We start from the raw sequence: 532339 nt of genomic DNA on the forward strand, positions 1-532339 counted from the left end.
TTTGATGAGGTGATTGATGCTAAGAATCATGGGGTATCCCAGGAGATACCATGCCTTTAATCTAAATAATCAGTTTCAAGGACAGAACTTCAGAAACCAGGACAATTAGATTGTGGGGCACTTCTGGAGGGAGATCTTATATATTCCTCAATTATACTCTGTAAGTAGAAAGGCTGATTGGCTGCTTAATTTTCTTTATTACAGTTTCTTCTTGCTCCCACAGCTTACTGGTTTTTTCTGATCAGTGTTTTCATTATTTTATGTAAGGACACTTTTTTTTCCCCAAGTATTTTAAACCCCTCATGTAGCTCTGTTCCACAGAACTTCGATGATTTGTATGCTCTGCAATACTTTAGCCACTAGCTCATGTGGCTATTGAGCATTTGAAATGTGGCTAATTCAACTGTGGAACTGAATTCCCAATTTCTGTTAAAGAAAAAAATTATTCCTGACACTTATAGAAGATGATGAGGTAAGGAAGACTTTATTCAGGTGTGTGTGGGGCGACTACTGTGACAGGTATGGGGACAATGGCAATGGGTCTTGTAGTGGGGGAGAGATTGGGCTCAACTCCAAATTCAGAATGGGAAGTGGGAATTTATAGCCAAGCTGGGGGAAGGGGTGGGTGTCAGTGGATGGAAAATTACTAAGAGGTGTTAAAAAATGAAATTCAACTGAGTAAAATTTAAAGATCTTATTGCCTTTATTAAACGATTCATGTATTGGGCAGATGGACAGGAGCTCCAAGAAGCTACACAAAACTAAAGACTTACAGGCAGTAGGGAGTTGGAACAAGGGAGTTATCCCAGGCAGAGAAGTGAACTGGTTACTGCAGGGTCAAGGGCAGGGGTCTATCAGGCAGATCACCTAACCAGTGGTGATTAGTGATTCTTGATTTACTCCTTTAAGTTCCATTTCTGTGAGAGCTGAAACTACCATCAAGTTTAGGTTTGGTGACACGGGGCTTCCCAAGCGACTTCATTTTGGGCCTGTAGTCTTTTTTTTTTGTTTTTGTTTTATTTGCGGTACGCGGGCCTCTCACTGCTGTGGCCTCTCCCGCCGCGGAGCACAGGCTCCGGACGCGCAGGCCCAGCGGCCACGGCTCATGGGCCCAGGCGCTCTGCGGCACGTGGGATCCTCCCAGACCAGGGCACGAACCCGCGTCCCCTGCATCGGCAGGCGGACTCTCAACCACTGCGCCACCAGGGAAGACCTATAGTCTTGTTTTTAACAGAGGAAGCACGGGGGGTTCTGGGTAAGCCTAATAGGATTCTAGCTGAAGGCAGGCCACGGATATCAGATGTCACCCCGGGGGACGGCAGAAGATGCAGAACCTGGTTAAATATCAAGAGTGATCACAGACTTCCCTTTGGTCCTGGCGTCCAAAGACGCCATGCTTTCACTACAGGGCGTGCAGGTTCGATTCCTGGTCCAGGGAAGTTCTGCATGCCGTGAGGTGTGGCCAAAAAGAGAAAAAAAGAAAAGAAAAATTAAGAGTAACCAGATACTGGGAATGGGGGATTCTGGTTAACTGACTTACCAGGATTCTTGCTAAAATTCGACAATGCAGAGAGAAACAGGGCAGCCCAAAAGTTGAGACTTAGCTGAAAAAGAGCTCAGAGGATCCTGAGTAGAGTTTGGTCAAGGAGAGAATCTTTGTCATTTCATTTAATTTTAAGTAAAATTTAAATTTCAGTGTTGGACAGCACACTAACGTTTTTCTAACCCTTCACATTTCTTCCTGAAGATTATAAGGTGTCCTAAGCACATGAGTTTCCCTATGTGAAGCGAGATGATTTCCATAATCAGCACGTTTGTTTGGTAACAGACGATTTGCTCTTTTTACAGGTAACACTAACTTTTAAGTTGTGTAACGTTTACTTAACAAGCTGTAGACTCCAACCTCCAGGAGAGGTTGCTTCTCCTTTTGCTGCAGCGGTTTATTTGGCACAAAACCCGCGGGCGCCCAGGAGCGGGCATCAGTCCTGGTTTACATTTTCCGAGAGGAGAAAGTGGGGCACAGGCCGTTAAGCTGACCTAGAGAAGGTTCAAAATAAAAATCAAACCCCCAAGCACTCAACCTGCTGGTCTCCCCGGAGTCCTGCCTCTGGCGCCGCCAGGCCCCGCCCCCTCCACCTGGGCACCGCCTGGACCACGACTCCCCCGCCGCCCGCCCCGCACGGCGCAGCCGGCGCGCTGACGTCACGAACCAGGTACTTTCCCTGCGGCCGGGGCGGCGTGGGGGCGTGGCGGGCCTGGAGCACGCATGCGCAGCAGCGGCTGCGCGCTGCCCGGATCGTGCGGGGCCCGAGCCTCTCCGCCGGCGCAGGCTCCCTCGCGCCAGCTCGCGGCCGCCGCCATGTCGGCCGCCATCGAACGGGAGTTTGATGAGTTGGACGCTCAGAATCGCTGGCAGCAGCTGTACCTGGTGAGTGGCGGGCTCGCGCAGCCGCCGCCGCCCCCTCCGAGGACCTGGCTTGCGCACGCCGTTGCCCTCCGGCACTCGCCGCCTCCGCCGCCTCCCGCTGGGGCGGAAGTGGCGGCGCGCGGGCCGCCTCAGGGCGCGCGTGCGCCGCCCGGGCCTCGGCGCTCGGGCGCTCGGGGTTGGGGCGGCCGCGTGCGCGCAGGCGCAGTGGGCTCCGGGGGGCGGTGCCGGGGGGCGGGCGTGGGCGTGGACGCGACGGTACAGGGGGCGGCTGGCGGGTCGGGGGGTCGGGGGGTCGGGGGGTCGGGGGGCCGGGGAGGGTCGCCGAGCCGCGGTGGGGCGGCTGGACAGTCGCGGTCCGAGCGTCCCCGGTACGCCGTCGCCCCCTCAGAGCTTTCTGGAAGGAGCTCGGTGAGTCAGGGTAGGCGCCGAGGGGTCGTCCACGCCCCGGGGCCCGGCCTGAGGGGCTCGGGTCTCCGGGCGTCGTGAGGCAGCTCCCCGAACGCGGGCGCCCGGCGTGATTTCTGGTCGCCTCGTGGAGACGCGCCCTGGGACGGTCTCCTGGGTCAACCATGGAGCCTTTCGATCGAGCAGAACTTAATTTTATCTCTTTTAAAGTGACCTAGTTGTCTGCTTCCTACTGCTAATTATTGCATGTTATTTCCAGGATTGCAGTGAGTGGTTGTGAGCTAAATGCTGCTCCCGCTGTCAGGTCGCTCTGTGTACAGTAAAACGACAAAAAAAGGGCTTTCCTGTAAATCTAGATGCTCCCGGGCTTTTCCCCTTCCCGTTTAATTAGATGACAGTTCCTCTTGTCATTATGTTCGTAATGTAACGTTTTCTTCTTGAGCACATTAACAGGACGTGTAATAAATACCCTGATTCACGTGGGTCAGAGTGTGTTAGAATAGGGTACTAACTTCAGAGAATGCTGGTAAGGACTTTCCCAATTATAGAAAGTTTTAAATGCAAATTCTCGTAGGAAGCTCTGTGTGAGAGCCTGCCAGCTGTGTCTTCTCCAGTTGCATTTGTTTTAGGAGAGGCTGCTGTCCCCAGGTTGCGAGTGGTTTATCAAAATACAGGTTTGAGAGGAAACGATGCATGCTACAGCTTAATTCAGCTTGACATTTTGATTAAGTAGTTTGGCTTTTTTGGTTATCATTAATATCCATGAATATTCAGTGAAAAGTGTAATCCATCTCACCAGAAAAATGCATTTATATCCACTGAAAATTGCATTCAGTTTCATAGAGTTCAGGAAATCTTTCCATGGGCTTCTGCCTAGGAATCCTTTACTGGATTGGTCAAAGCTCTTATTATTTTTTTTCCTAGTGGAAGAACAAGAGCATTTGTTCGGTCAGTGCAAATCATGCAATATACACTGGTGTTTTGTTTAAAGTTGGTCACAAACCAGGAAAAATGGAAAGCAAGTCCAGAAAGAGTTTTGACTCTGAGTGTTTTCTTTTGACTCTAAACATCCACTCAGCCATTCTACAGATTGTGCTGTGCACCCTGCCCTGAGCCTTGGGGATTCATCAGAGAGCCGCTGACCAGGTTCCTGCTCCTGAGGCACTCACTTTCTGGGACTTGGTCTCTTGAAGGCCTCATCACAATTCCATATTTTCATTTACTCACTTGTAACACCTTAAAATGTGCCAATGTTAGACGGAGTCCCTGCTCTCCAGGATCCAGCCAAGTGGGGAGTGGTAACTAGGGAAGCAGATGAGAACATGAGAGTAAGAACGCAGAAGCTCGTGTTAAGCACAGTGTGCTGTGCATCCCCCACAGGATGCATCTGGGAGTCCTGGCACAGCTTCCTGGAGGAGGTAGGGCCTTGCCTGAGTCTTGAAGAACAAGTCGGCCAGGGGAGGAGAATGAGGGAGGGAGAGAATTAGTGTTCAGAGGAAGAAGAAATGTGTGCGGAGACACAGAGCATAGAAGACCAAGAGAATTGCCAACGGCTGAGCCTGGTGCAGAGTGCGGTGTGACGTTGAGGTGCCAGGGGGACAAGGCCAGACAGTAAGACGGAGCCCGTGGGCCCTTGTAGATCAGTCTGAGAACTGTGAGCTAGTAGATAGCACCCACTGTGGAATTTGATGCTTGGAAGTACCACAATCATATTCTCTTTACTCTTTAGCAAGACCATTCTAGCTGTGGGTTGGGTGTGGCTAACTGTGGGCAGCTGGTACAGGGAGGGGGGCTCTTTGGGAGTCAACCTAAGGAGAGATGTTGAGCTCTTGAACTCAGGCAGTGGCAGGAAGAATGAAGGGGAGATACAGATTTGAAATGCTAAGGGAATAGATTTGTTTGGTTTTGAAACTGTTCAATTTGCTTCCTGTAAGACATCGAAATGGGAATAGTTTAATATGTAAATTTGGAGTTCAGGAGAGGTCTGAGTTGTAAATGATTTTGGACATCATGAGCATGCAGATGGTATTTGAGGTCCTAGATGCAGGTGAGATCACTTAGGGAAAACAGAGAGGGTTTGGAAATGCCGAAAGCCAAGGACAAAGTCTTGACAGATAACAATGTTTAAGGGCATAGGTAGAGAAAGAGGAGCTTGCAAAAAGAAAGGCTAGAGAGGAATAGCCATAGAAGTGGGGGGAAAATTGGTGGTGGGTGTGGAGGGAGCTGATGCTCAGCAGGCACGTGCTGCAGGGGCACCAAGGTCAAAACCGAAAGTGCCCGTTAAATTAATGGCTAGAAGATCAACAGATTCCTTGCAAAGAGCAAGTTGAGAGGAATACGGAAGTCAGATGTGGGATGGAGTGGGGAATGGTGGCTGAAATGAAGCATGAGTATGTGACTTCCCTACTTTAAACCTTCAGTGGTTTCCCATTGCTCACCATGTAGACTTCAAACCCCTGCCACTGCTCACAAGACCACAGGTCCTGCCTCCCCATATGACTTTCTTCCCTCTTTGTCATTGGGTTCTTCTGTTCCTTGAAATGTGCTGTCTGTCCTTCCCTTAAGGCCTTTGTAGATATAGTTCTCTTTGCCTGAGCACAACTTTTCTTTCCCTTTTCCTTTCCCCCTTTGCTTAACTACCTCCTCATTCCTGGAGTCTCACTTCCTCAGGGTGAGGCGGTGGGAGGAGCTTCCCGGCCCTCCCTTGCAGGGTTGAATCCCCTGGTATGTACCCATAGTGTCCCATGGCCTCCCCTTTCAAGGCAGGGCATTGGATGTGATACAGCAGCACAGGACTTTGAGACCACAGTTTCTGTTAAGCAAACCACTATCCTTTGAGTAGGAAAAAGTGTTACAGTGGGCTTTCTTCTTTGTAGGTCACAGCAGTGGGTATATTGATGATAACATTTGAGAAGAGGTATGCTTTTTTGGCGATACAAATTTGACTAGGAAAAGAAAGGTTTTGCTCCTGAGCAAAAAAGCTAAATATAACTAAGAGCTAGACTTGCTTAGTGGTGTGAGGACTTTTGCTTTATACCTTATTATTCAAAGTCATGTAGGAAAAGGGAATGTATTATTTTGAGACTGATACTCTGGCCCCTTACCCTTTTTTTAAAAAAAATTTCTTATTTATTTGTTTTTATTTTTGGCCGCATTGGGTCTTTGTTGCTGTGCGCGGGCTTTCTGTAGTTGGCGGTGAGTGGGGGCTACTCTTCATTGCAGTGTGCAGGCTTCTCATTGTCGTGGTTTCTCTTGTTGCGGAGCATGGGCTCTAGGCACGTGGGCTTCAGTAGTTGTGGCACATGGGCTCAGTAGTTGTGGCTTGAGGGCTCTAGAGCACAGGCTCAGCAGTTGTGGCACATGGGCTTAGTTGCTCTGTGGCATGTGGGATCTTCCCAGACCAGGGCTCCAACCCCTGTCCCTTGCATTGCTAGGCAGATTCTTAACCACTGTGTCACCAGGGAAGCCCTGGCCCCTTACTCTTTTTACCCCCTTTGAACAGTTGCTCTTATAACATAACTTTTGAAATGGGAGGTTTCTGGGAATGAATGACTGGATTGGAGCTGACTCTTTATCTTTCCTTGGCCTCATTAGCCTTCCTGCAGGCTGTGCCAACGCCTTGTGCAGATTCAGGCACCTAGTGGGCACTTGATATGTGTTTGCTGAACATGACTTCCTGCCACAAATGGGTGACTTGATGTGTCCACATGATTGGGGAGGGGGGAAGCCTAAAGAGATTGGAGATTGAAGAAAGAGAAGGGAAGATTATTGGAGCCAGAAACCTCAGGAAGCAGGAGCTGATGGGATCAGGAGCACACGGCAGAAGACTTGCCTTGAACGGGCATGGTTGGCAGAAGTGAGATTGCTGGAAAAGTCTAATTTGTCTGAGCGACAGACTAATAACATTAATGTAGTCTGAGGTTAATTCTGGCTTTTTGAGAAATGTTCATGATTGCTTTTTGCTTTTCCTTTGTCGCTGATGATTGCTGTCTGAATCAGGCTGGGGCATTAGAAGGGCAGAGGAAAGGAATGGAGTACTGTGAGCCGTTCGGGGAAGAGAGTAAAACTGTAGGGAAATGGCAAAAGCTAAGTCATGGAATAATGTTTCTAGTAGTGGTAGCTCAGAAGGAATTTGGTTGATTAATCAGACTTTGTGGAACTCTTAACTGACTGGTCATTTTTCTTTATTAGAAATTCGTAGTTCAAATATTGTCAGAGTAAGAGCAGTTTTTACCATTTGTGATTCAACTAATTTTTAGAAGTTAAATATCAAATGAACTCTATTCTAGTACTTACAGTGAGCAGTCAGTGTGGAGGATAAATCAAAGCTATCTTATTGTAAAACACTTCCCTTGCAGTGTCTGTTGCACGTTCTCCTGCCAGCCTTTAATTTAAGTTCTCAGTGCTTGCCATATTAAACTCCTTGAATTTCCTTGAGAATCACTTGCTTTCTCACACCTTGGAGTCTTTGCACATGTTGGACATAATCTGTGTCTACGTTATTTTCTGGGAAGTGTCTCCAAGACTAGACTTTAGTTATATGCTCCTTCTCTGATTCCTGAACCCTCTATATTCTTTTATTAGAGTATAAGTCACATTGTTTTATTTTTAAAATAAATTTATTTATTTATTTATTTTTGGCTATGTTGGGTCTTTGTTGCTGCATGTGGGTTTTCTCTAGTTGTGGTGAGCAGGGGCTACTCTTCATTGAGGTGTGTGGGCTTCTCATTGCGGTGGCTTCTCTTGTTGTGGAGCACAGTCTCTAGGCACGGGCTTGAGTAACTGTGGCAGGCGGGCTTAGTTGCTCCGAGGCATGTGGGATCTTTCCGGACAGGGCTCAAACCCATGTTCCCTGTATTGGCAGGCAGATTCTTAACCACTGCGCCACCAGGGAAGTCCAGTCACATTGCTTCATAACTGTCTACTTGTCTGTCTGGCTCCTTGAGGGCTGCCTCATTTTCCTTTGTTTCCCCACCATCTGCCTGTAGGCCTGCAGTGTGTTAGATGCTCAGTTAGTATTCTCTAAACAAGAGTACTGCTCCCTCCCTTTGTAAGATGTCAGCACCTTGGTTTATTCCAACCCCTCACTCACAGCTGAGGAGACACCATCCAGCACGAGGTTGTGACTTCTGTAAGGTTACCATATCCATTAGTGATACAGCAGGGACCTAAATCCTGTCCTTGTGATTCTCACTGCAGCACTGTCCTGCTTGACCAGCATGACAGCCTATTTGCTTTCTTCTTATGATCTACTTGAGATTAATGGTACTGAGAGAATCATTTACACTTTTGACGGCAAGAAGAGAGTAGAATATGTTATAATAGGTTGGGTCATTTTGGGACTGGAGGCCTTTAAAACAGCATCTGGGATCCATGGATCAGACTGGAAAGGGATTTTCAAGTCCCCTGAAACTGTGCTAACTTGTATGAATGCCCTAGGGGATGTAGTTTCTGGGGGATTCCATAGCTTTGGTCAGATTCTTTCTTTTTTAAAAAAATTATTTTATTTATTTATTTTTGGCTGCATTGGGTCTTCATTGCTGCACACAGGCTTTCTCTAGTTGTGGCGAGCGGGGGCTGCTCTTCATTGCGGTGCGTGGGCTTCTCATTGCCGTGGCTTCTCTTGATGCAGAGCACGGGCTCTAGGTGTGTGGGCTTCAGTAGTTGTGGCATGCTGGCTTAGTAGTTGTGGCTCGCAGGCTCTAGAGTGGAGGTTCGGTAGTTGGGGCGCACGGGCTTAAGTTGCTCCGCAGCATGTGGGATCTTCCTGGACCAGGGCTCGAACCCGTGTCCCCTGCATTGGCAGGCGGATTCTTAACCACTGCGCCACCAGGGAAGTACAGCTTTGGTCAGATTCTTAAATGGAGCTCTGTGATTCCTCAGAAGGTAAGAACCACTGCTTTAAGGAAAAGCAGCTGGGGGAATGATTCTCCAGTGAAGAATATAGAACTCGAAATAATACTGTTTTGCCTTTGACAGGTTCTGTAGGTTACTGATACCTATAATCATGGAAATCCAGATAGCTGTGTTGTCCCCTACTCTTTCTAGCTTGCCTCTTGTTCAGTTTTTTTATTTTAACCAGAATCTCCAATAGCCCTTTTTGGCTTCTCCCAGATCATTAGTATCCACAAGAATTCCCTGTTCCCAGTTGGAGAACTATCACAGCTCTTGCAGTCTCCTGCGGTTCAGACACCCTGTCTGGTTGCTTTGTTTTCTTACTCTGTTCACTCTTCCAAAGAGTAAACCAGAGATATGGACAGATAAGATCTAGGAGAGCAGAATTAAAATTAACATAAGTGTGCTCTTCACTTTCTCAGATAAGCATTCATATGATTTGTTTCCTCTGAAAATTCTTATCTAGATTTTCCGTGCTCTGTTCCCTGTTGGTGGTGCCATTAAAATGATTTCTTATTGGTGAACTGTTAGGGGCAGAGAATATTTAAACCAACTAGTAATTTAGAACTTTGGATAATACCCTTTGTTACTTTGGATAATAGTGACTAACCGTATACTAAGTCAACTTAGCATATAAACTTAAAACATAGCAGCTGATAACTAAGGAACAGATACAGTTCAGCAGGCTAAGTGTTAAAGCATATAAGTTCTGACTCTGCTGTTCTGAGTGGAATAGTAAACTTTTCTGTTACATTCTTAGTTGGAATGCTGTTGTACCTTGCTGGGCTGTTGTCTGAAGTGAGTGTAGTGTTATTTTAAATATATTTAATGTAGTGCTAATTTAATGTTCTATTTATGGTACAGTAGTAGTAATGTTTCAGGAAGCTGTTTTGACTTAACAGTGAAATCCTTGCTTTTAAAGATTGTGGACACCTTTAAGATGAAACCTGTGAACAAGAGACATGCCCACATACATACAATTCCCCCACATTTGGCATGTGATTTCAAGGGTATCATAGATCCCTAAGGACTGTTGAGGTTGATGACCTCCAGGAAGCTTGTATCTGTGGATTTCTGGTATCTTTTTCAGTTTGGGAGGTTTGTTTGTTTTTATGTGCTCCTATTCCTTTCACAACCCAGGACTCTGATTTAATGTGCTCTTTGTTCTATCACCTAGTTCATTTGGGTCATGTCACTGATCACTGATAACTTTGTGTTAAACTGCCTTCCTTCCTCTAAAGAAAATCTCATACTAAATTATTTTGTTTCTTCTTTCACTGTATTCAAACAACCTTATACTCTGAAAGCTATCATTTCCTCTGACAGGTTACTTAGTAGTGCTTCCAGGAATTCTTGAGGCAGTCTGGGGTAAAGTTCCCAGGGGTGGCCCACTCCTCCTAGTCAAGGCTGGGACCTTAGACCATCCAGGTGGTACTCCACGACAGCGGGAACTGATTTATGCCTCAACCAGTGAAAACATAGTTTCACATTTCAAATCTTAAGTTTTTATTTTTTTAAATCTCTATTACTGTAACATTGTCAGGGTGAGATAGTTATAACACTTTAGTATGATATAATATTAAATAATACTTTAGTGTTTGGTACATAGCTTTGTTCTATATAGTACACAGAAAACGTTATATCCTTGTTGTACTTTAGAATATTCTACCTCAAGCTGTTGTGATGGAACAGCAAATAAGAATTTAGGAAATTGGAAAAGAGATATTAATTTTATAAGAAAAAAGTAGGACTTTAAGGTAATCCCAAATTGATAGTTTCTACTTATGGGAGAAATACTGAAATTTCTTTCTTTATACTTAAGGTCCCTAAGTGAATCCTCAATTATATGATGGTTAAGTGTTCACTTTGTTTTATTAGTCAAATCTTTGTGTATATACTCTGTATAAAGATCCTGTGGATGGACACAGTGAAGTAGGAAGCTAAATATGTTGCATGTGTCAGGGTGTTCAGTTGGTCATGGTCCTTCGTATTATACCCATCGCTGGTTGGGGAGATAAGATTCCTGGTGGAATAAGTTCTGCTATGTATCACACTTCTTTCTGAGAGGCCCTCCTCTGTGAGGAGAAGACTTTGATAAGAATAAAATAGGGACTTCCCTGGTGGTGCAGTGGTTGGGAATCCGCCTGCCAATGCAGGGGACATGGGTTCGAGCCCTGGTCCGGGAAGATCCCACGTGCCGCGGAGCGACTAAGCCTGTGTGCCACAACTACTGAGCCTGCACTCTAGAGCCTGTGAGCCACAACCACTGAGCCCGCGTGCCACAACTACTGAAGCCCGCGCATTCTAGGGCCCGTGCTCCGCAACAAAGAGAGGCCACCGCAATGCGAAGCCCACGCACCGCAACGAAGAGTAGCCCCGCTCGCTGCAACTAGAAAAAGCCTGCACACAGCAAGGAAGACCCAATGCAGAAATAAATAAATAAATAAATAAACAAACAAACAAACACAAGCTCTAAAATTCAGTCCTGGATTCCTATCTGGATCTACTGCTTAACTGCAGTATAAATTTGGAAAAGTTGAATCTCTGTTTTCTCATTTGTAGCCACCTACAAATGAGTTACATAGCATTTGCGTGATACAAAGTAAGAGTTTAGTCAAGATATGCTATTTTATTCTTTTTTTTTAAAAATAAATTTATTTATTTATTTTTGGCTGCGTTGGGTCTTGGTTGCTGCGTGCGGGCCCCCTCTAGTTGTGGCGAGCGAGGGCCACTCTTCGTTCCGGTGGCTCAGTAGTTGTGGCTCACGGGCTCTAGAGTGCAGGCTTAATAGTTGTGGTGCACGGGCTTAGTTGCTCCGCGGCATGTAGGATCTTCCCGGACCAGGGCTCGAACCCGTGTTCCCAGCATTGGCAGGCGGATTCTTAACCACTGCACCACCAGAGAACTCCCAGAGCTTGTGGTTTAATACACAAATAAGTAATTTGGTTAGGATTACATGAACATGGCAAAAATGAGAACAGTACAGAAGGGTGTGTAGTGGAAAAGTAAGTCACTGCCCCCATGCTCCCTCATTCCTTCCCTGTAGGTGATCACTCTCCTCTCTCCCTTCTCACTCCCTCTCTCTTTATCCAAACCCTGTGAAACAAACAGCATACTGTATTGCACCTTGCTTTTTTCACTTATATTTTGAAAATCCTTCCTTTTAGATCTCATGTGTTCATTTTAACAGTTGAATGGTATTCATTATTTAAGCACTCATCTATAATGGACATGTGGGTTGTTTCTAGTCTTTAGCTATGGTAAGCAATGCTGCAGTGAATAACCTTCCAAAGAAGTTGTACATGTCCATCAATAAATAGTATAAGAAAGTGCCTGTTTCCCTACACCTTTACCTAGTTTTTTAATCTTTGTCTGATAGGTGGAAAATGGTCTTACTCTTGTTATATTTTGCAGTTCTCTTATTGTGAATGAAGTTTAACAGTTTTTATTTTTAAAAGTCATTTGTATTTCCTTTCTCTTTCTGATATGTAAGAGCTCTTTACATATTAAGGAAGTTAAGTGTTTGTCATATATTTAAATACTTTTTCAATTTATGGATTATCTTTTGACCTCGTTTATGATGGTTTTTCATGTAGAAATTTTAAATATTTATGAAGTCAGATTTATCAGCTTTTTCTAACTTTTTGTGCCATGGCTCAGAGAGAGCTTCTCTATGATTACAAAAAATTTTCTCCGGTATTTTTCAACAGTTTTATGGTATTTTCTGATGATGTCCATTCTAACTGGTGTGAGGTGATACCTCATTGTAGTTTTCATTTGCATTTCTCTAATAATTAGAGATGTTGAGCAGCTTTTCATGTGCCTCTTGGCCATCTATATGTCTTTGGTGAGATGTCTGTTTAGGTCTTCTGTCCAGTTTTTGATTGGGTTGTTTGTTTTTTTCATATTGAACTGCATGAGCTGTTTATATATTTTGGAGATTAATCCTTTGTCCATTGATTCATTTGCACATATTTTCTCCCATTCTGAGGGTTGTCTTTTTGTCTTGTTGATAGTTTCCTTTGCTGTGCAAAAGCTTTTAAATTTTTTAAGGTTTCATTTGTTTATTTTTATTTTCATTACTCTAGGAGGTGGGTCAAAAAACATCTTGCTGTGATTTATGTCAAAGAGTGTTCTTCCTATGTTTTCCTCTGAGAGTTTTATAGTGTCCAGTCTTACACTTAGGTCTTTAATCCCTTTTGCGTTTGTTTTTCTGTATAGAGTTAGGTAGTGTTCTAATTTCATTCTTTTACATGTAGCTGTCCAGTTTTCCCAGCACCACTTATTGAAGACACTATCTTTTCTCCATTGTATATCCTTGCATCCTTTGTCATAGATTGGTTGACCATAGGTGCGTGGGTTTCTCTCTGGGCTTTCTATCCTGTTCCATTGTTCTATATTTCTGTTTTTGTCCCAGTACCATATTGTCTTGATTACTGTAGCTTTGTAGTATTGTCTGAAGTCAGGGAGTCTGATTCCTCCAGCTCCTTTTTTTCCCCTGAAGACTGCTTTGGCTATTCGGGATCTTTTGTGTCCCCATACAAATTTTAAGACTTTTTGTTCTCGTTCTGTAGAAGATGACATTGGTAATTTGATAGGGATTGTGTTGAATCTGTAGACTGCTCTGGATAGTATAGTCATTTTCAAGTCAATCCAAGAATATGGTATATCTCTCCCATCTGTTTGTGTCATCTTTGATTTCTTTCATCAGTGTCTTATAGCTTTCTGAGTACAGGTCTTTTACCTCCTTAGGTAGGTTTATTCCTAGGTATTTTATTCTTTTTGGTGCAATGGTGAATGGGATTGTTTCCTTAATTTCTCTTTCTGGTCTTTTGTTTTTAGTGTATAGGAATGCAAGAGATTTCTGTGAATTAATTTTGTATCTTGCAACTTTACCAAATTCATTGATTAGGTCTAGTAGTTTTCTATTGGCATCTTTAGGGTTATCTATGTATAGTATGTCATCTGCAAACAGTGACTGTTACTTTTTTTCCAATTTGTATCCCTTTTATTTCTTTTTCTGCTCTGATTGCAGTGGCTAGGACTTCCAAAACTATGTTGAATAATAATGGCGAGAGTGGACATCCTCGTCTTGTTCCTGATCTTAGAGGAAATGCTTTCAGTTTTTCACAATTGAGAATGATGTTTGCTTTGGGTTTGTCGTATATGGCCTTTATTATGTTGAGGTTGGTTCCCTCTATGCCCATTTTCTGGAGAGTTTTTATCACAAACGGGTGTTGAATTTTGTCAAAAGCTTTTTCTGCATCTTTTGAGATGATCATATGGTTCTTATTCTTCAATTTGTTAATATGGTGTATCACATTGATTGATTTGCATATTGAAGAATCCTTGCATCCCTGGGATGAATCCCACTTGATCATGGTATATGATCCTTTTAATGTGTTGTTGGATTTTGATGGCTAGTATTTTGTTGAGGAGTTTTGCATCTATGTTCATCAGTGATATTGGTCTGTAATTTTCTTTTTTTTGTAGTATCTTTGTCTGGTTTTGGTGTCAGGGTGATGGTGGCCTCATAGAATGAGTTTGGGAGTGTTCCTTCCTCTGCAATTTTTTGGAAGAATTGAGAAGAACAGGTGTTAGCTTTTCTCTAAATGTTTGATAGAATTCACCTGTGAAGCCACCTGGTACTGGACTTTTGTTTGTTGGAAGATTTTTAATCGCAGTTTCAATTTCATTATTTGTGATTGGTCAGTTCATATTTTCTATTTCTTCCTGGTTCAGTCTTTGAAGGTTATATCTTTCTAAGAATTTGTCCATTTCTTCCAGGTTGTCCATTTTGTTGGTGTAGAGTTGCTTGTAGCAGTCTCTTATGCTTTGTATTTCTGCAGTGTCCGTTGTAACTTCTTTTTCATTTCTAATTTTATTGATTTGAGTCTTCTCCCTCTTTTTCTTGATGAGTCTGGCTAAAGGTTTATCAATTTTGTTTATCTTCTAGAAGAACCAGCTTTTAGTTTTATTGATCTTTGCTATTGTTTTCTTTGCTTCTATTTCATTTATTTCTACTCTGATCTTTATGATTTCTTTCCTTTACTAACTTTGGGTTTTGCTTGTTCTTCTTTCTCTAGTTTCTTTAGGTGTAAGTTTACATTGTTTATTTGAGATTTTTCTTGTTTCTTGAGGTAGGCTTGTATTGCTATAAACTTCCTTCTTAGAACTGCTTTTGCTGCATCCCGTAGGGTTTGGATTGTTGTGTTTTCGTTGTCATTTGTCTCTAGGTATTCTTTGATTTCCTCTTTGACTTCAGTGATCTCTTGGTTACTTAGTAATGTATTGTTTAGCTTCCATGTGTTTGTGTTTCTTACATTTTTTTACCTGTAATTGATTTGTAATCTCATAGCGCTGTGTTCGGAAAAGATGCTCTATATGATTTCAATTTTCTTAAATTTATCGAGGCTTGATTTGTGACCCAAGTTGTGATCTATCCTGGAGAATAGATCCAGGAGAATAGCTTCCGTGTGCACTTGAGAAGAAAGTGTAATCTGCTGTTTTCGAATGGAACGTCCTATAAATATCAATTAAATCTCTCTGGTCTATGGTGTCATTTAAAGGTTTTGTTTCCCTATTAATTTTCATTTTGGATGATCTGTTCATTGGTGTAAGTGAGGTGTTGAAGTCCGCCTCTGTTATTATGTTACTGTCAATTTCTTCTTTTATAGCTGTTAGCATTTGCTTTATGTATTGGGGTGCTTCTGTGTTGGGTGCATATATATTTATAATTGTTATCTCTTCTTCTTGGATTGATCCCTTGATCATTACGTAGTGTCCTTTCTTGTTTCTTGTAACATTCTGTAAAGTCTGTTTTATCTGATATGAGTATTGGTACTCCAGCTTTCTTTTGATTTCCACTTGCGTGGAATATCTTTTTCTATCCCCTCACTTTCAGTCTGTATGTGTCCCTAGGTCTGAAGTGGGTCTCTTGTAGACAGCATATATATGGGTCTTGTTTTTGTTTCCATTCAGCGAGCCTGTGTCTTTTGGTTGGAGCATTTTAATCCATTCACATTGAAGGTAGTTATCAATATGTATGTTTCTATTACCATTTTCTTAATTGTTTTGGGTTTGTTTTTGTAGGTCCTTTTCTTATCTGTGTTTCCCACTTATAGAAGTTCCTTTAGCATTTGTTGTAGAGCTGGTTTGGTGGTGCTGAATTCTCTTAGCTTCTGCTTGTCTGTAAAGCTTTTGATTTCTCAATCGATTCTGAATGAGGTACTTGCCGGGTAGAGTAATCTTGGTTGTAGGTTCTTCCCTTTCATCACTTTCAGTATATCATGCAACTTCCTTCTGGCATGTAGAGTTTCTGCTGAGAAATCAGCTGTTAACCTTATGGGAGTTCCCTTGTATGTTATTTGTCATTTATCCCTTGTTGCTTTAAAATTTTTTTCTTTGTCTTTAATTGTTGTCAATTTGATTACTGTGTGTCTCAGTGTGTTTCTCACTAGGTTTATCCTGCCTGGGACTCTCTGTACTTCCTGGACTTGGGTGTCTATTTCCTTTCCCATGTTAAGGAAGTTTTTGACTATAATCTCTTCAACTATTTCCTTGGGTTCTTTCTGTCTCTCTTCTCCTTCTGGGACGCCCTATAATGCAAATGTTGGTGTGTTTAATGTTGTCCTAGTCTGTCTACATTTCTTTTCATTCTTTTTTCTTTGTTCCACAGCAGTGAATTCCACCATTCTGTCTTTCAGGTCACTTACCTGTTCTTCTGCCTCAATTATTCTGCTATTGATTCCTTCTGGTGTATTTTTCATTTCAGTTATTGTATTGTTCATCTCTTTTTGTTTGTTATTTAAGTCTTCTAGGTGTTTGTTCTTTAATTCTTCTAGGTCTTTGTTAAACATTTCTTGCATTTTCTTGATCTTTGCCTGTATTGTTTTTCTGAGGTCCTGTATCATCCTCACTATCATTATTCTGAATTCTTTTTCTGGAAGGTTGCCCATCTCCACTTCATTTAGTTGTTTTTCTGGGGTTTTATCTTGTTCCTTCATCTGGTACATAGTTTTCTACCTTTTCCTTTTGTCTTTCTTTCTGTGAATGTGGTTTTCATTCCACAGGCTGCAGAATTGTAGTTCTTTCTGCTTCTGCTGTCTGCCCTCTCTGCAGTGTCATTTATTCCATTTACAGTGTTGTGCAACCATCACCACCATTTCCCAAACCCCTTCAGCACCCCAAATAGAAACTCTGTACCCATTAAGCAATAACTCCCTATTCCCTCCTCCCCCAGCCCCTGATAACCTGTGCTTTACTTTCTAGCTCTATGAATTTGCCTCTTCTAGGTACCTCATACAAGTGGAAACATACAATATTTGTTCCTTTGTGTCTGGATAATTTCACCTAACATAATGTTTTTAACGTTGAGCCATGTTGTCGTCTGTAACAACCTTATTCCTTTTTTATGGCTGACTAATATTTTTTTTTTGTATGGGTATGCCATATTTTTTTCTCTGGTAATGAACGTTTGGATTGTTTCCACCTTTTGGCTATTGTGAATAATACTGCTATGAACATTGCTGTGCAAGTGTTCATTGGAGTCCCTGGTTTTAATTCTTTTGGTTTGGACCTAGAAGTGGAATTGCTGGATAATATGGTAGTTCTGTGTTTAGCATTGGAGGAACTGCTAAACTGTTTTCCACAGTGGCTGCAACATTTTACATTACCGCCAGCAGTGTTTGAGGTTTCTGCTTTTCTCGCATTCTAACACTTGTTATTTACCATTTTTAAAATTATGGTCGGGCTTCCCTGGTGGCGCAGTGGTTGAGAGTCCGGCTGCCGATGCAGGGAACACGGGTTCGTGCCCCGGTCCAGGAAGATCCCACATGCCGCGGAGCAGCTGGGCCCGTGAGCCACGGCTGCTGAGCTTGCGCATCTGGAGCCTGTGCTCCGCAACGGGAGAGGCCACAACAGTGAGAGGCCCACGTACTGAAAAAAAAAAAAAAAAAAAAAAAAATTATGGTCCTGCGTAGTAGGTATGTCACTGTGGTTTAGATTTGCATTTCCCTAATGACTAAGAATGTTGAGCATCTTTTTCATGTGCTATTGACCATTTCTGAATCTTTGGAGAAATAACTATTCAAGTCCTTTGCCTTTTTTTGGTTTGTGTTTAATTAAGACTTTACTTTTCTAGAGTGGTTTCACATTCACAGCACAATTGAGAGGCAGATTTCTTATATACCCCCTGACCCCACACCAGAGTGACACATTTGTTTCAACCCATGAACCTACACTGACAGATAATAATCACCAAAATCCGTAGTTTACATTAAGTTTCACTCTTGGTGTTGTATATTCAGTGGGTTTGGACTGATGTATTATATGATATGTATCCATCACTATGGCATAATACAGAGTATTTTTACAAATCCTCTATGCTCCACCTTGTCATCCCTCCAACCCCTGACAACCACTGATCTTTTACTGTTTCAGTAGTTTTTTTTTTCCAGAATGTTATATAGTTGGAGTCATACAGTATGTAGCCTTTTCAGACTGGCTTCTTTAACTTAGTAATATGCATTTAAAGTTCTTCCATGTCTTTTCATGGCTTGATAGCTCATTTCTTTTTCACACTGATTAATATTCCATTGTCTGGATGTGTCACAATTTATGTATCCATTCAACCCTTGAAGGACACATTTGTTGCTTCCAAGTTTTGGCAATTATGAATAAAGCTGATATAAACATCCATGTGTAGATTTTTATGTGGACATAAGTCTTCAGCTCCTTTGGGTAAACACCAAGGAGCATGATTGCTGGACTGTATGTGCAGTTTTGTAAGAAAGCACCAAACTGTCTTCCAGAATGGCTAGACCATTTTGTATTCCCACCAGCAGAGGATGAGAGTTACTGTTGCTCTACATCCTTGTTATCATTTGATGTTGTCAGTGTTTTAGATTTTGGCCATTCATAAAGTGTCTTTGCCTATCTTTTTTTAAAAAATATTTATTTCTTTGGCTGTACCGGGTCTTAGTTGCAGCATGCGGGGTTTTAGTTGTGGCATGCGGATTCTGACCAGGGATTGAATCCAGGCCCCCTGCACTGGGAGCATGGAATCTTAACCACTGGACCACCAGGGAAGTCCCAAGTGTCTTTGCCTATTTTTTAATTGTCCTTTTGTTGTTGAATTGTAGCAGTTCTTTAGATATCCTGGTTATTAATATCTTGTCAGATACACGGTATATAAATATTTTCTCCCAATCTGTGAGTTTTCTTTTCACTCTTTAGATAGTGTCATTTTATGCATGTAAGTCTTTAATTTGGATGAAGTCCAATTTATCTATTTTTCTTTTGTTGCCTGTGCTTTTGGTATCATAATTTAAGAAACCATTGCCAAATTCAAGATCATGAAGATTTTCAATCCCTATGTTTTCTTCTAAGAGTTTCTTATAGTTTTAGCTCTTACATTTAGGTCTTTGATCCATTTTTAGTTAATTTTTGTGTAAGGTGTATTGTAATAGTGCAACTTCATTATTTTGCATGTGGATGTCTCGTTTTCCCAACACCATTTGTTGAAAAGACTGTCCTTTCCACATTGGATGGTCTTGGCCCCCTTGTTGAAAATCAGTTGACCATAGATCTGAGGGTTTCTTTCTTTATTTTTTTAAAAAATATTTATTTATTTATTTGGTTGCACCTGGTCTTAGTTGTGGCAGGTGGGTTCCTTAGTTGTAGCTCGTAGGCTCTTTAATTGTGGCTCGCCGGTTCCTGTGTTGTGGCATGCGAACTCTTGGTTGCAGCACGCATGTGGGATCTGGTTTCCTGACCAGGGATCGAACCTGGGCCCCCTGTATTGGTAGCATGGAGTCTCAACCACTGCACCACCAGGGAAGTCCCTCTGAGGGTTTATTTCTGAACTCTGTTGTATTCCATCGATCTGTGTCTATCTTTATGCCATACCATATGCGTTTGATTACTCTAGCTCTGTAAGTTTTGTAATCAGGAAGTGTGATTCCTCCAACTTTGTTATTCTTTTTCAATATTGTTTGGCTTTTCAGGGTCCCTTGACTTTTCATATGAATTTTGGGATGAGTTTTTCCGTTACTGTAAAATTGTCATTGGAATTTTGATAGGGATTACATTGAATCAGTATAACACTTTGGGTAGCTCTGTCATCTTAATATTAAGTCTTCCAATCCACGAACATGAGATACCTTTCTATTTATTTAGGTTGTCTTTAATTTCTTTCAGCCACGTTTTATAGTTTTTAGAGTACAAGTCTTTCACCTTTTTGGTTAAGTTTATTTTTAAGTATTCTTGATTCTATTGTAAATGGGATTGCTTTCTTAATCTCATTTTTTTTTGAATTGCTCATTGCTAGTGTATAGAAACACAACTGATTTTTGTGTGTTGATTTTGTGTTTTGCAACTTTGCTGAATTTGTTTATTAGCTGTAACAGTCGTTTTGTGGATTCTTTAGGGTTTTCTACACATGAGATCACTTCATTTGTAAATAGAAATAGTTTAACAACTTTCTTTCCAACTTGGATGCCTACTGGGTTTTTTTGGCCTGATTGCTCAGGTAGAACTTCCAGTACTATGTTGAATAGAAGTGGTGAAAGTGGGAATCCCTGTCTTGTTCCTGATCAGTTAATTTTTTTTCCTAAATAACTGCTTGCTTTTATCATACTGTTTGTAGAATAATCCATCTTTCCTTCCCCCTGCCCCTCCATTTGCAACACCATCTTCATAATTTGCAGAATCCCTGTATGTGTGTTGGGTGAGTGAAGCATGAACAAATGCCTGCATAATCTGATTTCTTTCCACCTGTTCATCCTCATGTCTTGCATTTCCGTCTCTCATGTACCACAAGTCTTGTGTTGCTTATATACTTCTTGCAAGACATCAGTTAATCATTCTTTCATTCATTTGTTACATACATTCACATCTTTCTGGCTTTGCACAGCTCTTTTTCTGCTTGGACCCATCTTTCCCAGCTTGTTGACCTGACATCTGCTTGCTCATCCTTCAGGTCTGTTCATGCACTGTTATGCCCTCAGGCAAAAATAAATTCTCTTCCTGTGTTTACTTTAAATGTGAGCATGTTTTTCTTATGCCACTTATTAGACTGGCTCCTTGATAGTTCCAAGGAAAATTCTGAGGTCTGATTTTAAAGAGAAAATTGTCAGAGACAATTGTGCAAATAGTAGTAAAAATTGGCAGCAAGAAAAGTAATAGAAAATGAGAAAAAGATATAATTTTCTAGGTCTTTAATTCCATGCAGTAGAAGCTTTTTTGTTGTTCTTATTGATCACTGAAATGCCCAAAACACAGTAATAAGAAAAAATCCACATTATTATTTGACACTATAGAGAAGGGTCCCACCCACATATTTGAGACTCAGAGGATTTTGATAGTAAACAGTATGAGCATCCACAAAACCTTGGGTAAGGGCTGATCCTTTCTGTAAAGATGAACAAACAAATGCTAGACATACGAAAAACTCAGCACTTGAAGAAAATGAGACTGTATCATTTAGAGTATGCCAAATAGTATAAAAAAAGAGAGAAAAGTGGAATTCAGATTCCCAATATGACAAGTGCAGATTGTAAAAATAAAATAAGCTGAGAACAGGAAAGAGTTCTTGAAGTTATAGAATGTGACTGTTAAAAAATTCGGGACTCACTATCAGAATAGATAGTGCACAATACCAAGTTAGCTTGGGAAAAAACCTTGCAGAATTTAGGAAAAAGGTACTTTAAATGAATAGTAAGAGAGCATTTAAAACACAGGAAGGGGGCTTCCCTGGTGGCGCAGTGGTTGTGAGTCCGCCTGGCGATGCAGGGGACATGGGTTCGTGCCCCGGTCCGGGAAGGTCCCACATGCCGCAGAGCGGCTAGGCCCGTGAGCTGTGGCCGCTGAGCCTGCGCATCCGGAGCCTGTGCTCCACAACGGGAGAGGCCACAACAGTGAGAGGCCCGCGTACCGCAAAAAAAAAAACAAAAAACGCAGGAAGGTCTCAAATCTGTGATCGGAGTTCCTGGAAGAGAGAGCAGAGGCAGATGAAGCAATAACTGAAGTAATAGTGGAAGAACATCTCTGAGCTGAGGAACACCTTGAGTCTCAAGGTCAGAGTCTCCACCAGGAATATATTTGAAAAGCATAAAAACCAGGATGCGTTCTGATGAGTTTTCTAAGTATTCAGGGTAAAGAAAAAGCAAGAGAAGTTATCTTTAGGGAAGAACAAGTCAGATTTGCATGAGTTCCTTTCCAGATCCTTAGGAAAAGGAGGTGTTGGGCAATCATAATATAGTCACCTCACACATGTATGTAAATTTCAAATACAGCTGAGGAGCTGAATGAATTATTCTCCCAAATAGCAGCTCAGTTCCATTTATTGGTTTGTTAATGCCTTTGTTTATGTCATATATTACCATTCCAGGAGACTGTATGAGTTTATGCGACCACTGGCATGAGTGCCTTTCATTTAAATGACTGTACAGTATTCATTTGGATGCACCATGATTTGTACAACCAGTCTTTTCCCTGACATTGAACATTTAGGTTATTTCTAGCCTTTCAGTGTCATAAATAACTCCATGAAAGACACTTGTGCATGAGTTAGCTACGTTTTGGATCATTGCCACTAAGAAAGAAATAACTAGTGAGTCAATTATTCCTAGCTTTTTTGAGCAAAAATCATATAAAAATCAATAGGATTAAAATTTTTATTTTGGTTAAATTATTTTTTAAAACAAAGATCTTCCCCGTTTAAATTTAGCTTTAATTAAAGGTGGGAGTGGGCACTAGATTAGAACAGTGGTTCTCAGCTGGGTGTTGGTGGGGTGTATTGGTGGTAGATTTTGCTGTCCGGGGACATGTCAGAAGAGAATTTTGGTGGTCACATCTGGGAGAGGGGGTGCTACTGCCAATCTAACAAGTAGAGACCTGGCGCTGCTGTTAAACATCCTGCCAGGCACAAGAGGGCCCGCAACAATGTTAGTTATCTAGCCCAAATGTCAGCATTGCTGAGGTTGACAGGTTTTACTGCTAACAGAGACATCCTTTGTGTATTTAGGGCCAGTGTTTATGGGTTCTCTCTGCTATAGGAGGGGAACATTTCAGCATCAGAACATCAGTAGAGCCTTATTTTGCCGAATATGATAGACCTAGGGAATAGTTCAACGCTTGCCTTTCCCATCCCCATTTTGAGAAACACCTTGTATTTTATTGCTCACATAAAGTGCTTATAAAATTGTTTATTTTTGTGTCTTGGGTGGTCCTGAAAATGCCTCATCAGTGTCAGATCTAGTTATTGTTGAGATTTGCCTCTACTGTGTGTATTAGAGACCTGCATTTAGCTGCTTGGAAAGAAAATCAGGCAACAACAAACAGGGACTTCCATTTCTCATGTGATGAGAATTCTGGAGATAGGAGTCCAGAGCTGTTACTGTGGCTCCATCAAGTCATAGATGACCCAGTCTACTCTATTTCTGCTTGGCCTTCCTCAGGATGTGCTTTTACCTTGGGGTCACCAGACAGCTCCTGCCCTTTCCCACCCCTCGCCCCCCACATCAGAGCCTGTATTCAACTGAGCCAGCCCTTTTGATCAAAGCTCTCCTGCATCCCAACCTAGTGATTTCTGCTTATTCCCATTATTGGCCAGAACTGTGTCCCATGACTGTTCTTAGTTGTACAAGAGGCTGGGAAATACAGGCTCTTAGTTGGGCTCTTTGTAAGTCAGAAAATACATTCAGAAACCTTTAGTAAGAAAGAATCGATGTTGGAATAGGCAACTAGTACGTAGCTCTGGAGCCACTTTCTAAAGTACTGGGGTTCTTCCTAAATGCACTGAAATTAAAGAAAGGTAAAGGAGAACAAATAATAATGATAACATTAGAAATTTGAGAAAATGAACTCTGTAAGAATTCTCTCTTTTAAAAAAAAGTAACAGAAAATGTATCTGTTTTATGGTGTTGTAAATTAAGATCTTTTCCCTACCCCAATACTTGGGGCCCTGCCCTATTCTTTTTCTGCAATATCAGTAATGATTAGTTATATTGTACATTAAAAAAAATGTTTTTTAGGCTAAAAATTGGAAACAGCAACCAACAGTTGGACTTAACTGTGGAAAATGGGTGTATAAGCATAACAGGAGTACTGAAGAAGGGCTTGTTTAATGCCCTTTTAAAAATTGTTTTATATTTTAGTTGTAGGAGTTTTTTAAAAAAGTATATTCTGGATATTAATCCCTTATCAGATATATGATTTGCAACTGTTTTCTCACAATCTGTGTGTTGCAACAACTTTTTGATGTGATTTTAAAACTACTTATTAGCATTAAGACTGATATTACACTAGTATTTATTACTATTTTAGCTAGTTTATTTTTAAGTAGTATATAAACTAAAGAATATGTGAATGTATGGTTTAAAATTTAAATGGCACAAAAGGTTTCCAATAAAAAGCAGTTAGAATGACAGAAGGTTACTTTGGAAAGCAGAGAGGAGCAGGGTAGAGAAAAGCTGTGTCTGATGTACTTTATACCTTTTCTAAGAGAAGAAATTTGAAACAAATATGGCAAAAGTGGTAACATGTTTAATCTCACTGGTGGGAACATGGGGTGTCCTATTATCTATATTTTTTTGTTTGAAATATTTTATAATTAAAGCAAATTTTTAGTTATATAAATTTCTACCCTCCCCTAGATGTTCAGTCCCCCAGTCTTCTGCCCCACAAGTTACTAGTATTTTGACTCCTTCTAGAATTATTCATTGTGTTCTCAGGCATAGTTATGTTTGAGTGGATGGAGTTGGGAGCTACTCAACGTCTTTCATACCTTTTTCACAGTGTGTCCTTGAGACCAGCCCACACAAGTGTTTGCAGCACTTGTGTCCCTTTCCTGGTTCCCTCCTGTCCCCCTAGCTTCCCCTCACCTCTGCTTTACTCCTGCAGGGCACTGAGGTTGCTGCCAGTTTTCCACTGTTACGTACAGTGAACATCCTGGTACACACAGGTATATGGCTGTATGCGATATAAATTCCTGGAGGCAAAATTGGTGGCTCAAACTTATAACCTTATCAAATTGTTCTCACAGAAACATTACAGCAGTATGCGCTCTGCAGCAAAGTGTTGGAGCACTTCTTCACTCTCCTCACCTGCCTGATGTTCTTAGAATTTCTTATTCTTGTCAATTATTTTCTCTGCATTTGATGCAGATCTCTCAACATGCATGTTTTAGTATTGTTTTAAATTAATGTTTTTCTTTTATATCAATTATTAACTTGGAATATAAAATTACTTGAACTCTGTAGTGTTTCGACTCTGAAGTGTTTGAGATTATACAGATAAAAGCCAAGACCTGAATGTGTTTGACTTTACCTATAAAACTTATTATTTGACACTTAAAAACTTCTATAATTAATCAGTGGAAATGAAGCTTTATTTATTTTTTCATCCAGTCACAGTAATTTGTTATGATATGCTTTCATGGAAAAGTATTTGAAGCTAAAAGGTAATATTTCTGTCCAACTTATTGTATGAGGCTAGTAGAGCTTTGATACTAAAACTGAATAAATTGTATGGGACAAGAAAATTAGAGGTCAATTCAACTTAAAAATGTAGATACATACATCTTAAAATAATGGTGGTACACCCAAACAATAGAATATCATTCAGCACTAAAAAGAAATGAGCTATCAAGCCGTGAAAAGACATGGAGGAACCTTAAATGCATATCTAAATGAAAATCTATTATTGTAATTCAATACATTACCAGATTAAAGGAGAAAAGTTAAATATCCATGAATGCAGGGTAAACATTGAGTAAAATTCAACACCCATTCATGATGAAAGAAACATTTAGTAAACTAGAAGTTACTGAGGGGAACCTTCTTAACCTGAAAAGGGTATCCACCAGAAACCTAAAGCAAATATTACACTTAGTGGTTAAACCTTAGAAGCAGTTCTTTCAAAATCAGGGAAAAAATATTTCTATTTGACATTGAATAAGAGGTCCTAGCCAATGCAATTAGATAAGAAAAAGAAATAAGAGGTATGAATGAGAAATACGAAGTATAAGGGAGACAGAATTATCACTGTTTGCTGGTATCGAGAGATTCAGAACCAGCTACCAAATGTTAGAGAGCTTAGCAAGATTGCTGGGTGTGAGAGTAGCATTAAAAAGTCAGTAGCGGGCTTCCCTGGTGGCACAGTGGTTGAGAGTCCGCCTGCCAATGCAGGGGATGCGGGTTCGTGCCCCGGTCCGGGAAGATCCCACGTGCCGCGGAGCGGCTGAGACTGTGAGCCATGGCCGCTGAGCCTGCGCGTCAGGAGCCTGTGCTCCGCAACGGGAGAGGCCACAACAGTGAGAGGCCTGCGTAACGCAAAAAAATAAATAAATAAAAAAAAAGTCAGTAGCAACAATTGTAACATGTGTATGTGTGTGTTTCTGTTCCTGTGTGTGTGGCAGATTGCATTTTCCAAAAGGACTGCACCAACGTATGTTGAACCCCCATGCTCTTTGCACAAAGAGGCTGTGATTTCTTGCGCCGAGAGGTGGTCTCTGTTCCCTACTCTTGGGTATTGGAAGGCCCATTGGGTAAAAATATGAGCTAGAAAGTTACCTGTCCTAGGGCTGTTGGGTGGTGGCAGGCAGGACGGTAGGAAAATTACCTGAATAACTTATTTATGCTTAATTTATAAAATTACCTGGTGCCTAACTTTTTTTTTAATGGGTTTATTTATTTATTTAATTTTAGTTTTGGCTGAGTTGGCTCTTTGTTGCTGTGCACGGGCTTTCTCTAGTTGCAGCGAGCAGGGGCTACTCTTCATTGCAGTGCGCGGGCTTCTCATTGCGGTGGCTTCTCTTGTTGCGGAGCACGGGCTCTAGGCACGCAGGCTTCAGTAGTTGTAGCACGTGGGCTCAGTAGTTGTGGCTCACGGGCTCTAGAGCGCAGGCTCAGTAGTTGTGGCACACAGGTTTCATTGCTCTGCGGCATGTGGGATCTTCCTGGACCCAGGGCTTGAACCTGTGTCCCCTGCATTGGCAGATGGATTCTTAACCACTGCACCACCAGGGAAGTCTTGGTGCCTAACTTTTAAAATACTGTTTCTCCAGACATGGTAGTGTGAGCAAAAGCCCAAATTAATTTTTGCTGTTAATGCATACTCTTTGGGGTATGGGTATGCTGTTAATGCATATGGGGTATGCATATGGGGTATGCCTATGGGGTATGCTGTTAATGCATACTCTTTTTTTTGGTATGTTTATGTTTTTGTTTTTGTTTTTGTTTTTGCGTTATGCAGGCCTCTCACTGTTGTGGCCTCTCCCATTGCGGAGCACAGGCTCCGGACGCGCAGGCTCAGCGGCCCAGCCGCTCCACATGTGGGATCCTCCCGGACCGGGGCACGAACCCGTGTCCCCTGCATCGGCAGGCAGACTCTCAACCACTGCGCCACCAGGGAAGCCCCTGTTTCTGTTTTTATCTGAATTCTTAGAATAATGTTCCATTTGGGAGAAAAAGCTGGTCATGATGGATACAGCAAGTAGCTGAGTGCCTAGTGCAGGCATACTGGCACAGAAGTTCTTCTGTAGTGGAATACCAAGAACCATAAGGGTCCTAAAATGAGCATTTGTAGCTCTAGAAATAAAATTTGAGAATACCGGGGCTCAGAATAAAGTAACAGTTATATGGCATGAAGATAAAGAAATAGATTAAAATTTTAAGATAGAAGCTCTGAAATATAGGTAGATAATATTCAGAGAGTTTAGTTGGAAATTTGAGTATGATGTGGTAACCTTAGCTTCCTCCTTTGCATCAGTTGTCACATGAACTGTTAACGTTGCTGTAGGTGTTGAACATGGCAGGGCAGTGAACGTGTATGAGAGCAGAGCCTTCTGCTTGAAGGACCTTGGTTCAGTCCTGGGGTCTCACACTCACTAGCTGTGGGACCTTTGGTAGATCATTTAACTCCTGAAAGCCTGTCACCCCTGACATACAAAATGGGGAAGATAATCTTTCCCACTGGTGTTATGAGAACTGAATGAGGTCACGTCGATGATGTGCTTTGCATAGTACTTGACCTATACTAAGTGCTCAGTGAAAGTTATTCATTCATTCATTCATTCATTCATTCATTCATTTATTTATTTATTTTTGCGGTACTGGGCCTCTCACTGCTGTGGCCTCTCCGCTGCGGAGCACAGGCTCCGGATGCGCAGGCTCGGTGGCCATGGCTCACAGCCCCAGCAACTCCGCGGCATGCGGGATCCTCCCGGACCAGGGCACGAACCTGTGTCCCCTGCATCAGCAGGTGGACTCTCAACCACTGCGCCACCAGGGAAGCCCGAAAGTTATTTTATACTGGCTGGGAAAGTATCTGTTTTGCTATATAAAATTTAAGAGAAATATTAAAATATATTTTTGTTATTTTAAGGAAATTCGCAGTGAGTCCCATGACTATCCTCATAGAGTGGCCAAGTTTCCAGAAAACAGAAATCGAAACAGATACAGAGATGTAAGCCCATGTAAGTACTTGTGGGGGGTGTGGGTGTGTGTGTCGTCGGAGGCGGGACATGGTGGAAAAGGTTGGGGTCGGGGTTGGTAAGTATGGTGATTTTTTTTTCATACTAATGTAATATATGTTCTTTAAAGAAAATTTTCAAGGCATAAAATAGTAGAAGGAAGGAAAATTGCCCATAATTATTTCCTCCTCCAACACATTAATTGATGTATTTCTTACCAGCCTTTTTTCTTACACACGATTTTTCTCTTTTCAAAATAATTGTAATCATATATGTGTAGTCATATATATCTACTTCTTTTCATATTATTCCATAGCTTTTATAAGTATTACTTAAAATATTTATTGGTGTAATTCTTTTCCCCCGAATTACAAAAGTAGTGTGTATTCACTACTACTTGAAAAGTTTTAAAACATAGAAATGTGTAAAGAAAAAACTCTCATCATTTAAAAACAAGCAAATACTATTGGGTTTATATTCTTTTGGTATTTGTCTGTGTAAATGTGTATGTACATTCTTTTAAATTCAGCTGGAATCCTGCACGCACTGACCTGCAGCTTTTCTCCCGTGTGGTTGCATGTTGTAGACGTTTCCTGTCCTGAACAGTCTTTTAGTGGCTTCCACAGTGGCTTTGGGCAGGTCAATCTTTATGTAACAGTTCCCTGTGGTTGGACTTAGATTCTGCTGTGCGTGTGCATGTATGTGCACGCGCGTGCGCGCACACACACACACACACACACACACATAGGGTTTTGTGAACAGTTATAACACCAGAGCTTTAAAAATGTGTTCATCAAGTGATTTTATTTTTGTTCTGATCGATCCCACCTTCAGATATTGAATTAGGCTGCCTTACTGCTCAGAGGATTCGCATGTTTGGTTTCAGTGGGTGAGCGTAGGCATCCTCTTTAGGGCTGCTGGTGTGCTGCATTTGTGTTCGATGCCAGGTGCTTCCTCATGGGCCTCACGCTCCACTATCACCTCTCTTCTTCATAGCTTCAACCTCTTTCTAATAACTCTCTTCCCTTATTATTCAGATGTGCTCCAATCTCTTCCGACCTCAACCCCCATATCGCACTCCAGCTATCGCTTTGTCACCTACACAGACACAGGCATGTGCACGCGCGCACACACACATACACACACACACACACACACACACACACACACACACACACACACAGAGAGAATCTTAGAAGCGTGCACCACCCTGTCTCTCTCCACTCTCATCACCCACGCGTTCTTCAGCCGTGGTTCTACCCCAGCCTCCCCACTGAAACTTTTATTCTAAAGTACTGTGCGCTTTCTAGTTTTCTAATGCAATGAGGGACTTTCCATCGGTGTTTTTTCTTAGCCCTCTGTGACTTCCGACATTGTCAACCGTGCCTTCCTTCCCTAAGTCCATATTTTTCTTGATTTTGCTGTTACTTCTCTGGCTGATCACGCCTTTTCAGAACTTCTCTTCCTCAGTTGCCTTTGTCTTCAGGGCTCTGTCTCTGCCTGTGTCTCCCCCTCTTCTACTTGTGTGAATGGCCTCATTTTCTGTGAGTTCAGTTGCCATCTCTCTGCTTCTGACCCCAGATCTCATCTGCAGCCTACGTCTCTATTCTCAGCTACAGACCCACTTATGCACTTCTCTGTCTTGATGTGCTGTAGCCACCTCAGGCTCAGAATTCCTTCCCCACAGTCCCTCAGTCCCAGCCCTAATCTGTTCTTTCTGCTTTATCCCCATGTTCATAAGGGCTACCACTAGCCGCACACTTGCTGCAGCTAGAAACTCAGACCTCTCTTCCCTCATTCAGCTCCCACATCTGGTTGGTGACTAAGTAATTATAATTCCATTTCCACAGTATATTTCAAATCTGTTCTCTGTTCATACTGGCTTGGTTCAGGCCTGGGTTATTACAGCAGCCTCTTAACTGGTCTCTATTCTGTTCCCACCTCAGTCCGAACCCCACACGGTATCCAGAGCAATCTTTGTGTGATGCAAGTCTGTCCTCCACTCCTGTCTTCAGTCATGCTCCTCAGTTTTATGAAAAGTTAAAGTGCTTTAGCGTTACCACACAAGGCCTTTTGTAGCCATTTTCCTACAAATTGTTTGTTTTGGTGACTCACTTGGCACCAACATGCCCTGTTTTTAACAGTTTTCGAATGTCATTCCCGTTTGGAATAGGTTTCCTCTCTCTTTGACCGACTTCACTCAAAGTCCTCTTCCCCCAAATACCATCTAAACAACCACTTCCCGGGGTGTTATCCTCATACAGGAGAGGAGGTCATGGAGCTGGTGACTTCCACTAAATCCAGGTGAACCTGGGAATAGGTATTTTTTCAAAGTTCCTGAGGTGATGCTGGTATACCTTTCTTGATTGAGAGTCGTTAGATCATTTCCATACAGAGTCCTGTACAGTTGTTGGCTTGGTTCAGAAAACGTGTATTGAAAACTAGCTGCATGTCCGCCATTGTGCTGTGCCTGAGAGGACTGTGAGTCCACACGCCCTGCCTGCCAACAACATACGTGCAGTGTGGGGCGGGGTGTGTGTGTGTGTACGTGCCTGCTGTGCTTTGTGTGTCAGGAGATGGCACAGTGCTGGTGGAGCCGAGAAGAGGCACTCAGCTCTGCTTAAGGAGTTAGGGGCGGCTTTTAAGATAATTTTTTTTTTTTTACTTTATTAAAATAGTCTTTTAAACCAGCAGTTATTTTTCATATAAAGAATTTCTAAACATCCATACAGGAAATAAACATAGATAATACTGAGTGCAAAGCAGACAATGACATGTTTGCAAGCAATCAAAAGGAATTGTTTTTCGTTTGTTTGTTTTTAATTCAGAATCACAGATCTTTCTAGATTTTGATTCATCAAGTCTGGAAATATATTTTTAAACAAACTCCTTACGTGATTCTTATATGCCCAGCTTGAAACTACATTTGAAGGTATGAATATGAGGTACATATTCAAAGAGGGGTATTTTGTGGGGTGTTACTTTCCTCTAATATTTATTTATTTATTTATTTATTTTGGCTGTGCCGGGTCTTAGTTGCTGCTCACAGGATCTTCATTGTGGTGTGTGGGCTTCTTAGCTGTGGCATGCATGCAGGATCTAGTTCCCTGACCAGGGATTGAACCCAGGCCCCCTGCATTGGGAGCTCAAGAGTCTTAACTCTCTGGATAGCCAGGCAGGTCCCAAAGAGGGGTATTTTGAAATAGAAAGAATTTTAACAAGTCTACAGCCTTTGTATAATTGCCAGGCAGGTCCCAAAGAGGGGTATTTTGAAATAGAAAGAATTTTAAGAAGTCTACGGTCTTTGTATAATTGCCGTGACTGAAAAGATGCCTTATTTGTCTCACTTAACCATGAGGTAATTGTAGAAGAGATTGGCCAGAAGGTGGTTGGTTGAGAAAAGGAAGGTTGTAGTCATCACTTTGAGAATTGTATTTGTACTGTTAGAGACAGCTGCCAGAGTTTGAAATATTCCTTACTATATTTGCTTTGCACGTAGAAATCCCAGTTTACTATTTGATCTAAAAGGAGGTGAAAGAGTAGTTTTTTGTTTTGTTTTTGTGGTAAAAACACATACCATAAATTTACCCTTTTAACAGTTTTTAGGTGTCCATCACGGTGTTGTTGGCTGTATGCACAATTGTTGTATGACAGCTCTTGTCATCTTGTGTGACTGAAACCCTACCCCCTCCCCTAGCCCCTGGCAGTCACCATTCTACTTCCTCTTTCTCAGAGTCTGATCACTTCGGGTGCCTCATAGAAATGGAATCATATAGTGTTTCTTTTGTGATTGGCTTCTTTCACATAGCATAATGCCCTCAAGGTTCATCCATCAGTGTTTAAAGTAACACATGGACTTCTGATTCCAGTAATGTGGCAGGTTAGATAGTCCATAGTTTCTTACTGCCACAAAACAAGAAGATTCTCAATAAACACACTTTTTAAATAAATTGCTAGGTGGGGAGGAAGTAAGGAAGACATCCAGGCTTTCTGTGCTCCCCACCTCCTAAAAAAAGATTTCAGCAAATGGCAGAGCTACTCTGAATACACATGGCAGTATCAGCTGTGACATTTGTATTCACCTAATAAAATAGTCTCAAGGTATATAAGGCAAAAATGAATAGAATTACAGAAATAAATTGACACTTCTATATTCACAGACTTTTTTTCATTTATTTGGTTAATTTATTTTTATTTTTGGCTGTGTTGTGTCTTCGTTGCTGCGCGTGGGCTTTCTCTAGATGCGGCGAGCGGGGGCTGCTCTTCGTTGCAGTGTGCAGGCTTCTTAATGCGGTGGCTTCTCTTGTTGCGGAGCACAGGCTCTAGGCGCGCAGGCTTCAGTAGTTGTGGTGCGTGGGCTCAGTAGTTGTGACTCGCGGACTCTAGAGCGCAGGTTCAGTAGTTGGGGCGCACGGGCTTAGTTTCTCCGCGGCATGTGGGATCTTCCTGGACCAGGGCTTGAACCTGAGTCCCCTACATTGGCAGGCGGTTTCTTAACCACTGGGCCACCAGGGAAGCCCGTTCACAGACTTCTTAAGGCAAAATATTAGTAAAGAAGTAGAAGATTTGGACCACACAGTTAAGCTTTATTTAATAAGAAAAATATATAAGACGTTATATATAGAACCTATTCTCCAACAATTAGAGAATTCACATTCTTCTAGGACTTACATGAAATATTTGTAATTGACTAGGCTGTGGAAGTAACTCTTAAAACAGTTTAAGAATTACTGTCTTACAGGCCATGTTCTTTGACCGTAATGCAATTAAATTATAGATTATTAATAAAAAGATAAAAATTCCTATAAATTTGGAGATGTAAAGATTTCTAAATGATTCATGGGTTAAGAAGAAATCATAATGGAAACTTAAAAGTGAACAATAGGTAAAATTCTACTTATCAGAACTTGCATAAAGCAGCAAAAAGGGTACTGCAAAAAAATATGCTGTCTTAAATGTTTGTATTAAAACAAAAGGCTGAAAATTAAAGTGCTAAGTGTCTAACCCAATTTAGAGTAAAAGTAACAGAATAAAACCGCCTCCCCCCAAAAAAAGCAGAAAGGAAATAATACAAAAATAAAAGAAGAATAGAAATCAAAGGACCAAACAAAACCAAATTATTAGTTCCTTGATAAGACTAATAAACTGGCATGATTGGGCAAGAAAAATAAAACAAACATAGAAACCAGAGAGACAGGGACTTCCCTGGTGGTCCAGTGGCTAAGACTCCATGCTCCCAATGCAGGTGGCCCAGGTTCAATCCCTGGTCAGAAAACTAGATCCCGCATGCCTCAACTAAAAAGATTCCACATGCCTCAACTAAAAAAATCCCACATTCCACAACAAAGATCCTGCATGCCACAACTAAGACCCAGCGCAGCTAAATAAATAAATAAACAAACACATACATACATACATACAGTAAATATTTAAAAACAAAACAGAAACCCCAGAAAGACAGAGACAGGTGCATATAAACAGCATTAGGAGAAAAAAGGGAAACATCAATACAGATGTAAAAGGAATTAAAAAGCTAGAGTACTGCAAACAATTATGGCAATAAATGTGATCAGTTAGAAGAACTGGAACAGACTCTTGGAAAAATAGAATTTACCAACACAGATTAAAGGAGAAGTAGAGTCTAAGTAGACCTGTGACAGCTAAATAAATTAAATTAATTAAAAAAATGTTTCCACTAAGAAAACACTGGGACTAGATGCTTTAACAGGTGTGTCTTTTTAAAATAAATTTATTTATTTATTTTATTTATTTTTGACTGCGTTGGGTCTTTGTTGCTGCGTGGCACTTTCTGTAAGTTGCGTTGCGGCAAGCGGGGGCTGCTCTCCATTGCGGTGAGCGGGCTTCTCATTGCAGTGGCTTCTCTTGTTGCAGAGCACAGGCTCTTAGGCGCGCAGGCTTCAGTAGTTGTGGTCCACGGGCTTAGTTGCTCCGCAGTGTGTGGGATCTTCCTGGACCAGGGCTCGAACCCGTGTCCCCTGCACTGGCAGGCGGATTCTTAACCACTGCACCATCAGGGAAGTCCCAACAGGCGTGTCTTAATAATAATAAAAACTCTTCCCGAGAACAGAAAAAGAGAATACGCCTCAATTCCTTTTGTGAGGCTATTAGATAATTTGGATGTCCAAACCAGAAAAGTTTAGTGAGAGGAATAAAAGTTACAGGCGTATCTACGTCATGAATGTAGATGTAAAAATCCTAAAGAAAGGTTAGAAAACTGAATACAGTAGTGTCTGTATTAAGTTTATTTTAGCAATGTAAAGGTGGCTTAGAATTAGACAGTCTTATAAATGTAATTAACCTTAGTAACAAGGCAAAGGAGAAAAAGCCATATGAATATCTCGATAGATGCAAAAAGATTATTTAAAGTCAGTTCTTGCTCCTGATTAAAAACAAATAACGTATTAAACTAGAAACAGAAGGAAACTTCTGTAACTAACATGAGAGGACACCTACAGTCACATCACTCTTAATGATAATGTGTTACAAACATTCTTAAAACTCGAGGAGAAGGCAAGGGTGCCCACAAGTACCACTTCCACTTGACATTGTACTTTGGGTCCCAGACACTACAGTAAGAGAAGAATAAGAAACGAAGGCATAAGGATTGGAAACTGCTGCTGTCTAACTAACCCCCTCAGACCCTAACAGTCACTCGCCACGTCTGGAATCGGGAGGCTGACTGGACGCAGGCAGGTCTTGCTCACCATCTCCCAGGCAGCATAGCTCAGGTGGTGGCCGGGCTGGGTCGCCTGGACCCTCACCCAGTGGTAAACCGTCAGCTGCAACACCTGCACATGGCATCTCCATGTGACCTGGACTTCCTCACCGGTAGCCCCTGAGTTGCAGGAGTGAGCATCCTTGGAGTCTAGCCGGGAGCTGCACTGCCTGTGTCACCTCTCCTTTGAAGTCACACATCACCTGCACCACATTCTGTTCATTAGGGCGAGGTACCACGTCATCCGGGTTCAAGAGGGGAGAGTTGTCACAAAGAACTGTGGGCATGTTTCAAAACCACTACAGTTATGAATTATATGGTTTTTTTCTTCATAGATAATCCAGAAAATTCACAGACAAGTAATTAATAAACATTTTGATAGTCTCAGAATTACAAGACAATAGACTTTCAATTTATGAAAACAGATTTTTATACATGACAAGAATGTGTTTGTCATCTTTCTTGCTAAGCACACTTAGATAAAAACTATTGTATAATAGTAATCAGAATAAGTATAGATATAACTTAAATGTTATGGTAACTGTTCTGTAAATATTTGCTAACATTCTTCCTCATCACATCTAAAGTTTAAAAATAAAGAGTGGGACTTCCCTGGTGCCTGCCAGTGCAGGGGACATGGGTTCGAGCCCTGGTTCAGGAAGATCCCACATGCCACAGAGCAGCTGAGTTCATGCGCCACAACTACTGAGCCCGTGTGCCACGACTACTGGAGCCTGAGTGCCACAACTCCTGGAGCCCGTGTGCCTAGAGCCCATGCTCCACAACAAGAGAAGCCACTGCAATGAGAAGCCCATGCATTGCAAGGAAGAATAGCCTCTGCTCACCACAACTAGAGAAGGTCCTCGCATAGCAATGAAGACCCAACGCAGCCGTAAATAAATAAACTGATTAATTAATTAATTAATTTTTAAAAAGTCATTAAAAAATAAAGACTAAATGCACTTATTCTCAAAATCCATTGTGTAGACAGCTCTTTTACTTAAAAGTTTTCTCATTAACTGTTAGGATTTTGACCTTTGGTTCTATCTCCGTTTTTAGTTTTTGGTGAAGAGTTCTTAACATGATATCAAAAGCACAATCCATAAAAGAAAAAATATCAACAAATCGGACTAAACCAAAATTTAAAACTTTTGCTTTGTGAAAGACCCCGTTAGTAGGATGGAGAGACGAGGACAGAGTGGGAGAAAATATTTATAAACCACAAAGAACTCATATCTAGAATATATACAGAACTTTGAAAATACAGCAGTAAAAATCCACAACAGTCCAGTTCAGAAATGGGCAGAAGATGATGAACGTAGATGGCACATAAGCACACGAAAAACATCACTAACCATTAGGGAAAAGCAAATTAAAACCATGGTGGTGAGTGATTGTGACACACATACTAGAGGAGTTGAAATGACAGGGCTGCAGACTCCAAGGATGTGGAGAAGCTGGATCTCCTACACAGCGGGGAGAACAGAGGACGGTGGATGGTGCGGCTGCTCTGGAACATGGTGTGGCAGCTTCTTGATTACCTTATATGACGCAGCCGCTGCACTACTGGACATTTATCTCCGAGAATTGCGATCTTATGTCCACACAGAAATGTGAACATGGGTGTTCAGAGCAGCTTTGTTTGTAAGAGCTCCAAATTGGAAACGACCCAAGTGTCCATCAGTGGGTAAGTGGTCAACACACCGTGATTCTTTTGTTCCTGCCGTGGGAAGCTCCCCGTGCCCTGCAGCAGCTTGGGTGGGCCCCAGAGGACTCCCACTGAGCAGAGTCCAGTCTCAAGGTTACCTCCTGCGTGATTCCATTTATACAGTGTTCTGGGAATGGTGCCGCCGTTACGGGAGAGGGCAGATCACTGGGTCAGGACGGGGCCGGGGAAGAGAGACTCTGAAGGGGGCACAGAGGAGCTTGTGGTGGTGGGTGCATGAGTTTGCACACGCGATAAAACCGCTCCACACGAGTGATGCCTGCAAAAGAAGAGACGGGGATCAGGTCTGAGGGTTATTCCAGTGTTTTTCCAGGTTTCTGGATTTCACAGCCTTCCTGAATCGGGTCCTGGGTAGGGCACTGTGCGAGGCGGGGGTGGGATGCAGTGAACTTGTCAGGGTCCCTGGCCATGCCGATGGCTGAGGCCTGGGCGCTGAGCGGGCTGGAGCCTCGTCACGGCAGGCCCCACCTGTAGCCACCGCGTCATGTGGACAGCTCTGGTGTTGGAGCTGCGCCGGGGCTGCAGGGAGAGCCCTTAAGTCAGTGAGGAAGCCGGGCACATCCTCCAGGACCATCCATTGTACTCAGAACGGGCATTGGGGGAAGGAGTGGTTGATATATTAAAATACAGATACATAGCAAAGTAGAATTTTTAAGTTTCTGTAAATTTTTAAGATAAAATAGGACTTTTTGAGGAGTTCTGTACTTGACACGTTTAGGGTATAAATGAGGGTCAGTCAGTAGAAATAGTGGTGAAGGACGAGTGTAGTCTGGCTGTTTCCTCTTAACGGATGAGAAAGAGGCCCAGGAGACCAGTGCTGGGTTTCGGGTCCTGGGCCCGCACCTCCGGGGGCCGCCCTGCTCCGTGCAGGTCACAGCGGCTTCTTCGGCCATGGGGACCAATGGAGCCAGAGCAGACCCCAGGGCCACGCCCACGCCCCTTCGCCTCCCTCACTGTTCTCTCTCATCTGGCCACATGATTCCAGTTGCCCCTACTAAAAAGTCCTGAAGCTTTCTGAGCTCTTGTTTTTTGCTGAATTACTTTACTCCTCAAGTCAGTTGTAGTTTCATCTCCTGTTGACATTTAGAGTGTTTTAATAGTGACATGTCATTCTAAAAAAATTCTACCACAGCTTAACAGTTTGAATATGAACATTTTCTGGAATTCATTGTATAAACAATTCTTGACCACTTGCTAGCCTAAATTGTTATGACACCGTGCTGGTAGGTGCTACGAGAAAACGGAAGTAGAAGCCTCTATTCTCTGATAGTTGGATTTAGGAGTTTAGACTAATGAATCAGTACAGGATCTCTCAACTCTGAACCTAAGTTTCAGGCGCTTCTCTTTCCTTCGTTCACGGGGCTTGTGCCGCAGTCGCCATCCCCAGACGTGAGGCACGTACCTATCACAAAGCCTTCACTCTTCTCTGTGCGTGGCACACTCTTGACCCAAATATACATGTGGCTGACCTCCTCTAAGTCTTTGCTTCAGTGTCACTGTCACAGTGAGGCCCAACCTGACCACCTGTTTAGAATTGCAACCTGCCCCCCTTCCCAGCACAGCTGCCCTTTACTCTGCTCTTTTTTCCCATAGGGTTTATTACTGTATAACGTGATAAAAATACTTAATTATTTTGCTTATTGCTGTCTCCCTTGCGAGAAGGTAAGCTCCCCAGGAGTGTGGATGGGTTCCAGGGGCCTGGGTTTGTGGATGAAAGGGAAATACCATTTGTCCCCCAACCCCCTCTCCCTTCCTTTCTCCTAGAAGGAGAGATCTGAGCTTCAAGGAAAGTGGTGAGCTGCTCACTGATTGTGTGAGGCCAAAGCGTGGTGTGTCTTGTTTTTTAATTTATTTATTTATTTATTTATTTTTGGCTGCATTGGGTCTTCATTGCTGCAAGTGGGCTTTCTCTAGTTGGCGGCGAGCAGGGGCTACTCTTTACTGTGGTGCATGGGCTTCTCATTGTGGTGGCTTCTCTTATTGCAGAGCACAGGCTCTAGGTGCACGGCCTTCAGTAGTTGTGGCTCGTGGGCTCTAGAGCACGGGCTCAGTAGTTGTGGCTCGCGGGCTCAGTAGTTGTGGCTCGCGGGCTCTAGTGCACAGCCTCAGTAGTTGTGGTGCACCGGCTTAGTTGCTCCACGGCATGTGGGATCTTTCCGGACCAGGGCTCGAACCTGTGTCCCCTGCATTGGCAGGCAGATTCTTAACCACTGCGCCACCAGGGAAGTCCCATGTCTTGTTTTATAGATGTTGTCGAAGAGGAAATGTGTCCGTGTTCAAGCGACAGTGGTGACTTTTACCCGTTTTGTAAGGACACCTCCCAGTCTTTCCATCTCAGAGACTCTGGGGTGGGTTCAAGGTGCCCTTTTCAGTTTGGGGATGTGTGGAGGCAGAATTTAACCAGTTAACACTGTCCTGTCAAGTTTAGGAACTTGGAATCATGATGGATTCAGAGAGGTGGACATGTGCAGGCAGCTGGCCCCTCGTTTGGAGGAGGCTGAGCCCACTTGTGCGCTCCACACAGCATTGTTGGTGGCCGGTCCATGCGGCTGTGCCACGGGCCCGGATGGATGGGACTGCCTGAGTGTCAGGCCGTCCTCCTCGTTCCAGCCCGTCCTCTGTCCGCTGCTCGTTCTTTCCTCGAAGCTCAGGTGCTCGTGCGGAGTTGCCAGGGCCTCTCCTCCTCCTGGTCCTTCTCAGCAGCCCCTGTGCTCCTCTTCCTGCTGCTCCTCCTGCTGGAAGCCCCCTCCCCTCCTCTTACCCTGGCCTGCTCCCACCATACTCAGCGCAGCACGGTACGGCACTAGGACTTATTTTTTTTCTTTTAAAAAGCTTGAAACAAATAATGTCTTATCTCTCTGTCCTGGTTGCCTGGCTCCTGGCATGTATGTGTTGACCAAGTGTGGAAGGTGGTCAGTTTAAAGAGCACATCGTCTGGTGGGCGGGATGTGCAGGAGGGGGGCTTCCATCAGAGAAGGGAAGTCCTGGGCCAGGCCTTCAAGAGGTGAGGTGTGTGTGAAGAGATGGAGGCGGAAGTCATCCCTGAGGCAAAGAGCAGGGTGGGCGGCGATGCCGGGGAGGATCTGGGGCGTCTCTGGGCCTCTGCTGCTGCTTCTCTAGGGTGTGATCGAGGCTGATGACTTGACTGGCCCGAGTGTCAGCAAAACGTGCACAACACGACTCAGGGTATGAGGGGTGAGGATGGAGATCAGCGAGCACCTGACACGTCCCAGGAGTGAAAAGTCCTGCACAGCCGTTGTGGTTGGTTATGTCGTCAGAAAAGGAACCGTTCAGCTCGTATGGTTTTACTTTGCTGAGGAGACAGCTGAGATGCTGACCCTCTGCACGATGGCTTGTTGCTTCTCCACTGACATGGCCACGCCAATGCTGAGACGGGGGTTTAGCCCTAGCTTTGCTTTTGGCTCATTGCTTGATTTATGAGAGAAAATTCGTGTTATTTGTGCCTCCAGTATCTACTTGTAGAATTAAAGAGAGTTGACACATCTGTCAGATGCTTACATTCTTGGCTGGGAAGCGCCACATGGTGTGGAAATCAGTGCCGAACGCTTACTGTCCCCCATTGAGAATGGAGCCTGAAGCAGGAAGTCTGTTAAAGCTGTGCTGATAGTCAGTCTTCTGCCCAGTTTCTGTTCATTGTTCTTGATCTCTGCCTTGGCATAAATGTGAGCCCTTCCTGTTTGACCTGGGAGACTTTCCATAAGGAGATGTCTTTACAATAATGAAAAAACGTGAAACTGGGGGGCTGGGGGGGTGGGATGGGGGAAAAAAGCTCATTGTGACAGTATTGAAAGAGGAAGCTAATCTGTGTTGTCAGCTCAGGCCACAGCTAGAGCCAGTCATTTCTTGACAGATGAAGCCATTTCTCAGAAAACAGGCTGTTTGCGGGTGGGAGGTGCGGGGACTCATGGTTGGAAGTTTGCCTAATCCAGCTCATTGCCACAGTCCATGGGGTGTGCATTTCTTCCCTCACCCCGATGATGCCACTGTGGAGAAAAGTATGCATTCTTGATCGTCCTGCTGGTGGTGTTATTAGATGTTGAGAAATCAGATTTCCTGTGAGTTGTGGTTTGGCTGCTTTTTTGGCCTCTCCTGCAATGCAGTTTGAATCATCTTCATTTTCTCCCTTTGCTGCATCCTTTAAAAGATAAGGAAGAGGGGGATAACCATACACTTAGAATGATGATAAAGTGCTGATGGCCCCGATGTTGTGGGACTCTGATCTGGTAGTCTCATTTTCAGAGATTCTTAGGCAGGATCAACTGCTTTGGGGAGAGGAGAAAGCTTGTAACTTCCTGGGTTTTTTTCTAACTCAGAAGTCGGAAGTTTGGTTTGGAGTGAACCGTTCACAGGTTTGGGGCTGACCAGTCGTGACGGGCAGGGAGAGGAGACACTTGACCTCAAGTGTTAAGGGGACCCATGTCACCCTCACAGATATTTCAGACCAGACAGTAAGTGGTTCTTCGTGGGAAAAGAGGCTTTGTCTCTCTTTGTTATCATTGCCAGAGAATATAAATCATTAAGTCACAATTACTCATAAAAAGGCTTTGATAGTTTCACTTCCTGAAATGTTTATACTTAACTTGGTAGATAGTGTTAAAGTGATATGTTTTATTTAACACAAGAAACTCTTACGTTTTTTACTCTACACAGATTCTCTTCTGAATCAAAAAGTTACATGCTTTGCATTTTTTATTAATCTTCTTAATGGAACAGAAGAATTAAAATGATGTTAGATGTAGCTGAAAGTTTAAAAATATCAGTCCTGAGGAGAAAACATAGGTTCAGCCAACACTTGTAGCCAGTTCTAAATAGATAGACTTTTCCCAAGGATTACCTTCCTTTTGGGGGGTGCCTTTCAGGTAACACCCTGCTCCCCTACTGGTCAGCACGCGGGCTCCAGGGAACGGGTCTGGGGGTGTGTGATTCATGTTTTTAATGAGCTGGAGTGACACCAGGTATAGATGTTAACACTGGAGAGAAAATAACAGTGAACCCAGTTCAAAGTCCTGAAGGCAGGGTGTCAGATACCCTTAAAACACCCCTGAGGTCTTTCTCCAGGCTTATGGAAGGGTCTGGATGACTTGCCGGATAACTGAATTCCCAGCGCCCTGTAGGGGAACCTTCCCAGTGCCTATGGATTCTTGCTTCTTTTGCCAAATTGCTTTTTTCACTTGTGAGATAGATATGATTAGTCTCCGGGGTTTCTGTTCTTTCTGTGATTACAGCATGAGGAAATACGTTCCTTTAGTATTATATTTTGGCGGAACTTGAATTTTAGGGATTGTGTAGCATTCTGAAAGCATGCATTATTCTTCTGATAAGTGTTATCTAGGAGGTGTATGGTCTTTATTTTGTTAATTATGTAGCTGACTTTTTTACTCTCTCACGTAACAGTTAAAGAGTGATCAAACTGTTAAAAAAAAATGACTGTTAAAAAAAAAAGTGACTGTTGACATCATCTTTCCGAGAACACTAGTATAAGTGATTTACTATAACAAGACCTTCGCTTTTCCTGTTTGCACATGACGTGTAATATTTACAGAGGTCTTGGGTTCAATCCAGCAGAAACATCTCACATAAATTGATGTGTGGAACTAAAGCCATTTAACATTTTCTTTCACATGGAGGTAATGTGAACAGTTTTTTTACTTTAAAAGTGGGGGAGAGAATGGTTGTTTGGTATTGCCTTGAGGGGAGCAGTTTACAATAGAACGTTTTCTCTAGTTAGACATCAAACATGCATGTAGGTTATAATTCAGTCATATGCCTCTGCCTGTCATATATTTAGAATTCTGAGTTAACGCTAGTTCTGTTATTATACGTGTGCTTCCTCTCGCAGTGTCTTCTCTTCCCTTCCCTCCAAAATGATATAGGTAAAGTTTTGTGCTCCACGTATTTAAATTAGCATCAATTCTAAATCTGTGAGATTTTCACTTTAAAAAACTAGTATATCTAAAATGTTATAACACAATCTAAGTAATGAAGTATCTTTAGTTGTCTTTTAAAGAATTGGAATATTCCAAGTGTGTTAAATATAGTTTAGCACTTGATCTAATTATATAATTAAGTGCTAAAAATTATTTATATATAGTTGAATGCACATCTGTTGAATGAAGAAAATGAAATGTAGTTACTGTGGGGATCTGGTCTTATTTATTTGAGGCCATTGTTGTTGTTGTTTTTTTGCGATACGCTGGCCTCTCACTGTTGTGGCCTCTCCCATTGCGGAGCACAGGCTCTGGACGCGCAGGCTCAGCGGCCATGGCTCATGGGCCTAGCCGCTCTGCGGCATGTGGGATCTTCCTGGACTGGGGCACGAACCCACGTCCTGTGCATCGTCAGGCGGACTCTCAACCACTGCACCGCCAGGGAAGCCCAAGGCCATTGTTTTTTGTAGGTAGACTTATTAGTTCTTAGGCATCAAGAAGCTTAACCATCCTTTTACTTTTAGGAAGATAGGTGCTTTATTTCTTTTACTATGTTTTACTCTTTGGTCAATTTTTCTAGTTAAACAACAGCTAAACTACCACTAACAGAAGCACTTCCTTCTAACACACAGTAACAAACAAAAGGATTTCATCTTTGTACTTTCTTTTAAAAAAGGGAGTAATTTGGGGGACTTCCCTGGGGGTCCAGTGGTAAAGAATCCGCTTTACAATGCAGGGCACGCAGGTTCGATCCCTGGTCAAGCAACTAAGATCCTACATGCTGCGGGGCAACTAAGCCCATGTACCACAACTACTGAGCTCACGTGCGTCAACTAGAGAGCCTGTGTGCCGCAAACTACAGAGCCCATGTACCCTGGAGCCTGCGTGCCACAACTAGAGAGAAGCCCGTGCACTGCAATGAAAGATTCTGCATGCCTCAACAAAGATCCCGTGTGCCGCAACTAAGACCTGAGGCAGCCAAAAATAATAAATAATCTTTTTAAAAAATAGTAAAAAGGGGAGTAATTTGGGATTTGACTCTACTGGGGTGCCAATTTATTTTTCTTTGTCTCTTCTATCATTTTATAAATATCCAGAAAATTAATATTAAAATAAAAAAGAAATGCAAGTTTGAAATGACGGTATGATTTGTCATGCTCTGTTTCAGATGATCACAGTCGTGTTAAACTGCAAAATGCTGAAAATGATTATATTAATGCCAGCTTAGTTGACATAGAAGAGGCGCAGAGGAGTTACATCTTAACACAGGCAAGTGGTGTGATGTGCAGCCGATGCCTGACCGCCATTCTTGTGATTGGCCTTCTTTAAAACACCAGCAAAAAGTGTGTCCTGACTTCTTTTGGAGATGAAACGCTATTTCAGTTTTTTCTGTTGTTATGTAATGAATGGTGTTATAATGTTTTGCAGCTGTGTATATTTCAGATAAAAGTAATCTTCAATGTTACACGTTCTCTGAAAGAAAGTTGTTCATGAAATTTGGCTAGGCCGGTTCTCTTCTGGCCAGTTGTCCTCCTTGCTTTATATTGAATATTTGGTACAAAGCCTTGGTTTGTTGATGCTTTGTTACTTTCTGCTTCTCTTTACATCACTTGAATCAGAAAGAGAGGCCCTTTGAAAGCTCTTCTCTGCCCCGCCCTGGCGTGTATTTTCAGAGTGTGGACAGCCCTTGGATGTCAGGGCAGGTGAGGGTGTGAGCCAGGTGCCCAGACAACCAACAGGGCGGCCCAAGAGCCTGCTGCCCCTTTGGCCTCCTGCCCGATTGCGTCTCAGCACACCGGCCACACCCATGTTCCAGGAGCACTTTTCTTCCACTCTGAGATAGCAGAAATGATTTTGGTTTATCCACACCAGCTACCTTTTGTTTATCTAATAATAGATTTAATTAACAGTGCTCTCATTTCCCTCAGTTAATGAATTTTAAATATTCAAAAGATAAGCTGTATTATTCAGTATCTTGCAGTCACCTATAATGGAGCATAATCTGAAAAAATATATGTATGTAACTGAATCACTTTGCTGTACACCTGTAACTAACACAGTATTGTAAATCAACTATACTTAAATTTTAAAAAAGATAAGCTGTATATTTATAATGTTTGAGATTTTTAAAGAACCCATTTCAGATCAGAATAACCTGTTACTGAAAGTGAAAACCATTGAAAATGGTAAGAAGATATTCAAATTAATGTAACTATGAACTGTTAGACTATTTCTAATTCACAGAAAACAAGAATTAATTACTCTTTTTTTTTTTTTTTTTTTTGCGGTACGTGGGCCTCTCACTGTTGTGGCCTCTCCCGTTGCGGAGCACAGGCTCCAGACACGCAGGCTCAGCGGCCATGGCTCACGGGCCCAGCCGCTCCGCGGCATGTGGGATCCTCCCGGACCAGTGCACAAACCCGTGTCCCCTGCATCGGCAGGCGGACTCTCAACCACTGCGCCACCAGGGAAGCCCTAATCACTCTTTTTTACTTGAAGTAAAGCAGCTCCTGTAAATCAAAAAGAAAAAGAGAAACAGTCCATGAAAAAAACTGGCAAAGAACATAAATTCACAGTTCAAAGAAAAGAAATAAAGATAGACAATATACATATGAAGAGATGCTCAACTTTTCTAGTAATTAGGGAATATAAATTTAAACCAGCAATCGGTTACCACTTTTCTCCTGTCAGATCAGCAGAGATTTAAAAGTTTATAATACTCAGGGGTCTAATACGTAAAGACAGAAAGATACATGTGAGGATGTTTGTTACAACTTCATTTTAATAGCATAGGGCCAGAAATAGTAGAATTGAAGCAGTCTGCAAGGGGCTGGCTAAATAAATTATACATGTGCTCTTCTTACTGATTATTTCTGGAAATTAGGAAAAAAGAGAGACTTTAATTTCCCATTTTCTGTAATATTTGAAGTATTATGTGCATTCATGTTTTTAATAAACTCATTTTTAGAGTTAAAAACATTTACTTTCTATTTGGAAAAGCCATAATGATAAAAAAACAGAAAAGAATAATTAACCTAGATTCCTTATCACACCCTTTCTTTCTCTCTTTTTTTCAAGTCTTTTTTTATCCATTCCTCTTTCTCATCTTTAGTCTCTAAAAATGCAGTTGTTTCTCAAGATTCTGACTTAGGTTTTTTCCTCCATCCAGTCTACACTCATCACTTCAACTCCCTGGGACCACATTTTGAACCTTTGTATCTTAAGAAAGAGGGTAAACTCTGGATTCATGGTATCTGTATTTGAATCCCAGTCTGGCTGCTTCGTTGGATGTTCATTCATCCAGCAAAGCTTTGAGTACCTACTTTGTGGCAGCATCGTTTGAATAAAACAGCCATTCATAAAACTGCCATTATGGGGGCTTCCCTGGTGGCGCAGTGGTTGAGAGTCCGCCTGCCGATGCAGGGGATGTGGGTTCGTGTCCCGGTCCAGGAAGATCCCACATGCTGTGGAGCAGCTGGGCCCGTGAGCCATGGCCACTGAGCCTGCACGTCCGGAGCCTGTGCTCCGCAATGGGAGAAGCCACAAGAGTGAGAGGCCTGCGTACTGCAAAAAAGAAAAAAAAAAAAAGTGCCATTATGAACTTCACATCCTAGTGGGAAGTAAAATTAACAGCTAGCAGCTAGCAATCTTTTTTTAATTAATTAATTTATATGTATATATTTATTTTTGGCTGTGTTGGGTCTTTGTTGCTGCACGTGGGCTTTCTCTAGTTGCAGAGAGCGGGGGCTACTCTTTGTTGCAGTGCGCAGCCTTCTCATTGTGGTGGCTTCTCTTGTTGTTGAGCATGGGCTCTAGGCATGCGGGCTTCAGTAGTTTTGGCACATGGGCTCAGTAGTTGTGGCTCACGGGCTCTAGAGCGCAGGCTCAGTAGTTGTGGCGCACGAGCTTAGTTGCTTCATGGCATGTGGGATCTTCCCAGACCAGGGCTCGAACCCGTGTTCCCTTCATTGGCAGGCGGATTCTTAATTACTGTGCCACCAGGGAAGTCCCCGACCTAGCAATCTTTTATTTATTATTTTATTGAACTATAGTTGATTTACCGTACTGTGTTAGTTTCAGGTGTACAAAAAGTGGTTCAGTTATATACACACACATACATCTATATCTCTTCTTTTTCAGACTCTTTGCTGTTGTAGGTTATTACAAGTTACTGAATATAGTTCCCTGAGCTACACAGTAAATCCTGTTATTTTATAGATGGTAGTGTGTATTTGTGAATCCCAAACTCCTAATTTATCCCTTCTCCCCTTTCCCCTTTGGTAACCGTAAGTATGTTTTCTGTCTGTGAGTCTGTTTCTGTTTTAATAATTTCTTTTGTATCATATTTTAGATTCCACATGTAAGTGATATCATATAGTATTTGTCTTTGTCTGAATTACTTAGAATGATAATCTCTAGGTCCATCCATGTTGCTGCAAATGGAATTATTTCATTATTTTTTATGGCTGAGCAGTATTCCATTGTATATATGTACCACATCTTTATCCGTTCATCTGTAGATGGTCACTTAGATGTCTTCCATGTCTTGGCTGTTGTAAATAGTAACAGCTAGCAGTTTTTAACACTGTTCTATATTTTATGTTTTGTATAATTTAAGCCTCAGGATAACCCTCTGTGGTAAATACTATTGTTATCCTTATGTTAACACGAGGAATCACCTAAAAAGACAAAGGAACTTCAAAAAACTTTACCAAGGCCATGCAACAAGTGGGATGAGGCCAGGATGTGAAGCTACACGGTCTCCATAGACTGCATGGTTCTGCTCTTAATTATTCAGATCTGCTGCCTTGAAACTACTGTGTGACCTTGGACACATTACTTATTCCCCAAGCCTGTGCTGTCGTCCCTTGGTATCTGTGGGGGATTTGCCTCCAGGATCCTCTGCAGATGCCACAACCCATGGGTGCTCAAGTGCATAGTTGTCCTTCTCTGTCCTTGGGATTCCACATATACAGATTCCACCAATCACGGATCATGTATTAAGTTTGCCATCTGAGGTTGGTTGATTCTGCAGATGCGGAACCCATGGATAAGAGGGCCAACTGTATATTTATTGAAAAAAATCTGCCTATATGTGGACCCCCGCAGTTCAAACCCGTCAAGAGTCAATTGTGTACCTATATTATTGATATATATCTCTATTATCTATAGAACAATGCTGATAAAAACTCATATAGTGCCTGGTACTATGGTGAGTAGTCCATGGAGTATTTATTGTGGCATTTGTTACTGCTTTTTATTGGTAGTAGTAATGATAGTAACAACCCTTTTATAAAACATAAATCTCATCACGTAAAAGAAAATGCCTGACTCATACCCTAGTGATCTCATTTAAACCTCCTGTCCATGTTGGAGAGCTTCTTTGTGTCCTGACAGAGTCCCACCCCTGCCTCCACCCCCTGCCTTATATTTTTCAACATCCATATGGGTGTTTTTACCCACGTGACCAATTGATGTCACAAATTCTGCATTTTCTATGTCAGACTCTTTCTTTTTTTTTAAACCATGCCAGCCGCCTTCCTATTTTTCTCATATGGGTTAAAGCTGTCCTCCTCATGTGTCCTTTGTTCTGCTTTCCTTTGTTCTGCTGTCCTGCCCTTCTTCAGAGCTCTCTTGAATTTTATCTGCACCAAAGTGGTAGCTTCTTAACTTATTTCCTTGTCACCAGTCCGTCCTCCCTAATCCATCTTTAACAATTCCACCAGAATTACTTTTTGTGACATACGGATCTGGTCGTATCCCTTTACTCCTTAAAGAAGAGTTCGGTGACTATTTCTTGGATTCGAGACCCTCCCGTTCTGCAGGTGCAGTTTCCTACCATGTACCTCCATGTTGCCCTCAGCAATCTAACTGTCTTTTCCCAGATGTCTCCTAAACTTGCACATGCCTTGCCTTATGCTGGGAATGGATCCTGATTCCCTACCCTTCCTTCCCCCATGTCAGTGCCCTCCTCATTTTTAAGGCTCTGCGCCAGTATCCTTCCTACTCCTGCAGACCTGATGGTTTACCCCTTACTGTTGTGGTGCTTGATGTGTTTCCGTTCCTTGCCTCTGTCGTAAGCTCTTTGACATCTGAGACTGCTTTTGCCTTTGTATCTAGTACGTTGGAACAGAGAACACGCACAGAAAATATTTCAAAAGATAGAGAAAACCAGAGATGCTAAGTGTTTATTAAAACTGCAGTTGTTCTCGTTTTCCTTTGTTGCTTATTATTTTTGTCATCTTTTCCCTCTGAGTTTTATGAAAACTAAAAACGTATATATCAGTCCCTTGGTATAGATCTCCATTTTGCACAAGAAAAATAGGTAGTATTGCTGGTAAGTGGAAGGGCTGAGAAACCCTCTCCCATTTCAGAACCACTAACAGAATGTGCGTGTGTGTGTCTGTGTGTGTCTGTGTGTATGTGTGTGTCTGTGCGCGCACGCGTGCATGTGCGTGAACACACTAAGGAGCAACTTCGTTGGTGAACTGATCTGTCCATTTTTTTAGACAAAAGAAACAGCATTCATTTTACTGGGGTTCTTCTCATTGCTGTTTTTACCTTCACACTGTTTGGTTTTGGAAGTAACTCAAGCATTGGATAACATGCACCAAAGGAGGGGAACAGTCCCTCAAACCTGAGGGTGCAGCTCCTCAGGATTCCCAATCCCTTTCTAGCATTTGTATAACTTAGAGCTTAGAGTTTATTAGTTCAAATAATATTTACCCAACACCCACTACACACCAGGGATACAACTGCCCTAAAGCTGCTTTCAGTGTAGCACCACTTGAATTGCCTTATTTTCCATGTGGAGCTGAAGCTCTAGTCAGATCTGGCCTCCCAGTGTCCTGCAAGGTGAATGCTTGTTGAGTTACTGGAGGTACAGTCAAACCTTGTTCATGTTAATCTTTACTCACTTAAAATAGTTAAAGTTTGGGCATGGCCTTCTCATCTCTTGTTTGCCCTTTATTCTGCCCTGTGCTACCCATTAATCAAAATGTGAAGGTAATTGGAAATTCATAATATGATTTGATTTTTTTTCCCCATGGCAGTATTGTGATATGCACCGTTACCCCTTTTAACTCTGCTCTTGAGGTTACACATTCTCTGGTTTTGTAGATTAACAGTTTCATAGTGGTTCAGGTGCTTTGAAATTTCCGCTTTTTCTGGAATTCTCTTTGTAACTAACTTGGGTTGGTTGCAGGCCAGTGCTGGCACAGACTTCCTCCTTTGCAGGGCTGCCCTCATCATGGAAGGCAGGGCCTCTCTTTCTGCGGCAGAGACTGGAGGGGACAGAAATCGCCTTTGCCTGCCTCCTTTACAGCTAGAATACAACCCGTAGAACTTGGTGCCTGCGATTTTGACCCTGGTTTGCTTACAGGTTGTGCATGAGTACTACAGCCACCTTAGGATGGCAGTACCAGCAAAGCAGGTGATGTTAGTGACAGGTTGGGAGTACTGTCCCAAGCCCACTCCTCTTTGGACAAAATCTTGTCTTGACGTTTGTTCCTACCCAAGCCTGGTTCTCCAGCCCTCAACTCTGAAAGTCACCTGAGAGCCTGAAAATTTTTCTTTTCTGCCTAAGTAAATAAAAGTCAGTTTTGATCGTTGATAATCAGTAATCCTAACTAGCACAGACCTGTTTTTAGTTCAAGTGGATTTAAAGTCTCGATTTACTCTTTATGATCCGATACACTGTTCTCAGACGAGAAGCTTCCCTGAAGGAGTTTCCTCGGAGCCTTACTCTGTCCCCTTTCTCTTACCCACTTTCCCTTCTCTGTTCTTACAGGGTCCACTTCCTAATACAGGTTGTCATTTCTGGCTCATGGTTTGGCAGCAAAAGACCAAAGCAGTTGTCATGCTAAACCGAATTGTGGAGAAAGAATCGGTGAGTAATACTTGATATTTACAACTTAGTGTACTGCCTGTAATTGTTAACTTATAAATATTTTCTTATTTCTTTTGGGATAGTCATTCATTAGTTTTGGCCTTTAATTGCTAAAGGCTAGTGGTCAGGGTGATTCTGACCAGAAGAGCTAATGTATCCTTTTCCTTTTTTACCTTAAATATTTAAATAACAATTGCGGACCACTACCCTCCAAAATATAAGTATAATGGAGCCAGTATTGGCTAGTAGTGGTATTTAGATCTTTGGAATCTGTAGGCTTTATCACAATCTTTACAATTTATTATTATCAAAATCCTGGAAATTTTATGAAAGATTAAAGTGACAGGTTTCTAAAACCTTTATAAATTACCATTGGCTCTTAGGTCACAAGGCAGTAAGTATGGAAATGTATAAATTCATTGACATTTGAAGTGCAGTCTAAACCCAGTGCTAATTAGTGGTGTGACGTTGGGTAAGTCTTTCAGCTTCTGTGGCTTTAGGGTCCTCTTCTGTCAAACATGCAAATTGGAAAGTATTGTCTGTCAGGTCTCTTTCAGCCCTGAGGTCTTAGACTACTCTGCTTTTCAGGTTCCTGATTCTTCCTTTTTTAAAAAAAAAAAAAAGATTTAATTTTATTTATTTTTGGCTGCATTGAGTCTTCGTTGCTGCGCACGAGCTTTCTCTAGTCGAGTGGGGGCTTCTCTTGTTGTGGAGCATGGGCTCTAGCCCTGCGAGCTCAGTAGTTGTGGCACATGGGCTCAGTAGTTGTGGCACATGGGCTCTAGAACACAGGCTCAGTAGTTGTGGCACATGGGCCTAGTTACTCCGCAGCATGCAGGATCTTCCCAGACCAGGGATCGAACCCGTGTCCCCTGCATTGGCAGGCGGATTCCTATCCACTGCACCACCAGGGAAATCCCTCTTCCTTTTTTCTAAATTAATAGTTGCCAGTTTTCAATGGTGGTGAAGGTTTTTCTAGTCTGTTTCAGATCTGAAGTGGCGTTAACATACCAGAGTATCCAGCAATGTCAGCGTAGTCGTTTACACTGGTTTTCGTGCTTCAAGTGATGGGGGCTCTATCAGTTGGGACATTTTGAGCAGCGTTGCCAACTAGAGGATTATAAATGTCATCCCTCATTCTGCAGTATAATTAGTATAATAAAAAGATAAGACAGGGCTTCCCTGGTGGCGCAGTGGTTGAGAGTCCGCCTGCCAATGCAGGGGACATGGGTTCGTGACCCGGTCCGGGAAGATCCCACATGCCGTGGAGCGGCTAGGCCCATGAGCCATGGCCGCTGAGCCTGCGCGTCCGGAGCCTGTGCTCCGCAGTGGGAGAGGCCGCAACAGTGAGAGGCCCACGTACTGCAAAAAAAAAAAAAAAAAAAAAAAAGACTTCCACCAGAAATCATATTTACGGTGGTTGGATCTAGAGTCAGATTTAATTGTCTGGGGGAAGGTCACCTTGTGGGTGGGGGCATGTTTGTCAGCGTAATGATGGTGGCAGCTGTTGCTGGTCGGTGTTTAGCTCCTTAATTAGGGGATATAAAATAGTGATATTCCAGGATCTCTTGTTGGAATACTTCTATTAAAAAAAAAACACAACCTCCCACTCTTGTTACTTGGCCACTTTTATTTATTATTTTTTTAATTAATTAATTAATTTGTTTATTTATTTATTTATGGATGCGTTGGGTCTTCATTGCTGTTCACAGGCTTTAGTTGCAGCGAGCGGGGGCTATGCTTCTTTGCGGTGTGCAGGATTCTCACTGCAGTGGCTTCTCCCGTTGCAGAGCACGGGCTCCAGGCACGCGGGCTTCAGCAGTTGTGGCACGCAGGCTCAGTAGTTGTAGCTCACAGGCTCCAGAGCGCAGGCTCAGCAGCTGTGGCACACAGGCCTAGTTGCTCCACGGCATGTGGGATCCTCCCGAACCAGGGCTCGAACCCGCATCCCCTGTGTTGGCAGGCAGACTCCCAGCCACTGTGCCACCGGGGAAGCCCCTTGGCCACTTTTAAATAGGAAAAGCAGTTTTCAAAAGAAGTTGATTCCCTAGTGTCCTCAACATGTGACCACTTAGGTTTTCTTGGTGTGGGGGCAGGGCGGGAGGGCATCAGGTACTGTGAAGTCACGGATTCAAACATCTTTGATTCATTTCACTCCATGGCAGTTATTATCCTTATTTGTAGTCAGATTGCTCCTTCACTGGCCAGCAGGAAGCTCTTCAAGTTGGGCCCTGAGTTCTTTTACACAGACCCAAGAATCTTCATAGCTACTTGCTGTCTGGAATGACTCCATTATTGCAGGCTCATCTTAAACTCTTGTGTAAGAATCAGCCATTTCTTTAAGGGGCCTTAATTTCTTTCAGTGGTCAGTGGTATTTCAGGGTCACAACAAAAATAGGGATGTTTGTTGCCACTGGGTTGGTCTTTTCAGTGAACAGAGCTAAGGAAAAATATGTTTCTGTGTTAAGATAACACAGCGCTAGTGTTCATACTGATATTTCTGATTCAAATTTAGGCCTATAGGGGTTGGCCCAAGCCTTTCTATCCTTTATATCTGTTACAGTGTTTTCCATACCATGAATTCTGGTTCTCAAAGACACTAGTGATATCAAATATCTTATAGTGACTCTTTTACTTTGTCTGATATTGCACACAGAAAATAGTCATAATAACAAAATCAACTCCATCACCAAAATAACTACTGAAAAAAAGTTTAAAATGTTTTGTTTTTCCCATTCTGTTTTTTTTAAAGTTGTACTTTATGTACATTGTCAGAGTTTATAGCACATTATACTTTGTCCGTTATGCCCCTTTTGTGTAAGTCTGTATATGTTGAGGTGTCTCTCCAGTCATTTTGTCTGTAGGTTATACTCCAGAGGATCCTGAGGAAGGACTCATGGGCACCATAGTCCCTGATGTCTTATGTGCCAATGACAGTTCATCTGCTGGCTCAGTGCTTAACAGTCAGTTTGGCAGAATATAAAATCTTTGGCTCATATTTGCTTTTCTTTGAACAACTTAAATGTATTACTCCATTTTCTTCTGGCATTACAAATTACTGTCAAAGTCAAATGGACATCTTTATTTCCTTTATTAATCACTTATTCTTTTTACCTATGTTACCCAAAGGATTTTTTTCCTTCAAATCCCAATAATTTTACCAAAATATTTCTGTGTTGGTCATTCTGGGTCAGTTTGTCCAGGGGCGTAGAGTGCTTTTTCAGTATGTGATTTCAGACATTTTTTCTTTCTTTAAAGAAAAATTTATTGAATTATACTCGTTGACATTTATTTTGTTCCCTTGCTTGCTTTGGTGTTCTTTTCTTGGGTCCTCCTATTATACATGTGTTAGATTTTCTTGCTTATTTTTTATGGTTGTCACATTTTCTCTAATCCTATTTGTCTCTCTCTTCATTTCTTTTTTTATTTTAAAAATGTCCTCCTTTTTCTCTTAAGGCATCATCTGTTGTGTTTAGTCACATCTCTTTTCCCTAGTTTAATTAATTAGTCTTTGTTGATGAAATGTGTTCTGTTATTTCTGAATCTTTTTTCTTTTCTGTCACCTCATTTCTGAGTTGTTCAAATTTATGCTCTTTCACTTCTTGTGCCATTTTTTAAATGTCTTCAAGCTGACCTTTTGAAGTGTCAGCTCATAGTATTCATTTGTTTTGGAAGCATTTTTATTGTTTGTTATTTGTAGCTATTTGTGATTTCGAAAAGGAGAAATGGCCATATTTTACAAGGATGTTTTTCTGGTGTTTTTTCCTAATGAAATGACTCTAGCTCACCTTACCTCAGCCTGCTGGCCTCATAATTTGGTTTTTGGGAAGATGTTTTTATTGTCACAAATACAAATTCCATGTCAATAGTTCTGCCAAAAGGTAACAACTCTAGGTAAAGGGAGCTTATCTTCTAATTCTTTCCCCGACTTAATTTTAGTAAATAGGTATGTAATGTTATTTCTAGATATGTAGTAGTATTTAGTAGCAGATTAACGGGTATTTATGGAAAATACTTGTAAAATAAAGCCTTTTCAATACTGTTTGAAGATAAGATTCTTGTAAGAGTTTGATATTTATAGAAAAATAGTGTGAATGCCAGTATGATGATAAAATATACGTTACCCTGCTTTAGAAATGACTAATTGATTTTCATTTTATGAACATGATATCTGTTTATGGGGTTTTTTTTAGTGTATAAGTTAGAGGAACATTTTACAAACCTGCTTTTGTAAGATGTCAATCTTATTAAAATACATTAAACATCAAACGTAGTGTGACTGTTCTTAGATTTGGGTACTTGAAAAATATATAGCATGTGTGTGGTTTGTTTTCCTTTCCAGCTTTTTATGGTTTCATTATGTCTATAAACTAAAAAAAGTCATATGCATTAACCTAAATTCTTAAATTTAGGTTAAATGTGCACAGTACTGGCCGACAAAGGATGACCGAGAGATGCTGTTTAAGGAAACAGGCTTCAGTGTGAAGTTCCTGTCGGAAGACGTGAAGTCCTATTATACAGTCCATCTGCTGCAGTTAGGAAACACCAATGTAAGACTTTTCATGCCCAAACTATGGGGCTTTATATGATGATTTTAAGGATTATTCCTTGTTCTTAGATATGAAGTTTGCGGCAGTCCATTCATTTCAATAATAACCTATAATAGTGTACAGCCATAACCTTTTCCTTATAGATTTTGTTCCTGTATGTGGTAGCTCTCTGAGGACTCTCAAGAAACCTTAGAAACTAAGAATTTTAAAGTTCAGGTAAATATTTGAGGATTCAGAATAACTTACTAAAATTAGTCGGGGATTAAGAGAGAGGGCTTTAGAATCAGGCCAACCTGGATTCACATCCAGCTCTGCTACTTAGTGTATCTGCTCCCAGACCTCCTGAAGTCTGTCCTCATCTGTGGGATGGAGATGGTGGTGCCTCCCTCTCAGGGCCGTTGTGGGGTCGGGTGAGGGTGTGTGTGCAGAGGCACTAACACAGACCAGGTACCCTGTAAACGCCAGCTCTGATACTTACTACTGTTGAGAGTGTTGTTAATTCAAGGGATTAGTCACACGGAAATTTGTCTTTATTGAACTGGTGAAAATGGTGAAGTAAATTTACCATATGGTCTCAAGAACATTTACTTGGATTTTTTTCCAGAAATATAAGACTCGTTCCTGGTACTTGGTTGAGATACAGGTACAGGGTGGGTTGTGAGCCTGCTGTTGTCAGGCTGAAGATTGAGATACTTCTTCCCTCTTCCCACTTACCTCTTTGCCTTCTTTGGTTCGTAATTAGAATAACTAGAAAATATGAAATAAGAGTGATTCTGAGATGCTCTCAGAAACTAGAAAAACTACAAAATAGGAAAATGTTTGCCCAAAAATGGCTTCGGGAATGTATCTAGTCTAAAGTGAGATACTGTTTTAGTTAACTATTAAGTGAATTGAGTGATTAACGTGTGATCATTAACCAAAAAAAAAAAAGCTTTGTAGCGAAGGGAGATATATACACTTTTTAGATATGCAGAAGTACCTTTTATGGTTGATCTCCTGAAACACCTCTCTGTTTTTTATTACGTACTATAAGTACAGATGTGTGCCGAGTGCTTCGGGCCAGGTCCAGCTTCCATGACTTTCATAGCTAAGCTTATTATGGGATCTCTTAGGTCATCCAGGGAGGAGGCTTCTTTATGAATCTCCTCACTGTATTTATTTGCACCAGTGATTCCAAACATACATACAAACATACATACATTTGCATGTATCTTAAGCTGCATTGAAATACATCAGCTACTACTTGGTCCTGGGTTGTCCAGTGCTAATTCCCAGGAACAGAGCTACGTTTCCATAAAGTTCTCATGGGTCTTGGAATCATCTTCTCATGGTGTTTACTGATCCCAGGTACCTCCTCTGCTTGTGGCATTAAAATTGATTTAGAAGGAGGTGGGCATAGGTGTTTTTCTCTGTCCTGAGCATTGATTACACCTCAAATAATAAGATAGAATAACTTTTGTATTTTCTTTATCACTTTGCAAAGTATTTTCACATATGTATCATTTGTCCTACAGTCTTCCTAAAATGTGGACAGAGTAAATATTCTTAATATCCCTGGTTTTCATACTTAAAAAAAAATAACCTGAAAATCCATGAGGTTAATGGATTTTTTTCCATAAATAGATTACTCAGTTAATAAGTGAAAAACCAGAACTCAAATCCAGATCTCCTAACTTCTAATGAGATGTGACCAAGTCTTTTGAAAAAGATGCTGATTGTTGTAAAGGAAGATCCTTGGTTCTAAAGTTTCTGAAGTTGAGGCCGCCCTGGGAGCAGGCCAACCCCTACGTTTTAATTGCTGGCAATTGTGTGATTTCTTACTGCCCTGGGTTCAGAGTACACCATAATTAAATAGCAACAGTTTATGTTCTATTTTACAATCTTTAGTAAAAGCTAGGAGTGTTAGAAGAATAAAGTAATGTTTCAGTAGGAAAGACAGAATTGCATTTGGTTGTGTTAGAAGAATAAAGTAGCGTTTCAGTAGGAGAGACAGAATTGCATTTGGTTAAGTATTTAGACTCAGGAACCATGTGGCCTGAGTTTAAATCCGAGCTCTACCACTCCTGGCTGTGTGACTGGTCCCATTATTTAACCTCTGTGCCTCCGTTTTCTCATCTGCAAAACGAGGATGATGACGCACCTGCCTTGTAGGGTTGTTACGATGATCGAGTGAATTAATGCTCTGACAGTGCCTCAGACTCAGTGTGGGGTCTCCTGTTGTCAGCGGCTCCCTTGGAGTTGGGAAGGGCTGCAGGAGCCAGGGCAGCGGAGGACGCGCTGCAGGAGAGAAGTTGATGATGAAGTAGGGGAGGGACAGCCGGCCTCACCTGCAGGTCTGGGTGGAGGTTCCTGAGTTTCAGAGGACCAGGTTGCTTCTAAAGGAGTCTGGCTGTGCCTTTTAACAGATCTGGGGCCAGAGCTGCCTCCTGTCAGGCCCTGCTCCATAGAGACTTCATGTCTGGTGGGCAGTAAAGCACCAGCTGCCCTTTCCAGCGTCGTGATGAGAGCTCAGAGTTTGAACTTCTGGCCCCACGTGAAGAGATTCCATGTCTGCTTTTAAAAGGGGCCTTGTGGCTTAAGCTATGAAGATAGTTTTGAGGGGCTTTTAAAATCCCAGGTCATCTGGAGAACTTGTCTTTTGGGCTTTTCTGTTTAGTTGGCCTTCACCATTTTCAGTAGTGTCCTCGACCAGCTTTATGTGTATCAAGTTCCAGGAAGGCTGTTTTCATGCTGAGTTCTGTTTCTCTGCCTCTAGATTTGCCCAGAGCAGGGTTAGATGCCACCCGGGTGTCCTCCTCTCCTGTCTGTTTATGTCCTGTGCACTCTTCTGTCCAGCTTGTGCCCATTTCTCACTTCAGTCACTTATTGTACCTGTGATGCATTCACTCCTAACAGCTAGGATCTTCTTACGCTTCTCTTCATAATTTAAATTTTACCATTTCCCAGCTTGTGCAGCACTTGCGCATGTGTACATTTTGACATCATAACAAGGTTTTCAGCTCCCCACGGGCAGGGTCCTTACCTGTTGCCCTTGTACCCCCTCTGCATTTGCACCAAGTACCCTGTTCACCACCCCACACCTGAGTGCTTGTCCTGAAACACGGCTTGGTCCTTCCACCGGGGTCTGGGAAGCCCTCTCGTGGCCAGTACAGGAGTCCCCGGCCGGCCCGCGGCTTGCCTCTCGCGACCATGCCTTGGGCGTTGCCCTGCCCCCTGCTTAGAACCCAAGCCCCTTGCCCCCTGCCCTGGTGCTCTCCTCCCCTCCCCACCTGGGAGTTCCGGTCATCTTCCAGAGTGAGTTATGGTGACCACGTATTTAACACGGCCAGTACGGGATCCTGCAGGAGCTGGTGAGGGACTGAACTAGGGCAGTGACCTCAAGGGAGTCGGGGTCGACAAGCTTGCTTCTCTCCAGGTGGAGCGGAAACACAGGTGAGGAGGTTGGAAATGTGGAGAGGTCACAGTTGATGGGAGCAGATCAGGGGCCGCGGTAAAGGCAGCAGCGAGTGTGTCATTGTGTCAGAGATCACCGCATCTCTTCACATGCCACCACGTGCAGGTGTTGCCTTGTTTACCCTTCACAGCAGCCTTGTGAGATCAGTACTTTCTTAAACCCCATTTACAGGTGATGGAACTGGGGCTTGTGAAATTCTTGGAAACAATCTTGGTACCTTCTTTCTGTGCCTAAAGTGTGAAAATTGGGCCTAGGGCTGTAGAGCTGTATAGATTTTTAAGTAATAATTAGAACATTTATAGTCTTACTCATATTGATAACAATTATAGTTAACTTGCATTTGAATGGCTCTAGACAGCGCACACTTAAATTACCCCCAGGCTCTCAGCTCTTGTACCTACTCAGCTCATAGTTTAGCTTCCTGGCCTCCATGGACCATGAGCTTGTCATCTGATTCAAAGACGTTACATTTAAAATTCTTCAAATAAATGTAAATGAGATTTTGCCCTAAGAAGAATGGTGAACTGCTGACATCTTTGTGCAGAGGGTGGTGTCCATGATGTAGTGCCTTATGGAGAAAACTGGGCAGGTGTGTGCAGACCGGCTGGAGTGGGGTGTGAGGGTTGGCAGTGAGAAGGGACGGAGCTGACTGGTTGTCACAGCAGGACTGAGGGGCTTGGTGACCGAGCAGGAGGGAAGGGTGAGTCTGCTGTTTGAAACTAGGAGTTTGTCAGAAACTGTAGAGTCTAAATGTAGAGACTGTTCGGAATAAAGATGAATTTTGTTTTAGCTCTGTATGCTTTGGAACCCTTTCCCCCCATTCTCGTTTTTTTTCAAGCATGAAAAAGAGGGAAAAGGTATCCAATCCTTCATATAAACTTTTTTTTTTCTTGCGGTACGCGGGCCTCTCCCGCTGTGGAGCACAGACTCCGGACGCGCAGGCTCAGCGGCCATGGCTCATGGGCCTAGCCGCTCCGCGGCACGTGGGATCTTCCCGGACCGGGGCATGAACCCGTGTCCCCTGCATCAGCAGATGAACTCTCAACCACTGCGCCACCAGGGAAGCCCCATATAAACTTTTTTTTATACCAGAGTAGTAAACATATGGATCTTATTACTTCTGTGGCCCTTTGGGAATTATGTGATTTTTGTGAACTAAGTTTTTTGAATCTTGTTTCAGTAGGAGTGAATTAATACAAAATTAACCTCTAAGAAGTTATTTAGTCTGGTCCTACACGGAAGAAAAAGATGGATTTTCAAAAATCTATTCATGAGAAAGACTGTATTATACAGTGGTGAGCATTTCTGGAAACTGGCTTTGAGCATCCCAGACAGTGTGACCTGAATTTGAAAGAAATAGAGGCCACTAGTCTTGAGCCAAAACCATATAAGCAAAGAAAAAGCAAGTAGTTGCCCAGGATTGTGGGGTAACTGTAGGTTTTGGGCCAGGAGGTGATGCATAGTTGAACCTACACTGTATAGGCCACACCCTAGGGAACACTTCCCTGGGAGCAGGGCCCTGGCACCACCCCTCCTAGGCCTGGGACCTCCAGCAGGTCCACCTGGACCTGGCTGAGGCCCATGTGGACCAGGGCTGGGCCTCTGTGCATGGTCAGCACAGCGTGGTGGCTGAGGACTGCAGCAGGGCTGCTGTCGGGGGAGAGGGTTAAAGACACCCACTGGAATCTGAGGCCCCATTTAAAGGAAGATGCGGTTGAGTTAACCGTGTGCCTGGGCTGTTGGAGGAAAGGACTTAGGACCCCAGTCCTGTGTGGGTATCAGATGGCTGCCATTTACGGTTTTCTAGAAGGAAGCTACAGTTTAGCCTCCTTAATTTGGAATGTTTTAAACGCTGTTTTTACATACAGTAAGATACAATCTTTTTGATATATAGGTCTGAGTTTTGACAGTGCATTCGTGTCACCACCTGCCCAGTCAAAATAAAGAACAGTTCTGTCACCATCCCCTAGATACACACACGCATGCATGCGCATGCGCACGTTCCTCATGCTGCCTGTGTACAGTCAGCCCGGCCCCACTCTCAGCTCCTGGCTACCACTGGGCTGGTTTCAATTCCTATAATTTTGTCTTTTCCATGCTGTCATGTAAATGGAATCGTACAGTATACAGCCTTTAGAGTCTGTTGCTTTCACTTAGCATAATTAATTTGGAATTTAAAAGGAAATGTTTTGAATTTTAATAATCGCAATGAGCATTTTAATTAGTAATAAGAAATCTTCTAGTGCCTTCAGTGTACTGAGAACCTATGGATCACAGTGTACTTGGAATTATGAAAGCTGGATGTCAAGAAAAATTAGTCACTAAATGCGTATAATTAAAAATTTTTTTTAACTTCTGCACTGTATTTTATCAGTGCTGTACCTCATATAACTGAGTCTGGGACTTAGGAGTCTTAATCTGTACTGAAAAAAGGGAAATACTGTTTTTTAAAAAAAGAAAGCTAAGTTTAATTTTGTAAATTTGTATTGAAAGGTAGATGCTGTAAAAGTAACCGTTAAAAAAATCAGGGTTTTTTATGCTGCTTCTGTGGCTCCTTCTTCCAAAATAGTCCTGTAATTAAAGCTGAAACATTGTGCAAAGATGTGTTAGCGGTTGCCGCTCCCTCTGTGAATGAAGAGCAGAAGGCAGAGAAGTGCTCCTGGGGGCAGAGGGCCTTTGGCAAAAGCCAAGGAACGTTTTCATAATGAGTTAGTCAGAAATAAAGGTCGTTGAGAATGTCCAGGAAGTGGTGGTGAGTGCCAGGCAGGCTTTACGAGACAGGAAACACTTAGCATGTTGGTAAATCATGTTCGCACATCAGCAAAGCCGTGTCAGCAGTTCTAGGATTGGAAATTGTTACCATGGGGAAAAGCAGCAATTAGGAGAGCAATTTCAGTTAAAAATGTAAAGATTGTTTCTTTAAATTAATTCTTGAGTTGTTCCTCTGTGCCTGGATAGCAGAATCTAAAAGATAACTCATATAATGGGGAACATTATATTTTTTAAAACTTTGAAATTCTTAAAAAAGAAACCATTAAAGAATGTAAAATTAAACTGGTAGAGATTTTAAAAAATAGAATAGAATCCACTCATCATGATGTATGAATTAAAGAAAATCCTGGCAGCATGTATGGTGCAGGTCAGTGGTTGGGAACCCAAGTGCTGCTCTAATCCTGCCTCTGCCATTTTCTGATGTGTGACCTTGGGTGCATTACTTAATCCTTCGCCTCAGTTTTCTCATCTGGAAAATAGGTTTTAATAGGATTGTTGTATGGGTTGAGTTAATACATAAAAAGCCTAAAACATGCTTATAAAATAATAAGTGTTACAGAAGTGTTAGTTATTATTAATATATTCCAAATTCTCCTAAAGAAAATCTTCCCATACTTGTGTATGTGATTATCAAAAACCAAATGAAAAATCATGGTACATTACACAAAACACATCTTTCTGCAGTAGACTGTTAAAAGAAAAAACTCAGAACTAACATTTCCCCCCTTGATTTTCACTTTTTAGAGTGGTGAAACCAGAACAATATCTCACTTTCATTATACTACCTGGCCAGATTTCGGAGTCCCTGAATCACCAGCTTCATTTCTCAATTTCTTATTTAAAGTGCGAGAGTCTGGCTCTTTGAATCCTGAACACGGGCCTGCGGTGATCCACTGTAGTGCCGGCATCGGGCGGTCAGGCACCTTTTCTCTGGTGGACACTTGTCTTGTTCTGGTAAGTGACCTCGTTTCAGTCTTCTGTACCTTTTTATTGTTTCCACTGGCAGAAGTAAGCTCGACTGTCAGGATCCCAGAACTGTGTTTTTCAAACTTGAACTTCTGCCTTCTTTTAGAAAAACCAAAAACTCTCATTCACATCTTTTCAGCTGCCTCTTGCTGTGACTGGTGGGGCTGCATCCAAGATAATTCTAGAGCTCTCGAAGGAGACTTTTCCTGGTAGCTTTTGTTACCTAAATGATGGGTTCTCTCCCCCGCCCTTCTTATTTTTCAAACATCAGTTGGTAGATAATATTGAATTCTTTCTTGCCTTAGTTTCCTTATTTACAAACTGCAGAGAGTGAGAGTGTTCTCCTCCCAGGACTGTCATAAGAATTAAGTGGATGAGTGCATTTAGAACACTTTCTAAGCCCTCGGTGAGTGTGGGTTTTAATATCATTCCCTGAGGTTCCTGTTGTGCCTGAGGGCTGTGTTCTTTCTCCACCAGCCTTCCCAGCCCCAGCCTGGGTACCGGCCTGTGCCTTTCCTCCCTTTAGGTTGATGGGAGGGTATCTTAGCACGTCTACTGTGTTACCACTCTGCCTAATATCCTATACTTCAGTCAAAAGCGGCTTGTTATGTTAACTTTGACGTGTTTAAGAACTCTAAGCATCTGTTCTGTTAATGGTAAATACTAAAACTGGATCGTGTGTTTCCCTGTTCCCTGCCAAATTTAACTTTAACAGCTGTTCTCTTTTCTGGTTGGGGTGGGGGTGTGTGGATCCAGCCCCAGCTGGTGCAGCGGCCCCACGGTGTCCTTGTGGGTCTGGCTGTTTCCGCCTTTCTGCTCCAGCACCCTCAAGTGGCTGCCACACACAGACGTGAAGGCGCCGAACGAAAAGATTTACTCCTGCCAAGACGTTCTTAAAAAAGAAAGGCACTAATCTCGATGTATTTATCCTTACATTAAGCCAGAATGGGCCATAAATCCTCCCTTCGACCAACCACTAGCCAGAGTGAATGAGATTCCTGTTGGTTGGAGCCAGCTGTGAGTTAGCTGAAGGGCCAGGAGTCCTCCCTCTGCTGCCTGGATGGGGCAGACGGGCAACCTGTCCTAACTTGCTCTTAGCGGTTTTCCTGTACTGCTTCTCTTTCCTGGACTCCTAACAACAAAAGGCTTGAACAATGTTTACCTTTCTTGCAGATGGAAAAAGGAGACAATATTAATATTAAACAACTGTTACTGAATATGAGAAAATACCGAATGGGGCTGATTCAGACACCAGATCAACTCAGATTTTCATACATGACTATAATAGAAGGAGCAAAGTTTATAAAGGGAGATTCAAGTATACAGGTAAACTGTGTATCAAATACGATTTGCATCACATAGCTGCACTCTGTTTATGCATGTGTCTTCTCCCTTCCTTCCAAAAAAGCATGTTTACATTAATGTGGTGAATCCAGCTGGCCCCTAAGATTGTAAAATGTATGCCCCCCTCCTCCTGTGTACCCCAGCCTCATGTTAAATCCTGCCTGTTACTCAGAAGCCCGAGTGGGGACACAATTTCATTAAAGAAAGTAAGGTTCCTTGTAAAGGAGGGTTTAAGCATTTCATCATTAAAATAACCAGAAAATTTAGCTACTTTTGCCCCATTAAAAACCTGATCTGGAGTTATACAAGAACACTTAGTTTATATCATAGGTATTTCATCTTTTATAACAATGAGCAAGCAACTTGAGTACTTGCAGCAAACGTAATGAAATTTCAGGAGAATGTTATTTTTCTCTGGTTGGTGGCTGTATTCTCATGAAGGTATTTTTATTCCACATTTGTAAAAGCTAAGTTAAAAGACTGATTATCAGAAATCTGTGTTTATGTACTAACGTAACATGTGAAATAGAAACAAGTAACAACAGACACCCGTTTCTTGTCTGAACTGATCATATGGAATTGGACATAAGCAGGTGGAATTCTTTATTTTTCTCTTACATGAACCATTTGCTTCCTCTTCAGCTTCTGTGATTACTAGCCAAAGCAGGAATATTCTGAATAAGCTCTCCTTTATAACTGAGATCACACCATCTGTCAAGATGGAATGAGATATAAGTAGTTAAGTGTTGTATGGATTACACAGACATTTAAATATTCTTAAGAAATTTTATTTATCAGCTGACTTTTTTGTTCTGATCATTGGTGTTATTTTAACTATTCAAGACAATCCATTGTATTTATCAATAAAAATTTTAAGTTTTATTTAAAAGGTTCCCCCCCAAATCTTTAGCATTATAGAATAATTTTTTTAAATTAATTAGATTATTTATTTATTTATTTTTGGCTGCGTTGGGTCTTCGTTGCTGCGCCTGGGCTTTCTCTAGTTGCGGCAAGCCGGGGCTACTCTTCTTTGGGCTTTTCATTGCGGTGGCTTCTCTGTTGCAGAGCATGGGCTCTAGGCGCACGGGCTTCAGTAGTTGTGGCACGTAGGTTCAGTAGTTGTGGCTCACGGGCTTAGTTGCTCCGTGGCATGTGGGATCTTCCCAGACCAGGGCTTGAACCCGTGTCCCCTGCATTGGCAGGTGGATTTTTAACCACTGCGCCACCAAGGAAGCCCTCTAAAGAATAATTTTTAATGAAGAGAAACGTCAGTCTGTGAAGTGCTTGGTATGTGAAGCACGAGACCCTCTTCCGACGTTACCTCAGATGTTCAGGATTAGGAACAGGTCTCTCTTTAATCTCGGCTTGTGTCTGCCAGTTTACATGCAGAGGTTTTCCCCACACACTTCTGTTGCTTCCTTGCTAATTTCCTGGCTGTTCTTACAGACTAACTCTATGGAATGTGTGCTGTCCTTTGGATACTATCCCTTGCTCCACCTTAATGTTTTTTCAAGTTTTGTTCCTTTAGTTTTAGAATATATATGTGCTTCCTGTGCAGATCGTTTTCCCCACAGAGGTGAGTTTTATGGACGGGCTTTTGTGTGGTCCCTATTGTTGTGACAGTGCAGTTTGTGGCTCGGAAGAACTTTTTCTCCCCCAGTTTATCTGGTGCGGTGTGGCCATCAGATCTCTGACTCAGCACCTTTATCCCTCATTCAGACAGACCCAGGCGTCCTCTGCCTCCGTCCAGATGGGATGTTGGAAATGTCTGTATTTTTCAAGTGCTCAGGATCAGAAAGCCTGTTACCCTTTCGGAGGGCTCAGTTTCCACAGAAATGATCTTAGCAAGGCTCTAATTATTTATATGGTGCTGTGAAATTTTTAAAATTTTAGATAATTGATTAGTACATATTGAGTATAAAAGAATTCAGAGAATGTGAAAGTATATCATTTACAAAGTAGAAGTCCTCGCTAACTCACCCCCCAAATATGTAACCATTGAGGCCTGTGTGTATTCTTCCAGGACTGCGTATTTATGCATATGGGCTTGTTTATTTTATGTAGATATTTTCTCCTTCTGGAACCCTGCTGTCTAATGCTGGAGCCACGTGTTCTGTTGAGTGTTGAGATGTAGCCAGTCTGAATCAAGTTCTGCTTAAAGTATAAGATGTACAAATATAGGGAGAAAAAGTATAAAATATCTCAATAATTTAAAAAATGTTGATTATATGTTCAAATAACAATATTTTTAAATGTTGAATTAAATAAAACATCTTGTCAAAATTCATCTTTTTTTAAAACGTGGCTGTTAGACATTTTTAAAGTTATATATGTGGCTCGCATTACATTTCATTGGACAGTGCTATACTAGAACCTTAGCTTAGACCAGAAGTCTCAGAGAAATAAATTTCCCTGAAATCTTAAATCATAAAACTTTATTGTTACAAAGATCTAGAGTTACTTTGTTAATGTGGATACCCCAAACTGCATGACTCTGTCCCATGTCCCAAAAAGTGTCTCATAGGACATACAAGGATGTGATAGGCAGTTTATGGACCTGTCTTTCTCTCCATACATCTGCCTCCTCCCCTTTGCCTCTGATTTTTGGGGAAAATTAATATTTGTAAGAAGAAAGAAGGAAGCTTTTCGAGTGTGAGTTGATGGCAGTGGGGTGAGGGATGCCATCTTTCCAGAAGCACCCATGCTGTGTAAGCTTCATCTCTGGTTCTTTTTCCTAAAGGGGGCCTCTGTCTTCACCTTCAGTCTTAATCTAGATTTACGGGATACAAGTGGTGTTTTCATTATTGGCTACAGTTTCATGTTAGTTTTCCTGTGAAGATTTCTGGCATATGTGGATTTAAAATGATTTAGAACCTGCCAGGACAAAGAAGAGCTGTTAATATTCACATCTAAAGTGACTGTTGGGCTTCCCTGGTGGCGCAGTGGTTGAGAGTCCGCCTGCCGATGATACAGGGGACACGGGTTCGTGCCCCGGTCCGGGAAGATCCCACATGCTGCGGAGTGGCTGGGCCCATGAGCCATGGCCGCTGAGCCTGCACGTCCGGAGCCTGTGCTCCGCAACAGGAGAGGCACAACAGTGAGAGGCCTGCGTACCACAAAAAAAAAATAAAAAATAAAGTGACTGTTATCTGAAACCAGTAACTGTGTTTGTGATGATAATCACATATAATACACAACTAATAAAGTTATAAGTAAATATATACTTTTAACAAATTACAGTGGGTTTCGAGTTTAAATACATCACTTTACAGCTCCTTCGAGGGGCTTTCTTCAGTGAGAAATGGGGGTGGGGTTGCGGATGGTGTGGGGGCATTGGTCTGTGAGTGCGGTTCAGCTGAGTGTGCAGTCGGGGGAGGTGAGCAGCCCCGTCTGCTCCAAATGGGAGCCGGGGGCAGTGCTGGGTCCCCGGCCTCGCAGTCGGCAGCACCGGCAGCACCGCCGAGGCAGGTGAGCCTGGAGCCTGCTTGTCACAGGGGAGGCAAAGTTGAGTGAGTTTGCTGCCCAGAGACCTGGCAAAATGACATTGCCCTTTGTTTTTTCTTTTTAAAATTCACTAGCATTAAATCTCTCTTTCTCCCCCACCCTCCTGCTGACTCTTCTTGTTGACAGATTCTGGATTTGTTTCATATTCTGGGAAGTGGTCCAGTAAGACTTGGTTTTTGGCATCATCTTGTTTATTGACATTGTTGAGTTTTGTCCAAGTATAAGGCCAAGTTGCTGTAACTAGATCTCAATGAAGAATTGACCAGCATGCATTCTGGAGACAGTTAACATTTTTGTTGGATACTTAAACTATCTGGTGTCTGACACTGATGATTATTTCCGAGATACAGAGCCTTGTGAGGGGTTCAAATTCCGACTCTGCTACTCGTTAGCTTGTCATCTCATTAGTCACAACAAGTCCCAAGGCAGGTGACAGTCCTGTTTCATTGGAGGAAGATAGGCTGTCTCTTCATCTTGGTCTGAATCCTGCCTGATCTGAAGTCCAGGCGTGCTGAGGAGTCTTCTCAACCCAGTGTCCAGCCAACTGCCTGGGCTGCTGGTGTACCTGGTGGGGACAGTCAACTTGAAGGCCTCTGGCACTGCAGGAACCTGCTGGGAGGTCTCACCATTGGTTCTCTGCTAAACTGGACAGTGGCAATGAGCAGGGCACACTGGGTCACGTTCAAGGGCCATCTTGGTCACTTTTCCAGAGGCACATGCCTCTGGATTAGGAGACGGCACAGTCTGACTTTGGCGAAGATCTTCTTACTAAGACCAATATTTTGGTGAGGTCAAAGTCACTACATTTTATTAAGATTATTGTATTCAACTACATACTGATGTGCATCAATATTAAATGCTTTATTATTGGGACTTCCCTGGTGGCGCAGTGGTTCAGAATCCTCCTGCTAATGCAGGGGACACGGGTTCAAGCCCTGGTCCGGGAGGATCCCACATGCCGCAGAGCAGCTAAGCCCGTGTGCCACAACTACTGAGCCTGTGCTCTAGAGCCCACGAGTCACAACTTCTGAGCCCACGTGCCACAACTACTGAAACCCGTGTGCCTAGAGCCTGTGCTCCACAACAAGAGAAACCACTGCGTTGAGAAGCCCATGCACCACAACGAAGAGTAGCCCCCACTCACCGCAACTAGAGAAAGCCCACGTGCAGCAATGAAGACCCAACGCAACTAAGATAGATAGATTTATTAAAAATACTTTATTATTATTAAATATTCAACTTAAAATAGATGTAGCTAGAAGTGGTATGACAAAACACGTTTTTCTTTTTCATTCATATGTTAGCATCACAGGGTTTTCTTAAGTTAAATATAGAATTTCAGTTTCATAAATTTTATTTAAGAAAAGTCAAAACTTTAGTGTTTGCATTTGTTTCTCATTTCCCTACTTAGAAACGGTGGAAAGAACTTTCTAAGGAAGATGTATGTCCTGTTTTTGATCATTCACCAGCCAAAATAATGACTGAAAAATACAACGGAAACAGGATAGGCCTAGAAGAAGAAAAACTGACAAGTGACAGGTATACAGGACTGTCCTCTAAAATGCAAGATACTCTGGAGGAAAACAGCGAGAGGTAAGGTTACTGCAATAACAATGCTTGAAAAGAGAGACTTTTATTTTAATAAGTTCTGTGGATGGGAACTAATATATAGACCCTTAGTGTATTGAATTAATGTAACTATTTATTTATTACTTAAGGGCATTTAAGTAGTATGTAATGACATCATTGATCTCAAAGAAGCTAATACTTAAAGACGGAAACCTGTTGGAAAATGGTTTAACACAACACTTATTGAGTGTAAGAGTTAGTATAATTAGATGCTAAAATGTGTAGTATGATGCAGAAAACAGAGTATGAATACCTGCCATTTGTACAGTTATATAGTGTTCACGCTACTGTTACAATGTAATTGATAATATGCCTTTAATACCATTATGAAATAATTAAGTGAATATTTCAACTTAATTCTGTTATTGGAAGAAAAAAATATTTTTCAAAAAAAATCACATAAAATGCCCTATACTTTTTGAGTTTTGAATCCATATGAATGTGTAAACTCTTCAAGTTTTTAAATTTGAAAAATTACGTTTCTCAGGCTCCAAATATCTCACACATTACGAAGCTGGTGTCCTGAGGTGTGAGTCTCTCAGAAAAGTGAATGAGCTCTTTTACTCCCTCTCTTCAATATCTCTGAAAGACTTTTTTTCTTTTCTTTTTGTCAGATATGCTTTTTCTTGTGGAAAATTTTATGCTGTAGTCATATTTGTTACAGTGGGATCTTGGGATGTGCTGTGAAAATCGTTAAGGTCTCCTATACATTATAGCTTCAGTTCTGTATTTCCCCAATATAAAAATTGCCTGAAATTTTATAAAAGGTAGCGTATTACAGTACATAGTAAGTTGCTATATATCATATTGAAGAGTTTATTATGACTTAGCAGTGCTACTCCTTGTGTGTGGCTTCAGTGGTTTAGACTACAAGTTAAAGCATAAAGTTGTTTCTTCTTCTACGTTAGATTTACTAGTTTTAAGTCAGGAAATAATACTGGGAGCTCTGTATCCTTTTATATATTTTATATATGTTTTGCCTGATCTTGACTACAGTGTAATTTGTTTTATTGGAAGGTACACACATACTTGTTATAGTGAATTTTCAGTCTAGAGAGTGAATTCTGAGTAATAATTTTTGCAAGTCATTGTAGGAAGTATTCAGGTAGAGTTCACACAGCCAGAGATACCTGGGTGTGTGATAAGTTAAAGTGAAAAAGACATTAGGAAGACTGCAAAGCATATGGATATGAGCAAAATATAGTCCCCAGGTTGCTAATACACTTAAGGGACAAAACGAGAACCCAGACGAGCAATATAAATTATTTACTATAAATGAAATGCCGTAGGATGAGAATAGAAGGGCTCTAGAGGGTGAGAGAACCAGAGAGAAGAGGTTTCTTAGTTTAGAAGGAAACAAACTTGGAGAACAGCAAAAAAGAAAAACATTTGGGCAAGAACGAGGTTGTACATGGCGGGAGAACACGTGCTCTTGTCTCTTGGGTGTGTAACTAGGAGTGGGATTGCTGGGCCACACGTGGCCACTCCGTGTTGAGCATTTTTTGGCCAGTTTTCCAAGCGGCTGCATCACTTCACCTTCCCACTAGCGATGTCTGAAGGTGCCAATATTCCCACGTAATTTAACGTTGATAAAATAATCTGATATGTAGTCCATATTCAGAGTTCTCTAATTATAAAAAAAAATCCACCTTGAAGCTTTACAGAAAATAACTGTACTGAGATATAATTTATATACCATAGAGTTCACAAAATTTAGAGCGTACAGTTTACTGGATTGAGTATATGTACAGAGGTTTGTGGCCATCGCCATAATGTAATTTTGGAACATTTTTATGATCCCAGTCTATAACTATTTAAAAAAATAATTCAAGATCTGATCTAGGATCATGCATTGTATTTGGTTGATGTGGTTCTTTAGTCTCCTTTAACCTGGGACTGTCCACCACCTTTAGTTTTCCCCCGTTGCTGGACATTGCAGCTTATAGATGAGTTGCCTTTTAGGATGCCTCACAATCTGGATTCCTCTGATTGTTTTTCACTATTAGATATAGGTTAAACATTTGGGCCAGGAAAAAAGCTGCCTCTTAATGTAGTAGATGCTGAAAAGGCATTCAAGATTTTTAATCAAGCCATACCATCAGAGCTGTGCTTCAGAATAATTACTGGGGTGTATTTACTCTGAAGGCATGGAAACTGGTTAGGCTTTTGCTGTAATAGAAGCAGTAAGTGAAAAGAGGAGATGGATTTTGTGAGATTTTTTTTTTTATTAACTGATTTTAATAACATGACATAAAACCCCTACACTTTATATAATTGTTATGCAAAATACATAGATGAATATGGTCTTCTTTTAAAAACATAAATAAGCAAGATGTGAAATAGGCAAGTTTCCATTAAATAAGTGAAAAAAATTTTTAAGTTTTGCTTTCCATATCATTTGGTGTTATAAAATGTTTAGCTTTCATCAGCTTCAGGGTTTGTGTTGCTCCCCAATTTTTCATACAACTGAACTCTCAAATCTGCTAGCACCCACTGAATTGATTCCACTCTGGATGGTAAGGCGTCAGTTTCTTCTTGCAAGTTTTTCTTTGCTTCTTCTAGCATTTCTCATGTTTCTTCTTGAGAATGGCTAATGAAAACATCACCAGTCTGATGAGGTGTCATTAAGCGGTCCTCGTCTGCAAGCATGATGTCCTAACAAGCATCTTCTAAGTTTGGGAGTTGTTTCTTTTTTACTTCTGTTTCTTCCTTCAGCTCTGTGATTCTGCTTGTATTCCATGCAAATCTGTATGTCTTTTGTTGATTTGCAAAAGTAACATTGACATCTTCTGCTGCTGTCTTCTTCATGGTGGCCGCCATCTTAGGTTTGTGAGATTTTTTTCAAGGGAAAAAAATAGTAGTTTTCATGTTGCCTTCAGCCATTCTTTGTGTTGTTCCGGGACCATGGTCCCAGAGTCAAAGAGCTTCCTTTGGAACAAAAATTCTGTATTGAATAGGAAAATGGGAGCTAGAAAAGGGATGGGCAGACAGCAGTAGGCACTCGCACAGCAGAATATTCAAGGAAATGTTGAGTATAGGGGCCTTTGTGAAAAATCAAATATGAGCTCCAAAGGGGATCAGATGCCTGGGGACCCTCTGTCTTCCCTCTCCTGCTGGCTGGCTAGCAAAGAAAGAAAAAAATACTGATACCATGCTTCTTTTCAGGTCCTACTAAAAATATTCATTTACATAAAACTGTACGAGCAATTGTCATTGAATTACCTGAGTGCATCTCTGGACCATTTAGAGTATTGAAGCTTTTCCCCTTTTTGTTCCAGAGTCTGAATGAGTTGAGAAGTGGGGTGGAGTGGGCGGGGGGCGGGGGGGCTGTGCTCTGCCTGCGTGGTTGAGCCCAGCCCTGCTGATGTGCTCTTGTTTGTTGACAGTGCTCTGCGGAAGCGCCTTCGGGAGGACAGGAAAGCCAGCACAGCTCAGAAGGTGCAGCAGATGAAGCAGAGGCTGAACGAGACCGAACGAAAAAGGAAAAGGTGGTTATATTGGCAACCTATTCTCACTAAGATGGGGTTTGTGTCCGTCATTTTGGTTGGCGCTTTTGTTGGCTGGACACTGTTTTTTCAACAAAATGCCCTATAAATAATTTTGCCCCGCAAGCTTCAGCACTGGTAGCTGACAGTGTTGCGTGAATCACAGGGGTTCATCTGTTAGCAAACTCCTCAGACACCAGACGGTGCAGTTGACTAGACACCCACAGAGAATTGGGGTGTGCAGTCACCTCAGCACCCCCAAGGCGCTGCCCACACTGTACCCGCTCCCTAAAATAAAGACTTGAATGCTTCTTAAGAACTGGTACATTTTCAACTGTATTCATACATGTTAAGTGTTTCACCTGACCAGACTGAGAAGTCCTTTATCATGAGGATTCGTTTTTGGAGGCTGTCTGGATTTTAACCTGCACTTGATATAAGCAATAAATATTGTGGTTTTATGGACATTATTACTGGAAAGAAAATGACCTTTAAGTAATGTGTGTAATGTATAAATGTACTTGTTCACATGGGCATCAACATTTTATATTCTTAACCATTGCAGGGTAAATATATTTTATAAGTACCTATTTAATCTTACTTTTGTAGTTAAATGTACTTTATAAAAGCTCAATTTGAAAAAAAATCTGTTACCACAAAAAAATAATAAAGTGTATGTTGATTCAATTGTACTGGATACATTTTCCTAAAGAAAAGTTTGATATGAGCAGGTAGAACTCTGAATAAGCAATTTTTACTATATATTTGCATTTCTTTTATGTTTTACAGTTTTCCCAATTTTAAAAAGAAAAAGAAACAAAAATTTTCTCTAAAAATATCTTTGAAGGAAAATTCTCCTTACTGGCGTAGTCAGGTAACAGTTGGTCAAGACTTTGTAAAGAAACTGGTTTCTGTAAAGCCCATTATTAATACTGTTTATTTTTCAGGAAAATTTCAATGTAATTACCCTAATTTATAATTGGGGTAAACCATAATTTAGGAAATAAAAATAACAAGCAGCATTTTATCATCCATGATTTCAGTTTATTAGACTGAAGTTTTGCAGTAAAAACTTATTTTAAGTTCTTCTACTTCAATAAATAGTATAATGATGTTCAAACCTACACTGTCCCTTTAACTTCTTAATGGGTATTTTTAGAGCATATTGTTTAATGGATCTAACTGCTCATTTGAGTGCTAGCTTTCTTCAGATTGTAACATTCCTTTCAGTGTTTAACTTGTTTTACTTAAACTTTAAATAGTTGTTATAAATTTATCTGCTGAAATAATGAAATCACATTATTTCAGTGGTTTTCAAACTTTGCTTGTTGGATTTCTAAGGGGTCACCAGGAGGTGGTAGGAAGGACCCCAAGCTGCCAACCTTTACTTCCAGCAGATAAAGTAGGCTGTCTCTGCTTTATCCACTTTACATACTAGGTACTATTGCTGCACGAGGTTTAATTATTTTCAGCGGGCAGTGATCATTTAAACAACAGTTTGAAAACCTTCGGTATAGATAGACTTTTTAATTGGTTCGAATAGCCTTCTCGAGTGGGTTGAGTTATGCTGAGAGTATGAGAGCAGGACACAGGTGGTGCTGTGTGTAGAGGACAGTTTGTGTCACATGTGCCCACGCCCTGCTCAGCACCACTGTGTCCTGTAACCTTTATATGGAAGGAGGTAAGAAGGATGTTGCTGTGTCTGCCTGCATCACCCCTGTGTTCAGGCACCATGACCCTTACATTTTAGGTCGTTATTGGTTTAAAATCTTTCTTTCCAATTTGCTGTGGTTTATCTTTGCTAAAATACAGTATATTACTCTGCAAGTCAAATACAGGTAGACCTATTCAGTTCCAACCGTGGGTCGCCTTGCTTTCAATAAAAGGCAAAGACTTTATGGGAAACACAAGCTGATAATGATACCCTTGTCCCCGGGCAGGGTGGACGTGCTTCGTGGGGCTCAGTGCTTCAGCTTTGCTCTTTGCTTCCCGTCCTTCTGGAGATGTTTGCCATAATGTATTTTATTATTTTTTTTTTTGCCATAATGTATTTTTAAAATCACATCCGGTGATTTTTAAGTGTCCGGTGTAGCAGACACTTGTTGATAAACTTCTGCTGCTGCAAACGTTAGTCATCTTTCCTCTTCCAAGCACATCCCTGAGGAGAGCGTGTTAATTTTTACCAGGGATTGTGTTTTTGGTGGGTGCCCTATACTAATTACTGAAAATGCGTGGCCACGTGCCTGACCTTTATTAAAGAAGGCATCTAGTCAGAGGGGCAGGCCAGGCGGGGTCCTGCCCTCAGGGAACAGCAGAGGAGTCGGCAACCACGGTGGGTGTGCATCTTCCCAGAACTTGTGTCTGTAGGTCTTCGTGATGTTTTCTAATTAGAACAGATGCTGAAAATCAGTTGTACGGTTTGACTTTGATGAGGTGCTGGTATTTTCTTAATAAAAAAGCCAGAAGCTTTATTATTTTTAAGAAAGACTATCTGGATTAATACCTAGTTCATTTGTGTTTGTATGTGCTCCTGCCGATAAACGGACAGCACCCCTGATTCAGCACCGTCTTTTCTGGCTGTACCAATGGGCTCCGTAGTCATTTCCACGTGCAGCCAAGCATTTTATGCCATCCTACTACTGATTTTTATCTATGCTTGCATGTGTAGAATATCTACAAATACAGTTCTCCATATTTAGTTTATCCATATGTAGCATAAAAATGTTGTAAAAGTGCATAGAGAACTTTGGTAATGTACAGACCACTTCCATGTTTAGATGTTTTATATATTTGCTCAGTCCTTATCCTCTTCTATATTTTTGGTCCATTTCATTATGTATTAGTATTTCTACCAAGGAATGAAAAAAAAAAAGAGAAAGGAAGTTAAAAAGTTGATTTTTTTTTAAATAACAGGTGCATCAGAGGAAGGAATTGTGACCTTAAGTTAATTTTATGTACACTTGTGTGTGTCCCCTTTGTTTCAAATAAACTAGAATTGATGGTTTGAATAAAAAAAATACATCCTGGTTTAAAAAGTAGTTTCTGGCATGGAGCAGTCCTCCAGCTTCGTATCAATTCCGTCTTTGCTTTCAGCGTCCTTGACACTGATGGTTGTTCCCACTTAGAGGTCATTTCCGTGGTGCCGGGCATTGTGCTGGGGCTTCCCACGTGTTCTCCTGGTAACCTCACAACAAGCCCATGCAGCAGGTGGTGGTGTTGCTGAGCCAGAGTCAGCCTGAGACTTGACCTTTCTACCTTCTCTCTTGTTGACTCTCATGTAGAGTGTATTTTAGAATTAAATTCTCAAAGAAAGATTTAACTTCTGAAAGTCGTTCCCCTCTTAGAAAAATATCTCTGACTAGATTCTGTGTGAACAGACACAGGCTAGAACCTGATTATGTTAGAAATATTTTATTGACCGTTGTATACTCTCTTTTAGTGAGTACATTTCCAGAGTGACTGCCTGGTTATTGTACAGATTTTAAAATCTAGTCTGCCTTGATTTTTACTTTCAGACACGAGTCTTACAGAGACTTTTAAAATGCAGTATATTGTAAGCCTAATGCCATTATGTCTATCATCCGTTTCTCCCAGGCAAGATTCTAAGAATCACACCTTCCGTCAGCACTGACTTATTTCTGGTTCCAGCAGGTCCCTGTGGGTTTGTTAGTGGGGTAGAAAGCGTGGACAAGGGCGGGGTGGCTGAGGTTAGGACTCCCATGTCCATCCCCTGCTGGAGCTGAGTGCCTGGCAGGGATGGCGTGTTCTGGGCTCCCATTTCTACATCACAGCTATTCAAGTCTCTCTTACTTCAGGAAACCCTTGTTTGGCGTTGACTTATCTAGATGGTAGTCATCTTATAAATAAAGTTTTGAAAAACAGAAATTCAGTATTTTTTCACATAATAAAATTAAGTTCTTTTGACTTAAAATACAGGTCTTGGTCGTCCCCTGGATGATTTATTCTGGAGTTGACCTGTGTCTTTCATCTTTTCCCTAGTTCATTGGTTTGGATTTGATTCCATCTTTCCTTGTATCTGTCTTCAAAGCACTGTTTCTGGGACAGCAGCACCCACAGCCCCTACAACAGCAGATAAGTTAGAAATGCCAGGTGTCCTCTTGTTCTGCTGAATGTGGATGAGTGATGTCATGTTGCAGAGTACTGCCCCGGCTAAGCAGTGACTCAGCCCGAGGGGCTTTTAGCTGGGTCGAGTGATTGTCTTTATCAGTAACAACCTGACAACGAGAATTCTCAAACGCCATGACCGTCTCTGTGCAGTCCAGTGGCAGAATGAAAAATCCAATCATTGGTACTCTTTCTGTTTGGGTTTTATAATTTAGAGTGGAATATGGGAATTTTAGGATTTAGGGAGGATATTACTTGCAGAGTCTACTTTAATACTATTGTCTGGTTTTCCATCACATGGTATATTGGGGGAGCTATAAGGAGAATGGAATGGGAATTTTTTTCTTTATGGAGACCATTTTTGAAAGAAAAGCATCAATTCTTTATTGTTGCTCTAATTTGGCATAGATTTTTTAGACATATGATGATGTTGATATTTCAAATTACTACTATAAAAAACCTGAAGTTATTCTGAGTTTGGTGAATTCGGGATTTTCCCACTGGGTAAATTGATGTTGTCTGTAAGGCAGTGAGTGCCTTGCTCACCGCAGAGAAGTGTGTGGGACTCTTTTCAGTAAAGCAAGGATGAGTGTCCGGTGGCAGGAACTACTTCGGTGTGGAGCCAGCCCCTGTCAAGACCTTTTAGTTGTTCTAAGGGGTAGTTCATCCTTGCTGAGTGTGTCTTTAACACACTGCTGGGGAGGCAACACCTGCCGGTTCTGCCAGTCAGTAGATACACCTCTCCAAGGTGCATCCTGTTACCCGATTTTCAGACGAGAAAACTGAGTCAAAGAATAAGTAACTTGCCCAAGGTTGTACATCTAGATCATGACAGAGCTGAGATTTGAACTCCAGTCTGTAGAATCCCAGTAACTCCAGGCCTCGCGCTTTCCCATTATGTCACACGCAACCTGTTTTTATGGAATATTTAAATGGAAAAGCATTAGACAGCTACTGTTACCCATTAAAATCCAAAATAACCCTCTTTTTATTTTTTAAGTGAAACAAATCAAAGTTTTCCCCTCCAAAAAATTTTGTGGAACAGTTTGAACTACCACTGAGCCAGAGTAATACTGGAACATCAGAGCACTCTCTAAACCAAACCATTATTTCATTCACTCTGACTGGATCAGTTCCTTGGTTTTAACAAGGGGACTTCTGAAGGTGTGGGAAACACATGCATATTTTGCAGCACTCAGGGTCAGTCAGAAGCTCCTTTCCTCACATCAGCCACTTTGGTTCAGGCTTCTCAGGTCCCTGCAAGAAGCACCTGTGGCAGTTTCTGTGACCACAGGCACCTAACAAGAATGCTTCCTTGGTGTCTGGACATTTCTCTGTCAGTGCTGGAAATGAGACACCAAGGAGCCAGCAGTCAGGAAGAAGCCAACTCGTAGTATTGGGGGTTTTGACTAAATGTTTTGGATAAATGTGTGGGTGTGGTTTATATCTCCTATTTATACACGTGGAGGCACAATAATGACAAGTATTTAGATCTGGGGTTTTTTTTTTTGTCAGAGCAAGGGAAGTTGAGGGGAAATACCAGTTACCACCTCAGAAGTTCAACTATTTGCAAATATTGTGAAATAACATTAAAAACTCACCTGCCCTTAAATTAGTTGTTATTTCATCTCTCTATCACTTGTTTAAACTCTCATTTATCTTTACTTTTTGGCATTAAAGTACAATAAATCTATCAATTATTTTATGTCTGTGTTTTCTTTTAATACTTAAATCATGTCACTTCAGTTCTGTATTTCTGTGATCATTAGTATTACCCTTCAGGACAAAAAGCATGCTGCTAACAGTCCGTGAGTTAAGGATATAAGCCAACTTTATGTTCATACATTACATTCATAATATTTTTAGCAGTATGATACAGTGGAGGTCCAAATTGGATTAGACTTTTGCATTGAATTCCAAAGTATTGGTAAGTCTAGCACATACCATAAAATCTTGCTAAACTGTTGTGGGTACTTTTTTTTTTTAACTGTCTGTCTGTCAGTATAGCTCACATGGAGGTCATTTCTTGAGTAATACAGGATGACCTAAAAAAATTCATAGTTGTTAATTCTTGTAAAAGAGTGAGAGTTACGGTGCTTTAACATGAGTCTACCTCACACCACCAATTCTGTTTGAAAATCAAGCACATAAGCAGTTTTACCAAGGTAACAGCAAAGCACTCAGTGTGATTGAGTGTGATGTGTTGGAATGTTTTTTGGTTGCCTTTTTAGTTCATTGTTAGTCCTTTTATGTTTGTGTGTATCTGTGTATGTCTGTGTGTTTGGTAAATATGAATTGAATAGATGACTTCTTATTTTATATTTTAGGCCAAGATTGACAGACACCTAAATATTCATGACTTGAGAATATTCTGCAGCTATAAATTTTGAACCATTGATGTGCAAAGCAAGACCTGGAGCCCACTCCGGAAACTAAGTGAGGCTTGATAAGCCTGTAGATTGCCTCACATTTGTCTGTTTACAAAGTAAACCTTACATCCAGGGAACGAAGAGCACCACCAGCAGAAGACTTTGCAGAGCCCTTTCATTTGATGCATTGTTAAGTTTTTTAATGCGTGTGTGAAATGTAGAGAGATGTAAAAGAAATAAATTAGGAAAGACTACTTTGTATTGTACTGCCATTCCTACTGTATTTTTATACTTTTTGGCAGCATTAAATATTTTTCTTAAATAGACTGTGTTGGTTTGTGTGCATTATCTTAGGACAGCTCTGCTTCAAATAATGAATGTTTTCCTAAGGGTTTGCTCTCAAGTTTTTATAACTAGCAACTGACATTTAAATTGAAATTGATTCAAAACATTGGCCCCTTGGTTTTTTAAGATGTTTATTTAGTTACCCTATCAATATAGGTTAGGCAAATGCAACAAAAGAAAAGTTATAATATCCCTTTTGTTACCTGGAAAAATATTAATATGGATAATGGTATTAAATCAATTTTAGATAAGGACAGCAATTCAGTGCGGTTTTTTTTTTTTTTTTAGTGGTACACGGGCCTCTCACTGTTGTGGCCTCTCCCGTTGCGGAGCACAGGCTCCGGACGCGCAGGCTCAGCGGCCAGCTCCGCGGCATGTGGGATCTTCCCAGACCAGGGCATGAACCCGTGTCCCCTGCATCGGCAGGCGGACTCTCAACCACTGCGCCACCAGGGAAGCCCCCTCAGTGCAGTTTTTAAATCACAGTGTTACTCTGTCCTTGGAGGTTGTGCTTTCCCCAAACACCGCCTGTTGTAAAGAGACCAAAGGTTCCTTCCTGCAGCGGCATTTGGCCTCTTGACTGTCTAATTTCCCGACCATGTGCTTGGTTTGGGCTCTGAATCCACTCAGTCCTCAGTCCTGGTGATACTCATCCAGAGACACTCACGTCTACGTCATGTAGCATCACGGTAATGTGTGACAACTCACTGTTGTTTTTGTTTTGACAACTGTGAAAGTTTTGTAACACCGTTCATTGAATAATCTATATCACCTTTAACAAATTTAATGACTCCCCTTTTCCTTTTTGCGTTGTTGTCCATGGGGTTTTAGTCTATTTTAGGAGTAAGCAAACGTTATTAATCCCTATTAAATCTTTCCTAAAGCATGCATGGAAAGTTTGTTGTACCACAAAGTACAGCAAGATAATCCTCCAGTGTGTCGACAAAGCTTCTTGAAAGCGTTCTCTGCACTCAGTTACCTCTATTTCCTGACTTCCCGATACTGTCCCCGAAGATTATGACTTTCTCTTGCATCACTCCAAAAATGGCCCGTAAAGGTTGTCTTAGCTCATGCTGTACCAAATGCAGTTGACACTCTTCAATTCTTCCCTCGAATGACTTCTCGACAGCAGAATGAACTCCTTTGAAGCTTCTCCGTAGACTCAAGTAAGACTTCTCTCTGGGTTTTCTCAGTCCTGCCTGACTCCTCCTCTTCCTCTTTTTTTTTAATTTTAATTTTATTTTTTATTGTGGCAAGAATACCACACGAGACCTACCCTCTTAACTTTTTAAGTATACGACACGTTTATGGTACTGTTGACTGTAGCTACAGTGCTGTCCAGCAGACATTAGACTGTTCTCATCTTGCTTAACCGAAACTTTATGCCTGTTGATTAGTATCTACCCACTCCCCCTCCCACCAGCCCCTGGCAACCACCATTCCAGTCTTTGACTCTACGAATTAGACTCTTTTAGATACTTTTATGTAGAGGAATATCCAGTGTTTGGCTTTCTGTGACTGACTAGCTTGTTTCACTTAGCGTAACGTTCTCAAGGCTCATGCGTGTTTTTTAAGGCTGAGCAGTATTCCATTGTCTGTATATACTACACTTTTTTTTTTTTTTTTTTTTATACTACACTTTTTAATCCATTCCTGTCAATGGACCTTTAGGTTGTTTCCACATATTGACTATTGTGAATAGTGCTGTAGTGAACCTGGGAGTGCTAATATGTCTTTAAGATCCTGACTTCAGTTCTTTTGGATAGATACCCAGAAGTTGGATTGCTGGATCATGTGGTGGTTGTATTTTTAATTTCTTGAGGAACTTCCATACTGTTTTCCACAGCAGCTGTACCATTTTGCACTGCCACCAACAGTACATGAGGGCTCCAATTTCACCTTATCCTCCCCATCACTTGTTGTCTTTTTTTGATAATAGCATCCTTACTGTTATAAGGTGATATCTCATTGTGGTATTCATTTGCATTTCCCTGATGATTAGTGATGTTGAACATTTTTTCATATACCTGTTGGCCATCTGTATGTACTCTTTGGAGAAGTATCTATTTAAGTAAGTCCTTTACTCTTTAACTGGGTTAGTTTTTTTGCTGTTGAGTTGTAGGAGTTCCTTATATATTTGGAGACTAATATCAGATACATGGCTTACACATATTTTCTCCCATTCAGTAGGTTGCCTTTTCACTCTGTTTCTCTCCTGCCTGACTCGTATATTGGAATTCCCAAGGTCTCGTCTTTGGGCCTTTGATTTCAGCATTGGAGGATCTCATCTTTGCCCAAGTCTTTATCTAAAACCTCTGTGCTGACTACATGCAACTTCTTCGACTCCAGGCCAGACATCACCGCTGAGTTGTACCCATACATCTAGATCCATGAATGGTCATTGCATTAATTCCTTCAGCTCCAAACCTGAGTGTGGTCTCTCTCATCCCCATCTCATCTTCCTCCCGTGTTTACCTGGTTATTCGGTAGCATGTGCCAGAAACCTGAAGTTCATTCTCAGTTCCTCCACTTAGGCTCCACATCCAGTCAGCTCACCAAATCTCTCCCACTGCCTCGCTTTAGGTTACACCTTCATTGCATGTGGGGGGGATGGCAGCAGGCTTTCCTGCCATTCCACTCTGCCTCACAAGTGATTTAAAGTAAAGATCTGGTTTTACCCTCCTTAAAATTCTCTGATGCCACCTTAGAAAAATTTGCCTCCATTTTAAACCCCAAAGCCCCCAGCATGCTGTTTGCACCATTTCATCTTTTTGGCTGCTGTGTGTCCATTTATATATTTCTTTTTCCCCAGTTTTATTGAGAAATAATTGACATATATCACTGTATAAGTTGTACAACACGATGGTTTGATTTTCTGATACGGTTGACCCTTGAACCGTGCAGGTGCACTTAGGCACAGAATTTTTTCAGTAGTAAATACTACAGTCCTACATGACACGGTTGGTTGAATCCATGGATGTGGAACCGTGGATACAGAGGGCCAACTAAGTTATACAAGGATTTTCTGCTACTTGGAGGGTGGGCACCAATAAGCCCTGTGTTGTTCAAGGGTCAACCATATTGTGAAATGATTAGCACAGTAAGTATGGTTAACATCCATCATCTTACACAGATGCAATAAAAAAAGGAAACTCGTCCTTGTGATGAGAACTCTTGGGATCTGCTGTCTTAACATTCCTGCGTATCATACGGCGGTGTTTGCTGCAGTCACTGTGCTGTACATCACATCACATCCCTAGGACTTACTGGAACTGGATGTCTGCACCTTTTGACAACCTTCCTCCAGTCCCTCCCCTGCCCCACTGCACCCACCCACCCACCCCGGTATCTACAAATCTAATCTCTCTTTCTCTGAGTTTGGAGTTTTGATATTTTAGATTCCACATATTTGCGAAATCACACAGTATATGTTCTTTTTCTTTGATTTATTTCACTCAGTATCATGCTCTCACTATCCATCCATATTGTTGCAAATGGCAAGATTTTGTTCATTTTTGGGGGTGAATAATATTCCATTGTATGCATAGCACATTTTCATTATCCATTTATCAATTGATAACACTTAGGTTATTTTTGTATCTTGGCTGTTGTAAACATGGGGATGCAGATATCTTTTTGAATTAAGAGTTTTCATTTTCTTCAAATAAATACCCAGAAGTGGAATTGCTGGGTCATATGGTAGTTCTACTTTTAATTTTTTGAGGAACCTCTGTGCTGTTTTCCATAGTAGCTACACCAACTTACATTCCCACCAACAGTGCACAAGTGTCCCCTTTTCTCCACCTCCTTGTCAACATGTTATTTCTTGTCCTTTGGATAATAGCCATTCTGACAGGTGTGAGGTGATATCTCGTGGTTTTGATTTGCATTTCCCTAATGACAAGCAATATTGAGCATCTTTTCATGTACCTCTTGGCCATCTGTATGTCTTCTTTGGAAAAATGTCTGTACAGGTTCTTTGCCCATCTTTTTAACTGGGTTATTTGGTATTTTGCTGTTGTATAAATTCTCTATATATTTTTGGATATTAACCCCTTATCAGACATATGGTTTGCAAATATTTCCTCCCATTCAGTAGATTGTCTTTTTACTTTGTTGATGGCTTTTTTTGCTGTGCAGAAGTTTTTTAGTTTGATGTCCCACTTGTTTATTTTTTATTTTGTTGCTTGTGCTTTAGGTGTGACGCCCTGTCTTCCTTAATGGGCACACAAGTTGCAACTGTGCCAAAACATTTGGAATTAGTGGAATATTCCTTGTTCATTCATTTGTTGGATGAATGTTTATTGAACACGTGCTAGGCGCTGTACTAGGCATTGCATATTCAGTGACGAGGGGAACGTGGTTGTGGTCTGCTGCAGTCTTGTGGGAAAGTCAAACAGCACACATGTAAATAAGCAAATACACATGCTGTTAAAACTAGTGGTAAGCACTATGGTGGAAGTGAAAAGGTACCGGGTTAGATGTGAAGAAACGGGCTTTGGGAAAGCAGAAGCAGAGACATCGTTCAGGAGCTCTGGGTCCTCACTCTGCTGCTCTACTTGGATAAGGATGTGGCCTTACAAGAAGTTTGGCTCAAGATACGAAGAGTCCAGTGTTTGAAGGTGTTGGGTTAAAGCGCAGTGCGTAGATTGCTAGCCTGTGTTCTTTCCGAATGCTGATGTGAGCCCGTTTGGAAAGGGCAGCATCAAAGCAAGGATCAAAGTTTCCAGATCTGGTGAGACCCTACCCGGTGGTCTCTGACAGTCAGGGGCACATCACTCCGAGGTTTCTGGAGGCCAAGGGAAGCTCCTCTGAAATAAGCTGTATCTGCCACTGTCCTTTGTGATCACCTACTTTTGATAAAAGTTTATCTTAGTTGAATCAGGAATTTAATGTAACCTGTGAGTCTTTGGATGGGTCTCTTCCTGACAATTCTTAGCCCACCTGAAATGCTGCAGCTACTCTAAAATAGGATGGATGTGAAAACCCCTCCACTGGGATCAGACTTGGGACAGAGAATTGGGAAACCAAGGAGTGAGCTGACTCCTCCCGGATGGAGCCAGGACAGTGTGTGGCCTGAGACACGGGGTAGTTGAGGGACCCCTCACTCCCACATCCCAGTGCTTCTGAGGGTCTGGTGCACAGGAAGGAAGCTGAGACAACAAAATTCGGTGCGTGTTTCTCTCCTTTGCAGCCTCTAAACCGGAACTACCCAGGGATGAAGGTCCTGGGAAATGTGTTCTCGGCTTCAGAGGGGAGCGGTGGTGGTGCCACATCACAGCAGGCAGCCGAGCACAGCATGCGTGGCTGACGTCCATGATGCCACCAAGTCCAGCATGCTCGCGTTTCAGAGCAAAAGAAGTAAAGATCTCAACATAGACATGCATCAGATAATCACGGCATACACTTTAAATATCTTACTTTTTTTTTTTTTTTTTTTTTTTGCGGTACGCGGGCCTCTCACTGTTGTGGCCTCTCCCGTTACGGAGCACAGGCTCTGGACGCGCAGGCTCAGCAGCCATGGCTCACGGGCCCAGCCGCTCCGTGGCATGTGGGATCTTCCTGGACCGGGGCATGAACCCATGTCCCCTGCATCAGCAGGCAGACTCTCAACCACTGCGCCACCAGGGAAGCCCTAAATATCTTACAATTTTATTTGTCAGTTATAGCTCAGTAAAGCTACAAAAAAAAGGTAAAGATGAAGTCAAGTTGGAAGCACCAACATGAGCTACTCTCCACCCACAGGAATGTTCAAGGTGGGCCTGATAAACTGGAGACCTTTGAACCTTTGAAAGACCAAAAGACTGGTGATGCTCAACAAGGGTAAGAAATGTATAATATTGGGAAGTTGGAAAGTTCTGGAGATGGTGGTGGTAGTGGCTGCATAACAATGTGAATGTGCTTAATGTCACAATTGTGCAGATGAAAATGGTAAATTTTATGTATTTTTAGCACAATTATGTGTGTGTGTGTGTTGTGGGAATGTTCTCCCTAATTATTCGTCTGTGAAGTGGGAATAATAGTATCTGTACTTCAGGGTTGTTGAGAGACGTAAAGGAATCTAAAATGCTTAGCGCAGTTGCCAGCTCTTAAATATTCACTAATATCAACGTTACTGTTACCTAAAGGATGTGTTGCTTATACCGCAATAAAAAATGCATTAGGCCTTCAGCCAGATGATCAAGGTCAAAGTCAGCAGAGATAAGTCGTGTTGATAGTATATACTCTTAGCACCATATGATGAGAAGGGCACTTTTCCTCTGTGGTCTTCCTCCCCAAAACACATAACCAGCCCTATCAGACCAGGGCCACCCTAGTGACCTCATTTAACCTAAGTGCCTCCCGAAAAGCCCTGTCTCCTCAAACAGTCATGTTGGAGGTTAGGGCTTCAACATATGAATCTGGGGACACAATTCGGTCCATAACACCTACCAACCCCATTCTTGGCCTCAGTGGGAAGCAGGATGTCTTCTGAGAAACAATTTTTTTTCTCCTAGGTAATAACATTTTATCTCTTTTTGAAGACATTTTAATGTATAAACTCTGTGCTTTAATTCCTTTGGGTTCTTAGCCTTTTGGAATTCAAAAATGCCATTTTTTTCTCAAAAGCCTGACTCCTTTCTGGATGTCTGGGGATGGGTTCCATGGGTTTTCACATATTTAAAAATCAAGCTGTAGGGGCTTCCCTGGTGGCACAGTGGTTGAGAATCTGCCTGCCAATGCAGGGGACACGGGTTCGAGCCCTAGTCTGGGGAGATCCCACATGCCGTGGAGCAGATAAGCCCGTGAGCCACAACTACTGAGCCTGAGTGCCACGACTGCTGAGGCCCGCGCACTTAGAGCCTGTGCTCCACAACAAGAGAAGCCACCGCAATGAGAAGCCCACGCACCGCAATGAAGAGTAGCCCCCACTCACCACAACTAGAGAAAAGCCCATGCACAGCACAGCAACAAAGACCCAACACAGCCAAAAATAAATATAATAAATAAATTTAAATAAATAAGTAAAAATCAAGCTGTAAATTTAAGATTTGTGCACTTTACTATCTGTATGTTATTACTCAATTTTTTTTTTTTTAATAAAAACAACCCAACCATTACTAGCAAAAAATGTTTGCTTTCGCGATGATGCTGTGGGTCTCGGAAACCTGGCTTTTAAGTCTCACAGTAAGCTTGGGTCTTCCTTGTTCCCTTCCTCTCAGAGCACTGGATGTGTCTGACCCAAGGGGTCGTCAGGGTCACTGTGTAACTTGCAGGAGGATCTGAGGGAACTTCAGTTAATATCTGATAGCGGATTGTGTCTTTGGTGGATTCACCAAAAAGGAAAACTCAAAAAGCATGGCCACTTCTGGGCAGGGGAACTGGGGGTGTGGGGTGAAGTTGGAAGCCTTCAATGGACTCAAGTTCCAGACTAGTTACATCAGGCAGGTTCTGCCAGTGCAGCGCTGTCTGGGTGGGGAGACAGATTCCTGGTTCTCCCTGTTCTACCATCTTCCCAGAGTCCTCTTCTTCACTTTTGAAGAATAGTTTAACAGGAAACAGAATTCTAAATTGGTGTTTTTTCTCTCAACACTTTAAATATTTTATTCAACGCTTTTCTTGCATGCTTTTTGAGAATTTGGATGTAATTTTTTTAATATAAATTTATTTATTTTTGGCTGTGTTGGGTCTTTGTTGCTGCGCACAGGCTTTTCTCTAGTTGCGGTGAGCAGGGGCTACTCTTCATTGCGGTGCGCGGGCTCCTCATTGTGGTGGCTTCTCTTGTTGCAGAGCACAGGGTGTAGGAGCATGGGCTTCAGTAGTTGTGGCACGTGGGCTCAGTAGTTGTGGCTTGCAGGCTCTAGAGTGCAGGCTCAGTAGTTGTGGCACAGGGGCTTAGTAGTTCCTCCATGGCATGTGGGATCTTCCCGGACCAGGGCTCGAACCTGTGTCTCCTGCATTGTCAGGCAGATTCTTAACCACTGCCATCAGGGAAGCCCTGGATGTAATTTTTATCTTTCCTCTTTTATAGATAAAATACTTTTCCTCCTGACTTCTTTTAAAACTTTTTATTTATCATTGATTTTTTGTAGTTTGAAAATGATATGCCCAGGTGTAGTTTTTTGGCATTTCCCATACTTTGTGTTCTCTGAGCTTCCTGGACCTGTGGTTTGGAACGCTCTGGTGAACTTCAGAATGGTTGTTTTCCCCTCCCCCTGTCAGATATCCCCCTGTCTGATATTAATTTGGGGGAAATTTGTAATCATTATTGCTTCAAATATTTCTTCTTTTCCTTTTTTCTCTTTCTTCACTTTCTGGTATTCCCACTATGCATATATTATACCTTTTGTAGTTGTCTCACATTTCTTGGATTTTCTTGAAAAAACTTTTTTTTCACTGAAGTGTAGTTGACATACAATATTATATTAGTTTCATAGTGATTTGACATTTATATACGTTACAAATTTATCGAAATGGTAAGTCTAAAAACCATCAGTCGCCATACAGCATTATTGTAATATTATTGACTGTATTCCCTGTGCTATACATTACATCCCTGTGACTTATTTATTTTATAACTGGAAGTTTGTACCTCTTTTCCCTCCATACGATTTTTTTTTTTGGCTGCACCGCATGGCTTGGGGGGACCTCAGTTCTCCGACCAGGGATTGAACCCAGGCCCTCAGCAGTGAGAGCCCAGAAACCTAACCACTAGACCACCAGGCAACTTCCTGGAAATTTGTACCTCTTAACCCCCTTCACTTATTTCTCCCAATCCTTGGACTTTCTATTCTTTTTTTTTTTTTTTTTTTCATTCTTTTTTCTCTTTACTTTTCAGTTTTGGAAGTTTCTATGGACATAGCCTCAATCTCAGAGATTCTTTCCTCAGCTGTTTCCGGTCTACTAACAAGCCCATCCAAGGCATCCTTTGTTTCTGTCAGTGTTTCTGAGCTCTAGCATTCCTTTTTGATTCTTTCTAAGGATTTCCATCTCCATTACATTGCCCCTCTGTTCTTGGATGCTGTATACTTTATCCCTTAGAGCCTTTATATTAATCATAGTTGTCTTAAGTTCTTGGTCTAAAAATTTCAACACTCCTGCCATGTCTGATTCTAAAGCTGGCCCCATCTCTTCAAATTGTGTGTTTTGCCTTCGGTATGCCTTCTAATTTTTTCTGTGTAGCAGGATATGATGTACTGGGTAAAAGGAACTGGTATAAATAGGCCTTTAGTGATGTGGCAGTAAGATGAGGGGATAGGGAAGCGTCCTGCAGTCCTGTGATTAAGTCTTGATCTTAGACGGGACTGTGTCCTTCACACGTGATTCTCATTCTTATTCCCTGCCCCCCTCATGCCCCACCTCCATGGCCTCAGGAAAGACAGGAGCCTAGAGTGTAGGCTCTGATAAAACCCCAGCACATTAGGCTCTGGGGAAATAGTTCCTCCTGAGGACAGACCTTGTTAAGAACAGAACACTCTGGTGAACTTCAGAATGCTTGTTTTCCCCTCCCCCTGTCAGAAACATGAGGATTTTTTTGCTCTGATATTTTTTTCTCTGATATTCACTGGTAGAGCTCCTGGAGATAAAACTCACAAATATATGGCCCCCCTACCCCGACTGGGGCCCCTGGGCTTTTTCACTTTCAGGCCTGTCCACACCGAGCCTCCAGCAATTTGTCGGTCACACTTCAGGTTTTCCTGCTCCGGGAACTTTTGCTCATGGGTTTTTGCCCCGATAAGTTGTGATTCTCTGTATCTGCCTGGCCGTCTCTCTAATTTGGGGGGGGCAGCCGTTTTCCCTATGACCCCACTGCATCTAAGAAGAGTTGTTAATTTTTCAGTTTGTTCAACTTTTACTTGTTAGAACAGTAACCACTTCCAAGGCACCTTCCATGCTGGGCTGGAAACCAGAAGTCCTCTTTGCTTTTCACTCTTTAATATTTGGTTAATGTTAGTGGCAACAATAAAACTGATGATGGAGAAACTGTCCTTTGTTGCTGAATCCCAACGTGTTTTATTTCCCCAGATTCCTTTAAAGAGCTGAACCAAAGCTATTGCTAACAAAAGGGTACTGTCAGCTGAAAACTCCCTGTAAAAATGAGGCTTTCCAAAATTGGAGACACTTAAATGTCCATCGAGAGGGGCGTGGACTAAATAAATGGTTATTGATGCAGAATGGAACACCATATACTGACACGGGATGTGTCAGTGTGTCCACGGTGGATAGCTTAGTTAAGAAAAATAACAAGTTGTCTCAAAATCCAAAATACATGTGATCTAATTCAACTTATGTATAAATAAACAACTACACACATTCACTTACAGAAACATATAAGTAGTTTCAATATTCATGTTAAAGGTCTGAAGGGAAAGACATCACAGGATTAGCCGTGGTTCCATGGAGAAGAGCCAGTTGGGAGAGTGAGTTGCAGGGAGGTGGGGACATCTGCTGACAGCTATATACCCTCCTGGTTGTGTGTGCATATTATCATTCCATTTTGGTTCACCTAAATAAAACCAGAGATAATCCTTTGCATTAAATAAAATTCCTGGACCTTATAAATCTGATATAAAATAAATAACCAAGAAACTCAGTGACAAACTCAAAATCCAGGGAAATAATATTTTAATAATTGTGGCCATGCAGTCATATTTCACAGAGGACATTTGTGTACTTGAGAGCAAACAGTTTCATATTCAGTTTCTCAAATGGACCATTTTTCCCAGTCCTAAAACCAAATATTTGTGCACTGTGTAATCTGCTCTGTCTTACCTAGTCCCGGGGATGACATGACATTAACTCCTTCCGAAGTAGCTAAGCAAATAAATTCTGAAACCAAAATACTTTGTATTTTAAAAACTATAAAACCTCTAAGCTTTCTTGTCTTAGAACACCGATATGAAGAGGGAAAGAAGTGTATTCAGAGATTACCTTCAGCTACACCTGATGCAAACTGGAACCTGCATCTCTGGTCCTACACTGAGCCATTGGTTTGCACCTTATTTCAGTACTTCTGGGGACAACTTTGCCCTTCAGGAACTCTAAACACAGCTAGGAATGACCCCCTGGCACAATCTGGCCAAACAGGTCCACAGGCAAATGTATAAACCTCTTGAGGTTGATTAGTGTCCCCCCAAATTCATGTCCCTCCCAGACCCCTAATTAGAACTAGAGTCACTGCAGGTGTAATGAGTTAAGCAAAAATGAAGTCACCCTGGAGTAAGTGGGCCCTAATCCAACAAGACTGGTGGTGTTATGAAAAGAGGAGAAGAGACACAGGGGAAGCCATGTGAAGATGGACACAGGCACTGAAGTGACCAGTCTACAAACCAAGGATCACTGAGGGTGGCCAGCCACCACCGCAGGCTGGAAGAGGCAGGGAAACATACTCCCCAGAGCCTTCAGAGAGCACGGCCTTGTGGACAACTGGGTTTCCAACTTCTGCCCCCAGAACTGTGAGAGACAAAATGTCTGTGATCTTAGGCCATCCAGTTTATGATAATTTGTTCTCACAGCTCTAAGAAATGAATGCATAATGTCTGGTTTTTAATTTTTAAAGTTTTGATAAAACTGTATAAGAGGGCTTCCCTGGTGGCGCAGTGGTTAAGAATCCACCTGCCAATGCAGGGAACACGGGTTTGATCCCTGGTCCAGGAAGATCCCACATGCCGCGGAGGAACTAAGCCCGTGCACCACAACTACTGAGCCTGCGCTCTAGAGCCCGTGAGCCCCAACTACTGAGCCCGTGCGCCACAACTACTGAAGTCCGCGCACCTAGAGCCCGTGCTCCGCAACAAGAGAAGCCACCGCAATGAGAAGCACAGGCGCCGCAACAAAGAGTAGCCCCCGCTCGCCACAACTGGAGAAAGCCTGCGTACAGCAACAAAGACCCAACACAGCCAAAAATAAATAAATAAATATATTAAAAAAAGGAAAAACTATGATACCTTATAGTTCTAGCAGAATTTCATGTAGAAATGTTATGATTTTATTTAAAAAATCATTTTTGAAAATACTTACTTGAAAATAATTGTGTGGGCATTTATTTTTTTAACTTATGCAATAGTTAAGGGAATTCCCTGGAGGTCCAGTTGTTAGGACTCAGTGCTTTTACTGCTGAGGGCCCAGGTTCAATCCCTGGTCAGGGAACTAAGATCCCACAAGCTTCACGGCACAGCACCCTCACAAAAAAAGAAAAGAAACGAAAAGAAATATTTACGTACTACAGAGAAAAGTAGAGATAATAGTATAAATATATACCCATCAACTAGCTAGATATAAGGATTATTTTTTCCATATTTGCTTTATCTGTTTTTAGTAAAACATTGTGAAATAAATTACATACATCATATATGTGCTGCTAAATACTTCATTATACAATTCTGAAAAAATATAGAAAATGTCCTACACAGCACAGCCCTCGCATATGTACTTGGCGGGGTTGATGGGGCCAAGTCCCATCTCTCAAGTGCGTTACCTGACCAACCCCACACACAGTCATTAGTTCAGGGTGTGGCTCCCGTTTCCGGGCTTTATTAGGCCCCGTGGAGAAGGGGAGCATTTCCACTGGACTTGAGGCCTGGCGGGTGTTGGCCTGGGCTTGCTGGGATGCCCCACCCCCACTGGAAAGGGTCGGGGGCGCCAAGAGTCCAACACAGCAGAAAGCAGTTAAGAAATGAAGGCGGTTTGGTTAAAAAGGAAAAAAAAATGGAGCGGGACAGAGTCCAGCTGACGTCATTAAATGTGTAGATTGCCTTCCTGTTACTGACTCAAAATTTTCTTTTATTCTCTTAAGCCATTTTGAGCTCTCTGTCATTACACTTACACTCCACTCTGCTATACTCACATGCCAAAGTTAAAATACAGTAAACCCTATCAGTGTCAATCATTCTCTAGAAATCCCTTGGTTGGTCGTACTCGCTGGCGAGTCAAAGACCCCTCCCCTGTGTTTGCCTGAGGGTTTCTATTTGACTGCTTTCCGGCGTCCTGGAGCTCGAGGTGGGTGGGCACAACCTGGCAGCCACCCGCTAGGGAACCTGTCGGCCTGGCTAGTTTCACACCAGGTGTCCCTTGTGTTGGGCCAAACACCAGAGCGAGGGTGGATTGGGGCTTCACTCTTAAGGTGAAGCTTCACAGGCTAAGAATTTTCAGTTGTTCCTCTTCATTGGTGATTGATGGCTCTTTGCGTCCAGGCGCACCCGCCCGGGGATGGGCTCTCCTACCCGCTCCCCCCGCAGACTCCCCACCTTGGCGGGGAGAAGAGGGCGCCCAGGGAGGAACTCAGGAAGAGAGACGGTGGCCTGCGGCCTGGGGAGGGGAAGAAAGACCCAAAGCGGAGAGGGAGGTGGGTCGGTGCAGCCTGGACGCACAGGGGGTCTGTCCTGGGCTCCAGGGGCTCAGACTCCAGGAGGTGTGAAGAGTGAGGCCGTTGGCGTGAGGCCTCCCCTGACTCGCCAGAGCCAGGCTTCATGTTTACCCCAAGCCCATCTCCAAATTCCCCTGGAATAAGTGACAGCAGGTCAGGGTCAGAAGGTGAAGAAGATGAGGAGTCCAGGGAAGAAGAAGGAGGACAGACCAGCGGTGGAGACAGAGCCTACGAGGCTACGGTGTGCGTAAGTCCTACTAACCAAGTCTCAAGGGTTTCACTTGCCCCATTTCGCCTGAGTTTACGGTGTTTGGGCTGAGGCTGGACCTCTCTGTGGACTTCGGCCTTTGACAACATTCTTTGTCCACTTGGCTCCTAGGAGCTTCCAAATGATCGGTTTTAACCTTTTTTTAAAACCTCATCAATTTGTGCTTTAATTATATTTGGCTTGTGTTCAAGTTCAGGGCAGTTTCCAGCAGGTGCTGTCAATAAAACCTTAGGGCTAGGGCTGCGTTTTCCTTGTGCCAGTCCAGGGGCCCCAGAGCAGATGTGGACCCTGCCAGACACCTGCGGCCTTTTGCAGAGTCTGTCCTCTGTGTCCTTCATGGACACAGTCACCGAAAAGCAATTCCTGGAAGAAATGTTCTCAAATGCCTGCTGACATTTCCCGCCTCTTGAAAAAGAGCTTCTTGGGATGTGAATTGTCGTGACCACGTTCAGAGTTATTGTATGGCATTGGCTATGGCTGGGCACAGTACACAGAATCTGCTGGACTTGACATCAACGGCAGAGAGTTGATTGAATGGGATTCTGACTGCTTACCAACCAGGCAGGCCATAATTTAGAGTTTTATAAGCAAGCAACCAAAAATCTTTCACAGAACAGTTCCGGAGAGTAATAGAAAATATAAGTGGCTTGAAAATATGATGTCTTACGTCAAATCAGTTTTATAAACAATTGCTCAAAGATTGAAAACCAGTGTTTGGCAGAGAGGTTGACAGAACCGCCTCCATCCTTCCTTTCACTCCTCTAAGAGCAGGGAGGAGGTCTGGTACCATCTAGAAGTTGTGTGCATGTCTCTCCTTAGTGGTTTGTACTTCACTTATTCAACAGCAGGGGTTTTTCTGGGGCCTATCATGTACCCATAAAGCAGCTGAGTTAAATCCTGAGGTGATGCTCACCCTCCAGGACTGATGTGGTTCAGCAGCAACTCAGGGAGGCCCGTGGTCCAGGGCCTCAATATGGGCAGTGGTTGGCAAACACCAGGGAGTTCAGAGGACCACAAGACGGTCCCCAAAGCCTTTGGGAAGCGGGCCACCCCTGAGAGGTGGGCACACCGTCCGCGAGTCAGACGGAGTTGGAGCCTGGCTTGGGGCCTGGGAGGCGGGGAAGCCAGTGAGGGTCCAGGCCTGCATGTGCACAGATGGCCTGGTTGAGGCCGGATGTGGGCCGGGAGAGGACAGAGGCTTGGGTGACACACTTAGGGAGGTACCAGAGATGTTTAGTGTGAGAGTAAGACAGGGACGTTAAAAACTGCGCTGGCCCTGACTGCACCCCGGGCCAATCTTCCTTTCCTGTCGTGCCCCTGCCTTTCCACATACAGTACGCGATACGTTTTTACAGTGCTTCCTGTTCATGGCCTGTTCATCCATGTTAACTCCCAAGAGGGCAGGGGTCTGCAGTGCTGGAACCGTGCCTGGCACATAGTAGGTGCTCACTAAATATTTACTGACTATTACTATTTTCAAACTTGTCTCAACACCAAAAATACCAATTACTGAGAAGTGAAATATTGAAACATAAGAATGAATTTCTCTCTATTGAAATTCATCTGACTTCTAAGAAGGCCGTGATAGAGGAGAAGATGGAGGAGAAGATGGTCTGGTTGGGATGTGCTGGCACAGTGATGCTGGGTGGCCTCATTTTACACTGAAGGGAGTGGGAATCCCCCCGGGTGGATGAACAGGGTGGGGAGACGCCTCAGCACTGGCTCCCGTCCGGGAGCCACCCATGCTTTTCAACCAAATAAGGCCAGTGCGGATGGGATGGCCACTCCACGTGCCGGACCTGCTTGTGAAAACGGGTCATTCAGCACAGAACCAGACATGCCTGAATGCTCAAAACTGAGTGTGTCACCTTACCTTTACACTCTACATAAGCGTATGTGGGCATGCTCACACAGAAGGACACGTGTTCACACACGTGGGATTTCTACATATAAGACCATGTCATCTGCTAACAGATAATTTTACTTCTTCTTCCCAGTTTGGATACCATTATTTTCTGTTGCCCAATTTCCCTGGTTAGAACTTTCAGGACTATGTTGAATAGAAGTGGCAATAGTGGGCATCCTTGCCTCGTTCCTAATTGTGGAGGAAAAGCTTTCTTTCCCCCTGTTGGGTATGATGTTAGCTGTGAGATTTTCATATATGACCTTCATTATGAAATTACCTTCATTTAGGTAGTTTCCTTATGTTCCTAGTTTCTTGAGTGTTTTTCATCATGAAAGGGTGTTGAATTTTGTCGAGACCTTTTCCTGCATCAATTGAGGTGATCATGTGATTTTTGTATTTTTTGTTAATGTGTTGTATTAACATGTATAGATTTTCTTAAGTTGAACTATCCTTGCATTCCAGGGATAAATCCCACTTTTTCATGGTGTATAATCTTTTTAAAGTGCTAGTATTTTGTTGAGGACTTTTGCATCTATATTCACCAGGGATATTGGTTTATAGTTGTTTTTGTTGTTGTTTTTTTCTTTGTATCTTTGGCTTGGTATCAGAGTAATGCTGGATTCATAAAATGTGTTAGGAAGTGTTTTCTCCTCTTCAAGTTTTGGGAAGAATTTGAGAAGGATTGGTATTAATTTTTCCTTAAATATTTGGTAGAATGCTCCAATGAAGCAGTCAGGTCCTAGGCTTTTCTTTTTTCTTTTTTTAATTTCTTTTTATTTTTGGCTGCATTGAGTCTTCGTTGCTGCACACAGGCTTTCTCTAGTTGCAGCAAGCGGGGGCTACTTTTCATTGCGGTTCACGAGCTTCTCATTGCAGTGGCTTCTCTTGTCGCAGAGCATGGGCTCTAGGCACATGGACTTCAGTAGTTGTAGCACACGGGCTCAGTAGCTGCGGTGCTCAGACTTAGTTGCTCTGCGACATGTGGGATCTTCCCAGACCAGGGTTTGAACCCATGTCCCCTGCACTGGCAGGGGGATTCTTTTTTTTTTTGCGGTACGTGGGCCTCTCACTGCTGTGGCCTCTCCCGTTGCAGAGCACAGGCTCCGGACGCGCAGGCTCAGCGGCCATGGCTCACGGGCCCAGCTGCAGATGCTCCCAGACCAGGGCACAAACCCGCGTCCCCTGCATTGGCAGGCGGACCCTCAACCACTGCGCCACCAGGGAAGTCCCTGAGCTTTTCTTTGTTGGGTGGTTTTTGATAACTGATTGATTCAACCTTCTTTTGAAATAGGCTTTTCAAATTTTCTATTTCTTCATGGTTCAGTCTTACTAGCTTGTATGTTTCTAGGAATTTATTCATTTCTTCTAGATTATCCAATTTGTTGGCATATAATTGTTCATCATAGTTTCTTATAATCTGTTTCATTCCTGTGGCATCAGCTGTAGTCTCTTTTTCATTTGTGATTTTAGTTATTTGAGTCTTCTTCTCTTTTCTTCTTAGTCTAGCTAAAGTTTTGTCAATTTTGTTTGTCTTTTCAAAAAACCAACTCTTTCATTGACTTTTTTCTATTCTTTATTTTATTTTATCTTTAAAGTTATTTATTTATTTATTTGACCACACCACACAGCTTGCAGGATCTTAGTTCCCCAAGCAGGGAGTGAACTGGGCCCTTGGCAGTGAAACTGTAGAGTCCTAACCACTGGACCACCAGGGAATTCCCTATTCTTTATTTTTTTTAAATATATTTTATTTATTTATTGGCTGCATTGGGTCTTCATTGCTGCATGCAGCTTTCTCTAGTTGCAGTGAGCAGGAGCTACTTCTTGTTGCACTGTGCAGGCTTCTCATTACGATGGCTTCTCTTGTTGAGAAGCACAGGCTCTAGGCATGCAAGCTTCAGTAGTTGTGGCATGCGGGCTTCAGTAGTTGTGGCTCACGGGCTCTAGAGCTCAGGCTCAGTAGTTGTGGTGCACGGGCTTAGTTTCTCCACGGCATGTGGGATCTTCCCGGACTAGGGCTTGAACCCATGTCCCCTGCATTGGCAGGCGGATTCTCAACCACTGCACCATCAGGGAAGCCCCTCCCTATTCTTTATTTTATTTCTTCTCTAATATTTGTTGTTTTCTTCTTTCTGCTAACTTTGGGTTAAAGTTGTTCTACTTCCCTGAGGTATAATGTGAGATTGTTGATTTGAGAAATTTCTTCTATTTTAATGTAGGTGTTTACTATTATAAACTTCTTTCTTAGTACTGCATCCCATAAGTTTGCATATGTTGTGCTTTCATTTTCATTTGTCTGAAGATACTTCCTAGTTTCACTTGTCAGTTGTTCTTTGACCCATTCATTGTTCAAAAATATGTTGTTTAATTTCCACTTATTTGTTATAGTTTCATCCTGTATTAGTCAGAAAAGATACTTGGTATGATTTCAATGTTCTTGAATTTGTTAAGACTTTTTTTTTTGGCCTAACGTGATATATCCTGGAGAATATTCCATGTGTACTTGAGAAGAGCATGTATTCTGCTGCTGTTGCGTGGAGTATTCTGCATGTGTCTGTTAGGTACAATCAATCTATAGTGTTTTTCAAGTCCTCTGTTTCCTTACTGGTCTTCTATCTGGTTGTTCTATCCATTATTGAAAATGGAGTATTGATAACTCCTACTATTATTGTGTTATTGTCTATTTCTCTCTTCAATTTTGTCAGTGTTTGCTTTGTATATTTGGGTGCTCTGATGTTGGGAGCATATATATTAATAATTGTTATATTATCCTTGTGTATTGACACTTTTATCTTGTAAAATGTCCTTCTTTTTCTCTAGTGAGAGTTTTTGACTTAAAGTCTGTTTTGTCTGATATTAGTATAGCCACCCCTGCTCTCTTCTGGTTATTATTTATGTGGAATCCTTTCCTATCCTTTCATTTTCAGCCTGTGTGTGTCTTTATATGTAAGGTGAGTCTCTTGTAGACTGTATATAATTGCATTTTTTTTAGTCCATTCAGCCACTCTATGTCTTTTGTTTGGGGAATTTAATACATTTACAATTAATTACTGATAGTGAAGGACTTACTGTTTTAGTCTGTTTGAACTACTATGCAATACCATAAACAAAGTGGCTTATAAACAACAATTTATTTCTCACAGTTCTATAAGCTGGGAAGTCCAAGATCATGGTGTTGGCAGATTTGATGTCTGATGAGCACCTGCTTCCTCATAGATGGTGCCTTCTTGCTGTGCCCTCATGTGGTGGGAAAGGGCAAGCTTGCTCTCTGTAGGCTCTTTTATGAGAGCAGTAATCCCATTCATGAGGGCTCCATCTTCATGACCTAACCACTTCCCACAGGCCCTACCTCCTGATACCATTACTTTGGGGATGAGGATTTCAACATATGACTTTTGGGGGATGGGAACATTCAGATGATAGCACTTACTATTGGCACTTTGTTATTTTGTTAGGCTTTTTTTTTTTGGTCCCTCTTTTCCTCTTGCTGCCTTTCTTTGTGTTTCATTGATTTTTTTGTGTGTGTTGACATGCTTTAATTTTTTCCTCATTTTCTTTTGTATATCTTCTATAGATATTTACTTTGTGGTTACTGTGAGGCTTACATAAGATCTTGTAACAATCTATTCTATTTTGATAACAACTTGAATCTACAAAAACTCCATTCTTTTATATCTCTCCACCTTCACTTTGTTTACATCTTTATATATTATTTATCCATTAACAGTTTTATAGTCATTTTTATGCTTTTATCTTTTAAATTCTATACCAGAATTAAAAGTGCTTTACACACCACCTTTACACCATTACTAGAGTCTGTATTTGTCTATTTAATTTTACCAGAGCGCTTTATATCTTTATATGCTTTCACGTTGCTGTCTAACATCTTTTTGTTTCAACTTGCAGGACTTGCTTTAGCACTTCCTGTAAGTCACATCTAGTGGTGATGAACTCCCTCAGGTTTTGTTCACCAGGGAAAGTCTTTATTTCTTAATTTGTGAAGGACAGTTTTGCTGGATAGCATCCTTTTTTTTTTTAAGTTTTTAAAATTTATTTATTTTATTTATTTTTGGTTGCGTTGGGTCTTCGTTGCTGTGCGTGGGCTTTCTCTAGTTGCAGTGAGCGGGAGCTCCTCTTTGTTGCAGTGCACAGGCTTCTCATTGCAGTGGCTTCTCTTGTTGCAGAGCACAGGCTCTAGGCACACGGGCTTTAGCAGTTGTGGCACGCAGGCTCAGTAGTTGTAGTACATGGGCTTAGTTGCTCCAAGGCATGTGGGATCTTCCTGAACCAGGGCTTGAACCCGTGTTCCCTGCATTGGCAGGTGGATTCTTAACCACTGCGCCACCAGGGAAGCCTCAGGATAATATCCTTGACTGGCACATTTTTTTTCCTTTCAGCATTTTCAATATATCATCCCACTCCCTTCCGGCCTCTAAGTTTTCTGCTGAGATATCTGCTTATTATCTTACGGGAACTCACTTGTGATGAGTTGCTTTTCTCTTGCTACTTTCAAGATTCTGTCTGTCTTTGATTTTTGACAGTTTTTTGATTAAAAGGTGTCTTAGGTGGGGGCTGTTTAGGTTCATCCTATTTGGAGTCTTTTGAGCTTCTCAAATCCATTTCCTTTCTCAGATTAGAAAAGCCTTTTTTTTTTTGCAGTGCCACCTGGCATGTGGGATCTTAGTTCCCTGACCAGGGATCACTGGACCAACAGGGAAGTCCCTATTATTATTTTTTTAAATATGCTTTGTCTCTCTTTGCTCCTTCTTGGACTCTCATAATACATATTGGTCCATTTTATGCTGTTTTATAGGTCCCTTAGGCTTTGTCCATTTTTCATCACTTTTTTTTTTATACCTCTGACCTGGTTAATTTCAATCATCAGAATTGCTGATTCTTTCTTCTGCCTGATCAAGTCTGCTGTTGAACCCCTCTAGTGAATATTTCAATTTAGTTATTATATTCTTCAGCTCCAGAATTTTTGTATGGTTCTTTTAAAAAATAGTTTCTCTTTGTTGATATTCTCATTTTGTTCGTGCATTGTTCTTAATCCACTTGGTTGTCTGTGCTCTTTTAGATCACTGTGCTTCTTTAAGACAATTAATTTGAATTCTTTGTCATATAATTCATAGATTTCTGTGTCCTTGGGATTGGTTTCTGGAGATTGGTTTCTTTTGTTCTTTTGATTGAGCTATGTTTCTGTTTATTCTTGTGCCTCATGATTTTGTGGTTGTTGTTGAGTTTTATGTATTTGATAAAACAGCCACCTCTCTCAGTCTTCTTACAGGGAAGACCTTCACCAGTTGGGCTAGCTGGAGAGTCTGGGGGCCTCAGAAATCCTTTTTGGAGGACGTAATTTCTCTGGGCTTGTGCATGTAATTTCCCAGTTCGAATTGCAGGTTTCTTTTTCAGGTGCTTGTCATCTCTTGCTCCCTGTGGTGTCCAAGGCTTGTTCTCTGGTGCTGCAGCAGCAAGGTGCCACTCTCCCCTTTGTCCTCAGCAGTCCCCAGGCATCCAAAGTATGCTGTCTCCCCATCAGCATCCTGAGTCAGGTGAGACAGATACTGGGCCCTCAACAGCCCTCTGAGAAGCTGGACTGTTGGACCCACACTTTATTCTTCTCTTTCGCTCCAATTGGGTGCCTTTGGACTGTGTAGAGATGTTACTGGCCTGTCTGTGGCACTGCAGGCTCTCTGGGGCTGCAGCACACCACTCCTGCCACCCCCCAACCCCACCTTTGCTTTCAGTGGCCCCCCTGCATCTAAACTCTGCCAGTTTCATCAGGACTCCAAGTCAGTCGAGGCAGAAACCAGCCACTCCAGCGGCCCTGCAAAAAGCCAACCCGTTGGATGCAGTCCCCTCTTCCCTACCCCTCCATTCGCCCAGAAGCCGCGAGCTGGTGACTTTCTCCCAACATGCTGAGCTGTTGGCTTGAGGGAGGGACAGTTGGGGGTAAAGTGAAACCGCTCTTCTGTTTTCAGTGCAGCTGTTCTCAACTCTGGACTTGCCTGGGGAACTGGAACTCTTTAACTGGTTTCTGCTTCCCATAAAGGTATTTTGATTTGTAAGTGGTGTCTCTGTTGGGTCAAGGGCTAGGACTTCCTATCCCATCATCTGGCTGACATCCCGACCCGACAATAGTTTCCCAAAGGGAAACACATCAGGCTATAGAACCCAGAATAATTTATCAGAAATAAATCATTTACTGAGTGCTATGGAGTAGGGTGTACCCCTTAATATTATAAGCCCTCGTTTTACAGATGAGAAAGCCAAGGCACAGACGTAACACAACAAAATAGCAGGTAAAAAGTGACTGGTATGTAGTAGGCACTCAAAAATGAAAACCTTTTCTCTTATACTCAAACTCTTTTGAGATTGGGAAATTATTCTGGATGGAGGAAGGAGCCGTGAACCAATGAATGCTGCAGCTTCTAGAAGCTGGAAAGGGGTAGGAAACGGATTCTTCCAAGACCCTCCAGAGAAAACGCAGCCCTGCCAGCACCTTGACTTAGCCCAGTGAGACCTATTCTGGAATTCTGACTTCCAGAATTCTAAGATAATAGATTTATTTTGTCTTAAGCCACTAAGTTTCTGGTAATTTGTTACAGCAGACATAGGAAACTAATATAGAAGTCTGAGTTAAAAAAAAAATACATTCAGATAAAATTACTTAGGAAACACTTTATTGCACAAAATTTACATCTGTTGTATATGATGAAAAGCATGGCAAAAACAACCTTTTGTTAATCCATTTTTCTTCGCGATTTTTCTGTGAAAAGTAAAGATTTCCTAATACATTCTTTTTATATAGTTGTTTAACAGTTGTGTTGGTAATAAGTGTCTTGGGACATAAGGTATAAAACTGAAAACGGATCAGAAAAGTGCAGGGGGAAGACCACTGCCAAAGAGTAACCTCCAGGAACTCGGCATTTTCCATGGCAAGGCAGACGCTGAGGGGTCATCACACTGCAATTGAAGAACAAAATATGTAATCCTTCAACTTTATCACTAAATCTCTTTTTAACACGTATTATAAAACTCTCCCTTTGTTGTTGTTCCTTTTGGTTTTGACACTTCTAGCTGTGATTTATTGTAAGGAAAAAACAAAGTAATACATTTCTGTGTCTTTATATCAGCTGAAGATAAATTTCCTCAATTTCCAAGCCATAAAGATACGAACCAGAAAGGCTATAAATAGAGTCCATGGAGCAAAATCAAATTCAAAAGAAACAGTGGTTAAAAAAAAAATCAATGCTGTGTGATTTGTATCAATTTGTTCTTCAAAAAAGCATGAATTAAAAAGACAGTCACCTACCTTGTAAGTAGGCTTAGGTTACTTTTGTTATGCCTAAAGGCTAACTGATTTCCCCAGGTGTCATGCTCTTATTTCATAATAGAGAAAAGTATTTTAATTATAATGCATATTGATAGCTAAAGTACTGCTCACAAAGCTATACCTTTTGCTTAAAAGTAAAAGAAAAACCTGAATTCCAAAGAGGACTTGTTTATCCTTATAAAAAGCTGCCTGGTATAATTAATGCAACACTAAGAATGAATACAACGAAGTATTTAAGATTTTCCTTTTTTTTTTGAAAATCAGCCTTAATGAAACAACTGCAGACAACAGGTTGCTTAGCTGTCTTCTTTTGAAAAGTTCAGCTAACTTAAATTTTATATAAAGACGTCTAAATTTAACATAAACTTTCACTTACTTGGTCTACTTATATAGTATGTAAAAATGCAAGTTGATGAATACATAACCAGAGAAATCAGAGACTTAAGCTTTAGTGAAACTTACACATGGTTTGATTATCTGAAGCCATTCATTAAGATATTCAACAAGACCTAAGGCATCTGGGATATTGTCTCCTTCCGAAACGAATTTCAGCAGAATCACCATTGGGATTTCTTTAGAACAGCTACAACAATTAAAAAGAATAATTAGATATTCTTCTACTGATACAAGATGATGGTTCCAGTGTGCCTGTTTTTATAGCTGAGATAATCTGCCAGGTTTTAGGCAAGGAGATGTCACATCACAAGATCACTTATGTACCTTCTATTTGTAGGGACAAAACTAGGAGCCATGTAACACCCACCCTGGGCACATGAATGTTCCTGCCCCACACCAAGATTTGTGCTGGAAAATTAAAAGAACATCAATTTTGTGAGAAATATCTGTAAATAGCATGAATTTTAAAGCTACAGATGGTAGAGTTGCAGTATCTTGCAGATACAAACATTTAATTCAAAATGTTTAATTCAAAACAGAATTTAATTCAAAACAGAAAACAGACCAAGAAATTAGTAGTGGTAGTTTCTTCTGGGTGACAGAAGTGAGTATTTAAAATATTGTTTCTTTTGACTATTCTACATTTTCAAAATGTTCTATGAGGAACATGTCTTTCATAGTATTTTGTCTAGTGTTGCTAACTTTGTGGGCAAAGTTAACAGCTGCCCAGAGGTTGTTCTCTGCCCTCACGGTTTCACCCTATACTTGTGAGCTCAGGGTTGAGGAGGGTTCAGGCAGGCCCCAGGGCTCTTCCCCCAGCAGCTGTGTCCCTCTGGTTCTCTGCCTCATACTCTCCAGCTGTGTCAGCCACCCCAACTCTGGTTTCCAGTCCCCTCGACTTAGCAAGACGGCTGCACTCTGCCTGGGTCCCCCCACCCCATGCTGCAGTCCTGCAGGAAGCTGGGGCAATAGCAGGACTCTACTGCTTTCTCCCAGGCTTCACAGCTGTGTGCTGCATGGTGTCCAATGTCTGATGAACAGCTGTTTCATTAATGTTGTCCAGTTTCCCATTGTTTATGGCAGGAGGGCAGGTCTGCTATCAGCTACTCTGACACGGTCAGAAGCAAAGCTAGGAGACTGACTTGCAAAGAAGCAAGAAGTCAGTTTGAAGGGGCAGAGTGCGGGGGGAGTGCGAAGACAGCAGAATCCCCCTCCCCCTGCGGAGAAGGGCGAGACCAGCAAGGACAAACAGGAAGCGACGTAGGACTCTGGCAAACTGGGCAGGTTGTTGCAAAGGAGACGAGGAGAAAAGGAGAGGGAAAAAAAGCAAGGAAGAATGCGACAGCTCTGGGGACACTGTGAGGGCCAGGAGGCCAGCATCTGTGCAGAGCGCACCCAGGGGGCCAGGCCAGAGGGGCCTGGAGGGCTCTGGATGGCACATTGCGGAGGATGAACCAGATTCCGCAAAACGCAAGTAAAACTGCTGATGGATTTTTACTCAGGGAGTCTTGTGATCAGTTTTGCATTTTAGAAAGTTAATTCCAGCATTGCTGCTGAGGTGGTCAGGGCAGGTCAGAATGAGACAGTAGGCGATCGATCAAGAGACCCTGACAGCAGCTGCTATTGCCTGGACTGTGTCCCTCCAGGGTCTACAAGTGGAAGCCTCACCCACAGGCGACTGTATCGGGAGGCAGGAGGTTTAGGAGGTAATTCAGTGAAAGGTCACAGGAGGGGGCCCTAATCCGATGGGACCATGGCCTTACAAGGAGAGAAGGAGCTCTCTCTCTGCTGCGTGAGGACACAGCCAGAGGTGGCCGTCTGCAGGCCAGGAAGAGGGCCCTCCCCAGAACCCGACCAGGCCAGCACCCTGACCTCCAGCCTCCAGAGCTGTGAGCAAATACATTTCTGTTGTTTAAGCCCCGCAGTCTATGGTCTGACAGAAGTGCAGGCCACGGGTGATGTGGCCTGAATGGAGCGAGAGAATGATTCAAAGCTGGTGGTTTGCAGGGCAGGTGTGGAGAATAACCAGGTGGCCAGGGCTTCTAGGCTGTGGTAAGAAAAGAGGTGAAATAATATACTAAAGGGCATAAGCTAGACAGGGAAAGAAGTGAAAACACGAATGGAAGATAGACTACGAAAAAAAGAAAAGTTGAAGGAAATGATGGTTTTAATAAGAGCATAGATTTTCAGGTATAAAACAGGAGTTATTTAATGAGTACAGATCTTCTGTTTAGAACGATGACAAAGTTCTGAAAGTGGATGGTGGTGATGGGTACACAACAATGAATGTACTGAATGTCACTTAACTGTACACTTAAAAATGGTTAATTTAATGTTATGTACACCTCACCACCACCACCACTGCAAAGAGGACTGACTGCAGAGGTTGCACAGAATATGTATCAGGACCCCTAACATGACACACATACTAAAGCATTAAATATGGCTTTTCAGGAACCAATTCTATAACCACATTTCAATCTTTCCCCTGAATGTAACACGGTACCTATTTAATGAAGACATTTTCAGAGTTCCAGTAAGTACTCCAAACACTATCCCAGTTATCTTACTTTCATTTTCAGATAAGATGCGCAGCAAATATACAGGTAAGCTCACCCTTCGTCATAGAGTGTTTTTGTGATACCTCCTCCAGGAATACGGACACAAAACTCAGAATCGTCTATTTCAGGAATGCATGGGCTTTTTTCCATTTCTTCCCAGTTAAGGCTCTGTATTTTATTCTGAACACTTTTTTTCGTGGAAGGTGTAAGTAGGTACCTGAAGGGAGTACTGGAAACAATCATATAATTAACTAAAAACTCACAAATACGTACATTAAGACAATTAACAGTTCTTTTAGCAAAAATTATCTTGTTCTCCATATATTCTGCTGCACAAAGCAAAACACGTGTTTCAGCAGTCTATGGAAGAGCAACATGTAAAAATATTGCTCTGACTTGCTATTTACAAATTTAGGGGAGAGCGGAGAGACAGGAAAACTTAACCCAAGGCCAGGCCAGCGTGAAGATGTCCACAGCCACGCTCCCACCAGGCCCACTGTGAGAATCCCAGAAACTAAGTCTAGTCTTGAAAGGTTACTCTTGGCTAATAATTTCGTCAGAATTTTACAGGTGAAGAAATGATAATGCAATAAACTAGTTTAGATTTCTAAGTCTTGGATACTTTGTCTTCTACCTAAGAATTCAATCTGACATGCCTGGGAGCTATACTTAAAGGCAACTGTATTTCTGCAAATACAAATGGTTGAATATATGGAAATAAATAGAAACATCAATCCAGTCTTTGAAAAACGATCAACCAATAAACATCAGGTACCCTTTCTTCTTTCCCTTCATCAGCTGAGGTTTGTGGCGCTGCCAGGCACGTGATACCACACAACAGAGCACAGCCCCAGAACCATTCCCACCTTTATCCTAGGATCCCAGTGCCGCAGCCCTGGGAATGTCAAGGGCCCCCCACCTCTACTCCTCCTAGCTCATGTTCTTTACCTCCTTCTTTCTAAATTGCAGGGAGGACAGGAAAGGATATGCATGGCTTTAAAATTTTATTTTAACCTTTTAATAGAGAAATCATCCTAATAACTGTATAAATCATAGCAAAATACTTTTCCAAAGACACAGACATACCTGCGGAGCTGGAAGTCATTACGGTGATACGAGTGGCTGCTTGAAAGAACAACAACTTTGGCACAGTTGCTGCTTTTCACCCAGAAAAGCAGTTTCTCACAGAATGACTTTGATTTATACTTTGTATACCATTCAAAGAATAAAACAAAAACAGAAAAGTTAGATCCTAGAGTTACAATAAGAGTAGTCTATATAGTATTTCACCCACGTTATGTGATGATATATAGTTTATATATACTAAAATTATAATTATTTTTACATCTACTTACCATCCTTAGACTGAAGGTGAAAGATGAGGAGCAATGACTATTTTTTTATTTTTATTTTTTAACATCTTTATTGGAGTAGAATTGCTTTACAATGGTGCGTTAGTTTCTGCTTTATAACAAAGTGAATCAGTTATACATATACATATATCCCCATATCTCCTACCTCTTGCGTCTCCCTCTCACCCTCCCTATCCCACCCCTCAGGGTGGTCACAAAGCACCGAGCTGATCTCCCCATGCTATGCGGCTGCTTCCCACTAGCTATCTACTTTCCATTTGGTAGAGTATATATGTCCACACAACTCTCTCACTTTGTCCCAGCTTACTCTTCACCCTCCCCGTATCCTCAAGTCCATTCTCAAGTAGGTCTTTGTCTTTATTCCCGTCTTGCCCCTAGGTTCTTTGTGACCACTTTTTTTTGTATTTTTAGATTCTATATATATGTGTTAGCATATGGTATTTGTTTTTCTCTTTCTGACTTACTCCACTCTGTATGACAGACTCTAGGTCCATCCACCTCACTACAAATGACTCAATTTTGTTTCTTTTTATGGCTGAGTAATATTCCATTGTATATATGTGCCACATCTTCTTCTTTATCCATTCATCTGTCGATGGACACTTACGTTGCTTCCAAGTCCTGGGTATTGAAAATAGAGCTGCATAGAACATTGTGGCACATGACTCTTTTGAATTATGGTTTTCTCAAGGTATATATATACACATATATATATATGTATATATATAGTGGGATTGCTGGGTCATATCCTAGTTCTATTTTTAGTTTTTTTTTTTTTTTTTGCGGTATGCAGGCCTCTCACTGTTATGGCCTCTCCCATTGCAGAGCACAGGCTCCGGAAGCGCAGGCTCAGCGGCCATGGCTCATGGGCCCAGTCGCTCTGCGGCATGTGGGATCTTCCTGGACCGGGGCACGAACCTGTGTCCCCTGCATCAGCAGACGAACTCTCAACCACTGCGCCACCAGGGAAGTCCTTTTTAGTTTTTTAAGGAACCTCCATACTGTTATCCATAGCAGCTGTATCAATTTACATTCCCACCAACAATGCAAGAGGGTTCCCTTTTCTTCACACCCTCTCCAGCACTTGTTGTTTGTAGATTTTTTGATGATGGCTATTCTGACTGGTGTGAGGTGATACCTCATTGTAGTTTGATTTGCATTTCTCTAATGATTAGTAATGTTGAGCATCCTTTCATGTGTTTGTTGGCAATCTGTATATCTTCTTTGGAGAAATGTCTATTTCGGTCTTCTGCCCATTTTTGGATTGGATTTTTTTTTTTTTTGCTATTGAGCTGCATGAGCTGCTTGTATATTTTGGAGATTAATGCTTTGTCAGTTGCTTCCTTTGCAAATATTTTCTCCCATTCTGAGGTTTGTCTTTTCATCTTATGGTTTCCTTTGCTGTGCAAAAGCTTTTAACTTTCATTAGTCCCATTTGTTTATTTTTGTTTTTATTTCCATTTCTCCAGGAGGTGGGTCAAAAAGATCTGTTGTGATTTATTATGTCATGGAGTGTTCTGCCTATGTTTTCCTCTGCCTATGTTTTCCTCTAAGAGTTTGATAGTTTCTGGCCTTACATTTAGGTCTTTAATCCATTTTGAGTTTACTTTTGTGTATGGTGTTAGGGACTGTGCTAATTTCATTCTTTTACATGTAGCTGTCCAGTTTTCCCAGCACCACTTACTGAAGAGGCTGTTCACTGTATATTCTTGCCTCCTTTATTAAAGATAAGGTGACCATAGGTGGATGGGTTTATCTCTGGGCTCTCTATCCTGTTCTGTTGATCTATATTTCTGTTTTTGTGCCAGTACCATACTGTCTTGATTACTGTAGCTTTGTAGTATAGTCTGAAGTCAGGGAGACTGATTCCTCCAGCTCCATTTTTCCTTCTCAAGACTGCTTTGGCTATTCAGGGTCTTTTGTGTTTCCATGCAAACTGAAATTTTTTGTTCTAGTTCTGTGAAAAATGCCATTGGTAGTTTGATAGGGATTGCACTGAATCTGTAGATTGCTTTGGGTAGTAGAGTCATTTTCACAATGTTGATTCTTCCAATCCAAGAACATGGTATATCTCTCCATATGTCTGTATCATCTTTAATTTCTTTCATCAGTGTCTTATAGTTTTCTGCATACAGGTGTTTTGTCTCCTTAGGTAGGTTTATTCCTAGGTATTTTATTCTTTTTGTTGCAATGGTAAATGGGAGTGTTTCCTTAATTTCTCTTTCAGATTATTCATCATTAGTGTATAGGAATGCAAGAGATTTCTGTGCATTAATTTTGTATCCTGCTACTTTACCAAATTCATTGATTGGCTCTAGTAGTTTTCTTGTAGCATCTTTAGGATTCTCTATGTATAGTATGTCATCTGCAAACAGTGACGGTTTTACTTCTTTTCCGATTTGGATTCCTTCTTTTTCTTTTTCTTCTCTGATTGCTGTGGCTAAAATTTCCAAAACTATGTTGAATAATAGTGGTGAGAGTGGGCAACCTTGCCTTGTTCCTGATCTTAGTGGAAATGGTTTTAGTTTTTCACCACTGAGAATGATGTTGGCTGTGGGTTTGTCATATATGGCCTTTATTATGTTGAGGTAAGTTCCCTCTATGCCTACTTTCTGGAGGGTTTTTATCATAAACGGGTGTTGAATTTTGTCGAAACCGTTTCTGCATCTAATGAGATGATTATATGGTTTTTCTCCTTCAAATTGTTAACATGGTTTATCACATTGATTGATTTGTGTATACTGAAGAATCCTTGCATTCCTGGGATGAACCCCACTTGATCATGGTGTATGATCCTTTTAATGTGCTGTTGGATTCTGTTAGCTAGTATTTTGTTCAGGACTTTTGCATCTATGTTCATCAGTGATATTGGCCTGTAGCTTTCTTTTTTTGTGGCATCTTTGTCTGGTTTTGGTATCAGGGTGATGGTGGCCTCGTAGAATGAGTTTGGGAGTGTTCCTCTTTCTGCTATATTTTCTAAGAGTTTGCGAAGGATAGGTGTTAGCTCTTCTCTAAATGTTTGATAGAATTCGCCTGTGAAGCCATCTGGTCCTGGGCTTTTGTTTGTTGGAAGATTTTTAATGACAGTTTCAATTTCAGTGCTTGTAATTGGTCTGTTTATATTTTCTATTTCTTCCTGGTTCAGTCTCGAAAGGTTGTGCTTTTCTAAGAAAAATTGTCCATTTCTTCCAGGTTGTCCCTTTTATTGGCATATAGGTGCTTTTAGTAATCTCTCATGAGCAACCAAACCAAAACACAAATCCACCAATGATAACAAGCGCTAAAAACTATACTAAAAAAAAAACCCCAAAACCAAAAAACGCTGTCAGAACCCTAGGACAAATGGCAAAAGCAAAGCTATACAGACAAAATCACACAAAGAAGCATACACATACACACTCACAAAAAGAGAAAAAGGAAAAAAAAAAATATATATATATATAAAAATAAAAAAAGAGAGCAACCAAATCAATAAATAAATCTACCAATGATAATAAGCTCTAAATACTAAACTAAGATAAACATAAAACCAGAAACAAATTAGATGCAGAAAGCAAACTGCAAGTCTACAGTTGCTACCAAAGTCCACTGCTTCAATTTTGGGATGATTCCTTGTCTATTCAGGTATTCCATAGATGCAGGTACATCAAGTTGATTGTGGAGATTTAATCCACTGCTCCTGAGGCTGCTGGGAGAGATCTCCCTTTCTCTTCTTTGTTCACACAGCTCCTGGGGTTCAGCTTTGGATTTGGCCCTGCTTCTGCGTGTAGGTTGTGTGAGGGCATCTCTTCCCCACCCAAATAGGACAGGGTTAAAGAAGTGGCTGCTTAGGGGGCTCTGGCTCACTCAAGCTGGGGGGAGGGAGGGGTACATAATGTGGGGCGAGCCTGTGGTGGCAGAGGCTGGCGTGACATTGTAACAGCCTGAGGCGTGCCATGTGTTCTCCCGGGGAAGCTGTCCCTGGATCAAAGGACTCTGGCAGTGGTGGGTCGCACAGGCTCCTGGGAGGGGAGGTGTGGATAGTGACCTGGGCTTACACACAGGCTTCTTGGTGGCTGCAGCAGCAGCCTTAGCATCTCATGCCTGTCTCTGGGGACCGCACTGATAGACGCAGCTCACGCCCGTCTCTGGAGGTTGTTTAGGTGGTGCTCTGAATCCCCTCTCCTTGTGCATCCCAAAACAATGGTCTCTTGCATTTTAGGCAGGTCCAGAGTTTTCCCTGGACTCCCTCCCTGTTAGCTGTGGCACATTAACCCCCTTCAGGCTGTCTTCACGCAGCCAACCCCAGTCCTCTCCCTGGGATCTGACCTCTGACGCCCGAGCCTCAGCTCCCAGCCCCCATGCGCCCCGTCGGGTGAGCAGACAAGCCTCTCGGGCTGGTGAGTGCTGGTCGGCACCGATGCTCAGTGCGGGAATCTCTCCACTTTGCCCTCTGCACCCCTCTTGCTGCGCTCTCCTCTGTGGCTCCAAAGCTTCCCCCCAGCCACCCCCCGTCTCCGCCAGTGAAGGGGCTTCCCAGTGTGTGGAAACTTTTCCTCCTTCACAGCTCCCTCCCGGAGGTGCAGGTCCCGTCCCTATTCTTTTCTCTCTGTTTTTCCTTTTTTCTTTTGCCCTACCCAGGTACATGGGGAGTTTCTTGCCTTTTGGGAAGTCTGAGGTCTTCTGCCAGCATTCAGTAGGTGTTCTGTAGGAGTTGTTCCACATGTAGATGTAGTGATGTAGTTTTGATGTATTTGTGGGGAGGAAGGTGATCACCACGTCTTACTCCTCCACCATCTTGAAGGCACCCCACAATGACTGTTTATTTTATCTTTACAACTAGAGATAAGCTAAGTGTGAGGAATCTAGATTTCAGTTTCCCAGTTCTGTACTTCAGTGATCTATTGTTACTCAAAAACCACCATGCGGTTATCTATGAGACGTCTTGCCAGAAATTTCTGCCCTAAATCTGATCAGAAAGAAACAGGTGAATCCAGAAGGCTGAACATCTGGCCTGGGTCCCTCAGAGGAGTCAATATTGTGAATCACAGAAGGAGGAGGGCAGCTCTACACTGAACCCCAACTGAAAAGATATAACAGCCTAAGGCAACACACAAACCTTGCCTGGATCCAGAATTGAAGGATATTTGGGGAACAACTGGGGAATTTGAATATGCCGAATGCTAGTACTTAATAATTCACTAAATGCTGACTTTCTAGGTGTGTGGCAGTGTTGTGGTTGTGAGGTTGTGTGTGAAGGAGAGTCTCCTTCTTGTATGGAGTGAGCAGCATGATGTCAGCAGCCTCCTTTTGGACTGTTTGGCAGGAGGAAACTGCGTGTACTTGTGCAAAGAGAATCAAGCAGGTGTGGCAAGATGTGAACAGATGACTGATCTGGGTCATAAAATTTGGGGGGAAAACCCATTTTATGGAAACTCTTTTCAGAGACTGTTAATAAAATAATTATTCAATAAAATATAAAATGCAGGTAAGAAATGGCTACCTTTTAAAAACAGAAGGGCAGTTTGTGTCGTGGTTAAGAGAGGCCAGCTCCAGAGACAGGCTGCCGGGTCTAGAATGCTGGCTCCACCCATGAACCACACGGCTTGAGCAAGCTGCCTGAGCTTCTGTGTTTCCGATTTCTCACTTGTAAAATTAAGATAATTAGCATCTGCCTCCTAGGATTGTTGTGAGGACTGAGTAGAGCAACATGCTTGAAGTATTTAGAGTATTACTGGTGCAAAGAATCTATGCTCAAAAAATGTTTGCTACTTTGAAATCACTCTTTATTTACATCTATCAACAATTTCAGGGACTTCCCTGGTGGCGCAGTGGTTAAGAATCTGCCTGCCAATGCAGGGGACATGGGTTCAAGCCCTGGTCCAGGAAGATCCCACATGCTGTGGAGCAACTAAGCCCGTGCGCCACAACTACTGAGCCTGTGTTCTAGAGCCCACAAGCCACAACTACTGAGCCTGTGTGCCGCAACTACCAAAGCCTGTGCGCCTAGAGCCCGCGCCCTGCAACAAGAGAAGCCACTGCAATGAGAAGCCGAGCAGCCCCCGCCCAAAGCCTGTGCACCGCAACCAAGAGTAGCCCCTGCCCGCCACAACTAGAGAAAGCCCACATGCAGCAACGAAGACCCAACACAGCCAATAAATAAATAAATTAATTAATTAATTTTTAAAAATTCGTTTAGAAGTGTCTGAATTGTCCATCTTACTTCTCGAACTTACAGATATTAGGAAGAGAACAAAAAAGCCACGTGGCACAATGTAAAACTGCTAGCAACTCTCACTGCCAAACTTTTTGTGTGATATTGTTAACTAAGGAAAGAGTAATAAATATTAAAATAACCATAGCTCCATTCATGATAGCCTCAAACTGGAAAAAAATCAAATGCTCCATCAACAGTATGGGTAAATCATGGTTTATTTACACAACAGATTCATGCACAGAGGTGAGAAGGAAGTAACTACCTCTACCTGCAACAATGTGGAAGCACCTAGCAGACAGAATGTGGAGTAAAGGAGGCCAGACGTGAAGTGCACCCGTGAGATCCCGCTCCTACAACATGGTGACTGTGGGTGTGTGTGGAGGGGCCCCCGGGAAGGGGAGACCTTTCTGCCCCCCTGAACAGGTGGTACCTCAATCCACTCTACACCAAGGCTCTGTCTAGAAGCCGAGGATACAGGAGTGAATGACACCTTGTCACTTTTCTCAAGGAACTTCCATTCTATCAGGTGGGAAGTGAGGAGTCGTGAAGAAAACTAGCTCAGGATAAGATAAGAGAAAGGATGCTGGGGGGAGGTCTTTCTGATGAGGGACAGCTAAGCAAAGACTAAAGGAAGTGAGCCATTCAGGTGTCCAGTGGAGAAGTGGTCCAGGCAGAGAAACTACTGTGAGGACTGAGACAGGATGAGCTTAATGTGTTTGAACAGCACAGGGTGGCCAGTGTGGCTGGAGCAGGGCAATCAAGAGCGGGAGCAGGGGACAGGCATGCAGGACAGCTGGACGTGGGGCCAGGGACAGAGCTGCCCCGCAGATGCTCCATGGTAACCAAATGCTCTTTATGGCAGCTGCTCGCCACGCATGGCTGTGGAGAACTTGCAATGTGGCTACTGGGACAGAGGAACTGAATTTTTAATTTTACTTACTTTTAATGAATGAGTCAAAATTTAAACAGCTACATGTGTCTAGTGGCTGCCACATCAGAGATGTAGGGCCTGTCGGGCCGTGGTGAGGGCTGTGAACTCGCTTTGAGATGGGAAGCTACTGGCGGGTTTGGAAGGCAGAAGTGACGTGCTTTGATTAAGATTTAAAGGATCACGGGTAGAGCTGTCTGCGGGGCGGGTGGTGCAGGAGCAGAATCAGGGCATGAGGGAGGGGGTGGCTGGACTGGAGTGGTGGCAGCAGAAGACGAAAGAAGTTGGATTCAGAAAATATTTTCATATATATATAATTTTTATGTAGATGCCACTGGTTTGAAATGTAACTCAAATAGAATAAACCTGTAATATTTATATGCTTAAAGTTTTTCACCAATGCTACCTGAATCAGGAATATATAAGACCCAAGCTATATGTCCCAATTCCTTTCAATATATTCATGAAACAATACTAACAACTCTGAAATTTTATGAGTATTTCTCTATAGAATCAGACCTTGCTTAACTGTATAAACATAAACAAAGAAATGATTTTTGAGTCTTAATGATAATGACTCAGTATTTTCTCATTATATTGCACTTTAATAAACTTAAGAAGGCAAAAATAACATACTAACCTTAATAAAAATGGATCTTAACTGAAGAGCCACTAGTTTCTTTGAAGGCGATGCATACACTGCAAGTCCAAGAAAATGAAACCAAATGATAGTTAAATTGAAGGAGTCATACAAGTGAAGTTATAATGATAAAAAGCTGAACTAGGAGAACTTCTGTATCTAAATGTTTTCGATAGTTAAAATATAGAACATATGCACTGTATCATTTAGTTAAAACAAAACACTTTAATACCTCAGAATTCACCTGTGGGCTTTATTCTACAGAATACATTCAGTGCTGAAAAGTTAACTGTAAGAAAATTATCAAAAATTATTTCTCTTCTTTGACTGTAAATCCAGAGAAGTATTCCCCTGGAAATTTCTAGCATTATGACAAATGACATCATTCTTAAGATCGTTTTTGGTTTCTGATATTCTTTCCTCTTTTCTCTAGAGAACAGCAACAGTCATTGGGATTAGAACAAGGAAGAATAAAATGCAGCGAATGTTAGCTGGGCAATAAAATACCTGCAATAGGTACATGTGTTCTTTAGGAGTTTTTGAAAGACCTGAAATAACATGCAAAAATTTTTGTGAGTCGACGTGTGTGAATTTTTTCTGCAAAAAGGATCCACAATTTTCATCAGATTCTACAAGGGGCCTACTTTACTGACGCTTAAGAAGTCCTGCCCAACTTCACCTCCAAGAATGAGATGCTCCAAAATGACCCAAGGACAAAATACAGAGTGCCTGAGGACACGTGATTAGGCCACTGTGCCAAGGGGTAAGCTTTCAGTTACTGTAAAAAGATTACAAATAACCCTAGACTTGGGCACAGCCTTTGGTGGATCACGTCTCTCCTGTTATACAGGTCTTTTCGGGGTTGTCTCATTGGACTGGTGCATGTGGGGTGGCCACGGCTGTACTCCATCAGCGAGTCTGCTAACCACCAGGTATGTGTGGGGCAAAGGAGGCTAGAGCAGGTCTAGGAATTAGGGAAAAGGGCAGGCTGAGCTTTAAAATATAAGATGTACCACTTTCTACAACAGCAACACTTGTGTTCTCCACCAGTGTATCACGAAGGTCTTTTTTTGTTGTTAAGACCCTGTTTTCCAGATCCTTTTTCTTGTCAGGTGATGTAACATCGCCTTTCACATATTCTGGCTAAAAATATTTACTTTTAAATAATCAAGCCTTTATTCCTAACTCCAGTTTCAGAAAATACAGAAACTAGAGGAACGTGGCAAATGACACCACAGGAAGCAATCAGACAAACGTAGAAGGTGGGACATTCTATAGGACAATGTGTCCAGTTTTTTCCTTCAATAAATCAGTTTTGCAAAGAAGGAAAAGAGATTATGCAGGGTAAGAGATTTCAAAGGCACGATAATCAGAAGTACTATGGCCTGGTCTGGACAAACTAACTTTAAAGGACAGTTTTGGGTAAACTGGGCCTCTCTGGATAGGGTATAGGAAGATATTGCTAATTTTGTTAAATGCAATGGTGTTTTAGCTATGTAAGAAAATGTACTATAAGAGGTGCATACTTACATATTTGGGGGTGGAATGTTGTGATGTCTATAATTTATTTCAAAAAGACACCTCATCTTAAAAAATAAAAAAGTGGATTAAAGAACTGTCTCCAATGGACCTGCTGCCAGTTTGTGTCAGAGGAAAAAGCCAGTGGGTCTTCTGCTGGAGCGAAGGTGCATTAGCAGGTGACGGGGAGGCAGGTCTCTGGGTCAGGCTGCCTCGATTAATCATGGGACCATGATTCCCTGTGCACTGGTTCCCTGATCTATAAAACCACCCATGGAGTAGTTGTGAGCATTAAGTGAATTAACACATGTAAATGCACAGTGTTCAGCTCAGAGGAGATACTCAACAAATGACAGTTGTTATCATTAGTCTAAATATAAAAATTCTAGTTCTACCATTTATAGTCCTTTGTCCTTCAAGGCAATACTTGAAATTATCTAGTGTTAATAAAACCATCTTTCTGAAGTGTATTTCATTATTGCAAGCTAATGACATGGTTAGTAAGACTGACAAAACCCAAAATGCTTCCTCACTTGTTTCTCGGTCCACCTACGGTCTTTCATGCTCCTGTCACCTTTGGCTTCTAAACCGAAGACTGAGAGGCCAAGGCAGCAGCTGCCCATCACGCGAAGTAACTGGAGGCCCCTTTGTTTTCCTCTCCTCCCGAGGGGCAGTCTCATCATGAACACAGTGGTTGGGGGCTGTAAACTGTGTGCCCCAACTAACCCAGCTTGACAGTCCAACAAGGAACTGTGGAGACGTACGGCGTGGGAAGAGCCCACACCTACTGCAGTGTTAGGAAACTCGGCCTCTCTGAGCCTCGTCAGTGTTACGACGGATTCTACAACGTGACAGGATGGCAGAGGACTGTGTGAGGTAGCGTATATTAAACATACGGGACTGAGCCCAGTGGAATTCTCTCTCCCTGATATTAGTGATGCTTACCCATGCCAGTAAGGAGAGAAAATAAAACTGAGGATAAAAGGGGAAAAACCCCACGTTAAACAAATAGGTATCTCAAATTCCATCCAAGGATACAAATACAACCACATCTCTCAAGGGAGCTGCCATTTAGGAAAGGCTAAGGACTAAACCAGGGTGTATGCAGGAGAGGAGAACACAGTGTCCTGAACTCTGCACAGAGCCGGTGCCAGGTGCTGCAGGACATACTGGGAGGGTCTGGTTCTGATTTAAAACAACTCTACCTTGTAGGAGAATATAACACACCTTCAGCATTTATACTGAGTTCTGTTGAATTTTCTTCTGCAGTTGCATATGGATTGTTTCCAACCATCGGCACAAGACAATCAGTATAGAAGTAACCAATCTTATACATATTCAGTGTAGAAATAATCAGATCTATTGCAAGCTGGCCAACATTTCCAACAGATACTGCTGGCTGAAACAGTAAAATAATATATTCATTAAGTCAACCAAATTAGCAGCACTTTAAAAAGTTTAGTCAGAAGACAACAATCACAGCACTGGTACTGCACGCTTACGCTCAGGTGAATCACAGCTGGATTCTGACCCCTTCATTAGCTCCACCTTTCAGACTACTGATTGAACACTTACTAAATACCCCAATGGAATGAATCTTCCATTTCTTCAACCTAACATGGCTTCCCTCTTCACCACTCCACTGTCAAGGGTACCCCTAGTATCTTTTGGACATTACTTTCTCTATGACATTTTTCTTTTTCTTTTTTTTTTTGCCAGGTATCTCCTGCAAAAACACTTCTTGTTTTTTGTGATTAATAAATATTTTTCAGGGAGATACTTTGAAATGAAGTCTAATTTCCTTTCTCAGTACACTATCACATGCTAATTTAAGCATTTATTGACATTTTATTTCTTTTTTGGCCACGCAGCATGCGAGATCTTAGGTCCTGGACCAGGGATCAAACCCGTGCCCCCTGCAGTGGAAGGGTGAAGTCCTAACCACTGGACCACCAGGGAAGTCCCCATTAATATTTCTTGTGTGCACTATTATGATGAAAATTATCAAAAAGTAACTTTTCTATTACCATCATCCTTTTTAAAAACTGAAATATAATTGACATATAACATTATATTAATTTCAGTTGTACAACATTGTGATTCGACATCTGTACATACTGCAATATGATCACCTCTACAGGTCTAGTTAGTAACCAATGCCACACAGTCAGAAAAACCTTTTTTTCTTGTGATGAGAACTTTTTAAGATCTACTCATGTTAACAACTTTCAAATGTACAATACAGTATTAACTATAGTCATCATGCTTTGAGTTACATCCCGGGACTTATTTTTGACTAGAGATTTGTACTTTTGACCCCCTTCTCCCATTTTATCCACCCCTGCTGGCAAGCACCAATCCATTCTCTGTATCTATAAGTTTTTGTTTGTTTTTTTAATTCCAAATATGAAGCTTTTCTTAAGAGGTCCTTGTGTCCCTCCCCCTCCCAATAAATCCTAGGGCCTTTCTGTACCTTTTTCAACGTTCTAACCTTATTTATATACATGTGTTTCCAACTAAACTGCAAAATCCTTGAGGAATCTAGTCTTTTTTGTCACATTTTGACACCACAGAACGCTCACTGAGTGAGCCAAAGTCTTTAGCAACCCGTCTGTAGTTTCCTGGCTAATGACAACGATTCGCTAGCTTGAACCTGACTCCCGAACTAACTGAGAAAAGGTTTTCCAGGATGAAATGTAAAGCGAGTGGCCCGCACGACACTAGCCAAGCACAGGTCACTCCCCAGCACGTTCCGCTCTCAGCCACCAGGACTCGGGGCCGTAGACCCGCGCGCGTTCGGGGACCGCCGCTCGGACCCCCACTCCGCCCCCTCCCTCGGGGCCGGACTCACCATCAGGAGCGTGCACCCCGCGAGGTCGGGGACAGAGTCCCCGCAGGGGACAAACATGGTCTAGACGGCTGCTACAGCGGGAAAAGCCTGCGGCCGGAAATGCGGACAGGCGGTGCGCGGGGTCCTACGAGACCTTCGGCGCGGGGTTCTTCGAGGCCTACGGCACGGGGTCCTGAGGTGCCCGTGCCACCGCCTGCCGAGGCGGCGTGCGACAGGGCCTGCGTGGAGGCGCGGTGGCAGGGGCGGCGCCGCAGGGAGCCGGCGGGCACCGCGCGGAGGCGGCGGGCGGGGCCGACCGGGGGGCGCTGGCCGAGATGACTGACAGGCGGCGCGGGGGCAGCCCGGCCGCCGTTTGGAAACTGCAGTTGGCGCCGCCAGGTTTCCCCGCCGGCCAGACGCGGCGGCCCGGGAGCGCGCGAGTCGAGCGGTCGCGGGCTCTCGCTCCGCCGCGGAGACGCTGCGGCGGCCGGGGAGCCCGAAGGGGAGCCCAGCATGTCGCTGCCTCCGGAGAAGGCGTCCGAGCTGAAGCAGCTCATCCACCAGCAGCTGAGCAAGGCGAGGCGGGGCGGGCGGCGGGGGCCGGGCTGGGGCGAGAGGCAAGCTCTGCGGAGTCGCGTCGAGCACAGCTGTGGGGCAGCAGGCCGTCGCTTCACCGGGGAGGTGGCGGCGGAGGGGCTGCCGGTGCTCTGGAGTGGAAGTGTTGCCGGTCCTTGGGGCTCAGCTGGGACCCCGCAGCAGCCGCCTCCCGCCCGCCGCGTGCCTGTGCCGAGTGTCGGCGTCTTTCAGCCCCGCCGTGGTCTTGACACGGCATTGTGTCCCCCAGATTCATAAAGGGTCAGTCAGTTAACTCACGGTCACATCTAAAAAGTTGAAAGCTGACACTTAGCCTTTGATCGTCTCCTGCAGGTCTCTGCTCTCAAAAAATTGGTTTCGGTTGAGTGTTATTTGTGGGGAAATGCTAGCAAAGGTAATAGATAAGGAGTAGAGCTTATTTTTAGAATTCGTACTAAAAAATTCATCTTTAAACGTGTTTTTCCTTTTAAAAACGTTATCTTTATTCTCAGTGAATTTCGGTGACAGTTTCACATTTATTGTTACTTTAGAGGTCTTTCTGAATTTAGTCTACACTCTCATTATGATTATTTTTTGGGGGGCGGGTCAGTATTTTAGAAAGAGGTTAGCTAGTTGGCAATCTTTGACTGATTTGTAACGTTGTAAGCCGTAATGCGAGTTTTCTGCATAGATGGATGTCCATGGCAGGATAAGAGAAATCCTTGCTGAGACCATACGGGAAGAACTGGCACCTGATCAACAACAGTTATCAACGGAAGATTTGATCAAAGCCCTTAGACGCCGGGGAATCATTGATGATGTGATGAAAGAACTTAATTTTGTTACTGTGAGTAATCTTTTAGAGGAAAAAATTTGAGAGTCTAAGTATATTCTCATGCTTACTGCTGCTCGTAGGGTCCATATTTGGGGCCTCTCCTTTTAGTAAAACTACTTTTTAAATAAGACCATTTTGTCTAGTAATATCCTTGTCTCAAGTATGAGCTACTCTACTCTTGAATGGAGCAGGTAGGATTATGCCTCAGTGAAATTGGAGTTATGGACCTGATTATTCCCTTTGCGGTGAGAGTTTTCTCTTGTTATTTTCTAGGTCTGTAACTTTAAGTATATATATTAGTCAAATTAGTTCACTCCAACCTAATTCTTTTTTACTAATATTCTATAATTTTTCTAGATTAAGCTTATTTTTAAAATAAACACATTCTTTTGGCACTGTGTTTTCTAAGATGAACAAATTATCAGTTTCTTTAAGAAAATAATTGTCTGCATAAGAACCTTCAAATCTTTTCATACAAATAGGTCAGTAGTGAGGTGATAGCCTCTCAGTACACAAATTAGTAAGTAGGTCTTCTTTTGAAACTGAGGCAATAATGAGAGACTGTGACCTCAATACCTAGGTAATATATTGTGAAAATTGGATGGACTTCATAATACACCAGGGAATAAGTGTTTTAGTACAGCATCCTTTTTTGGTTTTTGAGGTTTATAAACTCATTTGTTATAAAAATTGACCTAGTAACAGCTTCTGCTGTGTGAATGTGTCACTTCCTTATTAAAATCAGTTCTGGTCCTGGTGGAATCACAAGCCGGATGTTATATGAGGTTTGGAGAAAATTTAACCTTTTGTAAAGTGTTAAGAATTTGTTTTAGCATTCTGTGGACATGGCTTGAACATTAATTCCTTCGTGTTAGACTTTAGGAGTGACCAGTTGCATTACTGTTTTGGCAGGCTTTTCGTTATTTTAACTATGCTAGGAAAGTAAGGACATTTTGAGGGGATTTTATCCTATCTACTTTTGGTTCAGTTCTTAGTCCCATTATTGGCATTTCCTTGCTTAACTATAATTTTTGTTTTCTAATTTGTTTTGATTTTTTTCTGCCATTCTAGGATAATGTTGATCAAGAACTCCCTTCCTCTCCAAAACAACCTGTTGGCTTTACTGACAGACAATCAACGTTGTTAAAAAAAAGTATGTATATTTCTTTTTAACATTAATTTAGTTGTGGATAGTACTGCATATTGATGGGCTGTACTGTTTGGTATTTGATAGAAAACATTTCGATTTTTTTTTTCCAGAATGAGATACTTATATTTTTGTGATTAATCATCCAAAAAACTTAGATTCTATTTTGCATGAAGTATATCAGAAGATTTAATGTATAGCTGGGTGGAAGCAAAAACAGGACCACCTGTTTCTCATATTTTATTAATATATCTTATAAATTGTACAGCCTTGCTTTTTTAATGGCAATGTAATTATCTAACAAGTATACTAGCTGAGTTGGTAATTGACTGAATTGCTTTGTGGAGGTGAAGGAATGTTGGATAATCAACTAAAAAATAAAGGTATCCTAAACCTTGGCTCTGACTCCTTTCTAGCTGGGAGAAAGTAGCCAGAGTGTAAATTCAGAAAAAGATATCGTATTGGGTATCTTTTCTTCGCGGGGTACACAGGGGCCTGGTATCTAGTAAATATGTTACTCTTTATTTAGTCTTTGGTTTTATTTCTGTCAAGTTATTATTTCCTATTGTCTTGATCACATTGCTTAAGTTAATTGGCAGTTTCCTCATATATATTGCTACACTTTACAGCTAATATTGATCCAACACGGAGGTATCTTTACCTTCAGGTTTTGGGTGGAAAAGCTTTCTTGGAACATCTGCAAGAACCTGAGCCTTTACCAGGACAAGCTTGTTCAACCTTTACTTTATGTTTACATTTTCGAAACCAACGTTTTCGTTCTAAACCTGTTCCATGTGCCTGTGAACCAGATTTTCATGATGGCTTTTTACTTGAAGTACACAGAGAAAATTTAGGTAAGGAGCAATAATAAATTGCCATTTAATTTTGTAAATCTTTGTTAGGTTTTATTGCAGTACAACTTCTGCAATAAACAACTTCTGCTTAAGGAGAGATTTATAATGGATGAATCTCCCAGTCTTTTGTTTTATTTTTTTTCCCTCGCTGCTTTTTTCTACTTAAACTACTTACACCTACCTTCTTGCTTTATTTTTTGCAAATTAGTTTTCCCTGAATATTATTTTTTGACTGTTTTAATGGTTGGTTCTTTAGTAATAAAAATTTAAATGCTTGTTAGGTGGAGAATGAGACAGGATCCTTCTCATTTATGAAAGATGGCTAGATTTATGATGTCACATAACTTTTACAATCAAAGTTTAGATGTGAATCTATTACTCATTTTTATGACTTTAAAATTATGATGCTTGATTACTGTAATTATTTTACATTGTTTCTTTCTGTAAAGGTATCTTACATATTTTAGTTGTCAGTATCAAAATCCTTATAACATATTTGTAAACTTAACAGTTTTATAATTATACGTTCAGAATTTTAGATTACTGAGATGGCTAATGCACTACTAAAATTTTGTTACTTTTTACCCGGTGAAAAATGTTACCTTAATAAGGCAGTTAATGGCTTAAATTGCTAGCTCCAAGGTGCTGGATATTTCAGTTTTGTGTAGGTAATACAGTGGTTGTTTCTAGAGGCTTTGGGATAAAGGTATTTTATTCCTAAAATACCTTTATTAAAGGGGAATAATGGTATAATGGTACCTTTATTAAAGGGAAATATTAAAGGGGAATGTTGACATATTTGAAGGCCTTTTATTGTGGTAGCATATATTATTTATGTACTTTTGAAGAGCAGACTTACCTCTTAGAGGTCAGAAAACACCAATATGCATTAAGTAACTAAGTAACTTGTCACAGTTCCCCCAGTCCTCTCAAAAATTAGTGATACAAATAGGACTGTACTTTTATTCCCAGTCTGTGTAGCATGCTTCCTGAGGCATTGCCAACTTGCTCTGTTTGATTTTATTTGTTTATTATTAGTATCCTTTTCAATGAATGTATTCTTTTACATTGGTCTAACTGGATATGTAATGTGGTGTAATTTTTTTGTTTATGTTACTAGGTGATGGAACTAGAATGGCTGATTCAACAACAATGTTATCAATAAGTGACCCAGTTCATATGGTGCTAATCAAAACAGACATATTTGCCGAGACCACTTTAGTAGCATCCTATTTTCTTGAATGGCGATCGGTTTTGGGCTCAGAAAATGGAGTGACCAATCTTACTGTGGAACTTATGGGTGTAGGTATGATGATTAATATCACTGTTACCTTTTTATAGCCACAGTTGGTTTGTAAATACATTTTACATTTTAAAAATGCCTTTGTAAGCCAAGGGGGAAACATGTAAAAAGAGTTTCATTGGAATTACAGTGGTTCTGTAATTACAGTTCTATAATTACAGTTACAGAACTTCACAGTCACTCTGGCCTTGTCTAAAGGAAAAAAATTTTTTTTCTGTGAGATGCATAAAGAAATCTTGACGGTTTTTTTCCTCCAAATTTATTTGCTATAAAGAAAGTTAAGATTCTTCACACACACACGAACGCACTCACCCATACGTGACAACCTCCATCCTAGCACAGCCCAGAGTACTGCGCATCCCATCAGTGCCAGGGCCTTCCTGTACCAGCGGTTCTTGCAGAACATGGAGTAGGTATTCTTCTACCCTTTTACAGGTGGGAAAGGGGCTCAAAGAAGGGCTAATTTGCTCAATGTCAGTATCAATTGTAGTATTGTTTGAGAACGGAGATGGTACCTGTCTTGTCACCATTGTTTTCCTGGACTCTTGCATGCTACCTGATACGTAATACATATTTGCTAGTGGAATGAAAAACAAAATAAAACCTGCACTGTTTTAAACACTACATATTATGCAATTACTGGGTTGATCAAAAAGATCTTATGGAAAAACCTGGACGAACCTTTTGGCCGACCCAATACTTGTGGTATTGAAATTTGGTTACAGAGTTAAACTTGGCCAGTGGACAATAGAGCTTTAGTAATTTAGATTTTGATAAGTTAGAACCCAGAATACGTTTTTCCATAAGTAAATAGTAGGGAGAAAGCTCTATGTAGGAGATTTAAAAAAATATATATCTATTTATTTATTTGGCTGCGCTGGGTCTTAGTTGCAGCGTGCGGGATCTAGTTCCCTGAGCAGGGATTGAACCCGGGGCCCTTGCATTAGGAGTGCAGAGTCTTAACCACTGGACCACCAGGGAAGTCCCAGGATATTTATTCTCAAAAGAGATACCTATTATTTGTTTTCAAATATAGACCTAACACAATAGTAATAGAATGACCTGGAAATTTCTGATGCATCAAAGAAATATTAAATAGTTCTGGTATGAAGTATATTTGTTTTCTAATTCTTTAGATCCAGGCATGGATTAAAAATTTGTATGCACATGTAATGTGAAAAATGGGAAGGGATAAATGGAAATTTACTGTATGTGACAAAATGTATAAATATTTTCTGAGAATGAGGTGTTAACAATTGCTTTGTACTCAGCCATGAAAAGGAATGAAATTGGGTCATTTGTAGAGATGTGGATGGACCTAGGGAGTGTCATACAGAGTGAAGTAAGCCAGAAAGAGGAAAACAAATACTGTGTAATAATGCATATATGCAGAATCTAGAAAAATGGTACAGATGATCTTATTTGCAAAGCAGAAATAGAGACACAGATGTTGAGAACAAATGTATGGATACCAAGGGGGGGGGGTGGGAAGAATTGGGAGACTGGGATTGACACATATACATTATTGATACTAAAAAAAAGAAGAAGAAAAAAAACCCAGTTGCTTTGACTTTGTTTTTAATGAAGATAAAAATCAAGAATCATAAATTCTTTAGGTCTGGAAAGTCCTTTAAAATGTGATTTGGAAGCTAAGAAAATAGGTAATCTCCTTATAACTAGGTAAAGGCCTTTGAACAAAATAAAAACTAATTTGATTTGGTTCATTTTTAATATGAATATTAAAGATGACATTAAATATTATCTTTATTTCATGTAAATGGTAAAGTACAAAAATTCTTAAATTATTTTGGTTGAACTTTGATTGACTAAATATATATAGTATTAAAACTTCTGAAGTTACATTTATTTACATTTACAGGCACAGAATCAAAAGTTTCTGTGGGAATTTTAAATATAAAACTTGAGATGTACCCACCACTCAATCAAACATTATCTCAGGAAGTAGTGAACACACAGGTAAATAATCCTGAATTTCTCTTCTTTGTGTGTGTGTTTTCATAGTAGTATATTTACCTGTTAATTGTAGAAAGTGTTCTCTTTTTAGAAAATTATCATTTGTTAGTTTTAAGCAAGAGAAGGACAATATGAATCATTATTTAAAAATTTTTGTCTGGGGTCAAAAATGGTGGCTCTGGGGCTTCCCTCGTGGCGCAGTGGTTGAGAGTCCGCCTGCCGATGCAGGGGACATGGGTTCGTGCCCCGGTCGGGGAGGATCCCACATGCCGTGGAGAAGCTGGGCCTGTGAGCCATGGCCGCTGAGCCTGCACGTCCGGAGCCTGTGCTCCGCAGCGGGAGAGGCCACAACAGTGAGAGGCCCGCATACCTCAAAAAAAAAAAAAAAATGGTGGCTCTGACTACTGTATGGAGACTGGATTGTCCTGGGAAGTGTGAGAACAGGGAGACCAGTTAGGAGGCCCTTACAGACAAGCAATGGTGGTGTCTTCGATTAGGGTACTGGTAACGATGGAGGAAATGCAGAGATTTGTTACATATTTGAAGTAATTAATTAAGCAGAATGAATATAAATTGATATATATTTTTTAAATTTCAAGCTTGCTTTGGAACGTCAGAAAACTGCAGAGAAAGAGCGTTTATTTCTTGTGTATGCTAAGCAGTGGTGGAGAGAATATTTGCAAATTCGACCCTCACACAATTCACGGCTGGTTAAGATTTTTGCACAGGTTTGTAAGTTGTATGAGAAAAGCTTCACACCTGTATTTGAGATTTACTGTTGTAAATGTAAATTTCATTTAACTTGAATTTGTAAAATGTATTTATTTGAGATTTACTGTTGTAAATGTAAATTTCATTTAACTTGAATTTGTAAAATGTATTTATTCCAGACAAATGAAAGTTTATTTATAAAATAGAATGCTGAATTTGTAGTACTCTCTTACAGTAGTAAGTAGGTGAGTGACATAACACATCTTTGTTTTATTTTGGTTTTCTTTTTCAATTGTTTTTCTAAACCTTTTTTGAATATATTTGATTTAAATTAGATGAAAACTCATTTTGTTTAACTTGGAGTGTGTCCTTGATAGATACTTTGTACTAAATAATTAAGTACTGGGACACTTTGCAATTTATATATAAATTCAACTTTCATGTGCAGAATTGGGAGTGTAGGCATGTATTTTTTTGTTAGGGTACTTTTTTAAGGCAAACAATATTGCATGTAATAATTTTATTTAACCCATATCTCTAAGCTGGTGATCAGCAATATTTTACAGCAATTTTGTTATGTATCTCTGCCTCTGTTGTTTATTTTTATTATAATTTAAAAATATTTATTTATTTTTATTTGGCTGTGCCAGGTCTTAGTTGGGCACGCGGGATCTTTAGTTGCAGCATGTGGGATCTAGTTCCCTAACCAGGGATCGAACCTGGGCCCTCTGCATTGGGAGCGCAGAGTCTTAAATGCTGGACCACCAGGGAAGTCCCTCTGCCGCTACTTTTTCTGTATCCTAAGCCCATTTTCTCTTATTAATGAACCAACATAAGATAAATGATCACATCCATTTTTTTTTTTTTACAGCTTCTGAGGAACCATTCAAATATTTTATATGTATTCAGCCTCGAGTAGGTGCTTTCAGAGGAGTATAGTGTATTTTGGGTAGTATTTCTCAGATCCTATACATTTGTCTAGCTTTAACCTACATTCCCTAGATTTTAGAACAGACTAAAAATGGTTCAGTTTCTAGGTGAGGAGCTTGAGAATGGGAAACCTAGTTGACTGGTGGTGGAAATGCGGGAAGTGGCTTCTGACTTTCCAATAGCGTTGTCTATACGTTGAATGACTGGGCAGGTGACGTCAGGACAAGGGTGAAGAGAAACCAGTTGAGGTATAACTGGCTCCCTGCTGTCTATATAGTCTAGGGTGCGGTTATTCACTGCCCTGTGAATCCCGGACCAGAGGGGGCACCTGCACAGGGAGGGAGGGAGGAAGTGGATCAGAGAAATGGCACAGGGAAGAACTGAATAATGTCCTGTTGTGTATACATACACACCACACCTTCTTTATCCATTCACCCCTTGATGGACACTTAGGTGTTTCCATAACTTGGCCGTTATGAATAATGCTGCAGTGACCTGGGATGGGTGTGTAGGTATCTCTTTGAGATGCTGATTTCAGTAGCTTTGGATGTACATCCAGGAGTCGGATTGCTGGGTCGTACGATGGTTTAAGTTCTTACTGTCACAGGCTTTGGAGTCACATGGCTCAGTGTTTGAATCCTGGCTCTGTTGTGTAATAGCTGTAGCTTCAGTTTCTTTAACTTTATTTATTTATTATTGTATTTATTTATTTTTGGCTGCGTCAGGTCTTTGTTGCTGTGCGCCAGCTTTCTCTAGTTGCAGCGAGCGGAGGCTATTCTTCGTTGCAGTGTGTGGGCTTCTCATTGTGGTGGCTTCTCTAGTTGCAGAGCATGGGCTCTAGGTGTGTGGGCTTAAGTAGTTGTGGCATGAGGGCTCAGTAGTTGTGGCACGAGGGCTCAGTAGTTGTGGCACATGGGCTTAGTTGCTCTGCATGTAGCTTCAGTTTCTTTATTGATGAAATGAAAATAATAAGAGATGTTATGAGGATTAAAAGAAAAATTGCAGGTACAACACTCAGTAGCCTAGTGCTGCATGTCAGGTGAGCACTCAAGAAGTGGTGTCCAGAATTACTTCCTCTTATTAATGTATTCTAAGAAAAAGTGTTAAAATTGGGAATGATTAACCTGTCATTACAGATAATGTTTTCCCCTTCTCCTCCAGGATGAAAATGGGATAAATAGACCAGTCTGTTCTTACGTTAAACCACTTCGAGCTGGGAGGCTTCTGGATACTCCAAGGCAAGCAGCAAGATTTGTTAATGTCCTTGGTTATGAAAGAGCCCCTGTTATCGGAGGAGGAGGTAAACAGGAACAGTGGTGCACTCTGCTGGCCTTTCTCTGTAGAAACAAGGTATCCTACACACATAATAGAACTAAAAACCAGTACATCATAGTTATTGTGAGTTTATGGTATATTTGTAAAAGAATTAACTTCGGAAAAAAGTACGTATTGTCAATTTGAACAAGTCACGATCTTGTTTTCATCATTTTCCTTAACATTTAAATGTCAGTACATTAAAAAAAAAAAACTTCACGGGATTCCCTGGTGGTGCAGTGGTTGAGAGTCGGCCTGCCGATGCAGAGGACGTGGGTTTGTGCCCTGGTCCGGGAGGATCCCACATGCCGCGGAGCGGCTGGGCCCGTGAGCCATGGCCGCTGAGCCTGCACGTCCGGAGCCTGTGCTCCGCAGCGGGAGAGGCCACAGCGGTGAGAGGCCCGTGTACTGCAAAAAAACAAAAAAACAAAAAAAAACTTCACATCTTTATTTTCTCAAGTAATTTCTTATTTAACATAATGTGATTTTTGTGAGGTGTAGGGACCTACAAGCACTATAGTGTCAGAAACCAAGGTGGAGAGGTAAACAGTGAATTAGATATAGCACCAAGACCAGAACCATGGTCTTTTAGTACTATTTATGGGTTAAAATTTGCTTAGATGGTACTTTATTTTTTTTTTTTTTTGCGGTACGCGGGCCTCTCCCATTGCGGAGCACAGGCTCCAGACGCGCAGGCTCAGCGGCCATGGCTCACGGGCCCAGCCGCTCCGCGGCATGTGGGATCTTCCCGGACCGGGGCACGAACCCGTGTCCCCTGCATCGGCAGGCGGACTCTCAACCACTGCGCCACCAGGGAAGCCCGGTACTTTTTTTTTTTTTAAAGAGAAAATGGCAGTTACAAATTGAATATGGAAAAAAAAATGTTGGATTGCACGGTATTTAGTTCCAAATATAAGTATATATTTAAGAATTTGTGTATATATATTGATGTTGAACGTAAATGATTTCAGTAAACTAGTTTTATATATTATGGTATATTTTCTAATTTTCTGTGTTCTAAAATTTTGATGATATTATGAAAACAAGACTATCTTTAGCATTCCAACTCTGTTGAAACACAACAGAAAAAATAAATTTCTTTAATGTATTATTGTTTTGAAATAATTTTTAGTTTGAAGTTGTGTAAATAGTACATATGGGTATTCACAAGGCAAAGCTTATACATTGGAAGAAACCATTTAGATTAGAGATTGATTTGTCAATTGGAAAGCTTTTTAAAGACAATTGAAAACAGTTAAACATTACTTATCAAAAAAATTATTTTGATTTATTCCCAAGTTGTAGTTCCCAGAAGTTGTATGTATGGATTTAAACTTAAAATAAAAATTTCAAATATAGTAGGAATGGTACATATTTTAAATTATTATCTAAATAATTCTTTTGTAAAACAAATAATCACCCCCTTTGATCCTCTGTTTTATTTTCTTTACCTGAGTTTATTTGAAGAGATAGCACAGCTTGACTTAGAAGTTTGAAAATTATTTAAAATATTTTTCTTGCACAAACAATAGCTTTACAACAGTAAAGGTGAAATTTCACCCATAATTCTATTTTTCATCTATTTTATATTTTTATGTTTCTCTCCTGTGTATATATGATTTTTCCATAATTATAATTGATATAAATAAAATTTTGTGCCCTGCTTTTATAAATTAGCATTATGTTTTGAACATTTTCCTATGTGTTGCTACAGTCATTATGATCTCCATCTTTTAATGGCTGAATAAAGTTTTCATGAGTTGATATACAAAATCTACTTAACTGTTTTGTTGTCATAGGATCTGTTTTGCCATCATAGGAACTGTTTCTTTTGGCTAAGTTAGGCTTGCTTCCAATTTTTTTGATATCACTGCGAATGAATTTTTGCATTGAATGTCTTTGGTTATATTGTTATTTTTCTTCTGAAATTTTTTTCTAATACAAAATCTCATGTATAGAAATAACTGGGTCTAAAAGGTTGGATATTATATTTTTCAAAAGTCAATTTAACAATTATAAGGTGCTATTTGTTTTATTATTGTTAATTAAAAGACAGCAGTGTAGAGCCACTAATGCAAAATTTGGGGGGAAAGAAATCATCCCTCATTCTAACACTGACCTCAATAGTTATTTTTGCTTTTGTATATTACCTGTAGTCCTACACTTAAATATTTTCATATAATTATAGCCATACTGTTTAATTAATTTTAATACTTTTTTCACAGAAAATATCAGATATTTTCTATTATTTTTGTTGTTTCATAATTTTTTAAAATTGTGAAAGTAATATAACATTATCAAAGAGAGTTTAGACAAGAGAAGGGGAAACTATATATATATAATCTACGCTAATTGTAGCTATTGTTGGTGTTCTGTTGTTCTTTTATCCAATCATTTTTTTCTATGTATGTATTTCCTTAAAACGATCATGTATAGATACTTTAATTCATTGTTTTAATTTAAGTTTGAGTATTTTCCTGTTTATTTTCATTTCCTACTATATGATTTGTCAGCTTGTGTGTTCATGCCCTTTAGCTATTTATCTTTAAATTCTTACTGCTTTCCTTCTATGTTGTATGAGTTTTTTATAAACTTTGGAATCTTAGAGTGTACATATTATGACTATCAGATTTGTAGGCACTGACTTTGTAAAACAGGTGCTTTTAAAATTTGTATGTTCTTTTTTTCCCTCATTGTTTTAGCTTAACACTGGACTAATGATTAAAAGTGAAAATTTAATAATACTTTTTATTTGCAATTTTGTATTTAAAGAGGAAACAATATGAAGGAGTAAATAGTTAATTTTACTTCCTTTCATTTCCAGGGAGACTGTGAAGACCATGCCAACCTCCTGTGCAGCCTCCTTCTCGGATATGGGCTGGAAGCCTTTGTCTGTGTCGGGACAAAGGCCAAGGGAGTGTCCCACGCGTGGGTTATGACGTGTGGGACTGATGGAACCATCACTTTTTGGGAGAGTTTAACAGGACACAGGTTTGTCAACTAAGTTTATAAGGATATTAACATGAGGGTGTAAATGTTGTAAACTATAGGTTCTTTTTTTGTATTGATGATACTCAAAGACACGTATTGATAATTTTGGTTATGTAAAAAATTACTTCAAGTAAGATAGCTAGGAACTAAACTCTAAGAAAATTTGTACACCTAAAATGTTCTTTACCAACATGATATTAATAAAAAATGAATTATGTTTATTTTTAATTTTGTGTAATTGGCTTATGTTTCTTCTTTTCTTTTCTTTTTGGCCGTGCGTGCCACGTGGCATGCGGGATCTTAGTTCCCCGAGAAGGGATTAAACCGCGCCCCCTGCAGTGGAAGTGTGGAGTCTTAACCACTGGACCACCAGGGATGTCCTGGCATATGTTTTTCCTGATGATCGTCCCTAAGCCTAAAAATAAATACAAGTTGTAAATCATTTCTTTTGAAAATTTGATGTGGTTACCAACTCTGTGTTGGTAAATCCACTGTACTTTTTTTCAGTGTCATCAGATTTTGAAAGAGCGAAATGTTCCCTCCTTCCTGGAACATTCTCTTCCTTAGCTTCTCTCGTAGCACTGTGTTTCAGTTTTCATTATTCCTCTTTGGCTGTTCTCTGTTTTCCTTCATTTTATCTTCAAATGTGAGAATTCCTGAAGGCACAGCCCTGGGCCCTCTTCTCATTTTCCTGGGTTTTCTTTTTTCTTGGTTGATAATCATTTTAATTAGTTGTACCTAAAAATGTGTAACTAAATTATTTTGTTATATGATAAATGTTTTTGATCTTAATGCTATACACAGAATATGTTCTTGTGTTAAAGGAATAAAATTGGTTCTATATCATAAGATGTGCCATACAGTTAACATAGAGTAATCAAATTGTGGAAATAGAAGAAAGAAAAACAAGTATTAAACTGTACTCTTGGGAAATAGTTATGACCTTAAGTGTTAGAATAATTTTTTTCCTCAATAAGCTGCTGTTGTCTTATTTTTTAAGTTCTTATTATATAAAATTATGATTAACCTTTTTTAGGTACCTCCACAAACCTACGAGTCCTGATGAGCCTTCAGCTGCTGAACAGCCGAAACCGTTGTACCCGTATAGAACAATCGGTTGTGTTTTCAATCATCAGATGTTCCTGGGAAACTGTCAGCCCTCTGACTCAGTAGAAAGCTGTGTATTTGATTTGAATGATGAGTCCAAATGGAAACCCATGAGTGAGGAAGCAATTAAATCCGTTTGTGCTCCAGGGGCCACCACGTCCCTCCCTCCCTTCCCTCCGCTGTGTGCGTCCACGATCGATGCTTCAGTAACAAGCAATGAAATTGAAATGCAGCTCAGGCTACTGGTGTCGGAACACAGGAAGGTAATTAACACTGATGTTTGTGCTTTCCTGCAGTTTTTTCATTTGTTTATGTATTTAATAATTTGGGGGGCATGTAAAATAGTGCCAATCAATATTCTAGCCCTAAACAAAGCAAATTCAATCCCTTCCTTTATGAAGCTTGTAGTTTTGAAAATCATGAGAATAAAGTTCTGAGATTCAAAAATTTCTAAACTCACCAATACTTCGAGAATTTATTGCTTCCTTCTAGAAATGAAGAACGGTGGACTTGTTCAGACTTTTGTGAATTTGGATTTCCTCTTTTTAAAGTACTTACTCACATCATTCCCCATTGAAAATATTGGGTTAATTTTTTTCATATTCATTTTTTTCCAGGTTTGTTTAGTTTGTTTTGTTTTTCTATTACATTAAAGTAGGTAGATGTAAGATGGTATCCTCGTTGTGTCTTTAATTTGCATTTCCCTGATTGCTGATGAGATCAAGTTTCTTATTAGTCATTTAGATTTCTTTTGTAAAGGGCCTTAAAGGAAACATAAAAAGAACTAATCATAAAGGAAAAGATTAGTATATTTTAAGAACTTATTTTAAGAACTTATGTTCGTCAAAAGAAATCATTAAGAGAGTGAAAAAGCAGCCTTGGAGTGGGAAAAGTTATTTGCCACACATATAACCAACAAAAGACTAGAGTCCAAAACTTCTACAGAAGATTGATTTCTAATTCACCTTTTGGGATTCCCTAGTAGACTCCCCACCTTGGGTGAGCCCTGATACTCATGTTCCTTGAGACCATCAAAGGCAAGCTGATTATCAAGCATGTTCTCTGGGCTCCCAATTACTCTTAGCTTTGGCCTCTAAAATCTTACCTACTTGCCAACTCCTCAAAGCATTTAGGAATATGTTTTGGGAAGTATTTAATGTGGCATCTGTAGTGTGTTTGCAGCAATAGGTGGGTCAGGGCCCCAGCTCACTGCACTGCTGGAAGCCAAAGCCCCTGACTTGTGCCCTCCATTGCTTGTATTGCCTTTTAGTTTTCTTAGCTCCTGTTCACAAATGAAACCGATATTTTATTACATTGTAAGAGTTACTTTGTATAGAAAAAGAACACAAAACTGAGCTGGATGCCATTGATGATCACTAGCTAAGTTAATGGTGTCTGTAAACCGGCAAGTGGGATTCGGAGGAAAAGTATAGGTGATCATAGACCTTGGAATCACTTGAAACCAGTTGTAACTGAATGTGAAATTAGATCTGTTATGATAATCAAAATATTTAGAATTTTGAGTTTGTTTGTAACATTAAAAAAAAATCACGTGTCTAGATAGCAATAGTTCATTTGATATTATAAATGACATTAGAATTGCCTTCAACATGCTTTAAGTTCCCTGAGGGCCTAAAGCCTGTGCTCTTCGGTACCTTTTACAGAATAAATGCTTGGTAAATATTTGAGCTTAATTATATATGCAATTGTTTGTTGACTTTTTTCCCATACTACAGTTGAATTTATGGTGGGAGCAATCAAATTAAGCAGATTCAACCTTGCTAAACTCTTTAAAGTTAAATAAAATGTGACCTCAGGGGGCTTCCCTGGTGGCTCAGTGGTTGAGAGTCCGCCTGCCAATGCAGGAGACATGGGTTCGTGCCCCGGTCCGGGAAGATCCCACATGCCGTGGAGCGGCTGGGCCCGTGAGCCATGGCCACTGAGCCTGCGTGTCTGGAGCCTGTGCTCCGCAATGGGAGAGGCCACAGCAGTGAGAGGCCCGCGTACCGCAAAAAAAAAAAAAAAAAAAAAAAATGTGACCTCAGAATTCAGTGACACTCTGTCTTCCGCGGTAGGATGATTCCTTATGGTCTTGTGGATATTAAGGAAGTACAGGATTTGGAGCCTTCACTAACATTGCATTGGCCGATTTTTGTTGTTTCTCTAAGAAGTAAAACCTGATACCTGAAGTTCCTTTTATAATTTTTACTTCTGTGTATCCTTATAATAATAGGAAGCTAAGAAAATTATGACAGGTTTTAAAAATCTCTTGGCATACAGTAAAATAATCAATTATTAAAATCAATAAAATAATCAATTTCCCTTTCGATTGCTGTAGGATCTTGGCCTCACTACTGTTTGGGAAGACCAGCTTTCCTATCTCTTATCACCCGCTCTGGCATCTTATGAATTTGAGCGTACAACCAGTATATCTGCGGGCAATGAAGAATTTCAGGACGCCATCAGGAGGGCTGTACCTGATGGTCACACATTTAAAGGGTTCCCGATACACTTTGTGTATAGAAATGCGCGGCGCGCCTTTGCCACATGTCTTCGGTAGGTGGATTGTAACATAGATGTTTCTGACTTAATCTCAGCCATCAGTATGGTTCTCATTTAGGAATGAGTTCAGAGTCACACAGGCAGCTCTTATGATACATCCTTCTGCCACAGGTTGTGATTCATTAGGACCGGAATGTAGCTCTAGAGAGTTCGGGATAATTTTCCCAATGGTTTTGGTGCAATTTAGTTGAGGATCACTGATCTTATATAGCGTCACTTTAAAAATTTATAGACCATGAGGAAATAGTTTATAATTTGAATAGTTTTACCAAAATTATAGAGCCATTGGTAGCAGAGACAGGATTTTTTTTTTTTTTTTTTTTGTGGTACATGGGCCTCTCACTGTTGTGGCCTCTCCCGTTGCGGAGCACAGGCTCAGCGGCCATGGCTCACGGGCCCACCCGCTCCACGGCATGTGGGATCTTCCCGGACCAGGGCACGAACCCACGTCCCCTGCATCGGCAGGCGGACTCTCAGCCACTGCGCCACCAGGGAAGCCCCAGAGACAGGATTTTTAAAAATCTTTTTTTTTAACATCTTTATTGGAGTATAATTGCTTTACAATGGTGTGTTAGTTTCTGCTGTATAACAGGGTGAATCAGCTATACGTATACATATATCCCCGTATCTCCTCCCTCTTGCGTCTCCCTCCCACCCTCCCTATCCCTAAAAATCATTTTAAATACTGACTTTCTTGGGAATAAGAAAGTAAAACCTAAATTCATTTCTTAATTGAATACATTTTCTTTCTTCTGTAGGTCTCCTTTCTGTGAAGAAATAATCTGTTGCCGTGGAGACCAGGTGCGACTGGCAGTTCGTGTCCGAGTGTTTACTTACCCTGAATCTGCATGTGCTGTTTGGATCATGTTTGCTTGTAAATATCGCTCAGTACTATAGGACTAACTAACATTTCTATAAGAATATACCTGTATTTTATTGGAATTTTACACGTTGTATTGATACATTACTAGCTGTTTAGAGGTTCATTATTTTAAAAATCACAGTCTGGCTTGGATGTCATATTTCACTTTTGTATATACCTGACTAATAATGTTTGAAAAAAATCATGATGTGTGTATTTAAAAATTAAGGATGAAAAACTTATATAAATCTGAGTGGAAGTTAGTATAAATTAAGTGTGTATCCTATTTTAATAAATGCTACTTCGTTTATAGGTAGTCAGTAGTTTAAATATGAATATAAAATTTACTCAGTTTTCTTTACATTAGCAGGTAATCAGAACGTTATTTGTCTAAGGGTTTGAGCCATAGTAAAATTAATATGATTATTATTTTTCATAGATTAATGGGATTATTTTATATAAGTTAGGAGACTTTAACTTCACAACAGATTTATTTATTACATAGATGAAAATACATTTTGATGAGTTTACCACTTTTGTGGTTTACCCATAACCATAGGGATATTTGTGGCTTTCCAGAGAGTTATGGGAAGATATGGATGCAGGAGCAGGGAAAAAACTAGTACCAGAAAAGCATAAATATTAGTAACAAAACAAACTGCACTTGAAAGTACACAAATAATTTATAAATATTTGTTAGTTTGATTCATTATAAAAGTGAATTGGGTATTTTAGAAAAAATTTATCATACCCTTTTGTTATGATGTTGAGAAATTGTTTTCTGTAATTAATATTGGCAGTCTGTTGCTGGCTGATTTTCTGTGGTCAGAGGATTCATTACTAGCCTCTCATGGAGTCCGTCTTCTGAAACCACAGTTTTTCTTTCTTTCTTTTTCCCTTTGTGGTAAAAACATCGATGTATATGTGATAAATCTAAATCAGGATTGTGTGTGAGGCCACTGAAAAATAAGCCTCTGTGAGCGCCTCCATGCCGATGTTTGATTTTAAATTGAGCACAGTGAGCGTTGAAGAAAGAGGCTGTAGCAGTTTGACTGTAAGAAGCTGCCTGACGGATTACTTTGCAGGTCCGTCAGCCTCTCTGCACAGCTCTCGGTTCAGTTCCTTCTCCCGCCGGGCTTCTTAGGAAAGTGACTGTGTACTGTTGGCTGTGCAAGTTATTCTTTTCATCACTTTAATTCACCATAACAAATAAGATGATTTAATGTTTTAAAAATTAAAGATATCCTAAAATTTACTTTTTGTTTTATTTTTACATATGATAACTATTTATGATTTCACTTATTTAAAAAATCTGAAAGTATCTCTCCTGTATCAATTTTTATTGAAAACAATCAGGAGTTTCTTGAGAGATTGACATGACTTTAGAGGATTAGAGAGATATGAGTTAGACTTTTACTCTGTTGCTGGAATTACTCACAAAGCTATTGACAGAGAAATTGGCTTGTAGTTTGCAACTTCTGGAACAAACTCTTTATGAGGCACGTACTAAGAGGCAGACTGTATAATATATGAGATCAAGGCCGTGTTATCTTTGAGGCTGGGCTTTCTACCTTATTGTGCCAGAGTAACACAGGTACTTGTAATGCGCCTTTGGTGTAAATTCTAAAATAAATTTCCTTTTTATGCACTTTAATAGAGTCTGGCATGAATTAATATTTTCCTTTAAAGATGGTTTATTTCCAAATATTATTTCAGTCCTTTTATCACTAGAATTCTGCTATTCTTCTTACTAATTTTTCTTTTTAAAAATTAAATTTACCTTGTATATTTAGCTCTGTTATAAAAATTGTTTTTCTATTAAAATTGTAAACTTTTTAAAATATAATGCTTATATTGTGTTCTTTTTAAAAAAATATTTATATATTTATTTGGTTGTGCTGGGTTGTTTTTTTTTTAATATCTTTATTGGAGTATAATTGCTTTACAGTGGTGTGTTAGTTTCTGCTTTATAACAAAGTGAATCAGCTATACATATATCCCCATATCTCCTTCCTCTTGTGTCTTCCTCCCACCCTCCCTATCCTACCCCTCTAGTTGGTCACAAAGCACTGAGCTGATCTCCCTGTGCTATGCGGCTGCTTCCCACTAGCTATCTATTTTATATTTGGTAGTATATATAAGTCCATGCCACTCTCTCACTTTGTCCCGTGCTGGGTCTTAAGTTGCAGGAGGTGGGCTCCTTTAGTTGCAACTCGCTGGCACCTTAGTTGCAGCAGGCAGGCTCCTTAGTTGTGGCATGCGAACTCTTAGTTATGGTATGTATGCATGTGGGATCTAGTTCCCTGGCCAGGGATTGAACCCAGGCCCCGGCCCCCTGCATTGGGAGCGCAGAATCTTAACCACTGCACCACCAGGGGAGTCCCTAATGTGTTCTTTTTGACAATATGTACACTAACATAGTTCTCTCTACATATGTAATATATAATAGGTATATTTATTTCATAGAATATCAGAAACCTAGAAGCTTCATTAGTCAAGCATGAACTTGTTGAATAAAACTTAACTAAATTCAGTTTCAACTAACTGAACACTCCAGGTGCCTTTAAGATATTTTCTAGTATTGAGGTATACATGTTTAGCTATGATCTGCAAAAGCATCTATAACCTGGCAGTTCTGGAAGGTACACACATTTGAAACCCATTTTTCTACTTCTTAACAAAGATAAGAGTTGAGCCAAATGAACTGAAGGCTTATATCTGAAAATAATATATCTCATAAAGTAGTATCCTGTGCCAGATATCTCACCATTGGAAGACATTAGTTATGAACCATGAATTGCTTAAACTAATTCAAACTTCTGGTTTCATGCTCTACTAAACAAGAAAATAGCTTAGGTTAGACTACAGTTTGCAGTTTCATAATTTTTTTTTAACTCAGATAACAATTTTTTACTTTCTACTTAAGTAGATAAGTATAGGAGTTAGATCTGTTTTTTAACATGCACCTACCTGTTATATCAATGAAAGTAGCATTGCTTTCCAGCAGTTGGTAGTTAAGAAATCATTTGAGACTAGCCAAAGCGTATGTAAAATCTTAACAAAATAACCAAACACATGAACTAGAAGCCATCCAATTTCGAAGAACCTTAACATATAGTTTATAGCATATTCTGCATCTAGAGCACAACTTCAGTTATAATTACAAATGCATGTTCCTGTTGTCCTGGTCTCTTCTGTTGTGCTGGTACCATACATTTTGATTATCACTACTTTGTTGTAAGTTTTGAAATTGGGAAGTGTGAGAGTCTTCCAACTTTGTCCTTTTTCAAGATTGTTTTGGCTATTCTGGGTCCTTTGCAATTTCATATGAATTTTAGAATCAGCTTGTCAATTTCTACAAAAAGGCAGGCAGGATTCTAGGTTGCCTTGAATTTGTGTCTTGCTTTGGGTAGTATCACCATCTTAATGATGCTAAACCTTATGATTCATGAGCTTGGGTTGTTTTCACATTTATTTTAAATCTTTAATTTCCTTCAACAATGTAGTGTTCAGAGTGTAAGTTTTGTACTTTTTTTTGTTAAATTTATTCCTATTATTATTTTTGATGCTATTGTAAATGGATTTTTTCCCTTAATTTTATTTTTGCATTGTTCATTGAAGGTGTACAGAAATACAATTGATTTCTGTATATTAATGTATCCTGCAACCTTGCTGAACTCACTTATTAGTTCTAATAGTTTTTTTCTTTTGATGGATTCCTTAGGATTTTCTTTATACACAATCAAGTTATCTGCAAGGAGAGATAGTTTTACTTCTTTTCTGATCTGGATGTATTTACTTATTCATTCACTTATTTGCCTAATTACCCTGGCTGGTACCCCCAAGCACAATGTTGAATAGAAGTGATGAAAGCGGCCGTCCTTGTCTTATTCATGATCTCAGGGGAAATCATCTAGTCTTTCACCATTAACTGTGATGTTAACTGGTTTTTTCATTGATGCCCTTTATTAGGTTGAGGGAGTTCCATTTTACTCCTCCTTTAAAAAATTTTTAATCACAAAAGGGTACTGGGTTTTGTCAAATACTCTTTCTGTGTCTATTAAGACGATTATGTGATTTTTGTTTCTTATTCTATTGATATGGCATATTACATGAATTAATTACCAAATGTTAAACCAACCGTGAATTTCTGGGACAAATTGTACTTGGTCAAGGTGTATAATTCTTTTTATATGTTGCTATGTTCAGTTCGCTAGTACTATTTTGTTGAGGATTTTTGTGTCCATATTCATAAGCGATACTGGTTTGTAGTTTACTTTCCTTGTGATGTCTTTGATTTTGGTATCAGAGTAACTGGTCTCACAAAATGAGTTGGAAGTGTTCCCCGCCCCCCGCCCGCTGCTTCTATTTTTGGGGAAGAGTTTGTGAAAAATTTTTGTCATTTCTCACTTTAACTGGTAGAATTTGGAAGCCATCTGGGCCTGGGTGTTACGTTGTGTAGTTTTTTGATTACTAAGTCAATCTCTTCAGGTGTTATAGGTCTATCCAGATTGTCTATTTTTTTTCTTAAGGCAGTTTTGGTAGTTTGTGTCTCTATAGGAATTTGTCCATTTCATCTAAGTTATCTAATTTTGATGTATAATACAATTGTTCATAGTATTCCTTTATACCTTTTTATTCCTATAAGGTCAATGGTAATGTCCTCTCTTTCATTTCTTATTCTAGTAATTGGAGTCTGCTCTCTCTCCCTTTTTTTTTTCTTGGTCAGTCTAGCTAAGGGTTTGTCAATTTTGTTGATCTTTTCAAAGAATTGGGTTTTGGTTTTATTGATTTTTCTTTGTTTTTCTATTCCCTATTTCATTAATTTCCACCCTGATCTTTGTTATTTGTGTCCTTCTTGCTTTAGGTTTAGTTGCTCTTCTTTTTCTAGTGTAAGGTACACAGGTTATTGATTTGAGATTGTTCTTAATATAGTCATTTACAGCTATAAATTTTCCTCTAAGCACTGTTTTAGGTGCATCCCATAAGTTTTGGTATGTTGTTCTTCATTTTCCTCCATCTCAAAGTATTTTCTGATTTCCCATTTGATTTCTTCTTTAACCCATTGGCTATTTAGGAATGTGTTGATTTCCATGTTTTTGTGAGTTACCCAATTTTTTCCCCTGCTACATTAATTTCTAATTTCATTTTATTGTGGTTGGGGAACATACTCTGTATTATTTCTATCCTTTTACATTTATTGAGGTTTGTTTTATAATATACTGCTTATCCTGGAGAATGTTCACATGTGCACTTGAGAAAAATGTATATTCTGTTGTTGGGTGGAGTGTTCTCTAGATGCCTGCTGGGCATAGTGTTGTTCAAATATTTCCTTGCTGATCTGTCCATTAGTGGTTCTAACCTAGTTGTTCAATCACTAATGAAAGTGGAATATTGAAGTCAACAACTGTTATTGTTGAATTGCCTATTTCTCCCTTCATTCTTGTCAGGTTTTTTCTTTTTTGCCATTCCATGCCACTTACAGGATCTTAGTTTCCTGACCAGGAATTGAACCCAGGCTCACAGCAGTGAAAGTGCAGAGCCCTAACCACTGGACCACGAGGGAAGTCTCCATTCCTGTCAGTTTTTGCTTCATGTATTTTGGTGCTCTGTTATATATATTTATAATTGTTATACGCATATATCCCTTTATCTCTAATAATATTTTTATTTATGTATAATAATATTTTTGTTTTAAACTCTGTTTTGCTTTCTTATGGTTGCTGTCTGCATGATTGTATCTTCTTCCATCCTTTAACTTTCAAGTAATCTGTATCTTTCAACATAAAGTGTATCTCCCATGGATGGCATATAGTAGAATCTTGTTTTTTTTTTACACTCTGCCTTTTGACTGGATTGTTAAATATATGGAATTTTTAATTTTTTAAACTAAAGTTGTAAATAATGTTTCAAATCAAACTTGATTACTTTTTTCTGGCATTATATTACTAAAACTAGTGTCTTTGGATTAGGTAAAACATGTTAAATTGGAACCTTCAGTTTTTAATAAACCTGATTGTAAGAATTGGTTAAATAGCTTGTATATTACAAGTAGAGGTTGTTTTAAATATGGTAGATGAAATTAATTCAGTAGTTACTTCTTTTTGCTTCTTTTTTTTTTTTTGCGGTACGCGGGCCTCTCACTTCTGTGGCCTCTCCCATTGCGGAGCACAGGCTCCGGACGTGCAGGCTCAGCGGCCATGGCTCACGGGCCCAGCCACTCCGCAGCACGTGGGATCCTCCCGGACCGGGGCACGAACCCGTGTCCCCTGCATCGGCAGGCGGACTCTCAACCACTGCACCACCAGGGAAGCCCAGTTACTTATTTTTAATTTTCCCTGGCAATATTAGGTTCTTTTTCAAAGACTTATTCAGAATTAATTAAAGTCTTTTTGAGATATTGAATGTCTTCACATGTTATATTATTGTTCTAAAATATGTATAATAGAGATTCCAATCAGTTCGTACTTTACTTAATCACTGAAAAATGCTAGTTTTCGTGTTGTGGTCTGTACAGGTAAAAGTTGATGGCCAGCTGCGGTCTTATATCTGAGTTGATAACGACAGGACTGCAGCAGGCTGATCTTTCTGGGCCAGGCCTCATTTGCCTGTTTGTAAAATGAGATTATGAGAGGGGACCTGCCTGGAGTTGTGGGTAATCTCTTTTAATACACTTCTATTACTTTATAAGTTCTTCTTAGTTATTTTACACATTTTTAGGTGCTTTGAAAGAATTTCATTTAAATATTAATGTGTTAATTTACTGTAGAATAATTAAGGCAAACTTAAGGTGCTAAGCCTATGCTGTTAGGTGTTTAGTTTTGTCATGTTCATTGTCTTGCATAATGACATGCTTTCTTGAGTGGAGAGAAATCAGTGAAAGTATAAATAGGTAGGTGGCTGAGAATTTCAAATATCCCTAGATATGCTTGTAGGATTGTTATATAAATGAATGCCTTCTATCTTATGTGTTAAATCAGAATAAAAGTTGTGAATAGTTGGCCTACATTATCTGGGTGGTTACTTCGGTGCCCTGCTGTGGTTGAGGAAAGTTGGCCCAATATTTATAATCCTGTAACATAAGTAAAATTAAAATTTGCTTCTGCTAAAAAGAAAAAAATGTATATAATTTAGTTAAAACTGAAAATGTCAGTGGCATTATGAAAGTATTACAGTTGAAGAATGACCATTACTTACCAAATCTTGCAAGGGAATAATAATACCATTAAAAGAATAGTGAGGAAGTTTGTTTAAAATATTGTAGAGCTTCAGGTTGAAATCTGGGAGTCATGTCTTTATGAATTTCAATGTCAATGATTTTCTTCTCTTTAGAAGGATTATGATGACTAGGCAGAAAGTAGGAGCAAGGGTTACAACTTTCAATTCTTGAGAGGAATGAGCATGCATAACAAATAGGAGAAAGATGTGCTCCATGAATGACTCTTGAGAAAGGATCAAGAGGCCACAGGAATTCAGGTTCACAGAACAGTGAGTGAATAAATATGAGTACAGCCGTACCTATAACCTTCCACAAAAATTACCAAGGCAAGCCTTAGAGGTTAACTAGAAGGTGCTTAATTCATTGCTTATTTAATTAGAAGGTGAGCCACATGTGTGTTGGTTACATGTTGACTTTGGAAGAGAAATGAGCCTTTCACAGGGTCGGAGTAGAATTCTATATGTGAGAGCAGCTCTAGACTTCTACCTGTGTACGTTAGGGGAAAAAGACAAGGTTTTTTGAGCAAAAAGAAAGGGCCATTTTTCATTTTCTTTTTTTGGTATAAAGATAAAAAGAAATTAACAGAGGTTTGAAAAAAATAGTTTAGCTTTGTCTCATCAATAAGGTATGAGTTTGGCCTGAAAATGGATTGTCTCTTTACCTTAAACAACCCAAAACTCTGGTCTCTTAAAAGTTTTATTGAGAATCTATATTTTCAAGCAATTATTGTTAAACATCAACATTTTTCTATGATATATTTGTGCCTTATGTTATTTTCTATTTCCCATTGGAATTAAGAAGTAAACTACTGCTTATCCTAACTTTTGAAATCCAATGAGAACTAGGCAATATGGCTAAAAAAGAGCATCTGGAAAGCTTATGTTATAGGAAGTATATTTGAATTACTTTCGGTGACTAGCAGTAATTTAAAGTAAATCACATATCTCCTGCAGACTCAAATTTCTCTAAGAGTAAAATAGTGGCTTGGCTTAAAATTTAGATCTATGAGATTTTTCCAAATCAAATCTTCTTAACTAATTGAAGCTAATAATTTTACTTATATTCAGGATGAGAATACCATCTCTCCTTGTTGGTTTTAAAATAATTGTTTCAAAGGAGAATCACATTAAGAAGTTGAAACATGACTATTGTTTGGCCTATGATTTTCCAGAGTCCCCCATGGACATACCGATATGCTACTCTTCATATGTTTTACCTCATTCCTCTACTTTTCCTCAATTTTTATCAATAGGTATATAAATTTATCTAATCAAGGTAGGATAGGTAAACTTACATATTAGATGATGCAGAATGAAAATGTGGAAAAACACTGGTTTAGGTTATAACTTAGTAAAAGGGCATTAATGGATATTTACTAAATGTTTTCCAATAAACATGTATCCTTGCCATAAGAAAAAAGCTAATTCTTTACAAGTTTATAGACTTGAGGAAACCAATTCTGTTGTGTTCTTATCTGGCCTATGTACTTCTAGTTCTGCATATAAGGTTACATGCTAATTTTCATGACAGATTTTAAAGATTTTGGTTAATATTCAATCTGATAACTGATTACAAGAGATGAGTTTCAAATTGCATTTAGGATTGTTGATGGAATTCACCTCCTTAGAGGAGTGATCATTTACAGCCCTTTGATGGGGATGAAGTCATATAGATTGCTTTGAAGATGAGTACTACTGTGGGGAGATAACTGCTGGGGTGAAACTTAAGTGCTAATGAATTCACAAGGACCAATCAAGGGAGATGGGGCATCACATCATTTATTTAAAGTGTTTAAACTATCAGAAGTTTAATCGATCATATTGGTATGTACAAATTTTAAAGCATCTGCTTTTTACTGTACTCCTGCTTGGTACAGGATGAGATGAAGTGTGAGGACTTTTTAAATTGTTCTGGGCTAGTTGAGAGACGTTTTAGTGTAGCAGAAAGAGCTGGGCTGATCAGGAGGCCTGGATCCCAGTCTACATCTTTCATTACCAGCCCTGTATTTTGTCATCTGTACGATGTCATCTGTGAGATAAATAATATCTGATCTTCAAGTTGTATAACTGAAGAAAGCACTTTGAAAGTATAAAATATCACTGTAAAGTTATAAGGTATTATAATTGTAGGCAGTGAAAAATCTAGGTTATAACACTGAAAAAAATATGCTGTTCTATTTTTTCCTTTTTGGTGCACTTTTCTAGGTGAATGTGCCTCTTAGGAGCAATTGTCTGGGAGTGTCTGGGATAAGCTTGGGCTGCACAGGCAGTGTGCTCCCCGAAAGACTCGGAGCAGCTCAGCTGGCACATCAAGAGTGTGAAGCATGAAGTACATTTATTCTGCAAAAATGATAATTAAATATAAGACAACATTTCAAGGGTTCTGTTTTTAAAATAAATACAACAATAAAATCAACGAAAACTAAAGTCATATTCAGACTTTTCACAGACCTCACGGCACTTTGAAGACAGCATTCAAACGTTAATTTGAGTTGTTCAGATATTTTAACTACACAGAGCAATTTTTTAAGGGTGGTGAAGCCACAGGATACAAAAACAAAATCAATGACAGAAATTGGAACAAAGTATACTGTACATAAAGGTATTTGAATCTTCGATTTTGAGTTGAAAATGAGAAAATGGGGAGGTCCCGGGTTATCCCACAGTGTTGCTTGGACCTGCAGAGATCGTGTCAGCCTCTGAGAGCCTTTGAGCTGTCAGCAGTCACTTTCTAAGAGTCCTGGGGGTGGTGGTGGTGGTGGACAGTGAGGCTTATCAAAATTATAAAGGGTTCTGAAAATCATATAAATATTAGTACAATTATACTGTCTTTGTATAAAAAAGCATCAAGGGTTCAGGGTATACATTGACTAGATTTATCAATATAATAGAAGATAGCTAGGATTTTTTAAGGATTTACCTTTTATTTTTACTGTATACAGAGGGATCAAACATTTAACTTGTCATATTGCCTCAACTTAATTCCATATAAGCTCACAAAAGCAAGAAGTTTACTTTAAACACAGTATATTAGTCATGAATTTGTGTTTGGCAAAAACAAAACAAAAGCCGTTTTGTTGTATGTAATATTGTATATTCCTGTGAGTCAGTACCAAAGTATTTTTCTTACTAAAATGTATTCATATTTAAAAAAATTATCACTTACGAAGGGAAAAACATCCTTCTGTTGTGAATTGGTTTTAAAGATAACATTTGAGATAAAATTTGGGCTTCTTTTCCTCACTTCCACTCCCTTCCTTCTTCCTGTCATCGTTATCTTTACTTGAGATTTACTTGCTGCCCTGTGCCAGGGGTAGCAGGTGTCTGGCTCATGGATTGCTCAGCTGATTAAATCATTTGCTTGTCTTTTGAGGGGTGAGGAAAGGACAAAAATGTTAGTGATTTTTGGCTGTTGTTGTCCAAGCGCAACACTGCAGCAATATCCCATAAGGCCAGAAGATGGTGCTATTGTCTATAAAAGTAGACCCGCTGTTTTACTACATTGTTCAAACTAGTATTTTAGGGACTTCTCTGGCGGTCCTGTGGTTAAGACTCCGTTCTTCTACTGCAGGGGGCTCGGGTTCTATCCCTGGTCGGGGCACTAAGATGCCAAAAAAAGTCAGTATTTTAAAGCCGTTTGTATTTTCAAAATTCACACAGGGCCTAAGCAAACTAGAAAAATTTAGTAATTGTTTCTATGTTTTTAATCAAGAGGTTTTGTATATCTATATCTATCTATTCTATCTATATCATATAAGGCATTAGACCTTTTCTCGTCAGGTATGTGGCACACATATGCATTTTCACAAATTGGATTATGAACACATAATTAAGTGATGTTACTTTAAAGGGTTTTTTTGTATCTCTTGTAATGAAATTATAATAGGGTGCCTAGGGAGAAACTTTTTCCTCCCGTCTTTCAATTTCTTACTCTTATATCCTTCTGCTTTCCTCTCTTCTCCCCGCTCCTGCTGTATGTACTGTGGTGTCTTAGGCATTACAATGACCGTTGTAATTTCTATGGCAAGATGCAGTTGTTGAGAGTGCAATATTAATACTGCACATAAAACTGCCTTAGAAGGTTTATTGGTACTTAGTATAGATCCATTTCTTACTTGGTTGATGCTTTCAACTCTAAGGTTCTCATACTGGACTAGTCTCAGAGTGGAATGTTACCAGTTAAACTTATTTGCCAATGAGCGATTGTTTTATCTAAGAATTATGTGTTTTATTGTGCACTTAATGAGTTCAGCGAGGCCCAGGCCTAGGAGGACTTCTTTTATTCTATGGCTGAATGCCCCAGTTCAGTTTTGCCCCTGTCCTATCGGTTCTATGAGGTATGAATAGACTGGGTTAACTGGGCTACGAGGCGTGTGGTCACTGGGAACATCATCTTGGTGAAGAGTTGTACAAACGTCACAAGCGAATCCGAGGGAACGTCTGCAGATTGTTTGCAACAAGCTTGTACCCCAGGCCCTGATCTGTGCGCTTGGGAGAAGCCAGTGAGCAAAACCCGAAAAGACCCTGTCCTCATGGGGCTTAGGATGGAGTTGGGAGTGGAGAGGGAAGTTATCCAAGCGAACGGTCCGGTGCGTTGATGGCGACAGTATTCGACGGAGCAGGGCAGGGCACGGGGACGCGGGGGGCGAGGCCAGGGGACTACGAAGTCGGCCAGTGCGCGGAGACTGGACCTGGGCGCGGGTGTTCGCGCGGGTGTGGGTGCACGTGCGGGGCGGGGTGGGGCGGACCCCCCCGGGGGCGGGGCCAACCCGGGGGCGGGGCTCGGTGTGCCAGGAGAACCCGGGACAGAGGCGGGACTCAGAGGGCGGGGAGGACCCAGGCAGACCATGGAGGCGGGGTTCTAAGTGGGGGCGGGGTTCTGGGCGGGGCGCGCCCCTGGGGCGGGGCTCGGAGGGCGGGTCCGCGGACGCCATTGCGCTGCTACCGGCTAGCTGCGGTCTTGTAGGGTACGCAGCGTCGCGCCTCGTTCCTGACCCTCCCCTGTCCGGTTCTCCGGCCCGGCCTAAAGCCCGTACCCGGCCTGGTCTCCGCCCCGTCCACCCCCGTCCCCGCGGCGGCGCGCGCGGCCCGCTGGGCGGGGTTCCGGGGATGAGGCGGCGGCGGCGGTGCGCGGAGAATATGCTCGGCAGCTGAGGAGACGCGGCGCCCGGAGCGCGGCGCGACCCACGGGATGGCTCAGCCGGCCGGCCCGGAGGGCGGCGAGGGGCCTCCGGACCCCGGGGCGGCCGCGGGCCCGCAGCACGCGCTGAGCCTGGAGGAAATCCTGCGGCTCTACAATCAGCCCATCAACGAGGAGCAGGCGTGGGCTGTGTGCTACCAGTGCTGCGGCTCTCTGCGCGCCGCGGACGCCGGCCGCCGCCAGCCCCGCCGCCGGGTGCGCTCGGCCGCGCAGATCCGCGTGTGGAGGGACGGCGCCGTCACCCTGGCGCCCGCCGCCGGCGACGCGGGAGAGCCGGACGCCGCCGCGGGTGAGCCGCCCCCCGAGACCCCCTTCTCCCACAGAAGGACCCCGCCGCGGGCCCTTCCCCCAACCCCCGCGACCCCTAGCCCCGTGCCCTTCCGCCCCATGGCCCCCATCTCCCACGGCCCACGGAGGACCCCCACCCCGGCTCCAGGAGGACCTGGCCCCCCAGGCCCCGGCCCTTCCGCCCCAGCGCCGCTCCCTCTCCGCCCAGTCTCCTACTGGAGGACCCTCGCCAAGGCCCCGGGCCCTTCCGCCCTGCGGCCCCCCACCCCTCACGGGAGGCCAGGGAAGCGGGCAGGGCCTGCGGCCGAGCGCGGCCCGCTTAGGTCTGAGCATGGGCAGGAGCGTGGGCGGGCGGCTGCGCCGGGAGTGGGGCGGGGGTCCGAGTGTCAGTGCGCGGCCTGTCGGGGCACCGAGGCTCCGGAGAAGGGGAGTGGGGTCGGTCCCCGGACGCGGGAGGCCGGCTCTGCGCGCTCGTGCTGCTCGCGGCCGAGCCCGGGTGGGATGTGTTCGGCGCTGCAGGCGTTCGCCAAGACCTGGTCGGGGAGGGGGGGGTGTGATGCGCTGGTAGGAGGGCTGCGCTTTCGCAAGGAGCTGTCAGCCGATGGTACTTTTCAAAGACTGGCAACGATATTCCCTCGGTTGGGAATGTAAAAAAATCTGAGCCCTGAGGAGAATGCTGCTATTTTGGGAGAAATGAAGAGGCTGAATTAACATAAAGATAAACAGTACGATTTCCCTGTACATTAATATTTGTTGTGACGAAAAACAAGCTTGTAAAGTAAAAAGTTGACAGGATGTCAGATAAATGGATTTTACTTAGGTCATTATCTAATGTAAATTCTTCAAGATTATCACCTTCCCATCAACATATAGCTACGGCTTACCCAGATATCTATTGATGATGAAGAGAAGATTGATAATAGGTTTCTCCAATCAGTTTTTATCTAATTCAGCATTTTGAGAGACAGATCTATTAAAAGCATTAAAAAAAGAAAATCCACCCTTACTTAAAAAGTTGGTGAAAGTGTCAAAATGCTTAAGGTGAAAGATGTACTTCAGAATTAGTAAAGTGACTTATTAAATTGATTAAAATAGAGAACAGTCAAGAGTATGTTATCAATTCTTTCAGTTCCAACAGAACATTTATTATTTATTTTCGGTGTCAGGTAAACAGACTTTTAGAATTTTAATTTATTTAAAGCCAGTCTTTTTACGATTCTTTTGAAATTATTTCAAACAGGTCTTTTAGTTCATTTGATGTGTCTGTTGCTTTTAAACTTGGACAATATTAGTGGGAAATACTTGCAATTATAATTTATTTACAGTGTATTAATATGATATGAAAAGATACTTTCATAAAATACAGCAAAGTCATGCCTTGAGATCCAGTGTTTCAAGGGGAAAAATGGTTATATGCAACCTCCTTTTAGAAGTAGCATTGGTAGTGGTGATTTCCAGAAGGAACAAACTGGATTTACATTGTCCTTGAACTTAATCCCAGAGTTCAAGTTATGTTTGTGGACCTACTAGTAGTTTAGTTGTCAAAGACTAATGGATTCTGGTGGTATTTTTTAAAAAAATCATAACCTTATGTTGAAGTGAATTACTTTTTGCATCAGTCATATGAATGATAACGTGTTGACTTCAATGTAATACATTCTCTCTTTCTGGAGAGAATGGCAGAGTTGTTTCCTGCAGCAGCAGTAATGGACTTGTGATCCATGCTCTTCCTACTTAGTTCTGCTTGTGACCTTTGCTGCCACTTGTGGAGAGAGCCCAAAGTTGCCGATATGGTCTTGAGCATTTTGGGGCTGATTGATTAAAAATTTGGGAAGTTCATACTAAAATAGTGTTTATATTAGATAATTTATTTCTTCTTAGTATTAAGAGTTGTTGTGTGGCTATGGAAGGCACAACGTCTTCTGAACATTTACCCTGATTCTTAAAAACTCTGTATAACTTGGTACTTTGCACACTTGTATAAATTCTATTTTTAAGGAAAAATGGTAATCTTGAACCTCCATTCTAAGAAGCACTTTGTTTTTCATTGTAAGATGTTTAACATGATTGTATGGTGGCAGTTGACAGCATTTGTATTTTCACGTGTTATCCATTGACTTATTTTCTAAATGCAGGTTTAGGAAGTTAAGTGATGTGCTTGAATTCATACTGGTAACTCTGAATCAAATCCAGGTCTTTTAACCTCTAGCCTTTGTAGTATTGTGGAATGGAACAAACTTGGTTTGAATTGGAATCATGATTCCTCCCCTTTCTAGCTGAGTGACCTTGAATAAGTTCCTTAATCTCCCTGAGTGCAACCTTCTCATCTGTAAAGTGAGAATAGATCACTTTTTCCCTACGGGATAGAGGTTTAAGTGAGATGGTATGTGTAAAGTGCCTAACGCAAGGCTTGGTATGTAGCAGGTACTCAGTAAGTTTTAGGTCTCTCCGTCTCCTGATCTTGCGGTCCTTTCACAGCACCACGGTGTCTCTGTCCAGCTGTTCTGTAATTTTTACTCAGAATTGGGACACATGTCTAGGTCAGGGATTCTCAGCCTATGCACTGACATTTTTGACTGAATAACTCTTTGTGTGGGGGCTGTCCTGTGCCTGTGTAGGATGTTTAGCAGCATCCCTGGTCTCTACCCACCAGATGCCAGTAATCACCTGCCCCCCTTCCCTGAGTAAACGCTTCAGACATGGCCACCTGTCCCCTGTTGAGAACCATTGGTCTAGCCAATGATGGGTGGTGCCGTGGATTGTGTTTAGTGTGGGGAAATGGATCCCAGCTGTAATCTTCAAGCGTGTGAATCTTTCAGCTGGCCACTGTTCTCTGCTGTTGAGTTGAATAGTTGGTTCTTAACACTATCAGCAGTATCGCTCCATTTAGTCCCATAGGAAGAAATAGCACTTCACACTCATTATTGACTTGTTTTGGAATTGAATGTATCAGTAATTGATTTTATTCTTGTTTTAATAGTATCGACACGTGCAGAGTATTCACATTCAGGTTGAATTAAAAAAATTAGAAATACATATAAGAGAAATAGAAAAATGTGGGAGGCATGGAAATGAAACCAATATTGGAAGAAAACAATGAAGAATGAATAATTTTATTTAGCATTCAGATGTAACTCAAAGTCATTTTACTAACATGGCCATGAAAGCAGGGTGATATAGGACTGAAGGAGATTAAAAAAGAAGGAAAACTAGTTCTTTAGAGAATACCTTAGGAGGAAGAGGTTAAATTATGAATCAGGATCTTAAAATGGGTAGTACATTTTATGAAGTATTTCTGTGATGACGGGAGGGTGATTTGTTGATTAGAATCAAGAGGGTTTATGATTTATCTTAGGTGGCTTACTTAAAATTTTTATTTTCCCCAATGTTTATGAACTTGTAGTCATAAAAAGACCTTATTGTTTGGTAAAAGTTTATTACATACAGGTTGGTGAAGTTTTCATTCACACCATTAATTAATGAGTCAAAGGCACTCAGGCTCTTGATATACAATCTGCTATTTTTAACCAGGGCACTTAACTGGTCTTTAGACACATTTTAGTATACACTTTCTTTAGAAAGTAATCATTGATGGAATTTAGGTTATATTCCAGTCTCCACAAGATTATAACTCGTTTTTTTCTGGGATGCCACAAAGAATTATTAATGGTAGTACTAGAGCTTAGAACCATTGCATGGTCTTAGCAGCCTTGTAGACCTTAAATACCCGTCTGACAAAAATAACTTTGTTTCAGATTTGGTTTCAAAATTTTTGATGTACCTTTAGCTTTAGATGTATAAAGAGCACTTTCAAAATTATGAGTACATCTTGTTTTAAAATCATTGTAAGGGTAGTGATAGGTTTTCCTGGGAGGAACAATGAAGGACTGCGTGCATTGGTATAGGGAACATTGGGGCTTTGTTTGGGATTTGAAAAGAGGATGTGATCCCTGAGGCTTCTCAGCAGGGTTCATGCCAGTTTGGTGGGGAAGTGGTCTCGGAATAATATCCTTTTTGAATTTAAAGAGAGAGTATTTGCGGAGAAGGTTGAAATAGTGAAAACATATTTAAAACGATTAATTTTTGTTCACTCTTGATATTTTTCTTGAGTGTTTACATTCTGATCATTAAATGAAAGGAATACTTGAGGTGTGTGTGTCCAGGGTAGCGGTTGGGGGTGAATAACAGTATTAGGGGTTGGTGAAATACCTTGTCAGTTAACAGCAATAGGTAAGAATTATTCCATGTGAACAATATGTCCAGATATGTAGGCTTAATTCAATTTTAAAAACATGCACTGAGTCCCTACTACGTGCAAGCAGTGTCCAAGTTTAGTCATTATAGAGGAGAAAACAGAACATAAACAGTGATCAGTTTACCGTGAAGTTAATGCAGGTCAATTTGGAACCTGCTCCCTTACACAGTCTCCTTCTGGGCCCTGGGTTGGGGGGGAGGGGCTTTACCAGATGACCATTTGCAAGATTAAGATATTTTAGCTATAATCAGTTAAGATTGCTGTCAGTTTTAACTCCAGTTTACTCTCCAACATACTTCCATTTGGGTTGTGTGAGAATGGCCACAGACATTTTTGGGAGAAATTTTGGAATAATGCATTTGTGGTTTTGTACCTGTATTTCTGCCTTATGCAAAGGAAAACGGTGGAAAAATATCAGTCACATATACATATTGATACGTAAGTAAGTTGGGACTCTTTTGGGAAACGATTTGTCTTACTAAGAGTTTTGACTCAACTTTAGAAGGAAAAGAAATCATTGGTTTACCAAGGACTATATGTTGATAAGAGATGATGAGTTACACTCTGCCTGTTTTATTTGTAAGGTGGGAATCGCTTTCCTGCTTGGTAGGTTCTGTTAAATGGCAACAGTTCCCATCCCACTTTCAGAATATTGGAGTCGTATTATATTTCCCATTTGCTTCCTGTTGGCTAAGTAGGAAAAAAAGAAACTACCGTCTCCCAGATTCCTGTTTAAAACTATGAGGAAAATATTGCGTGTTGCTAAATTGCCAAATTTAATGTTTTTTAAATAAATTTTGAGATAATTTTAGATTGAAGAAAAGTTGCAAAAATAGTGCAGAGGGTTCCTGTGTGCCTCTCACCTGTTTCCCTTAATGTTAACATCTTATATTACTGGGTACGTTGGTCAAAACTAACTAATGGCATATCACTATTAACTAAATTTCAGACTTCACTTGGAGTTCCCTAGTTTTTCTATTAGTGTCCTTTTTCTGTTCCAGAATCCCACCCAGGACACCTGGTTGCATTTAGTCATCATGGCTCATTAGTCTCTTCTCTCTGTGGCAGTTTCTCAGACTTTCCTTGTTTCCCATGACCTTGAGAGTCTTGAGGAGTACTGGTTGGGGGTTTTGCAGAATGTCCTTGCATTTAGGTTTTCCTGCTGTTTTCTTGACTAGGCTGGGGTTATGCGTTTGAGCGAAGAGTACCAGAAAGGGGAAGGGCTCCCCTCGTCACACTGGATTGAGGCACATGATATCCATACAGCACCACTGGGGATGTGAGCCTTGTTTGCCAGGTTTCTCCAATAAAGAGTTTTACTGTTTTTCCCTTTTCTATACCTTATTCTCTGGAAGGGAGTTACTGAGTCCAGTCTGCATTCACGGGGCCTCCTCCTGGAGTGGTGAATATCTACTCAGTATTTTTTGGAATTCTTCTGTAAGGAAGATTTGATTCTTCTCCCCATTTACTTATTTATTCAATCATTTATTAAGTCTGGATCCACGTATGTTTTACGCGTTATCTGTTACCATGTTATTTCTTTTGTTGCTCAAATTGTTCAAGCTGTGGCCATTGGAAGCTCCTTCAGGTTGGCTCCCATGTCCCTTTTTTTTTTTTTTTTTTTTTTTTTTGGCAGTACGTGGGCCTCTCACTGTTGTGGCCTTTCCCGTTACGGAGCACAGGCTCTGGATGCACAGGCTTAGCGACCATGGCTCACGGGCCCAGCCGCTCTGCAGCATGTGGGATCTTCCCGGACCGGGGCACGAACTCATGTCCCCTGCATCGGCAGGCGGACTCTCAACCACTGCACCACCAGGGAAGCCCTCCCATGTCCCTTTGATGTGCCCCATCCTTTTGTGTTTCTGAGCACATCCTTACTTTCTGGCACTACAAGATGCTTCAAGGCTTATCATGTGTATTTTCTGCCCCAGCCCTAGAATCAGATATATCTCCAAGGAGCTCAGGGATGGGTGTGCTTGTTGTTACTAAGGTGTTTCTTTTTTTCTTTTTCTTTTTTTTTTGTCTGAGATATACATTATAAAGTAATAACTAGAGTCATGACTTACAACATTATACCAGAACATACAAGATTTTTAGAAATTTCATGTAATGAAATTTCATGTAAACATTTATATTAACATATTTCCCTACAAATAGCCCAAAGAAAGTTTAATATTAGTTGTTTTTTTTATATTGCAGTTTCTTATTAGTCATCAGTTTTATACACATCAGTGTATACATGTCAATCCCAATCACCCAATTCAGCACACCACCATCCCCACCCCACTGTGACTTTCCCCGCTTAGTGTCCATACGTTTGTTCTCTACATCTGTGTCTCAACTTCTGCCCTGCAAACTAGTTCATCTGTACCATTTTTCTAGGTTCCACATACATGCATTAATATACGATATTTGATTTTCCCTTTCTGACTTACTTCAGTCCTTATGACAGTCTCTAGATCCATCCACGTTTCAACAAATGACTCAGTTTCATTCCTTTTTATGGCCGAGTAATATTCCATTGTATACATATACCACAACTTCTTTATCCATTTGCTGGTTGATGGGCATTTAGGTTGCTTCCATGACCTGGCTATTGTAAATAGTGCTGAAATGAACATTGGGGTGCATGTGTCTTTTTGAATTATGGTTTTCTCTGGGTATATGCCCAGTAGTGGGATTGCTGGATCATATGGTAATTCTATTTTTAGTTTTTTAAGGAACCTCCATACTGTTCTCCATAGTGGCTGTATCAATTTACATTCCCACCAACAGTGCAAGAAGGTTCCCTTTTCTCCACACCCTCTCCAGCATTTGTGTTTGTAGATTTCCTGATGATGCCCATTCTAACTGGTGTAAGGTGATACCTCATTGTAGTTTTGATTTGCATTTCTCTAATAATTAGTGATGTTGAGCAGCTTTTCATGTGCTTCTTGGCCATCTGTATGTCTTCTTTGGAGAAATGTCTGTTTAGGTCTGCCCATTTTCTGATTGGGTTGTTTATTTCTTTAATATTGAGCTGCATGAGCTGTTTATATATTTTGGAGATGAATCCTTTGTCGATTCATTTGCAAATATTTTCTCCCATTCTCAGGGTTGTCTTTTCGTCTTGTTTATGGTTTCCTTTGCTGTGCAAAAGCTTTGAACTTTCATTAGGTCCCATTTGTTTATTTTTGTTTTTATTTCCGTTACTCTAGGAGGTGAATCAAAAAAATCTTGCTGTGATTTATGTCAAAGAGTGTTCTTCCTATGTTTTCCTCTAAAAGTTTTATAGTGTCTGGTCTTACATTTAGGTCTCGAATCCATTTTGAGTTTATTTTTGTATATGGTGTTAGGGAGTGTTCTAATTTCATTCTTTTACATGTAGCAGTCCAGTTTTCCCAGCACCACTTACTGAAGAGACTGTCTTTTCTCCATTGTATATCTTTGCCTCCTTTGTCATAGATTAGTTGACGATAGGTGTGTGGGTTTATCTCTGGGCTTTCTACCTTGTTCCATTGATCTATGTTTCTGTTTTTGTGCCAGTACTATATTGTCTTGAGATTGTAGCTTTGTAGTATAGTCTGAAGTCAGGGAGTCTGATTCCTCCAGCTCCGTTTTTTTTCCCTCAAGACTGCTTTGGCTATTCGGGGTCTTTTGTGTCTCCATACGGATTTTGAGATGATTTGTTGTAGTTCCGTAAAAAATGCCATTGGTAATTTGATAGGGATTGCACTGAATCTGTAGATTGCTTTGGATAGTATAGTCATTTTCACAATGTTGATTCTTCCAATCCAAGAACATGGTATATATCTCCATCTGTTTGTATCATCTTTATTTTTCTCATCAGTGTCTTATAGTTTTCTGCGTACAGGTCTTTTGTTTCCCTAGGTAGGTTTATTCCTAGGTATTTTATTCTTTTTGTTGCAGTGGTAAATGGGAGTGTTTCCATAATTTCTCTTTCAGATTTTTCATCATTAGTGTATAGGAATGCAAGAGATTTCTGTGCATTAATGTTGTATCCTGCAACTTTACCAAATTCATTGATTAGCTCTAGTAGTTTTCTGGTGGCATTTTTAGGATTCTCTATAGTATCATGTCATCTGCAAACAGTGACAGTTTTACTTCTTTTCCAATTTGTATTACTTTTCTTTTCTTTTCTTCTCTGATTGCCTTGGCTAGGACTTCCAAAACTATGTTGAATAATAGTGGTGAGAGTGGACATCCTTGTCTTGTTCCTGATCATAGAGGAAATGCTTTCAGTTTTTCACCATTGAGAATGATGTTTGCTGTGGGTTTGTCGTATATGGCCTTTATTATGTTGAGGTAGGTTCCCTCTATGCCCACTTTCTGGAGAGTTTTTATGATAAATGGGCGTTGAATTTTGTCAAAAGCTTTTTCTGCATCTCTTGAGATGATCATACGATTTTTCTTCTTCAGTTTGTTAATATGGTGTATTACATTGATTGATTTGCGTATATTGAAGAATCCTTGCATCCCTGGAATAAATCCCACTTGATCATGGTGTATGATCCTTTTAATTTGTTGTTGGATTCTGTTTGCTAGTATTGTGTTGAGGATTTTTGCATCTATGTTCATCAGTGATATTGGTCTGTAATTTTCTCTTTTTGTAGTATCTTTGTCTTGTTTTGGTATCAGGGTGATGGTGGCCTCATAGAATGAGTTTGGGAGTGTTCCTTCCTCTGCAATTTTTTGGAAGAGTTTGAGAAGGATGGGTGTTAGCTTTTCTCTAAATGTTTGATGGAATTCACCTGTGAAGCCATCTGGTCCTGGACTTTTGTTTGTTGGAAGATTTTTAATCACAGTTTCAATTTCATTACTTGTGATAGGTCTGTTCATATTTTCTATTTCTTCCTGGTTCAGTCTTGGAAGGTTATACCTTTCTAAGAATTTGTCCATTTCTTCTAGGTTGTCCATTTTATTGGCATAGAGTTGCTTGTAGTAGTCTCTTAGGATGCTTTGTATTTCTGCGGTGTCTGTTGTAACTTCTCCCTTTTCATATCTAATTTTATTGATTTGAGTCCTCTCCCTCTTTTTCTTGATGAGTCTGGCTAATGGTTTATCAATTTTGTTTATCTTCTCAAAGTACGAGCTTTTAGTTTTATTGATCTTTGCTATCGTTTTCTTTGTTTCTGTTTCATTTATTTCTGCTCTGATCTTTATGATTTCTTTCCTTCTGCTAACTTTGGGTTTTGTTCTTCTTTCTCTAGTTCCTGTAGGTGTAAGGTTAGATTGTTTACTTGAGATTTCTCTTGTTTCTTTTGTTTGTTTGTTTTGCGGTACACGGGCCTCTCACTGCTGTGGCCTCTCCTGTTGCGGAGCTCCGGACGCGCAGGCTCAGCGGCCATGGCTCACGGGCCCAGCCGCTCCGCGGCATGTGGGATCTTCCCGGACCTGGACACAAACCTGCGTCCCCTGCATCGGCATGTGGACTCTCAACCACTGTGCCACCAGGGAAGCCCTTCTCTTGTTTCTTGAGGTAGGCTTGTATAGCTATAAACTTCCCTCTTAGAACTGCTGTTGCTGCATCCCATAGGTTTTGGATCGTCGTGTTTTCATTGTCATCTGTCTCTAGGTATTTTTTGATTTCCTCTTTGATTTCTTCAGTGATCTCTAGGTTATTTAGTAACATACTGTTTAGCCTCCATGTGTTTGTGTTTTTTACGTTTTTTCCCCTGTAATTCATTTCTAATCTCAAAGTGTTGTGGTCAGAAAAGATGCTTGATATGATTTCAATTTTCTTAAATTTACTGAGACTTGATTTGTGACCCAAGATGTGATCTGTCCTGGAGAATGTTCCATGTGCACTTGAGAAGAAAGTGTAATCTGCTGTTTTTGGATGGAATGTCCTATAGATATCAATTAAATCTGTTTGGTCTATTGTGTCATTTAAAGCCTCTATTTCCTTATTTATTTTCATTTTGGATGATCTGTCCATTGGTGTAAGTGAGATGTTAAAGTCCCCCACTATTATTGTGTTACTGTCGATTTCCTCTTTTATAGCTGTTAGCAGTGGCCTTATGTATTGAGGTGCTCCTGTGTTGGGTGTGTGTGTGTGTGTGTATATATATATATATATATATATATATTTATTTATTTATTTGTGGTACGTGGGCCTCCCACTGCTGCGACCCCTCCCACTGCGGAGCACAGGCCCCAGATGCGCAGGCCCAGCAGCCATGGCTCAGGGCCCAGCCGCTCTGCGGCATGCGGGATACACCCGGTCCGGGGCACAAACCCGCGTCCCCCGCATCGGCAGGCAGACTCCCAACCACTGTGCCACCAGGGAAGCCCCCATATATATTTATAATTTTTATATCTTCTTCTTGGATTGTAGTGTCCTTCCTTGTCTCTTGTAACATTCCTTATTTTAAGGTCTATTTTATCTGATTCGAGTATAGCTACTCCAGCTTTCTTTTTATTTCCATTAGCATGGAATATCTTTTTCCATCCTATCACTTTCAGTCTGTATGTGTCCCTAGGTCTGAAGTGGGTCTCTTGTAGACAGCATATATATGGATCTTGTTTTTTTATCCATTCAGCAAGCCTGTCTTTTGGTTGGAGCATTTAATCCATTCACGTTTAAGGTAATTATCGATATGTATGTTCCTGTGACCATTTTCTTAATTGTTTTGGGTTTGTTTTTGTAGGTCCTTTTCTTCTCTTGTGTTTCCCGCTTAGAGAAGCTCCTTTAGCATTTGTTGAGAGCTGGTTTGGTGGTGCTGAATTCTCTTAGCTTTTGCTTGTCTGTAAAGCTTTTGATTTCTCCATCGAATCTGAATGAGATCCTTGCTGGGTAGAGTAATTTTGGTTGTAGGTTCTTGCCTTTCATCACTTTAAGTATATCATGCCACTCCCCTCTGGCTTGTAGAGTTTCTGTTGAGAAATCAGCTGTTAACCTTATGGGAGTTCCCTTGTATGTTATTTGTCATTTTTCCCTTGCTGCTTTCAATAATTTTTCTTTGTCTTTAATTTTTGCCAGTTTGATTACTGTGTGTCTTGGCATGTTTCTCCTTGAGTTTATCCTGTATGGGACTCGCTGTGCTTCCTGGACTTGAGTGGCTATTTCCTTTCCCATGTTAGGGAAGTTTTCAACTATAATCTCTTCAAATATTTTCTCTGGTCCTTTCTCTCTCTCTTCTTCTTCTGGGACCCCCTATAATGCGAATCGTGTTGCGTTTAATGTTGTCCCAGAGGTCTCTTAGGCTGTCTTCATTTCTTTTCATTCTTTTTTTCTTTATTCTGTTCCATGGCAGTGAATTCCACCATTCTGTCTTCCCGGTCACTTATCCGTTCTTCTGCCTCAGTTATTCTGCTATTGATTCGTTCTAGTGTAGTTTTCATTTCAGTTATTGTATTGTTCATCTCTGTTTGTTTGTTCTTTAATTCTTCTAGGTCTTTGTTAAGCATTTCTTACATCTTCTCCATCTTTGCCTCCATTCTTTTTCCGAGGTCCTGGATCATCTTCACTATCATTATTGTGAATTCTTTTTCTGGAAGGTTGCCTATCTGCACTTCATTTAGTTGTTTTTCTGGGGTTTTATCTTGTTCCTTCATCTGGTACATAGCCCTCTGCCTTTTCATCTTGTCTATCTTTCTGTGAATGTGGTTTTTGTTCCACAGGCTGCAGGACTGTAGTTCTTCTTGCTTCTGCCCTGCTTTTGTTTTCAATACAGAAGAAAAATTGAAATGGTAAAAGTTTTGGTTATTTTTGTTGTTCACACTTCGTTAGATTTGGGAAGTATCTCTGTCTGGTATCTTGCTTTTACTGGCTTGCCCACCACTGTCTGCTTGTATATTCTATTCATTCCTTTGTTTAGCAGTTGTTTATTAAATACCATAGAGCCAAGTTGAGTAGGGAGGCTTGGAGAGAGCAGTCTGCCCAACTGTTTATCAGAAAGGAGATATACCTGGGAACTGAAGCCAGAGGAGCCTGTATTGGGGATAAACTTGGATGGACTGGAGCTGAGGGGAGGTCAGTGAAATGTGACCTGGCGTCAAGTGTGGATTGACCGAGATGCATAGATGCTCAAGAACTGGTTTGGGCACTTCCCTGGGGTGCAGTGGTTGAGAATTCTCCTGCCAGTGCAGGAGACACGGGTTTGAGCCCTGGTCTAGGAAGATCCCCCATGCCACGGAGCAGCTAAGCCCGTGTGCCACAACTACTGAGCCTGCGCTCTAGAGCCCGCGAGCCACAACTACCGAAGCCTGCGTGCCTAGAGACTGTGGTCTGCAACAAGAGAAGCCACCACACTGAGAAGCATGCTCACTGCAATGCACGGTAGCTCCTGCTGTCTGCAACTAGAGAAAGCCCGCACGCAGCAATGAAAACCCAACGCAGCCAAAAAAAAAAAAAAAGAATTAAAAAAAAAAAAACTGGTTTGGGACAAATCTTGTGACCACTGGCCTCCCTCTTGAAAGTACTTCCGGCACCTCTGGGCTAGAGGTGTCCCTAAAATAGCAGCAGAACTGTGCAGAATGTTGACAATCAACCAGATTTGAAATCGTTCCCCATTTTGTAAATGTGCATTTTCTTTTTTAACTTTTTTTTAATGGGTATCACACTTTTTTTTTAAAATATTTATTTATTTGGCTGCGCTGGGTCTTAGTTGCAGCACGTGGGATCTTTAGTTACAGTGTGTGGGATATAGTTCCCTGCCCAGGTATCGAACCCAAGCCCCCTGCATTGGGAGTGCAGAGCCTTAACCTCTGGACCACCAGAGAAGTTCCTACGCATTTTCATTTTAGCTCTGAAGTGTAACATGTAGATAAAATGCTTGTAAAATGTTTTAAACCAAACAAACAAAAGAGATGAAAACTAAGTATCTATCATTGAGGAAATGGTTTTTGGTCTTGTCTAAGTATTTGACTGTTATATGGGATTGTGATTATTTTAGGGGACCAGAAAAATACTGATGTATATAAATAGTAATGCGTATTTATTAGGAAAGGTAGTGGTATTTTCCCTAATTCTAACTTCTGTGTAGTTACTTTCAAGCAGTAGTTTAACAAGTAGTTTTCGAGTAGTAGTTTAACAAGACAAGATTTTTTTTTTCCTGCACGGGCATTGAATTTGTTATTTGGTTTATCTGGTCCAGACTGCTGTTCTCAGGGCAGTATCTAACTGGCATTCTATTAATTTTAAATAGATACCTCGTTTTGCTGCTTGCATTATCCTCATCATACAAAGAAAATACATTAAGAAAATGTTATACCGGATTTTTATGCAATTTGAGCAGTTTTCATCTAGTTGCATGAGAGTTCAACAGCTCATTTTGGTTTTAGTGATGACAGGCTGGTAATCAGAATTTCTTAAAGACTCTGGTGTATGTTGTATCTATTTGAAGGTAATTAAATCACTGACCACTTCTGTCTAAAAATCTAATTTCTTTTGACATTTCCTCCTCAAAACTTATTTTCTTGGGCTTTTTAAAACTTTTTTGGAAGTTTAGTATACGTACAGAAAAGTGCACAAATCATTAATGACACAATCACGTAAATACCAACCTGATTAAGAACAAAGGAATGTTACAAGTAGCCTTCCACATGTAATCAGTGTCTTAGTTTATCACCATACGTTGGGCTTGCTTGCTTGCTTATGAACTTTATATGTGTGGAATCTTTATGTGTTTTTTGTGTCTGGCTGCTTTTGTTCAACATCATGTTTGTGAGATAAATTACTTGTTGTTGCATGTTGCTTTAGTTTGTTTTTATTGCTATACAGTATTCAACTGCATGAAAAAACCAAAGTTGATTTACCCATTCTGCTGTTGGTGGACGTATGAATTGTTTGAAGTTTTTAGTTATTTCAAATAACATTGCTATGGACACTTCTGAATATATATATGTACTTCTGTTAGGTATATATCTAGTAGACTTGCTGGATTGTTGCATGTGTGTCTCTTGAGTTATAGTAGATATTGCCAAGCAGTTTTACAAAGTGCTGGTTTCAGTTTACCTTTCTTACTAGCAGTGTATCTGCTGCTCCACATCCACTCTAATACTTGGAAATGTTATTAAAAAATAAGAAGTTTAGCTGTTTGAATAGTACATATCTCCTAATGGTTTTAAGTTGTGTTTATCTGATGGCTAATCAGGTTGAGTGCCTTTTCATATGTTTATTGGCCTTTTGTGAAGTTTCTGTTCAGGTCTTTTGACCATTTTTCTATTAGGTTTTTTTCTTATAAGATATATAACATAAAAATTACCATTTTAACCGTTTAATTTAATGGCATTAATTACATTCACAGTGTTGTACAACCATCACCACTATATATTTCCAAAATTTTTCACCACCACAAACTGAAACTGTAACCGTTAAGCAGTAACTGCTGGTTTTCCCCTTCCCCAGCCCCTGGTAACTGCAACTCTACTTCTGTTGTTTTTTCTCTCTCCTTATTTTTACATGTTCTGATTTTTGTGTACTCTGGATACGAACCATTGGCCAGCTGTGTGTATTGCAGTTATCTTCTCCAACTCTGTGGCTTTCCTTTTCACGTTGTTAATGGTGTGGGTTTTTTTTAATTAATTAATTAATTAATTTTTGGCTGCGTTGGGTCTTCGTTGCTGCGCACGGGCTTTCTCTAGTTGCTGCGAGTGGGGGCTACTCTTCGTTGCGGTGCACGGGCTCTAGGCGCGTGGGCTTCATTAGTTGTGGCTTGCAGGCTCTAGAGCGCAGGCTCAGTAGTTGTGGCGCACGGGCTTAACTGCTCTGTGGCATGTGGGATCTTCCCGGACGAGGGCTCGAACCCATGTCCCCTGCACTGGCAGGCGGATTCTCAACCACTGCGCCACCAGGGAAGCCCTAATGGTGTGTTTTGATGAATAGAAGTTTTTCACTCTGCTATATTTCTGATGTCACTCTCCTAGAAGTTTTGATATATCATCACATTTTTATTATCACTAAATTCAGGTATCTTTCTGATTTCCATTGTAGTTTCTTCTTTGATCCATGGGTTATTCTGTCAATTTTTGTTTATATTGAGACTATATTTTTAGATGCATACAAATTTAGAGTTGTGATAACGTCTTGGTGGATTGACCTTTTTGTCAATGTGGCTATAGTTACGTTTGTAAAGTTACATCAGCTTTCTTTGACTAATGTTTGCATGGTGTATTCCTTTTCATAATTTCACTATCAGTTTTTTTATATTTTTACATTTAAGGTGTGTCTTTTACGAGGAGGATATCGTTTGGATTTGTTTTTTATCTAATATAGCAATATGTACTTTTAAATTGGATTATTTATTTTATTTACACTTAATGTAATTACTGATTTTTAAAATCAGTAATTTAAAAGCACATTATCTTATTCTTTCCATTTGTCCCACCAGTTCTGTATTAACTTTCTATCCCTTATCTTCTTTTTGATTATTTTTTAATTGTTGAAATTTCTTCCTTCATTAGCTTGCTTATTGTATATTCCTTTACTGTTCTTTTTCATAGTTGCTTTACAACATGGATTATTGACTTTAAAAATATATATATTTAGTTATTTATTTTTGCCTGCGTCGGGTCTTAGTTGCGGCCTGCAGGCTCTTTAGTTGTGGCGTGCGGGCTTAGTTGCCCCGCGGCATGTGGGATCTTAGATCCCTGACCAGGGATCAAAGTGCACCCCCTGGGGCTTCCCTGGTGGCACAGTGGTTGAGAGTCCGCCTGCTGATGCAGGGGACGCAGGTTCGTGCCCCGGTCCGGGAAGATCCCACATGCCGCGGAGTGGCTGGGCCCGTGAGCCATGGCTGCTGAGCCTGCACGTCCGGAGACTGTGCTCCGCAACAGGAGAGGCCACAACAGTGAGAGGCTGTGTACCGCAAAAAAAAAAAAAAGAAAGAAATAAAAGTGCGCCCCCTGCATTGGAAGGTGGATTCTCAACCACTGGACCACCAGAGAAATCCCAGATTATTGACTTTTTATTAAAGTTTCATATAAATTACTAGTTATATTACTCTCTGGACAACGCAGAGATCGTAGAACATCGTCACTCCATTTATCTCCTTTTGCTTTTTTATTATTGTTGACATGTATTTTAGTTCATAGATTTTAAATATAATATTTTTGTACAGTTTAATATTCATGTGGATTTTTCCAAATATTTGCTCTTTCCGTGCTGTTTGTTTGTTCCTACATTACTATACTTTCTTCTGGGATTATTTTCTTCCTGCCTGAAGAGCTCCCTTTAGTATTTACTTTAGTGCAGGTCTGCCGCTGTTGAATTCACTGTTTTTGTTAGTCTGGGAATGTCTCTATTTTGTCTTCATTTTTAAAGCAAATTTTAATTAAAATGTAACTAACAGAAAAGTGCATAAATCATAAATGATGACTTTTCACAATGTGAGTACACTCACATTAGCAGGACACAGATCAAGGAACAGAACATTACTACCATCCCAGAAGGTCTGCCTGTGCACCTTTTTAGTCACCAACCACCCCGAGTCACCACCATCATGACTTCTAATGCCATATGTTAAGCCTGTATTTGAGCTTAAGTATATAGAATCAACCAGTATTAGGCTACCTTATTTCTGACTTCTTTCTCTGAACTTTGTGATATTGGTCCACATTGTTGTATATAGTTGTAGTTTGTTCATTCACATTTTAGTGTCATATTCCATTGTATGACTAGACCATAATTTATCCATTCTACTCTAGATGGACATTGGAGTTTTGGGATCTTGCATTTGGACATCCAGTTATTGGATATTATGAATAATGCTGCTGTGAACACTATTAAACATGTCTTTTGGTGAACAAATGTAGCATTTGTTCCAGGTATATACTCAACCTCAAACCCCCCTCCATCATACCAATGAGCTACTTAGATATTCACCACCCATATAGACATCCCCCTAGATTCGCCAGCCATTTTATCAAAAATTTAATACTAAATCTGACACAAACCACACAACATAACCATATAAACACCACCTATATATAACAAGTTAATGTAGCTTAAACACTTAAAGCAAGGCACTGAAAATGTCTAGATGGGCTCGCTAGCCCCATGAACATACAGGTTTGGTCCCAGCCTTTTTGTTAGTTTTTAATAGAATTACACATGCAAATATCCGCACTCCGGTGAGAATGCCTTCTAAATCACTAAGATTAAAAGGAGCAGGTATCAAGCATGCTGTACCAGCAGCTCACAACTCCTTGCTCAACCACACCCCCACGGGAGACAGCAGTGATAAGAATTAAGCCATAAACAAAAGTTCAACTAAGTCATATTAATAAGGGTTGGTAAATTTCATGCCAGCCACCGTGGTCATACGATTGACCTGAATTAATAGAATTATGGTGTAAAGCGTGTTAAAGAATTATACAAAATAAAATTAAACCTTGATTAAGCTGTAAAAAGCCATAATTAAAGTAAAAATAAACTACGAAAGTGACTTTAACATATCCTGATTACACGATAGCTAAGACCCAAACTGGGATTAGATACCCCACTGTGCTTAGCCCTAAACCCAGATAATCATAAGAACTAGAGTATTCGCCAGAGTACTACTAGCAGCAGCTTAAAACTCAAAGGACTTGGCGGTGCTTCACACCCCTCTAGAGGAGCCTTTTCTATGATTGATAAACCCTGATAAACCTCACCAACCCTTGCTAATCCAGTCTATATACCTCTATCTTCAGCAAACCCTAAAAAGGAGCAAAAGTAAGCCCAACTATAACACATAAAAACGTTAGGTCAAGGTGTAACCTATGGGGTGGGAAGAAATGGGCTACGTTTTATACACCAAGAATACCCTTTATCTATACGAAAGTTTTTATGAAACCTAAAAACTAAAGGAGGATTTAGTAGTAAATTAAGAATAGAGCACTTAATTAAATAAGGCCATGAAGCACACACACACCGCCCGTCACCCTCCTCAAGTGCTATGACAAAGCCACAGTTTATTAACATATGCTAATCAATTATATGAGAGGAGATAAGTCGTAACAAGGTAAGCATACTGGAAATTGTGCTTGGATAAACCAAGGCATAGCTTAAATAAAGCACCTAATTTACACCTAGAAGATTTCATAACCAATGTATGCCTTGAACTAAGCCTAGCCCACACTCTTCCCACCATACTAACACTAACTAGTCAAATAAAACATTCACCGGACATCTAAAGTGATAGAAATTTAGACGTTGATGGTGCTATAGAGAAAGCACCGTAAGGGAATGATGAAAGAAACATTAAAAGTAATAAAAAGCAAAGCTTATCCCTTGTACCTTTTGCATAATGACTTAATTAGCAACAACTTAACAAAGAGAACTTAAGCTAAACTACCCGAAACCAGATGAGCTACTTATGAACAGTTACTAGAACAAACTTATCTATGTGGCAAAATAGTGAGAGGATTTATAAGTAGAGGTGACGAGCCTAATGAGCCTGGTGATAGCTGGTTGTCCAGGAAAATAATTTCAGTTCAATGTTAAATAATACTAAAAACCATAATAAGCTTCAACGTATCTTTAAACGTTTGTCTAAAAAGGTACAGCTTTTTAGAAATGGGTACAACCTTAACTAGAGAGTAAAAACAAGCAACACCATAGTTGGCTTAACAGCAGCCACCAATTAAGAAAGCATTCAAGCTCAACAACTAACCCATCTCAATTCCAATATTAAGTAAATCAACTCCTAGTCTTACTACTGGACCAATCTATAAAATTATAGAAGCAACACTGTTAATATGAGTAACAAGAAGTATTTCTCCTTGCAACTAATAATATACTGATAATTAACAGTAAATAAATACAGTGCAACACTAAACTATTTATTAAATACACTGTTAATCCAGCACAGGTGTGCACCCAAGGAAAGGTTAAAAAAAGTAAAAGGAACTCATGGATTATAAACCCCGCCTGTTTACCAAAAACATCACCTCCAGCATCAACCAGTATTAGAGGCACCACCTGCCAGTAACAACTGTAAATGGCCGCGGTATCCTGACCATTCAAAGGTAGCATAATCATCTGATCTCTAAATAAGGACTTGTGTGAATGGCTACACGAGGGTTTTACTGTCTCTTACTTTTAATCAGTGAAATTGACCTCCCTGTGAAGAGGCGGGGATGACAAAATAAGACAAGACCCTAGGGAGCTTCAGTTAATCAGCCCAAAAAACCATAATCTTAAACTACCAAGGAATAACAAAATTTCACATGGGTTGACAATTTTGGTTGGGGTGACCTTGGAGCACAGAAAAACCTCCGAGTGGTTAAAGCCTAGACCCACTAGCCAAAGCATAATATCACTTATTGATTCAAAAAATAGATTAATGGAACAAGTTACCCTAGGGATAACAGCGCAATCCTATTCTAGAGTCCATATTGACAATAGGGTTTACGACCTTGGTGTTGGATCAGGACATCCCAATAGTGTCACCACTATTAAGAGTTCGTTTGTTCAACAATTATAGTCCTACATGATGAGTTCAGACCTGAGTAATCCAGGTCGGTTTCTGTCTATTATGCATTTCTCCCAGTATGAAAGGACAAGAGAAATAAGGCCCACTTTAAACAAGTGTCTTCAAAACAATTAATGATCTAATCTCAACTTAATAAGCAAACACAAAATAATCACCCAAGACCAGTGTTTAGTTAGGGTGGCAGAGCCCGGTAATTGCATAAAACTTAAATCTTTATGCCCAGTGGTTCAAATCCTCTCTCTAACAAGATGTTTACAATCAACATCCTAATGCTCATTATTCCTATTCTCCTAGCCGTAGCATTCTTAACATTAGTAGAACGAAAAATCCTAGGCTACATACAACTCCGAAAAGGACCAAACATTGTAGGACCACACGGCCTACTCCAACCTATTGCTGATGCAATCAAACTATTCACTAAAGAACCCCTACAACCAGTCACATCCTCCACCTCCATATTTATCATCACACCCATCTTAGCCTTAACTCTAGCCCTAACAATATGAATCACCCTACGCATGCCATACCCCCTCATCAACAAATCTAGGAGTGTTATTCATGCTAGCAATATCAAGTCTAGCCATATACTCTATCCTATGATCTGGATGGGCCTCCAACTCAAAGTATGCACTAATTGGGACCCTACGAGCAGTAGCACAGTCTCATACGAAGTGACACTGGCAATCATCCTCTTATCAGTGCTCTTAATAAACAGGTCCTTTACCCTATCAACCCTAGCCACAACACAGGAACAACTATGGCTAATCTTCCTATCATGATCACTAGCCATAATATGATTTATTTCCATCCTTGCAGAAACCAACCGAGCCCCTTTTGATTTAACAGAAGGAGAATCTGAACTTGTGTCCAGCTTCAATGTAGAATATGCAGCAGGCCCCTTTGCCATATTCTTCCTAGCAGAATACGCCAACATCAGTATAATAAACATGTTCACAACAATCCTATTTCTAGGAGCATTCCACAACCCATATACACCAGAACTATACACAATTAATTTCACCGTTAAAACATTATTGCTAACAGTATCTTTCCTATGAATTCGAGCATCCTATCCTCGATTCCGATATGACCAATTAATATACCTACTCTGAAAAAGCTTCCTGCCTCTAACACTAGCCCTATGCATATGACACGTATCACTACCATTCATAACGGCAAGCATCCCCCCACAAACATAAATATGTCTGACAAAAGAATTACTTTGATAGAGTAAATAATAGAAGTTCAAGCCCTCTTGTTTCTAGAATTATAGGAATTGAACCTACCCTTAAGAATTCAAAATTCTCCGTGCTACCATATTACACTACATTCTATAGTAAGGTCAGCTAAACAAGCTATCGGACCCATACCCTGAAAATGTTGGATTATATTCTTCCTGTACTAATAAACCCCATCATCTCTGTCATTATCCTAGTAACTGTCATTTTAGGAACTATAATCATAATAACCAGCTCCCACTGACTATTGGATTTGAAATAAACATAATAGCCATCATCCCTATTTTAATAAAATACTTTAACCCATGAGCCATAGAAGCCTCCACTAAATATTTTCTAAAACAAGCCACGACATCCACACTACTTATAATAGCAGTCATCATTAACTGTGATAGTCCGGCCAGTGGACTATCACAAAATTATTCAATCCAACAGCATCAACAGTAATAACAGTAGCCCTAGCCATAAAACTAGGATTGTCCCCTTTTCACGTTTGAGCGCCCGAAGTAACACAAGGCATCCCATTAACAGCAGGTCTAATTCTATTGACATGACAAAAACTTGCACCCCTATCAATCCTCTATCAAATCTCACCATCAATTAATCTAAACCTAATATTGTCTCTGTCTATACTTCCTATTCTAGTCAGAGGTTGAGGAGGATTAAAGCAAACACAACTCCGAAAAATCATAGCTTACTCATCAATTGCCCACATAGGATGAATGACAGCCATCTTACTATATAACCCAACTATAACCATCCTAAACCTAGTAATTTATATCATAATAACCCTCACTATGTTCATACTATTTATTCACAGCTCAGCCACCACCACAGTATCACTATTACACACATGAAACAAAACACCTGTCATCACAACCCTCACCATGACCACCCTTCTCTCAATAGGAGGACTCCCGCCACTATCAGGATTTATGCCTAAATGAATGAGTATTCAAGAAATAGCAAAAACCAATAATATTATCTTACCCACACTTATAGCCACCACAGCACTACTTAACCTGTACTCCTACATACGACTTACATACTCTACAGCATTAACCATCTTTCCTTCCACAAACAACTTAAAGATAAAATGACAATTTGACTCTACAAAACAAACAATCCTTTTACCAACCATAATCGTAATATCTACAATACTTCTACCTCTCACACCAATACTGTCAATCTTAGAATAGGAATTTAGGTTAAATCAGAACAAGGGCCTTCAGAGCCCTAAGCAAGTACAGTTTACTTAATTCCTGCCTAATAAGGATTGCAAGACTATATCTTACATCAATTGAATGCAAATCAAACACTTTAATTAAGCTAAATTCTCACTAGATTGGAGGGATACATCTCCCACGAATTTTTAGTTAACAGCTAAATACGCTAGTCAACTGGCTTCAATCTACTTCTCCCGCCGTAAGAAAAAAAAAAGGCCCGGAGAAGCCCTGGCAGGGTTGAAGCTGCTTCTTTGAATTTGCAATTCAAAATGATCAGTTCACCACGGGACATGGCAAAAAGAGGACTTAACCTCTGTCTTTAGATCTACAGTCTAATTCCTACTCGGCCATTTTACCTATGTTCATAAACCGCTGATTATTCTCAACCAACCACAAAGATATTGGTACTTTATACTTACTCTTTGGTGCTTGAGCCAGAATAGTAGGCACTGGCCTAAGTTTATTAATTCATACTGAACTAGGTCAGCCCGGAACTCTGCTCGGAGACGACCAAATTTACAACGTAGTAGTAACAGCTCACGCATTTGTAATAAGTTTCTTCATAGTCATACCCATTATGATTGGTGGATTTGGAAATTGGCTAGTGCCCCTAATAATTGGAACACCCGATATAGCTTTTCCCCATATAAATAATACGAGTTTCTGACTACTCCCTCCTTCTTTCTTATTGCTACTGGCATTATCAATAGTTGAAGCCAGTGTGGGTACAGGTTGAACTGTATACCCATCCTTAGCCAGAAACTTAGCACATGCAGGAGCTTCAGTTGACCTTACTATTTTTCCCCTATACTTTGCTGGTGTATCCTCAATTCTCGGATCTATCAATTTTATCACCATTATCATCAATATAAAACTGCCCGCTATAACCCAGTATCAAACACCATTATTCGTATGATCAGTACTAATCACAGCAGTATTGCTTCTATTCTCCTTACCTGTACTAGCAGCTGGAATCACTATATTGCTAACTGATCGAAACCTGAACACAACCTTTTTCAACCCTGCGGGAGGAGGAGACCAATCTTATATCAACACCTATTTTGATTCTTTGGACACTCTGAAGTATATATTTTAATCCTGCCTGGATTTGGGATGATTTCACACATTGTAACCTATTACTCGGAAAGAAAAGAACCTTTCGGATACATGGGTATAGTCTGAGCTATAATATCAATTGGATTCTTAGGGTTCATTGTATGAGCCTACCACATAGTCTCAGTGGGTATAGACGTTGACACACGAGCATATTTTACATCAGCCACTATAATTATCACCATTCCCACAAGGGTGAAAGTGTTTAGCTGACTGGCAACACTCCACGGATATAATATTAAGTGGTCCCCGGCCATGATGTGAGCCCTGGGTTTCGTTTTCCTTTTCACAGTCAGCAGACTAACAGGCATTGTCCTAGCTAATTGATCATTAGACATTGTCCTTCATGTTATCTACTATGTAGTCGCACACTTTCCTTATGTGCTCTCAGTGGGAGCTGTTTTCGCTATCATAGGAGGATTTGTGCACTGATTTCCACTATTCTCAGGATATACACTCAACATGAGCAAAAGTTCACTTTGTAATCATATTTGTGGGTGTCAACATAACTTTCTTCCCATAACATTTTTTAGGCCTATCTGGTACGCCTCGACAATACTCCGACTACCCAGATGCCTATACAACATGAAATACTATCTCATCAATAGGCTCATTGATCTCATTAACAGCAGTCATCCTGATAATTTTCATTATCTGAGACGCATTCGCATCCAAACGAGAAGTACTAACAGTAGAACTCACTACTACAAATTTAGAGTGACTAAATGGATGTCCTCCACCATATAATACATTTGAAGAGCCAACCTACTTCAATCTAAAGTAGTCAGGAAAGGAAGGAGTCGAACCCTCTTTTATCAGTTTCAAGCCAACACCATAACCGCTGTGTCTTTCTCCATGAACGAGATATTAGTAAAATTTTATGTAACTTTGTCAAAGTTAAGTCACAGGTGGAAATCTTGCATATCTCTATGGCATATCCCTTTCAACTAGGTTTTCAAGGTGCAACATCACCCATCATGGAAGAGCTACTACACTTTCATGACCACACACTAATAATTGTCTTCTTAATTAGCTCCCTGGTTCTTTATATTATTTCACTAATACTAACAACTAAGCTAGCACATACTAGCACGATAGATGCACAGGAAGTAGAAACTATCTGGATTATTTTACTGGCCATTATCTTGATCTTAATTGCCCTACCATCATTTTAAATCCTTTACATAATAGATGAAATTAATAATCTGTCTCTTACTGTAAAAACTATAGGTCACCAATGATACTGAAGCTATAAATATACTGACTACAAAGACCTAAATTTTGACTCCTATATAATCCCAACATCAGACCTAAAACCAGGGGAACTACGACTGCTAGAAGTAGATAACCGAGTAGTATTGCCCATAGAAATAACAATCCGAATACTAATCTCCTCCGAAGACGTATTACACTCATGAGCCGTACCTTCCTTGGGCCTAAAAACAGATGCAATCCCAGGACGCCTAAATCAAACAACCCTAATATCAACACAACGGGGCTTTTATTACAGACAGTGTTCAGAGATTTGTGGATCAAACCACAGCTTCATGCCAATTGTCCTTGAGTTAGTGCCTCTAAAATACTTTGAAAAATGATTGCATCTATGTTATATTCTCATTAAGAGGCTAGATTAGCGTTAACCTTTTAAGTTAAAGACCAAGAGCTAAGATTCTCCTTAATGGTATGCCATAATGAGATATATCAACATGATTTATTACCATTTCATCTATATTTCTAACACTATTTATTATATTTCAACTAAAAGTCTCAAAGCATATCTACTACCCCAACCCAGAGTCAACACTCACTAAAGTGCAAAAACAACCTACCCCTTGAGAAACAGAATGAACAAAAATTTGTTTGCCCCTTTCATAACCCTGATAGTAATGGGCCTCCCCATAGTCATTTTAATTATTATGTTCCCAGGTATTTTATTTCCAACATCAAAACGACTAGTTAACAATCGCATAATTTCCCTTCAACAATGACTAATCCAACTTACATCAAAACAAATAATAAGCATCCATAATCATAAAGGACAGACTTGATCACTAATACTAATGTCACTCATTCTATTTATTGGGTCAACCAACCTTCTTGGACTACTGCCCCACTCATTTACACCCACCATGCTGCTCTCAGTGAATGTGGGAATAGGCATTCATTCCCCTATGAGCCGGTACCGTGGTTATAGGTTTCCGCAACAAAACAAAAGCATCGTTAGCTCACTTCCTACCACAAGGCACACCCGCCCCTCTCATCCCCATGCTAGTAATTATCGAAACTATCAACCTGTTTATCCAACCGGTAGCACTAGCTGTGCGATTAACGGCCATTATTACAGCAGGTCAAATATTAATACATCTAATTGGAGAAGCAACCTTAGTGCTAATAAGCATCAGCACATTCACAGCTCTCATTACATTCATTATTCTCACCCTACTCACTATCCTCGAATTCGCCGTTGCTATGTATTTACCCTCTTAGTAAGCTTATATCTTCATGACAACACATAATGACCCATCAGATCCATGTGTACCACATAGTAAATCCTAGTCCTTGACCCCTTACAGGAGCCCTTTCAGCCCTTCTCATAACGTCAGGCCTAATCATATGATTCCACTTCAACTCAATAATTCTACTAATACTAGGCCTACTAACTAACACTAACAATACATCAGTGATGATGAGATGTTATTCGAGAAAGCACTTTTCCAAGACCACCACACACCAACTGTCCAAAAGGGACTTCGATATGGAATAATCTTATTTATTGTCTCAGAAGTCCTTTTTTTACCAGCTTCTTTGAGCCTTCTATCACTCAAGCCTCGCCCCTACCCCTGAGTTAGGCGGGTGCTGGCCACCAACAGGCATTTGCCCTCTAAACCCCTTAGAGGTACCACTCCTCAACACTTCCATGCTATTGGCCTCTGGCGTGTCTATTACTTGGGCCCACCATAGCCTTATGGAAGGAAATCGTAAGCATATTCTTCAAGCCCTCTTTATTACAATTACTCTTGGTATCTATTTTATACTCCTACAAGCCTCAGAGTATTACAAAGCCCCATTTACGACCTCAGATGGGGTCTACAGGTCAACTTTCTTCATAGCCACAGGATTCCACGGACTGCATGTAATCATTGGATCTACCTTCCTTATTGTTTGTTTCCTGTGCCAATTAAAATTTCACTTCACGTCCAACCATCACTTCGGCTTTGAAGCCACTGCTTGATACTGACATTTTGTAGATGTTGTATGACTATTCCTTTTCGTATCTATCTATTGATGAGGCTCATAATTCTTTTAGTATTAATTAGTGCAACTGACTTCCAATCAGTTAGTTTTGGTACACCCTGAAAAAGAATAATAAACTTAATACTGACCCTATTAACAAATACAACACTAGCCTCATTACTCATACTCATCGCCTTCTGACTCCCTCAACTAAACACGCAGAAAAAACAAGCCCTTACGAATCCGGACTTGACCCTATAGGATCCGCCTGCCTACGTTTTTCCATAAAATTTTTCCTAGTAGCGATCACATTCCTCCTTTTTGACCTAGAAATTGCTCTCCTACTGCCCCTCCCTTGAGCAACCCAAACAAACAACTTAAAAACAGTACTCACCATGGCTTTACTTTTAATTATTGGCAATTAGCCTGGCCTGCAAGTGAACTCAAAAGGGACTGGAGTGGGCTGAATATGGTATTTAGTTTAAAACAAAACAAGTGGTTTTGACTCATTAGATTATGATTAGACCCATAATTACCAAGTGTCTTTAGTACATATAAATATTATTATAGTGTTTACTATATGCCTCATAGGATTACTAATATATTAGTCTCACCTAATATCCTCACTGCTATGTCTAGAAGGCATAATATTATCACTATTCATCCTGGCGACCCTAGCAATCCTAAATTCACACTTTAGCCAGCATAATACCAGTCATCTTGCTGGTGTTCACAGCCTGCGAAGCAGCACTCGGGTTAGCCTTGCTAGTAGTAGTATCAAATACCTATGGCACTGATTATGTACAAAACCTCAACCTCCTCCAATGCTGAAATTTATTATTCCTACAGTCATACTAATACCCCTAACTTGATTATCAAAAAGCAACATCATCTGAATTAACTCCACAACCCGTAGCCTACTAATTTGTTTCACAAGCCCACTTCTTTTTTTAAAACTTTATTTATTTATTTATTTATTTATTTATGGCTGTGTTGGGTCTTCGTTGCTGCGCGTGGGCTTTCTCTAGTTGTGACGAGCAGGGGCTACTCTTTGTTGTGGTGCACGGGCTTCTCATTGTGGTGGCTTCTCTTGTTGCAGAGCATGGGCTATAGGTGCGTGGGCTTCAGTACTTGTGGCACATGGGTTCCAGTAGTTGTGGCTCACAGGCTCTAGAGCGCAGGCTCAGTAGTTGTGGTGCACGGGCTTAGTTGCTCTGTGGCATGTGGGATCTTCCCGGACCAGGGCTCGAACCTGTGTCCCCTGCATTGGCAGGCAGATTTTCAACCGCTGGCCCACCTGGGAAGCCCAAGCCTACTTCTTCTTAACCAATTCAGTGACAGTAGCTTTAACTTCTCGTTAGTATTCTTCTCTGACTCCCTATCCGCACCATTACTGGTCCTAACAATATGGCTCCTTCCCGTAATACTAATAGCCAGTCAATCTCACCTACTCAAAGAACCACTAATCCGAAAAAAATTATACTTGACAATACTAATCATATTACAAACATTTTTAATCATAACATTTACCACCACAGAACTAATGCTATTTTACATTATATTTGAAGCTACACTAGTTCCTACCCTTATTATCATCGCCTGCTGAGGTAACCAAACAGAACGCCTTACTGCAGGACTTTTTTATTCTACACACTAGTTGGATCACTCCCACTGCTAGTGGCATTAGTATACATACAAAACACCATGGGCTCTCTGAATTTCCTCGTATTTCAATACTGAGCCTTACCACTATGCAACTCTGATCCAACGTCTTTATATGACTGACCTGCATGATAACCTTTGTAGTAAAAATACTCCTCTATGGCCTCCACATTTGATTACCCAAAGTGAATGTAGAAGCTCCCATCGCAGGCTCTATAGTCCTTGCAGCCACATTACTAAAATTCGGGGGCTACGGCATATTACGAATCACATCAATACTGAACCCCCCTTTGAGAAGATAAACAAAATTGATAAACCATTAGCCAGACTCATCAAGAAAAAAAGGGAGAAGACTCAAATCAGTAGAATTAGAAAAGTAAAAGTAACAACTGACATTGCAGAAATACAAAGGATCATGAGAGATTACTACAAGCACCTATATGTCAATGAAATGGACAACCTGGAAGAAATGGACAAATTCTTAGAAAAGCACAACCTTCTGAGACTGAACCAGGAAGAAAAAAATATACACAGACCAATCAGAAGCACTGAAATTGAGACTGTGATTAAAATCTTCCAACAAACAAAAGCCCAGGACCAGATGGCTTCACAGGCGAATTCTATCAAACATTTAGAGAAGAGCTAACACCATCCTTCTCAAACTCTTCCAAAATATAGCAGAGGGAGGAACACTCCCAAACTCATTCTACGAGACTACCATCACCCTGATACCAAAACCAGACAAAGATACTACAAAAACAGAAAATTACAGGCCAATATCACTGATGAATATAGATGCAAAAATCCTCAACAAAATACTAGCAAACAGAATCCAACAGCACATTAAAAGGATCATACGCCATGATCGAGTGGGGTTTATCCCAGGAATGCAAGGATTCTTCAGTATACGCAAATCAACGTGATACACTATATTAACACACTGAAGGATAAAAACCATATCATCTCAATAGATGCAGAAAAAGCTTTTGACAAAATTCAACATGCATTTATGATAAAAACCCTCCAGAAAGTAGGCATAGGGGGAACTTACCTCAACATAATAAAGGCCATATATGACAGACCCACAGCCAACATTGTTCTCAATGGTGAAAAACTGAAACCATTTCCACTAAGATCAGGAAAAAGACAAGGTTGCCCACTCCCACCACTATTATTCAACATAGTTTTGGAAGTATTAACCACAGCAATCAGAGAAGAAAAAGAAATAAAAGGAATCCAAATTGGAAAAGAAGAAGTAAAGCTGTAACTGTTTGCAGATGACATGATACTATACATAGAGAATCCTAAAGATGCTACCAGAAAACTACTAGAGCTAATCAATGAATCCGGTAAAGTATCAGGATACAAAATTAATGCACAGAAATCTCTTACATTCCTATACACTAATGATGAAAAATCTGAAAGTGAAATTAAGAAAGCACTTCCATTTACCATTGCAACAAAAAGAATAAAATACCTAGGAATAAACCTACTTAAAGAGACGAAAGACCTGTATGCAGAAAACTATAAGACACTGATGAAAGAAATTAAAGATGATACAAACAGATGGAGAGATATATTATGTTCTTGGATTGGAAGAATCAACATTGTGAAAATGACTCTACTACCCAAAGCAATCTACAGATTCAGTGCAATCCCTATCAAACTACCAATGGGATTTTTCACAGAACTAGAACAAAAAATTTCATAATTTGTATGGAAACACAAAAGACCCTGAATAGCCAAAACAATCTTGAGAAAGAAAAACAGAGCTGGAGTAATCAGACTCCCTGACTTCAGACTATACTACAAAGCTACAGTAATCAAGACAGTATGGTACTGGCAGAAAAACAAATATAGATCAGTGGAACAGGATAGAAAGCCCAGAGATAAACCCATGCATATATGGTCACCTTATTTTTGATAAAGGAGGCAAGAATATACAATGGAGAAAAGACAGCCTCTTCAATAAGTGGTGCTGGGAAAACTGGACTGCTACATGTAAAAGAATGAAATTAGAACACTCCCTAACACCATACACAAAAATAAACTCAAAATGGATTAAAGACCTAAATGTAAGGCCAGACACTATCAAACTCTTAGAGGAAAACATAGGCATAACACTCTATGACATAAGTCACAGCAAGATCGTTTTTGACCCACCTCCTAGAGAAATGGAAATAAAAACAAAAATAAACAAATGGGACCTAATGAAACTTCAAAGCTTTTGCACAGCAAAGGAAACCATAAACAAGACGAAAAGACAACCCTCAGAATGGGAGAAAATATTTGCAAATGAAGCAACTGACAAAGGATTAATCTCCAGAATTTTCCAGCAGCTCATGCAGCTGAATATCAAAAAAACAAACAACTCAATCCAAAAATGGGCAGAAGACCTAAGTAGACATTTCTCCAAAGAAGATATACAGATTGCCAACAAACACATAAAAGGATGCTCTACATCACTAATCATTAGAGAAATGCAAATCAAACTACAATGAGGTATCACCTCACACCAGTCAGAATGGCCATCATCAAAAAATCTACAAACAATAAATGCTGGAGAGAGTGTGGAAAAAAGGGAACCTTCTTGCGCTGTTGGTGGGAATGTAAATTGATACAGCCACTATGGAGAAGAGTATAGAGGTTCCTTAAAAAACTGAAAATAGAACTACCATATGACCCAGCAATTCCATTACTGGGCATATGCCCTGAGAAAACCATAACTCAAAAAGAGTCATGTACCATAATGTTCATTGCAGCTCTGTTTACAATAGCCAGGACATGGAAGCAACCTAAGTGTCCACTGACAGATGAATGGATAAAGAAGATGTGGCACATATATACAATGGAATATTACTCAGCCATAAAAAGAAACGTAATTGAATTATTTGTAATGAGGTGGATGGACCTAGAGTCTCTCATACAGAGTGAAGAAAGGCAGAAAGAGAAAAACAAATACCGTATGCTAACACGTATATATGGAATCTTAAAAAAAATAAAAAAGGTTATGAAGAACCTAGGGGCAGGACAGGAATAAAGGCACAGACGTAGAGAATGGACTTGAGGACACAGAGAGGGGGAAGAGTAAGCTGGGACGAAGTGAGAGAGTGGCATGGACTTATATATACTACCAAACGTAAAATAGATAGCTAGTGGGAAGCAACCGCATAGCACAGGGAGATCAGCTCAGTGCTTTGTGACCACCTAGAGGGGTGGGATAGAGAGGGTGGGAGGAAGACACAAGAGGGAGGAGGTATGGGGATATATGTATAGCTGATTCACTTTGTTATAAAGCAGAAACTAACACACCATTGTAAAGCAATTATACTGCAATAAAGATGTTAAAAAAAATGTGAGGGAAAGTTAGTGTTTGACCACCACTTATACTAGTTTTAAATTTAAAAAATCATATAGTATTCTTGAATTTAGCTTTCTTTCACTTTATCACTTTCTAACTTGTTTGATATTCACTTACTCATAATTTAATTTAGCCTCTTTAAATCCTTGGGAGTTTTGGGGGGCTTACTTACATTAATAATAAAATGAATGTAAATATAACTTTTTCCCCAAAACTGTTGAAACCAATTTCATTTGAGAACTGTAAGATAAGACATAGCTTAGATGAAACATTTGGTTACTCTTTTTTCTGATGTGTGTAAAATTAAATTTTATTGGTGGGGAATGATTAAATGATTAAAATTTGTAAAAAAAATTTCTAATGATAGTTGATCCCTAACTCTGACCTCCTTTGGCAGTTAATAGTCATTTTGATTCCATTTGCATTTAAAGAACTTAGTATTGGGTTGGTTAAAAACCTGAACGAACTTTTTGGCCAACCCTGTATTTTACTCATAGGTATAATACATATATATATATATATATATATATACACACACACACACACACACACTATATATATATATATACTAAAGGTTAAATAGCTAAAAATGTGTGCCTAGGTAGTTTTTATAGTTTAAATCAGGTATACCCAATCTTGTTAGAGGATAAGTAACATATTCGGGCAAATGGATATAGATGGCAGTTATGGTGCTGTATCTAAAGGAGCTTCAGTCTGGGGATAGAAGAAGTACCTGAGATACCTCTCTGGCAGGGTTCCTCTTGGCTAGGATGGTCTCGTACATGATCAGAGGCCACAGTGGAGAGGAGATTCTTAGGAGAATACACAGGGTATGAAATGCATGACAGCCAGATTTTTTTCAATTGATAGGAAATATGAGAACATTTGGGATTGACACTCCCTAGTCATCTTCTTTTTATGATTTGGCTTGGGGAATTCCCCTCCAAGTTCTACTTGTTCTTGAAGAAAAGTGATAAAGTGCTGTGATCTCAGTGTATTTTTGAGGTCTCATGAAATTCAGGCAACTAATGTTTGGATTAATATCACTAGGGAAATTTTTTTAACCCAAATCCACACTGTACATGAAAAGGACCACAACTTCCATCACCGCATCCAACACAGGAGTGTTAGAAATGTGGCCTCTGCACTGCCCATCCCTCTGTGCCATGGAAACATTACTAAATGGTCACGGGCTCCTCCCACCCCATAGCTGCCCTCAGAACTCTTCTGAAAGTGGCATCCTAGACAGCCACTACTTACTGTTTGACTAGAATCTGCACAGGAGGGGAAACCTCTTTGCTATACAAGCTTTGAGTGTTGCTAAATTACATGAAACAAAGATAGTATTTGAGTTTTGTTGAAAAAAGTTATGCTGAAACTGAAGTAATTATTTTTCAGTAGAAAATACTTGACATTTAATGATGTTTATTCTATGAGATGATATAAAGTTTAGTTAATTAAGGTTGCTAAATAGAAAAAAATAACCTAATAATTAACAAAATGTAATACTAGGACTTTCATTTCAGAACAGACTCAGTTATATTTGATTACTCTAGTGCCATGGAATAGGTTGGGAGGGTTTGGTGGTGGAGGAGGGGCAGAAATCAGGGGTGTTAGCTCTGTAAGGCAGTCAGCTGGGTTCGTCGGATGAGCAAGCAGAATCAGAAGGGAGGCAGGGGCTGCAGAAAAGGGCCAGCAAGTGGTCTCTGCTGGGGATATTAGGTCCAAGGGCTAGGTAGTCCCTAGGAAGGCAACTGGCAATAATAAGCCAAGCCACGGCTTGCTTCCCTTTTTTTTTTTTTGAGATAAAGGATTTAGTTACAGGATCTAGGATGCAAAGTACTGTCTGAGTCTCAAAGTTAAAGCAGAAGCCCCCACATTTCAGAATTGGGTTAAACTTGAGGTTTATGGCAAAGGTGACTTGACGCTGAAGGTTCTAGAGCCTGGCTTGGGGCAGAGTCTGCCAATGGGGTCAGATGATCTCAAGGAAGGAGAGTCAAATTCTGGGGAGAACCTGTCACATAGACATGTTGTCCATGAGTGAAGAGATGAATGAATGCTTCGTCCATAAGTGGTACTCAGATGAAAGGTTATGTTCCTCACCAGGGTCAGGATCAAAATCAGTCATCTGAAGGGAATTCCCTGGCGGTCCAGTGGTTAGGACTCCTCGCTCTCACTGCCTAGGGCCCGGGTTCAATCCCTGGTCCGGGAACTAAGATCCCACAAGCCATACAGCGTGGCCAGGAAAAAAAAAAAATCAGTCATCTGTAAGAGCAATGCTGATTATACAAGGAAACATATAATGGCTTTAAGTTCTATACTTCCTTAAAATGGTAAGATTATACTCCAAATCCTACAAAATGTGATTAAGTGTATTGTTCACACTGATTATTCAGGGATTTCCTTTGTCTTATTAAAGGGACTTATAAAGCTCACATAAACACATCATATTTTTTTTCTCTGCCCACATTTATTAGTTGTGAGCAGGGGATGAGTAAACCAAAGTGATACTTAGCAAATTAAAAAAAAAATTATTTATTTATTTGGCTGCGCCAGGTCTTAGTTGCAGTATGTGTGATCTAGTTCCCTGACCAGGGATCAAACCCAGGCCCCCTGCATTGGGAGCATGGAGTCTTAACTGCTGGACCACCAGGGAAGTCCTGGTACTTAGCAAAATTTGTTGTTAGTATTCTTTATTTTATTTTATTTATTTTTTAACATATTTATTAGAGTATAATTGCTTTACAATGGTGTGTCAGTTTCTGCTTTATAACAAAGTGAATCAGTTATACATATACATATGTCCCCATATCTCCTCCCTCTTGCGTCTCCCTCCCTCCCACCCTCCCTATCCCACCCCTCTAGGTGGTTACAAAGTGCGGAGCTGATCTCCCTGTGCTATGTGGCTGCTTCCCACTAGCTATCTATTTTATGTTTGGTAGTGTATATCTGTCCATGCCACTCTCTCACTTATTCTTGAACTTTGCCCCCTAGTGCCAACCCGTGCTTCACTTCTGGGCACTCGTTGCTTCGTAGTCTCTCCCTTACTGGGCTGGGTGACTGGTCCCAGTTCTTTGACCTTCCCTGAGTCATTTTATTCTTCAGAGCTTGAGCTTCCCCAGCTGTAAAAATGAAGGTTTTACAGCAGTGCTTCTCAGGTCTGGGCTTCACACCAGCAGGTAGAATATGTTTGATCCATATAAAGCAAGTGTGGATTAATTTGAAGTATTAATATTTCATTAACAATAATTTATTTTCTTAGAATTTAAAAGAGCATTGTGGGGGTGGTTTGAATGACATGGATATCTAGAAATGTCTAGGAAATTTTGGATGGATGCCTTTTGTCTTTAATATGTTTCTGGCAGAGGTGTTCAGAATAGTTCCATTGATCATAGCATTTCCTTTAAGATTGGGGCCTTGTGAAAATAATTGTCAGTCCATCTGAATGAAGCTTTCAACCAGAGTTATTCAGGGTAGGGAGATGAAAAATTATAATAACCGGAATCATTCTTAGTACTGTCAGTTTTGGAAGGAGAACTTGAGAGGTAAGATAAGACTCTCTGCCTGTGCACAGGCAGTGGACGATGAGCACTACATGCCCTGGACGGGACAGGGAGGAGAGAAGATGGTGAGGGGAGGACAGAGGAGAGTGGGGTGAGGGCCGTGAGCCCCATGTCTTCTCCTGTGGCTGACGCAGCACGTACAGGTGCAGGGGACTCAAGGTGGACAGATGGCATGGCGGGCTTCCTCCTTACAGGCCAGGGCATGGGTGTGGGTCTGTCAATTATACCTCCATATCTGAGGGGTCAAGCGGTCTGTGGACCACAGCTTTTTGGGTTTGGGAGAGGAAAGTCTTTTTGACTTATTTTCTCCCTGGAGAGAATGCTTCAAAGACTTAAGTGGTAATAGAGCTAATGTTTTATCAAGTACTTATCGTGTGACAGGTGACAGGCTAAGCAGTTTACTTTGATTATTACTTTTGCTCCTCACAACAACCCTGTGATAGGTACTGTTATTAACCTCCACCTTACAAATGGGATGTGAAGTGTAGAGGCCTTAAGTACAGCCAACAGCCCACCTGGGATTCAAACCCCCAAAGTCTGGCCCGGAGTCCTTGCTCTTAACCACTGTGCTCTGTTGTCCTGTGCCCTGTGGGTCATTCTCTATGGGATTAGCCAGTATACAGGGTGGCCTGAAGGTCATGTTTGGGATGGTGAGAGGGCGTCATATTGCTTTGACTTTTTAATGGTCTGTATATTTGTTTTCTGTAACAAATCACCAATAATTTTGTGGCTTAAAACAATACAAAATTATTATCCTACAGTTTTGTCAGTCAGAAGTCTGAAAATGGGTCCTATGGGCTAAAATTGAGCTGTTGGCAGGGCTGTATTCCTTCAGGAGCCTCCAGGGGAAAATCTGTTCCTTGCCTTTTCCAGCCTCTAGAGAGGCTTTCCACATTCCTTGGCTTTGTGTCCCCCTTCCTGCAATCATGTCACTCCAGCCTCTGCTTCCATCACCACCGCTCCTTCTCTGGATCTCTTGTAAGGCCCCTTGTGATCGCATTGGTCCCACCTGGATAATCCAGGGTACTCTTCCCCACCTCAAGACCCCTAACCATGGCTGCAAATCACTTTGCCATTAAAGTAATGTATTCACAGAGTCTGAGGATGAGGATGTGGACATCTTTGGGGGCGGGGGTGTCATTATTTGGCTTATGTAGTCTCTTTATGGGTTGATGATAGATATGGCCATTCCAGACTTTCTTATTTCACTTTTGAGTGATAACTGATGAAACCCCCCTTCCCACTACCCTGGCCTGAGCCTCTGCTGATGTTGTCCCCCCCACCCCCCCGCCGCCCCCACCCAGATACCATCACATGAGGAGAGGAGAATGTGTGTGTTAGGAAGCTCTGGAGAGAGGTGTAGAGTAAAAGGTAGTGGCTTTTAAAGATCTTAGTGAGCAGGTATAAAAATGAGCTGAATTTTACAACAATCCATCATATGACTTAGCTACTTTTTGTATTTCAAAGTCTATACCTCTTTTACATGGTTGTAATCTGGTAAACATAAAAATTTATATTCAGTTTCTCTATAGAACATTTTATCACAAGAGTTTTGAAGAATACTAAGATCTTTCTGTTAATTCATGCTGCCGGTTTTACTTAGGACTTTATTTTCATGTGTCCACATCACCCTTCTTTCCACAGGGTTGTGATGATAAGCCCACCAGTTGCTGAGCCCCTACTGTAGGCATTATGCAGAGCGCTTCAAAACATTTTTTATTTCATTTAATTTTCGTATTGGCCTCATGAGGTTGGAATTATCCCACTTTTTTTGTAGATGAGAAAGCTTAAAACTCTGGGAAGTATCTTATTTTAAAGTCGCATCACACAATTATTAAGTGATGGAAGGACGATTTGAACCTAGGCCTGTCAAAATCTAAAGGCTTTTTCTTGATACTTATTGTACCAGATGGCCTTACCAAGGCAACCAAGAGAAAGCTTACTTAGATACTCAACTGCTTCAACATCAGCAGTTGTGAAGAAATATATTAGCACAGGGACATTATGGTGGTGGAAGGTTAAATTTTATTTCATTCTTACTGACAGCCAGGACAAGAAGAGAAACTTAATGAAACTCTTTAGCTGGTCAGAGAGTATACTAGTTTTCTCCCATTTCTACATTCTAAGTTCCTGTTAATCTTTGAGCATTTATATAACTAGTGAATTTGTTTGACATAGAGGATAATGATTTTATAATTTAACAGTCAAAATAAAAGTATCCCCAATGTAGCTGTTTCTTGTGTCAAATGTATAGCTTTTTTTTCCTCATTAAAAATGTAACTTGGAAAAAATGATTTTATGGGGGAGCTGGGTATAAGCTGATTACAGAGTTTCCCTGTCCTTACTTTTGATACAGAAACAGCAAACTAGGGACTTCCCTGGCGGTCCAGTGGTTAAGGCTCTGTGCTCCCAGTGTAGGGAGCATGGTTCGATCCCTGGTCGGGAAACTAATATCCCACATGCTGCATGGCGCGGCCTAAAAACAAACAAACAAACAACCCCCCCCCCCCCAGCAAACTAAAGTATATGCTGATCATGGATTCTAAGCCCTCAGTGACCATGGTGTTTCAGAAATCCAGGCTTGGTTAGGCTGCAGGAATTATTTTATTGCTAAATTTTAGCCTGTTAACTGTTCAAAACTATTCTCTTTTTTTTTCTAGTATTAATATAAAAACTGTCCAAAAAGCCTACTACTTCTCTCTTATAAAATATTTGAGTTCTTAAACTAGTGCTGTTGTTGATCAGTTTTGATCAAGTCGTTGAGAATACTTTCCTTGGAAAAATGGAGCATGGTCAGGGCATCCTTCTTTCCTTCTTCCCCTACTCCACCCGTGATTAGCCCATCAGCAGGTTCTGTGCGTTCTGCTCCTGATTCATACCTTGCATCCGCTGCTTTTCTTCCTGGATGCTGCCACCACCAGGCTGGCAGCCCCGTTGCTCCCCAAGACAGTGACAGTGGCCTCCTCACTGACCGCAGGCTTTCACTTGGATCCTCTCTGCTGCTTTCTTCATATGGCATGACTGACCTGGAAACCTATCTCGCACCAGCTCACGCTCTTTCTAGCATCTTCCATGAGCTTCCCATTGTACTTCACCTCAGATTGAAACTCCCTGTACTGTCTTTCAAGGCCCATGTGATCTGCCCCCGCCTGTCCTTGCAGAAGCTTCCAGGGCCCTCCCACAGCTGCTATCTCGTTCCAGACGGAGCAGCGGCTTCCCCAACCCTGCAGTGAGTTGCTACCCCACTTCAAGATCTCTATTTAAATGTCATCTTCTCAAGGAGTCTTTCCTGCTGTTTTCTTTCTCTCCCTTTTCTGTCCTTAATGGCATTGATAACCAGTTGTAATTATTTTATTTGATTGCCTTCTTTGGTCTCTGTTCACTAACATGTAAGCCCTATGGGGCAAGCACCATGCCTGACTTGTTGGCTGCTTTATCATCAGTGTTACCAGTAGTATTTAGTAGGAATTCAGTAAATATTTATTGAAGGAACGAGGGGGATAGGAGTGAGCTGGCGAGAAGGCAGGTGTACCTATTGATACTGCTTTGCTTCACCATGAAAAAGAACAGATAGACCTAGACACTGCCCAGAGTTTGGTCACAGAGGAAAAAAATTGTAGAGTAATTCTCAGAGCCATTTATTCATCCTAAAAGTTACCGGGATTCTGTGTCTTTTTGGCAGGCATAGTTTGCCTTTTGTGTATTCAGCTAATTTGCATCATATTGATAATGTGACTGTGTGATAATTCAGCCATATGCTGAGGTTTCTACCCCGAAGACTGGAGTACTACCTTAATTTAAAACTGTTATTCACCTCTGTGAACATCTGTGAATTTTTTTGAAACTGTGCCTTAATTTCCACGAGATAGTTGTGTGGTTCATCAGAATTTGTGATTCCATTGAGGTGAGGCCGTTTCAGAAAGTGCTGTGTGAACAGCAGGGCTCTGAGTGGCCTACTGGGTGGGATGTGTTCCCTCTGGTACCTTATTGAGCAGGCCTGCTGAGTGGGATTATCTGATTATCAATATTTGAGATTTAAAATGTCTGCTAAAGATGACAGTGTTTCTTAGGTGATGAGTTCTTTATGACAGACATTTCATACTAGGACTAGTGTGGTTTTTTAAAGCCATTCTATGTTAATTTATAGGAAGACATTAGTTTTTCTGTTTACTGGGACATGAGGGAACTTGTCTAGTAAATCTTAAGAGCATCAAATATTTCAGAATTAGTTAAAAAGAAGGGTCTAAACCCCAGCCTTGATTCTTGCAGCATTGTTAAAATGCTCTTTCCTTTTGAGAAATACTGAACTGAATTTTTGGCTTGCTATGCAAATCATCCCTCTTCCTAGTGTGTAAGTACTTTGATAATGTTAAAATATTTTGAAACTTAATGTTTAAGTACTATTTCAGATATTTGATTTTATTTTGTATCATCACATAGTTAATCTAGCCTTCTAATTAAATTTAACCTAATAAAAATTAATAGAATCAATAAATCAGTAAAGTTGTTACTTTAATTGAAAGAACTAATTTACTGCATTTAATAATCTCAAACCTTGCTTAGGCCAACCATCAGCTTAGGTTACTGGGATTGTTGAAAGTGAAGTCATGGGATTGTTGAAAGTGAAGTCATAAGATTGTAGGTTTTAGAGAGATTCCTTAGGTCTGGTTCTGTAAACAGAGATGGCCAGCCTTTGAAGAAAGGCTCAGAGGTGTCACATGAAAATCCTAGGTGCTGTACTGGAAGTTTCCAACTGTTAAATCGGGGGTGCCTTTCCCCAGAAACAATGTCAGCAGTGGTAGGTAGCTGGGATGCTGGGCCCTGCAAGTGGGAATGGAGGAGCAGGGTAACAAAAGCACACTGATACTTTTGCGGGGGTCGGAGCCTTGGAGGCTTCACTTCGCTCTGTCATTTTGTGCATGTTTGGCTCCTCAGGCTCAGATTACCCATTTATGGATGAGTGGATTGGGAAAGATCATTTCCAGGATTCCTTGAAGCTCTGCTGTCATGTAATTGGGATTTTCTGATTCCTGGGTCAGAGTCTGAGCAGGGATTTGGACGGCAGAGTAGTGCAGGTGGTCAGGCACTTCATACTTAACCACCTTTTCTTATTTATTTATTTATTTATTTTATTTTTGGCTGCGTTGGGTCTTTGCTGCTGCACACAGGCTTTCAATAGTTGGGTTGAGCGGGGGCTACTCTTCGTTGCGGTGCGCGGGTTTCTCATTGCGGTGGCTTCTCTTGTTGCGGAGCATAGGCTCTAGGCACGCAGGCTTCAGTATTTGTGGCTCGCGGGCTTAGTTGCTCCCCGGCATGTGGGATCTTCCCAGACCAGGGTTCGAACCTGTGTCCCCTGCATTGGCAGGCTGATTCTTAACTACTACACCACCAGGGAAGTCCCTAACCACCTTTTCATATTTGTGTGACTTACCAGTTCAGATTGAATAACGGAAAGCAGTGTGTGTTCTCACAAAAATTTTGGTACTCTTACAGGAAAGCATTTTCAGTTTTATAGTAGAGGTCACTGAAAAAATCTTACAGGACTTTGTACCTCTGTCATTCTTTGAGCACTTCATTACTTTCTAGTGCAAAGTAATGAAGCTTATCTAATAATTTACCTGTCCCAGCCCTGATTTCTGCCAATTTCCCAGAGTCCTGGTTCCTTTGAGTGGGAATGGGCTAGGAATGCTCTTGAAAACTGGGGTGCTCTTGCTTCTCCCTCTTTTGGAGGGCAGAGCTAGGAAATAGATGGTTTTCTGAAGTTGTATAATACCTCTTGGTCCAGTTCGCCACTGCAGGGCTCTTCTCTGCTTCCCACGTGTTAGGTGTATATTCTTTTCCCTCTGTTGCTGATTCCCAACAATATCACTGTATTTACTAGTTTGCTCAGTGATACAGTACATACAAAATAGTTTCAGAATTTTTCACCAACGCTATTACCAACAACAAACCTACTACATAAAATTGTTTTTCTTTGTAATTCTTTTTACCCTGAGAATGTATCATACCGAAGATGTGTATCCATGTACCCTCAAAGAGGTTACTCTCTGTTATGACTTGTCTTAATACTGTATTTCTCCCTCCCTCTTCCTCCTTTACAGAGTAGACACTCAGTAAATATTTGCTGAGAGGTATTCTGTGCCCTTCTGTGAGCTATTCCTGTCCACAGTACTTTCCTATGTTAAATTAATTACCATTTCTATAGGAGTGAAGTATAATTAATCTACCAAAAGCACTAATGTTCTGAGCAGTCATATATAAATAAATAAAAGATAATATATAACATGAAAAATGTAACTATAATATATAATTTTATATAACACTAAATATATAACAGTTATATATTTATCAAACTCTAGTATATACACACATATATTAAACCCATTTTATCTGTGTCTTCATATAATTTAAAATTATTTATTGCTTATATATCATTTTTAATTCACAGAACCCAAGGTTCCTTATTTTCTGGTCTCAATTTCAGCCAGTATTTCACATTAGTATCATTAGGTCAACAGAAATGTGGGTTTCAACTTTATTTTTCATCTTAAGAGTTAGGAGGCATATAAAAACATTATTTATGTTTTTTTTTGGTGGTATCATCATAGACTCTAAGGTATATAAATTCTCATTAATCATTAAAAAAAATGGAGCAACCCATTAGTTGTTGGGGAGAAGGAGTTAGCTAGGAGGAAAGATAGTTTTGGTTGGAGGGAAAGAGGTAGAGATAAATATGTATTTGAACTTAGGACAATGAAATTTAAGAAATGTAGACTGGAGAAATTATGTATTCTTTTTGTTAAAGCTACTTAATAAGTGATTCTCCTTTAAAAATAGCAGTCTTGGGCTTCCCTGGTGGCGCAGTGGTTGAGAGTCCGCCTGCTGATGCAGGGGACAGGGGTTCGTGCCCTGGTCCCGGAAGATCCCACATGCCGTGGAGCGGCTGGGCCCGTGAACCATGGCCGCTGAGCCTGCCCATCCAGAGCCTGTGCTCTGCAGCGGGAGAGGCCACAACAGTGAGAGGCCCGCGTACAGGGAAAAAAAATAAATAAATAAAATAAAAATAGCAGTCTTTTTATTTTGAAAGTATGTTTTAATCACCCGAATTGACAGAAATATGTAACTGTACATGTTCTTTGGTATTATGTCTCAGTGATGACGAGAAAGTGTTAACGTTGGTGCAGCCAAATATTGTTCAGTCTGGTTATTCTATAGATGATCCTCTACTGGAAGAATTACTAAATTAATTATATGGTTGTGTCTATTCATGTATTAAAGAAAAATAACCATCGTATATTAAATAGGAGTTTGAAACATTTCTGCGTTAATTGAAACAATCAGTGTAACTTTAAACTGGAAATATATTTAGGGAAGAGCCCAAGAGTCTTTTAAAGATTTTTTTAAGGTATTTAAAAGTATTTTAAATGGTACTTTTTAAAGGCCTTTAAAGTATTTTAAGTTATTTTAAAAAGAAAGCAAGAAAATATATTTTTATTTTACTTTCATTAATTTATATATGTATTAAATATGTGTGTATGCTTTATATCTTATTACAGTTAAGCATGTTCTTCCCATCTTTTTCTTTATTATTCTTTTATGGGTATTTTTAAACTTAAATCCTTAAGCAGGACCTTCCAGAAATTTGGTCATTCTAACACCTTTATTTTGTATAAATTTTCATAGATATAATGAAGCCATAGTCAGAATAGCTCAGATATTTTTTGTCAGTGATAAAAAAACCAAAATCCTCTGAAAGTAACTTTTTGTATTTTCATTACAGGTAAATTGGAATATTCACATTGTACAGAAACAGAGGTAAGAGAAATCCTCAAATATTTCTCAGTAATGCAGCTTTGAAGTTCTATTTAGACTAACTTGAGTTCTGAAATATCTCACTATGGGTTTTTGGTTTTCTGATGAGGATGTACTGAGAGAAAGTATATATCTTTTATATTTAGGAAGAGTAAAATGTGAAGAAAAATCAGTTATCTCGTCCATAGTTTTAAAATGTCAAGGTGTGTTATAAAGATCAGCTTAGTCATAGTTTAAAAAATTTCCTATGTTGTTGTTTATGAAATGGAGTTAACTAAGATTCAGAGCCCTTAATAAGAAGTAGTTTACATTCAATTTTTAAAGAATCCAATGTAGTGTGTCATAATAAATCTTTTAAATGTGTTGGACTCCTATGGAGTTGCCTGGGAGTAGGAAAAAATAGGGACTTGGAAAGTGTTTCAGCAAGATTGTTGATGAATTAAATGATTTGTCATTTTTATAAGTAGGTTTATTATTTTCTAATAATTTAAATAATTTAAAATTCTGATTGTGAAATTTAATGCAACTCCATGTGTCCCTTGCAGAAATTTCAGTGGTGACACTGAAATATGAGGGCAGCATTGATGAATTATGTATGTGTGGTGGTCTTTTCTGGAGCTGTTGCATCATACTTAATTAGGAGTCTTAGGTCTTTTGTTAATGGCAATGCCTAATTAAGGATTTAAGAAGTTATTTTTCTAATTTTATAATACATTTACATGTTGATGTAGGTTTTATTAAATTTTAATTGTTATTTTAAGTAAGATGTAAGATTCCTAAGGGATTATATTATATAATAAAGAAGCAAAAATAATTTATTCTTTTTTGCATTCAGAAGTTATTCAACGCATTTTATGTTTTCTGTTCAACTTGAGAAGTAGAAGTAATTTCTTCCAAATTAGCTGTAAAAATGATCAAGAACTTAATATTTTTATATTGTGACAATTTTTGATGTATTGTTCAATATGATATAAAGGATTGGGATTTGATTTGAGTCCAAAAATACAAGTTCTGTCTGTGGTTTCTGGTGTGCATCTTTCTAGCTATGTAATTTTGAGCAAGTAGTTTTTTGTCTCAGAACTTTGGCTTTCTTACTTATAAAATGTTAAAGATAATCTCTGTTAATCTCATGGGTTGTAAAATTTTAAAGTGATTATATAGGTGAAAAAGTTTTATAAACTCTAAAGACACTATTATCTACATCAGAATGATACAAATATAATCAGCATTCATCTGCATTTAGGTAATGAAATGTAAGGATTTTACATACAAGACATAGTCGTAAATCTCATTATTCTTACTATGTTTTGTTGCCATAAAATCAACATGGTTTTAACATTTTGTTTAGCACTTGCTTTGTATAGGAATGTCACTTCATGTTATCTCCTCTTTGATCCATAACTTGGATCACCAAAAGAATTGGAATCTAAACAGAACTCTCAGATTTTTTTTTTTTTTTTGGTCTGTTTGGAGAGGGAAAATCATGAGAAAATAAAAAGTTCAGTGTGGGGCTTCCCTGGTGGCGCAGTCGTTGAGAGTCCGCCTGCCGATGCAGGGGACACGGGTTTGTGCTCCGGTCCAGGAAGATCCCACATGCCGCGGAGCGGCTAGGCCCGTGAGCCATGGCTGCTGAGCCTGCGCGTCCGGAGCTCCGCAATGGGAGAGGCCACAACAGTGAGAGGCCCGTGTACCGCAAAAAAAAAAAAAAAAGTTCAGTGTAATATTCAGTTTACAGAATGGGTTCAGGGTATTTTTTAGAGTAACAGTGGTCATTACCTCTGGGGAAGAGATTGGGATTGTGGATGGTGGTTTATCTATATTGCTTGGATTTGTTTTGAAATGAGAATGTCACTGTATATTACTTTGATAATTAAAATAATAAAAAGTAGGGGCAGTAGAGGGAGTGGGAAATTTTTCAAGAAGTTTGACTCCAGAGAAGGAGGAGATAGTTTAAGTAGGAAGTTTTGTTTTGTTTTGTTTTTTAGCTTGGGTAAGACCATACATTTGATGCTGGTAGTGGTAGAAAGGGGGCAGAGACAGAGAGAGAGGGGGATTTTGCAAAAATGTAAAACAATACCACCCCTTTCACTATTTTTTTTTTGAGTTTCTATAAAAACGTTACACATATTAACATATTTAATATTATTTTAAACAATTTTAATTTGAATGATTCAATCAAAATTTCTCAGTTTTATACAAATAGAACTACCATACGACCCAGCAATCCCACTACTGGGCATATACCCTGAGAAAACCATAATTCAAAAAGAGTCATGTGCCAAAATGTTCATTGCAGCTCTATTTACAATAGCCAGGAGATGGAAGCAACCTAAGTGTCCATCATCGGATGAATGGATAAAGAAGATGCGGCACATATATACAATGGGATATTACTCAGCCATAAAAAGAAACAAAATTGAGTTATTTGTAGTGAGATGGATGGACCTAGAGTGTCATACAGAATGAAGTAAGTCAGAAAGAGAAAAACAAATACCGTATGCTAACACATATATATGGAATCTAAGGGGAAAAAAAAAGGTCATGAAGAACCTAGCGGTAAGACGGGAATAAAGACACAGACCTACTAGAGAATGGACTTGAAGATATGGGGAGGGGGAAGGGTAAGCTGTGACAAAGTGAGAGAGTGGCATATATACACTACCAAACGTAAAATAGATAGCTAGTGGGAAGCAGCTGCATAGCACAGGGAGATCAGCTTGGTGCTTTGTGACCACCTAGAGGGGTGGGATAGGGAGGGTGGGAGGGAGGGAGATGCAAGAGGGAAGAGATATGGGAACATATGTATATGTATAACTGATTCACTTTGTTACAAAGCAGAAAGTAACACACCATTGTAAAGCAATTATACTCCAATAAAGCTGTTAAAAATTTCTCAGTTTTAATTTCTAATACAATAAATGTTTGATAGGTTATAGCTCATATAAACAAAAACTCCTTGGACTCCCTGGTAATTTTTGAGTGTAAAAGGGGTCCTGAAACTAACTAGTTTGAGAACTGTTGGGCTGAGGCCTGAAGAGCAGAGATACTTCTTCCTGAGAAATGGAATTGGGGGTCGAGAGAGGTCAAACCAGAGCCCTAAGGTGGATGGTGGAAGGTGAGGAAAGTCGTGATATAGGGATGAAGCCAATCTGTTTTGAGAACGAGGGTCAGAACGGTGACTTCTAGAGCCTCTTTTCACCCTAAAATTGCTTTTCTGTTGAGAAAAGAGATTCCCTGTATCTCTTGTAAGTCAGAAGCCCCACGGGCCCTCTCTGGAGTTGGGTCCACTCCAGCCAGGGCTGCGAACCCCGGTGCATGTGGGAGGAGTGGGAAGGGGCCTCGACCACCGAGAGCACTTGGAGGCCCATGGCTCACGTGCGCCCAGCTTCTCCCTGGGAGGAGGGAGGGGCGCGCCTGAGCTCCGTCAGCGCCCCGTTTTCTTCGCTCTGGTCTTGTCCTAAGGCGAGTCGTTGTACAAGGTCGAGCCTTGAGCGTGGAGCCGGTGAATGAACACAGTGGGGTCGTGGTCGTGGGAGCCGGTGAATGAACATGGTGGGGTCATGGTCATGGGAGCCGGTGAATGAACACGGCGGACGCTTGCGGCTTCTCGTGGGGGAGAAGGTCCGACTCCTGGCGAGGCTCCCAGACCCGAGGGGAGCCGCAGCCCCCTCACCTTTCCACGTGCCTGAAAGACGTGACTTGAAGTGTTTGACTGTTTTTTAATAGTTTTCTTAGTACATAAAAATCATATTATGGATTCTTTTGTAGTTTTACTGATAGTTCTCTTTTTAATACTTCACCTGTATTCACAAAAGCCAAGCGAAACTAGGACTTTAGAGAAAGCAAGGAGGCCATACATAGGCATTCAGTCAACTGTTATGGGATTTCGTACCTCAAGAATAGCTTAATGTTTATTAAAATCGGGTGTTTTTCCTTATTTCTCACTGTGTGGAAATTTGTTTTAATACACTGGATTATACGAGTATTTTCCAGCGTTTGAACTCATGAAAGGAAATCTTTCATGTAATTTGTTTTAAAAGATATGCAAAATTTTTACTTTAATAGGCAATTTAATTTTTTTTACAGCTTTGTTTCTATTTTTTGAAGATATAATTTACATACAGTAGAGTTTAAACTTTTTAGTTAAAATTATTCGAGTTTTGACAAACACCATCTACACAGTCAAGTTCAAGTTCCATCACCCCCCCCAGGTTCCCCCCCACTCCCCCTCTTGTCTTTCCCTCCCCAGCCCAAAACTCCTGGCAACCACTGATCTGTATTCTGTCCCTTTGGTTTTGAGGAGGACCTGCAAGGTAAATAGTGTGTTACTCTCCCTCGGCCTCGCCTCCCGGAATGGCTCACAGCTCATATTGGTAATTTATAAACTCTTGAGTGAAAAAAAACAACAAAAAAAGTCTTGAGTGACTGACCTGTACTTGGGATTTGCTTGTCAAGGAAGCAGTCCCAACCACAGTTTAGGGGAACTTTCACTCCCAGTTTACAAGTTTTTCCTTCTGCCATTATTTAAATAGTCTTGTGGGTTATATACTCTTATACTTGAAAAAAAGGCTAAGCACTTAAAAATACTAAAACATTTGAATTTTCAAGCATCTTAATTGAGACCTTTTCATTGTTTTTAGCTTTCCAAATTTCATCACATTCTGTCTTCTATTAACTACAGTTAATTATGTAGCACTCAGAGGCCCTTTCCCTTTAGCAGGCAAGAAGGTTAAATGAGTAACCAGGACAGTCCTGTTCTGTTCTCCTTGATGGATTTGCTGTATTTTAAGTGGAATTGGTTAAAGCATTATATAAAGTTAAATAACTTATGTCAATACTTTAATCTTGATAGAGCTAGTTTGTAAAAATCAGAGCATAGCGGAAAAATTTAAGCTTTACTGAGGGAAACTATGAAAAAGATTCATCTTCCCATCTTAGAAATAAAGTTCATGTGTACTGTATATAAGTACTTACTGTTTCATTCCCACATACATTTTTTTTTTTTTTTTTTGCGGTACGCGGGCCTCTCACTGTTGTGGCCTCTCCCGTTGCGGAGCACAGGCTCCGGACGCGCCGGCTCAGCGGCCATGGCTCATGGGCCTAGCCTCTCCGTGGCACGTGGGATCTTCCCGGACCGGGGCACGAACCTGTGTCCCCTGCATCGGCAGGCAGACTCTCAACCGCTGCGCCACCAGGGAAGCCCCCCACATGCATCTTTAAAAAATACTTTAGAGCTTACTCTATGCTGAGTTACTGTTACAGGCATTAATTTAATTCTCACAACAAATTTATGAAGTGGATACTATTATTTGCATTTTGGAAATGAGAGCTAAAGTACGGAGAGGTTAAGTAACTTACCTAAGGCCGTATAGCCAGTATGTTGCAGAACCACATCTCTTCACCTTTCTTATGTTTGTGTTTATCCAGCCTTTATTTGTCTGCTGTGTGAGGCATATGCATAATGCTGATAATTAATTTTGTGCCCCACTGGGGACAGTGAAATTGTCCTTATTCTGTATATGCTTCTCACCTATGACTCTTTCAGTCCTGGCATTATGTAGCCCAGGAATATGTTTCTTTTGAATGGAAACCAGAAAAAGGAGTGAACGAACGCCAGCCACGAAACTCTAGCCCCATTGTTAGGTGAAGGGTCTGTACTGGAGTAATTTGTGAATTAGTCTGATTCTAAATTACTCAGAATGACTCAAGAATTACGTGGCATATCAATATTTTAACCTCCTGGGAAGTCAGACCTAGAATTAGTCTGCTTTGTGGGGAAACCCAAAGATTTTGAGAACGAGCCAAGAAATACATCATAGTTAGTATTTGGACTTACTGCATTCTGATTATGTACAGTTTTTGATAGAAACTGGGCTATGTGAAAAATTTTAATGTTTCCTGAGCAGCCTAAAATAAACTGCCAAAGGTAGTATGTGGGTGTTTGCTGCTTTAACACAGAGTATAATACGAAAAAAATATCCATTTTGTCTTCAGCTAAATCAGCCCCCTGTACTTTGATTTTACTTCTGGCTCATGTAGAGTCATGGTGATAGCTGGATGAGTAATCTCTCTTTTAATTGACATTTGATAGCCCTCAGTTAATTTCAAATGTAACTAAAAAATTAACATGAAAGAAGTATGTAATATCTTTACAAAAATATTTGCATCAGCTTTAGCTGCATAGTGAGCCTTTTTTAAAAAATTTAATTTATTTTTGGCTGTGTCGGGTCTTCGTTGTTGCGCGTGGGCTTTCTCTAGTTGTGGTGAGTGGGAGCTACTCCTTGTTGCAGAGTGCAGGCTTCTCATTGTGGTGGCCTCTCGTTGCGGAGCATGGGCTCTAGGCATGTGGGCTTCAGTAGTTGCAGCACGCGGGCTCAGTAGTTGTGGCTTGCGGGCTCTAGAGCGCAGGCTCAGTAGTTGTAGCGCAGGCTCGGTAGTTGTGGCTCATGGGCTTAGTTGCTGCACGGCATGTGGGATCTTTCCGGACCAGGGCTCGAACCCGTGTCCCCTGCATTGGCAGGCGGATTCTTAACCACTGCACCACCAGGGAAGTCCCGAGCCTGTTTTGTGTGATTGTGAAAATAGTATTTGATACCAAACTTAGTAAATCTAGGAATATCTAGCAGAAACAACAAGGTATTACTATCACATCTGCCCTTTTATTGGAAGGCATTGTCTGATCTTAAACCTTGATTTAAGGGTTTATAAACAGGATTGTGTGATAAGTTAAAATGATGATACGTGTTCTTTAAAAGGATTGGAAGAGTAAGTTCAAATTAACTGCTGGTAATAACAGCATTTTCTCCTTGATCAGCAGGCTAGAAGGAAGAGGAAGTATACTCACATTCCGCTTCCTGTCTTTTTGGATTAAAGAATCCAAACATGCCTAAATTTACACAGCCATTTGATTGACGTTAACTTATATGGTCTGGAAATCGGTTTGTGTGCCCTCAGAGTAAATTGTGTCTACCTTTGAGTTGTTACTTCTGAGTGTCAGTACTAATGGAGGTTGGTAGTGAGATATTGATGATGTGATTTCATGTATCATCAGATGTAGACTGGCGGCATCATGAAAGCTCCTCTATCTCTCTCTCCTCTGCCCCCTCATTCCCATCGCTCCCTTCTCTTCTCACTCTATCTCAGATAATATTATCAAAATGGCCTTCTGTGGTACAGTCATACATGTCGTAAATACAGGGGACATTTGTGGAGCCCTACATCAAGGACACCCTACATCAAGGACACAGGACAAAAATTCTGGAATTAACCAAGCCCCCATAGCAACTGCTGCCATGGGCTCTCCTAATCTAAACCGGACAGCCCCATGACTCCATATTAGGCAAAATAATCACCATGTAGTAACGTTGTAGCATCCTGACCAATCACCTAATGCCATCCTGACAGCAGGAGTTTTCTTTGTCTTGAGGCTGTAAAAGTTGGCTACCAGCCCACAAAGGGGGTCAACTTCCCTGGCTACCAGGAAGTCAGCCCGCTCTTCTTGCAGCGACCCTTTAAGGCCTGCTGTTCTTACAGCGACCTTCTCTTTAATAAACTCTGTCTTCCTTACATTCTGCCTTGTGTCTGGAAATTCTTTTCCAACCTGCACTTGGACCACAACATTGTTTGACCATAGGACACAAAATTTATAACAAGTAGTGTTCCTTTGTGTAGTTTTTACTATATTTGAAGACCAGTGACAGTTGTACTCTATGTATGTCTCACAAAGGGTTTCAGAGTAACCAAATTATCTGGGAGTAAACACTTTATTCTTGAAGGAACAGAAAGTTTACCTTTCAGGTAACTTAAGCACTTCTAAGTACTTTGATAATAGAGTAGAAAGTTTTCTTAATAATTTGCCTTAAAAAATAATAATTTGCCTTATCCAGGGGCCATATCAATCTGCCTTAATGAATAGTTTAAATTTTAAATGTTTTTAATATGATAAAATAGAAATTTTCAACACAGATAATACAATGCTGATAGTATCAAAGTGGAAAGGAGCTAGATTTTTTTTTAAATTTATTTATTTTATTTTATTTTATTTTATTTATTTTTGGCTGCATTGGGTCTTCGTTGATATGCTTTCTCTAGCTGTGGCGAGCGGGGGCTACTCTTCGTTGTGGTGCGCGGGCTTCTCGTTGCTCTGGCTTCTCTTGTTGCGGAGCACAGGCTCTAGGCGCGTGGGCTTCAGTAGTTGTGGCACGTGGGCTCGGTAGTTGTGGCTCGCGGGCTTTAGAGCGCAGGCTCAGTAGTTGTGGCGCATAGCCTTAATTGCTCCGTGGCATGTGGGATCTTCCTGGACCAGGGCTCGAACCCGTGTCCCCTGCATTGGCAGCCTGATTCTTAATCACTGCGCCACCAGGAAAGTCCAAAGGAGCTAGATTTTTATTTCCTTTTCAAAGTACCTTTCTTTATAGAAATTATGTTAGCTTGTTGTATTTTGTACCACAGGCAGATACAGAGAAGGAAGTAAAAATAACTTCATACCCTACCATCTAGTTGTAATGACTGTTTAGAATACTCTTCTAGACATTTCTTCCCATATATACGTAATAAAGTTGACTTATTCTTTGAGCACCTTTCTGTGCTACTCTTAGGGATATGTGCATCTTTGTGTAAATGACAAACTTGGCTTTAAGGAGTTAGCCAGGCTGATGGAAAGGGTTTGGATATGGAGTGGAACTTTCCAGGCAAAAGGACATCATAGTGAGGACTCAGAGAGCAAGCTTGTTGAAACTGACAGACAACAGGATGTCAACATGGAGAGTGTGAGGGGGAAGGTATAGGAAATGGAGGCAGACAAGTGGTGCCAGGTCTTAGAGGCTGTATTAAAGATTGGATGTAGATCCAGTGTCTCTTCAAGGGAAAAATCATTTCCTTCCGAAATTTTCTTCTGTTTCATTACAGTCATTCTTATTTTGCTATGTATCTTCATTTGCTTGTAGTTAGGAGGGGTATCGTTTTTATGCATTCACATTTCATCAGTTAAAGCATCATTTAATTAAATTGTTTTTGTAGTCACATAAGTAGAGTTGTATGAATAGGTTTGGGACCAGACTCAACTGACCTGTGGTAAACGTTCAGCTCCCCTACCTGGTGACCTAAGAGTAGCTAGCCTGTTCATGGCCAGTAGTTGTCACAGAGATCAGTCAGTATGGTCTCTAGAGGACTGGGGAGTGTGAGATGGGTAAGTCAGCTAGATAGAGGCTGACTAAGAGAGCTTCTGCGGTTCAGTGTGGTGTCTCTTGGCATCTTCCCTAAATTTTGTAGAGATTTTACTGTATTTGGCAGATATTGTAAGACATATTTAAAAGAAAAGCCTGTTAGCAGTAAAATTGATGTTGTGATAATTACCTAATTTCTTTTGATGATGATGTTTCTTAATTTTTTGTGAGAGGTTTATTGAAATGTAATTCACAAATGGTCGGTACAAGTTAAACGACCATTTAATGTGTGTGATTCATTAGCTTTTGTTGTATTCACAGAATTATGCAGCCATCACCACAATCACTTTTAGAACATTTTTGTCACCTCTAAAAGAAATCTATTACCCTTTAGCTATCATCCTCCATCTTCCCACTTCCCCTAGCAACCACTAATTTACTTTCTTTCGCTATAGATTTGTCTGCTCTGGACATTCCATGTAAGTGAATCATAATATGTGGTCTTTTGTGACTGACTGTGATTTTCACTTAACATAATGTTTTCAGTCTTCATCTGTGTTATAGCATGTATCAATACTTCACTCCTTTTTAGTTCTGAATATTCAACTGTATGGATAAACCATATTTTGTTTTTACCCATTCATTAGTTGGTGGACATATAAGTCATTTCCACCATTTGGCCATTATGTGTAACACTCCTATAAACATTTCTGTACAGGTTTTTGTGTGGATGTAAGTTTTTATTTCTCTTGGATATATACACAAGAGCAGAATTTGTTGGGTCAACTGGTAACTCTGTGTTTTAACTTTTGAGGAACTGCCACATTGCACCAGCAGTGTATGAAAGTTTTGGTTTTTCCACATCCTCGCTGACACTCCTTATCATCTGACTTCCGTTCTAGCCATCCTAGTGGGTGTGAAATGGCATCTCGTGGTATGGATTTGCATTTCCCTGATGACTGATGATGTTGAGCAGAGCATGTTTTCATGTGCTTATTGGACATTTGTACATCTTTGTAGAAATGTCTGTTTGGATCCTTTGCCCATTTTTTAATTGGGTTATTTGTCTTTTTATTATTGAGTCGTAATAGTTCTTTATATATTCTAGAGACAAGTTCCTTGTCAGATACATGATTTGCAGCTATTTTCCCCTATTCTGTGAGTTTTCTTTTCATTTTTTTAATGGTATCCTTTCAAGCACAAAAGTTTTTAATTTTGATGAAGACCAGTCTTCTGTTTTTTCTTTCTCGTTTGGTGGCGTATCTAGAAGTGCATTGCTAGGGACTTCCCTGGTGGTCCGGTGGTTAAGACTCCGTGCTTCCACTGCAGGGGGTGTGGGTTTAATCCTTGGTCGGGGAATTAAGATCCTGCATGCCGTGTGGCACAGCCAAAAGTAAATAAAGAAAAATTAATTTTTACATATGGTATGAAGAGTCCAACATCATTCTTTTGCATGTGGATATCCAATTGTTCCAGAGCTATAGTTTCTTTTTTTTTTTGCAGTATGTGGGCCTCTCACTGTTGTGGCCTCTCCCGTTGCGGAGCACAGGCTCCGGACGCGCAGGCCCAGCGGCCATGGTTTACGGGCCCAGCCACTCCGCGGCATGTGGGATCTTCCCGGACCGGGGCATGAACCCGTGTCCCCTGCATCGGCAGGCAGACTCTCAACCACTGCGCCACCAGGGAAGCCCCAGAGCTATATCTTGAAGAAACTATTTTTCTTCATTGAATGATCTTGGTACCCTTGTCAAAAATCAGTTGACCTGATGTGATTATAAATGGGATTGTTTTCTTAATTTTGTTTTTGGATTGTTCACTGTAAATATTTAGAAGTGCAATTTATTTTTGTATAATGATCTTGTATCCTGCACTCTTGCTGAACTCATTTATTAGTTTTAGTACTTTCTTAGTAGATTCCCTAGGTTTTTCTATGTAAGAGATCATGTCATCTGTGAATAGAGAGCTTTTCTTCTTCACTTCCAATATGGATGTCTTTTATTTCATTTTCTTGCTGTTTTTTTTTTTTTTAAAGGCTTTTTGAAAAAGATTAATTATTTTGGCTGCATTGGGTCTTCGTTGCTGTGCGCAGGCTTTCTCTAGTTGCGGTGAGCAGGGACTACTCTTCGTTGTGATGCGCGGGCTTCTCATTGTGGTGGCTTCTCTTGTTGCGGAGCACGGGCTCTAGGCGTGTGGGCTCAGTAGTCGTAGCTTGCGAGCTCCAGAGCACAGGCTCAGTAGTTGTGGTGCATGGGCTTAGTTGCTCTGCGGCATGTGGGATCTTCCCGGACCAGGAATTGAACCCGTGTCCCCTGCATTGGCAGGCAGATTCTTAAACGCTGCTCCACCAGGGAAGTCCCTTGCTGTTTCTTTTTAAAAATTGTTTTTATGGAACTCAGAGTCAGAGGGTGGAGTAATCCCCCAAACTCTTTAAGTAATTTACTTCAAATCTGTTTTATGAGAGAATATTTAAATGTTTGAATGCTAAATCAGAGACTTTTGAAATAATCTTTATATAATTTATATTTCAAGTAGAAATATAAACTTTTGTGTGTTGAAACATAGTTTGGCCTAGTATGACTGAATTTTGAGCTGTTTTTTGTTTCCCCTTAGGATCATTTTCTGTTTAGAGTATCAACTTTATTGCAAGAGTACTTTATAGAATATAAGTTTAAAAGGTATGTATGGCTTTCCAGTGAGGAGTTGGTGCCTGACTTTACTTGTTGCACTCCCATGTTTTTATTCAGAGGTTTTTTGTTTTTGTTTTTTTAATTAATTAATTAATTTTTGGCTGCGTTGGGTCTTCGTTGCTTTGCACGGGCTTTCTCTAGTTGCAACGAGTGGGGGCTACTCTTCATTGCGGTGTGCGGGCTTCTCATTGTGGGGGCTTCTCTTGTTGCAGAGCATGGGCTGTAGGTGTGCAGGCTTCAGTAGTTGTGGCACACGGGCTTAGTAGTTGTGGCTTGCGGGCTTTAGAGTGCAGGCTTAGTAGTTGTGGCGAATGGGCTTAGTTGCTCCGCGGCATGTGGGATCTTCCTGGACCAGGGCTCGAACCTGTGTCCCCTGCATTGGCAGGCGGATTCAGAACCACTGCGCCACCAGGGAAGTCCCAGAGCTTGTGTTTTAATACATAAATAAGTAAATAATTTGGTTAGGGTTACATGAACATGGCAAAAATGAGAACAGTGGATACATGCTTTGGACACAAATATTCCCTCTTTACTCTAGAGGCAATAGTACTTTTCTTAAACTTATTTATATAAATTTGGCTTTATTAAACTCGGAATTTTATTTTTTCCTTCTGCATGGTTAATAAAATTAGGTAGTTAATTCCAACATAATAAAAAGGAGCAAAACAATTATTTGGTACTTTTCTTATTAAGGTATTTTCAAATATATTATTCTATTACTGTTATACAGCTTACACAGGGAAAGAAATTTAATAAATTAATTAAAAATGGATCCACAACCTGTAATTGTGAAATGGGCCCAGGGTCTCATGATATTGGGCCAGTAGGTATGGCCTGTAATTATGACTGTCAGGTATTGTTAGAAGTGTCCCCTGTTGTTTTTGCAGGAGTCTTTGTTACCAGATCTGATTTTAACTTGGGAAGGGAGGAAAGCAGAATGCTTACAGGAAAGGAGCTGGCAAAAACATTGAAGGAGATTGTGACCTTAAAGTTTTTATTTAAACAGCTTGTTGTTTTCTGTTTTAAATTCCTTTGTTCTGAAAGGGACACAGGTCCTTTTAAGAATGGGAAATGGGAAAATTCTGCAACCCATGACAAGCTGTAAAAGGTTGCTAAGGAGATTCTGATGAGAAGGGGTAGTATTTAGATGATCTGTTACTGAGCTCTGACTTTAAAGGGAGGAAATGAAAGGAGGAGGGTGCTTTTATTTCACTCCTTTTAACTTTTAGGAAGCATGCAAAAGCAAGAATCTTCTTTTTCCTTAAACACAGAATCACTTGGTTTGGATTAAATTAATTTGTGTGGTGTTAACATTATATTTTAAAATATTTAAGTATAGGACATTGAAAAAAGTGCGCAGATTTTTAGGTTGTAGCTTGATAAATTTTTACAGATAGTGATAATATTGTATTTTAATGTCACTTAAATGTACTCTATTATATATGTCTTTGAAGAATATTATCTTAAAATGTTCGATTTCAAGTGACCATCAAAGTGATAATTTCAAAGTATTACAGATTTTTATTTTCTGTTTTTAATTGCATGTTGCATTCCTCCACATTCTTTCCCAGTCTCCTGCTTGTTAAAACAAAAACTACGGGAAGAATTTCTTCCAGGAAGGAAGCAACCATTCTGTTTGGAACTTGTTTAGAGCAGTGCTGTCCAATAGAAATATAACGGGGGACCACATATGTAATTTTAAATGTTCTAGTAGCCACATTAAAAAATAAAATGAAACAGGTGAAATCAGTTTTTATAATATATTTTATTTAACCCACTATTTCTGAATTATCATGTCAACGTGTAATCAATATGAGAATTATTAATGAACTATTTTGTATCTTTTTTTCATACTAAGTCTTTCAAATCTGGTGTGTATTTTGCTTCAGCACTTCTCAGTTTGGGCTAGCCACACTTCAAGTGCTCAATAGCCACATTTGGTTAAAGAAATAGGGAGAAGAAGGAATGGAAATATTTAAGAAATGAGAAATTTGAAAGGACCAGAATAGTTTTAGTTCTGAATTATCTTTAAAAAATCATGAGGCTTAGTGGGGAGGCAGTAACAGAATGTTGAAGGGCTTGGTTAAATCTTGGTAAAACAGTAGATGCCTATTCTCAGATATACTGAGTAGATTCTAGGTAGGCAAGGGGGAGAGAGATTCCAGGCATGAATAACTGTGCTAATGAAGTGATTTCAGGGGCACCTGAGTCACAGAGTTGATTACCAAGTGCTTGAAGAAGCTATTGGAGACTAAAGTCCTTTTTCAACAAACATTTCTTGAGCACCTGCTGTGTCTAGGCTGTCTTCTAGGATTTGGGATACACCAGTGAACAAAACAGACAAAAATCTTGGCCCTCAAATATTTGCATTATACTAGGGGTAGACAGAAAATAAATATGATAAATAAGTGAACTATAGTATGTAGAAGGTTATGAGTGTGTTGGAGAAAATTAATATAGAAAACTGTGATGGGGAGCATGGTGGTAGTAGTGATGGTGGTAGGTTTGCATTTTTTAACAAGGTGATTAGAATGGACCTCCCAAAATGGTTACAAATGAGCAAAAGCTTGAAGGAAGTAAGGGAGGAAGTATCTAGGTATCTGGGGAAGAGCATTTCAGACAGAGTGAACAGTTCTGCTCCGGTCTGAAGGTGGGAGAGTATCTGCTGAGCTCCTGTGGTAGCAGGAGGCCATTGTGGTGGGAGCAGAGAGGAATGGGGTACCAGATCACCAAGGTAGTGCTTCTCCGACCTTAACATGCATACAACCCCCCTAAGGATCTTGGTAAAATTTAAATTCTGATTTGGTTGGTTTTGAGTGGAGCCAGAGATAACAAACTCTCAGGTGCTGCTCCTGCTGATGTTAGGACCACACTTTGATTAGCAAGGATGTAGGGCCTTAAAGGCCATTGTAGGACTATGTAAATGTGAGACTTTTGAGATCACCAAAGGAACGAGGGTAGACAGAAAAGAGAAGGGACTAAGGGCTGAGCCCTGGAATACCCCAACATTAAGAGGGTGGAGAGACAAGGAGGAACCAGTGAAGAAGCCTCAGAAGAAGTGACCAGAAAAGTAGGAAAACCATGTGAGGGTCGTGTCCAGGACACCGAGTAACTAAAGCACATCTAGGAGGAGGAAGTGGCCTACTGTATGAAATGCTGTCTAACAGGTAGGTGAGATGAGAACTAGGAATTGGTTATTGAGTTTGACAGTGTGGTGGTTGCTGACAGGCAGAGTTGGTGTAGTGGTGTGGGGGCAAAAGTCATACTGCAGTGAGTTTAAAAGAGAAAGGAAAGAAATTGGAGACAGTAAATAAAGGCAACTTATTGAGGCATTTTCCTGTAAACTGTGGGTATATCAGTTAATCTACTCCATAACAAATAACTCTGAAACTTAGTGGTTTAAAACAACAAACATTTGCTCTCTCACCATTCCTGTGGGTCAGGAGTGGCTTATCTGAGTGCTCTGGCTCGTGTTTCTCAGGAGGTTTAGTCAGGATATTGGCCAGGGTTGCGGTCATCCTAGGGCTCAGCTGGGGGTTGGGGAGGGCCTCTGCTTCGACTATGGCTCCCTCACACAGCTGCTGGCGGGGGCCTCAGTTCCTCACCGCATGGCCTTCTCGTAGGCAGCACGGTGGCTGGCTTCTTGCAGAGAGTGTGACCCAAGATCGAGAAGCTAGAATGTCTTTGATGCCCTAGCCTTAGAAGTCACATTCTGTCACTTGTACTGTTTTCTGTTGGTCCTGTGGACACAGTGTGGGAGGCACTACATGAGAGAATAGGTGCCAAGTGTGGGGACTATCAGGGGCCACCTGGGAGTCTGGCTAACCCGGCAAGCGTTAGGAGAGTTAGGACGATAGCTGGAGAGGAAGGTGGGATCCCAGAGAGTTCTTAGTTTTTGTTTTATTTTTGTATTGATAAAAGAAGTAACAGCATATTTGTATGTTGATCCAGGAATGATCCAGTATACAAAGGAAGACTGTTGATGCAGAATAGGACGGAGAATTGCTGGCGAATTATCCTTGAGGGTGGGAGCTAGAGCACAAGTGAAGGACTTGGGAATCGGTGTCACACAGGTTGAGGACAGTCCATGTGGAGTAACAGGAGGGAAGACAGAGTCTGTGTGTATGGGGGGTGTTCAAAGGCAGTTAGACGTGATGGCAGGGTGTTTGTGGACGTGCTCTTCTGATGACTTCAGCCCTCGCAGTGACATGAGCATCAGGGTCCTTCTTGGCGTGTGGGCATGGGAGAGGAGGAGGGGAGATAGTCAGCTGGGACAGTGGGAGAGTCCATGGGCTAAGGAAATGTTGGTGGCTTCTGGGCTGCATTAGCCAGCCACATGAGAGGAAGAATTGTAAATTTAAATAAATTTAAAGCAAGATCAGTCCGTATAGTTTTCTGTTTTGCTCCAGCCACATTCATTTGTCAAAGGCAGGTGAAGAGTGGGGTTTAACCAGTGTGTGGTGTAGTCAAAGGAGGTGAGGGAGAGTGAAAAGAACATAGGATCAATGGATTGGAGATCCTGGTGGGGTCAAAAGATTATTCGAGTCAGATCCTAGAGGGAATGAACTAGAAAGCTAGAAGGAGGTTGTCAAAGAAAGGGACCCTTGAGATGGAGGTGATGGAAAGTTGCACTTATTGGTAATGAGGGAGTCCGGGGTATTGCCACTGCAGTGGGTGGCACAGAAACGAGAGGCCAGGGTGTGGAAAGGTCCTGTTAACTTCACCAAGAGTTGAGGGAGGAGACGGACAGTGAAGCCACAGGTCACGTCCTGGCACTGTGCGGGGTACAGTCACAGATGAGAGCAGCGAGGAGGGCAGGTGTGGTCTGGGACAGAAGAGGCAAAGCTGGGGAGCTTTGAGGGGGAGTCAGGGAGATGGGCGAGGAGGCACTGTGAGAAGCAAGGAGGACATCTTCTCAATTCCAGGCCCAGTGATTTGAGAATTATTACAGAAAGGCCAGCCAGGACCAGCACTGCCCCTGGGGAGATTCAGGCTTAGGTTAGAGCAAGAAGGGGAAGGGGGAGCGTTCAGAGAAATTGAAGATACAGGGAACCCTTAGTTGTGCACAACGGAAGGATTTCAAGAGTTGGGGAAGGGTGGGCCCAGGCCTAGAAGAGGGGACCATGGAGCCTTGTGGGATGCAAGGTGGGGAGGTGGGTCACGGGCGCCTGTGGCTTCTGTCCCCGTTGCCATCAGTGGGGACACAGGCAGGGTGGTCTTAGTGCTGGTGCAGGTCTCAGGGCAGATGAGGTGTAGGGCGGTGGGCTCTGGAGAGGAGTGCGTGGGGCTACCTGTGATGCCAGCAGGTGGGAGACCCTGACTTCTCCCTGGCAGTGGAGCAGGCAACTGCTTAGGGAAAAAAAGGCAACAACCCTTCTCACCTGGGTAATGACTGGGAGAGATGGGGGGAAAGCAAGTCAGACTTCAGTACTTGAATTTGCTGTGTTGGTGAACTGGCTCTCAAAACAAAACAAAACAACACTGATTTCTGTGGTCTAGATACTGCCACTTGGCCAGTTTTAAGCTATCAGAAGTTTAACCAGCCAGCTTGCAAAATTCTGAAATTCTGCCCCCGGGCTCCAGATTAGTCCCGGGCTCTGGACTCTGCAGCTTGCCGTGCACTGTAGGGCTGACTCCGTGTCTTCTCTTTAAAATCATTTCGCCCCATTTGGGAGCTTTGGAGTTAGGCAGGCCTGGAACTAGTACTAATCCTCAATTTTGCTTCTGTATAGCCCCTAACCTTAGTGAGCCCCAGTTTCCTGTCAGTAAACTGATGATATTACCACCTGTCCCTGGGGTGGTTGTAAGGATTAGAGATCAGATAGGAAAAGTGCCTAGGACAGCTTCTGGCATGGCAGATACTATTGCTATTATTATTATTGTCATCACCTTAATGTAAAACTTTGTTAAAAGGAATTCACAAACCAGATTATATACTGCATTTTCATATGCAAACATAGGAGTAGAGATTGCAGTTAATGTTTTGGAGAGCAATTTATCATTGAAGAGCATGGGTTTAATCCATTAATTATATTTCTAGGAACTTTTTCAAAGGAAATAACTCTGAATGTGTGCAAAAATGTAGCAAGAAGATATTTATTTGCAGCACTTTTTAAAATAATTTATTTTATATTGGAGCATAGTTGATTAACAATGTTGTATCAGTTTCAGGTGTACAGCAAAGTGATTCAGTTATAATGCAGCACTTTTTATAAGAGAGAAAAGTTAGCATCTGTCTAGCTGTCTCACTGTTGTGCAAGAGAAGACTCTACATTATTAAAAACAAATGGATGGAATAGAATTGTTTATGTGAAAAGATGGTCCATTATGGTATAAAACAGGTTATCAAATAGTAGGTACCAAATGATCCAATTTTTATTAACAAATATGAACAGGACAAATATAATGAACTGTTAATAGTGAGATATAGATATATATATAATATTCTTTTATTTTTTAATGTTGAAATATATATTTTTTAAATTAGGAATTATGCTTCCATTTATTGGGTCAGATCATAAGTGTTTTCCATTAAAAAATTTTTTTCATTGAAGTATAGTTGATTTACAATGCTTTAGTTTCTGGTGTACAGCAAAGTGATTCATTCATATATATATTCTTTTTCATATTCTTTTCCTTTATGGGTTATTATAAGATAATGAATATAGTGCCCTGTGTTATACAGTAGGACTTTGTTGTTTATCTGTTTTATATATAGTAGTTTGTATCTACTAATCCCAAACTCCTAATTTATTCCCCCCCTTCCCCTTTGGTAACCATAAGTTTGTTTTCTATGTCTGTGAGTCTGTTTCTGTTTCATAGATAAGTGCACTTGAATCATATTTTAGATTCCACATGTAAGTGGTATATGGTATTTGTCTTTCTTTGTCTGACTTCACTTAGTATGATAATCTCTAGGTCCATCCTGTAATGTTCCTTTAGATTGCTTGTATTTTCCAAGATTTCTTTTTTTTTTGGCGGTACGCGGGCCTCTCGCTGTTGTAGCCTCTCCTGTTGTGGAGCACAGGCTCCGGACGCGCCGGCTCAGTGACCATGGCTCATGGGCCTAGCTGCTCCGCGACATGTGGGATCTTCCCGGACCGGGGCACGAACCCATGTTCCCTGCATCGGCAGGCGGACTCTCAACCACTGTGCCACCAGGGAAGCCCCCGAGATTTCTAATGGATATATTTTGCTTTTGTAATAAGAAAAGAGACATCATGGATATCTGTTGGGGTGGAGAGTAGGTATGTGAGGTGAACATACATTTGCTTTCTTACTAGTTCTGAGTGACTTGAGCATTCTGCACCATTTGTCCAAACTCAGACCCAGTCCTGTGACTAAGCCCAGGATGAGCAGGGAAGGCAACAAGCCATGCTCATTGCCTTAGAGCCTGGCCACAAGTCAGCGATAGTGTAGTAGATTCCCATAAAATTCAGTGTCTTTAGGGATTTCAATGATTTTCACTAGGAGAGAAAATCGAAATAGGGTTGAGGTGGAAAGCATCTGACAAGGTGACCCAAAAGAAAAAAATGTGAGACATAGGGGAAAGTTAGCAGTTGCAGGCCATCCTAAAAAGATGAACTGCAATTTCTTTTAAAGACTTTCCAGGAATATTGTTGAATTAGCACAATCCATTTTCAAGAAACAGGACCTTGTGATTGTCACAAGTTACTCAAGCAATTAGAAACCAGGAAATTTGATCTTATGTAAACCAGTACATGAGTCACACAGTCAAACAAATATAGTAACAAAGCTGAGAGATCCCGTGTGGTTCTTATACCAGATGACTTCTCAGATAACTGAAATATTTTCTGCAGTTTGTTTACCTTGAGCTAAGTAAAAAGCAAGTTGCGTGTCCTAACAAAGTTATCTTTTATCCCATTGTTCAGCAGGTACGAGAGTAAGTCAGGTTTTTAATTATGTGTAGAGTACTAATAAAAGGGAACATTAACACTGTTAACTGTAAAAGTCAGGTAATTATAGGGAGAAAATAATTTACTGGTTTTAGTAAAATAAGCAGCCCTGGAAAGGAGCTAGACCAGGAAAGTAGCCCCTGAGCTAGGGAGGCGCAGAGACACCCTCTCCCCCTGCCCTCCCACTCCCTCCTCCCTCTTTCTTTCTCCTTCTCTCCCTCCTCCCTCTCTCCTTGTACCTCTTTCCTTTTCCTTCTTTCTACAAGAAAGCACCTACCCTGTGCTAGACACTGTTTTAGGCTTTGAGAGTATAACAATGGGCAAGACAGACAAAAACCTCTGCTTGTGTGGATTCACATTCTATTGTTTATAGATAACATGCAAATAAATGTATATAAAATAATATATGGTATTAAGAGCTATGAAGGAAAATAAAGGAGGGCAAGGGAATAGAGCATAAGTGGGCAAGGGGGTGGAGTGGACAGAGAAGAGAAGGGTATATTGTAGGAGTGAAGGTCTCTTTCATGGTGACATTTGAGCAGAGATCTGAATGATGTGAGGGAATAAGCCAGGCAGAAGAAAAAGCAAGTGTGAAGGCATTGTACAGAGAGGTACCCAGGTGGTCACAGAACATCAAGGAGGCCAGTGTGGCTCGGGGAGGTGGTGGGTGAGGTCAGCCAGGTAGCAGCTGACCAGATCATGCAGGGCCCTGTCAGCCACAGTGAGCATCCACAGAGTATGTGGAAACCACTGGAGAGCTTTGTTTATTACAGCAACTAGTACTGCTCTCACTAATACAGATACTGACATATCTATTCAACAGAGATTTATTTGAGGACTATTACAAATTTAATTCCCTCTTACCTAGGAATAATTCAGCTCACAGACAATGTAATTGAATTATTACATACAGGTCTCCTTATTTTGATAATTGGTAATGTATGAGATATTTTAATCACATTTCTGAGTTTTTCTCTTATTGCTGATTTGTTGTTTGGACATTTGTCCTCTAGGACTTGCTAGCAAACAAAATAATGTGATTTAAAAAATTTTTATTTTGGTAAAAAACACATAAAATTTACCATCTTAACAATTTTTAAGCATACAGTTAAGCAGTGTTAAATGTATTCACATTGCTGTGCAACAGAGCTCCAGAATCTTTTCATCTTGAAGAAGTGAAACTCTGAACTACTAGCAGGAACTCTCCCTCCCCACAGTCCCTGGCAACCACCATTCTACTTTCTGTCTGTGTGAACTTGACTGCTCTAGGTACTTCATATAAGTGCGATCATACAGTATTTGTCTTTTTGTGGTTGGCTTATTTCACTTAGCGTGATGTCTCAAGGTTCTTTCGCGTTGTAGCATGTGTCAGAATTTTCTTCCTTGTTAAGGTTGAATAATATTCCACTCTATGTTTAGAACACATTTTGTTTATTCATTCATTTCTTGGTAGTCCCTTGGGTTGATTCCCCACCTTGGCCATTGTAAATAGTACTGCAGTAGACATGGGTGTGCAACCATTGGAGAGTTTTGAGCAGTGACATGATTTGGTCTGTCTTTTTCTCAGAAAGACAGACTGCACTCTGGTTCTTCTCTTTCCCCACTAATAAGTAAGCAGAGATTTTGTGTTATTTCTGAAAACTGTCTGGCACTCAAATGTTTGAGGAAATAAATGACAGAACTAAAAACTGAGCTGCAAGCTCTGGAAGCCACCAAGTGATTTACGCTGTGTTAACTCACACACGTATTAGGTCAGTGGTCCTTTACTATATGGGGATCACAGACCTCATTGAAAATCTGATGAAAAATATGAAACCTTCCTCAGAAAAACAAGCATTCAAATATACTAAATGTTTACCTAAAATGTCAGTGGGTTCTTTAACTCCTGATGCCCATAGAAGGACTTCATATATAACTAGGGCATTGACTCTTTGGCTTATACTGGTGGCTTGGAGTGCTCCTCCTACAGTTATATCAGAGATCTCATAGATTCAGTCCCTGAGCAGGCAGTGCCACTTACTACAAATTGTAGGCTACAGAGCATTTGCCGTTTTCATCAGACTTATTTCATGGCAGGACAGACTTATCCCCGCCATACACAGTAGACTGATTCCAAGTCTCCAACTGTTCATGAGTCCCTAACTCCTGGCTGCTACTGGATACAGAAGCTGAGAGACCATGACTGCAGCCCTTTTATTGCTGTTTTTCTGTTTGTTTCTGGTCCATGGAGATGCTGATCGTTTTTTGAGCATGGCTGTATCTCAGAAAGGTAAAAAAAAAAAATTAGCTGTCATTTATCTGGAATGTGTTTGATGTGGAATGACAGTCTGAAAGGGTGAACTCACAGTTCACACTCAGTCTAACATACGACTGAGGAATTCCCCTTCACTGGCTATTCTCTAAGCCAGTGTATGAATTGATAGGCATTGGCGGGGAGGGGGGGTGTCCCTTGACTCAACCAAAATAGGTTTGTACCTACTATACAGATTTCTAGAGAGGAAAGTAAAAATAAAAATTTAACGTCGAGCATTTGAGATCATTGCTTGGAAGAGATTTCTTTGTCAAAAGGCCCAAGCAAAGCCTTTCATGTATATGTTTCAGAGTTATGAAACAGAATGAAATTAAAAGTTTAATCTGTTTTTTACTGCCCTTTCCTTCCTAGATGGAAAAAGGAAGGGATTTTTGAAAAAATATTTATTTATTTGTCTGCATCAGGTCATAGTTGCGGTATACGGGATCTTTTGTAGTGGCGCATGGGCTTTTCTCTAGTTGTGGTTCGTGGCCTCTAGAGCACGCAGGCTTAGTTGCCCTGTGGCATGTGGGATCTTAGTTCCCCAACCAGGGATTGAACCCGTGTCCCCTGGATTGGAAGGCAGATTGTTAACCACTGGACTACCAGGGAAGTCCTGAAAGGAAGGGATTTTTATCTCATCTCTGATGTCTGTGTGAGTTAGGATGCTTTCAATTGCAAGCAACAAAAAGTAGGTCAGCCTTTTATGTTTGTATGTATGTATATATGTGTGTCTATGTTTATAGAAACATATTTATATGTACATATACATGTATTACAAAAGGGCCTGGAAGCAGTAGGGGCACCCCTGTAACACTGAGCACTCCTAGCCACCCAGATATTGGTTTCTAAATAGCCTTCCCCACTAAAAGTAGCCAAGGTTTCTTGGAGAAATGGCAGATGCCAGGGCTGGGGAAGGAAGAATACAAGATGATCCCAGAACATCTTGTGCTGAGAAGTAAGGAAGCATACAAAACATTAAGGAGCATGTCCATACAATGAGATAGTATTTGCCAGTAAAGAGGAACAAGTGCTGCAACACAGATGACCCTCAGAAACATGCTATGTGAAAAATATCCAGACACAAAAGACCACATTTTATGTGATTTCATTTATATGAAATGTCCAGAAAAGGAAATCTGTAGAAACAGAAAATAGATGAATGGTTTCCCAGAGCTGGGATTTGGAGGGGTGGTGACTGCAAATGGGCATGAAGTTTGTTTTTTGAGTGATAAAAAATTAAAATTTGAGAAATTAGATTGTGGTGATGGTTGCACAATTTTATAAATAAACTAAAAATCTCCAAATTGTATACTTTAAATAAGTGAATTAAGAAAAGGCTAAGGTCAGGATGGCAGTGTGGGAAGACATGGAGTTAGCATCTCCCCACAACTCGGGTGCCTGCTGGCTGCTGGTGGAGGAATTCTGACGCCCAAGGAGACAGGAGGAACCCCAAAGTGAACCAGTAGGACATAGGGGGACAGAAGGGGGAGAAGTGGAGGCCAGACAGGATCAGCATCCCTGAGGCTGGGGAGATCAGGAGAGGTAGGTGGGAGGGGCCCTCTGGGTGGACCAGGAGAGGAGCGGAGAGTGATTGCACGGCCCACTTGGCCTGGGGAGCCTGCTGAGCTTCAAGACACATATTAATCAAACTAACAAAAATTAAATTCAAATAAAAAATATTAAAAGCAACAGGGAAAAAACAAAAAATAATATACAAAGGAATCCCCATAAAGTTATCAGCTGATTTTTCAGCAGAAACTCTGCAGGACAGAAGGGAGTGGCAGGATATACTTAAAGTGATGAAAGAGAAAAACCTACAACCAAGATTATTCTACCCAGCAAGGATCTCATTCAGATTCGATGGAGAAGTCAAAAGCTTTTAAGGCAAGCAAAAGCTAAGAGAATTCACCACCACCAAACCAGCTTTACAACAATGCTAAAGAAACTTCTCTAAGCGGGAAACACAAGAGAAGAAAAGGACCCAGAAAAACAAACCCAAAACAATTAAAATGGTCACAGGAACATACATATTGATAATTACCTTAAACATGAATGGATTAAATGCTCCAACCAAAAGACACAGGCTTGCTGAATGGATAAAAAACCAAGATCCATATATATGTTGTCTACAAGAGACCCACTTCGGACCTAGGGACACATACAGACTGAAAGTGAAGGGATGGAAAAAGATATTCCATGCAAATGGAAATCAAAAGAAAGCTGGAGTAGCAATACTCATATCAGATAAAATAGACTTTAAATAAGGACTGTTAAAAGAGATAAGGAGGGACACTACATAATGATCAAAGGATCAATCCAAGAAGAAGATATAACAATTATAAATGTTTATTCACCCAACATAGGAGCACCTCAGTACATAAGGGAAATGCTAACAACCATGAAAGGAGAAATCGACAGTAACACAATAATAGTAGGGGACTTTAACACCCCACTTACACCAATGGACAGATCATTCAAACAGAAAATTAGTAAGGAAACCCAAGCTTTAGATGACACAATAGACCAGATAGATCTAATTGATATTTATAGGACATTCCACCCAAAAGTGGCAGATCAAAGGATCAAGTGCACATGGAGTATTCTCCAGGGTAGATCACATCTTGGGTCACAAATCAAGCCTTGGAAATTTTAAGAAAATTGAAATCGTATCAAGCATCTTTTCTGACCACAACGCTATGAGATTGGAAATCAGTTACAGGAAAAAACTGTAAAAAACACAAATACATGGAGGCTAAACAGTATGCTACTAAATAACCAAGAGATCAAAGAAGAAATAAAAAAATACATAGAAACAAATTTTGACCATGGAAACACGATCCAAAACATATGGGACGCAGCAAAAGTGGTTCCAAGAGGGAACTTTATAGTAATTTAATCTCACCTCAAGAAACAAGAGAAATCTCAAATAAACAGTCTAACCCTACGTATAAAACAACTAGAGAGAGAAGAACAAAGAAAATGCAGAATCAGTAGAAGGAAAGCATAAAGATCAGAGAAGAAATGAATGAAATAGAAATGAAGAAAACAATAACAAAGATCAGTAAAACTAAAAGCTGGTTCTGGGCTTCCCTGGTGGCGCAGTGGTTGGGAGTCCGCCTGCCGATGTGGGGGACGCGGGTTTGTGCCTCAGTCCAGGAGGATCCCGCGTGCCGTGGAGCGACTGGGCCCATGGGCCATGGCCACTGGGCCTGCGTGTGCGGAGCCTGTGCTCTGCAGCGGGAGGGGCCGCAGCGGTGAGAGGCCTGCGCACCGAAAAATAAATAAATAAATAAAAGCTGGTTCTTTGAGAAGATAAACAAAATCAATAAACCCTTAGCCAGACTCATCAAGAAGAAAAACGGAGAGGATGCAAATCAATAAAATTAGAAATGAAAAAGGAGAAATCACAGCTGACACTGCAGAAATACAAAGGATTATAAGAGACTACTACAAACAACTATATGCCAATAGAATGGACAACCACGAAGAAATGGACAAATTCTTGGAAAGGAACAATTTTCCAAGACTGAACCAGGAAGAATTAGAAAATATAAACAGATCTATCACAAGTAATGAAATTGAAACTATAATTAAAACTCTTCCAACAGGGCTTCCCTGGTGGCGCAGTGGTTGAGAGTCTGCCTGCCGATGCAGGGGACACGGGTTCGTGCCCTGGTCTGGGAAGATCCCACATGCCGCGGAGCGGCTGGGCCCGTGAGCCATGGCCGCTGAGCCTGCGCGTCCAGAGCCTGTGCTCCACAATGGGATAGGCCACAACGGTGAGAGGCCAGCATACTGCAAAAAACCCCCAAACAAACAAAAAAACTCTTCCAACAAACAGAAGTCCTGGACTAGATGGCTTCACAGGTGAATTCTATCAAACAATTAGAGAAGAGCTAACACCGATCCATCTCAAACTCTTCCAAAAAGTTGCAGAGGGAGAAACACTCCCAAATTCATTCTATGAGGCCACCATCACCCTGATACCAAAACCAGAAAAATATATCACAGAAAAAGAAGATTATAGACGAATATCACTGATGAACATAGATGCAAAAATCCTGAACAAAATACTAGCAAACAGAATCCAACAGCACATTAGAAGGAACATACACCATCATCAAGTGGAATTTATCCCAGATATACAAGGATTCTTCAATATATGCAAATCAATCAATGTGATACACCACATTAACAAATTAAGGAATAAAAACCATATCATCTCAATAGATGAAGAAAAAGCTTTTGATAAAATTCAGCATCAGTTTATGATAAAAACTCTCCAGAAAATGGGCATAGAGGGAACCTACCTCAACATAATAAAGGCCATATAGGACAAACCCACACCAAGCATCATACTCAATGGTGAAAAACTGAAAGCATTTCCACTAAGATCAGGAACAAGACAAGGATGTCCACTCTAGCCACTCTTACTCAACATAGTTTTGGAAGTCCTAGCCACAGCAATCAGAGATGAAAAAGAAATAAAGTAAGAAGTAAGTAAGACCGTCACTGTTTGCGGATGACATGATCCTATACATAGAAAATCCTAAAGATGACACTAGAAAGCTACCAGAACTAATCAATGAATTTGGTAAGGTTGCAGGATACAAAATTAATGTACAGAAATCTCTTGCATTCCTATACACTAATGATGAAAAATCTGAATGAGAAATTAAGGAAACACTCCGATTTACTATTGCAACAAAAAGAATAAAATACCTAGGAATAAACCTGCCTAAGGAGGCGAAAGACTTGTACTCAGAAAACTATAAAACACTGATGAAAGAAATCAAAGCTGACATCAACAGATGGAGAGATATATCATGTTCTTGGATTGGAAGAATCAATATTGTGAAAATGACTGTACTACCCAAAGCAATCTACAGATTCAATGCAATCCCTGTCAAACTACGAATGGCATTCTTCACAGGATTAGGACAAAAAATTTTACAATTAGTATGGAAACACAAAAGACCCCGAATAGCCAAAGCAGTCTTGAGAAAGAAAAACAGAGTTGGAGGAATCAGGCTCCCTGACTTCAAACTATACCACAAAGCTACAATAATCAAGACAGTATGGTACTGGCACAAAAACAGAAAGATAGATCAATGGTACATGATAGAATGCCCAGAGATAAACCCACACACATATGGGCACCTAATTTACAACAAAGGAGGCAAGAATATACAATGGAGAAAAGACAGCCTTTTCAATAAGTGGTGCTGGGAAAACTGGACAGCTACATGTAAAAGAGTGAAATTAGATCACTACCTAACACTGTACACAAAAATAAACTTCAAATGGAATAAAAACCTAAATGTAAGACTACACACTATAAAACTCTTAGAGGAAAACATAGGAAGAACACTCTGACATAAACCACAGCAAGATCTTTTTTGACCCACTTCCTAGAGTAATGAAAATAAAAACAAAAATAAACAAATGGGACTTAATTAAACTTAAAAGCTTTTGCACAGCAAAGGAAACCATAAACAAGACAGAAAGACAACCCTCAGAATGAGAGAAAATATTTGCAAATGAAACAACAGACAAAGGATTAATCGCTAAAATATACAAACATCCCATGGAGCTCAATATCAAAAAACCAAGCAATTCAGTTAAAAAATGGGCAGAAGACCTAAGTAGACATTTCACCAAGGAAGACATACAGATGGCCAAGAGGCACATGAAAAGATGCTCAACGTCACTAATCATTAGAGAAATGCAAATCAAAACTACAATGAGGTATCACCTCACACCAGTCAGAATGGCCATTATCAAAACATCTAGAAACAATAAATGCTGGAAAGGGTGTGGTGAAAAACTAAAACTGGAACTACCATATGACCCAGCAATCCCACTACTGGGCATATACCCTGAGAAAACCATAATTCAAAAAGAGACATGTACCGCCGTGTTCATTGCAGCACTATTTACAATAACCAGGACGTGGAACCAACCTAAATGTCCATTGACAGATGAATGGATAAAGAAGATGTGACACATATATACAATGGAATATTAGCCATGAAAAGAAACGAAACTGAGTTATTTGTAGTGAGGTGGATGGACCTAGATTCTGTCATACAGAGTGAAGTAAGTCAGAAAGAGAAAAAACATACCGTATGCTAACGCATATATATGGAATCCGCCCCCCCCCCCAAAAAAATGGTACTGATGAACCTAGTTGCAGGACAGGAATAAAGAGGTAGACATAGAGAGTGGACTTGAGGACATGGGGTGGGAGGGCAAAGCTGGGGCAAAGTGAGAGTAGCATCGACATATATACACTACCGAATGTAAAATAGTTGGCTGGTGGGAAGCAGCAGCATAGGACAGGGAGATCTGCTCGGTGCTTTGTGATGACCTAGAGGGGTGGGATAGGGAGGGTGGGAGGGAGGCTCAAGAGGCAGGGGATATGGGGACATGTGTATGCATATGGCTGATTAGCTTTGTTGTGTAACAGAAACTAACACAGTATTGTGAAGCAATTATACTCCAATAAAGATCTATTAAAATAAATCAATCAATAAATAAGTGAATTTTATGGTTAGTAAAGGATACCTCATTAAGACAGTTAAAAAAAAAAGTTATGGGATTTGTCAAAAGGACTCAGGAGTTAGCTTGAAGAAGCTCCCACTGGCCAAATCTGGTTATTTGAGGATCACAATAAATAATGACAGTGGATTAAATCTGCTATGGAATAAAATAATCCATGAGTGTATTTGACATGTAAATAAATCCATGAGTAAATAAATGGGGGAGAAGGGAAAGTTCTTTCCCCATATTGCCAACTAATAAATGTAGAAGGGATGATGGATAGAACATCATAATTCTCCAAACATGGTAGTAATAGTTGGCTTAAGCAAGAATCACCAGTGATTATTAAGTCTGAAAGTTTGATTAGGCCTATGGTGTTGGCATAGTTACAGAGGAACTTCCCATAAATTATATATTGATTTCAAAGGGAAAAAGAGTACATTGGGGTAATCTGGCAGAACCACTTCAAGTGTGACTGTATTCATTTTCTATTGCTGTGTAACAATGCCCAGAAAGTTATTACCACAAATTTAGCAGCTTAAAATTACCTCATAGCTTCTGTGAGTCAGAAGCCTGGGCATGGCTTTGCAGGGTCCTCTGCTTAGGGTCTGATGACACTTTAACCCAGGGCTGGGTTATCTGGAGGCGCGACTGTTGCAGGTCCACTTCCTGCTTATGTGCTTGTTGGCTGCATTCCATTCCTTGTGGTTTAAGACTGACAGCTCCACTGTTTTGCTGGCCATTGGCGGGAGGAAGCCCTCAGTGCCTAGAGGCTGTCTCTGCTTCTTTGCAGGTGGCTTCCCCATTGTGGCCACTTGCTTCCTCACAGCCAGCAAGGGAGAGGGGGCTCCAGCAAGATGGAAGTTACCTCTTATGTAATATAATCACTTACTTGCAGTCACGAACATCCTGTCATCTTTGCTCTGTTCTCTTGGTTAGAAGCAAGTCACAGGTCCTGCCCACTCTCAAGGGGAGGGCACACAGGGCATGAACACGAGGAGGTTGGGGTCACGGGGACACCTGAGTCTGTCTGCCACAGTATCAAAGTCAACATCACCAGTATTGGCAAAAACCACCACCGTGTGCCTCTTGTCCCACTGAAAGGGACACAGCACTGCTTCTGAGGTATTCTGCCAAGTGTGCGGAACCTGAGGAGATGTGAGAGAGACCAGAGTCTGGCTGGTGCTCTTCACAAGTGTCATTGTCATGCAAGGCAGAGGAACTGCCCCAGATAAAAGGAGATGAATGAGACATGACAGCAGATGGGATGGGTGACCCTGGGTTAGGAAAAATAGCAACAAAGGACATATTTTGGGGACAGTTGGTGAAATTTGAGTATAGACTGTGGATTAGGTTGTATCAATGTTAAGTTTCCTGAGTTTGATAATTGTACTATGGTCATCTAAGACAGATCCTTATTTTTAGGAAATAAACACTACAATATTTGGAGAAGAGATGGGCATGATGTATGTAACTTACTCTCAGATGGTTTCAGGAGTTAGTGTGTGTGTGTGTGTGTGTGTGTGTGTTTGGGACAGAGAGAACATAAAGCAAATGGGGCAGAATATTAACTGTTGATAAATTTGGGTGAAGCTTTAGAACTGTTGTTGAGACTTTTCTGTTAGTTTAAAATTATATTGAAATGAAAAGTTCTAAAAAACTCAAACGACAAGGGCGTTTATTGGCTCAAAAGCTGGAAGTCCAGAGGGGTGGGCTTTAGGGTTGACTTTATTTAGCAGCTCAGCAATCTTAGGAAATAGCCAGGTTCTTTCCATCCTTCCGCTCTGTAGCCCATAGTGTCAGCTTCATCCTAAAGCTGGTTGCTCTGAGGTTGTAGATGGTTGCCAGTAACAGTCAGGGCTGCATGCTTTCTCATTGAGCCAATAAATATCCTTGCCATTCATGTCAGTTTAAGTTTTTTGGAAGTTTTCACTTTGATATAATTTTAAACTTAAAGAAAAAGTCTCAAGAAAAGTATCGAGAATTTCTGTATTTCCTTTTTCTAGAGTTACCCACCTAGGGAGTCACTCCCAGCAAACCTTTCTTTGTCTCCAGTTGACTCGGATACTGTGACTTGCCTGTTACTGAACCAGTCCTTGATAATGGATATAGGATTACACTGTATATTCTTCCTTTGGCGCGTGTGTGTGTGTGTGTTTGTGTGTGTCTGTATAAAATTTGTTTTACAGGCATGGAATTATACGTATTGCTGTGGATATTGTGGATATTTTACATATCCTTAAATATCTGATAATATAGCAGTTATATAGCATTAAGTTGTAAGGTTGTACATTTAACCAGTCCTTTGGGGTAGAACATTAGGATTCCAGTTTTTTTATATTATGAGTAATTCTTTGGTAAACAAACTAAATGTTACATCTATGAATTTATCATAAGGAAATATTCAGAGAAGTGGAGTAGCTAGACCAAAGGGTATACACATTTTTTAAGATGACATATTTCCAAATTGTTCACCCAAAAGATTGTGCAAATTTATGATCCTACAAATAATGGGAAAGAAAGAATGTTCATTTTTCTGAACAGTCAGTGATATTTTGAGTATCAGCATTTAAAAATATTTTCTAAATGGGTAGACAGAAATGACATCTCATTAAAAAATATACACTTCTCTGATTGTCAGTGTGATTGAACTTTTAACAACACCAACAAAAACCATATTATTGATTATTTAAACTTTTTTAGTGATATGTTCATTCATGTCTTTTGCTTGCTTTTCTGTTGCGATATTCAACTTTGTGTTGGGTAAGAGCCCATTATTTGTTATGTCTTATTCTGTTGTATATGTTAGCAATGTTTGTAATCAATTTCTTGGCATTTTTACATTATATATGGTATTTTTGTCCTACAGAATTTACTTTTTTTATATCTTTATTGGAGTATAATTGCTTTACAATGTTGTGTTAGTTTCTTCTGTACAACAAAGTGAATCAGCTATACGTATACATATATCCCCATGTCCTCTCCCTCTTGAGCCTCCTTCCCACCCTCCCTATCCCACCCCTCTAGATCGTCACGAAACATCGGGCTGACCTCCCTGTGCTATGCAGCAGCTTCCCACTAGCTATCCATTTTACATTTGGTAGTGTATATATGTCAGTGCTACTCTCTCACTCTGTCCCAGCTTCCCCTTCCCCTGCTGTGTCCTCAAGTCCGTTCTTTATGTCTGCGTCTTTATTCCTGCCCTGCCACTAGGTTCGTCAGTACCGTGTTTTTAGATTCTATATATGTGTGTTAGCATACTGTATTTGTTTTTCTCTTTCTGACTTACTTCACTCTGTATGACAGACTCTAGGTCCATCCAACTCATTACAGATAACTCAATTTCGTTCCTTTTTATGGCTGAGTAGTATTCCATTGTATATGTGTGCCACATCTTCTTTATCCATTCATCTGTCGATGAACATTTAGGTTGGTTCCATGTCCTGGCTATTGTACATAGTGCTGCAATGAACATGACGGTACATGTCTCTTTTTGAATTATGGTTTCCTCAGGGTATATGCCCAGTAGTGGGATTGCTGGGTAATATGGTGTTTCTATTTTTAGTTTTTAAGGAACCTCCATACTATTCTCCATAGTGGCTGTATCAATTTACATTCCCACCAACTGTGCAGGAGGGTTCCCTTTTCTCCACACCCTCTCCAGCATTTGTTTCTAGATTTTTTGATGACGGCCATTCTGACTGGTGTGAGGTGATACCTCATTGTGGTTTTGATTTGCATTTCTCTAATGATTAGTGATATTGAGCATCTTTTCATGTGTTTGTTGGCAATCTGTATGTCTTCTTTGGAGAAATGTCTATTTAGGTCTTCCGCCCATTTTTGGATTCGGTTGGTTTTTTTTGATATTGAGTTGCTTGTATATTTTGGAGATTAATCCTTTGTCAGTTGCTTCATTTGCAGATATTTTCTCCCATTCTGAGGGTTGTCTTTTCATCTTGTTTATGGTTTCCTTTGCTGTGCCAAAGCTTTTAAGTTTCATTAGGTCCCATTTGTTTATTTTTGTTGTCCTACAGAATTTTAAAAATGGATTATTTCTTTGCTCTTAAATAGGCAAGAAGTCCTTTCCATACCATTGGCAGATACATTTTCACATTTTTTCTAGTACTTTAAAAAGTAAGTTTTAGTCTTACCTGAAAATTTGGGGATGGTTCAATGTGAATGATGCTATTTTATTGATTTCTAAGACGTTAACTAATGATTCTTCTACTTTTCTTCACTGATTTGAAATGGAATGTTTGTTATCTATATTTATATATACTAAGGTTAATTTATGGGCTTATTTTTTGTTATTGCCCTGTTGATCATAAAGTACTAACCTTAATTTGGGGCATCTATTTACAGATAAATAATGATAACTAAAGCTATGTATTTTTTCATCAAAATAGATTTTATTGATAACATTAGGTAATAATTGCATTTAAAAAGCTTATTCTGTCATTTAAACTTTTGTTAAATTGGTAGTTATTTTGGCTGGTGAAGTTTCATTGTTATTTTTTTTTTTAAACCAAAAAACATGTAATCAGTGATTTACGTTAAAGATATGTTGGGACAGATACAGCCTGAAAGCAAGTGGTGATAGAAGTACATTTTGGGGGGCTTCCCTGGTGGCGCAGTGGTTAAGAATCTGCCTGCCAATGTAGGGAACATGGGTTCAAGCCCTGGTCAGGGAAGATCCCACGTGTCGCAGAGCAACTAAGTCCATGTGCCAACTGCTGAGCCTGCACTCTAGAACTCACAAGCCACAACTGCTGAAGCCTGTGCACCTAGAGCCCATGCTTCGCAACAAGAGAAACCACCGTAATGAGAAGCCTGCGTACCGCAAGGAAGAGTAGCCCCCGCTTACCGCAACTAGAGAAAGCCTGCGCCCAGCAAAAAAAAAAAAAAAAAAAAAAAAATGGTACACTTTTTCTTTTATGTGGTCATTGAGATGTAATTTGAATTTTATGTACTCTCCAAAGGAGATCCTAGGCAGAATTCAGAATATTTCTTTTAATAAGGAACCAGGAATTTAGGGAGTATTCTTGAAAGAATTATTGCTTCCAACATAATTTGAAAGGAATTTTAGGTTTGAAGTGTCTTATAATCATTGTACAATTCTAATTTAGTTTGAAAAATAAATGTGTATTTTAGGAAGACATAATTATACCAACGACATATAAGAAAAATATGTTAGGAGTAAATGATATAGATATTACTTTGTTTTCTTATTTTATACCACATATTTAAAAAAATTTCAACTATACCCTTTAGTTCAGTGACTCAAGCTAGTGTCTTGTGTAGAATCCAAAGTATGTGGAGTCTCTGCCGCCTCTGCACATGCACGCTGGCCGGTGGCCCTGGCTCTCCTCACCACTGCCTCCACTCCGGTGCTTTCAAGTCCTGGGCTGGATGGGAGTGAAGGTGGGGAGCCGGGGGCAGGGAGGACCACACACCGAGCTATGCAGTCATCTGGTCATCTGTGCCATTTGAGTCCACTCTTTTCCTCTTCCTCCAGCCTGCATAGTTAGTTATGCCCTGTAGAAAGCAGAGCAAAAAAGTTAAGCAGCTGTTGCAGGCAGGTGAGCGGATGTAAAAAAAAAGAAATGGTGGGGACCATATCTACTCTGCTTTTTTGAATACTCTGAGTGCAAGAGAAGCCAGCTGTGGAGGTTGTTAGTATTTAATTCTCAGCAGATTATCGCTATGCAGAGTTTCCTTTTTTTTCCAAACATTCCTTTAAGCAGTTGAACTATTTTGGAGGCCCTGAGATGAAATCATTTGTTTGGCAAATGCTGAAAAATGGCAGGTGCAGAGATAATAGTACAGCTTCTCCTTAGTTTTTGGCACCAGTTTGGAGAGGAAAGCTGTTCTGGCTCATACCTGTGGGTGAGTCTTCAAGGTCTATTAGCAGGGGTTAAAGCAGAGCCTGATCACTCCTTGTCTTACCCCAGACGTCTCTTACCTGTGGGTGGTGCCTGATTCGCTGGGATTTCAGACCTGACGGCTTCTTTAGTTCTTCAGGCTTGCTCCAAAACACGGGCCCAGAAAAGAGGGAGAGTGGCCCCAGTGGGTGGGCTCTCTTCCGACCGGGGACTGCAAATAAGCCAGGTGGTTGAGATAACTGTGTGTGTGAGAGAGAGACAGACTACAGTTGCAAAAATGAAATTCAGAGTAGAAGTTTTGAGGTAAGAGATGCAAATGGGGTACTTTGGTTATTGTAAAGGAGCAAAGGAAGAAAGACAGGAAGGCCTGTGTCACGAGCTGTTGTTATTGGCTAGAATAAAGTAATAGGGTAGTGAGGATTGGAGCAGGCTTTTCGTGGTCACTCCTTCCAGGCGGAGGAGGAAATAGGGAAGGGGTTACAGGCAGTGCATTCCTGCACCTGTGCTGTTAGGGTCTCATCTCCACATTGATCTTAAAGAACATGCAATAGACGGTTACAAAGTCAATGACAAAAGTCGTATCTCTCAGCTGTGTGTTTTGTGAATTGACACATCATTTTAAATATTAATATTAACCATGTGTTAACAAAATTAGTGTGATTTTAAATTAGGTTCAGTGCCACAGTCATTGTAATATATGAATTTTATACAAGCCATGGATTTCTCCTCCTAATGACATTTCAAGTGAATATCTGACATGAGTAATAAATTACAATTGTTTATGTGATTTACACTGTTAGGATATTTCCTGTTTCTCTTTGAACTTTGTAGGAAAAAAGATTTCTTCCTAAGTTTGTGTGTAACAGAGGTTTAAATAATCAAAGTGGCTAGATTGATACTTATATTTGATTCTTCCTACCTTTTTAAAAGAAAACTGGAAGTGGTATGGTGAAGGAGAAAAATGAAATGTCTGTGAAATGAAAAAGGCAACATAAGTGTAAGAAATTAAAACTATTTCAAGAGTTGGTGATGAGTTTTTTCTTTTCTTAATAAATTTATTTATTTATTTTTGGCTGCGTTGGGTCTTCGTTGCTGCACGCGGGCTTTCTCTAGTTGCGGTGAGCGGCGGCCACTCTTTGTTGCGGTGCACGGGCTTCTCATTGCTGTGGCTTCTCTTGTTGCCAAGCACAGGCTCTAGGCACGCGGGCTCAGTAGTTGTGGCTTGCGGGCTCTAGAGCGCAGGCTCAGTAGTTGTGGCGCACGGGCTTAGTTGCTTCGTGGCATGTAGGATCTTCCCAGACCAGGGCTCGAACCCGTGTCCCCTGCATTGGGAGGCAGATTCTGAACGACTGTGCCACCAGGGAACCCCTGGTGATGAAATTTTAAGGTGAAAGCAAAGGGAAAATTATTGTTTTGGTTTATTTGGCAGATGAAATAAGAGCAGACTCTAGCCTTCTTGCCTGGTTTTTATTTTGCCCTTCAATTCTTTTCTTTCACTGAAAGATGGGTGATATTGGGCTTCCTCTTTTCTGGCTATTTGGCTTTAGTAGAAAGCTCCCTGTCCCTCCACAGTCAGACCCAGCTGCGTGTCTGCCCTTGACAGCCCGGAGTGAGACTGTCTGACCTGCTCTCCTGGGCAGGCCATTGTGCAGCTCCCACAAAGGCTCCTTGTAAGGCAGGTTTAGTGTGTCAGCCCTGCATTGTGAGCCTGGTTGGTCTGTGTAATTGCTGTCTCCTCCAATCCCTCCCCACCTTTATTTTCTTGTGGCAAATTGATCAAAGTGATGTGGGATAAATGTGACTCACTGGGTACATGAAGCACATTTTAAAAAATTGAGGTATCGTTAATGTACAATATTATGTAAGTTTCAGGTATACAATGTAGTGATTCACAATTTTTAAAGGTTATATTCCATTTATAGTTATTATAAAATATTGGCTATATTCCCTGTGTTGTACTATATATCTTTGTAGCTTATTTTATACATAGTAGTTTGTACCTCTTAATCTGCTACCCTTATCTTGCTCCTCCCCCCTTCCCTCTTCTCACTGGTAACCACTAGTTTGTTCTCTATATCCGTTAATCTGTTTCTTTTTTGTTAATATTCACTAGTTTGTTGTATTTTTTAGATTCCACATATAAATCACATTATACAGTGCTTAACTTTCTCTGTCTGACTTATTTCACCCAGCATAATGCCCTTCAAGTCCATCCATGTTGTTGCAAATGGCAAAATTTCATTCTTTTTTATGACTGAGTAGTATTCCATTGTATATATGTACCACATCTTCTTTATTCATTCATCTGTTGACGGACACTTAGGTTGCTTCCATATATTGGCAATTGTAAATAGTGCTGCTATGATCACTGGGGTGTATGTAACTTTTTGAATTATAGTTTTGGGGTTTGTTTGTTTTTTCAGATACATATCCAGGAGCGGAATTGCTGGTCATATGGTAGTTCTGTTTTCAGTTTTTTGAGAAACCATAAGGCACATATTAAGAGCAGCTTCTGCAGTGCCAGAAGTGGTATGCTTGTCTTAGAGCTCTGACCTTCTGCAAGTATTTGTCCTCAGTGCTTCTGTAGCACTTTGTCATCTCTCCTAAAGTTTCCTCACCCTGTCGCGCTTTCTGTTTGCATGTCTGTCTTCTCCGCTTGATTGTGAGCCCTTTCAGGGCAAGGACTGTGCCTCATTTATCTTTTTTTTTTCTGTCATGAATGTTCAAAACAACTGTATTCATAATAGTCAAAAACTGGAAACAATCCAGCTGTCAACCAACTGGTATATCCACATCATGGATATTACTCAGCAAGAAAATATTGATACACACAACAACTTGGATGAATCCCCAGGGAGTTATGCTGAATGAAAAAGCCAATTCCAATCTAGAGACTGTCATACAGAGTGAAGTAAGTCAGAAAGAGAAAAACAAATATCATATATTAACGCATATATGTGGAATCTAGAAAAATGGTACAGATGAACTGGTTTGCGGGGCAGAAATTGAGACACAGATGTAGAGAACAAAAGTATGGACACCGGGGGCGGGGGAAGCCGCAGGGGGGTGGTGGTGGTGGTGGTGTAATGAATTGGGCGATTGAGATTGACATGTATACACTGATGTGTATAAAATTGATGACTAATAAGAACCTGCTGTATAAAAAAAAAATAAAATATAATTCAAAAATTAAAAAAAAAAGTTCTTTTCAAAGCTTATGTTGTATAGAAAGTCATCCAGGAGACTGATAGAAGTGGTTGTTTCTGAGAAGGTCTGGAAAACTGGGGGTCTGGGGTGGGAGGGGGACTTCCTGTGTATTCTCTTGTACTGTCTGAACTTTTTTTCATCATGAATTTGTATTAACTTTCTTTCTAATATGCATTACTTTTAAAATTTTTTAAAAACACTTTAAATATTAAGTTTTAAAATAAAAATACTTTAAGTAAAGAATAAAAAAATGAAAAAATTAAAATAAAGAAAAAGCCAATTCCAAAAGGTTATTAACTATATGATTACATTTATATAACATTTCTGAAATGACCAAAGGATATATAAATGGAGAACAGATGAGTGCTTGTCAGGAGTTAGGAGTGAGGGAAGGTACAAGAGGGCAGGGGGATGGGTATAAAAGGGCAACACAAGGGATCCTCCTGGTGATGGAACTGCTCTGTATCTTGACTGTGATGGTTCACACAGGAACCTGCACACATGATAAAACTGAGTAGAACACGTGCCTCATTTATCTTTGTATCCATATTTCAGTGCCTGGTAAAAGGCAGGCATTCAGTAAAGGTTAGTTGGATAATTGTTTTAAAAACACATATACAACTCTAGGTGTCTGCTGTTTGCCAGAGCCAGTGATAGAAGATTTTTTAAAAAAATTTATTTATTTTTACCTGCATTGGGTCTTCGTTGCGGCGCGTGGGCTTTCTCTAGTTGTGGCAAGAGGGAGCCACTCTTTGTTGTGGAGCACGGGCTCTAGGTGCGTGGGCTTCAGTAGTTGTGGCGCGTGGGCTCTAGAGCTCAGGCTCAGTAGTTGTGGCGCACGGGCTTAGTTGCTCCGCGGCATGTGGGATCTTCCCGGACCAGGGCTCAAACCCGTGTCCCCTGCATTGGCAGGCGGATTCTTAACCACTGCACCACCAGGGAAGTCCCCAGTGATAGAAGATTTACCCGTGTAGTTTTCTTTAAATAACACTTGGCCCTATGGAAAGGCTTCTAATCTACTTTGGATTGTTTATACTGACTTCTATAATAAGTGGGAAAGGTTGGAAAATAAAGATAAGCAAAAAAAAGAAAAAAGTCAGCTGCAACCCCATTCCCCAGTAATGCTGTTAGCATTTTGTAATTTTATCTTTATTCCCATGGAGATTTGTATGCTTCCATAAGAGTTATATCACATGTGACCATACTGGTTTGCAACCTGATTTTTTTTGTCTAGCTAGCTCAGTGCGTAATAGATGCTCGATAGATACTTGTTTAAAGAATACTTTCCGTGTTATCAAATATATTTTAGTATCATATTTTATGTTTGCATAGTGTTCTATTATATGGATATTTATTCTACTTTATCAATATTCTGTTATATGGATATAATTTATTTAACCAATCTTGGCATTACTCAATGTTTAGGGTAGTTATTTATTCACTTAATAGAGTATTTAATCATGCATGTCTCTCTCATTTCATCCCTTTCCCATCCTATTCTTTACTTTGGTAATGTTGATCCACCTTTAAGGCTTTGAAAGCTTCATCTTTCTTTCACTTCCAGATATTTGCATTGCTCTTCCTTCTGCTCATAGCACACTTCCTGCTTTACCTAGCTAAGCCTAAGCTTATTATTCCTTCTTCTTGAAAGTTTTCCCAGACTGAATCAGTTGACCCTTCAGTGTGCTTGATAGGTGGCGTTTTGTACTTACTCCTGGAAGCACTCAGTCTGCTGTATTTTAATTGCATGCTTGCTTAAGTGTGTTTCCCACTAGATTATGAACTCCTTCAGGAAAGGGACTATGTCTTATTTCTGATTGTATTTCTCAGCCCTAAGTGCAGTGCCGGGTATATAGGACAGACTTCTTAGTAAATATATTTTTGAATGAATGAATGCATGAAAAACCCCTCAGTTTCCAATGTTCATCATTAAGTGATGATCTTTAATAATCTTGTATTTTTATTTATCAGATAAGCATGATAGTTAATAATACCTTTTATTTGTAAAGTGGTTTTTAGTGTACAAAATATTTTCAACTCTTATTTTGTATTGTTAAATTTATTGGTATTATGCATTGCAAATGAATTGATCTGTTATTTGAATACTTAATATATTAGTCTTTATTGATAATTAAGCAATAATGTTAGTAATTCTCATATCTGTAGTCTTAACTTTTCTAAGTAGAGAATTTGCTTTCTAAACAAATTTCAGTTAATAGGTTATATTATTTATATTTTAAGCCTGTCTTAAGTAGTAATTAGATATAAACTCTGATGAAACTTTTGTAATTATGGTATTATTTTGATTTAAAACTATAGCATGAAGCTGAAGGCTCTTATTTTTTTGTATCTAATGGCTCATAATAATTGGGCTTTGATTAGGTAACAAGAAAAATAACCATAAAACAAATATTTGGATACGGTCAGAGAACCTAATAGTAGCAGAAAATAAGAGCACTTGATTAGGCTTATAAGATAGTAGTAGTGAATTCTTCACAGTTCTCTGCATTATCATTAATTGACAATTATCCTTTCTTTTCCTTCTTTTTTCATCTTACTAACTCCTTCCAGTAGTGATCCCACTGGGAAGCCGCACAACCTTGGGGTGAGGGTAGCCCTGGTGGGGTCCCTAGAGGAACTTTGTCAGCCGCTCTGCCCTCTCCCCACACGGCAGTCCCGTTGCCATCCGTGGTGAGCGTAGACTATGGTGTGTGCAGACAGGCGCGGGCTGGGAGCCACTGCTCTGCAGGAAGACTGCTGGGGTGGAAGGGACACCAGGCGTGGGGTCTGCCACTGGTTAGTTGTGTGAATTTAGGCAGGTTGTCCTACCTGTCTTCACCTTCATCTTTCTTTCTGTAAAAGAAAGGAATTGAATTAGATGATCCGTAAACTCAGAAATGATCTGATTTTTCTGATGACCAAATATACAAGAAAAATCTTGCCCTTGAGAGAAGACACATGAATGAAAAAGGGGATTATTCCTTTGTGTAAAACGTGATAATATTACGTTTGTTTAACAGATTATTAGTATTTTCATACATTGTAAAAGCCCTTCAAATGAATCTTCAGTAATTAAAAACTGCTGACAATTCTTTATTATCTCGGAATAAGGAAAATCCTGGTGAATTCTTTTCTTTATAGTCAAGCTTTTGAATCTAGGACAGTGATCTCATCTGACCTCATTGTTTTAAATATCATCTCGGTGCTGACGACTTACAACTTGATATCTGTAACCTGCATTACTCCCCTGAAATTGCCTGTCAATTTACTGGTCCTCTGAGAAATCTAACGGGCATCTCAAACTTAATCTGCCTAAAACTGAATTCCTGATCCCCTCCCCACGAAACCTGTTATTCCTAGAGTCTAACATATTTGATCAAGACAGAAACTTTGGTGTCCTCATTGATTCCTGATACAACCAGGAGCTGCCCACCTCTCGCCAGCACTCCTTCCTCCTGCCCTTATTCTGCCAGAGTCCCAGAGCCAGAAGCTCTCATTTTTAGTTGTAAGTTATGTCATTGTCATTCCTCTACTCACAACCTTCAGTGGCTCCCTATCTCCCTCAGTGTAAAAGGCAGAGTCCTTAGAGCAGTCGGCAAGGTCCCGTGCACCTGGTGCTCCACTACTTCTCATTCATACTCTCGCTTGCTTTTCTTCAGACATACTGGCCACCTTGCTGTTGACAGGACATTCCAGGCACACTTCCTCCTCAAGGCCTTTGCACTGGCTGTTCCTTCTGCCCAAAACTCTCTCCCCAGATATTCACATACTGCCCTCTCACCTCCTTCCAGTTGCTCCTGTGTAACCATCCTGGTGTAAGGCCTACACTGACTGTCCTGCTCACATTGCAGGCTGCTCCCACCACCACCCTGGCACTTCACACGGCATTTTCCCCCACAGCACACAGCACCTTCTAATAATACTGTAATTTATTTATTAGTCTTGTTTGTTGTCTCTCTTTCTTTCTTCTAGAAAGTCGGCTTTGGAGGGCAGGGACTTTCGTCTGTTTCATTGCTGTGCCAGTGGCTTTGTGATATTTGGCAAATAACTTAATCTGTAGAATCTCTTTTCCCATCTGTAAAAATAGAGATGATAATAAGGGGTTATATATTGTTTATAGATACCATTTTGACTGAGTACTTCCCAGTGAGTGTATATTAAAGCTGAAGAGGTCATGGGCGTTGCGTAACCCATTTCACAAACTGTATACAGTAGCGTGTGCAGAAGGAGGTCCTTGACTCAAGCAGGGTGCTGTGTGGCCCGGGAGGCTGCAGTGCTCCTGCTGCTAGTGCTGCAGGGGCCTCCCTGGGGGTCTTCTCACTCCTTTTCTCCCTGCTGCTGCCGCACAGCTGGCTGTGGAGACGCTGCAGTGCCTGTGCTGCCTTCCGCTGCTCAGTGCTCCGAGGGCTCTGGGGTGGGCGTGGGGCTCAGACTACTTTTGCACTTTCTTTTCTTTTCTTTTTTTTAACATCTTTATTGGAGTATAATTGCTTTACAATGGTGTGTTAGTTTCTGCTTTATAACAAAGTGAATCAGCTATACATATACATATATCCCCATATCTCTTCCCTCTTGCGTCTCCCTCCCTCCCACCCTCCCTATCCCACCCCTCTAGGTGGTCACAAAGCACCCAGCTGATCTCCCTGTGCTATGTGGCTGCTTCCCACTAGCTATCTATTTTACATTTGGTAGTGTATATGTGTCCATGCCACTCTCTCACTTTGTCCCAGCTTACCCTTCCCCCTCCCCGTATTGCAGTTTATTTTCAATTTAAATAGTCGATTGTGGCCTAATATTGGAATTGTTTATAACTTCTACGGGAAAAATTAATTTCTAGTTTTCAGACTGCACTGAAAGGAAACTTTGGGACATAACCCATTCAGAAGTTAGGAGATGCCTTTTATTTATTTAACATCTTTATTGGAGTATAATTGCTTTACAATGGTGTGTTAGTTTCTGCTGTATAACAAAGTGAATCAGCTATACATATACATATATCCCCATATCTCCTCCGTCTTGCGTCTCCCTCCCACCCTCCCTATGATCTCCCTGTGCTATGCAGCTGCTTCCCACTAGCTATCTATTTTACATTTGGTAGTGTATATATGTCCATGCCACTCTCTCACTTCGTCCCAGCTTACCCTTCCCCCTCCCTGTGTCCTCAAGTCCATTCTCTACGTCTGCGTCTTTATTCCTGTCCTGCCCCTAGGTTCTTCAGAACCATTTTTTAGCAGTTGCCTTTTAGAATGACGTTTTCATTGTTACATAGGAAAAATGTTACTAAGAGAGGCAAGATTAAAATATCCTAATATCCCAACTAGTCCTGAAAGTGTATTTATTATGCATCTAAGCTTTTAAAAAGGCAAATCTCTGTTCTTTATCAATATAAATTTGCTTTATGGAGATAAATTGAATATGAACAGGCAATGGAAAAGTACTTATTTTGATAACCTAATATCATTGTCACATTAAACCACTCTCTATGTAGCAAGGTTAATTTAATCCTTAAAGAAATGTGTTCCCTGCTTCCCTGTTTTGACACAGATGAGAGTGAGTGTTGAGGTGGTGGCTGTGACTCCATTAGAACTAGCAGGAGCCGGCAGTTGGTTATTAGCAGCTGTCCTTGCCCTGACTCTTCTCAGGTTGTCCTGTTTTGTTTGTTTTTTTCAGTTTAGCACAGAAGCTTTTTGCTTCAGAAGTTATGAGGTGTGAACCACTCAGAATGAGCTCATTTTTCATAAGAGCAACTTCAGTAGCCCCTGGGGCTGAGAGAGACATTTCATGTATGGTGGAAATTTTTGTGCCTCTTCTGTCCTGTCTGAGTGCATGTTTGAAGAGAGGTCGTAGAAAGAGTGTGCCTGCCTTCTCTACAGAAACCCCAAAGGGACAGGCCACCTTTGGACCTCTTCCCTAGGTCCCCAAGTGGTGTGATCTGTGGTCACGAGTGTTCCTTCTTTTTCGCTTGCCGTTCTGGCTTTAGCTCTGTTGCCTTTGACTGTGTGAATAGGGCTGCACGGTGGTTAAGTTCATGGGCTTTGAGGCAGACTTAGGTTTGAGTTCTGGCTCTGTTGCTTACTGAATCTCAGTTTTTTCATCTTTCGAATTGGGAGGGGGTAGTATGCATACTACCTGTTTAATGGTACTGTGATGAGAATTCAGTAAGATGTGCATGAGAATGTTTAGCCTAGGCCCCTGCATGTATAAATAAGCTCAACACATGTTAGCTATATGATAAAAATCTACTTCAAGCTGCATTTCTGTTTTCACTCTTTCAACAAGACTATGAATAACTAGCCGTGTTCTCTGCTGGGTGCTGAGAATACAATGACCAAAACAGGTGTGAGCCTGACCACACTAAGTCCAGTGAGAAAGATGGTTGTGCCATGGAACTTGTCAATTATTAGAAGCAAGCTTTTTACCTAATCTCAAGTGGAAAAAGAAATTTTAATTGAAGCAGGGATAAAGTTTTAAATTGAAAGCTTAATAAAGAATTCTGAAGTTAAAAAAAGATTTAGGAAAATCAGTGTAGTTTTCCAGAGTTTTGAATAAAAGTGCTTCCACAAGCTGACAGATTTGCCTGTAAGGACAATTAGTAGGTCAACACTGGACAAGTAAGGAAGGGAGGAGAAAGAACGAGGTCTGTGAAATAGACTGGAGCAAGTCCATGGAGCTTAAAAAAAAAAAAAAAAAGTGGGACAAGGAGAGCAATTGTGAGCTGTAAAGTGAAGTCAGTAGTTTTCCAGCACAGAAGCCATAACCTCCGGTGGCAGAATCAGAATTTAACAACTGGTTTTGAAAGAAAGAGTATTCGGTTTAGAAATAAAAACCTCTGCTATTAAACATGTGATAATCATATTCATATTTTGGTAGCCTATTTGTTTTAGTAATATGTAAAAGTATGCTATTAACTCTAAGTAGTACATTTTTTACATTGTAGCAAGGTTTACTGTAGTGAACATATTGAGTACGTTGATACGTTTCCCTGGAAAAATCTTAGTGCAAAAAATTTTTATCTAATCTTTTTTCTCTGTTAAAATTAGGCAATTTTAGAAACAACTAAATAGTCATTAGCTGATAAATGGGTGAATAAAATGAGGTACCTTCACACAATGTAATGTTGTTTGGCAATAAAAAGAAATGAAGTAGAGACACATGGATGGAGCGTGTAGTGAGACACGCTAAGTGAAAGAAGCTGGTCACAAAAGATCACATGTTGTATGACTCCGTTTGTATGAAATGTCCAGAATAGGTAAATCTGTAGAGACAGAAATAAGTTTAATGGTTGTCTACTGGGGGGGGAAGAGGATGGGGTTGGGGAAAAATGGTGACTGCTCATGGGTCTGGGGTTTCTTTTGGGGTGATGAAAATATTGTAAAGTTGATCGTGGTCATGATTGCATAACTCTGTTAATATATGAAAAACCACTGAATTATCCACTTTAAATGGGTGAATTGTGTGGTATGTGATTATATCTTAAGAAAGCTGTTAATTTTTTTTTTTTAATTAAACCATTTTAAGGAATTCCTAACTTCAGAAAGCAAAGGTGTTGAATAGATCATTTACACTGAGCTGGATTCTCCCTAATACCTAAGTCAGGGGACACCAACTCCAGTGCATGCTGATCACTTAAGGAGTCATTACAGTGTGGAGTCCCAGACCCTCCCTTGCAGGTTCTAATTCAGCAGGACTGGGAAGGGCTGGGACTCTTTTTTTTTTTTTTTTTTTTTTTTTTTTGCGGTACGCGGGCCTCTCACTGTTGTGGCCTCTCCCGTTGCAGAGCACAGGCTCAGCGGCCATGGCTCACGGGCCCAGCCCCTCTGCGGCATGTGGGATCTTCCCGGACCGGGGCACGAACCTGTGTTCCCTGCATCAGCAGGCGGACTCTCAATCACTGCGCCACCAGGGAAGCCCGGGCTGGGACTCTTTTTAACTGGTACCCCCAAGGAATCAGCTGTTCTCTGTATCAGAAATTGAGAACGACTCAGGGAGATGGTTCTCTTAGAATGTTTTCCTGGGTCTGTTGATCCAGCCTTTGTTTTTATTCAGTTGCTCTGGCTGCCTTATGAGTACTAAGATATATATTTAGCAATTTATTTAGAGTTTGAAATTACATCAGAACCACTCTAGCATTGCCTTATTACAGACCAGGCAGCTGAAGCCAGGGAAGTTAAATTTTTTCTTGATAGTCTCAGAGCTACTAAGTGGGAGAATTGGAATCCAGATTTTGGTCTGCTTTTGCCCAATCCAGTAGTCTTTCCATTCGTCTTGTAGAATCTTATTTTGTATATAATAATCCCTTACCACTCCATGACCTCCACAGATTTAGGTACTACCTGCTTTTTAGTGGCTCTGCCTCTTTATTGGCTCTGTGACTTTGAACAAATTGCTTAAATTCTCTGTGCTTCAGTTTCTTAATCAGAAGGAAACAGGGTAAGAATAATGCTTACTTGATAGAACTGCTGTGATGATTTAATGATACAGAGTACATGTGGAGTGCTTGGCATAGTCACTGGCACACGGTTCATGCTAAGTAAATGTTAGCTGTCATTTCTAATAATAGACTCAGACAGTATTTGCTTTCTTTAAGGGTCTAGATTCAGGAATATCTTTAAAAGGACAGTTAAATGAAATATGCATTTTCTCAACATATTTACATTATAATTTTTCTGACAGGCTTTATAATTTTTCTGATGATAAACCCAGAGCAGTGATTATCAAATTTATTCAGAGGATGGAGTCATCATGCTTGTTATAGAACACATGATAAACTGTCTTATAAACTCGAAATAATTTTACTAGCAGAGAATGACTTTATTGTATCTATATAATATAAATTCCCTTTAAGCCTACACATCCATGAGAAAGCTATAGAATGAAGCCTAATCAACTCCTTGTAAATAGATGTTATTTTAAATTTACATGTTTGATCATCTGCTAGTAAAGGTATATTAGATGGATTTGAGAGAATTGTCTTTATTAATTCAAGCATTTCTATGATTTAGAAGAGGCTATTTATTCTTGGATCTTGGTGGCATGATGCTTCATTCCAGCCTGTGGGATACCAAGGTAACCTGGGATCTTGGTTCAAGAACCGTTGTTTTATGGGCATAGGAATGAATGTAGGCATGGGGCAAACCAAATTTGTTGTGCGAATAACAGTTTACTCTGTAGGGCTTAATGTTTTAGGATTATGGTGGCAAAATAACTGAGTTGTGAAAAATGATTTTTACATTTTTTGTAATTTAAAATTTATAAAAGTAATATAGGCTCTTACAAAAAATTCACATAATACAGAAAGAAACTGTTTGCCAAGCTCTTCTAGTCTCACTTACCAGAGGTAACTGTTAACAGTTTGTATATTCTTCTAGATAAATGTATATGTATACACAGGCATATATGTTTATTATACACATATTTCTTTTGTATATCAGTGTTTTTATGCAGCTGCCTTTTAAACCATAATACATGCTGGGCATCTTTTTATGTATTGATACACATAGAGCTGCCTCATTGTGTACCTCATTGATGGAACACTAACAGGTTTGAAAGCTACAGTATGCTAGGCACTGTTCTAAGCTCTTTGCATATATTGTTACCTCATTTTATCTTCACAAGAACCTTATGAAGTAGGTACAGTTATTATCCCCATTTTATACATGAACTGACAGGCATAGAGATGTGTGAGGCAACTTTTCCAACAACACATGAGTTATGGAGCTAGGATGTGAACCCAGGCAAGTAACTTTAGAGACTGCCTTTTTAACCAAAACATGACATTTCGCTATGGACAGACATCACATTATTTTCCTTTTTTCATTATAACTTTTTATTTGTTTGTTTATTTATTTAATTTTTGACTGTGTTGTATATCGGCGTGGGCTTTCCCTGGTTGTGGCGAGCAGGGGCTATTCTTCGTTGCGGTGCACGGGCTTCTCACTGCGGTGGCTTGTCTTGTTGTGGAGCCCGGGTTCTAGGCTCGCGGGCTTCAGTAGTTGCAGCACGCAGGCTCAGTAGTTGTGGCTCGTGGGCTCTAGAGCACAGGTTCAGTAATTGTGGTGCACTGGCTTGGTTGCTCTGCGGCATGTGGGATCTTCCCAGACCAGGGTTCGAACCCGTGTCCCCTGCATTGGCAGGTGGGTTCTTAAACACTGCGCCACCAGGGAAGTCCCATTATAACTTATTTTTTGGTAAATGTTTTATTAATTTTTCTAGGCTTTACCTTATGGGTGGAAGGAATAACTAGCTTTCAGCAAAGGAGAGAATTATCTGAATTTTCTTTCTGAATTATATTTCACTATGACATCTAAATTGTTGCTGTTGTTGTAAGCCTTCTGTCTGGTGGGACCCTAGCTATCCCTTTCTCTTCTCTCCATCTCTCAAAGTTTCTTCGTTTTCCAGTTTCTCTAACTTTTGCTTTTCTAATGAAAAATTATGCTTATTCTTTGAAGGGTGACATGTTTTACTACTCTAGTGTCACACACAAGCATGTATATGTGTGTATGTGTATGTTTTCCATTTGGCTAGTTCATCATATTATTCAGACACTCTTCATCTTAATATTTTTGTCTGTTTTCTAAGTTTCTGAAGGAAATGTTTTAAAATTTCCTATTGTGACTAAGGACTTATCATTTTCACTTTGTAATTCTGACAGTTTTAGTTTTAGGTAAAATATTTGTGGTTATATTTTAAGGCTATATTTTTTGGTACATGAAAGTTCATAATTATTATTTTTTGAGATGCCCCTTTTTACCCTTTTAAATAATGCTTTCCCTAAGTTCTCATTTTTGGGTATTAACACTGTTACTGTGGCTTTCTTCTGATTTGTATTTTTCTGGAATGCACGTTTCCCTCCTTTTATTTTAAGCCTTTCTGTGTTGTTTTGTTTTAGGTGTAATTGTGAATAATATGTTGCTAGATTATCTCTTTTAAAAATCTCATCTGAGAGTCTTTTTCTTTTTATAGACATGTTTCACCTGTTTACATTTATTATTTCTGATATATTTGAACTCATTTCCTTTATCTTATTTTGTGTTATCTACTTATCACGTTTTGATTTAGATCCGCCAACCCCCTTTTCCTACCTTCTTGAAAAATCACATATGGCAATATCAGTCATGCACTCCTACGTGGAAGCATTCAGCTAAAATAGTAAAGCTGCTGCCTCTTTTTAGGAGCTGTACTCTCCAGTTTGCCGCAGTCCTCACGTGGATGTTCAGTATATCTCTGTGATCCCTATACTAAGTTCCATCAGTGTAGGGTCCAGACTATGTCTGTTTCCTTTACCACTGTACCCCTAGCACCAGGCATGATACCTGGTACATAGGTGTTCAGTGAACATTTATTGAATGAATCAATTAATGGATAGGTGATTATTAGAATTATCTAGGTAGCTTTAAAATGTACTCATACCTGGCCCCATACCCTGGAGATTTTGATTTGGTAGGTCTGATATGGAGCCTGGATACATATGTTAAGAAACAAACAAAAAATTCCACCAGATAATGTGATTATCAGCTAGATTTGGAATAATCTGGACTAATGTTTTATGGACATTTTTTATCTTGAGACAACTTGTGACTCTCATGGTATAGTTAATAATTGTGAAGTGAAACACTGATCCCCCAAAGCAAGGAAACATACCACATTTTAGCGCTCTCTCTTTTTTAAGTTATACCTGGTTATCACCATTTGAATAACGCTAAAACAGCAATGGTAAATTTTTCCTTTTTTCTCAAATAATTCTTTCAGCTTTCCTGCATCCTTTTCATGTGCCCTACAGGAGATGGTTGGGCTGAACATGCCTCTGGGCCTTTATATCAACAGTGTCAATCATTGGAAATGTTCAGCAGAGGGATGAAAGCCCGGAATGAGTGTCTGGGCTGGTGGTCTTAGGTTTCTTCCTGTTTTTAAGATACTGATTCTCTCAGCTGACATTCATCATGGTTTATAGTATATAGAGCTGACTAGGATTCAGAGGACTTGATTCTGATTTTTGTTTACTCTCTTGTACGCATGATATTGTTTTGAGTTGTCATTTGTGGAGTAAGGAAATTAACTTACTTTCAAGGAGCAAACTTCGTGGGAATGTGAATCTTTTAGATTTGCAGAAAATTGTTAGTGAAACCTATAATTGAAAAAGTAGTTCTTCAGGTCCCTTGTCTGTATTCTGAAACTAAGCGTTTAGAACATTAGTCTCTCATAATGAATTTTGATTCAGTAGATATAGTTAAGGAAAAATATTAGTGGGGATGGTGTTTCAGATTTAATCAAGTTAGAGTTAAAAAGAAAAGTGTGGTTTTTTGCTTTTTTACTTTCACCTTTTAATCTGCCTGTTTCCAAATGGAAATTATACTTTGTACAGTATGGAACCTTAAATAATGTTTACTAATTAAGTGCTTTAAGCAACGTAGATGAAAGTTACTTTAGCTCAAAGTACTATAGTAATAATGTTTTAAATAAGTAGTTTGAGAACTTTCAGTGGAAATGACTAACATAGGATTGTTGACTTAAAAATTAATATTAGGGCTTCCCTGGTGGCGCAGTGGTTGAGAGTCCGCCTGCCAATGCAGGGGACACAGGTTTGTGCCCCTGTCCGGGAAGATCCCACGTGCCGCGGAAAGGCTGGGCCTGTGAGCCATGGCCGCTGAGCTGGCACGTCCAGAGCCTGTGCTCCGCAACGGGAGAGGCCACAACAGTGAGAGGCCCGTGTACCGCAAAAAAAAAAAATTAATAATAATCCTGGCATTTAAAATTTTAGGATGGGTTTTTCTTTTAAAAAAATATTTATTTATTCATTCATTTATGCGTGCATGCATGCATGCTGCGCCAGGTCTTATTTGCAGCATGCGTGTGGGATTTAGTTCCCTGACCAGGGAATTGAACCTGAGCCTCCTACATTGGGAGCATGGAGTCTTACCCACTGGGCCACCAGGGAAGTCCTGTCAGGATTATTTTTGATGACATGGGACATGTTCCCCATTTTCAGGGATTCCTGGACTCACCTGTGGGTTATTCTCGAGTTCTTGTCTGTGATTCTTGGCTTGGAAACTCAGTAAAGAGTTGCTCACTTTAGTAGTTCATTAGACGTTTATGGAGTACCTGCCATGTGCATGGCATTGTGCTAGGCGCAGGAGAGAGACCTAATAAAACATAACCCCTACCCTTGAGGATAAATAGAAGAATCATCTGGAAAAAAGAAAAGTGAATTTCTGTCCTTTCCAGGTCTATCCTGATGGTAAAAATTTATATACGTTTATCTTACATTTATATAGTGCTTTCACATAAACTTCATCAGCTGATGCTTATAACAAGACTTGGTCCCTTTGTTGTGCAAAATCCGTAAGACAGTTAAATGTTAGTGTCTTTTAGGCACTACCTGTCTTTATTACCCTTTAGGTCTGTAAAATGGGCTGTAAAATGCTCCCCAACTTGCAAACTTTGAGCCTTTCTCGTGATTATACCCTGCTCTTTCTGTTGTCTCTAGCCTGTGCGTAGACTCACTAGAAGGCATTGTTTTCCTTTCTCTAGACCTGCATTGTCCAGAACGGCAGCCACTACCCTCCTGTGTCTTTTTAAGTTTAAATTAATTAAAATGAAATGAAGTTAAAATTTTGGCTTCTCAGTCATACTGGCTACATTTCAAGTGTGGCTATTGGTTATAATATTGGGCAGCACAAATATAGATCACGTTGTCACCCAAAAAGTCCTACTAGGCAGTGCTGCAGTTTAGAATAAAGCATGCTGCCCATTTTTATCTATACTGATTGACTCCAGTGGACTCTGTCATCATATCTGTACTCTAAGCTACAATTTTAGACAAACCGTCCTGTGGTTCTTAGCTTTTTTCCATTTCTTACCTCAGTATTTCTTTTGCAATATTAAAAATACTATTTCTTAATATGATACTTAGATTTCAGTTCTTTCTGTATGATACCACATCATTCCATTAATGTTGGGTTTTATTCTAGGTTTTTTTGACTGACATTTCAACTGCATTAACATTCTGAGTCCCAGAGATCCAAGGAGCTTATCTCATCATTGTATATAAGAAGCAACTTTGGGAGAGCAAGTTGGTATAGTAGAAAGATCATGTGGTTCGTAATTATCTCGACTTAAGTTCAGATTCCTGCTCTGGTCTTGAACAAGATACTTAACTTTCCTCAATCTATTACCTCATCTATTTCTTGGGGTTAAGTGAGTTAGGGTATATATCTTAACACAGTAGCCAGTTTAATAGGAATCTAGTAAATGGGATTGTTTTTCCTTATGGTAAGTAATGTTTTTGGAAAAGAGGTCATGATTCATATTCGGTAATTCTGTGGAAGGAGATGGATTTCAGGGCAAGTTCCTTTTTCTCCAGCTTTTTATGGTTGTAACTCCCAAACGCCATGTTGAACTGATGGTAAATAAAGAAGGAAGTATGTGTTTGTTAGGTTGTGAAGTGGTCCACATAGGACCAACATGCACAGAGACCCAGAGGCATGAGGCACTGTGAGTAAAGCTATTGGAGTGTGACTGGGCCAGAGAGTTGGGGGGAGAAAGCTAAGCTAGAGGGGTGAGCAGAGTCTGGTCTCAGGGGCCTTGCGCACCCGAGGAGTTTGCAGTTCTTCTTGTGGTTCAGATCGCCTCAAACTTTATTTAATTAACTTAATTAATTGATTGATTAATTAATTAATTAAATTTTTGGCTGTGTTGGGTGTTCATTGCTGCATGTGGGCTTTCTCTAGTTGTGGCAAGTGGGGGCTACTCTCGTTGCGGTGCATGGGCTTCTCATTGCAGTGGATTCTCTTTCTTGCAGAACACAGGCTCTAGGCACACAGGCTTCAGTAGTTGTGGTGAGTGGGCTCTAGAGCGCAGGCTCAGTAGGTGTGGTGCACGGGCTTAGTTGCTCCGCGGCATGTGAGATCTTCCTGGAACAGGGATCGAACCCATGTCCCCTGCATTGGCAGGTGGATTCTTAACCACTGTGCCACCAGTGAAGTCCCTACAGCTTTAATGAGATACAGTTCACATGGCATACAATTTGCCCATTTAAAGTGTATAGTTTCAGTGGTTTTTAGTATATTCACAGAGTTGTGCAATCATCACCATGATCAATTTTAGAACATTTTCTTCACCCCCAAAATAATTCTTGCACCCATTAGCATTTATTCCTCATTTCCCCCAATGCCCCTGGCCCTTGGCAACCAGTAATCTACTTTTTGTCTCAATAGATTTGCCAATTCTGGATATTTCTTTTTCTTTCTTTTTTTATTTTTAGTTTTTGGCTTTGCTGGGTCTTCATTGCTACACGTGGGCTTTCTCTAGTTGCGGTGAGCGGGGGCTACTCTTTGTCGTGGTGCGTGGGCTTCTCATTGCGGTGGCTTCTCTCTTGTGGAGCATGGGCTCTAGGTGCACAGGCTTCAGTAGTTGTGGCATGCAGGCTCAGTAGTTGTGGCGCACGGGCTCAGTAGTCATGGCATGCGGGCTTAGTTGTTCTGCAGCATGTGGGATCTTCCTGGACCAGGGGTCGAACCCGTGTCCCCTGAATTGGTAGGCGGATTCTTTTTTTGTGTGGTACGCGGGCCTCTCACTGTTGTGGCCTCTCCCATTGCGGAGCACAGGCTCCAGACGCGCAGTCTTAGTGGCCATGGCTCACGGGCCTAGCCGCTTCGCGGCACGTGGGATCTTCCCGGACTGGGGCATGAACCCGTGTCCCCTGCATCGGCAGGTGGACTCTCAACCACTGCACCACCAGGGAAGTCCCTGGATATTTCATATAAATAGAACCATACAATCTGTGGCTTATTGTAGCTGGCTTCTTTTCACTTAGTGTAATGCTTTCAAGGTTCATTTCTTTTTGTGGCTGGATAATAGTCTGTTGTGTGGCTGTACCACATTTTGTTTATCCATTCATCAGGTGATGGACATTTGGGCCATTGCTATGTTTTATAATCTTTTGAAAGTAAAATTAGTTGTATAAAGAACTTGGGAAATTGCCATGTTATGAGGAAAAATAAATATGTGTAATCTAATTTTAAATTGAACTTCATTGAAGAAATAAAGGCTTGATTTGTTTCCTAGACCTTAACTTCCTAAACATAAATGAAGCAATCAAGTATGTGCTATTTGGAAAAAAAGCATAAATAAGCCTTATTTTATTATTAAAACTAGGACACCTAGAATGTATAGATTTTAATGTTAATAATGTCATTAACTATTATGGATTTCACTTGCATCACCTTGTTTATTTGGTAATTGGCAAATATTCGTAGCATCTCATGTGTATGGCGTAGCTGTGGATTCACCCCGACACTGTCCTCATTGCTTATCACCCAGTTCTTTCTAATTAAAATTGAGTTTGTGAACAAAATGGAAATAAACTTATAGCTCTCGGTCGTTGCACTCACTCATGGTAGATATCGCTGTGACTCTGGAGCAGGCACGGCCGCCCCGTCCACACTTAGTCTCAGGGGCTCGGCCGGGCTTGTGCATGCGTCCTGTTGCACAGACGCACCCACACCACTTTCTCTCTGACTGAAGAAATCCTTCCTACATGTGATCTGCTGGAATTATGGGGAGATTCTTTCATGTAGTGCCCTACTGTTTTTTTTTAAGCAGTGAAGGATTTTAGCAAGAGAGGGTCATGATAAAACTTGGCTTTTTAAAGAAGAGACCACATTTCTTGATGGCTGGGGAACTGTTTCATACCTTTTCTCTTCCTTCATCCCTCCAACCCTCCCAGCTGCAGCTCTGCTTTTTTTTTTTTTAAACGTCTTTATTGGAGTATAATTGCTTTACAGTGGTGTGTTAGTTTCTGCTTTATAGCAAAGTGAATCAGTTATACATATACATATGTTCCCATATCTCTTCCCTCTTGCATCTCCCTCCTTCCCACCCTCCCTATTCCACCCCTCTAGGTGGTCACAAACCACCAAGCTGATCTCCCTGTGCTATGCGGCTGCTTCCCACTAGCTATTTTACGTTTGGTAGTGTATATATGTCCATGCCACTCTCTCACTTTGTCACAGCTTACCCTTCCCCCTCCCCATATCCTCAAGTCCATTCACTAGTAGGTCTGTGTCTTTATTCCTGCCTTACCGCTAGGTTCTTCATTACCTTTTTTTTTCTCTTAGATTCCATATATATGTGTTAGCATATGGTATTTGTTTTTCTCTTTCTGACTTACTTCACTCTGTATGACAGACTCTAGGTCCATCCACCTCACTACAAATATCTCAATTTCGTTTCTTTTTATGGCTGAGTAATATTCCATTGTATTTATGTGCCACATCTTCTTTATCCATTCATCCGATGATGGACACTTAGGTTGCTTCCATGTCCTGGCTATTGTAAATAGAGCTGCAATGAACATTTTGGCACATGACTCTTTCTGAATTATGGTTTTCTCAGGGTATATGCCCAGTAGTGGGATTGCTGGGTCATATGGTAGTTCTATTTTTAGTTTTTTAAGGAACCTCCATACTGTTCTCCATAGTGGCTGTATCAATTTACATTCCCACCAACAGTGCAAGAGTGTTCCCTTCTCTCCACACCCTTTCCAGCATTTATTGTTTCTAGATTTTTTGATGATGGCCATTCTGACCAGTGTGAGATGATATCTCATTGTAGTTTTGATATGCATTTCTCTAATGATTAATGATGTTGAGCATTCTTTCATGTGTTTGTTTGCAATCTGTATATCTTTGGAGAAATGTCTATTTAGGTCTTCTGCCCATTTTTGGATTGGGTTGTTTGTTTTTTTGTATTGAGCTGCATGAGCTGCTGGAAAATCTTGGAGATTAATCCTTTGTCAGTTGCTTCATTTGCAAATATTTTCTCCCATTCTGAGGGTTGTCCTTTCGTCTTGTTTATGGTTTCCTTTGCTGTGCAAAAGCTTTGAAGTTTCATTAGGTCCCATTTGTTTATTTTTGTTTTTATTTCCATTTCTCTAGGAGGTGGGTCAAAAAGGATCTTGCTGTGATTTATGTCAGAGTGTTGTGCCTATGTTTTCCTCTAAGAGTTTGATAGTGTCTGGCCTTACATTTAGGCCTTTAATCCATTTTGAGTTTATTTTTGTGTATGGTGTTAGGGAGTGTTCTAATTTCATACTTTTACATGTACCTGTACAGTTTTCCCAGCACCACTTATTGAAGAGACTGTCTTTTCTCCACTGTATATTCTTGCCTCCTTTACAAAGATAAGGTGACCATATGTGCGTGGGTTTATCTCTGGGCTTTCTATCCTGCTCCATTGATCTATATTTCTGTTTTTGTGCCAGTACCATACCGTCTTGATTACTGTAGCTTTGTAGTATATTCTGAAGTCAGGGAGACTGATTCCTCCAGCTCCATTTTCCGTTCTCAAGATTGCTTTGGCTATTTGGGGTCTTTTGTGTTTCCATACAAATTGTGAAATTTTTTGTTCTAGTTCTGTGAAAAATGCCATTGGTAGTTTGATAGGGATTGCACTGAATCTGTAGATTGCTTTGGGTAGTAGAGTCATTTTCACAATGTTGATTCTTCCAATCTAGGAACATGGTATATCTCTCCATCTGTTGATGTCAGCTTTGATTTCTTTCATCAGTGTTTTATAGTTTTCTGCTTACAGATCTTTTGTCTCCTTAGGTAGGTTTATTCCTAGATATTTTATTCTTTTTCTTGCAGTAGTAAATGGGAGTGTTTTCTTAATTTCACTTTCAGAGTTTTCATCATTAGTGTATAGGAATGTAAGAGATTTCTGTGCATTAATTTTGTATCCTGCTACTTTACCAAATTCATTGATTAGCTCTAGTAGTTTTCTGGTAGCATCATTAGGATTCTCTATGTATAGTATCATGTCATCTGCAAACAGTTACAGCTTTACTTCTTTTCTGATTTGTATTCCTTTTATTTCTTTTTCTTCTCTGATTGCTGTGGCTAAAACTTCCAAAACTATGTTGAATAATAGTGCTGAGAGTGGGCAACCTTGTCTTCTTCCTGATCTTAGTGGAAATGGTTTCAGCTTTTCATCATTGAGAACAATGTTGGCTGTGGGTTTGTCATATATAGCCTTTATTATGTTGTGGAAAGTTCCCTCTGTGCCTACTTTCTACAGGGTTTTTTATCATAAATGGGTGTTGAATCTTGTCAAAAGTTTTCTCTGCATCTATTGAGATGATCATATGGTTTTTCTCCTTCAGTTTGTTAACATGGTTTATCACATTGATTGATTTGCATATATTGAAGAATCCTTGCATTCCTGGGATAAACCCCACTTGATCATGGTGTATGATCCTTTTAATGTGCTGTTGGATTCTGTTTGCTAGTATTTTGTTGAGGATTTTTGCATCTATGTTCATCAGTGATATTGGCCTATAGTTTTCTTTGTGACATCTTTGTCTGGTTTTGGTATCAGCGTGATGGTGGCCTTGTAGAATGAGTTTGGGAGTGTTCCTCCCTCTGCTATATTTTGGAAGAGTTTGAGAAGGATAGGTGTTAGCTCTTCTCTCAGTGTTTGATAGAATTCGCCTGTGAAGCCATCTGGTCCTGGACTTTTGTTTGTTGGAAGATTTTTAATCACAGTTTCAATTTCAGTGCTTGTGATTGGTCTGTTCATATTTTCTATTTCTTCCTGGTTCAGTCTTGGCAGGTTGTGCATTTCTGAGAATTTGTCCATTTCTTCTAGGTTGTCCATTTTATTGGCATAGAGTTGCTTGTAGTAATCTCTCATGATCCTTTGTATTTCTGCAGTGTCAGTTGTTACTTCTCCTTTTTCATTTCTAATTCTATTGATTTGAGTCTTCTCCCTTTTTTTCTTGATGAGTCTGGCTAATGATTTATCAATTTTGTTTATCTTCTCAAAGAACCAGCTTTTAGTTTTATTGATCTTTGCAATTGTTTCCTTTATTTCTTTTTCATTTATTTCTGATCTGATCTTTATGATTTCTTCCCTTCTGCTAACTTTGGGGTTGTTTTGTTCTTCTTTCTCTAATTGGTTTAGGTGCAAGATTAGGTTGTTTATTTGAGATGTCTCCTGTTTCTTAAGGTAGGATTGTATTGCTATAAACTTCCCTCTTCGAACTGCTTTTGCTGCATCTCATAGCTTTTGGGTCGTTGTGTCTCCATTGTCATTTGTTTCTAGGTATTTTTTGATTTCCTCTTTGATTTCTTCAGTGATCACTTGGTTATTAAGTAGTTTATTGTTTAGCCTCCATGTGTTTGTGTTTTTTACAGATCTTTTCCTGTAATTGATATCTAGTCTCATAGCGTTGTGGTCGGAAAAGATACTTGATATGATTTCAATTTTCTTAAATTTACCAAGGCTTGATTTGTGACCCAAGATATGATCTATCCTGGAGAATGTTCCATGAGATCTGCTTTTTTTTTTTTTTTTTTTTTTTGCGGTACACGGGCCTCTCACAGTTGTGGCTTCTCCTGTTGCGGAGCACAGCCTCCGGATGCGCAGGCTCAGCAGCCATGGCTCACGGGCCCAGCTGCTCCGCAGCATGTGGAATCTTCCCAGACCAGGGCATGAACCCGTGTCCCCTGCATCGGTAGGTGGACTCTCAGCCACTGCGCCAGCAGGGAAGCCCGAGCTCTGCTTTTTTTACTCAAGAAAATAGACGCAACCTGAAGAGAATTTTCACATTCTCCCACCACCCTGTCTGCCTCGCTGTATCTGTACCAAGTACCTGTTAAGAACATCATTTCAGAAATAGCCAGAAAGGGCTGTTCATATCCTGTTCCATGGTCACCATTTCTTCTCCTCATGTTTTCACTGAGACCCGCTCTATCGAAGGTTCTTGTCACGGTAATCAATCTAGAGGGGAAGAAAAATAGAAGAGTGTGGAATCACGAGAAGACAATTAAAAAAAAAATAGGGCCTGGTCAACTCTGTCAAATGCTGGTGAGAGGTGGTTTCCAAGTCTTGATGATTCAAGTACCTAGAGCCTCCACTCAGGGCTATAAACAGAATGGTGGTGTGGAGTGGAACTGTAGCTCAAAAGGGGTTCTGGTGTCCAAGTAGAGAGATGAGTTGGTCCCTTTATTTCTTTTTGGAAACCTTAGTAACCCCTGTAGGTGGGAAGAATCAGACCTTTCTGAGTGTTGCTGAGTGATAGCACTTCCTGAGAAACTGAGCAGCCACCATCATTCTTTTTATTATTATTTTGGTAAAAATACACATAGCATAAAATTTTAAGTGTACAGTGGCATTAATTACATTCACAATGTTGTGCAACTATCACTTCTATCTTTTTCAAAACTTTTTCATCATCCTGAATAGAAACCCTGTGCTTGGGACTTCCCTGGTTGCGCAGTGGTTAAGAATCCGCCTGCCAGTGTAGGGGACACAGGCCGGAGCCCTGGTCAGGGAAGATCCCACATGCCGCAGAGCAACTAAGCCCGTGCGCCACAACTACTGAGCCTGTGCTCTAGAGCCCGCGAGCCACAACTACTGAGCCCATGTGCCACAACTACTGAAGCCCACATGCCTAGAGCCCAGGCTGCGCAACAAGAGAAGCCACCGCAATGAGAAGCTTGTGCACTGCAACGAAGAGTAGCCCCCGCTCGCCGCAACTAGAGAAAGCTCATGTGCAGCAACAAAGACCCAACGCAGCCAAAAATAAATAAATAAATTTGTTAAAACAAAAAAATCTCTGTCCTCATTAAACAGTACTCCCTGCCCCTTCCCCAGTTCCCTGCTGACCTCTAATCTACTTTCTGTTTTTATGAATTTCTCTAGTCTAGATATTTCATATAAGTGGATTTATATAATGTTTGTATTTTTTTGTCTGGTTTATTTCATTAAGGGTCATCCATGGTTCAGCATATATCAGAATTTCATTCCTTTTTAAGTCTGAACAATATTTCATTGTATGTATAGCCCTAATCATTTAAAAGTACGTTTTATTACTAGTCGTTGTATGTGTGTATGTAAATGTTTTCCTCTCAAGAGTGGAAAATTCCTGGTTTGGTCTTAGCCTTGTTCAGATTTGATTGTCCTTGACATGTTTTTGTGTGTACGTTTTTTTTTCCTCTCCTGAAAAGTCCTTAGGGTCTGAGTTTTGGGGGGATTTTTTTTTTTTTTTTTTTTTTTTTGCAGTACGCGGGCCTCTCACTGTTGTGGCCTCTCCCGTTGCGGAGCACAGGCTCCGGATGCACAGGCTTAGCAGCCATGGCTCACGGGCCCAGCCGCTCCGCAGCATGTGGGATCTTCCCGGACCGGGGCACGAAGCCGTGTCCCCTGCATCGGCAGGCGGACTCTCAACCACTGCGCCACCAGGGAAGCCCTTGGGGGCATTTTTTTTTGTTGTTTTTTAAGTTGGGAATCAGTTCCAGAATTGAATGACCCCACAAAGCAGTCCAGGTAAGTTCCCATTATGATGGTTAGGGTTTTCAGAGACCGCAGTTACTGTCATTTTACTTTACTCCTGTTAAAGTACAGTTTACTCAAAGGGCTACTTAGAAAAAAAGTCCAATGAACCTCTGATTCTTCAACTGTGACATTTCCGTAAGCAAACCTCCACATAGTTACAGCCTTTGTATTTTCTTTTAGTGTTCCAGTTCTGCAGTTTTCCTGTTCTTGTAGGAATCAGGATTGGAAAGAACTTCAATGATTTTTCTTCAAGTTTACTCTTGTAGAGGCTTAGATGCATAGAGATTAAGTGACTGGCCCAAGCTAACAAAATGCAGATATTTTATATGTCAAGTTTGATGAGTTTTAACAAATTTGTACACTCATGTAACCACCACCCCAATATTTCATCGCCCCAGAAAGTTCCCTCTGCAGTCAATCCCCCCAGCCCCAATTTCACATAAATGTAACCATGCAGAATGTACTTGTGAGTTCACTGTTTTGCTCAGCAGAGTGTTTTTGAGATTCCTCTGTGTTGTTACGTGCACTAATAGTGTGCTCCTATTAGGACTGAGTAGTAGTCCCCTGGGTAGATCTATTGCAATGTGTTCATCCATTCATTTGCTGATTGACAGTTGGGTTGTTTCCAGTTTTTGGCTATTGCAAATAAAAATTCTGTGAGCATTTATGTATGAGTCTTTTGTGGACATATATTTTTGTTTCTCTTGGGTAAATAACTGGGATTGGAGTGTCATATGGTAAATGTATGTTTAACTTCTGTGAGACACTGCCAAACTGTTTTACGATGTGGTTGTATCATTTTGTATTTACAGCAGCAGTGTATGAGAGTTCAAGTTGTTTCACATCTTTACCAATACTTGTCAGTCTTTTAGTGCTAGCCATTCTAGAGGATGTAAATTATGATCTAGTCATTTTAATGTGCATTTCCCCAATGACTGTTGATGCAGAACATTTATTCACATGCTTATAGGCCATTTGTGGATATTCTTTCGTGAAGTTTATGTTTAAATCTTTTACCCATTTTATTTGGATTATTTATCTTATTATTGAGTCATAAGAATTTTAAAATGTATACTAGATTGAAGTCTTTTGTCAGGTATATACATCTATATTATAGATATTTTTGCACGGTCTGTGACTTGCCTTTTCATTTTGTTATTGTCTTTTGAAGAGCAGAGTTTTTAATTTTGATGAAGTCTAATTTGTTGATTTCTCATTTTATGATGAATGCCTTTTGTGTTTTGTATAAGAAATATTTGCCTATCTCAAAGACAACATGATGATATATGTAGAAAATATGTAAAATCTATGAAAAACTACTAGTGTTATATAGATTTTTTCATGTGTTTTTTTGCTAGAAGTTTAATAGATTTAGGTTTTACATTTTAATGTATGGTCCATTTAAAAATAATTTTTGTGTATGATATGATGTAGGGGTCTGTGTTTATTAATTTTCCATATGGATACCTAGTTGTTCCAGCACCATTGGTTGAATTGATATCCTTCCCCCTTTGAACTACTTTGGCATTTTTGTTGAAAATCAGTTGCTCATATAGTGTAGGATTAATTATGGATTCTCTGTTGTTCCATATGCCAATACCATACAGGCTTGATTACTGCAGCTTTTTTGTAAGCCTTGGTATCAGGTAGTGTAAGTCATCCAACTTTGTTCTTCTTTTCCAAAATTGGCTGTTCTAGGTCATTTGCAGTTCCATATGCATTTTTAAATTAGTTTGTTATTTTCTCCAAAAGTCCTAGTAGAGTTTTTATTGGGATTGCATTGACTTTTTCATCAATTTGAAGGAACTGACATTGTAACAATATTTAGTGTTTCAGTCCATGAATTTGGTGTATTTCTCTGCTTACTTAGATCTTTGATTTCTTTCAACAATGCTTTGTAGTTTTTAGTGTTGGGATCTTGCAAATTTTGCTAAGTTGTGTCTTCCAGGGAGTTGTCTATTCATCTGAAGCTATAGATTTCTAAGAACTGCTTTAGTTGCATCCCACAAATTTGTATATATGTTATCATTATCATTAAATATTTTAAAATTTCCCTTGAGATTTCTTCTTTGACCCAAGGGTTTAGAAGTGTGCTGTTTAATTTTTCAGTACTTGGGAATGTTCCAGTTACTTTGTTAGCTGGTTTCTTATTTCATTCCATTGTCAGAAAACATAATCTTTGATATTTCAGTCTTGAAGTTTATTGAGACTTATTTTATTTTTTGGCACAGCATAGGGTCTGTCTTGCTGAACATTCCAGATACACTTGAAAAGAATGATTCTGCAGGTTTGGATTCAATTAATAGTCATATGTACTATGATAAAAGTTGGATAAGCAGAGCAGGGAAAGGTGGCAAGGTTGGAAATGATCAACTCTGGGTGACTAGGAATGTCTCACAGAGCAGGTCACACTGCACTGGGACCTGAGAGATAAGAGTATAGGTAGGATTTGTCAGACAAAAAATGCTATAGGCAGAGGATGACATGAATAAAGAAAGGTACAGCAAAAGGAAAATGACTGAAGTGATAGGCTCTTTGTGGAGCTGTGAACAGAAAAGTTCACTGGGCTCAGAATGTAAAAGACTTAAAATGGCATGTTAAGGAATTTATCAGATGTTCACCTAGAAAATGCTCAGGAAGTAATTTTGAATAAAAGACTAACTCTCATGCATGTGTAAATGGACCTCTTCCCCCCCCCCACACTTAATAAAAGAAAAAAGCATATCTAAATTTCATGGAAAGATTTTTGTTTTTGAGAAGTGACTAACCTCTTTTGAAGGTCTGATTTGCCAAACAAAGGTCACTGTCAGGAATTCTGATCCCTTATCTTTTCATTATCTTCAGCTTTTTCCTTTCCATTTTCTTTTCATCACCATTTAAACATGCTTAAGACTTGTAGTCTTCAAATAAAGTAATTAAAAAAGCCCTACCTCTGCCCTGTCTTCATCTCTAGCTGCTGCCATATATTTCCCTTCCTATTCATAAAAATTTCTGAGTGTACTATTTACACAGGGCACTATTTACTCACCCAGACTGCCCTTGATAAAGTCACCAGTGACCTCTGCCTCCCTAAATCTAGCAGCTGTATCCTAGGCCTCTTCTTACCTCTAATCCACATTCAATGCACAGGACCATGACCTCCTTCTTGAAGTATTTTCTCTCTTTGATTTTTGTGATATCAGAGTCTTTTGATTTCCTCCTTCCCTCCCTTCCTCAATACTCTTGCTCCTTTACAGTCTAGTCCTCTGGCCAGTCATTAAGTGTTTGCTTCTCCATCTCTTGGGTAGTTTTTCTCTGGGGGTTGTCTCATACACTCTCATGAGTTCATGGACCAGTTATTTGCCAAGGAATCCCACTTCATGACCCCAGCTCACAGTCTCTTCGCAGTCCACATAGCTGCCTATCTAACACCTGTGATTGTGTTTCTCATAGGTGTCTGAACTTACCTTTCTCTCAGAAACTCTTTTTCCTCCAGTTTTCCATGTTAGTAAATGGTACCACTCTCTGTACTAACTCAAGCTAGAAACCCAGGAATCACTTTGGTTCCTTTCCCCTCCATTTATTGCATTGCCCAGTCCTATCCCCTATCCATTCCACCCCGCCAAAAGCTCTTCAAATCCTCACCATTTCCATTCTATCCACTCTTATCACCCTGGCCCAAGAAACCATCATCCCTAAGCTGGACACTACTGCAGTAGTCCCCTAGCTAGTCTTATCACAGCTGCTCTAGCCCATTTTGGATCCATTCTCTAATACTATATTTTTTAAGCCATACTGTGTTTTTTAAAATTTTAATTAATAGACTTTATATCTTTTAGGGCAGTTTTACATTAACAGAAAAATTGGTTGGAACGTACAGAGTTCCTATATATCCCTCTCCTCCTCCAGCTTCCCTGATAATTTACATCTTGTATTGGTGTGGTACATTTGTTACAATTGACTAACCAATATTGATACATTATTATTACTATTATTAACTAAAATCCATAGTTTACATTAGGGTTCATTCTTTGTGTTGTACATTCTATGGGTTGTGACACATAAATATGACATGTCCCTCATTAATGTATTATACAGAGCAATTTCACTGCCTCAGAAATCCCTGTGCTCCACCATTTCATCTCTTCCTACCCCCACCCCCGACCCCAACCCTTAGCAGCCACTGATATTTTTACTTTCTCCATAGTTTTGCCTTTTCCAGAATGTCATATAGTTAGAATTTAGCCTTTTCAGATTGGCTTCTTTCACTTAGCAATCTACTTTTAAGTTTCCTCCATGTCTTTGTAGTTTGACAGCTCTCTTTTTCTTTGAATAATAATAGTCCATTGTATTGATTTACCATAGTTTATCCATTCACCTATTGAAGAACATCTTGGTTGCTTCCAAGTTTTGGCAGTTATGAATAAAGTTACTCTAAACATTTGTGTGGACATGAGTTTTCAACTTATTTGAGTAAATACCAAGGAGTGCAGTTGCTTGATTGTATGTTAAGAGCATGTTCAGTTGTGTGAGAAACTGCCAAAATGTTTTCCACATTGACTGAACCATTTTGTATTCCCACCAACCATTAATGAGAGTTCCTGTTGCCCCACATTCTCATCAGCATTTGATGATGCCACTGTTTTGGATTTTAGCCATTCTAGTAGGCTTATAGTGGGATCTCATTGTGTTTTGTTTTTTTTTTTTTTTTTGCAGTATGCGGGCCTCTCACTGTTGTGACCTCTCCCGTTGCGGAGCACAGGCTCCAGACGGGCAGGTTCAGCAGCCACGGCTCACGGGCCCAGCCGCTCCACGACATATGGGATCTTCCCAGACCGGGGCACGAACCCATGTCCCCTGCATCAGCAGGCGGACTCTCAACCACTGCGCCACCAGGGAAGCCCCGATCTCATTGTTTTAATTTGCAACTGCCTGATGACATACGATTTTTTTTAACATTCTTTTTTATATTCTTTTCCGTTATGGTTTATCATAGGATATTGACTATATTGATAGTTCCCTGTGATATACAGTAGGACCTTGTTGTATTTCCATTCTATACGTAATACTTTGCATTTGCTAACACCAAACTCCCAAGCCATCCTTTCCTGCCTCCCCCTTGGCAACCACAAGTCTGTACTCTTTGTGAGTCTGTTCCTGTTTCATAGATAGGTTCATTTGTGTCATGTTTCAGATTCCACATATAAGTGATATCATATGGTAGTTGTCTTTCTCTTTCTGACTTTACTTAGTGTGGTAATCTCTAAGTCCATCCATGTTGTTGCAAATGGCATTACTTCATTCTTTTTTATGGCTGAGTAGTATTCCATTGAGTGTATCATATCTTCTTTATCCATTCATCCATTGATGGACATTTAGGTTGTTTCCATGTCTTGGCTATTGTGAATAGTGCTGCTATGAACATTGGGGTTTATGTATCTTTTTGAATTATAGTTTTGTCCAGATATATGCCCAGGAGTGGGATTGCTGGATCACATGGCAACTCTATTTTGAGCTTTTTGAGGAACCTCCATACTGTTTTTCATAGTGGCTGCACCAACTTACATTCCCACCAACAGTGTAGGAGGGTTTCCTTTTCTCCACACCCTCTCCAGCATTTGTTATTTGTAGTCTTTTTAATGATGGCCATCTGACCAGCGTGTGGTGGTACCTCATAGTTTAGATTTGCTTTTCTTTAATAATTAGCAATGTTGAGCATCTTTTCATGTGCCTGTTGGCCATCTGTGTGTCTTTTTTGGAGAAATGTCTATGTAGGTCTTCTGCCCATTTTTCTATTGGGTTGTAAGTATTTTTGTTGTTGAGTTGTGTGAGCTGTTCATGTATTTTGGATTGTATTAAGCCCTTGTCAGTTGCATCATTTGCAGATATTTTCTCCTAGTCCATAGGCTGCTTTTCATTTCATTTATGATGTCCTTTGTTGTACAAAAGCTTGTAAGTTTGATTAGGTCCCATTTGTTCGTTTTTGCTTTTATTTATATTGCCTTGGGAGACTCACCTAAGAAAACATTGGTACGAGTTATGATGACATGATCTTGAGCATCATTTCATATGCTCTTTGCCATCTATATATCTTCTTTGGTGAGGTATCTGTTCTGGTTACTTGTGCATTTTGTAATTGGATAATTTTTTATAAAGCGTTTTTTTAAAAAATTAATTTATTTTATTTTATTTATTTTTGGCTGTGTTGGTCTTCGTTGCTCTGCACGGGCCTCTAGTTGCAGCGAGTGGGGGCTACTCTTCGTCGCAGTGCGCGGGCTTCTCATTGTGGTGGCTTCTCTTGTTGCGGAGCACAGGCTCTAGGCGTGCAGGCTTCAGTAGTTGTGGCTCGCGGGCTCTAGAGCGCAGGCTCAGTAGTTGTGGCGCATGGGCTTAGTTGCTCTGCGGCATGTGGGATCTTCCCAGACCAGGGATCGAACCCATGTCCCCTGCATTGGGAGGCGGATTCTCAACCACTGCATCACCAGGGAAGTCCTAAAATTTATTTTCTTAATGAAGGCTTCCTTGATCTTCAGACTAGATTAGGGCTCCCTATTAAATTATGCTCACATGACACCCTTCCTTTTTTATTATAATGTGTAGCACAATCATTTGTCTTATTTATTATTGTTTTCCCTAGGACAAAAGCTTTTTGAAGGCCAGAGACCTCATCTATTCCTTCATCGCCACATATACTTAATTCTTAGTAAATATCTGTTGACTGAATTAATGAGTGAAGGGAAGGGCGCTAAGTACACTGGACATTAGCTAGATTAACTAATAGAAAACTAGGCTTCTGGGGGATAAGTTTTACTAGATATGAGTGTACCACAGTTAGTATTTAGAGATTGTAACAGGAAATTTTAGTAAGTCTTTTGTAGTATTTTTGTGAGCAAGATGGATAAGTGTCAGGTCAGTATTTACAAAGGTAGATTGTAATCGATGTCAGCATGGGAAAAATGTCTCTGGTTTTCTGAAGGTCTTCTTGGTTGGAACTCTCCTATTTAATATTTAAATCACTTTCCTGAAGCCTCAGAAGGCATACCCAAATTGGTATATTTTGTAAGTTTAGGAGTGATAGATAATGAATTAGATGGTGGACTCTAGATTTTAAGTGATTTTCCTAAGCTAAAATGATTAGTCAAAATAAATAGGATAAAATAGATTTGAGAAAAATGTAAAACCCTTTACCATGTCTTAAAAAAAAATCTTTACAAATGCAGGCTAAGAGAGAAAGATGTTTAACTAATATGTGATCGTCCTGACTTGGCTACTGTGGTTGACTGTAAACCCAGGGTATCAGCAATTTAATGAGTTGACCAGAAATCTGAATAGCAAACAGGGTATAGTTATAGAAGCATGTGGTGTGCAGTGAGGAAGGTGCTCATTTGGTATATTCTCTGATGATTGTACTGCACATGGAATAGGATTTAATTTTGGATGCCACATTTTAGACAAACATTGGCAGACTAGGAGATGTTCACATGTGAAGCTTTGTGGTATAGTAGAATTCTGGGTATGGAATTTCATATGTACCAAGGCCAGTTTGGAGTCCCCGCTGGCTTTGTTACTTGTTAACTGTCTGACGATTAGCAATTTATTGACTCTCTTTCAAGCTCAGTCCCGTTGTCTTTAAAATGTGGATAATGTCTTAACAGGATTGTGATGAATAAAGGAAAACATGCTTAATAAAATGCTATACAGATATAAGCAAGTCCCATTTGTCTCATTGGCAAGGGGACTTGAAGAGATGAAGAAACTTTTTGTTTTACTTTTTAGGCTGGCGGCGGGGGGTGTTTTTTGGCAGTGAGGCAGGATGGTGATGGCAAGAGCAGCTATTGTTTGTTGGTGTTAGCTCAAGTGCCAGATGCTGTGCTTGACACCCTTGATATGGGTCATTCCCATTTCATCAGATTTGGCATTAAAGGCTTTTGTGCTACTGCAGTTTACACGTTCAACAAAGATTTTAAAGCATATACTCTGTGTAAAGCAAAGTGCTAGGCATTGTAGCAAATACCAGGAAGAATCATACTTGACCCCTGTCCTAGAGAAGTTTACATTTTAGTAAAGGAGACAGATACAGACTCAAATATTTTTAGGAAGTACAAGTCAACATGAAGAGGGGCCAGATGAAGGGTGGTGTGGTCAGAGGAAGATGGGATATGGGTTTGGTGGGCTTGTAGCTAACCTTGAGTGGTCACACGAAGCACGGTGTTAGCGCGTGGTGTCCTGTGTGAGGCTGCCCTCGGGATGGCATGGCTGGGTCTGAGGCCAGGGACCAGGGACCAGGCAGTTCCATTCCTGTGTCTTGTTACTCCAGAGCCATGGGCTTCATAGACGCCTGTCATTAGCTGAGAGGTAATTAGGCATGACGTAGCAGCCTTAAATTTTGGAATGTGTGGTTTTATTTAATACGTTCTTCTCCCACCCTTTGTCAATCAGTTAGGCTTAAAAACCACAGTTTTCTGTGCTTCACTTGTTCCATTTAACGTTAAGGTTTTATACTGCACTTCCTGCTCACTTTAATGAATGTTAGAGGTGCCACTGTGACAGGACATGACTGATGATTTTCCAGCTGTTTGGAGACTGGTGACTCAGATTAATATTTCAGATCTGACACTGCTCTTTCTCTTGGATTTTCTTAACATTTCCACAAGTTTTGGAAAATGAGCTTCTAAAATTAGTATAAATAAGTATATATTTAGGCAAGCTGGTATGTCCAGGTACTATTATGTTTCAGTTATTTTTTGGATGGTCACCCTTTATCCCCAGCTCAAGACTGTGTGAAGAACTAGGTATATGTTTCTCTAGCAAAGGGCTAGAGGTTCCCTTAGTCCATGAAAGTGGTGAGTCACCTGGTGTACATGTCAGCCTAATAATGCCCAGCCTTGTTATGCTATGTTTCTAAGAGGTTGGGTTAAATATAGGACTGCCGCATGGCTCAGATTTAAATCAGGAATGGTGAATAGGTTTGGGACATTTAAACCAGGTTGGGCATAGTTTATCCTTGAGCTAAGAGACCCTCCAAAACGTTTCAGAGCTGTTTGGGGCTGGGATGCCACCAGGTGGCATGGCTTCTGTCCATAAAATCTGTATCCAGCTGTCAACCATACATGTCCACTTCCATAATGGAAGGAATTTATATTTTGATTAATTCATTTATTAACTATTGAGTCTTTGCTCTTTATAAAATAATGTTAAGATATAAAGATGAATCATATAAGATTTTGCCATCAAGGAGCTTAGTCTTGTTGGGGGATTAAGATATATACATAATTAACCGTAATCCAAGTTTAAAAAGTGAAACGTAAGCACATAAGGGTGTAAGTGAATGTCATGGCTAGTCTGAAGAAAAAATTACTGTTTTCATCTAGGAAAAAAGGGTAGGTAGAGACTGTGATGTGATGGTAAAATCAGGGTTAACGAGTCTTCCATGGAGGAGATTGCTTTGAGTAGGGGGATGGAAAAATGAGTAGGATTTGGACATACAAAAATACAGGGGAAAAACCATGTAGAAAGTAGGAATGATGCTGAATACTAGCATAGGGACAAAGTGTAGAGCATTTAAAGGAAAGAATAAGAAATTAGTATATTCGGATAACAGCGCTCATGAGTGATAATAAAAGAAAATTAGGTTGAAAAGTTATAGCAAGATGAGAAAAATGTTATGAGTGGATTTGTCATTTAAGATCTACTCACCCACCCTGGGAATGTCTAGAAGACACATCTTTTACCATGATTGTGAGAAATAAATTTATGAGGGTCACCCTGGTACCCTTGAAGAGCTTTATGATCATCCTTCTTCGTAGGTTAGATCTTACAGAGGGGGGACTGCAGTCACTGAATTGGGAAACCTAAAGGCAATGGGAATAACTGGATCCTGCGGTGGTAGCACTTAGCCACACTCACAAGGCACGATGGGTGTGGTCACCATAATACACTGCAGAGTCAAAGCAGCATTTATTTACTTATTTTTATTTTTTTTTTTTTGTGGTACGCGGGCCTCTCACTGTTGTGGCCTCTCCCGTTGCGGAGCACAGGCTCCGGACGCGCAGCCTCAGCAGCCATGGCTCACGGGCCCAACCACTCCGCGGCATGTGGGATCTTCCCGGACCAGGGCTCGAACCCGTGTCCCCTGCATTGGCAGGCAGATTCTTAACCACTGTGCCACAAGGGAAGCCCTATTTACTTATTTTTTAAAGCAGCATTTAGAATACTCTGACTCCCAGAGACCTATGGCATTAGCTACTTGATCATGGTGTTCTTAGACGTGACATAGATAGGAAGGAAGCCCACTAAATTCTCACTTGATAGGTATAAACAGAAAAGTTCTAGGTTAAGTGAACAGAAGTCTAACTTTTGAATCATAAAAACTGAGAGTCATGGCTTCTCAATCAATTCCCAGACTTGAGCCGTTTACAAGCCCAGAATCCTTTGAATGAAGGAGAGTCGAGGTCCCCTTGGGGAGAGGACCCCAATATGCTGCCAGATATTTACATTGTTCATCTTTCTCCCAGCCTTCCCCAAAGGGACCTACAGCCTTTTACCAGGGTAACTGAGCATTGGAGAAGAGGAAACAAGCAGACCTTTTGGGGACTACTGGACACTGGCTCTGAACTGACACTGATTCTAGGAGACTCAAAATGTGACCTCAGTATAGCAGTTAGAACAGTGCTTATGGAGGTCGGATGATCACTAGAGTTTTAGTTCAGATCTGTCTCACAGTGAGGCCAGTGCGCTCCTGAACCCATCCTGAATCTGGTTATTTCCCCAGTCATCTCTTCAGTTCTCGTGTGCATAGACATCCTCACAGGTCTGGTTTCCCTGACCTGTGAAGTAAGGGCTGGTATGTGGGGAAGACCAAGTAGAAGCCAGCAGAGTGGCCTCTACCTAGGAAAGTAGTACATCAAAAGCAACAACGCCGCATTCCTGGAGGAACTGCGGAGATTAGTGTTACCATCCAGGACTTGAAAGATGCAGGCCTGCTGACTCCCACCACAGCTTCATTCAACCTGCCTATTTGGCTTGTGCAGAAGAGAGATGGATCTTGGAGAATGACATTAGATAATTTTAAGTTTAACCAGGTGGTGGCTCCAGTTGCAGCTGCTGTACCAGATGTGGCTTCATTGCTTGGGCAACTTACACATCCCCTGGCACCTAGTATACAGCTATTGACCTGACAAATGCCTTTCTCGCCGTACCTGTCAGTAAAGACCACTAGAAGCAGTTTGCTTTCATCTGGCAAGGCCAGCACTGCACCTTCACTGACCTACCTCAGGGGTGTATCAGCTCTCCAGCCCTGTGTCATAATTTAGTTCACAGGGGTCCTGATTGCCTTTCTCTTCCACAAGATACCACACTGGCCCATTACTCCTGACATTATGCTGATTGGATCTAGTGAGTGAGAAGTAGCACCTATGCCAAACTTACTGGCAAGACATTTGTGTGTCAGAGGGTGGGAAATAAATCTGACAAAAATTCATGGGCCGTCTGCCTCAGTGAAATTTCTAGGGGTCCAGTGGTGTGGGGCATGTCAAGATAACCCTTCCAAGGCCCCTCCTGCAACCAAAAAAGAGGCACAATGCCTGGTGGCCTCTTTGGACTTTGAAGGCAACATATTCTTCACTTGAGTGCTACTCCAGCCCGTTTACCAAGTGACACAGAAAACTGCTAGTTGTGAGTGGAGTCCTTGCCCCACGACACACACTATCTTCTCTGTTTCAGTCCCTGCCTGTGGCCTCATGGGGCGTTGCCCACAGTCAGTTGACTGAGGAAGAGAAAATTCAGGCCAGATAGACAGATGGTTCTGCCTGGCCTGCAGGCACCAGCTGCAGCACTGCCGCCCGTCTCTGGGACACCCTCAAAGGACAGGGGTGAGCAGAAGCCTTCCTGGTGGGCAGAACTTCCAGCAGTGCACCTGGTTGTTCCTTGAAAGAGAAATGGTCAGAGGCACAACTGTACACCGAGCCCTGGGCTGTGACTTGATGGTCAGGAACTTGGAAGGAACATGACTGGAAAGTTGGTGACAAGGAAATTTGGGGAGAGGTATGTGCATAGACCTCCCTGAATGGGCAAAAAACATGAAGATATGTGTGTCCCATGTGAATGCTCACCAAAGAGTGACCTCAGCAGAGGAGGATTTTAATATTCAAGTGGATAGGATGACCCGTTGTATGGACACCACCCAGCCACCCCTGTCATCACCAGTGGGCTCATGAACGTGGCTACAGGGGCAGGGGTGGGGGTTACACATGGATTTCCACTCACCCAAGGCTCACCTGGCTATGGCCACCACTGAGTGCCCAGTCTGAAGCAGCAGACACCAGCACTGAGTCCCCAGTATGGCATCATTCCCCAGGGTGACCAGCCAGCTACCTGGTGGCAGGTTGATTACGTTGGACCACTTCCATCATGGAAGGGGCAGTATTCTGTCCTTCTTGGAAGACACATTTACTCTGGGTATGGAGTTACCTTCCCTCATGCAGTGCTTCTTCCAAAACTCCCATCCATGGACTTACAGATTGCCATCATGGAGTCCACACAGCATTGCTTCTGATCAAGGAACTCTCTTCACAGCAAATGAAGTATGGCAGTGGGCCCCTGCCCATGGAATTCACTGGTCTTACTCTGTTCCCCACGGTCCTGAAGCAGCAGTCGTGATAGAATGGTGGAATGGCCTTTTGAAAGACTCTGTTACAGTGACAGCTAGGTGGCTGTCCCTTGCAGGGCTGGGGCAGGGTTCTCCAATATATGGTGCTGTTTTTCTCAAAGTCAGGAATCAAGGGGTAGAAATGGGAGGGCCACCACTCACCATTGCCTCTAGTGACCCACAGCGACATTTTTGCTTCCTGTTCCTGCTCTGCCTCTGCTCTGCTGGCCTGAAGGTCCTAATTCCATCAGGAGACACAACAATGAGTCCATTGAATTGGAAGTTAAGACTGCTTCTCATCCACTTCAGGTTCCTCATTCCTGTGAATCAGCAGGCAAAGGAGGAGTTACTGTGCTGTCTGGGGTGACTGGGCCTGATTCCCAAGGGGAGATTGGGCTGCTCCTCCTCAGTGGAGCTAAGGAAGAGTATGTCTGGAATACAGGAGAGCCCTTAAGCTGTCTCTTAGAATTACCATGCCCTGTGATTAAAACCAGGGGAGGACCACAACCCAATCCAGGCAGGACTGCTAATGGCAGGAATGAAGGTTTATGTCACACCACCAAGGAAAGAACTACGACCAGCTGAGGTGCTTACTAAAGGCAAAGGGAATGTGGAATGGATACTGGAAGAAGGTGGTTATAAATACCATCTATGACCACATGACCAGTTACAGACCCGAGGACTGCAATTGTCATGAGTATTTCCTCCTTATTTCGTTTGAGTATGTATGTATGTGTATCTCAAGTATCTCTGTTTTCTTCCCTCTCTGATCCCTTTATTATGTAACATAAGATGTATTGATTTTATACATAATACTTAGGTTTTACATTTAAAGTTGTGGGATATCAAAGGAGAAGAGTAAAAATCACTCAAGGAGTTTGATCCTCTTGTGAAGGTGTTAGTGATTTTTGGTTGTATGCGAGAGAGTTGTGTCATGTTAGGTGGAATTGTGACCTTGTTATTGTCTTCTTTTGGTGATGAAGGTTTAAGGAGACCTTTATGAGTGCCAAGTTGACAAGGAATTAGTTTTATGTGTCAACTTGACTGAGTCATGGGCTGCCCAGATATTTGAACAAGCATTATTCTAGGTGTTTCCATGAAGGTGTTTTTGAATGAGATTAACATTTAAATCAGTAGACTGAGCAAAGCAGATTGTCCTTCCTAATGTGGATGGGCCTCATCCAATCTGTTGAAGGCCTGAATAGAACAAAAAGCTGACCTCCTGTTGAGTAAGAGAGAAAATTTTTCCTGATGGCTTTTGGACTGGAACATTGGCTTTTTTTCCTGCCTTTGGAGTCAAATTGAAATACTGGCTCTTCCTGGGTCTCAAGCTTGCTGGCCTTTGGACTGGGAACCATTCCATCGGCTCTTCTGGGTCTCCAGCCTCCTAACTCACCCTGCAGATTTGGGACTTATTGGTCTCCATGACTGCATGAGCCAATTCCTTATGGTAAATCACTTTCTGTATAAATATATACATCCTATTGGTTCTCTCTAGAGAGCCCTGACCTAATACACATTTGGTTAATCCTGACTGATATAGATTTAGTCACTGCTAGGTTAAATCGTTTGAAACCACTTTGGAAAGATTAATCCTGCATGACTGTATACGATGAATAGAAATGAAGAGATACTGGGGAAAGGAAGACCAGTTAAGCTCTTTCAGCTACCTAGGCAACAAGTTTCTCTGAGCTAGAAATATAAGTTAAGGAAACAGCAGAGCACATATCATATTTGTAGAACTGGTAATGGATAAAAGTACTTTGCAACAGACCGTGGAAGAGAGTAGAATGTGTGAACTCTGAGGAACTCCATCATTTATGCAGCTGCAGGAGAAGGTACCTACAGGCAGACTGAGGAGGAGGAGCTGTTGAGTTGAGAGGAAATCAGAAGTCCAGAGTCTTAGAACAGAAGACTGTTGTCAGTTGTGTCTGATGCCACTGAACAGCCATTTGGGATGAGGACAGAGTTGTTCAATAGTTTTGGCATATAGAGATTGTTTGTGATTTTACCTGTGGTTTCAGGGGCTTCAAAAGATTAGATGCCACACTGGAATGGCTTAAACAGTGAATAGAAGGAGAGAAAAGAGAGACAGAATATGTGAGACGGCCCCTCATGAGAAGCTTTGCTGGGAAAGGGAGCACAGAAACGGGATTGTGGCTGTAGGGGCATGCTCTGGAGGGAGAGTGGGATTGACCTTTGACAGGAAGAGAGACACTTCCTCCACTGTGAAAGGAAGGAAGGACAAAGTAAGTGTAGATGCCTATCATATGCGTTTGAAGGTGGGAAAATGAGTGCATTTTCATGTAGGGACTTTCACTTTGCAGTGGAGTATGAAGGAGAGTTATCAGCTGAGACCCAGAGAGGCAGAAGGGGTGTTGGAGGTCTGCAGAGTTGAGGAACAGACGGCCCCTTGAGGGAAAGTCCTGAGTGGGGATGGGGATGAAGCTTTCTGGGCAGCTCTGGGGTCTTTGCTGAGGTTGGAAGCCATCATTGGTGTTGGTATTTACTGTGGATTCTTTTTTTCAGCTCGGGTGGGGGTGGGGTAGGGATATAGATGACTAGATTCATCCAAGCACGTAAGACTCTCAGTTACACGTAACTTCTATGCGAGAATAATTGCATTAAGACCTTCTCGGCCTTGGGACTTCCACGGTGGTCCAGTGGCTAAGACTCTGCACTCCCAATGCAGGGGGCCTAGGTTCGATACCTGGTCAGGGAACTAGATCCCACATGCTGCAACTATGAGTTAGCATGCCACAACTGAAAGATCCCGTGTGCCGCAACTAAATATCCCACACGTGGCAACAAATATCCCATGTGCTGCAACTGAGACCTAGCGTAGTCAAATAAATAAGTAAGTAAGTAAATCCTTCTCAGCCTTAAAAAGAATGTACTGAACATAATTTAACTTTTCTTGATGTCTAAGGTTTTCATTATATTAGCTATGATGCTCTGATTGTTAAAGTGATTGCTCTAGGTTCGAGTTGACGGGTGTTTGTTACACATACATCACAATGCCCGGTTCTGCTGACATTGAACTGAAAGGTAAAATCCCTGCCCTAAGTAGTACCTGTCTGTGGTGAGAGTGTCCCTGGCTGTGTGGACCTTCTGCCAGGGAAACACAGAACAGGTGACCTCTCCAGGACAGATGGGTGGATGGGGGTGGGGTGTCGAGGGGGGTTTGGTCCCCAGAAGAGGTGACGAAAGTAGTCAGCTGACTTGGAACTCAGAAGATCCATTGTCACACAAAACAACTTTGAAAATAGTGGTTAGAGTTCCAGTCAGACCATTAAAAACTAATGAAAAGGGGCTTCCCTGGTGGCGCAGTCATTGACAGTCCGCCTGCCGATGCAGGGGACGCGGGTTCGTGCCCCGGTCGGGGAAGATCCCACATGCCGCGGAGCGGCTCCTCCCGTGAGCCATGGCCGCTGACCCTGTGCATCCGGAGCCTGTGCTCCACAACGGGAGAGGCCACAGCAGTGAGAGGCCCGCGCAAAAAAAACAAAAACAAAAAACTAATGAAAATATTACATATTTTCAATGAGAAATATTACAAAAAAACAACCCAGTATTATTTAAAAATTAAAAGCTGAGAATTTATAAGCCTTTTATTCATTTTGAAATTTGTGTTGAGAAAATATTATTTCACTTGATAAGGTAGATTTCAGATTTTGTGGAGATTTTTTGAGTGAATGCTTGAGTGCTTTTAAGGGCTGTAACATATGCTGACAGTGACTCCATGTATTTAACTCATCGTCAAAACTTCTGTCTTTTCCTTTTCTTTGGTACCAAATAAACAACTTAAAAAAAACCCAACAACACAGCACTGACTATGGCTACAAATGGAATAAAGGGAAGGAAAGATGTATGCATGTCTGTATATTAATTGGATAAACATTGGAAAAGGGTGAGCTGGAGGCAGATAACATTTATTCAGTGCGCGTTAAAAGTCACATACTAAGTACTTCCACATGTAGCAAATGCATTTAGTCTTAACAAAACCCCATGAGATGTAGGTATCATTGATACCTGTTTTACAGATAAGAAAATAAATAATTTAACTAAAATAAATAATTTGCCCTGAGTCAAATGGTTAGTGGTAAAAGTGGCAAACTCTTACATCTTTGGCTTTATTTCCTGTGTTCTTCCCTCCAAAATAGCTAAGGTAAAATGAGCTGTTGGCATTGTAAAATTTTTTTTAAAAGGGTTATTTATCTGTGATTTTTCTGAGCAGAAAAGAAGGTAGTGTTGCGGAATAAAGCAGAATTCCTTGTCTTGGCCAAAGCCAAAACATTTGTCAGGGTGATAGTAGACAGGGATGTATATTCAGTGTTCATAAATCAGGTTCGTATTTCTTGGGAGATAGTAGTGGTGGAGGTGAGTGGCAGGGAGGATTATCTATGCACTACACTGAAAGTTCAGAGTTTGAGTCTCTCACTTGTTTGCATCATATGAGGGATACGTGTTTCTAATAATTGAATGGAACTCAATGAGCAGTACGTATATGGCTATTAATAGATTTTGTTGTTGTTGTTTAAGCTTACGTTAGCTGCTACCAATCATTGATTTTTCAGTCTCAGATCCTTGGTATGTCTATGAAATCCCTAATTAGATAAGCATTGCCATAACAGTTCTGAATGGATATGATCTTTGATAACTCTGTCCGTACTCAATAATATCTTTTGGAAATGTGGAAAATCAACCTGGTTGGTATTGTTGGTATTTTATATAAGTGGAGAATACAGATTTTAGTGTATGATATAAATCTAAGAAACATGAAAAGGGTTTGTGTATGCGTTATATACTAGTTTGAAGAAATCACACAAAAATTTCCATCTGAGATTTTTTTAAAAGCATAGTTGAGACTTTTAAATATCTCTTCAAATTTAATTTGTCATGTTTCTGAAATGGAATAAATCAGACCTAGCTTATCTCATACTAAATATTTTATGCCTTACAGTTAGTTCTATAAAAATGTTTAGTCGTCTCTATTAACCACCTTCCTTAATGTTCCTAGGTTATTGAATCTTTGGGAATTATTATTTATAAGGCACTGGACTATGGCTTGAAGGAGAATGAAGAAAGGGAATTAAGCCCTCCCCTGGAGCAGCTCATTGATCGCATGGCCAACACGGTAGAGGCTGATGGCAGCAATGATGAAGGCTATGAGGCTGCTGATGAAGGTCTGGAGGAGGAGGAAGATGAGAAGAGAAAAATCTCAGCAATCCGGTCCTACAGAGATGTCATGAAGGTAAAGTTTACAATTACCTCTTTCTTTGAAGAGTTGTTATTTCACTTTAAAAAACTGAATGGTGATTTAGCATTTGATAATAGTTCTTAGACTTTCAGCTATAAGTGAAATGTGTTCTAATTTCATTCTTTTACATGTAGCTGTCCAGTTTTCCCAGCACCATCTATTGAAGAGACTGTCTTTTCTCCATCATATATCCTTGCCTCCCTTATCGTAGATTAGTTGACCATAGGTGCGTGGGTTTATCTCTGGGCTTTCTATCCTGTTCCATTGATCTATATTTCTGTTTTTGTGCCAGTACCATACTGTTTTGATTATTGTAGTTTTGTAGTATAGTCTGAAGTCAGGGAGCCTGATTCATCCAGCTCTGTTTTTCTTTCTCAAGATTGTTTTGGCTATTCAGGGTCTTTTGTGTTTCCATTACAAATTTAAAATTTTTTTGTTCTACTTCTGTGAAAAATGCCATTGGTAATTTGATAGGGATTTCATTGAATCTGTAGATTAGAACACTCTCTAACACCATGCACAAAAATAAACTCAAAATGGATTAAAGACCTAAATGTTAGTCCAGATACTATAAAACTTTTAGAGGAAAACATAGGCAGAACACTCTCTGACATAAATCGCAGCAATATCGTTTTTGATCCACCTCCTAGTGTAATGAAAATAAGAACAAAAATAAACAAGTGGTACCTAATTAAACTTAAAAACTTTTGCATAGCAAAGGAAATCATAAACAAAATTAAAAGACAACCCACAGAATGGGAGAAAATATTTGCAAATGAAGCAACCAACAGGGAATTAATTTCCAAAATATACAAACAGCTCATGCAGCTCTATATCAAAAAAACAAATAACCCAATCAAAAAATGGGCAGAAGATCTAAATAGACATTTCTCCAAAGAAGATAGACAGATGTCCAAAAAGCACATGAAAAATGTGCTCAACATCACTAATTATTAGAGAAATGTAAATCAAAACTATAATGAAGTATCATCTCACACTGGTCAGAATAGCCATCATCAAAAAATCTACAAACAATAAATGCTAGAGAGGGTGTGGAGAAAAGGGAACCCTTCTACACTGTTGCTGGGAATGTAAATTGGTATAGCCACTATGGAGAATAGTGTGGAGGTTCCTTAAAAAACTAAAAATAGAGTTACCATATGATCCAGCAGTCCCACTCCTGGGCATATATCTGAAAAAAACCCATAATTCAAAAAGATACTTGCACTCCAGTGTTCATTGCAGCATTATTTACAGTAGCCAAGACATGGAAGCAACCTAAATGTTCATCGACAGATGAATGGATAAAGAAGATGCGGTGTATATATACAGTGGAACGTTACTCATCCATAAAAAGAATGAAATAATGCCATTTGCAACAACATGGATGGACCTAGAGATTAACATACTAAGTGAAGTAAGTCATAGAAAAGACAAATATTATATGATATCACTTATATGTGGAATCTAATTAAAAAATGATGCAAATGAAAAAAAATAAATGAAGTGAATAAGGAACTAAAAATACTCGATTCTGTGATAAATGAAGAGTAAAAAGTTTTCCATTAAGAAACAAAACTGGGACTTCCCTGGTGTGGCAGCGGTTAAGAATCCACCTGCCAATGCGGGGGACACGGGTTCGAGCCCTGGCCCGGGAAGATCCCACATGCCGCGGAGCAGCTAAGCCCGCGAGCCACAACTACTGAAGCCTGAGCGCCTAGAGCCTGTGCTCTGCAACAAGAGAAGCCACCGCAACGAGAAGCCCGCGCACTACAACGAAGAATAGCCCCCGCTCACCGCAACTAGAGAAAGCCCGCGCCCAGCAACGAAGACCCAACACAGCCATAAATTTAAAAATAAATAAATAAATTTATATAAAAAAAAGGAGGAAACAAAACTGTGTATACCTCTGAAACTGAGCTAACAGTTTTTGGTAGTGGTTTAGTGGGTATTTGTGGGGGAGAACAGGGCATGGTGAAGGAGGAGGGGACGCCCACCCAACCAACCATGTCAGTTGGTTAACCCTGGCACCAGTCAAATGACAGATGTCATGGCCAGATTGCTCTTGTATAGTACAGATTTGGAAGATGAGACCTGGAGAGTTATTGGAATCTTACAGTTCTACTCAATGACATTCAGTATGTTAACTTATAAAACAAAGATTCTTGGACATTCATCAGTTTGAACTGATAACTGTTACACTGCTTTACTGTTTTTTAAATTTGAGCTACTATGTCTGCCCTCCTGCCTATGTTATTTCTATCATAATATGAAAAATAAACAATTAAAATGCTTTTTTAGAAAGGTTTTATAGATTGGAGGAAAACTAAGTTTACCAGTTCCATTCTTAGGAATTTTATTGGAGAATATCATATACTCACCCCTTGTTCCTTAGTTTCTATGTTAACCAAAACTGATCAGTAAAAATTTCCACATCTGTAACAATATGTTCTGAACATTTCTTTTAGCTACCTGAGAAGAAAAATAATTGCTGAAACATTTGACAAGTAAACTGAATTTTATATATCATAAAACCCATTATTCATGGCCAAATAGTGACACATAGGAATTTGTGATTTGCTCAGTGGGTTGAAATCTTCAATTAGTAAATTGGCTCCTGTTTACATTGTTGGAAGAGAAGACAAGAATTAATTGAAGAAATATATGCTTTCTACTTGTTGAAAGTGGAAATGTGAAACTAAGTTTGAATAATATAAATAATAGAATGTTTAGGAACTTGGAGACAATTTGTTTTTAATTCTTAGTGAGCAAGACCTTTTTATTGTGTAACTTCCCCCCCCCCCCCCCAAACAGTTGTTTATTCCTTCCAGTCTTTCAATTTGGTATATGGTGTGTTACACTTGAAAATTACTTTCACGTCCATTGTTATCTGAGACTTATGGTAACACTGTGAGGTATTGGGTTGGCATTGTTAAATCCATTTTACAAATGAAAGAACTAAGGCTCAGAGAGGCGTGTGACTTGTCCAGCTTCTTTGAACTGAGTGAATGAGAGGAAGTTAAATTCAGAGGTTTATAGTCAGGTAGGACTTAGATTGGACCCCTGGTTTTGCCATTTTTGTACCAATTGTTTTACCCTGGATTATTTAATCCTATGATCCTTATTCTTATGTAAAGAGAGAATATCTGCCTGATTGAGTTTTGTGCAGATTAAATTAAATAACATAATTAATATAAAGTACCTACTATAGTGCTTGTCATGAATAAAAATTTAATAGCACTTACTATATGCCAGGCATTTTTCTAGGTGCTAGGGATATACCAGTAACAACATACAATTGGTCCCTGTTTTTATGGTTCTTAATTGTAATGGAGAAAAACAGGATATAAACAAGTAAAGTATAAACACATATATCATTTTTTTCTGAGTCATTCCAAGGCTTTTTGCCACTGCATATAGGTCAGAATAAATTGCAGGCACAAATTTATGTCAGCGATAGAATGTGTTCTTTTCTTAAATTAAGAATATAACACCTAAAATATTTTTCTTTCAGATTGTTGAGAAACATATAGAACTAAGTGGAGCCTTTCAGGAAGTATTAAGAAAAGATCATTCTTAAAAATTATTTTCTTATATATAAATATATCCTAGAAAAGATTCCTTCGGTTAACATTAGTTGAAAAGAAAAGGGATTGTAGACGTGAAGTAAACAGTGGTGGTGATGGAGAGTGAAGTATGTAGGCAAGGAAGATTAAGGAGACCAGGGGCAGGATGATGGAAGAGGAGGACGTGAGACAGTGTGTGGAGAGGAAGAGTGAAAGGAGTGTTTGAGAAATGAATGAAGTTACTATGAGAATAGCACATGAGCAGATTCTTCATTTGAGATGAATGTAAAAGTCTCAGCTTACTCATGCCTTCATTTACCTTCTCAGATATTTAGGAAGCATTTAGTTTGCCTTCCTTGTTCTGAGTGCTCTATCAGGTGCTTGGAGATGAACTTAACTGGGGTTAAATGAACCCCAGTGAGGTAAATATTATGGACCTGGTGTCTAGGACCATACTAGCCCATACACCTTGGTGTAAATTAGCAATCTGCTTTCCTTCTTCAGGATACTGTACTTCCATCTGTAAGAGAATCATAATAAATAAAAATTTGCAATGTCTGTTATGTGGAGGATGTCCTTCTAGAAGGGGTACCCTTACGAATAATCTGAACATATGAAAGTGGTGGGCCAGCACAGGTTCATGGGAGGCTTGTAGGGCACAGAGAGGGGCACTGAACTCAGCCTGGTGGATCCTGGTTCTCTTACACAATCCAGTCCCCCTAATTGTCAGGGAATGCAAATAAAGCAATACCATTTGCCATTCTTTTGAAAGCAAGAATTTACTTTTGTTGAAATTAGAAATTACGGTAAATTTTTTTGCTCAGTAATTGATAGCTGCAGTGTAAATTTACATAGCCCTTACATAAAATAATTTGACAGTATATTAAGAAGTCCAAAACTATTCACTATTTATAATAGAAGAATGCTAGAAATATCCCAGATGTCCATTAATAGGGAAATGGTGAACTAACTGTGGTACAGCCAACTAGTGGCGTACTATATCACTATCAAAAGGGCTGTGGAAAGATCTCCAGGATATATCATTTACATGAGAAAACAAGGTGTAGAAAATCATGTATAGTATGCCAGCATTTATCTAAGAAAATGTATGGATAAGAATATATATATTTTTTTTTTAAAAAAAGAGGAAAGATAAACCAGAGTAGAAACCAGGACAGGCATTAAAGCTACACATCTATGAGTGTACTAGATTCTGTGGATTTGATTTAGAAACCATATAAATATTTTACATAATTATGAAACAAAACTGAATATGGAAATATAATCCCCTCAAATCCAAAGCAAACTGAGCCTAACTGTTACCGCATCAGAAATGTGACCACATAGACAGACCTGGAAAGCAACGATCACATAGTAGCAGTGAGCACAGCTGCCACCAGCTCATGGTCTCCGAATACCATTCCCTACTAAAAGAATTCCAGAATTCCTTAGAGAAATGGGTAATTCCAGATCTGGGAAGGAAATGTGTAAAATAGCGTGGAACATCTTGTCATACCAGAAAGCAAACAGACTATCCAGGATTACTAAGTTATGTAAAAAGGACTCAGAAGCCAACTCAAGGAGCCTCCCGCATTGGTCAGATGGAAGAATTTGATCATCAATAAGAATAGTAGCTGTGATGGATTAAAGCAGACCAAATATTCTGCATTCTCTGGACACATAAGTAATAATTAATAAAACCCTTTTGGTCACCTTTAGCGGTGTTCAGTTGTTAACCAAGTTGTTAACCCACTTATTATTTTGACAGCTGGTGTATAGACAGAATCCATTCTGCCTTTTCCATAAGGACACCACCTCAGGGCAACCAAAGAGTTTTGGATGAATGTCTCTTTATAAAAGTATTCCAACTAATAAATGAAAGGGAAGTGATAGGGATTGCAAAATGGTAATATTCTGATTCTACAAAATAATAGCATTGTGGCATCACAAGAAACCAGCAGACTTTCTGTGCCTCCGATGGAAGTTTACAGCATCACCTGCAAAGTCTTCTTGCCAAATAAACAATCTGATCAAGCCTCTAGATCTAACTAATCTAACTACCAATTTATAGGAAGTTCAGGGGACATAGAAACATTTAAAATAACACCATAGGGATGCAATCAGCAAAATCAGATTGTGGGAAACTGTAGCACAAATCACATAATTTCATCAACAAGTAACTTACAAATTAAAAGGAAGGGGAGAGAGGAAAACATAGATTAAAAGAGACTTAATACATACCAATTGCAGTAGAATGAACCTTGATTAAAAGAAATAAATTATAAAACTGGGTATATATTTGAGATAATCAGGAAAATTTGACCTCTTACTCTATAGTTGATGATATTAGGAATTATTCATATTTTTAGATATGATAATAGTATTGTGGTTATATTTTTTAAAAAAGAACTCATCATTTAGTGATATATGCTGAAATATTTACATGTGAAATTCAGATATCTGGGATTTGCTGTAAAATAATCCTGGAGGGTGAGGCTTAAGTGGATGAGGATGTAGATGAAACAAGATTAGCCATGAATTGATAATTACTAAATTGGGTGATGGGTACACTGTAATTCATTATATTATTCACCTCGTTTTTAATATGTTTGAAATGTTTTCACATAGTAATACTACTATTAGGAATTTTTCAAAGAGGTCAATTTTTTTTTTTTTTTTTTTTTGCTTTCTAGTCCCTGTGGACTTTTTTTAAAATTTTATTTTATTTATTTATTGAAGAGGGCAATTTTTAAAACTTAGATAGAACTGACATATAACATTATATTAGTTTCACTTGTACAATATGTATAATGATTCCCTATTTGTATAAATTGCAAAATGATCAGCACTGTAAGGCTAGTTAACATCCATCACCACACATAGTTACGAATTTTTTTTCTTGTGATGAGAACTTTTAAGCTCTACTCTTTTAGCAGCTTTCAAATATATAATACAGTATTGTTAACTATAGTCACCATGCTGTACATTACATCCCTAGGACTTACTTATTTTATAACTGGAAGTTTGTACCTTTTGACCACCTTCACCATTTCACCCACCCTGTACCCACAAGCCCCAACCACTGGCATCACCAGTCTGTTCTCGGTACAAAGAGATGTTTTTTAATACAAAATGTTACATAGATACATGAAGATGTGTATCACAGCATTATTTATACTGTTCTGAAACTGGAAATAAATGACTCACAAAGAAATGGTATATCAACTACATGGATTATCATATGGTCTTTAAATTATAATTATGTGGGTTATGAAGCAATATGGGAAATTTTTGTTTTAATAAATGGAAAAAAGACCACAAAATTCTGCGTGTACTGCTATGTGTATAAAGAAGAGACTGTGCTCAGGAATAAAGATGCAGACCTACTAGAGAATGGACTTGAGGATATGGGGAGGGGGAAGGGTAAGCTGGGACAAAGTGAGAGAGTGACATGGACATATATACACTACCAAACGTAAAATAGATAGCTAGTGGGAAGCAGCCACATAGCACAGGGAGATCAGCTCGGTGCTTTGTGACCACCTAGAAGGGTGGGATAGGGAGGGTGGGAGGGAGGGAGATGCAAGAGGGAAGAGATATGGGGACATATGTATATGTATAACTGATTCACTTTGTTATAAAGCAGAAACTAACACACCGTTGTAAAGCAATTATACTCTAATAAAGATGTAAAAAAAAAAGAAATGGTAGGTGTTATGGTTTTCAATAAATCTATAATTTATAAAAAAAAGAGACTGTGCTGATTTATGATTTACCATAAATGGTATTAATGGCATTGTGATTCAGGGGGAACCATATGGCTTCAGAAATTCCATTCCTCTTATTGTTTAGTATTTGTATAATAAATAAAATATTGTAAAATTTTAGTATGGCTATATTAAGTTATTGCCCATGAATAGTTTTATAAGTTATATTTCCAGTGTTAATTCATACTTTCAAAAAAATCTGGCATGTTTCTGTAAATACAAGAATATAGTTTACAAATAATAAGCCCTGCTTATAAAAAGCTAATATGTTTTTGGTTTGCCACATAATGTCAGAATTTACATGCTATTTTGAAAACTCATCAGGAGAGAAATTTAAGAAAAGGATAGTACTGTAGAGTGTGATTAAAAATAGAAAAAAATCCTATATTAATTTTTTTTAAAGATTTTTTTTTTGATGTGGACCACTTTCTAAAGTCTTTATTGATTCCATCACAATATTGCTTCTGTTTTACGTTTTTTGGTTTTTTGGCCGCAAGGCATGTGGGATCCCTGGTCCCCGACCAGAGATCGAACCCACACCGCCTGCATTGGAAGGCAAAGTCCCAACCACTGGACCACCAGGGAAGTCCCTAATTTTATTATACCAAGCTAGATTAGTACAGTGCACAGTTTATCTTCATCTTCAAACTGCACATGTATTACAGACAGCTGAAGTGGAATGAGTCTGTTATTTTCATTTGTGTATAAATTTGGCCTAGGTTTAATGGAGTATATCCAAGGGAAGCCATAATGTTTGTTTGAGCTTGTCTGTTACTGAGTGAAGGTGTGTTAACATAGGTTAGTTGGGTGACCATAGTCCATCAGTCAAATTAGAGTGACTCCAAGGAACAAACTGCAGTTCTCTGTACTTCAAAATGTTTGTTCTCTAAGTTTTGAAATTTGCTGGAAACATGCTAATTTTCTCACTGGTTTAGGCAAAAATTTAGTAATTTATCCTAACTATATGATGCTGCATTTAATGAAGATGATCTTTGTTATTATCTTTGTTATTAATTTCTTATGACAAATGCATGATTATACTCACTAGGCAAAACATTTTAATTATGGTTTAAAATTATATTCTACTTAGATTTTTGCAAATATAATTCTAAGCTTTGTGAACTGAATATTTTTTAAGACATTTGAATTTTAGCAGTTGAGAATAAATTATGGGGAAATTTGGAGCTTCATATTATCAACAAAAGACTGTGATATAAAACCTAAATATATCAGAAGATATAATTCTGATTATGCCTTTTTCTCTTCTAAGGTGATATTACTTACACACACTGCAATATGTGTCTCCAGACATAAAGAGTGACTTGGATTGCTGAATGCTTCGTAATTTAGAGTTTAAACAAAAACTGTATTCTCAATTAATTGTGCCAAAGTTTTTAAAAAAACTTTATGGTCTTTTACTGTGTAGTATTTTGACGCTAATTAGGGTAAAAGGCCAATGGATAATAGAGTTTCTGGCATACATCTTCGATTTGCTATCAGATAAAGATTTTTTTCCTAGTTGGTACATTGCTTCAAAATACAAATGCTAATAACTTATTTGACCAAAAAATGTTTCCAAATGTTTTGAAAGTATTGTAGGCTGTCTTTTTTCTAATCACATCAGTCTAGCCCAGGTTTGCTGATAATTTCAAGTTTTGTTGAAAATATATAACAAGGTCTTATGTGTGTAATGAAGTTTTCAGAAAATTAATTTCGATTCTGGCAATATTATTAATGATTCTATACAGAGAATTCAGATAATGGAGTTGTCAGATAGACTTTTTTTTTTTTTTTTGCGGTATGCGGGCCTCTCACTGTTGTGGCCTCTCCCGTTGCGGAGCACAGGCTCCGGACGCACAGGCTCAGTGGCCATGGCTCACGGGCCTAGCTGCTCCGCGGCATGTGGGATCTTCCCGGACCGGGACACGAAGCCTCGTCCCCTGCATCGGCAGGTGGACTCTCAACAACTGCGCCACCAGGGAAGCCCAGATAGACTTTTAATTGATGTTCAGGATTCTAAGAGTCAGGATTGAAACTTTGAGTAGAGAACTGGAAAATATATAGAAAGAACCAAATGGAAATTTGAGAACCAAAAAATGAAGTAACTGAAATAAAAGTTTAATGGATGGGTTTAATAGACTAGACGGAGCTGAAGAGAGAATGAAGTGGAACGTTGTCAATAGAAAATATTCAGAGTGAAGCACAGACACAAAAAGAATGAAAGCAGTACACATAATTAAAGTCCCAAGGAGAGCCAATGAAGAGAGAGGATGGAAGGCATATTTGAAGACATACTAAGAATTTCCCAAAACAATGCAAAACACTATGCTGCAGATTCTGGAAGCCCCACAAACAAAAAGAGCAAGATAAATTAAATGGAAAACAGTCTAGTTTCATACCTAAACTGCTAAAAACCACAAGCAGAGAGTCTAAAATCAAGCCAGAGAAAAAACTGGACTGCACCTGACTTCTCAACAGAAACAATGGAATCTAGAAGACAGACTGGAATGACATTGTCAAAGTTCTAGAATAGAACCTAAAATTCATTACCTAGTGAAGTATCTTTCCAGATTAAAGGTAAAGTAGTTCTTTTCGTGACCAAAAAAGCAGTGGCCTAGAGTAGGAGTTGGGGAGTCATCAACTTTATAGGTAGCGTTTAAAGCAGTTAGAGTAGACAAGATCAGCTAAGGTGAGTAGAGAGAAACCCAAAGATCCAAGATTGAACCCTAAAAACTCCAGCATTTTGGTTTAGCTTAAAATTTATTCATAGAACAGCGAAGGTAGGTTAAGTAAGATATTATTATATAGCGTAGTCTTCTCCTTTTAGAAATAAGCTGAAACTCAGCAATGTTAAATAAATTGTCCAAAGTTATATAATGGCATGTTGATAGATATGGGACAGAACCTGTTCCTTCTAATTGTGTCCCTCTGCCCCCAACTATCCCCTCTTTGGTAACTGTAGAAGATGATTTTGTTGCATGCTTACTGTATACTATGCTCTATGCTTAAGCACTTTAAGAACATTATTTCCTTTAATGGAAGAGTAATATACTCTCATTCTAGGGTGGAGTGCATAAGGACTTGGGCTCTAGAGTTAGACTGCCTGGGTTCATTTCCAGTTCTGTCTCACTGTGTGGCCTTGGGTAAATTACTTAGCTATTCTAAATCTGTAAATTGGGTTGTTGTAAGGATTAGAGGTGAAGATGCATGTAAACACAAAGAATAAAATAAGTATCAACATTGACACTGAAATAACCACTGGGGTTATTTTTCCTCTGAGGGATTATTTCTCCTCTGTCTCAATGGAAACTTTGTGGAATTTCGTTGTTCTTTTAAAATTTTTTATACATTTAAAAATTGTAGTAAAATACACATAAAATTTACCATTTAAACCATTTAAAGGTATACAATTTAGTGCCATTAAGTACATTCACAATACTGTCCAGCCATCACCACTGTCTAGTTCTAGAGCTTTTACATTATCCCAGATGGAAACCTCATACCCATCTCTTCCCATCCTTCCTCCTTCAGACACTGGCAACCACTAATCAGCTTTCTGTCTCTGTGGATTTATGTATTCTGGGTATTTCATATGAATGGAATCATACAGTATGTGACCTTTTGTGTCTGGCTTCTTAGACTTAGCATAATATTTTTAAGGTTCGTCCATGTTGTAGCATGTGTCAGTACCTTTTTCCTTTCTGTGGCTTAGTAAGATTCCATTTTGTGAGTATACCACATTTTGTTTATCCATTCATCAGTTTAGAACATTGGAATTCTTTCCAGCTGCTATGAATAGTGCTGGTATGAACGTTTGTGTTCTAGTTTTTGTTTGAACACCTAATTTCAATTCTTTTGGGTATATACCTAGGAATGGAATTGCTAGATCACATGGTAATTCTATCTTTAACTTTTGAGGAACCATCAAGCTATTTTCACAGTGGCTTCACCATTTTACATTCCCACCAGCAATACGCAAGGGTTCCAATCTCTCCACATTCTTGCCAACACTTATTTTCCATTTTTTCTTTGTTTTTATAGCCATTCTAGTGGATGTGAGTGGTATCTAATTGTGGTTTTGATTTGCATTTTCTAATGACCAGTGATGTTGAGCATCTTTTTATGTGCTTTTTGGCCATTCGTATACCTTCTTTGGAAAAATGTCTAGTCAAGTCAATTTTTAAATTAGATTGTTTATCTTTTGTTGAGTTTGAGTTCTTTATGTATTCTGGATACTAGATCCTTATTAGATATATGATTCGCAAATATTTTCTCTGATTCTGTGGATTATCTTTTCACTCTCTTGATAGTGTCCTTTGATGTACAAAAATTTTTAACTTTGATGAAGTCTAATTTATCCATTTATAGGCATACCTCGGAGATATTGCAGGTTTAGTTCCAGACCACTGCAATAAAGCAAATATTGCAATAAAGCGAGTTACATGAATATTTTGGGTCCCCACTGCCTATAAAAGTTATGTTTATGCTATACAGTAGTCTATTAAGTGTGTAATAGCATTATGTCTAAAACAATGTACATACCTTAATTTCAAAATAAAAATCAAAAAAAATTACAATAGTAATACCAAAAATCACTGATCACAGATCACCATAATGAATGTAATAATAATGAAAAAGTTTGAAATATTGCGAGAATTACCAAAATGTGACATAGAGACAAGAAGTGAACAAATGCTGTTGGAAAAATGGCACTGAAATACTTGCCCAATGCAGGGTCGCTACAAACTTTCAATTTGTAAAAAAACAAAATATCTGCGATGCACAGTATAGTGCAATAAAATAAGATATGCTATTTCTTGTGCTTTTGGTATCATATCTTAAAAACCAGTACTGAATCCACGACCATGAAGGTTTACGCCTATGGTTTCGTCTAAGAGTTTTATAGTTTTGGTTCTTATATTTAGGTCTCTGATCCTTTTTTTTTTTTTTTTTTTTTTTGCGCGATACGCGGGTCTCTCATTGTTGTGAGAGCACAACAGTGCTCTCCCGTTGCGGAGCACAGGCTCCGGGCGCGCAGGCTCAGCGGCCATGGCTCACAGGCCCAGCCACTCCGCGGCATGTGGGATCTTCCCAGACCGGGGCACGAACCTGTGTCCCCTGCATCAGCAGGTGGACTCTCAGCCACTGCGCCACCAGGGAAGCCCCCTGATCCATTTTGAGTTAATATTTATATATGGTGTGAGATAGGGGTACCACTACTTCATTTTTTTTTTTTTTTTTTTCCTGCATGTGGATATCCAGTTTTCCCAGCATCATTTGTTGAAGAGAATATTCTTTCCCTACTTAATGGTCTGGGCGCTTTCGTGAAAAATCAATCAATCATAGATATATGGGTTTATTTCTGGACTCAGTTCTATTTCATTGATCTGTATGTTTGTCCTTATGCAAGTACCACTTTGTTTTGATTAGTATAACTTTGAGGTAAGTTTTGAAATTTGGAAGTTTGAGTCTTCTAGCTCTGTTTTTTTCAAGATTGTCTCAGCTATTTGGGGCCCCTTGCAATTCTATATGAACTTTAGGATCCGCTTTTCCATTTCTTCAAAAAAGGCCTTTGGGAATTAGTTAGGGATTGCATTCAATCTGTAGATCATTTTGTGTAGTATTACTGTCTTAACAATATTAAGTCTTCCAACCCATGAATACGGGGTGTCTTTCCATTTATGTAAGTCTTCTTTAATTTCTTTCAGCAATGCTTTAGAGTTTTCAGTGTGTAAGGCTTGCACCTCCTTGGTTAAATTTATTCCTTAGTATTTTATTTTTTTGCTATTAAAAAAAATGGTATTGTTTTCTAATTTCATTTTCTGATTGTTCATTAGTATTGTTTAGAAATAGAACTTTTTTGTGTTGATCATGTATCCCACAACTTTGCTAAAATTGCTTCTTAGTTCTAATAGTTTTTGTGGATTTTCTACATATAAGATTATATCATGTGCATTAAAAAAATTTTAGAGTTTTACACCAGTGTTTTCCAAGTTGCAGGGCACAGCCTGTTAGTGGGTTGTGAAATCAATTGAATGTGTAAGTTTTGTTCTGTGAAATTTTTGTGTATAAAACATATACATATGCATGTGTTTGAATCCTTATGTAAAATGTATTTCTATTTATTTATTTACTTAATTTTTGGCTGCGTTGTGTCTTTGTTGCTGCACGCGGGCTTTTTCTAGTTGCAGCGAGCAGGGGCTACTCTTCGTTGCGGTGTGCGGTCTTCTTATTGTGGTGGCTTGTTGTGGAGCACAGGCTCTAGGTGCACGGGCTTCAGTAGTTGTGGCATGTGGGCTTCAGTAGTCGTGGCACACGGGCTCGGTAGTTGTGGCTCATGGGCTCTAGAGTGCAGGCTCAGTAGTTGTGGCTCATGGGCTTAGTTGCTCTGCGGCATGTGGGATCTTTCCAGACCAGCGCTTGAACTCGTGTCCGCTGTATTGGCAGGCGGACTCTTAACCACTGTGCCACAGGGAAGCCCCCTAAAATGTATTTCTTACTGTGAATTACAGTCAAAAATGTTATGCCATATTCAGAACATATAATTGGAATATAAAATTGTGGGATTAGTGAAAGGTGAAAGTCCTAGCAGATGCCTTTCATAACCTTGGAAATGATAATTCTATGTGGGAAGCTGTTTTCTGCATACAAAAATAATTGTGCAAAAAATATACTCTGTTCATTGGTCACTTTGTGAATAATTAAGCTTGTGAGATTTTTGCTTTTCATGCTCCCAAGGAATCAATTCTTAGCCTGTTTTTCGTACTGTGGAAAAAGTTTCTTACTGAAACTCAAGATATTTTCCTGAGAATGTATTTTATTAAAGATAGTAATCTATTAAATTGCATACAATACTTATTACAAATGAAAAAAATAACAGAAAGACACATTGTGAAAGATATTATAAGCTACAAAGATATCTTTTACTCTCCAAAAGATACAAGTTATTGAATATAATAAATGTGTATTTTCAGTAATTGTATTAATGTCAAGTTTACTGAATGTAGTAAAGAATAAGGGAGAACTTACAACTTTTTAATGCAAATGAAGTACCTTAAAACATAACTGTTGTACACAGATACAAAACTATTATTTTATAGAAAGATAAAATTATCTTTTTAATAAAATGCACTAGGCTCTTGACAGGATGTCTTTTCCAATCTAATAAGCTGTGTTTGATTTTTCTAAATTGTTGTGCGTGATGTTAAATTGCATCTTTTACCTACAAGTAGTTTTGTGGGGGTTATGGGCTGTGTATTGTAAAGGACGTTAGGACTGGTAGTATCACCAGTTGCCCTCTGCCCTCTTTCCTCCACTCCCCATCTACTGACGAGGTATCTTCCCAGTGGTCCCCATGTCTTCCTGACATTCTTTTTACTAAATTATACAACTCAGTGTGTATTAGAATGATCCTGGGCTTCAGAATCAAATAGGACTGTGTCAAATTCTCCTTCTCCCTTATGTTAACTTTATGACTGTGGACAAGTCACTTGACTCTTCTGAAGCCTTAGTTTCTGTTGCTATATAATGGTGCTAATTCAGGGTTACATTGAAGAGTAAATGATATTATGCTGTGTATATGACATATCAAACATGGCATGATAAGTACTCAATAAATGGTAGTTATTAAAATACCTGAGTTCCGATCAGTACTCAGTAATTGGTAGTTCCCTTTGTACTCCCAACCAAAACTTTTACACATGCCCTATCGTTTTCAAGTAGAAGCTAACTAATTCTAGTAAGCTCATCTGTGCTGCTGGGTGCTTGTTAGTTACTGGACCACTTTTTCCATATTAATTGTGTGGACTTTACTGGTCGTCTTGTGATGCATTAAGCTTTGGGTGATGGGAATTGTGGGGTTGCCTTGCTGTCTGATATGAAAATGTGAATATACTGGGTGTGTCTGTTTTTAAGGTACAAAAACCCCACAGATAATAAAAAAGTACCTTTATTTTCCTCTTCTGTAGTTATGTGCTGCTCATCTCCCAACTGCATCAGAGGCACCAAATCATTATCAGGCAGTGTGTCGTGCACTGTTTGCAGAGACAATGGAGCTGTATACATTTCTGACTAAAATTAAGAGTGCAAAGGAGGTAAGTACTACTGCTTTCCTATTTAATGGCATTGTGAAAGAGAAAACTGAATTTTCAACATTGCCTATCATTTAAAATATTTATTGCCATCCTGATGAGTGCTGAAAATCATTCAGGAAAGAAGCAACTTAGGCAGAATTAAATCTGTTCTTTAAAATGTTACTGTGTGAATCCATTTAATAAAACAAAGATTTTCATAAAGCTTCCTTACAAATGGAAAATAAATGTTACTGAACTGGTTTAGTCAGTTTCCCATGTGACTTGCTTTTCACCCTCTTTCTGCCACTCTTCTTTTGTCCATTGTAAAAAAATGTTAGTGTGTCTTTCAGGAAGGGACAAGGATGCAGAGAGGAAGCTACACATCTGATGATTTAACTTTTATAGTGGATGTGATTAAATATTTAATGCAGGAGATATGAATTAACTTTCAGATAATCCAGAATCTCATTTTAGCTATTTTCTTTATTATCTATCAGTGTCTATGAGTTAAAAATACTATGTGTACCCACCCACAATGGGCCAGTAGTCACTGCGTGAGGCAGGGGCTGGCAGCCAACCAGGCCGGGGTCCAGCTGCACTCACCAGCGCACCCACAGCAGTCAGCCCCGCCGCAACTGAAGGCCCATGCAGCCCACAGAGGGTCACTTCTGTTGCATACAGCTCTGGTGCCCAGAGGGGAGTGTGCTGCTGGGCCCCATAGAATGTCTCCTATAGAAGGCCACTTATCCAAGAATGGGAAACACAGCTGACCTACTTAATACATAAAAATAAACCTTCCAAACTCTGTACTACGGAATAGAAAGAGTACAGAGGCAGGGTGGGGGTAGAGGGAGCTTTCCCTTTTTACTTTATATAACTTGTGTATTTTTCAATTTTTATAAAATTTTGTGTAATAACATTTTAGTTGAAAAAAATTTCATGTAGAGTCCAAAGAGAATCATTCTAATTTAATTACAAGGTGAATTGCCATATTTCACATCCCACAGACAGTTGTGAAGATTCTTGAGATCTTTGTAAAGCACCTGGCACGTAGTAAGAGCTCAGTACATGATCAGTGGTGGGTATCATTTCTTTTGTGACTGAAGTATGGAGTTTATCTGAAACACTAGTTTAAAACCCACGATGACACACAGTTTGGGGAGAGACACATATGGGATGTGTAATATAGTACACATATGGGATGTGTACTATATTAAATAAAGTACGACTAATTAGTTCTGGTAATATGTAAGTTTATTCAGATCACCCTTAATAAATCACCTTAAATAAATCCATTTTATATGTATGAATAAGAGCTCCAAGCATTCCTCTTTAGTTCTAACCAGGATACTGCTTATAGTCTGTCTTTTTTGATAGGCTAATGAAAAGTTATGTCTATTTTTCTAGGAATTTATAGAATTGGACCCAAGAAGAAAGTCTTTAACTTTCTCGTTTTGTGCCATTACCATATTGTCTTGATTACTGTAGCTGGTGAGAGTGGACATCCTTGTCTTGTTCCTGATCATAGAGGAAATGCTTTCAGTTTTTCACCATTGAGAATGATGTTTGCTGTGGGTTTGTCGTATATGGCCTTTATTATGTTGAGGTAGGTTCCCTCTATGCCCACTTTCTGGAGAGTTTTTATGATAAATGGGCGTTGAATTTTGTCAAAAGCTTTTTGCATCTACTGAGATGATCATATGGTTTTTCTTCTTCAATTTTTTAATATGGTGTCTCACATTGATTGATTTGCATATATGGAAGAATCCTTGCATCCCTGGGATAAATCCCACTTGATCATGGGGTATGATCCTTTTAATATGTTGTTGGATTCTGTTTGCTAGTATTTTGTTGAGGATTTTTGTATCTATATTCATCAGTGATATTGGTCTGTAATTTTCTTTTTTTGTAGTATCTTTGTCTGGTTTTTGTATGAGGGTGATGGTGGCGTCATAGAATGAGTTTGGGAGTGTTCCTCCCTCTGCTACATTTTGGAAGAGTTTGCGAAGGATAGGTGTTACCTCTTCTCTAAATGTTTAATAGAATTCACCTGTGAAGCCATCTGGTCCTGGACTTTTGTTTGTTGGAACATATTTAATCACAGTTTCAATTTCATTACTTGTGATTGGTCTGTTCATATTTTCTATTTCTTCCTGGTTCATTCTTGGAAGGTTATACCTTTCTAAGAATTTGTCCATTTCTTCCACGTTGTCCATTTTATTGGCATAGAGTTGTTTGTAGTAGTCTCTTAGGATGCTTTGTATTTCTGCAGTGTCTGGTGTAACTTCTTCTTTTTCATTTCTAATTTTATGGATTTGAGTCCTCTTCCTCTTTTTCTTGATGAGTCTGGCTAATGGTTTATCAATTTTGTTTATCTTCTCAAAGAACCAGCTTTTAGTTTTTTTGATCTTTGCTACTGTTTTCTTTGTTTCTATTTCATTTTTTTCTGCTCTGATCCTTATGATATCTTTCCTTCTGCTAACTTTGGGTTTTGTTTTTTTCTTTCTCTAGTTCATTTGGGTGTAAGGTTAGATTGTTTATTTGAGAATTTTCTTGTTTCTTGAGGTAGGCTTGTATTGCTATAAACTTCCCTCTTAGAACTGCTTTTGCTGCATCCCATAGGTTTTGGATCATGGTCTTTTCATTGTCATTGGTCTGTAGGTATTTTCTGATTTCCTCTTTGATTTCTTTAATGATCTCTTGGTTATTTAGTAACGTATTATTTAGCCTCCATGTGTTTGTGTTTTTTACGTTTTTTTCCCAGTAATTGATATCTAATCTCATAGCATTGTGGTCAGAAAAGATGCTTGATATGATTTCAGTTTTCTTAAATTTACTGAGGTTTGATTTGTGACCCAAGATGTGATCTATCCTGGAGAATGTTCCGTGCACACTTGAGAAGAAAGTGTAATCTGCTGTTTTTGGATGGGATGTCCTATAAATATCAATTAAATCTGTCTGGTCTATTGTATCATTTAAAGCTTCTGTTCCCTTATTTATTTTCATTTTGGATGATCTGTCAATTGGTGTAAGTGAGGTGTTAAAGTCCCTCACTATTATTGTGTTACTGTCGATTTCCTCTTTTACAACTGTTAGCAGTTGCCTTATGTATTGAGGTGCTCCTGTGTTGGGTGCATATATATTTATAATTGTTATATCTTCTTCTTGGATTGATCCCTTGATCATTATGTAGTGTCCTTCCTTGTCTCTTGTAACAATCTTTATTTTAAAGTCTATTTTATCTGATATGAGTATTGCTACTCCGGCTTTCTTTTGATTTCCGTTTGCATGGAATATCTTTTTCCATCCCCTCACTTTCAGTCTGTATGTGTCCCTAGGTCTTAAGTGGGTCTCTTGTAGACAGCATATATATATGGATCTTGGTTTTTTATCCATTCAGCAAGCCTGTGTCTTTTGGTTGGAGCATTTAATCCATTCACGTTTAAGGTAATTATCGATATGTACGTTCCTGTGACCATTTTCTTAATTGTTTTGGGTTTGTTTTTGTAGGTCCTTTTCTTCTCTTGTGTTTCCCACTTAGAGAAGTTTCTTTAGCATTTGTTGTAGAGCTGGTTTGGTGGTGTTGAATTCTCTTAGCCCTTGCTTGTCTGTAAAGCTTTTGATTTCTCCATCGAATCTGAATGAGATCCTTGCTGGGTAGAGTAATCTTGGTTGTAGGTTCTTCCCTTTCCTCACTTTAAGTATATCATGCCACTCCCTTCTGGCTTGTATAGTTTTGCTGAGAAATTCGCTGTTAATCTTATGGGAGTTCCCTTGTATGTTATTTGTCATTTTTCCCTTGCTGCTTTCAATAATTTTTCGTTGTCTTTAATTTTTGGCAGTTTGATTACTATGTGTCTCGGCGTGTTTCTCCTTGGGTTTATCCTGTATGGGACTCGCTGCACTTCCTGGACTTGGGTGGCTATTTCCTTTCTCATGTAAGGGAAGTTTTCGACTATAATCCCTTCAAATATTTTCTCTGGTCCTTTCTCTTTTCCTTCTAGGACCCCTATAATGCGAATGTTGTTGAGTTTAATGTTGTCCTAGAGGTCTCTTAGGCTGTCTTCTTTTCTTTTCATTCTTTTTTTCTTTATTCTGTTCCATGGCAGTGAATTCCACCATTCTGTCTTCCCGGTCACTTATCCGTTCTTCTGCCTCAGTTATTCTGCTATTGATTCCTTCTAGTGTAGTTTTCATTTCAGTTATTTTATTGTTCATCTCTGTTTGTTTGTTCTTTAATTCTTCTAGGTCTTTGTTAAACATTTGTTGCATCTTCTCCATCTTTGCCTCCATTCTTTTTCCGAGGTCCTGGATCATCTTCACTATCATTATTCTGAATTCTTTTTCTGGAAGGCTGCGTATCTCCACTTCATTTAGTTGTTTTTCTGGGGTTTTATCTTGTTCCTTCATCTGGTACATAGCCCTCTGCCTTTTCATCTTGTCTATCTTTCTGTGAATGTGGTTTTTGTTCCACAGGCTGCAGGATTGTAGTTCTTCTTGCTTCTGCTGTCTGCCCTCTGGTGGATGAGGCTATCTAAGAGGCTTGTGCAAGTTTCCTGATGGGAGGGACTGGTGGTGGGTAGAGCTGACTGTTGCTCTGGTGGGCAGAGCTCAGTAAAACTTTAATCTGCTTGACTGCTGATGGGTGGGGCTGGCTTCCCTCCCTGTTGGTTGTTTGGCCTGAGGCACCCAGCACTGGAGCCTGCCTGGGCTCTTTAGTGGGGCTAATGGCAGACTCTGGGAGGGCTCACTCCAGGGAGTACTTCCCAGAACTTCTGCTGCCAGTGGCCTTGTCCCCATGGTGAGCCACAGCCCCGCCCCCGCCTCTGCAGGAGACCCTCCAACACTAGCAGGTAGGTCTAGTTCAGTCTCCCTTGGGGTCACTGCTCCTTCCCCTGGGTCCCGATGCGCACACTACTTTGTGTGTGCCCTCCAAGAGTGGAGGCTCTGTTTCCCCCAGTCATGTCAAAGTCCTGCAGTCAGATCGCACTAGCCTTCAAAGTGTGATTCTCTTGGAATTCCTCCTCCTGTTGCCGGACCCCCAGGTTGGGAAGCCTGACATGGGGCTCAGAACCTTCACGCCAGTGAGTTGACTTCTGTGGTTTAAGTGTTCTCCAGTCTGTGAGTTACCCACCCAGCAGTTATGGGATTTGATTTTACTGTGATTGCACCCCTCCTACCCTCTCATTGTGGCTTCTCCTTTGTCTTTGGATGTGGGGTATGTTTTTTGGTGAGTTCCAGTGTCTTCCTGTCGATGATTGTCCAGCAGCTAGTTGTGATTCCAGTGTTCTCACAATGGGGAGTGAGAGCACGTCCTTATACTCCACCATCTTGGTTCAGGGTCTTTTTTTCTTACTATATAATTTATGATTCATTAAAATGAAGCAAAAGCTTTGTTGACATATCTAAGCAGAAACTTGAATCTCCATTCTTCTTTCTGGAAACTCTGCTCCATTTTTAAAAGGAACTTCTCAGTACCCTCAGGCTCTTCTCAGGACTCCCGCTCCCCCAAGGGCAGTGCTTTCTCTTGCCTCCCTCTTGTGGGAGGCTGCTCTGTCCTCCACAGCTTCAGATCTTTGGACTGGGGTCGGTTGGTGATATTCTCTCTCTCTGCTCCTTCTAAACAATGACTCTTCATACTTGTACCAAAACCTCATGCCATCTGCTTCTGTTATTCTTGAACCCATTGTCACTGTCATCTGCCAGCATCTTGACTGATTTGATTGATAAAAGAAACTTTAGCTTTGTCTCCTTGACACCTCCTCTACTTCAGCACTCTGCTTACCTGAACACACCTTTGTCCTCGTGATAACCTGTGATCATTCCATCTTGGAAATCGTGGGCTTTCGTTCCTCACCCCCTGCCCATTGAGCTCTTCCACTCACTGCCACCTGAACCGGTATTGTCCCTTGACCTCCCCTCCCCACTATTTTCTGACAGTTTATCAGTCCTTCCTGGATTCACTTCTTGTCCTGTGTGGCTTAGATTTAGTCACTTCACCAAGAGTTCAGGCCCACATGTCCAACCTGGGTTATTACAATAGCCTCCTGCTGGTCTCATCTCTGTAAATTCTCTCTGTCCAGTTCACCTTCCACTTTGTCGGGAATGATTGCTGTAGGTCACAGATCTGACCCGAGGAGTCTGGCTCCAGGCCCAAACCTCCGCGTGTTCTTCCAGGCCTGACCTGAGGCCTGCTTTCCCAGGCAGGCCTCCCGGGGGCAGGCTGCCCTTTCTACACGGGACTTGAGTGCTGCACTCTGGTTTTCTGTAGGGGATGGTGAGCTTGGTGTGCCACGCCCACAGGCCACAGGAGCACACACACCTGCATTCCTCACCCGGCGCCTGCATTCATCACCCGGCGCCTGCACTCCTCACCCGGCGCCTGCACTCGAAGGACCTTGGCTAAGGCCCTTGCCTCCACTCTTTCCCTCCACCAGCCCTGGGTCCACATATGCGGGGCCTCTGCTGTCCAGTGCTCTTCCACAGTGAGAAGATCACCCACCTGCACCGCCTGTCACCTGACGTCACCCAGCGCCATTCTGAGGGGAAAATAGAGCAAGGAGAGCAAAACCTCTTTGTTGGCCTCTTGTTTGCGCTGCTGCGGTAAGGGAATAGGGCGTGGTTGTTATTTTCAGTTTGGCTCCTCCTTCCTGATCACTGGACACCTGGCAGCTTGACAAGGCACTTTGCTTTCTGGTTAACATGGCTCCTCATGGCCTAGAGAGTGAAACCAAACTCCATTGTCTTGCACACGAGGCCTTATGGCATTTCACCTAGTTGTGTTTTTATTCTCCTTTTCAACTCTCCCTTCTTTGCATTTTACACTATCCAGTCAGAATTACTTACAGTTTCCGAATATATCATGCTTGTTGTATGTCTGTGGCCCTAGCACATTTCTGTTCTTTCTGCCTGGCAGTCTCTCCCCGCCTTGCCTTCTTGGTGAGCTCCTGTTTACCCACCTAAAAAGCCTGCTCACGTGGTACCTCCCTCCACCCTTCACTCCCTCTGTCTTATACCCCTCAGTCCTGCATGTCTCATACCCCCCGGGAGTTATTTGCTTGTCTTTGAACTGTTTCTCCACAGCTGGACCAGACAGTGCTTGAGAAGAATGACTGTGTTTTGAATCATTTTCCTGTTGGTGACTCTTACTGCAGTGTGTGCATGTAGGAAACACTCTAGAAATGTCTGTTGAACTGAAATGATTTATGCATTATGTCTGTGTTTTCAGAGCTTCAGAAATGTTCTGGTTGAAAGAAGCCAGTTTTGAAAGCATTTTTGACTATTAGAAGCATTTTGACCAAGATATTTCTAGTAAATACAGGAAGTTTTGTGGGCTGTAGATGAAGCCTTTGAGTGCCCTTTCCATTCTTTAAATTTATAAATAAGAACTTACTTAATAATGAGTCTTGAGAAGGTAAGCTATAAAATATGTGGAAATCCTGGCATGAACATTCTGTACCATTTAATTACAGATTTTATACTGCATAAATTGCCTGTCAATACTGAGGTTTTAGGAATAAAGTCTTATAGGGTCCAAATGCATTTCCCTTTCCTCTTCAATGTATGCATTTTTCTTGAAATTAAAGAAAATTTTCATACATATTAGTTCATATATGTATGTTAGTCACTTTAACCTTTAACCTAGTCTCAAGAGTGCTAAATTCACACTAATAATAAAAAACTCTGGGCTAATTTGATTTTTTTTCTGAAGATCTCAAAATACACAATTTTAGAATCGGACGAGGGACTTCCCTGGTGGCACAGTGGATAAGAATCGGCCTGCCAGTGCAGGGGACATGGGTTCAATCCCTGGTCCGGGAAGATCCCACATGCCACGGAGCAACAAAGCCCGTGTGCCACAACTACTGAGCCTGCACTCTAGAGCCCGTGAGCCACAGCTACTGAGCCTGCATGCCACAATGACTGAGCCTGCACTCTAGCTGCCTGTGCTGCAGCTACTGAGCCCACACACTGCGACTACTGAAGCCTGCATGCCTAAAGCCCGTGCTCCACAGGAGAAGCCCGCGCCCCACAATGAAGAGTAGCCCTCGCTCGCCACAACTAGAGAAAGCCTGCGCGCAGCAACGAAGACCCAACGCAGCCAATAAATAAATTAATTAAGTTTTTTTAAAACCCATGGGATTTCTTTAAAAAAAAAAAAGAATCAGACGATCTTTCTTCTATACCTGTGAGTTACTGTATATCAACTGGAATTTTCAAAGTAATAATGTCTGATTCAACAGGTTGATTGATTATCTGTTTATCAGTGATGTTTCAAACAACCATATATCTGTGTGTGTGCGTGTGCTTGTGTGTGCGTGTGCGTGTATAAAATTAGGGTAAAATATTAGTATCAAAACATTTGAGCTCAGTTGTTGATAATGTATTGATTTGATAGACCAAAAGTACTTTAATTATATTAAACCTCTTATATGCTCAATTGGCAGTTTATTAAAATATAAAACCCATAACCTATTTCCAAGTGTTATAATTGTTCTATAAAGTGGTCATTACATTTACCAGACCTAGCTACTTTACAAAGCACAAGGCCTTGTAGTCCATCTATTTATTTAGAAAGTAAATTCATTTTCATAATGATCTCTTTTCATGATGTGATGATTTCCTTCTTAAACAATGAATGAGACCCTTTAAGGTGGTTCTCCAAACGATAGAGAAGATTTGAATAGGCTGCTGTTATTGTGTCTCAAAGGCAATTTGATATCCTTGAAAGTGAGTACGTGTTCCCGTGTCTTATAAGCAATTTGATATCCTCGTATGTAAGTGTAGATGGAGGGACTGTCTGAGCTGTCCATTTAGTGCATAGGGTCGCGTGAAAGAAGAGATGGCCCGTGCCCTCGTGCCAGTGAACCCCCCCAGCCCAACTCGACTGGCTAGAGCTGGTGAGCATGTGCAGTGGGGAGGGGAGGATTGAGCTTGACAATTTCAAGTGTAAATTACTTTGTTGGAAAAAAGGAAATTATATTAATGGCAGTGTGCTTTAATTCATTGCTGTCTAAGTAGTTTTTGATCATCAGTCCCTGGTTTTGTTATTATTACATGAAATTATTTATCAGTTCCTCATACTTTAAGCCCTACAACCACAAAGTGGCTGCTGTTGTTTGCTTCATTTAGTCTTCATGACCAGTCCTGTGACTCTCACTTTGTAGATTAGTATACTGAGGCTTAGCTTAGAGGTTCCCATAGAAGGAAGTTCTCAGAACTTCTGATGCCTGTGTTTCCATCCTCATCCCGCTCTCCAGCCTGGCAAAGGTGCTCTCTGCAGTTATTCCTGTTTTCTTGTAAGAACAGTCACCTGCAACAGACTTGTCCATGGCTGACAAGAGTCCCTGGAGGAAAGTGCAGGTGTACGCTTTGATACAGGCTTTTAATCAGGGTTGGGAAGAAGGGGGTGTGAGCCAGAGAGAATAAAATTTGGAGTTGGGGGATAAGGGGACTCATGAGGGAACATGTGTGTGAGCGCATGTGTGTGTGTGTGTGTGTCTGTCTATCTGTCTCACACACGCACACAGATGGGAATGGGATGGGAGGAGGGACGTGTCATGTTAGGTTTAGGTATGAAGTAATATGGAAATGGAAATGTCAAAGATTGAGATAAAATTATTTCCAGACTAGAAAGTCAGTTGACTGATTCCAGTATGTTCCCAGCCGGCTCTAACATTATTGCCTCCACATTTAGTGTGTAGTGTGCCCTCCCCACCTTCTCCAGGAAATCCTTCCACAGTAGAGGTGTAACTCTATTTATCATTGTAGAAAAAACTTGATGTATCAGGGAAGTACACTGTTTAAAAAGAAGCTTTTGAAAAAAAATCTTGTTTTCAAGCAAATAACTCATTTTTCATTTTTATTATATTTAAAATATATCAACACCAGTCATTTTTTAAAGCCCCTTTTGTGTTGGTGAATCATATTCTTCCACTCATTAGTCATGCGACTGGCTTAAGTCAAATAGCCTTTGCTAGATTTCTGTTTACTTCACTTTAAAAAGGGAAGTGGGGGCAAAATAGACATGCTCAGATTCCTTCTAGTCATAAAATGCTCTGCAGAAAGTGCAATTCATGTGACTAAATCTTTGTTCTATTCATTCAAGATTTTCCTCATTTTTGTACCAGTCTTGTTTTGTGTAGGCAAAATATATACAGATAAACATTTAAAATGCATTCCCAGTAAAATTTGCTAGGAAGTTAATGTATACTATTTTATATCATATTTTATCCATTTTTTAAATCCGGTTTTATATTATATTTTAAATTCAAGATGGATTTCATAGGAAAGCAGTTCAGTGTTGTAGATTTTATAGGAAAGCTCAGTGTTGTCAGTATTGAGCTATAAACTCAATACTGACATTGCTACTGTACTGATGTCAGTGAGGACTAAAACTTCTGTATTTTATTTATTTTTAAAATTATTTATTTATTTATTTGACTGCACCAGGTCTTAGTTGCAGCATGCAGGATCTTTACTTGCAGCATGTGGGATCTAGTTCCCTGACCAGGGATCAAACCCGGGCCCCCTGCATTGGGAGCACGGAGTCTCAGTCACTGGACCACCAGGGAAGTCCCAAACTTCTGTATTTTAAAATCTAACGGTAAGCAAATTCCTGGAAAGAAGAAATTCCTAATATAATAATATTAGTCATAAGTGAATGAACAGTAAAAATAATTGAACATTATGAAACATGTTCATATCATTGCAATAAGAACTCTTAATTAGAAGGCACGTAAAAGGTTTTTAAAGCACGTAATTTCTGTTAGAAGATTATATACTTAAAGTGATAAACGTTTTCTCTCCCCTTGCAGTTTCTTGTGCCATGCATGTAAATAAGCCCAGAATGAAGGTTGAATACCACCAAACATCTTGATCTTTGAGGGATAAGATGTCTAATATCGTTAAGCCATCTTGGATTTCTTCAGAGGCAGGCTATCACAGTGTAGATTGTCATTTCCGATTATCTGATCATAATGATCTTTATCTCTTCTCAAGTGTGAGTGCACCTGTGGTGCTTGATTATTTAGTTGCTTGTTGACATCTTAAACTCCTCTTATAAATGCTATGTTCATTCACCCTCTGAATTATGGTTCTTCATTTATATCCTTCAGTCCTCAGCTGAAAGGACGTCTGAGGCGTCTCCTAAATGCTCTTATGTAGTGAGCGCACTCGGCCTGTTTCTTTAAAGTCACATTACTCTGTGTATTTCCTTTCTAGCAGCCATCACAGTCTAGAGTTGTTTTGCTGGTCTCTTTTCCCCCTCATTCATATCTGCCACTAGGATACATTCTCACTGAGGGCAGAGATCTTTTCTGTCCAATTCACTGCTGCAGCCGCAGTGTAATAGGGCCTGTATAAATCTTGGATCAGCGTTGAATGACTTAGAGAACTGTGGCAGGTATTGGACATCTGATTTCTGCCACCTCTCTCGAATCGTGGTCCCCTGACACTCCTGACTTGTCTCCAGATGCAGAGCCTCCTTTGTGTTCTTACCTGTGCCTTGCTCGTGCAGTGGTCTGCGTCTCTTGCCTGAGTTGTGGCAAAGCCTCCTAATGGAGGATAGACTGTATCCTCCAGTGTTCCGTCCCCGTGTACAGTCTGTCCTCCAGTGTTCCATCTATCCTCCAGCTTTCCGTCCCTGTGTAAAGATGTGTTGACTCCTTGATGCTTGTAGGTGGAAAGTTTAGACCCCTTAGCACAGCATAGGGACCGTTTACAGCCGGGCCCCAATCTGACCTCTCTGGGCTCTTCATTCCTTGTTGCTCACCGCGCGTTCACGCTTTGCTACCCTCCTCCAGCCCCTGATTGCCGAGGGCCTCTGCACCTGCTGGAAATGTCCTTCTCCTCTCTTCTCTCACATAGAAAATGCCTACTTAAGACCTAACTCAGATGTCCACTGTTCTGAAATGCTTCTGCTGATCGAAGTTAATTTCCTTATTCTCTGTGTTCATTCATAGAGCACTCTGCTCTGGCTTCTGTCACTTATCACACTGTATTGGAATTACCATTTACGTTCGTCTCCTCATTAGACTGAGCATCTTAGGGACAAGGACCATGTTTATATTCCCAACCCTGTCATAGAATTAGGGACCGAGGACAGCATCTCCTGTCGTCTTTTTAGGTATGTTCCCCTTGCTGCTTCCTCAGCTTAGGACACTAGGGCCCTTCATTAATGAGATTTTTTTCAACCTAGTAAATGTCACATTTTGTTCTATAGTTGAATTTTCCTAAGTGTTTAACACATTAACATTCAAGAAGAAATAGAGCAAAATAGAATCAGCCTTAAGTCCTTTATAGTCCATCCCCTTGTATTCGAACTGCTGTCCAAAGTGGGAACCTGAGGAGTAGGGGGTGAGATGGAGTGCTACTGGATTTTTATAATTTTTTCAAAGATTTCCACTCTAAGGAAATGTATGTACTTTGGGAAAAAAGACCCAAAGCCCACAGCTGCAGCTCTGGGCTGAAACAATTTATGTCACTTTCACATAAACATTTATAATCCCTGACTATCTCTTATTCATTGCCTTTGTGAGCACTTTAAACTTCGTGATAGTCCTGATAAGTAGGCAGTACTACTGTTTGCGTCCCGCCTCATTTTATAGAGAGGAAAGCTGAAGCACAGTTTAACAAACTATAATCAGTTAGCTGCCCATAGTGATAGAAAGAATTGGGATTAACACTCCTTTCTAAGGATTTAGAAATAGTGACAAACACCAAAAATGGATCTTGCAGTAGGAGATGAGGATGTACAGGAGGATTCCATAAACCTGAGTGTGGGGGTGGGCAGAGACTGGGGGACTTTCGGGGACCTGTGAGAATGCAGCAGCCATATTTGACTATTGCAAATCCTGGCGAGTAGAGAAGCACTAGGTCCCAAAGGAATTAGGATCAATTGCCAAAATTTATTCATTCACGCAACAGTTGTGTCATGTGTCTCCTATATGGCAGGTGCTACTACAATGAATAACAGCAAGTATTTCTCCCACACTTATCCTGTGCAGACACTGCTCTAAGGCTGTGGTGCGCATTAACTCTGCAGTTCTCCCAACAGCCGTGCATTCAGTGCTCTTACTATTTACATTTCACTGGGGACACAGTGGTGAACAAGATACTCCAGTAAGAGCCACAGCCCAGGAGCAGCCAGTCCAGCAGTGGGATGCGGGTTGTGGCATGTGAATGGAGGCACCGTGGAGGCACCTGTTTCCTCTTCTGGTACTCAGAGATACAGCTGTTAGAAGGAGCATTACACCAGTGTCTCCATTTTCTAAGTGTTTGAGGGATTCTCACTTACATGTGACTTTATTTTAAACCTCACCAGTCACATTCTTCTGATTAGTTAAATCTTACCCTAAATTTAATAAAACCCCGTAATGGAAGGATGATTTCTAGGTGCCCAGATTAGAGCCATTCTATCTTTTTAGCTGCTAGTATTTGACCATATATTGAAATTATGGGCTAAGAAGGTGAGTGGGAAAGCAGCATGGTTCATTATGAATTTTCAAAAGATTATATGAGTAATTTTACACTATATAATCAGAATGATTGCTGTAATAGTTTATTAAGTGATTTACATATATTATTTCAATTAGCCCTATAAAAGAATCATAATTTTGTGATGAAATCTTTGAGCTCAGTTAATCTTAAACAAGATAGTGCTAAAATATTTTACTTAAAATGGAATACTATATATGTATATATAAAGTATCTTCTGTTGCCACAGGGGGAAAACAGTGTTTTTGGAATTGATTAGGCTGTTATGGAATTGTCTTTTGTCTGTTGTTTAAAATCAGATGACCACATTTTATAACCTGTAATTGGTTGAAAAAAATCAAATGTAACTATTTCCCACCCAGTATCTCACAGCCAGTATAACCAAGTCCACCTACATCATAGTGCCATTGCCAGTTACGCTGACTCCTAAGACGTCTGCTGTGACATGACTTGAGACTGTTTTCTGCTTTAATGCACACACAAAGATAAAGCCACAAGACCTATCTCATTCACATGTTGAAGTATATTTTAATTAGCTTTCTCATACTCCTGGCCTCTCCCTCCCATGTTTGCTCCCTACACCTCCAGTAATAAAACTGCGATGACATTTAAGTTAACTGGAAATTTCTCCCTAGAGCCAAAACGGATTTCCAGTCCTCCAAGGGGTGAACATATTTTTTGAAAGAAAGAATCTACCACCAGCTGTTTGTTTAAGGTTGCTATTGTGTTCATTTTAATTAAATCATCTATTATTTGTAACTTTTTTAGAGTCCTTGTCAAAGTCTATCTTTTTTCTATTTGATTTATTTTGTGAATGTTAGTAAATGTGCAGAACACTCATCTCATCAGCAATAGTGAAATTACCCTCTCTGCCCCTAGATTTCTTTGGGTTTGTCACTACTCGCCCTGTTAAAATGCTTCAGAAGAATCTTTTATGTAGAAGATCATGTCAGAACTCAGTTATAGACTTTTCAGGTCCTGTGACTTTTTGAACTTAATTAACTTTATTTTAACAAATAAAAAAACTCACATGGTTCAAGCTCCAGGAGTCCAGAAATAGTGCAAGAAGCTGCACTCTTCTCCCTCTGTCTCCTAGCTGCACAGTCTCTCCCACTGGCAACAAATACTGTTAATTTCTTCTTTGTCCTTACACAGATGATTTATGTATAACTAACAGAAAAATATCAATATTTTTTCTTCCTTTTTCATGCTGTTCTGAACCTTCCTTTTTTCATTTAATAATAAATCTTGTAGATCATTTTATATCAGCGCATAGTGTTTACATTTCTTGTGTCTCCGTGATGTTCTGTTGTGTGGATAGACTGTAATTGATTTAATATGTCCTCTATTGACAACTAATAAGTCTCTTCCAATTTTTTGCTCTTTATAAACAATGCTGCAATGGATAGTTTTTAACCTGTTTTTTGTGGGTGTGATTGTATATATAAGACAAATTCCTAAAAGTAGAATTACTGGGTCAAAGAAATTGTGCATTTATAATTTTCATAAAATTTATGAGATTGTCCTCCATTGAGGTTTACCAATTGATACTCTCCTTGGAAATGTGTAAGAGTGTCTGTTTTTCTACATCTTCATAATGTGTTTTTCTAAGTGATAAGTGAAAATTTATATCTCATAGTTTTAGTTTACATTTTCCTTACAATGAATGAGATCAGGTACCTTTTCATATGCTTAAGAACTATTTGTATTTTTCAATTGTGTATCCATATTCTTTGTCCATTTTTCTAATGGAGTATTGGTCTTATTTGTATTTATTCATTAAGAAAATAGCTTTTTGTGATATAATTTGTAAATAGTGTCTCTGATATTTTAATGATTGTTTTATAATGATCATCACTGCATTTCTGTAGGTGTGAACAGTTAATGAGTATAAAAACCGAAAGGGCAGATAGATGTCTTTAGGGAGATACTGTGAGTCCAGCTACTTGGGGCAGAGACAGGCATTAAACACTCAGCCAGTGAGTGTGTGTGTGTGTGTGTCTGTCTGTCTGTCTGTCTGTCTACAAAAATATTGGGAGAATGGAGGAACAGTGTTCCTTTCCTGGAACCTAGAAATGCATTTCCTTCATTTTGACGACTTCATCTATACTTTTTCTGATTTCTGCAGTGAACCGTATAAATTCAAATTGAGCTTTACAGAATATCAACTTACAGTTTAGTATCTTAACGTTTTACATTTTTCATTAAGTAAAATGCTCTTTCTCTCGAGAGAAATGTCTTCTCCCTCTTCGACCCCTCTGGGAGAAGGAGCATGTTACATCTTTAAGATAGTGCCATAAAGGTTGATGAAAATATAAATCATATTCTTTAGTAATTATCCATTAGCTCTTTATATGCATGGGAGACTTCCATTTATCACAAGAATTGCTGTAATTGGGGGCTTTTTTGTGCTCTAATTTCCAAAATATTAATTTGGAAGTCCTTTTTCTTTTCTGTGGTAAAAGTATCTGAATTAGGAAGGACATCATGGCTCTTACTCTGTGAGGCTAATATACATGTTCTGTTTATTATAGGCAATATTTATATTAGTGACTTTGTCACTTGTGAGATATATTTAATGGTCTCTATGAAAGTAATTTCTTTAAAAGTATATTAGCATATTTTAACTGAGTTAAAAAAAGGTTTTTTTCAAGGAATTATTGAAACATTCATTTTTACACATTTAAAAGTTTCTAGCTGAAAACACGTACCCATTGTACAGGGGAATACCATTAAATAACAAATAGTTCTAAACGGTTAACAATATGGAGGAAAAGGGTGATCATTAAAATGCTGTTATTAAAATATTATGTTAATACATGAATACATTGTCAGTAAGGGTGGTGGTTGAATCTATGCAAATACATTAACATTACTCTGAGTATTTGATATACTTGTGATTCATGGAGTAGATTTTATTTATTTATTTTTTAAGATGCTGAGAACTAAAGATGTTGGCAAAGAGCAGTTGTAATTGCTAGCTTGAGAATGGTTGTGTCAGAAATGGGGAGAGTTAATTGCCGTGTGGATGCTCTCAGTTAGGACTTTCTCACCCTATTCCAAGCACAGGTTGGCATCTCTTCTTACATTTGTACAAGCAAAAAAAAAAAAACTTATTCAGAAGCTAGAATATAACTGACAGAAGCTTGTCTCTAAAACTATAAAAATCTGTAATTTACTTTCAAATAACTCATTTCTGTTGCTGCTAATGAGAAAACCTGAGATTCTTCATTGAATATTTGTTCAAGCTTGTTCAATTATAGTATTTACAGATTCTCAGCTATTTTATACTGATTTATTGATGATTCAGGATTTTTTACTTCACGAAGAGGCTAAAGAGAGGTCTCATTTGTTAAAAGATAAAATGTTTAAAAAAAAAGAATGTTTTTGTGATAGAGTGGAAGTGTTCACAATCAAATCTTCATAGATATTCATTGGCTTATAGTAACTAATAACTACTAAATAAATGCTAAATAACTAATATCTACTAATCTGCTTAATATGAACCAGGCCACATGCTATATGTCTTTTGTATTATTTTACGTAATGTTAACAAAATCGAAAAGGTATTTATTGGCAGCTGCATTTTACAGGTGAGAAAATCAACCTGAAGACTAGAGCAGTTGTATAACTATCCAGAGTCACACAGCTAGGAAGTATCGAGCTACAATTAGTGCTACTTGCTGTTCAGAAAAATAAAGAAACATGAAATTCTCAGGCCATTCATTTAAATTATCGTCAGTATTATAGACAGCAGATAGTTTTTCTTAGCTGCAGGGAGTTAGGGATTTTGTCACAGCACAAGTAAAGATAGAGATGTCTAAAGTCTTAACAGTGAGACCATCCTGGCTACATTTTGTCAGGGATGTGTCCGAGAACAGTAACAGTTAAGGTTGGGTGGAAAAAGGGCCATATGCTTCTCGTACTCTTCCACCAGACCACCCCTAAGACATAGAAGCGTGAACCCATATTTTTGGACTAAAGGGGACATGTTAAATCATAATTCTTTCCATTGCAAGTGACAGAAATCCACTCAAATTAGCATGGGTGGAAGGGGGAGGAATTTATTGACTCCCTTAATTGGGAATATAAGGGCACAGCTGGCTTCAGGCACAGATGGATCCAGTATCTGAAACTGGCTTTCTCTCTCTCTCAACATCCCCAGGACAGGCTCTAACTAAAAGAGTTCCCCAGAAGTACTTATAGGCACCCCAGTTTGAGGGGCACAACAGAGACACTGAGAACCCGTCATGGGGGATTGAGAAGATAAATGAGGAAGAAGCTGAAGCAGAAAGAACAATTCAGAGACCTACTGTAATCACCTTTTTGGTAGTAGCAGTAGGATTCAAGGAAAAAAGATAAAGATTTCATCTTGCCAAAGATCTCCCATCTTCTACTGTATCTGTACATTTGTCTTGCCTTCTCTTGTTTGGATCCTAAAAGGACCTAGAGACCATCGGAATTTTTAAAAACAACATAGGCTTGTAAAGATGAGTTTCTCCACTGTGTTTTCAGCTCTTTTCATTATCTTTTGGTTTATAGATCATTGGATAAACAATAAAGTGGTTGCTGTGGGATCAGCCTTTTTAGGTGATGGGAGAAATATGACAGAAAGATAAGATTTCTCCATCCCATCCTTCCAGGGGATTCTGAGTTTAGGGAAGAAAATACAGATTTTCCTCTGAATAATTTTCCTTTTGATTGAGCTTCCGCTTATTAAAGTTGACGTGATAAGAACTGTTGAAGAGATTTAAGTGATTGAACGTTCTTGGTTGAAAGTATCTTAATTCACATATTCAACAAATATTTACTGAGCACCTACTAAGTGCAAGGCACTGTTCTAGAGATTTGAGGAGCCCAACAGTGAACAAAATAGACCAAAACTACTTCCCCATGGAAGCTTGGAATCTGTCAGGGAGAGGCAGACAGTGAACATATTAAGTAAATCATATGGACTGTTAGAGGCAGGATGGACTTTGGAGAAAGACGTAGACTAGGGGTTGCTCATGGCAGGGTGTGGGGCTTGGAATTTATATAGGGTGGTCAAGGTGGGCCCCATTGAGAAGGTAACCTTTGAGCAAGAATGAGAAGGATATATGGGAATTAGCTAAGTGGGCATCTGGGGTAAAGCTTTCTAGGGAGAGGGAGATGGGGACTTAGGTTCAGCTGTCATTGTTTGAGTGTTGCTGCTGATAAATAGATGACGTAGCCTGATAGAGTCTCAGGGTGCCCAGAGGCATTTCACCTCCTGAGTCTCTTTTCTTTCACCATTTTAATTGTTAAAAAACCTGGAAGAATCTTCTAGTCAATAGAGTAGTGTGTACTTTATTTTTTTTATATTTTATGTTATGTTATTTATTTTTTATCTTAGTTTAGTCGTGCCGCACGGCATGAGGGATCTTAAGTTCCCCAACCAGGGATCCAACCCGCGCCCCCTATAGAGGAAGCGCGGAGTCTTAACCACTGGACTGCCAGGGAAATCCCAAGTAGTATGTACTTTAATTCTTTTGGGAATGGAGCCTGGGTTGCAGTCATTAGAGGAACAAAATAACACCTGTGCTTCTCCTTTTCGGTCTCTTCCCCGCTCAGTTCTGATTTTGGTATTATGGCTTAAGTCATCAGAGATTTTTTTAAAGCTAACTAATAATCCCTAGCAAAAAATGAGGAATTTTGAATATCAGAGATAATGTAATACCAGTACCTCTGATATATCTTTTTTTTTTTTTTTTTTTGGTGGTACGCGGGCCTCTCACTCTTCTGGCCCCTCCCCTTGCGGAGCACAGGCTCCGGACGCGCAGTCCCAGCGGCCATGGCTCATGGGCCCAGCCACTCCGCGGCCCGCGGGATCCTCCCAGACCAGGGCACGAACCCGCACCCCCCGCATCGGCAGGCGGACTCTCAACCACTGTGCCACTAGGGAAGCCCCCTGTGATATATCTTTAAAGTCAGAAAACTGAGAGTCCTGATTTAGTTAATAATGATTATTACTCAGTTTTTTTTTTTTTTTTTTCGTTACGTGGGCCTCTCCCGTTGCGGAGCACAGGCTCCGGACGCACAGGCTCAGCGACCATGGCTCACGGGCCCAGCCGCTCTGCGGCATGTGGGATCTTCCCGGACCGGGGCATGAACCCATGTCCCCTGCATCGGCAGGCGGACTCTCAACCACTGCGCCACCAGGGAAGCCCCTATTACTCAGATTTTGACATAATGTCACACCACCTATTAAGTACCCGTTATGTGCAAAGCTCAGGTACAAATCATAAATCCTATTCTTTTCCTTGTGTAATACCAATTCGTAAATGCTCATTTTGGCCAAGTTAAAGTAGAACGTTACCTGTCCGTTTTCTCAGGGTTATTTAAGTGTCTGGATGCTACATTCCCAACATTCTGCTCATCGTGTGCTGTCCCTTCCATACGTCTTACCTCATGTCTGCTTCAGTCCTGCTCCATCACTCACCTTGTCTGAGGCCCTGGGGCACTTCCATGTGCTTCACTCCTGCTCTGTCACTCACCTTGGGGTACCCAAGACATATTAGTTATTGTGAGCCTCAGTTTCTCCTGTAACATGGGTTGTGGTTGTGGTTAAATTGATGGTTGCCTGAAGGCTTAGCACTTAGCGTCCGGGGCAAGGCTGCTTCAGAGGTCCAGGCCAAATAAGATGGTGTTTGGATTAAGGGATTTACAGTGGAGATGAAAAGAAGAGGACTTAAGTAATAAAGAGAGAAAGTTACATCTGTGAGATTAATGATGGATTGAATGTGGGGGTTGATGGAGAAGGAAATGTCAGTACAGTTTAGAAGATGTGAATTAATATTGTGACTGAGGTTTAACCACAAGGCTTCAAAGGAAATTAGAATGAACAATCTCAGTCCATCCCTCTGCAGGACTGCATTTATTTTAATTTACTGAAATTGGCTGAAATTTACAGAGGAGTAGATTCTGTGCTATCTGCTTCAGTAACACTTCTGTATATATTTTATCTGAAGGTATCCGTTCGAAATTTTAATTTGAGAAGGTAGCTTAATGAAATTTTGTGCTTAAATGTTTTATTTGAATTTTAATTGGTAGAATCTGAAGAAGATTCAAGAAATGGAGAAGAGTAACGAATCTAACACAGACCTGGAGGAGCTGAAAAACGCTGACTGGGTGAGATAGCTGGGTATTCTCTGTGTTCTGTTTAGTGTTGAAGAAGTCGTGTCATGTTTTGTAAAATGGTCTATCTTAAGGACTATTATGAAATGATATTATACCAATTTGAAAGCCTAACCTTACATTTGAGGAAATAGCTATTCCATTTTTTAAAAACTATCTAATTTTATTAGAACCACCCCAATGTCTCTGAGAATTTCAGTGTTTTAAAATATTGACCTTTCTAATTACATTAATACCTTAGCATCCTCTTATGTGGAAGTCAAAGTTTAAGCTCTGTTTCAGGATATAGTGAAACTATAGTGTAGTACATTCATTTATCCAATGAATAGTTACTGGATTAGGGCCCTGGGGATGCAGAATGAGTGATACGTTACAACGTTCTGCCCTGGTGAAACAGAAGACAGATTTCTAGAACAGATGATTGCAGTGTATTCATATGACTCACTGACTGTCTACTATTTTTCCAACATGGTACTAGATCCATGTAGGAAGGCACATTTTAGGATTCTGACTTTTCATGTTAAGGATACTGGATAAATAATGACATTAAATGACGGAATTGGAAAAGATACAGATTTGGAGGATATGAACAAGTCGCCTTTGACCATGTTAGATTTCAATTGTCATATTCTTTTCTGACAGCTTTATTAAGGTGTAATCTACATACAACAAGCTGCACAGGTTTAAAAAGTACAGTTTGATAAGTTTGACATATACGCATACACATTCACACCTGTGAAACAAACCATCACCATAAGAAAACAGTGAGCCTGTCCATCACCCCACGTCTCCTCGTATTGCTTTGTAACCCTACTTCCTGCCTCCCTCCTCCCTAGTTTCCAGGCAACCAGTGATCTGCTTTCTGTCACTATAGATTAGCTTGCATTTTGTACACTTTTATGTAAATACAATCACATAGTATATACAAGGGTTTTTTTGGCTTCTTTTATTCAGCATAATTCTTTGGAGATTTCATCCATGTTGTTTCCTGTATCATAGTTTATACTTTTTATTGCTGAGAGGTATTCCATTGTATGTAAGTACCACAATTTGTTTATCCATTCTTCTGTTGATGGTCATTTGGGTGTTTCCTGTTAGCAATATTCTTAATTTATGGACGATATCTTTCCTGAGATATTTGGAATGATATTAATCAGGAATGTTTAAGGGTAAAGTTAAAAAACAAGTAGGCTATATTGTCTTATAAGCTAGTATTGTCACTTTAGAATAATATTGATGATCAGTTTCCTTTGCATAGTGTTGCTCTAGGTGTATGTCATCTTGGTTAATAAATTTTTTTTTAAATTTATTTTTGGCTGCGTTGGGTCTTCGTTGCTGCACGCGGGCTTTCTCTAGTTGCGGCGAGTGGGGCCTACTCTTCATTGCGGTGCATGGGCCTCTCATTGCAGTGGCTTCTCTTGTTGCAGAGCACGGGCTCTAGGCACGCAGGCTTCAGTAGTTGTGACGTGAGGGCTTCAGTAGTTGTGATTCACGGGCTCTAGAGTGCAGGCTCAGTAGTTGTGGCACACGGGCTTAGTTGCTCCACGGCATGTGGGATCTTTCTGGACCAGAGCTCGAACCTGTGTCCCCTGCATTGGCAGGCGGATCCTTAACCACTGAGCCACCAGGGAAGCCCAGTTAATAAATTTTTAAATTTGTTTTCCAAGACATTGAAGCCAGGTAAATAACTCCAGGTGCTCAGAAGTTAGCAAATAGCTAGTATAAAGTTGAACCAAAAATTTAATTAACTGTCTTAAGGCAACCTCATCTAAAACAGTATGATCACTGACAAGAGACATACTATCTCCAAAGGGAGTTACATTTGCCTAGATCACCAGCTCCTTTTTCATAAGATCATGAAAGTGAACTACCTAGAAAGATTAGAATGAAATGAGGAAGGAATGAGTAATAGTATGAAGGAGAATTAGAATACGTTTAATGGCAGAATCTATACATCTCAGAATCTTTCTAGTGTAATAAGGGGTAAGTGATAAAATCTCTGGGAATACATACAGTGACAGTTGTCCATTATTTTATATAACTGGAACTTAGATTCTGAAAAGTCATTTGTAAAATTTTTGCCAACAATAATATAGAATGAACTGGCTATATAAAAGAGTCTGTTTGAATTTTTCTATAAATTATAGCAAAAGATTCTAATGTGAGTAATCATCACTAATTTATCTGTTTTGAGAATTCAAAGTTTCATATGTCAGGTTTTCTTAAAGCCAGAGGAGGTGAAGAGAAGAGACAGTATTTTAAAAATGAGATGGTATTTGAATTGGATCTTCAAGGAATGAGCAAGAGAAGTTGAGACGAGCATTCCCAAAGGAGAGATCTAAATATTTTAGGGATTTATATTAGGATAACTTTAATGGCAGAATCTAAGAACTTGTCTTAAATATTAATATTTTAGAAGATGTTCTGATGGCTATACCACAGTATTAAGTACCTCAAATCCTTTTGGGAATAAGAAATGGTATACAGTTTTTAAAAATCACAAATCATTTTTTGAGGACATTTTTGAGAAGTTTAATCAGTTATGTAGGCATTTCTTATGAAATATGTCACTTGATTTTTAATAAATATATTATGTAGCTATTGAGCCACTTATTAATGTTTAACAACCTATAATATTTCAGTTAAATATCATATTGATTTTCTCTTTACTGAAGCCGAGAATATGATAGCTTATAGGCAGGAAAACAAAAAGGTTAAAGTATAATAATATTAACACATTTAATATATTTTAAATTATAATAAATATTTTACATATATTTCATTTTCTTGAAAGGCAGGCAGAGCAACTTGCTATTATTTGTAGATAAGAAAATTGATATTAAATAATTTGTGCAGAGATAGTAATAACATAAAAATTGTCATTTTTGAGCATTTTCTATGTGCAGAACACTGTACATCAGCTCTGATCATCTCAACAAGTTATAAAGTGCCATTTTCTTTTATTGATGAGGAAGCCAGGGTTCAGAAAGGGGAAGCAACTTGCTGGATGTCAAATAGCAGTAGATGGCTGTATCAGTTAGCTGTGGTCACAGTAATGCTGCGTAACTGAACACTACAAAATACCATGGCATAAAGTGGTAGCATTTACTCAGCTCATGAGTCTGCAGATCAGAGTGGTGGCTCTACTCTGTGCATCGTCCTTCTCCTGGATAATCCTGCCAGTGTGCTTTGTGCCAACCCAAGCGTGATGTTCTCATGGTAGTAACAGGAGCAGAGTGACAAGCCATTGTGCATTTGTTGTTGAAGTCTTTGGTCATGTCATATCCACTAAAATTCCAGTGGCCAAGGAAGTAATAGAGCCAAACCCAAAGTCTAGTGTGAGAAACACACACCTCTTCAGTGAGCAAAGCCACCTGATAGGTGGAGCATGAGGGCCTGAGGAACTGAGGCCATGGATGCAGGTAGCACAGGGGGTGAATTAGGGTTTTATCCAGGTGTCCCCACAGTTAGAGCTGGTGGATTCTCTGCTGGCATCCAACCTGCTTTTTAGTACCCTAAAATCTAATTTTTTAAATCGTTTCTCTTTGGTTTGCTTGGTTGTTTGTAATCCAAGCTCTTAATATTTTCTTTACCACTATAGCTCTTTAGAGGAAACTAGTAAATTTATTTATGGATTTCTCTCCACCCTTGGCTCTTTCAGGCTCGATTCTGGGTGCAGGTGATGAGGGATTTGCGGAATGGAGTAAAACTCAAGAAGGTCCAAGAGCGGCAGTACAACCCTCTGCCCATTGAATATCAGCTCACCCCTTATGAGATGCTAATGGATGACATTCGATCCAAAAGATACACTTTGCGAAAAGTGATGGTAAGTAGCAAAGAAAACTGTCAGTGGACTCAAATGGTTGTTTTTTGGTAATCTTATTTGTTGAAAATGTTCTTCTCAATATGGAAAAGCTGGAAAATACAGTAAGCTCACAGAAAAGTTACAAATGTGTAATTCCACAACCCATGGCTTTAAATTTCTGTCTACTGTCCTTTTCTTTAAGCCTGAACAACTCCCTTTAGGGCAGGGTTACTAGTGATGAACCCCCTTAGTGTTTGTTTGCCTGGGAATGTCTTAATTTCTTCTTCTTTTTTTTTTGTGGTACACGGGCCTCTCACTGTTGTGGCCTCTCCCGTTGCAGAGCACAGGCTCCAGACACGCAGGCTCAGCGGCCATGGCTCACGGGCCTAGCTGCTCCGCGGCATGTGGGATCTTCCCGGACTGGGGCAGGAACCCGTGTCCCCTGCATTGGCAGGCAGACTCTCAACCACTGCGCCACCAGGGAAGCCCTCTTCTTCATTTTTGAAGCAGAGTTTTTCTGGGTACAGAATTATTGGTTGACAGTGTTTTTTTCTGACTTTAAACTTAGCTCACTGCCTTTTGGCCTTTATGGTTTCTAGTGAGAGATCACCTGTTCATCTAATTGAGGATCCCTTGTATGTGATAGTCACTTCTTGCTGCTTTCAATATTTTTCTTTCAACGACTTGACTATAATGTGTTCTGTTGTGGCTCTCTTGGAGTTTATTGCTTGGAGTTTATAGAGCTTCTTGGATGAGTAGATTTGTATTGTTATCAAATTTTGGAAGTTTTTAGCCATTAGTTCTTCACATTTTCTTTGTCCTTTCTTGTCTTTCCAGTCCCTCTGGGACTCCTGTTATGTGCATGTTTATACAGTTTGGAGGTTGTGAGTAGTAAGTAAAGAAGAACATGTTACTACTCTGTGGTACCCATTATTGTTTTCCTTTTTTCTGTCTTTCTTTGTCCGGCTAATTCCATGCAGTTCACTTGGATACGTTTATACTGAGCCTCTGTGCAGGGGACTAGGCAGATGGCAGTTCTAGTGGTGATTGGTTTTGTGTGGGGGAAGTTTTCAAGTTTTAGTCTAACAGGCTAAGATTTTGATTAGTTCCTTGTTATGTATATATGTGCCTGATAAATGACAGTGGAAATTCAGCTGCTCAAATTTTTTTTTTTTTTTTTTGGCGGTACGCAGGCCTCTCACTACTGTGGCCACACAGGCTCAGCAGCCATGGCTCACGGGCCCAGCCGCTCCGCGGCATGTGGGATCTTCCCGGACCGGGGCACGAACCCGTGTCCCCTGCATCGGCAGGCGGACGCTCAACCACTGCGCCACCAGGGAAGCCCCAGCTACTCATATTTAATCATTCAAAAACTGGATATATTTTAAAAAAATTTTTACTTTTATCAATATAATGCCACTTCCTAATTTCTTTAAAAAAATTTTGTTGTAAAGAGTAAACACAATGGATTTTCACACATAGTCTATCTGTATCTGAAGCGGTATGCCAAGATGTTCTTAATTTAATCCTCAGGTTTAAACTACATAACTATACCATAGTAATCCACTGTTTTTTGTATATTTGTGATGCTCATGATGGGAATTGAATGGCTTAGCCATATGTGATTATATTTAGAACATTAAGTTATAGAAGTACAAAACATTTCAATGGAATTTTTTCAAAATGTTTTGGTAAAATGCTTTAATTCTAACAGAGAACTTCAGATAACTCACCTTTAAAAATAAAGATGTAGATCGTCGGCCGCCGTCAGCCGACTGCCAGCAGTCGAGGAGCGGAAGCCGCTTTCCTGAAGCGGGCTTGGGTGCTCCAGAGCCCGGCCGGCTTCTCCAGAGCCCGGCCGGCTGTTGAACTGCCTCTTCCGGCAGCTGTGGCAACGGCTAGGCGCGGGGCGCGGGCGACCCAAGGACTGTGTAACTGGGCAGGCGCCCCGAACAGGCAACCCCACCGAGGGAGGTGGCCATGGCAGTTGCACTCGGGCACCCCGTGCCATGCCCGTGTGGTGCTGTCGCTGCTCCCTGGCCGGTCATTTCAGAAATTGATGAGCAGATCCTAAAAGTCACATGGAATTACAAGGAACCCAGAATAGCCAAGACAATCTTGAAAAAAGAACGAAGTTGGAGGATTCACACTTCCTAATTTTACAACTTACTACAAAGAAACTGTAATCAAGACAGTGTGATGTTGGCATAAAGATAAACATAGAGCAGTGGAATAGAATTGAGAGTCCAGAAATAATTGCCTTCATTTGTTGTCAGTTGATTTCTGTGGGATCCCAAGACAAAAGGGAAATATCAGTCTTTTCAACAAATGATGCCAGGACAGATGGATATTCACAAGCAGAAGAATGAAGTTGGACTGCTACCTCATACTATATATAAAAGTTAACTCAAAATGGATGAAAGACCTAAATTTAAGAACTAGAACTATAAAACTCATAGAAGAAAACAGGTTTGTGATCTTAGATTAGGCAGTGCTTTCTTAGATATGACACCAAAAGTACAGCAACAAAAGAAAAAAATAAATTGGACTTGAGCGAAAATTAAAACTTTTGTGATTTAAAAGACAATATAAAGGAAGTGAAGACAACCCACAAAATGGGAGAAAATACTTACAAATCATATATCCAAAAAGTGACTTGTATCCAGGACATATAAAGAATATTTTAAACTCAACAATAAAAAAGACAACCCAGTTGGAAAGTGGGCAAATAATTTGAATTATTCTCTGAAGAAGATATGGCCAATAAGCACATGAAAAGATGCTTAACATTATTAGTCATTAGGGAAATGCTAATCAAAACTGCAGTGAGATGCTACTTTACACCTACTAGAGTGGCTAAAATAAAAAACACAAGAAATAACATGCTGGTGAGGATGTGGAGACATTGGAACCCTCATAGCACTGATGGAAATGTAAGATGGTGCACACTTGGGGAAATAGTTTGCTAATTCTTCAAGGTGTTAAACATAGAGTTTACGGCCCAGCCATTACATGCACTCCTAAGAGAAATGAAAACATTTGTCCACACAAAAATTTATGTATGAATGTTCATAGCATATTTATAATAGCCAAAAAGTAGAAACCATCCAAATGTTTATCAGCTCATGAGTGGGTAATATACAATGGAATATTATTCAGGCATAAAAAGGAATGAAGTACCAATACATCCTACCACCTGCGTGAACCTTGAAAACATGCTAAGTGGAAGAAGCCAGACACAAAAGGCTACATAATGTATGAGGGGTTCCATTTATTTGAAATTTCCAGAGTAGGCACATCAGTAAGACAGTAGATTAGTGGCTGCCAATGGCTGTGGGGAGGGAAGAATGAGGAATGAGTGCTAATGGGTGCAGCATATACTTTTGGGGTGATAAAATTTCTCTGAAGTTATTGGTAGTGATTGCAAAACCTTGTGACTACTTAGAACCCTGAATTGTACACTTTAAAAGGGTGAATTTTGGACTTCTCTGGCAGTCCAGTGGTTAAGACTCCGTGCTTCCACTACAGGGGGTGTGGGTTCAATCCCTGTCAGGAAACTAAGATCCCACATGCCGAGTGGTGCCGCCAAAAAAAAATAAATAAAGGGGTGAATTTTATATGTGAATTATATCTCATTAAAGGTCTTTTTTTTTTTTTTAAACATTACCAAGTTCCCTCTATTTATTTACCTTGGTCTAAAGCCTGATCAGATGATCTGTTGTTTTTCTGATGTTTTTGAGCTCTTGAAAACTTTGTCTTTCTTTGATTAATAGAAGCCTAACAGAGGAGGCATTTTATTTCTAATTGTCTTAACCTCTTTTTTCTTAAGTATAAACCAATTATTTGAGAAGACTTGTCCAGTGTAATGAAAGATCCTTGTAAAATGTATAGTCAGAGGGTTGGTGGTGGTGGGATGAATTGGGAGATTGGGATTGACATATATGATTGGGAGATTGGGATTGACTAATATATAAAATAGATAACTAATAAGAACCTGCTGTACAAAAATAAATAAATAAAATTGAAAAGAAAAATAAAGATGTAGAAACTTAAACATTTTTTATAGAGCAGTTATTTGTTTAAGGCATTGTGGCTCAAAAGTAAGATCAAGTTCTATAACTGGTCTCATTTACTTATGGGCCTACTATTTGTGTTCATCTAGAAATCATTTATTGTTGCAGCTTCAGAGAGCTTGTTTCAGGGTGTGTTCTGTATTTATATTAAAAAAAAAAGTAATTTCACTGACCCAGCAGCAGAATGGAATTTGCTGTTACTTTTCCTCCTGCTAGTAAGGACTTTGACTGACTGACTCACATCAATACTGGCCTGCAGCTCCCTCATGAGCACTGACACACATTTTGTAATTGGGATCCAGGATCCAGTTTCTGACTAGTGAGGAAACTGATGTTAACGTGCTTGTTTGGGGAATGGAACTCACAACCTTGGCCTTATTGACTCCATTACCTCACTCAACCCTGCTGTTGTGATGGAAAGAACATTAAAATAAAAGTATACGAAAAATAGCTAGAAAGAGGGCTTCCCTGGTGGCTCAGTGGTTAAGAATCTGCCTGCCAATGCAGGGGACACGGGTTCGAGCCCTGGTCCAGGAAGATCCTACATGCTGCGGAGCAGCTAAGCCTGTGTGCCACAACTACCGAGCCTGTGTGCTAGAGCCCGTGAGCCACAACTACTGAGCCCGCTCTCCACAACTACTCAGCCTGCGCACCTACGGCCCGTGCTCCACAACGTGAGAAGCCCGTGCACCACAACAAAGAGTAGCCCCTGCTCACCATAGCTAGAGGAAGCCTAAGCGCAGCAACGAAGACCCAGTGCAGCCAAAAATAAAATTGAAAAATAAATTAATTTTAAAAAATGCCAATTAAAAAAAATAGCTAGAAAGATATGTGTTATCCTGTTCAGGAGTAGAATAGAAAGGTCTGATTAAGTTGTTCATACAATAAGGATTTTTTAAAAAGTCTTGTGTAACATGAAGTCCATGGGTGAAGAGTGGTGCCACGGTAGGCCCCCAACTCTGCTGCTTGGGTACACACACTCCTTAAACCAAGTACTAGTGGTCACAAGCGTGGCTCAGCTCAGGCAGCTTTCACTCCTAACTCTAACCTTAGGGCTGTCCTGTCCTCACTCAGGACTGGGGGGCGGGGGGCACAGGGAAAAGGGGAGTGGATGATGTCAGCAGGCTTGTCACACACCCTGAGTGGTCGCATTTGTGGGAGGCAGCCACTGGGCCTGGGAGCAGCAGTTCAGGTTCTTTTTTTTTTTTTTTAAATTCATTTCTCAGGTGACACAAAATAGTGACATTGACAAAAGGATCAAAACTCATACAGCTGCAATAAAAAATTAATAACCAATTGATTAATGATCCTGAGCAATTAAAACAGTAATTAAGATTGGGAAGTACATAACAAAACTGTCCATGCCCTGAAGTCTTCCAATTCAGATAAGAAAATACTTTTAAAAAGTTTGACCAAATTTTACAATAACTCTAAAATTGGGCATGACATTTCAATAACAAATTGTGAAGCTTAAAGAAACCTTTCTAACCTATCAAAATTAAAAAAAATCAACTATTGGTGCTAGAGGAATAAACAAATTATCTTTTTTCTCTCCAATAAAATTGATAACATAAAATTATTAAAATATGACAAGATAAAGAGTAGGTCACCAAAGTAGAGTGAAAAAGTATTATAGAGGTTTTTCGGGCAGTTCATAATAAAAATAGTATGCTGATTTTCTGGATTTTGAGAAGTTTAAGGTATTCATCAGTTTTTTAAATTTGTAATTTGTTAACATTTCTTTTTTCATCTATCTTTTATGAGAATAATGACAGAAAGTGCCTAGCAGTTCTGTTTTTTCATATGAGGTTGGGAAATAAGTATGACTTATGGTCACCACAACAGTGCCTTCTGAGTGGTCAGAATGTGAGTTTAGGTGGGGGGTTTTTGGTGGGTTTTTCTTAAATTTCTTAATATTTTTGTAACCTGTTTCTTTTAAAAAGAGAGGATGTTAGGGCAAGAGTCAGAGTCAGACCAGGCCCCTGCCAGGCTCTTCTGCTCACCGACCCTGTGAAGGGGGCAGACACCACCTCGATCTGAGCCTCAGCTTTGTCTAAGAATGTGAACCATGTCCCCACTCCTTCCCATTACCAAGATTTTGTACAAGGATGAAAATAAGAGGTAAAAGACTTTTTGTTGTTGTTGTTTTGGCTGCGCCACCTGGCACGTGAGATCCCAGCTCCCTGACCAGGGACCGAACCCGCACCCCCTGCAGCGGAAGCACAGAGTCTTAACCACTGGACCACCAGGGAAGTCCCAAAGACACTTGAAATTATATAGTAATTAAGCGTAGTATTATTTTTTCCATTCACATTCATAATTGTAGAAACTTTTTGTTGGAAGGATGCATCTTACATATAATTTCCCCAAATGTAGAACTAAAGTGGACGTGGAGTTTCTTCAATTCTGCATAGTTATTTTTGCTCTGAATCATTCAGCCATCTACTCTCCATTTTTATTGATTTGAAATGCATCCTTGGTGGAGCCAGATTCCACTTCAGTAATTTTGAAGTGACATATGTTGACATATGTACCCAGAAACTTATAATGATAAACCTGTAGTCACATGAATCTTCTACTTTTTGTCTCCTTTCAGGTGAATGGTGATATTCCCCCTCGGTTAAAAAAAAGTGCTCATGAAATCATCCTGGACTTCATCAGATCAAGACCTCCTTTAAATCCAGTATGTAATTTGACATATTCCCCTTGTTTGGAGAGCACATAATGAAGTATTCTCCTCTAGCCTATGACCTCTAGAACTCAGCTCTTAAAGGAGTATTTACACTGAGCTTTCATTCTCAGAATTATGAAGCCCAACTGTAAATTACATTCTTAATTCACAAAAAAGTACTTAAAATTATTCAATACAGGCTGTCTTAGGATATTTTAACTCAAACAACCTGAGTTATGGTGCAAAATCTGGCCAAATACCTCCTAGAATAACAGCTGAATATAATTCCAAGTAGTTCCTGGTGTGGGCTGCCCTCCTGTTTACTTTATGGTACAAACACTTCACCTTGATTAAATTGTCGTTTTGATACTGTTTTACAGTAAATCCACCCTGCTGTACCTCCTCTTTTGTATTAATTATCTTCGTCTGTTGACGGGGTTCTTTCTAGTGACCATGGAATCAGGGTGTTCTGATCTGGTTTGAATGTTGGTTTGCGTTTCCTCTGTTCTACACTTACTTCCCCCCAGCTCCACAGCCAGTGCTCACCAAGGCCTCTCAAACCCCATGTGTGTTCAGTAACTAGAACAGGAATGGTGTTTCTTTCTCAGTTTGTGAACATCTAAAACATAATTATCCCTCTTATAAATCTTTTTAAAATAAGGGAAAGAGGCCACATAGGAAATAATTTTAAGAAGGCGGGTCCTGGTGGAGCAGAAAGAGCATGGAGTCAGATGGGCCCGGATTTGCACACTAGCTACACAACCTAGTGGCCACATGTCTCTTGAGAGAGTTGATCGGCCTCCCTGAGCCTGTATTTCCTCAACTATAGAACGAAGATAATAATCTAAGAAGGTTGTGATGACTTACTTAAAAACATTACTTTCAAAAACAATAATCATAATAGGTAACGTACAGCTTACATTTCAATGGATTGCCTGTCACAGTAGCACGTAGGGAGCATGACTACAGCTGCAGCAAAGCTGACTCCTTAAAGTTACTTGAGCACATGTGACTGAACCACTGTGAAGTCCAGTAATCTCCCTATTGCTTGAAAATGGTCTTTTATCAAGCAGTGTTGCAATCAGTAAAATATAATTTCATAATGTACTGTATGAGTGGACTTCAGTAAAAATTATATAAGGAAAACTACCCAAGCAAGTCTCTATAGCCATTATATTTTTTCTAAGGCCTCAGCCAGAAAACTGAAGCCTACTCCACCGCGGCCACGGAGCCTCCATGAAAGGATCCTGGAAGAAATCAAAGCAGAAAGAAAGCTGCGGCCCGTGTCACCAGAGGAAACCAGACGCGGCAGGTTAGGTGAGTCCGGGGCATCACTGGAAGACAGCACAGCAGCCCAGTGAGAGACTGCCGTCTGCAGGGCCCTGTCTCACTCACACACACACACACACACCCTCACGCTGGAAGTCTATACTTGAGGTTCATGGAATAGGAAATTATTGCCCCGTGATGCTGAGTGTAGGAGAGCACCGCGCTGCCTAGTGGACAGAGCTCTGCCAACCTCTAGGCTGTGGTTTTAGGACAGTCTCTTCACCTCTGTGAGCATTGATTTCTTCGTCAGCAGAAGGGGGATAAAAAGTCCTCTACACCTTCATTATGACTTTCATTTAAGAATTAAATAGGATCATGGTCAAAATACTTTATAAATTGTAATACATATACATGGATAAGTTATTACCTTTTAGAAATATAAGTGATACATAGTTTTACTTCAGGTTTCTATTGTCTTAATTATGGTTTGAAGATATGGTATTATGTGATAAGAGACTCAATTATTACTGATATCACTTAACTTATTACTCACATTCCTTTATATTTATTATGTTTAATTTTTTTATAAGCACACATTGATTTTCATTTAGAGCAAAACCATATTATAAAATGTAAACATTTTTGTTGATGCAGCTGTCCTCCAATTTGTAAGATTAAAGATGCCCAAAGAATTCAGGGAAACAGTCTCGTGGTGCCTGAACAGGACAGGAGCCGACCCTGTGGCACTGTCTCCTGGTTCTCTCCTCCGACCTCTTCTGCCTCTTTCAAGCCCTGCTTAGTCGTCTGGTTTCTATCCCGGGCTCCCTCTCCCTGAGCAACCACATTCTCCTCCAGGGTTTGTTTCTGGTTTCCCCAGCTCCCGCCCTACAGCACAGGTTTCTCTGAAAGTTTAGACCCACACGTGCAGCCGTCTGCTGAGCAGGGCCTCCTTGCCCCTCACGCACGACAAGCCCCGCAGCCAAGCGGTGACCTCGCCTGGTTTCTCCTCCAACTGTCTCCTCCTGGTTCCCCATCTCAGAGCCCAGGACAGATTGCTCAGCATCACCTCTGGTTCTTACCCAACAGCCAAGCCCTGTGGGTTTTACTTCTAGGTCTCTCTAGTCCTCCCCTCTCTGACCCAGGCTCTCCTCTTCTCCGTCTGGTCAGTCACATCCACTTCAGCGGCTCTCCCTGCCTCCCATGACTCTCAGTCACTGCGTGCTGATGTTCTTTTGTTTGACTTTTGGCCATTCTGTCACACTGTGGCCTCCGTGGCAGCAGGGCCCACGTCTGTCTTGTTGGTTGTTATGTCCTGGTCTCCACTGCAGGGACAGTGATGAAAAGTACTCCCAGAGGTGTTGAAATAATAGCACATACCTTCCATGTACAGAGCTTCAGAGTGAGGGCAGGCTGTGTGAATTTATCTCTGTCTGATTTTTATGGCAGCAAGTGTTTCCCTTTAAAATGATGTTTAAAACAAATCCATATGAGCATTTACATAATAATGAGCCAGAACATATACATGACATAAATGGAGAGTTCTTATTCTGGGAGTCCTTGCATGAGCCTAAGGATGGTCTGTGAGTCCCTTGAAATATAACAAATTTGTATGTATTTCCTAAAGTGTATGTATGTGCATTTTCTGGAGACGAGGTTCATAGCTTTGCTCAGATTCCTAAAGGGTCCACAGCCTCAAAGAATAAGAACCACTATGGAAAAATAAGGAAATGGTGTTATAGGACGGCTGCTTAAGACCGGATTTTTAAAAATTACTGTACCTTGAGAAGGAATAATGGGGTAATAGAAAAGATTTCAACAAAATTATAAGGCAAAACAAATATATTACCATGAGAAAAGTAAGCTTCATGATTTTCAGGAGAAAAGAGGAGGGATTATAAACTCCAGTGGAAGCACCAACAGGACAGAGAAAGGAACAAGACAGACGTAACGTGCTTGTATGATTTGGATGATATTTGACATACAGTTCCTTCATTTTTCCAAGTGTTTATTAAACAGCCGTGTCAGCTGTTGGAGTAGAGAGATGAGCAGTCAGAGTCCCTGCCCACAGGCACTGACAGAGGAAAGGCTCGGGGCAGCAGGTACATGTTCCCCCTGCAGCGCCGACAGCAGCCCGTCAGGGGCATGGGGGTGGCCAGGGCTGAGCGTTCAGGAGACAGCAGTCCTTGTGGGTAGCAACGGGACACCGCACGTTGCATAGAAGGGGCATCACATGCCCTTGTCATATACATATTCTTCTGTTTCATTTTCAACAAGTTAGATGCTAACTAGCAGGAAATCTACTTTAGAATAATTAAATATCAATTTTCTCTATAGTATATCTTATTTTATTTTAACCTTATGAATTGGTGTTTCACAACAACCAGAATTGAGCTGTTATTGAAAGTGATTGTTCTATGAGAATCTTACTTTTAAAATTGATCTTGCATCTTAATTGGAAAGTAAGAGATTTGGGCTCTTCTTTCTGCAGACCTACATTGGTTCTTACTATAAAGTTTCCCTTGGGGAGTTTGGGTAAAGTTGGCAGAATTATCTTGAAGAAAAGTTCCCTAAATAGCTTTAAAACCTTACCCCTCCATGTAATTGCAAGTAGAAACCCACTGTAGAAATTGGGGAAATGTTTAAAGAAGAACTGTTACCCGTAGTTTCACCAGCAGAGGCATGCGCTGTGATGGAGCTTGTGCGTCATGAGGTGGAGACAAGAGCTGTGTGCACAGTGTTTGATGTCCCCATGTAATGTTATGTGGGGCAGGAACATCTTCCCAGGTCGTTAAATATGCCCCACAGCATTATTTATAAGGATGTGATTACTAACACATGGCTAAGTTGTCTTTTACTCGCCTATTTCCCTATTGTTTTACAGGCTAGCTCCATTTTTTTCCTGTTAAGTCTGAAATTAGTATTCTTTTGCATCAGTCTTTGTTCATATCTTATCATTTTCTTTTTCCCAACACCTTTTCTAACACCTCATACTATGAGATTTGGGGTTGTAAATTGTTCCTTTAAAAACATCTGCCAAAAGCATATGGAGAGATACTTTCATTCTGTTAAATTTGGGTGTTAGAACTGTATGCGGGCTGCCTCGGAAACATGAGCTGGGGGGACATTGTGCCTGACAAGCCTGTGGACCTGCGGTTCTCTCCTCTTCTGACCACAGAGCCACCTGTCCTCCCTGACCTGGGGCATAGGATGGATGGGGCTACAGTGGAAATAGGTAATTCTCATTCTTATGAATACCCAAATTCATCAAACTTTGGTAATAACCTTTTTAAATCAGCTTTATTGAGATATAATTTACCTGCCATAAAATTCACCCATTTAAAATATACAATTCAGTGTTTTTTAGTATATGTAATAAAATTTTTAAAACAAATGATTTCAACAGGAAAGAAATAAGTTTATTCATAGGAGATTGTATTTATTTAACTTCTACTATGTGCTAAGCACTATTCTGAGCACCTTTTTTTGTATGGAATCATTTAATTTTTATAACAATCCCATGAAATAGGTACTATTATTCCCATTTTACAGATGAAGTAACTGAAGCACAGAGAGGTTAAGTAACTTGCCCGGAATCACACTGCTAGTAAGTGGCAGAGCTGAGGTTCAAACTCAGGCTCTCTGGCTCCTGAGGCCTTGCTTCAACTGCCAGGTTACACTGCCTACAATAGAGAATTAGTGATACTTTGTGATGCTGGTAGTACCTGAATGAGATTTTTGATAAGATGTTTCACCTGTATGCAGAGAGCCACATTTTCATCCTGAAATTAATTATTTAAGAATACATTTGTTGTTAAATTTTAAAGATTTTGTATGTTCCATAAAATCATGTTTTAAAACATGGCTAGTTTTTTCTTTTGAACTCTTATATTTTAAAGTCCTGTACTATGATTCTAAAATGTTTGTATCTTTAACATGCTTTCATTTTTAACATGTTCTTTAAAAGTTATTTGTTTTCTTTTATTGTTACTCCATTTCAAGTCTTAGTAATATAATTAAAACTAAGACTCATGGTTTTATTGTATTTCAGATTGTTATTTACTGCCTTCTGCCTTAAAGTGTGAAATGTGCCACCACAGGTCTTGAACCCTCCTCCCTTTTTCATCTTCCCTGTATATCCTAACAGCTGAATTATTTTCTTTTTATTGTTTGTTTTCTTTTTTCAGCAATGCGGCCACTTAGCATGTCTTACAGTTTTGACTTGTCAGGTAAAAAAAAAAGCACTTTCACACCTGACGTGGGTTTTGTGGTCTCTGTGAAATACATTTCATTCATCTGCTTGTTCAAACACGTCAAAAAAGAAAATTGAAAGGCTTCTTCTAAGCTGTGGTCAAATAAAACATTCTGTTTCTTTGAAAATAGTATACTTTAAAAAAATTAAAACTGTAATAAATCTGTTGCCTTGCAAGAGCCTGTGGAAGAACCGTGACACTTGTGGTCATGGAACACAGTGCCCACCCCACCCCCAATCTCATAAAGCAGCGGTCAGAGTCTAACAGAACTCTGCCTTCAGAGCATAGAAAACACTTTCAAGAAACAAAGTTTTGACACTTCTTACTCTCTAAAGCACTCAGTTATTCAGGTAGCTGAACTCAGAACTGTCAGCTGCTTCAGAGGACGACTGCTCCTCAGTTGAGGGCCAAGAGCTATCTGCGTACCCAGTGCTCCTGTGCGTAGGGCCTTGTCACGCTGGTTCTTTGTGCTGATTAAGAGTCTAAAAACACATGAGCGTTGTAATGGCTTTGGTTGTAAAATATAATCATATGTCCCGGGTTTGTAGGACACGTTTAGAGCCCTTCTGTTAAATAGACAGGGACTAATAGTGAAACAAGTAGCTATTAATGATTAAATTTGACCTGTAAAATCAGCCCCCCTTTTAAATTGAATTTTTAAATTATATATGAGCAAATTTGCAAAGCCAGCTTAGTCCCAATAAAATGTTTTGCACGTTAGAATTTTAGACTTTGGAAGCTGCTGTTTTGAATGCAAAATGAGATAAGATATTGGCACTAGTATTTCCTTCCAGAATTTTCTTTTACATGCCATGGAACTGTTGGCATATCTTACATACAAATTCATATTTAAAGAGCCAGAGAGTTCTAATATCATGTTCTGTCTGTGAATATTTACTGAGTGTCTTCCAACTGCTAAAATAGTTCCCAACTGCTTTTTGAATTTCTGTGTATATTTGTAGTTCTCTTAGGCATGACTAATATTTGCACTTTCAAGAAACTCAGATAAATATGTTATAGTCTTCACTTACTACTTCTGACTGACCACTGAGGAGCTTTTTCTATTTTCTTTATCCATTTGACAATTTTTATTTTATCAACGATTTGCAGAGTAACTTTGTAAAAAAAAAAAAAACTTGGTCTGGAAAATAAACTCAGAAATGTTTGAGAACATGTGTGTTACTGCTAATCTCCAAAAGTTGGCAACACATACTAAGATCCATCTCTTCTAAATATCTACTAAAGATATTCCTCCCTGGCGGGCTCTCTGGGAGTGGCCGCTGCCTAAGCACACTGGCTGCTGTCTCCCGTGAAGTAGGCACAGGTGGCTGACCTGGATGGCGTGCATGCCCACACACATGTATGTAGGTGTGTTCGTGTCTTATAGGTTATATGATGGGTTCTTGTGTTGGGAAGAAAGCTCTTGGTGCTGAGCTTCTCGAAGTAAAGGAGCAACAAAAATTTTTGATTTGCTTTCACTGCTTATCATTTGCCATAATTTATTTTGTACCTTAGTGTACTTTGCAATTTCCACACACTTCATTCTCGATTTCTTGTGTTTTCATTGTGTCATTTTGACTAACCAATTTAAATGTCCCAAATTATAAATGGAAAAGACTGATCTATTCTTCTAACCTAAATGCAAAGATCGGGATGCATTTCTTGTCTAAGTTGGGAAATTAGCTAACTAAGGAGTAAATATTTAAACGTGTAGTGTAGGTAATGCACGTAAGTGTAGAATAGGATACATTGAAGTATGTTCTGCTGCTCAGGTATGTTTTAGAAATACTAATTCTTATTGGAAAATGTTAATCCAGTCAACATTAATTAAGGTAAGTATAATTTATTTTTCTGATGCAAATATTAAATATACAATCCTTATTTCAGCCATATTTCCTCCAACTAAATAAGGCAGCAGCCTGGGTGTATCTAACAGACATAATTATTACACTGTGTAATAATAGAAGTTATTACATAAGGTATTTAATATCATGGTTGTGTGTTTTAGATTCTGAACCTGAGGCATGTGACTTCTAAAGCTCTGTGTAGCATCTTAAATAGTTTGTTTACTTATAAATATCACCAGAAATTCTGTCTTATATAGAAGAAGTCTAAAGTCTTATCCAAGGGTTTGGTTTTCTCATCAGATACACTGAAGTGATAATGAGGATTCATTCATTTGAACAGAAAAGTATAAGTAATCAAACTACTTAAAAATATCTCTTAAAAGTGTGTTCAACTGGGGCTTTTACAAATATGCAGTATTAGATAAAATCACACACAATATTTAGTCTTACATACGGAGATCATCCTGAAGCCTGACTGGGACATAACATATTCTTCTATTAATTCCATTTATCCGAAAGCTTTGAATTGAATACTAGGTGTTTATTTCAGTAGTTTGAGTCAGTGAGCTCAAGTACAGTTACCAACCTCAGCAAAGTCTTCAGGCAATTAGAGAGCTATTGGGTAATTTCTCAGATCCCTTGCATTGAGAATGAAGTTAGCTCATGGCAGCCACTGTCACTTAACAGTGTTCCCTAAACTTCAGTGCAGATCTCACCCTCATGATTTTACCAGACTTAAGTGCCACCAGTACTGTTCAAACTTTTTAAATCTACCATAAATGACTTTTAAAATTTTCTTAAGCAAAAACATCCATAAAATCATGTATCTGATATAGTAATTATATTTTTTCTGAAACATTAAATATATAACCATTAAAACTGTGTTAATGTTCCTCCACACACCACTGGTGACTTCACCCTTAAGGAAACTCTGGCTTGGACCTGTGAGACCCGCCTGGAGAAGCTCACTGTGTCTCCAGGCAGAGCCTCAGTTGGGTGTGGATAGTTGGACCAGTGGGAGATATGTGTGCTTTTTCTTGGAAGACTGGCTGCCGCTACTGCATGAACCTCTGGAGGAAGTGTGTAAAAAGTGTGTGCTATAGAATACGATTTTTCAAAAGATACTTCAAGACCATATTTAAACATTACCTTTTTTCTTGAATAGGAATTAATCAATTAGCCCAATCATTTCCTCCTTTGCTCTCTGGAAGACTTTTAAATTACGCTTGTAAGTGTGGCAGCCTACTGCTTTCTACACCTTATGAAAGGTTTATTTAAAGATTTTAACCTTTGTAATTTTGTAAAAACTTGCTGCTTTTGCCCTTTTGTCCCTTCAGCACACCCCATCCCCCAATCATATATTTGTTCTAGCTACTTAACACCTGGAGAGGTAGTAACAAAATTAACTCATGTGTTGTCAACACATTTGTTGTCAAGTTTTCTGTTAAACATTTTATGTAAAATGATAAATGATTTATGACAAGTCTGTCTTCTTCCTTTTTTCCTTTCCTCATTCCTTTCTTGCTCACTCAAACCCTTGTAGTTCACAAGGGCAGTTCTAGTTCTGGCCTTCTTGATATCTAAAAATATGCAGAAATTGTGAATATTAAGTTAGATATACATCATTTATAATAAATAACTCACATAATTCTTTTAAATAATGTCAAGGAAAGCTGTACTAGAACATACTTACATTCTGAATGTTATCTGGAAATCCACCTCTTCCACTTCAAGCATAAAACTATTACATGTTGGGGGGAGCTACTATAAATAGAACATTCTTGTATTTTATAGTTACTTCAGGTACAACGCTTCCCCCCACCCCCCACAAACAAGCATTAATCCTGATTTTTTAGTGCCCAGCATACCCTTTACCCCCAACCATGGGAGTTTCACAGACTGCTCCATGGGCAAAAACCAGGTTATGGGCTGGTCTGTGAGTTAAATCATGCAGGGACTGCTTTTTCTCACTTTTAAATACTCTAATTTAGTAGTTAGTTACTAAAATTATTAGTTATTGAAATACTGAAGAAAATTAGTTCCACTTGCATTGGAAGATTACAGGCTCCACTACAAAAAAAGGTGGCCTTTTAGAATCAGTACCGACAAGGATTCCAGTGTCAGCTGTGCCGCGCTGGCTGTGTGACTGGCTGAATCATCCTTAGCCTTGGTTCACTCACTTACAAATGGAGATAAAAGTCAGTGTTAATAATTGCTAACATTTACTGTGCACTGCCTTTATTACACACTAAAGTATTTTATATGCAGTTGTTAACTTATTTAATCCTCACAACAAGCCCATTTCTGTTGTTAGCCCCATTTTACAGTTGAGGAATGAAAGTTTAAGTAACTTGCTCAAGGTCAAACAACTAGAGCTAGACTTCGAATCCAGACCATCTGCATCTTAACTATACTGTATACTCTAAAGTTTACCTGTTGTGCTACATACTCTTATTTTGTACTCTGTTCACTGTACTCCATACTGTATGCTCTGTGTTCTGTAGTCTATACTCTGTACTCCATGCTCTGTGCTCTGTGCTGCCACATTTCTTTCACTGCCTTCCCATCCAGATTTGAACTTTGTATAATCAAAATCAGCTTTATCAGAGGAAATGTATCTCAGAGTCTTTGTGTTCATGTTTATATGCATATAGATTATTAGCTGTTTTTACTTTAAAATCAAACCACTTTCAGATCTTACAGCCATATGTGCATGCCATCACTCTGATCTGTAGATCACTAGCTCTTTAGAGGCTAAAAGGAAAGTTAGCCTCTCTGGGCCTCTGGAAAATAGAGAAGTTTGAGTCAGTTATCTGTAGTATTTCTTCTAGCTCTAAATTTTTATCTACAAATGTGAATATATAATTTTTCATTTAAAGGTTTCCTTTATTTGAATCTGACAGTTAATGTCAATGCAAGTGTTGTATATGCATAGGTGTTACTGTGTCTAGCCTCTGTGTTGTATTTGCATGACGTAGAAATGCCGTATCACCTCGGGTGTGATTCCAAGTGCAGGTACTTGGAACAGTGTGTTTGGTTCACTGACTACCTTTCTGTGCTCAAGAAAAGGTAAGCTTTCACCTTTGTTTTACCAGAGGTAGCTACCCCTGAATCTCCAAAGAATGTCCTGGAATCATCGATGGTGAATGGAGGTTTAACGTCACAATCAAAAGAAAATGGGGCAAGTGCCGTACAGCAGGTGCCTGTGCAGCGGAAGAAACTCCTCAAAGCCCCAACTCTGGCCGAGCTGGACAGCTCTGACTCGGAGGTGAGTCCCCACGGCCCCCCATGTCCTGATTCGGGGTTAGGAAGTGAGCGCCCTCCGACCGGTCCTCGTGTTGCTCCAGCTGTTACTTAATCTCTTCCCATTTTTCAGTCAATTAAAGTTAGGTTTAAAATTCATTCATTTAGCAGGAAATGAAACAGTGGATTACTTACTGTTATTTAATAAAGGCCAATATAGTGGCTGTAGTTTATAGAATAACTTGTGACATACATACGTAGTCTTAGATTACAGTGGGGTTAAAGTAAGTCAGTAATTTTCAAACCTATATTTTCTTAAATATGTTTCCCTTTGTTTTGGGGAAGGAAAAAGAAAAACATCTTCATAGATTCTTCCCTCTCTAGAACACACACACACACACACACACACACACACGCACACACACCCATACTGAAGCTGCTTCTTTATGTAATAGTAACACCAAAAGACAAGTCCCCCAACACTGTGCCCATGCCCTGCGGATCCTTCCTGTTCCTGACGTGGGTGCTCCCAGATCTCTGCAGGCCTCTGTCCGCAGTGTCACTATTGTATGTCTCCACTACCTGACCCTCAAAGTCAGCTTATATAAAATGAAATGATCTCCCCGCCCCCTGCCAAACCACGCCACACACAGCAGGCTTCTAGTCTCCTGTCTGCTGTCTCGGTTGCTGGCTCCATTCTCTCCTCATTCATCCAAGTTAGATCATTCATCCAAGTTAGAACTTGAGGGGTTATTCTCTCATAACGCCCTCACCGGTCTCCACACCTTATCCAGCAATATCAGTAATAACAATTTTGCCACTAAATGTTTTTCAAACTTCAAGAATAGTAAAGAAGTATTCTTATTACTGCCCAATTCAGTGCATGCGCTGTCTCATCAGTCATATCTTATCTTCCTTCTTCCTAGCTTCCCTGATTCCATCTTGCAAATACCACTAGGGTCTTTGTCTTTGAAACCTTTTGAAGGCTTCCTGCCACTTACAGGACTAAGCTGCTGTCCCTGAAGAAGCTGCGTCAGAGCCTGCGCCATCTGGTGCCTGCAGCATCACTCTGCCTCAGTTTACCCTTCAGCCCCACTGGGTCCCTTGTTCTTTCCTGCTCACTCCCTGTTGCTCCGCTCTGTGCATCTGCGTGCAGTCTACACCCAGCTCCTCTCCGATTCCATAATAACCCTCTGATCCGTCTGTTGTGTTAGAGCACTTGACCCTTTGTAATATAATTATCCATTTTTTTCTCTCTCTCACCAAGTGCAAGCTCCCAGGAGGGAAGGTGCGGAATTCACCTTATATTCCCAGGTCCTGATCCCCAGCAGACACTCACATATTTAAAGAAATTCATGCTAACCTGTGAGAACAACAGTTTAAATGAAAAGAAGATCTAGTGGTTAGCCACTAGAACTGTGATAATTGAAATGCAAATTATATTAAATAAATTTAAAACTCAGTTCATTGAGTTCTCACGTGTGGCTGGAGGTGACCAAGCTGGACGGTGGTGACACCAGTGCCGCCCTTGCAGAGTCTGCTGGGAGCACCTGTGTCTGGTGCAGCGAGCACGCCATCCCGTGTCCAGGACCCCCTTCCTGTCCTTTCTTCGTCCTTCACTGCCCTGAGCTAGAATGCCCAGGCCATGAGGAGGGCAGTGGGCGGCCTCTGCAGTTGTCTTAGTTTTCCTCTTTGTGAAAATATTGTGCTGATGCCCTAAATCCAAATCTTGAGATGATTTGCTAGACACAATTCTCTTAATCAGAGCGAGGCTGCGTTTGCGTGCCTGCCCATTAGTTAGAAAGGGAGTGTGAAATACAGTGCTGAGACGTGTTGAGCCTGGTCTTTGGCTGCTGGTCCAGGCCTGGGCAGTCATGGCTCCCATGATTGGGAGTAAGGTGGGGATCTCTGATTTCTGGAACAGAGGGAATGGTCCTGGGCCAGGAGTGGAGCAAGCACGCCCCTCTGTCCTCTTCCCTTACAGCTGATGCTCTAAAGTACTAAGGAGGGGCAGGGCAAAGATGCTGAATGTGAGAATGCCTTACATTCCTTTTTTTTTTTGAACTTCTGAATATAGATTTTTTTTGCGGTACGCGAGCCTCTCACTGCTGTGGCCTCTCCTGTTGCAGAGCACAGGCTCCGGATGCACAGGCTCAGCGGCCATGGCTCACAGGCCCAGCCACTCCGTGGCATGTGGGATCTTCCCAGACTGGGGCACGAACCTGCGTCCCCTGCATCGGCAGGCAGACTCTCAACCACTGTGCCACCAGAGAAGCCCTGAATATAGAATTTTTAAACTTCTAAATATGTTCAAACTTTAAAATTTAGAAAACACAGATGAGCAGAAGCCTTTAATTTTAAACAGCTATATTTCAAACTTGGGCTTTGTGAATAATCAGTTTCAGTAGAGGTTTTTTGTTTTGTTTTGTTTTTTGGTGCCCTCTCTGAGGCTCCGTAGGGTTTCTTTTGATGAAACTCAGCTTTAATTTAATTGTGGTAGATTAGGTGTGTTCATCCTAAAAAGCTTTCTTAACATTAGCCTCTTTAAGATTTTAATCTACCGACTGGTTGAAGCCAACTCAGAAAAATGTCTCTTGTAAAAGCCTGACAATTATCTGATGTTTCTATAGACATGAACGAAGCACCTTGAAACTCAAGCCGGGTTTCCTTACAGTGTGAGTTAGTGAGGAACATGCCGTGGGCTCTGGCTCTGCTTTGTGGGCAGGACACGAAGACAGGTCCCTTTGTGTCAGCCTCCACCGTGTCCTCCATCTGAGGTCTCCTGCAGCTCCAGAATGTGGCAGTCCTGCCCATAAATATGAAAGCGGAAAAGAGGCTGAGGAGTCCTGCCTTCTCTAAGTTGATGGATGGGTGTTCTTTTCCCCACCTTAATGGATTCCTGATGTCAGGGAATTCCTAAGCCAAGATTGATTTATCTCTGGTCCTATTTGCTCACTTATAAAAATGGCCACAGATACTAAGATAGATCTATCCCACATCACATTGCACAGTGTCTTCATTCACATTTTATAATAATGTTTTTTCACACTTTTTTCTTTAACTCTTCTCCTATTTTTCCTTTTCGCCAACTTCTTTTTTTTCCAATGCCTCTCCATTTTTTCCATTTAAATATTTACCAAATGCCTTCAGTAAGCAGTAAAGGGACAGCAGTGCGATAGGCTTTGTCCCCTTGCTCATAATCCAAATGGGAAATAAGAAGCATACACTGAGTCATTACACGTGTTTGGTGAGTGCTCGCGGCCTGCCAGGCACCTTTTGAGCCACCTGTGTGTGATGCCACCAGGGGGCCAGGGGCTGGAGAAGCCTCAGGGAGAGGGAGGACCTGGGCTGAGGAGTCAGGCGAGGAGAGCAGTGGGCAGAGGGCTTCTGCTGTTTGTGGCACGTGCCAGGCCAGGTCACAGCCGGTCTCCTGTTTCTCCCCTACTGGCCTGGACTTCCCCTGGGGGCGGAGGAGTGGACTGACCCTGCCTCTCTGACTTGCCTAAAGCATTCCTGGTGGAGGTTGCACAGGAACAAAGACTAATACTCAGGCCTGTAGTGGGAGGACAGTGGGGGCCAAATAAAGAAGAAGCTCAGAAAAGGCTGGTCTTACTCTTTTCTTCCATCCCCTCAATTTTATTACCACTTCCCCATTTTTCCTCCTTCCCTCCCATTTACTGAGTGGCTTACAAAATTTTTTTTTAAGGACCAAAACTTTTCCTTCACATCAAAGCTGTAGAAGTACAAGGCGGGTCAGCTAGAAATGGAGGCGGGCCTAGGCCCTGCTCTCCATTCCCTACCCCGCCACCTCCCCATCTTCATGCCTTTTCCATTCTCAGAGGAAGTGTCCCCTAGGAAGTCCCAGCACGCCTGACACTGAGCTCGTCCCTCTGTGGACGGGGCACCGTACTCACTCCTGGAGGAAGTGCTTCTGTGCACGATCACACGTCTCCTGCTGGCCTTGCAGTCTCTCCACCGGAGGTTTTTCCCTCAGGTTTAAGAAATACCTTCCAGGGGAATTCTCTGGTGGTCCAGTGGTTAGGACTGCAGGCTCTCACTGCTGAGGGCCTGGGTTCAATCCCTGGTTGGGGAACTAAGATCCTACAAGGCATGCAGCACGGCCAAAAACAAAAATAAAAACAGACCAAAAAAACCCTTCCAGCCACCAGAATACCGACTGTATGGTGAACTCGTTCGTACATGATCTCATTTAATTTTCTCTTCCACAGAGACTTCATACTAAGAGGTAACTGCCACCATTCCAGGGTAGCAGCTCTGCTCACCTCTGCAGACATATTTCATTTGACTGCATTGTGCACCAGAAAGTTCCTGTTGCCCCTTGCTGTCTTTGAGGTTAACTTAAAGTTGGGCCCAGATTATCACAAAGAGCAGGTTCCTGTCTAAATATTCCCCATTGAGTAGTGAATTTCCCTGTAAAGAGTCAATATATTATTATAAGTCAGATATTCTTATGAAATGGATATTAATGGATTATTTACTTTATCAACATAAACTCAGCTGCTTTATGTAGAAAGAAAAACTCCTTAATCCTGTTCAGAGCCATGAGAGATGACTTGCCCTCAGTCTTCTTAATGCTGTGCGTCCTTTGTTCCTTCAAGGAAATGCATTTTCTTCCTTTCTGTCAAGTGAGACCTCCAGTTGCAGAACCAGTAAAGGGATTTTTTTTTTTCTCTTAGATTTACCCAGCAGCTTTGTGCATTTAAATTATAATAGTTAAATAATCAGCATTAACTACAAGCTTGAATTGATGTCCTTAAAAGTTTCTAGTTGTGAAACTGGGCTATTGGTAGTGACCCAGAGACTTTATACCCTGCTTGAGGCCGTAGGAATAGGTTATCTAATCTGCCATTTTGCCAGAACTGGAACTAACCCATGCTTTTTACTTAACAAAATATTATGAGCATTTTCCCATCTGATTAATCGTTTTTCAACATGATGCCAAATATCTGTGTGGTATTCTATCATAATAATTTGCCATATTATATTTAACCAGTCCCCTGTTTTTGAACATTTAAGCTGTTACCAGTTTTCTGTTATTATAAATAACAATAATATTGTTAACATCCTTATGATACATTTTTGCTTTGAATTATTTTTCAGGATATTTCTAGAAGAATGTTTGCTAGGTGAAAGAATGTACATATTTATAGCTTTTGATACATATTGCCAAGGTCCTTAAAGAAAGCTCTAATATCTGCTTTTTATTGAGCCAACTCTATGTTATACTTTAGGTATTATAAATTGATCAGACCCTAGAAGTAGCTACGATCCTTATATAAAAGATAAGGAAACAAGACACACAGAAAGGTGTTGTCTTTGAACTAAGATTGTTAAAGAGTAAATTATAGAGACGGATTTGAAACCCAAGTCTAACTCCAAAATCTTCATATCTCATAAACTTTGTAGTATTTCAACTAGTAGTATATAAGAATGCTTGAATTTAAAATAACTTAAACTGGAAAGGGGCTTAGAAATCTTGTTCAACGTCATTACTTTTCAGTGAGAAAACTGAGCCTCTAGTAGAGATAGAGACCAACTTTAGAAAGTCAGACAACTTTTCAGTAGCAGAATCCCTGCTAAACCAGACCTCCCAACACCAGATCTTTTTCCATCATTTTTTTCTCTCTTCCTAAAACTCTAAACCTCAGTGTTTCTTGCTTATCTTTAATAACCTCTGCTAGCCTGTCCCAGGTAACGTTTTAAAAGTCAAGATAAGCTTTGATTGGAGCTATATCAAAGCTTTCAGTAGGAAAACTAAGCAAAGGAGCTGTATCTATGCCTTCACTGGGATTCTTTTCAGGAAGAAGGAGATTTGCCTTCCTGTTAAGTGAGTTAGGTGTCAGGCTGGCATCTGAGACGATTCTGGCAGCCTTCAGTGACAGTGCCACCCCGGGAGCAAAGCTGCGGGACTTCTGACAGTGACCTCATTGCATCCAGGACCTGATTAAGAGTCACTGGTCAGGACATAGAACTAGAAAAGGCCTAACTTAGTGTCAAGAACTAGAAAAGGCCTAACTTAGTGTCAAGAACTAGAAAAGGCCTAACTTAGTGTCAGAGACTAGTAACTTGGATCAGACAATACGCAGACAATAAGCAAATTTCAGAAACCAGACCAGGCTGTAGAAAAGACTAATGTTAAGAGATGTCAGAGACCCATTGAAACACCTCAGCCAGGCAGAAAGTGTTTAGTCAACGGGAGTGGACATGACAGGGACACCTCACGCTCCCCGGTTCCTTTCTGGGTGTCTCCGTGACTCCTCTGGGGCAGGAACTAATCCTGGTGAAGATTAGTTTTCTTTCTTTCTTCCTTTCTTTCTTTCTATGAAGTAAATACTTTATATATATAGTTGATGTATAATTTTATATGTTACAGGTGTAAAATACAGTAATTGACAATTTTTAAAGGTTATCCTCCATTTATACTCATTAAAAAATATTGGCTATATTCCCCGTGTTGTACAATATATACTTGTAGCTTATTTTATTTTATTTTTAAATTTTATTTATTTATTTGGCTGCATTGGGTCTTCATTGCTGCGCGGGCTTTCTCTAGTTGCGGCGAGCAAGGGCTACTACTCTTCATTGCGTTGCGCAGGCTTCTCATTGTGGTGGCTTCTCGTTGCGGAGCACAGGCTCTAGGTGTGCAGGCTTCAGTAGTTGTGGCATGCAGGCTCAGTAGTTGTGGCACACGGGCTTCGTTGCTCCATGGCATGTGGGATCTTCCTGGACGAGGGCCTGAACCCGAGTCCCCTGCATTGGCAGGCGGATTCTTAACCACTGCGCCACCAGGGAAGCCCTTGTAGCTTATTTTATACATAGTAGTTTGTACCTCTTAATCCCCTACCCCTCTATTGCCCCTCCCCCACTGCCCCTCACCACTGGTAATCACTAGTTTGTTCTCTATATCTGTGAGTTTGCTTCTTTTTTGTTATATTCACTAGTTTGTCATATTTTTTAGATCCCACATATAATTGAGATTATATAGTATTTGCCTTTCTCTGACTTATTTCACTCAGCACAGTACCCTCCAAATCCATCCATGTTGCTGCAAATGGCATAATTTTATTCTTTTCCATGGCTGAGTAATATTCCATTGTATGTATATGTGTGTTTGTGTGCGTGTGTGTGTATGTGTATATATATATATATATATACCACATCTTCTTTAGCCACTCATCTGTTGGTGGACAGTTAGGTTGCTTCCATATCTTGGCTACTGTAAATAATACTGCTGTGAACATTGGGGTCCATGTATCTTTCTGAATTAGTGTTTTTGTTTTTTTCAGATACATACCCAGGAGTGGAATTTCTGGGTTATATGGTAGTTTTATTTTTAGTTTATTGAGAAATCACCATACTGTTTTTCACAGTGGCTAGACCAATTTACATTCTTGTCAGTAGTGTACCAGGGTTCCCTTTTCTCCACGTCCTCTCCAGTATTTGTTATTTGTGGGGTTTTTTTTTTTTGTTTTTTGATGATAGTGATTCTGACATCAAAATGACAGGTGTGAGGTGATAGCTCATTGTGGTTTTGATTTGCATTTCCCTGATGATTAGCACTGTTGAGCACTTTTCATGTGCCTGTTGGCCACCTGCATTTCCTGTTTGGAAAAATGTTCAGTTCTTCTGCCCATTTTTTAATTTTTTTTTTATGTTTAATAGTATGAACTGTTTATATATGTTGGATATTAACCCCTTATCAGTCATACCATTTGCAAATATTTTCTCCCCTTTAGTAGGTTGTCTTTTCATTTTGTCAGTGGTTTCCTTTGATGTGCAAAAGGAAGTTTAAGTTTAATTAGGTCCCATTTGTTTATTTTTGCTTTTATTTCCTGTTTTAAGAGACGGATCCAAAAAAATACTGCTATGATTTATGTCAAAGACTGTTCTGCCTATGTTTTCCTCTGCATTTAGGTCTTTAATCCAGTTTGAGTTTATTTTTTTAATGGTAGGATTAGTTTTCAAGTAGTCTGAAAGTGGGTGCAGCTGCCTGAGGTGGGCGTGCAGGGCCAGAGGACCAACCACAGTTTCTGGGAGCAAATCCCAAGAGGCCCTGAGCCACACCCCGTCCCTGCAATGGCCCTGCCTGCCCAGGACAGGCTCTTGGCTGTTCTCAGAGCGGGGATTTCAGACCAGTAAGTAGTGGGGTGCAAGGCATGGACATGTCTCAGACTTACGTGAAATTAGGCTGTAAAAATGATTCTAGGGAAGGTTGGCTGAACTATGTGCATTGGGGATGGTTTCTGCTGTTTGTTTCTAGCTCCCACCTCATAACTACTGGAAAGTCCTGGTATGACTCTGTTTTTCTTTTCCTATGAGATACTCTTAGCTTTTATTTCCTTTTTGACCTTCCATAAGCAGAAGGGGATTATGCTAGTTCTTGCTGGCTTTTCTAGAGACTTGTGTGACCTCCAGCGTGTCTGGAGTGGGTCTTTGCTTACGTTGCCTGACTTGTTCTTGGTGTTGAGTATCAAGAATGCGGAGGTTGCTGCTCAGACTGGCTTTGTTTGGACTGTGCGGTTTACAAGGCTTTCTTCTTCTCTTGTTCCTTGGCCAGATCCTTTGTAGTGAGGTGTGTTCAAAACTAATGCTTTCAGCAGTAGGTTTTAGGTAAAGCCAGTTTTTAGTGAATGGCTAATGCTTAAAGTCACCTTAACTAAGTAGGTCAGAGAGAATTTTCACTATTTGTTTCACATAGTCATAGTCATATATTAACCTAACTTTCTTGTATATTTAAAAATATCAGTTTTCTATACATATTATGGAAATAAGTTGTCTTCTAGTTAATGTATATCCCCTGTCACATAGTAAATAGTAAATTTTTCATGAATAAATATTATACTTTATTTTGGTATAGTGTAAAACAAATTAAGAAGGTCTCTTCTCACTGGTAATAGGAATTTAAACTTTATTTGGCACAATGCAGACATTTTTCTAGATTCATATGACATTTCATGAAATATTTGTTTTCATTCATTCAACAAATATTTATTCATTACTTAGTAAGTGATGGATTTCGTACTAGGTAACAACGATGAACACGATACACCACATCTACCCTTGTGGGGTTCCAAGTCTATTACTTTTATAAGTGTGTTTAATACTCCACTAATGATAATATTAATCACCATTTCTTGTGTGCTAGGTAATGTGGTAAGCATTTTAAATGTGTTCTCAGATCTGTCCTTGTAGTGACCTATGGAAATTATGAAACTAAGATAAGAAACTTGCTCAGTGTCACATCACTCTAATGAGGGACAAAGCCAGGGCACAACCCAGACATGTCTAATTTTAGATCCCTTCTAGCTTGTCTCCAACTTGCCTTGAACCTTTGACATTAAAATTTTGTGCCTCATGTTAAATATTTATGAGTGAACATTATTAATTAGCATGAGATCTCTCTCTCTCTCTCTCTCTCTCTCTCTCTCTCGTCTGCCTGTGCCTTTCTCAGGAAGAAACTCTGCCCAGGTCAGCCAGCAGCAGTGCACCTTCCTCATTCCTTGAAGCTCCCTTTCTGGAGGCTGTGTCCACAAGGAAGAGTGAGTATTTGTAGTACAAAGAACTAGTGTCAGATGCCTTAAAAAACATACTTGACCTAAAAAAGGGAATCCCAAAGTGCCTTGTTGTCGTTTGGGGTAACTAGTTAATTAAAGAACTAACCCTGGAATTTCACTAGTTAGGAAGAGAAATGTTGTTATTTTCCTAGAATGACATCATAACATAGGGCTAAACGGGCAGTTGGGTCTCAGATTCTCACCTTATAACAAATCAGTCACCTTTGGGCTTACAGATAATAGTTGTAGGGAATAGGTCAACTGTCTGTATGTATTTTTTAGATTAATAACCTCCTTATCTAAATTTAAACCAGAAGCTCTGAATAATCACACTTGTTATCATCCCCCCTGCACACACACACACACACACACACACACACACACACACACACACACACACACACATACATACACATCCTTACCCACGTACATTTGTAGATAGTAAAAACACCTTTATAACTCTTCAGGCAATACAGAATCTAAAGTTAAGTGATTTTTAAAAATACTATTGGTAATCTTTTCATTTATAAGATCAATATAAAGGATTAAAAATTATATATTAAAGGGGAGGATTCTGGGAAGATGGCAGAGTAGGAGGCACCAGAATTTGTCTTTCCACCTAGACAATAATTGCAGTGGTAGAATCTGTCTGATGTAATTATTTTTGGAACTCTGGAGTCTGTTGAATGCCTAAAACTTCCAGGGTTAACTTCAGTAGATTTCAGCTCATAGCACAGTGGCAGCTACTCATCCCCCACCCCCAGCCCCATGACAGGCAGCTATGTGCTGTTCTTAGAGCAGCTTGCAGGAGCCAGGGTGGACAAGAAGGACCCTGTCCTCCAGGTATTGGGGATCTGTCCTCTGATTGCTGATTACTGCTTCTGATTTCAAAAGTGCAAAGAGGCAGGCAGCCATTGTTGCCCTGTTGCTAGCTTCACCCCCTCCCCTCTAGCTGAAGTCATCTCCAGGGGATTTAAAGGGCTGGTGCCTTTCCCCCACCCCTTCATTTTTCATGTTTCCCCTTTTGAGAGTGAAAAGCCTAGAACATTCAAAAACAACGGCATATGCATATGGGAGGATTAGAAAGTGACTATGATTGCCCAGGGAATGGCTCATAAAAGACCTGAGGAAATGTTAAGTTTACACCTCAGGCTATCTTCAGAGATCAGCCTTCAACAGTAAGAAAAACAATAAACAAAAATAACAAAACCCTGGGGAAGGGGAAAATCTGACTTCCAGAGTCACCACATTGATAAATTCAAATGTTCAGTGTTCAACAAAAAATCAAAAGGCATATAAAGAAACAGGAAGATATGGCTCATTCAGAAGAACAAGATAACAGAAACAGGTCCCAGAAAAAGACCTGATGACAGATATACTAGACAAAGACATTAAAACAACAATTTTAAAGATGCTCAAAGAAATAAAGGACAATGTGAAGAAAGTTGAAAAAAACAATGTGTGAACAAAATGGAAATATCAATAGAGAGAAAACCTAGAAAGAAACAAAAAAGAAATTCTGGGGCTGAAAAGTACAATAACTGATATGAAAAATTCACTAGAGGCATTCAAAGACAGATTTGAGTAGGCAAAAGAAAGAATTAGCAAGTAGAAATTATCAAGACTGAAGATCAGAAAGAAAAAAGACTGAAAAAAGCAGAGACTAAGGGACCTGTGGAACACCATCAAGTGGACCAACATACGCGTTGTGGGAGTCCCAGGAGCAAAAGAGAAAGAAAGGGGCAGAATATTTGCAGAAATAATGACTAAAACTTCCTAAGTTTGATGAAAGACATGAATATAAATATCCAAGAAGCTCAACTGAGGTGAAGTCAAGAGACCCACACCAAGACACATTACAGGTATCCCCTGCTTTTCAAAAGTTCACCTTATGTCCCTTCACTTTTACAAAAGACCTACATTGATACCTGTTTTCACTAACTGAAAGAAATCAGCAGAGGATTTTTGCTTTTACAAAAAAAAAAAGCTGAAAAGCAAAACTAGTGTTCAGGGCTTTCCTGGTGGCACAGTGGTTAAGAATCCACCTGCCAATGCAGGGGACACAGCTTCAAGCCCTGGTCCAGGAAGATCCCACATGCTGCAGAGCAAATAAGCCCATGAGCCACAACTGCTGAGCCTGCGCTCTAGAGCCCGCGTGCCACAACTACTGAAGCTCATGTGCCTAGAGCCCATGCTCCGCAACAAGAGAAGCCACTGCAGTGAGAAGCCTGCGCACCATAACCAAGAGTAGCCCCTGCTCACCGCAACTAGAGAAAGCCTGCGTGCAGCAACGAAGACCCAATGCAGCCAAAAATAAAAATAAATAAAATAAATAAATTTAAATCTCCAGCCCAGTTTTCTAAAAAAAAAAAAAAGTGTTCAGCCTTTGCATCAGGCCACCATAACTTTGAACTGTGTCTGTGAGCATCTGTGCTTTACCTTGATTTATTTTGTGCATTCGTTAGCAAGATGTGTCCTAAGGTATTTGCTTCTTTGCTTTATACCATTTCAGTTTATGAAAGGATTCATAGGAATACTCTTTCAGATAGTGGGGGAAACCTGTATATTCAAAATTTCAAAAGACAATCTGGAAAGCAGCAAGAGAGAAGAGTGTCATCACACACAAGGGATCTCAGTAAGATTTTCAGCAGACTTCTCATCAGAAACTTTGGAGGCCAGTAGACCCTGGGCCACTATATTCTAAGTGCTAAAAGAAAAAAGTCATTAACTAAGAATCCTATATCTGGCAAAACTGTCCTTCAAGAGTGAGGGAGAAATCAAGACATTCTCATATAAACAAAAGCTGAGGGAACTCAAGACCATTAGACCTTCCTTTCAAGAAATGCTCAACAGAGTCCTGTAGGGTGAAATGATAGGACACTAGACAGTAACTCAAAGCCATATAGAGAAATAAAGATCTCAATAAAGATAAATAGATAGGCAATTATGAAAGCTAATATTATTATAACAATGGTTTGTAATTGTACTTTTTGTTTTCTGCATGACTTAACAAACTAATACATTTAAAGAAAAAAAGAACTATTAGTACAGAAGCTAGTTTTACTGTAACTTTGGTTTGTAATTCCAAATCTTGTTTTCTGTATAATTTGAGAGACTTAAGCATTTAAAAGAATTATTAGTCTGTTTGGGGGCAGACAATATATAAAGATGTAATTCTGTGACACCATGAACTGAAAGGGATGGGGACAGAGCTGTATAAGAGCAGAGGTTTTCTGTGTTACTGAAGTTAAGCAGGTATTAATCCAAATTATAGTGTTATAAAATTAGGATCTTAAATATAATCCCTATGGTAACAACAAAGAAAATAGCTATAGGATATAAACAAAAAGTAAATGAGAAAGGAATTTAAATATTTCACTCTAAAAAATCAACTAGGGCTTCCCTGGTGGCACAGTGGTTGAGAGTCCGCCTGCCGATGCAGGGGACACGGGTTCGTGCCCCGGTCCGGGAGGATCCCACATGCCGCGGAGCGGCTGGGCCCGTGAGCCATGGCTGCTGAGCCTGCGCGCCCGGAGCCTGTGCTCTGCAGCGGGAGAGGCCACAACAGTGAGAGGCCCGGGTACCGCAAAAAAAAAAAAATCAACTAAACACAAAACAGGACAGGAATGCAGAAAATGAGGGACGAAATGCTATAAGGCATATAGAAAACAAATAGCACAATGACAAAAATAAGTCCCTTCTTACCAGTAATTACTTTCAATGTAAACGGATTAAACTCTCTAATCAAAAGACAGATATTTGCAGAATGGATAAATACATGATCCAACATGATCCATGTATACATGCTGTATACAAGAGACTCCTTGAGATGCAAAGACATAAACAGATGGAAAGTGAAAGGATAGAAAAAGATATTCCATGCAGAGAGTAACCAAAAGTGAGCTGGGGTGGCTACCAATTGATTAGAAATCAATAACAGAAGTAAAGCTCTGACAGCAGAAATGATTTCTGTTGTCCTCCTTATGTTTCCAAAATGTGAATCAGACCCTGAGACATTCTCCTTTTAAACCCTGTCCCCAAATATTCCTAGGCAGAGGAGCAGTGGCATATATAGTATTAACATTGAAGCTGGAATTTATTTTTTGAAATTTAAATAAAGCTTGATTTAAACCTAAGGATAAAATATCTTGATACACAGCAAGAAGAAAGAGTTCTCATATTTTATTTTCAAAAAGAATGTAAAAGGAGGGTACACTTGAGAATTCTGGTATGATTTGACACACAGAATACATAATTTTTACATGCTTTTAAAATAAAGTCCAAGATCTACTTCTTGAATTTTTTGCTCTAAAAATTTTTTATTGAATACAAGTCTTTTGTCCAATTAAAAGAAAATTTAAATAAAGCCTGAGACTCTTTAACTGCAAAATTCTGTGGAAAATACCATGATGGCATTTGTATTACAAATCTGAGAGACTATTTATATTGTGTTTTATGCATGAATTTGAATGAATGTTAAAAACTGTTTTTTCCTTTTCCTTTCTATTTATGTAGCAAGTTTATCTTGCAAAGATTCTTCTATAACAATCCTTCCAGTATCCCCCTACGGACCTCCAATCTTAATATACCTCTCCAACAAAATAAACAGTTCATCTTTGAATGCAGTGTTTGTCACAAATGACAAAGGGTTTTCTGTTAGAAATTCAAAACTTAAGTTTTTTTTATAAGAGAGTTGATTTCAGTGTGGTTCATTCCGTTTCTTTAGACCCTCCGAAGTTCTTGCCCATATCCTCCACACCCCAGCCAGAACGACGGCAGCCACCCCAGAGGCGACATTCCATTGAAAAGGAAACACCCACTAACGTGAGACAGTTCCTGCCAGCGTCCAGGCAGAGCTCCCGGTCTCTCGTAAGTAACCGACAGACTCTGCAGAGTAACTTGCGAGCAGTTAGAGGGTCTGGAATCATTAGCTTCCTTGAGAAACTTCCAAAAGCTAGACTGAACTTTAAATAACCTTACTGGTTTTTAGTAGCTAAAGAAAACCAAACCTAAGAGTAACCCAAATGAAGTCTAACCATTCTTTGTTCATTTAAAGTACTTTTTTTTTCCCAGAAGACTTATTAATGGTTGAAAGTATGGATATTTATTAAAGAAATACTTTCTTCCTTTCAAAGGGCATTAATCCACTTAAAAATTGTTGAAACTAAACAGAAAACTTAGTGAAGTCTGACTACAGTAGACTCTTTTATTGAGGCAGAAGTCCAAGGGGAGAATTTTGATCCATGAAAAAGCATTGTTCATTGTTTTCAAGCATGTTTTGTGATATTGGAGCCAAAGCAGCTATTTGGACGGGTTGACAGTTTTTGCTGTTTTCCGGAGACTTCCAGGCTCATGTAGGGGCTACTCATTTCTCAGACAGGGGATGTGGCACACAAGGCCCTTCCAGGAAGAGCTAACAGGTCTGCCAGCCAGAGAAAGCCTGCGAAGACTCTTTCTGTCCCACTTGACTTCTAAAATACTTGTAGGCAAGATGCAGGGCTTCAGTCAATAATTCTACCAGCAGCCAACCTGATACCTAATTATTCTTCAGATTCTCATGAATAAAACACTGGACTACACTCAGTCCATACTTTTAGGCTGCGATGAATCATCAGGGGTTCAAATGAAGCAATGACAGAGGTCCCTCTGTCCAGGTGAAGGGAGATAGTATGGATCTTGTGAAGAAACGAAGTTTGAACCATGCTGATAGTGTTGAAATTTGATCAGTCTTCTCTATTCCCAAATAATGTGATTAAAGAACTAATGATTTCATGGCAACTCCTGTTAGGATTCCTCTAACTCCTAAATAATCACCACACACTGATATATGGTGAAGTACAGCCTCATCAGTGGTTTACCAACTGAAAAACAGAACTCTGACCCACCAGGTTCAAAGTTTAAAATCCAAAGACTTTTGTCAGTAAGTTATTTAGCAAAATACACAGTTATTGTCACAACTGGAAAATATTGTCACAACTGAAAAAGAGAGAACTCCTTTTTTTTTTTTCCCACAAGTCCAGCGATTAGGAGATTCTTTTATTCACAGCTTTTCCTAGAAGTCAGTTTAGCATTCAGCTGTGTTCCTGGCCTTGTGATCATATGACATCATTGTTAGGTTAGGCTTAAATTTTAAAATTATCAGTGTAAAGAAACTGTCAGATCGGGCTTCCCTGGTGGTGCAGTGGTTGAGAGTCCGCCTGCCGATGCAGGGGACACGGGTTCGTGCCCCGGTCCAGGAAGATCCCACATGCCGCGGAGCGGCTGGGCCCGTGAGCCATGGCCGCTGAACCTGCACGTCCGGAGCCTGTGCTCCGCAACGGGAGAGGCCACATCAGTGAGAGGCCCACGTAACGCAAAAAGATAAAAAAATAAATAAAATTAAATAAAATAAATAAAAAAGAAACTGTCAGATCAACTACAAGGATTTTTTGGCTAGTGATGGAAGCTTTACCAAGAAAGGCCCGTGAGGTATATATTTCCTGGTGAAGGGGAACTCTGTGTGTGTGTGGTCCGGCTGTCAGTTTTTTATGGAGAAGGAGAGGAAGATACAACCCACATGCCATGGCGGAGAAGGGGCTCAGTGAGCAGGCAGGGGAGACCTGTGGTCGGCACAGAACTCTGCCCCCGAAGTGCCTCTAGACACCAGCTGAGACAAAAGAACCTCCAGGTCAAAGTCCTGACTTTTCTTGCCAGTAGTTTATCTTGGGAAATCCATAAAATCACACTCCTTTAATGGTAGTGCCATCTAGCTTCGTAAGTATTGTTTTTAAAAGTATGATAATTTAAAATTTTAGCTATGTTTTAGAAAACATGGAAATGTTTTGTATTTATAAGCTCTCAACTAAAAATGGCAGAAATGTCTTTGTTGTTACTGATTTTCATTTTTATTGTATCTTCCTCCCTTTCCTTAGGATGTTGAAAGTGTAATTCTTTTCATCATTTGGTCAGATGATTGTGGATGACGCCTCTAAATGAAGGCGACTTGTTTTTAAGTACCGACCGGGGGAGGGGTGGCTGCGTGGTGTATGTTTCTGCATTCGCCTCTGGCCTGCATCCCACCGAGCCCTGTGCAGGAGACTCAGTGTTCACAGGACAGCCGAGTTCCAGAAAGCTTAAGTGTTGCCGTGTGAACTCTGAGGTTCTCTAGGCATGGTTGGGCTCCTGACTGATACATGTGGATGCAGACGATGGCATGGACTTGCATGTGGAATCTACCATTAACATCCTCCGTGGTGTTTCTGTTTTGTTTATTTTTGTTTCATGCTCTGTAATCGCTATTTGTAGGTCACTCATATTCAGCATTATTTTCTCCTTTTCTTTTTCCCCTGCCGTTTTCTTTTCCTTTATCTATTGTTCAGGTTCCTAGGATAACCAGAGTATGGCCAACGACACCTTTCCGACCGCTTTTTTCTACCCTTCAAACAGCTTCTCTGCTCGGCTCTCACCCTTTGGAGGCAGCCTTGTTGGGGGTAGCAGGGGCTATGTATTATCTGTGTGAGAGAGCTTTTACCAGCAGGTGGAAATCCGCAAAGGTTGGCCTCTTTCTGCTGGTTCTGGGAATTATTTTCCTCTCTGCCTCTTCGGCAGTGATCCCTCAGCTACCGCACTCTGCAAAAATTAACAGCTTAGATGGACACTTTGCTTCTGTTGATTCCAATCTTTGGTAGATGCGTAGATCACACCATGATCTCAATTGACGGGACGACAGTGAAAGGACAACAAACTCAGAATGCAGCGGCATCAGCACAGAGGAGCTGTGGGCGGTGCTTCTGAGCCCCCTGATTGAACCACGTCCCCCCACCCCCCACCCCCCAATCAGGGCCTTCCCCCAGCCCAGGGCTGCCCCACCCTCAAAAGAGCCGTTGCCCATACACTCAGCTGCCTGGCCAGGGAGGCTCGGGCACTCTTTCTCTTCTCCAGCACCTTTAAAGCTGTGTTGTGATGGTCAGGATGTTATGTGGTTGTTATGAAAAATCACCGTGCTTCTCTGTAGAGAGAAATTTGAAGTTTTTTTAAATTGATGTGATTATTTAAAATATTTTAAATAATTCTCATTTTGTATTGTTTTTGAGATTTTCATACAGAATACATTTTTTAAAGGAAGTATAATAGTTTCCGAACTTAAGTGGGATAAAAAGCCTCGGACCATATTGAGGTTTCCCCTGCCCCCAGTGTGACCCAAGCTGCTGACCTGCTGACCAGGTGTCGGCAGCCGCCCAGCCCGGCTCTCCACCATCCTGTTTACCAGACCTGTCCTGGATAAGCAAACCAGCAGCTGGTTTCTTTTTCTTTATGACCCAGCTTGGTTTAGAAAAGAGACTGAATGTAAATGAGGTACAACAGATTCCTTTCTCTTTATTTGCCGTGAAATACAGGATAAATCTCTTCTTTTTTTCATTTTAGATCTGGCCCTGTGAGCACATGGTCAGATGCGGAGGTGGCATTTAATCCTGTCCCTCCTGCTGCTGTTTCTGAAGATCTGCTGACATTTTATTTTTATTTTCAACCCTCCCCAAACAGTCTGTCTACTAAGTCTACATGTGACTTTAGACAGAGAACACCTTGAAATTTAAAGGTGAACTTGAAAAAAGAAAAGAGTAATTAAACTTAATATTTGCTATTTTTATTTAAATCTGCCTTCCTTTGGTTTACTAAAAACAAAAACCAATGGTTGTTTTGGATAATTGTCAAATATCTGCTACTTATTTATGAAGTTTTGGCTAACCAAGAACACTCTATAAAAGTATGACCATTTCCACTTCTCTGGCTCAGTAACCAGATTATACACCATGCTCTCTGATTTCTGTGCTCCCTAACTCTGACCCCTTTTGAATGGTAAATATAACCAGAATATTTAACAAAAACTCAGCCATTTTAGTGACATACGTAACAGTGAGTTCTAAAGGCACATCTGCTCCTACAGTATATTGTAATCTCTGTTAAAACTCTTTAAGATTTAGCTTCCCTTTCCTAAATTTGGAAGCCATACTGAAGCACAGAGCAGCCAGAGAATCAGAGTTGTGCTGCTCTGGTCCCTGGAGTCCCTGCCATGAACTGAGGTCAGTGCCTGCTGCAGGTGTGACCTGGCCCATTGTAACAACGGGGACTAGGCTCGGCTCATGGGTAACCCTGAGTGCTCTTCACATTTTGGGGCATCAGCATCTCAGCAAGATCTGTTAAGGTTTAATTTGGCTTTGGGGATGTTGAATTAATATTTTTTGTCAGTTGAAAAAATAATGAAAGCTATTCTAGTAACTATTATTTTCTTTCATGTTGCATTAAAGTTTTGTTGTCCTTGGGAAAGCACCAGAATTAAAACATTAGCATTTGACCTGATGGAAGGTATTTTACTAAAGGGTAATCTGCTTGAAATTTTAAAAAAGAACAAGAACACAGAAAAATCCACTATTTCTTATTACATCTGATGGAACACTGGATTTGTGCGTGGGTCAAAGCAGTAAGTTGGAAGTGTGCTTGACTGGCCCCTTTATGACTTGAGACTGAGGACTGGGAGCTGCGGGCTGTCTGGGTTGCTGTGTGTGGAGCATCCCCGCCACCCAGGCGTCGCAGCTGTGACGTTGGCACCAGCACCATCTTCCTAATACATGACAGCCAATCTCAGGGAGTGGTCTTCTGCTTGTTTGCTAGATTCATACGTTATTTTACTCCAGCTCAGCAATATTGTCACATAGGTAACTGTCAGAAAATGTACGATAGTCATGCTTGTTGCTGATGAATAAAGATGACCGTAGGGATACTTCTTATGAACTAGGTCAGAAGCTGAGAAAAGTTGCTCTTCAGACGTGTGCAGCTGACCCTACTATCTGTGCACAGTTGTGATGCCCAGCGTTCGGAGGCGAGCCCGTTCCCACACTCTGTTCTCAGGGTCAAGCGAAGCTCAGGAAATATTGGACATGCCAACTTTTAAAGCTCTTCCCATTGAAAGAAAATTGGGTAATGGTGGGTTTTTTTGAGTATATCAGACATTCTAGAGCACATGAATTATCCTCCCACCCTCCAGATACTAAGCTCTTCATCTTAAACGTTCAATTGCACGATTTTTTCCAAAACATTTTTAGCAAATTTAATCTTCCCTAAGTTAGCTTGAACAGAGATGATTTTGTATTGATTATTTGTAAGAAGCAGTAGTTCTGCAAACTACTTTTTTTTTTAGTAAATGCTAATGTTTTTCAAGTTTGCAACCTAGATTTATTTTTGTTTTTCTCTGATTGAAAGACAGAACTAAATGTTAAAACTCCATAAACTGACTGCACTCATAGTCCTGTGCTGTCTCCTTTGGCTTGTTTGATTCCAGAATGCCTGTGAGCAGCACTATTGTGTGTGTGGGCGTGAGTTACAGTGTGTGTGCACCGAGGACATCGGGGTTGTGTCGCTCCGCCACAATAGCCCTTGTGAAGTCCAGCAGGGTGCGGGCGCACAAAACCGTTCTGTCTTTCTACTGGGCCCACCAATCAAGCGCAGGGCCGGCTGGGGAGCAGATGGTGTGAGGCTCTTTATTCAGTGGGATCAGTTACATCAACATCTTCCTCCACTGTTGTTAGGGAAACCATTAACATAAGACAGCCAACTTCGATATTTATCGTCAGAGTTCTCTGAGTGTCTCCACATCTGTCCAGTGCGGACTGTACTTCCGCAGTTGTTTAAAAGTGATGAGAGATCTGGAGAGTGTGGGGCAGCCTGACGAAGTACCTGCTGGCTTCCAGGTCCAGTTCCACTCACACTGTTAGGAGTTTTTAGGCTGTGCTGATGTAACTTACCACTAAATAACGCTTCTCAATATCGATTACTAACCACCTTCTTTTGGCTATTCTGGGTACCACAAATCAGTTTTTAAAACAGTACCAATGTTGTAGGTTTGCTATTTATCTATTAGCAGATATATACAACACAAAAGTAAATAATATCTTTGTGTAATCATGGGAGAAAACTGACAGAAATTTGGTTTAGAACAATAACATTTTTTTCCCAAGATTTCAATGCATAGATATGTAGCTCCACTTCATGGAATAGAGATACCTGAGGCAAAACATCTAAACAAATGTGAGGAAATTTTACTAATTGGAAATTTCAGTGGCTACAGTGTTTCACATGGTCCCGGAAGTTTTCTGCCATCTCTTGTCTCAGTGTAATTAGAAACTGTGTGGTCCCCAGAGTGAGCCAGCTCTGCTCCAGTGTTTACTGGGAAACCTCTTTTCTTCTCTGAAGCTACTAACCAGGTGACTGATCTGAAGGGGAACTTTGCCTTGCCAGAAGGGTGGTGGGAGCTTCTTATTCATGTGGAATTTTGAATTTCAGGAGGAATTCTGCTACCCAGTGGAATGCCTAGCACTTACTGTGGAGGAGGTGATGCATATTCGTCAGGTCCTGGTGAAGGCAGAGCTGGAAAAATACCAACAGTATAAAGATGTCTACACTGCTCTGAAAAAAGGAAAGGTAGAGCCACTTACAGTTGATGGATCAGCAGGGTTAGAAGATTGGTCGGTCACAGGCATGTCCCCTGAGGACACTGTCTGGTGGCCAGATGGCATAGGACTTTGGGGGGATTCTAGGAGGTAAGAGGCTTACCCCGTGGCAGGCAGTCCCTTTTCTGCCTTGCTCACAAAAGTATTTTTATTTCTCCCTGAGAAATTGAAAACCAGAAGGTTAAAACCACCATAATAAATAATGGTATGCCTTCATAAAACAAGGTCTGCCCTTAGTTGTTACACTTTTAAAGGATTGTAGAGAATATGTATCTGAGAAACAGAGAAGACTTTTTCAGAACCTTCTTCAGGTTGCTTTCATGGTGGCAAGACCCTTGAGAACTGTGGTCTTTTATTACCATTTATAATCAAATACAGAGCAGATTATAATTATCACAGAACCAAACTTAATAAAAGGGTCTCTAAATGCTCTTCTCCCTTTGTCTACTAAACTTTCCACATATAAATGTGTGTCCAAACATGCAAATTAGGAAATTAACTATTGGCAATGCCTTTTTCTCCTTTAAAATTTTTATTTTTTAGCTCTGCTTTTGTTGCCGAACCAGGAGATTTTCCTTCTTCACTTGGTCTTATACCTGTCAGTTCTGTAAGAGGTAAGGCTTTTGTAATTGATGACAGCAGTCAAGGATCCACTGTTTCATCATTTTTCTCTGAGGAACAATATTAGAAATAATCCAGTCTGTTATCATGTGCTGTGCTTGTAAGTTAGTAATAGTGATTGCTTCAAGAGTGGACAATTATTTGATATTAAGCCTGGAAAGTTTCTCTGCATGTATTTCTTTTCATATCCAAGATAGGTCTAATAATAATATGTCATGTTGAACAGAAAAAAATAGATGTGACTGTCACGTGATCCCAGGATAGACAAGTAAGAAAATCCCAAACAGACGTAAGTTGATCCTTTCATAGGACAGTGTAAGAGTTAAGTTTTACAGTGTGATTGTCTTTTTGGCAATCCAGTTGTCTCAGTTTGTTACGTTCTGATAGAAGAAGCAGAGAGTCCAGGGGACTTACTGTAGAAATTCACAGCCACGCAGCCTGCGGCTTCTCTAACTCTGCAGTTGCGTTCGTGGTTATCACGCTGAGTAACACTTCTGATTTTGTGTACAGGCCGGTGTGCTCACAGTGTTGCAAAAAGGTAAGCTAAGCTTAGTGAAATCACAACTTGTGCTAATTTTATTGACTCTGCCTCTTTAACAGTACTGCTCATTCTCAGTTTTATTTGGGATACTAGATGCGGCTGCCCTCCAAGCCATACTCCACCCTTCCTATCTTTTCATTGGGACCTTCTGCCTTGCAGAGAGGGGAAAGTTGTATGAGGCCAGAAAAACCCTCCACTGGCCACCATCGGCCACTTCGGAGCATTGCCAGGTGAGCAAGGGGCCGGGTCTCCAGAGCATCCTTTGTGAAAGGCGAGAGCTCTTTTGAGGACTATGGTGATATGGTGGGGTTTTGGCTTGCAGGAGTTTGGGTGGGCGGGTGGCTTGGTTTTAATATAGTTTTGACTTGTACACAAACCTCCAAAACTTGCCAAAGGTCACATGACAAGGGATGATGGCTAGCTCCCTGAAAGATACTTAATCTCTCAGTTTAATTTTTTTTCTACTTTGGAAGTAATTACTTTTGTGTGTCCTTTAAAAGTCATCTTTAAAACTGACCTTGTTTTCAATGGAGTTGAAAACTTGAACATAACAGTCTAATCTTTCTTTCCTTCTTTAGTTTTGAAAAAAATCTTTTTAATCCTGTGTTTACAGTAGTCTGTGATAACTTTGGCTTACTTTCCTATTGTAAAGGCAGAAATAAAGCTTTATGCCAAGAGCTGACAATTTAAAAGAAAAAAGGTGCCCGAATAGCAATCCCTTTGCATTTAATGCAGAGTAAGGTTAGTGTTGGTCCTTAAGAAAGACAGGAGGTCAGACCACACGCTGGCAGGGCCCAGGGTGTTGGGGTTTTATGTACCAGCGGCCTCCTATTTGGGAGGGACACTGGTGTTGGTGCCAGATGCTGGATGGTGGCCATTCTGCATGTCAGGGTCTGTGGACAGTGAGGTGAGGGAGCTGAGAGCCCAGCAGTAACCTGTACCCGAGGTTCCTGCCCCTGTGCTCAGTCCCCATCCTGACCTCTGAGTATGGGCTGCTGTCCATGGGCTCAGGCAGGCGAACTATGGTCTGTTCTTTTCTGCACTAGCTCTGTGTTCCTGTTTGGTTTAATTAAAATAGTGAATGAGTAGATGGTTCCTAGTTATTTCCAAAAACTATCCACAACATTTATGATGATGTTGGTCTAGTTAACTCCAGCTCTCTGGAATCCAAATAGTCAGTCACCCAGATATAGAGAATTGTTGTGGAGCGGGAAGCACATTTGATAAATACGAAATGACAAGAAAGCTGGTCCAAAGATAATTTTTCAGGATTTGTCGTAGGATTAAGATAAATTTACTTCAATTTCTTATAGTCTCACCTACCATCTACAGTTAACTAATGTTCATTAACCATGACACAGGGTCACTGGAGAAAGAACTTGAAGTTTTCTCTGAATCATCAGAGAGATTAGCAACATGTACTTCATTTCATTTCGGTTGTTAAAGTTCATGATCTATCTACGTATAGTAGTCAGGTGAATACTCTGAATATCCTGTTTTCCAAAAATTCTAGAAGGGATACTAAGAGCTTTTAGTAGTAGTATTTTTTTTAATATAACGTTATTTATTTATTTTTATTTTTGGCTGCGTTGGGTCTTCGTTGCTGCGTGTGGGCTTCCTCTAGTTGCAGCGAGTGGGGGCTACTCTTCGTTGCGGTGCGCGGGCTTCTCACTGCAGTGGGTTCTCTTGTTGCGGAGCACGGGCTCTAGGTGCACAGGCTTCAGTAGTTGTGGCACATGGTCTCAGTAGTTGTGGCTCACAGGCTCTAGAGCACAGGCTCAGTAGTTGTGGTACACGGGCTTAGTTTCTCCGTGGCATGTGGGATCTTCCCGGACCAGGGCTCGAATCCGTGTCCCCTGCATTGGCAGGTGGATTCTTTACCACTGTGCCACCAGGGAAGTCCCGTATTATTATTTCTTAGTAAAAGGTTTCCTGGTTTCTTTCTTTAAAAAATTTTGTTTCTTTTTTTTTTAATAATTTGACATGTCTTTTTAAAATTTTTGGCTGCATTGGATCTTCATTGCTGCGTGTGGGCTTTCTCTAGTTGTGAACAGGAGCTACTCTTCATTGCAGTGCACAGGCTTCTCATTGCGGTGGCTTCTCGTTGCGGAGCACAGGCTCTAGGCACGCAGGCTTCAGTAGTTGCAGCACACGGGTCAGTTGTCATGGCACATGGGCTTCAGTAGTTGTGGCGCACGGGCTTAGTTGCTCCGCGGCATGTGGGATCTTCCCGTACCAGGAATCGAACCCGTGTCCCCTGCATTGGCAGGTGGATTCTTAACCACTGTGCCACCAGAGAAGTCCCCAAAAATATTTGGAAAGTTGTCGCCAATTATAACTTCTTCTTTGGACAACACTGACGTGACTAAATCACCCACCCATTCCATCATGTTTTGCCAACAGATTTACTTTTTTTGCACATATTTTCTTAGTATTGCAGTAGAACTATAAGTAACAATAATGGATGTCGTAAATGTTTTGTTTTTTTCCAGATTGTCCTCAAAATCCAAGTCTGTGGACAAATCAGATGAAGAACTCCAATTTCCCAAAGAGTTGATGGAGGACTGGAGCACCATGGAGGTGTGTGTAGACTGCAAAAAGTTCATTTCAGAAATCATCAACTCAAGCCGGCATAGCCTGGTGCTGGCCAACAAAAGAGCCAGATTGAAAAGGAAAACGCAGTCTTTCTACGTGTCCTCGGCAGGCCCTTCGGAGTACTGCCCTTCAGAGAGGACCATCAGTGAGGTCTGAGCCCCGTGCATTTGTGTGCAGAGTCGCATTCGTGAGAGAACACTGAGCGGGGCTGTCTTCTCGCCGCAGTTAACTGGTTCGGGTTTGCATGAGATCAGGGTTTTGCTGCATCACACTGTTCCACAGACTGAACACTGTGTTCATATCAGCCAGTCCCTTGTCTGCACTGAGAGAGGACAGTAGTTTGAAACTTGCTTCTGTGTGTGTGGTGATTTGGAGGCCAGAAACTTTTTCCTTAGTTCAGTTCTTTACTGTCCCTCAAATACTTTTCTGACTGAGGCAGAAAGCTTCTGGTGTGAGAAATCGGTCTAACACAGGCGTCAAAGTCAGCACAGTCTAAGAAGTAAGTCATATTGGCATTTCCACCCGACAGTGTTCCTGCCTGATGCACACAGATCCCTGGAGGCTGGGCCAGGCTGTTACCATCTCACAGCACAGAACCTACAAGGATTTGCTCATGCTCTCAAACTGGTTTTAAATTATTGTTGCTCTGAGATAAAGACTCGGGAGGGACTTTACTCTGCGCTCCAGTACAAAGCATCTGAATAAGCTGTACGCTCAAGTGGGCGCCCATGTCACCCACGCTGTGTCTGTGCCCGGGCAGTGGGGCGGTGTCTCTTGAGGCAGGTGCAGGGCTTTCCTTATCTTGAATGTATTATGGTTACTAGTGGTTTTATATTGGAGGTCTAAGATTTAAAGTTTTGTGGCATTTGGGGACAAGGGCAGGCTAGAAGTTTGTCCAAAAGTTGAGTATTTTGGCCAATAGGAGAAGGGCTGTGAGTGCGTCGGCCACGCCGCAGGGAACGAGCTGGAGCGCTCACATTTCCAACCGCGGTTTTCATAACTTTAGTCTCGCCATCACGACTAAATTAAGCCACAATTTGGTATCTGAGGTCTCAAACTGAAATTTATTTTTATAAATGAATTTTAGAAACAAAAACATGGTCTAGTTCATTTAAAATTAACCTGCTGATAGGCTTTGTGGATGCTTTTTGCACACATTCTCCTTGTAAGTGACTTGAGTAGGACGGGTTTTGATGAAGCCAGGTTGAGGCGGCACTATACACTGTCATTTCTCGACTTGTGTGGCCCATTCCGTGGCCATCTTTATGATTTTGGTTCACTTGGCAGACCAGCCAGTCAAGTTGCCAGTCATGTTTGGAAGCTCGGTTAATGCACATGCACAGCACTCTCTAGAACACACCTGTAGTCAGCACCGCTCACCAAAAGGCAGGGCAGTCACACTTCACACCACCTCACAATACAGGAATATTTCTATAGCGAATTAACAGTAATACCTCAGAACTGCCCTGGTAGTGGTTTTACGTGACTGAAATTTATAAATTAGTAAATGGCTTAAAATTACTTACACTTACAAAATAAACTTTACCAATTGACTGAAGTAATGCATGTTAACAGTTTGTCTGTATTTGCATGTAAAAGTGGGCCACCAGAGAACCCTTACTGATTATGGAAACGTTTAAAGTTTTAAAGACTCTCACGTAAGAGCTTTAAACATTATATTGAGTGAATCTCATTTATAAAATTTTGGTGCGGGCTTCCCTGGTGGTGCAGTGGTTGAGTCCGCCTGCCGATGCAGGGGACACGGGTTCATGCCCCGGTCCGGGAAGATCCCACATGCCACGGAGCGGCTGGGCCCGTGAGCCATGGCCGCTGAGCCTGCGCGTCCAGAGCCTGTGCTCCGCAGCGGGAGAGGCCATGGCAGTGAGAGGCCCGCGTACCGCAAAAAAAAAAAAAAAAAAAAAAAAAAAAAAAAATTTTGGTGTGAGCAGCTTCTAAACAAACAACCAACCACCAGGAAGGGTGCAAGGGAGATGGGGTGGTGTTTGTAGCCATGCACAGACCAGACCTAGGAGAGTGTACTTTTTAAAATAATGACTTGGGCTTCCCTGGTGGCACAGTGGTTGAGAGTCCGCCTGCCAATGTAGGGGACACAGGTTCGTGCCCCGGTCCGGGAAGATCCCACATGCCGCGGAGCAGCTGGGCCCATGAGCCATGGCCGCGGAGCCTGCGCGTCTGGAGCCTGTGCTCCGCAACGGGAGAGGCCACAACAGTGAGAGGCCCGCGTACCGCAAAAAAAAATAAAATAAAAATAAAATAACTAGTTTTTTACAGGTGTTATTAAAACACAAGAAACTAAACCCCCTAAATGAGAATCCTGTCCACATTCACAAGGCACATAAAATCTAGCACATCTAGTCTTTGACTTCACTTCTCCAGGTTTGTGACACTGTGCAGGTTGTCTGGGCATTGTGGGCACCTCTTAGCAGAGCGTCCACAGCACTGTCCACAGCACTAACAGGCTTTGCCAAGTGTATTGAAGAGGTCAAGTGGGTGGTAGGTCTCCGTGGGACAGTTTGTAGAAAGTACAGTAGAAAAGGGCACATGGCACAGCTAATATTGTAGAAATCAAATCAGCATCACTATCTGGTGCCAAAACAAATTCTTGCATTTACCCCCTCCCTCATCCATGGCATGTATCCCCAGCACCTCAACCAAATCGGGTAACTTCCAGAGGGTCATTCACTGCCAGCCTGTGGGGCGTGGTTTCAGTCCTCAGCCTCCTTTGACCTGAGGCCTAGCTTCCTCCCTCCCTTCCTACTGGGATAACACACCTTCCCAGGCCTCCTCTTTGTCCTGGTTGTTGGCACTTACTTCTGGTCTGACAACAACAGCATCATTGGCTGGCTGGTCTCCTGGAGCCTGATGTATCCCAGTGGGGGGCTTCACTTTCACCCTCTCCCTCCAGGCTCACACCCTCCCTTGCATCCCCTGCCTCATGAGCTCACCCTTCTCACAGCTGAACTTTCTGTCAGTTTAGGATAGATAAGAAAGCTTGTAAATACTGTAATATAGTAATTAATATTTGAAAGGCGTTCATTCAGTGGACAATGAGAATTAACTCTCCCAAGGCAAGTAAAAGTTAAATCAAGTAATTGATTTGTACATCGACTTAACAGTCTTACTAGATTTCAAGTCTTAGGCCTTTCAAATTAAACCAGAAAGTTGTTATGTAGGAGTTTTTAAAATGATCTTACATTTGATGAGATCCCATGAACTCATAAACTCATGTCATGTGATTAGCACCGTGAGCTCATACCATGAATTTTTTAAGGCTTTTATTTTTCTAACTGTATTAATAAATGTTGGACTGATTTTAGGTGTCACATAGGAGACATGAAAGTTTTAAATTATGTTGCTGTTTGCTAAAGCAAAATAGCAGACAATTTTGTACATGCAAAACTGCTGAAGGGCCGTGGGGAAATGTGTACACGTTGACCTGGCTTCCTGTGTGTAAAAGTCAAGGTACTGCTGGCATTCAGTGTGACATGACAGTACTAAACGTTTTCCATTAAAGTCTTTTAAAATTTATCGAGGGGAAAATAAATGACTTTACATCATACCTTCTTTGTGGAGTTCCTGTTGTAAAATGATGATGTCTTTTGGTAACTAGCTGTTGGAAACCACATAGGTTGGGAAGACAAGATATATTTATATGACATCAGCAGTTTATGATCAGCTTGAGAAATACAATCTACAAGGACCACACTGGAAAAATAAATGAATATGAGCAGTCACCGTAACTCTGCTGTGTCACCGAGCAGCCTGCCTCCTTTTTCAGCTCAGCAGGGTAGGAAACTAAAATCTATAAATAGTATATATAACAATTATTATATAAGAAGTCACATCTATGGCGACAAATTATGTATAGAAAGATAAACCTTTTATTTTTTTTCCTAAATCGAATTCCTCAAGGTATATATTCTTAAAATGTCCAATGAAGAAAATTTCTTGCTGTAGCTCTTAAAGGGTCGAGAAAAAATGAGGAAGATTAAACCCAGAATGAATTTAGGAAAGTTCTTTTGTCTTTATGTTAACTAAATATAGAGCATCATTAGCCCTTTACGTACCAAACATTACATGATATTGAGTGTGATATTAATTCATTACTTATTTGCCAGATATATTTTAGGCTCTTCTTCCGCTAAAGTTTCTCTGTGACATGTGTGTAACAAGATGTCAGCTCATAATTCTAATGTTCACTGACTTTCTGAATCCGGGTCACAGCCCTTGCCTTGTGCCTCCTGAATTCCAGAGACACAGAGAGGTCGGGTACCAGGAAGGGAAGCTCTGGGTAACCCTTATTTAACTGCAACTTTCTTTTTCCTTCTCAGCTCCTGTTGAGAAGTTGTATAGTTGCAAATCATCAGAGTCTAGAATTTCATAAGGAGAACTCTTCTAGGTAAGGGCTTGATTGTGCATATGATGTGTTTCAAGACTCCAGTTACACACATACATACACATACATTCATCAGAATGCGCCTTCTTCCTGCATGTCAGCCTAAGGCCCACGTCTAGAAACATCTCCCTTTGCTCATCCAAAATAATTTAAGAGCTAAGAACCTACTTAATATAAAATTCTGCTTGCACTAATTAAATGTTCAGGTGCAGTTACCTGGCAGACTGAATTCACAATGCTGTTCTGGCTCGTTCCATTAAAATGTGTATGATGTATATATTTATCTATTTAGAATAGATTTTACTGTGTGGAACATTCTACAGCTCTGTTTCTGCTGTTGAATTGTGATGCTGGTGGCAAAATCTGAGCCACTTCCTTACCATCGAAGTAGTGGAAGTAAAAGGGCTTCAGAACTGACAGGACACAGTTCTCTAAAAGTGGGCTCTTGAAAACTGGGGCATTAATTAAATTTCACTTATGTCCCTGGGGCTTAAAAGCTGAGGGATCACCTGGATGTTCCACTCACCCAGGGGGCCAGACGCTGGCTCCTGTACTAGGAGTGAGTGCTCTCAGAGCAGCTCCAACGAACGTGACTGTCTATGAATTTAAGAAAAGGCAGAACTTCCTTCCCTCAGGAGTGGCTAGAAAGAAGGGGCAGCCTCACTAGAAGTTTGCCCTTCTGTATAATTCTTTGCTTTGATGTTCCCATGTAACTGCAGGAATCATCTGTTGGTCCCTGGCCTACCTCCCCCAGTAGTTCCTTTCCCTAGGGTAACACAGCAGAAAATGTCACACCCCAAACTTTTCCGGGAGCAACAGTGTTTGGGAGAGTGGAAATGCCAAAGAGAAATTGAGGATTTCTGGAGAGCTAACCTGAATATCAAATTCCTAAGCAAACATGGTGTAAAAGCTGCAGGAAATCACTTGGGAGAAAGAGAAGGAACAGCAAGATTCTGCACAGGTAAACCTCAGCAGTGTAGCTCCTGCAGCAGGGAGCCTAAGGTGTAAACAGAAAACAGAATAACTTCTCATTTAAAGGGAAAAAACTTTGATCTTAAACACCCCAAAGACAGAAGAAGCCTGAGATTTCAGCTGTCCACCAAGGAAGGGAAGATGACTTGGGTCATCCTACCACAATCTCAAGATCATTTAAGGAGTCAGATTCACAGACTGTGAGCTTGGACTGAGCACTGTGGGTGTAATTGGCTGGACACCCCCACTTCTGCGCGGCTCCTGTGGTGGCCTAAGGCCCTCCTCCTGGTGCAGCCGGTGGTGGGCACACCTCCTTCATGGTAGGAACTGGAGCTGACTCTGCTCCACAATGGTATTCACTTGCAAAAAGAGCTTTATGATAACTGGAAAAAAAACACAAACTAGTCTGTAATTAGTGAAGCAGAACCTTCCAGCAGTACGTGGTCTCAAGTATCTGAAATGGTTCTAACTAAACTGCTCCAGCATGGCAGCAAAACAGCTATCAGACATTGGGAAAGCACCTTAACATTTCTGGATTTCTGTTTCTTCAATTTTAAAGTGAGGGTGTTGGATGAGGTGGTCTCTGAGGTCACTTTTAACCAGGAAAGACACAACACACGGGGTCAAAGAACCAGTACTGCACAAACACTGAACAGTGAGTAACCGAGAGCATGACCCACTGTAGTGAGAAACTCAGAGAGATCTCTGTGCATCCACGCCAGCACTTTTACTGAAGCCAAGTGTTATTAAACAATATTTCTCTGTATTGATGACGAACCTGATTATATTACATGAATGCAAGAAACAGTATATGCTGCATTTATTTGAAACTTGGGGAGGCAAAGGCAAGTTCAGTTTTACTATTTGCCGTAAAGAACCTGAGTCCATCTCCCAAAATTAAAAAACAAAACAAAACAAAACAGAAAGATGAGTTGACATATTAACAACAGACCAAAAAAACCCAAACACACACCTCTGCACCCACCACTTTGTGTTGGCACCATCCGGTTACTGGTGGTTCATCTCCCAGCCCTGCACGATGGAAAGACATGGTCTGTCTTGGCAGGTCTCTGTTCCTACAGTGTGACGTGTGCTCTTGTCAAGACGTAAAGGGAAGCAAGTAGCTGGAGGGATGACTGCATGTAACAGACTTTTAATTGTGTTAAGTGGAAACAAAAGTACAGACAACTCTTGCTGTCCAGCTTGATCAAAGAAATAGTTACCACAGCTACAGGGGTCCCCAGTCTACACACCTCCCGTGTGTGGTAATGGGACCCCCAGCCAAGAAGCTTGTCTCTTTGGCCCTCGCAGTTCTCAGCCCTGATGAAACACGTCGAGGGCCAGGCAGATGCTTATGCTCTGCCAAGTTCCATCACTGAACAGGTCCAATAGCTGGGATGGAGCCCTTGTGTCATTCACGCAGTTGTTTACTCTCTGGTTCTGTCTCACAGCTCTACAGACGGGGCTTCCTCCCCGGCCAGGGGCTGCTTCTAATAGCTTCTCGACTGCCATGTCTCTGCAGTGCTTCCTGCCCTTCCTACTCCTCCTGCATCTTCTTTTTCTCCACTGCAGTCAGCATCTATTACATTGTTTCCATGAAGACACGGATATTTGTCAGATTTCTTTACCACCACGTCCCTAGATTTGGAAAACTATCTGGCATGCAACAACAGGCGCTCAAAAATGTTTGTGGAGTCAATGAATGAGCAGGTTCAATATGGAAATGAGAAAAAGTCAGCAATACAAAGATGGAACCATCAACGTCTTCAAAACAGCTGACACAGTGTGTAGTCTGTGCTCTTTAACACGTAAGGGCCACGTACAGCCCTGTGTTTTTCCTTTAAGGCAGGAGTACAATCCTAAGTCAACAAATCACTGCAGGCCTAACGTGGGCAATTAGAATAGGGAGGCTTGAGTCAGCAGCTCATGCATCTGTTGGTTACCTGCAGCTCGCAGAAACCCTACTTGCCAGTCTGGGTTTCCGACCCCACTCTTGTAAATGCCACTCATCACAGTTCCTCTCCAGGCACTCTTCCACTTCCAGAGCCCCTGGGTGGAGCCACCATGTACAGCCCAGCCTCCTGACCCAGGTTTTTTCCATTAACAAATTGATGGGCAGATGTTAAAGACCCATAATCGAAGCCACTACATAAATGCAAAGCATATGTTTATCAGCACTGAGCTCGTACTCATTACCTTTTTACTACTTGCCCCTCTCATAGTATGGTAGTAATCATAATACTTTGATTAAAATTTATGTGCCAACTGGGCTGAAATAAAATATATTAAATGATTTCAAATTTGTCATATTAAAATAATTTGGCCAAGAAAAGAAAATAAGGGAAGATAAAAGGTAAGCTTTATGGGCTTCCCTGGTGGCGCAGTGGTTGAGAGTCCGCCTGCCGACGTAGGGGACACGGGTTCGTGCCCCGGTCCGGGAGGATCCCACATGCCGCGGAGCGGCTGGGCCCGTGAGCCGTGGCCGCTGAGCCTGCGCGTCCGGAGCCTATGCTTCGCAACGGGAGAGGCCACAACAGTGAGAGGCCCGCGTACCCCACACACACACACAAAAAGGTAAGCTTTATGAGATTAGATATTTTGTGCTGTTACTATGAATAACTTTTAAAATATTTTGCTGATTTTTAGTAGCTAATGATAGCTACCAATAATTGAGCATGTTACAGAACTACTGAACCAAACGTGATTTCACTCGCCTGACACAGCAAAGCTAATCTACTGACACTGGGTTGTGAAGGGAAGTGCGGCAGTTAGCGCAGGGCACCCAACATAGGGCCAGGCAAGGAGAATGGGCAGCTCATGATCAAAAGACCCGAACTCTCTGATGGCTTTCAGGTAAGCATTTTTAAAAGCAAGGTGAGGGAGAGGGTCAGGGTGCCTAATCAACTTGTGGACGTTTGTTTGATTGGTGGGTGGTGAGGTAACAGGGTGGTATTTCAGGAGTCAACACCATCAACCTTCTGGTTCCGACCGCTCTGGGGGGTCTGTGTGCCGATGGTCAGCGTGTAGTTAACTTCTCCACCTGGTGGGGGATTTAGTATCTGCAAAACAACTCAGGATATGACTCAGGATATTTTCTATTGCCCTTGAGGAAGAACTAAAGGTCCTTGACTTTGTTTTATGGCTAAACTATTGTTTTGACTTGCTTAACTGTTTTACTTTGTTTCTGCATTTTCTCACTTCTCTGATTAAATCTGTTTGGAAATTGGGGAAGGCCTAGGAGGCTAAAACTTTTCTACAAACAAGAGGCAGGGGACACAGGAGGGTGGGATCTGTCACAAGGAAGGCCCCACAGGGTCCTGCCCGGTTTCAGTCCCCCCTTTTCTTTGATATTCCTCAATCCTGAGGGGAACAGGGATGATGAGTGCTCTGGCTACTAACTGCTGAATGGGGGCAAAGCCAAATTTTCAGGATAAGAGGAAATAAAGTCATTGACTTCATTATTTTTTAAAGTTAAGGTATAATTGCTTTACAGTGTTTCAGGTGTACAACAAAGTAATTCAGTTATACATGGGTGTGTGTATACACACACACACGTATTCATTTTCAGATTCTTTTCCCTTATAGCTTATTACAATATACTGAGTATAGTTCTCTGTGCTATACAGTTGGTTATCTGTTTTATATATAGTAGTGTGTATATGTTAATCCCCAAATCCTAATTTATCCCTCACCCCCATTCCCCTTTGGTAACTGTAAGTTTGTTTTCTATGTCTGTGGGTCTATTTCTGTTTGTATATAAGTTCATTTGTATCATTTTTTCCACATATAAGTGATGCATGATATTTGTCTTTCTCTGACTTCACTTAGTATGATAATCTTTAGGTCCATCCTTGTTGTTGCAGATGGCATTATTTCACTCTTTTTTATGGCTGAGTAATACTCCACTGTATGTATGTACCACAGCTTCTTTATTCATCCATCCATTGATGGACATTTAGGTTGCTTCCATGTCTTGGCTACTGTAAATAGTTCTGCTATGAACACTGGGGTGCATGTATCTCTTTGAATTAGAGTTTTTACCTTTTCCAGATATATGCCCAGGAATGGGATTGTTGGATCATATGGTAACTCTGTTTTTAGTTTTTTAAGGAACCTCCATGCTGTTCTCTGTAGTGGCTGCACCAATTTACATTCCTGCCAAAACAGTGTAAGAGGGTTCCCTTTCTCCCACAACCTCTCCAGCATTTATTATTTGTAGATTTTTTGATGATGGCCATTCTGACCAGTGTGAGGTGATACCTCATTGTAGTTTTGATTTACATTTCTCTAATAATTAGTGATGTTGAGCATCTTTTCACGTGCCTGTTGGCCATCTGTATGTCTTCTTTGGAGAAATGTCTATTTAGATCTTCTGCCCATTTTTTTAAAATAAATTTATTTATTTACTTTTGGCTCTGTTGGTCTTTGTTGCTGTGCGCAGGCTTTCTCTGGTTGCGGCGAGTGGGGGCTACTCTCCATTGTAGTGAGCGGGCTTCTCACTGTGGTGGCCTCTCCTGTTGCGGAGCATGGGCTCCAGGCACGCAGGCTTCAGCAGTTGTGGCACCCGGGCCCAGCAGTTGTGGCTCGCAGGCTCTAGAGCGCAGGCTCAGCAGTTGTGTTCTGCCCATTTTTTTATTGGGTTGTTTGGGTTTTTTTGTTATTGAATTGTATGAGCTATTTGTATATTTTGGAAATCAATCCCTTGTCAGTTGCATCATTTGCAAAATTTTCTCCCATTCCATAGGTTGTCTGTTCGTTTTGTTTATGGTTTCCTTTGCTGTGCAAAAGCTTTTAAGTTTAATTAGTTTATTTATTTCTGCTTTTGTTTCCATTACTCCAGGAAACGGATCCAAAAAAATATTGCTGTGATTTATGTCAAAGAGCATTCTGCCTATGTTTTCCTCTAGTAGTTTTATAGTGTCTAGTCTTACATTTAGGTCTTTAATCCATTTTGAGTTTATTTTTGTATATGGTGTTAGAGAATGTTCTAATTTCATTCTTTTAGCTGTAACTGTCCAGTTTTCCCAGCATCACTTATTGAAAAGACTGTCTTTTCTCTATTGTATATTCTTGCCTCCTTTGTCATAGATTAATTGACCATAAGTTCATGGGTTTATTTCTGGGCTATCTATCCTGTTCCATTGATCTATGTGTCTGTTTCTGTGCCAGTACCATACTGTTTTGATGACTGTAGCTTTGTAGTATAGTCTGAAGTCAGGAAGCATGATTGCTCTAGCTCCATTCTTTCCCAAGATTGTTCTGGCTATTCAGGGTCTTTTCTGTTTCCATACAAATTAAAAAAAAAATTTGTTCTAATAAAAAAAATTTTTTTGTTCTAATCCTGTGAAAAATGCCATTGGTCATTTGATAGGGATTTCACTGAATCTGTAGATTACTTTGGGTAGTACAGTCATTTTAACAATATTGAGTCTTCCAATCCAAGAACACACCAAATCTTTCCATCTGTGTGGTCTTCAATTTCTTTCATCAGTGTCCTATAGTTTTCAGAGTACAGTCTTTTGCCTCCTTAGGTAGGTTTATACCTAAGTATTTTATTCTTTTTGATGCAGTGGTACATAGGATTGTTTCCTTAATTTCTCTTTCTGATAGTTCATTGTTAATCTATAGAAATGCAACAGATTTCTGTGTATTAATTTTGTACCCTGCAACTTTACCACATTCATTGATGAGCTCTAGTTTTCAGGTGGCATCTTTAGGATTTTCTATGTATAGTATGTCATCTGCAAACAGTGACAGTTTTACCTCTTCCCTTCCAGTTTGGATCCCTTTTATTTCATTTTCTTCTCTGATTGCCATGGCTAGGACTTCCAAAACTATGTTGAATAAAAGTGGCAAGTGTGGTCATCCTTGTCTTGTTCCTTATCTTATAGGGAATGGTTTTAGCTTTTCACTGTTAAGTATGATATTAGCTGTTGTGTATGAGTTTGTCATATATGGTGTTTATTATGTTGAGGTTTGTTCTCTCTATGCCCACTTTCTGAAGAGTTTATAAGTGGATGTTGAATTTTATCAAAAGCTTTTTCTGCATCTACTGAGATGATCAAATGTTTTTTATTCTTCAGTTTGTTAATATGTTATATTGCATTGGTTGATTCATGGACGTTGAGAAATACTTGCATCCCTGGGATAAATCCCACTTGACCATGGTGTATGATCCTTTTAATGTATTGTTGGAGTCAGTTCACTAGTATTTTGTTGAGTTTTACATCTATGTTCATCAGTGATAATGGCCTGTAATTTTCTTTTTTTGAGTGTGATATCTTTGTCTGGTTTTGGCATCAGGGTGATTGTGGCCTCACAGAATGAGTTTGGAAGTGTTCCTTCCTCTGCAATTTTTCTGAATAGTTTCAGAAGGATGGGTGTTAACTCTTCGCTAATTCACCTGTGAAGAAGCCATCTGGTCCTGGACTTTTGGGGGAGTTTTTAAATTACTTATTCAATTTTAGTATTGGTAATTGGTCTGTTCATATTCTAATTCTTCCTTGTTCAGTCTTGGGAGATTGTACCTTTCTAAGAATTTGTCCATTTCTTCTAGGTTGTCCATTTTATTGGCATATAGTTGCTTGTAGTAGTCTCTTATGATCCTTTGTATTTCTATGGTATTGGTTGTAACTTCTTTTTCATTTGTGGTTTTATTAATTTGGGCCCTTTTTCTTGATGAGTCTGGTTAAAGGTTTATCAATTTTATTTATCTTTTCAAAGAACCAGCTTTTGGTTTCATTGATCTTTTCTGTTGTTTTTTTGTTTTAGTCTCTATTTCATTTATTTCTGCTCTGATCTTTATGATTTCTTTCCTTTTACTAACTTTGGGTTTTGTTTGTTCTTCTTTCTCTAGTTGCTTTAGGTGTAAAATTAGGCTGTTTGAGACTTTACTTGTTTCCTGAGGTAAGCTTGTATCTTTATAACCTTCCTTCTTAGAACTGCTTTTGCTGTGTCCTATAGGTTTTTGGGTCACTGTGTTTTCATTTTCATTTGTCTCTGGGTATTTTTTAACTTCCTCTTTGATTTCTTCAGTGAGCCACTGGTTGTTTAGTGGCATGTTGTTTAGCTTCCACCTGTTTGGGTTTCTTGCAGGTTTTGTGTTTTTTTTTTTTGTAGTTCATTTCTAGTCTCATAGTGTTGTGGTTGGAAAAGATGCTTGTGTGATTTCAATTATCTTAAATATACCAAGGCTTGTTTTGTGACCTAGCATGTGATCTATCCTGGAGAATGTTCCATGTGCAGTTGGAAAAAATGTGTATTCTGCTGCTTTTGGATGGAATGCTCTATCAATATCAATCAAGTCAAGTTGGTCTAATGTGTTATTTAAGGCCTGTGTTTTCTTATTGATTTTCTGTCTGGATGAGTTGGCCGTTGATGTAAGTGGGGTATTATGGTCCCCCACTACTATTGTGTTACTGACACTTTCTCCTTTTATGTCTGTTAATATTTGCCTTATATATTGAGGTGCTCCTATTTTGGTTGCCTATATGTTTACAATTGTTATATTTTCTTACGTAGCATCCCTCTTTGTCTCTTGTAACAGTCTTCAATTTAAAGCCTATTTTGTCTGATGTAAGTATTGTTACTCTCGCTTTCTTTTGATTTCCATTTGCGTGGAACACCTTTTTCCATCCCCTCATTTTCAGTCTGTATGAATTTCTAGATCTGAAGTGAGTCTCTTGTAGGTAGCATATATATGGGTCTTGTTTTTGTATCCATTTAGCCAGTCTGTGTCTCTTGGTTGGAGGATTTAGTCCATTTACATTCAATGTAGTTATCAGTACATATGTTCTTACTGCCATTGTTTTTGTTTGTTTGTTTTTGTTTGTGCAGCATGTGGGATCTTAGTTCCTCGGCCAGGGATTGAACCCATGTCCCCTGAGGTAGAAGCACATAGTCTTAACCACTGGACCACCAGGGAAGTCCCATTAATTATTTTGGATTTGTTTTTGTAGGTCTTTTTTTTCCCTCTTTCTTTCCTTTGTTCTGTTGTGATTTGATGACTATCTTTAGTATTATGTCTGGATTCCTTTTTCTGTGTGTTTATCTATTACAGATTTTTGGCTTGTGGTTACCATGAGGTTTTGGTATGGCAGTATTTATATGTACATGATTATCTTAAGTTGCTGATCTCTTAATTTCCAATGCATTTTAAGTACCCTGCATTTGTACTCTCCTCCCCTCACAATTACTGTTTTTGATATCATATTTTACATCTAATTGTTTTTGTTATCCCTTAACTGCTTATTGTGGATATGGATAATTTTACTACTTTTGTCTTTTAACCTCCCTTCTAGCTTTGTGTGTGGATGATTTCCTACCTTTACTGTATGTTTGTCTTTACTGGTGAGCTTTTTCATTCTGCAACTTACTTGTTTCTAGCTGTGGCCTTTTATTTTTCACCTAGAGAACTTCCTTTAACATTTGTTGTAAAACTGGTGTGGCGGTGCTGAATTCTTTTAGCTTTTGCTTGTCTGTAAAATTTTTGATTTCTCCATCAAATATGAATGAGAGCCTTGCTGGGTAGAGTATTCTTGGTTGTAGGTTTTTCCCTGTTATCACTTTAAATATATTGTGCCAGTCCCTTCTGGCCTGCAGAGTTTCTGCTGAAAAGTCAGCTGATAGCCTTATGGGAGCTGCTTTGTGTGTTATTTGCTGCTTTTCATATTCTATCTTTTATAAATTTTGTCATTTTGACTACCGTGTGTCTTGGTGTGTTCCTCTTTCCTGATCTTGGGTAACTCTTTCCTTTCCCAGGTTAGGGAGGTTTTCAGCTATTATCTCTTCATGTATTTTCTCAGGCCCTTTCTCCCTCTCTTCTCCTTCTGGGACCCCTACTAGTGCACTTGATATTGTCCCAGAGGTCTCAAATTGTCCCCATTTCTTTTCATTTTTACTTTTTTGTGTTCAGTGGCAGTGATTTCTGCTACTCTGTCTTCTAGCTCATTGATACGTTCTTCTGAATCATTTAGTCTACTATTGATTCCTTCTCGTGTATTTTTCATTTCAGTTACTGTATTCTTCATCTCTGGTTGTTCTGTTTTCTAATTCTTTGTGAAAAACTTCTCACTTCTCGCTCTGTGCATCCATTCCCCTCCAGAGTTCTTTTGATCATCTCTACTCTGAACTCTTTCTCGGGTAGATTACCTATCTCCACTTCACTTAGTTCTTCTTCTGGGGTTTTATCTTTTTCCTTCGTCTGGAACATAATCTTCTGCCGCATCATTTTGTCTAAGTTGCTATTTGTATTTTTATGTATGTGGTAGGTTGGTTACATTTCTTGACCTTGGAGAAGTGGCCTTTGGTAGGTGTCCCAGCACTGGCACCTGCAGGCTGTTTGGTGGGGCCAGGTCTTGGCACTAATGATCCAAGATGTCAGCCACCAGCCTCAGTAGTGTTCACACAGCTGAAAGTTCCCCACTATGTCTGCCCCCAGTGTCTGTCTCCAGGGTGAGCTGCAGCCACCCCCCACCTTTCCAGGAGACTCTCAAGACTTGCAGGTAGGTCTGGCCCAGGCTCCTATCAAATTACTGCTTTCACCCTGGGTCCCAGTATGCATGAGGTTTTGTGTGCACCCTTTAAGAGTGAAGTCTCTTATTTCCCCAGTCCTGTGGGTCTCCTCCAGTTAAGCCCTGCTGGCCTTCAAAGCCAAATGCTCTGGGGGCTCATCTTGCTGGTGCTGGACCTCCAGACTGGGGAGCCTGACGTGGGGCTCAGAACTCTCATTGCTGTAGGAGAACCTCTGCAATATAATTATTTTCCAGGTGTGTGTTGCCCACCCAAGGGAGGGGTATGGAATTTTGATTATATCATGTGTATGCCTCTCCTGGCTTGTTGGGGTTGTTTTAGAAGACCTTTTCTGGTAGGTTCCAGTCTTTTTCGTCAATGGTTGTTCTGCAGATAGTTGTGATTTTGGCATGCTCGTCAGAGGAGGTGAGCTCAGGGTCTTTCTACTCCACTATATTGGCTGTCAAATCTTTCATTGACTTTAATTTTAAAGAATTCTCAAGTCTCAAGCTTAGCATCAATATTTTGTATTATGAAAAATATTACCTCTCTGATTGCTTTGTCTTTTTTTTTTTTCACCACACAGCATAGCACACAGGATCTTAATTCCCCGACCAGGGATTGAACCTGTACCCCCCTGCAGTGGAAACATGGGAGTCTTAACCACTGGACCACCAGGGAAGTCCCTGATTCCTTTGTCATAGCACCTGAACAAATATTTGAAAATTAGTACTCATATTACAGTGATGATAATGACCAAAATGCACACCCTGGTAGTAGTCCCTGAAAGAGTCTTCCTATTCCAGATAGCAATCAGAAAACATAAGTTTTGAAGTGGGTCATTCCTCTTTACATACATTCTGTAACCAAGTAACCTTCAGAATGATTCTATTTATTTGGGTTTCACTTTTTCCGGGGTGTTAATATATACATAGCAGGAGCTACTGGCCATTACACATATATCTCCTTTTTTGCTAAAACAAAATTTAAAGCTATTTTATTTTCTCGTATTATTCTTGTTAAAGAATGTAGTGCCTTCTGCTGGGAGGCTACGTCTTGAATTGTCTCATTTGCCATTACTATTCCTCAAGTAAGAGAAAGGTTTCACAGTTACAAGAGGAGACCTTATGACCATAAGGTGGAAGCTGCTAGCAGATAATGTTTTGAGAACAGCTGGTGGTATCCTTGATTCTGATACAATTCAGAAAGTTTAAGGGATAATACAGGAACACATCTGAAACCACGTCCACAACAGACACCCAGCTCCATTTGGATGCCTGAACCATGGTTATTCTATTTTTTTAAATGCATTATTTCATTTAATGGTTAAAGCGGATGTATGATTTATGTTTAATAGGCCATAAACAGACTGTTTTGATTAGCCTAAAATTCAAGTTAAATCATGTGTACGCCAGAATGACATCCCCCTACCTCAATATGTGAGAATTTCCTCCATCATTTTCCCCTTTTGATTGCAAATCTATAGAAAGCATTGATGATCAAAATATTTTTCCCTCGATGCCAGGGTGGTAGTTGCCTGCCCTGTGATGCCCAGGGTGGTAGTTGCCTACCCTGGTTATCCTGTCCTTCAGTGCAAGGCCTACTTTTGTGTGTACACACATTTGCCTAGTTGTCCACATTGGGGGAAAACTGACAGTAAACAAGCTCAGAGCTAGATTAATGGGGAAGCATTTTATAGGCTATACATTTTATCAATTATACTGAATTGTCTCATAAACATTGTACATGTGCTTCTAACAACAGACTTAAAACAAGTAGTGATACATGTCATGATTAGTTATACTCTGTGACAACTTTACTAGAGAATTTTCTTTCCATTTTGATAGGGAGACAGACATTTGGTAAACAGTTTTATGAGGTCATTTGGGTTTCTATTATAATTCTTTAATTTCTTACCGAGTTCAGCTATATGATCTAAAAGTTATCAGAAACCTGTACTTGTCCAAAAGTGCTTTCTATGAATCGTCTTGAAGATGAAGCATTTTTGCAAAAGCATCAGAGTGAAACAATAACTCTCCATGGATGAAAAAAGACTTAAAAAGGCACAGGGAAAGATCTGATTAAAATGCAATTGGAGGGCTTCCCTGGTGGCGCAGTGGTTGAGAATCTGCCTGCCAATGCAGGGGACCCGGGTTCGAGCCCTGGTCTGGGAAGATCCCACATGCCACGGAACAGCTAAGCCTGTGTGCCACAACTGCTGAGCCTGTGCTCTGGAGCCCGTGAGCCACAACTACTGAGACCACGTGCTGCAACTACTGAAGCCTGCGTGCCTGGGGCCTGTGTTCCACAACAAGAGAAGCCACAGCAATGAGAAGCCCACACACTGCAACGAAGAGTAGCCCTGCTCTCCACAACTAGAGAAAGCCTGCGTGCAGCAACGAACACCCAACCCAGCCAAAAATAAATAAAATAAATAAATTTTAAAAAAATGCAATTGGACAAACTTAACCAAGTTGATATACAGCATTTTAAGATAATAGCTAAAATTGACTGATAACAGAATATCAGGACATATTCAAATTTTAGGAACTTCATATAATTTCTAGAACACTTACACTAATGACATTTATCCATACAGTATAACCTAAGAATGTTCATCACCACTCATTTGCGAATGCCTCTCATGTAATTTAATATACCAAATAATTCTAATTAGTTTAATATTTCTCACTGAGATGCTTTACGGGCCCTTTGAAACATCCCAAAGTTAGCCAGAGAAAGAAAAACCTATGAAGCTTACAATATGTCATCAAAAGCAGCTCAATATTGCAGGAATACTTTATTCTCTTAACAGAGAAAATCAAACTCCAGTTTGTACCAGCCTACTTTTAGTAACAAAATTTATTTACTTAATTAAATTGAATCTAATCTTAGCCAATGTTGACCATGAACAAAACTCTTTCCTTAAGGTTCCTTTTCCACAAACATTCTATCACTTTCTGTATCCATATTAGTTTGTCCCTTATTTTCTTTCTCATCCAGAAACAACCAGCTCTAGGATAAAATTACTCTTTTTTTCACTTAACAAAATATTTCCATTCTTTATACCTTCTCTCATTGACAACATATATACTACTTTCTTTACATACTGTAAAGCTTCCCTTACTATCTTTAGTAGTTTAATTGCATATATATTGTAATTTTTAAGTTTTAAAAACCTTATTCTCTAGCAAAAACCAAGAAGCAAGCAATTGTGAACTGTTTCTTACATCAGCATTTCCTCACTGGCACATTTAATGAAAACATTCCATAACCTTTAAAAACATACATTTTCTCATAGCATAATTTCTTTCTTTTAACATGGTCCAAGACGTTTGTCTAATAAACATATGTTTTTAGCTTTTCTCTCATAAGAAGATAGGCAAACTTAGACTTGCCTAGCAATCAATATTCCAGTATTTTATCTTAATTAAAAATGATCTAGACATTCAATGAATTCTCATAATTTACCTTAATTTAGTAAAATTCTAAAATTTCAAGTTACCAACCTCTGGAGAAATGAAAGCGTAATTAGTCCTAAAGAGTTCACCTAAAAGCTTCTATCCCATTTATCTCTATTTCAGAGCTTATGAAAATATCATCATACCAAGTTAATTTTTTTGCTGACAAATTTTACAGCAGATATAATATGAACTTATTTGGCTTCTATTAAATCTAGGTATGATAAAAGTATTATATTTAATATTGATGACTCTAAAGACATTTCTGTATTAATTAAACCAACAAACTGTAACTTTAATGCCAGATATTAATTTAATATTGAATATTCCCCAGATCACATGAGAGTTTCTGTTGTATTTCTGAGAATTTATATAAGCACTTAATTTCCTTTAAGCAAATTAAATAGAGCTCATTCATAGATTCATTTTTACATGAAGACAGAATCAGAGATCTCATAGCTTTATTTTAAAACTTAGTCATGAATCAGACATTATAAAACTCATTAGTTTATAAATAACAGTTGGAGTAAGTTTACTCACTTGAATTTTAAGCCTCTTTTCCCTTTTTTCCTTTCAGTTTCAGGTTCTACTGATTAACCCAAGGCTGTAGTCTCAGGCATTGTGGACTGTGTTTGCATTCCAAGGACATGATAAGAGTTATAACTTAAAGCTTCCTCCTAGGAATACTTTTGTTCTCTCAGGGTCAGAATTTTGAAAAAATATTTTATCAAGCCAGTTTTCTCTGAGTAAAAAAAGAACCAGTTTTGGAATTTTTCTCAAGTCTAAAGAATATTGTGGCCACACAGTGTTGGAAAAATCATTTTCTTTCTATCTCTTTGTAGGAGCATAACTAAAGCTCTCCCAGTTTTGCAATTTGCAATTACATCCCAGGGGACTATGAGATGGAATAGAGCTCCGATTCCTCTCCCCTCCCCTTTTTTCTCATTTTGTGGATATTTCCAGAAACACATCAGAACCCGGCAGAGTGTTGGCTGGTGGCCTTTCAGGGTTGTAGTTCCCTAGCATGAGAATGGAAAGTTTCTTATCTGGAATTCCAGACAGGGGTGCAGATCAGCCTTGGTCTAACAGGGAGTTTTCCAATTACCACTCAGGCAGTGCTGGATGGCTGAGGGACTCCTCGACCCAGAAGGGGAAATCCAATTAAAGTGGCACTCCACTTAAAACCAGATGACCAAGTTTTACGTCTCCCCTCCACACAGCCCCCGCCAAAAGGAAAATTCCAAGCAAGGCAACCCAGTAGGGAAGAATACCATGGTGTAGTCACATAGGAAGTTCTGCCACTTACCAGAGAGGTCTCACAGACCAAATCAGATCAGGACCAGAGCCTTGTTTCCATCACCATGGAATCAAAACTGCCATGGGCCAGGAATGTCCAGTCAGTGCAAGCACTTGGGACTGCGCCTTAGAAAAAAGTGCTCAGGCAGCTGCTGGACAGGATCCATGAACTGCCAATGGCCAGGGGCCAGTGTGCCATTGGCAAGATGCCCACTTGGGATGGAAGGCCCACCTGGGTCACCAAAATTGTTTTCCAGCCAAACTTGGGTTTGCTCGCCCAACATGCAGCAAAGCCAACCTACTGACACTGGGTTGTGGTGAAGGAAAGTACAGCATTTATTGCAAGGCACCCAGCATGGGGCTAAGCAAGGAGAATGGGTAGCTTGTGACCAAAAGACCCAAACTCCCTGATGTCCTTCAGGCAAGGGTTTTTAAAGGCAAGGTGAGGGAGAGGGTCATGGGTGCCATATCAGCCTGTGGACATTTGTCTGATTCGGTGGGTGATGAGGTAACAGGGTGGTATTTCAGCAGTTAACATCATCAACCTTCTGATTCTAACCGCTCTAGGGGTCTATGTGCTTGTGGTCAACATGCAGTTAACTTCTCCACCTGGTGAGGATTTAGTATCTGCAAAACAACTCAGGATATAGTTCAGGATATTACTTATAGCCCTTGCGGAGGAACTAAAGGTCCTTGAGTTCATTTAATGGCTAAATTATCATTACTTTGACTTGCTTGACTGTTTTCATTTGTTTCTGCATTTTCTCACTTCCCTGATTAAATTTGCTCTTTGGAAATTGGGGAAGGCCTAGGAGGCTAAAGCTTTTCTACAAACAAGAGGCAGGGGACATGGGAGGGTGGGGTCTGTCACCACAAAGGTCCTGCAGGGTCTTGCTTGGTTTCAAGCACTTTTCTATATCAGGTACTGTGCAAAGCACCCTCAGCCACAACTCTGATACTCAACTGTAAGCAGGTGCTATGCATACCCTCTTTTACATCTGAAAAACAGGAATAGCAAGGTGGTCATTTGCCCAAGGTCAAACCACTAGCCCAGCATCACACCTGAGGTCACCACTTCCGATGCTGTGCTCAAGACCCTGCTGTGTTTCCACCTGCTTTTCCCACCAAGGGCTATGATTCTGAATCCAGTCCTCATGTCACCAAGCACCCAGTGAATGCCCAGGGCTGTGCGTGCAAAGTAAACATCTCATCTTGGCTCCTGGTCAAATACATGTGTAAATAGTTCGAAAAAATCCAAAGCAATATAAATGTCTAGGTATTTGTAGTAAGCTGTGAGCTGGTGTCAGTCAAGAACACCTTCATGGAAGTAGATTTCAAGGTGGGCTCAGAGGAGGGAGGGGACCCAATATGCCCCAAAGTGTGGTCTGATGACACCTGAATCAAAATCATCTGGGCCAATGCCTAGACCTTGGTTTTGATTCCAGTGAGAGTGGGCATAGAGGGAACTTACCTCAACATAATAAACGCCATTTACAACAAACCCAGAGCTAACATCATTCTCAACAGTGAAAAGCTGAAAGCATTCCCTCCAAGATCAGGAATAAGACAAGGCTGTCCACTGTCGTGACTTTTATTCAATATACTAGTGGAAGTCCTAGCCACGGCAGTCAGAGAAGAAAAAGAAATAAAAGGGATCCAAACGGGAAAAGAAGTAAAACTGTCACTGTTTGCAGATGACATAATACTATACATAGAAAATCCTAAAGATGCTACCAGAAAACTACTAGAGCTCATCAGTGAATTCAGTAAAGTTGCAGGATACAAAATTAATACACAGAAATCTCTTGCATTCCTACATACTAACAGCAAAAGATCAGAAAGAGAAATTAAGGAAACAATCCCATTTACCATCAGGTCAAAAAGAATAAAATAGCAATAGGGACTTCCCTGGTGGTCCAGTGGTAAAGAATCTGCCTTACAGTGCAGGGGACTTGGGTTCCATCCCTGGTCGGGAAAATTGGATCCCACATGCCGCAGGGCAACTAAGCCCACATGCCACAACTACTGAGCTTGCGCACCTCAACTAGAGCCTGCATGCCGCAAACTACAGAGCCCACACGTTCTGGAGCCTGCGCACCACAACTAGAGAAGAGAAAACCCACATGCCACAACTAGAGAGAACCCCGTGCACCACAATGAAGAGCCCGCGTGCCACAATGAAAGATCCCGCATGCCACAACGAAGACCCAATGCAGCCAAAAATAAAAATAAATAAATAATAGATCCTAAAAAAAAAAATATATATATATATATATATATATATATATATATGTAGGAGTAAACATACCTGAGAAGACAAAAGACCTTTACTCTGAAAACTATAAGATGCTGATGAAAGAAATTGAAGATCACACAAATAGATGGAAAGATATACCATGTTCTTGATTGGAAGAATCAATATTATCAAAATGACTATACTACCCAAAGCAATCTACAGATTCAGAGCAATCCCTATCAAATTACCAATGGCGGACTTCCCTGGTAGTCCAGTGGTTAAGGCTCCACACTTCCAATGCAGGGGGCACAGATTTTATCCCTTGTCAGGGAACTAAGATCCCACATGCCGTCGGGCACAGCCAGAAAAAAAATTACCAAAGGCATTTTTCGCAGAACTAGAACAAAAAATTTTTAAATTTGTATGGAAACACAAAAGACCCTGAATAGCCAAAGCAATCCTGAGAAAGAAAAATGGAGCTGGAGGAATCAGGCTCCCTGACTTCAGACTATACTACAAAGCTACAGTCATCAAAACAGTATGGTACTGGTGCAAAAACAGAAAGATAGATCAATGGAACAGGATAGAAAGCCCAAAAATAAACCTATGCACCTATGGTCAATTTATCTATGACAGAGGAGGCAAGAACATACAGTGGAGAAAAGACAGTCTCTTCAATAAATGGTGCTGGGAAAACTGAACAGCTACATGTAAAAGAATGAAATTAGAACACTCTCTAACACCATACACAAAAATAAACTCAGAATGGATCAAAGACCTAAATGTAAGTCTGGACATTATAAAACTCCTAGAGGAAAACATAGGCAGAACACTCTTTGACATAAATTGCAGCAATGTCTTCTTTGATCCACCTTGTAGAAGTAATGAAAATAAAAACAAAAATAAACAAATGGGACCTAATTAAACTTGAAAGCTTTTGCACAGCACAAACAAAATGAAAAGACAACCCACAGAATGGTGTTGCCAACCCCATTTGCCAACAAAGTGACCAACAAAGTATTAATCTCCAAAATATACAAACAGCTCATGCAGCTCTATATCAAAAAAAAAAAAAAAAAGAAACCAAACAACACGATCACAAATGGGCAGAAGATCTAAATAGACATTTCTCCAAAGAAGACAAAGAAATGGCCAAAAAACACATAAAAAGACATCAACATCACTAATTATTAGAGGAATGCAAATCAAAACTACAATGAGGTATCACTTTTGTCAGAATGGCCATCATCAAAAAGTCTACAAACAGTAAATGCTAGAGAGGGTGTGGAGAAAGGGAACCCTTGTACACTGTTGTGGGGAATGTGAGTTGTTACAACCAATATGGAGAACAGTATGGAGCTTCCTTAAACTAAAAACAGAGTTACCATATGATCCAACGATCCCACTCCTGGGCATATATCCGGAGAAAGTCATAATTCAAAAAGATACATGCACCCCAATGTTCACTGCAGCACTATTTACAATGGCCTAGACATGGATGCAACCTAAATGTCCATCGTCTCAAATTCCTCAGGTTTCGTACTTGGGAAATGGAAGGAGCACTGATTAGAAAGCAGGGAGAGGAAAGCAGTTTGGTGGAAGAGACCAAATTTAGTTTTATTTATGTTGATTGAAAGATACGGTGGAATTTCTAAGAAAGGGGTTGGCTTTACAGAAACTTTTTCTGTAAAAGGCCAGACGGTAAATATTTCAGCCTTCGTGGGCCTCTTAGGTCTCTGTTACATACGCTCCTGAGTGGAGGGGTTTATTTACAACCCTTAAAGATACAAAAACCATTCCCACCTCATGGGCTGTGGTTTGCCAACTCCTGCCCTAAGCAAACTGTCCTATAACAGCTGAAAACACAAGCATAGAACGTGATGAGAAGTCAAGGCCAGAAATCCAATTCACTACTGAGTCAGTGTCCATTCATTTCTTACTGCCTGCCTCTTTCACTGTTGATAGTTAACTCTTACTAGTGATTATAAAAGTTTTTTTAAAAAACAAAACATACCATTGTTAAAAAAAAAAAGTATGTTCCATCACTGAAGCCCAGTGTTCCCAATTCCAGCCCCACCAGTGGTCCCCTCAAGGGACTCTGCAGCCCAGCGACAGGCCAGCACAGGCAGAAACAGCGCTGTTGACCGGGAGCCATGAGGCCTTCACCTCACTTTCTGGTTGGATACTTTGAGGTAGGTCCCAGTGTCCACACTTTACAGACAGGAACAAAGCTCAGAGGTCACGTGGTCTGCCCAGTTCACTCCCGCACGCCTTTAGCCCCACAGTGGGCTGGCAAAGTGCTCTCTCCCTAGCCGCCAGAGTCACCAGAACAACCCTGCCTCTCCTTTGGATACTGAAGTTGTAACAGAACCTGTGAAAATCTGTTCTTAATATATGGGCATTCACTAAGGCCTAGCCATAAGTGGAGGTCCGCTAGGGAAGACTACTCTGGAAGAAAATGGAACTTGTAACAGACACCCGGCAGGTAACTCCTACATCAAAGCACCCCGTTACTTAACATGAGGACAGAAATGCTGGCGCAGTTACCCACTCTTACAAAGCCAAAAGGCACTGGCTCAAATCAGAGACACTTGCAACGGTTGGTTCTAATGCCAAATGGGCAGAAGACTCTTCAAAGGATATTCAGCACCATTGCTTTTCCTACAAGAAGAGAAGCCTCTGATCCCAGAGCCCCTGGCACTGCTTCTACAGTAACAGCGAGGCAGGGCCACCCGACCAGGAGGCTGGCGCCTACACAGACCACGGGATGGCCTGGGGCCCAGCTTCCGGAAAATACTCTCGGTTTCTCTTGAACATCAGCCCAGTAACTTCTGGTTTATCTGCATATTTGACACAGTAACTAGTGCATTTCAACTTTATTCCTACCAGACTTCAGGGCCACAATAACAGGGATGTAACACAGGAAACTGAGGAAAGGCAGCAGAATTCTGGATTTCTTTCTATGCTTTTGGCAAAAAAATAAACCTTACACAAGTAATACATTGTCAAAATAAATACCTCCTCCTGATACACATTTCTCTAAAACACTAAACTGGTTGGTTTGGTTAAACATAAAAATGTATCCCATTTCATGTTCAGAAACTAAAATGAAATAAGGATGCTTTCTTTATGTTACTGTATATATATAATTAAAAACACATGTCCGTAATTAAATCTAAGGTCTGTGGTCAGTGGGAGATAATGAAGTCTGACAAATTAAGTGATGTTTGTAGAACACGAGAGTTGAGTACGGGCAGGTCGGCGGAGGTTGGGCAGAGGCCACGCCCAGCCCCTGACGGAGCACAGGGCTCCTGGGGCACGGAGCGCCAGGCCTGGTCTGAGCAGTCACAGCTGGACCTGGCAGGAGCCCCGGGGCTGACGGCCTGGAATGTGTCATGTTAACAAGCTCCAAGGCCAACCTCAGGCTCTCACATTTAAAACCTGCTCCCGCCCTCTGACAGGTCATCCTTCCTGAGAATCCAAGGCAAATATCCACCCAGCAAACCTGCGGATCAGCACCCACAAGAACTTTCCATTTGAATGTGGGAGGTTACAGAGTGTGAGAAAGCCATTCCTTTTTCACCCTGATACTTTGGTTTCTAGGAAAGGGATATCAAAAGTTTAACTTCTTAAACAAAAAATCTTTCCACCAAAAAAAGAAAGGTAAAGGTGAACGACAGGCCCGAATGTAGCAAATTCAGCCCCTTTCCAGAGTCCTTCTCCTCAGTGTCCCCAGGCACGCATGCAGTAACCACGAATGTTCCCTCAGACACACATGTAGAGCGTGTGTGTACAGCCCCGGCTGTCAACTTGCTGCCCGGACTCTGTGTCTCCTGTCCTGGGTGCAGGGAACCACAAGGCCAGGTGCCAGTGGTGCTTCAAGCCCTGGCGCAGGCGGGGGCTGCCAGCCCCTCCAGCTCTGAGTTCACGCAGCCGATAACCCACTCCAAGGCCTTGTGACCCGGCTGAGAGAATAGCAGTGAGGATCCTCCCGGGGAAGAAGGCCTCGGTCAGGTCCCACCGTGCTTACCTTCTCCAGCCTCCTGCCTAGGTCATCTCAGGAGAGGGGCCGCCCCTGGGTGCTGGGGGTACCTTCTGAAGGTCAGTGCAACAGCAGTGTTGACAGATACTCATTAAGAAACACTAGCAGAGAGTATTTCTCAAATTAGAAATCAAGGTTAAGTTTCACATGGCCATCCACACAGCTTCGTGTATTCTGTCAGACAACATTTGCTACTGTACTAATGGTGAATTCCAAATACAAATAAATATTGAATCCACTTCCAGACCAAACTGAAAGTTACAAAGCCAAACACTTTTGCACTAAACAAATTTTGAAGATAATCACTACTGCTTTCTTAATGACTAACACCCCCCAAGAAAAAAATGTATTGATAATGGAAAACATAGGAGAATAAAAACCCAGCACATGCATGTGCTTATTTTTACCCAACTTCAGTCTACCAGAAAATTAAAGAGTCCAAATAACTGACATTTACAACTGTCCTTGCCCTAAAAATGCAATCTTCCTCCAAAACTACGCAGGGAATTTCTGCACACCATAGCCATTGTAGAAGACTCACAAGAATCCACCCTTTCTGGCACTTTTATCTCCACTTCAAAAATGTGGTTTGCACAGACTCACAGATACAGAAAACTAGAGGTTACCAGTGGGGAGAGGGAAGGGGCGCGATAGGGGTGGGGGATTAAGAGGAACAATCTACTACGTATAAAATAGAGAAGCAATAAGGATATATGGTACAGCATAGGGAATATACTCAATATTTTATAATAACTATAAATGGAATATAACCATTAAAAATTGTGAATCACTATGTAGTACACCTGAAACTTATATAAAATACTGTAAATCAACTATACTGCAATAAAAATGTATGTATATACATATATTTTTTAAAACCATGGTTTCCAAAATGACAAATATTCATGTCTCCCTCTAGAACAGAACTCCCTACATGACAAGTTTAGACCATTACCTCTATGAGATTATACAGAGTTACCTAGAGGTCATGGAACAAGAGGTTCACTGCAAAAGAGTCACCCAGTGTAGAGGGCAATGCTTCGCGCTGACTGTGTCAGAGTAAAGCCCCCAACACAGACAGACACAGAGGAAAGCTCCCTTCACACTCATCTCTATAGACAGGAGGGAAGCAAGGACAGGATGCCATAATGAACAGGAAAGATTTAGAAATCTAGAATACAGTTTGCCAAGACAAAAACTAGTGGAAAAGTTGGAAGGTTTGTCAATTTTGTTAATCTTTTCAACAAAACAACTCTGGTTTAATAATTCTATTACTTTCCTATTCTCTGTTTCCTACTCAGCTTACAAGTATTTTGTTAAGGATTTTTGCATCAATATTCTTAAAGGATATCAGTATGTAGTTTTATTTTCTGGGGGTGTCTTTGCCTAATTTTAGTATCAGGCTAATACCGGTCTCTCAGAATGTTAGGATGTATTCCCTCCTCTGTTTTTTTGGAAAAGTTTGTGAAGGATTGTTAATTCTTCTTTAATGTTTGGACTTTTCTTTGTTGGGAGGCTTTTAATTACTGATTCAATCTCTACGTGTTACAGGCCTGTTGAGATTTTCTGTTTCTTCCTGAATCAGTTTTGGTAAGTTGTGTGTTTCTAGAAATTTGTCCATCTCACTTAGGTTATCTCATTTGTTCTGGTATAATCGTTCATAGTACAGGCATAACTTGGAGATATGGCAGGTTCAATTCCAGACCATGAAAATAAAGCGAATATCACAATAAAGCGAGTCACAAGAAATTTTTGGTTTCCCAGTGTATATAAAGTTAATTTTATACTATACTGTAGTATATTAAGTATGCAATACCATTATATCTAAAAATATATATACATACTTTAATTTAAAAATACTTTATTGCTAAAAAATGCTAATTATCTGAGCCTTCAGCATGTTGTAGTAGTGACATCAAAGATCACAGATAACAGACCCCGTAACAAATATAATGAAAAAGTTTGAAATATTTCAAGAATTACCAAACCATGACACAGAGACATGATGTGAGCAAATGCTATTGGAAAAATGGTGCCAACAGACTTGCTTGAGGCAGAGGTGCCATAAACCTTCAATTTGTAAAAATAAAATGCAGTATCTGCAAAGTGCAGTAAAGTGAAATGCAATAAAATGAGGTATGCCTGTATTTTCTTATATCCTTTTACTTCTGTAAGGACTGTAGTAATGCCCCCACTTTCAATTCTGATTTTTTTATTTTGAATCCTCTTTTGTTCTTGGTCAGTCTAACTAAAGGTTTGTCAATTTTGTTAATCTTCTCAAAACAACTTTTGGTTTCAATAATTCTATATTTTCCTAGTTTCTATTTCATCTCCTCTCTAATCTTTATCATTTCTTTCCTTCTGCAAGCCATGGATTTAGCTTCTTCTTCACTTTCTATGTCCTTAAAGTCAGGTTAATGATTTGACAGCTTTCCTCTTTTTTTAACGTATGTGTTTGTAACTATGAATTTCCATCTGAGCACTGCTCTCACTGCATAAGTTTTAATATGTTGTTTTCATTTTCATTCATCCCATTTTATGATTTCACTTATAATTTCTTCTTTGACTCACTTGTTGTTAGATGTACATTTTTTAAATTCCACATTTGTGAATTTTCCAGTTTTCCTTAAGCTATTGATTTCTAACTTCATTTCTAACTTCGTTATGATCACAAAAGATACTTTCTATGATTTCAGTCTTCTTAAATTTACTGACACTTGGTTTTTGGCCTAACATATGGTCTATCCTGGAGAATATTCCATGTGCTCTTGAGAAGAATGTGCATTCTGCTGTTATTGAGTGAAGTGTTCTATATGTTAGGTCAAGTTGGTTTACAGTGTACTTCAAATCCTCTATTTATTTACTGATCTTCTGTCTATCCAATAATGGACATTTTATCCATTATTGAAAGTGGACTATTGAAGTCTCTATCATAGAATTGTCTATTTCTCTCTTCTGCTAATGTTTGCTGCATATATTTGGGGGTTCTGTAGTGTGGTATATATATATCTTTCTTTGCCTTTTGTAACAATTTTTGCCTTAAAGTCCATTTTTTCTGATATTAGTGTGGCCACCCAGCTCAGCTCTCTTTTAGTTACCATTTTCATGGAATATCTTTTTCCATCCTTTCACATTTAACCTATTTATCTCTTTGGCTTTAAAGTGAGTCTTTTATAGGCAGGATATATAGTAGGATCATGTTTTTTCATCCATTCTGCCAATCTCTGTCTTTTAATTGGTAAACTTAATCCAGTTACCTTTAAAGTAAATGTTAAAGATGTACTAACTTCTTACATTTTGCTATTTGTTTTCTATAAATTTCACAACTTTTGTTCCTGAATTCTTTCTTCACTGCTTCCTATTATGTTTGATTTTCTTCTAGTATAACATTTTGATTCCCCCTTTGTTTTATTTTTTATATAGTTTTTAGTTATTTTCTTACTGTGTATTCTGGTAATTATAATTTCATCTTAAATTCATAAAAATCTAGTTTGAATTGATACCAGTTTTAGCTTCAATAGTGTATTAGTCAGGGTTCTCCAGAGAAACAGAACCAATAGAATGTGTGTGTGTGTGTGTATACACATACACACACACACACACACACATACACACAGGGATTTATTTTAAGGAATTGGCTGCTCTACTTTTGGAGGCTGCGAAGTCCAAAATCTGCAGGGTGGGTTAATCAAGATTCATTCTGCGCCCCACTTGTTGGTTTAGGTATTTGACTGGAATCCAGAGTTCTACAAAAGTTGATTCTGTCATATTTTTTCTTGCCAGTTTATTGACTGTTTCAATGGGAGGACTGTTCATTGATTTGTTTCAGAAGTGGGAGCACCCACCTCTACCATTTTCCATGAAGTCACTATTTATGTATTTTTTTAACCTTTAATTTTGAAATTAATGTAGACTTACTGGAAGCTGCAAAGGTAGTACAGGAACAGCCAACGTCCCTCAGTAACGTTTTACATAATTGTAGTGCAGCATCAAAACCAGGAATTTAACACACATAGTGCAGCACAGAGAGCTTTAAAAAAGATCACTTCAAGCAAGGCTTAGCTGTATGAAATTTCACATCAGAGACAAAGAGATCCTGAAAGCTTTCAGAGAGAAAAAAAAAGCCACATACAGAGGCTCAGGAATTGGAGTGGAAAACGATGGAGCAGTGCCTTCCAAATTCTGAAAGTATTTTTATCTACAGCTGTATGTCCAACCAAGCTTTGAGTGAAGAGTGGGAACAGAAGGCACATTTTCAGATGTGCCAAATCTTGGAAGCTACTATGGCGTGTCCTTCCCCATCCTGTGGTAAGAAACAGAGAGAGGAAGGCAGGGAGGCCAGGAGACAAGGGCTCCAGGAGGGGAGACAGGCCGAGGAAATGGCCAGGAGGGATGACAGCCACACAGCTGCTGGTCAGAGAGAGCAAGACTGGCCTCCAGGAAGTACAGCACCAGAGAAATGAGAAAGGGGTGTGCTACCTACAGGGTCTGACCTTGGAAAAGGATGTCACAAGGTGCTGCAGAGAGCAGGTGAAGAGGTGAAGAGTGTGGGGGACTCAGCCAGAGACTTCTAAAAATAAGATTAAACAGATGAAGAGGATAAGACAGTTACTACCTTCAAGGAGAAAAAAGCTACGTAAGAAAGAAAATGTAGGAACTTCCCTGGTGGTCCAGTGGGTAAGAGTCTGTGCTCCCGATGCAGGGGGCCCAGGTTCAATCCCTGGTCAGGGAACTGGATCCCACATGCCGCAACTAAGAAGTCCTCATGCCACAACTAAAGATCCTGCGTGCCGCAGTGAAGATCCCACATGCCACAAATAAGACCCAGCGCAGCCAAAATAAATAAATAAATATATTTTTTTAAAAAGAAAGAAAATGTAATTACAGTACACTTTTTCACTTGGTTATGTATGTTAGGTTAGGTTAGGTTAGGTTACTATGTTATACATAGTTATGTATGTTTTAATTATGGAACCAATGTGCTTTTAACAATAAGTTACAATATAGCTACATTGGAGAAATGGGAGAGGGGAAGAAGATTTAAGAGAGAAAATAACCATCTACCATGGCAGGAAGTCAGCAGATAAAGTCTAAAATTGTTGAATCAAGAAATAGCAGAATATGCTTATTTATTTAGAAATCTAACAGTAAATGCCAAAACTATCAAAAGAGTGAACAGTCCCCTCAGAAGGGTAGAAGAGTGCTTTGCAGAAGAGGTAAGAGGGATTGTTTTTGTCATAAAACTTTTAACTCTATTTCACCTTACGCTATGTGCATAAAATATTCTCATAAAAATAAAAATGAATTTCATTTCATTTTGGATTGGAAGTACTATTATCAAAGAAAAAGCAGTACCTAAAAAAACCACAGTAGAATATAGTTCTACCCATCCTTTACGGAGAGCTTCTCTAAAGTTTTTATAATTTGAAACACACTAAAAGAGATACTACATTTTACTTTTGAAAATGAGAAAATTAGAACTCCCAGTGGGAGGTACCTTGATGCTAACAGGACAGCTGAGAGCTTGAAATTACAGCCCTTTTGCTGCGACCTCCTGACAGTGGCTGTGGGTGCCTGCGTGGTGAGGAGCAGTACAGGCTGTGGTCCGGCCGGGGGCCCCGGATGGCGGGACAGTCTAGTTGCAGCCCAAGGGCAGAGCATGCGGCTATCCCCACCAATTCTAACTGTCCCTGTGTTGCCCCGACTCTAGCGTGTGCAGATCCGTGACAGGGGTAAGACACGGACACACGTCAACTGCCTCTGAGGTGACAACTGGTGGCCAGATGTGTGTGAAGAGACCGGCAGTGGGACTGTGGATCAAGGGCGAGTGAGGGAAATGGGGTGTCCTCTGAAAAGAGACAAGCTCTTTAGTGAGACCCCGAGAGTCGGCAGGAGAGCTGGAGCTGAGGAAGGACAGATAAGGCCCCACAGCCGTCTGAGCAAACCCGACGCGGGTGGCAGAGCAGGTGCGTGGCTCAGCATGGAGTGGGCAGAGCGGCGGCCCGGCCTCCTCCCAGCAGGTCTGCTCCCCGGGCCTCGCTCCACGGGCGCCACCACCAGCTGGGCCTCCTGCCCTGTGTGATCATGACCGACAAGGCTGGCGGAGGCTGTGGCCCAGCAGCTCCCGCCTATCCCAACCCAGCCAGGACCGCACTCCAGACTTGCTTCTTCCTTCTTCTCTTCCTTTTCCTGCTTTTTGATGGTTTTTTTTGGTGAGGCATCTGATTAAAAATTGAGGCAGTTTAGCTCTAGTTTATGAGGAAACAGAATGTGACAGAGTCCACAACTCAAAGTGACAGCATCACATACACACCACACACACTCCACACACACCATCAAACACACACATGCACATGCACAAGCAGGACGCCCACAAGGTGGGCAGGCTGTCTGCATGAGGTCACCCTAGTGGTTCATCCAAGGAAGAAGGTCGTGATCCTGAGTTCAAGGTAAAGGTCCTGGCAAACTTAAGCATCACTGGCTTAAACAAAATCAACAGGAAGTTCTTAAAGGAGCCTGAGCCACGGGGCTCACGTCTGTTGACAGAGGCGCTGAGTGTGCACACATGCTACAGACAGACCGACTGACCGACCGACGGTGGGAAGCAGGGCCCAGAGCAGCACAGCTCGGAAAGCCAAGAGTGAGAGGAGGTTCAAGGAAGGAGTAAGGAGTAAGGATTCCCTGAACAGAGGGAAGCAGAAGTACAGAGACGACTGCTGACCACACGAGTGTCAAATCCGCTCTGACACCCCAGCCACTTGGCCTAGGAAACCAAGGAGTGTTTGTGAAGCTCATGGAAATGCTGCAGATGGCTTCGGCCACAAAAAGCTACTGGCCAGTGAGGATGCACAGCTGGCAGCATGAGGGGAGGAGGGCTGCCTTCTCACCACAGCACTGACGCCCAGGCCTGGGGCACGTTCACAGGAACGTGGGTAGGTATTCTAGTCTTGCCCCCAATGAAAACTGCCCCCATAAGATCAGCCCTTCACACTGTCTGGACCTGCTCGTGAGAGCCTTCCTGCTGAGGACACACCAGTCCCAGGACACATGACCATGTGCTGAGAACAGCTTGAAGGAGAAGCTGAACTGCCCTCAGAGACGAGATAACAAACCTGAACATAAATCCTGCCACAAAACGAGTTGGTGCATTCAGAGGAGGATGAACCCAGTTAGGTTCTTCACTACACGGCTGGAGACCCCCATGCAGCTGTGTCTTGCAGACCCCCTCCCAGCACGCAGGCCATGCACACGGTGAGCGGGCACCAGATCCTCCCCAGGTTCAAGAATCCTGTAGTTACCGCCGCTCAGCACAAGGGGCGCTGCAGGCCTCGTTAGCTCAGGGCGCGTTCAGCATTTTCAATTATCCACTCAATAGCAGCCCACCCCTGGAGCAACACAGAAAGATTTCAACGTGGTGTCAGAAGTCCTGCCTGTCTCACTGCAGACAGCAGGCTATGCAGGTCACATAAATGCACAGGGACAGCCCCGCAGCTCTGCAGCAAATGCAGCCAAGACGTTCTGCAGGCAGCTTCTCAGCCCCAGAAATAAGGTGGCACCTGTTCTGCCTGAAATTGCCGCACCAGCTTGAGCTATGCTGAGTCCGCAACCTTCATGAGTGCCGTTACCTACTGAGGGCAGTGATGGGAGCATGGCCCCTCAGCCTCCTCCGTGAGTCACCCCTAACTTCTAGCTCCTGAACTGCATGCGGGGCCACCCGCCTCTCCACCTCCATCTCCCCCTCCGGTTCCCCCTCTGGCTTCTCCTCCATCTTCAGGCCACTGGCTGCCCCGGCATCCCCCAAACGTGTATGGGATGCTGTCGGATGGCAACCACAGCTGGGGCAGCCGTGATTCTCCACAGGCCTCCAAAACAGCAACCCCCAAATAAAGTGAAATAAAAGACCTTGATCTGGCCTCACTGAGTTTCCCCTGACTTTTCTCATAAAGGGCTGAGGTGAATGGTCTCACCCAGTGCTGCCTTCCTCCCAAAATATTCTTCAGCAAACACTCAGGCCTGCCCTAAGCCAGACCCCAGACACACAGAGTGAGTTGGTCAGGTTCTGTCCCCAGGGCTCGCAGAGTGGACGTGATGCGTGCTGCTCTGGGCAGGGGGCCTCCCCAACTTCCTTGAACTGAGCTGAGCTACTGCCGACCTTCCTCAAATCTGGATTTTTCTAAAAATAGGGCAGACTGGCTCTGTATTAGTGACTAGACCAATGAGCCTAAACGCAAGAATAAATGGCTCTTGGCCAAGCCGTGACCTGAGCGTGTAGGAAGGGAAGGACGGCTTAGGTGCCATCCCACTGGTCCCAGAATGAAGAATCTCTTCTGACCAAAAAGAACGAGAGAGAAAAGGGGAGAGGGGAGAGTCGGGGTGGCGGCAGAAGGAGGATGGCAAGGGGAGCTGGGCAAACAGCCAGGCCCTGCTCTGGCACCCAGCACTGCCTGGGATGTGCCTCCCAAACACCCAAGCTCTTCCTGCCAACCCCACTGGAGAGGCCAGGGCTGACAGCCTCCTGGTCATCCCTCCCCCACTCCCTCCACAAGGCTCGCTCCCAAATCCCACCAGCGCGAGAGGCAAAGGGAAACCCTGCACACGGAGAAGCTCAGCCAGAGCCACTCAATGCCGATTAAATATGAAACTGCTGAAAATCCCGAGTGTCCTGCCTGCCCACGCCAATACCTGTCCTGGAGGTGTGGGGTGTGTCTTGTTAACTGAGCCCAGATGGTTTGGCTCCTGAAAGGGGTGGCTGCCTTGCTGGCCTGTGTTCCCCCAGGCCTGGAGCCGTCCCCACCTGCCCGCGGTCAGTAGGACCCCCGCTCATCGGGACCCCGAACAGCTAGAGATGGTACCTTCTTTGCGTTGGACGATATCGTGTTGGCCATCAAACTCTCCAGATAGCTGCCGAGGCTGATCCCCTTCACGGTGATGACGGCTTCTTGGGTGAGCACGGTCCTGCAGGAGAGCGAGAAGTGAAGGGTCTGAGCAGCCGGCGGGTGGGGGGAGCCCCCGCCCCACCCCAGCCTTGGAGTTCAATGTCTGCTTACCTTCCTGGGTCCTCCGGGTGGGGTGTGTACACCAGCCTCTCGCTCACCGACACCCAGTTTGTGAGTGTGATCTTAAAACAGGAAACAATGGCTGTAGGTTCTATTTTTCTTGCATTTCTTCCCAGACCATCTGCCCCCACTCCTCCCATCCCCGAATCTGCACTTACTGGAGCCAGAGCAGAAGAAGCGCCAAGGCCCGCCAAGGCCCAGGAGGCACGGCCAAAGTACAGCCCAGGGACACCACTCCTGGCCGCTCCTGGGGACAGTCACCGCCCTCCCTCCACACCCCACCCAAACCTGAGCCGGGCTCATTAGGTGTCATCATTGTATGTGCAATATTTTTATGCCAGGCTCTGTATTTAATAAACCTCATTTTCTTTCATTAATCCTCAGGACAATACGGTGAGGTTTGCTCTTTTTTAGACAAGGAAAGTGAGGCTCAGAACAGGTTGATCACTGACACCCGCAGCCATACACTGATTCCGTGATAACCAGGACGCAGGCATGCGGCTGTCCCGCCCAAAGCCCTTCCTTTCCACTAGACCTCCTACAACAGCAAGAACCGTCCCTCTTTACCGACAACTAAGCCTTCTTGAAGGAGGAAGAGTAATTTTCCAAGTGAAGGAGAAGAGAGAACAATATATAAACTGTCAGTAATGGCTGATGTGGACACACCCACCCGGCTCCCTGTGACTTTGCGGAAGGGCTGCCTGGGCTGAGTAAAGGGGGCCCCGGGCAGAGGTCCAGGCGGTAAACCAAGGAGCCTCCGCACACAGTGACACGACCCACAGGGTAAGGGGCCTGACATAAACCATGCTCCCAGGCCACCCGTTTTCCCCAACATGCTCTTTGAATGTGCATGAGGCCAATATCAATGGTTCTTCATTGTGAGACGTGAGAGAGGAGGCCAGGAGAAAAGTGGCTGTTTCAGTGGCTGCGAAGAGCCGAGTGTGCTGTTGGCGGGCAGGATGGAGGCTGGGGGGGCAGGGAGGCACTGGGGAGGCGCACGGGGGCCCCGGGGCTGCCAGTCTGTCCCCTGGCCTGCCCACTGGTTACAAAGGTGTGTTCACATCATTATGTGTGTTCTTCTATACATTTTTATACTGGAATAAAAGACAAGTAAGATACTGCTAAATAAAGTCAGCCTTTCTATTAAAAATAAAAGATCACTTAGACCAAAGGTGGGCTGGAAAAAAAATTAAATGAAGACATTACGCACCATCGTGGCCATTGCTTACATTGGTGGAACAGAGCTCCATTTTCTTTCCCACTGGATCCACAACAGAATGTTCTCTAATGTATGTCAAAGTCCTACTGGTTCCCAAAATCTGAAAAACAAAGCAAAACCAGCATAGTGACGTGTTAGAAACTCCACCTTATATCCTAGAACACCGACCGCCATTTCCCATCCGCTACCCATCTCTTCAACCAGGGATGCAGGTGTGGCTGCAGCAGCACCTCTAGCTCCTCCAGGTGCCTCTGTCCAGCAGGTGGGACGGACACACGAATCAGGGACATAGGGACCAGTGCTTAGACAGAGGAGAAAGCAGGGCAGGAACTGGGGTGCTGAGGTCAAGGTTGAGGACAAGGTCCGGCTGGTGAGTCAGCTGTGGACCGACCCTGACCCCCACCCCCCAGGCCCCCCTGTGTGGAGCCAACTCTGGGGTTCAGGCCACACCAAGCAGGATGATGAGGCTGGGGTGGGGGGACTGGGTGTGGGGAAGGGGTGGGGGACCGGGAGTCATGGGGTTTTGGGGGTCCTGTGGGCAGTGTCCCCACTGCAGGTGGGTCAGGGGATGTGTTGAACACTCAGGTGGACGATTAACTCAATTCACAGAGAAACAAACCATCTCTGGGGCTTCCCAGAAATCCCAAATGGGAAGGTTGTCATTCCCTGCATATGGGTGCCAGCTGGGCTGGCGGATGTAGACAGCTGTGTGAGTGTAGCTGGGGGTCATGCGGGTGCAGCCGGGCTCCACTGAGGGCTCACCGCTCTCACGAGGCTGGGCAGCCCCCACTCGGTGCTGAGGAGGCGGTGGCTGTGAAGCCGGCCCCGGCTGTCCACACTGCGCTCCAGCACGTCGACGCCCACGACACTGGGGTTCATGGGATTCGGGTACTTCCTCATGGCAGCCTTGATGACTGTGTCCCACGGGTGGCTGGAGGAAAACGCAACCAACAGCATGAGCAGACAGTGGGTCCAAAGTCAGGTCAACCCTGTTCTTCAAGCTTTGTTCCAACAAATACACCTGAGGAGTTGGGCTCTGGACCCAGATCCTGGATCGCTGATCCCCCGGGCAACCAGGGGGCGGGCGGGGGGCACAGACCAGACTCAGGTCTGGCCATCCCAGCTTGGCTAAGGGCCCCCTCCTTCCCCAGCCCTGCAGAGCCTAAAGAGGCAGAACCCTTTGGTCTGGGGCTTCTGGGCAAGAGACAATGTCCCTTTTCCCTGTCTGTCACCACCTCCCGTGCTGCTCTGTGGGCTGCAAGGCCGGGGGGCCAGGGCTCATTCCTGCCTCCACCTGGTCGCAGTAACTGTGGGGGCCCTTTTGCTGACTGCCCGCCTCACCCCTGCAGCCCACCACAGGCCAAAGCAGCACACCTGCCCAACACGGATCACCCACAGCTGCTGCCCAGCTATGAGGTCCTGAAGCAACTACTTTGTTCCAGCTTCTAAGCAGTATGTGACTTGAAATGGCTACATGTGTTTTCTGATTATTAAAAATTGTATTTGAAATTTTGAAAAATAACACAGGATGAGGAAAATAAAAATCCACAATTTCACTATCTGGAGACAAGTCTGTGCAGGCGTCCTGTAGACGCCACCCCTCCCCTCTGGCCCTGAGCCCTGGAGTGAGGGGTGGACACCGGTGTCCCTGTTTGTTTCCTGCCATCAGAGACCACACAGCTGCCCCTGCTCCCCAGAGCTCTGTGCCTGTTGAGGCCGGCAGCCCTAAAGGCATCCAAGGGCTCAGAGTCCGGGGTACTCAGGGTGGACCTTCCCCAGGCGCTGCTGTCCTGGTTTTTCCTTCAGGATGCGCGCCCAGGTGCATCCCCACAGAGGTGAGTGCGTCTCAACAACACCGTTGTTTCCCCATACGTACCCACACAGGTTTGAGCGGCATGTACAGACAGCCCAGACCCAAGACCTAGAGACATGCATGCATGCACAGACATCCACACGCTCAGAAATTAAACTGGGATCATGCTCCTTACATGCACTGATTACTGCTTTTTATATGTAACAGACGAACATTTTCCTGCATTATGAAGCTATTTTCAGAAATACGACTCTAAGTAACTGCACAACAGGCCACCCTGTGGACAGTGGTGTAACCAGACCCCTCTGGCAGATTATTATGTTTTTAATCTAGTTTTTATTTGTATTACTTTCATCATCATTTAATCCTGGAAACCTTACATTTCTTTTTTTTAGTATATTTTTTGAATTTTATTTATTTTTTTATACAGCAGGTTCTTATTAGTCATCCATTTTATACATATTAGTGTATATATGTTAATCCCAATCTCCCAATTCATCACACCACCACCACCCCCCGCCACTTTCCCCCCTTGGTGTCCATACATTTGTTCTCTACATCCGTGTCTCTCTTTCTGCCCTGCAAACTGGTTCATCTGTACCATTTTTCTAGGTTCCACATATATGCATTAATATACGAGATTTGTTTTTCTCTTTCTGACTTACTTCACTCTGTATGACAGTCTGTAGATTCATCCACGTCTCTACAAATGACCCAATTTCGTTCCCTTTTATGGCTGAGTAATATTCCATTGTACATATGTACCACATCTTCTTTATCCATTCGTCTCTTGCTGGGCATTTAGGTTGCTTCCATGACCCGGCTGTTGTAAATAGTGCTGCAATGAACACTGGAGTGCATTTGTCTTTTTGAAATATGGTTTTCTCTGGCTATATACCCAGTAGTGTGATTGCTGGGTCATATGCTAATTCTATTTTTAGTTTTTGAAGGAACCTCCATACTGTTCTGCATAGTGGCTGTATCAATTTACATTCCCACCAACAGTGCAAGAGGGTTCCCTTTTCTCCACACCCTCTTCAGCATTAGTTGTTTGTAGATTTTCTGATGATGCCCATTCTAACTGGTGTGAGGTGAGATACCTCATTGTAGTTTAGATTTGCATTTCTCTAATAATTAGTGATGTTGAGCAGCTTTTCACGTGCTTCTTGGCCATTTGTACGTCTTCTTTGGAGAAATGTCTATTTAGGTCTTCTGCCCATTTTCTTATTGGGTTGTTTGTTTTATTAATATTGAGCTGCATGAGCTGTTTATATATTTTGGAGATTAATCCTTTGTCCGTTGATTCGTTTGCAAATATTTTCTCCCATTCTGAAGGTTGTCTTTTCGTCTTGTTTGTAGTTTCCTTTGCTTTGCAAAAGCTTTTAAGTTTCATTAGGTCCAATTTGTTTATTTTTGCTTTTATTTCCATTACTCTAGGAGGTGGGTCAAAAAAGATCTTGCTGTCATTTATGTCAAAGAGTGTTCTTCCTATGTTTTCCTCTAAGAGTTTTATAGAGTCTGGTCTTACATTTAGGTTTCTAATCCACTTTGAGTTTACTTTTGTGTATGGTGTTAGGGAGTGTTCTAATTTCATTCTTTTACCTGTACCTGTCCAGTTTTCCCAGCATCACTTATTGAAGAGCCTGTCTTTTCTCCATTGTATACCCTTGCCTACTTTGTCATAGATTACTTGACTATAGGTGTGTGGATATTATCTCTGGGCTTTCTATCCTGTTTTATTGATCTATATTTCTGTTTTTGTGCCAGTACCATATTGTCTTGATTACTATAGCTTTGTAGTAGTCTGAAGTCACGGAGTCTGATTCCTCCAGCTCTGTCTTTTTCTCTCAAGACTGTTATGGCTATTCGGGGTCTTTTGTGTCTCCATACAAATTTTAAGACTTTTGGTTCTAGTTCTGTAAAAAACTCCATTGGTAATTTGATAGGGATTGCACTGAATCTGTAGATTGCTTTGGGTAGTATAGGCATTTTCACAATACTGATTCTTCCAATGCAAGAACATGGTATATCTCTCCATCTGTTTGTATTATCTTTAATTTTTCTCATCAGTGTCTTCTAGTTTTCTGCACACAGGTCCTTTGTCTCCCAGGTAGGTTTATTCCTAGGTACTTTATTCTTTTTGTTGCAATGGTAAATGGGAGGGTTTCCTTAATTTCTCTTTCAGATTTTTCATCATTAGTGTATAGGAATTCAAGAGATTTCTATGCATTAATTTTGTATCCTGCTACATTACCAAATTCATTGATTAGCTCTAGTACTTTTCTGGTGGCATCTTTGGGATTCTCTACATATAGTATCATGTCATCTGCAAACAGTGACAATTTTACTTCTTTTCCGATTTGGATTCCTTTTTTTTCTTTTCCTTCTCTGATTGCTGTGGCTAAAACATGCAAAACTATGTTGAATAACAGCGGCGAAGGTGGACATCCTTGTCTTGTTCCTGATCTTAGAGGAAATAATTTCAGTTTTTCACCATTGAGAATGATATTTGCTGTGGGTTTGTCGTATATGGCCTTGATTATGTTGAGGTAGGTTCCCTCTATGCCCACTTTCTGGAGAGTTTTTATCATAAATGGGTGTTGAATTTTGTCAAATGCTTTTTCTGCATCTATTGAGATGATCATATAGTTTTTATTCTTCAATTTGCTAATATGGTGTATCACATTGATTGATTTGCATATATTGAAGAATCCTTGCATCCCGGGGATAAATCCCACTTGATCATGGGGTATGATCCTTTTAATGTGTTGTTGGATTCTGTTTGCTAGTATTTTGTTGAGCTTTTTTGTGTCTATGTCCATCAGTGATATTGGTCTGTAATTTTCTATTTTTGTAGTATTTTGTCTGGTTTTGCTATCAGGGTGATGGTGGCCTCATAGAATGAGTTTGGGAGTGTTCCTTCCTCTGCAATTTTTTGGAAGAGTTTGAGAAGGATGGGTGTTAGCTCTTCTCTAAATGTTTGACAGAATTCATCTGTGAAGCCATCTGGTCCCAGACTTTTGTTTGTTGGAAGATTTTTAATCACAGTTTCAATTTCATTACTTGTGATTGGTCTGTTCATATTTTCTATTTCTTCCTGCTTCATTCTTGGAAGGTAATACCTTTCTAAGAATTTGTCCATTTCTTCCACGTTGTCCATTTTATTGGCATAGAGCTACTTGTAGTAGTCTCTTAGGATGCTTTGTATTTCTGCAGTGTCTGGTGTAACTTCTTTTTCATTTCTAATTTTATTGATTTGAGTCCTCTCCCTCTTTTTCTTGATGAGTCTGGCTAATGGTCTATCAATTTTGTTTATCTTCTCAAAGAACCAGCTTTTAGTTTTATTGATCTTTGCTACTGTTTTCTTTGGGTTTTTTTTCATTTATTTCTGCTCTGATCTTTATGATTTCTTTCCTTCTACTAACTTTGGGTTTTGCCTGTTCTTCTTTCTCTAGTTCCTTTAGGTGTAAGGTTAGATTGTTTGAGATTTTTGTTTCTTGAGGTAGGCTTGTATTGCTATAAACTTCCCTCTTAGAACTGCTTTTGCTGCATCCCATAGGTTTTGGATCATCGTGTTTTCACTGTCATTGGTCTCTGGGTATTTTCTGATTTCCTCTTTGATTTCTTAAATGATCTCTTGGTTATTTAGTAACGTATTGTTTAGTCTCCATGTTTTTTACGTTTTTTTCCCTGTAATTGATTTCTAATCTCATAGTGTTGTGGTCAGAAAAGATGCTTGATATGATTTCAATTTTCTTAAATTTACCGAGGCTTGATTTGTGACCCAAGATGTGATCTATCCTGGAGAATGTTCCATGTGCACTTGAGAAGAAAGTGTAATCTGCTGTTTTTGGATGGAATGTCCTATAAATATCAATTAAATCTATCTGGTCTATTGTATCATTTAAAGCTTCTGTTCCCTTATTTATTTTCATTTTGGATGATCTGTCAATTGGTGTAAGTGAGGTGTTAAAGTCCCTCACTATTATTGTGTTACTGTCAATTTCCTTTTTTATAGCTGTTAGCAGTTGCCATATGTATCCAGGTGCTCCTATGTTGGGTGCATATACATTTATAATTGTTATATTTTCTTCTTGGATTGATCCCTTGATCATTATGTAGTGTCCTTCCTTGTCTCTTGTAACATTATTTTAAAGTCTATTTTATCTGATATGAGTATTGCTACTCCAGCTTTCTTCTGATTTCCATTTGCCTGGAATATCTTTTCCATCCCCTCACTTTCAGTCTGTTTGTGTCCCTAGGTCTGAAGTGGGTCTCTTGTAGACAGCATATATACGGGTCTTGTTTTTGTATCCATTCAGCAAGCCTGTGTCTTTTGGTTGGAGCATTTAATCCATTCATGTTTAAGGTAATTTTCAATATGCATGTTATTACTACCATTTTCTTAATTGTTATGGGTTTGTTTTTGTAGGTCCTTTTCTTCTCTTGTGTTTCCCACTTAGAGAAGTTCCTTTAGCATGTGTTGTAGAGCTGGTTTGGTGGTGCTGAATTCTCTTAGCTTTTGCTTGTGTGTAAAGCTTTTGATTTCTCCGTTGAATCTGAATGAGATCCTTGCTGGGCAGAGTAATCTTGGTTGTAGGTTCTTCCCTTTCATCACTTTAAATATATCGTGCCACTCCCCTTTGGCTTGTAGAGTTTTTGCTGAGAAATCAGCTGTTAACCTTATGGGAGTTTCCTTGTATGTTATTTGTCGCTTTTCCCTTGTTGCTTTCAATAATTTTTCTTTGCCTTTTTTTTGTTTTTTTGCGGTACACGGGCCTCTCACTGTTGTGGCCTCTCCCGTTGCGGAGCACAGGCTCCAGACGTGCAGGCTCAGTGGCCATGGCTCACGGGCCCAGCCACTCCGCGGCATGTGGGATCTTCCCGGACTGGGGCACGAACCTGTGTCCCCTGCATCGGCAGGCGGACTCTCAACCACTGCGCCACCAGGGAAGCCCTTTGTCTTTAATTCTTGTCAATTAGATTACTATGTGTCTTGGTGTGTTTTTCCTTAGGTTTATCCTGCCTGGGACTCTCTGCACTTCCTGGACTTGGGTGGCTATTTCCTTTCCCATGTTAGCGAAGTTTTTGACTATAATCTCTTCAAATATTTTCTTGAGTCCTTTCTCTCTCTCTTCTCCTTCTGGGACCCCTATAATGCGAATGTTGTTGCATTTAATGTTGTCCAGAGGTCTCTTAGGCTGTCTTCATTTCTTTCATTCTTTTTTCTTTATTCTGTTCCGCAGCAGTGAATTCCACCATTCTATCTTCCAGGTCACTTATCCGGTCTTCTGCCTCAGTTATTCTGCTATTGATTCCTTCTAGTGTATTTTTCATTTCAGTTATTGTATCTGTATATCTGTATTCAGTTATTGTATTCATCTCTGTTTGTTTGTTCTTTAATTCTTCTAGGTCTTTGTTAAACATTTCTTGCATCATCTCCATCTTTGCCTCCATTCTTTTTCCGAGGTCCTGAATCATCTTCACTATCATTATTCTGAATTCTTTTTCTGGAAGGCTGCCTATCTCCACTTCATTTAGTTGTTTTTCTGGGGTTTTATCTTGTTCCTTCATCTGGTACATAGCCCTCTGCCTTTTCATCTTGTCTATCTTTCTGTGAATGTGTTTTTTGTTCTGCAGGTTGCAGGACTGTAGTTCTTCTTGTTTCTGCTGTCTGCCCTCTGGTGGATGAGGCTATCTAAGAGGTCTGTGCCAGTTTCCTGATGGGAGGGACTGGTGGTGGGTAGAGCTGGGTGTTGCTCTGGTGGGCAGAGCTCAGTAAAACTTTAATCTGCTTGACTGCTGATGGGTGGGGCTGGCTTCCCTCCCTGTTGGTTGTTTGGCCTGAGGCAACCCAACACGGGAGCCTACCCTGCTCTTTGGTGGGGCTAATGGTGGACTCCGGGAGGGCTCACACCAAGGAGTACTTCCCAGAACTTCTGCTGCCAGTGTCCTTGTCCCTGCAGTGAGACACAGCTACCCCCTCCTCTGCAGGAGACCCTCCAACACTAGCAGGTAGGTCTGGTTCAGACTCCTATGGGGTCACTGCTCCTTCCCCTGGGTCCTGATGCACACACTACTTTGTGTGTGCCCTCCAAGAGTGGAGTCTCTGTTCCCCCCAGTCCTGTCAAAGTCCTGCAATCAAATCCCACTAGCCTTCAAAGTCTGATTCTCTAGGAATTCCTCCTCCCTTTGCTGGACCCCTAGGCTGGGAAACCTGATGTGGGGCTCAGAACCTTCACTCCAGTGGGTGGACTTCTGTGGTATAAGTGCTCTCCAGTTTGTGAGTCACCCACCCAGCAGTTATGGGATTTGGTTTTATTGTGATTGAGCCCCTCCTACTGTCTCATTGTGGCTTCTCCTTTGTCTTTTGATATGGGGTATCTTTTTTGGTGAGTTCCAGTGTCTTCCTGTGGATGACTGTTCAGCAGTTAGTTGTGATTCCGGTGCTCTCACAAGAAGGAGTGAGCACACATCCTTCTACTCTGCCATCTTGAACCAATCTCCTCTGGCAGATTATTTTGATCGCGTCCAACCTTCACTGTACAATGAAGGCAGCAGGGAAAACTGGTTCACACCAGCCTTTCAATATATGTCTTTTTCCTTAGGATAAATTTCTAGAATGGAATTACTAAATTAAACATCAAAGATTATGAATATATTGAAGGTTTTTGTTTCATCTTTGATGTCCTTTTTAAATATAACTTATTGACCATGAATTTACTTTATCCTCATAAAACGCTCATCCCAGGTCAAAAAGCTAGCAATGAGACGCAGACCAGAGCTGGGTCTCCCAGCCCCTACTCCACAGTCTTTCTGTCACACCCACGGCCTCTGCACTGTCAGGTCCAGAAGCCCCGCTCTTTAACAAAGGAATGCTTTTTCAAGCCATGGAATCGTGTCACCGCACTAACATGTCCACCAGCTCCAAAGAAGCAGAGATGAAGCTGGTCCTGATCACTCTGCAGTGGACAGGGAGCCTTTCTTCTCAGTAAAAGAACTGTCAGGGGCACAGTCGACAACTCTGCGGAAGGAGGGAGAATCCAGATACTCATGAGAGCAGAGGCGGGGGATGGGGGCTGCCCAGTGAAATAAGCTGTGAGCTTTGTAAGTCAAGTTCCCCAGAGTAGTTCCCATAAAAATCATTACTTTAGGCAGAATAGGGTGAGGACACAGGGTGCCTGGGACCTGCCTACAACAACCCAGGGGAAGGAGCAGGGGATGGGGGGCGCATGAGACCAGACATCTGTGAGAGGAACTGTTAGCCTGCAGAAGGGCACTGCACTCATTATTCCAGTCTCCACTCTTGCATAATGTGCATAATAATGAGTCCAGAAAAAAAAATTGGAGGGACTTCCCTGGTGGCACAGTGGTGAGGACCCTGCTCTCCCAATGCAGGGGGCCCAGGTTCTATCCGTGGTCAGGGAACTGGATCCCACATGCTGCGGCTGGGAGTTCACATGCCACAATTAAGGGGCCTGCGGGGCACAGCTGAGGAGCCCGTGAGCTGCAACTAAGAAAGCCCATGTGGGGAATTCCCTGGTGGTGCAGTGGGTAAGAATCCATCTGCCAATGCAGGGGACACAGGTTCAAGCCCTGGTCTGGGAAGGTCCCACATGCCACGGAGCAACTAAGCTCATGAGCCACAACTACTGGGCCTGTGCTCTAGAGCCTGTGAGCCACAACTACTGAGCTCGCATGCCACAACTACTGAAGCCCATGCACCTAGAGCCCGTGCTCTGCAACAAAATAGGCACCGCAATGAAAAGCCCACGCACTGCAACAAAGAGTAGTCCCCACGTGCCGCAACTAGAGAAAGCCCGCGTGCAGCAATGAAGACCCAACACAACCATAAATAAATAAATTTATTTAAAAAAAAGAAAGCCCACCTGCCACAACTAAGACCCAGCGTGATGAAATAAAAAAATAAAATAAAATGGAATGGAATGGAAATGAAATGAAATAAAATAAATATATGTTTTAAAAAAAAAAAGGATGAAGGAAAAGTGCTCAGACCCCAAGAGACCCCGGGCCAGCCCAGTGGTTCTTGGAGCAAGGCCCGCAAAGCTGGGCTCTCTGGCCCCTCCAGGAGCCTGGGTGCTGCTGGGAGGGCCTGCCCTTCTGGCTGCACGACATCAGCCAAAGCTGCAGGAGCCCGAGTCAGACCACAGACTGCCAGCCTCTCCCCAGGAGTGACGGCCGGGTCAAGGCTGCATGGTGGTCACTGCTGAGCTGTGCACTCAGGGCCCATCCCTGATGAGAAAGTAAAAGGACTCATTTTACTACACCTGGATCCCTGGTTCTGAGTGAGGGCACAGAAAGGATGCGGGAGGCCTTGCTGGTCGGGAAGCACTGGTGGCCACAGGGGTGGCAGCTCAGCTACTGTGCTTCCCCAGCCACCACTTCTCCTTGAAACTACTGACCACAAACTGTGGTCACTCAGACATGGGTGTCGGACAGGCATTTTCTCAAAGATTAATGAAGTGAGCCTGTCACTCGGAGGAAAACACCTGATGGCATTTGCTGTCAAAGATAAAACTTGAGCTTCTAAGTGAAAACTGGAATTTTAGAAAACTTGTATCACTACCATGGGCCTGCTGCTTGCCCCACACTGTACCCGGTGACCCACACAGCCAAGTGACCAGTGCGAGACGTCACAGATCACATGGGAGAAGGACTCATTCAAAGTACGAGACGGGCCATTACTCTGGTCCTCGTGGTGTCAGATTTTACACTGCAATTAATTTGAGAAATTACTGCTTGTTTCGTTGCAATAGCAAAGAACAGCTACGATTATTTTTAAAGACTTTTGAAATACCTTTGCCAACTAGGTTTTACTCACATATAGTGTGAGGCTGGATTTTAATCATTTACTTCAACCAAAACAACAGACTGCAAACACTGAATGCAGAAGCCGACAGGACCATCAAGTTAGTGTCCATGCAGGGACCTCCCTGGTAGTCCAGTGGTAAAGAATCTGCCTTCCAATGCAGGGGACACGGGTTTGATCCCTGGTCAGAGAACTAAGATCCCACGTGCCACGGGGCAACTAAGCCTGCGCACCACAATTACTGAGCCTGTGTGCCTCAACTAGAGCTCACGTGACGCACCTACAAAGCCCACACGCTCTGGAGCCCATGTGCCACTAGAGAGAAGCTTGGGTGCTGCAATGAAAGATCCCACATGCTGCAAGGAAGATTCCGCGTGCCGCAACGAAGACCTAACACAGCCAAAAAATAAATTAATTAATTAAATTATTTTTTAATAAAATAAAAAATTAAAAAAAATAAAATCTGTTGACAATAAAAAACAGTGTCTATGCAGCCCGACATTATAGAAATTGGGAAAAAATAAACAAAACAGTGCCACTCTTACTACTTTGAGGGGTTTTGGAAACTACAGGTTTTTTAAATTTAAGAAATGTTATTTATGTTAATGTAATGGGTTTATTACTGTTAATTTTAATAAATTAATAAATATCTTAAAATTTATCAGTTTTAATTTCTAATATGGTAAATATTAGTAGATTTAACCCACATAAACAAACACTGTTTGGGTCCCCAATATTTTCTAAGAGTGTAAAGAGGTCTTACTGCTGATGAGTTTGAGGATTTCTGGCCTAAGTAAATGCCCTTGATTAACTGACCCAGAAATATACACAGGAGTGGTCACCACAACATGATTTGTAATAAGGGGGAAACAATGTCCCTTCAATAAGAGAAAGAAAAAATGGTGACATATTCTTTATGGAATAAATGGAATATTGGAATACTATACAGCTGAGATACAAATGTGTATGTGTACATGTATACACACAGATCTCAAATAGATACACACACACACACACACGCACAGATCTCAGGAACACATTGTTGAGAAGAAAGAGAAACTGAAAAGATCTGTACAAGATGGTGCCAGTGATTTCTATTTTAAAAAAACAAATACTACATTTTGTTTATGGAACATATACCTTCGGGAGGCTACCCACCAGGTTCACAATCATGACCGCCTGTGAGAGAGAGGAGGGAACAGCACTAGGAGGGGACAGTGGGCACTTCACCTCCTACCTGTAACATTCCATTTCTCTTATTTAAAAAGGGACGGGGTTCCCTCCTCCTGGCCACAGAGCAAGCCTGCTTTAGGGCAGCCTCTCCTCCTTACTTCCCTGAGAGGGACACTGCCTACTAGAGACCTCTCCTGGGAGCTGCTGGAATCCAAGTAGTATACAGCCTTGACTGCTGGGAATCTACTCATACTGGCTGTTATTAAAGATTTTGTTATAGCCCACCTGAAACCTCAGTCAATGCTGTAAGGATGGGATTTACAAACCTGCATTTACCAGCCTGTTAATTTTTAAGTGCCCCTTTCTATATGTTTCTATTTCGGTCCTATATTTTCCACTACTATTTAATCTACTTTAAACCAAAGGGTTCTCCATTTCTGTGGGAGTTTATACTGCTCTCAGCTCTGTCTGATCTCCAGTGCCCAGGGTTTCTTCGGTGTGTGAACAATGGAGGAAAACTTGGTGTGTGAACAATGGAGGAAAACTTGACTCAAAAGTTTTCGTGCCCCAGCAAAGGAAACAAAATGAAACAAAAAGACAACCTACGGAATGGGAGAAAATTTTGCAAAGGATGCAACTGATTAATTTCCAAAATATACAAACAGCTCATACAGCTCAGTAACAACAACAACAACAAAAAACCCAATCCAAAAATGAGCAGAAGACCTAAATAGACATTTCTCCAAAGAAGACACACAGATGGCCAATAGGCACATGAAAAGATGGTCAACACTGCTAATCCTTAGAGAAATGTAAATCAAAACTACAATGAGAAAAAAAAAAAAACTACAATGAGGTACCACCTCACACCAGTCAGAGAGACCATCATTAAAAAGTCTACAAATAACAAATGCTGGAGAGGGTGTGGAGAAAAGGGAACCCTCTTACACTGTTTGTGCAAATGTAAATTGGTGCAGCCACTATGGAAAACAGTAGGGACGTTCCTCAAAAAACTAAAAATAGAGTAGCCATATGATCCTGCAATACCATTCCTGGGCATATATCCAGAGAAAATTATAATTCTAAAAGATACATGCACCCCAACGTTCACTGCAGCACTATTTACAATAGCCAAGATATGGAAGCAACCTGAATGTCCATCTAATGATGAACGGATAAAGAAGATGTGGTATACATACAGGATGGAATAATATTCAGCTATAAAAAAGAATGAAGTAATGTCATTTGCAGCAACATGGATGGACCTGGAGATTATCATACCAAGTGAAGTAAAAGTCAAGCAAAGACAAGTATCATATGATATTGCTTATATGTGGAATCTTAAAAAAATGACACAAATGAACTTACTTACAAAACAGAAATAGACTCACAGACATAGAAAACAAACTTACAATTACCAAAGGGGGAAGGGAGGGAATTAAATTAGGAGTTGGGAATTAAAATATACACACTGCTATATATAAAATACATAACCAACAAGGACCTGTGTATAGCACAGGGAACTATACTCAGTATCTTGTAATAACCTATAATGGAAAAGAATCTAAAAAAGAGTGTGTGTGTGTGTGTGTGTGTGTGTGTGTGTGTGTATATATAATCTGAATCACTTTGCAGTACACCTAAAACAAATACAACATTGTTGGACTTCCCTGGTGGTCCAGTGGTTGAGACTCCATGCTTCTACAGCAGGGGAGCAGTTTGAGCCCTGGTCAGGGAACTAAGATCCCACATGTCTGTCGTGCGGCAGGGGGTGGGGGGGACTAATACAACATTGTAAATCAACTGTATTGCAATAAAAAACTTTTTTTAAGTCTTTGTGCCTGATTATTTTTGGCCTTTCAAGAGTAAATTTATTATTTCCAATCAAATATTCAACAAACATATAAAAAAAAAACAAGTATAGAAAGAAAAAGGTGTGTAATCCTCAGAGGAAAAAAATCAGGGATTTCAAGGGACTAAGCAAGGGGAAAACTCCATGGTAAGCTCAGCTAGAAAGCCAGGCTTCCAAATCTGTACCGTCCTGCAGATGTGATGCTGCCACACAGCATCATGTCACCCGCCCTGGCAGCTGCGTGACCTCCCCCCAGCGGTCTTCCACATTTGTCAATTCTCATCATGGCGCTCGGCTTTTAAAAATCAATGGGAGGAGATCTGTGCCCAGTCCACAGGAGCTCAGGGGTTGATGGGAATTTCTCTGGTGGACAGTCGCCCTCATTTCAAAGGACATCTGCTCCCCAGGATATTCCTTGGTCCCTCACTGAGCACCTACTATGTGCCAGGGACACAAAATGAATGAAGTGAGGGTTGAAGCAAGGATGCACACTACCACACGGATGAACCTCAACAATCATGCTAACTGAAAGCAGCCAGACACAGAAGACGGTTTGGTGTATGATTGCATTTATGTGAAATGTCCAGAAAAGGCAAATCCATAGAAACAGGAAGCAGATACTGATCTGGCTGGGGCGAGGAGTGGACAGTGACTGCAGACGGGCATGAAGGGTCTTTGTAGGATGAGGAAATGTTCTACAACTGGACTATGGAGATCTTGTACAACTATGTAAATTTACTGGAAGTCGTTGAATTGTATGATTTAAATGGGTGAATATTATCAATAGTGACTTTTCACAGCTGACAATTCACTTCTGCTTGTCGACCAACATTTCCTGAATTTGTAGGGCAGTCCTGGCCTGAGCTGCACAGCCTGGGCATTCACCATCTGCAGGAACTTAACCTGTCCCCTCTGCATCCAGATGGTGCCCGGCATGTCCCATCTTTGGGAGAACTGAGAAAATCTCTGGAGTAAGTCTGGGAATGGAACCCCAGATGAGATTTTTCTGCAGGTTGCAGGCTGTACAAAAATCAACACTAAAATTGGATCCCATCAAGTCTAAAGATTTCATTAAAATAATTTCGGAGGTTTTTAACCCACTGATAAATTTTCATTATAATTTTACATGAAAAGTTCAAAGGATGACAATTCTATTTCATGCAGTATTTTTTAAATTAAAAAACGAAATGCTGTTCTAAGTGAGATCAAGGAATTTAAAAATCTTAGTTCCTTTAAAAACTATGAAAGAATGAGCTCAGAGTGTCACAGATGAAGTGACAAGAAAAGATACCGCCTAGGTCACGAGGGCACTTTTAATCAGCTGGAGGCTTTCCAGTGCCCACAGTGCATTCAGGGCCAAAGCCCCCACATGCCCACGCCGGCTCCCTCTGGAGGCCGTGATCAGCCACTCGGCGGGTCCCGCCCCCGCCCCTTGTGACAGCCCCGCGCGAGGTGAGGCCAGGCCGGCGGAGGCGAAGACGCGGTCCCCCGACCCCGGGCCCTTGCAGGTCACTGCCCGCAGCGCGGCCCAACGAGGGACAGAGCCCGCCCTCCCGGAGGACACGGCCCAGGCCCAGGCCAGTCTGGACTCACTGTGGCCGCAGCCGGCTCACCCGAACACATGCTCCGAGCTCCAGACCCTCATCGTCGCCCACGCAGAGCCCGGCGCGGGGTGCTCCAGGCCCAGGGAAGCTCCAGGCCCGGGATGCTCCGCTCCGCGGGGGGCGGGGCGTGTGGACGCGGTGTGTGGGGCGTTTAGGGAGTGGGCGGGTCGGGACTGGGCGCCCGCCCATCACGAGAGCGGCGGCACCACGGCTGCGCGAAGGGACTGGCAGTAGCTGTGCCGGCCGCAGGCACGGACTACGTGGCGGGGCGGGGCCCCTGGTGCCACTGCGGAGATGGGGGCGGGGCTCGTTCTTACTGGTCAGGTGGTCCAAATTCTCCCAAAGCTCCTTCCAGCCACGCCGCTTCCCACTGTTGGGAAGGATAAGGAACAGTGTGTCCCACCAGCCCGAAAAGTCTCTCCGCGGAGTTGGGGGGCGGGAGGGAGGAAGCAGCCGGTGTGGAACGGCCTTAAACCAGAACGTGAGGCCCCTCGCAGGCAGTCCGCTGTGTGGTTCGAAGACCCCACGAAATCCAACCCTTTATGTAGCCAGGCAGGTGCGACCCTCGAGACCCGGATGTCAAGTGAGAGCACTGACGGCACCGCTTGTCAGAGCTCATCCTAAGTTCACCCGGCAATTGGAGTGACCACTTGGGTTCACTACTTGTCTTTGTCCAAAGGAGAAATATATTTCTCATTCCCATAGGAGGTAGGGTTGCAGCCTGAAGCCAGGTGCTCCCTGTAAGTTAGGCTAATGTTTCAAAAGGATGGCTCCCAAGTCCCTGAGAAAAAACATTCCTGGGTTGTTCAGCTGGCCAAAGGCCTACTTAGCCTTTGAAAACATTTACATAGGACTTTGCTGGTGGCGCAGTGATTAAGAATCCGCCTGCCAACTCAGGGGACATGGATTCGAGCCCTGGTCCAGGAAGATCCCACATGCCTCAGAGCAATTAAGCCCGTACGCCACAACTACTAATCCTGCACTCTAGAGCCTGCAAGCCACAACTACTGAGCCCATGCGCCACAACTACTGAAGCCCGCACGCTCTAGGGCCCTCATGTTTCAACTACTGAGCCCGCGTGCCTAGAGCCCATGCTCTGCAACGAGAGAAGCCACTGCAATGAGAAGCACAGGCAGCGCAACGAAGAGTAGCCCCTGCTCGCCGCAACTAGAGAAAGCCCGCGCGCAGCAACAAGGATCCAAAGCAGCCAAAAATACTTTTTTTTTAATTAAAAATAAATAAAAACATTTAAATAGATCTCAAAAAGACAACTTAGAAGTGTTTTAGAGTAGATGCTCTAAGAAAGGGTAAAGGAGAGACCCTTTCCCTTTTGCACTCGGGAAAAATCATTTTTACTCTAGATTTGTATTTACCCTGCACTTCTACAAATACAGTTCAAATGCAGAGAAGCGAGATGCCAGTTTGAGAAGAGGGTGACCCTCTGCAGAAAGAGCTGGGGTGTAAGGGCAGCACCCAGCTCAACACCCACAGCGAGCAGTCATCCCGAGCCTACCTCTGCGATGAGTCAGTGAAGTGGGGACAGAGCAGAAGCAGCCCAAAGACCTGGGCTAGGACCCTGGCCCCACCATCTCCACGCTCCACACACTCCACCTTTGCCACCTGTGCTCTAACCTCACGGCGATCTTCCCATGTCAGCGCTGCTGCCCATTTTATTAGCGAGCAGACTGGGGTTTGAGGAGGTGTAAAAGTGCGCTGAGTGATCACACTCTGAGGGCAGAGCTGAGATGAGTCCCCCACAGCCATGCTGCAGTGACTGGCCGTTGTGGCCAGCTATGGAACACGCCCTGTGCTGGGCTCTGAGCTCAGTGCTGTCATTCTGGCTTTAAAAAGCATCATCATTGGACTTCCCTGGTGTCACAGTGGTTAAGAATCTGCCTGCCAACGCAGGGGACACAGGTTCGAGCCCTGGTCCGGGAAGATCCCACATACTGTGGAGCAACTAAGCCCGTGTGCCACAACTACTGAGCCTGCGCTCTAGAGCCCGCGAGCCACAACTACTGAGGCTACATGCCACAACTACTGAAACCCTTGTGCCTATAGCTCATGCTGCGCAACAAGAGAAGCCACCGCAATGAGAAGCCCGTGTACTGCAATGAAGAGTAGCCCCCACTCACCGCAAGTAGAGAAAAGCCCGCGCACAGCAATGAAGACCCAATGCAGCCAAAAATAAATAAATAAATAAATAAATAAATTGCCGTCTCTCAAACCACTGAAAAAAAAAGTTTTTTAAAAAAACGGCATCATCATTTACAATCAGCATTTTCCACAAACACGATTGACCACGAGGCTGAAGAAATTGGGCCGATGGTGACAGTCAGAAGACACTGCAGTGAGAGTTTGTGGGGAAACCAAGACCCTAGCCAGGAAACATCTCTGTAGAGACACTACTTAGTGGTGGAGCTGGGGCCTGAGGGCAGGAGTGCAGTGAGGGTGGCCTTCAGGCTCACTGTGACCTGCACCCGCCTCGCCTTCAAAGCCATCTCACACACAGCTGTTGGGTCCCAGCGGCCAAGCCCGGCTCAGGTGTCAGCACCTCTGTGGTTCCATCACTACTTCTACGTACTTGCATCTGAGACTTTACCACCACGTGTTATGACCAGCAGGAACTAGGTTATCATTATCCTTGTTACTTCCAGAGTCAGAAACCTAATAGGCACACAATAAATCAATGACTGTTGAACACAGATGAACGTCACACCTGGCTTCAAGTCCTATACTGCTACCTCCATTGTTGGTCAAAGACCACCGTTTCACTCACTCTGTTCCACCAAGTCTGGTCCAGGAGCAGCAGAACTGCTCGGGAGCCTGTTAGAAATGGAGACCCCTGGCCCCACCACACAGCATCTTGGGAGCTGTGCCCCACTTCACATCTAAACCTTTCAAAGCAAGAGTCCGCAACTGCTCTTCCCGCTCCTTTACTGCTATGTATTCCACCGCAGGCTGGAACGGGCTCCCGAAACCTCTCATTAGTCATCAGTAACCATCGCACTTCCAGTCCAACGGGTGCTGTTCTGTCCCCCTCCCCTGGGCCTCTGTGCTGCATGAAAAGTATTGGGCTTTCTCTCCTGGGACCTCTGCTCCCTCTGCATCCTCTGTACTGGTCCTTCCCAGGATACACGCCTCTTCCCTCTCTGTTCTTCCCCCTCTACACCTGCTCCCTGAGTGATTCACTGAGTGTCCTGGTTTCCACTAAGTCCCCAGCCTGCCTCTCCATCTCATTCCTACCCATCTTTCCAGTTGCCCACGGGGTGTTCTCTAGGTCCTACTTCAAACGCATCATGGCCACGCATCTCCCACCTTAAACAGACTCCTCTCCTAGGATTCACTGCCCAGGTCCCTGGCATCACCCAGGTGCCCCAAGCTAGACCCAGACCCCTACATCCAAACAATCATCAAGTCCTTTGGGATTTACCTCTTCTAGATTGTTTTAATCCCTTACTTCTTCCGCATTAAGAGCCAATACGATTTAATAGTTGTAGCTGAAGGCATGGGTTTGAAGAGGAACAAACCTGGGTTCCAGTCCTGGCTCCCATTCTGCAAATTGCTAACCTCTCCAAATGTCAGTATCATCATCCTTGACATGGGAACGCTACTAGTAAAAAAACAAAGTCCTTTGGGACTTGTGGGAATTAATGAGGACAGAGTACATGACTGTGGTTAGTATTGCTGTCACCGTCCCTGCTGACTCCTGACCTGGCTCCATCCAGCACCACCCTCTCCAGGTTCCTGCACAGCTCCCTAGCTGGCCCCTCAGAGCAGTGTCCCATCATCCTGCCACACCCCCTCCAGAGCTCTGTTTGGCCGTACCCTGGGGTGGTCCTCGGCACCCTCGTCCTCCCGCGGCTGCTCCCGATACCTCCATCGTTACTCTCAGCACATTGTTTTAGAATTACTGCACCAGTTTGTGTTTCTGTCTCTCTCACCAGATTATGCTTATTAAGGAAGCATGTGTCTAGGCTCAACCTCTCTCTTAGCTTTTGAATTGTTATCTCTGGGGTGAGGCCCAGGAACAGGCATTGTTAATGAGCAGCCAAGGCAATCACAGCACTCTGGAGTTTGGAAAGGCGTCCTGCACTAGACTGAGCTCTGGGATGGGACCAGGCCTGGCTCATTTCTGTGTGCCCACGCTCGGTCCCAGTACCTGGCAAACAGTGAGCTCCAGATAAGTGCTTGTTCAGTGAGTCAAGGATGACTCCAAGGGCATCATGAACCTGGGAGCAGGTTGGCCAGGGTGGGTGGGGCTCCATCTGTTGTCACCACTACAGAGCCACCTGGTCGAGTTTAGGAAACCCTAGTGCCTTTGTGGGTCACCTGTGGGGTAAATTGAGAGGCTTTTCAACCAGTGGTCCTAGTCTTTTTTGTTAATCTATTCACATTTTATATATTGAGATTCGGTGTCAAAATTTCACTTTTACAAGAGTCTGCTGCTAAAAATAAATAAGTTTGAAAACTGCTGTACCAGAATAGCTTTTTAATTTAGATAGAAAATCAATCTCCCAGCAGGTAAGGAGTTTTGAAGAACTTTTGGAGACGTTCCTTTCCCACTGTCATGGATATTCTTCATTAGGCTCTGATGTTTAATTGACCCTGAAATACAATGATCATGAAGATCTGACTTACAGGGATTCCTCAACCCTCCATGCAGTTAGCACAAGAGGGCAGGAGGGCAGGATTCCAGCCGGCACCATCAGCATCTAGATCTTCCAAGATCCTCTGTAGGAATATTATTGTTATCCAGAGACAGTTCTCTAACCAGAGTCAGAACTATCCTGAACCTCAACACAGCCAAGATATTCTCATGTTTTATTAAAACAGTATATCTCTGTGACCTTTTACTTTCTATGGTATATGCTTCTATGTAATTAATTCCTCTTCCCAACCCTTAAATACAATTCCTGAAGTAAGTCTCTACAATAAGTAGTCTAACTTTTCCTCCTTATTTCTGTTTCTGGGCACTTTAATTCTATCCAATTCCCATTATGCCTCTGGCATTGCAAAGATGGCTTATGACCAAGGGGCCTGGTGTCCAAAACAATCATCAGTTTTCTCTCGAGAAGATACAACTAGGAAAAATCTAGGAACTTTATGATTTTTGTGCACTACTGTGACCAACAGTTTTAGAAAAATGTTTGATCACTACCAAGTAAAGTGGTGACTAGGAATATTCTAAATGTTCTGCTACTGTCATTCATGAAACTTGCATCGTTAGGGTTTGATGTTGTAATGCATTCTCTTATTCGTTGTTATGTAGGAGATATTAATATTGTGTCTTTAGATTCCTTTACTTGAGGCACATTACCAGGAACAGCAGCATAAGTCATGACCACAGACGGAAAATACCACATCAGCTTCACCTTATAGAAAATAATTAGCATTGTTATAGATTAACAACAGTAACATCATTTAAGAGGAAAAAAAATCCAGACCAGCCTGTGATACTTGAAAGTTTTCTTTTTTTTTTTAAATAAATTTATTTATTTATTTATTTATGCTGTGTTGGGTCTTTGTTTCTGTGCGAGGGCTTTCTCTAGTTGCGGCGAGCGGGAGCCACTCTTCATCGCGGTGCATGGGCCGCTTACTATCGCGGCCTCTCCACGGAGCACAGGCTCCAGACGCGCAGACTCAGTAGCTGTGGCTCACGGGCTCAGTTGCTCCGCGGCATGTGGGATCTTCCCATACCGGGGCTCGAACCCGTGTGCCCTGCATTGGCAGGCAGATTCTCAACCACTACGCCACCAGGGAAGCCCCTTGAAAGTATTCTGAATGCACAACGCGCAGTTGTCCTTAATAGACTAATAGATTAATAGACCTCTCCTGCCACCTGGTGGACAAATTATGCAGCACAGCTTCGCGTGAGCAGTCTCAGGGTCCTAGTCCCCAAACACATGTAACTTATTTATTTTTTGTAATAACGTTTACCAAGCAATTTCTCTGCTGGGATATCATCCACTGAATATATACTGGCACGTGTGTGTGTGTGTATATACACATCAATAAAAATGTTCATTGTAGCATCTGAGATACAAATAAATTGGAATCAGTCTAACTGACCCTTGGTTAGAAACTGTTATACTTTTCCCATAGAATACCAGAAAGCTTATTAAAGAACTGGGTGGAAGTATATGCTATTAACATACAAACGTATATGCTAATCAGAAAAGCAAAGTGTATAAACTACAATTTCATTCACATGAAAATATACTTTATATGCTTGTAAATACATGTAAACTGTATGGACACATACACAACACACCAAAAAGAACTCTAAGAAAATTACCTTTAAGCAGTGAAAGTGAGAGATTGACTTTCACTCCCTATTTTGTATCGTCAACTTTGTTGAATTTATTTATTAGTTCTAGTAACTTTTAATGGATTGTTTATGATTTTCTATAATTAGGATCATGTCATGTGTATATACAGATAGGTTTACTTCTTCCTTTCCAATATGGATGCCTAATATTTCTTTTTCTTGTCTAATTGATCTGGCTAGAACTTCCAATACAATGTTAAATGGTAGCAGTGAGGGCTTCCCTGGGGGCGCAGTGGTTAAGAATCCGCCTGCCAATGCAGGAGACACGGGTTCAAGCCCTGGACCGAGAAGATTCCACATGCCACGAAGCAACTAAGCCCGTGTGCCACAACTACAGAAGCTGCGCTCTAGAGCCCACAAGCCACAACTACTGAGCCCACGTGCCACAACTACTGAGCCCACGTGCCACAACTACGAAGCCCGTACGCCTACAGCCCATGCTCTGCAACAAGCCTGTGCACCTCAATGAAGAGTAGCCCCTGCTCACTGCAACTAGAGAAAAGCCCACACAAAGACCCAATGCAGCCATAAATAAATAAATAAATGAATTTATAAAGAAAAAAATAGTAGTGGTGAAAGTGGGCATCCTTGTCTTGTTCGTGATCTGAGAGGGAAAGATTTCAGTCTTTCACCATTGAGTAAGAAGTTAGGGCTTCCCAGGTGGCGCAGTGGTTGAGAGTCCGCCTACCGATGCAGGGGACACGGGTTCGTGCCCCGGTCCGGGAAGATCCCACATGCCGCGGAGCGGCTGGGCCCGTGAGCCATGGCCGCTGAGCCTGCGCACCCGGAGCCTGTGCTCCGCAATGGGAGAGGCCACAACAGTAAGAGGCCCGCGTACCGCAAAAAAAAAAAAAAAAGTTAGCTGTGGGTTTTTCACAAGTATCCTTTATTATGTTGAGAAGGTTAACTTCCCTAGTATTCCAAGTGTTTTCTCTAATGAAATGGTGTTGGATTTTGTCAAATGCCTTTTCTGTATCAATTGAGATGATCATGTGATTTTTTGTTTTGTTTTGTTTTTATATGCAAATGTTCATAGCAGCTTTATTCATATTTTCCAAAAATTGGAAACAAAATGTTCATTAACAGGAGAATAGCTAAACAAATTGTGGTACATTCATACAATGGAATACTACTCAGCAATAAAAATAAATACATGGTTCAACCTCTCAAAACTTTATACTAATGAAAGCATTAAGTGATTCAATTTAGTTTCAGAGCTGGGGTGGGGAGGGAAACCCTAGTCTATGGTGAAAAAATATGGATAGTAATTAAACTACCAACTAAAGTAGGGGTAGTGCTTTGTTGCTTAGGTAGGGGTATAAGGGAACCTTCCTTTGTCCTGATATGGCTGTGGGCTAAAAATATCCATTTTCAAAATTGTAGTTAAGATTTGTGTATTTCAATTTTATAAATCTTACCTAATAAGAGGTATGTATATATGAATATGGATAGATGAATGTACCAAAGCAGAATTGAGGACTATCGAAGCTAGGGTGTGAAGGTTCAAGGTACAATTTTTTTTTAATATACATCCAATTAAGATGTTTAATTACAAATCTCGATGTATTTTTATGGGCTCCTAGCTCACATATCCAACAGCATATTGGACATCTCTTGACACTGCCAATGGTTTTCTTCCAATCTTAGTCACATAACAGATCTCTATGACCCTGCCTCAATTTCATCCTAGGTTTCTGGTTTGAACAACTCAGGAAAATGCTAGATTGCAAGAAGTAGTCTGAAGAGGGTTCAGTTTGGGGTAAGAATTGTGACTTGTCATCTTGTAAAGGACTAATAAAGTAGCCCCTAAGGAGCAAACATAAGTGGGAAGAAACTAGAAAAGTAAAACAAACTGATGGTGATCAACAGTGGACATGCTTGCAGTGAACTCAGAAAGTCTCTGAAGGTAGGAATGGGTGGATAGAATCCAAAGGACCAATACTTCTTTCATTATGACAAAAAGGGTAGATGAGAATGTCAAGTTTGAAGGTGGGTAGCCAGGAAATGGTGAGTTACCTGACTAGGACAATAAAAGCCTTTTATTTTTCATAGTGTGATATCACATTTACCATATTTTTCAGATTATGTCCCTGAATCTGATTAACACCAAGTGTCTGCCAAGCTCAGTTACCTGTTCATGTAAAAGAATCTGGTGCTGTAGGTATTGCACACATATGTAACAACCTGCTTTTCTATGATCAACCCTTTTTAACTCAGATGATGAGATATGTACCTGCATGGCACAATGATCAAAAGCTTATAACTCTGTTCTAGTTAATAGAAATAACCATGAGTTAAACTCTGCCCCCACCCCACCATCAAGAGCCTATTTCATAATAAATGTTAGACTATTCCACCTTCAAACTTTTCACTTTTCTAGCTCCAAACTCTAGCATTCTTATTCTTACTACTTACACCCTCTCTACTCTTTGATATCCTGGTATATAGCCCGGATGATTTCCTTTGAGCTTCAGGTATGAAGCCACTAACAAAAAAATGTTTAAATCTGTTCTCCCAGGAGCTTAGAGATCTTATCTTTATGACAACTCCCATAAATCTTAAAAAATGATCATTAAATATTGATTTACTCAATTAATTATAAAAACTTTAGATGTCTAGTATTTGGTCATGTATACTATTTAAAAAAATACATCAACAGAAAACTTTCTGAACGTCACTAGACAACGAATTAAGCAAATCTTTATTGAAGCTTAAACTGTGGTACAGAAATACATTTCAACTGATTTAAGTCCAACACCATGAAGAGGGAAATTATGGCACCAAAATTTTCCCTCCTCTATCATACACACTAGGATTAATTTAGATTACTATCCAATCTATAGTTTTCATTTTTCTAGGCTTTGTTCCATACAAATTTGTGCAGTTTCTCAACATTAAATGGAAATCTTAAATCTATTGGGCCGGGGCGGGGGGCGGGAATCAGACCTCAAGCAAATAAATGTTCATCAAATCTACTGGGACACTGTTCAAGAACAAAATCCACTTTGACCACTGGTCCTCATAATAGCACCAAAACATTAGGTACTGCGCGCTAATTACAGAACCGGACTGATCCATTGATTGAAAGCTTCTTCAATGAAGCTCTGAATCAACAACGTGTTTAAAAGTCAAAATTGTTCCAACCACTTGATTTCAAACCAAGTAGAATTTATGTTTAGAAACACTAAAAAAAAAGTGTTTCATTTATAAATATGGAAGGAACAAAAACATCACTGCATCAATCCAGAAAGAATCAAAAATTGTTTGAGGACAAGAAGAAATACAAAATTGAGTCAACTTTGCTCTTTTCTCAGCTGCTTAAATAAATGTCCGTATTAGCAAATACAGCTAAAAGATGCCAACTCTTTTAAGCCTGTATTTCTAGTCATTTCCCATTGACCATTTTGGAATTTTGTGTGTTATGTTTTATGGATAGCGCTCTGCTTCACTGTGTAGTATGTCTGAATAACCTGAACAGTTCTCATTCATCACTTGATGTTACTCCATGGAGAAAGAAATACCAGTAAGAGGAACCATCAGAACACTATCACATGCATCACAAAGTCACATAACTTTTTAAGTCACAAGATGGCAAAGAAATCGATTCTGCTTTGAACCAAAGTTTATGGCATATCATTAATAGAAATGAGTGGAAATGGCTATGAAAGTAAAAGTTGAGGTGAATCATCTGAGCTGACTTGACTTGTTGAATCCAACACAACCTTTATCTTAAATCTCCTTGCTAACAAATTTAGTTATAATTTTTTATACTACTACTTAGCAAGTTAATAAAGACATGGGACCCATGAGAAGCTAATCTCATTTAATGGGGGGCACAGAATGGCATACAGTTTCCATACAGTTCTGCCAATATTCCCTAGTATCAATCTACACCTTCTTTGCTAATCAACACCAGCTTATTTCAAAAGACCTCATGGTAACGAAAAATGCCAAACTCCCTTGACCTTAAAAGAAAATTAAGCCCAGGGTCCATCCCCCCATTCCCCTTCTGGGGTACAAGGTTAGTGTAAACCCACAGTGTAACAGTGTATTGCTTTATGGAGGGGGTGTGGTTGGGAGGGAGATACCATGGTGAGGAATGAATCAATTAAAGTCACACAAGTATAGGAAGCAGTGAGATAGTAATACACAAAATGGATAACTGCAGTCATTTTCGTAGAGGACTCGACTCGTGGAAGAAGAACTTTGATTGGTGCTGCAAGAACACCTGTATGAAGTAGAAACTGGTTTCAATAACATTAGTAGAGAATATGTTCTAGAAAGTGGAGGTAACTGGATGCAAAATCCTGGTAGCAATTTAATAGAACAGTCCCAGATGGCTAGGCTGAGGCCAACACCTAATGAGGACGAAAGCCTTGTCTGTGGGGAATTTTGGATGATACCTGGAGAAATACTACACTGTGCATAAACCAAACTGAGTTGTTTTCACAAGTGTTGTAAAGTTTCATATAGTAAAAGGTTTTTTCTACATGCACTTCAATTTCACAGCAAGAGTGGCATAGGATACCTAAACACAGAAGAGAGCATTCATGCAAGATATCTAACTCCTTGATATAATAATGCATGCAATTCAAAATGATTACACTATCATTACATCTAGGGCTTTCTGCAACTACAAGGTGGTGGTTATGGAAAGCATGGCCCTTGGTATCAATATCTAAAAAGCAGCCACCACCTTCTTCTATGTGTGTTCTCTTTTTGCGTTTTTTCTTCATTTTTCTTAATCAACTCTGCTGTTGTTGCTGCTTCTCAGCAAAACTGGTAAAAACAAAATTGTAATCACTGAACATAGCGCTCTGGCAATCAAGACGTTTAAAACCTTCAATACTCTGGGGCGGAGAAAGCACTGTGAGACATTTAGAACTCTGATTTACAAACAGGGTAGTCACAAATTTTCCTGGCTTGAAGACTTCCACAACTTTCCTGATCAGGTCATCATAGGAGGTCTGACTTAAGTTTGTTTCAAAGCTAACATAAGAAAATTCTGGTTCTGAGTGATGTGAATAGTCCAATAAGTTCCATCCAATTTCATTCCATTCATTGAATACCCACAAGGATTGAACAGTGTGGCATCAATGACAGAACCTGGTATCAGGTCACGAATTCCACTCTCACGAGTGACATCCTTTGCAGTAACACCATCTTTCATGTAGAACTGGTCCATAACTGCTGGGTCAAGCTCACTCAACAGAATTTCCAGGGTTTGATCTGGCTGATTGATTACCCGACTCTCTGGGAAATCCAAAGTACAAAAGCACCAACAATCAGAATTCATGCGTCCCATACAATATGTTGCTCCATTTGGGAAAATTGCATTAAGAAACTCTATTTCTTCCTGGAAATTCCGGTGTGGGTACCCTTGGTGAGAAGGCTTCATGAAATTCTTACGAGAATAAAAGAAGCTTTGAATTGAGTCAAACCCACTGTAATCCCTAGCAAGTTTCAACAGGGGAACCAGTGCTTTCAGCAAGAGGGTGGTACCACATGTCTTCAAAATGAAACGTCTCTTGGAGACAAACATGCTACTCTGAGTACATAAGCTTCCTGCTTATCAGTTTTTGTCACACTTATGATTGAACATAGCACATCCTTCAAAAGTATGTCCCACTCGGATCTTGGGATGGTGCAAAGATCCCCAGATCCTTGGTTTGCGTTGGGTTGCTGCCTGGAGAACTAAACCTCCAGCAGCTTCTCAGTCCCTTCGAAAAAATGTGCAGCTTCCATCACCGTGAGACTAGCGAACAACCAACAACCACAGAAAATCAACTAAATTAAATCTCTTCTCCTGCTGCTGCCGCCGCCACTGAGGATTATTCCAGCTGTGTTACTAAAGTTCAGGTTCCTTTTTTGCTATAATTTTATATTAACTTTTTTTAAAACGCGTTAATAAAATTTTCCCGGCTTTTTTTTGTGTGTGTGTGAGCACAAGTTGAAACAGAGGCAGATACAGAGGAAACAGAGGCAGATACAGCTCAGTCTCTTGTAGTCCGCTGTTCCCCCGTTAGAGAGAGTAGAGCGAGCGCTAGCTAATGTCGCCGGCCATACTGTGGGAGCGATCATGTGATTTTAAAAAATTCATTCTATTAACGTGATGTATATTACATTGATTTTATTATGTTGAACCAACCTGACATTCTGAGGTAAATCCCACTTGGTCATGGTGTATAATCCTTCAAATATGATGTTGGCTTTGGTTTGCTAGTATTTTGTTGAGGATTTTTTTTTTTTTTTTTTTGCGGTACGCGGGCCTCTCACTGTTGTGGCCTCTCCCGTTGCGGAGCACAGGCTCCGGACGCGCAGGCTCAGCGGCCATGGCTCACGGGCCCAGCCGCTCCGCGGCATGTGGGATCTTCCCAGACCGGGGCACGAACCCGCGTCCCCTGCACCGGCAGGCGGACTCTCAACCACTGCGCCACCAGGGAAGCCCTTGTTGAGGACTTTTGCATGTATATTCATAAGGGATACTGCATTATCTCCAAATACAGTCACATTGGAAGTTGGGGTTTCAAATATGAATGTTGGGGTCAATCTACAGATTTAATGTGATCCCTATCAAATCACCCATGACGTTTTTCACAGAACTAGAACAAATAATCCTAAAATTTATATGGAACCATAAAAGACCCAGAATTGCTAAAGCAATCCTGAAGAAAAAGAACAAAGCGGGAGGCATAACCCTCCCAGACTTCAGAAAATACTACAAAGCTACAGTAATCGAAACAGAGTGGTACTGGCACAAAAACAGACATATGGATCAATGGAACAGAATAGAGAGCCCAGAAATAAACCCACACACCTACAATCAATTAATATTCAAAAAAGGAGGCAAGAATATAAAAAGGGGAAAAAGACAGTCTCTTCAGCAAGTGGTGCTGGGAAATTTGGACAGCTGCATATAAATCAATGAAGTTAGAACACACCCTCACACCATGCACAAAAATAAACTCAAAACGGCTTAAAGACTTAAACATAAGATATAACACCATGAAACTCCTAGAAAAGATCATAGGCAAAACATTCTCTGACATAAATTGTACCAATATTTTCTTAGGTAAGTCTCCCAAGACAATAGAAATAAAAACAAAAATAAACAAATGGGACCTAATCAACCTTACAAGCTTCTGCACAGCAAAGGAAAACATAAACAAAATGAAAAGACAACCTACAAAATGGGAGAAAATATTTGCAAACGATGCAACCGACAAAGGATTGATTTCCAAAACATACAAACAGCTCATACAATTCAACAACAATAAAAAACAAACAACTCAATCGATAAAAGGGCAGAAGACGTAAATAGACATTTCTGCAAAGAAGACATACAGATGGCCAATAGGCACATGAAAAGATGCTCAACATCACTAATCATTAGAGAAATGCAAATCAAAACCATAATGAGGTACCATCTCACACCAGTCAGAATGGCCATCATTAAAAAGTCTACAAACAGGGCTTCCCTGGTGGCTCAGTGGTTAAGAATCCACCTGCCAGTGCAGGAGACACAGGTTCGAGCCCTGGTCTGGGAAGATCCCACATGCCACAGAGCAACTAAGCCCGTGAACCACAACTACTGAGCCTGCACTCTAGAGCCCGCGAGCCACAACTAGTGAGTCCGTGTGCCACAACTACTGAAGCCCGCGTGCCTAGAGCCCGTGCTCCGCAACAAGAGAAGCCACCACAATGAGAAGCCCGCGCACCGCAACAAAAAGTAGCCCCTGCTCACCACAACTAGAGAAAGCCCGCGCGCAGCAACAAAGACACAGCCAAAAAATAAAAATAAATTTATTTAAAAAAAGAGAAAAGGTCTACAAACAATAAATGCTGGAGAGGGTGGGGAGAAAAGGGGACTCTCTTACACTGCTGGTGGTAACGTAAATTGGTGCAGCCACTATGGAAAACAGTAGGGAGGTTCCTCAAAAAAACTAAAAATAGAGTTGCCATATGATCCAGCAATTCCACTCCTGGGCACATACTCATTCAAAACTATAATTCTAAAAGATACATGCAGGGACTTCTCTGGTGGTCCAGTGGTTAAGAATCAGCACTTCCATTGCAGGGGCACAGGTTCAATCCCTGGTTGGGGAACTAAGATCCTGCATGCCACATGGCACAGCCAAAAAAAAAAAAATTAAATTAAAATTAAAGATACATGCACCCCTATGTTCATAGCAGCGCTATTTACAATAGTCAAGACATGGAAACATAGAGAAATACAAATCCACAATGAGGTATCACCTCACATCAGTCAGAATGGCCATCATCAAAAAATATACAAACAATAAATGCTGGAGAGGGTGTGGAGAAAAGGGAACCCTCCTGCACTGCTGGTGGGAATGTAAACTGATACAGTCACTATGGAGAACAGTATGGAGTTTCCTTAAAAAACTAAAAATAGAACTACCATATGACCCAGCAATCCCACTACTGGGCATATACCCTAAAAAAACCATAATTCAAAAAGATACATGTACTGCAATGTACATTGCAGCACTATATACAATAGCCAGGCCATGGAACCAACCTAAATGTCCATCAACAGATGAATGGATAAAGAAGATGTGGCACATATATACAATGGAATATTACTCAGCCAACAAAAGGAATGAAATTGAGTTATTTCTAATGAGGTGGATGGACCTAGAGTCTGTCATACAGAATGAAGTAAGTCAGAAAGAGAAAAATACCGCATGCTAACACACATATATGGAACCTGAAAAAACAGTAATGATGAACCTAGTGGAAGGGCAGGAATAAAAATGCAGACGTAGAGAACAGACTTGAGGTCACAGGGCGGGAAGTGGAAGCTGGGACGAAGTGAGAGAGTAGCACTGACATATATACACTACCAAATGTAAAATGGATGGCTAGTGGGAAGCTGCTGCATAGCACAGGGAGATCAGCTCGGTGCTTTGTCACCACTTAGAGGGGTGGGATAGGGAGGGTGGGAGGGAGGCTCAAGAGGGAGGGGACATGGGGATATATGTATACATATAGCTGAATCACTTTGTTGTACAACAGCAACTAACACAACATTGTAAAGCAGTTATACTCCAATAAAGATATTTTTTAATTAAATAAATACTTTTAAAATTTTATTTTAAAAATAAAATAAATAAAAGTAAAAACATAGTATCATATCACACACACACAAACCTAAATGTCCATTGACAGATGAATGGATAAAGAAGATGGGATATACACACACACACACACACACGCATATAAATATATATAAATAATATGATATCACTTATATGTAGAATATAAAATATGATACAGGGACTTCCCTGGTGGTGCAGTGGTCAAGAATCTGGCTGCAAGGTACACGGGTTCGAGCCCTGGTCCCGGAAGATCCCACGTGCCGCAGAGCAACTAAGCCCGTGCGCCACAACTACTGAGCCTGCGCTCTTTTCTTTGTCCAGCCTTAACCAGTGCTGCACCTGCTTACACCCATTCTTGGAGGACCCTAGCTGATTCACTGAAGAACTCCAGGGACTAAATTTCTCCTTCGACTTCACTTAGAAGGACCTGAATGTTGCCATTTCCCACTGTTGCACCCCTGAGGAAAAGACCTACATTTGGGCAGAGGCTCAAGCATATGCTGATGGATTACACACTGCCCCACCCAATCATTATCCTGTGGGCATGATGGCGGTACCACTGATTGATCCCAATTGGGAGTATCAGCCAGGCTAAACTGGTATCCCTAAAAGAGACCACATGATCCTTTGCCTCATTGAAGGGATGAAACTATACATAATTAAACCTGTCATTTATGGTAAGGTTAAAGAGATCACTCAAGGTCAGGACAAAAATCCAGCCCTATTTCAGGCCAGGCTGGTAGATGCCCTCTAAAAGTATATGACTGTTGACCCAAACACTTTTTGAGGGACACATTGTACTTGCAATCCATTTCATTAGCTTGTCAGCCCCCAACATCTGTCAAAAGCTTGCCATGGGGCCCCCAAACCCCTTGCAACCTTACTGATATGGCCTTCAGTGTCTTTAACAGCAGAGACCAGGCTGAGGAGGAAAGAAAGGAACAGCATGACTTAAGGGACCATTAGCAAGCCAAGCTTCTGGCAGCCATCATGGCAGGACCTAACTCACCTCCTGGTCACCCCAAAGGCACTCCCAGAAGCCCCCCGCCAGGTAAAGGAGCCTGTTTTAACTATGGGAGCCCCAAACACTGGAGCAAGGAATGCCCAGAAAACAGGTTCCAGCCTCCACCCAAGACACCATGCCCACTCTGTAAGAAGATGGGCCACTGGAGAAGGGAATGCCCTCAGCTCCAAAGGGAGTGGGGAAATTGCCCCTTGCCAGTCATGGCAGTGGTTGATTGATGGGACCTGGGACCTCCCAAGAAGAAAGTCATTATCACATGGGAGGAACCACAGGTGACCACTGACATGGCAGGTTGTCCAGTTTCTACTAGACATAGGAGCCACTTACTCTGTCCTGACTTCTCACGCTAGGCTCCTTGCCCCCAAAACCTGCTCTATTGTTGGGGGAGAAGGAAGGCCAAAATGAAAACATTTCACCACCCCTCTAACTTGCAGCTGGGGAAAGACTCTTATAACTCACAAGTTTCTGGTCATGCCTGAATGCCCCAGCCCATTATTAGGAAGAGATTTCATTCTTCTAAATCTTTCTCTCCCTGAGTAAGTGACTCTTACTGTCCCTGAAAACCAAAACCAAGACCTATTTTTGGCTAGACTATGCATTATACAAGACATGGACAGTCCAGCTCAAAATATTTCCCCAGTAATTAAAGAACTCATACAGCCACAGGTCTGGGACCAGGAAATCTAATGACAGGCAAAGATTGCCACTCCTGTGAAAATCACCTTAAAGGAGGCTATTAACTTCCCTTCCAAGCATCAATATCCCACAAAACCAGAGGCTTGATGAGGCCTCCAATCCCTGATCTCAAAATTCATCAAATAGGGGCTTTTGTTGCCATGCCAATCTCCTTGTAATACTCCAATCCTACATGTTCTCAAACCAAATGGGGAATGTACAATGATCCAAGATCTTCGAATCATAAAAGAAGCTGTCATGAGCCACAACTACTGAGCCCGCGAGCCACAACTACTGAAGCCCGTGTGCCACAATTACTGAAGCCCACATGCCTAGAGATTGTGTTCCACAACAAAGAGAAGCCACCACAATGAGAAGCCCGCTCACCACAATGAAGAGTAGTCCCCGCTTGCCGCAACTTGAGAAAGCCCGCATGCAGCAATGAAGACCCAATGCAGCCAAAAACAAAATAAATAAAATTTAAAAAATAATACATTTTAGGGTTTCCCTGGTGGCACAGTGGTTGAGTGTCCGCCTGCCGATGCAGGGGACACATGTTCGTGCCCCGGTCTGGGAGGATCCCACATGCCGCGGAGTGGCTGGGCCCGTGAGCCATGGCCGCTGAGCCTGCGCGTCCAGAGCCTGTGCTCCGCAACAGGAGAGGCCACAACGGTGAGAGGCCCGCATACTGAAGAAAAATAATAATAATAATAATAAATTTTTTAAATAAATAAAAAATAAAAATTCCCTATGAACAAAAGTCGAGGACCAGATGGTTTCACAGGTGAATTCTACCAAACATACAAAGAACAACTTATACAGATCCTTCTCAAACTCTTCCAAAAACTGAACAGAAAGGAACACTCCCAAAGACATTCTATGAAGCCACCATCACCCTGATACCAAAACCACACAAAAGATACTAAAAGATACCACCAAAAAGGAAAATCACAGGTCAATATCTTTGATGAATACAGATGCAAAAATTCTCAAAAAAAAAATATTAGCAAACTGAGTCCAACAACACATAAAGATCATACACCATGACCAAGCTGGTCACAAGGATGGCTCAACACATGCAAATCAATCAATGTGATACACCATATCAACAAAAGAAAAGACAAAAACAACAATCATCTCAATAGATGCAGGAAAAGCATTCAATAAAATTCCACATCCATTCATAATAAAAACCCTTTTGAAAGTAGGTATAGAGAGAACATATCTCAACATAATAAAAGCTATTTATGATGAACCAATGGCCAATATAATACTCAACAGTGAAAAGCTGAAAGCCTTCCTGCTAAAATCTGGAACAAGACAAGGATGCCCACTCTTACCTCTTCTATTCAACACAGTACTGGAAGTTTTAGCCACAGCAATCAGAAAAGAAAAAGAAATAAAAGGTATTCAAATGGTAGGGAAGAGGTAAAATTGTCATTATATGCAGATGACATGATAATATACAGAGAAAACCCTAAAGAGTCCACACAAAAACTACTAGAACTGATAAATGAATAGAACAAGGTAGCAGGATACAAGATTAACATACAGAAACCGAATGCATTTCTTTACACCAACAATGAAATATCAGAAAGGGAATATAATAAAATGGTACCTCTTAAAATCACACCCCCAAAAATAAAATATTTAGGAATAAACCTGACCAAGGAGTTGAAAGACATATGCTGAGAACTAAAAAACATTAATAAAGGAAATTGAAGATGACTCTTCAACTAAGCGTTTGCATGCCGCAACCAAGCATGCCACAATTAAGGAACCCGCGTGCCGTGGCGAAGATTCCACATGATTCAGGTGAGACCCGGCACAGCCAAAGTAAATAAATAAATAAATAAATATATATATATATATTTGAAAAATGCTGGAGAGGGTGTGGAGAAAAGGGAACCCTCTTACACTGTTAGTTGGAATGTAAGTTGGTGCAGCCACTGTGGAAAATAGTATGGAGGTTCCTCAGAAAACTAAAAATAGAATTACCATATGATCCAGGAATTCCACTCCTGGGCATATATTCAGACAAAACTATAATTCAAAAAGATACATGCGGGACTTCCCTGATGGTGCAGTGGTTAAGAATCCTCCTGCTAATGCAGGGGACTCGGGTTTGAGCCCTGGTCCAGGAATACTCCACATGCTGCGGAGCAACTAAGCCCATGTGTCAAAACTACTGAGCCTGCGTCTAGCGCCCACGAGCCACAGCTACTGAAGCCCACGTGCCTAGAGCCTGTGCTCCGCAACAAAAGAAGCCACTGCAATGAGAAGCCTGCACACGGCAATGAAGAGTGGCCTTCACTCGCTGCAACTAGAGAAAGCCCGCGCACAGCAATGAAGACCTTATGCAGCCAAAAATAAATTTATTCAAAAAAAAGATACGTGCACCCCTATGTTTATAGCAGCACTCACTATTCATGATAGCCAAGACATGGAAACAACCTAAATGTCCATCGACAGATGAATGGATAAAGATGTGGCACTTACATACAATGGAATAGTACTCAGCCATAAAAATGAACGAAATAATGCCATTTGCAGCAATATAGATGCAACTAGAGATTATCATACTAAGTGAAGTCAGTCAGAAAGAGAAATACAAATACCATATGATATCACTTATATGTGGAATCTAAAATATGACACAAACCTTTCTATGAAACAGAAACAGAATCACGAACATAGAGAACAGACTGGTGGTTGCCAAGGGGGATGGGGTTGGGGGAGAGAAGGAGTGGGAGGTTGGGGTTAGCAGATGTAAGCTTTTTTTTTTTTCTTTTTTTTTATGCAGTACGTGGGCCTCTCACTATCGTGGCCTCTCCTGTTGCGGAGCACAGGCTCCGGACGCGCAGGCTCAGCGGCCATGGCTCACAGGCCCAGCCGCTCCACGGCATGTGGGATCTTCCCGGACCGGGGCACGAACCCGTGTCCCCTGCATCAGCAGGTGGACTCTCAACCACTGTGCCACCAGGGAAGCCCAGATGTAAGCTTTTATATATAGAATGGATAAACAACAAGGTCCTACTGAATAGCACAGAGAACTATACTCAATATCTATGATAAACCATAATGGAAAAGAATATAAAATAGAAGAATGTATATGTATGTGTGTGTGTGTATACATATATATATATGTATATACACTGAGAATCACTTTGCTGTACAGTAATTAAGACATTGTAAATCAACTACAATAAAAAAAATTCTACCAAAAAAAAAATTGGTAATGGAAACTGAAAATGATTCAAAGAAATGGAAAGAATCCCATGCTCTTAGAAGAATTGATATTGTTAAAATGGCCATACTACCCAAAGCAATCTACAGATTTAATGTGATCCCTATCAAATAACCCCTGACATTTTTCACAGAACTAGAACAAATAATCCTAAAATTTATATGGAATCATAAAAGACCCAAACTGCCAAAGCAATCCTGAGGAAAAAGAACAAAGCAGGAGGCATAACCCTCCCAAACTTCAGACAATACTACAAGGCTACAGTAATCAAAACAGAGTGATACTGGCACAAAAACAGACATATGGATCAATGGAACAGAATAGAGAGTCCAGAAATAAACCCACACACCTATGGTCAATTAATCTTTGACAAAGGAGGCAAGAATATACAATGGGAAAAAGACAGTCTCTTCAGCAAGTGGTGTTGGGAAAGTTGGACAGTCACATGCAAATCAATGAAGTTAGAATACACCAGGCACAAAAATAAACTCAAAATGGATTAAAGACTTAAACATAAGACATGACAACATAAAACTCCTAGAAGAGAACATAGGCAAAACATTCTGACATAAATCATACAGATGTTTTCTTAGGTCTCCCAAAGCAATACAAATAAAAGCAGAAATAAACAAATGGGACGGAATCAAACTTAAAAGCTTTTGCGCAGCAAAGGAAAACATAAACAAAATGAAAAGATAACCTACAGACTGGCAGAAAATGTTTGCAAATGATGTGATTAACCAGGGCTTAATTTCCAAAATATACAAACAGCTCATACAATTCAATAACAGAAACAAACAACCCAAACAAAAAATGGGCGGAAGATCTAAATAGACATTTCTCCAAAGAAGACATACAGAAGGCCAATAGGCACATGAAAAGATGCTCATCATTACTAATTATTAGAGAAATGCAAATCAAAACTACAATGAGGTACCACCTCACACCAGTCAGAATGGCCATCATCAAAAAGTGTACAAATAATAAATGCTGGAGAGGGTGTGGGGAAAAGGGAACCCTCTTATGCTGTTGGTGGGAATGTAAATTGGTGCAGTCACTATGGAAAACAGTAGGGAGGCTCCTCAGAAAACTAAAAATAGAGTAGCCATATGATCCAGCAATCCCACTCCTGGGCATATATCTGGACTAAACTATAATTCAAAAAGATACATGCACCCCTATGTTTATAGCAGCACTATTCACAACAGCCAAGACACGGGAACAACCTAAATGTCCATCAACAGATGAATGGATAATAAAGTCGATGTGATACACACACACACACACACACACACACACACACACACGTATACACACACACAATGCAATACTACTCAGCCATAAAAAAAGAATGAAATAATACCATTTGCAGCAACATGGATGGACCTAGATATTATTCTACTAAGCGAAGTAAGTCAGAAAGAAAAAGACAAATACCGTATGATATCACTTATATGTGGAATCTCAAATATGACAAGAATTAACATATCTATGAAACAGAAACATACACACAGATATAGAGAAGAGACCTGTGGCTGCCAAGTGGGGGGGGAGTGTGGGAGGGAAGGGTTGGGAGTCTGGGATTAGCAGACACAAACTATTATATATACAATGGATAAACAACAAGGTCCTACTGTATAACACAGGGAACTATATTCAATATCCTATGATAAACCATAATGGAAAAGAATATGAAAAAGAATGTATATATGTGTATAACTGAGTCACTTTGCTGTACAGCAGAAATACAACATTGTAAATCAACTACACTTCAATAAAATTCAAAAAGCAAAAACCAAAAAACACCTTCAGCTCAGGCCACCTTACTCCCTCATAATCAACCCCCAGCCCACTTTGTTGTCACCCCTGTACACAATCAAGGAAATAGAGTGGGTCTGAACTAGGGGATACCAAGAAGGTCCCAATGGCTGTGGATTAAGGAACAAACAATAATGCTGTCCACAGCATTACAATGGAATATTTAAAAATCATTCTATGACTTCTCTCATCTGGGGTGGGATGCTTTGACTAGCCTGGTGGAAAAAGTCTTCTCTGGCATGGGCCTTTCTCAGACTAGCCTAGAGGTCACAGAGGTCTGTAATATATGTTACTATAATAACCCAGGGGGAAAACTAAGGCCTCCACCTCTCCTCCAGCCCATCCAAAGAAGAGGAGAACTGGCAAATAGACTTTACCCAGATGCCATCCTCCCAGGGATATAAATACCTTCTGGTCTTTATTGACACTTTTACCAGATGGGTGGAAGCCTTCAACTAAGACCAAGAGAGCTCAGGGGGTAATAAAGGCATTACTAAAGGAAATAATTCCTCTGTTTGGACTTCCACGGTCTTTACAAAGTGATAACGGTCCCTCTTTTGTGGCTAGGGTTACCCAACAAACCTCTACTGCCCTAGGCATTTGCTACCACCTCCATGCTGCCTGGAGGCCTCAACCATCAGGGAAGGTGGAAAGGGCAAATCAAACTTTAAAAAGAATCCTGGCTAAACTTTGTCAAGAGACATTAGAATCTTGGACAAAGTTTTTACCTATAGCCCTCTTGAGAATCAGGGGGGCACCTAAAACAGGGCTAGGGATCAGCCTGTCTGAAATGACTTATGGTAGGCCCTTTTTATCCTCTGACATTTTGGTGGATACTGAAACCAGTGAGCTTATTAAGTACCTAATTAATCTGGGACTGGTCCAAAAGGCAATTTCAGAATATGGAAATCAGGCCCCCAACCAGGAAACTGACCCCATTCATGTTCAGCTGGGAGATTTTGTCCTCCTAAAAACATGGAGAGAAGGGTCCCCCTCTGACCAATTACTGCCCAAGTGGAGGGGCCCTTACTAGGTCCTTCTCAGTACCCCTATTGCAGTTAAATTACAAGGGATCAACAGTTGGGTTCACCTGTCCCAAATCAAGCCAGTTCCTCTTAAGTCCAAACAGGACCCTGGCTATGAACAGGAAGACACCTCCAACTGGACCTGTGAGCCCACCAAAGGCCTTAGGCTCCTATTTAAAAACCAAGAAGTTGAATATATACTCAAAGGACAGACATCATTGGCAGATAAGTAAAATGATTTGGTGGATTGGACTCGCACTCACCATTTTTGCTATTATTCTCTTACTTACATTTTACCAGTTCACTTAACCACCCCTGCCAGGGAAGAACTCCTCTGTCCATGCTGGGTTTAAAGAAGACTGTTCACTTTTAGCTTGCCACCGCCACCATGAAGCCATTATTAACCCTAAAATTTCTCTCCCTCCTGTGGATATCTGCACAAGGGGGATGGAGCAGCAACTCCATAGTACAAATTTCCTCCACCATAGGAAAAAATGAAAATCTTACTAACTGCTGGGTCTGCCACGCCAACCCCCATGAGGTCCCGGGGTGGCCCATCTTCTACCCAGCCTCGGTCAATACCTCCCTCTATACTCTTAACCAGTCCAATTGGTCTTGGGACCCACCCACAGAAGAGCTTCTCTCCACGGTCAATTGGACATGCTTTAACCTGTCCTCAGTCATTTGCATTAACTTGACTGAAAGAGCTCAGCCTTTTCCTAAAACCCACAGGGATCATATCTTCAAACTTTCAACACTGCATGATCTGAAAGCCATCTTTAGGTGTAGGACACAACCCATATGTTGAAGGTCTATTCAAAGATACAAATGCGAAAGGGGGACACCTGAAGTGACCTCAACAGAGCTAGATGAGACACAGAATTCCACCCATTGGATATGTCTGGCATCTCTGGGATCCCGGGAGTCCACGACCTACCCCCATTTTGGAAACTGGAAAGGGGGCACTCTACCTCCTCCGTTCACAAAATATAACGTGACTGCCTCACATGAAGAGGAACCTCTTCCCCCATATAAGACCCACTTGCCTGAGGTGGGGATCCGATGAGGGCCACTTAGCCCCAGCTGCACCTGCTCAACGAATCCCAACCTCACCTGGCAGAGCCAGCTTCTTCAGGAAAACAGATCCCAGACATGGCTATGTGCTCCAAGGGGACACCTCACAATTTGTGGCCACCCAAAAGGAAGGCTGCAGGGTCCTATCTATGTGAGTCCCCTCTGAGCCATGGGCTACCAACGCATACATAAAAGATTAACCATGGGATCCTACACACTCGCCTTTTTAGCCCCTGGGGTAATATCCATATATAATATCTCCATTCCCCATCCCTGGCTCCAGCGTGCGACTGGCCTCCTCCTGGCAGGAATTGGAGCTGCTATTGGCTTGGTGGTCCCACAGGGAGGCTTTGCATACCACAAGGCAACGCTTCGCTTTGGGGAATGCACTCTCCAGACTCTCAACCTCCCTTAACTCCCTAGCAAATGTGGTGATGGTAAAAGACTGGCCTTGGGTTATCTCCTAACTTAGAAGGGAGGGGTATGCACAATAATCAATAAAACGTGTTGCACCTACATCGACGCCACTGGCCAGATGGAAGAAGATATCCAAAAGGTATATAAACAGGCTCAATGGCTATACATTTTTGGAAAGGGTAACCCCAGCGCCAAATCCACTGGGACTGTAGTCAGAGGGGTATTACATACCCCTGGTTCCTACCCCTACTTGGACCTCTGATCGCAATAGTATTTTTACTGATTTTTGGACCCTGCCTTTTTAACCTGCGCGTTAAGTTTCTTTCCTCCAGATTACAACAGTTTCACCTGCAGATGATGGTACGCCAGGGATTTCAACCCAGCCCACATGAAGATGGGGACTATAAACATCACCTGGAAAGGGTTGCAGCCTCCCACTCCCCACTCTCCATCCCTGCTTCTGCCAATGACCCCGATACCCCTATCTCTGACAGATGGCAAGGTGGTCTGGACCCCACAGGTAGGGACAATGCCCCTGCTTGGCTTGAAGCAGCTTCAGAAGACGAACCATCGACCCTTTGACCCTTAAAAGGTTTTAAGGGTCCAAACTCCTTGAGTGGGCCAGTGTTAGAGCAGGCAGTTGGCCAGATAAGAACAGAGAAGGGAGGCATGGGAGTCTGACAGGAAACCATACATCTTGTGACCACAGGGGTCCTAGAGGCAAACAAGAAAGGCAGGAACCTCCAGCGTAGTCGGAAAGTAACCTTCTGCTCACTATTCCCTCATTACAACATAATTAACACTGTGACCGGGGCAGTACCCATCCTGCACCTGAGGCCACGACAGACCTGAAAAGACCAAAGAGGACCAAAACTCCCCCGTCCTTGGGGAGGCGGAGAAGGGAAATAAGATCGAGAGAAGTCTCCCCTGAGTCTCGCCCTGTAATGAATATTCTTCCCAGCTGTTTCCGCGCCCCATATAACCAACTCGTGGTAGGAAACTCAGGGCAGCTGCTCACTCAGCAGCCCGCTCTCCCTGCCGACAGCGTGCGGTCGCTCAGTAAACCCTCGCTTCGCCTCCGTGTGGGGCTCTGAATTCTGTGAGGAAACAAGAACCTACCCTCCGGTGACACAGACAGGCGGGCAGAAGTTGACCCGTGAACTCAGTTCCCCCTTCTCCGTTCTTTGGCCACTGAATAAAGCCTGTGCTGTGTGGATCTCAGCTACTGTCACGTTCGCCTACTCGAACCCGAACCGGAAAAGAACCCTCCCTCCTCCCCCCAGGCAGAGCCCACACGACTTAACCGGCCACAGTATCTCACACATTTTCCCTCGTTTCCCGCTACTCCACCTCGGCTGGGAGCACAAGTCCCTCTCACTGCTGAGAGACTGATGGCCGCGCATTTTCACCTGCTGTGGGTCCGGTTCCAGACGGCCGCCCTGGCTCCTCCAGGGCCTAGGACGGTGCCTGCCACGGACAAGGCCCCACTGAATAGGCTCTCAAGCAAGTATGTGACGAGGGACCTACCGAGACAGGTGTCCGAAGGGTCGAAGACGGCCTCCGCCCTGAGGGAGAGGGCCACCCGGCGGAGCCCCAGCGTCCTCAGCGGGTCCGCCCCGCGCTCTAGCCCGTGCAGCGCCAAGACTAGCGCCCCGGCCCGAGCCCCGCCCTCCTCCCTCTGAGCGCTTCCCCTCAAGCCCCGCCCCACCCTCTGAGCTCCTCCCTCAGGCCCCGCCTCGCCATCTGAGCTCCTCCCCTCAGGCCCCACCTCCGCTCTGACCCTGAACGCTACGGAGGCGGGGCCGCGGCCCTGCCCGAGGGCACGCCGCCGTGCGGCTGACGTCAGCGCGCCAGGGCGGGGCGGGGCGCGAGCAGACGCAGAAGAGCGTGGGGTGGCTGGCGAGCAGTCCAGTGGCCTCAGCTCCGAGAGTGCACGGCCGTTTGCGGCCGATCGCTCGTCAGCGCCCGGCCCGAGGCACGCGCCGGCGGCCATGGCGCACCGGTGCCTGCTGCTGTGGGGCCGGGGCGCCTGCCGGCCCCGCGGGCTGCCCCCGATGCTCGTGCCTGGCGGCCGCGCGGGCCCCACCGAACGGCTCTGCCTGCGGACGGTGAGTCCGGTGCCCCTGGCCCGCTTCCGGCCGGCGACCCGCTTCCGGCCCGGCGCCGGGAGTCAAGGTCACGGGCCCTGCTCTCGCCGTGGGTCCCCGGCCCGGTTGGAGACGGACCTCGGAGCGGCGGGGCTGCCCTGGGCCCGGGAGGCCTGCGGAGCGGAGCGCGTCGGGAGCCGGCGGCGAGGGCTCGGGGGTGGGGCTGTCGCCGCCCGGCGGACACGACGCCTAATAACCGGGGTCGTTAACGGTGTCCCCCCCAGAGGGGCTCTGCTTTGCCGTCGTCAGGGCCGGGCTCCCAGAGCCGATGTCGGCTGTGCCCGCGGCGGACCCGCCTCGCGCAGGTTGACCATGACCGCGCACGGAGCCCCGGGGGTGGTGGGCGAGGCCTGGGGTCAGTCGCCAGATGCCCTGGAGGAAGTGTTCTCAGTCTTTCCACAGAAAGGGCAGTGATACACCTGCATTCCTGATGTTTCCTCCTCGGAGACCCCTTGCCAGCCAGGGTTATTCGTCTTAGTCTCTTACTCAGAATGGCTGTGCACTAGGCCTTTTTTCCGTTTCTTGCATTACATCCATTTCCCCGTCTTACCTTCCTCGGTTCCTCTTTTGTCCCTTGTGAATATTGGACTCAGACATGTAATAAGCAGGTAGGGATGTGCCTTGTGAGTTTGCAGGGGTTTTTTGTCAGGAATCTTATCTAAAAGGCCTTTCTTTCGAGTGGCACTATAGTTTCCGTGAATCTTCGATGCTGAGGTGTAAGGAAGTCTCCTGCTTGTGTAGGTCGGTGCCACATATTCCCTGGTACTGCCCTGAAGATCTGGGTGGGGACGCCAGGTAGTGACTGTAATGACAGTAATGACTCTGCTACCTGCAAGGGATGCTGAGAGGACAGATTTTCCTCTGCGTTTGTGCATCTGTTAAAAGTCTGTTCTCACAGTGAGGTTCCGGGAAAAGATTTTGATGTGTGGTCTCAGGTATAATCCTCAAAGGATTGAAACTGATGCTTCACAACTAAAAAGTACTCACATCATCAGACATAAAACCTAATTCTCTAAATTGGGGGCTTCTGTACTTAAATTTTGCAAATTCATAATCTTTTATATGTATTATTCTTTGAATGGGCTTAGATTAGATAGAGGAAAAAAATTTAATTGATGGTTGTTTTGTAGAAAATAATCTCATTATTAAATACAGTCACGGGGGTTATTGCTAGAGGTATTCCAGGTCAGTGCAATTTGAAGAGAGCCTAAAGGGGGCTGATTTTTCAGCAAGCTAATAATGTTTATGGAGCACATACCGTGTACCCATTTCTGTACTTTATTGTGATACAAAGACTTGCTTAATATGGTGTTAATAAAGAACCCTTGCTCTCAAGTAGCTTTCAGAATGATTGGAAATGATAATGTAAACCTGGGTATTGCCACACAATTTTAAAGGTGCTTTTCCGTATATTATCACATTTGACCCTCACAGTAGTATCCCTGGGCATTCGTCGTTTTCTCCCACTGCAGGTACATGACTGTGAGTCTCCTAATATCATGAGATATGTTGAAGATCATCATGCAAAAAATCAGATTTCCAGCTTAACCAGAATTAAAAGTTTTGACACTGTTTGCCTGGTGAACTGTGAGTCTTTCAAATTCCAGGCTAGGTGCCACTTCCCTGTGACATGCCTAGGTCCCTTAAACATGTACCCACTTCCTTCTCTGTGCCACCTCTGTACCTTTCTACTTAAGGTTTTGTATTGTTGCACGTGCGGTACCGTCCTGTAATTGATTTGTTCCCAGGACTCTTCCTTACTCTTCCGAGTTTCTTCGAGGCAGCACTGGTTCTGGTCCCCCTGTGGGCTCCCCACTGCTTGGCAGCACCTGGCCTGGAGCAGATATTCAGTGACTTGTTGCCCTGTCCAGCTTGGATAACAGGTCTTTTCAATCCACACCCGTAATGGATTTGGCATTGGAAAATATTGATTCACATATGACACACTCTTATCCATTATCAGTGGTTATTTCTTGGGCCAAGTGTTCCCAGCCGTCAGGGAGGGCCCAACATAACAGAAGCTCCAAGTTCTCTCAGACCAGCATTGCTGTCTACCAAGAACCGTATCAGTGTTTCTGTCCTACTTTGCTATTAATTGTGTAATAATTTGGAATTAAATCAGCTCATTCTTTTTTGGTTTTTAGTTGATTATTTAATCCAGATACCATAAAATCCACCGTTTTCAAGTGTACTGTTGGGTGGTTTTTAGTATATTCATAAGTTTGTGCAACCATTACCATTATCTAATTCCAGAACATTTTCATCACTCAAAAAGAAGCCCTATAACCAGTAGCAGTCACGCCCCATTTCTCCCCAACCATTCCTCCAGCCCCAGGCAACTACTAATCTACAGTCTCTGTGGATTTGCCTATTTTGGACATTTCATATAAATGGAATCATGTAATATGTGACCTTTTGTGTCTGGTTTCTTTAACTTAGCATAATGTTTTCAAGGTTTCATGGTAGCATGTATCAGTACTTCATTCCTTTTTTATGGCTGAATAAAATTCCATTGTGTGCATATACCACGTTTTTGTCTGTTCATCATCAGTTGATGGACATTTGGGTTGTTTCCACTTTTTGGCTATTATGAATAATGCTACTATGAACATTCATGTACAAGGTATTGTGTGGACGTCTGTTTTCAATTTTCTTGAGTAGGAGTGGATTTGCTGGATCATGTGGTAACTGAACTCTACGTTTAACATTTTGAGAATGCCAAACTTTCCCAAAGTGGCTGTACCCGTCACCCCAGCAGTGCACAAGGGTTCCAATTTCTGCAGATCCTCACCAACACTTGTTATTGTCTCTCTTTTTTATTATGGCCACACTTGTGGATGTGAAGTGATTTTATATGGTTTTGTGGTATTTTATTTTTCTCATCAGACCATAAAGGAGGCAAGTTAGGATGGATACTAATGCGGATGAACTTCACTTTAAACATTCTCACCTGTATGTAAAAGCTTGTCCTAAAAAATGGTGGTGAATTTTCACTTTTCAGAAGGATAGAATTACTTGAACTTTTCCACTGCCAAATTTATATATAGCCCCTCAGTGGACCTTGCCGTTGATTGCTTTTAATTGTGCACCTAAATTTAATAAGGAGCTTGTTCAGTTTGTTTACATTATACTCTGACTTATATAGGTAGTGTTTACAAACAATTTTTAGCAACATGTTATTTAAAGCAGAGATATATCTGTAAAGGGACTTGTCAGGATGACAGTATATCAAATACCTTTAGCAAATGTTACTAGTACAAGGACTATCAGTGACATTGGACCATAACTTTCTTGTCTTTGAACACAGATAAATTTTGTATTGTGTTCACAAGCAGCATTGTTCTGTAATTTCAGGTAAATGACCTTGTAGTGTGATAGACCCTGCAAGTGAGGCAGCCGATGTTCCATGTCGGAGTTTGCCTTTTGAATGCTGCAAATTAAGTAAACAATGCCAGAGTGAATGTGTTGGTAGAGAATCGTAATCGGGCTGCAGCTCTTAATTAGGTATGATTTGAAGTACTCTCGTTTTCTGGGCGAAGTGTGTATCTCCTAGTTCTTGCTGGACTAGAGCGGCCCAGGGCTGGACAACCCTAGTCCTCCCTCGGTGGGGGGGCCGTTCTATGCTAGTCTGTAACTGCCTGTTGAAGGGAGAAGCATTTCATCCACTTGGTGGTATTAGGAAATGAAGCTCTTTTCATTCTTACTTTGATGTAACCTTCATGCTTTTATTTATATGTTGTGTTGCAGCTTTATCGATATGCTACAACTGAAGCAAAAACCAGCGGAAGTTCTCTTCTGACAGATGTGATTGCTGCTTATCAGAGATTCTGTTCTCGGCCTCCAAAAGGTAAACATTCAGATGTGACTGTGACGGTGGACAGTCTTGTGACAGAGACTCGCTGTCAGCGGGTGTTGACAGGGCAGGTGCAGAGGCGTTGTTTCAGTTGATTCCTAAGTCATGTCTCCTCTTACAACCCACCCCACCTCCTCCTGTGTGATTGCGGTGATGACAGTGTGTCACCTTCAAATGTGGCACCTTTGTCGGTAATGAGGTGGGCAGGCCAGTGAGACCTTTTCCTCTGACTCCTCGGGGTTGTGAGCTGTATTATCTAGACTTTGATTTACTCCCTACACAAGCAATGTTAAACTTCTGGCTTGTGCTTTTTAGTGATGAATCAGCTGCTTTAAAAACAAAGAGCACGGGCTTCCCTGGTGGCGCAGTGGTTGAGAATCTGCCTGCCAATGCAGGGGACACGGGTTCGAGCCCTGCTCTGGGAGGATCCCACATGCCGCGGAGCAACTAGGCCCGTGAGCCACAACTACTGAGCCTGCGCGTCTGGAGCCTATGCTCCGCAACAAGAGAGGCCGCGATAATGAGAGGCCCGCACACCACGATGAAGAGTGGACCCCACTTGCTACAACTAGAGAAAGCCCTCGCACAGAAACGAAGACCCAACACAGCAAAAATTAATTAATTAATTAATAAACTCCTACCCCCAACATCTTCTTTAAAAAACAAAACAAAACAAAGAGCACGTACACAAAACTTGATGAATTTTAGTTTGAGGGTATGTATTTTTTTCCTTTTCTAACAGGATTTGAAAAATACTTTCCCAATGGGAAAAATGGAAAAAAAGCTAGTGAACCTAAAGAAGTTATGGGAGAAAAAAAAGGTACCTTTTCAAAAGATTATATTTGAACTTACTGTTTTCCCCTAATATATGATGTTGCTGATAGTTTTCACTGAACAAAGAAAATCTTAAGTCAGTCCTGAAACTGTAGTCTAGGAGCACATATAAAATTCTGTTTCATTTTATCTTAATTTTCTGCTCATATTTCTTGTCATTTTTCAAATTGAATTAATTGGAGGTTACCTTAGAGATATTGGCTGGTCAGTATCAGTCATATCTAACTGCATATTTAGTAAGTACATTTGGCACATGTTATCAATACATGCAATTTACTTGACGTGTATTGTGAGTGCAGTGTTTTTCAAGTTGTTCCTCAGAGGCTTATCTTCCCTTAGCGACTCAGAGAGGGTTTGTCAGAGCCAGCGGCTTGGGGGCCTGTGTGTGTGCCAGGCCCTGCTCCCCTTTCACGTGTGGTAGCACTTAGCACAGTGCCCGGCACGTGCTGGCATTCAGCTGGCATCGTTTCCTTCTAGGGAAATATAAGGAAAAATAAAATACAGCCTTTGTTTTTAAGTGAACTTGGGTCTAGGAGGGACAAATACATGCTAAGAGAATGTGGATCATGAAAGCCAGACCAGAGCCGAGGAAGGACCAGTGCTGTGTGGGCTGATGGAGCGCTGGTGACCGGGCGACTTCCTGTTGACCTTGGTTTGGGGCTGATTAATGGTGATTGGTCCACTTTTTAAATATAACCTATTGGGTACCTTTTGCATATATGTTACTTTGTCCTGGAGTACATGGGACATCGTTCAACAACTTTAGAAATGTGCCTCCTCTTTATTTCCCAGGCCTGGGCCTCTTAGGGGTGGGCTTGCCTCTCTGAGACCCTGCCTTACTTGAGATAGGGGTGCGGGAGCTCCCTGTGTGCATCTCGGAGGGGTGAGCACGACAGGAAGCCCAGGCCATGAGGCCCTGCAGGTGACTGGGTGCTGAGGCCTCCTGGCCTGCACAGTGAGGGGGTGGCTTCCCAGGAGTTGAAGATGTCAGAACAGTATTTGTGGGTCTTTGAAAGGATGGAGAAGTGGGGGGAAGGGAGAGTATTAGTGACTGTATTAGTTTCCTAGGGCTGCCAGAACAAAGTTCCATAACTGGGTGTCAGAAGCAACAGTATGTCTCTCAGTTCTGGAGGCTGGATGTCCAAGATCAGTGTGTCGGCAGGCGGCAGGGTTGTTTTCTTCTGAGGGTCGTGAGGGAAAGGTCTGTTCCAGGCCTTCTCCTGGGCTTGTAGACTGCCATCTTCTGCCTGGGTCTCTTCATATCGCCTTTTTTCTGTGCATGTCTGTGTCCAAATGTCCCCTTTTTATAAGAACATTAATCATATTGGATTAGGACTCACCCATGTGACCTCATTTCAACTTGTGTATTTTGGTGAAGACCCTAAGATCACTGGGGAGTAGGACTCCAGCAAATGAGTTTGGAGGACACAGTTCAACTCATGACAGTGACTAATTTCAGATTCTTACCAACAGATTTTATGGGGATGAAGTGGGTTTGTTGTTGGTAGTGGTGGTTTTGTTTTTGGCCAGTTATCAAAATCATGTCTTTCCTGCAGAAGAAACTGTTAACAGTGTTCACGTCAGGGCTTGGGGCAGGGCAGGGGCACCTACTTTTTACCTTCAGGTGGGAACTCAGGAGTGTGCTCATGTGCACTCAGATCCCAGCTCTGTCACTTGCTCACTGTCACTGAGCACTTCACCAGGTGATCAGCAGGCATGTCAGCCCCTTTCTTATCTGTAAGATGGGCAGAGTCATGTGTCTACTGGTCCTTGGGTAAGTGTACAGCTCGTGAGACTGTGCGTGTGAAGCGCCAGGAGCCTCCCTGAGGGCTACCCCTCTCTCTCTTAGTCTCAGGCTTCCTCATAGCACTTTGTTCAGTAACTGATCAGTTGCCATGTGTTTTGCAATAAAACTTTATTAAACGGTATTAATGAAAACATTGCTGAGAGATAGGAAATCCTGCCATGCCACTGTACACACTCTCTGTCTGTGAACAGAACTGAAGCCAGCGGCTGCCCCGCGTCCTTCTGGAGGAGGAGTTGGTGGTGGTGGAAAACGAGGTGGGAAGAAAGACGATTCTCACTGGTGGTCCAGGTTCCAGAAGGTTTGATTCCACACTGTGTGGTTGACGTTGGGGCTCTGGGGTGGCATTCATGGCATTGGAAGGGATTTGCATCCAGCACAGTGTAGACCGTGTTGTTACATTGCATGCTTCACAGAAATGTCTCCTTTCTTGCCCAGGGTGACATTCCATGGGATGACAAGGAATTCAGGATGTACTTTCTCTGGACCGCCCTGTTTTGGGGAGGAGTCCTGTTTTACTTCCTGTTCAAGAGCTCCGGGAGAGAAATCACATGGAAGGACTTTGTCAATAACTATCTTTCCAAAGGAGTAGTGAGTATTGTGTGGGCCTGCAGGCTGCAGGGGTTCAAAGGGTGGGGTTCAGATGAGGCCAATAAAATGATAAACAGCCACCAAGTTAGCCAGGCTTGTTCGCCATCAAGTCCCGTGTTGGATTTTTCTAATGCTGGAAAGTACTGCAACCAAGGAACCTGTTTGTTTTGACCCAGCAGTCCCCAAATTTACCACGAACTCCTTTAATTTCTTTTCATGCTAGAGCCTCGCTTTGGAGCCACTGCTCCTGACTGTTGCTCTGGCGTCCCTGTCTGTTCCCATCATTCCTCTTGTGCCCTCGGGTGCCTCTCCTCCCTGCACCTTTCCCAGCCTCTCCCAGCTCCTTTACACCTTCACTGCTTGTAATGTCCTGTGGGCCTGGAAGGTGAATAGGTGAATAGGTGACTCAGTGTTCACAGTGAGAGCCATGGGCTCTGAGTGAAGGCCCGGGCATGAGCTCTGTGCCCCCGGGCTGGGTCTTTGCCCAGTGAGACCCTGTTTCAGCTCATTTAAGATGCTGTGGATTGTAAGGCACATGTTATTTTACATGTTACTAAGAAAGATTGAGTGAGCCACCAGTGAAACTATGTAATACCATCAGTTGTCAACATGCATCAGCAATGTCTGAGAGGTTAAAATACGAAAAATAACCATCTTAGAATTGATGAAGTAAAGTGATAGTAAGAGAACAAGCATTAGGCCTGCTCTGTAACCTTGGGGAAATGATTTCAGCTCTCAATACTGGATTTTTCATCAATGAAATGAATAAAATAAAAATATTAATACTTATAAAATATAAAGAATCTAAAATTATTTTTAAAGGTTGTACAGTAAGGTGAGGATGGAAAAAATGGAAACGATTATCTACTCAGATTTTTGAAGCAAGTGAGGTTCTCACATGTGTGATTCCCAGGTGTCGTGAGGAGCCTGCTTTCTAAGAAGTGATTCCTGTCCTTCGAGTGTGGGGACAGGTCCTGGCTCTGTAGCCACTTCTCCTCCTGACCCGCTGGTTCTCTGCAGTCAGTCTACCGTTGCCCCAGCAGTTTTATGTGGGATAGAGTTCTCTAGTCAGTCCTTTCCAGATGGTGAGCCCCCATTCTGGTTCCTCCTGGAACCTTGCAGGGCTCCCTCACTTCGCATATTGGGCTCGTACCTTCCAGACTTCCTGCCAGAGCAGACTTGACAGCAGCAGGAAACAGGCCCCCCCGAAAGTGCTCCACTCCACAGCAGCCAGAGGCCTCGGGGTGAGGTGTGCAAGCGATCTTTAGAACCCTGTGTAGTTAGGAGCTTGCAGGAAAATCAAGTTTAAACCATTTTATACCCTAGAGGGGCAGAAATTTAAAAGTCTTTTAATAGCAAGTGAGGACAGTAGTGTTTTGGAGAGCGATTTTGCCCTACAGCCTAGCTGGACTCTGTTTATCTACAGGTACGTATCCCAGGGAAGTTCGTGAAGATGTGTCCAGATGGTATACACAGGAATGTTCACAGCAGCATTGTTTGTGATGGGGGAGCGTTTGAAACAGTCTGAATGTCTGTGAACAGGAGAATGGACCAATAACTTGGGGTGTACTTATAAAATGGGGTACCCTGCAGAACTGACATGTCAGCAAGGAAAGACCTTACAAATACAAGGACAGAAGAAAAAGAAAGTTGTAGAAAAGTACATGCCAGATGAGACCATTTTTAAAGTTTAAAAACAGGCAGAAGTGAGTGTCTGTTTAGGGTTGGGTCTCTGTGGCCTGGGACCAAGCCCTGCTTTGGGGTGGCCAGCACCCGCTGCAGAGAACGGCCACCTCTGGGTGACTGGGGGCTTCAGCAGTGTTTGTGATGTTTTCTTTCTCAAGCTGGAGTGGGGAACACGGGGAGTCCTTACGTTATCTTCTTTCTTTACTTTATATTCTTTTGTGTGTCTGAAATACAGGCATTTCAGATGAGCTTAAAAGAATATCTCAAGTCTTTGTGTAAATTTATGTTTGAATATTTAACTGCTTAAAATTCCAGGTAGACAGACTGGAAGTCGTCAACAAGCGTTTTGTTCGAGTGACTTTTACACCAGGAAAAACTCCTGTTGATGGGGTAAATGATTTTATTAATTGATGTGAATTAGCTGTAAATTAACTTTTCAGATGTAAAACTGAAAAGCAAGCATTCCCTCACATTGCGGTAGCCATGTACACTGGCCGCGTCGGAACTGGGCAGCGCAGCAACCAGGATCCTTACTAACAGTGAGGATGTGAACGTTGTGTCCATAATGTGTGCAGGGGCTGGGCAGTGGTTTTGGGTTTGGTTTGGTTTGGTGATCACGTTGGCTATTCATTTAGAAACCAGTGTGTGAAATCTAGTTTTCAGTATTCCAGTATCTATGATTTTTCAAGACTGAGAAAACAGTTGTTTGATTAAGAAAAAAAATGTTAAAATCTGAATTGCTTATGTCTTAAGACAACTTTTGTCAAATCAGTTTAAGAAGCATTCTGGTCATATCTCTCCCAATTGTTTTGTGATGTTATATTATTTTAATTTCCATTTCTGTTCTTATTTAAAAAAAAAATTTGTATTTCTTGTCCAACCAGTTTGAAATGTGTTCCAGAGACCCCAGAGTGGGTGAGGGGATTATGGGGGGGAGGGGGGAGGAGGCAGATGAGGTTCCCAGGTGATTCCCAGCCCTCCTGGACCCGACCCCCAGGCCCACTCCTAGCCCCTGGGCATCCTGCGACCTTACAGCTCCCCTAGGGCCAGCCCTCTTCCAGGCTGCATCCCTTCTATCTCAGGATGCCTTCGCTTCACCATTTCATCATCATCCTGCCTGGATGGGGCAACATTTAAGGAAAACGAGAACTGTTGGTGATCATGTCTCTGATAACGTATCAATAAATATAAGAATATCTGTAACGTCATAGGACTTTCGTATTTCAGTCACTGTTAGGAAAGTTGTTTGAATTGTCTTAATCCCCCCCCATTCTCTTTATCTTATGATGAAATGTTCATTAATAACCATGCTACTTTTTTTTTTCTCAGAACTGTTCCTCAGACTTTTAGTGCTGGGAATTAAATTGGCACTCCCTTTCAAGAGGACAGTTTGGCAGTGTATTTATCAGCAGTTTTGAAAGTACGCATACACCCAGTAATTTTGCTTCAGTAATAATCCTAGGGAAATAATTAGGGATGCATGTAAAGGTGTCTGTGCAAGGATGTACTCCAAAACATTGTTTATAGGGCAAAAAATTAGAACCATATAAACAGGCCCATTAGGCCCCTGGTCAGCAGTAGCGACTCCTCACGTCCCTCTTTAATCGCCTGCTGGGGCTCGGCTCTCAGTAGGGCTTGCTCCTCCCTGGGGAGCAGTTTTTACACTTAGTACTGGCATGCACGAGCGTTTTCGTATTGATTACTTTGTATCACTCCGTTATATTACAGTTAAGGTTTTATGTTGATTTCTTTTCAAAATTGTGCGTATTTCAAGATTGTAAAAGGGGTATTTTGAAACCTTGAGAAAACAACATCAAAATTGCTAAGTGTTTATCTCTGGATATTGAGGTTATGGATGCTTTTTATTTTCATTATGTTTGTGTTTCCTTAGTTTTTTACAGAGAATATGTATTGCCTGTTTAATAAAGACTATTTCAAGCTTTCGGAAATGGGTATAAGATTTTGTGTCCAACTGCTTATGGCATAGTGATATTAATTGCTGTGCTGTGCTGTATAAGCACAGGCTTTGGAGTCTGACACACTTGGCCTCAGATAAGCTCTGCTCTTTACTAGCTCTATGGTCTAACCCCTGGAAGCCTCAGTTTCTTTATCTTTAAAATGGGAGTGACACTAATGCTCTTAGGGCTTAGCTCTCAAATGAGATTGTGTAGGTCAGTGGTGGTTGTCAAACCTCAGTGTGCATAGGAATCACCTGCAGAGCTGGGACCCACCCCAGAGGGTCTCACCTAGGTCTTGTCCCTAGAATTCCGTGCTGCTGGGCCTTGGTCCACCCAACTCTCTGATGTGAGGCATCATTTAGCTTGTTGCCCCATTGGTGGTGGGAGCCAAGTTGGCGAGTGTTCTGTCATTGGCACATTTGGGGCCTATAACCACAGGAATCGTGTAGCTTTGTCTGTGAACAACTTACCGAGGACTATTGTTATAGAATATTATACAACTTACTCGCCGTCTTTTGTTTTTAGACACGTGGAGAGAAACACCACAGTGACGGCGCCCACTCAGTAACCCTGGTGGTGGAAGGGTTGCGGGGACATGTTGCTCTTGTCTGTGTACATGTCTCAAGTGTCTGAGGTTTACATGTTTTTTAGGCGTTTGCAGGTTAGAGGAGGAACAAAGTCTTTCGGGGCTGTGCAGTGCAGCTGATGCTTGCCGGGTGCTGGGAAGAGGGGCCAGTGTGTGGGGAAGCTCCAGAGGTGGGAGTGGTTATGTCGGAGAGCCGGTGTGGCCTGCTGGTTATTGTCGCTAGCCCTGGAGCCAGCCTGCCTGGGCTCAGAGCCACCCACTTCCTAGATGTGTAACCGTGGGCGGTGGGGTCACCCCTGTAGTTTTGTCCTCTGTCAAACGGGGACAGTAAATGCCAGCACAGTGGGGAACCCTGTGCTGGTGGGGAGCATCGCCATTGCCTCCAGCCCTTCGGGTGTCCCTCCCTAGGGTCCCAGGAACTCCCAGGTCCAGTGACTGGAGGGTATTTCTGTCCCATTGGGTGGAGCTGCCTCCTGGCGGTCGGTGATAGCACCTCCTTCTGAGGACCCAGGGCGTCGTGGTGCACCTGGGGATGGGAACCATCCCAACACTGAGAAGTGCCATCACTGCCGCAGGCTGGTGTTTAGTTTGGGACCAGGCAGCTAAGAAGTTCCTGAGAAGTGGACAAGAGGAAAAGGATGCTTGTTTGTTTCTGAAAAGGGTTGTCTTTTCAAAGAGAGTTTTCATTTTTCGAGTTTACAATTTTAGGACTGTGGAGGAATGCTGCTATAGAAATGCTTGCTGGTTGAGGCTTGTCAGGGGTTCTCACTGAGTGAAGCTTAGTCACTGCATTGTTAAAACAAGTCTTGTTGTTATTGTTAATATTGTATCTTTTTAATTTGTAAATTTGCAGTATTTCTGAAAAATTCTTGGAAAGTTGAACCCTTTGTGAATTGAATCCTTTGTTTCCTCTTCATTCCCCCAACAAAATTAGGATATTTTGTTTTTCTGTCCTTACAGCAGTATGTCTGGTTCAATATTGGCAGTGTGGACACCTTTGAGCGGAATCTGGAAACTTTACAGCAGGAATTGGGCATAGAAGGGGAGAATCGGGTCCCTGTGGTCTACATTGCTGAGAGTGATGGGTAAGAAGCGTGTCTGTGAACACAGGAGGCTGCCTGTGCTCCCGGGGCTCACAGCGTATTCTGTCAGCAGGGGGCAGCGCATCACACTTTATATTCTCAACAGGCCTCTCAGTTCGGCCAGAGTTCTTTTCAACCATTAGTAACTTACTAGTTTGCTGGAGACTGGTTGATTTTCTACATGTTAATGTTTATCTTGATTAAGCAGTAGTTTGGGGTTAATGTCCAATGCACCGTTCTTGAGTAGGAGTTTAGCATAAAGAGCCCATTTGTGTTAAAGAGTGGCATTCCCACCTTTTAACTATCCTTTACATTTATATTTCACAGAGTTTGCAGGATTTTTAAGTAATGCTTCTTCCTCTCTGGTCAGAGCTGCTTCTTCCCTTAAAGGTTATTTGTCTTTAGAAAGGCCACTTCAGGTCTGAGTCTTTCAGGAACAGCTTGTTGATTTCAGGAGTTGCTTGTCTTTGGGCTTATTTGGGAATACATGGCCTTTGAGTGCTCACACACGGACGCCCTGGTAGATCTCCTGGTGGTGACCCCATTTGCATTAAATGCAGAACGCCTACCTTGATTTAGAGTTACGAGTTTGAGAGTGAAAGTAGAAATAAAGCTTAATTTTTTTGTACATGTAAGAGAGCGGAGAAAGGGGTAGCTAGCTTGTTAATTGAGCTGATGGTCTTACTCGGCCTCAGGGACTCTCTTGAGTCTTGGTGTATGTAGACCTGCAATCTACCTGCAGTATTATTAATAGATCCAGCTAGCTGCTGAGATTATTTCACACGTGATGCAATATATCCCTTGGTCCCTGAGGTTATCATATAATTACTTAATTTAATAGGCTGGTCCTGAAACATTACACAAAGTTTTGTTGCACCATTCCTTAAACCTTTATTGTCAGTGTGTTTATTTTTTTTCTCCAGAAATAAACCAAAGAGGAAATTGTTCATGGTTTAAATGCTATAGCAGCATTTAAAATTTTATAATAGATGAAAAGTTAGAAAGCTAATCCTGGTTTTATTCTTGTTTTGTTTTTTACCTAAACCATGTACCAGGTTTTGACCTAAATTTCTTAGGGTAAGTTAAACTAAATTGCATTATGTTACCCAGTATAAGTATATGTCTGTGCCTGTAGTTGTGTGGAAATTGACTTTATTAAGACAAACAGAAAGCAAAAGGCTGTAAGTCACCCGTGAGCTGCTCCCGCCAGGGCAGGCATGGGTTGGAGGGCACCCCTGCCCCTGGGTCTCTGTGAGCCTGCACGAGCCGCCCAGAGACAGCTTTCACCACTGTTGCCTTCGCAAGGATTGAATATTTGGAAGACATCTCTTCAGAATAAGTTGATGCATTCCAATAAGAGAACTGGAATTTCTACTCAGGCTAACACCAGAATCATGTTAAAATTGTTAAATGAGCAATTTGAACGAAATTTCTTTGAAATTTTGATGTAGTGATAGTAAATCACAGGTCCGTCCTGTGCATAAATGGTGGTTCTTGAGGTGGGAATAAAGCACCACTGGACAGCGTACGTGTTGAGAACAGGCTTTTCTTTGGTCTTTCTGAGATTCCCCTTCAGTGATACTGACACACTAAGAGTCTCCTTGTGCCTCAGATGTACCCGGATAGCCCGGTGTTGCACAGGCAGAAACCGTGTGCAGTTACGGGGTGGCGGGTCCCTCGCAGGGCAGCCGAGCCAGGGCCGCCCGCCTGAGCGCTGCGCTGTCGTGTGGCCCCCAGCTCCTTCCTGCTGAGCATGCTGCCCACCGTGCTCATCATCACCTTCCTGCTCTACACCATCCGGAGGGGGCCGGCCGGCATCGGCCGCACGGGCCGGGGCATGGGCGGACTCTTCAGTGTCGGAGAAACCACTGCCAAGGTCCTAAAGGACGAGATAGATGTGAAGTTCAAAGATGTGGCGGGCTGCGAGGAGGCCAAGCTAGAGATAATGGAATTTGTGAATTTCCTGAAAAACCCAAAGCAGTATCAAGACCTAGGAGCAAAAATCCCAAAGGTAAAATGAACTTTCAGAAGACGGTTTTCAGCTCATTAACCCAAAAATCTTCTGAAGTATTTCTTGATCTCTGAAGTTACAATTTTATGGAGTTTGATTACTTATAAAGTAGCTCTTTTTCTCTCCTTCCTCCATCTTAACTTACTAGTCTCCATTTAACTTGCGCGTCTCTTCAGGTCGGCTGTCCTGCGTGGATGTGTCTTCTTGCAGGTAGCGTGTGTTCCCGAGAAAATGTGTGTCCTCTCCCCTTGGTTTGCTTCCTTCTCCCTCCAGGGCAACTTAGACACCCCTCTCTCAGCAGCCCCCAGCACATTGCCTCTGCTGTGACCTCGCTATCCCTCTCTCAGCACCATGAGCAGGCCTGGCCTGGAACTCAGGTTCGTGGCCCAGGACTCCGTGGAGGACAGACCTTCCCCCGCCCACTGCGCGCCACGGGTAGCCTTGCCCATCTTTGTGTCGCTAAGGCCAGGCTCAGGCATTAAGTAAATGAAGAGAAAATGTTTAACTAATTCTTTTAAAAACCCGTTAATAAAGTTTACTTTAAAGGAGTCCTTTGTAAAGGGAATCATCATTTTCTTGATTTCATGTCCTGCCTGCCTCCATGGATAAAAAGTCACATTTTATAGTTTTATAATTTGCTATACTTGCGTACCTGTTCACATCATACTTAGGCATCTCCACGACTTAAGTAATTACAGTGTTTGAGCAAACAGTATTCTTTTTAAGTTCATCATTGGTTATTAGATTTTTACTTCATTTGTGAAATTTAAAGGAAAGAAAATAAGCACAATGTAAGTTGGAAGTGTGATATTTGTGTCTCCTTGAATTATTGAAGTAAACATCAGGCAGTTTATTAGTAGATTCCCAGCTTAAGTCACCCTTTATATACTGTTAGGTCTAAAAAGCAACACTAAAAATCTTAAAAAGTAAGAGAAGTATTTCAAATTTCACATTCTTACCGAGTTTTTTTTTTTTTTTTCTTTTTTAAGGAGGCAACTTTAGTGAAGAAGGCCATCAGCCCAGCTTTTATTTATTTAGTTAGTTAGTTATGGCTGTGTTGGGTCCTCGTTTCTGTGCGAGGGCTTTCTCTAGTTGCAGCAAGCGGGGGCCACTCTTCATCGCGGTGCGCGGGCCTCTCACTATCGTGGCCTCTCTTGTTGCGGAGCACAGGCTCCAGACGCGCAGGCTCAGTAGTTGTGGCTCACGGGCCCAGTTGCTCCGCGGCATATGGGATCTTCCCAGACCAGGGCTCGAACCCGTGTCCCCTGCATTGGCAGGCAGATTCTCAACCACTGCGCCACCAGGGAAGCCCCCCAAGTTTTTTAAAACAGTATAGTCTCTAATAGTCTTTTCCTTTCTCTTCTCACTAATATAATTACTTTCTCTATGTTTCTTTAATATTTCTTATATATTTCTCTATATTTCTCATATAATTTTTTTCTTCTTACTAATGTTATTAATGTTCTTACTAATATAATTACTATCATTGTTCACATGTTTAAGAAATATTTAGTGTATATCACTAAAATTTGTAGACAGATTTATACCTTGGAATTATTTATGGATATGTAATTTATTTCTCTGAAATTCTAGTCAAATGTACTTTCTCTTTTTTGTATCTGAAGGGTGCCATTCTCACCGGTCCTCCAGGCACTGGGAAGACACTGCTGGCGAAGGCCACAGCCGGAGAAGCCAACGTCCCTTTCATCACCGTTAGTGGATCTGAGTTCTTGGAGATGTTTGTCGGTGTGGGTCCAGCTAGAGTAAGTCTCACCTCACACTGTATTAACTCAGCAGGTCAGAAGGTGGGCGCAGGGCCCCCGCTGCCATGGTCTGAGGGTGGGGCGACAGCTGGCTGGGCTCGGGAGGGTCATGCCTCTGCTGTGTGTACACGTCGCTGGGTCTTTGAGTAAGTGTCTGCTGTTACTGTTTGCCTCGGGCGTGAAGGGAGCCCAGGGTGGTTGGACTTGTAAACTGAATACAAACTTTACAACTCTACCTGTTACCTTTTAGTAGGATAAAGATATGTAGTGTCAGTTTGCTGGTGTTCGTGCTTCTTACATAACAATAACTGATGAGCTTTTAGAAATAATATTTGCTCACCTTACATAAGTTTCCCACCGTTTGCCATGTGACTTCTTTGCTGCTTGTAACTTTTTAAATTTGTACTGTACAGTGAGTGACACAGGATGGCCTTCCTGGGGGACAGGAAGCTTTATGTCTGTTTTATTGGGAGGATAGCACTCACTTGTCAAGTGACTCCAGTGCTTACATTTTCATCCAGGTCCGTGACTTATTTGCCCTTGCTCGGAAGAATGCCCCTTGCATCCTCTTCATCGATGAAATAGATGCCGTGGGAAGGAAGAGAGGAAGGGGCAACTTCGGGGGGCAGAGTGAGCAAGAGAATACCCTCAACCAGCTGCTGGTGGAAATGGATGGTGAATGTTCAAGTCTTTTGTGTTTTGAACTGTGCTTTCTAATTGTTCTTCATGTTTCTAAAATGAGAGTCCTGTGCTGATACAGAGAGCAAAGAGAGATTCTCTAAAATAAACAAGCCCTATCGAAGGGCTCTTTTATTCCAGTACAGGTAATAGCAAAAGAGTCTTGCCTGGCAGCCTGCTGTAACTTAATACTGGTGTTAAGATGGCATTTGTACCTGGTGCCAAATAAAAGAAAAACTGGTGAAATGCTTCACTAAAGAATCATAATCTCATTCTCAAACCATTTATGATTCTGAAGGATCAGGAAAATCCATGTGTTAGCAAGTGCGAATTTGGCAGATTTTGAGCGGGTCTGCGTTCCTGGGCCAGGTATGGGAGCCAGACTGAGGAGGTGGGGCTGCTCCTCGGCTCTGCGGAACCCCGTGCACAGCAGAAACTACCCTGGGGGAACGGGCCAGGCTCCTTCAGCGCCAGGGTCCTGGGGGTGACGGCTCTGTGGCCACGGCATTGCCGTTTGAGAAATGGCCAGTCAGACGAGCAGGCTGAGCCTGCAGAAGAGGTTGGAGGTGGGGTGGTGCCTGCCTTCAGATACGCAGTGAGTGGTCCCTGTGGCCCAGGGAGTTCAGACACTTCCTTTGCAAATTTAACCTTACTGATTTTTTAAAACTTTCTAAAGTTGACAACGTAATCTACATTTCTAGTTACATAAATTTAAATCTTTGGTAATTTGTCTTTAGTAGTTGATCCTTAAATCTTTAAGTCTTGTACTGTATATGACTTAATCATTAAGGACAAGATGAATAGTAAGAAAAATCATTAAGTTTGTGACTTAAAAAATCACTAGATATTAAATAGAAAACTAAAGTGGTGTGTCTCATGCTCATACGTTCTGGACAGGCATGCTGTCACCTTCCTCCTCACGGCATTTAACAATGGTGATGCCTTTGTTCTATTTCCAGGCTTTAACACAACGACGAACGTGGTCATTTTGGCGGGCACCAACCGACCAGATATCCTGGACCCTGCACTGATGAGGCCGGGGCGCTTCGACAGGCAGATCTTTATCGGTGAGATGGTTTTCCCTGGATTCAGGCCAGTTCTTGTGGGGAGGGGTGCAACTGTTTCACTGTTTTTTTTTTCCTTAAAAATAATTTCTCAAGGACCGCCGGACATAAAAGGAAGAGCCTCTATTTTCAAAGTTCACCTCCGACCACTGAAACTGGACAGCACCCTGGAAAAGGAGAAGCTGGCAAGAAGACTCGCATCCTTGACCCCGGGGTTTTCAGGTGGGTGAGCACGACCTGCTGTTGTGTCTACAGGATGTGACCCTTCCTTTCTTGTTCCCTCTCTCCCTTCTTCCAAACTTAACATGAAATAGAAGGGACCATCTATCTACAGCCTGAGAAGGCTATATACACGGGCACAGGCACCTTCAATGTCCCAGGAGCCTGACTTTTTAATATTTTTTGTTGTGCACATACATTGTGTTATGGCCTATTTGCGTCCCTATATACTTTCTCTGTAAGGTTAGTTTACAGAGACCTAAGGATCTAGGAAGTTTTTGGCAAGCTTCTCATGTTTAACTTTCGTTGTTTAACTGAATGCATTAGGTCATTTTAATGCCTATGTATTTCATTATATTTCAGCAGATTGCCCAATATCCGCTTAAGTCACTTTCCCAACAGAGATGGTGGAACTAAGTTGATGGGCATTTTAAAGTGCTGTCTTAGTTTGCTGTCATTGCACAGTCTCTAAAGGTGGAGGGCTGCCTGTGGGCATCTGTCTACTACTGATACTTGCAGCGTGCATTTCAGGGGCCGGGTTGTGCCAGGCAGGACTGAGCGCTACTGACTGCTGCTGGTGGACGGTTGGCCCGGGTTCCCTTTTTCACAATGTGTGACCAGTGAGCTCAGGTGTATTTGGCAGGTGAGCCGTTGTGTGTGTCCCTTTCACAGGAGCCGATGTTGCCAACGTCTGCAATGAAGCTGCTTTGATCGCTGCGAGACACCTTTCAGATTCCATAAATCAGAAACACTTCGAACAAGCAATTGAACGAGTAATTGGCGGTAAGGCAGCTGGTGGGACCCACGACCAAGGGCGGATGGCGTGAGTTTGAGGCCAGGGCATGTATCTGCCCAGACCTGGGGCTCAACGGCACCCTGTCGGATGGGTCTGAGACGCCACCCTCATGCTGCACGGGCAGCAAGCAGGGAGGTGTCCTCCCCTGAATTATAGCAATCTAGTTTTTCTAAAACACTCACAACCTCCCTGTTCCCCAAAATTTCATCGCATGAGTTAAATGTGCTCTAAGCTAGATATAGGTGATGGGTGAACAGCTGTAACAACTGCTTGACCGGGAAATGCTCACCTGTCGAGCAGGGTTGGCCAGTGATGTGTTTTCCTTGCTTTCTAGAGAGCTTATAGTTAATACTGTTAAAAAGATAACTAGCAGTTCGAGAACTTGGGCATTCAGAGGAGGGAATGGCACAGCGCTGTGCTCCAGACACAGACATGCAGTTCTCATGCCCCCAAAGCACAAGAACCCCCGGCTTGTCACAGGATTTCCCTGTGACAAGGAATGGCCAGGCAGGCTCCACGGAAGAGCGGGCTTTAAACTGGGCTCAGGAGGAGGGGATGTGGTGTGAACGAGGGTGAGCAGAGGAGCAGTCATGGCCTGTGCCTCAGGGAGGGAGGTGAGTTGCTCAGACTCCTTCCTGTGGGAGGGAAGACAAAGTGGAGAGAGGTGTTGAAGCCTAGATTTTAGCAAGTCTTGAGTGTTAAGCTTAAGAGCTTTTTTTATGTTGTTTTACGGCCAGTATTGTACTAACACAAGTTTTCCTGAGCCACTGAGTAACGGGATAGTCAGTGATAGCTCAGGAAGATGCATCTTTGAAGAAGGGGCGCATCTGGAGGCAGAGCCCCTACTGGTCCTTAACGTGTGGTAGCGGACGTGAGCGTGGGAGCCCCATGGCCACAGGTGGGAAGGGCGTCCTCGGGGCTGCTGGTTTGGTGGGAAGTGAGCCGGGGCGGGATGTCCCCGTGAGGTCCTGCGCATGGCCGTGGTTCCCGTGGTGCGGGGTGGGTGAGGGCACGGGCCACACAGCCGACAGCCGAGGGGGAAACGGCTGTCAGCAGACTTTCCGAAGCTTGTTTTGTGCCACAGGCCTGGCAGGCTCATTAGCAGGTGAGACAAGGAGTAGGTGCCACTGCAGGGGGGCCGGGGGGGCAGTTGTAGCGGTGCCGAGTGAGTGACTGGACCGTTTGAGATTCGTTAGGGAAAAGAAAAAGTCTAAGATGTTAGAGTTGTGAGTGGAATTAAAAGACCTCACTGTAAACACAGGAGAAGACTATTTGTGTTCTTTTAGGTCTGGGGGAAACGGGGGAGGGGGGGTGTTTAGTAGGAAAGTGAGTTTGTGAAAGAGGCCAGGGCGGTGGGTGGGGCAGAGCCTTGGCCCTGAGGGGCACGGACGTGCTCTTCACGCTCAGCCGCTGGGACCAGCACACGCCCTGTGACGGGATCGCGAGCAGAGGAGGGGAAATCCTGTGACAAGCTGGGGATTCTTGTGTTTTGGGGGCATGAGAACTGCGTGTCTGTGTCTGGAGCACAGGGCTGTCCACCTGCCCACTCCCCACCCACTGGCGGCTCTGCGGCGTGTGCTTGTCCTGGGCCGAGTCCTCAGGAACACAGTTCGCCCTCTTTTCTTTTTCAGTCTCCCAGACTCCGTAACGTGTTACCAGTTGAGAAATTCTCAGATGAGTACCTGGAACACGAGAAAGCTGGTGTCACCTGTGAGCTTTGTATCAGTGCAGACTACAGCCCAGAGGTGCGGGCAAGCTCCGCGTCCGCCTTCATCCAGGCTGGAGCGGGGGTCCTTCAGTTCTGGCAACACGCGGGCCGGCTCGGGGGCACCTCCTCAGGGCTGCTCTGCGGCTGCGGGCTGCTGCCTCTCATGGGCCTGGCTCTCCTCCCACCCTCGTGTGCCTGCCTCCTCGGCCGGTCCTTGTCTCCCCCTACTTGGTGATTCCCGATGCCTAGACTAGGCAGTGAGCTCTTTCCAGATGTCTTCGTTTTCTGTGAATTTTATGTGTCAAATTGACCCTAGTGCTGAATTTTACTTTGTATTTCTGTTTATTTCTCAAAACGAGATATGTGACTTGAGTGGGAGAGTAGGAGAAAGTGGGCCTCGGGTGGGTAGTGAATGCGTTTTGCAGTGGTTGTATATTTTGAAGTTGATGCTTTGCTTTGTTCTGCCCCTGATTGGGAATATTCCATGGTCACAGGCAGCTTGGTCTCTGAGTCACGATTTAGATGAGACGCTGTGTGGTATCGTGTAAATCTCTTTTGATGTTGATGTCACTAAAGCAGTGGGTTTTGTTTTCTGTTCTGTATGTCAGGCTTAGAGAAAAAAACTCAGGTTCTGCAGCCCGAGGAGAAGAAGACAGTGGCATACCACGAGGCTGGCCACGCAGTTGCCGGCTGGTATCTGGAGCACGCGGACCCCCTCCTGAAGGTGAGGCAGTTGTTGTGGAACAGACAGTGGCCACACTGGGCCACGTGGCAGGAACATCTGCTGATGGTGTTGGGGTGAAGGGGTCACGCAGATGAGTTATAAAGTTTGGAAAGAAAAGTGTGCAGAAGCTGGAGGGGTTCACTCTGGAAAAGCAGTTGCTACCGTGGGTCAGGCTTGGGCGTCTGGGGCTCTCTTGCCCAGGGGGTTTCCCTGACTCCACAGAGAAAAAGGCAAGCCACACACCCTGGAAATACTTGTAGTACGTGTATATGACAGAGGACGTGTACCTGGAATACATGAAGGACTCTTAAAATTCAGTGGTAGGGAAACAAGCAACGCTGTAAAATAATAGGCAAGATATATGCGCATGTACTTCCCGAGAGAAGGAATAGGAATGGGCGCTAGGCGCATGAAGATACCAGATGCCCTAAGTCACCGGGAGGTGTGGGTGGAACCCTGCAGAAGCTCCACATGTCCCGAGGTCAGTCCAGCTGGACCCCATGCCTGCGGGCGGGCACCTGACCCGGGACAGCCACCGTGGAAACCAGCTCGGCAGTTTCTCATAAAGGTGACAAATGCTTCCAATACAACCAAACGGTTCCAGTCCTGTGTGTTTACCCAAGAGAAATAAAAACATGTCCATGGAATACTTTTACTGCTTTATCCGTAATAGCAATAAACCGGAAAGAGCCCCGAAGTCCCTCAAGAAGGAGTGGATGTTTGGTGTGTTTACCCAGTGATTGCTCCGCGGCCATAGAGCTGAGTGCACTGTTAACACAGCCGGCAGTGGGGGTGGGTCTCGGGGACAGTCACACAGACCAGACACGGTGAAGTCCGAACTGTATGAGGCCATTTACGCACAGTTCTAGAAACTGCAACTCATCTGTGGGGGCAGGGGAGAGGATTTCGGGGAGACGAGGAAGATGTTTTGTATTTTGGTTGTGGGAGGAGGCTGTTTGTCAGAACTCACTGAACTGTAACCTGTGACTGGGAGCATTGATTGTAAAAATTAAAGGAATCTACTCAATTGCAACAAGAGGACTAGAAAACTGAAGGCTGCTGGCCCCTCTGCCTCCTGGAAAGCGGGGCAGGCGGGGCCGGCGTCAAGTCTGGAGGGGTCGCCAGTCAGCAGCAGCCCTGTTGTCAGGACTGAACACTTTCAGTTGAGTTTTATAAGAGACAAGAAATACTTTATAGACCTCTCGGGTGAGGTTACCCTAAGAGAAAATGCTCTCCTGGACAGGCCCTCCCACCCAGCTCCTCAAGCCGAGGCTGTGGTGCTTTCCTCTCCAGTGAGTCTCCCTGTGGCTCCACATCAGCCTCCAGTGGCCGCGTCTGTCCTCAGCGCACCGTGTGTTCTCCTTGTCAGGTGTCCATCATCCCTCGGGGCAAAGGGCTGGGCTACGCGCAGTACTTACCCAAGGAGCAGTACCTCTATACCAAAGAGCAGCTCCTGGACAGGATGTGCATGACTCTGGGTGGCCGCGTGTCAGAGGAGATCTTCTTCGGGAGAATCACAACCGGCGCTCAGGACGACTTGCGAAAAGTGACTCAGAGTGCATATGCCCAGGTGAGTGTGGGCGGGGTCGTCTTGCATCCTCACCTGCACTAATGGCTCTGGAACAGCACTGCTGTTTGACTGGTCTAGGCTTTCCAGGCAAGGGTTACTTCTTAAGAGAAATCCATTTTAGAATGATCAAAACTTAGGAAAAGAAACCCTTGTTTTGAGAGATCGGTCTTTCAGGTTTATTACTAAGAGTGTATAAAGCACATCAGTAGAGTTTACATTCAGTTACAAGCCTGTGGCATCCCGCGTGGACTCCCTGGTGCCTGTCCCTTCTGGTCCTTTCTGCTGACAGTAGCCATGCCCCTGTTTCCTTTAAGTTTATCACGGGCGCCTCCATCCCCAGACAAGGTCATTCTGCTGTCGGGGAACTTGATGTCAGTGACTTTCTTTGGGAACTCCTTTTATTCATATGTCAGCTCTTCTGGGCCTGTTACTTTCCCATACCTTTCATTTTTCTTGGGACTTCCCTGGTAGTCCAGTGGTTAAGACTCCAAGCTTCCAATGCAGGGGACGCGGGTTATATCCCTGGTCGGGGAACTAAGATCACATGTGCCGCGCAGCACTGCCAAAAAAAACCAATAATTTTTCTTAGGGCATTTGTTTGTTGGGGTTGTTTGCTCTTGTGTCCTTTCTAGTTTAATCTCCATTTTAAAAATAACTGTAATGTTTTCTTTCTCTATTTCCTGCGTTCTAGCACCTCATCTAAATTTTCTGATTCTGACTTGATGTTATTCTTTCTTATTTTCTATCACCTTCCTGATTTCGGTTAGCCTTTTCTGAAGTTGTGGGTAACAGTTTTCATCTGTATTATGGACGTCTCTCCATTCCACTTCCCTTATCTGTGTAGACATTATTCTGCTCCTTTTTTCTCATAACAACTTTGTAAGGGATTTTTCTGTTGCCCACTTTTACATGAAGTTTGTTTTCCTGATCTCTTAGGAAGGAGGTGAATTAAGACAGTTTTTCTAGTTTTACGGTTTTAGAGTTTCCTGCTGTTTTCATAAACTTTTAAAAAACGTGACTTCCTACTTTCTGATCTGTTCCTGCTCCCCTCTTTTATCTGTGCCTTCTCTTTTCTGGTCAGTTTGGATTTTACTTCCACAGCTGCTTCTTAATGTGGGGTTTTTGTGTGGTTAGTGTGGGGGTCTCATGGGGTGCAGGCTGGGCCCTGTGGACTCAGGGAGAATGCCAACGCCCCTCGCAGGTTTCTGGAGCCCGGGCGGCACGGGAAGAGCCTCTGGGCGGCCTGGGTGGTTCCTCCCATCTGTCGGATGCTCCTTGCCTGTCCTCACCTCCCCCCATGCAGAGCGATTTCAAGCAGGTCTCGTCACCATTGGGGTTTGTCCTTGCCCATTTGCCGCCTGCCTTGTAGATGTTGCCTGTGGGTCTCTGGTCTTGTCCTCCCAACCTCCATCTACACAGAACACCCTGGTCTACTTGGCCGACTCAAGGCTGCCGTGTCGTTGTTGCGGGTTAAAGAGTAGTACTGCAGTGAGGTGTGTGGATTTCATGTCAGTGGATTTGCTGCCATTTTATAAAAACCTGTGAGCAGAAATGGATGCCCACCACTAGTCACGCATTCTTTTTCAGATTGTTCAGTTCGGCATGAATGAAAAGGTTGGGCAAATCTCCTTTGACCTCCCCCGTCAGGGGGACATGGTGTTGGAAAAGCCTTACAGCGAAGCCACGGCCAGACTAATAGATGACGAAGTACGAATACTTATCAACGATGCTTACAAGAGGACAGTTGCTCTTCTCACAGAAAAGAAAGCAGATGTGGAGAAGGTGGGTGCCGGCTCCACCAATGATTCTCTGCACGGTTTTGCAGAAAGAGTTGAGACTGATGGCTTGACTGGTTGGTTGGTTTGTAGATGCCGACGTCCCCTGTGCTTGTTAATCCCAGGCTCCTTCCTCCATCCTGATGCTGTGTCTGCTGTCTCTGTGGGGCTGGGGGGATGTGGGAAGAGCAGCAGCGGGCATGATCCCGGCTCCTGGTTCTTAGGAATGTGAGCGCGGGATTAACAAAGTCTGTTCACGACACCAGACACACAGTTGAACCTGCAGTCACCCACCAAGTGCTTCCAAATGCGGAGCCCAGTGGCCTGATTGGGATTGACCACTGCTCTTCACCTCCAGAGTAAAGAGGTAGTGGAACAGCAAATGAAAGAATTAGCCAAACTAGATATGTAGGACCTTTGCTTAATTATGACCTTCCATGAACAAACATTCTTTTTATCTTCCGTTGTTGTGCCTCATTTGATAGTGTTTTCAAAAGGGAGGGAGCCTTTCTAATTCAGTCGGTTTTTTGTATCCAGTAAACTCTTAATTATTCAGAATCCATGCAACCAAACGGAGAATCTTCTGTCTTTTAAATATTCCACACTCTCATGATAAAAGCACAGGTGAAAAGTCTTCTATAAAGGACTGATAGAGAAAAAAGCTATTCTAAGATGATGCTGTCCGATCAGCAGATCTTCAGAGGAGCCCACTGTGAGCTGTGCCGGGCAGAGCCCGAGGTGCCTTTTCACAGAGCGCAGGGTAGGTGGGAGGAGCCTGCAGCAGGGGCTCCGATGGGAGAGGGCAGAGAAGGCTGACATCCACCCTGACGGCTCATCAGGCTACAGTGAACATGGGGAGGAGAGGAGTACTTGCTGTGTGGGGCCCTAGTGAGTGAGGAGGGGGTGCAGAGGGAAGCACAGGGTGTCTGGGGACTCCAGAGCTCTGCGGGAAACACAGCTCTGGAGCTAGAGGCGCCCTTCATGGAGATCTCATCTGGCCCCTGTGTTTTATCGTCAGGAGTACTAAAAGAATCTGGAGTGGAAATGCTTAAAAACTCATCATTAAAGGAGCGAGCGGCAGGGACTTCCCTGGTGGTCCAGTGGTTAAGACTCCGCGCTCCCAACACAGGGGGCCTGGGTTTGATTCCTGATCGGGGAACTAGATCTCGCATGCCGCAACTAAGAGTCCGCACATTATAACTAAGACCCGGTGCAGCCAAAATAAATAAATAAAAATAAATCTTTAAAGAAAAAAGATGCCAAAACTTAAAAAAAATAGAGTGGCAGCAGGGTGCCATCTCCAGGGGGACAGTCAGAGGCCAGTGCAGAGGCAGCCATGGGTGTGTTTTAACTTCCTGAGATGGTGCCGTGGTGGCAGCAGAAGTAGAAAGGCAGTGGTAACAGTGAGCAGGTCTAACGTGACCCTGTTCCCTGTCCTCCTGACACCGTCCCTCACTTCCCCACTCGTAGTTGGCAGGGGTCCCTTTTTCTGTGGCTGTGTGTCATGTCAGTCTTGTGGTTCAGCCACACAGAGACCAGAACTTCGAGATGCATATTTTCACGTTAATCTCCTGCTTCATATTGTGTCTCTGCCTCATTTGTCTTTATTTTTGTCAGCCACCTTTTAAAATTTCCCTGTTTCCACCCTTTCCCCCACCCCCACCCCCACCCCCAGTCACTTGCATCACTTCCTCACACTTCCTGGCAGGATTTCTTTCTGCTCTGTAAGCCAGAGGGAGCTCCTTCCCTCTTTGGAAGCAGGTGGGGCCCAGGGACACTGCGTCTGGCTCTCCTCCCCGAGGATGTCCTTCTGCGGTGTCAGGGACAGAGCTCCCCCACTAAGTCCAGGGCACAGTCACAGGCCACATGGATGTACCACACTGTGCAGCCACGCCCTTCGTGGGGACACGTGTTTTTCCAGGACTTTTGCACATCTTATTCTAAAGTGACATGACAGTGAATATCTCTTTTCAGTGGTCCTAAACTGTTTTTTGGAAGGGGGTTGACTGTAAATAGGAGGTGATGAGATTGGAGAGACGTTGCTGGGTGACTGTTTAACCACAGGTGTTCGCATTGCAGGTTGCTCTGCTCCTGTTAGAGAAAGAAGTGTTAGACAAGAACAACATGGTGGAACTCCTGGGCCCCAGACCGTTTGCAGAAAAGTCTACATATGAGGAATTTGTGGAAGGCACCGGCAGCCTGGATGAGGACACTTCGCTGCCTGAGGGCCTGAAGGACTGGAACAGGGAACGGGAGGTCTCAGAGGAGCCCTCGGGCGAGAAGGCCGCCAGCCAGGTCCAGGGTGCTGGCCCTGCGTAGCCAGAGCTGCGCCTTCAGAGCTGTGCTCGGCCTCATGACACAGTGGGAAGTGGGGTGCTTCGTCCGCGGCCTCGGAAGTCACCCGGGTTGCGGGGGAGGGCACGTGCCCCAGCCTCGGGCTCTCCTGGTCTCTGTCCCCGTCAGGTGGGGGTCCTCCTGCTGTCACCTGCTCTTCACTCCCTCCTCCCTTCAGTCTCCCTCTGTGATGGGCTATGAAATTAGGAATATTTTCATTGATTTAATATTTTAAAGATGGAATCCGGGTCACAAGTTGCTGTTTTGTGATGGAATGGTTTTCTACAGAGAGCTGTAACATACTTAAAAATATGAATGTATTGTGTAAATACGGCTTCTTTATGTCAAAAATAAAGTGTAAACACTGCACTTTTTTTCTCCTGAACATACAGTGTCACTGATTATGCTTGGGCTACTTCTCAGAAAACGTAACGGGAAGGAATTGAATGATGTCACTGTTAGGGTCTCAGGTTTGTGGTTCTCTTCAGCTCCCACAAGATGCTCAGGAAGTCTAGATTTGTTCATCCTGGAGGATGAACTCGGGGTGTGAAGTGTGTTGGCCCAAGTGAGTCAGTGAGCCCGTGACAGCACATCCTCACTCGGCTGACCATGACCGGGCCTTGGTCTCACGTGTGGGTCTGCAGCGGATGTATAACCACCACTGGACTGTGGGCTGGCAGGCTGGACTGCAGGGCACCGCCACTGGGCTGGGAAGCCTTGCGCCTTCCGCGAGGTCACTGTTACTGTTAGAAGGGAGTGATGTGCTGTTGTGGTTCCAGAAAAGCCAGAGTCCACAGTGCCACAGACCTAGGTCAGAACTCGCCAGAAGGTGGCCCAAAGAAGATGTAGGTCTTCAAGTGCCATTATTTGGACTTGGAGGCACCACATATTTCTGCATTTTTAATACTTTTTAGCTGTCTCCTTTAGCGTTATTCCAACTTGCTTGTGTGTTCTTGACGCAGATGTGTTGTGGGACGTGACTTGTCAGGTTTCAGGCACAGAACCGGCTGGCGTCCTGGAGGAGCACTGGACCGATGGGGTGGCAGGTGGCCCGGGTAGCCCCCGCCCTCCCGCCCATCCTGGGACCGCTCTTCCATACTCCAGCTCACCAGGCCACAGAAGCACTAACAGCATCACAGCATCCCGGGAGCTGGGGCTGCAGGGGTACCGATCACAGCCTCCCTTCCCTTCCTCACGGGATGCTCTGGGCGCTTGTTGAGTGAGGCTGTGAGGTGAGGAGGACAGCCCTGCAGAGGGGGGGCTAGTGTGCGCCACCCCTGCTGAGCCTCCTGGGTGGTGCCAGTCGTGAATCAGGCCTGATGGCGCTCGGGTGGTGACCCACATCTCCCCTGCGCTGCTGTATGAGGTGCTGCATGGCCGGCGGCCAGTGGGGCCCGGAGTGGCTGCTGCGGCCTCAGTGCGGCTCCTCTCTACACCCGCGGAGCATGAGTGTGTCGGGGCCTGACTCGGGTTTGGCCTCCAGCCGGCGCTCAGGGCACTCGTCTCTCCTCCAAGGCCCGTCAGACCTAGTGAGGGTCCAGCATAGATGGGGGCGGCGAGAGATTTTCACCGTAGTCTCACAAAATGGTTAGATTTTTGCAAAAACAGGATCTCACCTCGGTTCAAGCCATGTTGCGTGTTTTGTGGGTCACTTTGCCCAAGGCGCAGCGGATACAATTACAGAGGGCCACCATGGGGCAGGGGCTCAGCTCAGCAGTTCCTCAGGAACCCACGAGGGGTGGGGAGGCTGGTTAGGGGGTCCAGCACTAGCATTAAAATGCTTCCACCCGGAGTGACACGCTCGTGTTCCCTGGGCTGAAGCAGCTGGGCTCACAGTGCCCTCCAGGGGGAAGAAGCCAGAACCTGGGAAGTGAGCCTGCTTGCCCCATGGAGGCTGAGCCTAAAAGGCGTCTTAGGGAGCAGACACCGTGAGTTGGGGGGAGTGGGGGATCCTGTGCCCTGTGCGGGGCCTGCCTGCTGGCCCTGCAGCCCCAGAAGGAAGCACAGCAGCTCCCAGAGCCGCCACCTGGCCCCCCACCCACGTTGAGCTTGTGTGTCCCCAGCTTTGGCTGGAAGCCTGAGGGTCATATCCTGTGCTCCTCCAAATCTCAGCCAGGTTGTTAGGGGAGGCTGGGTGGATTAGCCTAGGGCCGTACGCAGGAAAGATTCGTGGGGGCCTAAGTGCTGGGGACGTACAAGTGGGGACAAGGGCTTTTATTTGGGGATGCGCTGCTTTCTGTAGCCACCAATTAAAGAATCTCAGGGCTGCCTGAGAGCCTCCAACGCAAGAGAAGCCCCTCTCTGCGTGGAGTGAGCTGTCAGGGCTGCACCCCGGTAAGGGGCGAGTGCTGTCGGGGAAGCAGAGGCTGGAGAGACAGAGGGGCACTTAGGGTTTATTGTGACCAGGTTGTTCCCGAGTTCAGAGCTGCACGTCCAGTACGAGGCGGCACCTTGCAGCTCCAGGTGTCATCATAGGATGAAACACACGGTTTCTAACCCCCTAATTCCCAGACATGGTTGAACACTTAAGAGAAGGTGAAGTTTATTTATTTAGCCCTTTATTTATGGCCCATGAGTTCTTTCAAGTCCTCTCTGGTCTGATGTTTGGGTAGGGATGCCAGTCCCCACTCTTCTGATGTCCTTCATCCCGGATGACGGACAGGACAGTCTCGCTGCCTCTGCGAGGGGCCCGTCCCCACACACTCGGACCAGGGCTCCCCTCAGCGGCCAGGAGACTCACCAGGGTTGGAGGAAGGACCTCTGAGCCACGGCGTCCAAGGCAGGGACGCGCCTCTATTCGTTGACCTCCTCCTCGTCGTCCTCAAAACCTTCCTCGCCCTCGTCGGCCGTGGCGTCCTGGTACTGCTGGTACTCGGACACCAGGTCGTTCATGTTGCTCTCGGCCTCAGTGAACTCCATCTCGTCCATGCCCTCACCCGTGAACCAGTGCAGGAAGGCCTTGCGCCGGAACATGGCCGAGAACTGCTCCGAGATGCGCTTGAACAGCTCCTGGATGGCCGTGCTGTTGCCGATGAAGGTGGCGGCCATCTTCAGGCCGCGCGGCGGGATGTCGCACACGGCCACCTTCACGTTGTTGGGGATCCACTCCACGAAGTAGCTGCTGTTCTTGTTCTGGATGGCCAGCATCTGCTCATCCACCTCCTTCATGGACATGGGGCCCCGGAACACGGCGGCCACGGTCAGGTAGCGGCCGTGGCGGGGGTCACAGGCCGCCATCATATTCTTGGCATCGAACATCTGCTGGGTGAGCTCGGGCACTGTCAGCGCCCGGTACTGCTGGCTGCCACGGGCGGTGAGTGGGGCAAAGCCGGGCATGAAGAAGTGCAGGCGTGGGAAGGGCACCATGTTCACGGCCAGCTTGCGCAAGTCGGCGTTGAGCTGGCCAGGGAAGCGCAGGGAGGTGGTGACCCCGCTCATAGTGGCCGACACCAGGTGGTTGAGGTCCCCGTAGGTGGGCGTGGTCAGTTTCAGTGTGCGGAAGCAGATGTCGTACAGGGCCTCGTTGTCGATGCAGTAGGTCTCGTCCGTGTTCTCCACCAGCTGGTGCACGGAGAGGGTGGCGTTGTAGGGCTCCACCACCGTGTCCGACACCTTAGGAGAGGGCATCACGCTGAAGGTGTTCATGATGCGGTCGGGGTACTCCTCGCGGATCTTGCTGATGAGGAGAGTGCCCATCCCAGAACCGGTGCCGCCGCCCAGCGAGTGGGTCAGCTGGAAGCCCTGCAGGCAGTCGCAGTGCTCGCACTCCTTCCGCACCACGTCCAGGACCGAGTCCACCAGCTCGGCGCCCTCCGTGTAGTGGCCTTTGGCCCAGTTGTTCCCGGCGCCGGTCTGTCCTGGAGTCAAGCAAGAGAGGGGACACGGTTCCGACAGGGCTATGGGGCGGGGGGAGCTGCGCGGGGCCATTAGTACATTTAAAGTGTGTTAGGAAACGATTAGATAATAGAGCGAGGGTTGGGCCCCGGTCCCCCAGCACTGCAGGAGCGTGGGAGGGCAGGCAGCTGCTTCAGACAAGGAAAATCCGCCAGTTTTAAGATGTACGCGTGTTCTGACCTGGTAATTCCATTCTTGTTTTTAAGTAGATAATTCTCCCACAAGGTAAAAGACAAAGAGAACAGAAAGTATACATTAAAAAATAAATTGCTAAAAAAAACCCAAAAAATCAAATTGCTTTCCCCTCTCCTTTGGGCTCTCAGAATTTTGTACTACGCACAAATACTTTCTTTTCGAAACAGTAATACTTTCTCATGTTAATTGGGCTTCTCGTTCATCATCCAGAATTACGGTTGCAAAAGTTTCTGAGCACCCACTATTTTGCACCTGTAATTAAACACCCAGCACAGGAAGTCATTCCTGTCCTCAAATTGCTTCCAGTCAGTCGTAGTAAGATTAACACATGTGAAACTTTGTATTTTTTCCAAGGAGTTCAAGTAACTAGAAAGAGATCTTCTCGTTAGTCTGTTTTGGGTTTTTTGTTTGTTTTAAACAACGGTGCTTTTTCCCCAACATGCTTATTTCTACTTTACTTTATGGAAGAAATTTTTAATCTGAAAGGTTGGCTGATCAATTTAAAATCCTAACTTTCAGTTCACTTCGTTATAAAATGGAAGCTCCATCAGTAGACAAAGCATTTTTTCCAAGCTGTATACACAGGCCTGTGTTTGTTTGAATGGATGCACTTAAAAAGATCTGGCAAAGAGGACCGGGAGGAACTTATTTTCGTTTTTGCTTGTCTGGACACTGCGCATTTCCTGTAATGCAGTGCTCTTCAGACACCACTGCTCTGTAGCCCTGAAAATATTTAAAAACTACATACCCCAACATTAAGCTGACATCTAACGTCTTCACAAATTCAAATAGTTGCAAATTCAAATTGTTGCAAATGATATTTTAATTTCCAAGGTACTATAAATACTCCCTTTTGAAAACAAACATGTTATACATCATTCTATTAAATGTATCCCACAGAGTCCATGTAAAAATCAGGAACAGGGAATTCCCTGGCGGTCCAGTGGTTAGGGCTTGGCAGATTCACTGCCGTAGCCAGGGTTTGATCCCTGGTCGGGGAACTAAGATCCCACAAGCCGCGCGGCGTGGCCAAAAACAACAACACCAACAAAAAAAAAACAGGAATAAATCCTAAGTTGAAATTGATTTAAAAAAAAATTCCTATGATCACAAGGTGTTTAAAATGTCAATAACTGTATTCTTTTCAATTAGTTCATTTATCCAAGTGTGAACATCAGATATTGCCAGAATGAGACAAGGTTTGGCATCCTTTTTTTTTCTTTTTTTTTTTTTTGGCCACACCACACCACACGTGGGATCTTCCCTGACCGGGGATTGAACCTGTGCCCCCTGCAGTGGAAGTGCAGAGTCTTAACCATTGGACAACCGGGGAAGTATTTGGCATCCATTTTATTCCTTTTTCTTTGTTTTTACATATATAAATACTGAGAAGTCTTGTTCACATAAATATGTAAATGGAATCAATTGTATTCTAACAATGTCATTGAATTATTTGATCTTCAGAGTTAAATGCCAAAAATCAAACAGTGTGCTTCCCTGGTGGCGCAGTGGTTGAGAGTCCGCCTGCCGATGCAGGGGACACGGGTTCGTGCCCCGGTCCGGGAGGATCCCACATGCCGTGGAGCGGCTGGGCCCGTGAGCCACGGCCACTGAGCCTGCGCGTCCGGAGCCTGTGCTCCGCAACTGGAGAGGCCACAACAGTGAGAGGCCCGCATACCACCAAAAAAAAAAAAATCAAATGGTGATCTATCATCAGAAAGTATTTTTAGGGACTTCCCTGGCTATCCCACATGCCACGTGGCACGGCCAAAAAGAAAAAAAAAAGTATTTTTAATCATCTTTCAGCCCAAAACTCAATTTTGTGGAAAGCAGAATTGGAAACACCTGACTTGCATCAATCACACTTTCCTTCTGTTGGTCCAAAAGGCTTTGCACCAAGACTTACCTAATGCTTTCAATGAAAGGCTCTTTGTGTGGTCCCATATACTTAGACAGGGTTGGAAATTTTGAAATCTTAATTCCAACACAACTTTGCAAATATGGTTTTTAACGAAACGTTTTAAATATATTTTTGTCAAAATTTTTAGGTTTAGCAGATTTAGCTTATTCAGGTTGTAAAAACTATTGGCCATGTAACCTAACTGGCAAAGGCAGCCCTCATTATCAGAGCGATTCTGTAGATTGGACTTACTTTCTGTCAGAAAAACATGACTTTAATTTTCAACTCAAATCAATATGTTAATATGCATTTTAAGGAATATTAGAGAAACCACTGGAACTGAATTCTAGAGCACACTGTAAGGTAAGTTACAAAAAGCAGTAAAATCAAAGTAAATGATGCAGAGATTTAAAGATAAATTAAAAAGACAAGGCACTGCCATTTCTCATTAACTGGTAATTAGGCAGTGTAAGGGCCGCTAAAATGGTCAGCTGTTGAGGAAGCAAGGAAGGCTATTTAAGGCCTTGTATTTCTTCAGTTTGGGTATATCAAATTTGGTTTTGAAAAGAATCATGTATTATAAAAAATTTAAAAATAAATCCATCAGCCCCCTTATCAAACTTTCCCTACATATCGAACAAAAGAGACCACGGTGGTCCCACTGCCGAAGGTGGAGCCGGCAGGGGATTCAGCTGCGTCAGGTGGACTCAGAAGACAAGAGGAGCAGAGGGGCCAAGGCGCTGCTGGCACATGCTGTGCAGACCTCTCCCACCTTATGCCAAAGACACTCCCTTGATTTCTGTCTACACCCGCTGGTGGCAACAATTCACCACCACCCCCGTGCACCGATAGGGGAAACAGCTGTGGTAGTGACACAGCCGGGGCTGCCCCTGGAGACCCGCCTAGCACCACAGCAGAAGGAAGGCTCTGGGCGCTTGGGGGCAGGGCCTGGTCTCGGACACCCCCGGATTCTGCAGTTATCCCGGGGGGCGGCCTCACACATGGGGAAGGAGTCTTAGCTCAAATGTCTTTGGATCTTGCACAGCATTCATCAGTGCTAAGCCCTGTGGTGTAAAGTGCAAGTCTGTAAAAGAAGAACCACCGAAATTCTGTGATTCTTCAGTAAGTTTAAGATGTACTGCCTATTAGTGATTCGTATCTTATACCAAGGGAATCCCTTCGGAAGCATCTAAAGAAGTCCTACAAATCCATAAGGACAACGACAGCCTTTAGGAGGAAGGGCAAAGATATACGCACAGATCGCAGGGAGGGAAGCGCAAGTAACAAACCCATGGCATACTCCTCACGAGGGAAACGCAAACTAATAAGGAGATTCGGTTACCCTCCACGAAGCTGACAGAGCTCAAAAGCTTGGTAACACCGTGCTGACGGGGGTCTGGGGCAAGGCCCTCCCACACACACTGGAGCCACTGGGGGCATGAGGACGGGCCTCCATAGGGGGCAAGTCAGCGACAAGGATCAAGGTTGGTCCCATTGACTCAGCGAGTCTACCCAAAACGTGCAGAATGACATGTGGACAGAGACTCACCAGGGAGCAGTTTGTAATAGTGAAAAGGTCAAGAGCTAAATATCTATGAGCAGAGGACTGGTGACATCAGCGAGGCCATCGAGCCAGGGGGCAGAGATGGACAGACTCCAGAGGGGCAGCCTTGAGTCCTGCCACGGCCCCTTGGGGCGTTTCCCCCCCAGCAGGTAACTGCATTCTCGCTCGGGAACACAGACTCCCTTTATGGTGAAACCTGGCTGGCTGCCTTCTCATATGAGGCTGGAAAACCATCACATCCTTCCTAGGCCCCCACGACTCTCGCACCTCCCCACCAAGCCAGCACGCGCCGGGCCAGCCTCCCGTCTGGAGCTTGGTGAAGAGCAGATGCACCTTCAGCTGCCCCGAGGGACTAAGGATGATTTCACTAAACAGCGTGGAAACCAATGACCGGAGTGCAGTGGGGACACCGGGCGACAGGCAGCCACAGCCAGTGAAGCCCCTTGGCCTTGACCCTCCCCTCCCTCCAGCTCACACCATCCACTTGGCTTCCTCGGTGTTTACAGCATGATCAGCCATGAGGTTTTCTCGGCCATTGACAAAAGAAGGAAGCTGGAGGCTTCTGAAAATATTTTGCCACTGTCTCATAGCAACAGACGTTCCCAGTTAAATATTTGGGGGTCAGGAGTTGAACATCTTCTGCAATAGAGGTTGGGACATTAACCAGTGGCTCCAGATTGTAGAACACGAAACTGCAACAGATCCCAGGAGCCTCAGAGCCCACCCCTGGTTCACCTCCAGCTCACACGGGGTGTGGGGTAAAGCTTAGGGCTACGTGCTCCCGGACTCCCCTCCAGCCCTGAATCTGGAAGAGAAAGTTACACGTACAGAGAGGCCTAAGGTCAACCTTCCTGGTGCTTCGCTTTGTCCCACAAAACTCTCTCCCACTAATAGGCATGACTGCTATGCAACGAGCAGTTTGTTAAGAAAAAACTGGGGTTTTCTAAAGCATATTCATGTTTAAAACTCAAATGCAGAGAACTTCCACTTTTAAAATTACACTTACTTCAAGTCAGTGGTTTTTTTAAATGACTTCAAACTATATCTGAAAATGGAATGATGCTGTTTTTTTTAATTCACCAACTCTGAAGGCAATGGGGGTGAACCATCTCCATTCACAGGCAATTCGGCCTCTTTTATTAACTGGAGAATGACTTAAAAACAATTGTTGAGCCTAACAGCACACCACAGTGCATTCAGACATTCTGGGTCCTCTCCATGCCCCATGGCAAACATGTTATTTTCTTAGTTAAACATAGTGTCAACTTTTAAAAATTTCTATTAAAGCTGTTTCACATCAGTACCATCTTTGTTCCCCTAATTTGGTAGAATATCTCTATTAAGGCTGTGAGTACTGCTGTCTGATACAACTTTCTGCAGTGATGGGACTGTTGTATCTTTGCACTGGCCAATATGGCAGCCACTAGCCACACTTGGCTATTGAGCACTGGGTGTGTCGAGTACAACTGAGGAAGTAGCCTGACTTTATTTAACTTCAATTAAATTTAAATAGCCACATGTAGCTAGTGGCTACCATATTGGATGGTAGGATCTTGAAGCATCTTTGCTTGAGAACAATTATGTAAAGTCTAGTTCAGCAAAAGGTAAAGAATATAAATGTCCCCATTTGTAGACTATAAAAATACTGGTAATTTAGATTTTTTGATGTAATAAAAGGGGCACCAGAGACCTTCGTCCTGGTCTATTTGAAATATCAAAGGTGACAAAAACCCTTGAACAAATTGTCAGAAGCTTCGCCTGTCCCATTGCCTGTGTAGGTTGTCATTGTGATGGGGAAGGGGATGATACCAAGAGGACTCATAAACTTCGTGAATATGTACCTTGCTGAAGGTATCTTGCTCTACCTTTATAACAGGTCACTGCCTGATTCTAATACAAGGGAATCAATTCATGTACCAATAAAATCTTCCAAGTTTCTGCCTCCTCTTGTACACTTTGAAGTAACCTTGACTCCCAAAACCATGGCTCCAAGGTGAAAGAGGCTGGTCACACTAACAGTGCCACTTCGTTTAATTTGATATAATTTCTTTAGGAGTTTGCAGGGGAACAGGCGCTGCCATCATTTTCTGGGTGGAGGAAGGGGGAAGGAAGATTTGCCCAAATCCAACAAAACTAATAAATTCACATGGCACCAACCTTTGGAAAGAAAGCAGAACAACTGTCTATAGATGATGGAAGAAGAAATATAAACACACTGAAGTTAAAAGATGAGCAACATAAAAACCAAAGACAAATTATTACCATATTAGGATAGTCATTTATGAGAGGGAAAAAGAAGTTAATATCTAAAAATTTTCAAAATCAAGAACTATCACCAGTAAGCATTTCATTTAGAGAATCAAAGGTTACTTTTCCCCAAGAGGGTACTTTTCTTTTTTTTTTTTTTTTTTTTGTGTGTGGTACGCGGGCCTCTCACTGTTGTGGCCTCTCCCTTGGCGGAGCACAGGCTCCGGACGCGCAGGCTCAGCGGCCATGGCTCACGGGCCCAGCCGCTCTGCAGCATGTGGGATCATCCCGGAACGGGGCACGAACCCGTGTCCCCTGCATCGGCAGGCGGACTCTCAACCACTGCGCCACCAGGGAAGCCCAGAGGGTACTTTTCTTAAAGAAGCTGCCTATGATGGGGCTGGGACTGCTGATTTCCATTCTAAGCTTTTCTACACCACGTGATGTTTTTAATCTTGCACCCAAATTAGCTGGATGTTTAAAAAATAAAAAAGAGGGGGCTTCCCTGGTGGCGCAGTGGTTGAGAGTCCACCTGCCAATGCAGGGGACACGAGTTCGTGCCCCGGTCTGGGAAGATCCCACATGCCGTGGAGCGGCTGGGCCCGTGAGCCATGGCCGCTAAGCCTGCGCGTCCGGAGCCTGTGCTCCGCCAAGGGAGAGGCCCGCGTACTGCAAAATAAATAAATAAATAAATAAACAAATAAGAGGAAGAAGAAAGCAGGAAAGACAGAACCTACCGAAGATGAAGTTGTCAGGCCGGAAGAGCTGCCCGAAAGGCCCAGACCGCACACTGTCCATGGTGCCCGGCTCCAAGTCCACCAGGGCGGCCCTGGGCACATACTTCTGAGCTGGAAGAGAACAGAGCCCACCCACAAGGGTCAGTCTCTGGTTCCTAAGGCAATGGACTTCCCGGGAGCAAGTCCCACCAGCACAGCCGCCTGAGATGTACAGAGCGGGCTTTCTTAGAGCCACAGAATCTCAGCCCTGGGGGAGGGGAGCCCCAGAGAACACAGTCCACCGCGGACTTGTCCGGATGAGGAAGCCAGCCCGGTACAGGGCACAGGAAGTTCCTGGAAAAGGCAGGATGAGAAACGAGGTCTCCCGACCTCCTGCCGCCTGTATTTTCCAGTTCTTACCCGTGGGCAGTTCTACTTTTTAGCTCCACGGAAATCGTACTTGCAGCGAGTGGCAGAGCTGCTGGGACACTTTGGCACCTCCCTCCCTCACACACACGTGAACACACGAGTGAGTCTGAGCACCTGTTCCAGGTGCATCCACGGCTGTTTCCCGGGAGACTGTCTCATTTATGGACAAGTGTGGCCGTGTGCCGTTTCATCTGTAAGCACATGCTCACACCAGCTGGGCAAGAAACTGTCTCCATGAGGGTGGGGTCACTAGGACTGCATTGGGAACTGCTCTACAACCCATCCTGCTACGCACACACCCAAGCTGAAGAAAGAATGTCACCAGGCTAGGCCTGAGGGTGACCAGCAAGTGCCATGTATATTGCCCTCTTCTCAGTTCCATCCAGGAATCTCACCATCCGTGTCCTGCTGTTCCAGACCTTTTTAAAGCCCAGTAATTTATGTGTCCTGTTCTTCCCAGCTCTCATGTGGACAAGCAGTAGTAACTCCAAAGACAGAGCGTGATTATCTCTGGGGCTGGGGACACATGTGTATGGAAGGGCAGCTCCTGTCACTTCCTGGGTGTTCTTTCAATGTCTTAGTTTTATGTTGTCTTGTGAAGGGCATGTATCACTTTTATAATAAACGTTGTTACAAAAATAAAGTATAATGTAACCACCATATAGATGTAGCTACCCAGGACAAGGGTGATACTATTCTCAAACTTGGATAAACCACAACCTGGAATTTTTACTAAACTCCACCAGATAATGACGCTCTCTGTCTGTAGTTGCAGCTTGCAGGGGATGTAAAGTCTTTTTGGAGGTCTGCAAAGGGCCAGAAAAATCATTTGAGGGAGTGTTTTTCAAAGTTTTAGCCAAAAACTTTAAGAAATAAAATTTTAAAAGATAAAATAAATTTTAATAAGAGCCGGACATGACCCACTAAGCTGATATCACAACAGCAGCGGGTCCGCTTCAAGAGCTCAGACCCGCCGGGGAGGACGAGATGCTGTTTGAAATCAACCGACGTCGGATTTCCCGCCCCGAGCGAGGGAGGAGCCCGGCGTCCGGCTACAGCTGGGAGGATTTTTCCAGGGTGAGCCACCCACGCGCCGGGCGGCCCCGCGGGTTGGGGAGGGGGAGCATGGCCGGGGTTCCACAGGGCGATGCCGGGGTCCCAGAGAGGGATGGCCGGGGATGGGGGAAGGGCGGGGTCGCGCCGCGCCACTCACACGATGACTCATTGTAGTAGACGTTGATCCTCTCCAGTTGCAGCGTCGAGTCACCCACGTAGCCTCCAGCAGGGTCGATGCCATGTTCGTCGCTGATCACTTCCCAAAACTTGCAAAGGGCGGGGCGGAGGACAGACGGTCAGCCCGGGGCCCTGGCACCCGCGGCTCCCCTAGGGCCGGCCCGGTAGGCGGGCGGCGCGCGGGGAGCGGCCGCAGAATTCCAGGCGCGCCTGAGCTGCCAGCGGGCGCTCCGGGGCCGCGGGGACGGGGAGCAGGGCCGGGTCCCGCGGTGACATCCCCCTCGGCCGCGCCGGTCCTCCCGCGCTGCCCCGGCCCGAGGGATTAGGGAGGGGCGGGCCGCCCACCCGCAGGGAGCCCGGCCCGGCCCGCGCCCACCTTGGTGCCGATCTGGTTCCCGCACTGGCCCGCTTGGATGTGCACGATCTCCCTCATGACGCGAGCTCGGCGCTCGCTGCTCGGACAGCGCGGCGACTGCGGGCCCAGCCGCTCGGCGCCCTGGACTCGGCGCCAGCCGCCCCTCCCCGACCCTCCCCCAGCCGCCCTGGCCAATGGCCGGGCCCGCCCCCCCCCGGCCTCGCCCCCTCCGCCCCCGCCCCCCGTGCGCCCTCCCCCATCTCCCCGGGCCAGGCCGGGTCTTCCCAGCTGCCGCCTCACACCCCCTCGCCCCCGCGGTCCTTGCGCCTTCCCCTTACCCCCACCCAGGGCCCCCAGCGGTCTGTGCGCCTCCCTCCGCTCCTCCCCGCAGCCTGCGCGCCGGAGCCCAGGGCCCGTTCTTCCCGGGCCGCCTCGACCCTGCGCGGTCCCAGAAGGGAGAACAGACCGGGGACAGTGGAGGGACCCCTGCTGGGGGGCCGGTCCGGGAAAGAGCCGGTCCTTGGGGCGCCCACCCGAGTGGGTCGGGGCGGAGACTCAGCGGGCGGGCGGCGGACGGGAAGGACAAGCTCTCTCCCCACCCCTTCGCTGCCCCGCGCGGAGGGAAACCGGAGACCCCTCGCGGGTTCCCGGACCGCAGGCCTAGGGGTGCTTATGGTTCCCGCCCGCCACGGGTTCAAACCCAGCGTGTAGAGGGCTGTGGGACACGGGAGTGGAGTTTTTCGGGGCGACTCTGACCCCCGCCCCCCGACTCAGGCTCCGGCACGGGTTCTTACGTCTCCGCCCTACTGTATCTCCGTCTCGAAATACAGGTGCCCTTAGGTTCTGAGCACTTGGAACAGTGTGTGATGGAGTTTGATTAAAGTGAACACATGGCTGGACCTGAAAACGAACACACACACACACACACACACACACACACACACACACCCCTGCACAGTTTACGCAGCCTCTCCATCCGTAATCTGGGAGGAAAGGCTCTTTGAAGGGGCAGGGGTCTGGGCTGTCCGCCTGGTTCCCTCACTTTCCCCATCGCTGGGTCGGGGCCTCCCTTGCTGTTGGGAGGGGGTCTGGACGCGGATCTCCTGCGTGTGAATAACTGCGAAGCTGGAGGAGGGAGGAAACTTCAATCTTATGGAGCTCGTGTGTCTTCTCTCTCCGCTGGGGCCACGGAAAGTTGGGGGTTCCCTGTGGAATGAGCTAAGCCCTCCCCCGGCCCAGGAGACAGTTCTTCTGTGCAAAGCTTGGTTTCCTGTTCCTTTTACAAGGTGCATCCCAACCTTTCTGAACCCCCGCCCTCCCCTTCCCCAGTGTTTGCCCACAGCCCCTCCAGCAGGTAAAGTCTTTACTCCTTAGCTGCTGGCATCAGGGTTCTGGGTCCCCCACCCTACCTTCTCAGTGGTCCTCAACCCGCAGGGGCTGTCACCCCAGCAGCCTGGGCCCCCGCTGCCAGCCTCCCAGGGGCACAGCTCCACCTGACACCCAGGATTCTCCAGGCCACTCCTGTGGGCAGCCCAGCTGGCCAGGCGGGGCTCACAGGTATTTCTGTGCCACAAATGCCTCCTGTGTGCCACGTGTGTGTGTGTGTGTGTGTGTGTGTGTGTGGTTTGAAAGAAGTGGAGAACTTAAAATGTTTTCTTCTGGAGTTTTTCAAACGTTCCCAATTTCAGGGGTCAGTTTCTTTAACCTTAAGATCCCTGCCCTGTCCCCCTCACCCTCCCCTGCAGTGCTGCTTCTCTGCCTTCCTGTAGGTTCCCATACCTCTCTTTACACACAGGGCACCTGGGGAAGCAGGTTAGGGGGCACAGCCCTGCCCATGCCCCCAGTCAGGACCCGAGACAACCCAGCAAGCACCCTTGCTTAGCCTGCATGTTGCCATCGCTCAATTTAATTATTGACTCCAAAGAAATGTTCCCTTTATCTGTGTGCTGGTGCTGAGTCTGGTGCAGGGAGTGGAGGGAGGGCCTGTGGTTCCTGGAAGAGCCTGGTTGCTCAGTCCCTGCGGAATCAAGCCCCTGAGTAAAGAGAAGTGCTCACGTCAGCAGCTCCAGTGCTTTGTTGAAATGGCCACCTCACCAAAGCTAGTCCTTGGGTGGAATTTGAGTCCAAAGTGTTCACTGGAGCCAGAGAATAGGTGTCGGCATGGCCTCAGGGACACCTGGATTTGATGGGGGGGAGGCTGATTTACTGGAGTTTCTGATGGGCTCTCCCTGCTGACCAGCGGCACAGCCTGCCCCCTGCACCATGAGGGGGGAGGGGGAGGTGACGAGGACTCAGTGCTAGACGCTTTTGTACAGAATCTGCACGCCACCCCTCCAAGTTTAGGTGTCACTGCCGCTAAGGCAGGTGGGAGTGAAAGGGTCCCCTGCTCCTAACATGGACGGGGCCCAAGCAAGGGCACAGGCAGGCTAAAGACACAGGAGCTACAAATCAGGCTTGCGGAAACCTTTCCTGCGTCCCACGCGGGAAGCATCTCCTGTGCACACCAGCCCTCGGTCCATCTCTTCTCCCCCCCCCCAACTATGGCCATCCCTGGGCCACATTCTGTGTCACAGTCACTAGTGGGAGGAGGGGGCCCTGAAGCAAGCTCAGGGATGTCTGGGCAGGGAGTCCTGAGGTCCCGGTGGCCCCAAGTGGGAGGGGCACCACCCAGGGCCCCGTCTGGACAGAGTTTTGGGTCCTCACCTCCTGTCTGCTCGCTTTCCACCTCCCACAGCCCCTCGCCCTGCCCTGTTTCCTCCATGGTCACCACGCGGGGTAAGGACCTGGGGCCACTGCCCAGGTCTGGATATAGGTGGGAAAAAGCCCCCCAACCCTGGGGACAGGTCTCACTGCTCCCTGCCCGTGTCTGAAAGTCATGGTGATGGGGAGGTAGGTTCCATCCTGTCCTCTCCAAATCCTGAGGAGCCCCTGGAGAAAGACACCAAGGGACCAGGTCAAGCTCTGGGACCAGGCTGGTGATAGCCACCTGTGGCCTTATTTGCAGCTAAAACCCTAGGTTTTGACAAGTGTAATGACATGGGACCATTGTGCTTCTATGTGATGTGACTCTTGGTGGACAAAGGACGGTGCTTGGGATGGGAGTGGCTGTCTACCTGTGCTCTGTCAGGCAGGGGCAGGTGCTGGGACAGGGAGTGGAGGCTGGGCAGTGCCGTGGAGCGGGGCCAGGGGGGTGGGGTGTCGATTCCTGGGACGAGAGGGAAGGGGCCACCGAGTGCCGAGTGCCGAGGCTCTGAGCTGACTCTTGGGCTTTTCCACCATCTGCACCTTCAACAAAGCCATTTTGAAGCTGTCAAAGCTCCCTCCCTGGAAGTTCTGCAAAGGGGAGCTCAGGTCCTGCTCATCTAGCGAGTGGGCCCTGGGCCCGTGTCCGTGGAGCCTGAATGTGGCTGGTGGGTCCACCTGAGGGTCCTGGTTATGAGTGGAACCTGCAGACCTATTATATACTGGCCCCCGTCGTGCTGTCTAGGAAAGTAAATTTTCTTGGGTTCTAATTCTTTGGAAAAGTCGTATTTCATATATAGTATTTAAACAAATATTTGACCAACCAGAACACCAGGCTCACAGGCCAAGTGGATGTGAGAGGAACACTTATTCCAGAGGCCCAGGGGCTGCGGCCCTGCCCAGTGCGAGGCCCCCGGAGGTCAGGGCCTGACTGCATCCCTCACGTGATCACAGCCGGGCCAGAGACCCAGACCCTGTAACACAGGGTCACAGAGCACCTAATGCTCGGGGTGGTGTGCGGGTTAGACCATTCGGCCCTCTGCCTGATGAGCTGCCCCTGCCTCACGGATTTCAGTTATTCCATTGAAAAATGAGACCAGCCTTTCCAGGCTCAGCATCTCAAACAGCTGCAACCACCTCGAGTTTTACTTTATGATGAAGAGCCTCCCTTTCTCAACAGGGAAGGTGGCCAGAGTGGGGGCCTCCGGGGGGGCTGCCTTGCTGGCTGAGCAAGCCACGGAGTGCAGGGCCTTTTATTTCTGTGTAAATCTGATTACAGAAGATCTGGGAAACTCGAAGAGAGTTCAGAATAAAGCCACAAAGATTGTTCAGGATTTTAAAAAGATGAAGGGAGGGGAAAGAACCGCGACGGAGAGACAGCAGCCCTGATGGGATCCAAGTGCTGCGGTTGTTTTCATCTCCAACAGGCCTTTGGAGAACAGGTGTGGAGCGTGGAGCATGTCTAACCGATGTTATTTTAAGTGTGATAATGAGATGTCGGGGGTACAGGCAGCCTGCCTTCACGTGCTTCATAGGAAGGGTGGGCGTGTGTGCTCAGAGGGGAAGAAATGTGGCTGAGTGTTCACACAGCCCAGCCCAGACAAGGTGTGGGCGTGCATTTTGCTTCGGGATTGTTCTTTCAACTCTCCCGTCGGTTTGGAAACTGCAAGTGAAATTGTGGTGGTGGAGGATGAACTGAAGGATTTAGCCGGCCAGTGGGGAGCACAGCCAGCCGGCAACAGTCCCAGGGCTCTCTAGGTGATGGCATGGTGATGGGCTTTGCTTCCTGACTGGGGACAGAGAGGGTCAGAGGAGTGTGGAGTGGCCAGAGGCCAGGATGGCAGCTCCCAGGGACAAGGAGGATGTCCCCGAAGGGCTTCCAAAGGCTGGAGGTCTTCAAAACCAGGGCAGGTTCCCTTGGTCCACAGGAGCCAAGTGTGTGTGGGGATGGCGTATGAATCCCTATTCCTTCCATGATGGTTACCAGGCAGCTGGGGACACAGCTCCTTCGGGTCCAACCCAACCCACCAGCGTGAGCTGTGTGTCTGTCCTGTGCCGGCATTGTGCTGGCTAGGATGCAGTCAACAGCCAGCCTGCCCAACTAGTAGGACAACTGGACATCAAAGGAGGCTGGGCTCTCGCTCGCAGCTCTGACCGCCCCACCTGCCTCTGTGTTGGGTTCATCCGGACGGTGGTGAACAGGTGACAGGCACCCCCCCACACACACACCCCACCTCGGCCGATCTTGTGCAGGGTTGGGAACAAAAGTACAACTCTGTTTTCTGTGCCTTTTCTAGACAAGAGTCCAGACAGGGTGGGATGTGTGATGGTAAACCCATGGAGGGCCAGAGGAAGGCCCCACAGAGGGTGACTGCAGCCTGTTTTGTTCTACGCGCGCGCGGGAAGTGAATTGAAACTCTGAGGAGATGCTCAACCCTGCCTCCTGGAAGCTCGAGATTCAGACAAGTCAGTCTCCTCATTTGCAGGTGAGTGAGTAGGACCAGACTGTCTTTAAATTCCCTGCCAGCTCTCACATCCTACGACTGATCAACACCCATCCTAAGTTACATCAGACAAAACCCAGCTCACCTAAAATGCAATCTGATAGTCCTGAGTCATCTGTTTTTAAGGAAGTAGTGAGCATGTATCCAGGAAGTGCACAATGAAGAAGAAATTCATGTATAAAGCTGTCTAGAAAATCAAATTTATAACAGATGTGATCGGATGGTAACAGAATTGTTACCACGTTCTGTAGCAAAGAGGAACAATGTCTCACCCGTAACGAACCCAATGGCTTTTACCAGCCAAGCCTCACCCTCTGCATTCCTTATTTTCCGAAACGTGGAGTCAGCTCCATCCTGACCACTTTCTCTGATCCCCAGCTTCAGCTTCTTGTAAAAGGATGGGCTCTGAATGGGGTGAGAGAACCATGGGATCTGGTCCCCCGTGACCACCTGACAAGCTGTGTGACCACGGAGCCCGTTTCTCCCTCTGCAGCACATGGGGGTCAAGGGCTCTGCAGCCAGGTGTCCAGAGCTTCCCCCCACCCCGGCCCCTTATCTCAAACACACAGGCAGGGTGTGCGGGGCTGGGGCAGAGGCAGCAGCCATCAGTGAGGAGGGTGGAAGGGACACAGTGCTGGATGGGGTGGGGGTCCGGGGGCCGCCAACTGAGACCAGCTCTGGAGGGTTCCCATCAGGGGCTGGGGAAGGGGAGGTGAGGAGACATGCCTTCACCAGGGTTTTTTAAACGAGCTGAGGTCCAGCAGCTTTCAGGACTGGCCTTGGGCAGGTAGTATTTTTAAATATAGTCTTTATATTATTTTTCCATTAAAAACCAAAGATGGGGCTTCCCTGGTGGCACAGCGGTTAAGAATCCGCCTGACAATGCAGGGGACACGGGTTCGAGCCCTGGTCCTGAAAGATCCCACATGCCACGGAGCAACTAAGCCCATGCGCCATAACTACTGAGCCTGCGCTCTAGAGCCCGCGAGCCACAACTACTGAAGCCCGTGTGCCTAGACCCCGCGCATCGCAACAAAGAGTAACCCCCGCTCGCCATAACTAGAGAAAGCCCGCGCGCGGCAACAAAGACCCAACACAGCCAAATAAATAAATAAATAAATAAAACAACTAAACGATGAGTTTTGCAAGATATGAAGTCCTGGAGATCTGTACCCAAAAATGTGGACACCACTGAACTGAACACTTAAAAATGGCCACAATGGTGCATTTCAGGTGATGTGCTTTTTACCACAATTTTTAAAAAGGAGAGTAATAGACAAGCTTCAGAAAAGTTGGAAAAGACTGAAAACTAACAAAAGACAACATCCAACCCCCAAACATCATTAATTAATTAATAACATTTGGACACACTTCCTGCTGTCTTTTCTTAGCCCTGATGTCCCTCTCTCTAAGAGGAAGGCCTCTGCGGGGACTGCAGGCCAGACCCCATCCAGGTAGAGGTGGCCCGGGAGCCGCAGGACGGCACCCAGCTGAGGGGGGGTGGGGGGGGGAATGGGCGGTGCTCTCCTACTGGCTCTGCCCAGCATGCCTCCCCTTGCTATTTCATCCGCACCCCCCTCAGGAGAGCTGCAGTGTTCTCTGTCCCCTTCTCTGTGACTTCTGCTGTGTCCTCTCCTTGGGGACATTGGGGCACATAACTCACCACTAAGAAAGGTCAGTGCCACGGGGAGTCTGAGGTCAGGCAGGTGGGCTTCATTTCGACTCTGCCGCAGGGAGACGTGGGCTGTAATTGCAGCCCCGCACGGTGGCTGGGCATATTGTGGGGGGATATGGAAAGTCTTCTTTCTCTCTTGGCGCCCTGTACAGAGCAGGTGCTCGGCATGTGTGGTTGGTACACCATAAACACACATCTCCATCCCGGGTTGTAGAAGGCAACCTTGCTTGCTTGCTTGAGACCACTGGGCTCTAAAAAATTAAGGGTACATTAAGCAAAATAGAAATTGGTCTAAGTGATTATGTGATTTGGAAGGTAGTTGTTTTTGTGTGTGTGTGTATGATGGAGAAATATATACTCAGCCACCTTTTATTTAAAATCAAATATTGACTTAGTTGATAGAACAAACAGTAAGTTCCACCTTTTAGTCAGGAAAGAGAGAAGAGGGCAGGAGGAGAAAAGGGGAGAGGGACACAGAGAGGGGCAAACAGAGCGCCATGCTGAAGCGGGTGAGAAGTACAGGGAAAATTGGCCGTGCGTTTCCCCGGGAACCGTCCCCGGGACCTTGCCTGGCCCTCAGACCCGCTCACTGGCACCAAGCCTGCTAAGGTCAGCAGCTGGGTCCCACCTGCTCCCGTCATAGGATACTGTTTAAGTCTTCAGTGATGATTCATTGATTTATTCCCTGTTTTCTTCAACAGTCCTTACTGCGTCCTGGACAGCGTTAGGTCCTGACTATAATCCTCGCGAGGTTTAGCAACGTCTGCAACAGACGAAAAATAACATTTATGCTAATGTGATGTGCTGGAACAAATAGTGATCGCCGTCATGCTTACTATTTTCATGTTAATATTAAGGAAGCAGGCTGCCCCTGAGTGTGTGAGAGTGCAGGCTTGTGGAAACGGCTGAAGGAGAATTCCACAGGACATGTTTGCACAGGCATAGCTGACCCCCAGGAAAGCACGGGCAGGGCTGGCTGGCTGGCCGAACCAACGAGTCCTAGCAAGACGTGGGATCTGCCATCTAGGCTGGGAGCCTTGGGTACTGACTTCTAGGCTGGAGGGCGGAGAAGCCACTGATGCAGCCGGCCTTAGGGCAAAAGCCCTGGACCTGCAGCTTGGAGCTGAGCTGTGCACCAGAGAGGTGGGGTTTCCTGGGACACCCGAGCCCCAGGGGACGCCCCGCCTGCACATCCAGAGGTTGATTGGTAGTTTCCAGTGCCTTGTGGGTGATGAATCCCGTGAGCGTTGATATACATGCCAGGGTACATTTTTTGTGATATGTTATAGGCCAGAACTTGTGTCCACTGATTAGTTATCCTTGTCTTTGCTTTGCAATATCATTCGTGGAAAAGATTTAATTTTGCTTGTCCCTGCTCTAAACTCTGACCTTTGGTTCCAGTCACGGAACTTTGTTTCCCTGTGGTTTGGACACTGCTGTGGGTCCCTGGCCCCAGCCTTCCTAGGAGCTGGAGCCTCTCCCTGGGCAGCCCCCACTTCTTGTTTCCTGCTCTCCTTGGCCACCGCCTCTCCCTGCCGTATCTCCTGCTTGGACCTTGGACCCCTGACAACAATCTCTGTCCACCTTGGGGACTCCCCCTCCCCTTCCTGTAAGAGACCCTCAAGTCACCTCCTCACCTCCTCCCGGCGCTTACACCTTGCCTGCCCCTCCCCTGCACATCTCTGGATCTTTTGGACCTGATCATCTTTTTTTCCAGCCCTTCTTTTCACCCACTGGCCTGTTGTGTAAGGAGAAGCTTCCAGGAAAGATATTTAAAGCTATGTTGTACTTTCACAACTAAAAGCACAAATGGGAATGTTTGTCTTTTTGCTACATAAACCTGTAGATTGGATTAAATAAGTTAATCTGCATCATTGCCACCTGCAGGTGCAATGCTCTGATGGGCCCTTTTTCTGGTCCCAGATTCCAGTTGGATGTGAAACACCGAGTAGGTATGTCAGGGCTGAGCTCTCGTCTGCTCCCTGCCCCATGTCTTCACCAACCGCACACCATGCGCCCACCAACCTGCCAGGTGCCCAGGTGCCCAGGCATTCCACGTTTAGAAGTCTTGCCTCCTGGGCTGGGTTATAAATTCCTTCAGGTTGGAGACTAGACTTCCTGCGTGTTGCCTGTAATACTCAGCACATGACTTAACATGCAACTGCACTAAGTGATTGTGAAGGAAGAAAAGAGGCACAGAATTCACAGCCTTGAAGGACTTTCCTTTTCTGAAAGGAGGGCCCAGAATATTACAATGGGAAATGAAGAAGAATTGTATAATGCCTCCCTAAACAAAGAGGTTTCCACCAGGGTTTTGTTCGAGTTAAATATAAATTCAGGTGGTGCTTTTAAAAGAGTCAGAATCATTCCCAGCTGATTATGATCCTCCAGGTGTTTGCCCGAACTGCTTTCCCACCTCTCCTGCTGGTTTGTGTCTGGTCCTGACTGCTCCCTGCAGGGGTGGTGGGCATGGAGGGCAGGTGGGGAGTGGTCCGGCGTGCCTTCCCTCTTCGGAGGCTCTGGGCTGGGCGGCTTCCTCTGCTGACAGCCTTGCTGGGAGGGTGCCTGAGATAAGGTACGTAGTACCAACGCGAAGCCGTGTGAATTCTTCTTCCTTCTTCCCCACAAGACAGCCATGGCTTTTTGGAGAGTCAGATGCAGCTCAGGCCAAGCCCGCCCTCCAGCTGTCTCAGCTGTTGCCAGGAATGCAGTGGGTGGCGGCAGCGCCCGCGCCCACAGGCCTCTCTGGCCCCAGATTCAGAAAACATCCCACCCACGCCCATGGCTCAGCTCACCCCGATTCTGTAGCCCTTCCCTCCTAAATCTATGTGTGACCAACTCCCAGATACCTGCCACGTGGCTCACTCATCCTTTCCAGGGAGAAACAGAGGGTCCCAGCGCCAGGAGGGGGCCTGGTCCTTCCGCGATGTGTTCACCCACCGTCCTCTCCAGGCAGGTACCCACTGCACCTTCACAGGTGAGAAAACCAAGTAAACCATCGAGCCACACGTTTCGACCCCAGCTTCTTTTATTTTTTAAATTCATTTGATTGGGGTAAGAACACTGAACATGAGGCCGACCCTCCCCCAGTTCTCAGGTGTGAGCTGTATGACTGTTGACTCAGGTACAACCAGCAGCCACCAGACGTCCTCACCTGACTTCACTGAACCCGTAACCCACCGCCTAGACCCTGGCTTCCTGAGCAGGAGACAGGCCGGGGCTCTGCAGCTCTGCCTATATGACCTGTTTCAGCTGCAGTGGGATTGACTAGAAACTGATGAACAGGAGAACCGCTGTGTCGGATGCTCATTCCAGGGAGAGCTGGGGTGTCGCAAGACTTTTCTGTTGGGTGAGACTTTCCCACCCCCCGCCCCCGTCCCTGCCTTCCAATGCAGCTGCCCCGATGCCTTCACTGAGGCCCCCACCCCCCCAAATCTGGCTTCCGCTCAACACAACAGCTGGAGAAGTGGCACCTCGAGGCCCCCGACTATTTTTATGTGGCCATCTGCCTCCTGGACAGGCCTGGCCGGCCTCAGCAGGCCTGAGGAATCCCACAGCAGGTGGTGACAGCTGGACAGCTGGGCACACCGGCCCTGCCCTTGACCGTTCCGGGGATGCTGGAAATGTGGCCTGAGGACACGGAGAGGAAAAAGGATGCCTTTACCTGTCGCAGCTCAGGGCGACGTGGTGCCGGCTTCCTCTCCATCTCTGGAGCCCTGAGGCCAGCCCTGCTCTGTCTGCCGTCACCGGGGTCTGGGTGGTGGGCTGGGAGGGGAGCCCCCAGGCGTGCGGGTCGGAAGCTCTGGCCAGCTGCGGGCCTCACTGCACAGAAGGGAGAGCGCAGCGCCCAGAGAAAGCACTGGGCTCCTGCTGGTGACGAGGCCCCGGGATCCCTGCCGCAGACTGAAAACTGCTAGAGCAAAATATAGCTCCTTTGTAGAAACTACGATCATCAATCATCGGAGAAAGGAACCTGCATCCCCAGAGAGGAAGATGGCAGAAAGGAGAGAGGAAACGTCCAGAGTGTCCTTTTTGCACACAATTTATTCATCACACAGGAGCGGGAGACAGGAGGCCCATGGGCGGATGCAGGCTGTTGTGGAGGAGCTCGTTCAGAAACTCCCAGACTCTAAGCCGTCCTTCTTCTGACTGTAACCCGCTTCTAAGACCCCTGTCCGTTCCACATTCTCCTCCTGCTTAATCCCCCTTAGAACAGGCCAGGGAGCCCCTGGACGCAGTAAGGAAAGGGGGAAAGGGCGCTGAGTCAGAGAGAGGGCTGAGTCAAGGCATCAGGGCACTGAGGGAAAATTCCTTTTTTGGAAGCCGGGCCGCCCCTCTCCAGGAGGCCAAATCCCTGGGAAGTGATGCAGCCCTTGGTCAGTGAGAGGCAGGAGCCGCCCAGCGGAAGGTGCCGGAAAGCCATTTCCGTCCTCCTCCCTCGCTCGGGAAGGGCTTCCAGCCGAGCTCCTTGTAAGGGAAGCGCTCACAGCAGAGCCCGCGGAGCCGGTGGCAGCACCACCCACCTCTGCCAACCTCCCCCCCACCCCCCGCTGCATTTCCCCCAGAAGCCGAGCAGGAGGGGAAGGGGGGCCCTGAGATGCCTTTTTTATTTTGCTCTGTTTGAAAAAGAGGCTGTGCTCTGAGGAATGAAGCTGCAATTCCTTTACTTCTGCCCCTCCTGCCTGCAGTCCTGGGCTCCCAGCCCTGCTGCTGGGCGTGTGAAGCAGGGAATGGGTGGGAGCCAGGTCGGCATAGCAGGGGTCCGAGGGGATCCAGGCTGTGATGGGGGCGGGGGCGGGGGAGCACGAGTCCGGGCCCAGGGGTCTGACTGCAGGCGGTTCTGTGCTTCTGGGACAAGTTGTGGTGTCTCCCACTGTCCTGGGTTGTCAGCCAGGAAGGGGACAGGACTCTGTGGCAGCGTTTCTTAGGAGGAAAACCACAGATCCGAATGGCACCTGGCTCCTGCGGGTCTCCTAGTCTAGCAGCAGCGCCCCGTTTCCCCCCGGGAGCCGCACTGCCCCCTCCCGAGCCGTGTGGTCGGGGCTCAGCCCGCGTCCCTCGTGGCCTGGGGTCCCGCCTGACTCGGCCACGCCCGCCCTGCATCAGGCCCCACTTTGGAGCAGCTTTGTTTTAAGGAAAGGTTGCCAGTGCGGCTTGATCACCTCCAAAAATTCAGATCCACAGGCTTTCAGGTCACTGGGCTCATTCAGGACCGACATAAAACCCCACAGTAACATCTGACCCTCCTGTCTCCTGACAGACTTAAAAGTGATTGCACGTGTTAGCAGAGCATCTCTGGCTGAGTTTTGCTTCTGTGAGGTGTGCTTTTCTGACATGAAGAAGACAGGAGGAAGAAGTGCGGTATCACAGCGACTCTCTTGACTGGTTTATTGTGGAGCCGCAGGCCTCATGCTGCCCGCGTCCCCCCACCCCATCCCCACCCGGGGGGCCTCCACCGCCTGGCCCCTGGCAGTGCCCTCAGGCCCCTTTTCTTTCCTGAGCAGGGGACACGTGGTGGGAACACAGCGTCTCCGAATGCGTCCCTGGAGAGGGACCTGCGGGGTTGAGGTCAGCGGAGACTCCGCACTGTGCACCCCTATCCACTCGTGATCCCCCGGCGAGGGCGCGGGCTGGGCACCGCCCGCTCCTCTGTGTCAGCCAGCACTCGGAGCATGTAGGTGCCCGTGTGGACGAGACACTGACCGGTCATTTGGGCGGTGTGAGACAGGAACAACAGCAGGCTCCTGCAAGAGATGGGGCGGTCGGGCAGGGTGGCGGTCCAGCCTGTGGGGCAGAGGACAGGGGTTCCCCACTCCCACCCCCACATGCGCTCAGGGCCACACAGCCCACATCCCAGCACTTTCCGGTCCCAGCTCCCAGGGCACAGCCCCCCATCGCTGAGATGCGGGCGCCGGTTCTGGAGGTCTGGGTGGGACCTGGGACTCTGCGTTTCCAGCAGCTCCCCTGCCACTGGCCTTGGACCACTCATCCCCTGGCCTCTCCCGAATGTGGCCTGTCACAAAGTCACTGGAACATGCTGAGTGGGCGGCCCAGGCAGCACAGGCTCTGTCCTCCTTTGGCCGCTTGCTAACCCTGGCGGCCTTGCCGGGGCTGTGGAGCTTGTTGCTGAACTCAGTTGAGTCGGGGTGAAAGGAACCCCAGGCTGGAGGGGACTCAACACACCTGCCGTTGCGACCCTGTGACCCAGTTCGCTTAGGGCGGACAGGACACCCCGACTCGACCCTGGGCATCTGAGCCCAAGGCTGACCTGGCATTCGTGTTGTTTCAGACTAGAAAATAGCTCTAACTCAAATTCTTATCCTCTACCAAGTCCAAAGCTGAGGAATTCCACGCATTTTAAGGTCCGTCCCTTCACAAGGAACCAGGGGCTCGGCCGCACTGGTAGGGGGACCTCCATTTCTGGCGTCCCCGCGGGGCCTGGCCGGCAAAGCCTCATATCTGGGCGCCTCCTGCAGCTACTCGCACCATCCTCAGATCCACCAGACGGTGAGAATCAGTGACAAGAAGGCTGGGTCGTCTCTCGGGAAAGATTTTGCTGAGGTGGGTTCACTTTCTTTACACTTATCTAAGTTGTTGTAACTCTCCCGTCTCACTTGAAAACTCAAGCAATCAAGCTGTTCTTTCCTGTCTCAGCAAAAAGAGGAAGATCACTGGGGAATGGGGGGGGCGGTCCAGATTCCAGCAGCAGGACAGTAACTGTTGTCTGGGACTGGGCCTCGGTGACTCTGGGTGGGAAAGGAGGCCAAAGGAAGCCACCGTCTGCCCGCATGACCATGTACTGGGCGTGCAGCCCCGTCAGAAGGACCAGCCTCATTTCCAGAATGAGGAAAGCCTCGTTCCCCGCCCACACTACCCTGCCCCATGCTTCCCTCAGGGAAGCCGTCCTGGGACAGCAGAAGGAGGGGACCAGCGCCCCAGAGAAACAGGCAGGCCCTGCCGGGGAGTTGTGCAGGGGGCATCAGGTGTCACGTGGCACCTCCTAGGCGAACTTCAAAGACCTCCTGCTCCTGTCACCCTCTCCCTGCATCCCCCCAACCCGAATCCCTTCTTTAGAGGCTCAGTGACAGATTAACGGAGGGCTGGAAGCAGGTGTATTTAGGGCCTATGCGATCAGAGAACTTGGAAGCAAACTCCTCATTTTAAAGATGATGAAACTGAGGCTCAGAGAAGTTGAGTAACCTGTTAAAGGTCACACAGCTGGCTGCTCAGAAGCAAGGCTGGGTGGGAGCCCCTGGTGCAGGGCTCACAGGCCGGGTGTCAGGAGTGTTCCTGGTGCACATAGAGAATTTGTTCAAACTGTTTTGGGGTACAGATCGGGACCTGTCTTCTCCAGGCCTGGCCTGTGGGGTAGGGGTGCCCTGGCAGTGCGTGGAGAGGGGCAAGGCCAGCGCCTCCTGCCCACCAGGTTCAAGTTCCGTAACACAGAACTACGTGTGCGAGTCCTCATCCAGGTTTGGGGGCTAATCTGTACAAACCAGGTCAGAATCTCCCTGGCTCTGGTTTTAGCTGTCATTGCTGAGAAATAAGGTTTTTAAATGCACAGCTCTAGCTTTTAAAAGGAATTTGGTTCTTCTATTTATTACTTAGGTCATTATTTAGGTTTTCTTTCCATTTCGTATTTATTGGTCTTTGGAGAAAACAATGTATTTTGCCTCAAGTTTTTGTTTTCTGAGTAAGTCTGTGGCGTAAGAGTTTTTATGACAACACGAGTGAGAGTCAGGCCGGGGCTCGAGGGGATGGGGATGGGCTGCCCGCCATGTCCAGACTCTCTGGTCCCCTCGTCTGTTACCTCAGCAGGGCCTTGAGCCCCGGGCAATGGATGTCGTAGGACACCGAGTACATCTCGTACATAGTGGCTTTCACGTTGAGGCAGCCGATGACATCCTTGGGGTTCAGCTTGTACAAGTCGAAGGTTACTCTCGCGATCCCCTGTCTCTTTGGCAGCTGGCGGGCTGGGATGTAGGTAGCACCCTAGAGCCGTGGAGGAAGAGAGCCTGCAGCACTGGCCCCGCTGTGACCAACAAATCCTGTGCCTCTGGTTTTAGGCTGGTTTCAGCTGTCCTGTCAGCTTAAAATCTGTGACTAAGCTGCTAACTATTCGAGGAATGTTTTCAGCAGAGCAGTGTGCTTACGTTGCCAGGGGGTCCAAACCCACAAGAAAGCACCCTCCTCCAAGCTGCTCTGTTCAGTGACTGGAGATGAGTGTGATTCGGCTTCAGGGTCCAGGGGTCAGTGGACAGTTGCGCTGGTGACTTGAGGTGGAAATGCACTCACCCTGGTCACCTAGGGCCACACGGCCGCCTGCTGATGACCGTGCCACAGCCCGCCTGACGGCCAGCGGGCACGCTATTCCCGCCGTACGAGAGGCACCATGGAGAGTGCCAGAATCCACGGCTAAGCCAGGGCTGGTGGCGTGTGATAAATCGTGGGCTCCCCTGATTTCTAGTTCCTGACCTGGAGGAAGGTTGGCCTCTTGCGGACACTAGTGGGACCTAGTCTCGGTCTACCTGAGACCCTTGTGGTTGGGAAAGAAGGTCAGAGACCTCTATAAATCCCAGGTTTATAAACAGTCTTCCCACAGAAGCTTTGAGAAGAAACAAGAGAGAACAAAGCTGTCCCAGGTATGCATCCCAGGTATATGTCCCAGGCACACGTCCTGGTGGGTTTGCTGCAACATGGTCCTGCAGTGTCCAGGATTCAAATAGAGGTACAACTTTCATGAACCTTAGGTGTTGGGAGTAGTTGAGGCTGTGAGTGTTAACTTCTCTGACAAAAATCTACTAAATTTGAATTTAAACCATAAATTCCCCTAAAAGCACCCAAACCCTTCTTGCTAGAGCCCCTCTTCTCTTCCCGCCCCCCGCCCCCCCCCCACCCACTTGGACACATGATGGTTGCAGCCCATCAACTAACGCACCGAGGTCCTGCTGCCTTGGAGGGGGTGTGTCTGTCGTTTAGGAAACGTTAGTAAAAATTAAGATTATAGAATCAAGGGGTGAGTTCCACCTGAGCCCCTGACACAGCTCCTCTCTGACGCATGAAAGTTTTAATCTCACTCCCCCAACATCCTTGATCTTGAGTCAAAATCGAGATGCCTCCCCAAACTCGGGACCTAACGGGGGGTATGGTTTCCATCATCTGGACCCAGGAGACCCCTGAAGATGCTCTGAGGACCTGCTCCCCACGGGACAGGCTCCAAAGCTTTGGATTGAGGAAGGGAGACCCCTGGCGGCTACTTCTTGGAAGTTCTGGCCACGTCAAGTCAAGTAGCCTCACCTAGAAACCCCTACAAGTGGGGCAGGACTTACGATCCCTGCAGGAAGGAGGTCCAGACGCCTAAGACCCCGCATAAGACTCACGTCAACCAGGCTGTTACCAGACAGAGAAGCCTCCTCCCACCCCGAGAACCACCATATCGGTGCCACTCTCGTCCACAGCCTCCTGTCACCACCCTGACCCCCAGCTCAGCGCCCACCACGCGGGGGCTTCAACCTGTCACATGGCAACTGACTCCCCCACTAAGTAAAAGAGAATTTCACTCGCAAAACAAACAGAACAGACCCTTTCCTTCTGAATTAGTTTCCTGGGGATGCTGGGACCAATGGCCACAAGCTGAGTGGCTGAAAGCAACACAGACTCATGCTCTGACAGTTCTGGGGGTTGGAGGTCCTGAGTGAGCCGCAGGCTGTCCTGCTGGGGCTGCCATCCCGGCTCCAGGGCGCCTCTGTCCCTCGGCCCGTGGCCCGTCTTCCAGTCACTCCTCTCTCTGCTTCCGCCCTCGCTGACCCTTCTGTGTCCCCCTTACAAGGACCCTGTGATGACACCGCCCCACCAGGCAATCCAGGATCATCACCCCATGCCAAGTCCCCTTTGCTACGTAAAGTGACACGTTCCTGGGTTCTGGGGATGAGGACGTGGGTCATGGGGGCCAGACAGAGGGACGAGCTGGGTCACGAGCATCAGTGAATAAACTCCGTCCACTGATGCTTCCTCCCCGGGTCTCTGTAAACTACACTCCAGCTTGCATGGTTTGGGACTCAGCAGTCCCTAAAGTCTCAGGGGGGCAGCTTGAGGCCAGGTGCTCAGAGGAGAGCTCTGGGCAGCTGTCCTCCCAGCATCCAGCAGAGCTGGGGTCACTGTCTGCCCACAGCGGAGACGCCAGCTTCCCTCTCTGGATCCTGGTTTCCATAAAACGTTGGATTCTGAGGATTTCCCTTTCTTGAAGGTCAGTTAGGCATATAAAAAGATGTTTGAATATTTTGCTTTACATTTTTAGGTGCTTTATGGTGGGAGTGTTTTCCAAGATATATAGCCTATAGTTTTCTCAGAAATAAAACCCTTTATTCTACCTCTTTGCTTGCCTAAATCACTGTGTTTACACCACACGCCCCTCCCTAATTTTACCAGTTGTGTCAGCTCGCCTTCTCCTGAGGTCACAGACAGTGAGTGGTCACAGGTCATATCCACACACTCTAACCGGATCTGCAGCCCCTCACTGGCCAAAGCCTGACCCTCAGAATTACTGGCTCTAAATCACACAGTCCAGGTTCATAAAGATGCCAAGTTTCCTAGAAATAGTTGAAAGCATCCCTGGAGGGTAGGAGATCCAGTTATCAGGTGAACACAAAGGAAGTATTTGGAAAGTGGGCCAGTCAACCCCAAAGTGGGGACCACACTTCCATAGGTGAGAAGCCTTCCCAGAAGCTGCCCAGACAACACACTTACCGGTGTCCACTTCTGTCCCTTCTCCAGGACCATGAGGTGCGTGTTGTCCCCCAGGGTCTGGAAGAACGCCTCCGTGTCCACCACGGTGCCGTCCTCCTCCAACACCAACGTGACCAGTCCGCTGGCAATAACCAGGGCATCCAGGGTCTAGGTTAGAACACACCAGCGTCACGTGGTGAAGTGAGAGACTCCGTTTGGACCCATCCATGGCATCAACTAAATCATGGTTCCAGAAGTGTTGGCCAATTTTGAGGGTTTTAAATGGTAAAGATGTACCTTACCTGGTGTCTATGACTCAGCCTTTGCTTGGAAAAGAGAAGTTAAAAAATCAAACGGACCTAACTTCTTCAGAGGTTTCAACGACGTGAGATAAGGGGTTACACTGAATAATATTCAGTTTCTAAAATGTCCTGCTTATTTGGACAAATAAGAAGAACGAGCCTGTATCTGTGATACTTAAAGAGCCGACATCTCTGTCGCTTCAGAGACGGCATGTGGGATTCTCATTTCTCATCTCCTATGAGTCTATGATTCTTCTTTATCTGGCGATCGAGGACGCTGTTTTAGATTAAGGACCATTCGTCCCTGGCCTTTATAACCAAAACCAGATTTCTACAGTTGCTGCCTCCCATATTCCCCCTGTCAAAGAACCAAAGCCACATTATCAACTGATGGCTACTTTGAAGGTTTTTGTCTCTGTACCTAAGTCTTTTATGGGACAGGGACACAGCAATATTCCCTTTAATGTCAGAAGGCTCCCCCAGACCCTCCGAGGCCAGGACACAGACCCTCTGTCTTGCACTGGCTTGTTCTGGGGCCCATGTGGGCTGGTGGGGGTACCTTGGTGAGGAGCTCCTGCAGGCTGCTGGCGGTCACCCCTCGGCGGCTGCTCCTGTCATGGTTGGAGACCCGGAAGGGGCGAGCGGGACGCATGAGGGGTGTGAGCAGCACCTTCTTCGTCTGCGACCCCATAAACGTCAGGGGCCTAGAAATGTAGGGAAAAGTAAAAACAAATTGATGTTACTTTATTATTATTATTTTTTTTTTTTGCGGTACGCGGGCGTCTCACTGTTGTGGCCTCTCCCATTGCGGAGCACAGGCTCCGGACGTGCAGGCTCAGCGGCCACGGCTCACGGGCCCAGCCACTCCACGGCATGTGGGATCTTCCCGGACTGGGGCACGAACCCGTGTCCCCTGCATCGGCAGGCGGACTCTCAACCACTGCGCCATCAGGGAAGCCCAAATTGATGTTACTTTAAAGCAGAGTCTTTAAAGAGACGTTTGAAGTACACAGAAATAAGACAAGCTTAACATTTGCACCTAAAAGAAAGGAAGCCAATGGTTGGGGATGATTAAAAATTGTGTACCTGACATCCCAGGAACAAACAAATACATAAAATTAAAAAATACAATCATCGTTACACCCATTTTTACCAGAACATTCAAAGCCCTTGCAGTAACTGTTTGAGAAGGAAAGGTAAGGTCATCAAAAGAGAAATAACAATTATATTCTGCAAACATGGGTTTTAGAGCCGAAAAATCTAAGAAATGATTTCTCCAGGCCGTGTAGTAACCGAACAGAGTTAAAGAATTAGGCACACACACACAAATAGTTACATATCTGCACAATACAACAAAGCCAGAAATTTAAAAGCCAGATAGTGTTCACTATAGCAATAAACCAATTTTTTGAGATTAGGATAAATGAGGAACAGCAGAACCCTGTAATCACTGCGGCTGGAAAACCAACCGCTTCAGATTGTATGTCTGTCATGTGGCACTTTGGAGTGAGTTCCACATTTATCAAAGAATTAATTTAACAATTCACCACAAAAAAAAACTAACATAGGAAAAGAAAACAACGTAGGAAAACCAAATCAAGACAATTTTCTGAGAAAAAAATCCCCAACCCTTGATTATTAAAGTTTTGTTACCTAGCAAATACTAAAAAGTAATAAAGTGAAGGATAAATTAAAAACAGCTGATAAGTAGTAACTTTAGTATTTTTTTTTTAACATACACATATTTTGCTTTATATGTATTAACTCAATCCTCAAAAAACCTAGTTTTCTCAATTTACAGGTGAAGAAACTCAGACCAGAGAGCGGGGCCCCACAGGTCAGAGCTGGGATTTAGACCAGGCACCTGGTCTCTGCCTCCGAAAGGTGATCTAGATGCCACAGGCTAAGAAGGAATAAGAAAAGCCTGCATATCAGTGAAGAGGTGAAGATTTCACAACAATCAAAGAAATGCAGAACCACCCTTGACACCAGTGCTCTTAAACCCACATGCAAGAAGTTGTCTAAATAACTCTGGAGGGAACCAGATGCGCCTTGTTGGTGGGGCTGGAAGGGGGTTTTCAGTCTCTGTGGCGACCAGTCTGGTACTGAGGGAGGAGCTCCACCCTGGACAGTGGATGTTTTTATATCAGGAATGTATCTGTAGAGAAATTATTCACAATATAAACAGAAGTCAGCAATGTCCCATGTCCTGCTTTGTGCTGGCCACTGTGATAAATGTTGGACACTCAATCTCCTCAGACCCCGAGGGACTAGCACCTGTCATGGCACTGTCCCCCAACCCTGAACAGCGCTCAAATAGGTGGTGACTATCTGGACAAATCCTTGTTCAGTGACAATCAGGAGAAGGAAACAAAGGGCTTTATTTTGGGGGACAACCTTGAAGAAGATACAAAGTGAGGACATCACTGCTTTCTGACACTTATAGCAGTTTGTCTAGAGTAACTCTACGAAGGTTAAAATTCTAGGAATACCTGCTCTGTTTGCCAGTGTAGGCCACCTGCATATATATATATACTATATATACACACACCTGCATCTATATACATATGTGTGTATATATATATATATATATATATATATATAAAATCTCACACAGTCATTTATCTATCTATGCTTTATTTCTCCTACTAGACTGGACTTTCCTTATGGACAAAGGTGACAACCTGGACTTGCGACTGGCATCTGAAGTGCGGGGGGCGGGCGGGGGGCAGTCTTGTGGGGCTGAGCCCTCACCCTGTGGAATCTGATGCCGTCTCTGGGTAGATGGTGCCAGAACTGAGTTCAGGGACTTCCCTGGTGGTCCAGTGGTAAAGAATCTGCCTTCCCTGGACACCCTGCCAGAGACTGAGAAATGCTTGGTGCTGTGTGGGAAGCCCCTCCCCCATCCTCACATGCTAGAATTGGTGTCACAACCTCTTTACCTAGATTGTCAGCAAGAATTTGGTGTGACGCACATTTAGCCGGCATCGGGCTTGTGCCTCGTGACTGCAGGCATCCGAGCACCTGCCATAGCCAGCAGCGTGCTGGCTTTTTATACATTTATTTATTTATTTTTATTTTTGGCTGCATTGCGTCTTCGTTGCTGCGCACGGGCTTTCTCTAGCTGCGGTGAGCGGGGACTCCTTTCATTGTGGTGCACGGGCTTCTCATTGCGGTGGCTTCTCTTGTTATGGGGCATGGTCTCTAGGTGTGTAGGCTTCATAGTTGTGGCTCACGGGCTCAGTAGTTATGGCTCTCGGGCTCTAGAGCACAGGCTCAGTAGTTGTGGCACACGGGCTTAGCTGCTCCACGGCATGTGGGATCTTCCCAGACCAGGGCTCAAACCCGTGTCCCCTGTATTGGCAGGTGGATTCTTAACCACTGTGCCACCAGGGAAGCCCTGTGCTGGCTTTTTTAATATATTAACTAATTTCATCAAAACCTTACAAGGAAAGTATTACCCCATTTCTCAGGTGAGAAAACTGAGGCTCAGAGTGGTTTCTCAAGGTCACCCAGTTAATAAGCAATCTCTCTGAACTTCAAGTCCCAAGCAGTAAACATTGGCCAGAGCCAGTGAAGAAGAGCTGTGGGCTGGGAGGACACCCACAGCTCCTCTCCAGGGTCACCACCCAGCCTGTGGCCAGCGTGGCAGCTGCAAGGGGACTATGCCTAGCCAGTGGTCCCCACACGGCTCTCCCACCAGAATTAGAGCGGCCCAGCGAGGGAGACCAGGCAGGGCTGAACCAACCCTGTGGAGGGCCTGGCACACGGCCGCCAGACCTCTGCCCCAGTTCCAGGGAGTTACACAGGCTCCTCATTACACAACACGACAACCAGGGGCCCATGTTCTGATGGGCTGACACTCAGAGCCCTCCCTGGCAACCCGGTGGACAAGGCAGCGAGGATTATCCACACAATGCTTCACAGCTGGGACCTGGCTCTGTTCTCAACCTGATCATAGCATCATAGGAAACTTGAACTCACGGTGAGGAGAAAAGAAAGGTACCAGCACACTGCCTGACCAGGCCAAAGGCAAGCATCGCAGCTGAGTACCAGGGAGGCTCAGGGCGTGGAGGGAGGGATCGTCAGAGTCGGGGAGGGGGGGGCGGGGAGGTTGCCCACTGGTGAAACCCTCTTCTGGTGCGGGGAGCCCGGGGCCTGCCAGCAAGAGCCTCCCTCCCCCCAGAGCAGGGAGTCATTCCTTTGTCCCCGAGTAAAAGACAGGCTAGGGCCAACCATAGAAGTGGGAGGGTGGGAGGACAAAGTTCACGTCTTGGAACCTGGGCCCGGGCCCTGTGTGGGGCCAATGGCATGCCCTGGGCTGAACAGCTCTGACACAGTTAGTCTGGTCTGTATCTCCTCATCGCCACCTTTGTGAGCCCCCAGGTGATCCACTGACCTAGCTCCGCCCACCACAAAGCCCTCATAGTCTTTTAACTTCTGACCAGATTAAGTGCTGGCAGTCACTCCCGGGGCCTTCCCCCCTCGCTGCCCTGAGATAGCCGATCTCAATAAGGAAGGAAGTCCAGTTGTTGCTGTTCTTACGCCGTACGTTTCCCAACAGAGAACTGGGTCACTGTTGGAGAAAAGGCTTAGGAGCCACCTAAAAAGGCCCTGCAGGCGTGAGCCATTCTTTCCAAGGAACAGGATGAGTGATTTGATGCGCTGAATTATATATAATCAAGACTACCTTATAGATGATGTAAAAAGGGGTTAAATGCTATCTTAGGTACACTAAATATACTACGTCTGATTACTCTGCTCCAGCGAAAGGAACAGCAGGGACAACCAGGTACAAGAACAAAGCAACATATTAATCCAGCTCAATTCTGGTCCTCTTAATGGGATCATTTATGTCACTGGCCACTAGACCAAGGCTGAAAATGTGTTGCTATTCCCCCTGAAAGCTGTACTACATCGAAGTGGTCACAGGAGCACTAAGAAGACTTAGAATCCAGCTTTTGGCAACCCCTCATGCTGGCCGCCCTCTCATCCCTGGGAACGTGCAGGCAATCACACAAAACAGGAAGGGAGATGGCTCAGTACACGGAAAAAAAAACCCCAAGGAAACAGGCTCTTCAAGGAAATCGATTGTTTGGGGAAATCAAGACGATAAGAAAAGTCAGACTTCATAGAACATTCTGGAAAATTGTGAGGGTGTGTATCTCCCAGAAGTGAAGGAACAGGGAAGTCTCTGTATTTTTCCAGGAGGGAGTGAGAAGTCTTCAACTCGTAGAGTAGGAAATGAAGGAACAGGCACAGACTGACAGTGGACGTGAACCCCGCTGCAGTGGAACAAAGCTGGCCCACAGGTCCCAAGAAGGCGTCTTTCGAGGCCACCTTCTGGACTGATGTTTGTTCTGAAAGCGCTGGGGGAGAAAAGCAGGCCTGGGAACAGGCCGTCAGGTGGACAAGGAGGGCCCACGTGAAGAGATAAAGCTCAGACAGAGCTCTGTGCCCAAAGCCGGGTGACAAGGACAGTGCAGGGAAGGGAAGTGTGACCCCAGCCATGGGAATGCAGAGAAGGGGCAGGCCTTGGAAAGCATCCATCAGGCTTGGCGGGGCCTCCGAGAGCTGCAGGGACAGTGGCTGAGGGACAGTCTCGGGGTGGTGGGGTCTCACCGCGGCAGGAAGCAGAGGAGTGTTGGCCCCTGCGAGGCTTCCTGCTCCCCCGCGGGCCCGGCTCATGACAAGCAACGCATGGGACACGTGGGCCCCACTGGGAGCCCCACGGCGGGACTGTGGCAGCTCCCGGCTGTGCCTTGACCCACCCAGCAAAATGCTTGGCTAGAAAGCATATCCAATACATGACCGTGAAGTCTTTGAACACTTTGAATATTATTAAAATAAGAGTGTAGACCACGAAGGAGTAAGCGTCAGTAACCTGAGAGATCGACTTGTAGAAAAGTCAATTCCTCGCTTGCATCACTAACAAGACTGGTCAAATTTGTACGGAAAGGGCAGCTCTTCAAAACCTAGAGTTCCTTGTTCAAGGAAAGAGGTACTAAATAGCTACAAAAGCAGCTACTTTGCACAAAGTGTAAAGGAAATCAGCTCTGTAACAACCTCAGGGTCAGTGTGAATGTTAACAAAGCCAGAACACAACGTCAGAGCAGGCTTCCTCTGTAGCAACACACACCCTATGGACATCCTGGGTGTCCAGAGCTGAGCCAGGAAACCTTGGGCTGTAGCTGCTGGGTCTACAGCCTGGACTCGGCTTTAAAGAAGGCAGAAGACAAAAGTTTTGCTTTCAGCAAGTGTTACAGATGGTGCAGAAGCAGGTGGGGTACCAAGAATTAGAGCAGCTCAGTTCTCAAGCAGGAACCCAATGACAGTGAGTCCCCACAGGTGGTCCCTAGCTCCCTCCCAGAGCCCTGCACTCAGGGCTGTCTAAGCAGATCAGTCCTTCCCCATGTGCTCATCTGCCAACATTTCAGAAGCAAGTCGCTTCCACCTCACACAGAGACGTTTTGGGTTTGGGATTGTGCTGTAGGGTTAGGTACAAAGGCAGGGGCAGCCTTAATTCTTCAGGCCTCGTCTCCTCCCGCTGCAGGCCACACCAGCCAGGGCTTAGGGCCCCCTCACAGTCCTTTCAACTTGGCCTGCCAGCTCAGTGCTGGGAGGACCTCGGAGAGGTCCATGGGAGAAAAGTTTGGAGGATGCATTACAAACTGTCAGCAGTTGCTACCCTTGGGAGTGGGACTGGGGGGCGAGTGAAGCTGGAGGTAGAGGAAGAAACCAAGGGTCTTCCCCTTAGGCCTAAACCACATCAGTGAAGATGCATGAAAATGTCTGTTTCTCACCTTCCTGGGGTCCTGTTTTTAAAGAGAAAGTCCAAGCGGCAGACAGCGCCCCCTTCCATCTTGGCGGCTCTCTCTAACCTTGGGCCTGGCACAGATCCCCCTTTAAAGACCCAGGTTCAGAAGCTTACAGATCACACTCCCCTCTCTCTCACCCACCCCATCCCTCCAGCCCAGTCACCTCAGAAAACCTGCATTTTAAAGAACTCAAGGAGATCTTCAGAGAAGCAGGATTCCTCCCCCAAGTCTGTAAAGTTACTGCCACCCAATATCTTTAGGATTTTACAGACGAGGATTGGTTTGGGTTTCCTGGGTGTGAAGATGAACCCAAGAATGGAAAAAAAGTGATGCAGGGCCTGGATCACGGGCGCGTGGACCGGGAGAGGAGGCGGCGGGCGTCCGCGGGCCCCTCTACCCCTCTCCGTCCCCCAAAGCGTCACCACTTCCCCCCAAACTCCTCCTTACAAACCTGGGGGCTCAGTCAGCACGGTCAGGGAGCGTCCAGGCCCGGGCGCGCCCCGGTTAGCCCACCACGCTCGGAGCCGGAGCCCGCGCGGCCCTGAGGGTCAGCTGGCCGCCCGGAGGCCGCCCAGCGTCCCCGCCAACGCCCCTCGTCTCGCCCCAGCTCGCACCGCGGTCCGGGACCCCGAGAAGCCTGGCCGCGCGCGCGCCCGGGCCTCCAGGGACGGGCCCCGTCTGCCCGCAGCGGTCGCGGCTACAAATGCAGCCGCTCCGCACTCACCACGGTCACCTGTTTCGCGGACGCCCGCGCACCTCGGGAGCCACACCTGGCGCTGGCGGCCGGCCGGAGGCGGGGAAGGGATCGTGCGCGGGCTCCGGCTGGGCGCCTGGGCGCAGGGGCCGCGGGGGTGGGGGACCGCAGGGAGAGCGGGGCGCACGAGGACAAGGGGCGCCGCGGTGAGAGGCGCAGGGGGCGCAGGAGGACCGGGGCGCAGGGGGACGAAGGGGGCAGGGGGATGCGGGGTTCGCGGGGACAAGGGGCGCCTGGGGCGCAGGGGGCCGAGAGGGGGCAGGGAAACGAGGGGCCCGAGGGCGGCGGGGTCGCAGGCCCGCGGGGCACTAGCCTGAGGAGGGCTCCGGCGCAGTCCCGGGCCATGTCCATCGCTCGGGTCGCTGTGGGGCCGGCCTCCCCGGGCGCAGCCTCTTAAAGCGCCGCTGCCGGCCCCGCCCGCGTCCACGCCCCTTGGGCTGCGGAGACCGCGGAGGACGACAGTCGCCACGTTCCGGAGCCCAGCCGCTCCGCAAGCTATAGGGGGTCGCCGGTCGGCCTGTCGGAGGTTGGGGCAGTCGGGGACACCACTACGCTGGCAGCGTGGCCTCGGCTGTGGAAAGGCTGGTGTGGCCCCAGGATTCGGGAGACCGTGGGGCGGGATGCACGCAGGTCCCCCAGGGCCGCGCCAGCCGCTGCCTTTGGGGCGAGGACCCGCCCTCAGGGCCAACCCGCCAGGCTGCCTCGCGGCCGGGACAGGGGGTAGAGGAGGTGAAGGACCCCGGGGACTTCACAGTCCTTTAGCTACAGGGACGGGACTTTCTCAGAGTAGGGAAGGCGAGAGAAACACCGAGCCAGGGCGAGGGGGTAACCCGGGTCCTACTTGCATAGCCCTCGGGATGGGAAGATGCAATAGCGCCTGTTCAGACCCCAGAAGGGGCGGAGCTGTCAGGGATTCCATAGCTCTTAATTGCGAACTTGGAGCGGACTCTGTTGAGCGGGTTAAGGAGTGGGGTGGTCTCCCAACCCTGGCGCTTTAAAAGGGGATGAAAGCGTCCAGCGGGATGAAAGCGTCCAGCGCCGCCCTGCACGCAGGGTGACTGGCCCTCGCCTTGTCAGCCTGCTGCCCGTGCTGCTGCCGGTTTCCAAAGAGCTGTGACCTGACCTCTGCCTCAGTCCAGGACTCACTTGACCAGCACAGCAGGCCCTTCTACCCGCTCCCCCTCCCTTTAGTCACAGAGACAAACATATGTCTTGCCCTGAGGGTCACTGGTGTCACCGAGATGAGGGTGGAGCCAAAAGCAATTTCCTTCCAGAGTCCGGGACTCCACAAGGCCTGCCGAACCCCAGCCCCAGGCAAGGTGGTTCCTGCCCAGAGCCCCGGGGCTGGACTGGGCCTCAGCTGCCCCTCCCCCGACCCCCTGCCGTGGTCTGAATGTTTGTGTCCACCCCACACTCATATATTGAAACCCTAATGCCCAGGGTGATAGCACTAGAAGGTGGGCTTTGGGAGGTGCTTAGATTGTGAGGCCGGAGCCCCCATGGATGGGATTAATGTCCTTATAAAAGAGGGTCCCCAGAGCTCCCTCACCCCTTCTGAGGGAGAGGATGGCCAGCCATGAACCAGGAGGAGGTGTCACTAGAACCCAGTCCTGCTGGCCCCTGATCTGGGACTTCCAGCCTCCAGAACCATGGGCAGTAAATCTCAGCCATTCATAATAAGCCACCCTGTGTACAGCATTCTGTCAGAGCAGCCCTACCAGACTAGACACACAGTTTGACAAATGAGAAAGTGGGTCCAGCCAATTCAACTCCCCTCTTTAAAAACTTTTTATTGTAAAAATTTCAAATATAAAGACATATAGGGGTGCTTCCCTGGTGGCACAGTGGTTGAGAGTCTGCCTGCCAATTCAGGGGACACGGGTTTGTGCCCCAGTCTGGGAAGATCCCACATGCCGCGGAGCGGCTGGGCCCATAAGCCATGGCTGCTGAGCCTGCGCGTCCAGAGCCTGTACTCCACAATGGGAGAGGCCACAACAGTGAGAGGCCCGTGTACCCAAAAAAAAAAAAAAAAAAGACATATAGGGACTTCCCTGGTGGCACAGTGGTTAAGAATCCACCTGCCAATGCAGGGAACATGGGTTTGATCCCTGGTCCAGGAAGATCCCACATGCCGTGGAGGAACTAAGCCCATGCGCCACAACTACTGAGCCTGTGCTCTAGGGCCCACATGCCAACTACTGAGCCCACGTGCCACAACTACTGAAGCCCATGCGACTAGAGCCCATGCTCCGCGACAAGAGAAGCCACCGCAATGAGAAGCCCGCGCACCACAACCAAGAGTAGCTCCCACTCCCTGCAACTAGAGAAAGCCCGCGAGCAGCAACGAAGACCCAATGCAGCCAAAAATAAATAAAATTTTAAAAAACCTTTAAAAAAATATAAAGACCTATAGAAAGAACATGCCATGAGCATCCTTATACCCAGTGCCTGGATTCAATCACCGTTAACATTTTGACATATTTGCTTGTTCTTTTAATCTGTATTTTTATTTGAACCCCTTCACATCAAATCCTTCAACCTGCATCTCTGAAGAAACCAGAACGTTGTCACACACACCATAGTGATGTCACCTCTCCTAATGAAATAAAAGTGACTCCTAGTCACACCTGTTCATCCACGTGGTAGCAGTGGTCACGATTTCCTTCCTTTCTAAGGCTGAATAATACCTCACTGTGTGGATGGACCACATTCCGTTTATTCATCAGCCATTGATGGACACTTGGGTAGCCTCCCTCTCCTGGCCACTGTGAATAGTGCCACTGTGAACACCAGTGTACAGATATGGCATCATGTTTTTTAAAAATAGAAAACCAGGGTGGCCCAGACCTTTTCCTTCCTTTTCTGCACTGGTCTTGCTGCCAACCAGAAATCTGTCAGAGCTGGTGCAAGACCAGGACACACCCATGCCAGCTTCGAGCCATGGCAGTGGTCAGGGTGAGCAGAAGCTGAGGCTTTTCTCGAAGCTGACAGACAGCAAAGGCCATCCGTGTGCCCAGGGATGAGACTCTGGACGGCTGGGAGTGGCAGCTGCAACCCTCTTGCCCCACATGTCCCCTCTGGCCCCATTTGGCTCCACATGTGGCGTACCCGCCAAGGTGGGGGAGGGGGGACCTGCCACCAGCCGCCTGGTGGCAGTAAACAGCTCTTCCTCTGGCCACCAACCCGGCCGCCTGGGCGTCTGGCTGCTGCTCTGCCTGCTGTCCTGCCGACCGCCGCCTGCCCCCCCCGCCCCGCCCCGGCCCTTGGACCCCCGTCCCACAGCCTAGGCTTTGCATGAATACTCTCCAGCCAAGGCTGCCAACGGGCAGACTGGTGACACCACTGTGGAGGCACCGAGGTTTGCGAGCTCATACACAACATGGAGCTCTGTAGAGGACCAGACTGTGGCGGCATCACCGTCCGCGAGGTCTCTTCAGAGCCTGTGGGAGCGGTCACGTGCCTTTCCGCGTGCCCAGCACATGCCCAGGGCGGGGACGGCTCGTGGGGCCCTGCCGACGCGTCATGAATCCGTGCGTGACCGCAGAGCCCGCTCAGGTGCACCACAGGGGGTTAGGCGGGAGCTGCCACCAGAAACGCACGATTTCCCCAGATCCGCACAGCAAAGTGGGGCTGCATGTGCCCTGCAGCCACGGCCCTGGGACGGCTCCCGTCTCTCGCGTCCTCCCACCACCTTGGGATAAGATCCTGCGGTTAGACGCTCTGCACCTGTGGTGCTCAAGCTTCGCAGAGCTGTGGTCCTGCACAGAGAGAAGCTGCTTCCCTACTTCGCTGTATTGTTTTCATTGATTCTAGAACACAAGGTGTGAAGAGAATAACGTCCTACATGTGGTCGTACAATCCACCAGCTAGGACAGCTGGCGGTGTCCCAACAGAGGGAGCTTGGGCTGGCTGGTCAGGTGGGGCACAGGGGCGGCCAGATGGAGCCTGATGTCTAGAGGCCACACTGGGTTGGCGGTGGTGGTGGTGGGGGCGATGCTGGTGCCCAGAAGGGAACCAGCGCCACCTCACCTGGAGGCAGGGGCAGGACAAGACAGGGATCTGAGTCCTGACACCACCACACAGAAGCCTCCTTGGTTATTCGCGGACCCACAGGTGAAAGCCAGAGTTGAGACGGAAGCTGAAGGATCCCAGCGTGGGGGGTGGTCTCTGGAGGACAGTGTGCCTTCAGTGGGGGTCAACGAGGGGCCGGACACTGGTCGGGGTGCAGGGGAGATTCGAGGCCCCGAGGGGTGGCAGGGGCACCAAGTGGCCGCTGAGGCTCCCCACCTGCATGCAGCCTGCGGTCCTCGTGTGGGTATCAAAGGTGGGTCCTCATGCACAGCAGGCATGAGATGCCCTAGTCCCAAAGGAGACCCCAGTCCTCATGTGTCTGAGCCCTTTACCTGTGTGCCTTTCGGGACATCACCTGTCACCCCATTCAGATCAGATCAGAAAGCTCCTTCCTAAAGATAGCGAATGTATCAATCAGTAACCCAAGGGGAGGTGGAGGTGAGGCCTCTGGGGATTGGCTTGGGGAGGGAATTACCCCCTGGGAGGCCCCCTGGGCTCCACCAGGTGCGTGAGCGGGCCCAGTGCACCTGCCCTGTGAGTAGCAGGTGGCACAGGGGAGTCGGCGTCATGGGCTCTGAGGCCCCGCAGTGTCCGCAGAGGGGAGCAGGGCCGGTGGGCCTGCCGAGGGCTCTCCAGGGTGTGGTTTGGTTAAAGTGCCTGGGTCATTGCACAGGCCGAGCCCCGGAGTTTAGGTGCCAGGGCCGCTCTAAATACTTTTTTTTTTTTTCGCAGTACGCGGGCCTCTCACTGTTGTGGCCTCTCCCACTGCGGAGCACAGGCTCCAGACGCGCAGGCTCAGCGGCCATGGCTCACGGGCCCAGCCGCTCCGCGGCATGTGGGATCTTCCCGGACCGGGGCACGAACCCGTGTCCCCTGCACCGGCAGGTGGACTGTCAACCACTGCGCCACCAGGGAAGCCCCTAAATACTCTTTAATTATTGTTGACTGCAAATTAGGAACACGAGGGAGAAAGCTAAGCGTGGGCTGGAATTTCCTCCATCCTAAGACTGACTTCCTCAACTTTTAAACTTCAGAAAAGACACGTAGCCAGCCAGTGAATATCCTCATTAGAATTATTCTTATATATAATTCCTCCTCCTAAAGAGGAAAAAAATAAGGCCCAGAAAATAATTTTCTTCGTTAAACCGATCACAAAAACATTTTAACACAGAATTTTAGACGTTTGGTTTTCTTCAGTCTGACCCACGTCTCGGATTTTAAATACTGATGTGATACTTACTGAAGTTGTTTTCATCACCCGCGGCAGGCAGATAGCAAGCATGTCACCTCTGGGCTGTCATATGCAAACTTCCCTAAAGAGCCTGTGGATTTTGGGGGTCGTTTGGGGAAATAGGCGACACACTTGTGGAGGGAAACAAGCAGAGAGTCATCATTTGGTTTATTGCATTCTGAAGTACCATGGGCAGAGGCGGGGGAGGTCACTGAGAGCAAGTCTGCTTTATCAGCAGTTCGAAAGCCTTATTACCTGAGATTTGCATTCTGGAAAAAAAATTGCAATTGCAGTATCAATACACACATCCTGTGAGATCCAGGTTTTGGCCCCGGTAGGAGGGCTGGACCAACCCACACAAGGCTACGTGAGATTACAGAGAGGAACCACTGGACACCAAAGTCACCAAGACGTGGGCTCAGCCAGACAGCCTGGACTCCAGCCTGATGGCTCCTTTGGGGATCAGGAACGCTTGCTCCAGGTTCCCAGGAAGGCCCCGTCCTGGGGCAGCCCTGTCTGCTCTCCTCACCTCTCATCGTCCCGCCCGTAGTTAATCGTCTGTAGGGCCTGAGCTATGAGCACGGCCATTTCCCGTGTGCCCGCAGCAACCACCCTGCAAGACATGAGGTCTAGCGGCCCGCCTGCGGACAGAGGGACAGGGTGTCTGGGTTAGGGAGGGGGCGGCACAACCCCCATCAGCCCAGCACTCAGGCTGAGCCAGCCCAAAGGGTGGAGGCTCAGCCCCGCTCTGCCCCAACCTGGGTGCCATCCAGGACCGGCACCTCCTGAGGCTGCGCTGGGAGAAAGCGGCTTAAGGTACAGCGTTCAGACCCGAGGCTCAAACAACGTTAGGTCAGGACTGGGAGCAGTTCTCAAACTCTGTGCTGCACGGGCCTCCAGGGACCCAGGAGGCCTTGGTGGGGGGGTGCTGGGGGTGGCCTTTCTGCTGGGCCCCTCGACGTGGCTGCTCTGTGCACCAGGTATCTGGGGCAGGATGAAGGCCCTCGACCTCCTGGAGGTGTGAACAGGACTAAAGGCCTCGCTGGAGACCTCAGTGCACATGCGTGCGTGCGTGTGTGTGTGCGTGCGTGGTCACATCCAGGACAGACATGTCTTTAATGGGGACGGGCCTGCCTGGCCTCGATGCCCAAGGCTGACCCCTCTTCACTTCACACCCTCCCGGAAGCTCAACTAGGGCCTCCCGAGGAGGAGGAGCAAAAACGGAGCAATCATGGGATGAAGGGCCCACCGCCAGCGCCAGCAGTTAAACGGAGCCCAGTGTTTCCGCAACAGGCTCTGGGTTAAAGCTGGGGGATGATGGGCTCCACAGAGGACCCCAATGTCAGATGAGGCTCCATGGGCGTCCCCGGGACAGGGACGCTGTGGGACTCGCCCCCATGGGGTCGGTAACTGGGCACGGTGACTCTGAGGCAGAGGAACAGGTCACCTCTAGGATCTGTCACCTAAATCCTTGTCATTGGATCAGGGAGCATGCTGCCTGCTCTGTGGTCTCAGTGGACTCTGTGTGTGTGTGTGTGTGTGTGTGTGTGTGTGTGTGTGTGTGTGTGTGTGTGTGTGTGTGTGTGTGTGTGTGTGTGTGTGTGTGTGTGTGTGTGTGTGTGTGGCGGGGAAGTGAGTGTTTAGAAAACACAGCCACCCGTCCTGACCCTGGGTCTATCTTCACACCTGGAGGTAGGAAGGGGGAGGGGCCTTCTGGCCTAGCCCACTGCCCTCCCTACACATCCCTGTTAGCAGAGGAGGGGGCCTGTCTGTCTGGGGCATTGCGGGTCTGTCCTGGGGATGCACCCCTGGGGACGGAGGGCGGGCTGAAGGCCCGAGCTCACCTGACGTGTCCATCACGATGCCGCCTGCTTCCCTGATGATGACAGTGGCTGCAGCCAGGTCCCAACAATGCAGGCCAAACTGGTAGTAGGCGTCGGCGGCGCCCGAGGCCAGGTGGCAGAGCGCCAAGGTGGAGCTGCCGATGACTCGGACCCTGGCGGAGATGGAGGAGGGGAAACATACTGAATGGCTCTGCTCCAGTGCCCGCCCCCTCCACTGCAGGCACCCCCAGGAGCTAAACAAGAGCCCAGGGCCTCTTCCCAAAAGCTCGATTCTGAGCCCTGGGCCCAGAGCCATGCCGTCCAATAGAACTTTCTGTGGTGATGGACCACCCGGCCCCGCGAAACCACCAGCCCAAGGCTGTGGCACTTGAAGTGTGGCTGGTGCAACTGAAGGACACAACCTTCACTCTGTGGACCTTCAACGACCTTAGATTTAAACCATCTGGGGTGGCCACAGTCACAGCGCAGACCCGGGGAGACTGGGCTGGGGGGGCGTCACTGTCATCACAAAGGGCGCTGAGCTCTGGGCGCACACGGGGCTGAGATGGGCTCCCACAGGTCCCCTGCCACCCCACCCCCACGGGCTGCACGAGCTCCCGGCTGGAGACCGGGCTGGCTCGCGTGTCACTGCTCCTGTCCCGGGGAGCAGCCTGGGAGCTGTTCGTGGGGCCTGGGCATCCTGTGGGTGTCGGGGAGGGGGAGCATGCACCCATGGGTCCCAGTCCCGGGAGGGGAGCGCGTACCCATGGGCCCCAGCACGCAGCAGCCTCTCCATGTTGCTCAGGAACAGCTTCAGTGTCATGGGGTCTCGTCTGGGCCCGATTTCTGTCAGAACCAGGGCCTTGGAGAGATCTGTGTGGAGAGAATTTCTCCAAGTCAGAAACACCAAGGCTCAGTTCTCACCCAGCAGTCGGGTTTTTCCTTGAAGCGAACTGCAAGCCCGCCTCCAGCGGGTTTGCTTGATTCAGGGTCATCCCTGGGTGGCTGATGCTGCAGAGGTTTTTGGCCTGGGAAAGGAAGGACGTGCTGACTAGAGTCGAAGCCACACTCTGACCATCTCACCTCCCAGGCCCCAGAAAGTCCCAGATGCAGGGGTGGTGGGGGGCAGACCTCCCAGTTCTCTCTTTTCAGGGACGCTTACCAGCAAGAACTCGGACGGGTCTGGTGGCTCATGAAACCAGCATCATTCAGTCATAAATAAAAACAAAGTGACTCCAAACTGGGAATGCCCCATGTTTGGAGGAAAAAAATGCCTCATCAAATAAATCTGCCTTTAAAAACCTTTCTTGGGACTTCCCTGGTGGTGCAGTGGTTAAGAATCCACCTGCCAATGCAGGGGACATGGGTTCGATCCCCGGTCAGGGAACAAAGATTCCACATGCTGCAGGGCAACTAAGCCTGTGCACCAAAACTACTGAGCCTGCGCCCTAAAGCCCGCGAGCCACAACTACTGAGCCCGCGTGCCTAGAGCCCGTGCTCCGCAACAAGAGAAGCCACTGCAATGAGAAGCCCGCGCACCGCAACGAAGAGTAGCCGCCGCTCGCCGCAACTAGAGAAAGCCTGCGCGGGCAGCAATGGAGACCCAACGCAGCCAAAAATAAATTTTAAAAATAATAATAATAAAAGCTTTTCGTTAACTGCCGTGATGACAAAGATGGAAACGTCATCCCTGTGGAGGAAGTGACTGCTAAGCAACGTCTTTGGAAAGGGGTCCTCGGGAGTAACCCCCCAGCATCGGGGGTAGATGCTGTGGCCATCAGACACAGGAAAGTGGCTGCAGGCGGGCCGGGCCTGACTCATTGCGGGGGTCATAGCACTGTCCCTCTTGGCCACACACACAATCACGTCCAGATCTAGTGTCCTGTCTCGTCAGGCCTTGCCGTTCAGGCAGGATCAGCCACTCCCGTGTGTTCAGTTGAGAGAACAAATCCTCTCCATGAAGTGGAGGAAAACCACGCCCATAGGTAACCTCACTCCCCGGGGCCCAATCCCCCCTGACTCCCATAAAGTCACCTCCCACCGGGGACAGACCACTGGGAGAAGACACTGGGTCTGTACCATTTCCCCTTTTCTCACACTGGAGGCTCTCATTTTATATTGTAAAGACTTTCTGAGACCTGGCACTACAGCTGGGCCAGTGACCAGCCCTGCCATGTGTCTGGTGGGGGCTCGGGCTCTACCCACACGAGGGGCACAGGGCGGCGGCTCCAGGATCTCCGGGGACAGGACCCAGTCTGCCCTCCAGAGCTCACCTCCCGACCCCACCCTCACTGGGCTGCAAGCTGAGAGGGCACTTTCCCACGGAAAAAAGACTTGTTTTGAAGAAAAAGACCTCAACAGGGCCAGGCACAGTGGGTGACCTGCAGGAGGTCGTGAGGCCCAGACCTTGACTCAAGCTTGTCTGGTGATGATGCCAAAGAAAGGGTTTCTTCCCGTAGTTTTTCATCTGTGAGAAGACACCTCTGTGCCCAGTGTCCCCCGCCCCCCAGCTGCAGTGTATCCACTCTTCCTCATGCTTGCACAGTGGTGTTTTTAAATGAAACCCAGACAATTAAGAAGTCATCTGAACTCTGCCACCTGAGGCAAAATACTTTCTACTGTTTTCTTTTGCCCAGATAATGAAACAAAGGTAAAAATGGCAATCCCCTCTACTTAATAGTGTCTTATATTATGATTAATTCTGACTAGCTCTCCACACTTACTATGACTTACTATGACTTTTATTACCTTTCAAACTATTTTTATCATACTAGTTTAGCTCTTAATCAAATACTAATATATATATATAATTTAAAATATTCTGTGACTTCATGGTGTGTGTGTGGGGGGCACGGGGACCTATTGCTTAATGGGTTCAGAGTTTCTATTTGCAGTGATAAAGAATTTGGAAATAGAGGAAATGGATGCACAAGATCGTGAATTGTACACTTAAAAATGGTTAGAACGGCAATTATTATGTTATATATATTTTACCACTATAAAAAAAATCAAATAGATTTTGAAGCAGGGCATCTATGCATCCTCTTTCAATAAACAAATTTTAGGGTGAAGAAATAGTCCGTGACTTCCAACAGTTTGAAAACCCTTTTTCTGGTTGAGGATCTGAGCACTGTTGTCTTGAGAGAGATTTTACAACTTAGAGGTGAGAGAAGCAAGTCCTCTGTCTGCCCTGAAATACGTCCTTACAGGAAAGAGGTGACTGTGCCTTGAAGTGTGGGCATGAGCGCAGGTCGTGCAGCTCCCGTGATGGCCTCGGACCGGCATGTGTGACACACGTGCTTGGGCTTCCAGATCCTTGCAGACTGTGAGCTCCTCACACGAAAAGTAGTATTAGCTGTACTTCACTGAAAACCCCAGAACTAGACAGAAAGTTGGCTGGGGGCTGTGAGGGAGAGGCAGAGAGTGACCAACGGGAAGGGGTTACCCCGGAGCCACCCAAACACGGGGCACCAGGAATGTAACGCCACTGAATTACTCACTTTACAACAGCTAATTTCATGTTACGCGACCTTCACCTCAATACATTATGTTCAAAAATAAATAATTGGAAAAAAAAAAAGTATTGTTCAGAATCCTGGAGAAGACTGCCCTGGAAACCTATGTAACCTCTTCCAAATCCCCTCTGACAAGAAAACAGAGCAGCTGGGAGAGCAAAACACAAACCACAGACAAAAATCATCTACAAAAACCTACATCCACAAGGGCGTATCCAGGCCCCAGAGGGCAATTGGGCGGGCAAACCCCTGACAGCTACTACGACCTCTCGTAACCGACCTTCCAGGGACTCTCAGGGCAGGACCCACTGAGCAGAAACGCATGGGAGTGAACCCCAAATTCACTGGACGGGAATCAGGGGCAAAGGAGGGAGATGATACAGGTAGCACTGCGGGAGGGGCAGAGCCAACCGTCCAAGGAAGAGGCCAACTTTGCAGGCACTTCACAAACACAGCAGAAGAGGGAGCCCTAGAGCCACGAGACGATGGAAAGTGTTCACCCCCCCCACCCCATCACACCACCGGCCTCCAGAGCTCTTTCAATTAGAAAGAATGTAAAAGAATGATGTTTGAATCCCATACACAATTATCATAAGAAAAAAGAGAATAGGGAGCAGAATAACATCTCTCCAGTCGATCAGAGATTTCCAGAAAGACCTGTCCACAAAACAGAAGTAGCTGCAAGAGAAAGAAACGGAGAATCCACGGAAGAAGAACATCACTCAAAAGTAGAGGGGAGAGAACCTAGGAAAGAATTAGGAAAGGAAACAGTTCAGAAAAGAAGGTCAAGCTAAAGGAACGAGAATAAATAAACACAATAGATTATGCTTTACAAGACATGGAAGGTGAAAAGGAGGAAATTTTTAAAAATTAAAAAATCGGTGAAAAAGGTGGAAAAGATTTAAGAGAAAGTGACAGAGAGATACGTACTGAAATGCTGGCTAGAAAGCGCCATTATGTCTGGGGTTTGTGGCAAGGAGTTGTTTGGGGTGGTGGGGGCAGGCAGCTTGGAGGAAGCAGGGTTGGCCGCGGGGGAAGGGCAGAGGGGTGACAGCAGGCTGTGATGGGTCATGTGGGTTCACTGTACATTTTCTGTCTCCTTTGTATGTGTTTGCAGTTCTGCAAGGTAGAATTTTGAGAAAAAGCTACCAAAGAAATTCTGGCCTCATCTAATCCTTTACCGCTATGCAGTGTGGTCTTTGCTTTGTTTTTGTGAGTTGAAAACATTGCAGAAAGGAGCACAGGAAAGAGAAGGCAAGGAAAGCAGGGAGATGAGTGGTGGTTGTTTTAGCGACCGCTTCCTCCAGAAACGCATCCCAGAATTAATAGCTGGTTGATCTCGTGCGAAGATTCAAATTCCTTCTCTGATAATGACTCTCATTTTGGGCACCAGCGCCAGGCCGTTCCTGAGTGCCCTGTGGGTAGGATTTAATTTGATCCTCACAGCTGTCATCAGCGTCACCTCCCGCCCACGTGAACACTGAGGTTCCAGGAGCAGAGCTGACAAGTCACATGTGGAAGGTGTCAGAATCAGGCTTTGAAGCCAGGTCTGTACAACACCTAAGGACCATGCTGCTGAGGAGAGCTTTCCGTCACCTCCTGTAGAAACCTCGTCACCCGGCAAATAGAAGACAACCAGGGCTGAAAACATCACCCTGGACTTTATGAGTCAGAATTTTTTAAAAATCCCAAGTGAGCTTTGGGACACGAGCACCGACGGACTTGGGGTTCCGTGTTGCAGAGGGGGGTGGACAGCGTGTTTGAGCAAGGAGGCCCATGGGCGGAGGGCCTGGGATGGGTGTGAGCGTGGGCACCGAGCCTCGAGTCACAGCAAATGAATGTGGAGCAAAGTTCACCAGGGCCTTTGACAACTCGCTCCCTCACCCCCGAGTTACACAACTGGCTGGCAGGCCAACTCCTGGCAGGCGCAGCTGTAATCAACACTGCTGTCTACGTGGCCAAACCAAACAGTCCCCGGGCAGGAGCCTGGGCTGGGCGGTGGCAGAGGCCGGTCCGTGGTCCTGCCGGGCCCCTCCCTCTGGAGCTCCTGCGATATTACTTCCTGCCCACCTCCCCCCCAACACTCGTGAGGCCTGGGCCTCCTGCCTCGCCCGTCCTTCACGGGGCGATCATCTCCCTGGCAGATCCACGGCTCACAGTCACCCCGGCCAGGGATCCAGATGGCGCTGCTCTCACCGGACCTCAGCAGACCTGACCTGGGCTGGAAGGCCCGTCTCCTCACTGGTTGTAGGCAGCTCGGGGGCAGGGACACTCCTGACCCCTCTCACCACCTCTCAGGCCAACTAGACACATACTGTCAACTCTGTATGTTACAGGCAGTCTGAGTGTAACAGCAGCCCTTTGTAAAAGCCACTGGTGTCCTTGGGTCCTGCTCCAGCAATGACAAGGGCAGGGAGCATCTGTGGTGCATACACCACGGCTCATGGACACGGCTCCCCTGCGGCCGTCCGTGTTCTCGCAGGGACTGAAGCCAACGGCAGTGGGTCCACATCCAGGGAGCCACAGCCCGCACTTGGGGAACCGGGTCACCAAGAGGCTCCGAGGGCCAGAGTATGCCTCTGACCCTGCCCTTGGCCTGGCCAGCTCGCCTAGGCCCACTGGGACCACGCGGGAACTAGTTGCCAGGTTCCTTCTCACATTAGGGATGAAAGGTGAGAGCAGAACAGAAAGGGCCCATTGAAGGCTCCCGGCCACATCCACATCCACACTGAGACACAGACTGGCTCGACGTCCAGCCCACCAGGGGCGCGCTGTCCCCGAAGAGACTGGACCTCGGTAGGAGATCCCCACCACTGCCTCGCGGAATGCGTGACACGAGCGGGGCCCACCTGTCTCCCTGGAGACGCGCAGTCGCTGGCCGTTGCAGAAGGCGCCCCGGCCCCTCCGGCCCGTGTACAGCCGCTCCTCTGTGCAGTGGTAAATCACCCCGAACTCCAGCTGTGGGGTGGGCAGGACAGAAAACAGATACAGGATGTGACACAGGGACCGAAGGCCATGCAGCTCTAGCTGTGACCACTAACACAAGGACCGTGGATGGAAATTAGCTTTCGAAAGGGAACTCAAAAAATCAGCATCTGGATTCAAACCTAGACCTGGACATGAAAGCAAATGTTCTTTTCTTAAATAACTATATTTAAAGATATATTTAAACAAATAAAACTATATTTTAAACTGACATCATAATCAAGCATTAGTAACTGAAAATTACTGAAAAAGCTTCCTTCTTCAAAAAGGCCTCTTTTGTTTTCTCTGGGAGGGGAAAAAGGCTCTTGTGACTCCAATCAAACCCCACAAGAAACCCTCAAAATTGCTGACGTGTGAAGAATTCAGAATGCATCTGGAGATCCAAGAGCATCACAGAGCCTGGGGCAGCCCAGGAAGAGACGTGATTCACCAGAGGGGCTGATCCCTCCCTCGCCGCACACATCACCGGGCTGTGGCCTCAGTCCCCACAAGCCAGTGCCGAGAGGAGGGGAGCTGGGAAAAGGCCTCCCTACACCCGGAGCCCGTCTGCCTCTCCTCCCGGACTCCCTGCCGTCCTGGGCTAAGAATAGCACGCGTGCCTGGCCTGTGGGGCTGCCAACTGACAGAGAAAACGAGGAGAAGCCCCGCAAACGCCCAAGGGAAGTCTGGGCAGGCAGGAGAAGGGCTCACTTCTGGGAAGACCCTCCAGTCAGCACACACCCAGATCCTGCGCCCCCTCCAGTCAGCACGTGACCGCCCCCCTTCTCAAGCCCAGGTCAGTCCTGGAACCGGCCGGCCTCTGAGACACTGAGGCAGGCAGCCAGGGCCTCCACGACGAGGCCAGAACACGTGTACCCAGCGCACACCCCAGACCGTCACAGGCCTCGGTCTGGCCAGTCAGAGACCCTGCCGTCAGGATGAACAGCCCCTGGGCCCCGAGCTTCCTGCTTCACTTGCTCATCTCAATGACCACATTTAACAGAGAAACAAGTGAGTAACTGACTCCCTCACCAGATCTCAACATTAAGGCTCTTGCTTATCTTCACCTCAAAAGTTAAGTTCTTTCTCACGGGTATGACTCCTCTGCTGCCCCAGAATCTGCGCTAACCCTGAGGGTGCCCTAATGAGGGCTCCCTCCGCAAAGCCTGGCCCCCTGCCCTATTCAAGTGTAACTGTAGCAACTGCAACGAAGGTAAGGCTTTTCCTAAGTGTAATCGCTGAAACTGGATAATAAAGCTTAAGCCTGGATCCAGCCTTTTCTGCAGGTCCCAAGATATGGCCCAGTTCCGAGGGTATATGGGAACCACGCAACAGCCATGTTCTCACCCAACAGCTAGAGGAGAATGAAGAACTAATAGAACACTGGGATTAGAAATGTCCTCCAAAAATAGGAGTTTCTTTTGTGTGTGACTCGATCCCACGCCCCAGGGGTCAGATGGAGACTAACTGGGAACATCTGTCCAGAACGTCCCCTCCACGTGGCATCGCTAAATGGCCACCGAGGGGGAGGGCTGGCTGGAGCCCCAAACTCACACACCCCAAACCGGTTTGCATTTGTTTACTTTCTTGGATTTGAAAACACATGGTTGGATTTACTCATCATGATGAAGGCCGAGGACAAGGAGAGGAAAACTGAGGTTGGAACCAAGAAGCAAGATGAATAAACAACACCCAAGGGGCCACGTGGCCGGGCCCCACTCATCACGTACCTCCTGGTTCACAGCAAACCCAATGCTCACTGCCACTGTCGGGAACCTGCAGAGAAGACAGATGGTTTACATGGTGACACACACGTACGCGTGCAAACTCAGGAGCCTCTAAATGGCTGGAGGCGCAGAGGACCCTTCTACAGCGTGGCTGGGTTTGTTTTGTCAAAAAGTACCTCCCACAATTTCACTGAGCGCTTCAAGGACAAGCAGGCCGAGCTGACATGTAGGACAGCGACCTTGACAGACAACAGTGCTGGCCGTCGTCAGGACGGACGTGACTCAACAGTGACCACGGAGGACCCGGTGGAGAGTTGTTAATAATCAGCTTTCTGGTTCTCAGAGGCTGAAGGGACAGAGGGGCCTGGCTCCTGCGTCCATCGAGGGGCTGGGTCCAAGACAATCGCGTCCCTCCTGCCGTGACCCCTGGGTGAGCCTCGTGCAGGACAGCAGGCGTGGCCACTGCGCGGAAGGCAGGCGGTGATCTCGCATCCTGCCTGCGGGTTTACAGGTTACGTCTCCAGAACGATTTCTCCTTTATGTGAGGATCGTTAGGGCTTAACGAACGAGTAGGAACAAGGAAGGGCTGCTTCTAACCCAGGAGACTTGGGACCCAGCCTTGCCCAGGCTGCGCCGTGATGTCCCCTGCAGTCTCCATGGGGAGGCTCTTGACACGCCACGGCCGGGCCTGGCTCTGGTTCCCACCCTCAGAAGGCTTTTCCCACTTGCTCTAGTCCCAGTGCTGCTGGACACAAGCAGGACAGGTCCTGTCCGAGGTGCAGTGGCCAGAGGCCCCCAAATGCCTTTAGGCTTCAAGGGTCACCACAGCCCTGGACGGCCCTGGACTGTGTCTGGAGTCTAAGGGTCAGCCTCACAGCTTGTTTCCCAAATGACACTCTCGTCCAGGTTCTCTCTCTGGTCCTGGGGTGGACATGTGGCCTTTGTCCATGGTAGGGCTTGGCTCGTTCTGTGCCTACCACCCTCACACAGTGGGACAGGAACAGGAGCCCCACTCAGAGATACACACCCGGAGGGGAGCCCTGTGGTCCCACAGGACTCCCCAGGGGTGTCATGCTCTAGTTAGAGTCTGATGACACTGTTGCTGTCACCAGATGGCTCTGTTCCACCGTCTCTAAAGGACCACCTGTGACGCGCTGAATCACTTTCCACACTTACACATAAATGCTCCATTTGAGGACCCCACACCCCGGCCCCTCTCACTGTAAGGAAGGAAGCGGGTGGCTGGCTCACCTATGGGAGGGGCCCTCCCCACGGGTCCTGCTGGTGGGGGCTGCAGGTCCACAGGCCCCCCAACCGCCGACGGGGACCCGGGATGGGGCAGGAGCCCGGGCCAACCAGCTCTGGGGCTGCACGAGTGTCCTCGTGGGAGGCTTTGACAGCCCCCCACCCCACCCCCCGTCAGCGCTTCTGGGGCTGGGCAGGTCACTGCCATCATATGCCTCTGACCTCCCGAAAACCTGCTGCTCTGGGCTGACATCTGTCCAGATTAGGCCGGCAGCCGGTGGCTCCTCAACCCCCCAGGCCACCATCCATACACGTGCTCCCAAGGCTGCTGGACCAGACACCCTGCGTTATTTACAACCCTGCCCATCTCTCCAGGGGCCTCCTTAAGGGTCCTTCTTAATTCAACCCAACGTTTAAATGTGACAAATGCAATAGTTTTTAAACAAGTGAAGATCTCCTACATGCTCTGAACGTATCTCACAAATGGGAAACTTTATTTTAAAGTATCATGACTTGTAAGTGAGACCACAAACCCGCTAGAGGTTTGCTGACGTGCTGCTTCGGAAAAGCCGGGGTGTGCCTGCGCTCACCTGTGCACGAAGTTGCAGGTACCATCAATGGGGTCAACGATCCAGGTGGGGCTGGGGGTGAGCACACACTTGGCCCCAGCGGCTGCAGCCTCCTCCGCGATGAACCTGCAGTGGACAGAGCTCAGCCTGAGAAAAGGCCAGGAACTTGAGACTCAGCATTTCGAGCCCCGGCCCCGGAGACCAGCAGGCAGGGTGAGATCTCACCCGGCCTCTCTGGTCAAACAGGGGCAGCGTCCGGGAAAGACTTTCTGCATTTTGCCCTCTGCTAATCTGTCACTTGGTGGGGCCCAGATACACAAGGTGACACCTTCTGTTAAAGCACCAGGGGGTGCAGTGGGCCAGGCGGGGGTCCGAGGATGGATGTGGGAAGAGCTGCCGGCGAGAAGCTGAGCTCTGCGCTGACTTGACTCTGCAGGGATAAGGCCGAGAAGAGAGCCAGCCAGGGGCCTGAGGATGCTGGGGGGGCAGGCTGCATCACAGCTGACACTCCATCTGTACCCAGCCCAGCCTCCCCGAACCGCAGGTGCTGACATGGCATCCGTCCCGCATGCGGGAGACAGGAGCTGACATTGCTCCTGGGAGGCCCCACCCACCCTGGGCTCCCCTCTGGACCCCATCCTGCAGGAGTACGCAGGCCACGCACCCCGGTCCCCTGTCCCCGCCCGTCCTCTGTGACGAGTCCTCTGAACACAAGCCCCACCGTAAGGCCGTCCACGCCCTGTTGGGAACCTGAACTAGATGGCAACAAGGCAGAATCCACTTGGTCTGTCTCAGCAACGGGGGCCGCCAGGAGCCAGCCGCCTAGGCCGGAAACCAGGGATGGCTCCCCTACCCCTCCTTCTTGTCCCCCCGCACCATGCTGGCCCATGCTGGAGGGTCCCTCGAAGTGTCTGCATCCCTGCCTCCTGGGAGGAAAGAACAAACTCCACCTAAACCCCCAGGACGGCGCCCGACACAGGTTTCCGACCGTCCCCAACAGATCAGGTTCACCTTGTCCTGCCAAGGGCTTCCCACTAGGTCCTCACACGCATGTCTGTCCTAGAGCAAAAGGGGCCCTGACCACAGCACACCTCTACCAAGAAGGAAAAACGAGTGAAAAACAAGAAATGCTTGGTGTCCTACTGCTGGCATTTTGCACACCCCAGTTGTAGTCGTCGGGAAGCTCTTTTTTATTTTTTTGCGTTACGCGGGCCTCTCACTGTTGTGGCCTCTCCCATTGCGGAGCACAGGCTCCGGACGCGCAGGCTCAGCGGCCATGGCTCACGGGCCCAGCTGCTCCGTGGCATGTGGGATCTTCCTGGACCGGGGCAGGAACCCGTGTCCCCTGCATCGGCAGGCGGACTCTCAACCACTGCACCACCAGGGAAGCCCGGGAAGCTCTTTTTAAATAGAATTTAAAAGTTAGAGTTGGGGACTTTCCTGGTGGCACAGTGGTTAAGAATCTGCCTGCCAATACAGGGGACATGGGTTCGAGCCCTGGCCCAGGAAGATCCCACGTGCTGCGGAGCAACTAGGCCCGTGTGCCACAACTACTGAGCCTGTGCTCTAGAGCCCACGAGCCATAACTACTGAGCCTGCGTGCCACAACTACTGGATCCCGTGCGCCTAGTGCCTGTGCTCTGCAACAAGAGAAGCCACTGTAACAACGAAGAGTAGCCCCAGCTTGCCGCAACTAGAGAAAGCCCACGCACAGCAATGAAGACCCAACGCAGCCAAAAATAAATAAATAAAATAAATAAAAATTAAAAAAAAAAAGTTAGCGTTGGCGCCTTAGTCTCACTAGTCACATGGGTCAGAGGCCACCACACTGGACGTGCAGACAGAACACCTCTGTCACCGCAGGAAGCTCTCCAGGCTGGCATGTCACGGTCCTAACACTGTGAAGGTGCCCTTCATTCTGGTGTCACTTCAACTGACACAGTGCCGTCACCTGCACTGTCACTCAGCTGGTCCCCCTCAACTCTGGCAGCATTTCTGTCCCAAAGATTATGAAACTCACGCTCTATGTGCAGAGTCATCCAGACACAGACAAACCACCTGAAGCTTGTCCGTGTACACGACGAGGCTACATCATCATTTTCAGGTTGCTGTTTCCAGCCTGCCCACGCTGTCCCTGGAAAAACCCACCTGTGAGCAAGCAAAGCACCGGACTGGGGGCAGGGATGAGGAACCTAGAAAATTCGTGTGAGTGGAGAAAGCCTACAGCTGCCCCCAGGAGCTTACAGCCCAGAGGGCAGACCACATGCATCCGGGAAGCTCCTGGCTTTTGTCCCTCCTCCTGCTGGGCAGCCTCCCTGCCATCCTCCCCCCCTGGGAATTTGGATCATTCGGATCATGTGACCCAGGTAGGCGGGTCTAGATGAACAAGGTCGTGGTGACCATCAAGTCAGAGGAGGCTGGGCGGGGTGCGGCCAGGCAAGGTGACTCCCCGACCGCTAACCCGGCAGAAATAAGGGGGCGATCCTATGCCGCAATTAGCTCTGACGTTTTCTGAGTCAAAGACGTAAGGTATTAAATCCGTCTTCAGTGCTTTCTGCAGCTACGTGATTTTCCTGCAACAGTTTGTGATCATGTTCTTAAAGAAAGGGGGCCATACCCGAAACACACACACATGAAGACAAAGTCCCAGGCTTGAACTGGGCACAAGGTCCAGGAAGCAGTGAGAATACGTCACTAAGGTCAAGAATAGAAATGACTCACAACAAAGATGATCCCAGGAACCTGGGAGGAATGTGGAATCTTCTTCCTTTTCTAACCTGATTTTAAGCGAGAAGCTGGTACCTACTAGGGGGGTTGGCAGGAGTCGCTGGGGGCCTGGAGGAGGAGGAGGGGCCGACAGCTCAGATAGCTGGACCACAGCCTGTGGCTGGCCGTCAGTCCATCAGCAAATGTGTGTACGCGGTCTCTGGGCTCCCGGGGCAGCCCCCATGATGCATCTGCAGGCACAGCTTTTGTCCTGTGGGGCATTTCTGGTGGGAGTCACTCCAAGCAGCCACTCCAAGGCCTGGCCTTTCTGGGCGTCGACTGTTCAGGCCGAGGGCACCCTCCTCTGGACCACAAGCCCAGGCGGGGGGAGCACTGGTCACCTCCCCACTTGCCTCGTGCCCGTGGGTGGTCCTGGGGGCAGGGCCTCAGACATGTTCACTCTTCTAAGGCACCAGAATACCTCCCCAGCCTGTGGACCCTGATTTTCTCCGTGTGGGAAGGTAATTCCTGCAGAGGCCGGGGTACATGGACTCAGATGGCGTGTGAGAGAGTAACAGACACCTCAACAAGAGCGCTGGACCGTCCACGAAAAACCCACAATGTAAACAGAAAAAACACATGTGACTGAGCATGGGGCCATTTCACAGGCCTATCGAATGTACAGAGGAAAAGAGCACCAGGCACAAGGTTCAGAGCCTAGAAACAAGTTAGGCCAATACGTTCTGCTTTATTACTTCTTACTAAGAGTCATAACAAACCCTCCTTATGATTTTGATGGCCAGGAGCACCCAGGCCTTCTCTTTGGCCAGTTTGTTGACTCTGTGACAAGGTCAGGGTCACCTTCAGTCCACTAGGGAGCCAGCTAATGTCCCTGGCCTCATCGCTCAGGCTTCGGCCCAGGCTCTGCTGCCCGAGGACACAGCGTGAAATGCAGCGGGGAGACAATGCAGGCAGGCATTCAGGTGGTGGTGGCCAGGAACGCCTTATCCCCGAGTGCACGCACCCCACAGGGCACAGGGGCCGGTCAGCACAACAGTGCGGCCACGTCCCACCAGGGGCCCAGCCCGGGCAGAGGCGAGAGAGCACCAGCCGTCCTCCTCCCCCGGCCTGTGCCTCCCAGACAAGGAGACGCGGACAGGCTTAGCGATGCTACTGCATGTCTTCAAAGTCGCCCCACTTGGATCTCACTTGGGAGCACAGCTGGAACAGGTTTCGGCACCCACAGAGGCGGCCCGGACGCAGACTGAGCTCATGCCTTCGGCGCCAACACAGTGCTTCGGGAATGCGGCACTGACCTGGTTCCTTGTGTTACCTCCTCTGCGGCAGTGTCAGTGCTGGGTGACACTGTGGTCAGATTCCCATCCCTGGGGGTGGAGCAACTGCCCAGCCGAGGGCAGAAGCGAGTGCAGTTTCTGTCCACACCCATCTCCCAGGCTTTGGATTTCACCAGTGAGTAAAATAAAATAGCAAAACCAGGGAGCCCACAGTCAGGTTGTTTCTTATTTTATCAAAGTCAAAACAGCTACATTCTATCTTGTCTTTTAATTTTTTTTTTTTTTTTTTTGGCTGCGTTTGGTCTTTGTTGCTGCTCACGGGCTTTCTCTAGTTGTGGTGAGCGGGGGCTACTCTTCGTTGCAGTGTGTGGGCTTCTCATTGCGGTGGCTTCTCTTGTTGAGGAGCATGGGCTCTAGGGTGCGCAGGCTTCAGTAGTTGTGGCTCATGGGCTCTAGAGCACAGGCTCAGTAGTTGTGGCGCACGGGCTTAGTTGCTCCGCGGCATGTGGGATCTTCCCGGACCAGGGATTGAACCCGTGTCCCTTGCGTTGCAGGCGGATTCTTTAACCACTGCACCACCAGGGAAGTCCCATGCAATCTATCTTTAATACTGTTTTGTGAAAGACTAAAAATGAGGAAGAGCATAAGTTCAGACTTCTTAAGAAAGGGTGACAGCCTTATACCAACTTGTTGTTTAAGGGATATATTTAAATACTCTGAATGCAGAAAAATAACAATATAGTATTTTATCTTATAATATGCATGCAATTTTTTTCCTCATCACAAGTTTCTCAATTTGTCTCTGATCTAAAATACAATTAAATGTCCCCAAATTCTGGTACTTTCTTTTAAATCTTAATCATTGGGAAAAAAAACAAACCTGACTTAGGTATGCTGAAAAACGATTTCACCTATCTGAATTTTCTAGGCAACAGAGCAGAGAGTAGCATCCTGGCTTTGCTCTCAGAGCCAAGAGGGGAGAGGGAGCAGAGCCAGGCTGACATGGGCAGCCAGTCCCTGCCTCGCAGCCTGCAGCTTGGGGACCGCTGCCTCTTGTTAGGGGTTGGGGGGGTACCTGCACTGCCCAGGGCTTTGTCAGGTGGGCTGGCAGGCACAGTTGGAGAGGCTCCAGGGGGCCTGACACCCACCCAGGGTGGGGACTGCTGCTCTGGGCGGACCCAGACAGTCTTCCTGAGGGGCTTCGGAGCCTGAGGCCCCCCGTGTGACACACTGTCTTCTGTCCTGTGATACTTGTCAAGGAGTGTGTAAATTCACACTGTGCAAACAGACACCAGGCCCCATATCGACACAACAGTGCATCCAAAGCACCAGCAACCGGCCAGCACTTTCAGGATTCGGTCTGTCAGAGTGATCTGACTGCAAAGCGCCAGGAGGCCTGGGACCACCACCACGCAGACCCCTGCAGTGACCAGAGCCTTTACCTGGACCCTGGACCCCAGGGCCCCACAGTTCAGCTGCCTCACTGCTGCTGGAGCCACCAGACGATACAGGGACAGAAAGAGCTCCTGAGCCAGAACCAGTGGTGGTTCCTGAGCCGTCACCTCTCAGGGAATCCAACTGCCTTGAACACGGTGGGGCCAGGGGCACTGACCCTGCTAGCCAGCCCCCGCCCACCCTGCCCTGCGTCTGCAGCCACGTCTGCGTGGACCTGTGTGGCTCAAACCCATGCTGTTCAAAGGTCAGCTCTGATTCTTTGGACGTTGCCATTTAATTTAGATTTTTGAAAGTTAAGAAATCATAAACAGTGCAGAGCCTGTAACCATTATAATAGATGCTAGGGTCCTGACTTTACGCCAAACAAGGAAAAAGGGAGAGACGCTGAAACACAAGGGCTACCGTCAACACGCCTGCACACACACATGCACACATATACACACACATGACCCCCCAGGTGATGCGGGTTAGAAGGAAGGAGCGGGGAGAAGGTGCGAGTGTGTACGGCCTGTCCCCTACCCCCCAGTCACTCGCAGGGCGTCACGCGGCAGGAGGGAGCCCCTCACTGGTCCACATGGACGTGGGGCCGGACAGACATGTCGTCTACACCTGGGAATCCAGCGATTGGGCTCCAGGGTGAGCAGCTCCCTAAGGAAGGAAAGGGATACTTGTGCCCAAGGAGCCCCCTCCCTGAGCTCAGAGCGTCTGCCCCTGGGGCTCTGGGCCCCCTTGGAACTAGACACACAGCGCTGGGCAAATGCTGGCCTTTTTCAAGGAAAAGATTAATTGTTGCATCGGATTCTCCACACAGTGACCCAAAAGGTCAGGGACACCTGCTCTGGAGGGGGGTGGCCCTGAGGGCTTGGTGTGGGCTTGGCAGGAGGGGCGGGCGGCCCTGGGGACGGCCACACGCGGGGATGCGTCCTGGGAAAGTCCGCGTGGCCCTGGGCTGACAGGGCACAGCAGAGGGGACTCCCTGCCAGGATCCGCGGCGGGGCGGGGAGTGGGGGGACACGCGGCCGGGGGCGGGAGTCAGCGAGGCCCCAGCGCACCCACCTGTGGGAGGGAAAGCGCTGCTGCAGCTCCTGCAGGATCAGAGCCTCCACCATGTGATCTGTTTCTGTCACCAGGTCCGCGGCCGACGTTTTTGTTGAGACACGTTTTTCCTCAGAAAGGGCTTTCCTGATGATCTGCAATGAAAGTCGGGAGGTGGGTGATGCTGGCCAGCACCCCCTACGCTGGGGGCGGTCCTGCACCAGAGCTGGGCCCCCTCCCCCACCGCGGAGGGTGGCGCCCGGCTCTCTGTGGGGCTCCTGGGAACCTTCACTGCCGCCTACTCTTCTCGCGAGAAAGGCAGTCATGGGTGGAACAGTCTTTCTTTGGAGGAAAGAAACGCGGTTCTAAGGACGTGAAGCTTCAGCCACGGAGCCCCATGGAGCCCCCCGAGCTTGAACTCGGGAGATTTCAGTGTAGGAACCGCTTCTCCTCATTCACTTTACCCGTCACACGAACGTGCCCCTGGATCGGGAGCCCAAACGGTCCAGCCGAAACCAAACCCGGGAAAGTGAAAACGCATGCAGAGAACTGGAAGGCAGGCCCTGGCCTCACGCCCCGGGGGCTGGGTGCATCAGGTCACAGGACCGAGTGGTTTGGTCTCCCAGGAGCTGCCAGCGCTTCGCCTACACCCGGGACGGAGGGCTGAGCTCCAAGGCCTCCCCGGGGACCCACACAGGAAGTCGTTGAGGGTATTAATCAGGAAACAGCCCCACTGCAGCTAGGGCCTATCCTGTCATCTCTGCCCGAGTCACAGCTCGAGTCCCCAACCACGGTGACATCAGGACCCTGAAGCGACCTCTGACCTCTCCTCCAAGACCCGCTGCACCCAGGGTCCCTCACCTCCTTCCATGGACCCCCTCGTTCAGCCACCACCTGACATCCACACCGCCAACCCCGTGATACTTACTCTTCAACCTTAGGTGGGTGTATCCCATGCCCTGTACACACATATCGTGTACACACATGCCATGTACATACATGCCTTGTACACATGCCCTGCACCCACATGCCGTGTACACAATGCCCTGTATCCACTTGCCGTGTACACACATGCCCTGTACCCACCTGCCCTGTACCCAGATGCCGTGTACACACATGCCCCGTACCCACCTGTCCTGTACCCACATGCCGTGTACACACATGCCCTGTACCCACACACCATGTACACACATACCCTATACCCATATCCCATGTACCCACATGCCCTGTACCCACATGCCGTGCACACACATGCCCTGTACCCACATCCCATGTACTCACATGCTGTGTACACACATGCCCTGTACACATACCCTGCACCCACATCCCATGTACCCATTCGCTGAAGAGGAGGAGGCCAGGAAGATGCCTCCAGGAAGCCTGCAGATAGGGGTGCTCACGCAGGATTTCACAGAATAAGCAGGACCCCCTAGACAGGGGCGGTCCTCATCCCAGCACCAAGCCCAGACAGTTGTTTGGTTTTCCGAGCTTGGTTGCAAAGATAACAGATTGGTTGTAATGGTTTCTAACAGAAAACCTGGCTTGCTCTCCGCTCCCTGCTGCGCGCCTGGTGTCTAGGGTCATGCCCGGCACACAGCCGAGGCGCAAAACCCTTCAAGTCACCAGTACATTATACCTCAGGCTGCTTAAACAGACTCAACACCGTTTTTTCCAGCTGGACCTCATGCGCTTGTGGAACACTGACCCCTTGATCTGTCTTGTTTCGCCTCTTGTTGCCCTCGAAGCCCATCACCCTCTGGCTTCCATCCTGTCCTGCCTCCTGGCCCCCCCCCCGCCCCCCGCACGTCCACTCCCTGCAGTGCAGCCAGAAGGGCTCGCTAAGCCTGGGCCCGCATAAAGCACCTAATGGCCCCATCTCTCCAAGGATGAAGTCACCCCCGACGTAGCTCACAGTGGCCTCCGTGGGCTGGCCTGGAGCAGACACAACTGGACACGAGTAGCCGGCCCTCTCCCTTCTAGGAAAAAAGCCCAAGGTTAGCAGGGCACCAAGCCACATGGCAGCCCGCATCGCAGCCTCCTGTGCAGGCAGGTGTGCCCTGGGACCAAGGTCGGCCCCGAGGACGCGAGGGGAAGCGATGCGTGTGACTCCCAAGTCACGTCCTCAAAGGGCCATTGTTGGCACGGCACTTCCTCCTGCCCTTCCACTCCCTCTGCTGTGACTTGGGCGTGGTCGCCGGGGTCAGATCAGCGGGGTCAGAGCAGTGGCGGGAAGGGACGGGCCCCTGGGTGACTCGGGAAGCAAAGCCTGCCTCCCAGACTCTAACTGGACTTGGGAGGGGTGGGGAGAAAGGACCCCCTGCCTCTGTCCCCGATTCTAAAGGAGCCAGCCCATCGGCCCACCTCTGCGCCCCCGCATACCCTGCCCCTCCTGCTGCACCGAACCGTCACTCACCCTCCCGCCCCCTTCCCACTGGACGCCAGGTTCCTCTGGCCCCAGCACTCCTCCTTTGTGACTGGGATGTCACCTCCCCGCAGAGCCGGCGCTCACCCTGCAAGTTCGCTCCTGGCTCCTGGGTTAGGACCCTCGTCTGCCCTGTGTCTGAACCCACCCCCCAGGCGGGCTCTGCAGCCTGACACATGGTGAGGTCTCAGAGGACACCTGCTGGGTGCACACGGGGTCAGGTAACTAAGTCGGGCAAGTGTTCTCATGAAGCCTCATCTGAGCGTCCTGGCCTCTCCATCCTCTGGATCCAACGGAGAGGAGACATGCCCAGGGGCAGTGGGGGAGTCCTGATGTCATCTGGGCTCCTTCCCAGGGGAGCCAGGCCCCCAGCCACAGATCACGCAAAGGACGGAAATTACGGATCCAGGAGGAGGATGCTAGAGCATGTTCTTTTATAAGGATTTCTTTTCCGTTTCTATTAGTGTTTATTATGGCTGTGTGATGATCCTTTCCTTGTGGGCCTGTGTCCCTCAGCGCAGGGCAGGCCACACCCGCATTCCCAGCCACCTGCAGTGCTGCCATGGCCGGCCCTCTTCACCAGCTGCTGCTCCTTCCGGCCTTGGATGCCTGGGAGGGACCTGCAGACCATTCCCGACTCCTCCCTCTCATCCGGTTGCACTCCCAGATATTTAGATCCCATTTCTGAATTATCGTCCCAGACTACACTGCCCTTCAGATGAGCCAGCCATCCTGGCCCCAGACACTCTCCCATCCACTCCTCTGAAGGCCCATCCATCCATCTGAGGGGGCCAGGGCCTCAAAACACTTAATGCCTTACGACAAAACCCCCCAAACCTACCACATACACAATGTACAAATCTCAGTACTAGGTTAAGAAAAGTTCAATTCAGACAATTTCCCACACTGAGAGGAAAGGTGGGGATAGTGTCTTGTTTTGTTTTTGTTTTTTGTTTTGCGGTATGCGGGCCTCTCACTGTTGTGGCCTCTCCCGTTGTGGAGCACAGGCTCCGGACGCGCAGGCTCAGCGACCACGGCTCACGAGCCTAGCCGCTCCGTGGCATGTGGGATCTTCCCGGACCGGGGCACAAACCCGTGTCCCCTGCTTCGGCAGGCGGACTCTCAACCACTGCGCCACCAGGGAAGCCCAGTGTCTTGTTTTTAAACAAATCATTATGAGACTCAATCAGCCCTGCCTTTTAACCACAGTCGCATCCTCAGGGGAAAGGCCTGTGGGGTTCCGGGTGAGTTACCTGCTAAAACCCTTTACCACAACTGTTTTCTCTCAGTCTTGGGATTTTAAACATTCTCATTTTGCCAGCAATAAGTTAGTGTGGCTGTTTTTTAATTAATGTTTTTCAGCTACTCACTAACTAAGCCTGCACTTCATAGACCTCCTGGCCTGGATCTCTCCCTCAAAATAACATTCTGTTAATGTTTAATATATAAAATATGGGACTTAAGTCACTGAAGCCTGAATTTCAAACCCCATCAGCTCCAGCGTCTGAGGTGTCATTCAGAGACACGTCCAAATGCCTCTTTCTTGTCTGTGAACCATCTCGGTTGTATGCTACTGTCCCCAAGTCGACCATACGATTATCACCCATCCCTATGGTGCAACGTGTGTGAGCTCGAGGACCCATGGAATGCACACGGAGAACTCTGCGGAAGTGGGGTTTCAACAGGCAACATCTTTCCCCTGCAGATGTGGGCCTGGCGGTACTACCACGTTTCAGGTTTCAGACTTATGAATGCGATGTGATGGTTAATCTTATGTGTCAACTTGACTGGGCCGTGGGGTACCAAAATACTGCGTTGAATGTTATTCTGGGTGTCTCTGCAAGGACGTTTTTGGATGAGATGAACATATTAATCAGTAAAGCAGATTGCCCTTTGGAATGTGGGTGGGCCTGGCCCCATCAGCTGAAGGCCAGAACAGACAGAAAACACAAACCCTTCTCTGCGTTAGAGAGCTCTCCATAGACTGTCCCTGGACCCTCAGCCCATGTGTGCCAGTGGGGCTGCTGCTCCAACTGCCAGTTGCTATCTCACAAGTTCCATCTTGGCTGAGGCTTCAAATGTGGGTGAAAGTGTTACAAATGTCATCATGGGTGACCCCGCTCTGTGGAAGCTTGGGGCACGGGTGCAGGTGGGGCTGACAAGGCCAGGACTGACAGTGGAAATGGTGAGGTCACCAGCTGCCCTCTCCAGCCTCAGCCAGGATAGCAGGGGGACCTCCACCTCCACGTCCCGCCAGGTTGCGATCTCCCAGAGGAAATGCCGGTAGCTCGACATGGGATCCGCCTACGGAGAGCCCAGGGCAGACAAGCCTGCTTGTCCCCGTCCCGGGCGGGACCCAGCCTGAGACATCAGCCCAGGCTGACTGACGGCTCCCAAACTGGCGCCTCCACCCTCAGCCTCTCACGTGAACTCTCCACCCATAGGCCCCCACGTAGAGATTCACCGGCATTTCAAGGTCAACAGCTCACAGCTCGTGGAACACAGGACCTGACCTCCACCTCCAAACCTGCTCCCCCTACAGTTCCTGCAAATTCACTGGACAGTTCTTCAGACCCGAACCCTGCAGGCACCCCTGGCTCCTCTCACACCCGCTTCCGATCTGACAGGAAACCTGGCAGCTCTGCCTTCGAAATACATTTGTTTACCACCTTCTTCACCACCCCCAGTCAGATCCACCCTCATCCTTCACTCGGTCCATCGGAGATCTGGTTCTGCCCCACCCCCTGTGGCGCTGCAGCCTCACCCCCACCCCAGCAGCAGCCAGGGTGTCTCCCCATCACCCTGCAGGGCTCCACATGGGACTCTACCCCGAACCTCAATCGCACTCAGAGTAAGGTTAAAGTTCTTTCCAGAGTTACTCAAATAGTTGTTGTGTGAATGAATACATTTCTAACCTGTTTTAGCACCACCATTTTAAAAACAGAGGCCAGTAAACACATAAAAAGGCACTTAAGTTCATTATTCATACAGGACATGCAAATTAAAACCACCGCAAAACACCACCTCAAACTGGTCACAAGGGCTAAAATGGAAAGACAGACAATACCAAGTGTCGTCTGAGAGATGAGGCAACAGGAAACCTCACCTCCTGCTGGGGAATCATGAATCCCTGCATCCGCCTTGGAAAACCACCTGGCAGAATTTCATACACGATGACACAGCAATTTCACTCCTATTGTTAATCTAACCCCAGCAGAAATGCATATGGAGGTAATCAAAAGACACATGCGAGAGTGCTGAATGAGCAACATTATGCCTAATAATTCCTAATATTAAACTGTCATATATATAAATTATATAAAATATAAATATATATAAAATATAAATTATTCCTAATATTAATCCTAATTCCTAATAATAAACTGTCATATAGTCACGTAACAAAATACTACATACAGCAGTGTTTCTCAAAGTGCCATCCCCAGCCGGACAGCATCAGCTGGGGTTTTGGTGGAAGTGCTCATTCTCGGCCCCAATCCAGACCCGGTGAGTAGGAACCCTGTGGTGGACGCAGCCTGCTGCGGAGGCCCTCCAGGTGCTTCTGATGCACATGAAGGTGTGAGGACCACATGTCCCCAGCAGCGAGACCCATGAGTGTCTATACCAAGGAGATCATCAAAAATTCTGTTGGGAAGTCAGAAGATGGCTGTTGGTAGGTGTGTAGAAAACTAAGCTAAAAAAATATGTTTTTTTGACCTTAAGGAAAACACAAGCTGCATAAGAAAGAAAAGAATATGTAATACAACCATGCTACCCAGCTTGACCGTGTGCTACATGTGGTCATAGCACGTGAGCACAGGCACCAATGGAACCAACAGGTAACGCAGCCACAGGACATAACAGTGTCTAATGTGGATGACGCAAAAAAAGAGCTACTATTTAGAAAACGGGTGTAACTACCAGAAAACTGAAAACAGTGAGTTCTGGGGAAAAGGATGAGGATGACACGGGACAGGACACTGCTGGTTCCATGACAGTCCCTTCAGCAGTATTTCACTTTTTAAACTCCCTGTGTGAATAACTGATAAAAATAAAATCACAAATCAAGACAACACCTGTGGGGACTTCCCTGGTGGTGCAGTGGTTAAGAGTTCACCTGCCAATGCAGGGGACATGGGTTCAAGCCCTGGTCTGGGAAGATCCCACATGCTGTGGAGCAACTAAGCCCGTGCGCCACAACTACTGAGCCTGTGCTCTAAAGACTGCAAGCCACAAACTACTGAGCTCCTGTGCTGCAACTACTGAGCCCATGTGCTGCAACTACTGAAGCCCGTGCACCTAGAGCTTGTGCTCCCCAACAAGAGAAGCCATCACAATGAGAAGCCCACTCACCACAAGGAACGGTAGCCCATGCTGGCCGCAACTAGGGAGAAAGCCCATGCACAGCAATGAAGACCCAATGCAGCCACACACACAAAAACAGAAACAAACAAACAAAAACACCTGTGGCAATGCAAGCCAGACAAATAGGGATGTTGGGTCAGAGCCCCCGCTGTGCCCCTCTGCTCTGGGCAGTTGGAGGTGGACATAGGGCATTCCCTCAGAGCACACTGGAAAATTCTTCCCTGTCTGACAACTAATATGTAAAATAAAACTGACAGGATTCTCAAATTTGATGGCAATCCTAAACATTTATATGACCCTACCAATAACAAGTTTGAAGCCTAATTAAACTTTTCTAAACCATAGTAATCAATTTCAATGAGCCATCCTACAGGAAAGCCTGAATTTACCTTTCTAGTCTCTCCATAGAAAGTACTACAAAATCGTTGTCATTCAAAGATGTAAAGAGTATAAAGCCAAAAATGGGAAAAGAGTATTACAGAAGATTGAGAAGCAGTTAAAAAATTATTCTTATGTATTTTGTTATATTTGTTAGCATCTTAAAATTTATGCTGTTGTGATCTTTCTTATTCTAAATAAACTTTTATATCTAATTTTGAATTTGTAATTTTGTATTTTTTTTCTTAAAGAGGTCCTGTAAATTGTCTAAACTTCAGGTTCAAGAAAACCTGGATCTATCCCTGCAGGACAACTTAAAAAGCATAGTTTTCTAAGACACTTTTTTTTTTTTTTTTTGCGGTACGCGGGCCTCTCACCGCTGTGGCCTCTCCCGTTGCAGAGCACAGGCTCCGGACGCGCAGGCTCAGCGGCCACGGCTCACGGGCCCAGACGCTCTGTGGCATGTGGGATCTTCCCAGACCAGGGCACGAACCCGTGTCCCCTGCATCGGCAGGCGGACTCTCAACCACTGCGCCACCAGGGAAGCCCTAAAATACTTTTGCTCACACATCACCTAAAAGATGATAAATACCCATTTCGATGAATATCACTCTGTGTACTCGTGGTGGTGATGGTGTGGGGCTGACGTCACCCCCTTCCCCAAAGCCCAACAGCCAGGGAGGGGCTTCTGCAGTGGTACGGTGGTTGGGACTGGAAGGGATGCTTCTCAGGGGCACCACAGGGATGGGTGGTGGAGAGACAAGGAAGGAGGGGTCTGGGAGGCCTCTCAGGATGCGGCAGAGGGGAGGTGGCAGCAAATCGTCCAGGGCTGCCCTGAACCAATGTCTGAAACATGGACGACAGACATTGTCTCCTGGGAGGGAGGGCACTCCCTCTGAATGTAGAGAACCCAGACTCAGTGGAGCACACAGAGCTGTCTCGGGAGTAGCAGACTTAATAAAACAGCAGAACGTGAGAGGGTGGGCACGTTGGGCCACAAGGCCACAGAACCTGTACCAAATGTGCCTCTGGCTAAGGAGGACTCCCAAGAGTCACCACTAACCACCCTTCATGCCTCTTGGGCTACAGGCCAGGTTTTCTCCAATCAGCACCTTGTTACTGTCAGAACATTACTAAGACAGTCTGTTCCTCTTTACACGGGTAAGGATGACCCTGTGTGGCTTCTGTCCCTCCCAGCCACAGACAATTCGGCCACTCTCCCCGCCACTGCCTGGCAGGCAGGAAGCCTCAGCATAATGCCCAGGAGGGAGGGAGCCCAGAGTGCTGGGCCCCCTGATCAGACTTCCAATGGCAGAATCCTTATTGCATCCTTCTCCCACTGTCAAAAAAAGCTTTTTCTGTTGTTCTTGGCAAGTTGCAAAAGCAGAAGCTATCTCTTAAATGAGTTGAAGTTCCCAGGACCCTTAGAACGGTGCCTGCTATATTGCAAGTTCTGTGTAAGCATTTGTAAATTTGTTTAAAAAAAGGGGGGGGGGTTTCAAAAACCCTTCTGTTTCCTCAAGGATCTAAATTTGAAAAACCACAGAAACCTGTAACAACTCACCAGGGTTTACACAGTGGTGTCTGAATTCTAAACTGGCTTCTTCTCAAAGCTGAAAGAAGAAAAGTTGTATGGCGGAACCTGAAAGTTACCAAATATTCTGAGGACGCTCACTCTGGAGAGGAAGTGAGGGTCTCGGGAGGGGGGAGGTCAAGCGCGCCACTCACACAGTGGACCGGCTTTCCAGGAAGAACGTTTGCCCTGAAGCCATGAGCTCCATCAATGCAGCAGGTAAGGCTGGGGTCCTCCTTTTCCCCAAGGATCAAGTCTCACAGAGGGAGGGTCCACTAGTGTTGAACGTTAACTTTTAGGGGACCAAGGGACCGCACTGTGACTGTTCACGTTAAGGACTCACTTCAAATGCAGGACTGGCGACAGCCTGACTTTAGCCCGTGGGGCACTTTCAGACCGAAAAGGAACTGCCGCTGGGAACAGAAAATCCGTCTGCGGGCAGGGCTCCTCCTCTGTCCACCCTCCCGCTCCGCTCGCAGGAACGCAGACGAGCGCCTTGACGCGCGAGCAGGGAGCGAGTGGTCCCTGCGCCCTGCCTCCCCCCGCGCCCCCCATTCGCCGCCGCACGTGGCCTGAGGAACCCCAGGCATGAAGCACCGAGGAAATGGGGGAACAAAACACACAGGAAAGTGCGAAGAGAGGGGCTGGCCTCTGAAGCTTTCTTCAGCTCCGCTGCTTGACCGTCACCCTTCCGGTGCGGGTAGCAGTTCCTCCAAACGCAGAGTGGAACCCTCTAGACTCCGGATGCGCGAGGACAGGCTGTCCGCCCGACCTCCACGCGTAGGGGTTCTAACCCGGGGCAACCGCACCGTGTCCCGCCCACTGGGTCAAATCCGAGGCAGTCCGCGCGCCCTGACCCGCCCGCTCCCGCCAGGCCGCCCTGCACCCCGAGCCCGGCCCGCGCCTCCGGGCCGCGGGATCCAGGGCGCCCGTCCCGGCGCAGGCGTGGCAGGTGCACAGTGTGCGGTAGGCTGCGCGGACCTCCTCCGCGGCTCGCGCCCCCAGGTCCCGGCCCGGCCCTCTAGGTCTCCGTCCGCCCAACGCCCTGCGTCCGCTCTGCCCCAAGTCCGAGTGCGCCTGCCGTGCGCCCGGGGCCGCGCTCACCTGTCCAGCCCGCAGCGCCAGCTGCGCCGCTGCCTCGAAGCACTCCTCCCACGGGCCCCCGGCCTGCGCCGCCCCGTCCTCGCTGCTCGGCTTCATCGCGGCCTGCGGGCCCGCCGGTGCCTCCCGCCGCTCCGCGCCTGGGCCGCGCTCGCCCGCCCGTGAGGACTTGCGAGGGACCGGGAGCTGGCGGGGAGCGGACCTGGAGCTGCCCCTGGCCCTGGAGCAGCGCCCAGCGTCCCGTCCCGCCCCTCGCCCCTCCCTGACCCGCCCTCCTGCGCAAACCCCGCCCCGCGCCGAGCCCCGCTCCTTTCCTCCCTGGGTCCCTCTCCCTGCGCGACCTGCGATGAGCCCCGCCCCCACAGCGCCGGGCCCCGCCTCTCCGACTCCCCGCTGAAGCTGGGTCCAGCTTGTGGGAAGCTGAGGGCCGCGTGGCGGGAGAGGGGCCCGGCTCGGACCCTCGCGGAGCTCAGAGCCTTTCCCGAGGGTGTGGCCGCGAGCGAGGAGCGTACCCCGCGCGGACCCGGCCGGGCAGCACCTTGGGCGCCGCTGGCCGCGGGTACCGCTCACCGCGAGTACCGGGCGGCCGTCCTCCTGCAGTTGGAGCTCAGGAGCTCAGGAGCTGCCCGGCCCGCCCTGTAACAAGTGCTGACCGCTTTCACCCCGACGGGACCCTGTTCACACTGTCAGCCTTCGTCTGTGCCCGCCGTGCGTTGGACACCTGGTAGAGAGGCTTTAGGTGTAGGAACGAGAGACTGGTGGAAATACAAACAACAAGGAGGAATCAGGAAACGGAGTGTGTTAGGGTCGCCCGGCCACCTCGCCCTACACGTGGGGAAACTGGCGGAGAATTGCCCGCTCCGCCCGGCCACACTGGGGCAGCCGAGGGCAGGCTCCGCTCCATCTTTCTTGTTCATATTTTTCATGATTGTCAAATAGGGAGTTGGTTTCCGAAAATACTTAAGACTGCGCTTCGGATGCTTCATTTTAAAATTAAGTGTATTCAGTTGCTGATCCTCATGGCAGGTTTTCATTAGAGATTACTCCCAGCACAAAGCAAAATTAGGAAGTTAGGACATTTCTCTTTGGCCTCTTCTCAGCTACCCTTTCTGAACACCCAACCCCGGCCCGGACCAACCTGGGGCTCAGATAAACTCACATGGAGTCCAGCCTATCACACATCTAGAGAAAAAGACCGTAACTTCCTTGCCTAACTTCCAAAAATCTTAAGGCAGAATCATGTGGTTTTAACTAGTGTGAAGTTTGGTGCCCCCAGGTTTCCTAAGTACTTTAAGTATTGGCCTCATTCCTTCCTTGCTGTGTGCATTTGAGCAAGTTACAAATAACCTCTTTTGACTCAGTTTCCTCAACTGTAAAATATTTTTGGTAAGTATTATACGGGTTAACATACATGTGCTTGGTACTTCTTGTTTTTTTTTTAATTTCATTGAAGTATAGTTGATTTACAGTGTTGTGTACAGCAAAGTGACTCAGCTATACATATATAGTCTTTTCCATTATGGTTTACCACAGGATATTGAATATAGTTCCCTGTGCTATACAGTAAAACCTTGTTTATCCATTCTATATAAAATAGTTTGCATCTGCTAACTCCAAACTCCCAGTTCTTCCCTCCCCCAACCCCCTCCCCATTGGCAACCACAAGTCTGTTCTCTATGTCTGTGAGTCTGTTTCTGTTTTGTAGATATGATCATTTGTGTCATATTTTAGATTCCACATATAAGTGATATCACATGGTATTTGTCTTTCTCTTTCTGACTTACTTCACTTAGTATGATCATCTCTAGGTCCATCCATGTAGCTGAAAATGGCATTATTTCATTCTCTTTTATGACTGAGTAATATTCCATTGTACATATGTACCACATCTTCTTTATCCATTCCTCTGTTGATGGACACTTAGGTTGTTTCCATGGCTTGGCTGTTGTGAATATTTGGCACCTCTGTTATTAAAGACTTGTTCACCAATGTACCCTAAGGTGATCACCATACTGCTTAGCTATAATGGGTGCTTAATAAATATGCTAATCATTGAATACTGAAATCAGCCTTTTCTAATGGATTATCCAAGTTTCCCGTGCTTTAATGGTGATTCGCTGTGGAAACGTGAAATGCTCCTTCACCATCATGCCCTGTATGCCAGTCTGCTCGCTGCCTCTTCCAGGGGCCCTGGGGAACCACAGTAACTTTGGTAGCCCCTAGAGTACCGGGCTCCGCCCTGGAAAACGATTTCCTAACTGCCCCTTCCCACCCCCACCTGAGGGTGCAGCCTAGGTGGATGCTCTGGTTATCAGGAGGTGGCATGCAAGGTGCCCAAGCTGGGCCAAAGGCGGGGGTGCGGTGAGAGGTGGGAGGGCATTCAGGAGAGACTGTCTCCTTTATGCCTCCCCCTCTGTCCTTATTAATCTGGGAGTCCCTTCCCTCCTGTCTTTTCTGGGACAAAGCAAAGTCTAAATAAATAAAATGTCCAAGTTTTCTTTTCTTCTACCTACTTCTCTACCTCCCCAAGTTACTTTGATCTTATTTCCCAGGGCCACGACGGCTGGTTTGGACATTTGATGAGTTTGTTGTTTGTTTCATCTCATCTGAATCCCAGTATGACGTCTGGCCATTCTTAACCTCAGGTGGGCCCCCACACCCCCCACAACCCCCGTCATCTGGATCCACCCTCCTCCATGCTGACCGTGTGCCGAGACGCACGAGACGATCCTAGTGGATGGAGGCCAGGGAAACTGTCAAACATCCCCCAGTGCAGAGGACAACTCTCCCCCCGCCACACACACCAGAGCAAAAGATTGTTCAGCGCAAAAGGATAATAACCCTGGGGTTGAGAAATCATTTCCTACTTTAACTTTATTCCGAGGAGTCTGGCTCCAGGTCAAAATTACATGTGTGATTTTTCAGACCTGACCATAGGCAACTACAGAGTTTTACCTGGCAGGTCTCACAGGGGTGGGGTCTGCCCTCCCTGCACTGGACTTGGGACTCGGCCAGCGTGCTGCCATTTTCTGGAGGGAGTTCAGCCCAAGACTCAGAAGCCTCCCCACCCACTTCCCCAGCCGTGCTTTTGGGCACATCTGTGAGCCTGGCCCAGGCACCTCCATCCCCTTTCTCAGGGTCTCTGCCAAGACCACCTTGTCTGGGGGCCTTGAAGACCTTGCCTCTCCTCTGACTCAGAATCAGTAATTTTCCACTCCTAGGCCTCCCCAGGCCCCTCCCAGGCCCCTAGGTCCCGGCAACTCCCCAACTGGCTGCAGACCTAGACACATTATGCAATTATTTGCTTTTCTTTGTCTTTGAATCTAGTAGGCACTTGCTTTTAGAACTGAACGAACAGAAGCATGTGTCAGTTTTGAGCTGACAAACCAAAGAGGTAACTCACAGTAGATAACAGAATAAGGCCTCAGGGACTTTTGTGGACGGCTTGGCAAAGGGAAATGTGACTGGGGTCAAAGTAAACCCCTCCGTTTTGCTCTCAGAGAGTAACTGCGAGTGTGGAGCAGGTGCCTGGACTGAGGAGCAGGTGTTATGATTCTCTGATACTTAAAGCTGCTTAGGTTAGCGTCCAACTGTGCTCTGGCGGGTCGTCCTGGGGTATCTTGTTCAGTTCTCGGCATGCTCCAAAAGTTATTTACTTTAACACGTGATTAAGGGCATTTCAGAATGAGCTTTCTCACACATGTTCAAACCAAGAAGTTACTGAGTTTAGTTTGCAGGAGAGTCCGAATCTCCACTCCTGTAGGCATGCCCTCACATGCTGGCTTCCTTCTTAAACACGGCTGCAGGCCCCCCCAGCTACCACCCAGGAATGTTCGTTGCTGCCCTAATGGTCAAGGGCCACAGCCTCTTGGTCCTTGAGACAGGCCAGTCAATGCTTCATCACAACGAACCACGGGTGATCATCTGACTGATAGTGATGCGCGGCCACCATGGGCCGCTTCTCATCAGCAAGGAGCCTGGCACTGCATTCAAGGCCTGCCCTGCCCACATCAGTCCCGTGGCCTGACCTGTGAGTCTGCTTTCTTGGACCATCACTCCCAGCATGACATCAGTCATGGTCGGTCAGGACAACAGAAACAACACTGGGTATTTCAACAGAGAGAACTGAATAAAAGAAATTGGATAAGCAGGTAAAAAGGCAAAAAAAGAGAACTGAGGCCGCAGAGATAGTAAGGCAGGAAGCAGCTCCCAGCCTCAGAGCTGGGGTTGCCAGAACCTGCTGGGAGGGAGGGGTGCCAGGGGCTGCGGCCAAGAGGCGCTGGGGGCAAGACTGCTGCCTGTGGGAGCTGCCACCTCTGCCAGGTGCCGGCAGGCTGGTTCAGGGTGCAATGCTGTCAAGACCAGTAGGCGAGCAGGCCCTGC

General features: G+C 43.2%; 9 protein-coding genes, 2 long non-coding RNA genes, 2 other non-coding genes and 1 pseudogene across 27 annotated transcripts; 6 read left to right on the forward strand and 8 right to left on the reverse strand.

Moving 5' to 3' along the window:
* Positions 1–2251: 2251 nt before the first annotated feature.
* PTPN2 (protein tyrosine phosphatase non-receptor type 2) lies at positions 2252–79016 on the forward strand. 3 transcript variants are annotated; one of them, XM_060028612.1, is made up of 11 exons: positions 2252–2428; positions 28115–28205; positions 43781–43881; positions 50402–50500; positions 54913–55050; positions 62021–62230; positions 63416–63568; positions 68502–68683; positions 72106–72207; positions 72994–73078; positions 78657–79016. In XM_060028612.1, exons 1-11 carry the CDS (start codon positions 2267–2269, stop codon positions 78717–78719), a joined length of 1386 nt encoding a protein of 461 aa, XP_059884595.1. In that variant the 5' UTR covers positions 2252–2266; the 3' UTR covers positions 78720–79016. The 3 variants fall into 3 exon arrangements, with proteins under 3 accessions (XP_059884595.1, XP_059884597.1, XP_059884596.1); XM_060028614.1 differs by lacking the exon at positions 78657–79016 and adding an exon at positions 76204–78650; XM_060028613.1 differs by lacking the exon at positions 72994–73078.
* Positions 79017–91099: 12083 nt separating this feature from the next.
* TRNAK-UUU (transfer RNA lysine (anticodon UUU)) lies at positions 91100–91172 on the forward strand. The gene has a single exon. It is a non-coding gene; the product is annotated as a tRNA-Lys (tRNA).
* A 10064-nt stretch (positions 91173–101236) lies between these two features.
* PSMG2 (proteasome assembly chaperone 2) lies at positions 101237–118501 on the reverse strand. Its single transcript, XM_060029494.1, has 7 exons — positions 118362–118501; positions 116738–116909; positions 113993–114051; positions 105942–106060; positions 104911–105084; positions 102361–102481; positions 101237–101528 (listed from the first exon to the last, which is right to left on the reverse strand). Exons 1-7 carry the CDS (start codon positions 118416–118418, stop codon positions 101436–101438), a joined length of 795 nt encoding a protein of 264 aa, XP_059885477.1. The 5' UTR covers positions 118419–118501; the 3' UTR covers positions 101237–101435.
* Positions 118502–118698: 197 nt separating this feature from the next.
* On the forward strand, positions 118699–137295 carry CEP76 (centrosomal protein 76). Of its 3 annotated transcripts, none has more exons than XM_060028615.1 (12): positions 118699–118916; positions 119605–119760; positions 120820–120901; positions 121525–121749; positions 122870–123055; positions 124932–125029; positions 125626–125754; positions 127829–128017; positions 130806–130972; positions 132009–132342; positions 134418–134635; positions 135400–137295. In XM_060028615.1, exons 1-12 carry the CDS (start codon positions 118854–118856, stop codon positions 135536–135538), a joined length of 1986 nt encoding a protein of 661 aa, XP_059884598.1. In that variant the 5' UTR covers positions 118699–118853; the 3' UTR covers positions 135539–137295. The 3 variants fall into 3 exon arrangements, with proteins under 3 accessions (XP_059884598.1, XP_059884600.1, XP_059884601.1); XM_060028617.1 differs by having other exon boundaries at positions 121732–121749; XM_060028618.1 differs by lacking the exon at positions 134418–134635.
* On the reverse strand, positions 123961–124033 carry TRNAR-CCU (transfer RNA arginine (anticodon CCU)). The gene has a single exon. It is a non-coding gene; the product is annotated as a tRNA-Arg (tRNA).
* A 10373-nt stretch (positions 137296–147668) lies between the features above and the next one.
* On the forward strand, positions 147669–354605 carry SPIRE1 (spire type actin nucleation factor 1). 6 transcript variants are annotated; one of them, XM_060028619.1, is made up of 19 exons: positions 147669–148210; positions 191061–191095; positions 268765–268998; positions 284305–284430; positions 304975–305052; positions 308720–308884; positions 315533–315619; positions 316795–316924; positions 320052–320108; positions 321061–321102; positions 326069–326241; positions 335689–335776; positions 340518–340660; positions 343150–343323; positions 347108–347245; positions 347818–347888; positions 348406–348433; positions 348530–348666; positions 350929–354605. In XM_060028619.1, the coding sequence occupies exons 1-19, from the start codon at positions 147913–147915 to the stop codon at positions 351185–351187; spliced, it is 2463 nt and encodes an 820-aa protein (XP_059884602.1). In that variant the 5' UTR covers positions 147669–147912; the 3' UTR covers positions 351188–354605. The 6 variants fall into 6 exon arrangements, with proteins under 6 accessions (XP_059884602.1, XP_059884605.1, XP_059884603.1 ...); XM_060028622.1 differs by lacking the exon at positions 343150–343323; XM_060028620.1 differs by lacking the exon at positions 320052–320108.
* PRELID3A (PRELI domain containing 3A) lies at positions 264001–402653 on the reverse strand. Of its 5 annotated transcripts, none has more exons than XM_060028635.1 (6): positions 402522–402653; positions 388003–388171; positions 387251–387340; positions 386013–386083; positions 385818–385920; positions 264001–264064 (listed from the first exon to the last, which is right to left on the reverse strand). In XM_060028635.1, the coding sequence occupies exons 1-6, from the start codon at positions 402551–402553 to the stop codon at positions 264059–264061; spliced, it is 471 nt and encodes a 156-aa protein (XP_059884618.1). In that variant the 5' UTR covers positions 402554–402653; the 3' UTR covers positions 264001–264058. The 5 variants fall into 5 exon arrangements, with proteins under 5 accessions (XP_059884618.1, XP_059884608.1, XP_059884617.1 ...); XM_060028625.1 differs by lacking the exon at positions 264001–264064 and adding an exon at positions 354882–356445; XM_060028634.1 differs by lacking the exon at positions 264001–264064 and adding an exon at positions 356666–356803.
* Positions 402654–413500: 10847 nt separating this feature from the next.
* LOC132436568 (S-adenosylmethionine decarboxylase proenzyme-like) lies at positions 413501–414708 on the reverse strand (annotated as a pseudogene).
* A 14419-nt stretch (positions 414709–429127) lies between these two features.
* On the forward strand, positions 429128–456813 carry AFG3L2 (AFG3 like matrix AAA peptidase subunit 2). 2 transcript variants are annotated; one of them, XM_060028636.1, is made up of 17 exons: positions 429128–429353; positions 433140–433239; positions 433988–434065; positions 436078–436184; positions 436322–436474; positions 438476–438550; positions 441665–441789; positions 443524–443797; positions 445423–445560; positions 446082–446235; positions 447198–447305; positions 447399–447524; positions 448194–448304; positions 450634–450749; positions 452119–452319; positions 453907–454101; positions 456174–456813. In XM_060028636.1, exons 1-17 carry the CDS (start codon positions 429237–429239, stop codon positions 456411–456413), a joined length of 2418 nt encoding a protein of 805 aa, XP_059884619.1. In that variant the 5' UTR covers positions 429128–429236; the 3' UTR covers positions 456414–456813. The 2 variants fall into 2 exon arrangements, with proteins under 2 accessions (XP_059884619.1, XP_059884620.1); XM_060028637.1 differs by having other exon boundaries at positions 441668–441789.
* Positions 456814–458825: 2012 nt separating this feature from the next.
* Positions 458826–469112, reverse strand: TUBB6 (tubulin beta 6 class V). The gene is made up of 4 exons (XM_060028638.1): positions 468983–469112; positions 468587–468695; positions 466966–467076; positions 458826–460285 (listed from the first exon to the last, which is right to left on the reverse strand). The coding sequence occupies exons 1-4, from the start codon at positions 469037–469039 to the stop codon at positions 459222–459224; spliced, it is 1341 nt and encodes a 446-aa protein (XP_059884621.1). The 5' UTR covers positions 469040–469112; the 3' UTR covers positions 458826–459221.
* Positions 468413–475300, forward strand: LOC132436126 (uncharacterized). The gene is made up of 3 exons (XR_009521716.1): positions 468413–468450; positions 474001–474189; positions 475046–475300. It is a non-coding gene; the product is annotated as an uncharacterized lncRNA (long non-coding RNA).
* Positions 475301–476243: 943 nt separating this feature from the next.
* On the reverse strand, positions 476244–480871 carry LOC132436125 (uncharacterized). Its single transcript, XR_009521715.1, has 3 exons — positions 479547–480871; positions 478732–478851; positions 476244–476645 (listed from the first exon to the last, which is right to left on the reverse strand). It is a non-coding gene; the product is annotated as an uncharacterized lncRNA (long non-coding RNA).
* A 376-nt stretch (positions 480872–481247) lies between these two features.
* On the reverse strand, positions 481248–494921 carry CIDEA (cell death inducing DFFA like effector a). Its single transcript, XM_060028640.1, has 5 exons — positions 494795–494921; positions 487469–487613; positions 486629–486775; positions 483693–483874; positions 481248–481626 (listed from the first exon to the last, which is right to left on the reverse strand). The coding sequence occupies exons 1-5, from the start codon at positions 494830–494832 to the stop codon at positions 481479–481481; spliced, it is 660 nt and encodes a 219-aa protein (XP_059884623.1). The 5' UTR covers positions 494833–494921; the 3' UTR covers positions 481248–481478.
* Positions 494922–499934: 5013 nt separating this feature from the next.
* On the reverse strand, positions 499935–528177 carry IMPA2 (inositol monophosphatase 2). The gene is made up of 8 exons (XM_060028641.1): positions 527960–528177; positions 518139–518272; positions 511648–511752; positions 509816–509861; positions 507971–508079; positions 502371–502479; positions 501628–501779; positions 499935–500424 (listed from the first exon to the last, which is right to left on the reverse strand). Exons 1-8 carry the CDS (start codon positions 528053–528055, stop codon positions 500309–500311), a joined length of 867 nt encoding a protein of 288 aa, XP_059884624.1. The 5' UTR covers positions 528056–528177; the 3' UTR covers positions 499935–500308.
* Between the last annotated feature and the right edge of the window lie 4162 nt (positions 528178–532339).

Source organism: Delphinus delphis, chromosome 13 (assembly GCF_949987515.2).
Source record: "Delphinus delphis chromosome 13, mDelDel1.2, whole genome shotgun sequence".
NCBI classification, from domain to species: domain Eukaryota; kingdom Metazoa; phylum Chordata; class Mammalia; order Artiodactyla; family Delphinidae; genus Delphinus; species Delphinus delphis.

Excerpts from the sequence above, each read along its gene's own strand:
- AFG3L2 (XM_060028636.1), top strand. The coding sequence starts at position 429,237 with ATGGCGCACCGGTGCCTGCTGCTGTGGGGCCGGGGCGCCTGCCGGCCC. Across the intron at positions 436,475-438,475 it reads ACTATCTTTCCAAAGGAGTA|GTAGACAGACTGGAAGTCGT; the intron begins GTGAGTATTGTG and ends TTAAAATTCCAG. Across the intron at positions 447,525-448,193 it reads CTTGACCCCGGGGTTTTCAG|GAGCCGATGTTGCCAACGTC; the intron begins GTGGGTGAGCAC and ends TCCCTTTCACAG.
- CEP76 (XM_060028615.1), top strand. The coding sequence starts at position 118,854 with ATGTCGCTGCCTCCGGAGAAGGCGTCCGAGCTGAAGCAGCTCATCCAC. Across the intron at positions 125,755-127,828 it reads TGGTTAAGATTTTTGCACAG|GATGAAAATGGGATAAATAG; the intron begins GTTTGTAAGTTG and ends CTTCTCCTCCAG. Across the intron at positions 134,636-135,399 it reads GCCTTTGCCACATGTCTTCG|GTCTCCTTTCTGTGAAGAAA; the intron begins GTAGGTGGATTG and ends TTTCTTCTGTAG.
- PSMG2 (XM_060029494.1), bottom strand. The coding sequence starts at position 118,418 with ATGTTTGTCCCCTGCGGGGACTCTGTCCCCGACCTCGCGGGGTGCACG. Across the intron at positions 116,910-118,361 it reads CGGGGTGCACGCTCCTGATG|CCAGCAGTATCTGTTGGAAA; the intron begins GTGAGTCCGGCC and ends TTACTGTTTCAG. Across the intron at positions 105,085-105,941 it reads AATGACTTCCAGCTCCGCAG|TACTCCCTTCAGGTACCTAC; the intron begins GTATGTCTGTGT and ends GATTGTTTCCAG.
- SPIRE1 (XM_060028619.1), top strand. The coding sequence starts at position 147,913 with ATGGCTCAGCCGGCCGGCCCGGAGGGCGGCGAGGGGCCTCCGGACCCC. Across the intron at positions 284,431-304,974 it reads AAATTAAGAGTGCAAAGGAG|AATCTGAAGAAGATTCAAGA; the intron begins GTAAGTACTACT and ends TTTAATTGGTAG. Across the intron at positions 347,246-347,817 it reads CTGCTCTGAAAAAAGGAAAG|CTCTGCTTTTGTTGCCGAAC; the intron begins GTAGAGCCACTT and ends TTTATTTTTTAG.
- TUBB6 (XM_060028638.1), bottom strand. The coding sequence starts at position 469,039 with ATGAGGGAGATCGTGCACATCCAAGCGGGCCAGTGCGGGAACCAGATC. Across the intron at positions 467,077-468,586 it reads CTACTACAATGAGTCATCGT|CTCAGAAGTATGTGCCCAGG; the intron begins GTGAGTGGCGCG and ends GTTCTCTTCCAG. Across the intron at positions 460,286-466,965 it reads GCCTGACAACTTCATCTTCG|GACAGACCGGCGCCGGGAAC; the intron begins GTAGGTTCTGTC and ends GCTTGACTCCAG.
- IMPA2 (XM_060028641.1), bottom strand. The coding sequence starts at position 528,055 with ATGAAGCCGAGCAGCGAGGACGGGGCGGCGCAGGCCGGGGGCCCGTGG. Across the intron at positions 518,273-527,959 it reads TGGCGCTGCGGGCTGGACAG|ATCATCAGGAAAGCCCTTTC; the intron begins GTGAGCGCGGCC and ends CTTTCATTGCAG. Across the intron at positions 501,780-502,370 it reads CTGCGTGCTGGGGCCCATGG|GGTCCGAGTCATCGGCAGCT; the intron begins GTACGCGCTCCC and ends CATCTCCGCCAG.
- PRELID3A (XM_060028625.1), bottom strand. The coding sequence starts at position 402,553 with ATGAGGGTCTGGAGCTCGGAGCATGTGTTCGG. Across the intron at positions 388,172-402,521 it reads AGCTCGGAGCATGTGTTCGG|CCACCCGTGGGACACAGTCA; the intron begins GTGAGCCGGCTG and ends GTTTTCCTCCAG. Across the intron at positions 386,084-387,250 it reads TGGAGCTCTGTTCCACCAAT|ATCACACTCACAAACTGGGT; the intron begins GTAAGCAATGGC and ends TCCTGTTTTAAG.
- CIDEA (XM_060028640.1), bottom strand. The coding sequence starts at position 494,832 with ATGGACATGGCCCGGGACTGCGCCGGAGCCCTCCTCAG. Across the intron at positions 486,776-487,468 it reads TGCAGGAGCTCCTCACCAAG|ACCCTGGATGCCCTGGTTAT; the intron begins GTACCCCCACCA and ends GTTCTAACCTAG. Across the intron at positions 483,875-486,628 it reads AGGGACAGAAGTGGACACCG|GGTGCTACCTACATCCCAGC; the intron begins GTAAGTGTGTTG and ends CCACGGCTCTAG.
- PTPN2 (XM_060028614.1), top strand. The coding sequence starts at position 2,267 with ATGCGCAGCAGCGGCTGCGCGCTGCCCGGATCGTGCGGGGCCCGAGCC. Across the intron at positions 43,882-50,401 it reads GGAGTTACATCTTAACACAG|GGTCCACTTCCTAATACAGG; the intron begins GCAAGTGGTGTG and ends CTGTTCTTACAG. Across the intron at positions 55,051-62,020 it reads TGCAGTTAGGAAACACCAAT|AGTGGTGAAACCAGAACAAT; the intron begins GTAAGACTTTTC and ends TTCACTTTTTAG.